This window comes from Dermacentor andersoni, chromosome 6, assembly GCF_023375885.2.
Source record: "Dermacentor andersoni chromosome 6, qqDerAnde1_hic_scaffold, whole genome shotgun sequence".
Taxonomy (NCBI): domain Eukaryota; kingdom Metazoa; phylum Arthropoda; class Arachnida; order Ixodida; family Ixodidae; genus Dermacentor; species Dermacentor andersoni.
In genome coordinates this window covers 164,825,260-165,290,572 of record NC_092819.1, presented here as the reverse complement: position 1 = coordinate 165,290,572, position 465,313 = coordinate 164,825,260, and the positions used below count along the sequence as shown (strand labels likewise).

The window sequence follows — 465,313 nt, the reverse complement described above, 5'->3', positions numbered from 1 at the left end:
GGACTTGTGGGGTACTATCAACGGTACATTCCGAATTACTCGCAAATGGCAAGTCCATTAACAGACGCCCTCCGAAAGGGAGCACCGAGTAACGTACACTGGGATAAGGACAAAGAGAACGCTTTCCAAAGTTTGAAAACGCTATTGGTTTCTCGCCCTGTGCTTCGCGCGCCAGACTACACAAAGGAATTCATAGTTCAATGCGACGCGACAGAGGTATGGGCGTGGTACTTAGTCAGGTCGGCGACGATAACGAGGAGCATCCTATCCTCTATGCCAGCCGTAAACTAAATGTAAGAGAGGAAGCCTACAGCGCTTCAGAGAAGGAATGTGCTTGTTTAGTTTGGGCCGCACAGAAGTTGTCGTGTTACTTGTACGGAGCGAAGTTCATCTTCGAGACCGACCACTGTCCTCTGACGTGGCTCAATCAAATGTCACACAAAAATGGCCGCTTGCTCCGATGGAGCCTCACTCTCCAAGAGTACAACTTCTCCGTTAGATATAAGAAGGGAAAGTTGCATAGCAATGCGGATGGTTTGAGCAGGCTAATTTGAATTCTGCGTTTGAGGGTCCCGCCTAAATTTTAGGGTTACTAGTGCTAATTTTATTAAGCGAAGAGGATCCCCTCTCATTTATCAGGATTCCATCCATGATTGCTGAATTCGTCAGCAGGAATTTGCTTCAGAAATTGGCATAGCGAAATGCAGCATTTTTTGTTTCTGCACTTCTGTTGTTGTTTTTTTTGAAGCCTAGCGAGTCTAAAGTGAGAGCCAATGCACGTCATCTCGGCGCAGAGCCGTGTTGTGGGGTTCATTTTGCAGTTGCCTGTCCTTGTTGGAGGTTTTGGGGCGGTGACATCAATACACAAGTGGTCGCTGCGAGCCAAGACATCAATCCCCCCCTGACCACCTGCCGTTCTCTTCCTGCCTAGCGGTTGTCAGCGCTAGACAGTCGAGATTTTTCGGGCCATGGAGGCGCTGTTAAGAATGGCGAGCTGCAAGGAAAAATCGCCACCCAATTACGACTGGGGGACAAGGCGCGCATCCCCCACTCTCCGTCGCTGCAGCTAGACTGCGTTCGAAGAAGCGGGCTTTGTGCTGAAAACCACCTCCATCCACGAGCCCCATCTCCCTTGTGACGAAACGGGTTCGACGGGCGAACTATTGTGCCCGAGGTCCCCAGCGCGAACCTGATTTTGCTACGCATGAGCAAGCCGCGGCGGGACAACGAGCTACCCAGAATGTCTCCGAGCTTCCCGGAACGACTCCCCTCTGTCGTCGGCTCCAGTCCTTCGCACCTGTGTGTTTGCGTGTGTGTGTGCGTCACCTTGTCGCGGAAGGCGGCTAGTTTTGCGATGACGAAACGAACATTCGCTGCCTTGTATCGCCGAAGGACCGAGCGTTTAAAAACGGCTGTTGGGCGGAGGCTCGACACACTTCTCTCGTGCAGTCAGGTTGGACTGACACACTTTCTCTTGAGCAGTTATGTTGGACTGACACTCTTTTTCTTAAGCAGTCATGTTAGACTGATTTAATTTCTGTAAATAAACCCATTTTCCTCGTTCTCGATGAGAAGCAGTTCTTCCCTTCATCAACGTCCTCAGCGTGTTTAAGTTGGGCGACGGGATGGGCCAGCTACCTTCGAATTCATGCCGGACTCCAATCTTGGCAACGGATCTCGAGCGATGGGATTGAGCCCCCAATCCTGACAGCGCTGCGAGAAAGGTGCTATGGGGATACAATAGGTACGAGGTCCTCCGAGGTATGTGGAAAGGGGTAATGGTTCCAGGACTTACTTTTGGAAATGCGGTTTGCTTTAAATCAGGGGTACAATCAGGACTCGACGGGAACCAAAGGTCAGTGGGTCGCCTCGCATTGGGCGCTCACGGGAAGACTACAAGTGAAGCTGTGCAAGGGGATATGGGCTGGACTAGTTTTGAAGTGAGGGAAGCTCGCAGTAAAATTGAGTATGAAGAACGGCTGAGGAATATGGAGGAAAGTAAATGGGCTGGGAGAGTGTTCAGGTATCTGTACAGGCTAAACATTGATTCACAGTGGAGGAAAAGGACGCGTGCGTCTATTTGTCGTACAAAAATCCCTCACGTGACCTGTTCCTAGGCGCCTAGCGACAGCATCATTCAGGGATTTTTGAGAAGGCGCGATGCTGGCGCCGAGCGACGCCGTGGCGTGTTCGTCCTCGGCGTGATCGTTCTCTGGACCGCGCGTTTTTCGACATTGCTCATGTAATTGTGCGTGCGTTGCTTGTGTGTTGGTTGTAGGTTCTGTGTTACTTGGCGGAAAGCCGTGAGTAGTGGCGGTGCGGCAATGCGGCTTTGGCCTCGATGAGCTCTGGCACTACAGAATCTGCGTTGTGTGACCCGTGCTTTCTTGAGAACCCGGCGGTGGTGACAACTGAAATAATGAAGTGGCCTAGCGCCTTGGCAGCGAACCGCGATGTGGCGTCGCCATGTCCAACTTTGCTTAACGGACATCGAGGGATGTGCTGCTCGCTGCAAGTCATGTAAATGCAACTGCGTCGACCGCCCACTGTTCAGCGCTGAATGTGTGTTTGGTGTGCTGTGCTTGAAACGAGTGGTGCAGCCGTGCAGATGGGGTGGCGGAGGAGCAAAGTTTCTTAGGGGCTCTGTTAGCGTGTTCACAGACATGTGCTCCCGTCTTGGTCTCATTAGCGGCTGTCGCGGGACTGTGGTGTGCTAGTTCCTTGCCTAGTATGAAGTTTACGACGCTAACACACAGCATGTTCACGATTTTCCGCGCTATATGTCATTTGCATGACGGCCGAGTTGAAAACGAGACATATAGTGTTCATTGCGTTTGTGTGTTGTAAATTACTTTCTATTGTGGAAGTTCTGGAAGTCTTATTACGCAAGGAGTGCGAACGTAAACATAAACACATATGTGTGTCTGAAATTTTGAATTACCCATAATACCCTTTACGACTGATAAGTGGGCTACACGGCCTGTGTGAATCAGCTACCGTATGTTGCGACGCTCTTCCGTGTGGTAGACTGATGCATGGTGCGCGTTTATTTCTGTACTGTTGTAAAAACCATTTGTTTATTCACTCAAAACAAATGTACGGCTTCTTCACCGCAGTACATTTTAGTTACGCGGTGAAGCATACTAAAAGTGGGAGGGGGCCACTATCAGCCAGCATATTATGTCCACTTAGGCGACCTGAGAGGCGGCGGGTTCGCGAGTGTATGATTAAAGAACTCTTATTATGTCCAGTGACAGTGGCCCCTTTTCACTTTTAGTATGCTCCACCGCAGTACATTGCTTAGCCTTCACCGCGAAATATTAGTGTATTGCGGGAAAGATGATCGTAAAAAGCCTAATTATGCAACGTTTCTTTTGTAGCTTGCTACACCGCAATACAGGGGTGTAAATAAGCATCGTGCAGTAAAGCACACTAAGAGTGGAAAGGGCACATAGGTTTACACTGTGCTCATTATTTTCAATTGAGACATAATTTGCAAGTGCATCTGTGCTCGTGGTAAGCTTCGTTGACAATTCTTTGTACATTACAAATGAATATTGCAGGGAAGCTTCCTAAAGCACATTCGCCATTATGGTACGTGTTATTCACCTTCAATGCAGGAGCACAATGCGAATTCTTGCCCCTGTTTTTGGCTGGACTGCACATGCTTTTTGAGAAATGATTCATTGTTCATAAGTGCACTGGTACTTTACTCTAAACAGGAGGGCTCAAGTTGATATGAAAGCGCAATTTTTATTAAGTGGACAAGATGTTGCCGAGATGGTTGCAGCACAGTTTTTTTTTTTTCTTCCAGGCACCTTTTCTACTTGAAGTTTCCATTGCAGTCTTTCGAGTCTCTTTGAACCAGCACATAGTGTATATAAAATTGGACACTGATTGGGAACATTACCCAAGTTCATGCCTATCTATAGTAGAGATATAGCACGGCCACACAAAATAAAAGTAGTGGGTGGGCTGCAGCAATACTAAGTGTTAAATGGTGCTTTATGCTTTCCCTTGAGTTTTCTGTTTTTGTGCTTTTTATGGATCCTCCGCAGTAACCACGCGAGTGCCGAACTTGAGCTTGTTGGTTTCAAGTCTCATGGTTGTTACTAACAGAACAGTGTGATAAACAAACAAGGGCTTGGAGGCATCCGTTCACCTTGCTTGCCTCATGGTGCTGCTTCATAAGCACCGTGAGCATCCAGGCCAACTAGGAAGGGAGGTTTGTTGCAATCGCTTCTGAACTGTATTGCCACCAAACCAACAGTCCTCTCAATGACAGCTTTTGGACAGTAGAATGCTTGCACCCAGCAAAGTCGTAAGAAGGAAGCATTCAGGATGTGCAAAGTGGGCTTTTGAAGCTGGCAGCATTACTGAAGGGGCTTTGCCCATCTGCCCTCTTTATGGATACACAAAGATGATTCCCTCTTTAGGAGGGATTGTTTCAGAGGTTGTTACATGACAACAGTGCTGGGTATTTAGTAGCAGAGAAGCAGTAGAGTTGAACTATATTCTGCACAAGCAGTGCTACCTGCAGCGCTGGTACCTTATAGCCACGATTCATGGCTGCATCACCATGCAAAGGCACTATTCTTGAAGTATTAACTTCTATTATATTTATGGTGGCCATATATTGCAATCACATATCATCCACATTGTGTGCAATATGGTTAAATGTCAATTATGATAGCCATTCCTAATCTGAAATGCAACAAAAGAGCAAACATAGGCAACAAATTGCAATTCAAAGAGACAAAAGGCAACCAGTGCACAGAATAAGTGACAGACTTCCTTTTATTGAAAAAGAAACGTGATACCTGTCATGCCACCACCAGTGGGTAGCAATCTTTCAAGCTTGGGTGACAGAGGCAAAACTTCGCAAAATGCTACAATCACGCTGTAAAACGGCCTTGGACAAAAAAAAAAACCGACACCATATTGTACAGAATGAAAGGGCAAGACTCCATCTAAGAACAGTCTATGGCACCACATACTTGACATGGTGTAAAAAATGTTGACATGCCCTACGCATAAAGAAAAAGCAACAAACACAGAAAACACGCCTTAAATGCAATGTGCAGAGTCTGAAACCAAAAATAAACAACCCGAAAAAGGCTTGACTAAGGCTTTCAAAGATTAAAATTGTCAAACTTTCTCATCACTTCTTAATGAACCTGCACAGCTGAAAAGGAAGGAAGGAAAGCCCAATAGCAGGGCTGCAGAAAATGTCACCGAATAAATATACTTTGCTTACCAACTATACCTGTGGTTTAGTTGTGGTCTGTGTATAAACTAACTGTTGTTACGTTTCGCCTACGACGCGCGGTATAGCCGGCGCGGATGCAACGGACGCCGGGGCTTCGTTCAAAGCGGCGGACATTTTGGCCCGTTCGACGCCCCCGCAACGCCTCCCCGCCAAGCGCGTCCAGGCATGTTTCAATGCCACGTGTCTTCAAGTGTGCGTGTGTGTGTGTGTGCATGTTGGTGCCCACGCTTGTCAAAGCGCGGCAGCCGGGGAGAGGAGCTCCCCAAGTGTGAAGCGAGGAGGTCTGACCGGCGCCGGCCCGGCGGATGCGTCACTACACTCGTCCCAACGTGTCTCTCAGCCTGTCCGTGCCCAGTCACGTGCGCCTCTATCGAGGCGTTCCCTCTTGCCCTCAACTCCGAGAGTATAAGAGCAGCTGCTCCCGGACGCCGAGAGAGGCTCCGATTTCTTCTGTTGCGTTACGTGCTCTCCCGTCTCTCCACTTCGGTCGACCTGACCGCCCGCTCTTTTGCGATGCTAGAATAAACAAGTTGTTCTGTTACCAGTCGACTCATGCTTTGCCGGGACCTTCGGATGCTTCCAGTTGTGCCCCAGGCCGCCAGGCCAACGCTACACTTGGGGCTTGCGACCCATTTGCAACAACGGGCGTCAGCGCTGAGATTACAACAACTGTCTGCCAGCGGTGAGATCGCGACAACGGAGGCCAGCAGCGAAGATATGCAGTTGACTGTATGCTGAGCAGCACAACGACCATCCGGGAGCAGTGCAACGAGCCCTGTGTGATGACTGGTTGCCTGCAGCGGAACGACTGCGCTGAATTCTTGGCTGCGAGGTTTGGTGAGTGCGGGACTTTCTTCTTCTGAGTTTTGCCAGGCTTTTGTTAGTGTCAGAAACAGAGCTGGTAATTGTGGTTGTCGTTGCTGCCGGGTTAGTTTGCGGCAAGACAATAGTAGGCAGTAGAGAAAGCAGCATTCAGAGCAGCCATGGATTGGAAGTCGTTGCGCAAACCGAAATTGCTGGAGCTTGCAAGAGAGTTGGGTCTGGATGTCTCAGACAAACTCAGAAAACCAGAACTGCTAAGGGCTATTCTTGAGTTAGAAGCTGAGGATGACGAGCTGTCGGAATGCCTTGAGACCATAGAGGAGAGGAAGACTCAAAAAGAGCAAAAAGAGAAACAGGAGCGCGAACTTAAAGAGCAGAAAGAGAAAGATGAGCGCGAACGAAAAGAACAAAAAGAGAAAGAAAAAGAAGAGCGCGACCGTCAACACGCTTTGGAAATGAAGCGTCTCGAGATAGAGATGGAACGCGCTCGTAATGGAAGTCAGGCACACGGTGCAGGAGAACGAGTATCGTTCAAAATGACTGACCTGATGCGGCCGTTTAAGCTTGGAGAGGACATTGGTTTGTTCCTGGTTAACTTTGAGCGAACGTGCGAGAAGCAGGGGTTCTCTCGGGAAACGTGGCCACAGCGCTTGCTCACTTTGTTACCCGGCGAGGCGGCCGACGTAGTCGCTCGCTTGAAGAGAGAGGAGGCAGAGGATTTCGACCAAGTGAAATCGAGTCTGCTAAAAAAGTACAGGCTGTCAGCGGAGGCTTTCCGTCGGAAGTTTCGGGAAAATGAGAAAGGCAGAAGTGAGTCGTATACAGAGTTTGCCTACAGGCTAATGTCAAACATGCAGGAGTGGCTCAAAGAAGAGAAAGCGTTTGGTGACCACGAGAAAGTTCTGCAGTGTTTCGGGCTGGAACAGTTTTATAGTCGGTTACCTGAGAACGTGCGGTACTGGGTCTTGGATAGGCCAGACGTTAGTACGGTGGCTAGAGCCGCTGAGCTAGCCGAGGAGTTTGTGACGCGTCGGGCTCGCGGAGCTAAGGACGGTCAAAAGGGTGAATTTGGCTCCAAGTTTGAGAGGCCGAAGTTCACGCCCATGAGAGCAAAGGGGGACACACGTAGTTCGGATGCGAGTGAAAGCAGTCCGACCGAACGTAAGGAGACGGCGGCAACCGAAGCCGAACGCAGAAAGCGGTTCGAGACGAGGCAAGCGCGCGTGTGTTATACGTGCCAGAAGCCGGGTCACTTTTCGGCGCAGTGTCCAGAAACAAAAACAAAAGTCGTGTTTTTGTCATTATGCAGCACTGACGAGAACATGAAGCTTCTCGAGCCTTACATGCGAGACCTCCTCGTGAACGGGAAAGAGTGCCGAGTGCTTCGCGATTCCGCAGCTACAATGGATGTAGTTCACCCCTCTTACGTAGAACCCGATATGTTCACGGGCGAGTGCGCATGGATCAAGCAAGCCGTGAAAGCTCATAGCGTGTGTCTGCCCGTAGCAAAAGTGCTTATTGAAGGACCTTTCGGAGCACTTGAGACGGAGGCGGCAGTGTCATCTATGCTGCCCCCCCCCCCCCCCCCCCCCCCAGTACCCGTACCTATTTTCGAACAGGTCCGATCACCTCCTGCGCGAGAAGGGGCTTTTGTTTGGTGAGGCTAGTGTTCAGGCCTTAACCAGATCGAAGGTTCGGGAGCTCGCTGCAAAGGCGGTAGTTGCGGGGCCGACGTTGTCGAACGATGAGAAAGGGTCAGAGGCGCAGCAAGCTGATATTCAGAGCACGCCCGAACTGAATAAAATTGAGCCTGTAGCGTTAAAGGCACCAGATACTGGAGAGGAAATGCCCGACACGGGAAAGTTAGAAGAGCTATCTGCAGATTTGCTCATCGCGCCTACGTCAGACGGACTTAATAGGTTGCTAAAAGTCAGCCGGGCGGCTTTGATAGCCGAGCAAAAGAAGGATGGCAGCCTAGAAAACATACGCTGCATTGTCAAGGAAGGTATCGCCAAGAAAAATGCTCGCTTTGTGGAAAGGGGTGGGGTCCTGTACCGGAAGTATCTAGACCGCAGGGGAGTGGAGTTCGATCAGCTGATCGTGCCTCAGTGCTACCGTCAGGATCTGTTGCGCTTCTCGCATGGGGGTTCGTGGTCCGGACACCTAGGAGTTAAGAAAACTAAGGACCGTCTCTTGCAAGAGTACTATTGGCCAGGGTGTTTTCGGGACGCAGACCACTTTGTGAGGACATGTGACACCTGTCAGCGGGTGGGCAAACCAGGGGACAAATCGAGGGCGCCGTTGAAGTTGGTACCTATCATTACGGAGCCTTTTAGACGGCCCGTTATTGATACAGTGGGACCTCTGCCGGTAACAGCCACGGGGTACAGACACATTTTGACTGTGATCTGCCCAGCGACAAAGTTCCCTGAAGCAGTGCCGCTTAAAGAACTCAGCTCAGTTGAGATTGTCAATGCACTACTGTCCATATTTGCGCGAGTTGGTTTTCCTGCGGAAATCCAGTCAGATCAGGGCACGGTGTTTACGAGCGCTTTGACGACAGCCTTTCTCGAAAGGTGCGGGGTAAAGCTGTTACACAGCTCAGTGTACCACCCACAGTCGAATTCCGTTGAGAAGCTCCACTCCGTCATGAAGCGCGTGTTGAGAGCATTGTGTTTTGAACAACAAACTGACTGGGAGCTGTGTCTGCCTGGGGTGATGTTTGCATTAAGGACCGCGCCGCATGCGGCTACGGGGTTTTCGCCAGCTGAGCTGGTGTACGGTCGCTCGCTGCGGTCTCCGCTTCGCATGCTTCGAGAATCGTGGGAAGGCAGGGGCGACGACCCAGTCGTGGTGGAGTACGTGCTTAGGCTCCTCGAACGCTTAAGAAGGGCACAGGAGTTGTCAGGTGAAGCAATGGCAAAGGCCCAGCAGAGGGCCAAGGTTTATTACGATCGGACAGCCAGGGCCCGTCGTTTCGAGGTGGGCGATGAGGTCATGATATTGCGCACATCGCTAAAAAACAAACTCGACGTGCAGTGGGAGGGCCCAGCACGGATTGTTCAAAAACTGTCGGACGTTAACTACGTGGTGAGTCTGCCAGGAAAGCGGAAAGCACAGCAAGTTTACCACTGTAATCTGCTCAAACCCTATAGACAAAGGGAAGCGGTGGTGTGCATGATGGTAAACGTTCCCGAAGAGCTTCCGGTCGAGCTTCCGGGACTAGGCTCAGTGACGAACAGGAAAGACACCGATCAAGTCATTAGTGACTTAATCAGTAAAGCATCGCTGTCGCCTGAGCAGAAAACCGAACTACACCAGCTCTTACAAGAGTTTCAAGGTCTGTTCTCTGAGAGTCCTGGTAGGACTTCTGTCCTTACTCATGACATAGAACTTACCTCCCCAGAGCCAGTACGATCCAAGGCGTACCGGGTGTCACCCCGCCAGAGCGATATTATGGAGGCTGAGGTAAAGAAAATGCTACAGCTCGGTGTTATTGAGGCGGGTGAGAGTGATTATACCTCCCATTCGATTTTAGTTGAGGTACCGGGCAAGGAACCTCGTTCTTGCGTCGACTACCGCAGGCTTAATTCCATCACTAAGGATCAAATTTATCCGATCCCTAACATCGAGGAGCGCATTGAGAAAGTGAGTAGCGCTCAGTTTATTTCCACCCTAGATCTTGTCAGGGGTTATTGGCAGGTTCCACTTACAGAAGAGGCTAGTAGGTATGCGGCGTTCATTTCACCAATGGGAACGTTCCGTCCTAAAGTTTTGAGTTTCGGTTTGAAGAACGCGCCATACTGCTTTTCAAGCCTCATGGATAAAGTGTTGCGGGGACAGCAAGAATTCGCTTTACCGTATCTAGACGACGTAGCGATATTCTCCGCATCCTGGCCTGAGCATATGGCCCATTTGCGGGCAGTGCTAACCCGCCTGCGCGATGCGGGCTTGACAGTCAAGGCTCCCAAGTGCCAGTTAGCACAGGCCGAGGTTGTCTACCTCGGTCACGTGATTGGACGGGGTCGTCGCCGCCCCTCTGAAATAAAGGTGGCCGCTGTGCGAGACTTCCCGCAACCGCGCACGAAGACCGATATTCGGTCGTTCTTAGGTGTCGCCGGCTACTATCAGAGGTACATCCCCAGGTACTCTGATATCGCGGCTCCCCTGACGGATGCTCTAAAAACAGAGCCCCAAACAGTCGTATGGGACGAGACAAAGGAAAGAGCTTTTAGCGCCCTAAAGAGCGCCCTAACAAGCCAGCCTGTGCTACGATCGCCAGACTACACAAAAGGGTTCGTTGTTCAGTGCGATGCTAGTGAGCGAGGCATGGGCGTTGTACTGTGCCAACGGGAAAACGGAGAAGTGGAACACCCCGTCCTGTATGCTAGTCGTAAGCTGACCAGTCGTGAGCAGGCGTACAGCGCCACCGAGAAAGAGTGTGCGTGTCTCGTATGGGCCGTTCAGAAATTGTCATGCTACCTAGCCGGCTCGAGGTTTATCATTGAGACGGATCACTGCCCTCTCCAATGGCTGCAGACCATCTCTCCCAAAAATGGTCGCCTCGCTTTGCAACAACATTCCTTTGAGGTGCGTTACAAAAAGGGGAGTCTCAACGGTAACGCCGATGGCTTAAGTCGAAGCCCCTAACGTAGGAATCAGCCTCAGAGTTGTTTGTTACTGATGTTTTTCTTCCTGAGGCAGGATTTTTAACATATTGCTTTTGTTTAGTGTTTCAAAGTGATGACGTGCTTTCTAGTGCAATTTTCCAATTTGTGGACGCGTTCTGAGTGCTGCTAGACTACTGTAAGGAACTAGGCAGTGGTATAAAAGGGGAAAGAGCCTGGCAGGACTTGGTGAGGGTTGTTTCGTGCTTGCTGACTGAGCGGTTGAGTTTCGGCGTAGTTCTAACGCTTGCCGGGAACGAGAACAAAAATGTCAACTCTCCCGAAGTCACTTTGCAGTGTCCTGTGTGAACCTGAACGAGAGAACGAGGCCTTCTCTGTGCGCTGCGCTCAAGAAACGCCGAAGGACGCCCTACTTCGGTTATGAGCATCATCGAGCGACATCCCTCCGGACAGCGGATGCAGTCCCCTGACAATCGGGATCTCCTTCCCCCGGCGGGGCGGTCTGTTACGTTTCGCCTACGACGCGCGGTATAGCCGGCGCGGATGCAACGGACGCCGGGGCTTCGTTCAAAGCGGCGGACATTTTGGCCCGTTCGACGCCGCCGCAACGCCTCCCCGCCAAGCGCGTCCAGGCATGTTTCAATGCCACGTGTCTTCAAGTGTGCGTGTGTGTGTGTGCATGTTGGTGCCCACGCTTGTCAAAGCGCGGCAGCCGGGGAGAGGAGCTCCCCAAGTGTGAAGCGAGGTCTGACCGGCGCCGGCCCGGCGGATGCGTCACTACACTCGTCCCAACGTGTCTCAGCCTGTCCGTGCCCAGTCACGTGCGCCTCTATCGAGGCGTTCCCTCTTGCCCTCAACTCCGAGAGTATAAGAGCAGCTGCTCCCGGACGCCGAGAGAGGCTCCGATTTCTTCTGTTGCGTTACGTGCTCTCCCGTCTCTCCACTTCGGTCGACCTGACCGCCCGCTCTTTTGCGATGCTAGAATAAACAAGTTGTTCTGTTAGCAGTCGACTCATGCTTTGCCGGGACCTTCGGATGCTTCCAGTTGTGCCCCAGGCCGCCAGGCCAACGCTACCCTTGAGGCTTGCGACCCATTTGCAACAACGGGCGTCAGCGCTGAGATTACAACACTGTGTATAAACTTTTCTTGTTTAGAATGGTTTAGCGGATAGGGAAAAAATTACCATAAGAGCACCAGGTGTATGCATAGTCTATGCACGAAAAGCCACTGCTTTCCTAATTTTATTTTTTTTCTCTCCACTACTATTCATGAGTATTTAAGTGCCTTAATAGCACTGCTAACATCCCACTGCAAAACACAAAATTGGGCAAGTTGCGGCATAAAGAAAACTGCAGTTTCACTCATAATGTGAAACAATGATGCAGCAGCTGGTGAAATATGCACAGGAAGCTTACTTCATGCAGTGTTTGCTGAAGTGAACACTTGCCAATGCAAGTCAGTAATCTCCTTAAAAAAGTAAAATAAGTAAGAGTCGTACTTATTTGTGGGAGTTGTGCCTCCCAGTGTTGAAGTGGAAAAACTCGGCTTTTCTTCCTCCTCTCATATCCGGACTTGGCCACTGATCTACACTAAAACAACCTTTAGCTTCTTACTGCTGAATTCGTTTTGGTTTTCTCAAATCTATAGTTGGGCTACCCATTGCTAGGTCTCGCGCTTAAAGCATGAATCAACGAAATGAAACATTTCTCAAAAAGCATGTGCAGTCCAGCCAAAAGCAGGGGCAGGAATTCGCATTGTGCTCCTGCATTGAAGCTGAATAAGACGTACCATAATGGCGAATGTGCTTGAGTAAGCTTCCCTGCAATATTAATTTGTAATGTACAAAGAATTGTTAATGAAGCTTACCACGAGCACAGATGCACTTGCAAATTATGTCACAATTGAAAATCATGAGCACAGTGTAAACCTATGTGCCCTTTCCACTCTTAGTATGCTTTACTTACGATGCTTATTTACACCCCTGTATTGCGGTGCAGCAAGCTACAAAAGAAACTTTGCATAATTAGGCTTTTTAGGATTATCTTTCTCGCAATACACTAATATTTCTCGGTGAAGCCTAAGCAATGTACTGCGGTGGAGCATACTAAAAGTGAGAAGGGGCCACTGTCAGTGGACATAATAAGAGTTCTTTAATCATACACTCGCGCACCCGCTGCCTCTCAGGTCACCTAAGTGGACATACTATGCTGGCTGATAGCGGCCCCCTCCCACTTTTAGTATGCTTCAGCACGTAACTAAAATTTACTGTGGCGAAGAAGCCGTACATTTGTATTGAGTGAATAAACAAATGCTTTCTACAACAGTACAGGAATAAACGCCTACCATGCATCATTCTACCACACGAAAGAGCGTCGCAACATAAGGTAGCTGATTCACACAGGCCGTGTAGCCCATTTATCAGTCGCAAAGGGTATTATGGGTAATTCAAAATTTCACACACATATGTGTTTATGTTTACGTTCGCACTCCTTGCGTAATAAGACTCCCAGAACTTCCATAATAGAAAGTAATTTACAACACACAAACGCGAAGAACACATACATATGTCTCGTTTTCAACTCGGCCGTCATGCAAATGACATATAGCGCGGAAAAACGTGAAAATGCTGTGTGTTAGCGTCGTAAACTTCATACTAAGCAAGGAGCTAGTACACCACAATCCCGCGACAGCCGCTAATGAGACCAAGACGGGAGCACATGTCTGTGAACACGCTAACAGAGCCCCTAAGAAACTTTGCTCCTCCGCCACCCCATCTGCACGGCTGCACCACTCGTTTCAAGCACAGCACACCAAACACACATTCAGCGCTGAACAGTGGGCGGTCGACGCAGTTGCATTTACATGACTTGCAGCGAGCAGCACATCCCTCGATGTCCGTTAAGCAAAGTTGGACATGGCGACGCCACATCGCGGTTCGCTGCCAAGGCGCTAGGCCACTTCATTATTTCAGTTGTCACCACCGCCGGGTTCTCAAGAAAGCACGGGTCACACAACGCAGATTCTGTAGTGCCAGAGCTCATCGAGGCCAAAGCCGCATTGCCGCACCGCCACTACTCACGGCTTTCCGCCAAGTAACACAGAACCTACAACCAACACACAAGCAACGCACGCACAATTACATGAGCAATGTCGAAAAACGCGCGGTCCAGAGAACGATCACGCCGAGGACGAACACGCCACGGCGTCGCTCGGCGCCAGCATCGCGCCTTCTCAAAAATCCCTAAACGATGCTGTCCCTAGGCACCTAGGATCAGGTCACGTGAGGGATTTTTGTACGACAAATAGACGCACGCCGGATGGGGCTGCTTGCGTTATGTGACTCCCGGTGCATGGGCGTTGCCGCGAAATCCAACCCGAGTTCGCAATTTTCGCGGTGAAATGTCTTTTCGACCGTGAAAAAGATGTTCTAGACAAAATACAGAATGATTTCCTGCGCCAATGGTTGCTTTGGTCGGCGGTGCATGGACAGCACGAAAAAATTTCGGGGGGGGGGGCTGAAGCCCCATAAGCCCCCCCCCCCCCCCCCCTGGCTACGCCCCTGCTTGTGAGGGAGGGTGTACTGCGTCGAGAGACAGTCGGTCGCGCAAAGCGACACCCGTGCGTCCTGGTGGTGGTGGTGGACCTTCGTAAAGCATTTGACACTGTGACGCATGAGGCAATCATTGAGGCAACTGAGAGGCACCGAATCACGGGCCGCCCCCTCAACTTTGTGCGTTCCTTCCTTCAAGATCGCACTTTTTCCATACGGGCCCGTAGACGGAGACGTCGGGAAGGTTTACCCAAACATAGTGGGAGTCCCACAAGGCTCCATACTATCACCCCTCCTATTTAATTTGACTATGATAGGCCTGGCTGAGCGACTGGAGGATATTTCCGAACTGGGCTTCACAATTTACGCAGATGACATCACGTTATGGACTGCATCACGACCGATTGGTGAGCAGCGGGAGACCCTGCAGGCGGCACTTGACGTTATTGACCCCTACCTGCCACAAACGGGCATGCGGCCATCTCCAGAGAAGACAACCTATGTAGTGATCCGAGGTTCAACGCAGGACGAAGCAGCCCTCACCCTCACTCTTGCAGGCGAAACGCTGCAGCGAGCGGAAAAATCAGTGCGTGTTCTCGGGATACTTATTGACCGCACAGGCACAGCGGATGCGTGGCTCGCAGACCTTCGTCGGACATGGCACAACACTCTGCACCTCATAAAACGAATCTGTTTCCGCATGGGCGGTGCTGGTACCGACGTATGCCGAAAGCTTGTTAGTGCTTTGCTGACATCCCGAGCGATATACGGAGCGCGCTGTTATACCTGCTTGCTCGGCACTGGACACAGCTAGAGGTACAGTGTCGTCCATTCTTAGTCAGAATGCCGCTCCGTGCTGCCGGCGTAGGGTGCCTCGATGTTCGCCCGCCCTCCATCGAGGCACCCTATGCCGGCGCTCCGCGGGGCGCCTCTGTCGGGCGCCGGAGAAAGTATTGCGCAGGTGCAGTGAGAGCCGCAGGCGGGGCTTCGCGCGTCGTCTGCTACAGTGCGCCCTGTATTGCGGTGAAGTGGACATCAAATTTGCACTGCCTCCGCAGAACGCCGATCGGAGAAACGTTTCTGAATAAACAAAAGACTGCTGAAAAGCCTATCAGCTGCTTTTATCCCGTTGCAGCAACCATAGCAAAGTTTCCTGCGTGCCTGGTGAAGTTGAAACACACAAATAAGCATGCCGAGGAGGAAATGCGCGCCGCGTAATATTCGAAGCTTTATACTACTGCTGCAGCACTACGATCCGCCAGTTTTTAAAATTTTTGGCGTCTTGCTGAGTAGCTGGTAATAAGTGTTAGCAGACGACTGCTGTTGTCCGCTGAAATCTCGGCGTAACGAAAATTAATCGGAGCGGAATAGTAATAGTGGAGGTGGAGCTACATTTTCAGTCTCCTATTTTACCTTGCCACAGATAGAGGTAGACGGCCTGGTAGACTCATCAGCGTTTGAAAACAATCCCTAAGGTTTACCAGGACCTACGTCTTCAGCTTTGCAAGGTTTTAAGTAGTTGCTGAGAGGATATTTATTAAGGCGATAGCGTTTAATTGTTCCTACTAGCGTCCGTCCGTTACATTTTAGGTCACGTGACCTTAATATCACGTGAGGTAACGTGACCTTAATATCACGTGACATCACGGTGCAGCGCGTCGTGATGTCACATGATCCCTCTGCCACGCTTGCGCCAGCTGCTCTTCTCATCTGTCACGAAATGAATTCAACCGCGGCAAATTCAACTCAGTGGAATGAGTCGCAAACGGCTTTCGCCTTCCCGCAGTTAATGAACATCTAAGTGCCTCCAACGAATTTTACAGTTCACAGGTGGCCGTAGGAAAATATGCCGGACTGTGTTCCCGCTAAGTTCCAAGTATGTGGCTGACGTATTGAAGCAGGACATCTTGAATCGGGTATGTGGACAATTTAGTCAGCCGCTTTTCAATCTGCCTCTAACACTTCCATCAGGGCTTTCGGATGAGCGCTAAAAGCATAACCTTTCCTTCGGTTTACCGTGACACTGCAACTTCCCGGTTGCGAAATTTCTATGACGAAGTTTATCTATAGACGTAAACCGTCAAGTCACCCAACTGTCTGCCGCCGAGTGCAACTGCTTTCGCGAGTCATTCGGCGATTAAGGCTACAAGAACGTTGCCGTATCACCACTGCGGCCCAAAATGTGATTCCCGACTGTCTAGACCGAGAGCGCAGGCACGTCTGGTCGCTTCAATGTTTTCTGCTTGTGGGTCGCACTAAACCGAAATGTCGAGAGTGCCGGAGGACGAAAGGCGGCTGATTGTGGACTTAAGTCTCAGGGGCTATTCGCAGAAACGAATTGCAGCAGAAACCAATCGTGCAATTGACACAGTGAATAGAATAATTAATGCATACCGGAATGAAGGTAGGCTTCAGGATGCCTCTCGGCAGCCTCGTCACAGAGTGACAACAGATCAAGAAGATAGACAGCTAGTAGCTGCCGTGGTGGATAACCCAAAGATGTCTGTACGGGAGCTGCAAGTGGAGCTGGGTTTCAAACATGTTTCTGCCACTACAATCAAGCGCCGCCTTTACGAAGCTGGACTTAAGAGCAGAACTGCTGCGCAGAAGCCGCGGCTGCGTGCTCAAAACAAGGCTAAACGCCTTCAGTTTGCCCAAGACCATGCGGATTGGTCGGTTGAGAACTGGAAGAGCGTCGTCTTCACAGACGAGTCTACTTTTTCCACTAGATGGAACCAAAGATCTCGAGTCTGGGGCGCCATCAACACGAGGTATGTGGTTTTGTTCCTAAACCTTTCTTATAAATTAATGGGTGGAAACTTTGAAAAACGTTTTAGGAGCATTATTCAACTTGCAATTTAGCGTTCTGATGAATGTGTATACTTTGCGTAATATAGTTTTCAAATGCGCCGCAGCTCATTTTTTGTAACCGCATCGGGCAAAGACTGATCGATGTGTCCGGCTTATAGTAAAAACAAGCTTGAATACATAACTTAAAGCTTGAATACAGTTGCGCGCAACCAGTTCCGATTTTGACCACTGTCTTATCAACAAGCGTTGATTGCGGGCAGCGTAAAAAAATTTGTGTTGTGCATTGTGCACTGCTTGGAGGGCAATACTTATCCGTGCACAAGGTGCTCACGCTAAACTACAGGTCAAGAATGCATATGTGCAGGTTAAAGCGTGTAGGCAGCATTCAGAATTGATATTTGCCAAGTTTCGTAATGACACCTTCAATAAAATAATTGTTTAAATGCACGTCAATTCTCAATTTTTGTTTCATTGTTTCTCAGCCACTTGACAGCGCAGCCGATTGACGCAAAGACGGTGTCGCTAAAAAAGCAGCCAAGCCATTATTTTTTTCATTTGCTTGTGGTAATTGTCTTAGCTGGTAGGAATACAAGATTCGTTTGCAGACTCAACAAAATTAATACATAGTATGCCTTCAGAAGCATCCCTTCCTTGAAAATCGGTTTCGGATGGCTGGTGTATATTTTTCATAATAAATGTATGCATATAACAAATGGGCATGCTATTACATGAAACAAGTGCGTCGTAACAAAAGACAATTACTTCTTCTACGACACTAGAACACAGTGTTTTCTTCACGGCAACAAAGCAAACAAAAATATAGTACCTGCACTCCATCTTTCTTGCAGGTATATGCCGGAATTCATACAACGAGTTGCCGCAAGTGGGAGGAGTTCTGTGACTGTATGGGGCGCCGTGACGAAGGATGGCCTTGGACCTCTAGTCCGAATACCCGGACGATTCACGTCGGAGGGCTACTGCTCTATACTGGACGATGTGGCTTTGCCATTTCTGTTAGACGGCCCGTTCCCTGACATGGACTTCGTTCTTCAACACGACCGCTCCCCAATACACACATCCAAGAGGGTTGCCTCGTATTTGCAGAACCGGGAAATTGCCGTGATGGATTGGCCTCCACAATCACCAGACCTCAACATCATCGACAACCTGTGGGGGAACATTAAAGTTGCGTTGTCGGGTCAAAACCTGCATGGTTTGTCGGCAGACCAATTGTGGAGAGCAGTCCAAGAGCATTGGGAAACATTAAGGGCCAATGTTGACCTCTGCACGTCGCTCTACAACTCCCTTCCTGGCCGGATGAGAGCTGTCGTAGATGCCGGCGGTGATATTACGCGCTACTAGGCCATGAAGGGTACGACTTAGCGTCGCGCTTGCGTCGAGACGGGCTGCGAGGTAGCGCGCCTCGCTTGACCGTCGGTTCCAGACAGCCTTATTTATGTTGTTCTTTTTTTGCCATTCCTTTTTCTTCTGAGCTAACAAAAGAACTGTATTCGGGAACTTGTTTCGTTTTCATGTTCTTAATAAGCTTCTTATGTTGTTGCTTTTTGTGCATATCTGCGAAGTAAAGCATACTAGTATTTACCTTTGCCTGCTTTTTGTTTTTGTAATTGCGCGAGTACCTTGCTACAGTGTTCATATTAGACTCAGACAATATCTCCGCAGTTTTTCATGCCTATTCAGCGTCGATATTCAGCGTCGATATTCAGTCCCCCGAGATCACACAAGATGGGAGCACTCGTTTACCAATGGTGAATATTAGTTGCCCATACAATAGGATCGAAGTTTAAAAATGTTGCGGAAAGGTCGTTGTTGAGTAGAGTCGAAGACTCGTTGCAGAGTAGTCGTAGCTGCAGTACTACACATCTCTGAGTATTCTTTATCGCAGTGAGCATTCTCTGACACAGAAATCTACAGGTCTTTCGTCCTCCGGCACTCTCGACATTTCGGTTTAGTGCGGCCCACAAGCAGAAAACATTGAAGCGACCAGACGCGCCTGCGCTCTCGGTCTAGACAGGCGGGAATCACATTTTGGGCCGCAGTGGTGATACGGCAACGTTCTTGTAGTCTTAATCGCCGAATGACTCGCGAAAGCAGTTGCACTCGGCGGCAGACAGTTGGGTGACTTGACGGTTTACGTCTTTAGATAACCTTCGTCATAGAAATTTCGCAACCGGGAAGTTGCACTGTCACGTTAAACCGAAGGAAAGGTTATGCTTTTAGCGCTCATCCGAAAGCCCTGATGGAAGGGTTAGAGGCAGATTGAAAGGCGGCTGACTAAATTGTCCACATACCCGATTCAAGATGTCCTGCTTCAATACGCCAGCCACATACTTGGAACTTAGCGGGAACACAGTACGGCATATTTTCCTACGGCCACCTGTGAACAGTAAAATTCCTTGGAGGCACATATATGTTTATTAACTGCGGGAAGGCGAAAGCCGTTTGCGACTCATTCCACTGAGTTGAATTTGCCGCGCTAAAATTAATTTCGTGACAGATGAGAAGAGCAGCTGGCGCAAGCGTGGCAGAGGGATCATGTGACATCACGACGCGCTGCACCGTGATGTCACGTGATATTAAGGTCACGTGACCTAAAATGTAACGGACAGACGCTAGTAGGAACAATTAAACGCTATCGCCTTAATAAATATCCTCTCAGGAACTACTTAAAACCTTGCAAAGCTGAAGACTTAGGTCCTGGTAAACCTTAGGGATTGTTTTCAAACGCTGATGAGTCTACCTGGCCGTCTACCTCTATATGTGGCAAGGTAAAATAGGAGACTGAAAATGTAGCTCCACCTCCACTATTACTATTCCGCTCCGATTAATTTTCGTTGCGCCGAGATTTCAGCAGACAACAGCAGTCGTCTGCTAACACATATTACCAGCTACTCAGCAAGACGCCAAAAATTTTAAAAATTGGCGGATCGTCGTGCTGCAGCAGTAGTATAAAGCTTCGAATATTACGCGGCGCGCGTTTCCTCCCCGGCATGCTTATTTGTGTGTTTCAACTTCACCAGGCACGCAGGAAACTTTGCTACGGTTGCTGCAGCGGGATAAAAGCAGCTGATAGGCTTCTCAGCAGTCTTTTGTTTATTCAGAAACGTTTCTCTGATCGGCGTTCTGCGGAGGCAGTGCAAATGTGAAGTTCACTTCACCGCAATACTGGGCGCACTGTAGCAGACGACGCGCGAAGCTCCGCCTGCGGCTCTTACTGCACCTGTGCAATAGTTTCTCCGGCGCCCGACAGAGGCGCCCCGCGGAGCGCCGGCAGCTCGGAGCGGCATTCTGAAGAGTGGACGACACTGTACTCCACAGATCAGTTCTCCGTGTTATCACAGGGCTCCCGAAACACACACGTGTCGAGGAGCTACATCGCTATGCGAAGTTGCCTACCCTCCGTGCAACCATCGAAGCATCAAGGCAGGACACGAGGAACGCCTGAAGCACACCAGACAAGACAGGACTCTACTGGCCTACATGGGAAAGGATATAAACTTTGCCACAACTGCCATCCAACATCTACAACGCGACTGACGTAGCAATTGCTACGAACGGGCGGATGTCTTTTTCCCTTTAATTCTCTCCACCTTGCGGGTTTCCGCAGAACTACTACGTCAAACACTTGCCTTTGCTTCGTGTGTTGTCGACAAATTCGACTTCTCCCTGCCATCTGCTAGCCGCCTGGTTTGCTCAGATGGTAGAGCGGCTGCCCCGGAAAGGCGGTGGTCCCGGGTTCGAGTCCCGGACCAGGACGAATTTTTCTTCAACTCCGAGGCTTTTCTTTCGAGGAACCCGTATGGGTTTCCTTTGTAGCAATTGCTACAAACGGGCGGATGTCTGATTTTCCCTTTATTAACCTTGGCGCAGGCGGAGCGAAATTACTCGCAACTAGAAAAGGAAGCGCTCGCCCTAGTTTTCGTTCCGACAAGGTTCAGAGGCTATCTTTACGGTATTAAATTTTGTTTCATAACGGATCACAAGCCGTTGACAGGGCTGTTCCATCCCGAGAAACCAATTCCGCAGATGGTGGCGGCTAGGATACAGCGTTGGTCGCTCCTTTTATCAGCGTATCAGTATGACAGAATTCTGGAAAGGACCATCGCACGCGAATGCTGATGCTTTGAGCCGTTTGCCGGAGCAAGGGCACCCTGGTGAAGATGATCCCGTCAAATTATGTGCTACACGTGCAAGTTTTGACAGATTTTTCTCTTGGCGCACAGCAGTTGGCAGACAGCACGAGCGAGGACATTCTTCTCCGACAGGTGAAGATGTGGATCCTTCGTGGTTGGCCAAACCAGCTGGGGCCGGAGCAACAGTGCTTTCAGCTGTACTTCACCCGCAGATACGAACTCACTGTGAGTAAAGGACTAATATACTGGGGTCATCGCGTAGTTCTGCCCGAGACCATGTGGACACTTATTCTGAGAGAACTTCACGACACCCACCCAGGCATGACTGCAATGAAGTGCCTGGCCCGTACGATGTTTTTGTACCCCGGATTGGACCACGACATAGACAAGCTGGTACAAAGATGCCAGCAATGCGTGCAATGTTGGGCCATGCCAGCGGTACAGGTCCCTTCAAGCTGGCCGAAAACCAACAAACGTTGGTCTCACCTGCATATCGACTATGCAGGGCCAGTGGAAGGTCACATGATCTTGGCGGTGGTAGATGCGGAAACGAAATGGATAGAGGCAGTACCCCTTAAGACAGCAAGAGCAGAAACTACAGTCGAAGTACTGCGAGGGATCTTCGCGCGTTTTGGTCTGCCCCATACAGTCGTTCCCGACAATGGGCCACAATTTAGCAGTTCAGTGACTGAAAGATTTTTCAAAGATAACCATGTGTGTCATGTTACCTCCGCTCCATACTATCCACAGTCAAATGGATTGGCAGAGCATGCAGTGCGCACTATTAAGGAAGGTATCAAGAAAAATAAGGATGGAAGTCTGCTCAATCATATTTCCAAGTTCTTGCTACGCTACAGGGCAACACCGACTCGAGATAGCAAGTCGCACGTCGAGATGTTGCTGGGTTTTCAACCCAGGACCCGCCTAAGTGCACATTTTCCAGACGAAGAGGCGGCACGGGATCCCACGGTGAGCAGACCCCCGGCACCGTTGTCACAAGTCTTTTCACCGGGAGTGCCTGTTTGGTCGCAGCAGTACAATCACGCTTGCCAGATATGGTTACCCGGCACGGTGACATCAACAAGAGGTAGGCGTATGGTGGCGGTGGACACCACAGGAGGGGTGCAGCGCCGTCACGTGGACCAAGTACGGCCACAACTCGCAGCAGATGAAGTAAAGCAAGAATTCTATGCAACTCGGCCCAGAGACAACCAAGTCACAGAGAGTAATCAACCCTCTGCAGTGGAAGACGCTGAACCATCGTTAGACGGATCACTTTGTACATCCCAGGCTTCCAGTGAAGCAACCTGAAGTGTACCAGCGGGCTTATGATTTCCTAGGTGTTCTACGCGCACAAGGAGACCACCGGACAGGCTAGGCTTCTAACGGGGAGGAAGTGCCGTATTGCGTCAACGCAAGCCCGTCTATTGCACCACGAAGTGCGCATGCACTTGCTGATTCGTACAGGATAAAAGCAGCCACGCTATCTTCAATAAACCATTCCAGTGCTTGAACCAACTGCGTCGGTTGTTGTTACCCACGCTACAGCACTATCTCCAGCATGCCGAAGAAGCCAGACACCTCGCCCGCATGCAGATCAAGAACCAGCAGAGGGCAGACAGCAGACACTACAACCTTCGAGGACGCTACGTTGAGTACCAGCCTGGCGACCGTGTTTGGGCCCCAATACGCTGATGAGGACTTTGCGAGAGGCTTTTATGCCGCTATTTCGGACCTTACAAGATCATCCGCCACATTGGCGCACTCGGCTGTGAGGTTGTACCAGCCGGAACGTCGCTATCACAGCGGCACCACTCACAACCTGAAATAGTCCATGTTGTGCGGCTTAAGCCATTCTACCAGCGCTAATGAACGTTGGGACTTTGCGTAGCTGACCTTTGGACTTTCTTTTCTTTTTTTTTTTGGACTGCGTTACTTCGGACTTTGTTTCTTTGATAAGTGTCTTTTTATGTTTCGCTCTCCTGTTATGTTTGTAGCATCGAGACGATGCTTTTTCAGAGGGGGGCATTGGCACTTAAGACTTATTTACCTTTTTCGGGTGAGCACTTTTCACTGTTTAACAAATGTTATCGCTCAGCGCAGGAAGCGCCTGCATGTATTGGAAGTTTCTGGAGTGTTACCAATGGTTCTATCTGCCATTTGTTGTCACCAAACATTGTGTAACCTGATTACATGTATGCATGACGCGAATAGTGTATAATTTTTCTGAAATGTTCGATGGCTGGTGTATAAAAGCCGATGCACTTCACCGGCACGTCACTTTTCGACGATTGCCAACTGTGTTCGTCGCTATCATTGTGCTTTAAGTGTAGCCTGTTGTTGTGGGAACAGGTTCGCCCAATAAAGGTTAGTTTTGTCATTCACATTATTGCTACTGTGTTCTTTACGATCACTACTACGTGACAATATGCTTGAATTGTTTTTCTGAATCGGTTAACACATAATCTTCTAGGTTCAATGTGCATGCAGACACATTCCAAGAGTATTGGTTTCGGTTCAATTCTGACCAAATGCCACTTTGCAATCTGCATTTTTTTTTTACAGGCTCAGGCTCACTGTAATTACTGCCCATTATATGTACACCTTTTGACAAAAGGTTTGCTGCTGGGAACCCTTTTCACTGTGCACAATGAAGTTCCACAACTCAACAAATGCTTTATTGTACTACAATCACCTTGCATCCAGCACACTGCCGCTAGATCATCTTGAACATTCTGTCCTTGTATGCAATCTCACCAGTTCGGCACTTCCGCTCAAACTCTTGCTGCAACAAAAAAGAGAGGCAAAGAAGGACAGCTCACTTGGGCAAGTCAAAATGGATTTCTATTAACCAACTCTGATGTGATAACATGTAGACAAAACCTGCATTGGCAAACCTGCTGTAATAGGGGACTTGCTACTCTACTACAAGCACTAGCTACACTGTCACGAGTCACAGGTAAAACATGTGCAAAAGAGTGACTATGAATATGTGAAGATGACTAAGGGAGTGGACATATGATGTGTAAAGCATGTGAAGCGAGAAAAGATGAAGGAAAAGGAGGGGAAGGCAGCCGAGTTGGCACTGCTGACGTGGAAGAGGAGCAGGGCAGACGCATGTCCAGCTGTGCTCTGGAGATGGAAAACAGCAGCTTCGGGGGCCATGGACTAGAGGGGACGTCCGAGAGTTGGCTGGCACAGCTCCATAGGCGAGCCTGCCAGGCACTGTGCCAGGCTCGCCAATTAGCACGAATTTCAGCATTACAGAAATAGACAGAGACATGATGCAAAGACATTAAAAAACATTTATCCCAAGAAACGATTCCAATGAAGAATGAACAGCAAAGTAACCTAAAGTAAAATAAGCACCAGTGTTGTCTCCTTTCTTGTGTGTGTGGTTTTGGTGCAGAACTCATTTATTATGTCAAAGTAACCTGACACACCATAAACCCTATACACACAAGGAACTCCTGAAGGTAACTATCTACATAAAAACCAATATACATATTGGCTATATACTGTTTCTAGTTCGACCAGCCAAGTAACAAGTAGTTCCTAGGACTCAAATGTTCCGACCATCACCAGAAGTGGCGGATGTTGGCCCAACGTGGACTACATACGATGTTGGCCTGTGTGGTTTCGAAGCGTTATAGGCGTCAACCTACGTTGCGAGTGACGAGGTTGTCGTTCTGTGCCGCGACCAGCGTAGCAAAGGACTCGCTCTTGGCCAAGCGGTCGCCTCTGCGCCACCGAGCAGTGGCCAGTGACAGAAGTATGGGGCTGGACCGGGGCGGGGCTGTGGAGAACTTCCTCAGCACCGTAGCTGGGGCTCAGGAGTGGAGGTATCTCCAGAGAACTCTCAGACATCCCCTCTCCAGTTCATGGTCACCGAAGCTGCTGCTTCTCATCTCCAGAGCACAGCTGGACATGCATCAGCCCTGCTTCCCATCCACATCAGTATGCCAGCTCATCTGCCTTTGCCTCCTTTTTCTTCTCTCGCGCTTTACGCAGCACATGTCCACACCCACTTCATTTCGCCGACTGGCTTCATTGTCTTTATCACATATTTGTAGTCATTCTATTGCACTTGTTTTCCCGTTGACTCATGGCACAAACACTGGCCTTTTACAAGAAATGCCGGTCGGTTGCTTGAACTATGATGGAGGTGACACACCATTCCAAACAACAAGATAAGCACCCTTGTTCGCACTTGACAAGTAGTCTTGCCTGATACACAGCAGCATTGGAATGCATAGGGCGTGGCACTGCTTGCCTCGAGATTAGCGATGGCTAGAGGAATGCACAATGAGTCTTAGATAATGATTCCATCGCTCTCTAAGCTCCGATGTGGTATTGCTGTCTGTATAGAAAGCTTGAGCATATTCGACAACATTTGGACACTCAGCAGGGAGCATTTGCTCATGCCCTGCAGCAGCTGTGCTCTCCCACTTTTTAAAAAATGTTTTATTTTGTTTATTTTTCGTATGTGGCATTCCGTAGCAAACAACAAATTGTCAAGCATTCACTATTACCGCTGCTATGATGCCTAGTGTGCACAAAGAGCAACAACTGCCTGCAACTGAGAAAATACAAATTTTGCGTGCACTGCTACAGAAGAAGCTTGAGTGACGCCCTGTCACTGACACCACCTCTCAGTGCATGGGAAACAAGAATTTAGCACCCCAATGCACAAGCTAAAGTATTTTGTAACATAGAGCAATAGTTTCAGACAACAAACCATTTTTCTGAAATGCACTACATATAACCAGACACAAATAAGGGCACATGCAGACAAACACAGCTCTTTTACATGCCTATGCATTTATCTGTGTGCCTTGCTGTGTCCTTGTCTTCAAAAGCACAACCCATACCAGTGTTTCTATATTTGTCTGTGGCCAGTTTGCATTAATGTTTACATTTTAGTATATGGGAGCAACTCTCAATGAACACTTGCATTGGCAAAAACACATTCACACTGTTTGTATCATGTTAGCTCCTGCATGTTACACATTGCTTCAGGCTTGTGAATGCTTCCACTTACCCACACTTCGCATTTTACACTTCGGGTTTATACACAGTCATTTGTCACACTGTAGGATCCTAGTGTACAACTTATGCAACATACTACAGTCAACGACCGATAATTTGGACAGGCCTGATTATTAACACAGCCTTGCAGCACTGCCACTAGCCACATGGAATGAATGCATAAGGATGACCGAAATCTCAGAAACCTTACAGTGTGCCGTGTGATAATTCAGACAACGGCTGCACGACTGTGAGCTAATACGGCTACCAAATCAAGCAGAAATAGCTATATTTGTTTTGAGACACTGCCAGTATGGTCATCCACCATGTTGCAAGCGCTTTGTGCATTCAGTGCATACATTCACTACACTTTTATCAATCTGTAGCAGCAGTTTTGAATATGAATACTTAGCTTCAAATATCGAATTGAATAGCGAATAATGATATGCACATGCATTTATTTGTTATTTTGGAATATTACAATTACATTGTATATGTTAAAAAACTAGACTAGTAAGCCATTATAGTAAAGCATTGTGCATTTGGCTCATGTTGACTTGAAACATTTAGTAATTCCCACTGGCTGTCCTTGCCAGCCTGTGCTTTATTATACCACATCGAAGGCCTGTAAAATAGGAGGCCTTTGACTTTGTGCCAGTCGTCACTCATCGCACTTGCTGTCAAGCAGTAAGCTCAGAATTGGTGGTGGTGCTGCAAAAATGAAAGAATGTGCACTCTCGCTGTCCGTGTCTGCAAATCAGTGCCCTTTCATACTGCGAGGCTGGCTTTCCCGCAAAGTTAAGACGTTTGATGGCTAAGTGTGCTTTAAAGGTGAAATATTGCTAACAGCACAAAATCGAAAAAGTGGCACAATATCGCCCCAGCATTCTTAAATTAGAAACAAATGCTAAGAACCGTGTTTGCTCCCACACTGCCAGCAATATATTCGATTTGATTCGAATATTCGTATCCAACTGAAAAATCACACATTTTCGAATATCTGTTTTTGCAAATCGAATACGAATATTAAAAATGTAATATTTGCACCTTTCTTACCGATAACCCTGATGTGTGCTACGACATAATTCATCAAGCCGGGCTATCTGATCACAATATAACAGGTAGTCTGCTCTTATAAGTACATCTGCTGCTGCAATAGAGTAGATTTTGACAGCATTAACTCTAAGTTATAAGCTTTTTCTATTATTGTTCTAACAGCCACCACTTGTGCACCATTGACAACTGGACAAAGTTAAAAAGCACTCACTAACTTTATTTACTTAGGTTTATTCTTTAAAACAACACTTCTTTCTTGTTAGAAATCAACACAAATTCTGGAAGGTGGTGAAAGGCCATAGCAACACAGCAGCTGAGCTCATTGGTGAAGACGGTGCAACCGTTTCAAGACCAAATTGCTCTTCTCTGTTAAACGACATATTTTCATCTTCCTTTTATGATACTGAACTGACCTCACTTCCCATACTTGCTCAATATGATTTTCCTCTAATGGATTCCATTACTGACTCTATTGGAATTCACATGTCAATAGAAAAATAAAACTTTCTTCACCAGGCAAAGATGCCATCAATCCAAATTTCTTGAAAAATACTAAAACTTATTCCATAATGTTGTAGACAATTTTTTCCGCAGTCACTAGATATTTGCGAACTTCCGAGTGATTGGAAAGTCGGGAAAGTGGTTCCCTTGCATAAGGTAGGTAATGTATGCTCTCCTGGCTACCATAGGCCAATTTCCTTGACAAGCATACCTTGTAAATTAATAGAGCCACGTCATCTTAACTTTCCACGAAGAAAGCTCCTTCTTTCATATGCATCAACACAGCTTGAGAAAAACTTATTTGTGCGAAACATAACTCCTCTCCTTAACCCACAACCTATTTTCTGGACTTGACCGTTGCTCTATCATCGACTGAGTCTTCATCGATATTGAAAAAGCTTACCGACTCTGTTTGCCATAAGCTCTTACTATTAAACTCGGCATAGTCAATCTGGATGCTATCTTACAATGGAGTGAATGCTTCTTGCCTTTTCACAAGCAGTTCGTGCCAGTTAATGGCTGTAAGCTTTAACAGCTCTCCTGTAACATCCGGCCTCCCTCAAGGGTCCGTTCAGGGCTCACTCTTCCTTACACACATACATGACCTACCCAATAACATTTCCTCCTCTAAAGAGTTGTTTGCTGATGATTGCATAATTTACCGCGAAATGTTAACAACCACTGATAGTGTTATCCTTCAGGCCGACCTAAACAGCGTTTCTGCATGGTGCGATACTTGGTTGATCAAATTGAATGAAACTAAAGGTAAAGTAATGCGAATTTCCCAGCACGTTAGTAGTTTTCCACCTTGTAATTATTCTCTTAGCAATGCTCTGCTGTCTCAAGTCTCCTTGTACAAATACCTAGGAATCCACATTACCGAGAACTTTTCATGGCAAGTACACATGGACCATATCATCAATAGCGCAAATCGATCACTTGGTCACTGAAAAATGGCCATAATGTGTTGTGAGACGTTGATAGAAATGAAACGACCATGATTTATGGTCTAAAACAGTCAAAAATTATAAATATAAAACAAAATAATAAAACAAATAAATAAAATTAGAAATTATAAAATATAGTCTAAAAACTAGTAAGTGCCGAGGCCTGGCGCTGAAATCTTGATACTTCGGATGTAGTCTATGAGGTTACTGCACGTAAGTCGGCTGTTATGAAGTACAACATAATTGTTGCTTAATGTTGCAGTTGCTATATTATTAGGCAGTTGCACTTTATTCTATGCTTCGGAAATCAAAAGTGCACGCATGGCAACATGCTAAACTGCGTATCACGTGTAAAAGCGTCATTTCGTTTTCTATCCCTTTGCTTTCGTTTTGATGGGTTAAATATGAAAGCAGTTGGGCAGGAAATCACGAAAACTCGTAGGTATTATTGCAGAAATACTTCGACACTTCGGAAAACATGAAACGCAGGAACATCGACTTGATAAACAAAATAATACTTTTTCATAGTTATGGTTGCACTAGTCGTCTGCCTACCACTAATGCCGGCGTATAATCACTATCGCGCTCACCTATCACCATTCTCAGTATGCTTTCAGTGAACGACTACATCCTCACTGCAGATAGAAAAAATTGATAAACCATGAAAAACCATCAAAACATTAAATTTTGATGTTCCATGGATTTTCCTGCATTACTACTTCAAGATTAGACACACTGACCAGTAAGCGTTCCATTGCAAAAAAAAAAAAAAAATAGGTACCATAAAAATTGGTTGTCAGTCCCTTTCACGCATTTCTCACTTGCCCGTAGCAGTTTAAAACTCCTACTTTATGAAACATTAGTGCGTCCTAAATTGGAATATGAGTCCTCTATTTGAGATCCCCATGTTAATTCCCCTGTCCTTACTATCGAAGCAATCCCAACTCCCTCCATACAATTTATTCTATCGAACTATTCACTAACATAGCGTCACCCTAATGAAATCACTCTCAGTTTGCCTGACCTGTCGCTTCGCCATAAAATTTCCCTTCTGTCTTTTCCATAAAATTTATCATCTTAACCCTGTCCTATCTGTCCCTTCTATTACAACCCAAATATATATTTCCCATATGGACATATATATGAACTGGTACCTATTTCTGAACGCATGGACCACCGTTACAAAGTTGGCGTAATTTCCACTAACTCATTTGTTCCCGCCACAAGCTCCAACTGGAACATTTATGCTGCCATTGCTTCAATCACAGGTACAAATGCCTTCAAAACTGCCATCACGGAAATCATTGCATAATTGTACAGCTGAACCTCAGAATAACGAAATCGACAGGGAACGCGAAAAAAATTCACTTTGACGAGAATTTTGTTGCGAAATGAGACAGCATAGATAGGTCAAAAAGGTGAGGCGTGCAGACAGGACACAACAGTAGAGAAGTGGACAACACGAACGCTGACTATCAACTTAGTGAAGCTAAGCATTTCTGTAGGAAACCAGCGACACAGACCTGCCACGTCCCTTTCTCTGACACTATTGCACAAAAAGGAATTTCGTGCTTATGGGTCTTTGCCGAAAAAACAGTTCTAAGGCGAGGGATTTCGCTTTCTTGACATTAGAGACAACCCTATCAAGATTATGTCTTGACAGGAGGTCAACCGCACATTGCTCACCTGCCGAAGGCTTGAGCTTTACTGGCTGTAAATTCTTTTCTATGGTTGATGATTACCTGATTTTCTGCAATAGGAAAGAATTCGATTCCGCTGCTACCTCAGTAAGTGAGCAATTTAAACTTCATGAAGGACGATTAAAGTTGACCAAGGAATTTCCTCAGCGACGCGTAATCCAGTTTCTAGGCATTTCCTTGGTCTTCCAACAGAATCATGTTCGTTGGCAGTACTCCCCAAGATCTTAGAAGCCGTTGTTAAACTTTCAATCCAAGCATTCCAAAGTAGTAAAAAATTGAATTGCCATGTCGTGTCTTAAGTCTTCTCTCACGAGATCCTGCATGCACAAAATGAGCGCCAGTTTTAATGCGCAGGTCCGGTGCCTATTAGAAGCAGGTTATCCTAGCGTAGCAGTGGCCACTGTGGCTGAATGCCTCAAGAAGTCAGTTTCGAGGGGGACGGATGTCATTACAGAAAGCAGTAATAGCAAAAAAATGAGTAGTGGCTATTCTGTATATTCGTTCAGTATCACACAGGCTTAAAAAAGTTGCAAGTAGATATGATGTTAATGTTGCTTTCACTGCTCCCAATAAGCTAGGTAAGACATGCGCTGTCGTGCAGAGGAAAAAGGAGCAGGTGAAAGGCAAAAGAAGAACAGAATTTTGTCCAAAGAAGCACAATGAGAACAACAGTTTTACTGACTGTCGTATGGTTGTGGTTTATAAAATTCCCTTTAGCTGTGGCCAGTTCTATGTAGAGCAAATGGGGCAGTGTATCAATCAGAGGCAGGCTAATGTAACATACCGTAAGAACCGTAATATAGGTAGAATTTTTTTTTCAAAAAAGTATTGCGAAAAGTCGACCCTCGTCTTATATACCGGACATTGGCGGAAAAACTACGGAAGCCTTGCAACAATGGGCGGATGAAGTAAAGAAGAGTCTTCGCCATCGCCATCAGCAGCAGCGCGTCGTGGCGACATTGTGGCATCGCCAATTTGCGTTTACATTGTCACAAAGTTATATTGGGTAAAGGCTGCTTTTTCACATTTTGTTTCAAAATGAGCGGAAGCCGACGACAAGTCACCGTCGCCTTCAAGAAAAAGGCAATTGAGTGTGCGGAAGCCAATGGCAACCTCGCGGCACAGCGTGAATTTGGAGTACCCGAAAAGATCATTCGGTACTGGTGGAGACAGAAGCAGCAAACCAACAGAAAACGTCATTTCATGGGCGGACCACAGCGAACTGCAAAACTGGAAGACAAGGTTGCGGAGTTCGTCCAGGAGCTGCGTGTAAGATCGCTGCCTGTGACAGCCGAATGCATCCGTTTGAAAGCGGTAGAGATCGCACGCGCCTCTGGACTGGGCAGCGAGAAGCACTCGTCATACGACTCTAGTTCGGACGACTCTAATCAAACGCGTTGCTCTGATTCGGAGTAGCGCTTGCGCACTTCGTGCCCTTCTGCGTACTGTACACCCGGCCAATTTTTAACAGTATCGCGCGACCATCAACCTGCGTGTTTGTCAGCACCTTATCATCACGGCACAGAGCGGCGAATTAGCGAAATGAAGCACACGTGTACACATGCGCGTATCTCGTTTGTTTCGCCGCTCAGCGCCGTTAGTAAGGTGCTGACAAGCACGCGGGTCGATGGTCGTGCGATACTGTTAAATATTGGCCGGGTGCACATGCGAGCAGCATTTAAATAAATACTGTCACTATCGTGTATGAGTCGCATTTGTTTTAAGGTAAGGGTGTCTTTCGGTACTTTTGCCATTGAAAAAGATTTTGTTCATTTTTAGAATTAGTTAGTTGGGGGATCGACCTATATTCCGGTCCGACCTATAGTCAAGTTTTTACGGTAAAAGGTCGTTAACCGGCGGATCACCTTCTAATTTTTCCCTACATTGCCAAGGTTGTAACTGCACGCCAGAGTTAGATGAATGCGCGATATTGTACAGGCATAAGAATGAAGATACGCGTCTTATGATAGAGGCATGGCATATCTATAATGGTGGAAGTGCGTGCATGAGTCAGCCTTCAATTACTTTACGTAAGGAAGAGATTTAAGTATCTTAACAGTTATCTCTCACGTAGACCGGCACATGTACCCGACTGACACGTTGTGATACCATTCCAGAGCTTGTGTAGATGAGTTTTGTGTCTTCTTTTTTTCGCCTCAGAGCTCCCTTTACTTGATATTCGGCGTTCGTGTTGCCCACTTCTTTACTTGTGTCCTGTCTGCACGCCTCACCTTTTTTGCATATTGAATCCTTACCAACTAGCTCAGCTTTCTGTCGTTCTAGATAGGTAATGTGTCGCAGAACGAAACTTTACTGTCAAAATTCTGTTAGCCTACTTTGGCAAGCTTTCTCAAAGGCATAGAACCACATTGCTGCCAATGCAAAGTGCACCGCATGCGTCGCAGTGGCAGCACTGCCATGGAGCATGGGGGTATTCTGCAAGAGTCCACCTAGTGGACTGTCCATTTCGGCCGCTGCCGACTAGGATGCAGCTGTACAAGCGAGGAGGAGACGAGTGGCCCTAGCCAATTAGCAACGCCCAAAATGGACAGTCCACTAGGTGGGCTCTTACAGAATACCTCCCCAGTATTCTCGGTCTATTATTCTCGGAGATACGATCACTTTTATGAGATATTGCACAATGTGGCATCAGATGCAGAGCAACAGTGCTCCACGCATGCAGCAGCATTTCTCCGGCACAAGCTGTTGCCCGTAGGCGCCGACACGTCCGGTGTCGAGCGTGAAAGTCATTGTATCTCGTATGCCCGAAGACAATCGACCGAGATTATGGCTCCTTCACGCAAATCTATGTCCGGCGCCAAATCCGTACACACTGCCTGTCAGGTGGCACCAAAACCAGCGTTCTTGAAGCAAGGAATGCGTAATCCTGGACGGTCGCTCAATTGGCACACCCTGTTGTGACCGCCACCTCAGGCGCCATAAACGATTCTACGTCGGAGGGACATAGATTTCCTTGTTTTTGCTGCATTTTTCTCATCGAGGCATGCATTGCACACTGCCCTAGGTGTGCAAAAAGCATCGGCACATGTCGGTAGCAACATGTGTGCCACTTCAAATTGGCGATCAACAAACAAGATGGTGGCCATGACGTGTTACCGGTGCTTGGTTGTTCTTGTAATAAAATATGGTGGCACCCACACGAGTGGAATGTAGTGGTATTTTATGCAATTTTGTTGCAAAGCAATCACATTTCAGCACATATTGGAGCCTGCTAGCCTTGCGCGAGTAGGTAATATGCGGGGTTACATTCCAGTAAATTTAGCTGATGTGGGATAGTAGTACAGCAACATTTCGCTGTCGAGAAGTACAAAATGCATTGAATCCTATGGGCATTCGCCAGGGATACGAAAATATTTTGTTGTCGTGGGATTTTGTTATTGTGGGTTACGGCTGTATTATCCTGTTATACTTTTTGTATGCTTTACCCACTCTTCCATGTAATGTCTTGACCTAGAGATTAAATAAATAAATTGGTTGTTTTGTCTCTTTGATAAATATAATGTGCACTCCGACACTGCCATGGTACACCAAAGCTTCAACACCTTAATAATGATAAAAGAAAGTTCACTGATGATCATGATACTCCCTAATGCAAAATTTGAGTGCAGCTCTATATGTGTTTTCATTCCGCGATATATTGAGGCACCGCACCGACTAGCAGAGCCGTGACGTGCGGCGCTATATATATAGACTGGCCACACAATTGCAGCTTCCCGGCAACTGCAGCTTATGCAACCGTAATCTTTACTGGGAAATGCTTGCAGTGAATGATAGGCGTGAAGGTGAGCTTTGTGGTTCTTTTCTTTCCCCCACACAGCCAGTGCCACGGATGCGTGGACATGAGCGCCATCTGGTGGTGCTTCAAGGTGGCTCCTCCGCTTTACTCCTCACGCTCTCTTCGCTATCGCTGTCTTTCATCCGCCGCTGTGCTCCGTGTTCACTCTTTCACCCTTCACTGTGCTTGTTTGCTTGGTTAAGGTGAGGCATGCAGACATTCAATGCAGGAATGGGTGCCCAAGAGCTGTGCTCTAATACATGTTTGCATCGGGAAGCTGACAAGGATCGTCTCTCGGATTCCTGGCACCGTTATAAGGTCTGTGATAAATACAAATCATTGCTAAAATCATCTAAATGTCACGTCTTCGCTCATGACTTATCTTCTACGCACATTAACAAACTTCAACGATTCTGGTGCATAATAAAGTCTTGTAGTTAATGTGCATGGTGAAATAGTTCACGACTCGGAATGTGCTGAGCTGTTGAATAATGCACTTTCATCTGTATTTACACACGAACATACCACATTACTGTCTCTGCATTATCTATTTAACACATCGATGGCAGACATAATTGTACAGACAGGAATTTCTTCAGTACTAAATAAGCTGAAAGCTTACTCAGCATCTGAACATACAGGAATTAATAATAAGGTGTAAAAGATCTTTCCCGAAGCTTATCACCTACATTGTAAGCCCGCTTTTCTCAGTCTCTATCAACTAACTCTATTCAACAAGACTGGAAGGTGGCAAAAGTCATTCCCATCTTTAAGTCTGGTGACCACACACAACCATTAAACTATTGCTCCGTCTCACTGACTAATACTATTTGCAAACTATTTGAACACATCTTGATTTCGAACTACTTGGAAGACCACAAAATTATTTCTAAATGCCAGCATGACTTTAGTCGGGGCTTTTCATGCGAAACAGTTAGATGGTTTTTTAGAAGACTTGCACTCATCTATACACCATGAATTCCAAGTTGATGCTGTCTTTCTGAATATTTCAAAGGCTTTTGATCCTGTTGCTTATCATGGACTACTATACAGCTTAACATGAATAGCCCCCTCTTCTTGGCGAACACCCGCATGAGGCTGACGTAACACTCAGCATCTGCCATTGTCCGGCCTGAATCGCCCATACTTTTGCTTTCCATGTCGGCCTCATCACTGTCATTAGGCGACACTTCGGCCATAACAGAGGCAACAATAACGAAAAGTCTAACCTTGTAGCCGACATATTTTCACGGTCGCAGCAACACTGCTGAGCACCTTCGCCTTCCAAGTGCCACACACCATAGTCAATGGTAGATCCCTCTCACGTGCCAGCATCGACTTCTTCATGCCACGTTCGATAGCATGAACGATGTCCAATTTTTCTTCTATGCTGAGCACCTGATTTTTGTCCTAGCTTGCACGACGCCATAATGCGGGCCACTACCATGCCACTATGCTCTTCAACTCTGGTACGGTGCCGAAATGATGTTGATATTGATGTGGCTGCACCCTTCCAAGCGCTCTCTGCGTTTGTACTTAGAGGCCGTTCCGATCTCTGAGGCTCATTGTTCTGCTGGGCTAACGTACCGCTGTGATTTTGCGACAAAAAATGGAAACACTACGTGTTAACCGATACGCACGCAATAATCTGGTACGGTGCAGATACAAAACGCATTATGTTCAATGGTCGCTGAGTTGGAGATTTGACTTTACTACTTTTGAAACAAAACTACTGTTTAAGCGGGTATGGTTTAACGAGGTTTTACTGTAGCATGTCCTAAAATTTAGTACACCTCATCTATCTGAGATGCTTCCCAATGTTATCTCATTCAAGAAATTTAATCGCTACAAAACTGTATGGTTCGCTTCATTTATTCAGGTTATTCACCATACACTAGGATTTCTGCATTAAAATATTGTGCTCAGCTTGATGGCTTAACGCATCATCGAGCAGAATCGATCACCTTTCGCTGCTCCATAAGCTTTATCATCATCCGTACCTTAACCGGATCTTCAAACCACCCGCAACCTCGTTTTCCCGCACAGATAATTCTTTTAGAACAAAAGGATTAACTTGCCGTTTCATAACTTTATGCCAATTCTTAAATCTTCCAAGCAATAACTGAATGGAATAACCTGCCATCACACATTGTTAATCAAGAGATTTCCCATCTTTCCAGGAACTCCTACACCCAGAATTAGTTGAACTGCTCATTATGTACACCTTCGCGGCTTGTCCACATACTTAGTGGTGTATAAATTACTTTACTGTTATGTTGAAACAACTGTCTAAATTACAAGACCGCGTTTTCTACCACTTTTTCTGTACTTTGTTTTTTTTGTGCCATTATTATCTATTTAATGTCTCTGATGAGCAGCATATTGCTATTTTTATTTTCAATTTCGTACTTGGTTTGCTTTTGTATGTTGCAGTCCTGCCCATCTGTACCTTTTTCACCCTCACTTGTTTATCTGTTTCATTTGGGGATTTCATTCTATCGTCTAATTTTGTATAACATAGTTCACTTCATCTTTGTGTCTCCCCCCATCCCCGTATGCAACACTCTCTTGAGGGGCAAGCACATGTGCACGCAGCAGCATGTGTTGTCAAAACTTTGGCCACATTCATGAACGATGACTTTTGCAAAATTGAAGGCATCTTCTGAAGTGACAATTCTAGAATACGGCACACCTATTTTGGCCACTAAAGGAATAAAGTCACTTTTGTTTGGGCAAATCCAGTATTTTGGACTCCCAATTGTTTGGACGTTTTGGAGGTCCCCATCAAGTCTGAATTATCAGTTGGTGAACATCTCAATCGTATTAAATGTTTACAAAAGCGCACTTCAAGAGTGACATCTTACTCAAGGTATACCGGAAACAGTAAACCATCGTTTAGCAAGCTGAAAGTTTGGCCTTTTGACATTTTGTCCATTCTGCATTTTTGAATTTCTCAACCTGTGGTCATCTGGCGGCGACATAATACATCAAACCGCAACGCTCGAAATTTTGCTTTCCGAAACTTCAAACTTCCCCCTAACAAAAAATTTTGCTGTCAGTGATTGCTGCAGTTCGTGGGACTAAAGGAGTTACACAAACTCCCATTTGAATGAATGCATATAATTACATCTACTCACTCCAGTACTACATTGTGAAACAATGTTAGTGTTAACTAGGTTATTGTAGCATGAATTTGTATAGAATTTGTATGTAGTGATGTAAGCATTTCTTCTTTTATGACTTGTTTTCATATTGTGTGGTGATAATTGCCCAATGTGCCTTTTCAATTGCACGCAGAACTGGCCTGTGGCTATACTTTCAAACGTCCTCATAAAACCATGTAAATATTTATATAAAATTCAACAAAAAGGGACGTGGCTACCACACAATAAAATTTTAGAATGTGAAGGAAAAATATATTAAAGTACAGAACACCTGCAGAACTTTTCGTTGGGCTAGTTGGTGCATGTTACTGAAGTACTAAAGCGCCAAACAGACGACACAAGAAGAGACACGGACGAGCGCTCGTCTGTGTCTCTTCTTGTGTCGTCTGTTTGATGCTTTAGTACTTCAGTACAGAACACCTGCTCAAGAAATAAAAAGATATGCTCGACATGTATTATCGCAAAACTTCCAGCATGGCAAATAAACATGCATACAAATTCAAAGCAATACCACAGCTTAGGGAAAACTGTTAGAAGTTGTGGCAAGCCCTGCTACCTGGTTCTTTGCAAAAGAACAAGTTAGTCCTTACAATGATGGTGCAACATGAAAGGGTCAAAGTCATTGCTGATGGGAGTCACCATACATACCCTGTCCTTATGAACAAAATATCCAAGGACAAGCATGGGCAAGATGGATGCAGCAAACCAGTGCAGGCCTCCCTTGGGGGTCGGACGAAAATGCTCGTATATCATGCTGTTGGAACGAGCCGCTTGATATCGCATCATCTGGGAGTCAAACTGGTCACAAAGGAAGGAAAACAATGACAGCAATGAGTACAGGGCAAGGTCAACAACCATGACATCACACGAGTGAGCCAACACTACAAATGGGCCTCTCAATCAAACGTCCTCTCCAGGGATGCAAGAGATTAGGGCGAGAAGCAGCTGGGCCATCTCTGAACTTTTCTCACACTCCTAAGATAATCAGTCTAGAAATGTGCAAAGCTGCAATAATTACAAGTGCTACAAGTTGGTCTCACTGAAGTGACAGGACAGGGCTATGCGATTTAAAAAATACTATGCTGCATTTGATACGAGCAAGACAATTGAGAATGCACCTCTGCTTGACACTTGTAACAGTTTGCTGGTGCCATATGAGAGGGACCAGTGGGAAGAGGCGCCAAGGCAGAACTGACTGTCACGCTTTGAATTGTAACAGATGGCAATGAGGGCAACTACGTGGCACGGTACGAGTTCATCCCAGCCAAGAAATTCCCGAGCTGCTGTTACCTTTGGTGCTCGATAAGATCCTCAAGGCAATGACTGAAAGATAAGATGATAGGATGAGGCCGGAACTAACCACAGGGAAATTACAAATATATGGTCTCCAGCAGTCCTCGGGCATATCCAAAAAAGCCATCACAGCCCAAATGCTTCTACCCAGCTAAAAAAAGATCGCCATAAAGTCTACCATCCACAACTCAAGGACACTGCGCTCATACGATTAACTAATGATACAAAAAGCCTTCATGGCCCAAAATGCTGCAACTTTCAAACACTGGTGTGCGGCTGCACTGAGTCTCGGAAAGTGAACAGTGTGTTCTTCCTGGTGATAGATTCACCGCGTATACCTTTCTGCGTAACAAAGGGACGCAACAAATTTGTACAAGCACACTTTATGCAGCATATGCTGGATCTTTTCGTTGGCTAAAAAAAAAAAAATTATGGGGTTCTACGTGCCAAAACCACTTTCTGATTATGAGGCACGCCGCAGTGCAGGACTCCGGAAATTTTGACCACCTGGGGTTCTTTAACGTGCACCTAAATCTAAATACATGGGTGTTTTCGCATTTCGCCACCATCGAAATGCGGCCGCCGGGGCCGGGATTAGATCCCACGACCTCGTGTTTTCGTTGGCTAGTGTGCCTACATAAGCTGGCCAGCATCCAACTGTTGATGCCTTAAAAATATTTTCACCCTGAGGCCAGGGTTCGGACAATATTTGACTCAAAATTCAAGGAGTGGGAAAACATGCACTGAAAAATAGTGAAATCTCCTTAGTTGGAGCTAAGCCGCTGCTGAGTTCACACTTTTCTAAGTTGGCTTTCCCATTGTAATCATGTGAATCACCTATTGCAGGTTCGCTCCAGCTAAGGATACAGGTCGTGTTAAAGCCAAATAGCTGAAACTTGCTTTCCGTCAATCATTTCGAGAACCTGGGGCTTGAAAATGGAGCCATGATGGCTATGGTGTGAACCAACCAGCAAAACAACAAAATAGTGGCACGGCTTGGTCACTTAATCAGGCTTTGTAGCTCTACAATAGCAACGGTGATTTAAACGATCCTGTTGTTGGCAGCTGTGGACATGTCACATTGCAATCATTTACTGACACTCCCAAAGGAAGATTGAATTGAGAAAGGAAGATTGAGATTGAGTCCATGGCATAGTTGCTATGCAGAGTTTGTTACTTTGAATGTTCAAAGGTTGCCCCCAATCTCAGTTTATTTTCAAGGAGTTTAACAGGGGGGGGGGGGGGGTATTCTGTAAGAGTCCACCTAGTGGACTGTCCATTTTGGCTGCTGCTGATTGGCTAGGGCCGCTCGTCTCCTCTCTCGTACAGCTGCATCCAATCAGCAGCGGCCAAAATGGACAGTCTACTATGTGCACTCTTACAGAATACCCCCCTGGAGCCCTTGGACACTTTTCAAGCCACCGTCTTTATGTTGCAAGTTGCGCAGACTGACTGTTGAAAATGTTTTTAGCATAGGTCAAAGCGTCAATATCGAAATATTTATTATTTTGATTGTGCAAACAAATCACTCCATTGCTGCCAACCACATTGTCACCCAGAGGTGCACACCAGAAGAATGATTGACATTGCCACTTGCTTCTCCATGATTGGTTAAAAACAAAGCTGAAGATAACCACTGCACAGAGTAAAAACATGATAAATTAATATTTTATTTTTGTTTGCTCTACTTTTTCTATTAAAGCAAACAGACAGTCATAAAAAAGAAAAAAAAAAGATCACTATGATGACAAAATATGTAAGGCACTGGCTGTTCTTTCACTTCTGCTGTGGTGGCATAGGTACAGTGCTCACGGAATGAAACGTGTCAATTTAGGACTAGCCAATGCCCATACTTTCGTTTCCACCGGCCGCAATTCGTGTCACATCGACGTTTTTTGGGTGCATACACTAGAGCGGAGTCCGAGTCACCTTTGGTGACCAGATTCCTAGCGACATGACATGGTACTCTCGAGTTCTCTGCACATATGCAGGGTTCTACCAAATACTTGCTGTCGCGTTTCATTCCGTGAGCACTGTACCTCTGGCCTCTGAGCACAAAAGCATGTGCTAGAATGTGCAAAGGTGCTTTTTTACCATGGTTACGGTGTTGTCAGCACACCAGAGTAACCAGAGTCCATGAGCATAGAACATGGAGGCAATCATGGAATGCGAACTTCCGCTACGTAGGCGTTTTGGGCTCTTACCATGGGCAGTGAATGGTTACGTCAGTAGGTGAGAGAAATGGGGAAAGAGGACTGCAGAAAATTCGAGTTGAGGGCATGCATTTTTTTTTCTTGAATTATGAAATTAAATGGCTTGGCTGAATAACTTTGGACTGCATACCCCTATCACTACCATTCTTGTTGCATTTATCTCTGCAGGCACACCTACAAAACCTAAGACCAATAAACGGTGGCTTGAAAAGGGCCACCCTTTGATCTATTTTTCAAAGTTTAAGGGTTTTCAAGGATTTCGTGGAGGTGTACGAACCCTGCCTGAGGCACATTCAGAAGCAGCTGCGTCTGTCAAGAATCCTGTTGCTGTGACAAGTGGCAGGATCGTGTACAGCAAAAGCAACCCAGACCCGACGTTTCAAAGTTTCAGCCTTCATTGTTAATGTTGTTGCTATAAGTTGAATGCACATGCAGTAGAGATTGCTACAAAAGATGCTGGTGAACTTTGCCAGAGCAGCATGAGCACTGTGTCAATGCATGAAATGGAGCACAAAGCCAGGAGACCTGTATGGTCATGTGGCAAAATGTAACTGAACAGGAGCATTATTTTCTGCTAACAAAGGCCTGACACATCTCGCAAATGACATGTAGACTCAACATAAACACAACTATCATGCGTGCTGCTGTCCCAAGAAGGGTTTATCATCTGCAGCATGTGGAAAATAGCACAGAGATTTTGAAGTTTCAGCCACAAGATAAAAATTTAAAATACATTCTGGGGTTTTACATGCTAAAATCATGAATGATTATGGGTCATGACATAATGGGGAACTCCAGAATAATTTTGGCCCCTTTAAATTCTTCAACGGGCACCCAATGCATGGTACACAGACATTGTTGCATTTCGCCTCCATTGGAATGATCCCATGAGCTCGTGCTTAGCAGCGCAACACTATAACCACTAAGCATACCTGCCACCCTAGCGAGATAAAGAATCGGGAGACTTTTTATTCGCGCCAGCGGGGGGAGGGGGTTGAAACTTTCAGGCAGTAGTCCTTTTGCAGGGACCTTGCAGTAGCCGGCTTTGCTCACTTCAAAAATATGTCCGCGTAGCTTTGCTCAAAACATGGTCCAGACTGATGAACCTTCACTAGCAGCAAGTGTTGGAGGGTTGTGTTGCACATTGATGAGCGGAATTCAGTCCTAGTTTTTCGCGCTATGTTAAAATCCTCTCACACTCTGCCTTGCTATGCGGTATCACGAGTAAATCGAGCATCACCTTAGCAACTCGGTGAAACATGTTTTCCATCAGTGTTTTTCATTTTTCCAACCATAGACCACTGCTCGTCCCACTTTTCTTAATTCAGAATTTGCTCTTGAAGATTGTACGCCTGTAGTGTGGAAAACTCAGCTTCGAGAGCATCTAAAGCATGTTCAGCAGATTCATTGGAACCTCGGGGCAGCAGCTGAGGGAAACTCTGAATAAAGAAACGAAGACTTGAAAGCGACACCAGTGAAATAAAGTTCAAGTTGGCCACCTCCGCATTCTTCAGAGTTGCGTCCACACCCATAACGCTTTGCCTCGTCGCATTTCGGAAACATTTTCCGTAGAAGAGGCCCAATGTGGCCGCTGACACTAAGGGGTAGGTTGTGTTCAGCAAGGAATCCCGTAAACAGGCACTCCACCCGTATGACACTGTCGTCGCAGCTGTTCCGGAGAAAGTCCACTATGTTGTCTTGCTGCTCAGCGGTGCGCCATGGAAACGTGCAGTTTCAAGTCGCCTTTGCCACCGTGTGCTGACATCGCATCCACACGTTGTACAAAATGCATAAGGTTCTCCTTTTCTTGATGTCAAAAAGCACGAAAATTCAGAAGTATAAGATAGCAAAAATTTCTGCAAATACCTTTTCTTGGGCTTTGATAGCATATGGCATCCAGCACACGAGGATTGTAACTTTACACGATGAACCGCATACACACGGCCTAGCCAACACTAATCATACACACAAGCAGCGGCAACAAGATGCACCATGGAGGAAAGCCTGCAAGAAATGCAAGAGCTACATTGGCTCTGGCTTTGGTCCGCTTACTAGGCTCTTAGTCAGCTGCTTAGTCAATGATACCGATGGTGCTAGCGCGGCCGTTGTTGGTGATGCTGACGATTGAGATGTGGCTTTAGATTTCGCAGTCCCGGTTTCGCAAAAACCATTATTGTGCAAACAGAGACCACTTTTCAGGAGATATAAGACTGTGATCATACAATCGGAAAGTTCAGTAAAAAATCTGGAATCTCCCGGGCAAATCGGGAGGGTTGGCAGGTATGACTAAGCCACCATGGCAGGTCGCTAGTAAATTATGTTCATGTGAGACGACCCCTCAGTGCACTACAGCTAACCTTTGTGGCCCCCCTTCCCTTACTCGCACAGCCTCACAGGTCTACCACAAAGGCCAACTTTTTGAAAGAAACTGCGTTTCATCCTTTTCCTCCTATGTGCACACAAGTGCACATGTACGGCTGCAGCAGGTGATCTATCTTCTCAGGCAGAAGTCCAGGTACAGAAATTATGTTGCACACACAAACCATTAAAAAGAAGCTCAGCGGAACAGCATGCTTCAAAGTATTCCCAATGACACAGCATGGGAAGCTAATCTGATAATTGATGGCCCAAGTGAATCACATTCTACAATGTACAGATAAGAAAGGGTGCAGACCAGATACTAATACATTTACACAGAGCATGGCCTTTGATGATCACAGCAGGGCTGCCAACATGGAAAGACAGAATTTTCCTACCGGACACCTGAAATTTCCCTATATTTACAAAAATTTCCTTCACTTACCCCAAAAATTATGTAACACTAAATATTTGTGGTCTTCTTCGTTGGTGTTATATAGCATTTACACCTAGCATAAATTTCACAAGAATTAGTTCTACGGGCTAAAACCGTAGCAAAAGCTAACCTGGCGAGCTGGAATGTAACCAAGAGATCCAAACTCTCACAAGCCAAGAGTCAAGTGTTTATTTCGCACACCTGGTGCACCGAGCTGTCAGTGCTATAAGTGGGAGGCGCGCCGCTACACTGATTTTGCAATTTTTGCCATAAAGAATGTTCAAGTGCTCCAGTGTTGCCAGACAATCGTGCAACGAACCGCCAAACAGCTGGAGGAAATAACCCAAACAAGCCAAAGCCGCTGATAATCTGTTATATTGGGGGGGGTGATCAAAAAAGAAAGACTATAAAACTCCAGCTACATACGGAGCCTGAAATTTCCCTCATGCATGCTAGGGAGAATTCCCTTATCCCCCACAGACCTGAAAAGTGCCTTAATAGGGAAACTTTCCACTGAGCTGGCAGCCCTGGATCATAGGCAGTTGGTGCACTCAAACACAAGTGCTCAAATTGCATCCCTTCGCACTACTGCCAGCTGCTCATAGTCCTGCCATTTGCCCTGATGGCAGTTGTGATGAATTACTTTAAGTTCACTTAATAATGGAGTTAGTCATAATCATCATCAACCTATTTTAAGTCCACTGCAAGACGAAGGCCTCTCACTCCGATATACAATTACCCCTGTGCTGTGCCAACCGATTCCAACTTGCACCTGTGAATTTAATTTCATCACCCCACCTAGTCTTTTGCTGTTCTTGACTTCATTTCCCTTCTCTTGGCACCCATTCTGCCACCCTAATGGTCCACCGGTTATCTAACCTACGCATTACATGACCTGCCCAGCTCTATTTCTTTCTCTTAATGTCAATTAGAATATCGGCTATGCCCGTTTGCTCTCTGATCCACACTGCTCTCTTCCTGTCTCAGAACGTTACGCCCATCATTTTTCGTTCCATCACTCCTTGTGCGATCCTTAACTTGTTTTCGAGCTTCCTTGTCACTCTCCAAGATGTTAGCACCGATAGAATGCACTGATTGTACACTTTTCTTTTTAGTGATAATGGTAAGTTTCTAGTAAGGATCTGAGTATATCTGCTGTATGCACTCCAACCCAATTTTATTATTCTGTGAATTTTCTTCTCATGATCAGGGTCCCCTGAGAGTAATTGACCTAGGGAAAAGTATTCCTTTGCAGACTCTAGAGGCTGACTGGCAATCCTGAACTCTTGTTCCCTTGTCAGGCTATCGATCACTATCTTTGTTTTCTGCATATTAATCTTCAACCCCACTATTATGTTCTCTCTGTTTAATCATTTAACTCGTCCCCAGTGTTGCTGAACAGGACAACGTCATCAGCAAACAGAAGGTTGCCGAGACATTCGCTGTTGATCCTTACTCCTAAGCTGTCTCAACTTAGTAGCTTGAATACTTCCAAGCAAGCAGTGAATAGCATTGAAGAGATTGTGTCTCCTTGTCTAACCCCTTTCTTTATAGGTATCTTCCTACTTTTCTTGTGGAGAATTAGGGTAGCTGTGGAACCTTTGCAAACATTTTCCTAGATATTTACGTAAGCCTGGAGTGGCGCCTGACACCGGCTAAAACGCTGAGAACCAGTGGGGCTATACTAACCCAATTAGGAAGGCCCACTAAGTTCAACAAAGACACTCCCTCACCAAAACAGGAACTGGCCTCCCTGGTGCAGTATTCGGCTACTACGTCCCTCATGATTCCTACAATTAAGCCGTGGCCCTCAGTCTCCAGCAGCTGCGAAGCACCTGACCAAGGCGGCGGTCAGACCTGCAACGCAGCAGAGGGTGCTAAGAATCTCTGGACCCAGACAGGCCGCCAACGGAAACTGACCCTTGCAACCTTTAACACCTGAACTTTTCCGAGTGAGGCTAGCTTAGCAGGACTCTTTCAGGAACTATCAGGCATTGTTCGGGATATCAGTGGCCTTAGTGAGGCTGGAACTGGTGAGGCTTATACAGTGCTGACTAACGGCCACGCTCTCTGCTATAGAGGACTCCAACATAGGAAATTATATGGGGTAGGATTCCTAATATATAAACACATAGTGGGCAACATTGACGAATTCTACAGCATTAATGTGAGGATATAAGTAGTTGAAATAAAGCTTAATAAATGGTATAGATTAAAGGTGGTACAAGTTTATGCTCCAACCTCCAGTCATGATGACGATGAAGTTTTATGAAGATGTGGAATTAGCCATGAGAAAAATGCGAACTCAGTATATTGTAGTAATGGGCGACTTCCATACAAAAGTGGGAAAAAAGCAGGCTGTTGAACACGCAATTGGCAACTATGGCGTCGGTTCTAGAAACACTAGAGGAGAGGTGTTGGTAGAATTTGCAGAAAGGAATAAGCTATGAATAATCAACATTTTCTTCCGAAAGCGTACCAATATAAAGTGGACCTGGAAAAGCCCTAATGGTGAAACAAGGAATGAAACCAATTTTATACTTTCTGCCGATCCCAGCATAGTGCAGGATGTAGAAGTGTTAGGTAGGGTAAAGTGCAGTGATCAAGATTCACCTGACTTTGAAGAAAGAAAGAGTAAAATTGGTCAAGAAGAAGCAGGCTAACCTAGATGCAGTAAGGATAAAAGCGGACCAATTCAGGCTGGTACTTGCAAACGAATATGCAGCATTAGAACAGCGCGATGTAGATGACATAGAACTAATGAATGAAACCGTAACTAGGCTGGGTTCAGAAGCAGCAATTGAAGTGGGAGGCAACGCACCAAGGCAACCAGTAGCTAAGCTCTCCCAAGCAACGAAGGACCTAATAAAGAAACGACAAAGAATCAAATAGTCCAACTCATGAGATCAGGTAGAATTTGCGGAATTGTCAAAATTGATCAACAAGGAGAAAACAAAGGATATTCGAAATTATAATGCAAGAAAGACAGAGGAAGCAGTAATAAATGGACGCAGCATGAAATCAGTGAGAAGAAAACTTGGCATAGGACAAGCCAAGATGTATGCACTGAAAGATAAGCAGGGCACTATCATCAGCAATTTCGAATATATAGTAAAAGCAGTGGAAGAATTCTATACTGACCTGTACAACACCCAGAGCAGCCAGGATACCTCCATTGAAAGTAGTAATGAACAGGTTACAGAGGCTTCTTCTATAACTTGCGATGAAGTTAGAATGACCGTAGAAGACATGAAATGACGAAAGGCTGCAGGCGAAAATGGAATAACAGTCGATTTAATCAAAGATGGAAGAGACATGCTTGAAAAGCTTGCGGCCCTTTAAATGAAATGTCTCACGACTTATAGGGTCCCAGAGAACTGGAAGAATGCCAACATTATACTAATCCACAAAAAGGGAAATGTTAAAGATATGAAAAATTATAGGCCCATTAGCTTACTTCCAGTACTGTATGAAATATTCACCAAGATAATTTCCGGTAGAATAAGGGCAACACTTGACTTCAGTCAAACAAGGGAAGAGGCTGGCTTCATTCGGAAGGGATGGCTCCTTTCAGGAAGGGATACTGTGTGATGGATAACATCCATGTAAACAGTCAGGTAATCTAGAAATCTGCAGAGTACAATCAGCCTTACTACATGGCTTTCATAGATTACAAGAAGGCATTTGATTCAGTAGAGATACTAGCAGTCATAGAGGAGGAGGAGGAAGTAAACTTTATTGCCCTAGAAAGAGTAATTCAGCGGTCGGGCCGGATGTCTTCATCTTCTATTGGTTGATGCCGATCTCCGGCCTGCATGGTTGGCGCCCCTATTCCAGGGCACTACTGAGCGTGGCTGCTCATCGGGCATGATCCACCAGCCTCCGCTGGAGGCAAGGGTCGCCGCTGGAGAGCACGGTCTCCCACTGCTCCGCACTCGGATTTTCTATTTTGTGGAATGCCTTATTCGTATTGCACTCCCATGTGATGTGATCAAGTGTGGGTATTGCGCCACACCACGGGCATGTGTCCCTGTATTGACCTGGGAACATTTTGTATAGTTTATGTAAATTTGGGAAAGTTCCTGTCTGCAGCTTTCGCCAGTAAACTGCCTGTTCTTGAGTGAGTGTATTGTGAGGCGGGGGATATCTGATCCTTGTCCCTCTATGGTAATTTAGTATGTCAGAGTACGTTGGGATCACTGTCATGAAGTCCTCAGGATCTCTGTTTAGGTCCGCTCGGTTTGTATGCTCGCGAGCGATCCTATCTACCCTTTGGTTGCCCTCAATCTCAGTGTGCCCCGGTACCCAAAAGATGGTGTGTCTAATGCGTTTATTCCGTTGGCCAGCGCGGAGGAAGATTTGGAGCGCTTTTAGACCGCTTCTGCCGTCAATGTAGTTTCGGCATGCTTCCTTGGAGTCTGTTAGAATTATAAGGGATCTATTTGTGCGGTAGCCCTCCACAGCTGCTAGAGCAACAGCCATTTCCTCTCCCTCGGTTACCGTACAATCCCGTGCCGACGCGCAAGTGATTTCCCTATAGTCCGAGCCTATTACTGCCGCGACGACTCTTTGTTCTTTTTCCCTTCGTTCTCGAGGATATACCGCGGCGTCCGTGTACTATACCGTGTTCGCCTTGGTTGCTAGGTATTTTTCTACATACTTTGCCCTAGCGTTCTGCCTGGCTGTGTGTAAATTCGGGTCGATGTTTCTTGGCAGGGACCCTACCTTGATGGTACTACGATACTCATCGGGTAGGTTTGCTGTTCTTTGTTCTTCCCTTTCAATTTCTTTATGCCCCAGTTTTTTTTAGGAGCTCTCTGCCCGTGGTAGTCTGCTGGAGTCTGAGTAGCTGCGACCCTAATTGTGCTTCTTTGAGCTCCTCGGAAGTGTTGTGGAGTCCGAGGGCCAGCAGCTTCTCTGTCGAGGTGTTGGCCGGCAGGTGAAGCACTGTTTTGAACGCTTTCCTTATGATGGCGTCGGCCTGGTCCCGTTCGCCTTTGTTTGTGTTGTAATATGGGAGGGCGTACGTAATCCGGCTGATTACGACAATGGGCTTAGTAATAGCCATCAACTTTGTCTAACCTCCCGAGAGTACAAAAAGAGCTCAAGGACATAAATTTCATTTCAAGTCAGTTCTTATGGCATGCTACTAACGTGAAGAAGCATTTTGTTCTTTCTTCTTCTTTAAGTGACACACACACCACTGGCAGCACTTTCATGAGCGTGGTCAATCTCCTTGGTGTTCCGTGTGATAAAAATGCTTCCTCCATTCTCTGTCAACACTCCTTATGTACAAGCAACTGAAAACTTTCCTTGCCCACCGCTGTCCTGCCATTTCCATTAATCACTCCTCAAGTTCTACCTTGCTGCTAGCTTCCCTGCCCTCCATGGAGGAAGGAAAAAACTGAGGAGAAGCCCTACCCATTCAGTGCGCTAAGAGAAAACTGTGGAGGAAATGACGTGGTAGTTTCTCCTTTCTTTGCTTTTTTTTTTCTTTTGCTGTAGCGGCTATGTTCTCGGGCCACAATGGCAGCTTTGTTATGGTTGTGCGCGCTTACACGTGGAGCTCCATAGGTTTCGCACCATGGCAAACGCGCTGCATTAGACTCCGGTTTTTGTTGCACTGTGTTATCTGGACCGTGCTCACTCGGATGTTGCTGTGGCAAGGTGGGACAGGATGAACTAAAACTCGTGAAATGAACGCACATGTAACGCAGTACACAATGTACCGTGCCAATGCAATGGCAACGTACGAGGGAATATTCATGAGAAATTTTGCCCTCTTTGACGGAATCATGCTAACGTGCCATCACACGCTGAAATCGATGCATTTTGGAATATCTACAATGAACACCTTACAGGTCAACGATTCCTGCTTTTGACAGCGCATGGTGCATTATTCAAGAATGCATAATACTGGTTTTAGAATTTTGTGTTCAGTAACAACGTGATATTGCGCATATTTAAAGAAATGTTGCTCAACTGTTGCTTGTTTCTCGCAGTACTCGCAACAGCACGAACTCTTTTAAGCAGAGCGCGTTCCAACGGCCATACACACCTCCACAGGTGTACCACAATACACATGCTGATAGAGCGTTACACAGAATATGTGCATTTTGCTGCCCTCGGCACCATGCGCCGGCCAGTCGTCGCTTCATCTAGGAAGATGGGAAAGAAATGGCTGCTTTGACTTAAGGAACGAATCCACCCTACCGCAGGTGTATCTTATCTGTGCGCGCGAGAAGCGCAAGGAAGTGAAGGTTTGTGAATGTGTTGCAAGAGTGAGCAAGGCTCCACAGAACGTATGCCTGCTGTAATGAAGAAGAAGAGCACAAGAACAAGGCCAGCCAGATCGTCTGTATAATGCCTGCAGTGCAACCAGTGGGCCAGCCGGATCGCCAGTGCTTAGCATAACTGTGAGCCATTCGGGCAACCAGCTGTTCCTGCTCTGCGCCACCTGCCTTCTCGGTTACGAACAGACGCTACCATCTGAACTGTTCAGTACACCCCATTACACTGCAAACACATCAAGAGGCTGTTCCATGGTCGCATATGCTGTTCTGCACTGTGCGCCGGCTATCACTTACCGTGAGAAGGCACCTCAGGCCGCATTCATTGTATCTAAATGCACAATCAGTAATGACATTCTGCCTCCTCGCCGGCGCACTGTGGTAGTGATGCGCGGCCACCCAAAATTTGTTCAATAAAGCACGACGATTTCTCAAGCCACAGCGAGAATACATGTTTGTGCTCATAAACTCCAGATGGATTGCAAATGGGCTGATGTGCCTTATGTGTCTCCAGTGCATTCTTGCAGTGCAGTGCGAGAATGCGTACATTTTTTTCAAATTGTCAGATGTCTAGCTCACAAGTTTGTCTGAGAGCCCCAGGAAGTCCAAGCAGAGAAAAGCAAGTAGAAGGGAGCAATAAAGGTGATCTTTTTTAAAAATGCTCAAGAACTGGGCAGAGGCCTTTACCTGCGGTTGATGAGTACAGTTCAGTTGGCTGGGCTGATAAAGCATGTTTATGTTGATAAAAGCCAGTAAAAGCAGTGGATTCGATTTCACAGCCCAATTTGCAAAGTTAATTATGAACTTCTTTCAACATGATGCGACATCGCAAATGTCCTTTGGCTTAGGATTACTGCAGAGCGCGCGCGTCATAACAGCCTGATTGAGCATAGCGCGGCACGGTTTCCAGAGAAGTGTAAACAAGAGAGAATTGGCCCGACAAGGTGGCAGAGCAACGGTAATTTCTAGCTTCACATAGCTTCACAAAGAGCGACATCAGGGCTCCTCCTCCGTTTCTTCCTCCATGCTGCCCTTGAATGACGTCCATCCCATGTCACCCTGTGCCCCCTGATTTGGTGTATTAATTACCGTGTGCTCCCAAAGCAAGCCTACCTACCCTTCATTGCTTAATTTCCAACGTTGCTCGAACCTCTGATCTCAAGCACAGGACCGCATTGCCAAAAGTCAGACCAAGTACCATAAGCCCTTTCCAAATCCCTCTCATCACCTTGTACCTATTGTAATTGCACAGTGCCCTATTTTTCATCAAAGCTGCATTCCTGCTACTTTTAGTCATTACATATTTTTCATGTTCCATTAGGTACTCAGCGTAACCTGCTGTAGCCTACGCTCGCCACCCTGATTATCATTAAAAATCACGACTGCCGATTTTTCGTTGGCGTCAACTGCTGGCATGCCTATTTGTACAGGTGTTACCATGATTAAAAAAAGGATCGCACGAGGGTTCTTTGACTGTTCTTTTGTCCTTCCTTCCATGTCGTCGGACCGCGGCGCGATGCCCCTTCTACGGTGCCGCCCAAGACGCCATCGACAACGTAACAATATTCGAGGTGAATGTGTTATTGCTTCCTGGCTAATTATGAGATGGAATCAAGACAATGTGCAATATAATGTAGTGCGAGGTTTTGAAGGTTAGTGTGCCTCCTACATTACACGTCCAGTCATCGTAAGCCTGAGCAATCTTTCCTTTTCCTGTGCAGCATAGCCCATTGCATTCTGGATCTTCGACACACCAGCACAAACACGTAACTGTTGATTGCTCGTGCACATGTCAGTTAACGAGTTTTGCATGGTGCTCGCATCAAGTGCGCGCACGTCCGGCCCCGTGCGATAAGCAGTGAGCAACATGTTTCGCTGTATTTCTTTCCATTTTACTTACCCTTCATTGAATTCCCATCGACTTTTTTTTTTTGCATTCTCCTAACTGCATTGCTGCTCCCTCAGTGAAACCGCACACGATCAAGTGAAGGCTTTGGTGCTAAGGCCTCCATTTCGTTAGCTGCCTTTCTAGTGCGAGGTTTGGTTGACCAGCAGAAAAGCCTGCTCACCCAGCAATGTAAACCACGCATGTTCTCAGGTATGCTTCACGTAAACATCAAGTGCGTCCAGACCGTGCCAGACAATGACTACAGCCATGGGGTTGGTAGCACAATATAAACAACTTTAGCGAAGCACTCGTGGCAAATTTCTGACTGGTGTTGCAGAATTGCGGGGTGCGGTACTGCTGAACTTAGCGTCACAAGTTGGCGGCTGGACGTAATTATATTAATTCAGTCGAGCTTTTTACTAATTGTAACAACGTGTCATTATTTCGCATTACTGGCGGCGCCTCCAGGACACCAAAGCTGGAACCCGGACTGGTCCGTGGGTTGGGGCGCGCCGAGGCCTGGGCTGTATAAGATCGGCTTTCCGCTATCGCGGACAGCCAATTTTTTTATGCGAACACCCCCTGGAACGCTTCGGCCTCCGTGGCCCCGCCGCCCAGCTTTGATCCCCCCGCACCCCTTGGGTGCCCTAGAGATCCTGCGCCGCCTCCTTCGTTATATCTCAGGTGCTCTTCTGAGGCCCCCGTTTGCCGGTTACATGTGCCCGCCTGGAGCAGTGCTTGTAAAAAATCCAGTCTATCGTCGCGACGAAAAAGCAGCCCGCAACTAATACAACACCAGTCAGAACCTTGCCGTATTCAAGTCGACCTTGATTCACCCAACCGAACGTAGAGAGCTCACCAAAGTGCCTCCCGAGCCATGTTTGTGCGGATCTGTGAGTTGGCGAACGTACTCTTGCCTCAGCTGTGCTTTGAGTTTGGCTCGCTCTTGAATCAGACGCTTCTCCTCGTGCGAGAGTTCCGTCTCAACGCGGATCGACGACGGCTGTCTGTACGCCATGTTGAATGACCAGCCCATAGAATAAAGAACAACTTTAGAGAAGGGAAACTGTACCTTCCGCAGTGGTTCGAAAATAAGCAGCGGCAGCGCATGGAACTTACCTAGGTGGACGCCAGATAACGCTGCTAAAACAGGAAGCGGAATTGCGCATTTTTTTTTTAGAGCATTATTCAATATGGCCGCTTTTTGCCGGTCGTGTACGCTTGTATCCGCTCGTACGCGCCGTACTCGCCTCGGCTGCCGCGTAGCCGGTGCGTTCTAATTGTCAGGAGAGCAAAGAGCCTCTACTGACGCCCATACAAACAAGCCACAAGTGAGTGAACAGAACGTGCGACTTTATTGGCAGAAGACAAGCAGTGTATGTACATTTTCGTGCAATAGCAGAAATAAAATTTGTATGTCGAGATACTCTGGAATCTTTGACGCGAGCTCGTAAACGGCTCACCGTCGTCGTCACACATGGCGGTCTAGTAACGAGCGAAAACCAGCGGCTCATGCAGATTGGTCAGTGTCCCGCCTGTTTGCAGCGGCAGTCGCCGTTAAAGATGAGCAACTAACACTGCGAAACAATCGGGTGAACCAGGCATCTGCTGCCGCAGCCAACACAGCGACATGGACTACCCGGCATTTTAGCCTTAACTCCTTTCCAACCTGCACGTTACTTTTCTTTCGGGGGCCGCTAATGTGTGGCTCGCACTTGGTGTCCCACATTGTCTCAATATGGACAAGTCGCTTTCGTGGGCATCACCTTCATCAGCCACTTTTGCGGGCCTTTGCACCCAACTTCACACACGTCGGACCATGTAAGCACGTATGCCGGTCTCCGTTCGTGCTTAATCGCGGCCGAGAAAGGCAACAGGCACAATGTGCCCATGGCTGCAGCAGGAAAGGCTGAACGTGAACGGGGAGCACGAATCACGGTGTGTAAATTGGGAGTCTATGTCGCTGTGCAGATTGCAGGAGCAAATGCTTACTTCGAGAAACTGCTTTCCAGTGCAACTGACCAGGCCGCCACATCCGATAAGCATAACACGGCGACCGTAACCTAGTGAGATAACAGCAAAAATAAACGGCAATCATTCACCACATAGTGTTCAGAGAATACGTTATACATTGGCTACAAACCATATGGCAACAGTGAGCATTCACATACACGGGTCTCTTAGGATACATTCAGCCGCCTACTTACAGGCATAATGCTTGCCTTCGTCGCATGTGGTGGTCTGGTAACGAACGACGAACAGCAGTACAAACAGATTGGACAGAGCGTCGCACCTGTTTGAACCGACAGTTGCCGTTGAAGATGAGCAACTTCCATTGCGAAGCAATCAAGTGATGCAGGCATCTGCTGCCACAACCAACACAGCGAAATGGACTATCCGGCATTTTAGCGTTAACTCCTTTCCAACCTGCATGTTTCTTTTCTGTCGAGGGCCACTAATGTGTGGCTCACATTTGGTGTCCCACTTTGTCTCAATATGGACAAGTCGCTTTCGTGGGCATCACCTTCGGCAGCCATTTATGCGGGCCTTTCCACCCATGCGGCTATGAACTTCAAACACGTTGGACCATGTAAGCACGTATGCTTGTCTCCATTCGTGCTTAATTGCAACTGAGAAAGGCCGCAGGCACAATTTGCACATGGCTGCAGCAGGAAAGGCTGAACGGGGAGCACGAATCATGGTGTGTAAATTGGGAGTCTATGTCGCTGTGCGGACTGCAGGAGCAAATGCTTACCTCGAGAGACTGTTTTCCAATGCAACTGACCAGGCCCCCACATCCAATAAGCATAATACGGCGACCGTAACCAAGTGAGATAACAGCAAAAATAAACGGCAATCATTCACCACATAGTGTTCAGAGAATACATTATACATTGGCTACAAACCATATGGCAACAGTGAGCATTCACATACACGGGTCTCTTAGGATACATTCAGCCGCCTACTTACAGGCATAATGCTTGCCTTCGTCGCATGTGGTGGTTTGGTAACGAGCGACAAACAGCAGTACAAACGGATTGGACAGAGCGTCGCACCTGTTTGAACCGACAGTTGCCGTTGAAGATGAGCAACTTCCATTGCGAAGCAATCAAGTGATGCAGGCATCTGCTGCCACAACCAACACAGCGAAATGGACTATCCGGCATTTTAGCGTTAACTCCTTTCCAACCTGCATGTTTCTTTTCTGTCAAGGGCCACTAATGTGTGGCTCACATTTGGTGTCCCACTTTGTCTCAATATAGACAAGTCGCTTTCGTGGACATCACCTTCGGCAGCCATTTATGCGGGCCTTTCCACCCATGCGGCTATGAACTTCAAACACGTTGGACCATGTAAGCACGTATGCTTGTCTCCGTTCGTGCTTAATTGCGAGTGAGAAAAGCCGCAGGCACAATTTGCACATGGCTGCAGCAGGAAAGGTTGAACGGGGAGCACGAATCATGGTGTGTAAATTGGGAGTCTATGTCGCTGTGCGGACTGCAGGAGCAAATGCTTACCTCGAGAGACTGCTTACCAATGTAACTGAGCAGGCCCCCACATCCGAGAAATGTAACACGGCGACCACAACCAAGCGGGGCAGCAAAACCAGATTCTGCAATCTATCATTCAGTGTAGCTTGCGCAAAGACCCAGGCTATTGAGGAAGAAGAGCAACCATCAACGAGACTAGGAATATGGAAAATGAGAAAGCTTGCATTCAAGAGAGAAGCCACCCTGCTCTGCAAGCATTGAAGGCCAAAAACATCAAGAAAAGTAAAATGGTGCATAGCAAACAGTGCGTAGGTTAATGCAAGAAACATGTCGATGTTGCATCAGCTATTTCAGGAGAGGAATTGTGCATGACAACATGCACTAAAAGGTACTGCTACAGATATGTTATGCTACTAGACAGTGACTGGTATTAAGTATCAGCGAAGAATCGGTTGACCTTTATGTTTGGATGAGGATGAATGATCTCTAACGAGAATGGGCAATGAAAAAGCTTGCATTTATAGAAGAAAAATTACACTTGGCACAAATGGAATTGACATGGCCAGGAAGCTGATTAAGGGCAAACTGATGGAACTCTTTTGGCCAGCGTCGTCCGTGCTTGATCAGAAGTTGCAGGCGCATCTGAAGACGAAGAATTTCCATAAAGTCCTTTTTGAGTTACCTGGATGACTAAGCCAATTTGTCCGCGCTGGTGGAATGGTGGCTGAAGCTCTTTTCAGTCTTGACACAGTGCTCTGCAGACTTGATATCTCATGTAAATTCTTCTGCATGCGCTTCTTTGTTCGTGGTGTAAAAGCCTTGCAAATTCAGCTCCAGCCCCTTTCTGTTGGTGTGGATAGGAGCTCCTGTGATGACCAAGGTATGCTTGGCATGGACTCTGTTGGGGCAGAACGGTGACACATGAGATACAGCACAGATTAGCCAAACTCATGTGTTTTCTTTTATGTTCGAACCAATTATACTGAACCATAAACATGAGCAAACATTCATTTCTGCTGCAAACAAATGACATGTATCTCAAGACTAGCAAGACAATACAGCATATATCAAGCATATTTATTTATGAACCACATGTTGTTTACCTTGTAGTAGCAGCCAATGTCCACACAATGGCCTTGTTGTAGCAGGCAGCAGCTTCTGTTTAGTGTGTGGAGTGTGTTGCTTTATACTGGTGCCATCCTCATTACTGCATGTCTGGAACAGAAATTTTGACTGAATCAGAAATTGAAAAAAGCACAATTTTGCAATATGAAATGCAAGAAGGTGTGACATATATATTGTAATGGTTTGCGACTACAGAACACATGCAAATATACCCTGTCTGTTCTAGGGCGCTTAAGCAGCACGTTAAATAAATATTGCTGTTGTCCATAAATTTATGCCTGCCTAACTATACAATGCATGTGAACAGTTTAAGTATTATTAATATCACAAATGAGAACATTTGTGCGTTCATTTATACACTGGAAGAGATCACACTGCTGGTTCCACAAGCAAATACATGAAAGTCATGAAGCTATTAAAACTGATGCATTATTTTTCTGCACGAACGTGATGCACTGCTGCACTACTGCAAAAATAAATGCCCTACGGTAAACCAAACTGAACAGCAAGAACATTTGGAACCAACAAGTACGAAATATGAGTGAATTATCACGCTTGCAACTGTTTAATACATTAAATTCTGTACTTTCACATCATTTTACCAAAGGATTATTCGATTTTGTGGACGAAAAAAGTTGCCGGCGGACTCGAAAATAAGTTTTATATGTATATTGTTAAGGCTACCCAGTCACCTATGGCCATGGCTACAATAAGATGAAAAATGAGGCGCGCGTTCCGATATCGCTCTTTCTTTCCCAATTGTGTGTGTATAACGACAGCCTCGCCAGTTACGGTTTATTTAGGAAACAGCAACGGAGGATCCCGACTGCCATATGCTGCGCAGGATCTAGTTCGTTAACTTGTCTCCGCCTGTAAGTTAATGAGACGAATATTATATAACGATTCAAGCAGCGGTGTTAAACGACTCACCGTTATTACCGTTGTCAGCCGCACCAGAATCCAGCTCCCGTTTCGATGCAGACGTGTTCCGAATGGTTCACGACCGATACCCAACTTTCGGGCTTACATGTCCGCTTGCAAACACGTCACTTCACCCCAGGTTAAATAACGCGTGACATCGAAGCGCAATAAACTAGTTTTAGCGAAAAAGAAGCAACCAGTCTGAGCGCACGAACGAATGAATCCGTGCCGCCGTGTACTCGAAAATACCGGTAAAAATTTTAAATCCAGGCCAGAGGTCACGTGAAAGATCGATGATGCTGAACGCTATTTGCGTTTATAATGACAAAGAAAGAATAAACTTACTTACAAAAAATACAATATCAAATTAGCAATGATAATTTCGCCCTTTTTTTCATGTAATAAACGTGCTTCGGTAATTGTAGGAGAAAGTTTGCAAAAAAAATTGCGCTTATTACGGCGCCTCCAGCGGAAAATGTTCAAACTAACGTAAGCATCCCGAAGTGATATTACTATGCTAGTTTTGTTAGCAGCAGCGCGCGGTCGATTTTTTCGCCCTCTGTGGCCATTTGTTGAACTTGAGAGTGTGCGGGGCCTGACCAGCCGGTCAATGGGCTTCTTCGATTTTCCACTACCCGCGGGCTGCCAGAGCCACTCTATGGCCAGAGCCAGCCAGAGCGCCTTCGTTTTTCTGGGGTTGCTCCGCCCACCGCGCTACGCACTTCCGCCGGGCATTCATTTTGCTCGGGCTGGACGGTTCTGGCTCCCCGCGGGCTGCCAGAACCATAGAGTTTCTCACCTGCCAGGACGATTTTGGTCTGGCTGCCCTCTGGAAGTTCTCTGGCTAGCAGACGACTAAAAGAGGCGATGGGCGCTCGCCGCCATCTTTGCTGGGACTTCACAGATTGCAACGCGGGCGCTTGAGGACTCACATTTACCTCGCTCAGCCAACTGTCTACGGTCATCTTCGGGTTTCCTTACTTCTAGCGTTATCTTTTTAGGTGCTAACGCTCCGTTCCGCATCGCGAAGCGGTGTGATACGAGCCGTGGTGAACCGTTTGAAGCTTTTGTGTGTGTATATGTGTCCCCTTTCTTCGCGGCGGTGAACAGAGCGCCGCGCTCTCATGCGTGCATGTTAACTTCATCGTGTTCCACGCAAGTTGTAGACGCTCATTCACACATTGCGGTACATTTTGGGTTCGTCTTTCACTGGTGGCGTTCCTTTTCACATATCTCGCGTATGTATATATCTCCTATCTCTGCAATTAGCGAAGGCTTTGCAGCTACCCCGTGTTCTATCCGTCTCTCCGTCGTATGCTTAGGTGGCAGCTCGAAACCGATATGTGTTCGAACTGCAGGCCGTTCATATAAGAATACACTGATTGCACTCGGTACATTATAAACACGTACATTGGCTTATTGCTCTCATGATTGCGACCAATGTTTTTCGTGTGAAACGTTTCGCTGGTCACAGGCGACGTGCATTTTCATGCGCCAGCCGCGTCCCCAGCTCCTTGGGGTCAAAATGAGAAGCACCATCAGCCACAACAAACTTTCTGAAATCGAAGCCTATGCAGCAGTTCGGCGCGAAATTTTATGCGTATGAGACGTATCCGATAACCTGCTTTTTCATGTCTTGTGATGACACAGCGCCAACTCATCAATGTCGCCGTTGGGCGACGTGATCGCTGCGAACAGGGATCCTCCAACTATCGCTTCACGATTTCGCGTCTTGTCATCCGCCGCGTCGGGGGCCGTGTGTTGCGCTGCGCAAGGCGAGGTTGGCCCAGTACGCGTCCTGCGCCGAGTCGCGTGAAATCGCGCGAAAGTGATCGTATTCCTGAATGCAGCTATATATTTTCAAGCTGGTAACGCATAAATGGGCCGACTACGCCGAGTGCGCGCCGGCCTCGCCGGGCGCTGCCATGCTGGTTGCATGTTTACATTTGGCCAGCTGTACCGGCGTTCGATTTTGCAAACTTCGGGCAGGTTCGGGTTGTCTTGGGATCCCAGCCCACGTGACTTTCTGTCAGAACCGGAACTAGCTGGCTGCCATCTGGCTGCCAGAACTCGGAAAATCGAAGAGGCCCAATGTGAAATGCCGAGTTTACTGCAGCTCCTCTGCGAATTTTTACCGTCATCGCCGTACTCCTGAAGGCAGGGCCGGAGCGTTTCGGGCGTTGCGGTGAGGGTGAGCACTGGCGGCATCTACCGGCACGCTTGGTCCCTACTCAATGATCACGTGGTATTTCTTCGGCCGCGGGCTGCCGTAGGCGACAACGGGATGCGCAGGTCGCCCTTTATACAGTAGGTCGTGGCATATACAGTAATTCTAGCTAACCCTTCATCACCCTGCCCTGCCCGCGTGCAGAACAACGAGCGCCTCTCATGGCGAACACCCGCAATTAGATCACGTGTTGCGGCCTCCGAGACGACCATGGCATCTGTCACAGTCTCGGAGCCCGCGTATATAACGCGCCGGCGGAAGCGTTCAGCCACCGCTGCCACATCCGCCTGAAGTTAAAAAGGCAATGAGCGCCGCCTCACGGAATTTATGCTAAACTAAGGGAACCGTCGCTACCATAGAGTTTCCTATATGATTGCTACAATGGGAAAGTGCGCTACGCGGCGGGCATCTAGTAAAGGAGGCAATAACCAATGCCTCCTTTACTAGATGCCTGCCGCGTCAGCCGAGAAGCTGGTTCCTACCCCTCTCCTCCTTACTCTTCCCCACCCGGGTTAACCCGGGTTGGCTGCGAGCGCTAGCTGCGGTGGCCGCTGCGAACCTAAATCACATAGCCCTGCCTGCGAAATTTTAACGGCGGCTGTTGCGATCCCGGAGGCAGGACCCGCGGTCTCGTAAAGCCATTGGTCGAGTCAACGCCTCCTCTAGAAAGATGCCTGCTGCGTCGCTCGCTGTAGCCGTCGCGCCTTGAGTTGCGATTAGTTGTCAAGAGATGGCGCCACTTACGTTCCTATCTCCGCCAAGGGGACTGGGGCGGTGTGGTGTCGCGGCGGTAGCGGCGGCCAAGCCGGCCGCGCTGCCATGCCATATGCGGTGATGTGCGCATGTGTTGCAAGCGGCCACCGTAACGATCGCTAGCTACCGCCTCGAGTGGAAAGGAGGAAAAGGGGAAATGTAAGGGCAGCAGGTTTTCGGCGCACGCGGCAGGCATCTTTTAAAGAAGGCATTCGTAGAGTGCGCATGGCGCAGCAGACTAGTAATCGTCACTTCCTCCGCAACAGAAAGTGGGTCTTTAAGTGCGTCGGCTGCGAGCCATAGAGTTTCCTACAAGAATTAGGAAACTCTATGCTGCGAGCGCCGTCTCTCTGTGACTACCCTGAACTACGGGAACCACCGCTCCTTAGAGTTTCTATGGGGATGACCATAGAGTTTCCTACAAAAATTACTAGAGGGAACTCTGGCGCTAGTGTCTACGGGAGCTGCAATGGGAGCGGTTGTCCCAGCATGGGAATTATGGGAAGTACATGGATTTGCCTAAACTTCGTTCTTTTGGCTTCAAACGGCATCGTGACTTTGTTAACGCGTCATTTTCAACAGTATATTGCGGAATAAATAATTAAATAAACATCATTAAAATTGCCCGACGGCAAGATTCGAACACAGGGACTCTAGCACAGAGGCCTGATATTGAAACCATTAAGCCACGGACGCACGTATCGACAAGCGAATGAAACCCCCTTATGAATTTATCGCGGGCATGCCAGTGCCTTGAGACGCTTGGCGCGTTTCGATTTGGCCACCTGGACAAGCTCAGTCGTTGCAATTAATAGAAACTGTACGCGTTCCCGGCGTCTTCTGCACTTCGAAGGATATAAATTGCGCCGAAATATACGACAATAATATTTATATAGCGTAATATAAAAAGCCACAAGAACGTCTGAATCCACAAGCACGAAGATCACACAAATCCATGTACTTCCCATCATTCCCATGGTAGGACAACGACTGCAGCGCCAGAGTTCCCTCCAGTAATTTTGTAGGAAACTGCCATAATTCCCATGCTGGGACAAGCGCTCCCATTGCAGCTCCCGTAGACACTAGCGCCAGAGTTCCCTCTAGTAATTTTCGTAGGAAACTCTATGGGGATGACCACGGGGACGACTAGCGACGCGGCAGGCATCTAATAAAGGAGGCATTGAGCGGCCGTGGGCATTGCATTGACCAGGTGCACTCTCGATCGCCAGTCTCTTGTAAATGAGATTGACACATGATAACAATAAAAGTTGTATTTTGCGCTGAAAAATATAAAATATTTATTATATATTTTTAAAGCTAATATTTACTGAAGCCTCTCTTGTAGCCATACTCGGAGCGTCTGCTCTCGAGGTTAATTATGCGTTTGCGTGACATTTGCTATGATGTCTCGCTTCTACTTGTAGTCAGCGCACCGGAGCAAGTGGCTGGTTGAGGCGGTCCGTCAGCATTTGTCGACGAGGTAAGCGAGCGACAGTTGTGAAAAAAGCACCAAAAGTTGCGTCGAATTGAATAGTGATAGCTCTGCCGGGCGAGCAACGCCTCGAAATGGAAACGCCGTCCGGCGGATCCTTCGAATCTTGCGGTCGGCGCGCGTTCGAAGTCGCCGCTGCATGTTGGCGCGTACTAGTACATTTTACGGCTTGCGTCGTCTCAGTATACGCAGCTGCTGCGCCTCTCTCTACCCTCTGAGTGTTGCGTGGGCGACGATCGTCAAGCGGGAGCCCTCCGCCGCGCCCGGCGAAGACTCGCGCCGCCGCGACAAACCTCCTCCCGTACACACTGCCGTTTGTTTACGCCTGGCGTCCGTGAAATTGGCCACACATTATATTGCTTCGCTATTTCCCAGCAGCTGCCGTATTTTGTTGGCGTCGCCGCGGTCAAATGCGAAAGCGTGCCCGCGTACCGCCTTCTCCCTTGCCCGGCTCTGGTACGGATCGATGCCGTCAGCTGGTTCGCCCGCCCTGTGCAGGACACCGCGCCTGTCTCCTCTGCAGGCGTTTCATCACGTCGCTGTAGGACGAGGAGGTGGTGACGGTTAAAGAAAAAAAAAAAGGTTAGTTTCGTTGACATTATGGCATGATAGAGCGGCTCCCCTTTGATGCATGGCATTAAAAGCAATGTACAATTAAACTTTCTTGATGCGGGGTTTTCTTATTACAATTGCGAAAGCTTAAAATATTCCTGAAACAAAATAGATAGATGGACAGGAATACGTGAGCGCTGACTCTCGCATAAAACAGTACTCTGCAAAAGATCTCCGTAGCAAGTGCAAAGTGAAACATGATTCATATCCGATGAGTGTGTGTGATAAGTAATTGAATTTGACAATGCAGAAAATGCTTGCCGTATGCCTGCTATGTTGTCAGATGACAGTGTTTTTTAAAATTATTTATTACCCTCAGCGCCACTTGGCATTTGGAGTGGGTTTCTATACAAAACAATTGAACGGAAAGCAGTCAGTGCAGTTACATCATATAAATAAAGCATTCTGATGGTGCCTTGAAATAAATTTTTCATGAACGTGATGAGATTTTGTACACAAGCAAGCAGGGCGACAGATGGGTGGGTGCATGTACTAAGGCACCTCCAGAATTGCTAACACACGCGGAGAAGATCAAGCAGCATAGTCGCACAATAGTTAAGTACAGTGTGCACAAGACGACCCACTACTACTTCACTTTTCATCAGCTGTGAGTAGCATGAATGACAAACTCAAGCGGCGTTGCTGATTGGGCTCCTCGATTGTGAGTGAATGAGGTAGACAACGATGAAAATGGGCATAACCTGAGGTTTGTTAATAGGTGCGAACAGTATCACTGCTGAAAGTTTTGCCATGTGTGTTGCTTCCATTGGTGTAAGTTTCTTATGCTGGCGCTACATGGCAAATTTTCATGTAGCAGTGTGGACCAGTGAAATTTGTGTCATTGCTAGTCTGGGGTAGAAGCCACCAACAGTGGAGACTGCAGTTTTGTGACACGAAGTTAGGTTCCTTGCGAAACCACCACCAGGTGATGCTCTTGCGACTGGTGACAGTATAATAACAAGAGCTGGGCGGCCCAAAGGGGACGCTCATAACGTCCATCCATCCACATGAAAAAAAGAGAGAATCAGATGCAAAAGGCAAAGGTGCTGACAGGTTTCTACTGGAAGAAAGCCGAAGACAAAAATTCTAAGTACACAGCCACACGGCTAGATGAGGTTAGACTGATTAATGAACTAGGACCAAAAATTAAGGAAGCTCTGTTGAAAGCAGTAGGAAAGACTAACAGATAGATGAATACCAGAAAGTTGGCGACAAAGTAGACTGAATTTAATTTATAAAGGTAAGGGGGGAGAAATATAGAATTTGCTCGTATAGATGGTTGACCAGACAATACATAGGTTAGCAATGCAGGCAATCAAATTAAAGCTGAAAGCATGGGCAGAGAATAATGGCATCTTGGGCCAAACTTCAGAATGTCCGCACAATAGGTAGGCGTCTAGATAACTTATTTGTCCTTACTCAGTCTATTGAACTATCCAGAGTAGAAAGAAGACCGTTACATGTCGCCTTTCGGACATTACAGGAGTGTACAAGCATAGACCGCAACATTTTGTGGGATATTCTGGAAGGGGAAGGCTTAGGTGACGATTGTCTACAGCTTTTGAGAGAGATTTACCTAGAAAATACCGTTTGCGTTGAATGAGAAGGGATACGGAGCGAGGAGAAAGTTGAGATCGACAAGGGACTGAGGCAGAGGTGCACCTTATCTCTACTGCTGTTTATGATGTACATGGTGACGATGGAAAGGGTGCTAGAGAGAAGTAATATTGAGTTTAATCTCTCTTACATACAGGCAGCTACAGCAGTAGAGCAGCAGCTTTCAGGTTTGTTTTATGCGGATGACATTGTGTTGCTAGCTAACAAGCAAAGTGATATGCAATTTCTGGCTAATATCTGTGGACAGGAAGGCTAGAACTTAGGTCAGAAATTTAGCGATAAATAATAAAGTGTTGTCGTATTCAATGAAAACAGTGAACAGGCAACGTAAATACATGGCCAGGAAATACCTCGTGCATCATAATATTGTAATGATGTTAGTAAAACAAGGATATTTATTAAAGGCGAACTTGTGCCCACAAGTAAAAGTAACTGCGGTCGTGAAGAAATCCGCGGCAGTCGCGTTCCCAGACTGGGCTCGAATCGTCTTCCTCTTCTCCTCGCGTGACACCTCGTGCGCGTGGCGCATGCGAGCCGGGTCCAACTGGCTGCCCGTGCCACGAAGATCGCTGCCTGTTGTAACTGAACAACACCACTGTACGGCCTGCACAGTGCCCAATGCAAAGGGCGCGCAACTTGAATGTCACCAAGTTTGTCGTGGCATTATCCCCCTCCTTACCGCATCGGCCCGATGCGTGAGAGGAAGTAGGAGTTCCTGTGGGATCTCACTTTTTTTCTTGTTCATGACCTCTCCTGGTAGGGTTTCATGCGGACAACATGGACAACTTCCGTGGAGTTGCGCCGTCTTGGGCTCTCGTGTCCAGCGGATTTCACTTCGTAAGTGACGTCGCTTATGCGACGAAGTATTTCGTAAGGGCCGAAGTATCGGCACAGAAGCTTTTCAGACAATCCACGGCGTCGCACTGGGGTCCATACCCACACCTTGTCACCGGGCTGATAATGAGCTTCACTACGGCGCTGGTTGTACCGGCTGGAGTCGATGCGTTGTTGGCGGCGTATTCGGTACCTTGCCATCTGTCGTGCCTCCTCGGCTAGTTGCAAGAAATCATCTAGGTCAGATGAGTTATGGTTTTCGTCATCTAACGGCAACATAGCATCCAAAGTTGTGGTCACTGCTCGGCCGAGTACAAGTTCAAACGGGGTGACTCGTGTTGTTTCCTGAACGGCCGTATTATATGCGAAGGTGATGTATGGCAAAATTTCGTCCCACAGCCTATGTTCAACGTCGACATACATCGAAAGCATGTCGGTCAGTGTTCTGTTGAGGCGTTCAGTTAAACCGTTTGTCTGAGGGTGGTACGCTGTAGTTTTCCGATGATCAGTATGTGTCATTTGCAACAAGCATTTCATTAAGTCCACAGTAAAGGCCGTTCCACGATCGGTAATAACAACTGTGGGAGCGCCATGCCTGAGCACGATATTATGGACAAAGAATTTTGCAACTTCGACAGCCGTTGCATTGTACAGGGAATCAGTTTCTGCGTAACGGGTCAGATAGTCCGTGGCCACAACTATCCACTTTTTGCCTAAAGATGACGTTGGGAAGGGTCCAAGGAGGTCCATACCGACTTGTTGGAATGGGGCTTTTGGTGGCTCTATTGGCTGGAGGAGGCCGGCCGGTTTTACGGATGGAGTCTTGCGCCTTTGACACTCGCGACAAGTCTTGACGTAGTGCTGCACTGATGCTAATAACTTGGGCCAGTAGTATTTCAGACGAATCCTGGCGACTGTACGGCTCACGCCCATGTGTCCAGACGTCGGCTCATCGTGACATGCATGCAAAATTTCTTCTCGCATAGATGTGGGTACGACAAGTAAAAACTTTGCCTCGCTGTTCTCGAAGTTTCTCTTGTAGAGGACACTTGCTCGCAGACAGAACGAGGATAGCCCCCTAGAGAAAATACGCGGGAGTTGAACGTCGAGTCCCTCCAGGCGCTGTGTAAGTGGAAGCAATTCCGGGTCATCTCGTTGTGGTTGAGCAATTTGTGACGCGTCAACAATACCAAGGAATGGGAAATCCTCTTCTTCTGACACAGTTGTCTCGACGGGTGCACGTGACAAGCAGTCGGCATCGCTGTGTTTCCTCCCGGATCGGTATACGACAGTAATGTCATACTCTTGAAGCCTAAGGCTCCATCTTGCTAGTCGTCCAGATGGATCCTTGAGATTTGCCAGCCAGCAAAGCGAATGGTGATCGCTGACTGCTCTGAATGGTCTACCATAGAGGTACGGCCGAAATTTACATATTGCCCAAATGACTGCAAGGCACTCTTTCTCGGTTGCGGAGTAGTTTGCCTCTGCTTTCGAGAGCTTGCGGCTGGCATAAGCAATTACTTTCTCCTGGCCGTTATTCCACTGCACCAGTATGGCACCGAGGCCGACGTTACTCGCATCGGTATGAACTTCAGTGTCGGCTGTCTCATCAAAATGGGCAAGGATTGGAGAAGCTTGCAGGCGTTTCCTTAACTCGTCAAAGGCGTCTTGTTGTTCGCTTTTCCACATGAAAGGTTGATCTTCTTTTGTCAGTATTGTAAGGGGCTCAGCAATGTTTGAAAAGTTTTCCACAAATCTTCTGTAGTATGCGCATAAACCCAAGAAACGTCGCACTGACTTTTTGTCTGTGGGTGTCGGGAACCTCGCAACAGCTGCTGTCTTTTCGGGATCTGGCCGAACGCCTTCAGCACTGATGACGTGTCGGAGAAACCGAAGTTCATAGAAGCCGAATTGACATTTTTCCGGCTTAATTGTCAAGTCTGCTGCGCGAATAGCTTCTAATACTAGTCGCAGGCGCTCTAGATGTTGGTCAAATGTGGTGGAAAATACGACCACATCATCCAAATACACTAAGCATGACTGCCACTTCAATCCTGCAAGCACAGAGTCCATCATTCGCTGGAACGTTGCGGGCGCGGAACAGAGGCCGAATGGAAGTGCTTTAAATTCGTAGAGGCCATCAGGGGTTACGAATGCTGTCTTTTCACGGTCCCGTTCATCCACCTCTATTTGCCAATATCCACTCTTGAGATCCAGGGAGGAGAAAAACTTTGCACATCGGAGCCGATCTAACGTATCGTCGATACGCGGAAGGGGGTACACATCCCGCTTGGTTACGCTGTTCAGTTTACGGTAGTCGACGCAGAATCGAAGTTTGTTATCTTTTTTCTTAACGAGCACTACCGGAGACGCCCATGAACTGCTGGAAGGCTGAATAACGTCATCTGAAAGCATCTCCTCTACTTGCTTCTTGATGATCTCCCTTTCTTTTGGTGAAACTCGATACGGGTGCTGGCATACCGGTCTTGCGGCGTCCTCTGTTATGATTCTGTGCTTCGCAACAGACGTGCGCCGTACCTTCGAGGACGTAGAGAAGCAGTCAGAAAAATCCTTTATCAGGGCATATATCTGTTTCTTTTGGGCTTCCGGGAGTCTCGGGTTGACGGTAATTGATCTGTCGACACTGCAGGTTCCTGGCAGGGCAGTTGACGTAGTTAGGCTGCATAATTCGGTCGCTTCACAGAACTCGTGGAAATAGGCAATAGCTGTTCCTTGTGCGATGTGTTGGAATTCATTACCGAAATTTGTAAGTGCGACATTTGCACGGCCATCGCTTAACTGAACAAGGCCCCGAGCCACGCAAATACCTTTGTTGAAAAGGAGCTCTATGTTTCCATCCGCTATGCCTTCGCGGTCGGAAAATCTTTCGTTCTCCACAAGAACCATTATACTGCAGCGTGGTGGCACAGTTACGTCATCGTCAACGACGCGCAGTGCAGCGAGACGTCGCTCCTCCGATTCTTCCACCGGTATAGCTTGTTTTGTCGAGAAAGATACACTGGACCTACGTAGGTTAATTATGGCGCCGTTAGCTTGTAGAAAATCCATTCCCAATATAAGTTCCCGTGAACATTCTGTCAGTACAATAAAGTCAGAAACGTAAGTGACGCCTTTTATCGTAAGTCTTGCGGTGCATCGGCCAAGGGGCGTAATAAGATGACCACCTGCCGTGCGTATCTGTGGACCAGTCCACTTCGTCACAACTTTTTTAAGGTGCTTCGCCATCTTGAAGCTGACTACCGAATAATCAGCGCCGGTGTCGACTAAGGCTTTCAGCTCGCATCCGTCTATTATCAACCGCAAATCTGACGTAATCGTTTCGTTCCTGCACCTGTAGACTGGAATTGTCTCGTCACCGCACTGGAATCGCGTTGGAGGATCTTCGTAACTCTGGTTATCAGCGGCCTCACCTCCACAGGTCGCTTGCTTCAGTTTTCCTGGTGTGGGCTTGGTGAACGACGCCTAGGCAATCTTGGAGACTCGCGTGGGCTAGGCGATCGGTAGCGCATGGGCGACGGTGATCGTGGTTGACGTTGGCGAGGAGTAACGGGGCTTTGGCGCGTCGACAAGTATTCTTCGATCTCCGCTGGCCGTTCACCGTTTCGGGGGCATGGTGCGCTTAAGGGAAAACTCCTTAACCCAACTTGACGGTACGGGCAGAACCTATACAGGTGACCCGCTTCTCCGCAGTGGAAACACAGAGGCCTGCGCTTGTGGTCACGCCAGACGTCACTTTTCCGGGGCCTTTGTTCCACAAAACAAGGTGCACTGCGTGCTAAAGGCTGATAGGCAGCCGGTGGTTCCAGTAGACGAGGTTCACTGCGTACTGTAAGCGGGTAGGGAACGGTTGTCGCAACTGCTCCACTACTGTGTACTGCGGGTTGCCTTAGTACGTCGGCGTACGTTGGGATGCGCCGCGTCGGCTGTGGCTCACGCTCTGGATCCCGTATGACGTTCCTGAGTTCGTCCCGGACAACATCGATGATCAGCTGGAGCCTGAGGTATCTGCAACTTGTTGAGCTCTTCCCTGATCACTGACCGGACAAGCTCCCGCAGGGCTCCCAGGTCGTTTGGCAGGCCTCCAGGGTGGACATGGACAGGTGCGCAGCTTGCCTCACGGTTGTATTGCCGAGCCCGCTGTTCCAGCGTCTTTTCGATGGTCGTTGCTTCACATCTGAACTCGGCGACCGTGCGCGGTGGGTTGCGGACGAGAACTGCGAAGAGTTCCTGCTTTACTCCACGCATGAGATGGCGCAGCTTCTTATCTTCACTCATGGTGGGATCAGCACGCTTGAACAGGCGGGACATGTCCTCGATGTACATCGCCACGTTCTCGTTTGTGAGCTGGTTCCTGGTTTGAAGTGCGATTTCAGCCTTTTCTTTACGATCCGTGCTGGCGTACGTCGCTAGCAGTTGTTGTCGAAATTCCTCCCAAGAGGTCAAGGAGGGTTCGTGGTTTTCATACCACGTTTTTGCGAAGTCTTCCAAAGCGAAATATACGTTACGGAGCTTCTGTCTCTCACTCCATTCATTAAAGCTCGCCACTCTCTCGAACAGTTCCAACCAATCTTCCACGTCTTCGAACGAGTCACCATGGAATGTTGGCGGCTTGCGAGGTTGGCTTACGACTAGCTGTGCCGGTGTTACCTGGGTAGTCATTGTGGCGTGGTCCGTTGTGGGAGTTTCTCTTGGCAAGAAGAGATGAGGGCCGAATTCGGGCGAGTCACCTCGAAGACGGCGGCTGGTCCGCTGGTGTACAGGTGTCAGTTCCACGGGATGGACTCGCGGGTTGTCGGGGCTACGCTGACTTTCGTTCGTGGGGCTTCGACTCATACCCAGCACCTCCACCAGAAATGTAACGATGTTAGTAAAACAAGGATATTTATTAAAGGCGAACTTGTGCCCACAAGTAAAAGTAACTGCGGTCGTGAAGAAATCCGCGGCAGTCGCGTTCCCAGACTGGGCTCGAACCGTCTTCCTCTTCTCCTCGCGTGACACCTCGTGCGCGTGGCGCATGCGAGCCGGGTCCAACTGGCTGCCCGTGCCACGAAGACCGCTGCCTGTTGTAACTGAACAACACCACTGTACGGCGTGCACAGTGCCCAATGCAAAGGGCGCGCAACTTGAATGTCACCAAGTTTGTCGTGGCAATATAGGTACCTTGGTATATGGATAAAGGAAGGCAGTAGATATATGGAAACACAGGAAAAAACAATAACAGTAAAGGGCAAGAGAAATGCAGCCATAATGAAGCACAGAGTGCTATGTCGATACAATAGGCACGAGGTGCTCCGGGGTATGTGCAAAGGTGTGATGGTTCCAGGACTTTCACGTGGAAATACGGTTGTTTGCTTGAAATCAGTGCTACAATCAGGACTCGATGGCAACCAAACGTCAGTGGGACACCTTGCATTGGGCGCCCAGGAAGACTACAAATGAAGCTGTGCAGAGTGATATGGGTTGGACTAGTTTTGAAGGGGGGAAGCTCACAGTAAAATTGATTATAAAGAACGACTGAGGAGTATGGAAGCAAGTAAATGGGCTGGGTGAGAGTTCAGGTATTCGTACAGAAATAACATTGGTTCACAGTAGAGGAAAAGAACTAGGAAGCTTACCAGCAAGTATACGACCTGTATGGTGAGCAACATGGCAACAAAGAACGTCAAGCGAAAAATCTGAGAGGCTGAGACAATCTTATGGGTGGCGGCAATGGAAAAGAAACCTGCTATGAGTAACTACCTAAGAGGAAAGAATGAAATCAGGAAAGAAACAATTTATGATAACTCAAAGGGAATCTCTACTTTTCGAAGCGAGATTAGGCTGTCTTAGAACATGCACTTATAGAGTGAGATACAACAAGGAAGAAAAAGCATGTGCTTGCAGTGGCAAAGCTAGGGAAACTATGGAGCATGTTTTATGTTAGAATGTGAAGATATCTGCCCAGCAGTCTATTTAGGCACCTCTGGCCTCCTTGAAGCCCTTGGGTTGAGCGAGAGCAGGGGGAAAGTAAACATGTCTGCAATAGGGGGGGGGGGGGGCGATTAGTAAGAGGTGTTTGGAAGATTGTTAGAAGTGCGGAAACGACAAACAGTGGAGGCGTACAAAAATAAAGTTCACAATAGGGGTTCAGAAAGTTTGGTTATGGGAATGCATTGTGGAGTTTTCTTTGCTTTTCTTTTTTACCATAGCTAGGACATTATACAATATAATAACAATAACAATAACCCAACAACCCCATTCCAAAGGGGACATGCGTAGCCTCTATCCATCCAGCAAAAGCACAAGCAGTAATTGTGTCTGCTTTGTCACTTTCAGTGAAACCACATTTTGGTGGTGCTTAGAAGAAAAACAAATTTGTAATTGCTCACGAAGTAGTTTGGCATAGTATTTGGTGATTTAAAGGGTATGTCTGGCAGGTCAAGAGGGCATCCAGATCAGCCAGCATAAGAAGATGGTGGAGATGACGACGCATGGTTTGTGGCGTGAGCAAGACATAGCTGTTCTTACGTTCCAGATGCAGGCATGAGTTTGCTTGACCTTCCACCTGGCTGGTGCCAGCCAGGCATTTGATATGGTCCTTGTGCTGCTGTTATGCCACATGGGTGATTTAATCAGCTTAAGGCACAGGTTCACCTCATAGGCCATGTGGTATTGCCACCTCTGCCCTTAGGTGTTTATCAAGCCATCGCAGAGCCATTTGGCAACAGCATGAATGCATGAGCCTCCAGCAGCTCCTCTCTACCGAACGGCGCTTTCTCAGCAGCAAAGTTCTCAGCAGCATGTGGTGGCTTTAGCATACCTGATAACTCTGCCAAATTTTGTGTAATGTTTACGAATTCAGTCATGTTTTATGAATTGACTGTTTCATTTTCATGAATAATAACTTGTGTTTGCGAATTCCCGTTGGTCTCCAACAGTACCCTCAGACGTGTTCCTTGTGACTAATGTTGGACATTGGGCCTGTTGGTGTGACATACTGAAGGCCTTGAAGGCATAGCACTGTGTGTGTGTGTGTTGGATGGCCCACACCTAAGGCGTTAGCACCTTCTGAATGGGGAGGGACACCTGAGGCGTACTTCCTTTGGAAAAGCATTTTCTGGAGCAGGCGAAATCCATGGAAAAAGTCACTATGATCTAAAAAACATGCTTCTCAATTTGTGCTATTTCAAGTTTGCTGCTGCATCTAAAGGTGAATCATCCTTAATGTATCCCACCAGAAGTGTGTGCTTGCGGCAAACTTCAAAATAGGTGTGCGCTATTCCCTCCCTTCCAGTGTTGTGCACGCAAGTTGGCATGTATGCTTTGTAGGGGTATTACTCAAGTTCGCGCGTGCACACCTGACCCTTCTCTGGATCGCACAGCGCCAGCGGAGCGGCAGTCGCTCGCTAGCTCTTTCACAGCAGCCCTAACTGTCAAAGCTGTGACCCCTAACCCACGGTTCGCAGCAAGTTGTGACCACGGCTAGTTCAGGCCAGAGGGACAGGGTGAGTCTCACACTTAAGGTGTTTATTCAACTTATAGTACAATACCGACAGAGTAACAACAGCAAACACAAATAGAAATACAAAACCACAGCGGCAGAGCGTTCCGCATGTCTGAGGCGAAAGAAACCGTACAATGCCGGAAACCACAAAAGAAGCTGATAAAGGTTCAGCTCACCCAGAGTGGATCTGCGCTCGGGCCCTGAGGCGGTCAGTCGCTCACGAAGGCCGAGCGCTGCAGGGGGACGCCGTGTGGCGGTCGCAGCGGCTGAATTGAGATGCGGCCAGTCGCAAGCTCCTCAGCCCAAAGACAAAGATGCATTGGGAGAATAGCGCTTCTCCCCGAGCGGCGGAGAGGGAGTCTTCCCGGTTCCAAGAAAGGGAAAGGAGGGAACACCCTGGGGTGCCTTGGGCTGCGGCGTGGCGGCCAGGCGTGAAGAGCAGCGGGAGCGGCGAACGTGCCTTCTCTCCGCTCTTCTCCGCGAGCGAGCACGTGATTATCGCGTGATAACCGCATGGCCGCTCCGGAGATATCAGGATGTGCGTGTGATCCCACAGCTTTTAGACAAGAGCAATATTAGCATGCATGATACCATTTTCAGCGAGTTCAGTCAGAAGCATGCTGGCTGTGACCCATCACACTGTAGCATGTGGTCCTCTTGTTTCTTCCATGCTGCTTTTTTTGGCAGTGTGTGAACCTGACCACATGCTGCAGCTGGGCACAACATGGCCATCATCCAGCACTGGGGCCCTGCCTACATGTTTGTGATGAGGGCTATTCCAGAAGACGACTGCCACCTGCACGCACTGTTCAAACACCTGCTGCAATATGGCCTCTTAGCTGTAGTCATCTCTTCATTGGGACTGTTGTCTCATGCTCGACTAGTTTCGTACCTTACTGCGCAAAGCTTGTGCTTGCCAGGCCTCTTCACAGCACAAGCCCCAATCTTTAGAAGCCGTGGCCGGCTTTATGGCTCGCAGTTAAGGTGCTCCTCCTCCATTTAAGATTAGGCACAAATCACTGCCGAACCATGGCAACTGTGGCGATGGCAGGAGTGTCAAGTTCTTGACTGCTTACCCACGGTGCTACTGGGTTGCTTGGCAGCTGTTTCCGGTGCTCCATTTCAGTTCGCTAGTAACTTGTTTTCTTCCAATGATGTGCCAGCCCTGCCACACCACCTACAGGATGGTGCCCGATTGCGCCTTGCCTCTCTGTCTGTAACACTTTCGTGCACCCCAACCTTGCATCTTTCGCTGGTGTGATGCCATCGAGACATCATAAGGCTACAGTGGGCCATTTCGTATGTTTTGACATCCAGTAGAGTCGGCTACCGTTCTGTTGACAGCCCAAAGAGGGGTTGACAGTCTGAATCGCATGTAACTAGCCTGGTTGGAGATGCATGCTTTACCCATGGTCCTTTGCACCGTCAGTTTGGCATGTGCCTGGGGCTGTGTTTATTTCGATGTCTACGCCCTGTAGCACCCACCCATGGCAGGTCAGTGAGGATTGACCTGTTAAGAGGAGGACAATAACGACACTGATGGTGGATTTGTTTTGGAAAACAGGTCTTGTGCTAGTGTGCTGTTCCTACAAGTACTTTGCCAGTGCTGAAGTACTTTTTGTGCGGTAATCTCTGTGGTCCAGCATGTGTGGTATATTGACGTGGCAGAGTTTGCCATGGTTAGCATTTTACGTTATTCTCAATCCTTCCTGGTGCTACTGCTGTTCCATACTGATCAAGACTAGCTTGATAAACAAGGGTCGAGACAGTTCTATTTGGTCATCTTGTCAAATAGCTCACACTTGGGAAAAAAGTGCCTGATGGTGGGCTCGATGCCAGCGCGGCAGCCAGCCAGGTGCTCTAACCATTAGGCCACAATCGCACGTTTACTTCTATCGGGCTAGCACCAACTACCGCTTTGTGTATGCCCACCCAGTTACAGGCCTAAAGAAAAGTTGAGATGGTGCAGTCACTGCGTGTGTAGGCCTTGCTTTTCAAATCCCATACTGTGTCAGAACCGATAGAGGCCACTATGGAAGAGCTAGCATTTGGGTATGCCGCCCCAAGTGCATTCCACCAGCATTTCAGAACCAGATGTCTGTGTACGCACTAAAATAAGTTGGCACTCTGCCCCTCTATTTTTTAGGGCAAGTGGAGCCGATCAGCGTTGCTGACCCTCATGCAAGCTGTGGCAGTAGTTGAGGGCAAATCGTGACATGCTTCTGTCTTGCATCACTGTTTGCGCTTGGACTCGGTACGATTGGCCCAAGCATCCGGTCCAGTCTTGTGATGGCCACACTTTTCATGATGTTATACTGGTTAAGCTGTTATGAGTGAAATCTGCATTTGAGGAATGAAATTTCGTGCAACATTTACCATCTGTCTGTGAGATGTTTTAACGTAATGCTTATGGGTTGGCATCCTCAGTCGGCCATATTGCTCATGATGTACAAAGCTTGTAGCAATCTGTGATGCTACAGCAGCTAAAGTGTGAGCAGTATCTATTTCCCCCAAAATTAAAGCGATATGCTCAGGCAGTGAGAGGCAACTTTGCATGCCTGTGCCACAGGCCCCATGCAGGAGCCATGGACTGGTAATAGAGGCAGACGTGCAGTCCCCATGCATGGTTTGTTTTTGTATTTTTGCTTACAAACAGGGTCTTGAATGATTATGTCATATCAAATCATCCTTGTAGAAGGAGGGGGAAGTGCTCAGTGTCGAATGTTCCTAGGAGCGGGAGATGTCCAGGAGTCGTCTGGGCCACCTGAAGCCGTGCTGCGCTTGGTGCGAGGACAACCGCAAGGATCTGAGGCACGCCATAACCGTTGGCCACGTGCGCAAGGAGTTCTGCTCTGAGAACTGCTTGCACGAGTTCAAGCGTGTCTATCTCAAGGTAGGACACCTGGTTGCTGCCTTGCGTGAGCCACATCAGATAAGCGCTTTGTACTTTGAGCAGAATGCTCTTGTGTGGCCAGTAATAACGACGTGCACTTGAGTTGAAAAGGATGTCTGCCTTCCAACTCTCATCTTGGTTTCCCTTGGTCACAGGAGGCTTATGGGCCTCTTCGCTTATCAGTCACTGACAGTCCCGCACTGCTTGGGACGTGTGTCCCACATTCGATTTTTTCAAACAACTTCAGAAGCTTCACCCACCAATCCGAGAGCTGCCAGAATCGCATTCGTTTTTCATGGACCGGAAGTCGCAAACTGTCCATGGACTCTCCGAGCTGTCAGCAGATTTTTGCTCGGACAAGCGCAAGCATCTAGCAGGTGACGGTTTTCTTAAAGGGCCCCTCACCAGGCCCCATAGCAAATTTCGGTTATATGCTGGAAGTTGTTACATGTCCTCTAGGGAATGTCCTGCCTCAAAAATTTTAAAAATCGGCTCATTAATAGCCGAGATAGAAATATTTCAGTGCTGCAAACCCATGATTTCAGCAGGCGGGCTCCACTGCCAAGCAAGAAGCTCTCTCCACTCTCCCTGTCTAGCCTACGCAAGCGAAATTCCTTCCCTCTGTTCTCCCATACCAGCCCTTGAGGATCGCATGACGCATACGTAACAGGCCCCGCCTTCATTTTTTTTTCTCCTCGCTTTTTTTTTCTTCCTGCGCTACGCATTTCCGCTGACCGTGCCGCGAGCGAGCTATTGTCTCGTTCACGCAGCGCACGATTTTGCGTGGCTGTGCACAAGGAAACATGATGAGCAGTATAATCCAGAACAAGCGGATCGCAGAGTGTGAACACGCGCTGGAACACGGTAGAAAATGGCATAGTTTCGGTACCTGCGCACGTGACCGCGCGACCGTGGGAACAAGCAGACAAAGCAGAAGTACACCTCTCTTGCTTCAATGCAAAGTAAAACAAAAAACACGCAGACATTCCGTTTGTGTGTTTTATTATTTCTCTAAACTTCAATTCGTCAATTCAAGCAACAGATCACACAGATAACAGATGATATCTTGAATAATTGTCGAGCTCGCGTGTCTCCACGAATGACGTCACACTGCGGACCCGATTACGTAGGTGCAGGAGCTCGACTACGTCACTGTCCCTCTCTGGGCCGATTCGCCGCAAGTGAAGAGGGAAACGGCATTCGGATTGAAATTTTAGGCCTTTCCGTGGCACGTAGCGATGTAATTCTTTGCAAACACAATTGTTGGCGCCCATTAAATGCTCTGTGCTTGTCAGCTCAAAATAGCCAGACCTGCTGAGGGGCCGTCTAAAGAGACGTGCAGTGTTCGATGCCATGTTTTGTAAAGATGCCGTGTGTTTCTGCATACTTTGCGTGTTCCGGACGGCAAATATTGTGCACTCAACTATCGCCTCTGTAACATTGGTGTTTTGTGTGCCATCATGCGAGTATTTCACAAGCGGTTTAATTACTGCAGCTCTAACCTTCATGTTCTCGAAGAGAGATGCACAACAGTCAGACACACATGCTAGCTTTTCTTGATGTGTTTCGCGGAATCTGTCGTGCTCATTGCTGTATGCGTAACAAAAGTGTAGATTTCTCTTTTCAGGTGAGTGAAACTGGTGTGTGAGGAAGCTCATTACATTGCATGTGGCTATTTCATGCTGGTAGCTGGTGCAGCGTACAATCGGAGCTTCGCCGATTGCTGTTGACATATATGTTGATCTTTTCTGTTGCCAAGTTCGAGCTTTTGCTTTTTGATGTCTAGGATTAGTAGATGGTGGGTATGCGCTCTGTCCTAGACACGTGTCAGGTCTTTACTAGACGGTGTCACAAGCTTTGAGGATATCAGTGGGTGCTTTCTGCATGAACAGCGACGTGGCACGGCTGCTATTTTGCCTATGTCCGTGTGTAAATTCCGCTCAAATTTCGCAGCCAATGAGCCAGCTTAATTAGAGTGGTTATGGGGCACGAGGTGTGAGAGCGTGACATGAACTGCACTTTGCAAACACATTCTATTCGCTCAGGCTGCTATTCCACTATGCAAGCTTTAATGTTTGTTTAATGGTTGTTACGGTGACATGGCATCTGAGACTTGTTTACCTAGTCTTGTGATGTGCAATCTATCCCTTCTTTATATATATGTTTCCATACGTGTATTAAAGATCAATTGTGAGTGAGCGCATGTGGTGTGTGTTCCTTTTCTACATCCAGTGTCTTTCTTGTGCTCTTAAGTTTTCTGAGACTCCACCATTTCGGAGACCACACCAATGAATCAGTTGGGTAGGGGGCTATCTATGAGTAGCTAAGAGCAGATGATGGCAGCCAGGCGAGTGGCTTCTGGTCATGGTGCCTTTGAACGAAACCTTGGGCAGTCCCCATCAGCTGGATCATGTGACTGTGATGCGCTCTTCGGTCGGGGCTAGTCAGACCGGAAGCCCTAGATGGTTCACAGAGAGTCTGGGACTGCATAATCAAAGAGGCCCAACGGTACATTCAAGTGGTTCCTTATTTTACTCCTAATGTTACCGAAGGGAATCTGGTGCTGGTGTCAGTCCGTGCTGCCAGTGCAGAGTTTTGTCCTAAATGGCAGTAATAGGAGTTCTCCGTCAATTGTGTGACTATACTCCATTCCATACATGGCAGTCAACACTGTGGAAGCTGTGCAGGAAGTTCAGTCAAAAAAAGTTACCACTCCGTGCGTTCCATGCTTTGCTGTGCGCCAACCAGCATTAGCTTGTGCGAGCATGCACGTGAGGCTCCTCATGATGGGTTGTAAATAAAAAGCCCGAAAAGAACAACATAATTAAAAATGATCTAAAACAATGTATTTGCAGCTGTATACCACAGTGTGTGTTTGTTTCTAAGGATTAAAACTTGTTTAATTCGATTACTGACCCTATATAAAAAACAGTTGCGTACAATTGCAATAAAAAAACATTCAACTATATACCAGTGCGAACAAAGCCACTGCAAAAAGTCTCTCTAGTCTCCAAAGCGTTGACTGCTATGTATGGAACTGAGAATAAGAAAATGTTGCTACATGCTGCACCAAATAGTCTCTTTTTTATATATATGTATTTCACCAAGCTTGTTGCACATGCTTGTTAAAAAGGCCACAACATGACTCAACTTGCTTGTCCGCACTACAGGCGACATGCACTCAAGCCAAGCCAGTTGCGTATCTGGCTGTGGTGGCTCAAGTAACCGTGCGAACATGCTCAACTGTTTGGGGGTAATTTCGGAGGTTACACACAGGAAGGGGGAGAAGGGAGGGAGAACAAAGCGATAAGTGTACCAAATATATAGGTACTGCTCTAGAGTCACCGTGGATCTTTGAAAGCTGAAAGGCAGTTTTTTTATAAGCATTGCTGTGACATGACAATATACAGTTTCATTTACATGGACACAGAGAAAACTAATTGAAATGCAAGCCATCCGACCTAAGCTTTGGCTAGTATTGTGTTTTTGTGTAATGCTTGCCTATTAGTTTGCTATTTATTCTGTTATTTCATAATTTGGTCACATCATTTTTTATCCATATGACACTTTAACACACCCTTGTAACATTATTTTCACTTCTGACAGTGCTGGATTCTCTGGTCACGTTGTAATGTGTCAGTGTAATTCATGCTTTTTATTTGATGTGAACAATAACATAAATGAAGTGATGCATCATTTTGAGAGCACAGTACATCTGCCGAAGAAGCTGTGCCTTGAAAGGCACAGCATCCTGTCCCTTTCACAGGTAGCTGTGAAAGGCAGCTCTTTCACAGAGCTTGAAAGATTTAAAGAGTATGTTCAAAGCTACATTGAAAGATACACTGTGCTAGCGGCTTAGGATCAATGCCATCTTTACTAGACACCTGTCATGTTGCTGGTTCTACCATGGCAGCAGCAGCAGTAGAATTTATTCATTTAGTACTTTGTTTTCGGTTCACCGAAAATGAAGTTCTGGTTCAGTTCAATTTCATTTGAAGAACTACAAAATGTTTTGTGAACTGGTTCAGCATTTTATCCTCTGGTAATGCGACACAGTCAACAGGAACAGTGATTTTTCCGCATGCACTAATTGTGCTGAGAGGAGACAAAGATGGACCCCCTGGCACATCTGAGACAGCAGCTGATGCTTATACCTGAATATCAAGCAAACATACTTAATGTTGTAATTTGCAGCAGGCATACACATAGTGGCACATTGGTGTCACTAAAGTGACTCTTTCTTGTGATCCATACTCGCAGTCTAATGCAGTGGTGGGAATGCTGCATGCATGCTACAAATGAAACTGCGGCAAGTGAGCTGAATTCACCGCCAGATTACGGTCGCTACCACCTTGTGCGAAGAAAGTTTTTACGTCTATTCTTGCCTACCATATTCTGTCTTTCAGCCACAAGGGCTTGTGGGGCTGTATGTACATACGTGTTGGGGAACTCGTGCTTTATCACTGCGCTTGCCAACTAATTTCTTGTGCACATGATTTTGGGTATGTGCCCAATTATTTGAATCTGCCAGTGGCAGCACCATCACCTACTTAATTAAACTGTAATAAATATTTCAGATGTCGCACAGTCAGTGTTTTAGTGAAGTGGAATGCCATGGACAGTGTGAGTGAACAAAGTTGCCGCTGTTCAGGATGTCACTTTTACCCTCGTCGTTGGCGAGGCAAATTTCCGGGTCTCAGTTGACATTTGGGTGCGACGAAGAGAAATGCATCACTGGTAACCCACAAAACAGTGGTGGTTAAAACTCGTGAAAGTTCACCACTGGCCAGAATGTTGGCGACCGGCAAACTGTCGGGCAGAGCTTGCTGCTAATATGTGCACACCAGGTATCGATGGGATGAAGATCGTGCCTAATGTCTGCCTCTATCGCATTAGCTGGCAACCAGCCAGAAACAGTCTGACAGTGAGCCTAACAGGCAGAATGGCAAAAACTCGCGAGCTAGACAGAAAGCTTGAAACTGAATTCGCCGAAGACTGCCTAAACCACCAGCAGCACACTGTCAAGGTAGCATGGAATTTGAGCACATCGGGGCAATGCGCTGCGTACATTGGGTTGCACAACTGGCAAGCACAATCGCTTACATTACTTAAGTATCACGAAGTTTCAAGTGGACATTATTTTGCTGAAGCACAATACCGACTCAAAGTGTGTAGACAAGTTCTTTGTGCAGAATAAGTTCCATTTTGTCTAATGTGTCTGTCAGGCATGTAAACAATGTTGGAATGCTATCACTTTACATTTAGTGAGATGTGAAAACACCTTCAATTTCACTGTTTAGTTTATCTTGCAAATAGTTGCTAAGCACCACCACCATTGTTCACGAGCAGCTATACAAGCTTTGCTTATAAAAGTCCCACAGAGTGTGGGATCTGCATGGTTCATATACTTCTTTGAAACCCTTGATTCATGGGCCCTTAATACTTCTTGAAAATGAATGTGCTCCTTGATTTCATTGAAAACTCTAGTTGGGGCGACTTCTGGACATTCAAAGTACGAAACTCCACATCAGTGCCATGCCGTAGACGCTATTGTGAAGTGATCCCATGTATATATATGTTCTTATTTGAGAGTTTTGCTGAGCAATTGCAGCCTGGCATTTCCACAGCCACTGATAACAGGCTTGTTTAAATTGCCGTTGCTGTCGTGATGCTAGATGAAGCCAGATCAAGCAACCAAGGCATACCACCATTTTTCTTTTTTTGCTAGTTGGTTTATATTGCAGCCAATGTGGCTCCATTTATCGCAGCTTGAGCTCTAGAAATGCCTGGAAAAAAGTAAGTTTCAGTTATTTGGCTTTAATGGGACCAATACATGTATCTTGGGGTGTAGCTAGAAACTACAAACCCTCATTGAGCAAAGTGTGTGGTGTGCCACAAAGCAATTGACATTCTACTTTGAAAAGCCACCTGAAAAGCTTGAAGCGCCTAGACTGTTGTGCTGCTGCTTAGCTATAAAGAAGAAGAACTGAAATTGTTTATCACTGGTTCGCTGAAGTTTGTTTTAACCTCCTTTAATTGTCCTTAAATTTTGCATCGGATGTATTGCACCCTGGATAAGCGTATTTTTTATCTGCTTGTATTCTTTATGTCCTGCTGCCAATAAGAGATCTGCCCTTGTTCTATTAGCATCAGTGCTGAAGCAGTAGTGGCACATTCTAGGCATTTCTTAACCCTTCCAGAATCGCATATCTTGGGAAAATACGTTATCCCAGGATCACATTTTTTTACTGGAAATTTAAATTCTTTGGACTGTCCAACTTTAATAAAGAAACAAGCAAATTTTTAGGCTACAATAAAGTGACAAAAATGTTTTAATGTGTGTAGCTTTATACACAGTTTATTGTTGAATATGGATAAGCTACAATAATAATTTATTTAGAAATGTAATATTTATGCTACAGTGAAACCTCGTCAAACTGTAGTTGGCTGGAGCTCGGAAAAAGTACGTACTAAATGGTAGTACATACTGTTTAACCGAAATAGCTTGAGATTGCCCACTTACCTGTCGAAAACGGAACTCAGAGGGAGTGTGATGAAAGGGGAAAAAAACATGAAGTATTTATTCACTTCGCGCGACAAAAGTGTTATTTTTGTTTGATGCCGCCGTGGCCTAGCACGACGACAGCTGCCTCAAGCTTACTGAAGCTGCATGCCAGCTTTTCAGCTAGCCCCCTATTCTCGGCAAACACTCGCATGGGAGATTCCTCGTTGGCATTACGTATTCTCCGTGCAAGCGCGCAGTAGTGCTGCAGAAGTCCCGGGGTGCCTTTTTCATTGTCGGGTGCCATAGTTCGGAATGCTTTTCGTTTGGAATAGTTACGTTATTGCACCCTGTTCTCGTTGCGACGATTGCATTCATGAGGCTGACGTAATGCGCAGCTTCTGCCACTGTCGGGTCTGAATCACCCGTGCTGTCGCTTTCCGTGTCGTCTTCATCACTGTCGCTAGTCCACACTTTGGCAGCAACAAAGGCAACGATGGCGAAAGTCGAACCTTGTAGCCGACATCTCTTCGCTGTCGCTGCAGCACTGCCGAGCAACTTCTTCGCATTCCAAATGGCAGACACCGTAGTCAACAGCAGATCCCTGTCGCGCGCCAGGGCCGACTTCTTTGTGTCATGCTCGACAGCACGAACGATGTCTAATTTTTCTTCTATGCTGAGCACCCGGCGTCTTTTTTATCCTAGCGTCGAGATGACGCGAGTCCTCGCTTGCACGACGCCACAACGCTCTCTGCTACGGTGCTGAAATGATGTTGATGTGACTGCACGCGCAAACGCACAGGGTGCTTGGAGGCCGTTGTTCTGATCTCTGAGGCTTGTTCTGCCGGGCTGCCCGATGGAGGTGATGTACCGGCGTGTTTACACAACGAAAAGTGGAAACGCTACGTTTTAACCAATGCGTACGCAATAAGCTAGTACGGTTTATGCGGATACAAAACACATTATGTTCAATGGCTGCTGAGTCGGGGATTTGACTTTACTACTTTTAAAACGAAACTACTGTTTAAGCAGGTACGGTTTAACGAGGTTTTACTGTACTTCTTTTTGTGTTCTAAATTGGTTTGACACAACTAGGGCTCCTATTTTGAAACTGGGGGATTACCCACGTGCTCTTGAGACAAAGGAATGACAACACAGTAGTGCAAACCATCCCAAGGGCATTGATTGCATCCTTCATACATTAATGCCTGCTAGCCGAATTACAACACATTGAACATGCCGATGGGTGCACAATAAATCGAGGACGTCAGACTCACCGGGACCGGATAGCGAGTGAATATGTTTGCTCCCATGCTGGACACCAATGCCTAATCATTTACATTTACGGTCACGCAAACGGTGGCGTGTTCGAACGACCGTGTTCATCCATTCCAGTGTCCGGCTGTCATGAGTTACCGGCAAGAGCTGTATGACAATGTGAAAAAGACGAAGACGCCGGTAGATGAAACGGAGAAGTGGACTCGCAGGCGAGAAGCATGTGAAGCGCGAAAGAAGAAGAAATTAAGAAAAAGGAGACGCATGCGGAAATAAGCTGGCATTGTTGACGTGGTCGAGAAGCAAGACAGTGGCATCTCCAGTTGTGCTCTGGAGACGAGAGGCAGCAGCTTCGGGAACCATGGACGGGAGAGGGGACGTTCGTGAGTTGGCCAGCGACTACTCCAGCTCCTGAGTCTTGACTTCGTCGCCGCGGCTGTGTTCCGCGGCCCCAGTCCAACTCCACGCTGCCGCAACCGGTTGCTGTCCCATGCCACGAAGGCAATCGCCTGGCCACGTCAGCAGCACAACGGCCGACTGGCCCAGACCGTGTCCGGTGCTACGCGGGTCTCTGCGGAAGGCTACAGCCTCATCGCTCTCGTCGGAGGGCAACGCTCACGCTGTGTTGGAACCACGCAGGCCAACATCCTTTGCCACGCTGGGCCGAAGTCTGACACGACTGGTGATGGTCAGAACGTTCATTTGCTCGTGACGTCGTGCTGGTTAGGCGAGTGGAGAAACAACATGCAGTTGTGGGCTTGCTTGTTTTTTATATGTATAGCCAGTTTTTGGAGTGTCTCGTGTGTATAGTGTTTATAGTCTGTCAGGGTAGTTTGCTGTTTTTTTTCTTTGAAATAAATGTTCTCTAACATGTTTGAATTGTGTCTCTGTCCATTTCTGGAATGCTGAAATTCATGACACCGACAGCTAAGCCTTTCTTGGGACAGTCCCGTACGAAACGTCCGTGCTGCTTGCCGACCCCAAGTAAAAGAGGAAAAGCCTATTATTCCATTTTCCGCCCAAGTAACCCCGCCATTGGATCTGCTGTGGTTGTTCAGTGGCTGGGGTGTTGGGCTGCTGAGCACGAGGTCGCAGGATTGAATCCTGGCCACGGCGGCCGCATTTCGATGGGGGGGAAATGCGAAAACACCCGCGTACTTAGATTTAGGTGCATGTTAAAGAGCCCCAGGTGGTCCAAATTGCCGGAGTCCTCCACTACGGCGTGCCTCATAATCAGAAAGTGGTTTTGGCACGTAAAACCCCATAATTTAACCCCGCCGTTGGATGGTATTAGCATTACAACACTCGTGCCATCTCTTGTAATATGCTGCAACCACACCAACTGCTGTCGATGTTTAGCTATGGGGAGAAGCCATATCACAGGAGACGCAAGAGCGGTGAAAACATCAGGAAATGTGTGAGAGTCTAGTATCCCCACAAAACGTCTCGGGATTGAGGTATGCCTCGGTGCCTTTTTGTGGGCACTCACCTGTTCTGTTGTCCCTCTCCCTTTCCACTTGCGGTGGTTTGCGGGGGTGGCGCTGGGCAGAGCGAGCGTGGGAGAGGTTTCTTGAGAACAGCACTGGATACGTACACATTTTCCTCTCATCTGTGCCCCCTTTGTGTCTCGGGCTTGAGCTTGCCTACGGTGCCTTTGTGATGACGGTGATTGCGTGCTTTGTGTTGATCCTTTCCTGGTGTTAAGCCAAAGAGTGGTGCCTAGTGCTCACACGTGGTTGTACTGTGCCGAGCCGAAGGAGATTGCCCGAGCTCCCGCGAGTGGGCCCATTGGTTATTTCGAGAGCAAGCAGCATAGCTGTGGGGACTTTCCCTAGTGGCGTGTCATGAGGAGCCATCCTCGCAGCAACATGCTAGCAGCACCGCTGTCTGTATTTCTTGCCCTTGGCACGAGAGCCCTTTGAATCCGGTGCCGGCTTGGGACTGGGTGTTTGTGCATTGTTGAGTGTCGCTGGAGACAGTAAACGGTGTCCGCTACCTAAGGGCATGTATCTAAAACTTCGTTTTAACCAAATAAAATTGTCCTGCCAGCAAATAAAATAAACTAAATTTCTCCAAAACCAAAAAATACACTCCCCGCACGGCCGTCTGCATCAGCAGGTATTTGGTGTGTTGCGACACCACGTACCCGAGCACACAAGGACTGTACCCTCTCGCGTGTATTCGTGCGCAGCTTAGCTGTGTCCGGGGAAAGGGGGATCCTGGGGGTTAAGCCAATGCCGAGTGTTAGGAGCATTAAGGCTCCCGGGCGGAGGTACCACACCTCTTTGGCCTCTGCTTCACATAGACGGCACCTCCACTGACCCACCTGGAGGAAATTGGCAGTCGCCTTTTCCTGTTTCCCTCTTCAATACTTTTTTTTCCTATCTTCTTTCTTTTACTTTCCTATCGTCTCTTTTCTTCTGTAACTTCCTATTTTCCTAGGTGGCTTGGGTTAACCTTGTGTTCACATAGACGTCATTCCCAGTCTGGAGGTGCCTCCCTTGGGTATAATATATTAGGTTATAGTAGCAATGTACGGTTGGCACCTGCAGCGTCCCCTAGTTGGGCTCCGTGGTGGGTGGCCGCTATTTCTGCCAAAAAGAAACTGAACTACTATGGGAACACCAGCACCACCACCAACGTGTTTCAACCAACCAACAGAGACCTATCCGAAATTCCATGTTGTACACAGTGAGAACTCTGAAAAACAAGCCAGATTCATTTCTCCATTCATAGTTGCAAAATCTTTGACCGAAGCCTTAGGGTCAGGTTATAAAGTGATAAAAATGGCTAGCAGAGACCTTCTTCTTGAGATCCCTAAGAAATATCAGTACGAGAAGCTCGGCAGTCTTGTCACGCGCCAATTTCTGTCACACCAAACCGATCAATGAATAGTTTATGCGGAGTTGTATCAGAAGCAGACCTCCTAGAATTGTCAGAAGCTGAACTCCTGGAAAGGTGGAAAGACCAAAATGTCGCCAACGTAAAACATATCATCATTAGACAGGACAACAAAGAAATTCCCACCAAACATCTTATCCTAACATTTGCATCTAGCGTTCTGCCAGAAACCATTGAAACAGGGTACATTAGGTTAACAGTACAACCATATATCCCAAACCCTAGATGGTGCTTCCAATGCCAAAGATTCGGCCATGGCTCGCAGAGCTTGTTGTGGTCAAATAACCTGCACAAAGTGTGGAGTCCAGGGCCACCCCTCCGACAACTGTAGTGGCACACCTCGCTGTGGGAACTGCAGTGGTGACCATCCAGCCTGTTCACTTTCCTGTCCGAACTGGGAGAAAGAAAAAGAAATAATCACCATAAAAGTTACAGAAAATATTTCTTTTAAGGGGAGTCGTAAGAGGATCTCTCCTTTCCACAGCACACTTTATGCTGATGCGGCGCGTCGGGGGGTAGTGTTGCAGCGGCCACTGACAAGTGCCCAGCTCGTGCGCAGTGAGCTGTCACTTGCGTCTCCGACCCTTGGGGCGGAAGTAGCTAAGCCTACTCCACCCAACCAGCAAACAGGCCAGGCTACCCTAGGGTCGCTGGCACCACAAAAGTTCTCGGCGGCAACCTGCGCTAAGTGTAGCGATCCCTCAGGACTGCCAGCAGCCCCCAAGGTGGGCGCAGTCAAGGCTGCCTCACCCTCCCCGGCCCCTGCTGGCGCTGGCAACAGCCGGCACAGCTCAGACCTAAAGGCAGCCCCATCGAGCTCCGGGCTTGTGGGCTGAGGGATCTTGTCCTCCAAGGCAAGACTCTCTCGCGGAGCTTCTCGCTCGCAAGAGCGCGTCTGGCACCTCACAAGATGCGATGGACACTACACCCAACCTGACGGCGCTCCAAGCGCTTAAGGAGCGTCGAGGCTCCCTCGACCGCTCCAGAAAGGACAAATCCCGCATTACAGGGCCTCGAAAGAGCTCTGTAATCTAAAGCGACACTTCCGTTTTTGTACACACAGCACCAATTTACTTTCAATATGGATACACAAGTTATACACCGGAACGTCGGAGGTCTTCTTCGACACCTTGATGATGTGCAAGAACTTATCCATAAACACAATCCAAAAGAGGTATATGTACAGGAAACGCACTTAAAATCAAAACATACAAACTTTTTGTTCCGTTACGTAAAGATCGCGATGATGCTCTCGCATCATCAGGCGGTGTTGCCATTGTAATTCATAAAAGCATAGCGTGTCAACGATTACAGCTACAAGCACCCCTTGAAGCAGTGGTGGTGCGAGTTGTTCTCTTAAACAAGATCATCACCATTTGCTCGCTTCACATACCCAGGCATTACCATTTAAACAAGCATGAATTTCAGTCCATTGTAGATGAATTGTCGGAACCTTCTGTCGTTCTTGGCGATTTCAAAGCACACAGCAGTCCGTGGGGCGACTCTCGTATAGATGCATGAGGTCGTCTTGTTGAACAGTTTTTTTTCTCCTCTGGTGTGTGTCTGCTGAATAAGAAGGAACTCGCATATTACTGCCTCGCAAGCACAACCTTTTCTTCAGTTGATCTTAGCACAGTGTCTATATTGCTGGAACTTGAATGGGAAGTTACCAAAGATCCTTACGAGAGCGACCACTTTCCTATACTGTAGAAAACATCGAAAGAAAATGAATGTCTACCACAGGCTCCTCAGTGGAAGGTTGATACAGCTCATTGGGAGAAATTCCGAACTCTTCCTAGTATCTCATAAGCTGGCATGTCTTCGTTAGGAATTGATGCTGCTGTAGAGTATTTTACAACCTTCATAATGGCGCTTCTAAAGGCATACCTGGAGTAAGTAGTGTGGCATGCAAACGGCGTGTCCCGTGGTGGAACGACGAATGCAGGAACACTTGTAGGAAACAGAACAAAGCGTGGGGGTTGCTACGCACTTCTCCCACTGCGGAGAATCTTATCAATTTTAAGAAGGTAAAGTCCCAAGGCAGGAGAATACACCGACAGGCCAGAAGAGAGAGTTGGCAGAAGTTTCTATTGAGTATCAAGTCGTATACAGATGATTCTACTACAGGGTTAATAAGGTAAGAGGGGGAAAAACATACTCACTCCTTTTGGTAAGCACACAGGGCGATACCTTGCAAGACCAGGCAGACTCACTTGGGAAGCACATTGAGAGCGTGTCAAGCTCAACCCATTATTCACAATCTTTTCTCAAATATGAACAAGTAGAAGAATGTAAGCCATTCATATGTAAATGCCGACAAAATGAATCATATAACCGTCCTTTTAGTATTGCCGAGTTGAGAGCTGCCTTGATTGCATGCAAGAGCTCTGCACCGAGATCTGACAGAGTCATGTATGAAATCATCAAAAACTTACGCACTGACACACAAGTTACACAACTCGCACTTTTCAACACTAATTGGGCTGTCGGATACCTTCCAGCTACATGGAAACAAGCCATTGTGGCCCCTATTTTAAAACTGGGTGAAGACCCTTCCTCTCTGGCAAGTTACCGCCCGATAGCTCTCACAAGTTGCCTTTGTACGACATTTGAAAAAATGATTAATCAGCGACTTATCCATTTCCTTGAACTGAGCAAAATGCTTGATCCCTATCGGTGTGGCTTTAGAGAAGGGCGGTCCACAACCGATCGTCTTGTACGTATTGAAGGAAATATCCTTGACGTATTTGTACACAAACAGTTTTTCTTATTCATATTTCTCGATATGGAGAAGGCGTACGACACAACATGGCGCTACGGAATCTTGAGAGACTTGCCCAAAATGGGCATCCGTGACAATATGCTAAACCTGATAGAAAGCTATTTGTCCCATTGTATCTTCCTGGTAAAAATCGGTAATGTACTGTCACGTCCACTTATACAGGAAACTGGCGTACCCCAGGTAGGTGTGCTCAGCTGCACACTCTTTATCGTTAAGATGACCACACCTCGTGCTTCATTACCACCGGCCATTTTTTATTCTGTCTACGAGGATGACATTCAAATAGGTTTCAAATCCTGTAATCTCGCAGTGTGCTAGAGACAGGTATAGCATGGTTTGAACAAGGCGTCCAAGTGGTTAGACAAAAATGGATTTAAAGTCAACCCTCACAAAAATTTGTGCATTCTTTTTAGAAGAAAGAGAGGCCTTATTACCCGCCGTGATTGCTCAGTGGCTATGGTGTTGGGCTGCTGAGCAGGAGGTCGTGGGATCGAGCCCCGGCTACGGTGGCCACATTTCGATGGGGGCGAAATGCGAAAACACCCGTGTACTTAGATTTAAGTGCACGTTAAAGAATCCCAGCTGGTCGAAATTTCCGGAGTCCTCCACTACGGCGTGCCTCATACTCAGTAAGTGGTTTTGGCACATAAACCCTCAAATTTAATTTTTAGAGGCCTTGTTCCAGATCCTTGCGTAGAACTGTGTGGACAACAAATGCCTCTCAACAAAAAGCACAAATATTTAGGTATTATACTTGACTATAGGCTCACTTTCATTCTACACATTAATTATATTAAAGAGAAATCTCTAAAAACAATGAACTTACTGAAACTTCCATCCAACACTACATGAGCTAGCGATTGGAAGCATCTAATGAATCTTTATGAGAGCTTAATTCGGTCATGAATAGACTATGGTGCCATCATATATGGCTTTGCCGTGCTGAGCGCGCTGAAGATGCTCGATCCTGTGCACCATCCAGGTATCCGCTTAGCCATTAGCGCTTTCAGGACAAGCCCGATTGAAAGCTTGTACGCAGAATCAAATGAGTGATCACTCCATTTGCAGAGAACGTACATCGGCCTCACATATTTTCTCAGAATACACTCTAATCATGAACATCCGTGTTTTAATATCACTGATATGACGTGCGCTACACTTTTCTGCCATTGACCCTCTGTAAGACAGCCTTTCTCGCTGCTTGTGAGGGAGCTTAGTGATGAAATGCATGTCCCACTTCTCGAGCATTGCTTAATGCACCCAACCAAGCTGTTACCTTCTTGGGAGTGGCGGGTTGTAGAATGTGACATATTGTTACGGGGATGTTGCGAGTATAGAAAAACTATATTTACAATATATATATACAGGATGAGAGGTGCGTTTGGCAGGCATTCTAAGATCATTAACAGCAGGTTGCCATTATCCCTCAAGAGAAAAGTGTATAATAGCTGTGTCTTACCAGTACTCACTTACGGGGCAGAAACCTGGAGGCTTACGAAACGGGTTCTACTTAAATTGAGGACGATGCAACGAGCTATGGAAAGAAGAATGATGGGTGTAACGTTAAGAGATAAGAAAAGAGCAGATTGGGTGAGGGAACAAACGCGAGTTGATGACATCTTAGTTGAAATCAAGAAAAAGAAATGGGCATGGGCAGGACATGTAATGAGGAGGGAAGATAACCGATGGTCATTAAGGGTTACGGCCTGGATTCCAAGGGAAGGGAAGTGTAGCCGGGGGTAGCAGAAAGTTAGGTGGGCGGATGAGATAAGAAGTTTGCAGGTACGACATGGCCACAATTAGTACATGACCGGGGTTGTTGGAGAAGTATGGGAGAGGCCTTTGCCCTGCAGTGGGCGTAACCAGGCTGATGATGATGATACAGGATGAGTCAGAATAGTTAAGGTGGCTGACCACCAACAGTGCACAGCAGCCAGCGTTTCCGATCTTCTTCTTCCTCCCTCTTCTTTCATCCTTCCGTAACAGGACACCCGGGTGGCGAAGCGACGTCTCGGCGCATGGTAGGCGAAGAATTGCGAGCGAAGTATGGTTTCAGCCGCGAAACGTGCATGACGTCGACAGGCATCTGACTTGAAGATGCATCAAAGTGTAGCGGTGAAACCTCGTAATTTATGTCGGTAACTTGGCGTAGGACTTCATAAGGCCCTGTTTAGCGAGAGAGAAGCTTCTGGGAGAGGCCGACCCGACGGCATGGTGACTAAAGCAGCACCCACGCACCTGGAACGAACTGAACATCGAGATGGCATCGGTCGTAACACTCTCTGCAGATGCTGCCAGGCTAATCAGCGAGATCAGGCGATTTGACGTGCCATGTGAGCATGATCGAGGACTTTACGAACATACTCAGTTGCAACACGTGGCACAGAAGGGAGGATGGCGCCAAACGGCAGTGTGGTGTCGCGACCATACAAGAGATAAGAGTGAATATCCTGCGGTGCCATGTCGGGACGAGTTATACGCGAAAGTCACATAAGCCAGCGTGGCGTCCCAGTCGCGGTGATCGTTGGAGACGTACATCGACAGCATTTCTGTGATTGTTGGTTGAGACGTTCCGTAAAACAGTTCGTTTGTGGGTGGTAGGCAGTGGACAGCTTGTGCTCAGTGGCACAAGAGCGGAGGAGGTCGTCAACAACTCGAGATAAGAATGAGCGGCTGTGGTCTGTGAGTAACTGTCGAGGAGCACCGTGGTGGAGAATGACGTCGGGGAGGAGAAAATCGGCGACGTCAGTTGCGCAACTAGTCGGCAACGCCTTTGTTATCGCGTAGCGTGTTGCATATACAGTAGCGACTCAGTAATCAGTACCGAGAGTTGGGTGCCAGGACATTTGTCTCCGGTCTGGAGGTTCCTTTGATTCTAGCGCCCTGCGGGACTGGTATCTGCAGATCCTTCGAAGAGGTTGGAGCAGTGCTGGCTGCTTATGCGACGGGCATGGGAGGGGTCACTTTGGGACCACTGTGCGTGGGCTCGAAGGGCTCTTGAGGCCTCTGTGACTTTGCCTTCATTTGCGTCACATCAGCATAACTTCTCGAAAGGTATGACAATAGATTTCTTGCTTCAAAGAACGGGAATGTTTTTCTTTAACAGTTAGTGCAATTAAATTTATTTTTTCCAGTGAGGGCAAGACTATGAGTAAGCTGGATGGTCTCCTTTGCAGTTAACACAGTGTGGGAGAGAAGTGCAGTTGTGAGATTGGTGATCATTGGAGCTGCATTTAGCGCAGGTTGTTCGTCCTTGGCATGGATGTGAAGCATGTCCGAACCTTTGACATTTTAATCCTGAACTAAACGTAACAGCGCAAACAACTAAGACGAGCCACAAAAAGAAAGACGGACACACATTGGCGCTGACTAACAACTTCTTTTTTCCTTTCGTCGTCGATGCATATATATACCTAGGCCACATAATCGCGCAGGCGCAAAGAATATACTACTGACATCTGCCAACTTAACGTATACGTAAACGTAGGAAATCAAATTCTGATTGGTGCAGGGACAACGATGTGTCACTAATGCAATTATTTCCTTGTCTTTTTATGTGATAGGCCTCTAAGGCAAGCCGCGCATGTTCATTCTTGCTTTTTCCAAGAATTATCGTCCGATCAAATCGCGCCTCACAATTGCTGCAAGAGTTTATATGTGCAACCAGGTGCGCTCCTTTATCTACATTTTTGTTTACTTTTTGCGCATGTTCCCTGAGTCGCTCATTGACGCAACGCCCTGTCTGACCAACGTATAATAGGCCACTCTCGGCATTCAGACTCTCAATGTCAAATTCACAACCACTACAAAAACGCTGGCCATGAACATGCTGGCCGGAAGCACTTGAGGGCACAGGCTGAAATTCAGAAGCAGTAGAACGATGTCGTTATTAGTAACATTGACCGACGTACGTGGAACAGCAACGTTCCAGCTCAAAAGCACGTCGATGATGGGGTGAAGCACATGTTCACCGTCAGGAACCTGTGGCTGGGCAATCAAAGTGACGTAAGTAACTGCCTCGAGTGACAGACGCATATCTTGAAGAGAGCACAAACGCGGTGGGGCGGTACTCGGAACATTGGCGAGTTGAGGCAGCTCTGACTGAAAAACGCCAGTCTTGCATTCGATGAGAGCAGAATGAGTGGATAAAAAGTCCAATCCAAGAATAACGTCATGAGAGCAGTTGTCGAACACAGCAAAGAGAACAGAAGTAGAGCAGCCAGCTATAATTAAACGCGCAGTACACATTTCAAGAACAACCAGCACGCCGCCATTGGCCAGGAACTGGCCGATGGCGGAAACTATATCCTGGCCGATGGAAAAACTATATTTACAATACATATACAGGATGAGTCAGAATAGTTAAGATGGCTGACCACTAACAACGCGCAGCAGTCAGCGTCTCAGATCTTCTTCTTCCTCCCTCTTCTTTCATCCTTCCATAACAATATCATTTCTAGAAGTTACAAAGCACGCTCTAGAGGTTGAAATCGGAATGCATTTTCTAGAATTTTAGTACAAGCACTCGTGCACAGAGTTCTACACAGACGCTTCCAAGTCACATGCTGGGGTCTCCCATGCAGCCGTCAGTCATCCTTCTCGGAATCCGATGTACTGCATCCAGAAACAAGTATCTTTACGGCCAAGGCCTATGCACTATTGTTGGCTGTGAAGCATATAATGAACTCAAAACTCCACAAAGGAGTTATATATATTGACTCCCTAAGCGTCGCGAAGGCCTTGATGTCGCTTTGTAAGCACAAAAATCTGGTACTTACTGAACTCTATTCCAAACTGTGTAAAGCTTATCTAATCAGGATATCATTATATGCTGGGTGCCTGGCCATAGAGGCATCGAGGGTAACGTTCTGGTGGACGAGATGGCCACGTCAATTGCATCGCATGCTGTTAATCCTACTGCTGCTGTCCCTGTTGCAGATCTGAAGCCTTTCTTACGAAAGAAACTTCGTAACCACTGGCAATGCATTTGGGATGCAGAAACAAATAATAAACTGCGTGTCATAAAGCCACAGTTAGGTTTTTGGCCCTCCGTAACAAAATCACGGTGAACAGATGTCCTATTCTGTCGTCTCGGAGTAGGACACACATTTGGCACTCATAATTTTCTACTTACTAGAAATGAACCTCCAACCTGTGGTAGATGTGATGAGAGGCTCACCGTCCTTCACATCCTCCTGGGGAGGCTGAAGCTGAGAGAGAGAAACATTTTCCTCTTGCATACCGTTATTGTGTCCCTCTTTACCCGGCTATGTTTCTTGGTCAAGAACCGCTCTTTAACCCAAAGTAGTTCTCGGTTGTTTGAACGATGTTATCCTACATGTTATAAGTCCATTAAATTCGTAGCACATCCTCTTTCCAGAGGATGCCGCTGTGATAATTGTTTTATATAGCACATGACTCCAGGCTCTTGTGTTTCGCTCTCTCTCTCTCTTGTGTTTCAAGGGCTCTAACGAAGCAGTAGTGCTCTAGCCAATTTTAGCATCTGACATATTTTGTATATCATATTATTCTTTCCCAATGCATTTTAATGCTCATAGTACACATCATTTTCATTGCCACAATCTTATTACACATAGATCTTACGCACTTTAGAGCGACTAATTTTAAGGCCCCTTTACAGCCACATCACATCAACTTCATAGAACTCATTACCACGTACATGGTGCTCTTTGGCCATACTGGCCTTTGCGCCAATAAACAGCACACATTCATTCATTCATCACAAAAATACCCTACCTCTGCTGGCCGTATATATCACTTTCCTTGGGGTTCCGTACACATTTGGCACACCAATTCGAAACTCCTTTCTGTCCCCGCATTGAGTACGCTGTTGAGCAGTGCAGGTTTTTCTCGCTGTTGCACCTACTTGCACATAAGCAGCAGCTCGTGATCGCCATTACACTTTTCTCCTTCACTGTGGTGCCATGCAGGCGAGGGGAGCTAGCCGTGGCCTCCGAGATTGCTTTCTTGGGGGCCACACCTAGCGGTGCCCAGCCTGGGCCAGCCAGTGGGATGCACCACACTGAGAAAGAATTGCAGTGGTGATTGTGAGCCACTGCATGTGCCTGGTGGCGCAGAACACAAGTGCGTCCGCATATCTCTCTCAATCTGGTGCGCTGCACAGACTGGTGCAGCTAGGCATAGCATCCGAGATTGCATCAGTGCTGGTGCAATCTTGGAGGCCACAAGTGAGGCCACAAGCCATTGCTTCAAAGATCCTTGGCCTTCTCATCTGCACAGAGAAGCCACGTGGCAGTGGCTTGTTAACCTGGGTCAGCTGCGTAGTTGGCGTGTTGTGTTGTGTGCCACATTCCGGTGGAACGACACATTGACCACTACGCTTGTGCACAACACCATCACGGTCATCAGCCTGTTCCAGACTGTCCCGATTCACTTGCCATTTTGGTAGCACTGGGAGGGTCTTGAGAAGTTGGAGGAGCAATTTGCAGCTGCTGCTCAGCTGATTGTCAGGAAGTCCATGAATGTCCTGGGGACTTTTGTCCTCAGCCAACGACCCATCAAGAGCTGAGCCAGGCTAACACCATTGATGCCTTGGATGTCCCTGTAGCTTAGAAGCGTCAGGTGGGGATCTTTCGCCTTGTGGAAGAGGTTTTTGAGGGCCCTGACCATTCTCTCCGCTTCTCCGTTCAACTGGGCATAATGCGACCTACTCGTATGAATAAAGCCATATGAGGAAGCAAAGGCTGCGAACTCTCATGACGAAGACTTCAACGGGTTTCCCGTTGTGGACGAATATGCTCTTTAGCGCATCCACGACAGCTTGAGCGGTTGTGCTCCTTAAGGTTATTACTTCTGGGAACCTGGAGTAGTAAACAACCACAAGGAAAGTTTCCCAATTGAAATGAAATAGGTCCGTGCCGAAAAGTTCCATGGACGACCAGGCGGGATAAGAGGTGTCATGATAGAGGCTCGGTGAAGTGTACTTGAATGGAAGCACATTTCTTGCAGTTGGCGAGCACAGAGATGATGTTTGTTGAGGTGCCGGGCGACCATTCTAAATCTCACGCAAGGGCTTTTCTTCTGTTAATGTCCTGATGTCCCTTGTGCAGCAGTGCCAAGGCTGCTGAACGTAGTGATGATGGAATCACCAGACAGACACCATTGCAGACTGAGAGTTCATCAATCACCAAAGAATACCTGGAGACATGCATCAGCACCTTGGACTTTCGAGGCCACCCACGCTCGCAGAAGGAGATAAGTGTACTGGTCGCTTCATAAATGGCCGCCTCTTACGTGCTTCAAGCCTAGTTGCCGTAGCTTCCTCCATGTGCTGTAGTACATGTGCTTAGGTTAATCCACTGTTAGTTCCTGTTTTCTGCGTTTGCTCTATCACCATGGAAGTGCCGACGGTGAAGACATGCGGAGTTCAACATGATGCCGCAATTAAAAGGAAAGTGGTCACGTGTGTGGAGATGGACAGAAATCAGGCCGCGTAAAGGGCGTTCAGAGTTCCCGAAACTGGCTCGTGAGACTGGCGCAAACAGGAGAGGCATTCCGCTCTGGTGGCTGCTGCTTACGGCGCGGCCGCACGACCCCTATCTTGAAAGTGACCTGCGATGGAGACAGTCCGTGCATCTATGTGCACCGTGCTGCGTTCTAGTCACTAAGTTCGCATTGAAGCAAGAGGCTGCACAAAAGTATTCGCTCACTCCTGCTACTGCACTTCCTCACTCCAGCATTTTGATAGTTTCCGCGGTCACTGAGTGAGACTTGTTCAAGCTTCTTTGTGTGCGCATAACACCATGCTTGTTAATTTAGTTAGTAAACGAATGTTTCAAAGTTTATACGGCTGATAAAACTACTAACCTCACTTTCTGTGTAGCCGTCTAATAATTTGCTATCATAATCAATGCTTCGTCTTTCATGCAAAACTGCAACTTTTTTATTTATTGCAACTGTAAATTTTTGTTTTTCCAAATGAGGAAAAGTTGTATTTCTGTATGAAAGAATGAGTTGCGTGGTACTCTAAAGGACTTGTCTTTTTTAGGTCATGGCAAACGGGTGTGCGTTACAATCGAGGGCGCTTTAGAATTGGGTAAATACGGTAAATGAATTCATTCCAAAGCTAGTACGACAGTGTGGTATGCCTACCTTGAAATGGTGGTCAGTTCGTGAAGATATATAAGACTGAGAAAGGAGCAACTTTGAGTATAGGGTTGGGTGTAATAAATTCTATGGAAAAGACAAACAAAAACATTTACGGCACAGAGAAAGAACTGGAAGACCACAGGCTGATTTCATTGCAGATATGCTTGCTGTTCGGGAGTAATTTGAAATAAGAAAACAGGCGGTGCGGTTTTGGACACTCTAAAGGTTAATTGAGGTTATCTGATTGGGATTCCAGATGGAGCATGCATATTCTAGTTTAGGTCTTATTAACGTCCTATGCAGATGAAGCTTAACGGTGCTGTTAGCTGCTATGAAATAGTGTCGTAAGAATCTGAGCGTGCAATTAGCCTGGTTAGATACGTAATTCGCATGCGTATTCTACGACAGATTGTGTGTTATGTGAATACCCAGATATCTGTATGATGAGACAAGTGATAACAGAGTGTCAAGAAGATAGCAAGGGGTGCTATCTTGAGGGTGGCTAGAAATACATAGGTGTTTGCCTTTAATGGTGTTAAATGTCATGAGCCAGTTGCTGTACCATGCAGAAATTGCGTTCAAGTCTGATTTAAACATGCTTCATCACAGGAATTAGTAATTAAATGATATAGCACTCAGTCATCTGTGAAAAGCTTTATATGGGAGGTAACATTGTTAAGAAGATCACTGATGTAAATTAGAAAGGAGAGGACCTAACACAGAACCTTCAGGTACTCCAGAGGTTATGGAAACAAAAGGTGAGTCATAATTATTACCCAATACATATTGGCTACGGTTGGAAGAGAGAGAGAGAGAGAGAGAGAGAGACCAAGGGTGGGTGGCCTCCTCTGTCCAGGTAGCCATGGCTCGCTGCCGCCGCCCGAGCCCTGTTCACCAACCGCAGCTGGCTGTCAGGGTCTTGCGTCACCAGCAGAGCCTCCCACTGGTCTTCCAATTCTTCTTCTGAATCCGCCTCTTTCTGCATGTTATCGCCTGGTGGTGATGATGATGGTGGTGCTTCTTCATTATTCCTGCACCCAAGCATCATATGGCGCAAGGTGTTGGGCGTGTCCGGCGGGCAGAACTTGCAGTCTCGCCTGTAGATGCCCGGATACATGGCGTGCAGCAGTGTTCCATGTGGGTAGGTTCCAGCCTGTAGTCTTCTCCAGGTGACCACTTGGTCCCTACTCATCGTCTTATGTGCGGGCGGGTAGGACGCCTCTGTTTCCTGTAGTGCGCCAAGAGATCCGAGTACTTCTTGGATATTCGTTCATCCTCGTCACAGTCGTTGGTCCGTGTTCTCTGCGCTTCGGAGATGGCTCGGCGTGCATGATCTCGAGCTGCGGCGTGCGCCGCCTGGTTCCCCGCGAGAGACTCGGGTCCCGGCGTCCAGAGGATTTGTGCTGCTTCTATTTTGGTGTTGTTCAAGACCTGAAGTGCTGCCTTTCCAATCCTTCTGTTCATATACCTTCTGCATGCTTCTTGCGAGTCCGTCACCACGGTAACCATGGCCTTCTTGCACGTTGCGATGGCCAGTGCTATGCCCAGCTCTTCCGCTGTGCTCGCGTCCTTGGCACGTATGGATGTGGCTGTAAGTGGTTCGCCCTTCTCGTCAACCACGCTGATTGCAAATCGGTCGTTGGTACTGTACGCAGCTGCATCCGTCTCACGTTTTCTTCTTTGCTGTTGGTGCGTTCGAGTATGCGCTTGAGCGCCTGTATTCTCGTCTGTCTCCTTTCCTTGTCGTACTCGGGATGCATGTTTCTGGGAACGGTACTTATGTGTAGCTTGTCTCTGATCTCTTGTGGGATACGCTGAGGTAGGTGCCTTTCATCCTCGACTTGGTAGCCCAGATCTTGCAGCAGGGCTCTTCCAGTCTTTGTCAGCTTTAGTCTCTCCAGTTGGTTAACGTTGTGCGCTTCCACGAGCTCTTCCCACGTGTTGTGGACTCCCATTTTAAGTAATTTCGCTGTGGACGTGGAGGGGGACAGGCCAAGGCAGTTTTGTGGGATTTTCGGATGAGGGCGTTTACTTCGTCTCGTTGACTGTTCTTCATGTCAACTTATGGGGTCCCGTACGTGACGATGCTCGTGAGCAGCGCTTGTATCATTTTTGTGCAGTCTTCTTCCTTGAGTCCGTGACTTTTGCTCGTCACTCTTTTGATAAGGTGGGTTATTTATTGCATTGTTCTCTGAATTTTCTCCAACTCTGCTCCCCTGGCCCCGTCCTTTTGAATCAGGAGTCCGAGGATGCGGAGCGTCGTAACCTGCGGAATCATGATGCCTCCCACCTTTACTGCCGGGTCTGGTATCTGCTGCGGTTGTCGGCCTCTTGTGCGCTTTCTTAGCACCAAGAGCTCCGATTTTTCAGGTGCGCACGTCAGTCCACATGCTTCCAGGTGCTTTTCCGTAGTGTCAACCGCTTCTTGCAGAGCGTCTTGCTGTTTACCTGTCGACCCTCCTGTAGTCCAGATGGTGAGGTCGTAAGCATATATTGCGTGACAAATCCCTTCTATTTGCTTCAGTTGCTTGGGTAGCGAGCTCATCGCCAGATTGAATAGCATGGGCGAAATGACGGAGCCTTGTGGCGTTCCCTTTCGCGGTTTGTCGAATTTCTCAGAGCGTAAGTTGCCTATCCCCACTGTGGCTGTCCGTTCTTTCAGAAAAGCTTTGATGTAATTATATATTATTTCACCGCAGTTATATACGTTGAGGTGCTGCAGTATGGCTTCGTGTGACACGTTGTCGAAAGCCCCTTTCACGTCAAGTGCGAGGATGGCTCTTTTGCTGTGCGTGTCCAGCTTGTCGATGACTTTTTCCTTGATTTGCAGCAACACGTCTTACGCGGACAGGTGAGCTCTAAATCCGAACATAGTGTTTGGTACGTGTCCGTTGTCTTCGAGATAGTCGATCATGCGGTTGTGCACCATGTGCTCGTAGAGTTTTCCAGCACACGAGGTTAGGGATATAGGTAGAAGGTTCTGCACGCTGATGGGCTTGTTGGGTTTAGGTATCATGGTTACCTCAGAATGTTTCCATTCCAGTGGTACTTTACCGTGTCCCCAGCACTCGTTGATGTATCTTAAGAGCGCGTCTACAGAGGGTCCGTCAAGGTTCCGGAGTGTCTTGTTTATTCTGTCGTACCCCGGCGCTGTGTTGCGGGTGAGCTTGCTCAAGGCCCTCTTGATTTCTGCTTCTGTGAAGGGCTGATCCAGTTCTATATTTGGGTTGCCTCGGTACTCGTCGAAGTGCGAATCTACAGTTATGTTCCGCTCCGTACCGAGGAACTTCTCCTTCACTTCTTTGATAATGTCTTCCTCTTTCCCCGAGTGGTTGTGTATGAGTCTCTGCACTTTCTGTTTTGCGGCGTTCTTGTTCTCCTTCTTAGATAGGAGAGTCTTGAGCACCGCCCAAGTGCGCTTGCGGCTTAAGGTACCTTGAAGCTTGTTACATGTTTCGCGCCAGTTCTTTCTTTCAAGTTGTTCAGAGTACTCTTGCATTTCCTTGATCAGCTTAGAGATTAGAATTTTGAGCTTCTGGTTGCGCTTGTTATGCTGCCAGCATTTGGCGAGACCCCTTCGCACCTCCCACAGGTGGAGCAAGTGGGGGTCGACCACGGGGGTGACTTGCGACAGCTGGATTGTCCTCGTATGCTTCTCGGCTCTTTCCACGACTCCTCTGATCCATATTTTTATGTCATCTATCGTCGCATTAATGGCGCTCTCATCTTTGCGAAAGGCCTGCCAGTCCGTGATCTTGGCTTTTCCGATCTTCATCGTTGCTTTGTGGTGTGGAATGATCGTTTTCACTATATAATGGTCGCTACCAAGATTCTCGTCCATGCAGCACCACTCATACTGTTTGAGTCCGTGTACGAATGTGAGGTCGGGGCTGGTGTTTCTAGATACACTGTTGCCGATGCGCGTGGGTGTCTGCGGGTTGTTGAGTAGCGTGAGGAGGTGTTGCTGGGCTATGTTGTGCATGTCTTCTCCTTTTTTCTTTGAGGCCGCATAACCCCAGGCCACATGGGGAGCATTAAAATCTCCAACGACTATCAGCCCGTTACCCTTGCTCAGCTTCTTCACCTCTCTCATTAGCTTGTCTAGATCCTTTAGGTGGTCCTTTGGTGGGCTGTACATGTTTAACACAAAGAGGCTTTGCTGCTGTTTTTTCTCGGGTACGATTTCGACGAGGGTGTGTTCGATGCGGTGTTGGATGTCGTGTCGTTGAGTGTTGATGGCCTTCCTGGTCAGGATTGCTGTCCTCATTTTACCGTCAGTGACGTGAGTGAGGTAACCACTGACCTTGAAGTCTTCAGCTTCGGTTTCTTGTAAGGCTATAATATCTGGGTCAAACTGCTTGCAGAATTGTACAAGGTTGCTTCTCTTACTTCGGATAGAAGGACAGTTCCATTGCCAAATTTTGAGTTGTGGGTGTTGCTTGTAGTCATCTTCCTCTTTAGTTAGCCTCGCCATCTTGTTCGCTTAGGGTCTGCATTATCTTGGCTTCTCTCGCAGGGTACTTAGGTTTCTTGCGAGCATTATCTCTTTCTTCTAGCATGTGGATGCGTTGACTGAAACTTCCTCCAAATTGTGTCATTTTGGTCTGTAGAGCCTGAATCTGGTTCTCTATTTCGTTCTTGAGAGATTGGAAGCCAGTCTGTATCATCTGTGTTACCGTGTTTTGCATAACCTGCGTTACTGTGGACAGTGTGGTTTCCATCATGACGGTCACGTTGGCGTTGATGCGGTCTTCAAGTGTCTTGAGGCTGTTCTGGGTTATCACCGCTTGGTTCGACAGTGTTGATGGCTCTGGTCATGTTGGTGGTGAAGGTGGTGGTGGGGATGAAGGCCGCGGTAGGGGTGTTTGCGATTGTTGGGTCTGTTCTCTCCGTAGTTGCTCTATTTCTCGCATCAGGTATTCGAGCTGTTTTTCTGTGCTGGCTTCCTTCTCTTGTGTCTTCTTCTTTTGCTGTTCTAGCTCTCGCTTCAATTCATCGTTCTGTCTCCGGAGAATCATTATCGTGTCTTCGTGCCTCGAGTGTCTTGTTGTTTGAAGGCCATTATTTTCCCTCGATGTATGATTGTGCCCTGTGACGACGTTGGCCCAGCTTACCTTGCGCTGGGTGTTGTCGTGTTCCACGCCCGTTGCCGTTGTCCGGGGGACGCTCTGTTGTCTTTCCCTCGATCGCGATCCCGACTTGGATCTGGATCTTTTTGTCTGCTCGGCCTCATTCGGTGACTGTGGCGATGGTGACATGGTCATCATGTGCTCGTTGTCGTTGGTAGATACTACGCTGGCCTGGTACCAGAAGCGTCTCTGTCTCGATCTTGACCGCTCCCTGACTCTCAACGGTGGCGGGGCTGGTTTCAGCTTCCTTCGACAGTCTCTACTCGCCGTTTCATGGGGCATTCCGCAGAGCTTACATTTCGGTTTGCATTGGTGGTTATTTGGATAGCGTTGTGTTCTCCTCAGTTGTCATTTAGTTCATCGTTTGGATTAGGGCAGACGTCTTGTCTGTGTCCTATCTCCCCGCAAGATCTGCAGTACTGCACTGACTTTCGGTAGGGTATGCAGCGGGTGAGCGTACATCCAACTTTAATGTAGAATGGAACGTGCGGGCCCTCGAAGGTGATCACTGCCGACGCCGATCTTCCCAGCATTCTAGTGTACAGGATTTTGCACTTGTTGGTCGTTGCTAATAGATCTACTAGCTGCTTGTCGGTGGTGCCTTCCTCTATTCCGTGAACAACGCCATGTACAGTGCCCGGAATTGGCTTGAGGTACGGTGTGACTTCATATGTTGCGTGTCCTATTTCGATGCTTGTTATTTCTCCTAGTTTAAGTGCGCAATCCTCTTCTTCGGTACTTGCCAAAATTAAGTTTTGTTGCCACTGTGTCTGTATGATCACCTTGGCGTAGAGCTCCTGGGGTGTGACTCCGCATGCTTGGGCTAATCCTCTTGCTATCACTCCATCTTTCCAGTTTAACACTTTCACACCGGCTTTAGGTCTGTAAACAATCTTGTAATGGTTTTCTGGTAGCGGTGGGGTCGTTGGCAAGCGAGGCCGTGGCTTGCTTGCGTTGTTGTGGCCCCATGGCTTTTGAGGGGCTTGCCGTTTTCCATCATTCGTGTTCTGCCCCGTGCTGTGTTCGCATGAGAACTCCTTCTGCGTCTTCGACGTTGCGATGGATTCTTTCTTCTTCTGATGTCGCGCTAGTAGCATCACCCACGGTCCGGTCTTGCATAGTGTTTTTCCGCTGTTGCTGTCGAACGTCGGCTCCGTGTCGTTCATCTCTGCTTCATTATTTGTTATTCCTGTTATGGAGTTCGTTCGGTCAACTTCCATAATGCTAGGTCGCCGCTACGTTTGAAGAGAGAAAAAACATTAAAAAAGCCGTTGTCGGGCGGCCCGGCGTGCACGTGGATCTCGAGGCACGAGGCGCGAGGCGCGGGGCCTCAGCCAGCAGGGCTCGGCGATCGTGAGTAGGCTTAGCTGGGCACGGCCGTCAGCTTGCAAGTTTCAGGATTAGTACTTGCGTGAAGAATAAACTCGCGTCGGTGTGCGTGGTCTGTCTGAATGGCGTTTCTTGAGCTGAGTTGAATGCTGCGGACAGTCAAGCGTTGCGAGGGGGTGATCCGCAGGAATTGCAAGCTGAATTGGGAGCACATGTAGAGCAAGTCTGCTTGGTCTGCCCTCTTCTTCTTCTTCCTTCTACGGTTGGAAAGAGAACATTTAATCCAGCCTAATACCTGATCATCAATATTAAGAGCATAGAGTTTAAGTAGCAGTAGACCATGAGAAACAGTGTCAAACGCCTAACCAAAGTCTAAGAAAATGTAGTCCACAATAGCGTTAGCATCCATAGCGTGAAAGATATCATTAATGAAAGATAGTTGTTTTTCACATGAGAAAAATTTTCTGGAGCCATGTTTACATGAATCGAAAAAGTTGTTACCTTCCTCATATTTAACAAGATGAGAATAAATTATTTGCCCCAGAAGCTTGCAGGGAACGCTGGTTTGTGAAATTGGCCGATAGTTAAGTATTGAACCGGTACTAGAAGCTTTATGTAATGGAACCACCTTCCCCGCCTTCTAGTCATGAGGGATGGAACAACTCTGTAATGACTGTTCAGATTTCATGAACAATCAATGATGAGCAGGAAGATGTACTTTTCAAGAACTTCGTTGTTAAGGGCGTTGATATCTGAACTTTTGGGGATGCACGATTCTCATACGTTCCCTGATATGTTGTTTTCCCCACATGTCTCGCATCTCCTGTAATCCGGCTTCTCCACATAGCTTAGTGCCGGGAGCGGTCGGCCGGGTTGATGTGCATAACGGGAGATGGCGTGCCAACTAACGGCAGAATTGGTTGGGTGCAAAAGGGAGTAGGCTCTTCCTCTCTGGCTCTGGGTCGGCAAGTGGCGTGGATGTTCCTCACATGTGCTGATCCATGCTTCTGCAAGACCGTCTCGCGAGGCCTTATTCGAACGCGCCCCCGTTCGTGTGACCGTACGCGCAAATGACCAGGATTTGGTGTTCAGCATGGAGCGAACATATTTGTTGCTATCTGGCCGCAGTGAGTCAGACTTCCGCGATTTGTCGTGCGCCCATCGGCATGTTTTTTGGATAGCAATTCGGCTAGCAAGCATTAGTGTATAAAAGGCACAATAAATGCCCTTGCACTACTGTGTTGTCTTTCCTTTGTCCCAAGAGCATGGGTAGAACCCCACAAACTGGATCAAACCTTCTGTCTTTCAAGTAAACATGTCACACCAACAAAATCAGTGATTATGGATCCATGGGTAAAAAGTCAGGTATACAAGCATGAGGGAAGCAATCGGCAAGGTAGAGGAAAAACACAAGGCAAAAAATTCATTTAACACTTTGCAGCAGTCACTATGATGTAGTACTTTTATCATCGCAGAGACTTGCTGTATTTGGCTTATTCTCACTGACCACATTCCAAAATTTCCTCTGGTTATCTCTAAGCAGGAATGAATTCTTTATAACTAGCGATGAGGTCAGAAGGGCCTTGCAAGACATGAAATGAGGAAGAGCGGGAGGAGAAGATGGGATAGCAGTTGATGTAATCAAAGATGGAGGAGACATGATGCTTGGAAAACTGGCGGCTCTCTATACGAAGCGTCTATCGACTGCAAGGGTCCCAGAAAACTGGAAGAATGCAAACATTATACTATTCCACAAGAAGGGAGGCGTGAAAGAATTGAAAAATTATAGGCCCATTAGCTTACTCCCAGTATTATATAAAATATTTACCAAAATAATCTCCAATAGAATAAGGGCAACACTGGACTTTAGTCAACCAAGGGAACAGGCTGGCTTCAGGAAGAGATACTGTACAGTGGATCACATCCATGTCATTAACCAGGTTATCGAGAAATCCGCAGAGTATAACAAGCCTCTCTATATGGCTTTCATAGATTACGAAAAGGCATTTGATTCAGTAGAGATATCAACAGTCATAGCGGCATTATGTAATCAAGGAGTACAGAACGCTTACGTAAATACCTTGGTAAATATCTACAGAGGTTCTACAGCTACCTTAATTTTGCACAAGAAAAGCACGAAGGTACCTATAAAGAAAGGGGTCAGACAGGGAGACACAATCTCTCCAATGCTATTCACTGCATGCTTGGAAGAAGTATTCAAGCTATTAAACTGGGAAGGCTTAGGAGTAAAGATAGACGGTGAATATCTCAGCAACCTCCGGCTTGCGGATGACATTGTTCTATTCAGCAACAATGCAGACGAGTTACAACAAATGATTGAGGACCTTAACAGAGTGTAAGAGTGGAGTCGAAGATTATTATGCAGAAGAACCAAGGTACTGATAAATAGCCGAGCGAAGGAACAAGAGTTCAGGATCACCGGTCGGCCTCTTGAGTCTGTGAAGAAGTACGTTTACCTAGGTCAATTAATCACAGGGAACCTTGATCTTGAGAAGGAAATTCACAGAATAATAAAAATTGGTTGGATTGCAGACGGCAGACATGGCCAGCTCCTGACTGGAAGCTTACCGTTATCATTGAAACAGAAAGTGTACAATCAGTGCATTTTACTAGTGCTGACATAGGGGGCAGAAACCTGGAGATTGATAAAGAAACTTGAGAACAAGTTAAGGACTGCACAAAGAGCGATGAATTGAAGATTGCTAGGCATAACATTAAAGAGACAGAAAGAGAGCGGTTTGGATCATAGAGTAAATGGGTATAGACGATATTCTAATGACATCAAGAGAAAAAAATGGAGCTGGGCAGATCATGTAATGCGCCGGTTAGATAACTGTTGAACCATAAGGCTTACAGAATGGGTACCAAGAGAAGGGAAATGCAATCGAGGACGACAAGACTACTAGGTGGAGTGATGAAATCGGGGATTTCGCGGGCGCTAGTTAGAATCAGTTGGCGCAGGATAGGGGTAATTGGAGATCGCAGGGAGAGACCTTCGTCCTGCAGTGGACATAAAAGAGGCTGATGATGATGATGATGTCCAAGAAGGCGTGGGAGCATATGTTGGTAGAATTTTTTTTTGCTTCAGATAAAATTTATGCTCCGTGTTGGCAGTGGTGTAAGCGTTCCAGCGTTTGGCCGTTTGTGTTGCCTTGGTTCGCCAGAATAGCGTTTGCTGCAGGCGCGCGTTATACCACAGAGCACGAGAGTTGGATGTAATGCGTTTCTAAGGGATGAATTGATTAATTAAAAAAGTCAAATTTTGATCAACATTGCGAGTGTGGAAATTTGGAATGAAGTGAATGGTAAAATCCATTAGTCTGCAGTTTATAGACTCAAAGGCAGCATTTTTATAGTCTGTGATAACTTTTGGCGTTTTGGTAGCAGGAACAGAAGTGTGCAGTTGAAAATAAAGGTGACATTTATCACTTAAACCAGGTAAATATCTTAAACAGAAAACAAGCTGCCTAAATTCAGTGAACAGTTTCACCTGATAGGAACTTGCGGTTGCGTCCAGCTTTGGGAACGCTGTTGCGCCACTAATGCCGTATTTACTCGATTGTAACGCACCCTCAATTGTAATGTGCACCCATTTGCTGTGACCTAAAAAAGGAAAAGTCCTTTACAGTATCGCGCACCTCATTCTGTCATACATAAATACAACTTTCTCTCATTTGGAAAAAACAAATTTACTCCCAATGCACTAAAGTTGCGATAAATAAAACGTCACAGTTTCGCCCGAAAGGCGAAGCATCGATTCCGATAGCAAATTAGTGGGCAGCTATACAAAAAGTAAGGATATTAGTTTTATCGGCCGTGTAAACTATTAACCCTTTCGCTGTCGGACGTTTCTGGCCGTGACGCACCCCCAGTGTCGGCTTGGTTTCAGGGAACGAGCATAACAGGGAATGAACATAGCAATTTATTTTTGATTATGATTGGTATACAAATAACATAGTCAATGCAATATGCACATTTCAGTGTTCTGCAGCTGTTGTTAGTAAACATCATCATCATCATCAGCCTGACTATAAAATCTGTTCAACATCCGAATCTGACGATGCGGAACCCTCTTCGTCTCAAGCGACTTTGTCCGAGTCCGAATCCGAGCTCGGCTCGTATTCTGAATCGGAATTCAGCCACCGCTCCCATGAGCAGACGAAGGTCCCGCGCGCCGAGCCATCCGAAAGTAACCGCGCGCAGGGAGGATGCGCTTTCAGTCGCCCGCGCAACGGAGAGAAATGGGACGTTGCGTGATCAAGAAGACAGAGGAAGATGAAAAAAGGCTAAACAAAGTTCGAAGGGCTTTACGTTTACTGCTGCAGGTCGGAAGCGAGGGTGCGGCGAGAGAGCGAAAGCAGCAATCGAGTCACCCTTTTTGGAGAGGCAACGGCACGTGCGCCTGAACTTGACGCGGCGTAGCAGGCACCCAACAGAAGAAAAATAAAAACCTTCAAACCAGCGGAGATGGCAGAACAACCCTTGAACCCATAACCACACGCGCGCGACGCATGATCCAGCGAACGCGGAGCCACCGCGCCACTCAGCAAAGAGAAAGTGGGGAGTGGCAGTCGCACCGTACTCTTCAATACATAGGTTAACACAGGTCGGAGCGAATATACGAACTTGTAGAAAGAGTCAACAGATGGCGTGGACAATCCAGGAGCGCCTGTTTTTACGCTCAGGCGCGAAATTTTGAATGCACGATAGAGAACGTACCGGTACGTCAGTGACACCGTGGGGGGGAAGCGCGATGACGTACCGGTACGTCAGTGACAGCGAAAGGGTTAAACATTCGCTTATAGCTAAATTAACAAGCATGGTATCACGCGCGCTCAAGCAAACTTGAACACGTCGCACTCAATGGCCACGGAAACTCTTTATCCAAATGCTGAAGCGAGGAAGTACGAGAGCAGGAGTGAGGGAATTGACCTTTGCGTGGCCTCTCGCTTCAAAATGAATTAAGTGGTGAGAACACGGCGGGGTGCGCCCAGATGCGGGGAATCTTGTCTCCGTTGCAGATAACTTTCAAGATAGGGGCCGCAAGGCTTTGTCGTATGTAGCAGCCGCCAGCATGGAACGCCTAAGCGGCAGTCCTGCACCCAAATTTTGGGAACTCCGAATGCCCGCAATGCGGCCCGATTTCCATTTATCTTCGCACACGGGATCGCTTTCCTTTTAATTGCGACATCGTGATGAACTCGGCATTCTCTGCAGTTGGCACTTCCGTGTTGATAGAGCAAACATAGAAAATGGGAAGACGGACGGTGCACTAACCTAAGCCAGAGGAAGCATTGCCTAAGCACACATACTGCAGGACATGGAGGAAGCTACGGTAGCTAGGCTCGATGCCCGTACGAGGCAACCATTTTGAAGTGCTGATGGCTATATGGTAAAGCATATTTAGGGGTGTACTCGATTCTAACGCGCACACAATTTTTGGACCCATTTTATTTAAAAAAAAAAAGTGTGGGTTAGATTCGAGTAAGTATGGTAAGTCCGAGGACTTGTTCCACTGTAGGAAGGATGTGGCATTCCTGAAGTACCACTCAGTTTAGCCGAGTAAGGTCGGCGCACAAACGGTAGTCTCCAAGTGTATTCGGGATGACCGCAAGTACACAACACCTTGGCATAGGTCTGTTGACCTACCGTATCACTTTGTCGCTCCCAAGCTTGTTGAGTTGATGCATGACAATTTCGTGCAACAGGATAAGAATCCGAGAAGGTACGCTGAGGGAGAATGGAGTGGCATCTGGTTTCAGACGAGTTTTGTATTCGTCCTTGAGGGTGCGAAGTCTGTGGAAGAGTTCAGCGTGCAGTGATGCTTCAGGAGCCGGCACTCCACCAAGGAATCTCTCAGCATTGAGCGTTTCTATTGCCGTTAGTACCAGAAGAGGAACAGAGAGAGACTTGATGACAAAGAGTCGCTGGGAGCACGTCTTCCCGTGATCCCTTCCTGCCTTCCTCCCTTCCCGTGCTTCCTGCAGGCCTCGTAAGTAGCTAGTCGACTTTGCTGAGCTCAGCTGGGGGTTTGGGGAAGTCATGTCGAATCTCAGAGACCTCGGCTCTGGAGTCGACATTAAACTGCGTTGTGTAGTTGTCCATGTTGACGTCCACTACCAACGACTTGGCCCTTGTCCCAATGGCATTCAATTAGATTGATCCAACCTTGTGTTTGGATTTTCATGAGTGACAAACTTCTGCAGAGCGCCCCCTTTTTTCTTACAAACGTTGCAGAGCAACCTGCGCTCTGGTCTCTGCGTGCGAGGATGAGATGCGCACCCATAGAATCCGCAGGTGTGCATCTTATTTTTTATTTGGAATACGTTACAGGCCTGAAGGGCATTACGTAAGGGGGGCGCCAAAATCCCAACAGTGAATACACAAGAACAAAAAAAGAAAACAGTACAGTACAGGATAAATAAAATTTGAGCGCAGAATCACAGTACAGAAGAGAAGACCAATCTACGTGAAAATAACAAGAGAGATGGTGCATAAGTTAAATCACGGGATAAAATGAAAAATTTAGAAACTGCATGGTGCATCGATCAGTGCGCAAACCATCATCTAGCCGCATTGGCGGTCAAAAAAAGGCTTATCGTCCCGGTGGTGGCGAACAAACTTCTGCATGTTCGTTGCATCCACTTGCAAAGCGCCGGAGCCATCAAAGCTAGTGTCAGCTTGCTATTGCCACTTTTTCTTGTCAGTGTCTTCTGCCGGATGTGCCTGCATTCATGCCACTTTGAGAGCGATTTTAGCGTTTCTGCACAGCTTATCTGAGAGACACAAGTCGCGCAGGCCTACGATGTACCAGCCTTTCTTCAACTACAGTAAAACCTCGTTAATTTGAACTCAGTTAATTTTAAATCCCTGATAATTTGAAGGTTTTCTACGGTCCTGTATTTTCCAATGTAAATTTGACCATATAATTCGAACCGGCGGCCTAAGCCAACCTAGTTAATTCGAAAATATGGGGTGCTATGCGGCAATTCCCGATCCCCATTTCACCGCAAACCCAATGAAACGATGGCCATTTGGAGCGGCGAGGTGACGCCACATAGCAATCACAATTATTTATGGATGAAGTGCCTGACCCGTAGTACTGCTAGCACAAAAATCAGTGCACGGTACACTCTGCACACCGCCGAAACGCGCGCCTGCAGAGAAGATGTGCTTCACTGCAACGCAGCGGGCATACCGGTTTTTGTCATGTGCTTTCATCCCCCACTCTGCACACTCCTCATAGTCGCAGCGGTCACAGTGTCTGTGCGTGTTCCGTGCCACTGCCACTGGCTGCCGTTCGCCCATTCTCTCCGCGGCTGCGGCGACGTGTGTGTGTGCAATGCCGATCTGCGCTGTTTCTTTGTGTGCGGTGGTTAGGGGTGTCGCAGCTAGTGTTTCGCTAGAATAGCAGCTTGGGCTTGTTGGTTTTCCATCCTGCTAGTAACAGCGCAAAATGTAGACAAGGGACGAGACAAGAAGACACCACAAGCGCTGACTTTCAACAACGTTTATTCCAAAAGAAACACGGCTTCTTATAAACATTGCCCTCACGTGTCGCAGTCACGTGATCACACATCAAGTGAAACAAGCACTTTTTTTCTTTTATACACTCAAGATAGCGGTTGCACGTGCAAAAGCTCAAGTTCTTTTTTTGTCAGTAACAAGGACGGCGTGCTAACGCATTGGTCACGAAGTCTAGTAATCTCGGCCGCCTCAATTATCTCCCGGACCAGCTGGTCATTGTGTTTCTTCAGCACTTCACAGCGTCTAAATTCTGCGGCGCAATCTTTTGAGGGGGCAATCCCTGATATGTATGCCAAGATTCCTGTTAGCCTGCTCGACGCTAAGTTTGTGTTCCTTCAGTCTCTCATTTGTGCATCTAGAAGTTTGCCCTACATACCTTTTTCCACATTTCAGAGGTATTGAATACACAACGGCTTCCGTGCACTCCACAAAACGATTCTGGTGATTAGTCGTGCACCCTTCCTGGTTTTTCGGCTCTTCAGCATTGACGCGTCGGCAGAGGCTTTTTAGTTTGTTCGGGGCAGTAAGCACTACATTAACACCAGCTTTGCGCCCAATCTTTTTCAGGCAGTGAGATACGTTGTGCACGTATGGCAGGGCCACGGTCCGTCGTTTTTCTTTCGGCTTCTCACACTTCTAGGAGAAGTGTGATGCTCACACTTCTCCTAGGGCTCCCGCCATTGTTCGAAACACTTCTAGAATATGACTTTTGGAATGGTGATCAGCCGGGCTGTTGCATTCCACTTGACGTCTTTTCTTGACTCAAATCGGCTTTCTTTCAGCGGCATTTTCAGCCCGGGAAATAGCCAAAGTTACATGCAGCCGTGTCTGGGGAGCAGGGAGCCTGACGAACCACAAGATCACAAGACCACAAGATCGGAAGTTTGCCCTACATACCTTTTTCCACATTTCAGAGGTATTGAATACACAACGGCTTCCGTGCACTCCACAAAACGATTCTGGTGATTAGTCGTGCACCCTTCCTGGTTTTTCGGCTCTTCAGCATTGACGCGTCGGCAGAGGCTTTTTAGTTTGTTCGGGGCAGTAAGCACTACATTAACACCAGCTTTGCGCCCAATCTTTTTCAGGCAGTGAGATACGTTGTGCACGTATGGCAGGGCCACGGTCCGTCGTTTTTCTTTCGGCTTCTCGCTACCTGGCTCGCCATGGGCATGCTTGAGTTTTAGGTTCTTGCTCATTTTTTCCGCAACGGACACAAGAAGGTGCGACGGGTAACCAGCCCTAGTAAGCCGGTCAACCTGCCGACGAAAACTTTGTTCCATTGCGTGGATGCAATGGAACAAATGATGACCTTCTTGTGTCCGTGCTGTGCGCTTGATGAAGGAGCCGAGTATTGCGACCACATCAATGCACTCTGTGCAGAGGATAGCGAATCCGGTGCAGTTGGCTTCGCCGAGTATCTGAACTTTGAAAATGATCGACAAATGTGCTACTCAGACTTCGAGAGTGAAGCTACCGCTGATGCGACCATGTGATGACAGTGATGACGACGACACTAACGAGCTCTCTTGAGCTCCCACTCTTGGGGAAGTTATCGGATCACTAAATGTTATCTGCAGTTTTGTTGAGTGCCACGGTAGAAATTCTCCAATGCTGCACGTAGTTGGCCAAATAAAAAACATGACCCTTGGAGCCTCGAACTACAGGAGGTGGCAAACCAGCATCTCTAAGTAATCCAAAGATCACCGAATAAAGGTAGCGCATTCCTGCAGCAAAAGTTTTTGCCTGGGTTACATTTTTTTGTGTGTTCGGTTAAGTTGAAAGCCCACCCCGCTTAATTAAAAAATTTGTTGTGGTCCCGATGACTTCGAATTAACGAGGTTTTACTGTAGTTGCCTTCACCTAAAAAGATCACGTACATGTGACGCCTGCGACAAAAAAGGATGGTCTACATCCACTGTCAAGGCCGTGAGGTGTGATGCTGGCTAACACTACCAGGTTTTAGTTCCAGCAGATAAACATACATACCTCTGAAAGCGTATGGGAAAATGGCACCGTGGTAGCTCAATTGGTAAGAGCATGGCACGTGTAATGTGAAGTCATGGGTTTGTGCCCTACCTGCGGCAAATTTTTTCATCCACTTCCAATTTCTGTTTATCGTTTCTTTAATTATGTGATAAGTACATATAATTTCTACTATGCTGTCCTTTGTGTATTTGTTTGTTGGCTTCTTATGATATGAGTAGTATAATCTAGGGTTTTAATGCAGTGTCTTTATGAGGAGTTCACTGGGACTGCACTAATCTGTCTTAAAACCCGGGGTGTTGCAAAATTGGGGGACGTATAACCGGAGTTTCACTGCAGACGTTCTTGAAGACGTGTTTGGAAACTTTTCGCATAATTTTGCTCACCCACTTTTTGAAACCTTAAAATAAGAAAAGAAGTGTACAAGTTACGCAAGTAAATACCGTACAAAGTGTTTTAAAAATGTATCGAACTTTTCGTCGGAAGAAATACAATTATTGATTAGGAGGTACCAAAGCCTAATCCCATTCAATATAGTCTCCTTGGTGATGCTCACACTTCTCCTAGGGCTCCCGCCATTGTTCGAAACACTTCTAGAATATGACTTTTGGAATGGTGATCAGCCGGGCTGTTGCATTCCACTTGACGTCTTTTCTTGACTCAAATCGGCTTTCTTTCAGCGGCATTTTCAGCCCGGGAAATAGCCAAAGTTACATGCAGCCGTGTCTGGGGAGCAGGGAGCCTGACGAACCACAAGAATGTTGTTTGGTGAAGAAAGCTTGAATCAGATATGCAGAATGGGCAGGTGCATTATCATAATGGAGCTGCCAAATTTTTGCTGCCCACAGATACGGTCGTTTGTGCCGCACAGCATCACGAAGGCGATAAAGGGCCTTCTGGTAGTATTCCTATTCCTTTGTGATGGTTTGGCCTTGTGGTGCGTACTCATAATGCACCAATCTGCGGAAGTCTAAGAAAACGGTCAACATGACATTGACATTGCTTTTTTTTGGGGCCTCTGAGATGTTGGATGTTTTCACTGTGATGACTGCATCTTAGTTTCTGTGTTCTGTCCATAAATCCATGACTCATAGCCTGTGGTCACGGTGTTCAGAAAGTTAGGGTTACTGTTTGCATTATCCAGCAGGTCCTGTGTGATTTCCAGATGCAGTTGCTTCTGCTCCATTAGCAGTTTTGCTACGAATATTGCAGACACTCTCCTCATTTTCAAATCCTTGTTCAAAATTGGATATGCTGATCCAATGCTTACCCATGTCTCATTGGCAAGTTCTTGGACTATGATGCGATGGTCCTCTATGACCTAAATCGGCATTGCTCAATGACATTATCATTTCGGCTTGTTGAAGGTCTGCCTGAACGCGGTTCACTGTCCACTGATGTGCGGCCATCGTTGAAGCGGTTGTACTACTCCTTTATCCACCAGGTGCTCATGGCATCGTCCATGAAAGCCTGTTGAATCTTGCGAATGATTTCCACTTGGCTATTGCCAAGCTTTTGGCAAAATTTGATGCAGTATCGCTGCTCATGTTGTTCCATCATTTTATAACTTAGTGGAATTCGACAAGTGCCCACTACATTTCCTCACTCATGGGCGGACTACCAGCAACTGAGGCTTTGGGCAGAAAAAAGTTCATGCATGCGCATGAATGTCCCCTACATATTTCTGCTAAAAGAAGTCTCCCTAACTTCATTGGTTTACGTGGGAAAGAAGGTTCGATACTTTTTGAACACACCTCTTATTTACTTATGTTGGGTAGCATCTTAAGCGCACTCAAGCTGCTCTTTGATAGCTTTTAGTCTGTGGTCCTTCAATTTTTTTATGGAAAAACTAAGGCAATTTTTAATAAAAAATCCCAAAAGAAGGTGGGGTGACAGTGATTTCTCCGTGGCAATGATAGCCAGAGAATGCCAATCAATGTTTTGACTTGTTTTAAGTTTGTGTTCAGCAAGGACATTGATGGGACATACAGCCACCGACATGCTTGCTAAACGTCGTCTCAGTACAAGTCAGAACACTGATTGGCATTCAGTGTCATCCCACCTTCCCTTGAAATCTTTATTAATTTGATCCACACTTAATCAGGCATGTGGAAATCTACCTAAGATGTACACCATTTGATTGTGCCATCTATTACACGCACAGTCCAGCCTCCTTTGCATTTGTGCACAAATGCAAAGGAGGCTGGAGGTTTGTGAACAAATGCAAGGAGGTTTTTGTTGTTGCCTGTGAAGAGTGTGTATTCCCATGTAGAATATGTATGCCCATGTAATGACCACCGATGCCGTAATGCGGTGACGCTCACAGCTGGCGCCTTGGTGCCTGCTGTAAAAGAGAAAAATAAAGATGCGCAGCACGTGCTCGAGGTGAAAGCTCGGCACGTGCAGTGTCATTCTGGAAGCCTGCCACAGTGGTCACTTTGGCTGCCACTCCACCCGCCTTCTGCGGAAATAAATGTAGGGATGATGGCCCGGCTCATTGGCCGCCGTCATGACTTCCTACAGTGGTGACTCGGTAAAATGTGGCTTTCACTGAGCGACATGCTGCCATGGCTAACAGGCTGGAGCCACAGTTCAGCTCATCACTATCGCCATTCCAGTCCAGCTACGTCAGTGCATGGTTTGCGCAGTTTGAGGGCGCTCTGGAGCTGAACAACATCTGGATCCAAGAATTCAAATTTGAGGTGTTCCTCAATGTCCTGCTGCTTCATCTCCAGCTCTGCCTCGGCGTTCCATTGCCTGGCCCGCACTTCTACGACAAGCTGCGGCAGCTCGTTTTGAACTTCTTCGGCGATGAATGTGCCGGCCGTTATCGCGTCAAGTTGGCACATTCGTTCATCACGTTCCTCGCCTGTGACGCAACACCCAGTGCTGCTTGTCTGAGCTCTATGGCAGTGACTCAATGCCCTTCACATCAACAGTTTGCACTGGCCACGGACACTTTTGAAATGCGGTTCCACTGGATCGACATTTCGATGTTCCATCTGGGCGGGGAGCCCTGTAGCGACCACAGACACTGTAACGCAGTGACGCTTACAGCCGGCGCCTTGGTGCCGGCTGTAAAAGCAGTGAAAAGTAAGATGTCCAATGCGTTCTCGAGGCGGAAGCTCGGCACATGCACTGTGGTTCTGGAAGTCTGCCACGCTGGTCCCTGCAGCCGCCACTCCGCTAGCCTTCTGCGGAAATAAATGTAGGGGCAACGACACTGCTCATTGGCCGCCGTCACGACTTCCTGCACCCATTGTTGGGAGATATTTTGTCGAACCCTGGATTACATATTTTTGATGAGTCGCACCAAGGGTGCCTTCACAGCAAAAACAGTGGTGCAGTGGCCTCTGACCCACGTCTGAACCAATGATGAAAGGCCAGAAAAGTTGGAAATGAAGTGAACCTTTAGAGAATACACTCAGGGAGACGTGGCTGTCTCAAAAGCGATGCATGTTACATGAGTGTCTGCAAGCAATTAAAATCAGTGGGGCACACTTGTAAGAAAAACGTCGCAAGTGTGAAACATGTGTTATGTAATGTGGATTGCTAGACTAGATTCTGTTAATCCTCTGGTCCTCAGAAAAAAGTGTGCAGCAGTATCACCAGTTTGCAAGTGCCTGCAAACAAAGTACAGTCAAATGCCTTTTGCGCAGACAATGAGCAGACAACCGCTTCTTCTGGAAGTACCTAATTTCTTATCGCAATCCAAAAGCAAATTTTTGGTTACTTCAGCCTGGTTGGTAAACTGCGTCAATAAATATGCACAGTAATAGTAGTAGGAAAAAGCACACTGATTGAAACACCCTTCTTGATTGATGTCAGCTGTTGGCCAATAGCAGCTGCGTATGGGAATCTACTATGCTATGAACCAGAAAAGAGTGACTCTTCTGTTGAAGCAAAAGGGGTACAGTGCGTCCCACTTGCAAACTCCCTATGCCACCCAGGAGTGCAAAATTTGGCTTAGTTGTTCACACCAGCATATGCTATCCACGGACTGAGTTTTTTTCACAAAACCTGAGGGGTGGTTCAGGACCTTTTAAAGGAGCCGACAAGGAATATTTTTTCGTAGCCGCCTTTTTTTTTTTTTTAAGCACAGTGGTAAACTGACCTGTCCATGTGTCTAATCCTACAGTGCTAATGTGGAAAATGCAGTCGAAAATTTAACGGAATTTTTCAATCTGTAGTCCCAGTGGTGTTTGTGTAGTCCATGCTAGATCTTAGGCAAGTGTGATAGCGGTTGTACGCACGCATGAGAAGCAAACGTATGAGTGTCCATATGAGGAATTGTAACTGGCCAAGATGCACGACGGTAATTGGAGTGTTGAATTAAAATATGCTAACAGCATCCAGTGGGAGGCCTCGGAAAAAGGACTTTTAGAAGACAACAAATGTGTGCCTCTACGAAGGCTTGCTTTAGCCCAATGCATTCACTCAATGAAATGCAGTCAAGCTCCATTCAGGGCCATTAGAGAAGAGTATTAGAGTAGTTAATATGGGGATTCACCATTTAATTATTTCAGCAATGCTCTACATGTGAGGTTTCTGCAAAGTGGTGTAATGATGTGAAGATGCCCCACCATTATTTCCAGCATTTAGTGGACAAGAGAAAAGAAAAACAACAGGACATGTTCAACTGAGTTTTAGTTGTGCAGTCTCACACAGGCTCTTCGGACAAAGGAACGACAGCACAGTAGTGCAAACAATCACAAGGGCATTTATTGCACCTTTCCTATACTAATACCTGCTAGCCGAGTTACTATTCTCGGAACATGCTGACAGGCATGCAGCAAATCGAAGTCTGACTCACCGCAACTGTATATGTTCGCCCGCATGCTGGACACCAACGCCTAATCTTTCGCATCTATGGTCACGCAAACGGTGGCGCGTTCGAATGATCATGCTTGTCCACTCCCATGTCCTAGCTGCTCCCAAACCTTTCCCGGGACGGTCCCGGGAAGCGGGTCGGCGCATGTGCAGAAGCTGTCTGCGCTGCTCACCGACCCCAAGCCAAGGACGAAGAGTGTACTCCCTGTTGCACCCTATTAATCCTGCCGTTAGGTTGCACTAGTAGCGCAACACTTGTGCCATCTCTTATAATTTGATGCAACCACACTGCCTGCTGCCGGCACTTAGCTATGTGGAGGAGCCAGATTACAGGAGACTTGAGATCCATGCTGGGAAAACATCAGGGAGCGCGTGAGAGTCAAGCATCCCCACATCCCCCCAACCTTAAATCACTCCGTACTCCGCCAAAACATGTCGCACATTCTAACATGGTACATGCGGCCATGGCTGCACCGAGGAAATGTCCACACGCTCTCCATAACATGCATGCCGACAATCCCTCTGAGGTACACCGCTGGCGTCCATTTTGCAGACTTGCACATTTGCAGACTTGACGGCCCAACTCGAGGCCAGGATCCCAGAAGTGGCGATGTACAAGTCGGCACAAGCAAGCGTCAGTCGCACCGATGCGCCCTGCTGGCGAGAACCGCAGTAGCCACTGGTGACTGCTGGATCTTTTCGCAGCCACCGGAGGGTTGCGAGCCAGACACAGGCGGCTGTCAAAGTCGCTGCACCGAACTGGCCACAGGCATCTCCATTGCCTGGGGTGGCTCGATTGTAGTCCAGGGTAGCAGCGCAGACAATGTGCAGATGACAGCAAACCAGGGGTGACTCTGCTCACACCGCGTACACTCAATGCACTCAACAAACAGTAAAGTAGTGCAAGGGAGAGGAATTCTGCATGCACATTGCCCATGTGATACGATGTGCTTAACTCTACTAGTGAAAGATCGGGCGGCTATGCAGATGCTAAGTTCATGTGAACAAAGCTTGCGTTTTTGAGTCAAACGCGTAATTTCAATTCGTGCGATGCTAACTAGAATGAGGGAAGCAAAGTGTGACACCTCAACGCCACAGTCCACAAGGTTGTGTCCCTCCATATGCGACAGGCAGCTTCTTTTTGACAGGTAACCGGGAAACTTTTTGCCTTAAGCCTAATGCATCACTACCCTGACAGCAACTGGCATCCAAAAACAGCACCCAAAATGGGCACAAAACAGGCAGCCATGAGGAGACTTCAATTCTGTGAGGTGGTCCTTTTATGGGACGGTCCCGCGGTCCACATGCAGAAGGTCTGCACCCCTCACCGACCCCAAGCCAAGGACTAAGAGCGTACTGCCTGTCGCGCCTGACTAACCCAGCCGTTAGGTGGCATTAGCAGCGCAACACTTCCGCCATCTCTTGTAATATGCTGCAACCAACTGGCTGCTGCCGGCGCTTAGCTATGGGGACAAGCTGGATTGCAGGAGACGTGAGAGCCATGCAGGGAAAACATAAGGCGACGCGTGAGAGTAGAGCATCCCCACATATTATAGAAAAGACATTGTAACCTATGTCACAGCAGACAGGGTGTGTACAGGTCGGTATAGTCAGAGGGGGTCCCAATGTTTTTTTTTATTGCAGCAAAATTTAGATGCCATAGCGGTGCTTCTCTGGTCGAATGGTAGCAGTGTTCTTTTGTCCACCTGGCCAGATCTTTTTGATAGGGCTCTCAAGAACAGATGCAACAATCTTTTATAGAAAGCCAGCCTTATATAAGCGCTGTACTTGCCTGTTGATGCCTTTTGCCAGCCAGTCCTCACAGGACTTGCTGACAGACAAGTGCAGGCCGTTGTGAATGATGTCATGCTTAGCCAGCTTAAAATGAGCCATATATATATGCTCATTTTTAAACGAGGTTGTTAAATCCAACACACATGTTCATCAGACAAGAGGCAAACATCTAAATACTGCACGTGTCCCTGCACGTCAGAGGTGAACATTGGGTCTGGTAATTAAGTTTGAAAAATTTTCAGAACACAAATTAAAAATTCCGATCTCTTGTCACAACTACTAGACTTAAACACAACCAAATAATTAATATATCTGAAGATCTTGGCCACTTTGGGTTTGTCAGCTTTTGCTGCCATGCGCTTATCCCTCTGAACACTGGTTTTTGGAAATTTCATATCTAGCTGAACTTTGTGTTACCTAGTACACTCCACCAGCTGACTGATTGAGGAGCATTATAACATTGGCCAGCTTCGTGAATGAAATGATGTTTAGTTTCGCACAGTGGGAGCGACCCTGTGTTGATGTTTCCTCCCCTTGTGTATTGCCTCGTGGACTCTCTTTTCTTTTTTCCCCCCGACTGCAGAGTGGCAGACGTATCTCCTCTGCCAAGTTTGAGGGTTCTGGTGGGCTGCAGCATTTTAGCAGGTGCGTATAACTGTGACTTCTGTCTCTGCTGCCCTGTCCGCTTCACGCCCACTGCTGCCATCTCACTGCGTGTGCACTGTGTGCTCTCTGGTGCCATCATCGAGCCTTGTCTGTTTCTGCCCATTGATGAGGGCTTTAATTTTGCTCATAGCATAACCATACCGGGAAACTGATATTTCCTTTTTTTCTCCCATGATCTTTTTTCAATGTGTCTGTCATGCAGAGTTCAGAGTAATCTTGGGCCTTTTAGAAACCCTTGGCTTTGGGTGCGTATGACACAATAACTCTGCGGAAACCCGCAAGGTGGAGAGAAGTAATAAAAAGAAAATGAGACATCCACCCAAACGTAGCTAAGTGCCACAAAGGAAACCCATATGGGTTCTACGAAAGAAAAGCTTTGCAGTTGATGAAAAATTCGTCCTGGACCAAAACGAATTTTTCTTCAACTGTGAAGCTTTTCTTCTGTGGAACGCGTATGCGTTTCCTTTGTGGCACTTAGCTACATTTTGGTGGATGTCTCATTTTTTCTTTATTAATTTGGGTGTATATGTTGAAATGCTATTCTTAAAACCTAGCGAACCGTAAACTTCTCTGGTCGTTAAAATAAAACAAGTGCTCATATAAGGTTGAAGATGAGCTTGAGAGGGTCTAATTATTTATGCATTAAGTGGTGCAGAGGGCATGTGTATATCTCTGGAAGATTACCCCACATCCAGTTTATCACTTGCTTTGTTAGTTGAATATATAAAGACTTAAGAGAAGGCATGAGGATAGGCGTGTCTGTTGTGATTACGCAAGCGGGATCCCAGTCAATGAAGACCTGATCTGACATGGTCCACCAAGGTATTCAAGCTTGCATTGCCTTTCGTGATGTTTTTCTAAGGCTGTTGACTACTTCTTTTAAAGTAGGAGGCATCACAATTCTTGCATGGTATCTTGTTGATTATCGTGGGAAACCTTGAAATTTCCAAAGCGTCTTTTACCGATATGAGTGAGCTAGTCTTAATTTTCTTGTTGGCATGTCATCTATTTGTTTTTTCAACCTTAGGTAAATGCTCATTTTATTTTTACCGTGTACCACCTTCATGTGACATGTTTTAATGCAGCATAGAATGTTAAACTTTGAGTACTAAAAATATGTGAATTTAATTTTTGGTTAATAGTAGGGTTTTGTTTGGAAAACCAGTTACGAGGTTCATGCAAGAAAATGTAATGATAAAGCCAATCCAATCTGGCCAGCACATTGTAGCTGCCCTACTTGTGGCAGTTGGTTAATTATTGAGCCTTCTTTGTTTTGTGGGAAGGAAACGAACGTTTGCTCATTGTTGCAAATAGTGTTTTTCAACCTTTTGAATAGGATAGTGCTTTAGTCCTTGAAAAAATATTTTGTCACGGTCTTTGAAATCCTTTGAGGTAGTGCATGAAAGCTGCAACAAAGCCTGAATTATGTAGTGCTTGTTGATTTTACTACAGATGCTCTGGTAGTTGGCATTCACTTGCATGTGCATGAAGGACACAGAGCTCCGTGTGCTTTTACTCTGCCTTGCATTGGAGAGACTGTATTGTCTGCATAATTAGTGTGGCTTTGGTTTGTTTAGTGTCCCTGCTGTGCCCACAAAAGAGCAGAATGGATACCCGGAGTGAGATACAGAAATATGAGTGGGTACCCTGAGGGCCCAAAATACATTGCATAAGTGAGGGGTTTTGTATGTTTGGCAGTGTTCATCTCATGTCGCACATTTCATATGGAGTACTAAGGCAAGGGGAAAAGAAAGAATAAGGTTATGCAGATTCATTGCACATCTTGGAATCTATGTAAAGCTTTCGTGAAACAGTTGACCAAATGCCCTAAATTTACGCGTTTCATTCCTGGTTCTTTGGTGTAAAGGAAACTGTAGTAGGTGGAAAGCTAGGTGAGTTGCAATTGATCCATTATTTGGATTGGTGTGGAAAACGACGGCAGCACAAGAAGGAAGGACATGGTACGAGTGCACGTGCTATGTAGTGTGACACACACGGCAATATACTCCCATCTCACAAGCCATTTGCAGCACTGCAAATGGTACGAGGCATACACAGGCAATATCCTTGCTCGTGGTGTCGTCTTCTCGTCTCGTTTCTCGTCTACGTTTTGCGCTGTTATCACCAGGATGGAAAACCAACAAGCCTAAGCTGTTATTTTAGCGAAATGCTTGATATTAGAATGTATGGTATCAGTTTGTAGAAGGAATGTGCTTTCTAACGGCATTATTTTCAAGTGAACGTTTATTACCAATTCTTTGCAAACAGATATTTAACAAAACTATTTGTAACGAACATGAGAAAACTCGGTAAACAACATCAGTGCTGCTTTGCTCCAAGAGAACATAAAAAAATTTAGAAATATACATTTTGCACAAAAAGGCTATGTTCAGCATTCCTGCAACCCGCCAGCTCTTGTGAACCGCCGCACAAGTACAATAGCCACTAGGGCTGCCAGAACAGAATGGTATCAAGTGTGTTGTGTTCATACTGAAGCTTTTTGCCTCACCAATTCTTCATGCATTAAAGACAGTTGGTACTGATTGGGCCACTCGTGGCCGCCTTCTTGTGCAAAACTACGCTCTTTGCGCTGTCACCGGCAAGTGGCCCTGCTCAAACGACGTTGACATCCTGCAGATTAGAACTGTGACCTTTAGAACACTTTGGATGTCTTTAGATCTGAGCGCGGCAGCGCCGAAACGGTTTGGGGTAGAAGACGGAACCTTCCAGTGGAGACCTGTTGATGTTCTGGGTCTATTTGATGCACTTTCGCTGTCTGTACTAAAGTCCGATGAATCAAAATCGTCTTCAGAGTCTGTGCTACTACCACCATCAAAACATTTTGACACAGAGTCATTGGAATCTTTCGAAATTTGCTGGTTCCGAAGGGCACGTGCACACGATGTCAACGCTATGTTGGAAGCTACAAGTGCTCATCATGCCCGACTAAAAGGCGCTTTAAAAATCCCCTCGTGGTGAAAAAAAAGGAAACATGAAAGCGAAACTAGAAAAATAGTTTCTCTTCTACACCCTGGATGATGCTAGCTGTCCGAAAGCGCCCGGAGCGCGGCAAAGTTTTAAAATTGAAATCATTAATAAGAAGATTTCGATGAGTATAGGCATGGACAGGAAACTGTTAAAGTTTTTTAACCACCTTATCTTGTTGCAAGCGAACATATTTTGGCTTAGGTTGAGCTGATGTCATCATGGGCATTTCACCACTTTCTGAATCGATTTTGATGAGCTAAGGTTGTTAAAGGACATTGTTCCATTTAGTACATACTAAATGGAACTAGTGGTTTTGTTTACAGCACATTTATTTCATTTTTTTTTTCATTCACGTTAAATGGCAGCAGGTATTTCATGTGAGCCGTGTTCGTCGTCTTCTGAGATTTTCCTGTGCTTTCAAACAAGCATGGCATCATCCATGCTGTGCTTTAGTATGGTAGATTGCAATCCGTGTGTTGATCACAGCGAAAGGGACGAGAATGTTGGCTTTGTATTTCATCCTTCAAGGGCAAAAAGGACAGTGATGACACTTTAGACAACAGTGAGTCCGAAGATGGAGAAAGTGGGGATGAGACAGTCGCCAGCTCCCGTAAATTGATTTGGCCATACAATCCTTTTAGACTGTTTTGTATCCTAAACAAGTTACTGAAATGTATCGGGCCATAAAGAAATTGAGCCAATATGGTATTATTAGTGTGAAAAAAATAAGCCCTTACTGGGGGGGGGGGGGTTAATGTACACATTATCTTTTCCAACCTTCTTCCATTTGTAAGAAATGAGAGAAAGAAATGATGTGTATTCCGTCGCAGTGAAATGGCTCTCGTGACGATGAATGCAGTAGATTAAAAAGTCATGTTTAAAATATGGAGTAATCTTCTGACAAGTAAATGGCTTACGTGAACTGCGCACATTTCCTTTCCATTATGCCACACCTGCTGAAAGTCTCAAATGGGGGAAATGTGCTTGCAACAGTAGCAAACACATGATGCTCAAGGGACTTCAGCAACAAGTGTGAATGTTTCAGCACACCATGCCTTGTCATCTGCTACGGAGGGACCACAAAAGTAGTAGCCAGGCCTTTGCAGCATTGGTACAGAGTGTCTCTTAATACTTTCTACGGACATTTGGCAAAACCCTGAGCTGCCATCCTTGCAAAGCCAGACATGGAGGTATTGCTGAGAAGACATTGAGTATGCAGTACTTGTCGCCTTGCAAGTGCATGCACCAGACATTATTTTGCAAAGTCTATCTGGTCTGGTACAGGGCCGGACATGTAGTAAAGCTTTGACAAACTTGCAAAAAAAAAAAATGATCAACTGTAAATTTGTTCAACTAGAGTGCAAAAAAGCCTGTCATCAAAGTCCAAAATGCATGCAGAATATCCAAATTAAGCCTGGAACTCTTGTGACAACCTCAGGCATCCAAAGAACATTGATCCAGTGCAATTGATTGACCCCAAGCACAATCCTCTGCCCTTAAGAGGAAGCTTTAGCTTGGGCCCAACTTGGATGCCGCATATTCAAATACATGTAAAATGCAGGAATACTATTCTGAGATAACCTCAGTGCTGATTTTAGGGAAGTTTGTTGAATTCCAGAGCAAAAGCTAAATTTAATTTTGAATTAGGGCCTGAATTGTTTTACAGAAATTGACATATCGGCAAGTTTGAAAAAAAAAAAAATATAGCACGAAGTTTAGAAACCCTTTACTCAACACCAAGAACAGATATTGGAGTTCTGTAAGCTGCATCCATACAGACATGATATACTATCAATTTATATCTTAAACATGAATTTGTTACAATGTTTACAAGGGTTTTGCAGAAGCCCTACTCGCATATTAGTGGTATTTTAAACATGAAATGTTTTTAGCTCCTGTCGTCGGCGACTTTCAAGTGACCTTGAGCCAGAAGTCGGAGCTGTCATTTTATTTATTTATTACAAAACCTACAGCTCCCAAGTTGGGCATTATCATAGGAAGATTAATTACAAACATAAAGGTCAAAGATTGAACTTCGCGAAAAACAGCATCATATCAGTTATGGTAAAACAATACAATCATCGTAGTTAGAGAGAAAGACAGCACATCCAATACCAAAAACATCCAATTATAAAATTTGTTACACAATGCATAAAACGGCACGCTGGAAATATTGTCTAAAACAGATTCATGTAAAGTTCTCTATGGTAGATGGAAAATTGGGTGCAGATATTATCTCATCAGGGAGCAAGTTCCATCCTGCAATCGTTTGCGGAAAGAATGAAAACTTAAATACATTACTATGACCTTGGTAGGCCCTTATTTTCTTGGAATTGTCACGTCTCTTAGAGGGATAATGAGGTGATATTAAATATATGTTCTTATCGATTCCTGTGTTACCGCTGTTAATGTTGTGTAAAAGCTTTAACGTGATTATTTTACTGTGGGTCGACAGCAACTTCCATGCCAGATTTTCCCTGATTTGCGAACCTCTAATTTTGTAGTCATAGGTACCCATGACGAATCTTGCAGCCCTTTTCTGAACACGCTCTAACTTATATTCAAGAACTTTTGTAAAGAGGTCCCATGCTGTGCAAGCGTATTCTAACACCGGCCTAAAATTTGTATGATACAAAGCTTCCTTCAAAGGTTTGGGCGCATACTTGAAGTTCCTCTGGAAAAGGTGCAAAAGGCAGCACGCTTTAGTGGTTGTTATGTCAACGTGGGATGTCCATTCTGATGCCGCAGTTAAAGTGATGCCCAGGTATTTGACTTCGTCAATGCATTACACTAAAACATTATTTAGAGAGTATGAACCAGACACCGTTTTCTTTTTGTTCGTAAATTGAACATAACATTTTGCTACATTCAAATGCATCTTCCATTTGGCACACCAGGAACAAATCTTTTCGAGATCAAACTGCAACACACTCGTATATTCGGCACATGACACAGGATGGTACACAACGCAATCATCCGCATACAGTCTGATGTTTGAAACACAGCCTTCACTTAAACCATTGATAAAAATTAGGAACAGCAACGGCCCAAGGACCGACCCCTGAGGCACACCTGATAAAACATTAACCGTTCTCGACGTCGCACCGTTAAGAACCACTTTTTGCTGCTGTTTATACAAATAATCTTTAATCCAACCGTAAAGTGAATCGGGGAGGCCAAGAAATGACAGTTTGTGCAAAAGTAAGTTATGCGAGACTATGTCAAACGCCTTTTGAAAATCAATGAAAACAGCACCTATCTGTGTACTATTGTTGAAGCCGAGTGCAACATCATGTATGAATTCAGTAAGTTGAGTGGTACAGGATAATTCTATGCGAAATCCATGCTGGGTTGGGATGAAAAATCAGTCATGAAGATGCTTAATAAGACCAGAATAAAAAACATGTTCTAGTGTTTTACAACAAACAGATGTCAAAGACACTGGTCTGTAGTTGCTTGCCAAATCACGAAAACCAATTTTAAATATAGGAGTTAATTGGCCATTTTCCAGTCACTACGTAATCTTTGAGAATTTATTGACTTGGTAAATAATTCAACCAAGATATGAGCAATACTGCGGGAACAGCGCTTCCAAGATGTGATTTGATATACCATCTGGACCATGTGCAGAATGAGGATTAATGTTGCGCAACAGAGCCCTAATTCCAGCCTCATTTAAAAGATGTCATGCATTTTAGATAATTGTTCGTGTAATTCATGTACTGGAGTATGAAGACATGCTGTGAAGTCGGAGTTAAAATATTTGTTAAAGCAATCGGCTTTTTTTGTGTCATCAGTTAACATATCACTTTCGTGCCGGAGAACCGGAACACCAACACGGGCTTTTCTGTTGCTTTTGACATATCGCCATAACTCCTTAGGATTAGATCTTATTTTATCAGCTAGCGACAATAAGTAGGTCCTCTTTGCTGTCTTTAATTCTTGTTTCAAGTTTTTAGTTAGGGCTCTAAGCTTGTCATATAAGTTCTGGCTTGGTGCTATCTTGAATGCCTTCTATACTCCAGCCTTCTTTTTTATTCACAGACGCAGTTATTTGTTAATCCAAGGTTTATCCATTCTACGTCTAGATGATACCACTATTGAGGGAATGTATTTAGCGACCAAAGACAGGATTTTGTCTCTGAACAGAGCCCATAAGCTTTCTATGCTATAGGGTCATTCCATGCCAAACGTCCCGACCCCAAAAGTGACCATCGCTGAAGTTCCTGAAAAAATTTGGGCTAGATGACTTTTGTGTGAATAAGGTTTCGCCAAAGCATTTTCGTCGAAAAAAAATTTGTGATCATGTGATCGCTCTTTGAAATTTCCGGGAAGAAGCAAAAGCTGGTTGGAGGTAATATTTTTTTATTCAAGCTTGAAAGTAGGTACGATAATAAACTTTATTTTAGAACATTGTACTGGCATCCTTCTTTCATATTACGTTATAAATGAATCAATTTTAAAATTTTCCGGATTTATTTGGCTCAGTAAAAAAGCAAAAAAAGTTGCGTTTTCAGACATTTCTTGCATAAACTGCGTTGACTTTTCAGCTGCAATAATTTTTCTGACTTCTTGCCTTTTGCTATATTGTATGTTAAAAATAATTCCGAATTATTAAGAAATATATTTTTTGAGAAAAATACCTTCAAAGTTGGAAAAAAATGACTTTTTGGCGAGATTCAGGCCACATTTAAGCATGAAGGCCCTCCAGATAAAAATATGTCAGATAGGTCAATATACGCACCGGCCTCTTAGCTTGTGATATAGAAAGTTTCATTCGAGTAAATTTTGTTTGAAGCGAAAAAAATTTTTTTAAGTCTGCAATCCATGTCATTAGTAAGCACTGCTGAGCTCAGTCTCACTGCACGATGCGTATGAGCCACCAGAGAGTTTTTGGGCTCACATATGCACTCCGGCTCTTCGCCGAAAAAACGTTGACTGTGTCGGCTATGTCGCTTGACGTCAGTCTAAACACATCGTAAATGGCCTGCTTTTGTCAGTTCACCTCTTGTCATTTTTGTGGCTCGGGGCTGTCAGGTTGGCGAACACGGCATCGATTTGGGTGTCTTGCAATAACAGTTAATGGCTAACTTTGCCTCCTGCAGAGCGGGAGGCAACACGGCCGCTTCTTTTCTGCTGTTCCGCACCAGAATGAAGACGGCTGTTGACCGGGCCACAGACGCTCACAGCTGGAGATTAGAGCCTGATTCAACTTGTCGGTTGCCTTCCGTTTTTTCGTTCACTCATGTTCAACTCTTCACACATGAACCTTTACAGGCAAATGAAAGACTCCATAGTATTCATGCCCGCTTCTTTACTTCAACTTCTTCGGTATTTGAGTATGAGGTGATACCAACCCGAAGAGTTGAAACCGTCACTGGTTTGAAGTGGTGGAATAATCGCGTTCCTTTAACACCGGTTGCTGTGCTGAATCTCGAACCAAGCTCTGTTCTTTTTCCTTGTATTGTGCAATTAGGTACCCACATTACTGTAATTCCCTTGATATTACTTTTGGCCCAGTCAAACAGATCCTCTGGAGATTGAATCTGGCTGTGATATGGCCGCTGCAAGCTTGCTCTTGCTGCCAGACGTTTGAGTGTGCCGCCGACACCATCGCATGCACTTTTGCCGTGTGAAGTGGCGAAGAAATTCCATTCTGCCGATAGATTAAAGTCCTGTTCATGGTAGCAAAGATTCAAAAAGTTCTTTTTGTTCTTATATTGTGATGAAGCTCCATCAGAGAAATAATGAATTTTTTTTACTTCAGGCAGATATTGTTTTACTACCTCGAGCACTGCACTCTGAAATGTGTGTACTGTGACTGTATCATGCTCCAGGCAGTCAGAAACAACAGCGAAACACCACGCAGAAACCTCTCCAGGGTCGCTTTGCGCCTTCCGAAAATAGACAACTACGGGATGTATTGTAGCTTGGGTGTTAACCCAGTGGTAAGACTGTGGTGCGTCCTGAAGTATAAAACTGTAATTTTCCGCGAAATCCAACACCATGACGACCTCGTGTTGGCTTAGATTAAACTTCAGTTCTCGAAAGTAGCGAGCTTGCTGCTTACTGATAAAATGGTGGATCTTAAGTTGATTCAACATGTCTGTGAACTTTTCGGAAAACTCTTCTGATGTCAAAACCATGGTTTCGAGTCTACAGCGGACTCCACTTATCCATTGCCGGACAAGGATGTTGTCTCTGCTCTCTGCGACATGGGCAAGACTTTGTCGAAGCAGATTCTCAGCGTGCTTTATGCCAGGGCAGGATGCGCATTTGCCGAAAATGCAATCTTGGTTATCAAGTCGACATACAAGTGTAGCCAGCAGCTCTTCAGTTGTCTCCTTGAGCCCACTAGCATGAAGCATTAGTTTAAAGTTCTGATGGCTCATGCAGACACACACTGTGTGTGTGCCGCTTCCACCAGCCAAAACACAGTGGGGAGGACGCAAAGCGGCGAACGTTGAAAAGCCACACTTTAAATTGTAAGTCTTCTTCTATTCTTCATGCATTTCCTTCAGGTTCATCAACAATAGTCGCTTTTGATGGCCTTTCAGAGTGTCCTTTTTTCCTAGTAGGCAATAAGACACAGAGTCATCCTCGTAGAAAGCTCTGACCGATGACTTCACTTCCTCACTAACTGGACGACCACGTCTTATTTGCGGCCTGCCTAGAATCCCACTGTTAGACTTGACTTTCATTGCCTCGCGAACTTGTCGTTCTGATGCACCAAAGAACTCCATCATTTTTCCACGAGACCAAGATTGGGGGGCTAAAGTGAGGTACTGTATTTTTTTTTCTCGGCTATGTTCTTGGGAAAACTTGTTTTTCAAGTCTTGCATCAAGCAGACATAATCATTCAGGAGGAGTTCAGCGCCCTCGCGTTTGTCAAGGGTCGATGGTTGGCACATTTCCGGGGACGTAGCCGTTATGCCCTTCGCGTTTTCTCGCATTGTTTCCACTTTCTTTTTAGCATGCGTCTGTCTTCCGCGCTGCAGTTTCCTTTTTACGCTGGTGCCAACACTTCTTTCTAAGGCCTCCTTTTCTGTTCCTGTACCACTTGATTCAGGTTCACTTTCACTACCTCCGACCAGAACGTCGAGTTGTTCTTCTGGCAACACCAAATTTGCCATTCTTTGAGTACTATACAAGTTCCGCTTGCAAGCTTCACAGATTCGATTTCCTGGAACCAGGGCTAGAGAAGGGTGGGCATCAACAACGGCCAGTGTGATGACGGTCGACCCCCGGCAATGCTTCGCATGTCTAAAGAATTGGTCTGAGCACAACTTCGAAGCGACTTTAGAAGTGTATCAATGAAGGTAAAGTTGTTTGTGGTGCCTACAAATGGTCGCATCTTCACCCAGGCTTCTTTTTGAGCGCAGCGCAAGAAGACGCCGATCTATGTCAGTCAAAGTAACTACAGTTGTCAGCCGCTGCTCGCTGCAGTAAGTTGTCTTGTGGCAGTTCTTTGGGCCGAAAGAGCATGGCGGAAGTTCGCTTCCTGAAAAATAGTGCCAAGCGTACCAGTAAGCCTCCAGAAATAAGCTCGTTTTAGCTGCACTGCATTCTGTTGGTCTCATTGTCGAAGATTTTGGCTTTTCTGACATACCTCAAAACATGCCGCACTGTAAATGGGCTGATTAGATAACCCCCAGTCTGTTCACGAAAATATCGCTCAATTGATATAGCAAGCATCGTTTTAGATGATGCCTTGAATTATTATTCTCGTGGAAAAATCTGATTCAGTTCAGGCGCTCTAGGTGAACTGCGCAAAGATTTGAAATCGCAAGTCAATGCTCGAGACATTTTCTTACCTTTAGCATTGCAAGAAATTGATGCTGGAAGGCATGATGCTGAAGCTTGGATTTCGCATCCATTCTGAAGGTGTTGGGCCGAGTTATGTGCCATATTCTTTCCTATGTTCCTTCGTTGCGACAACGTTTGTACGCATTCCCTTAAAATTCGCTCACAGGAAGCCTCGTCTGCCGCCTTGCGCGTCTGTTAGCTGATCACACTATTTTGATCGGAGAAACACATGAATACAGAGGTAAGGGTAAACAAACATCCCCAGAAGGATGTAAAGCCGTTTTCCTTGCGTTTTCTTAAGCACCGAAAGAGCAAAAACCAAAAGAACGTCAAAAATTTTAATCTGCAGTAGTTATATATACTAGCCGCCGTCTGCTGGGCGGCAGACAAGGAGGAGAAAGCAGACGACGATACGGAGACGACAAGGAGAGCGGCGGCATGTGTGCAGTGCCTACTAATGACATGGGTTGCTGACATCAAAAAATAATTTCTCGCTTCAAACAAAATTTACTCGAATGAAACTTTCCATATCACAAGCTAAGAGACCGGTGCGTATATTGACCTATCTGACATATTTTTATCTGGAGGGCCTTCATGCTTAAATGTGGCCTGAATCTCGCCAAAAAGTCATTTTTTTCCAACTTCGGAAGTATTTTTCTCAAAAAATATATTTCTTAATAATTGGGAATTATTTTTAACATACAATATAGCAAAAGGCAAGAAGTCAGAAAAATTATTGCAGCTGAAAAGTCAACGCAGTTTATGCAAGAAATGTCTGAAAACGCAACATTTTTTGCTTGTTTACTGAGCCAAATAAATTTGGAACATTCTAAAATTGATTCAATTATATCGTAATATTAAAGAAGGATGCCAGTACAATGTTCTAAAATAAAGTTTATTATTGTACCTACTTTCAGGCTTGAATAAAAAAAAATTAGCTCCAACCAACTTTTGCTTCTTCCCGGAAATTTGAAAGAGCGATCACGTGATCACAAATTTTTTTTCGATGAAAATACTTTGGCGAAACCTTATACACACAAAAGTCATCTAGCCCAAATTTTTTCAGAAATTTCAGCGATGGTCACTTTTGGGGTCGGGATGTTTGGCATGGAATGACCCTATACTGACTGCTGTATTCCAGCAATACTGGCAGGAATGAGTTTAACTCTTCATCTATGGCATTATAATTCCTCTGTTCATACATAAAAACCTTTCTCGGGCAATTCTTGCTAACCTGTAACTTCTTGCACACTATTGTTTCATTTACGACCTCATGATCACTTATTCCTGGTGCTGCCCTAACTGCTTCAACTACATCTTCATTGTTGCTAAACAAGTCCAACGTACTGTCCTTAGCTGAACCGTAACACGTTGGGAAATTTATGAACTGAGCAAGTTCATTGTTCCGTGTTAGTTCAATGAAGGCCGCGTGAAGTGCCGAACCAGTCGTTGCCACAGGATAGCGGTCATGCCATACAACTTCAGGCATGTTAAAATCGCCCCAGAGTAGAATAGTTTCCGATGATAAGACCGACAGTGATCGTGCAAGGCTGCGAAGTGGTTCTATGCTTGTTGAAGATGGTGACCTGTAAAATGATCCCACCACAAAGCTGTTTCCACAAGAAACCAATATTCTATACCAAATACATTCTGAAGAAACATCATCACAGTATAACAGTACACTTCTGATTCTGTCATGTACAAGAATGAACACACCTCCTCCCTGGTGATTACGGTCTTTTTGATAAGCTATATATTCGGATGGAAACATTTCACATTCCGATATGCCGGGGTCGAGCCAAGATTTCGTCCTGATAATATCAGCTTGTGAAATGTGCAGTAGGCTAGAGAATTCGTGTTTTATTCTTCAGGCTCCTACATTTGATAACGATGACGGACAGGCAATCCGCCGTGTCTCTTCTAAGCCGCGGCGGCTCGCGCTTTGTTTGCTACTGAATGTACTCCCGTACGGAATCTGTTGTGCCATCGTAAATATAAGTCAGTCATCTTGTTGTACTTCAGCTTATATCTAGCTCCAGAGTTCTGTTCCCGCGCATAAGCAATCAGTTTGCTTCCACATCGTTGAACCTGCTGGGAGTAGTCTTCACTTAGCGATATTCTGCTGCCCTTCAGTTTCAAAGTTGCAGAAAGAAGATGCTATTTGTCCTTGAATAGTCCGAACTTCACAATAATGGGCCTTGGTTTATCATTATTATGCTTCCCCATCCTTAGTTAGGAAGCATCTGCATGACACACATTGGGTCTATACCATCAGGATTAAATCAAGTTGAAATGTACATCAAGACACTTATTGGCATTTCCTCCAGTTGTGGAAGATGGATTGCTGTCTCGGATATCTTTGAATGCCATAAAAACCGGAATATAGGTCGATCCCACGACTAACAAATTCTAAAAATGAAAAAAAATCTTTTTCAGTGGCAAGAGTACCGAAAAACACCCTTACCTTGAAACAAATGTGACTCAGTCGGTTGCACATTGGTGACAGTATTTATTTAAATCCTGCTCGCATGTGCACCTGGCCAAGTTTCTAACAGTATTGCGCGACCATTGACCCGCGGGCTTGTCAGCACCTTATTAATGGCGCTGAGCGGCGAAACAAACGAGATACACGCATGTGTACACATGCGCTTACTTTAGCTATTTCGCTGCTCTGTGCCGTGATGATAAGGTGCTGACAAACACGCGGGTCGATGGTCGTGCGATACCGTTAAAAATTGGCCAGGTGTACAGTACACAGAAGGGCACCACGTGCGCAAGCGCTACTCCGAATCAGAGCAACGCCTTTGATCAGAGTCGTCCGAACTAGAGTCGGATTACGAGTGTTTCTCGGTGCCCAGTCCAGAGGCGCGCGCGGTCTCTACCGCTTTCACAGTGATGCATTCGGCAGTCACAGGCAGCGATCTTACACGCAGCTCCCGGACGAACTCCGTAACCTTGTCTTCCAGTTCTGCGGTTCACTGCGGACCACCCACGAAATGACATTTTCTTTTGGTTACTGCAAGTTGTAATATGCTGCTTCTGCCTCCGCCAGTACCGAATGCTCTTTTCGGATACTCCAAATTCGCACTGTTCCGCCAGGTTGCCGTGGGCTTCCCCGTACTCAATCACCTTTTTCTTGAAGGCGATGGTTAATTGCCGTCGGTTTCCGCTCATTTTGAACCAAAATATGAAAAAGCAGCCTTTAACCAATATAACTGTGACAATGGGGCTCTTGCATTGCCCAGGGGGCGCTGCGAAAATGGAGCTTAAAAAAGCGCCCTCTGTCCTGAACTGGGTAGTACCAAGATCGGTCGTCTGCTTCGGAAAGCACGTTTACATTATGGACCCGCCACTTTCGGTTTTGTTGTACTATGGCTTGCAACAAATATTCGGTGCCGAAGATTTTTTCAGGGGTGGCACGCTACGTAAAGGCAAGAAATTATGCAACGCCGAATACGTGTAAGCCGTTCAAGAAATAAGCGGCGAAGTTTTAGCGCAGTGTCAATCGCAAGTGAAGCGAGTTGCGTACGAAGTTGAACTTCAGGTAAGGTTTGCACGCTGCTAGATTCAGGCGCACAAACGCGAGCAAATGTTTGCTATAAATTTACAGCAGCGATTAGCAGACATCATGTGTACAGAATTGCTCAAGCGCACGACGGTATGCGCCGCGACGGCAGCGGTCTTTCGACATGCCGCGAGAAGGCAGGCCTCCTGCAATCTTTGTTGACTACATGCTGCTAGACAAGTAGTTATGACTACACTGTAGTAGCGGCCATCTGTCCCTTTTGCAACTGATAAATAACTGCATGATGCAATGCACATGTGCTCGCAGTAACCTACGTGCGGATCGCGCTGCAGCGCGCGCTCGTGCGCTGCTCGCTTGATGTAGCTTTTAATGACAGCGCTCGAACATCCATGTGCTGCGATCAATACTACCTTACTGCGCTGCCTCAACGTGCTGGCTTGAGGTCAAGGGTGAGCACATTTAACTCTCTAACCTGTGCTGCTCATAGAGGGGTAGTGAATTGTCACCGAATCAGCCCGACCATTTGTGGTCATTTGCATGCACCTGGTCCCTTCACCACTTGGCACGGGTCGAATCGTTAATTGTCGCTGTGGCCAGGTCTCGAATCGTGAATCACCAGCCATGCCTGCTGCTATGTCGGTCCGCCGTCGGGACTGTAGGTGCAAAAGACCGAATTTCAGGATGCAGATAATCAAGCAAGCTTCAAGACAGGCGAAGCAGTCAGCATAGCGCGAAGTCAGCCAGCGCGACGAATTGCAGCTATTCAGCGCGCCCGACGCTCCGCTTCGTGAGGCCTTGAAGGAAAATGGTAGAATCTGATGTTGGGATTCAGGCCTTCTTGTTTATGGCAGCCCACGCTGCAGAAGTAATGACGGTGACGCTTTTTCGAGGCTGAGCTACCGTATTTACACGATTGTAAGTCTACCACTTTTTTAAAATTTGGAAATCTGAAGTGGGGGGTCGACTTGCAATTGAAACCAATACATGGCACCGCCAAAAAAGCGAGAGCAACGGGAGCTACAAGGTAGTTAGAATTTTATGTTTGCTCTATGGCCTTACTCATAGCTTTTCACTATCCTGCATGTTTGTTTGCTTTTCGGAAGGGTTTTTCAACATTTTTGAGAGTTTTACAGGGCACACAACACCCGTGAGGGGGTGTCGATAGTTGATGGAAGCGCCGCTGTTCTATTCGCGGCGGCACCCTCAGTACAGCTGCGCTTGTGGGGAGCATTGGTAGTTCATGGAAGAGCAGACTCCACTCGCGAGTTTCTCTTTGCCTTTTGCGCTTAGCTATCTCTATGACTGCCGGCTACGTGCTATTTCTATGCTTCCTTCGTCATCATGAGTGCTCCAGGCCCTCTAATCATTCCGCACTCGTTCACAGCAGTATTCAAGAGGGCTGCTACCTTTACGCTGAAGATACAAATAACTGCGCAGCGGGCCGCAAGTTCGATGTTTCTGAACGGGTGGTGCGAGAGTGGCGACTGCAGCAACGTGAAATTTTCACCTGTGATGGCATGTGAGGAATTTCCCACGTGCCGAAGTCCGACCGTGGGAGATCTGGACACTTTCTGGAGCTGTAGGCTAAGCTTGCGGCGTACTTCGCTGAAATGCGTGATCGGTCCCTGCCAGTGAAGTGCGACATGGTCATGAAACAAGCCCGGACCTTCGCCTCTTAAGGCCCTGCTCCGTCGCGAGTACAACGAGTGGCTGGCGGCAAAAGATTGCGAAATTACGCCAACCGGACCTGTCAAAAGAGCCTCCCTGACGGTTGCGTGTGGTTGGGTGCATTCGGCGTGGGCTGCTGTTCCACAAGATGTTGTGGTGCGATCATTTGACAAATGTAAAATTTCGCAGGATGATGACGTGCTGTGGGACCGTAGCAACGATGACGATGTCAGAACTAGTGACCATGTCAGCTACTAATAAATTTGTTATCAAATGCACCCTCAAGTATGCTCTCCTTTTCTTTTTTTCCTGTCACGCGATATGGGGGGGTCGACTTACATTCGAGTTGCCTTACAATAGTGTAAATACGGTAGGTCTCTCCGGATCGGCGTCGCCGATTCCTTCTGCTTCCAACATTACGTCCCACGGAGAGTCCATTTTCGTTAAACTATAGGCTGCGACTAGCTCGCAGCATGGTCGATGTGGTCTGTGAGAAGTGACGAGCCTTTTCGCACTCGCGACAGGGCAGAAAAAAGTACGAATCGATGCAATACTTGGGCTAGAAACGTGCTTCGCCACAGCCAGGACTCAATACTACCCAAGCTGGTACTACCCAGATAACGTTTCGCACGCCGCCACCAGGCGCCGCTACTATACCTCAAGCTCCAGCGCAAGGCGCCAATAGAAACGCAAAATAGCGATGCCACAATGTCCCCACACTGCGCTGCTGCTGCTGGCAATGGCGGTGGTGGCTGTTTACTTCATCCGCGCATTGTTGCAAGACTTCCGTAGCTTTTCCGCCATTGTCCGGTATATAAGACGAGGGTCGACTTTTCGCAATGGTATTTAGAAAAATAGTTCGACCTATATTCCGGTTTTTGCGGTAGCAAACATTAGACTTATTAGCCGATCAAGGGCTATGCAGCAGGTGGTAGTAAAATTAGTGAAGTGGTTTTAGGGGTTGTGTGAAAAAGTAACCATAGGAATTTGAGGTTATTTTGGTTCTCAGCAGTGGAACAACATGTCATCTCCTATGGCAATAAGCACAATGCCACCTCTGGAGTGGTCATTTTGTTGTCGCAAAAGTCTGGTAAATCATCTGACTTTGGCATTGGACGCATAGGGGGGCAGCCATGTTCTGGTAGGTACGAACACGTTATATTCATACATGCTTGTGTGTGTGACCGACAGGTCGAGGGGTGCTGTGTCACGGTGCAGGCTTCAGTGAGATCAGGCCATGTTGCTAACCACAGCAGGAGGTGCCATTGCACGGCCTTATTTGACAACACACACATTCTTGGGAAATACCAAGTGCAAAGAACGCAGATAAATACCTGACGCGTTTCATATTGCTACGGAACAGCCCCCACAGTGTGGCTGCACTGAGGAGGAAGAAGAAGACGACGGCGGCCGGCTTGATATAGCGTCGCCATTTTGGCCTTCCGTTAGCTTCCCTGTAAATAAATTGTATATAGCATTGGGCTTCAGCTACATGTAACATTAATTTGGTGGAGGTGGACATTCCTCGTACCCGTCATGGAGCTTCGCAGCGGTCGCAACGGCGACAGTGCAACTTCGGCTCCTGCTGGCGGCACTTCATCTACACAACCATCTCCGCCTGCAGCCCCTACCTACGTCGCCGTTTCCCCCCCTCGGGATTCTGGGGTTTTCAACGAAGTCGGCAGTCCTGATGTTGACGACTGGCTCCGCTTATACGAACGTGTCAGCACCAGTTACAGGTGGGATCCGACTATTATGCTTGCGAACGTGCTTTTCTACCTCGACGGAGCTTCACTTGCATGGTTCCAGACTCATGAAGAGGAGATCTCGAGCTGGGATCTCTTCAAAGAGAAGCTCCGCGACCTTTTTGGCAATCCATTCGGTCGCCAAGTCAATGCCAAGAAAGCCCTTGCCACACGTGTACAGACGTCGACCGAGTCCTACGTGTCGTACATTCTCGACGTCTTGACCCTTTGTGCCAAGGCTGACCCGACCATGTCTGAGGACGATAAGGTTAATCACGTCCTCAAAGGCATTGCTGATGACACCTTCAATTTACTGGTGTTTATGAACGTCGCCAGCATCGATACGATTCTCAAGGAGTGCCGCCGTCTCGAACATGCTAAAAGCCGACGGGTATCCCAGCACATCATGCGATTTCCCAACACAGCTGCTATGTCATCCTGTGACAACCTCTTCCACCAGCCGTCGCGATGTGACAACTTGACCCGCATCATTTGCCGTGAGGTTGAAGCGGCACAACCGGCGGCCGCTTCATTCCCGTCGCCTGATCATTCTCCGGTGACAATCTCCTTGATCCAGGCCGTCGTCCGTCAAGAGTTGTCCAACGTCGGCCTGCAACTATTCGACCTGTACGCTCGGAACCTCTTTCTGCACGAACGTTCCCACCGCGCTCTTATTACTCCTCTTATGGACAGCGCAACCCCTCCAAATGGCGAACCGTGGACGACAAGCCGATCTGTTTTAACTGCTGATGCATTGGACATGTTGCTCGCCACTGCCGCAGCCGCTGGACTTCTCCGACGCGCTATTCTCCTGATTATCACCCTCGCCCCTCTAGCGCATCCTTTTCCTTCGCCCCTTCTATGCCCGCTCCATCATCTGACCCTGCGACATCTTTGACACGGCCCCGCTACTCCCGCTTGCCTTCTCCCTCCCGTCGTCAATCTCGTTCACTCCCGTCACGCCGTGCTATTTCTCCGACCTACTCGCCGCACCCCCGACCAGAAAACTAGACAGCGTAGCTTCTGGAGTTGAAGCTGCAGTGACGACATTGGCACGAAATCCTCGCTTCACCTTACCCACGAACAAAAATCTTTTGGACGTTCTCGTCGACAATGTTCCTGTGTGCGCGCTGATTGACACCGGGGCGCATGTGTCCATTATGCGTGCTGCTCTTCGCCGTCGGCTCAAGAAAGTTCTGACGCCCGCCCCAAACCGAGTTGTACAAGTCGCCGACGGAGGGACTGTCACTATTGTTGGCATGTGCTCTGCCCGACTCACCATTGCTGAGATACACACCGTCGTTCTCTTCACCGTCATCGAGCATTGCCCTCACAAACTCATTCTCGGTCTGGATTTCCTTGCGAATCATTCTGCCCTCATTGACTGTTCGGGCGGCTCACTTCGGCTTGACTTGCCTCTTTTTGCCGACCCTGTCGACCCGCCTCCAAGCCGTTTGAGCTGCATGGATTTTATTCACCTACCGCCTCACTCTGTGACACACGTCGACTTGTCCTCACCAGCTGTACCTGACAGTAATTACGTGGTCGCACCAATTCCAGCAGTTATACTTACATGTGGTGTTACCATGCCGCACTCTGTGCTGACAATTACTGGCAACTGCACCTGCCTTCCCCTTGTCAATTTCGCGCTAACCACGCAAGTTCTGCCTCAGGGGATTTCATTGGCTATAAGTAGCGCTTTGCAGGATGATGAGGTCGAGCCATTCACAGTGGAAGATCGTCACAGCTCAGCCCATACCGTGACGTGATTGCACGGTACTGACGTTGACATTGAGAAGATGGTTTCCTCTGACCTTGCACCTGCTCAAGCTGAAGCTCTTTGCCGCGTTCTTGAAGACTATCGCGACAGTTTTGACTGACAATCGACCCTTAGGTCAAACGTCCGTCGTGACCCATTGCATAAATACTGGGGATGCGAACCCTATTCACCGACGTCCATATCGTGTTTCTGCGTCCGAACGAGCCGTTATTCAACAGGAAGTCAAAAAGATGCTTGCAAAGGACATTATCGAGCCTTCCTGTAGTCCCTGGGCTTCTCCCGTCGTACTTGTCAAAAAGAAGGATGGAACGTGGCGTTTTTGTGTAGATTATCGCCACCTGAACAAAATCACAAAAAAGGACGTGTACCCTTTGCCACGTATTGATGACGCTCTAGACTGCCTGTACGGTGCCACCTATTTTTCTTCTATTGACTTATGGTCCGGCTACTGGCAGATATCCGTTGACGACATGAACCGACAGAAGACTGCATTTGTTACCCCTGACGGCCTTTATCAGTTCAAGCTGATGCCTTTCGGTCTCTGTAACGCGCCCGCCACCTTCGAACGAAGGATGGACTCTTTGCTTCAGGGGTTCAAGTGGTCCACCTGTTTGTGCTATCTGGACGACGTCATCGTTTATTCGCCCACATTTGACACGCATCTAGACCATCTTTCAGTGATTCTTGACGTGTTCCGCCGTGCCAGTCTCCAGCTGAACTTGTCAAAATGTCACTTTGCTCGCCGCCAAATCACCGTCCTTGGACACCTCGTGGACGCCAGAGGCGTGAGACCTGATCCGGACAAAATTCACGCTGTTACAAACTTTCCTGTTCCGAAGTCTACCAAGGACGTTCGTAGTTTCGTAGAGCTGTGCTCTTATTTCCGACACTTTGTGAAGGATTTTGCCACCATCGCACGTTCCCTTACTGACCTCTTGAAGAAAGATGCCCTATTTTCTTGGGGACCTGACCATGCCGCATCTTTTTCACAGCTCACTACTCTCCGTACCACGCCTCGAATTCTGGCCCACTTTAACCCGTCTACCTCAATGGAAGTTTGAACTGATGCCAGTGGTCACGGCATAGGAGCAGTGTTAGCACAACGCCAGCGTGGACATGATTGCGTTATAGCCTATGCCAGCCGACTTCTATCACCCGCCGAGCGCAATTATTCAATCACAGAGCGCGAGTGCCTCGCTCTTGTGTGGGCTGTTGCAAAGTTTCGTCCATACTTGTACGGACGCCCCTTCTGTGTCATCACTGATCACCACGCACTCTGCTGGCTATCCTCGCTTAAGGACCCCACGGGATGACTTGCTCGCTGGGCGTTACGCCTTCAAGAATATACCTTCTCCGTGGTATATAAGACGGGACGCTTGCACCAGGATGCCGATTGTTTGTCCCGTTACCCCGTCGACGAACCGGCTGATGCGCTCGCCACCGCTTGCGTTTTCTCTGTGTCCCAGTCACTTGAAATCGGCAACCGCAGCTTTCTGTCGGCAGTCGTCGAGGACATCCTCCGCTCCTGCTCGACAAAGCACAAGTTCTGCATGTCCTACCACCCACAGACCAACAGCCTCATGGAGCGCCTCAACCGGACCATCACCGACATGCTTTCGAAGTACGTCACAACCGACCACCACGACTGGGATCTTCACTTACCATATGTGACGTTCGCGTATAATTCATCGCGTCACGACACCGCCGGCTATTCACCATTCTATCTCCTATATGGCCGAGAACCCGCGTTGGCCTTAGACACTTTAGACACTTTGTTGCCCTCGGCCACACGTTCAGCCACTGAATACGCCTGCGACGCGATCGCACACGCCAACCACACGCGCCAGCTCGCCCGCACCCCTCTTGAGGCCTCACAGGAGCATCAGAAACGCCTCTATGATTCCCACCACCGTGACGTGCACTTTACTCCGGCTTCTCTGCTGGTTCTCTGGTCGTCCATTCGACGTGTGGGCCTTTCCGAAAAGCTGCTGTCGCGCTACACTGGCCCATACCGTGTGGTGCGACAAGTGACTGATGTCACGTATGAAGTCATCCCCGCTGACCACTCGGTGTCATCGTCGGCTGCAAGTGACATCGTTCACGTGGCAAGACTAAAGCCACACCACGCACCTTTCACCGCGGATGTGTAGATTCAGCACCGGGACGGTGCTTCTACTGCCGGGGGTGATACTACGGAACAGCTGCCACAGTGTGGCTGCACTGAGGAGGAAGAAGACGACGAAGGGGGCTGGCTTGATATAGCGTCGCCATTTTGGCCTTCCGTTAGCTTCCCTGTAAATAAATTGTATATAGCATTGTGCTTCAGCTACACGTAACAATATATTAAATGAGACTGACAAGTGCGTGAGTGCTCCTTCTATTGCTTTGGCACAAAATGAACTTGATTATCATGGCGTTGCACTTTGAAGAATCGATAGTGGCATTAGTCAAGTTGTGCGAAGTTTTTGGCCCTGCTTCTGAGCATTAACCTGTGAACCTGTGATGAACAGCCAAAGATTAGCTGTGTTGAAATGAGGAAATTCACAGGGATAGGATGGAGTCAGCTGATGCGAGGCATTGCTGGGAGTAGACTTAAAACAGGATGATGATTATGAATGTAATAACACGGAGCTTTCCCTTATAAATAAAATGAAACCGTCTCAGCCACGTGCTACAGTAGGGAAACGTATGCACTGCTCTCTTTGGCTGTTTTAGGTGGGGATGTATGAATTCTACACATGCTTGATGTTAGAGGGTGATTTGACCTTCAGTTAAAAAGTTAATGAAAGACAGTGTCCTTTCTTAGGCAAGTTTAGGGTGAAAATGGGGTGTATGAACCGAATCATTTATTCTGAGAGCCATGCTGGAGAGATAAGCTTCAGGGACGTCGACTGGAGGTTGAATTGTCTTTCAACTATTTGTCATCATTTTTAGTCATCATCAAGTAAGCCAATAAAATGCTGAAGGGGCAAGTTTTAAAGGGTGTGGTTATCGCTTGCTCTATCCTATATGCTACATGTAGCAAGGTAGACCTCGGTTGAGTGGACCCTTGCTTGCATAACTCGCATGCTGCACAGCCGGCCAGACGATGACCCACAGAGGCATGCAGGTCTCGTAGTTGCATTGACAATGCATGCTTATCTTTTTTCTGGTGACAGTGGTTCACTGGCTAAAAGGTATTAAAAGTTATCGCTCATGTATCAGTGTCATGGTATTTAGGTGGTAAGCACAATACTGGAACTTTTTGGATTATGATGAGACTATCTCTAAAGGGGGCTCTAAATACAAGTCATAACTTTAGAAAGACACTATATACACTACAGAAATCCCTAATAATCTACAAATTATATACAGTGTGAGCAAAAAACATGCAATAGTCTTAGCACACGAAAGCATAATAATTAAGTTCGATATTCTTGAGGAGTTCATTGGTGATGCCGCATCACCTCATTGTCAATGGCTTCAGCGTATACTAAGCCCATACCCCATGTAAACGATATGCACGTGAAAGTGACGAACAGCAGCTTCAAGTGTGGAATGGGTTGTCGCATGAACAGATTGTTTGTTCTTGTCGCTTGGTCGCTCAGTTCTGGAAATCTAGAATTCGTTGGTTGTCACCTGGAAGTGCTGTGAGCGACTAGCCAATAGCATGAAAGCAGAACAGGATGTACCGCTGACTAAATAAGTTCATAGATCATGGGATCTGAGAAAGAGCAGAATATACCCACAGCCTCGCAACCCAGCCTGGTACCCCCATTTCTAGCTTCTGCTAGTATATGTGAACAACATTCTGACAAACACTTTTACTAACTACTGATAAAAGCTACTCAGAAATTTAATGTTTTTTCGAAGATCCATGGTCCAGAAACTTTTTGGTTCACTGTACATCAGTCAAATACAACAGAACCTCGTTAATATGTTCCAGTTACGTACGTTTTCCTGGCGGCAGTGTTTGCAATCGAGGACACAAAAAATGACCCAATAGAGTTGCGCTCTTTTTTTTTACCGGTTTATATGCTCCCGGAAAACAAAATTCTTGGCACCAACGTTCAGTACGTTGCCAAACTGCGGTCATATGATATGTTTTTCGGCCGTACATCCCATGTAAACAAGAAAATGCATGAGGTGCGCGCGATTGAGAACAGCGAGATATAAGAAGGAAGAAGAAGCATGTGCTTGGCTGCAGTAAAGCTTGAGAAACTGTGGAGCATGTTTTATTAGAATGTGAAGGTGTCTACCCAGTGGTCGGTTTAGGAATCACTGGCCTCCTTGAAGTCCTTGGGTTCAGCGAGAGCAGGGGGAAAGTAAACATGTCTGCAATAGGGGGGGGGGGGGAGACTAGTATTTATTTTATTTATTCGTTTTTTTTATTCAGTACGTGCATTGCCAATAAGACATTACAGCAGGGGGGATTTCACTCGAAATACAATGGTTTGTAGAAATGTATTTATACACCCAAAGCATGGTAAAAAGCATCAACAGATGTAATTAGTAAAAGAAAAATGTACAAGAAGCATACTGCAGAATGTCACTTTTAAAGGCAAGTTCCTTGACTTTCAGAGGGTGATCCTTTCTCTGGGATGCATACAAAGGTGGTTTCATGTATTTTTCTAGACTAATGCTAGTATGGGAATGATAAAAGCTATAAAAGAATTTCAAACGCAGGTTTCTCCTGCAGGTCTTTAGGTCCCACCATTGAAGAGAATCTTTAGCCTCTATCATGCTGAATTTTCTGTCAGTTCCAAGGACAAATCTGGCAGCCCTGTTTTGTATTTTTTAAAGTTCGTTAATTCTCAGGTGTAAGGGTCCCAGCATACACATGCGTATTCAAGGGTTGATCGTACATGTGTAAAATACAATTGTTGTTTCAGACCTTTGGGTAGGGGACTGAAATTCCGCCTAAAAAAACTGAGCACTGACGTAAGAGTAAGAGGCAATTAGAAGATTGGTGGAAGAAAAGTAGGGAAACGACAAACAACGGAGGTGTACAAAAACAAAGTTCACAATAGCGGTTTAGAAACTTTGGTTATGGGAATTTATCTTGGGTTTTTTCCTTTTCTTCTTTCTTTTCTTTTTTCTTTTCTTTAACATAGGTAGGACATTAGGCCATAAAATAAGAGCTTGGTTGCGCAACCCACTGCCCCGTTCCAGAGGGGACGCTCATAACATACATATGTATGTACATGCATACATACATACATGTATGCATGCACGCATGCACACACACATACATAAGTCTATAGCTGCGCGCCATGGCACCTTTACTGCAATACTCGCATGCCCATCTCACGTGAAAATGCTGGCTTGCACTCAGCTTCTTGTTCCGGTACCAGCAAATCTCCGGGCTCGTCGCATGCAGCATTCACAGCTATCACCGCCAATCCTATTGCGATAAGCATCTTTGCCTATCCGTTTCACAGCTGGTGGTGCCGTTGGAAGTATAGCACACGCTTATAATAGGTGATAACCGAAACGTGAAGCCGTTCCCTGATACAGATTGCGATCGTATGTTTTCCTGCTGCTAGATCCCATGTGAGCAAGGAAATGTGCAAGCCGCGTGCGATCGAGAACAGTGTATAGCTGCTCGTCTTGCGTGAGAATGATGGCGTGCACAGTTTCTTATTTCGGTACCAGCAAATGTCCGGCCGGGTCGTCGCACGCTGCATTAAAAGCTATCGCCGCCAAACCTGTTGGGATAAGCATCTTCACCTATCCGTTTTACAGCACGCGGTGCATAGTGCCATTGGTAGCGTAATGCACGCTTTTAGTATGCAACAATCCAAACGCGCCATCGTTCCCTGCTGCAGGCAGCGCGATGTGGGCATCCCGTTTCAATTCGACGGCATTTGGTATTGCCCACCAGCTCGATTTTGTTTCGGTTTCCCGTCGCCATGCAGTAGGAAAACAAGAAAACCTGTCTCGGGCCGCCGGAGCACCACCAGCCAGACGCTCGTCGGCTTCGCGGACGAGCGTCTCTTGAACATGTTTAGTTACTTCAGATCGTACGTTTTCCTGGTTAGTACATAATTTCTCGCAGTTTTATCCAAAACTTATGAACGAGGATCTACTGTAATACCCGTTGTTGCACGGAACAAGCAAATGAACAAATTTTGATAATTGCAATGACAAAAAACCCTCTGCAGCACCTTCAGAAATATTTTTTGCTGCCCTGTACAGCAAAACAAATCAATTAAATTATTAGAGTATGCATCACACCAGTTTTGGTGCTTAATTGCTGCTCTACATCTTCCCACCGGGAACCGGAAGATGTTGCTCAAATTCATTGCTCGCGGGAGGTTGCACTTGTAGGCGACGAGTGGGCGCAACAGCCACCTCTATCGCTTGTTGTTGTCTTGGGCAAGATCGCTTGCATGGAATTTATATTAAGTCTCACTGCTTACTTACTGATGTGCTGAGGATCCTGGCATCGCTGCCTGTGACATCAGGTTGGCTTGGCTGGTCCAATGGTGAAGATGGTTTGGGACCGATGCAACTGATTTGCCTGGCCTGCACCACTATGACTGCAGAGTGTAACTGGAGGTGCTCATGGCAAAGGCACCGTCAGAGCGCAGCTGTGGTTGTCCTTGGTATTGACTTGCATGTCCTAGCTGGGGCACCCACTACTATTGTCTCCATGCGTTCTTTGTCGTCCCAGAGTATAGCTGGGCTTGTTCCTTCTGTCCTGCTATACCGTTGGCCGTGTAACCCCTCGCGCGTTTTTTTCGCTTTACCTTCCTTCATTGATTTGGTTCTTCTTTTTTGGCCACATCCTTATTTTTAACATCTTTCTTTTCTGTATTTCTTCCTCTGTACCCCTCATGCTTCCTTGCACTTTTTCCCAATTTGCTTTTTTATTTTATTTCTTCTCGCATCCTATTTAAATTTTTTTATTCCTTCCTATGTTTCTCGTTTGAACCATGACAGTCGCAACATTCTTGACCTACTGCACCGTTTCTATCTGTTGTATATGTTGTTGTTACACAAGAACCTTGTGTAATCTGATTGAATGCTCAATGCAAATAGTCTTGTACATTCTAGAAGGCGCACAAGAATCGCGATTATGCGGGAATTTTTTATCAGTCATGTATAAATAGCCGACATGCTCAAGCTGCAGATCAAATTTCGCTAATTGCCAACTGTGCTCTCCACAATTGTGCTTTAAGTGTCACTTACCTTTCTTAGTGCAAGTTCGCCCATTGAAGAGTTAGTTTCATGATTCATAGTTCTTGCAACTACGTCCTTAATCGTCACTACGTGACTTCTGGAGGAGGTGCTTCTTCGTTCTATGCCAGACATCTCCTTCAAGACCAAGCTGTGAAGACAACATCCATGTCACCATGAGCTAGCTGCAGGCTACAACAATTGCCACTGCAGTACGCGCTTCTACCTAATACCAGGAAGGTCATGACCAAGTCAACAGCCACAATGACAGCCTCAGCCTCGCCTGCATCAATCGTTCCACAGCTACCAAGGGACCACCGATGTTCCGAAAATACCCAGAGACCTGGCTGTAGACGTGTGATACAGCTACTGCTTTCAACAACTGAAACTGCAATGACAAGCTACGGCATGTTTATTTTTCCTTGGAAGACACCAGCAGGACTTGTTAAGGTGAACTCTTGGCCCTCGTACCAATGTGGTAGCTGTTTCATAGCATCTTGCTAGACACTTCCAGGAGCGTTGGGCGAAAGGGCCGAAGCTCTCCTTGCAATCCGGGTGTCGCTTCCAATTCAGATCATTTTCAACCTTACATCCTAAAATGACCCATCTCTTTCACCATGCCGGCCATGGTATGATAGAGGTAAAGGTCTGTTTTTGTGTGTGGCATGAAAGAGCTCATTGGGTCTCACTGATACACAATCCGCCAAAGGCTGTTGCTGAATTTTTTTGGGAGGCCAGCTACGATCAAGACGATGCTGGACATGAAGACAAGGCAATACAGGTGCCATACACTGGTGGGGAATCTACATGCAAGTTCAAGCACTATGCTTGCAATGACCTGTGCGAGACGATAAGAGCAGTTGTGCGCAAATAACTACGAAGGATGGCTACGAGTCACAGCCCCAGGTAGCATCTATTGCTGATATTGTCCGAGAAGAAATTCAACAGTCAATGGGAGTCCTTGAACTGCCCCAGCCAAAAGCGATGATTTATGCTGCTGTCGCACGTCATCAGGTTCTGCTGTTGCACCCATGCCAAAGCTCCGTAGCACTGCAATTCCGCCATTGGGTGCTGCTGCCAGCACGCCTGCCTGATCACTGTGGCGAAGCTGGTGAGATGGCACTATGAGGTTTCGCTGTAAACTTGCCACAGCAAGGGGAACAACCACTTGAAGTGTGGCGACCTCTTCTCGTTCATGGTTCACCATCGCCAGGAAGCTACCACAGTACCAACCGTACACTGGCCTAGCCTCTTGCTGGTCTGTTGGCCCCTTATCTGGAAAACTAAAAACAGCAACCGATAGAGGTGCGGCTGCTGTTTGTCAAAATGCCAAAGATCCTCTGCCAATGACGATGACTGTGCAAGAACCATCTTGACGATGCAGCAACTGCACACCACCACCCAGATGAAGATTTGAAGTAAACATTGATGAGACATAACGGCGAGACAATACGACGCAGCTGTGAGCTGACACCATAGCCTAACTGGAGTGCAAGACAAAGAACCACTGACCTCGACATGCTTCTTAGCGGCTGCAAAGCTATTGCCCTTGTAAGCACAGGAGCTGAATATACCGTCAGTGGATCCATCACCGTCAAGTCGGAGAGTCAAGACTGCATGGAGCAGCCCTTAATCCAGAGAGCTGGAGGACATCTAATAATGCCGACTGGATGCAGCACGACAAGAGTTTCATTTAATTATCGGGCTCGCACTGCAACCTTCGTTATCCTCCAAGAATGCTCATGGGACATAATTCTCGGCATGGATTGAACCAACAAGGGCAGTCTTCGACCTAAAATCTAAGTCAATGACACTGTTCACAGGCCCAGTGATACCGCCGAAGAAAGCTCTCACTTGCCATGCTTTGTGTGTGCTTGAAGATCAAGTCAGCATCCTACCTCTCTCCAGCGTCATTTCCGTTGGCATCAAATAGCCTGCAAATGTAGGAGACATCATCAAAGGTGAAAAATATTGCTACGGAACAGTTACCAATTAAGCAGGCCTATCATGATTGAAGAGACGATGAGGATGATGACAATATAACCTGGTACAAATCATTTGTTCTTGGCAGGGCTACATACATATGTGCTTGTTAATATAGCTGTATATTCCCGTGCATCTTTATGTGTAACGTATTTGGTGGAGGCTTATGGCCCCTGTCCTCACCACGGAGCTCCACAATGGACACTCTCTTGAGGTTTTCACCATGGCCTCTGGTCAATCCACCTCGACCACCCTGGCTGCCCTACCTAACATGATAACTTTAGTCATGCTTTCCGCCCTTAAAGATCCTGGCTTCTTCTCAGGCCTGGATGGTACCAATATCGATTACTACTTTAACCTCTACGAATGCATCGGCACTAACAACATGTGGGACTCTACTATGATGCCCGTGAACATCACTGTTTAACTCGGCGGAACGCTTTGCGTATGGATTCTAACCCATGAACACGAGCTCACAAGCTGGGCAGCTTCAAGCAAAAGATTCACGACTTATTTGGGAACCCCTTGGGTCAAAAAGCTAAGAAGGAATTATCTACTTGCATGCAGGTGTCAACAGAGCCAATGTAACTTACATACAAGACGGTCTTAGCTCTGCTGCAAAGTTGACTAAAGCTTGGCTAAGGAAGACAAAGTTGTGCACGTCCTTAAATGTATTGCCGATGATGCCTTCAACTTGCTTGTCTTTACCAACATTACGACCGTTGATGCCATCATTAAAGAATGCTGCCACCTGGAACAAGCCAAAAGCCGACGCATTGCACATCATTTACAGCGCCTGCCGAATACCGCAGCAACATCATCGTGTGATATCTTGCCTGGCCAGCACCTGTGATATTGTTACGTGTGTCATTTGGCATGAACTCGAGGCAGCCGCTCCAACTACCCTGGAACCTATGTCCTTCGGCCCGCCTTTGGTTCCTATCACCCTTACCCAAACCATCGTCTGACAGGAGATTGCCAACATGGGTACCTGTGCAGTTTCGTCGGCTCCTCGCTCCAATGTCCAGCCACATTTTACAACTCCATTTGGACCCACGTCAGACTTTCCTCCATGGTTCCGGAATCCGTCCGCACGGCGAACTCCCAACGACAAGCCTATTTGTTTTCATTGTCACTGCGTCGGCCACATCTCCCGCCACTGCCGAAGTCTCTGGAGTTCTACAGCACAGATTAAGTTTCCCGGTTGCTTTAATGAACCTGACTGCTATCGCTTGTAAATGCCCAACCATGACCAAGTTGCCCCTCAAGAACATGTTTCATTTCATTTCTTTAAAAACCCCCAAGGGGGTATTGCATAAGGGGTTGGCTTTTGTACAAACAATATTGTTGTCACAACAATCAATGTGATGTCACGTTTGATATGCCATTCATGAAGCTTGATCGGCAGGTGATAGTGGCAATGGTGAGAGAAAGGCTGCTCTAGTCTTTTTCTGCTCTGGGAAAGAATGAGGTAGAAAATGCTGAGCCCCACTACTTCCGCTTGTTTTCACCCTATTGCTGTTCTCGCTTCCCCCCAGCCTCGCCGACCATCCTCCCTGACCTTTCACACGGTCCACTCCGAGACAGAAAACTCAGAAATGCTGCTCCTAGAGGTGGTGCTGCGTTGCTTAAAGCAACCGAAAATCCTGTTTTGACGATCCCCACCAACCAGAACCTCCTGGATGTACAAATCGATGGTGTGTAAGTCACTCCACTCTTTGCCACTGGGGCTTTCTGTCATGAGTGCTTATTTTCGCCAAAAGGTCAAAAAAGTTCTGATGCCTGTGACGACTTAAGTCATCCATATCGTTGATGGCGGAACAGCTGCCATTTTTGGAACGTGCACCACTTGTGTTTGCATCACTGATCACTAGACAGTTGTTCTGTTTGCCGTCGTTGCCAAATGCCCGCATGATGTGATCCTGGGCATCGACTTCCTTACCGTGCACTCCATCGTGAACTTCCCCTTCTGGACTCCGCTGATCCACCTCTGAGCTGCCTCTGTTCCACCGAGTATGGCCGCTTGCCACCACAGACGTCGACTTACATCGACTTAGTGTCATCGCCACCAGTTCCTGACAGTGACTTATGTTTTGACACCCATCACTGACATCTTCCCCACCCATGGTGTCACAGTACTTCGTACCATTCTGTCTATAGTGGTGAACTGCATCTGCCTTACTGTTGTTAATTTCAGCTTGGCATCGCAAGTGCTGCCAAAAGGCATCTCACTCGCCTTCATTTGGACCTTCGATAGTGACGGAATTAGAAGCTTTCACTGTGGCCGCATCTCCTGGTTCCCAGGCTCATCAGCGGTTTGATTCTTGCCCTGACAGCGCCATGATGTTGATGATTGCTTCTGACTTTACACCTCAGCATACTGAAGCACTCCACCACGTTCTTCTGCTTTCCTACTTTGACTTTGACATTAGGGGCAAGCCCTTGAGCCTAGCCACAGGTGTGACTCATCGCATAAATACCGGTGATGTGCTTCCTATTCATCGGTGCCCATATCGGGTGTCCACTCCTGAGCATCAAATTATTCAAAGTGAGGTTGACAAAATGCTCACCAAAAACATCATCGAGCCATCTTGCAGTTCCTGAGCATCACCTGGGGATCACCTAGGTGCTAGACCTGTCGTGTTAGTCAAACAGAAAGATGGCACATAGTGATTCTTTGTGGATTATTGGCATCTCAACAGAATTACGAAAAAGGAAAAAGGACGTGTGCCCTGTGCCATGCATTGATGATGCTCTTGACTGCCTGCATGGTGCCTGCTATTTCTCCTCCATCGACTTACGCTCCGGGTACTGGCAGATTGCTGTGCATGATGTGGATTGTGAACAGACGGTATTTGTAACATCTGATAGCCTTTACCAATTCAAGGCCATGCTGTTTGGAGTTCTCCGCCCACCTTTGAGCGCATGATGGACTCTCTGCCCAGAGGCTTCAAATGGTCCGCATGTTTATGCTACTTGGATAACCTCATCATTTTTTTCACCAACTTTCAAGACTCGTATAGAGCGCCACTCGGCCATCCTTGGCATTTTTCATTGGGCTGTACTGCACCTGAACTCATTCAAACGTCACTCTGGCTGCTGCCAAATCCCAGTTCTTGACCATATTGTAATGGTGTGCAACCTGACCCTGAAAATATCTGCACAGTCAAGAACTTCTGTTCCCCTATCTGTAAAAGATGTCCGAAGCTTTCTATGGCTATCCTGGTACTTTTGCCGCTTCATGAAGAATTTTGCGGACATAGCAAGGCTACTTAGTGAGTTTTTGAGGCAAGACGTGCCTTTTTCATGGGTCTGCATTCTCGCATCTCATCAGCCTGCTCATGACTACTCTGATACTTGCCCACTTTGACCCAGCTGTGCCTACCGAGGCCCGGATTGACGCAAGCGGCCATGGAGTCAGTGCAGTGCTAGCCCGACGCCAATGTCACCAGGACCGTGTCATCACCTACGTTAGCTGCCTCCTATCAGCGGCTGGGTGCAATTATTCCATTACAAAGTGCGAGTGTTTGACCCTCATTTGGGTGCTCGGGAAATTCAGATCCTACTTAAACGGATGGCCCTTCTCTGTGGTTGTCCTCCCCCCAAAATCCTTCTGGACGGCTTGGTCGCTGGGCCCTGCGCCTAGAATTTTCATATTCATTGTCAACAATTCTCCCGCCTGCACCTGGATGCAGATTGCTTGTCTAGGTATCCAGTCGACAACCCTGAAAACGCTGACGCGGACACCAAAAACTATTTTTTCTGTGTCATACCCGATTCACATCGGTGAAGAACAAGACCATGACCCTTCATTGTGAGAAATCAATCGCCTAGAATAATCGCCCAATGACGCATCCATCCACAAATTCGCGATTCTGGAAGGTGTCTTATACTGTCGCACTTTTCAACCTGATGGACCTGACCTCCTTAATTGCCGTGCCTTGACACTTACAATGGAGTGTCCTCACAGAACTTTCATGATCCACCCACTACCGGACACCTTGGCATATCTTGCACCTACAGGCGTGTCCGGTACCGCTTCTTTTAGCCAGGCCTTGCACGCTCTGCCTGCCGTTACGTGGCCACTTGTGAACCATGCCAGTGTTGCAACACGCCCCTGCTACTACCTGCTCGTCACCTTCAGCCACTCGACACATCCACGGAACCGTTCTTTTTTGTTGGACTAGGTCTGCTTGGCCCTTTTCCCATCATTCACCTTGGGAAACAAATGGATAGCAGCGGCTATGCAATTACCAGAACTCTGTCGACCTGCTGTGCAACTGATCTCTTGCACTTCTTGTTACGTGACGTTATATTGCCTCAAGGTGCCCCAAGACAATTGCTCCCTGACAGTGACCATTATTTTCTCTTTTCTCTCTCAAGTCATTTTTGACATGATGCGTTCCTGTTTGACTGAACAGAAACTGACCACGTACCAACCCCAGATGAACGACCTCATGGAACGCGTGAACCGCACTCTCACAGACATGCTCACTATGTATGTTTTGATGAACCACCGTGATAGGGACCTTGCTCTTACCTATAAAACTTCTGCGTACAATTCCTCTTGTCATGGTGCAGCTGGATTTTCGCCTTTCTACCTATTGTATGGACAATGCCGATTTTACTTCTCGACACTATGTTCCCACCATCTACTGCCTTCACCAGCGAGTACACACGTGATGCCATCGCGTGGGCTGATCACGCCTGTCAGCTTGTCCGCCCTTGGCTTATGGCGTCGCAAACAAACCAGAGATGTCACTATGATGCTTTGCACTGCGAAACGACTTTCTCTTCTAGTGCACTTGGGCTTCTCTGGTCCCCTTCCCGCCGTGTGGGCCTCTCCGAAAAGCTTCTTTCCCAGTACACGGGACTATACTGTGTGCTGCTCCACGTGACACCTCTTACTCACGAGATTGCCCCTGTCATTTCCAGCTTGTCTCGCCTTCCGTCCAATGACATTGTTTACGCATCAAGGCTCAAAATGCCACTGTTGTACCGACGACTCTCTTTAGAGCTCCGGAACGGTGCTTCTGCTGCCGAGGGTAATGCTATGGAACACATATTTCTTTGACCAAGAACCAAAAAACTTAAAGGACCGTTCAGAATGCCTAGCAAGATTAAGCCTCAGACTCGAAGAATTTGACATCACTGTGATTTACAAATCCGGACGAAAACACTCTGATGTTGACTGTCTAATGTGTCCCAACTGACCCGCCACCACAAAACTAAGACGAGGAGGTCTTTCTAGAACCAATAAGCACAGATGCCTTCGCTGAGCAGCAGCATGCGGATCTGGAACTAAGAAGCCTTGATGATTACTTGGAAGGCAAGACTGACTTTGTCCCGAGGGTGTTTAGGTGCTGATTGTCTTAGTTTTCCTTGCAAAATGGCCTCCTGGCCGGGGTGGATGGTGACCACTCGATGTGTGCCCCAGCATACAGACTGCTCCATTGTGGGAAGAGCCCGAGGAAGGTTAACTCGCCAAATTATAGAAGCAGAAATGATTGATAGGCTGGGGCATAACTGTGTGTCTAAACCATCAATTGCCTTTTCCCGCAAACAGTTATCTTACCTGCGCAATGGTGTGTAAGGAATTTTTGCAAACAGAGCATCTATAATGATGTACGCGAAAAAGTTGTATATATGTATGGGTCCCTTGCCCAGAATAAAGATTGGTGCAAGTTAGCGCCTGTGTGTGTCATGTCTTCCTTTTGTCCTTGTCTTTTTCACGCACTATAAGCCTCACCATAACTTGGATATATCTTTCAAAGCACCGTTTTCTTTGGTAGAGCCAGGATTGCAGAGAACGTTCTCTGAAATTTCCTTTCAATTTGCTGCTTGACGTTCTTAATCTGTTGTTCAATTATTTTGCATAATTTTTATTCTGCACCTTCTCTTCACCTTCTGAACTGTATGTTAAATGCTTTTTGCATTTGAAATCTTGTTTTCTGCTACCACAGCACCAGGTAACTGGCCGGAATCGGAGCCAATGCTGTGTCGAACAATGTGCCTTGTCAATTTTGTTGTAGCTGGATTCAACTGTAGACGAGTGATGTATAAAAGTCGACGCACTTGACCCATTGATCAGATTTCGCCAGTCGCCGACTGTGTTCACCGCTATTATTGTGCTTTGAGTATAACTTGCTTTTGTGGGCACAGCTTCGGCCAATTAAATGTTAATTAAGCTATTGACAATTTTGCTGCTGTGTTTTACACCATCACTATTAGGTGACAGTATTACATAATAATTTCATTTACTGTGACTATTGCTGTTAAAGTCAGTGTTGCACCAAATTATGTAATACAATCCTATTTCTTGTCGTGATGTGGTGTACGCATAATTGGTTGCAAATGTAGGCAGGAAACAAACTACATTATGTGGTCTTTTTTGTTCACCTTACTCTATTGTTTTCATATGGTTGTTCTTGTTATAGTAATGTGCCATCTGTATCATCATTACCATTTCGTGTTTCTCCCTACTCTGATGTCCATATCTGGGTGTTGAGGTACCACAATCAAAGGCATGCCATGAAGTAAGATGTGTTATAAAAGCGTATGTTTGCTTTTGAGGAGTGTAGCCATATTTTTTTTAAGGACTCCACAAAGTTTGCCCCTGTAGTGTGCTATTGTGTAATATTCTTTGCGCTTACACCATACAAAGAAATGCATGTAGGTGTAATTCACAAGTTTCTTTTGACACACACAAAAACACTTCCGTCGTAAGAGATTGGCATCTCTGTGCACATTTCTTTGCAAGCTCCTTTCTTGCGCTCCTTTTTTGGTAGCATAGTGATGACGGCTGCAGAAATGCGAAAGAAGTATCACCTCTCAAAGCACCAGCATTGCACAGCTGGCCATTATTTCTCCTTTGCTGTCCCATTGTCCATTGTGCTTTCACTGGTAGAGCTGTAGCTGCTCTACCTTGTCTTGTGGCTCATTTCTTTTTGCGCTGCATATCTGAAGGTCTGTGCTGCAGCTGCTGCGTGCATACATCGTCCTTTTTATGCTATTTTTATTTTGTTCGCAGCTGTTGATTGAAATAAACATTAGGCAAGCTGTGTAGTGTGCATCACACATTCCTTTCACCGGTAGAGTTCTGCACTTTCCTTGTGTACTGAAAGGGAGGCTGTGCACCCCACAGTGATAAAAACATTTCCCATATCTCGAATGAGTATCGAGTGGCAGGGCTGTCTGTCATGCACACAGGTTTTGCGCCCTCTGACCTCCACGGGATGGATGGCTTGGGGTACAGCGTCATCACCTGCATGCAATGTGAGGGAGAAAGTGGGCAGCCAGGCAGGCTCGTATTCCCGCAGGACAAAAGGGCATCAAGTGCTGCTCTTGAAAACACATCGGAAGTGTTGCATTGTGTTGCCTGAGTAGTCGTGCACCAAGCCTTCCCAACTCTGTCTACCCACTGACTTGACTTGACCCCCCACTGTTTCGCAGGTGAGGCACAGTTCATATGAGAGCAAGACATGGGACACATGTTTATAGAACAGGCCCGCATGTTTGCGTTCAAATTTGTTTGATTTTGTACTTGATGTTTGAGGCTGAAAATCACTGCCAGGTGTAACATTGTCTAGTTTTGTCCGGTTTTATAGTTTCGCCTTTCTCTCTGGTTGTCACGGCTGTGGCATTTATGATGAGATAGTGGTGATGTACAACTTATGCTGCTGCATCCTTTTTCACTTTGTCTTTCTTTATTATTTATGGTCTTTGTGTAATGGCATAGAAATACCTCTGAATTTAAATGCTTAAATGCTACTTGTATTGTGTAGGCCATCTCAACATACTTTTTCTGTTTACTGTGAATTTATTTATATAGTTTTGATAATGTGGGTGTTTGTGAACGAGAGTGAAATTATTTCGGGGAACTTTTATTTGCTACTAGGCTAACAGATTTTAGGACAGGCATTTTGTTTGGAGCATTTATTTGCAGATTTCAGTGCATGCACGCTGGCTTGAATCGCTGCTTTCCAATAAACATCTTCTTTCTCTTGAACATGATCTGAAGAAAAATGGGATGAGTGATTGCAGATAAAAGGATTGAAGCCAAGAAATGATGCTGTGCTTATAAGTTGGAGAGACCTTTTTCTTTGCACAATTCCATGCGCCTCACTAGCAGTGCCATGGAGCTTGGCCCAAACCAGAGGAATAGTTCTTTTATTTATTTGGCATTGTGGGTGCAAAGTGTGAGTTGGTTGGAGTAGTTTGTGTATGGCATATTTTAAACTCAAGTAGGCATGCCGAGTGCCGATATATTTATTGGGTGGAATGCTAGCTTGATGTGTACAGAATTTATGGGTGATGCAATATTTCTGGAAAGAGGAAAATGGATAGTGTATAGGAAACTTCTTAAAAGTTGTGGCTTTTGAGTGGTCATATTATTTATGGGCCGCATTGGGAAGCCTTTCCTTTTTTTGTTATGGAGGATGGTGCATCATTCCCTTCCTACTGATGTTGTTTTTGGCAGAGCATTTGGGAAGCAAAAACTGCAGGGGGCAAGCATGTGAGTCAGCGTGGGTGGTCCTGTGCATAGCCATTGCGCCAAGCGGTGTCAACTATAAAGAAGGAGCACATGTACACAGGAAAAAAAAGCACTGCTTTTGGTTGAGCAATCCATGATGCCCACAAACCGAAGAATGGTTTACACTTGTACTACGTGGCACACGCTGGTTTCTGGAAGTAGCACATTCGTTCCCTTTGTGCTCTTTCTCGCGTTTATTTGTAAACTATCTCAGTGCATAGCGCTGGACATGTTGGCACTGCAACAAATAGTACAAAAGATAGGACAACAAGTGCCCTCGTGTCCTGTCTGCCTCGTAGCCCATTGTGCAGAGCATTGTGCCGAGCTCATAATTCCCTCTTTTCCCACCAGGTGGCCTGTGCCCTCTGTGAGATAGTAATCCGCGGTGCATCGGTGCACCTAGAGGACCATGGGCAGCTACGCGAGTTTTGCAGCACCGAGTGCCTAGACAAGTACCGCTTGAGAGACCCCACAGCCATGGCCACTGCAGACCGGTCCAGCAAGCTCAAGCCTCATGGAGGAAGCCAGATTCAGTACCAGTATGAAAGCTCTGGTGAGTGCTGCATGGAGGCCTCTTGCATGCTGTACTAGGGTGCAGAGAGCCTTAGTTCCTCTGCAAACTGTGCTTTTTTACATTCTTCATTCCACCATTGGATACAACGCTTATTCAACATTCCTTTAGTTTCACGAATGCATTTTCTCGCAGCCTCAATAATAAGGCATGTAATATACTCCACAGCATCGTCTATATTGAAAGAATCGATTTCATCCCGAATTGTATATGTTAGTTCGCGGAAAAGTTCCCAGTTAGCCGATTCAATCTTCCACCGGGGAGCGGAATGTGAAGATGTCTCGGTAAGGCATTGTGATTAGATGAAGCGCCACAAGATGTCATTACCAACATCCAGTAACCTGATATTACGTTAATGCCATTGCAAATATCGGACCCACTAAAACTCTCTATTACTGGCCACAATGATTACGTTGTACTGTGTGCCCAACATTTATTTTATTTATTTATTTAGTACATACTGCAGACCACATTGTGGTCTTTGCAGGACGGGCAGACAATTAGTACAAGGCATATGCAAGATACGTCCGTATACATTAATAAAATATATAGACTTCACAAGGATATATTGTAACAGAAACACTTAGTGAAAAGATCGAAACACAATACCTAAATCAATCGATGGTGCAAACAGAACGATGTAAAAAAAAAAAAAAGGCAAGGGAATTGCACATCAAACGCAAGGGCGAGTCGAGGACTTGCCTTGCTCATTCAACAGCAAGGAGAACACATTCTATGCAAAAACAAAAAAAAAGACAATAATAACTTACATGAAACACAGTCACATGTTGTAAGGGGCAGGCAGTGAATTCCATTCAGAAATAGTCCGGGGAAAGAAGGAGAACTTATAGCTGTCTGTCCTAGCATAGATAGGTGTCAGTGTATCCGTACGATGGTGTCGTGTATACCTTGTGGAGAGGTGATTTACATATAGTGAAGGGTCCAGAGCCAATTTGTGATTAATTAGATTATGTAAAAAACATGGGTGCCTATTGAAAACCTCTGGGTCAAAAACTTCCATAAGGTCATCTATTTTCATTTTGATAATTGGGATAAAAGAGCTTCCTAAAGGGAGAGTCTCCTGCAGAACAGCTGCCACTCTGTAAACCACCCTTGAGACCGATGCAGAGTGCAGGCCCAAATGCATACAAATCGCGGGCAGCGCACTGTAGGTGGCCTTGAATAAGTTAGCACTTCTGTGGTGTCCCTAGGCAGCTGTGCCCACAAGGATGTCTCTGCACTTGAGACATCCTTGTGTGCGCACTCGACCACATTTCTCCAGTGTATTTACAATGACTTGTACTGTGTATTTACCAGAATCTAATGCATCCCCAAATCTAGTGTGCATCTGAAGCTGATGCACACCCTCTTTTCGCGAGCTTGAAGTAAAAAAAAGTTATAGTGCACCTGAATGTAACACGCACCCAATTTATAAAATAAAAAATATAGCATGTCCTCGTGTATCGCAATCAGCAAAAAACGAGACATACAGAATTTACCTTTGCAGAAGGGAAAAATATTTTTTTTAATGAGCAATCGTCATTAAAGGGGTGCATTGTCATTGCCGTTTGCACAGGGACGAATAGCTGCCATCATCGAGGCACTCTACAGAGGGGCTTTGAACACTGCCTTCTTGGATAACAATCAAAAGAAAACAAAAAAATTAACTGCCGCACACGTGACGTGTGACGTTGCTGAGTGTGGCGTCACAGAAGCCCCGCCCTAGATGGGTGTGTTGTGAAAATGTCTCCTGGCTCTTGCCAACACTGCAAATGTGGTTTTGGTTTCGTATTCAATTTTAACACTCAGCCAATTTTCGGACCCATTTTCTTGGAAAAAAGGTTTGTGTTAGGTTGAGGTAAATACAGTACATGAATGGCTGTGGGGACACAATGTGCATAGCTGGCTTCTACTGCCTTGCTATCTTGCTGTGCTTGATCTCCTTCAAGTACCTGTTAAATAGCCAGACTCGGTGTCTGGTGCCCTTTCAAACATAGCAGCTAATGTGCCAGTGACGACTGTTAAAAGGCCCCTCACCAGGTCTGGCCATGTTGAGCTGACAAGCGCGGAGCATACAGTGCACGATAACGATCCTGTCTGCAAAGTATTACACTGCTGCGCGCCGCGGAAAGATCTGAAATTTCAAACGGAACGCCGTTTTCCTTTCTCCTTGTGGCGTGGCCACCGCACTCCAAGCCGGAGTATGACGTACACATGCTAGTGCACCTATGTACACATGTTTGTGCTGTGACGTCGCTCATGGTGGCATGTGACTTCGAGAATTATTCAAGGCAACATCTGTTCATTGTGTAATATGTTGCTTGAATAGACGAATTAAAGCTTAGAGAAATAATAAAACACACAAACCGAATGTCTGCATGTTTTTCTTTTACTTCACACAGCAGCAAGAGAGATGTACTTCCGTTTCGTCTGCTTGTTCCCAGTCGTGCAGTTGCGCGCGCAGACACCAAAACTATGTAATTTCCTACCATGTTCCAGTGCGCGATCATGCTCTATGATCCGCTTGTGTCTGCCTCAGTGTTCGTGTAGCACAGACTTGTACCGCTGGTCAGGTGTCTTCGTGCACAGCACGCAAAATCATGTGCTGCGCAAAAAGAGACAAATGCAACACCTCGCGCATGACGCCATCAGCGGAAGTGCGCTTCGCTGTCAAAAAGCGAGGAGAAAAAAAAAATGAAGGAGGGGCCCATGACATATGCGTCATGCGATCCTTGAGGTCCGGTATAGGAGAATGCAGGGAAGGAATTTCGCTTGCAGAGGCTAGATGGGGTGAGTGGAGAGAGTGTCTCGCTATGCAGTGGAGCTCGCTTCCTGAAATCACAGGATCGCGGCACTGAAATATTTCTATCTCGGCTGTTAATGAGCCGATTTGAAAATTTTTTTCGGCAGAACATGTAATTACTTCCATGTGACTAGAAGACATGTAACTACTTCCAGCATATAACCAAAATTTTCTGTGGGGCCTGGTGAGGGGCCCTTTAAAGGGACGCTGAAGAAAAATGCGTGAGTCAGTTTGGAATGATTTAGTATTCTATTTTCACTAATTTTGCACTAATAGGTAGGCCAGGAAAGTGTAAGAGGTTATTGACTGAACATGAAGTACTGTAGTATGATAGATGTGACACAACACAAAGGCAGTGCTGAAGCTTTTGTTTGTCTCTTGAGCTTTTTGTCTGTGTGTGTGCTTAAGTCTGTGTTTTGTGAACCTTGCTGTGCAGCATAGATGCTTATTTAAATGAAAGCATGGAGACCCTCATCTCAGTATTGCCACTTGTCTATTGAGCTGTCCAACAAGTGACAGAGAGAAATGAGGGCCGTGATTTGCAGGCTACTTTGACTGGGACGAGTACCTGAAGGAGACCAACTCCCAACCCGCACCGTCAACATGCTTCAAACAGGCAAGTAGACTTCAGCAACCTCTTCCAAATTGTGTAACTGCAGTTTCTTGTGGTAGGGGGGTAAGCAAGTTGTCTCGAGTAATGTTGGTCACTGGGCTTCATCAATGGAATCCTGCATTTGCGCCAAACTGGTGAGCCTCGTAAAAATACTGCATTTATTTATTGGTTTATAAGAAATACCTTGCAGGCCCCGAAAGGGGCATCTACTGTGAGATAGATCTGAACAACTAAAATACAATCAACAAAGCAAAAAAGGAAAAGAAATGCATACTGTGAGCTGGAAAGTAATGACAAGAGAGTGAAACGAATTATGGGAAATAATTGTGTGATGCGTTTAAAATGATAAGTTAACCGGGGCATAAAAGTATAGTAAAATCATAGTAAATATTGTGCAACCAAATTCAATAGACAACACAGTTACTTACTACAAGGCAGCCATAACAGATGATAATACAAAACCACTAATGTAAACGTAAAAATAAACATTACATAGTCTAAAAAAATGCATGTGCAAAAGGCTTCCGAACTTACTGTGGTTGGTTTCAGAAATGTCAGCGAGGTCATTCTATATTTGTACTGCATGCAGCAGAGGCATTGAATGACTGCATCCCACTGTATCTGCACATGAAACTGAAATTGAAGGAATATGATGCAGGTTGAGGGGGGGGGGGGGGGGCACAGCTTTGATGGCTTGAATAACAGTTGAAAACCTCTAGTTATAACGCCAGTGTACGTATACTGGTCGTTTAAAATAGTAGTACCTCTTAGCATGGTGTGATGTGCACAGTTATCATAGTATAATGGCCATTGCGCTCATTGCCCGTGAGATCTGTTCTCGTAGGCCTGTGGGATGGTAGTCTTGTCTATTCTACTCTGCATGTGTTAATTTGTGCCTTTCTTCTAATGTGCAGTGTTGCAACAAAGACGAAGTATTTCCAGCATGAAATGGACACTGTTCATTGATTGCACAAGCAACACATCAAGCACGATACTGCAGCAAATACTGTAAAACCCTTGTATATTCAGATATTTATTCCAGATTTTACCATGGGAAACGTCTGTCTCGCACAATATGTGGATCCCAGAATTTTCAGCCCGAATTCGCAGTTGTAGTTCTGGTATTGCTTGGCGCAGTCATCGTCAGGTTCTTGTGCCATCATCAGTCGCTATGGTAACCATGCTGACTTCGCAGTTGCCACGCTTTACTTGATGTCAGAACTGCGGAAGCAGTGCTCAGCGACTTCTAAAAGAAAAGTGATCGTAGCTGCCGAAACAATTGGCAACTGTGCTGCAGGGTGCCAGTTTGCTGGGAACAAGTGCAGTATTCATAGTTGGAGGAAGCGAAAGGAAGCCCTTTTGGGTGCTGCAGCGGCCTGAGAAGAAGTTTCCAGGAGCCAAAGAATGTAGTGTGTACTGAAGTTGAACAGGACCTGACACACTTCGTTCAAGAGCAACGAGCTGTGCACCTCGCTGTCAACATTGAGCTGCTGCAAGCAAAGGCAGGAAAGATTGCTGTAGAAAAAGGCATTCTGAGGATGGACCTCAAGGCAGGTAAGCACTGGGTCTCTCGTTCAATGTGCCGTGCTGGATTTCATTATGTCGGTATACGTCAATGTCGCAGAATCTGCCAGGAAGCTACAAAGAGGTGCTTGTGGCCTTTCAGAGTCACATGATTTCACTGCGAAAGTCGGTGAGTCTTCAGCTGTGCCAGGTCGGCAATGCTTATCTAATGCCAGTATATTTGGACATGCCCTCTGTACTAACAGTGCAGCAGAAAGGCTCCAGGCAAGTTTCCGTTAGGTCAAGAGAAGACGTGGGTCACCGTAATGTTGTCCTGCACGGCAGACGGTCACAAGCTACCATCCTACGTGATGTTCAAGTGGAAGACTCTGCCCAACGTTCCCAAGAAATGTTGTCGTCCACTGTCAAGAAAAAAGGTGGCTGGATGAAGCACTGGTGCTTGATTGGATAAAGTCTGTGCGGTGTCGGCTGACTCCCACACAGAGTCCCATCCAAGTTGCAACCACTTGATGTGTGCATAAATAAACCATTCAAAAAGCACATTGAGCGCTGCTACATGAAGAGGAGGGGGGCAGGAGAGCCGGAAGTGACGGCTGAAACGGGCCTCTCCAGCGATTCTATGTGCTTGGATTGGTGACGCTTGGGCCTGCACCCCCAGAGAAGCTGATCTGTCGCACATTCAAGAAACGTTCAATATTGACAAAAGATTATTTCAAATTACGCGCTCCAGCTGCTTCCTGCGTTCGTCCAGTTGTTTACTGCTACCTGCAAAAGACAGCGGCAGTGAAGCGGGCAACACAGGCTCACAAGGCATGCGCAATCGGAGCAACGGGTCATCAGCGTGGTGCACAAGGGAACAGGTGCAGGACTCTTGCAAAAAGACTGTGGACGTTGTAGCGAGGCTCTCGCTTAGCTTTTTGTCTGGCACAAGTTCACCCAACGTAAAGTGATTAAAGTACCATCACTCAACTGTGCGTTACAATTCTGGTGTAGGTGCTGGGTAAGATTTAAAGCTCTTCTCGAGTCAGAGAAAGGAACCCGGACTCACTGCGACTTGGACCCATCGAATTGACTCCTGTTCACGAACGCAACAGTCGTCACCTATGTGGTGAGCCCCCTGAGCTTTTCCCTTTGCCGGATTCTATCGGAGCGTCAGCATCTGTTAAAGGAAACGCTACAGAGATGACAACTCAAATCACGCCAACTCACATTGTAGTGAACTCTCGAATGATGCCAGAGCCTTTCTATGGCGACACATTTGAAGACGCAGAGGACTGGCTGGAACACTTTGAGCTCGTCGCTGAGTTCAATGGATGGAACAGAGAGCGCAAGCTATGAAACGTTTACTTTGTGTTAGAGGACAACGCATGAACGTGGTTTGAAAACCATGAAGCAACATTTGTGTCATGGGATGCTTTCTGACGGGAGTTGCTGGCAACTTACCCGAGTACCGACCGCAGGGAGAGGGCCGAAGCTGCCGTGCAAGCAAGAAACCAGCGGAACAATGAAAGTGTGGCCGTGTATATAGAAGACATGTCCCGCCTATTCCGCCGAGCTGATCTGAACATGAGCGAGGACAAGAAACTACGCCTCTAATGTGGGGCGGGGCGTAAAACAGGAATTGTTCGCAGGGTTGGTTCGGAGCTCGCCACACAGAGTCGGTGAGTTTCATTCTGAGGCGACAACAATGGAAAGCATGTTTCAACAGCGATCAAGAATGTACAACCGGGAAATGAACATCATCTCTGTAGACGCAGTTCCAGCCGTCTTCGGAAACAGCGTGGAGGTCATACGGTAGCTCGTGCGATCTGTAGTGTGAGAAGAGCTTCAGAGGCTACGGCTTGACCAGAACACTCCAACGCCCTCTTCGCTGGCAGACGTGGTTCACGAAGAGGTCAGACAGGTGGTCTGGGAACCACAGCTCAGTGCGCAGCCCCAAGCACCACTGCTGTGCCAGCTGAGCATCTCATATGGCGATGTGCTGCGACAAACTCCCGAACTAACTCGCAGCCACTTCCTCTATGAATCGTTCGATGCCTCTAAATACGCTGCCACCACCCGAGAGAAGATTCAAGAAGGCTGATGTATGGCGCACTCCTGACCAAATACCTCTCTGCTACCACTATGGTGAGACTGGCCACCTCTACAGAATGTACCACTATCGCTAGGCAGGGCTTTGTGGTTTTCCTGTGAACGCACCTTGCCCTCGAAATGGGGAGTGTCCATTTGAAATCGAAGAGTGCCTGTCTACTCATCAAAGCTCCCCAAACGCCTACCAGCAACACCAACCTCGATCAATAGCGCCGTTGAGGCATCAGTGACCAAGCCCCCGCCCGTCGTCAAGCTCCCCAAGACGCCGTTCACAGAGCCCATGTCGGGAAAACTAGTCAGCGACCTTGGGAGGTAAGGCGGCTGCCGATGCGAAAAGAGAAGAACCTCCATAGATGACTCCGATCGACGATGAGGGACTCGGAAACCAGTCCCGTAAGAGTGACATTGCTTCTGATTTACGTGTGTTAGTTGACAGTTACGAAGTGAACGCGTTAGTGGATACAGGTGCAGACTACTTGGTAATAAGTAGTGAGCTTGCCAGGAAACTGAAGAAAGTGCTGACTCCTTGGAAAGGGCCACAAGTTTGCACTGCAGGAGGACACCTCATCGGCTCGACGGGCAAGTGCACAGCTAGAATAGGAATGCGAGGCTTCACGTACGGCGTTAGCTTTATCGTGCTTTCTGAGTGCTCAAGTGACTTGATTATTGGCATGGACTTTTTGCAGGATAATGGTGCTGTAATCAACTTGCGGGAATCTTGTTTCCTTTTCAACAAAGTACTCTGTCGCAGCATTCAAATGCTGCGACAGTGTCAATTGGATGCCCTCTACATTGCTGATGACGACGTGATGTTTCCTCCGAGATCCAGCGTAGCTGTCACAGTAAGAAGCGACGCATTCAATGACTATGAAAAAATTGCAGACAGCACCACTAGTCTCCTACTCAAAAAAGGAATCTGCATGGCAAGAAGCCTTGTTTAGCTGCGTGGTGGATGTGCCAACGTTTTCCTCAGTAATTTTGGAAATGAGGTGCAACATGTCTCGAAGGGAACCGTTATTGCCACCCTTAATAACTTCATCCAAATTACAGACCTGAGCATTCCAGAGATATCACCATCGAATTTCTAAGATGTGGATTCTGTCCTTGCAGCCATCGACATCGAACCAGGTCTATCGCCCAGACAGAAGGAGCAAATAGAGACCCTCGTAAGAGAATTTGCTGAATGTTTTTCAATGTCATCAAAAGTCCGGCGGACATGTATTCCCAAACATTGGATAATTGTCGACGAATTAGTGAGGCCTGTTTGCCAGCATCCTTACTGAGTGTCACCAAAAGAGAGAAAAGCCATTGGAAGTCAAGTCCAGGAAATGTTTGAAGACGACGTAATTCAGCCGTCGGCAAGTTCGTGGGTGTCGCCTGTGGTACTTGTAAAGAAAAAGGACCAGACCTTGCGCTTCTGCATTGATTACCGAAAGCTGAACGCTGTCAGAAAGTGGGATGTGTACGCGCTTCCAAGAATCTATGACACTCTAGATAGACTACAAGATGCCAAATTCTTTTCCTCCCTGGACTTCAAAAGTGGCTACTGGCAGATAGAAGTGGACGAACGAGATCGTGAAAAGACAGCGTTTGACGCCAGACGGACTATACAAGTTCAAAGTGCTTCCATTCGGCCTTTGTTCTGCACCAGCCACATTTCAATGGATGATGGACGTTGTCCTCACCGGTCTGAAATGGCAAACCTGTCTCGTTTATCTTGATGATGTGGTTTTTTCTACCACCTTCAAGCAGCATGTACGACTGCAGGCTGTGATGAAAGCTATTAGATCAAGAAGTCTGACAATAGAAAAGCAGAAATGTAATTTCGGCTTTCGTGAGCTTCCTTTCATCAGCCATGTTGTCAGTTCAGAAGGCATTTGCCCGCGCCCTGAGAAAACTGCGGCAGTGGAAAAATTTTTAAAACCAACCGATAAAAATTGTTATAGGTGATGCTTAGGATTTTGTGCCTATTACAGATGCTTCGCCAAAAATTTTTCAGGGATCGCCGTACCACTAACGCGGCTAACAAAAGAAGACAAGCCTTTCATCTGGTTGAATGAGCAGGAGAATGCCTTCAATGAGCTTCCGAAAGTGTCTTCAGAACCACCCAGTTCTTGCTCATTTTGATGAGGAAGCCGAAACTGATATTCACACAGACGCAAGCAGTTTAGGCCTCGGTGGTGTCCTCATTCAGTGGCAAAATGGAGAGGAACGACTCATTGCATATGCTAGTCGAACACTTTCAAAGGCTGAGGTGAACTAGTCAGCGACAGAAAAAGAGTGCCTCGCGGTGATATGGGCCATCAGTAGGTTTAGACCATACTTATATGGCTGACCATTTCGAGCTATCAGCGACCATCATTCGTTGTGCTGGCTGGCAAATCTCAGACCCATTTGGACGGCTTGCAAGATCGAGCCGGTTGTATACAAGTCTGGTCACAAGCATGGTGATGCTGATTGCTTGCCACGAGCACTGATTGAACACACAGAATCTACATTTACGGAAAATGGACAGGATTGCCCGTTCCTAGGAGTTGCGACATTGCAAATGGCTCAGTATCGGCGATCTAACCCGGAGTTATGCCTGCTCATTGATTACCTAGAAGTTGACATTCCACGAGCTTTTGTCCACAAGCTTGTCATCGTTCATCCTGAAAAATAATGTCTTGTACAAAGGAAATTTTGAACATAGTGCAGAGACATTTCTGCTCGTTGTACCTTTAAAATTACGACTTGAGATATTGGAAGCGTGCCACGACGACCCATCAACAGGACATTTTGGAGTGAGCAGAACATTCACACGCATCCGCATGAAGTGTTATTGGCCAAAGTTATTGAATTTTATGCAACACTTTGTAAGAACCTGCCAGGACTCCCAAAGACGTAAAATACCACCATTCAAGCCAGAAGATCTCCTAATACTGATACAGCCACCAGAAACTCCATTCGCACAAGTGGGAATGGACTTACTTGGCCCCTTTCCCACATTGTCATCAGGAAAACGTTGGATCGTAGTTTCAACTGACCACCTAACTCGATATGTCGACACAGGGTCTTTTGTCAAGGGAACGGCCAGTGAAGTAGCTGATTTTTTTTGTCAATAACATAGTACTACGGCATGGCGCTCCTAAAGTTCTCATCACGGACCGAGGAACCATATTTACTGTCCATTTAACACAGTCCATTATGAAATTGATGCACACCAGTCACCGAAAAACCACCCCATATCATCCGCAGACAAATGGTCTGACTGAACGATTCTACAGAACGCTGACTGATATGCTATCAGTATACGTAGACAAGGATCATCGAACATGGGACAGGATACTACTGCACGCAACGTTCGCGTACAATATCGCTGTACAAGAGATGACTTAAATGACGCCTTTCCAACTCTTGTTTTGGTTGGACCATCACCACAACTTTAGATGCAATGCTACCTGTAGATGAGACCTCCGAAAATGACCATGACATCAGCGACTTCACACAAAGAGCTGAAGAAGCACGGCAGCTGGCGTGACACTGCATTCAGCAGCAACAGCAAACTGACACAGACCAATACAACTTGCGACAAAGAGATGTCCAGTATGCACCTGGAGACAGAGTATGGGTGTGGACTCCTGTACGGATGCACGGCCTATCCGAGAAGCTTCTTCGTCATTATTTTGGCCCGTATAGGATAATTCGCCGAATTAGTCCCTTGAACTATGAAGTTGCTCCAGAAGGTCAAGTAAGCTCATCACGACGGCGACATGGAACACAAATCGTTCATGTCGTCCAAATGAAACCGTACTATGACAGACAATAACTACTTCTGCCTGCAAGCATTGCGAATGACAGCCTAGAAACCACCGCCTTCTGTGTAAGCATCGGGATGATGCACTCTTGGAAGGGTGACAATGACACAAGATGATTTCAAATTACACGCTCCAGCTGCCTTCTGCGTCCCTCCATTTGTTTACTGCTACCTACGAAAGATAGCGGCAGTGAAGCGGGCAACACGGCCTTACAAGGCAAGCGCAATTGGAGTAACAGGTCACTAGTGCCGGACACAAGGGAAGAAGAGGTGCAGGACTCTTGCGAAAAGACTGTGGACGTTGTAGTGAAACTCTCACTTAGCTGTTTGTCAGGCACAAGGTCGCCCAACATAAAGTGATTAAAGTACCATCACTCAGCCGTGCGTTAAAATATTGAATGCTCTTGATGGCACTGAAGGCAAGTTTCTATGGGAGGATATCTCTGAGATAGTGCTCTGTGGTATGTTTCTCTTCTGTGTGTCTCGTCAAAATGTTGTGCAATCCAACCTCTAACATGCTATATCAACACGCCCAGTCTTCAACCTTGACTCTGACAAGGGATGAGGATAGCTGTAGGGGCTTGTTGGTACGGCATATCTTATTTTGTTGTAGTGTAAGCTGAACAAGGACAACAGAAAGGTACATCTGACAGACACAGCGCTAACTTTCAACAACAGATTTATTTTCTGTTCTCTTCGCTATATCGTATCTGCACTTCGTATCTGCACTTCAATAATTATTTTCAGTGTTTTTTCCCATTTTGATGGTGGTATAAACGTTAACCGCATGTCATGCAACTCGACCTCTGATATTGTTTCGCTACCGGGTGTAGTGTCGATGCTGCTGAACCTCAAAGCTAAATCATCTCCAGGACCAGACAACATACCGAACACTTTTCTCCGCAGATAGGCTGAAGCGTTCGCCCCTTTTCTTGTTGTTATCTTCCATTCCTCGTTATCTTCGGCTAATCTTCCTACAGACTGGCTAACTGCACGTGTCGTTCCCATACCGAAAAAAGGTGACAGAACCCTAGTAACTAGTTATCGTCCTCTATCATTAACTTCATCATGTTGCAAGTTAGTCGAACATATTATAGCTAATGAAATAACCAAATTCCTAAGTGACAACAACGTACTGTCTCCTCATCAGCATGGTTTCCGGAAAGGTTTCTCTACTGTGACACAATTAACCACAATTATTCACAACTTTGCAAGTGCCCTTGACAAGTCAAGCCAAATTGACGTAATATTTTTAGACTTTAAGAAAGCGTTTGACCTTGTACCTCACAATAAACTTATAGAAAAACTACAGTCAATAGATCTTCCAGCCTATATTATTAATTGGGTGGCGGCTTATCTGTCTAATCGCAAGCAGTTTGTTTCAATTGATAATTACTCTTCTAACGAACTTTCAGTAACCTCTGGAGTACCTCAAGGTAGTGTGCTAAGACGTTTACTATTTCTAATTTACATAAACGACATCACTAACGAAATTTCTCATCCTGTTCAAGTTAGACTATTTGCTAATGATTGTGTATTGTTTAACGAGGTTACTTGCCACGAAGATCAATTAATGCTTAACTCTGACCTTCAAAACATTCTTTCCTGGTGCAGTCGGTGGGGTATGGAATTGAACAGAGAAAAAACTGTTTATATGTCCATAACAACAAAAAAAAATGTCGTTTGTCTATAACCTCGGCTCTGAACTGCTGACCAAGGTCAGCCAATATAAATATCTTGGAATCACAATAACCAGTGACCTCAGCTGGAATAGCCACATTTCTAACGTATGTAACTCTTCTTTCAGGAAGCTTTGTCTTCTCAGGCACAAATTAAAGCACGCTCCCTCTAGTACTAGATTACTGGCTTACAGTTCACTCATCCGACCGAAACTGGAATATGCATGCATTGTGTGGGATCCCTATAAGAAAACTAACATTAACACTTCAGAGATGGTCCAACGTAAAGCTGTCAGGTTTATTTTTTCTAAATATAGACTGAGTGACTCTCCTACTAGCCTAATAAATCAACATAATATCCAAACGCTACAACTACACAGGAAAATACAACGACTGAAATTTCTTTTCATGCTTAAAAACAACTGTTTGTCCCTCCAGCCACAGGCTTATGTTAAACCACTTACAGCGCACCGAACACGGCACCGTCACACTGATTCTTTAACGCCTTATAACACCTGAACTAACCTTTTTAAGTTTTCCTTCTTCCCTCGCACTGTAACAGATTGGAACAGCCTGCCATTATCACAATTGATAAACACAGATTCTATTGACCGCTTGTGTCTTTGATACTGGGGGTATTGCCACATCGGCAAGCCTTGTTACTGTTTTCTTTTTCTTGTTTTTACACATGAATATTGTATAATACTTTTCACATCATCCTTATTCTATTATTTTCAGTATTTTGCAATGAGCGCTCGTTCAACTTCTGGTACTTCTTTTTTCCCCTCTCTTGATAGTGGTTGCAAGTGCTCATATATGCATGTGATACTGTCCTAATGTTTGTCAAGTTGCCTTCCTTCAATGTACCTTCTCTTAATCTTATTAGTCGCTTTCATTTTTTGTTTTCTTATGATATTTACATACGTTGCATTGCATTTGTATTTTCTTTTCATGTCCGTATGTATTATATATATATACTATATATATGTGCATATGTAAATATTTATGTACAGTAGAACCTCGCTGTTACGTACCTCACTGCTGCATTTTCCCGGCTGCTACATCGTTTTCATCCGGTCCTGGCATAGCTTCCATAGGATCCAATGTATAAGGAACCCCGTTGTTACGTAGTAGCTGTGAAAACCTTCCCGCGTGATACGTCGCAACTTAGCACCCTGAACCCACCTGGACTAAAGCAGGCAACACGCGCCAACCGCCATTTTGGCTTTTGAGGAGGCTTGGCCGGGCTTGGCTATAGAACTGGCTGCAAGAAGCTGCACGCCAGTTCGAGAGGCCGCCACTAAGTGGCCATTCGTGAAAAATGCTCTCACTATCATCACTGTGATTACGGTCACCGCATGGTTTTTGGATGGGTCGACTCACGGAGGAAGGAAACTCGGGAGAGGCCCTGACGTCACTCTTTAAGAAGCCGGAAGTTGGCGTTGCTCATGGTGTTGCTCAGCCTATCGGGCCAGCTCTCCTCTCTTGTTTACATTTCTCGCGAAACCACGCCACGCCGCGCCGCGCGCAACCGGGCTGCTCGGACGCGCGCGCTCCGCAGCAATACTAAACAGTCGTTAGCACGTTAGCATGATTACGCCAAAGAGGGCAAAATTTCCCGCGCATATTCCTTCGTCCGTTGCCATTGCCATGGCGCGGTGACGACGAGGAGCACGAGCCGTATGATGCCGGGGAGTTGCCAAATCCTAGCTTTGGAGAAGCCGTCGCGGCTCTGGAGTTCCTCCGCAGGTACGTCGCACCTCACAGCGACGCTGACAGCAATGCGGTCTTCCAGGCTATTGAGAAACGTGTGATTTCTAGCGAGCGAAAGAAACGGCAAGCCACCATTCCAGACTTTTTAAAGTCCTAAGCGCACTCTGTGGAAATAAATTGTCTATAGTGGAAGCTGCACTTTTTTCATTCATTTTCGGAGCTTTCCTCACTGTTGCATTTTCTCGGCTGTTTTCTCCCCCAGTCCGGTGAAAAACGTATGAACGGGGTTTCACTGTATTCTGCCGCTCCTGCTTGGGCCCTCATTTGGGCCTGCAGTATTGTATAAATAAATAAATAAAATAAATAAATAAATATATACAACCTTGGAACATCATACAGCACGTGTAAAATTTCGATAAAAACGAAAAGAAAAATAATCTGGGAACTACACGTAAGCAGTTTTTTGACTCACATGTTCACACACATGTACACGTTCAGCGTGAACCAAGATAATTAAGCTCTTTTGAGGATAATGAAATGGAAGGTTTATCGACGCATACGTCGCTGAATGTTGATATGTGTCTAGCTTTTATTATCAAGCATTTATTCTCTGCTACAATCAGAATTATTAACCCGTATTGACAGTTGCATCGATACATATGGTACCGTTAGGTTTAGCGCGGAAGCAGGTACATCCATTGAGAATTTTTTAGAATTGCTTAGGTTTTATTTGTCGCCTATGTTTATCGAAAACAATGGTACCCCGTATTTGCAGAAATGGGGAGTGTGTATAGGTTCTTGCCTAGCACCAGTGCTAAGTAATCTGCTTTTAGCCAAACTTGACAGAGGCCTGTTAGAGCGCCTTCACGAATCTAAGGTTGTAAAAGTTTTTAGATATGTTGATGACTTTTTAGTTCTTATTGACTGCACATCCGCTTGTTTTACTAATCAATGTGCTCCCGTTTTTAGTGCTATTCGTGACTGTGTTAACCCACTAGAAGTGACCTTTGAAATGCCATGTGACGGGAGGATTAGATTCCTTGACATCAAGTTTGTGCTCCCTGATAACAAAACCTGCTGGTGTTACGAACCTAGGGCAAGTAAGCCACTTTTACCATTTCATTCCATGCATACAAAGCTTGTGAAGAGGGGAATCGTGAAGATGTGTTTCACCGAAGCACTGACGAAACCATGCCAGCACCTAATACACGATAGCTTTGGACGGCAAGCCTCGTGTTTAAGCTGTGCTGGTTACTCGAGCCACATGCTTATGTCAATCGCAGAAGGACTGCTTAAGAACGCACAGGAAAGCAGTTTGGAGCAGGTGCATGGTACAAGCACTGACATAAACAAAAGAAAGGTTGCTATCATCCCCCACATACACGGATTCTCCCATAGATTAAAGAATATTGCTGGAAGGAGCGGCATCAACACTGTATTTTCGGCACGTAATACATTGGTCAGCCTGTGTAGAAACACAAGGCCAGAAAGAATTGCACATACTGCATGCGAAAAGGAACATAAAAACAAATTCATTGATTGCATCGGTGGTGTGGTATAGTGCAGTCCTCTCGGTTATGGACGATCCTACATTGGTCAAACAGGTAGATGCATCAATGATAGGCTACGAGAACACAATAACAAAGTAAACAACTTGGATGCTGACGGCTTTCTTGCTATCCTATGCCAGAGATGCAAATGCAAACCTAGATTTAAAGAAACAGTCATCATGAGTTGAAGCAGGTGTGACATGATGCACTTGATAATAGAAGCTAGACACATATCAACATTCGGCGATGCGTGCCTCAGTAAACATTCCATTTCATTATCCTAAAAAAAGCTGAATTATCTTTGTTGGCACTGAACCTGTACATGTCTGTGAATATGTGAGTGAAAAAACTGCTTACTGTAGTTCCCAGTTTTTTTTTGTTTTCATTTATACTGAAATTTTACACGTGCTGTATGACGCTTCTAGGGTGTATATATAGCAATGAGAACAGGAAATAAGTCTGTCGTTGAAAGTTAGTGCTGTGTCTGTCAGATGTGCCTTTCTGTTCTTGTTCAGCTGGCGCTGCAACATAATAAAGATATGACAAGGGACTCTTGGAGGAAAGTGCAATGGCCACCGATGACTAAATTGCGAAATACAGTACACGATATTGAGTAAAGAGTGAAGTCCAATGGAAATACATAAATGCTTTCAGTGACCATTTTACTCAGACTATCGACCGTTTTTTTCATGGGTGCCACCATATTGCTATGCAGTGGCGCCATCTATTGGCTGTCTGTATGCTGGCTTCGGCGAGCGCTCCCTCTTGCATTGCAGGTATACGCTCGGCGGTAGTTTGTGGCGTTTGTTTTCGCGCTCGTTCCGTCTATTTAGTATGACGTGGCGTCTTCTATGTGGAAAATGCTCCTGCTCAAACACATGCGCCTTTGCTACGACAACGGCAAGGAGTACTCCATCGACCTCCTCGGGGCCATACATCTTATTGTGTATGCGTGGAAGCAAGTGGTACCCACTTTGATCATGCGGTGGTTTGAACATGCTGGCTTCTCGAAGGAAAACAACGTCAATGCTGGTGCTGACTATTAATGTGCACTTGATGAAAGAGCCGAGTATCGCGACCGCAACAATACATTCTGTGCAGAGGATAGCGAATCCGGTGCAGTCGGCGTCGCCGAGTATTTGAACTTTGAAAATGATCAACAAACGTGCCACTTGGACTTGGAGAGTGAAGCTACCACTGATGCAACCATGTGTGATGACAGTGACGATGACGACGCTAACGAGCCCTCCCAAGCTCCCACTCATGGTGAAGTTATCAGATTTCTGAACTTTATCCGCACTTTTGTTGAGTGCCACGGTGGAAATTCTCAAATGCTGCACGTAGTTGGCCAACTAAAAAACATGACCTTTGGAGCTTCGAACTACAAGAGGCGGCATACCAGCATCTCTGATTAAGTAATCCAAAGATCACTGAATAAAGGTAATGCATTTCTGCAGCCAAATTTTTTGCCGGGGTTGCATTTTTTGTGTGTTTAGTCAATTCGATAACCCGCTTAACTCGAATATTTTTTTTCGGTCCCAATGACTTCGAATTAATGAGGTTTTACTGTACAGTTGAGGGGTAGGCGAAGCGTTTCACCAACGTGCATAGTTCGGATCAGTAAATCTCTTGTCTGGTTGCTATACACGGAAATGCGATCACTCGTACAGCTCGAAGTGCTCGGTGAAACTGTTGACAACGGCGTTATACGAGCTGAGGGATGCAGCATCATGTGATAATCTGTCGAGGGACGGACAGGCTTCAGGGCCCATAGAATATAGGAGTGAATGCGCCTGCGTTTCTTCCGATGCACTCCGGAGTCCAGATATTGCCGTGTAGTCTTCAAGGTGGTTTTTCCACATCGACCAGCTCCCGGCGTTTCCAAAGTCAAACGGTTCTGGCGCCTGAAGGTTGATGCCAAAGCACTTTGGAATGGACTGCTTTGTGCACATGTTTGCGACGCTGTCTAAGCTCGAAGGCGGTGTTTCACCACTTTGGACACCATGTTAGGTTCACGGCCCTCAGAGGGCGGTAACCAGAGCGTAGCCTCGGGAGACTCGAGCGAGACCAGCAGTACTGGCTGAGCCCAAACAACTGCTTATTCGACTGTGTGCAAACATATAAATCACATAGATGGGGGCACCACCAACTGCCACATTTTAGAGTGGCGTCCTCTACACTGGTGTTTTCAGCCCATATCTTGACAAAACGCAAGAGGAATTTGCCTTGATGCCAAAACCTCCACGTGAGACTGAGCTGTTCACAAGGCCTAGCCGACCATTGCGAGGGTACCATCAGTGCCTACTGCTGATGGTGCACTACTACTACTACTACTACTACTACTACTACTACTACTACTACTACTACTACTACTACTACTACTTGGTGCCTACATCGGTGCCAACCACTGTATTTACACAAATCTAACACTCACCTTTAAAAAAAATGGTTTTGAAAATTTTTTGCATCTTGCAATCGGATATGAAATCAAAACCGTGTTGGCAACAGCTCAACGTCGGAACCGTCAGACGCAGTGTCATTTCCATCGCAAGATGGTGACAGAGCATGTTTTTAAAAGGTGGCTGAAAGTGAATTTTGTGCTCACTGCAATCACTTTTGGAGATACTATCACTTACGCGTGACTTCGCACCGGATGCATGCCACATATGCTCACCAGCATCTAGGGTGCTGTTTGTAGTCTGTGCCAAGCTCGTCATTTGAGCAGAGTTCCAGGAATGCTCTCGGTCGCATATTTTGGCAAGTCCAATGCAGAGTTGCATAAAATCTTATTTAGTACTTCCAAAAGTGATTGCTCGAGAACGCTGCCTTGTGTGTTATATATGTGGCCAAAGAAGTGCACATGGCGATGACAAGCTGCTTTCATTATGAAAGCTCATCTAAAAAAAGTTCCCCTTTTGTGAAGGTAAATTCTGTAAGTCTCGTTTTTTCTGATTGTGAACATGGGTACGTGTTTAGTTTTCGCTTATTAATCGGTCCTCTGTTACATTGAGGTTCATGTTATGTTCAAGTGCATGTTTATTTTCTTACTAGTATAAGCTTGTGAAAATTGGGTGTGCATTAGATTCGTGGGCATGTTGGAATCGTGTCCTTTCACTGTTATTTGGAACTCTTTGCACAAAAGCAGCTCTTGGATGATGACCATATTATCCACGAAAAGCATAAACACAATGAGCTGTGGATTGCTGAACACATCACAGCTCTCATCCATGGCCAGAGAAAATTTCCCATTTTTAATTATCTGGCTTTACACATCCGACACCATTTCTCTCACTCTTAGTGAAATCGTGTCATTGGAACGTGATAGTTTCCCAGTTTCTTCAAGTGCCCATTGCCGATGACAGTTGACAACTTGCAAGGTGCAGATAGTGTGAGGCTTCATCTGTTTGGTTACAAGATAGCTAATGATATAGCTTCCTTTTACTGCCACTGAAGTGATCGCCAGCTGGAATGAAAAGTTTCGTACATTAAAATCGAAAAAACGACTTGGGTGGAATATGGCAACATGAAAGAAAACAACCTGCAGGCAGATTGACAATCACATGCAGTGTGGGTCTTGACGATACGTAACACATTAAAGCCGCTAAACAGTCTGCTACTAACAAAACATCATTTTACAGTTCTGCAGCTCCTAATGCACCATCTGTCTCAATAACAGCATGCAGCAAAGTAGAGGACGTGCCGCTGCCAGTGGATGAATAAAGCTAGGTTAATTGGTAGCTTCTTAAAAAACTACTTAATGCTGAGCTCTTTGCTTGGGTGAGCATGCACGTGCATGCAGGGGCTTTGGGGTCCCCAGGGATGCTTCTGCAGAACCCTATTAGAGAACACCTGACCTAGGCAGTCCACATCTCAACCATTGTTATGCTGTTGCCACGGATAGACAAAAGTCAGTAGTGCATGCACTGAATATTCATCCCTTGGTAATATAACAGAAGTAGACTGCACTGCAATAGCTAAATGATTTTCCCCGAAAGTTGCTTTCTGGCACTTTACGGGCTCTTTTGCCACTTTGGTTGGTGCAGACATTGAGGGGGAGTTGGCACCACTTTAGCCCATTTGCTTCTATGACCGGCATTGAGCCGGCCAGGCCAAAGTGCAGGTGGCCGTCCTTGGAGCATATATTTTGACAAGTTATTTCATAGATCGCAGCACACTGCAGACTATTTGCCAGTTGTTTGGGTTTCCCGACCCAGATGGGCTTATTTGTCCACACTTTTAAAGCAGGAGCTGATAGTAAAACATAAGAAAGCTTCCCGCTCGCCAGACTCTACTCTGTTGTTGTAGCCATGGCAACCAGAGTACCAGGCCCAAAAGAAGCGTACAGGCGTTAGAATGTGCTAGTTTTATTCAGTGAACACCACTGAACACTTCACAGCAGAACACTTCGAGGCTGTGCTCAGTGTTTAAGGGCGAAGTCAAAAAGTCCAAGAGGTCTTCTGAGTGCAAGAAACTAAAAAAATTCACTCTGTGGTTCCTGCACATATAAATTTTTTATACTCGATTTACGCTTTTACTGCATCGGATGTAGAAGCAAAATAAACCAGACATTCTCTAAATGTGGTGGCTGTAGCAGATTTCGGAGCGATTTTCTTCCAAGCGCAGAAGATGTGAATGAAGCAACAAAATGGCGCCGCAGAACACCAAGTGCGGCAGAGAGCCATGTCTTTCCGCGAAGGGCGGATGTGGCAATTTTTGATTCCTTTATTTAATTCTTTTTTTCCATGTTCCTCAGACCTTCTTTCATCATGTCGCAAAATGTTATAACAAAATGTGCTGTAGAAATTGACCAATTCACACTTTCCAAGCGTACTACAGTGCACTCCACTTACAGTGATACCATCATCATCATCAGCCTGGTTACGCCCACTGCAGGGCAAAGGCCTCTCCTATACTTCTCCAACTATCCCGGTCATGTACTAATTGTGGCCATGTTGTCCCTGCAAACTTCTTAATCTCATCCGTCCACCTAACTTTCTGCCGCCCTCTGCTACACTTCCCTTCCCTTGGAATCCATTCTGTAACTCTTAATGACCATCGGTTATCTTCCATCCTCATTACGTGTCCTGCCCATGCCCATTTCTTTTTCTTGATTTCAACTAAGATATCATTAACTCGCGTTTGTTCCCTCACCCAATCTGCTCTTTTCTTATCCCTTATGTTACACCTATCATTCTTCTTTTCATAGCTCGTTGCATCGTCCTCAATTTAAGTAGAACCCTTTTCGTAAGCCTCCAAGTTTCTGCCCCGTACATGAGTACTGGTAAGACACAGCTGTTGTAAACTTTTCTCTTGAGGGATAATGGCAACCTGCTGTTCATGATCTGAGAATGCCTGCCAAACGCACCCCAGCCTATCATATATAACGGTATATCAGTTGTAACTAGCTGACTTCAGAGTGTCAACTCATACGTTAGGGCTATGAGAAAATAAACCATAAACATAGTTATACCTCGATATAATGAAGTATTTAACTTTTCATAACCTCTTGTCCATAAAACACCATGTAATTAGAACCTCAATATAACAAAGTGTGTTTGTTTGCGATTTCAATATAATGAAATTTCGCGTCCACATCAAAGGAATGACGAGACAACAAATAGAAACTTTTGTGGACTCAGATGGTCAAATGATTGAATTACAAGCGGCTGCTTGCAAATGCACCTTTCAAATAGGGTGCAGCGCGACATGAGTGACTGCCGAAGTGAAGCTGCATCAAGTTCCGTATAAAGTCCAAGTGCGATAAAATCCTAGTGACAATGCGATCAAGTGCGCGCGAGGAGTTGGGGCGTGAGGTGGCATGCGTTGCGATTTCTGGCGCGCGTCTCGGCTGTGGTGGCGCATAGCTGTAAGTGCGGCTGAGTGCATATGCAGTTGTGCACCCTTCTTTTTTTTTATTGTACCCTGAAGACCGAAGTATTACAGAGGGGAGTGGGTAAAAAACATACCCAAGTAAATAACAAAGCAGCAAGAAATGGCTAGTTATTACAGCAAAATTTATTAGTTAATTGTATCCGGGAGTGATGATATCTGATAAGGCCGAACAAAATTTTGAGTTGTCCTTTATTGCGACATCTGCGCCGGGAAGGTGTTTCCGTTCCCGAGAGTTCCTAGGAATAAATGATTCATTACAGGTTCTGGTGCGGCATTGAATGATTCCAACCTTATGGCTGTGATCAATGCGAGAGGAAGTGTAGGTAGGAGATGATATAAAATATAGAGGTATCTGCTGCGTGGGCAAAAATTGGGCGTGCTGAGATGGCGTGGCATTATGTAAGCTATCTTCCCGTGCGTTTAGTATTGGAGATTGCATAATCTCAAGCTTCAGTGACCCGTTGGAGCGAGAGGCAGATAAAGCATTCGCTCCCTGTTGCTGGTGCTTTTCATCATAGTGTCATCCCAGTTCAGGTGACGCTACCAGCTGCGAGGCGGAGTACACATGAAAACGTGGCTGTCTTAATTTGTACTGCCTATGTGAAGCTATTGTCGGCGTGGCATGAAACCGTATCATTTGTCGCTGACTCCCAAATTCATCAAAATGAATTGTTTTCTCATTCGAATTTGCTTTTTGCAATTGCCTGATAATTCGGGAAATTCTGTGGCCCCTTTCCACGTAAGAAAAAATCGATCGGTGACTGTACTTATTTGCATAAAAGGGAGCATTTCAATACAACGAAATTTTGATCTAATGAAGCAAATTGCAGATTTTACCTATTACATTATAGCGAGGTCTAACTGTATAACGATACATTATTCACCGCATATTGGATATAGCGATCAACATTTTGCTTTCTAGACTGTGTTTTCCATGCAGAATAATCGTGAAATTTGCATTCCTAAGTTTCCCTTAAACAAACGATACTGAGAAGGGGTGATACTTTTGCCTACACGAGTTCATATTGAGGAAAGAAAAAAAAAATGCAAGAAGCGAAGGGGCGCCCACCCTTTGCCCATTCTCAGCAAGGGCTGAAATGTGCCATGGAAGCAGCAGCAGTGGACAGCCTGTTGATAGAACAAAGTGCAGGGTTGTATCGCTTCAGACGAAGCTACAAATTTTGCAAGGCTCTAAGAAATTACGAGCTCGCGCAAGAGTGCTGCGATCATGACGGCTGCTGCCAGGGCCCAACACCAAGTCTGGCTATTTAACAGGTACCTGAAGGAGATCAAGCACAGCAAGATAGCAAGGCAGTAGAAGCCAGCTATGCACATTGTGTCCCCACAGCCATTCATGTACTGTATTTACCTCAATCTAACACAAACCTTTTTTCCAAGAAAATGGATCCAAAAATTGGCTGCTTGTTAAAATTAAATACGAAACCAAAACCACATTTGCAGTGTTGGCAAGAGTCGGGAGACTTTTTCACAACGCACCCATCTAGGGCGGGGCTTCTGTGACGCCACACTCAGCAACAAACGAGAAGAGAGGGGGTTGACCGAGGGGCCCGATTTTTATTAGTCATATCATAAGAAGCCAACAAACACTGACACCAAGGACAACATAGGGGAAATTACATGTGCTTAATAAACGAAATGAAGAAACGATAAATTTATGGAAATCAAAGTGGATGAAAAAACAATTTGCCGCAGGTGGGAACTGAACCCACAACCTTCGCATTTCGCGTGCGATGCTCTACCAATTGAGCTACCACGGTGGTTTCCCCATCCACTTTCTTGGGTATTTATGTGTCCTTGTAGAACCCTGGGAGTGTTAGCCAGCACGACCACTCATAGACCTTGGCGGCGGACGTGGAACGTCCTTTTTTGCCTCAGGCGTCAGGAGAACGTGATCTTATTCGGTGAAGGCAACTGGTCAATAAACCCACACATGCTACCTGAAGGCATCAATGTTGCCGGATTCAAGACCCTCGTTATGTAATAAACGAGAAGAGAGCGGGTTGACCGAGGGGCCCGATTTTTATTAGTCATATCATAAGAAGCCAACAAACACTGACACCAAGGACAACATAGGGGAAAATTGCATGTGCTTAATAAATGAAATGAAGAAACGATAAATTAATGGAAATCAAAGTGGATGAAAAAACAACTTGCCGCAGGTGGGAACCGAACCCACAACCTTCGCATTTCGCGTTGTTGTTTTTCGGCAAGTTGTTTCTTCATATATATACAGCATATATATATATAGATATATATATATATTTTATATATACAGTTAAACCTTGATATTACACAACTGACAGCTACTCGGTGCAATTCGGTGCAACATGCTAGACATGTTGGGTTGCTCCCTAAAGAAGATGACAACGAAAGTGTCAGGACAGCTTCATAAGAGATCTATAGCGTAGACCGAAGTTTTTTGTGGTTTTGTCTGTGACAAACTGGTGGTGTTGCTGGGTACGCGTCTATGTACTCTGACCCCAAGGAACTGAAAGCAAACAACCTACGCAAAAGCCGACGGCTTCAAAGACCGCCTCCGGAATACGGCCTGCAAGATCTGCCGAGGATGTCGACCACAACTGCAAGCCAGACAGAGGAGACATATGGTATGGGACAGCCTCTTGTGTCGCTGGTTCTCCACACACCACGCTGGCCGTGGCTGTTCCACGGTGAGCGTTTTGTGGACGTGGAAGACTGGCTTGATGACTTAGATCGTGGGGTCGACGTCAAATATTGGGATGAACAGAAAAAGTTAAGGAACGTGGACTTCGCCCTAGAGGACTCTGCCCGAACATGGTTCGCTAACCACAAGCCATCCATCTCCACCTGGGAAGAATTACTATGGCAGATACGCGATATGTACAGCAGTCCCGCAAGAAAAGAGCGATCTGAGCAAGCCTTTCAGAGTAGGGTTCAAAAGCTGAACGAAAGCGTAGCCATGTTCGTAGAGGACATGTCGTGGCTTTTCAAGCATGCTGACCCTGGCATGATAGAAGTGAAGAAGGTCCGCCTGCTGATACGTGCAGTGAAAGAGCAGCTGTTTGCTGGACTGATGCAAAGGCCTCCAGCTATAGTAGCCGAGTTCGTCAGTTAGGTGACAACAATGGAGCGAGCCCTTCAGCAACGCTCCTCGGTCTACGATCGCCAAATCAGCTTGGGATCAGGATCTTCTCTCTCATTGCCCTGTGACACCGATGTGCTTTGAGAGCTTGTGCGTAGTGTCGTGCGTGAGGAGCTCGATCGTCATCATTTCATCATCATTTATTGTCCCTTAAGGACCCCTTTCAGGGTATTACATAAGGGGGAGGGGGCAAAATCATCAATAAACACTATGGTCATTATTATACAATGGCTAACTTATTTGTACAATGGTAAACAAAACTTAGTATACATGCTAGTAGACGATGGGCAACTACAGGGATCGACTACAGGGAGTGCGATTTCAGCTGACCGTAACATCCCTCATAGATATCGTCCACGAAGAAGTCGGCCAGGCGGCACAGCCATTCGTGCAAACCAGACCTGAAGCCGCCCCCGTACTGACTTATGCGCAAGCAGTGAGGCTACCTGCGCAGCCCATGAACCACCGTAACCCGCCTTCTTCTGAAGAACCGCTGTGCCACTTCCAGGGCCAAGCTTCATATACAAATATGTACGAGTCCAAGAGCCCCCGAATCAACACGCGAAAGTCAGACATGTGGCGCAAACCTGACTATCAGCCACTCTGCTTCCAGTGTGGTGAAGCAGGCCACTTGTACCGTGCCTGCTACTACCGAAGAATAGGACTCCAGGGCTATCACCTCGGCGCTCGTTGCCCGCGTGAGGGAGAGTGCCCGAGACAAATCCAGCAATATCTGGCCAGTCAACATTCGTCGTCGTACGTGCAGTTCCCACCGTTTTAACAGTCCCTGCCAACGACCCAATCTCCGTCTCCGCAGAGGCGCCAGTCACGATCACCACCTCCTCAACGATCGGCATCGCCTCGACGATCGGAGCCACTACACTACGTTCTCCGCTTCCGTGGGCAACCGGCCCACGAGCCCAAGTCGGGGAAACTAAGAACAGCGAGCTCAGGGGGTGGGGCCGCTGTCCAGCGCACTTCGAAAGATCCTCCGCTGCGACACCCCGACGACGACGTCGTCGACGCTAGCGTTGACGACAATGGTGACTGCGTACCTTCAGCACCTTCTTTCGAAAACCGTGAACCTGTTTCAGCTGACATACTCATTTCTGTAGATAACCAACCGGTAACTGCTCTTGTCGATACTGGAGCCGATTATTCTGTTATGAGCGGACAACTGGCTACTGCATTTCGCAAGGTGTTGACACTGTGGCCAGGACCTAAGCTCTGTACAGCTGGCAGTCATGTTCTCACATCGATCGGCAAATGCACTGCGAGGGTACAAATTTGTGAGGCCACATTTGTTGGTTCATTTATTATACTGGCAGAGTGCTCTAGGCAGGTCCTACTCGCCATGGACTTTCTTTGGGAGTACGGCGCAGTCATAAACCTTTGCGAGTTGCTACTCACTTTTTACAGCAAACACGCAACTCCTTCGGACGACTATCGCCCACAGTCCACGGTGTTACGCGTTTCAGGTGACTGTGCTACTTTACCACCACGGAGTACTACGTTGATCGCCGTAGAAACAGATGATGATCCTCCCCATCTCGTAATCACTGAAGGCAATCTGTCAGTCTTGTTGGCTCAACAGGTTTGTGTAGCCCACGGCATCTTACAGCTGTCGTCACGGACTGCACAGATCTTAGTGACCAATTTTAGTCGTGAATTCCAGCACTTCACCCCACGAACTGCCATCGCCTATTTGGAGCCAGTCTGTGGCTCTCCTGCTAGTTTAACTGTAGGACACAATGTTGGAGATTCTAACTGTGACGTACCAGCCAACAGCAAAATTGATGTGAATTCTAAATTATCAGGGGAACAACAAGCTAGCATTTGAAGTCTTTTACAGTCTTTTGCGGACTGTTTCGCTTCAGCATCGAAGGTCAACCAAACGCCTATTACGAAACACAAAACTATTACAAATCCCAATGAAAGACCTGTGTGCCACTGTGCCTACCATGTTTATCATAAAGAGCAAGATTCCATCCGAAATCAAGTCCAACAAATGCTTACTGACAGCATCATACAGCCCTCCACCAGTCCATGGGCGTCCCCTGCGGTTCTGGTGAAAAAGAAAGCCGGTAGAAAGTGTTTTTGCGTTGGCTATCGCAAGCTTAACAATGTTACGAAGAAGGACATTTATCCCCTTCTTTGCATCGACGATTCTTTGGACCGCCTTCAACATGCCCGATACTTCTCATCGATGGACCTTTTCAGCGGCTACTGGCAAATAGAGGTTGATGACCGTAACCGTGAGAAAACTGCATTTATTACACCTGACAGACTCTACGAATTCAAGGTCCTTCCTTTCAGATTGTGCTCTGCGCCTGCTACTTTTAAGCGCATGATGGATACGGTTCTATCAGGTCTCAAGTGGCAGTCATGCCTTGTCTATTTAGATGATATCATGTTTTCAGAAACTTTTGAGCAGCACCTCCAGTGCTTAAAAGCAGTTCTTGACGCAATTCATACTGCTGGCCTGTCTTTAAAGCCTGAAAAATGCCATCTCGGGTATGACAAACTCAAATTTTTAGGCCATGTTGTCAGCTACGAAGGCATTTGACCAGACCCCGACAAAACTATTGCTGTTGCTTCTTTTCCAACACCTTCAAACAAACATGGACTCTGCCGTTTTCCATGGCATTGTGCATTTTATAGATGCTTTATGGCTAACTTTTCAAGGATAGCCAAACCTTTGCAATGGTTAACAAAGGATAATGTTCCATTTGTCTGGGAGCAGGACCGACAAGAGGTCTTCTGTGAACGCCAGAAACGTCTGCACACACATCCAGTTCTAGGACACTTTGACGAAGACGGTTACACCGAGTGGCACATGGATGCCAGCAACGTGGGGCCTTGGTGCCGCCCTCGTATTGTGGCAAGATGGAGCCGAGCGCGTCATTGCATATGCAAGCCACACTTTGTCTCCAGCTGAAAGGAACTATTCCACTGCGGAGAAGGAATGCTTAGCTGTTGTGTGGGCAATTGCTAAGTTCCAACCACATTTGTACGGCCGATCGTTTTGATTTGTGACAGATCACCATTCATTGTGCTGGCTCGCCAATCTGAAGGATCTGTCTGGCCGTCTTGCACGCTGGAGTTTTTGCTTGCAAGAATACAATATGACGATAGTGTTCAAGTCCAGGCTTAAACACACCGACGCCGACTGCCTGTCGCGTGCTCCACTTCAACCGTCGCCATTCAACGTTGATGAAGAGGACGTGTTTATTTCCATTATCACAGTATCAGTAATATGCAAGAAACAGCGTGATGATTCAGAACTCCGGCCTCTCATCGACTACCTTGAGAGCCGTCTACCAGAGCTGCCTACCAGAGCTACCAGAGTTATTGTTTTTTTCTCCGCGATGGCGTCCTCTACAAATTGGGATTTCACTCGACAGCAACCGCCTGCCTCCTTGTACTGCCGTCCACACTACACGACGACATCCTGCGGACATCTCGCGACGAGCCATCTTCAGGCCACTTGGGATTCACACGGACATTTTCACGCATACGCCAAAATTACTTCTGGCCTAACCTTCGCCGTGATGTAAAGCAATACATGAAGACATGCCGCAACTGCCAGAGACTCAAGACACCACCCGTGCGTTCCGCTGGACTTCTCCATCCTGTTGGTCCTCCACAGATCCCTTTTCAACAGGTTGGCATGGATTTTCTTGGACCATACCCCACGTCGAGGGCTGGTAACCATTGGATTGCTGTTGCCACAGACTACTTTACACGTTACATTGAAACCTGAGCTCCCCCACGAGGCACTGCTAATGATATTGCGACCTTTTTTTGTACATGGTATCGTACTCTGCCACGGTGCTTCAACAATGGTTATAACCGACTGGGGCGCAGCATTTACGGTGCAGCTCACAGAAGATATCATGCATCTCAGTGGTACTGTTCACCGCAAAGTTGCTGCTTACCATCCCCAGACGAATGGGCTCACAAAAAGGCTAAACAGAACGATCGCTGGTATGATTTTCATGTACGTTAACGTCGACCATGAAAACTGGGATGACGTTCTCCCATATGTTACGTTTGCATATGATACTGTCGTTCAAGAAACTACCGGCTTCACCCCTTTTCGCTTGGTGCATGGCCGGCAAGCTGTAACAACATTGGACGCAATGCTTTTACCCACCCACTGTTCTAATGTTGTCACTGATGCTGCCGAATTCGCTCGATGCGCCGAAGAGGCGCGTCAGCTCGCACGAATGCATATCCGCTACCAACAACACGACGACGCTAACCGATATAATCTTTATCACCGAGACGTCACTTAACAGCCCGGTGACAAAGTATGGGTGTGGACACCGATCCGCCAGCATGGTCGGTCGGAGAAACTTTTGTGCCGCTACTTTGGACCTTATAGGATTGTTCAACAACTCGGCAACGTAACGTAAAAGTGATTCCTGAAGGAGAAGGCACCACACGCCCTCCATGATGCCCACACCTGTCCGATGTCGTTCACGTCTCTAGGTTTAAACTATACTACTCCCGCTGACCGCAAAGCTCTACACCTCTCTCACTATCTACGTCTTTCTTAACAGTGTCACTGTGGCAATCTCCAGTGCATTAATGTTCCTCATCGAGACGATGCTTCTAGGGAGAGGGGTAATGCCACGACGTTGACACAACCGACAGCCACTCAGCGCAATTCGGTGCAACATGTTAGGCATGTTGGATTGCTTCCTAACGAAGACAATGACGAAGGGGCCAGGACACCTTCATAAAAGATCTATAGTGTCGACTGAAGCCTTTCGTGCTTTTGTCTGTGACTATATAATGAAATCAGTAAAATTGTCAGTTTTCTTCATTAAATTGAAGTTCATCTTTCTATGCAAATAAGTAGTTGCAAATAGATTCTTCTTAGTTGGAAGAGGCCACAAAATTTTACAAACTATTAGGCAATCAAAGAAAGCAAATTTGAATGAGAAAAAAATTTCTGTGAATTTGAGAGGCAGCAATGAAAAATATGGTTTCCTGCTGTGTCATCGATATAGCCACATCAGAGGTACGAAGAGAAGCCAGCCACATTTTTGTGTCCACTCGGCCCCCGCAGCTGATAGTGCCACCTGCAGTAAGACGATGCTATCATGAAAGCAGTGACAGCGAGGAATGAACAATTCATCTGTCCCTCTCGTGCTTCTCCTAAACTCAATATTGTGCAATCTCCAGTACAATATGCGCAGGAAGACAGCGCATATGATGCTATGCCATTTCAGGACACCCGCTCTTTGAGCACAGGGCAGATTACTTCTAAAACAAGCTTCACGGCTGCTTATGCACTGTGGAGATGGGTTTGCACAAGGCTCACCCCTACGAGCGATGGTCAGGAAAGGGCACGATGCTCCTCCACTCCACAATGCACAAAGGCGTTGCGGCAGGGTTCGTTGACTCTCCGACACGTAGCAGGGAAGGCTTCAGAGTCAGATCGCCAACAAACGTGGGTCTATTCACCCAATATACCGCACAGTGCGACAGTCACGGCACTTACGGGCAAAGGCTCACCGCAAGACCAATTAAGTATGTGCGCCCACTGCGCTAGGGTTAACCGGGAAGAGGTCCACCCAGCGCGAGTACGAGAAGTCGTAGGAGCAAAGGTCTCGTTTAACCAACTTGTGAGCCTGTGAGCATCTGCCGCGGCAATGAAGCACTCAGCGGAAGAGAGCTCGGGCCAAAAGGGCGCTTGGGGGCCGCCACTCGGGAGGCCAATCAGGGTACATCCCGGTGACACTTGCTCGTGTGGTGATTCAAGCCTGAGAGAGAGAGAAGCACGGTTTGCACGGGAAATTAGCTTTGGTGTGCTAGCCGTGTCCGCCATGTTGCCATTACGGCGGCAGATCCTGGAGATCGAGCTAAGTACAACGTGCGAGCTGGGGAACGAGGCATGGGAAGGCACCTCGAGGTGATCCCCACATTCTGCCCTCCTAAAGAATGAGGCCAGCCTGCAAAGGAAGCTGAACGAGGCCAAGCGGCAAGGTTGACTCAGCCAAAGTTGGCTAAGCTAACAGGGCAAAGCCCAAGAGGGTCAGGAACCTAACCAGGTCAGGAAGGAAGTGCCACAGCAGCTAGACGAGGCAAAAGTGTCGCTTCTCTTCATGCGATGCCAGAGGGGCCAGCCTTGGTCACAAAAGTTCCACTCAACTGGAAGGGCCCACTGCCAGGAGGAAAAGTCGGCAGCCCAGGAAGGGCGAGGTGGGGCAGCACCAAGGATCAGCCAGCAGTGCTTCAGGTCCTCTGGACAGAAGCTGCCAGAGATGCACGAGGTGGCACGTTGGGACTCCCTTTCCGGTAGTGCACAACAAAGTTTTACCGCTGCAGTGTCAACGCCCAGCACGCAAGGCGGCCTTAGAGCTCGCGTAAGCGCTTAAGCCAGATGAGTGCCATGTGGTCTGACTCCACCACAAATGGCACTCTGTCGATGTCGCAGTCGAACTTCCGGAGAGCAAAAACTATAGCAAGACACTCCCACACTGTAGTTGCTCTCAGCAAAGTTATGTGACCGGCTGGCAAAGGTGACTGGTAGGAGAACGCCGTCATGCCCCTGAAGCAGCACAGCCACATGGCCCAGGTCGCTCGCGTCCGCTTGGACAATGAACTCCCTCTTGAGGTCAGGCAGCTTCAGTTCGGCTGTGGCCACTAGAGCTCGCGATAGTGCATGAAAGGCACCCTCCTGCTCAAGGCCCCAGCTCCATTGTGCCGACTTTTTCAACAGTATGGTTGAGGGCTCTTGAAGAGTGGTGCAATTCGAAATGAACTGTCTGTAATAGTTCACCATTCCCAAAAAGTGCCTAAGGCCCTGAATGTTCACCGGCGTTGGGTATTTGAGGATAGCTCGCACCTCATCGCACAGCAGAACACAACCCCTGTCGATGGTAAAGCCCGATAGGGAAATGTGCGCCAGCGCAACATGGAGCACTAGGTAGCTTCCGTTCACTAACCAAAGGGCACCGCGATTGGATTTCCCCTCGTGCGCAAGGGCACGAGGTTCGCATTCTCGTTGGCCATGCGGGGCAGAACAGCGCACCCGGGCATGCAAGTACGGGTTGTGGACGCGGTCAGAAAGGTCACATGCATCTCGGGATTCTCTCGTGACTGAGGCCACCTCGTATTTCGAGGAATTACGGAGTGACGTGTCACCGCTAGCCCACCCACAATGAGGTTCGAGGCGGGCGGTAGGCTCTCGCTGACAGTATGTCGCCCTGAATCCGCTTTGCATCTGAGGCCAGCTCGTTTAGGTAATGATAATGGGTGCCTCGAAGGTAAGTGGCAAAGGTTGGATGGGCTTGACGAATGGCCTGCGCTCCACCTTCTCAGCGTCAGATGCTGAGAAGCAAGAAGATAGAGCTCCTGCATAGCCCTGACATACTCGAGCTCTAGTTCTAGCTTACGGCGCTCATAGTCAGAAGGGAAGAATTTGCTACGGAAAAGTGTCCTAAACTTCTCCCTCCATCGAACGAGCTTGGTGGTCGACAAGTTGGTACCACCGTGCCGCGTGGGCTGTTAGTGAGACGGGGAATACAGTGCCTAGCATCGCACTGTCATCCAGCCGCATTGCCTGTTGGTAGCGGTGCAGTGCCTCGAGGTACTCCGTAACGCTCATGCAGTCCGAGTAACCATCGTACTCCGGGAGAGGTACCCGTAGGCCGCTTGGAATGTTTGGCTGAGGCGACTGGAGGTCTCCCTTTAGAGCACTAGGCTGCGAGTACGCCACTTCTATCAGGACATGGAGAAGCTGCACGGCTGCGGTGTGCAGCGGCGTTTGCTCCGGGCCAGGTGCGGCAATCTCATTGTCAGCAGCAGCAGCCTAGTTACGCCCACTGCAGGGCAAAGGCCTCTCCCATACTTCTCCAACAACCACGGTCATGTACTAGTTGTGGCCATGTCATCCCTGCAAACTTCTTAATCTCATCCGCCCACCTATCTTTCTGCCGCCCCTTGCTACGCTTCCCTTCACTTGGAATCCAGTCCGTAACCCTTAATGACCATCGGTTATCTTCCCTCCTCATTACATGTCCTGCTCATGCCCATTTCTTTTTCTTGATTTTAACTAAAATGTCATTAACTCGCGTTTGTTCCCTCACCCAATCTGCTCTTTTCTTATCCCTTAACGTTACACCTTCTTTCCATAGCTCGTTGCGTCGTCCTCAATTTGAGTAGAACCCTTTTCGTAAGCTTCCAGGTTTCTGCCCCGTAGGTGAGTACTGGTGAGTGCGGCAATCTGAGAAGGGCCAATCTGCGCCTGTTCTCCCAAATGAACGCTTGACCCTGAGGGGCCAGTAAACTGCATAGAGGAGAGCTGGTTGCTGCTTCGACAGGTGCATAAGGCCTCACACGACCGGTGAACGGATCGACGGCGGAGCAGGCATGTTCACGCCCGTTGAAAATGCCGCTCAACTGCGCATGAGGCAAGCAGTAGTCTGAAGGTGCTGCGACATTGTCGGCTCAGCGGGGTGGCTCGCGCTCGATCTTGTCTGCCAACTGCACTCGAGACAAGGAGAAGCCAGCGAGTGGTTTTGAACCAACAGCAAGGCAGGGAGGCTCCACTGTGGCATGCTGGACATGGAACTGCGCTCGGGACAAAGAGGGGCCAGCAAGCGAGCTCGCACCTAAGGCAGAGCAGGGAGTCTGCTCTGCGGCCAATTCGTCCGAGAAAGGTGCTTGTGACAAAGAGAGGCCGCTGAGTGAGCTTGTGCCAGCACCTAAGCAGGGTGGTTCCGATACGGTACATGGGGTACTTGGTTGTGCTTGGGACGAAAAGGAGCCAGCGAGCGGGAACAGCACGTCAAAGGGGCTAGTAGGCACCTGCTCCGCACGTGACTCAAACAGTTGAGGAAAGCTGAAACTGGCATGGCTAGAACTAGGGTACACATCCGATCGGTCGACATCACCAATGGGTTGTCCAAAGAAGGGATTGCTCCCTGTGGCCGAAAGGCAAGGGTTGCAGAGGCGAACGTACCTCATGCTGTCAGTGTCATCCATGTCGAAGGACATTAAGTCTGTGGCAAAGAGTCGAGCAGAAACGAGGGCCATGAAGGGGCCTGCTCTGATGGCATGCCGAAACCAAGTTGGGCGGCAGTTATATGGAGATGGGTTTGCACAAGGCTCACCCTATGAGCATTGGTCAGGAAAGGGCAGGACATTCCTCCACTCTGCAACCACTCTGCAACGCACAAAGGCGCTATGGCAAGGTTAGTCAACTCTCCGACATGGCATAGAGAAGGCTCTAGAGTCAGATCACTAACAAACGCGGGTTTATTCACTCAAGCGTGACAGTCACGGTGCTTATGGGCAAAGACTCACCACGAGACCGATTGATTACGCATGCCAGCTGCGCTAGGGCTAACCGGAAAGTGGTCCACCAAGCACGAGAATGAGAAGTCACGGGAGCAAAGGTCCCATGTAACCAACTCGTTACGAACCGTCTGTGCGACGCACCTTGCACTCCTGCATTGCTGAGGGGTCCTTGGGTGGTCCAAAACAACTTTGATCTTCCGCTGCTTGCATCATCTCGTGCTTGTTGGGGTTGTGTAACCTAACCATATGAAAACACAAAATCCGCTTTGTTCTTTATACTAATGGTCTGTAATCAGTGTTTCCATTTAAGCTATTTTGTCGCTAGATTTACCAATTTTCTTGTCTGTTAATGACAAACTTTTCTATTTAGCAATCGGTTGACTATTTTTCGACGACTTGAATAAACAGTTGGCGACATTTTAGTGACTTAGAAGCTAGAAAAATTGCCTGAAAAATGGCCTTTTAGAATGGAGCTCATTATTCAAAAGCTACGTTGGTGGCCAATAATCGCTGTATGAAACATAGGCTCCATCATCATGATAAGTAAGTAAGTAAGTAAGTAAGTAAGTTTATTTTCCAGGTTCAACTGGAGGGTTTTCTGGCAAAAAGCTGCATGAGCAGCTTGACTATGTCCAGAAAATCCCTACAAGCAGTAGTACACGAGTGGTACAGAAATCAGACACACATACAATAGTTACAGTCAATAAAGAGAAAACATTCACCAGTTATACATACAGAGTCTAATAATCTATTGCAAAAAACTTTAAACAATGAAATTGAAAATAGAAACGCTCAAATGGTCATACAAATGTTCAGAATTAAATAGGAATAATCAAGCAAAACATAAAAAAGACAAAATCACATTTCAACCATATATTTCCGCAGCTTAGCTTTGGTATATCCTATTGTGTGTCTATATGTGTTTAAAACATGGGGCAGGTTGTAAGACAACATTTGTAACTTATAGTTAGTACAAAAACGTGGTATATTCCATGTATTAATAGTTCTTGTGTGTATGTTAGCATGACGCATGTCCAAAGATGCCCGAGTCAAATAAAAATCGGCAATGGATGCCGTCAAAAAATACATTTTTTGTAATTTAAGGTGATATAAATGGTTGACCCGGACAATGTTATGTGCTTCAAGAGCATACTTGGAGGTAGTTGTATTATCAATATTGGCGATTATTCGAACAATTTTCTTTTGCAGTACGAGAACCTTATTTATGTTAGTTTTGGTCATTGTGGCCCATACTAAATTGCAGTAGTTAACGTGAAAAAGAAGTGCGTAATAAACATGTAATTTACATTTTAAAGGTAAAGTTTCACGACATCGCAATAGAACCCCACAGACGGAAGAGAGTTTCTTGCAGACAAAGTCAGTATGGGCATACCAGTTTAAATAACAGGAAACATATACTCCAAGTATCTTGTGCACTTCAACTATTTCTATTTGGTGAACTTCAAAGTGAAGCATGCAGTGCGGTACTATCGGTTTGTTTCTTGCGCGAAATATTATAGCCTTGAACTTTGTAGGATTAATTCTTAATTTATTCATCATTACATTTCACCATTAAATCATTAAGGTTAGGGCCTGAAAGAAGTATTGTGCTATCATCTGCATATATCACAAAATCAATGGAAGGATATCATTTATGTACGTATTGAACAAAAGGGGTCCCAATATGCTCCCTTGTGGAACACCACAACTGATAGGCAAAAGAGATGAAACTTCATTATCTAAAGACACCGACTGGCTTCTGTTTTGATGATATCCTTCAAGCAATGTGTGTGGTCTACCACGGATTCTGTACATATTAAGTTTGTTAACAAGAATCGTATGATTTAAGCAGTGAAAAGCTTTACTAAAATCAAGGAAAAGGCCCACCGTATACAAGTTCTTATTAATATTGTTCAAAATTATTTCCGTCATCGTTAATAATGCTGTTTCTGTGGATTTACCAGTTTTGAAACCAAATTGTGACTCAGATATTACCTTATGTTTGTCAAAAAACTTACTTATTCTTGAAGAAATGACTTTTTCCAGACCTTTGGAAAGCACAGGGAGTACTGTACTGAAATCGGTCTGTAATTTGTTGGTACATTTTGGTTGCCCCCTTTAAAAATGACAGATACTTTTGCAGTTTTCATTGCGTTGGAAAAAACCCCGCACTCAAATGCAAGATTGTAGATGTGTGAAATCAAGGGACAAATTATTGGTAACACATATCTCAATGGTTTCATCAGCATACTGTTGATATCTAAGGTTTTGCTGTTACTAATTCCCATGTACACGTTACAAACTTCATTTGCATCAGTAGGCTCGAAAAAGCAATGGTTGCCTTCACATTGGCAGTCTTCACTTTGTAATTGTGTTTCGAACCACAGTGGTTGATCAGTCTTCATATTGTGTTCACAAAATTTTCTTATTCTCTACAAACCGATTTGAGTGGGTTAAGACTCTGCCGGTTCTGAGGCATCATTAAGTGCACTCGATTGGAGTACATTCGCTAGCATAGCAGTCAATGATCTCCCAACATCAATTGGAATAAATTTTATGTTCAGGTAGACTATAAAGGCATAGACTTTGGAGCGTTTGAGTTAGTCAACATGAATCTGAACAGATTGCTTCTGTTTCTGATCACTTTCCGGCCAGTTAATACTTTACGGCGGCTTTTAGGTAGATCAAAGGCGGAAACATAGTACTTGACCTGCATAAAGCTCGGGTAATTGTCATCGGCGTGCTAACAACATGCGGGCAAGACATTAGTTCTATCACGAATGTTGAGAACCAGAAATATTTAGTGAAAATGTAGGCTAAGAGCCTTTTCGTGCTAGGAAATCTAGTTTATTTGTGTTCCTTTGAATCCTGTTTTATTTGCAATCTTCCAATCTGAAAGTAAGCACAGAATTTCAACTGTCACTATCCGTCACGTAAATACATTAGTACGATATCAACACGAGTTTATTAAAGTTTTTTATTCATCTACTCAGACAACGGAAATTGTTCATTATTTTACAGTTGTAATTAATAATGGCAACCAAACTGATGCAATTTTTTATGGATTTCAACAGAGCATATGAGAAAGCTTTCCACAAAGAGATACTTTATAAACTAAATGAAGTCCTCAAAAACACATTTGATACCCTGGTTGTCAGCAAACCTAATAAACTGGCAGCAATATGTTGTTCAGAAAGGGCACTCTTCAGAACGACTTTCAGTAGTGTTATGGTTGACCTCTTGTGTGTGAGAGACGTTCAGGCGTACGTTCCCATAACAAGATGATTTGCCTCGTCCCAGAAAAGGTGGTTACAGTAAGCCTGGACATCGACCTGTCAAGCATGAGAAGTGTTGAAGCGGGCGTCCCCATGTAAACATAATTGCCCTCTTCTCTGAAACAGCGTCACCCTTTTATTCCGCGAGCTGACATAAAGGGATGGATGAAGAGACGACAAATTGAAGGGCAGGAGGCCATCAGCGACAGAGCCTGGCGAATGCACTAATGCTTCCACAGGCTCCCCGGGAAGACGTCAGCAACCACAAGACCAGAAGGGGTAATTAAGGTAGCCCCTGTATGATTGACCTGTCCAGTGTGAGAAGTGTTCAAGCAGGCATCCCCATGTTGACATAATCTCTCTCTTCTCCGAAATGGTGTCGCCCCTTTTTCCCACAGCTGACACAAAAAGGTGGGGGAAGAGACGGCAAACCGAAGGACAGACAGGAGCTCAACGGCAGAAGCCTACGAGAGCACTAATATTTCCACAGGCTCTCAAAGAAGACGTCGATGAGCACAAGACTGCCAGGGGTTAAGGCCGTGCTGGCCCCGTGTTAATCAGAGCCGCTCGAAACTCGGATGAGAGTCACCACCATGAACCAATGAAGTGAATACAATTTTTCCTACTTTTTTTAATCATCACGATGTGCGGCTTCGGCGTTGTTTCCCGATTCTTGCGGTTAAGACCCACATCACCAGGTTGAGATCATATCAGTAGACTCTGGCATTCTACAGGGATCTGTGCTTGGGCCGTTTTTATTTCTCATATTCATTGACAAAGTAACAGGTATTTCAGCTAAAATGAAATTGTACGCTGACAGTTGTGTTGTTGCTAGGAGATTAGAAGTTGCTCTGACTGAGAAAAGCTGAATCGAGACTTTCGGAAATTCAATATCAATTCTGGCAAGTGGACACCTGTCCTGTCTCCAAAGGGCTTTAACATTATCAACCCCTCATCTTGGGTTGCTAGCCTATAACACTGTTGTCTTACCATTAGTAGTGCATGCTTCTGTAATCTGCGACTCTTTGAGTAAAACTGATAACGACAAAACAGAAAATACAAGAAAGAAATATGTCTGCTTTACGTATAATGGTTGGGGTGCTCTTCGATTAAAGCTCTTTTTGCCAAGGCTAATTACCTGCCCAGTCCCAAACGAATCTCTGTTCCGGTATTAATCTTTACTGGCGAACTTATGGGCACTGCAACACTGTTACATCAAAAGTGTCCCTTGTTGTCCAAATATGCCACCAGACAAAGGCATAATTTAACCGTTACTCCCTTTTGCACATCCATTAATTGCTTCAAGTACTCCTTCTTTCCTAGAGTTGTTAATGATTGGAACATTCCTACTAGTGTAATGATAAAGTTCTTCAACCAAATGTTGACTCATGTTTCGAAACAAGTGTGCTGAAATCGTGTTTTTTCTTTTATATGCTGTGACTTGTGTCTGTATTTCACATCTGGCAGGTTTTACGATTTTATCGTAAAATGGTAGATTTCGAGAGTTTGGTCATGATTGTTGTATTGGCGGCAATAATTTTACAACGTCTCATTTGCGTCCAATGTAATGTTGCATTGATCTCAACAGGGTGCAAATATATAGTTGTCGAACGATGTTTCAGAGCCTTACTTTTTGGACCCGCTAGATTATTCTGACCTACCGGTGGCAGCGCCACCACTAAAATAGCAAGTGAAATTTCGGCCACGATTCCCTCAATATTTCATTAATAAGCATTTCCATTTTTCTGTAATTCAAATAATTTTTGATGTGAATTTTTTGATGCACCGTTGAAGCATCCCTACAGATAAGTTTTAAAATAAGCTCTGTGCATCTTGACTAATGAAATGACTAGTATACTTAATAAAATTTCGATATTTCTTGGCCTCGGCAGTAGTACTTTTTGCATGTCTGGCATTTGTTACATTTTTGCAAATGTTGTAATTAGTTTTGTTTTATAATTTGCTCTGCCAAAATTCTATTTGGGATTGCAGTATGAATAAATAAATAAATAAATGGACACAAATTAAAAATAAAGGTTATGTACACTGTTTTGCTATATTCACTGTTTATCAGTCGCCTGCATGGACATTACACAAACCTGAAATGTCTAGATAACCTCACGTTAGCTTATAATATAGTGTTCCAAGATGCCTGCATTATTTAAAATTAAATGAAATTCACTTAAATTTGCTAAATGTTAGTGGGAATTTTAGTGACATTATGTTACACTTCAGCGACATTCTTCAAAAAGTTTTTGCAATACTAGATTGTAATTATTATTTGTGACTGATAATCAGGTCGGTGAACGAGAAAAATAACTCTCACCGAGGCATTTTGCAACCTCAGCAAGAGTTATATATCGAGAGAGGGAGGCTTGCCCCCTCCCCCCACTCGAAAAATAGTTGGTGCGCCACTGGTGCAGGCATCATTGGCGCTATCCTGTCCATCCTTCCCGCTCTCATTTTTGCAGGCCACTCACTTCAGTGTCCTTTCCAACTATTGCGTGCCTCATAACCAAATGTCGTTTTGGCACTGCCTGCTACAAAATTTGCTGCAAAACGCTCTTAGTCATTTCCACTGCTGTATAACTCTTGCCATTCGATATATCATTTATAGGGGCACTTGAAAATGACAGTGCCTTAAATTTTACCTACTCAATAATTTTTGGATAAGCTTTTGTTAGGACGCATTGTTTCTCGGTTTTTGTAACCTTGACTCGAGCCAGTTGAATCTATTTTTTCTCGTTGTTGAGAGAGCCCTGTGCTGGTGCTGTTGTGAATGACAGAACCCGGTGCCGCCCAAGAATGAGTTTTGTGCGGGCATGAAGCTGGAGGCCCAGGACCCGCGCAATGTGACCTCCACATGCATCGCAACAGTGGTGGGCATCCAGGGTCCCCGGCTGCGGCTGCGCCTCGACGGGGGCGACAACAAGAACGACTTCTGGCGATTGGTCGACTCCCAGGTACAGTCAACGCTTGTTACAACAGACTGACAGTGAAAAAAAGGTCTGTTGTAGCTGAAGTTCGTTCTATCTAAAGTTAGGGTCCTGGTGAAACTTGGTGTACACTGCAGTCTAACTTGCAAGGTAACGAAAAATGATAAAAACATGGAAATTAAACAGTAAACCTCGTTAATTCGGATTTCACGGGACTGCAAAAGATGTCCGAATCAACCGAATGTCAAATTATTGAGGGTATCAAGAAAACAATAAACAAATGCTTATTATGTCAACATGCTTTTATTTACTGAATGAATGATCCCATAGGTAGTAAGTTTACATTTTTGCAGGAGAGGGGCTGGGGCCCGACCTGTTTTCTGAACCAGACCCATATGCAGGGTAACTTGAGCCCATGTAACTTGAGCCAAACATTAAACATATGCAAATGGCACATAGCTGGACAGAACTAAGGTAATTTTGTTTGCTGTCACTTGGAGATGCTCAGATTTTTTTAAATTCCACCTAAGTTAGATAATTAGTCTTAATTAATCACCTTCTCAAATATGATAATTAGATCAAAATTATCTGAGAAAACTGTAGAGCAACGTGAAAAACTCCTGATACACCTTTCTTTTGCTCGATATGAGCTACACAAAAGTGTTTTCCGAGCCTGAAAGAAGCCCATGAATACACGCAAAGTGCCTCAAGTAGCCAGTCGCGTGGCAATTTTGTGTGTATTTGCAGGCTTCTTTCACGCTATAAAAAAACGAAATGAAAGCGAGCTAGCGGGCGACGCGGGATGCCGCCAAAGCGAAACGTGATGCCCACATTGCGCTGCTAGTAGCAGGGAACAGTGGTGCGTTTGGATTATCGCCTACCAAAAGCGTGCAGTACACTACCAATGGCACTACACACCACGCGCTGTGAACCAGATAGGTGGAGATGCTTATCGCAATATCGCATTCGGAGATTTGCTGCTACCGGCATAAGAAACTGTGCACGCTGTCATTGTCACATGAGATGGGTGGCTATATGCTGTTCCTGATCGCGCGCGCCTCATGCCTTTTCTTGTTCACATGGGATCTAGCGGCAAGAAAATGCATACGATGACAGCCTGCAGCAGAAAAAGGCGTGTTTCGGTTATCGCCTATTAAAAGCATGCACTACACTTCCGACGGCACCACGGGCTGTGAAACAGATAGGCGAAGATGCCTATCGCAGTTAGGACTGGCGGTGATAGCTCTGAATGCCATGTGCGACGATGTCTGAGAAGATTTGCTGGTACCGAAATGAGAAACTGAGTGCACGCCAACACTTTCATGTGAGATGGGCAGGCGAGTATTGCGGTGAAGCTGCCGCGGCAGGCAGCTATATATTGCGCTCGATGGTGCACGCCTTGCGAATTTTCTTGTTTACATGGGATCTAGTGGCTGAAAAACGTATCATGCGATCGCAGTTTGGCGACGTACTAAACATTGGTGCCGAAAAATTTTGTGTTTCGGGAACGTATGAATGAGGTTCTGCTATATATTGTTACAGTGAAGGGAAAGAAGGTGGCGTGAACTAGAGGAAGACTAAGACTGGCCATTGCCTGAACGCCATATACACCAGTTGTAGATATACATTATTTTACACTCACGGGCCTGCTTTCTTCCTGCAACATTTTGGTGGAAGTGCGGGGTATCGATCCCTGTACCTCTCCTTACATTTATATATATAACTTTTTAATAACAGTTGCACTTAAGAAACTTTGTGTGACCCAAAGAATCCTTCACAAAAAGTGACGGCCTGATATGAAGTATTTACAAGACCTCATAGTAGGAGACTGTTTAATTTCACAGCCCGAGTTTCCTCACACCACCAAGATACTGGCGTCTCTGTGGTGTAATCTTCCTTTGTGTAATTGTCTTATGCTTCACAATCACTAATACCGCTTCACCTTTTCGGTGAAATTGCAGTGTACTTTTTGTTTTACTCCGAGTCTGAGTATAAGCGCTGCTGTGTATGACTGCTATTGATTCTGATTTCGAGGGAATCCGGCTTAGCCTCATTTCGGTTACTGAGTGAATTATATACATATATATATGAATTATATATGAAGTGAAAGATGACATGGATGATATAAATGCTCATAATTTTTATGACCTCTGCATGCAAATGGCGATGTTTCCTACTGTAATAAATGTAAAATATTATTATCATTATTTTTTTTGTCGTGAGTCGTTAGTACTGCTTGCTGGAAAGAGAAGCAATATTGAGACACATCATTCATGTGCATTTCACATGCTGTCGATAAAAGTCTCTGCCGAAGGGGTCACTGAAGTCTGCAGGTTTTTATTGCGATAGCAATTATATGGTACACCCCAGGTGCATTTCTGCAGTCGCCGTCAGCGTCGCTGTCATCTTCAGTATAAAGTCGAAGGACGATAACTTCATTGCCATGCCCCATATGCTGTATGTGTGGTGAAAGCGTGCGAAAATAAGCCGTTGATGGTGTCTCAACCTCGCACGAGTGCAAGGGAGGTAAGCGGAGAGGAAGCACGCTGTCTTCTGTCGTGCGCAAGGTGCAAGCCACCATTGCAGGATGTATAAGTCAAAGTATATGTCTGCATGATAGTGAAGCTCCATAGAAGCGCAAATGGCAGCTTGTGGAGACATGGCTTTACCATCTGCATTTTGCGCACGCACACACACACACACACAGTCAAAACCCTCTATAATGAAACCCAGTGACTATAAAATTCTCGCGACAACAAAATATGTTCATATCCCCGGCGAACACCCTTAGGATGCCATGCATTTCATACCTCAACAATGAAATGTCACTGTACTGCAATCCCGCATCAACGAAATTCGGCGGAACTCCGCATATTACATACTCGTGTAAAACTAGCAGGCTCCAAAATGTGCTCAAATAAATTGTGTAAAATACCACACATTATACTTGCGTGGGTGCCGGCATTTTTGTTTACAAAAACAACCAAGCACCGGAAGCAATCGCACCGGAAAGACATCATGGCCACCATCTCGTTCGTTAATCGCCTATTTGAAATGGCACACATGTTGCTACCGACATGTGACAACGGGTTTTGCACACCTAATTTATTTATTTACTTATTTACATATACTGCAGCCCAATATAGGGCTATAGCATGAGTGAGAACATTGTACATTACTATACATTACACAATAAAAACACACATGCACACAAATAGATGAAAGATGCTTTACATGTTGGCAATGTGCTTGCCAGTGAGAAAAAAAAAATCTTTCAGTGATAATGAACAAATCAGTGGGCACTGCGGCAGCAGCAAGGGCAACATGCCTAGAAGTTCTTTCTACTTTATGATACAGGTCACGGCTGTAATTAGCTGTAATTTTATTGAAAGGGTCGAAAGTCACGGTAATGCAGGCTCAAGTAACAGACAGGAATTGTAATTAATTTCCTTTGACATCCTGTCGCCGGCTGGAGGAGTTGCCAGTGTATTCTCAACGACCGACATTCCGGATTCCCGATAATTTGGATGGCTTCGCGGCACCACCACGTACCCCATAAAGTCAATGTATCAGAACGTCTGAAATTTCGGAGGCAAGAACTCTTTGCCATCCGATTTTCTGGACGTTTTGCCTTCACAAAAACTTCGTGCCGTTGAGTGCCGTGTTTTTTATTGAAAGACTTCGCTGTTGTCAGCAATTGCATAGACTCCACCGCTGTGGTTCTCGCGATTGGCTTAGAAGCTTGGAAAGCACGGTGTGTTGCATAATGCCGGTTCCCGAAAGTCAGCTTTGCCTCCGTACAGAAATGTTACTTGGTGAAGCATAGGCAAAAGTATTGCAGTGAAGCATAACAAGCGTGAAAAGGGGCTATTGCCACGGGACATAGTATGTATTCCTTAATTATACACGCATGCACCCCATATTTCGTGTGACAGTACGAGCACCAATATGCCTAATACCTGTACTGACAGGCCCTCAGAGCGTTTTCGAATGTGCCTGTGGTGGTTTGAGCCCTTAAGGGCAGTAAATGACATGCATTTATTTTTTCCAACTGGCCGATTTTTCGGATGTTTTCACAGTCCATAGGGAGTTTGAAAAATCAGACGTGAACTGTGCAACAGGCCAAGAAAATGCTTGAAATGGTCCGGGGGGCGAACGAGTGGTGGAAGGAAGACAAGAACAGAAAGGACCTATTCATTAAGGAATTAATGGGAAAGGAAGCCTGCTTCTGCCGTTTTGAAGGAGCTTGAGCTCCAAAAACAAAGTGTGGGCTGATGTCGAGATGCAGGTGCCCCTCATCCAAACCATTATAAATGCTTTAAAGCTGTGAAACACAACACTGAGGTGTCGGGCGCAGGCTGGGAGTGTCAGAACAGTTGAGGTTGACTTACGTTGAGAGAGAATCCCAACTGTGACAAAGTGCGGGCCTCATGCCACTGAGTGTGCTATCAGTTGATAGAAATGGCTCATATTCGAAAGTATTTGCTTCTGTATGTATCTCCTTTTTATTCATATTTGAGATTGTCCGACTCGATTTGCATTTTTTTGGAAGACATTTTATTTGCTGTGCATTTTTCCAACCCCTTCCTTCTATTCTCTTTTTGAATAACATAAACACTACTCCTTAGTATTCAAATTGGATTAAGTCGTTCTTTTTTTAATTTGTTTCATATGCTTGCTAGAGAGTGACAGCATATGGCGGTATGGTTTCAGCCCGTCTTGACATAAAACATAGTTCTGCGTCACTAAGGGAATTTTGCAAAGGCACTTAGGGAAAACCTGGATAATTCAGGGAATTTGGAAATGTCAACTTGGTAGACACCTTGAATTAGTCGTAAGTGCATCGTCCGTCCATGTGTTTGCCTTCTCATTGGGAAAGTAGCTTTTGCCCTATGGTCTCTAGACTGAATAGGATGGTTGTGCAATTTCACTGCGAGCAAGCGTGCGCAATCATGCGAACCCACCCTGCACATTGCATGTATCCGTCAGAAAACTAAATAATAATCGTCACCGACTCGTGTGTGTGGCAACCCAATTCAAAGCATATTCAATAACTGAAGAAATGCAGCATGTGGACTAGCTAGCGCTCATCACCCGTGACCCCGCGGTTATACTTGCCATTAATTTTTTCTGGGCCTGCATTCATTGTATCTAAGTGACTGATGCACACATTCAAGTAAGCTTGAAAAAAAGCTTCTCTGCAAGTTTCGATTTCAATTTTGACTAAAATAGGCAACGGATCCTAGGCTGTATGTTCGCATATAAAAATCTTTACAGCTGAAAGCAGAAACTGTAGTGTTGCATTTCCGACTGAATAACAGTTGATGACATGCGAGGTAATGGAGTCCCAGCAAAATATTCAGTATACTGAGGACAACCCTATTTTTATGCAACATACAAATTGTCGCAGCAAAAACACTGATGAGCAGGCTGGAAGAATGAAATAAATGCAGCATTAGGGGGATGCTTTGATACGAGTAATATTAAAGACGCCCCACCTCGCGCACAACACTGTTCTTTGTCGCAACAAATATCTTTTGGCCAGTTTTTTGTAGCCACTACTTGTTGCACAAGCCATCATGTTTTCCTTGTGGTACCATGAAAAGAATGCAGAAACTCTACTGGAGTTGTATAAGTCTGTCGAAGCATAACACCAAATTTGATTTGACCCACGTGTAAATTTGGGTGGCCCACCCCTAAAATTAGCTTGGACGACCCCCAAATTTAAGTTGGCTCATCCACAAATTTAAATTGGCCGACCTGTGAATTTCAAGTTGGCCCACCCCCAAATTTTATTTGGCCCACGTACAAATTTTAAGATGGCCTACCCCCAAATTTAATTTGGCCCATGTCCAAATTTAGAGTTGGCCCACTCACAAATTTAGGTTTGCCCACCCCCCAAATTTAAGTTGGCCCATCCCCCAAACTTCAGCTGGCCCACCCCACATTTTAAGTTGACCCACCCCCAAATTTCAGTAGGCCCACCTCCAAACTTGAAGATGACCCAACACCAAAATTGAAGTTGACCCAGCCCCAACTTTCATTTGGCCCACCCCTACTATAAGTTTATCCATGCGCTTTCTAAGGAGCCCTATTTATCCCAAGGGTATTCTCTGTATTTTTTTAGTTTCAGTTGTTCCTTATCACGTATGATGCTACCAATCATCTACATTTACACTACTACAACGATTAAATGTCTTAGCTTTGAAAATTACGCATTTTTGTGCAAATGCAAGACATTGCACTTTTCGTGTGACGAGGCTGGGTACTCGGCAAAGAATGCTTGCACATTAAAACTGGATAACCATTTTCAAGCTTGTTGCTGCAGTTATATGTGCTACATCAGTGCATAGCGCTAGCGCAGCATCGTAGGAAACGCAGCATGCAACGTTTGCTGCGCTGAGCCAGCAAAGGTAAAGAGAAAAATGGTGCCAATGAAAAAGAAAAACGCAAGCAAAATGCGAGATCCACCTGTTTCCAAAGGCAATGGCATACAAACCAATCGTCATGCAGAAAAATGGGCGCAAAACCGGTTCCCGCAGAGAGGACGTGCAAGAGGCGAGGAGGAGGCAAGGAGGTCGCACGGCAGCAGAAGAGCTCAAAGAGTGGCAGTACGTTCAAATTATCAAAGGTCTTTACCATGTTCTAACCGTTTTTGCACGTGCGCAACAGCATTTTTTCAAATCATCAATTGACGCAATGAGTAACATAGCGTTCTCAGAACAGTGCATTTTGCAATCGCTCGCAGTTGTTTTTGAAGTGCCATATGCTAAGGCATCGCTTCAATGTTAGTTAGGCCTAGCAGCACCCTTGGCGTTTCCTTGGCGCTGAGTTAATAGTAGTGGGCGGCGATGGTTTGCTTGCGTGGTCGACACAAACACTTTGCCAGAGTGACGTGGCTCGGCATGTCGTTGCAAGAAGCTTGCCACTGGTGCATTCCTTCCTTCAGAAAAAAAAAGTATGCAGAAACTCTACTGGGCTTGTCTAAGTATGCGTACCGTGGGCTCAACTGCCAAGGCTGGGGTGCAAGCTTGCAGTGGGCCTTAGTGGTAATGGGCAGAAGACCCGTGCTTTCCTTGAACTCTGCAGCCGGGTGAAAATGGCGGGAAGTGTGTTTCCTTCTGCCTGTTAACCCTTTGAAGGTCCATTTTTTTCGTCGTATGCGACCGCCCAGGGTCGATTGTTCTTATTGCAGATTCCAATTCTTCTTAGGGACTTATTTCAAAAAAAGTTTACCACGATTTTTCTAGGGTGACCGTCAAGTAAGAAAAAACTATTTTCCGTCGTTATATATGTACTCTTCATTCATTAATAATAACAGTAAAAAAGGAAATAAACTTATGAGAATTGAAAATTTGATGCATTGTTATAGTTCAAGGCTTTGAAAATGTGCACACAAGAATATTTTGCAAGCCTCAAATGTTCCTGCTCTTACACTAATATGTACATCCATAGCATAATCGAAGTGCATAGGTGCGCGCTATCAAGAAAACTGTGCGGTTGTGTGCCCGTCAAAAAAGCAAAACGTGTGACAAACTTCCGCTGATCTTCATTTTATCACCAACCAGAGGCAATTAGTTTTCGCGAGTCTAAAAAAAAAAAAAGAAATTGGCAGTGGTTTAGCTTGGCTATGCCAGGATATACGTAGCGAAAGCTAAGGCATAGCATGGTTAGCCTTGGTTCATCTTGATTGCAAGTCCAGGTTAGTCTGGCTGTCTAGCTATGTTCTGGCGCGCTGTTCGTCTGTTTCCTGGGCGATTCGTTTCCTCTTCATCTCGTTCCGATGTCGATTCTAGGCCTCCTCCTGCTTATCAGAATTGTCGCCGTCCATACTGCTGTCTCAACTGTGGTTGCGGTGCACACGAGCTCTCCTTTTCAATCCTCCGACGTTATCAGGCATGCAATGCAGCTGGTGAAGCGAGCGGAGGCAAACGCAACGATGAGGAACATGGTGTGACTAGAAACGCGGTGTGATGTTATGTGCCTCTTCGGAGCATGGCCACGGCGAAATCACAAGTTCGCGGCCAGTAAACCTTTTGCATAAAAAAAAAAGCAATGGGAACGTATGCATGGCGGTATCGTTCCCATGTGCACCCCCGTGAGCACTAAACGAGTGAGAAATAAGCAATCGCCCTTTGAGCAATTAGTAACTTAGATAGCCATCAGGTTTGCAAGTGCAAGAAGCAGAAACTGCCCGCGGAACAAAGCCCAAACCGCCATCCGCCCGCGCGCGCCAATGCTTGAGTGGTACTATGTAGACGCGCGGGAGCAAACTAGCGCTAAAACAAACCATACAACATAAACTAAGAGAGGGAGACGCGGGGAAAAAATTACCCCTATTCCCACATAGTGGCAGCACATGAAAAAAATTAATAAATAAATAGTTTGGAAATTGGCGCGCTTTTTAACATACAGACGGCGCCGTAAATGTACGACATCGACCATTTCAGACTTCGTTCGTGGCGCCGTATATTTATGTCATTGATCCTGAAAGGGTAAAAGGTGTAAAAAAGGAATGGAACCGAAATGAATTTTCAGAACTGAGTGGAAACTGTTGGTGTTACGCATTCAAGGTCACATGTGACATTTATGGTTCAAAGTATTGTGAGGAAGTTGACACGAGTTGCCTCCATGGACTCTACTGCCCCGAATTTCTAGTAGACTGAAGCATTGAGCAAAAGTCTGCAAAAACATTTCCTGCTGCGCTGGAGTTTAAAAAAAGATATATAATTTCTTAGTTGAACTTGATTGCTTCAGACAGGTCAATTATTTGGACATTTTTGCAGCCCTTTCATGTGAAGAAAATTAGTCGGCGACTGTAATAAGGTAAATTTTTCAGGCTTTCACTATAACAATGAGTTTAAATAACAAACAATTGCTTGCATTCTCTTGAATTTTGTTACATCAAGGTGTTATTGTATTGTGGCCAGAACTGGGACATGCAGTATGGATATTCTGTAGGGGCTGCTGCTCTAATTGATCTAATGCTTACTTTTAATCTTGATCAGATTTTTAGAGCTTACACCCGTGGAAATGCAATTCTAGATCTCCTATTTATTTCTGAAAAATTTAGCTCGGGAACAGTACAGGTTGAACCTGGAATTTCTGAGCATATTTTTGCTGGACTAGATATACGGAGATGCAAAAGGAAAAAATTCCTCCAGCCACAGTAAAAGACTATAATAGAGCCGATGACATAGCACTAATCGATTATTTAGAAGAGCATCGTGTCGTTAGCACCAACAACGTTGAAAGCTTGTGGCAACAGTTTTATTCCGCAGTTAAGTTCTGCATTCAACATTTCATACCGTCAAAAAGACTTAAAAAGCACCGTAAAAATCCCTGGATTAGTCAGGAGATAATACAAACCAAAAGAAAAATTAAGTGCCTGAGAAAGAAGCACAAAACATTCACTCCACAATTTATGGAGCTAAAGCAGATCACAGTTTATGGAGCTAAAGCATGATCTGCAACGTAAAGTAAAACAAGCAAGAAACTTTTTTATCAACACTATTGCCGACTTCATTAAAACTGATCCTAGAAAGTTCTGGCGCTACCTCAGTCCAAGTAAAAAGGAGATTAAGGAACTCAAAGTTGTTGATAAAATTCTGGATGACCCAACTTCTATTGCAGAGACGTTTAATCAGTACTTTCAATCTGTTTTTTCAGCACGTGACAAATATAACCTGCCAAATGTTTCTCCTGTATTAGAAAATGAGCTGGCTATAACTAGTGAGAGGGTTCTTGCCATGCTATTGAAGCTAGATAATTAGAAATCCACTGGCCCTGATGGACTGTCAAATGCATTTTAAGGTGTTACGCTCAACAATCTCAAAATTTTTTACCATAATGTTTAACTTTTCAATAACTTCTGGTGTCGTACCAGCTGACTGGCATATAGCCCGTGCAGCGTCTGTCCATAAAGCCGGTGACCGGCTACTTCCTAACAATTACCGTCCTGTTTCTGTTACTAGTAGTTGTTGCAAGCTTTTGGAACACACAGTCGGGAGTTTCATTCAGGAATTCATTTCTAAAAACAATATTTTGTCTCCCCATCAGCACGGTATTCGAAAGGGTCTATCTACAACCACACAGCTTATTTCGACGGTACACGAGATATCGAGTGTACTTGACCAGTTCGGTCAAATTGATATTCTGTTTTTAGACTTATCGAAAGCCTTCGATACAGTGCCTCATGGAAAATTATTCTATAAATTAGAGTGTATAGGGTTACCTTTGTACATTATTCAGTGGATTGCCTCATACCTAGCCAATAGAAAGCAGTTTGTGGAAATTTATAATTGTCCATTTCGTGCGCTGTCCGTTACCTCGGGCGTTCCACGGGGGAGTGTTTGAAGTCCGCTACTGTTTCTTCTTTATGTCAATGATTTGGTGAACGTAGTGCCTCATGATGTATCCATAAGAATGTTTGCTGATGATTGTGCTTTTTTTAAAGAAAATTTCACCCACAAATGATCATTTCTTGTTGCAAAAAACTCTTTTGGCAATCAATGATTGGTGTATGCATTGGGGTATGGCGCTGAATTCGGAGAAAACTGTACTTTTACGTGTCACAAAGAAAAAAATGTCCTAGTTATTTTTCTTATCAGCTCCATAGCCAGCCTGTATTAGAAGTTTCCCAATATAAGTTCTTAGGCGTGACTCTAACAAATAAGCTTGCTTGGTCAGAGCATATATTGGACATTTCTTCATCAGCCTTGCGGAAGCTGTGGTTCCTTAAAAGAAAACTTATCCAGTTAGTACCAAGATGTTAGCTTACAATACATGTATTCGGTCAAAACTAGAGTATGCTGCTGAAGTTTGGGATCCCCATTATAAGAATGATGTTATGCGACTCTACAGAGTCCAAAGAAAGGCAATGAGATGTATTTTTGATAGATACAGAAGGCATGATTCGCCATCCTTATTAATGCAGAAGTACAATGTACCGACTCTCGAGGCTCGCCGGAAAATTAGTCGTCTTGGATTTCTTCACAATTGTTTTGCAGGGAAAACTAAATTAATATTTCCCAATTGCATAAAACCTTTTACTACCAGGATAACTAGATGCAGCCATTAATACTCTTTATCACCAATTTTCGCTAGAACGCTTTTTCCCGCGAACAGTGTCCGAATGGAATTCTTTGCCCCGACAGATTTTTGAATCCGCCGAGTTTATGAAGGTGCTCGAGTCTCATATTGTAAACTTCGATGGTTGAACATTTCTATGGTCTTTGTGTTCTATTGATTTTTTTCGTTGTTGATCTTCGTTACATTGTATGTGTCCTTTGTAGCCCCTCCTGCTAGGGCCAAATTACTGGCCTGCAGTATTGTGTAAATAAATAAGTAAAATTCTGAATTGGGACGAGTCAGTCCTCCTGGACCACTCGTGAGATGTGGGCATGTTAAATTATCCGGGATTGTTACCTCTGCAATAGTGTTTAGTGCATGTTCTTGACAGATTGGGTCAGTGTATCACAATTCTGTCAAGTCCAGCAGAGTGGAGTGCAGTGTTACTTGGGTGAGTCGGCAATGCCTTATAGCAGATAAAAATTACTACACAAAAAAAGAAAAGGAAAATTGCGACGAATTGCTAGAGCAACTTGCCAAGTGCTACATAGCAAGCATTGATGCTTACTCTGTGTTGTTCTACCCTTAGCACTGACTTGCTCCGGGCATGAGTATGTGCCACATTCGTTCGATCTGCATTGCCTAGCATCTTATTTGTGATTCAAGTATCCACCGTCATGTAGGTGGGCTGAAAAAAAGCAAGAGCATCAACCATGAGAACCTGTGTGCAGAATGGCTTCACTTGTTTGAAAAGCATGCGTTTGATGCGTGGCAAGTGCCTGCCCCGCTGACTTGTTGGTCTGTTTTATTGCGATAGCGATTATATGGACACTCGAGGCGCATTTCTGCCGTCGATGTGAGGTTCCGTAAATGAGTGAAAGCGTGTGAGGGTGAGCCGGCAAACGCAGTTCAATCTCGCATGCGCGAACGAGGAACGTGGCCCGGATGTGTGCCCTCTCTTGTGGCGCGCGAGGCAGGAAGGTCAGGTGAGGAAGGAGGGGCGTTCTTCTCCGGCGGCTGCTAGGGTGTCTCGATGTCCTCCTCGCCCACCACTTCACACAGAGTGGAGACAACCACGGCGTCTACTACGGCATTGGCCACGTGAACTGCGGACGCCGTAGTAGGTGCCTTTGGCGTACGCCGTAGGGGCGTGTTGCTGGCGCTCATGTATCTTGAAAGCGATCTGTGGTGTGGCCAAAGTGTGCACCCGCACGGGCCTCATCTTCAAAGCGATCTGCGATGTTTGCAGAGTGCACGTAGTGCTGGTAGCTTCCTATGCACTGTGCTTTCGGTGTTTCATTGACGTTGAAGCGACAGATTCATGGAGGTCGATTGGCTCACGGCTGCTGCCGCGATTCCTAACTCCAGAATTCTCACTGCAAGTTTCCGCACTCATCCAGTGAGATGTATTCATGTTTACCTGTGCGCACATGACACCGTGCTGGTTAATTTAGTTAAAACGCGTTGACGGGCTAGTTGGTTTGAGTCCATGATAGAATGTATAAGTGCGACTGAACAAGAACGTAGAAAGAAGCAGACACACAAGACTCTCTGTGTGTCTTTCTTTTTACCTCCTCGTTGAATCATGCTTACACATTCTATCATTGTTAATTTAGTTACTAAGCGAATGTTTACAAGATTATACGGCCAATAAAGCTACTATCCTTACTTTGTACCACTGTCTGCTAATTTGTTATAGCAATTGGTGCTTTGCCTTCCGGGCAGAACTGCGAATTTTTTTTTGTGTTGCTGTCATTTCCGACAAGTTTTTCGCACCCAGTCTGAACCTATGATGCCCCCTCTCATGGCACAGGAGGTGAAGCCCATTGGGCACTGCGAGCGGGTCGGGGGAATGCTGCAGCCGCCTCTGGGCTTTCGCATGAATGCCTCCTCGTGGCCCATGTTCCTGCTCAAGACACTCAACAAGGCCGACATTGCTTCCGAGTCGTACTTCAAGACGGTGAGTAGGCCTGACTGATCGTGAATGTGATTCTGCAATAGGGACGTACATTGGCGAAAACTTTGGAGCGACACATGCTGTGGCCAGTGGAAAGGCTGAGTGGGTACTTTACTGTGTTTCCTCAAGGTGCTGCCACAAGAGAGGCACTGTCGGTTCTGCCAGTGATGCGCGTGTTTTGATGATGTTGCTTGCTTGGCACAGTTCCTTTGCAGTTTGCCATGCCAAAAGTATCAGTGTCACAGAGCTCGGTTGCTGCTGCACAGTGTGCAGTGCAAAAGCCGCAACAGAAAGACAGTCACTACCATCCTCCTCACCAGCCTATTTCTTATGCCCACTGCAGGAGGAACACCTTTCCGAATGGTCTCCAATTAACCCTGCCTTGCGCTGGCTGATTGCAAAGAAGATATTAGCAGTGTGCAAATCTTGATTTGAATTCTAAGGTTTTACATGCCGAAACCCCAATTCGATTATGAGGCACACCGTAGTGAGTGACTCCGGATTAATTTTGACCACCAGGGTATCTTTAATGTGGCCTGAATGCACGGGACAACAGGTGCTTTTGCATGTGTGCAAATGTTTTAATCGAATGCTTTTGTAAATACGAATACTTTCCAGATTGTTTAAATACTTCATAATCGTCAATTGTGCTTACTCATAGAATCTTGATAAATGTTATCCTCGCAGCCATAGTATAGGCATAAAATGAGCAGTTACATAGTGGAGCAGGCAATATCACTCAGATTCAAACTTCACCTGCTAAACCGTTATCATTTGTATTCTCTAAAGTGTGCTGGGTGTGCGAAAAACAAATATTTTCCTAATGCTTTGTTTGTGCTCTTAAGCTGGTAACATTATTAATACAGCTGACTCCCATAAATTTGGCTCTGGTTCATTTGGTTCCGACCAAAGGTCCCGGCCAGTGTTCATGCATTTTTATGGGCCCACACTTTTGTTATTTCAATCCTAAAATGGGCGTTTGCCAGATAATTTGAACTTGATCAGTCAGCATGTATGTGGCCTGACCCATATCGTGACCTCAGTCACTGGTGACCCTTTTAGTGGCAGTGTCTGTCCTGGTGGAGCTTATGAGAGAATGCATTGATACACGTCCCTCTCCTGTCAAAAATGCCTATTTTTGACCTGCCCTAGGAAGATTTTTAAGCAATAATGGTACATGCAGTAACGGTAGCTCACAATGTCTGATTATGGTATTGACCTGGTTCTAATGCATGCCTGCACATGCAGTCGGGTATAAAACCAAATCTTTGTGTTCACGGCATTCATATACTTTACCACATAACATAATTGTATTGCGGTGAAGTCGCCTTTAGGATACCGGCCGCTAATGTGCAACACATAGTAGACCCTTGCCCATTTTTCTCGCCAGAAAATGCAGTGCACACCAGACTTGCACAGTGAAAGCTCGTTACTATGAACACCACATTGACAAACTTTTCAGGATAAAAAATTTTTCACATTAATGAAGTTTTTAGAAATCCCCTGCTGACTGCCTAAAGTTCAATGGTAAAATATTTCAGTACTACGAACTTCAGAATACCGAAGGCATTATGAAACATCGTTCCAGCGCACAATTGAACACGGACGAGAAGAGAAGGACAACACGAACGCCAGTTGACAAGGGTCGAGGAAGGGTTTGCACACATAAGAGGAGGGAAGACGGCCCAAGGTACTAGAAAGTATATCGCTAAATATGGACAGCTGGGCTAGTTAGTTGCGATTGGCATTATGAAACATCGCTCCAGCACACAATTGAACACGGACGAGAAGAGAAGGACAACACGAACACCGGTATTCGTGTAGTCCTTCTCTTCTCGTCCGTGTTCAATTGTGCACTGGCACGATGTTTCATAATGCCAATCACAACCAACTAGCCCAGCTGTCCATACTTAGAATAATGAAGGTTTCAAAATAATGATCTTTTTTCAATTTCCGTGTCATGTTAGCAATGCCTCAATACTACAAATTTTACTAAATCTAGAGATTCTTTGATTTTCATGTATCCTTTACGGCAGCCGGAACAGTAGAAAAGCAGATGACAAGGTGCAGAAAGGGGATGTCGTGTTCATCCCTTCTTTCTGTCCATGCCTCTTTCTTTAGCATTTCTTTCTGCGGCCGTACCAGTTATGCGTGCATAGAAATGTAACCTAACCTCTGTGCTTGGTGCCATATGGTTGCACTTTCTGGTCGTTTGCACTTTGAAATAGTTCAGGTGTCCCCACCCTCAAGCGACACGGTTGTGGTGTCAGTGGCAAGGAATGTGAAAAACAAACAAAGAAACTGTGCACTTTGGAAGTGACTTGGAGGTTCCTCTTTGTTGGTGGCTATCTCAGCGTCAGCGTCACTTTCGAGCATGCTTCAGTGGTGCGTGGTGGTGGAATCTGTGCAAAATAGCAACAGCACAGGCTGACACCCACAGTGGTGTTTTGGTGGATTGCTCATGCAGTGACAATTGAACTCATGGACCAATGACAATTGATCAACTCGTGGGTTGATGGGTAAAATGGTTAATTTTGGGGCTTTCACTATAATGACCTTTCAAAATAAGTTTGCCACGTTCTTGTGAAGTTCGTTATATCGATTTCTGTACTTTTTTTTTGAAGCCTCAATGTCATTTCTAAGCAGGCAGAGTTTTGACTTAGGGGTGTGTTAAAATCAGGCAAATACTGTCAAATGAATTGGTGAGCTGTTTTGATGTTTTATGTGATAGAATTAAATAGAGACTCCAGGCGCATTTTTGCCATCATCATCACCGTGCACCGTATTCTCTATTTGCAAGTGAAAGTGTGCAAGGGTGAGCTGACAATCGCGTTGGCGATAGTGAAGGCGCGTCCGCGAGCGATGGTGAAGGCGCGACTGCGAGTGATGGTGTAGGCGTGACCGCGAGCGATGGTGAAAGCGTGACTGCGAGCGATGGGAAGGCGCGACCGCGTGCGATGAAGAAGGCGTGTCCGCGAGCGATGGGGAAGGCCCGACCGCGAGCGATGGTGAGGGTGCGGCCAGGAGCGAGCAATGGGGAAGGCGCGACCGGGGGCAATCTCAATGGTGAAGGCGCGATCGGGGGCGAGCAATGCGGAAGGCGCTACCGGGGGCGATCTCGATGGTGAAGGCACGTCCGCAAGCAATGGGGAAGGCACGTCTGCGAGTGATGGGGCAGGCACGTCTGCGAGCGATGGTGAAGGCGCGTCTGCGAGCGATGGTGAAGGCGCGTCTGCGAGCGATGGTGAAGGCGTGTCTGCGAGCGATGGTGAAGGCGTGTCTGCAAGCGATGGTGAAAATGCGAGCAAGGGGGAAGGCGCGTCCACGAACGATGGTGAAGGCGTGACCCCGAGCGATGGTGAAGGCGCGACCGCGAGTGATGGGGAAGGCGCGTCTGTGAGCGGTGGTGACGGCAATGCGAAATCGGCGGGGCAGAAGTTTTCACGTCAAATATTCAGCTGCAGATTTCAGATACCAACTCTCACAAAGAAACAGGTTGCACAACGAGAGCCAAGAGCGGACATTCTGAATGCGCTGTCATCTAGCTCTGCACGACGAATGGATGCACGCTGATCAAAGAGGCAACTAAGGTGCACTAAACTGCTGCAGGAAAGCGAAAAACTACATCAAAATGTAAAGAAAATGTGTCCTCATTAACAAAGGACTACATCCCAGGCCGGTTTTAGGTGCTCAAAGGAAAGATTTAAATGTTTACAACAAGTGATACTTTGAGCACCGTTTTCTCAGCTTTCATTTCTTGTGCAGTTGCTTTCTGTCATCCCAGTGCCATTTCACAACGAATGAAGACAAAATCATTCTGTCTTTTGTACTTGATTGATGACTGCAATAAAGATTGATGAAACCTTGATGAGTGCAGTACAGTTGTCCATTTTTAACTGGACCTCATAAAAAAATTTATAATTCGTTTTTGCAAAAGTCGTTAAACAATATGCATAAGAAAGTTAAAAAAACATATTTATGCTCATTTTGGCATTTAAAAAATAAACCAATAGCTTTATTGCACAGAATGGGCTTTTGTGAACATGTGGATGTGAAAATCTTGGTGAACTTATGTGTAAATAATTAATTTGGGGATGACCATTAGAGGCTGTTAATTGCTGTAACTTGAAAACTATAATAAATATCAGAAACCTAATTTGTTACATCAGCGTAACAAATCACACCTGCATGCCAAACTTTACCAGTTTATTCCCATAAATGAAAAAAAATGTTTTCATTGCACGTCTCTCTTTAACAAATTGACATTTTTTGTAAAGACCGAAACGACAATTCCCGTGGAGGTCGTGTTATTATCGCTACCAATCGTTGACTGCACTGTACGCTAATCAACTTATCATCCCCATTAGAAATGATTTGGCTATGTTGCAACACATCACTACCACGCAATCTCATTGGAGTCCGTTATTGCGCACTGAATGCTAATGGAACTATTGTATATGACTTTCGTGACGCTCTGAACACGCTAGCTAAGACACACCCAAAATTTTCAATTCTGCCCTTCGGTGATTTCAATTTTCCCGCGATTGACTGGTCTGACCTTACTTCCACGTGATCATAAAGTAACGTTTCTTGCCAACTCATCAACACGTGTCTCACTTTCGGCTTATCCCAGCTCATCACCCAGCCAATACGCACCGATCTACACCGATCATTTCTGATCTACACCGATCATTTCTCAAACATTCTTGACCTTATTTTAACCTTATTTTAATCTCACACCCCGAAAGTTTCTCTGTAGTTACACATGTGCAAAGCCTCAGTGACCACACTATTACCCATACCACATTTTCCTGTAATTTACACAAACGTAAAAAAAGTATAAAAAAAAACTTGCACTTTATGACCGAGGCCACTACTCCAGCCTAATAAATGAATTACCAGCCTTCTGTGACCATCTCGCTTCGACATATCAGCCCTGCTCAACCGAATCGAACTGGCTCCTTTTTTAAGCAGAGATGCAACAATTGGATTTTACATTCCTACTATTACAGTGAGTGAACAAATGCAATCGCCTTGGTTTAATATGAACTTAAAGCATCTAAATAATAACAAAAAACACCTCTTCCGACATGCTAAACATACCAATTCTCAATTCACTTGGGACAGATACTACTGCGCTGCTAAAAATTACGACACACTAGCATTAAAAAAAAAGTGAAACTTCTACTCTAATTCATTACCTTCCATGCTGCAAAACAACCCTAAGGTCCACTGGAAATATATTTATCCCACTGAATCTAACAATATACACATCTATGGCTCCGATGGCTTTCCTATACCCGATTCCGCAGTCACTAATGTATCGAATAATACGTTTTGCTCTGTATTCACCCTTGAACCTCTTCAATATCTTCCTGATGGCCCAGCTTACAGGTGTCCTGAGATGCCAGACATTATCTTTAACCCCAGTGTTATCGTTAAGATTATAGACTCCCCAAAAAATTCATCATCAGTTGGTGTTGATGGCATAAACGCTTAAGTTTTAAAGAACACAAAACACATATGCAGTTTAATCTTATCACTCATATTTCAGCAGTCACTAACAACCGGTTATGTTCCACAAGACTGGCGAATTGGTAAAGTAATTCCTCTATTTAAGAAAGGCAACAAACATTCCCCAACTAATTACAGTAGAACCCCGGTTATACGTCCCCTGGTATTGCGACGACCGGGGTTTTACGATGGATTAGCGCAGTCTCGGCGAAGTCCCCATAGAAGCAATGCATTAAAAACCCCGGTTATCCGACGCAATTTTACGCCTGACTCGCGTTATACGACGAACCTTGCGAAGCGCGGGACGGAACGGCAGACAAAAGAAAAGGGCTGCGGGTCTCTTTCCTCGCTCTGTCTCTCCGCATGCGGAGCGCTTGACACCGCTCGACCGGTCCGCTCCAGTGCAGCTGTCTCCTCTGCCTCGTCTCATCGTTCGTTTCTCACTCCCCTACCAGCAGCTGCCCGCGACGCTCGCTGTGCTGAAATAGCGCCTTTTCTTCTACACAATCACTTTCTACCTCTCTTCTCAGCGGCGGTGCCTCTCGTCGCATTGGGGAAGCGTTTCTCTCCTTCCAATTTCCCAGCAGCAGATCGCCGACAAAATAGCGCAGAGAGGCCTAGGTTTATCGCATGTGTTCTTTGTCGTAATCCTAGTGACCAGCGTTCAGCGGAGGTTTTGAGTTGTGTGAAGCAACGCGACGCACAATGTCCCGAAAGCGAACAATTCTGTCGCTCAGCAAAAAGCTGAATATTATCGAGGAAGCAGAAAAGCGGCATGGAGCCACGAAAGTCAGCATTGCCCGGGACCTTAAGATACCCAAATCTTCGCTTGAGACGATCCTGGCAAACAAAGCGGTGATATTGCAGAATGCCAACAAGTTCGGGCTCAAGCGGAAAGCGGCAAAAGAAGGACAGCATAAGAAGTTGGAAAAAGTTCTCGTCGAGTGGCTGCATCAAGCATGGAGCTCTACGATTAATGTTGATGGCGCCATTCTAAAAGAAAAGGCGGACCTTGTGGCATTGCGTCTGGGCATCGACGAGTTTTAGGCATTGAACGGGTGGCTGTATCACTTTAAAAAACGAAACAGGATTGTGTACAGCCGCTCCTGCGGAGAAAGCACTTCCGTGGACGTTTCGATGGTGAACGAGTGGATGGAGTTACTGCCGGAGATGACTGCTGCATACAAGCCCTGCGATGTTTTCAACGCCAATGAGAGCGGTATTTTTTACCATATGCAGCCTGAGCAAACCCTTGCGTTTAAGGGTAACAGCTGTCATGGTGGCGAACGCAGTAAACAGCATGTGACAGCACTATTTTGTGCTAACGAGGACGGTTCCGAGAGGCTGCCTGTGCTTGTTGTTGGAAAGTTTGCAAAGCCACGGTGCTTTAAGAACTTGAAAACGCTGCCGTGCAGCTAGAACTTCAACAAAAAGGCGTGGATGACGTCTTCGCTCTTCAGCAATTTTTTGCAGCAGCTGGATGACAAAATGGTTGCTAAGGCAAGGAAAATATTGCTTTTCGTGGACAACGCACAGTGCCACCCACCCGATACACCGAGCCTGAGGAACATAAAGTTTTTTTTTTTTCCGCCCAACTACAGAAGCCGGCTGCAGCCGCTGGATGCCGGCATCATTAAGTGCGTCAAGCAAGGGTATTGGAAGTGGTTAGTGCAGCGTCGGCTGGCGGCTATGGAGCGCACCGAGTAGGAAAGAAAGATAACTGTTATCGACGGCATTCATTTTATTGCCAGTTTGTGGGACGCAGTGTTGCGAAGCACAATCGCTAACTCGTTCGAGCACTGTGGCTTTAAGCAAGAGACTGCCTCCTCTGTTGGGGACGCAACAACCTCAATGTCGCTCGAGGCCGATGCAGGCTTCGCCGCCGATGATTTCGAGGGTTTAAACCTCACTACGACCTTCGCCGAGTTCATGGAGGCTGACGACAATGTTGCGATCTGTGGCGAGGTGTCGCTGGATGACACCATCGAGGAGGCTTCGCCTAGTGCCGACATCGCTGCGACATCGGTCGAGGACAACGACGACACCACAGTTACCGTGCCTGTGCCTACTACGTTCAGCGAGGTGCTACGGCACATAGGCGGCATCCGGAACTTCATCTGTTCACGCAACGCCGCAGAGGATCGCCTTTTGGATGTTTCCCAACTCAAGCGAACGCTCTTGGTTCACAGATCAAACAAGGTCCAAAAGGGACTTACCGGCTTTTTTTTAATGTTCGCGCCAGCTGGTGGGAAACGCGGCAATGGGAAGTGGAATGCTGTAAAGGTTTGCTTGAATAAAGCATGATCAGTGCCTGTACTGCAGCATTAATTCTTATCGCATTTACTGTTTTGGTAATTTGGGTTTCCAAGCGCTGTAGAGTATGTTAGTAGTTTACATTGAAGTTTCTTGTAAATCCGTCGCGTGAAATAAGTAGTATATTTATAGGCATAACTTATGTTGGGATTCTACAACGCCCGCATTTTACGACACTTTTTCGCGGTCCCGAGAAAGTCGTTAATCGGGGTTCCACTGTATAGACCAATTTGAATCACTTGCACCTGCTCCAAAATCATGGAACATGTTAGTTACTCTAGCGTAGCTAATTTTTTATCCTCTGTTAATTTCTTTCATCCTAATCAACATGGTTTCCACAAAAGACGTTCTTGTGACACACAGTTCGCACTTTTCACACGACTTGCATTCTTTTATTGACCAGAACATTCCTGTTGACGTCTTGTTTTCGGATTATGAAAAAGCTTTTGATAAGGTCCCTCATGAACGTTTAATACTAAAACTTTCAAATCTTAACCAACATCCATCAGTATTAGCATGGATAAGGGCATTCCTAACTAACTGCCAACAGTTTGTTTGCACGAAGTCACATTCATCGCCGATGTCTTCCGTCCTTTCAGGCGTACCCTAAAGAACCGTCCTTGGTTGACTTCTTTTCCTAATCTATATTAACGACCTTCCTTGTAACATCTGAAATCTGCCTCTTCGCCGACGACTGTGTCATATATTGCCCAATAACTAATCCTGATAATGTCTCCAGCTTGCAAGAGGATCTTAACAAAGTATTAACTTGGTGTGACACATGGTTCGTGGCGCTTAATATAAGTAAGACTTCCCTGCTATTATTTCACCTCTGCCGTAACTATGTGGTTCCATCTTATTTTATTACCGAAAACGTTGTTGCACCTACTGACTCCTACAAATACTTAGGTATCCATATTTTTAATGCTTTAACTTGGACACGTCATGTAAACAACGTCATCAGTTCGGCTAACCGGTTATTGGGCTATTTTCGTCGCAATCTGGCATTTGCCCCACCCTCTGTTAAGTTACTTGCTTACAAGACCCTCATATGCCCAAAATTTGAATAGACTAGCACTGTTTTTGACCCTCATCATACTAACCTAATCAACACCCTCGAATCCGTTCAAAACTGCGCTGCTAGATTCATTCTGTCTGACTATTCCCACAGCAGCAGTATCACAGCATCAAAAGCGCAGCTTGATCTGCCCCTCCTCGCATCCCGGCGTAAAATAGCCAGACTCGCTCTATTTCATAAATTTTATTATTCACTGCCACCGGGTAACAAGGTTATGAGACCACCGATTGCTATTCCCGCAGTACTAACCCCAACGATGTGAACCCCCCATGCGCACGTACAGTTGTATACCAGACAGACAAACAGACAATGAACTTTATTTGATCCTGAGGAGCTTCAGCGGGGGCCCCTATCGGGGACCCGTGGAAGCCGCTGGCCTCGTCCAAGTCGGGGCAGGAATACCGTGATGTTCCGCCCTTTCTTGGGCCCTCTGGATTGCCTCTAGTTGTGTCTGGAGCGATAGGCTCCAGAGTGCCTCTTCCCAGTCGGCTTCGCTGGATAGAGGGCCGTTAGGTAACGCGGGGCATTGCCAGAGCATGTGCGCTAAGGAACAATAAATCTCATTACAGTCCGGACAGCTGGAGTCGATGTCTGTGTAGATAAGGCTGAGAAAGCCCAGCGAGGGGAATGAGCCCGTCTGGAGCATTCTAAGTGAAACTGACTGAGACCTGTCTAACTTCAGGTGAGGAAGAGGATAGGCCCTTCTACTAAGCCCATAGTGAGATATCTCCTGAAAAGTAAGGAGCGGATCGTTCTGCTGAATTTCATCCTGTCCCCATAAGGCCTCCATGCCGCCGCCGCGCGTTAGATCTCGCGCATGGTTATGGGCAAGCTCGTTGAGGTTAGGTATGTTCTGATGAACGTCCGCACCCATATGGGCGGGAAACCAAGAGATGAAGTGAGTGCCAGGGTTTGTTCTCTTTTCCAGAATGAAGGCAGCCTCTCGGGCTAGGTTGCCCGATTCGAAAGCTTTGATGGCCACTCGTGAGTCGGTGAAAACGTTGCTGCGCGAGGTTTCGGTCATGGCCAGGGCTATGGCGACTTGTCCTGCGACTCCGCTCATAGCTAACCTAACCGAGGCCGAGGAGCGTAATTCCCCTTTGCCGTCAATGATTGCCAACGCGAACATGCTAGAGTTGCCGTACTGAGCCGTGTCGACAAAGACAGTCGAATCTTGATTCTCGCTGGCCTTCTGTAAAAGCGACAGTGCTCGGGCTTTTCGCCTCCCTACATTGTATTGCGGGTGCATATTTCGAGGGAATGGGCTGACCACAAAGGTTGCCCGTGCCTCCCGGGATAAGGTGATTTTCCGTTCATTGAGAATTCTCGGAGCCAGGCAGGCCCCGTCTAGGATGCATCTCCCTGCCCTGGTTGACGAGAGCCTGACTACCTGAGCGGTGACCTGCGCTTCGATCACTTCATCAATGTCGTTGTACATACCCAGTTTGCTTAACCTGTCCGAGCAAGTGGTTACTGGGAGCCTCAGTACCTTTTCGGTGCTCTTGCGCATGAGAATGTTAAGCGTATTCTTTTAGGTTTTGGTCCAGTTAAGGGCCGATGCTACATAGTTGACGTGACTCATTACGAAAGCGTGATGGATCCTGAGGAGGTGGTCTTCACCTAGTCCCTTCTTTCGTACGGATACTCTAGCAAAGAGTCTCAGCATGCTCTCGGTTTTGGCCGTGATGCGCGTCAGCGTTTTGGCGTTACATCCACGCACGTCAATCAGTAATCCTAGGATTCGGATAGATTCTACTTCAGGAATGGGCTGCCCGTTTCTTGCAAAGAGGGATATGGGAAGTTGGTTAAGGAGGGTGAGCCCCCTAACACCTTGCCTGGCCAGCCTGTAGAGTAACAATTCAGATTTGTTTGGGGATAGTTGGAGGCCTGTGTCTTCCAGGTAAAACTCCATTGCGTCTAGGGCTGATTGTAGCGCGTACTCTACCTCTGCGAGTGATCCTCCCGGGCACCAAATCGTGATACCGTCCATGTATAGCGAGTGGCTTATATTAGGAAGAGATCTGAGCCTCTCCGATAAGCCCTTCATGACTATGTTGAAGAGTAAAGGGGAGATGACTGCTCCTTGGGGAGTGCCTCTGGCCCCTAGTGCGAACTCATCTGACTTGAGTTGCGTAATCCTGTTGGTGGCTGTTCTGTTCATGAGGAATGATCTAACAAAAGCCTGAAACCTTGCTCCCAGACCTAGGCATACCAAAATTCATTTTTTGTCTGAATTGCCAACGATTTGAATCACCTGTCAGAACTCATCGCCATCATCAGTGACCTGCTCCGTTTCAAGTCTTCAATCGAAGCCCCATCATTCAAGTCTTCTCACCTAACCAACATTTTTGCCATGCTATGCCCACCCCTCATGTAATGTCCCAGTCAGGGACCTTTGAGGTATAATAAATAAATAAATAAATAAATAGATAAATATTGTCGCGTATACCCTGCTGGAGTATACAAGCTGAATCAAGATACAGGCGGTTGCACTTTACGAAAAAGCAAGCGGCGACGCGCGATGCTGAGACGAACCTCGTTCTCCTCTTCTTCAGTCTCTTGTTGCGCCACACCATGTGGCATTACCCCCTCTTCAAAAAGAATAAAGAAGGAAAGCATGCATAGGCTTGACCTGAGAGCGCCGAGATGGTCTAGGACGAACACATAGGCTATAGTCACAATCACTGCGGTGTGCGATATAGTCACAAGGCACTAATGGACGAGCAACCACAAAACTAACCGAAGCGGCTGAAAACTTTGAATATTAAGGGCTATAGTACGGTTTCAGCCGCACAACGTGCACAATCTCAGATTGCGATTGTCGACGTCGGGGAGGCTGACTTCCGTCAGGAAGGACTTCGTAGTTCACGTCACTAATTCGCTGCAACACTCTGTAAGGTCCAAAGTAGCGACTCAAAAGCTTCTCGGATAGTCCTTTGCGGCGCACGGGAGTCCAGACCAAAACTTGATCACCAGGTTGGAACTTGACATGTCGATGGCGAAGATTGTAACGGTGCGCATCAATGCTCTGTTGTTGCTTTATGTGCACTCGGGCAAGCTGACGGGCTTCTTCCGCGCGTTGCACGAAAAGTTCGGCGTCTTGGCGAGGTCGAGATGATCGATGTTGTCGCACGGCAGCATTGCTGCTAACATAGTCTGCACTTCACGGCCGTAAACGAGGTAAAACGGCGTGAAGCGTGTTGTTCCTTGCGTAGCAGTATTATAGGCAAACGTTATGTAAGGGAGTATCTCGTCCCACGTCTTGTGCTGTACGTCTACGTACATAGACAGCATGTCAGTCATCGTTTTGATCAGTCGTTCGGTCAAGCCGTTTGTCTGCGGATGATAGGCAGTTGTCCTTCGATGCGTCGTGCAGCTGAGTTTAAAAATGTCTTCAATGAGATGTGCTGTAAAGGCTTTGCCTCGGTCTGTGATGACGTGCGAAGGGGCGCCATGCCGTAGGACGATGCTCTGTATGAAAAACTGGGCAACCTCGGAAGCTGTGCCTCGGGGCAGCGCCTTTGTCTCAGCATATCGCGTTAAATAGTCCGTGGCGACGATTATCCACCTGTTGCCAGAAGATGACAATGGAAACGGGCCCAGAAGATCCATGCCGACCTGGTCGAAAGGTTTGCCAGGTGGGTCAATCGGATTCAGCAATCCCGCAGACTTCACAGCTGGCGACTTTTGGCGCTGGCATTCACGGCAGGCTTGGACGTACCCCTTAACACACTCGGCAAGTCTTGGCCAGTAGTAGGATTTGCGCACTCTATCAAGCGTTCGTGTAAAACCCAAATGGCCAGACGGAGGCTCGTCATGACAGGCGAACAAAACTTCGGCACGGAGGACCAAAAGGTAGGTCTTGTTGGTGGCAGCGGAGTTCTTCTTGCATAAGACGCCATGTCGTAAACAAAAAGACGACAATCCTCGAGCGATATGCCGGGGTATGCTTGGGTTTCGTCCTCCCAGATGTTCGAATATAGGCCGTAGTGCGTCATCTGCAGGCTGCCGTGTGGACAAGTCAGTAACGCTTACGGCCCCAAGGAAAGCGCCGTCGTCCTCAATATCGTGGTCGGTAGTGTCGATAGGGGCGCGCGAGAGTGCGTCAGCATCTTCGTGTATGCGGCCCGACTTGTACACGATGGTCACGTTGTACTCCTGCAAATGTAGACTCCACCATGCCAATCGTCCAGAAGGGTCCCGGAGATTTGCAAGCCAGCATAACGAGTGGTGATCAGTTACAACTTTGAATGGGCGGCCGTAAAGGTAAGGTCGACATTTGGCCAGCGCCCATACGACGGCAAGACACTCTTTCTCCGTGGTGGTGTAGTTGGTCTCTGCACGCGATAGTGTACGACTCGCGTAGGTGATCACTTTTTCAATACCTTCCTGCCGTTGTACAAGGACCGCACCAAGACCAACGTTACTGGCATCTGTATGAACTTCCGTGGCCGCCTCCTCGTCAAAGTGGGCCAAAACTGGTGCTGACACCAGACGCTGTCGAAGCTCGGTGAAAGCAGTCTCTTGTTCTGAGGACCAGATGAACAATACATCGTCCCTCGTGAGGCGAGTCAGCGGCTCCGCCATCTTCGAAAAATTTTCGATGAAATGCCGGTAGTATGCGCAAAGGCCCAGGAAATGTCGGACACCTTTCTTGTCGGTCGGTGTTGGAAACGAGCCTACAGCGGCAGTTTTCGCGGGATTGGGGCTAACGCCTTCCGCACTGACCACGTGTCCGAGAAACATCAGCTCCTTGTAGCCGAAATGACACTTCTGAGGCTTAAGGGTGAGGTTAGCCGATCGGATGGCTTCGAGAACTTGCCGCAGTCGTTTCAGGTGGTCGTCAAATGTCGCCGATAAAACAACCACGTCGTCAAGGTAGACGAGGCAGCTTTGCCACTTCAGACCAGCGAGAACGGTGACCATCATTCGCTGGAAAGTTGCTGGTGCCGAACAGAGACCGAAAGGAAGTACTCTGAATTCATAAAGGCCATCTGGAGTGAAGAAAGCAGTTTTTTCGCGGTCTCGTTCATCGACCTCAATTTGCCAGTAACCGCTCTTTAGATCGAGAGAGGAAAAATACTTAGCTCGCCGCAACCTGTCTAAAGAGTCATCGTACGTGGTAGTGGGTACACGTCCTTGGTAACATCGTTGAGGCGTCGATAATCAACACAGAAACGAAGCGTTCAGTCTTTTTTCTTGACTAGAACGACCGGGGAGGACCACGGACTGTGCGAAGGCTGAATGACACCATCATCTAGCATCTGCTTGACTTGGGCTTGAATTGCCTCACGTTCTTTCGGCGAGACACGATAAGGCTGTTGTTTGATGGGACGTGCTTCGGCGGATGTAGTTATTCGGTGCTTCGTGATTGGCGTTTGGCCCACCTTAGTAGCCCGAGCGAAGCACGCGCTGAATTCGTTCAAGAGTTCCTGCAGTGCGCTCTTTTGGTCGTCCGTAAGCTCGGAGTTTACATCGATGTCTCTGAGCGAACCGTCGTCTGTGTCCACCTCAGAAGCAAAGCACTCGACGATGTCCGTTGATGGTTCGGCGTAGGCGATGGCAGTGCCACGAAAAATGTGCCGATGCTCAAAGGTAAAGTTGGTAACGAGGACTGTTGTCTGGCTTTCACAAAGTTCCACAAGGCTTCGCGATACACAAATACCTTGTGCCAGCAACATAGAAATGTTGCCTTTGACAATGGCTTCACCATCTTGTAGTTCATCGGACTTGACCGAAACCATAACACTCGCACGCGGCGGTATCGTGATGCTCTCGTCCGAAACGCAAAGTGCGGATCTGTGTCCAATGGCGTCGGTCTGTGTTGCCCTTTGTGTCGAGAAAGTGATGCAGCGCTCGCGGAGGTCAATAATGGCACCATATTCCCGGAGAAAGTCCATCCCAAGGATTAAATCGCGGGAACACTCGCGTAGAACCAGACAACTCACGAGAAAAGCAGCACCGCGAATCTCTACTCTGGCCGTGCATAGGCCAAGCGGTGTGACGACGTGGCCACCTGCTGTACGAGCTGGTGCCCCGTTCCAGGGCACCAGCTTTTTTCAGAACGCTCGCCAGTTTTCCACTAAGAATAGAGTAATCGGCGCCGGTATCTACAAGTGCACTCACTGTTTTGCCGTCGATCAACACAGGTATGTCCAGTGAAATCTTGTTCGCGGAAACTGGTTCTGGCGTCATCGTGTTTTCGTTATTCTGCGGTTGGCACGATACGAGGTCTTGAGCGCATCGAGTATCAGCGGCCCTGCCTCGGAAGGTCGCTGACGTCAGTTTTCCTGGCGTGGACTTGGTGATTGCCCTTGCGTCGTCCTCGAGGTGGTATCGCGAGCAGGGAAATATCGCCGCGGTGAGGGTGAGCGTGACTGCCGCTGTGATGGGCCCGGTCTGCACTGCTGTTCGAGGAATTCTGCGATGTCGGGTGGCCTTTGGCCGGACCTAGGTCGAGGTGAATCGATAGAAAAACCCCGCAGTCCGAGTCGTCGATAGGGGCACTCCCGATACACATGACCAGCTTCGCCGCAGTGGTAGCACAGCGGTCGTCGATCGGGTGCTCGCCAAACCTCTGATTTCCTTGCGGGTGTTCGGCGATCGTCGAAATACGGTAGCGGAGTTGTTGGAGCGGCTTGCGCCGATTGCAACGCGACTGGCGGCGCCACATAAGTAGGTGCGAAAGCTTGGACGGGGCTCAGTAATGTTTCTGCGTACGTCTTGCGCCGGGATTCGCATGGCAGAGGTGGTGCTTCACTGCTGGAAAGAGATGCCTGCAGTGCTTGCTGTACTTCGTTGCGTGCGACGCTGGCGAGGGAGCTGACTGGGGGTGGCGACGTTCCGTGGTGCTTCTGCAGCTCATCGCGAACCACTGAGCGAATCAGCTCGCAAAGCAAGGCGACGTCGCACCCTAAGCCTACTGGCGTATCCCGAGTGCAGGCGGCATTTACTTGTCGGTTGTACAAGTTCGACCGTTGCTGAAGGGTCTTCTCCATCGCGGTGGCTTCGGTGAGGAACTCGGCAACAGTCTTGGGCGTATTCCGAACAAGACTGCCAAAGAGCTGCTCCTTTATGCCTCTCATCAGATGACGCACCTTCTTCTCTTCTGACATGCTCGGATCGGCACGCTGAAAGAGACGCGTCATGTCCTCCATGTACATTGTGACGCTCTCGTTGGGCTTTTGGACGCGTTACTGAAGGGCCCGTTCCGCTTTTTCTCGGCGATGGGGACTGGAGTAATTCACCTGGAGCTTGCGCTGGAACTTAGGCCAGGATGACAGGGCACTTTCGCGGTTCATAAACCACGTGCGAGCACCATCCTGGAGGCTGAAGTAGACGTTCCTGAGTTTGGCGTTGTTGTCCCACTTGTTAAACGCAGCCACGCGCTCGAACTCCGCCAGCCAGTCTTCCACGTCTTCAAATGTGTCGCCATGAAAAGCCGTCTGCACTTGGGGGTTCAGCAGCGTTAGGTAAGTTGGTGTCACCCGTTCCGTAGAAGTCGCAGTTGTCGCAGTCATCACTTTTTCCTGGAGGTTTCCAAATTCTGGGGCGAGGCCTCGGATTCGCCGGCTTGTGCGGTGAACTGGAGTCAACTCCAACTGTGGGGCGAGGTTCTTGCTGCCCAGTGGGGTCTCCTGCATAAGTTGAGCGTACCCAGCAAGCTCCACCAAATTGTCGCGTATACCCTGCTGGAGTATACAAGCTGAATCAGGATACAGGCAGTTGCACTTCGCGAAAAAAGCAAGCGGCGACGCGCGATGCTGAGACGAACCTCGTTCTCCTCTTCTTCAGTCTCTTGTTGCGCCACACCATGTGGCAATATATAATAAATAAATAGACAGCATGAAGGTCACTTCACTCGCTGCTGTTGCCGTGCTTCCTCACGCCAGCGTTCATCGTGTGTGCTGTGTTCACCTTTGCCTGTGCACACTGACACCATGCTTGTTAATTTAGTTTGTAAGCGAATATTTACTTATACGGCCATTAAAACTACTATCTTTACTTTGAATGGCTGCCTACTAATTTGCTGTTGCAATGGATGCTTCGCCTTTCAGGCAAACTATGACTTTTCTTGTTTCTTTGCATCTTGTTAATTCAGTCGATTTCATCCATACCATTAGGATATAATTAATGGAAGCCAACTGTAATGGGATGTGAACATTGTTTTATATTAAGTGTGACAATAGCTGTTCATTATTTGAAATGTATTCAATTCGGATCACTTCTCTGACTATTCATGGCACCCCTTGTGGCACTATGCGAAGACAGATGCAGGGTGTCTACCAACCGGGAAAACCGGGAATTCTCAGGGAATTTGAAGAGTCTAGAAAAACTCAGGGAAAACTCTGGGAATTTGTGCTTCTATCAGAGAAAATTAGCTGTAACTTTATTGAAAGGGAACGAAAGTCGTATTAATTCTGGCTCCACTAACAGAGGAATCGCAACGAATCGTCACTGACGCCGTGTCATCGGCACGCTCTATTGCCAGAGTAGTTAATGACCGATTTTCTAGACGCCCGATTTTTCGGTCATGCCCGATAATTTGCACGGCTCTGCGGCACCACCACGTACTCCATATACTCAATGTATATTACCCTGACTGCAGGTCTGAAATGGCATTAATCAAAGCCGCCACCGCCGCTATTTTGATGATCTCGCCGCCTCGAACCGGCACTCTCGCACGCAGATCCGCTGGCAGCCGTAACCACCACCGCGGCAACGTTGGGCCTAGCTGCTTCTATGTTCGCTATTAAGCTTCTTGCCGTGCGGTGCCGTGTTTTTCATTGAAAGAATTCGCCGCTATCACCAATGGCACCGACTCCGCCTTTGTAATCCTCGCGATTGGCTTCGAAGCTCGCAGAGCACAGCGCGTTGCGTAATGCCAATCTCCGAAAGTTAGCTTCGCCTCAGTACAGTAGTGTTAAACTGTGAAGCATAACAAGCGTGGGAAGGGGCAATTGTCACGGGACACAGTATGTATTCCTTAATTTACACGTGCACCCCCATCTCCTGTTACAGTACGAGCACCGATATGCCTAGTAAGTGTACTGGCAGGCCTTAAGAGCTTTTTCGGGCGTGCCTGTGGCAATTTCAGCCCTTAAGGGCAGTTAAAGACAGGCATTCACTATTTTTGGACTGCCCGATTTTCGGATGTTTATGCGGCCCCTAGGGAATCCGAAAAATCGGACGTTGACTGTGCAACTGACCAAGAGGATGCTTCAAATGATCCATGTGATGTAAGCTTGGTAGAAGGACGATGAGAACAGAAAGGAACGACACACTGAGGAATTAACGGAAACGGAAGCGTGCGCCGCCTTTTTGAAGGAGCTTTAAGTGTTGGCTGACGCCAAGATACAGGTGTCCCTCATCCAAACCAAAATAAACTGTTTTAAGCAGTGAAACCCAACACTGAGATGTTGTGTATGGGCTGAGAGTATGTCAGGGCAGTTGAGGTTGACTTCCCAGCTGCTGAGAGAGAACCTTAGTTGTGACAAAGTTCAGGCCTCATACAGATGAGCTTGCTGTCAGTTGATAGAAATAGCTCATATTAAAAAATATTTACTTACGTATGCATCTCCTTTTCATTCATATTTGAAGATGTTCGACTCAATTTGGAATGGGTTTTACCATTTCTTTCGCTGTGCATTTTCCTAACACCTTCCTTCTGTTTTCTTTATAAATGAAATAGATATTACTCCTTAGTATTCAAACTGGATTAAGTCATTTTTTTTTGTTTCAGCATGCTTACTAGAGAGTGACATCATCGGGCAATGTGGTGTCAGCCTGTCGTCACATAAAACAAAGTTCTGGCTCATTCAGGGAATTTTGCAAAGGTGCTCAGGGAAAACCTGGAAAACTCAGGGAATTTGGAAATGTGAACTTGGTAGACACCCTGAGATGAATCTGTGGCGCCATGTACTGTGTCATCCCCCACTATTCAGTCCATTTGTACAACAGAAGCAGCATTTCCCTTGTGCTTTTGTCTGATTGCTGCCCAGGAACCACCCAGCCCACGGAGCAATGAATTCAAAGTGGGCATGAAGCTGGAGGCACTAGATCGCAAGAACCCCCACCTCATCTGTCCAGCCACTGTCGGGGCAGTCAAAGATGACATGCTATTTGTCACCTTTGACGGCTGGCGAGGTGCCTTTGACTACTGGTGCCGTTTTGACTCCCGTGACATCTTCCCGGTCGGGTGGTGCCGCCTTAGTGGACACCCTCTTCAGCCACCTGGCAACAAAGGTGAGAACTTACTTGCTGCTATTGTATCCCTGTGGACGATTTGCCTTTCGGACAATTTGCATTCACTGAAAGGCAAATTTTCTGCATCCAGTTGCCATTCAGAAGTGAACAGGTTGCATGCAGAATATACGTCACAATGAAGATGATTAACAACAAAGTGTTACTACCAACTGATTTTATTGCTGCTTGATCAGCAGCAATATACAGTAGAACCTGATTCATGTGCTTTGGAAATAAATGTGCCAACAGGAAAACGTACGATTTGAAATCACTGAAACATGTGACACTCAACTGTAGTACACATCTGCGGCAAAGTGTTACATGAATTGTTGCGGTACAAGGCTCAAAATGTGAATTGTTGTTTTTGTGGCTTCGGCAAGCTTACGTTTGCACACATTCAATTCTGCCTCAATCAGCAACTTCTTTGAGCGGGACATTTTGGTGGGAAGCTTTAAAAGATGTGCCCACTCAGCACGAGGCACCAGTGCACATCCCCTGCAGCGGCACCTGCATTGGCAGGTGTTTGGTGTGTTGCGACACTGCATTACCTAGCACACGAGGGTTGGACCCTCGTGCATCTAACCATGTGTGGCTTAGCAGTGTCCGAGGAAAAGAGCATCCTGGTGGTTAAGCTGATGCCGAGTGTGTGGACCTTTAAGGTCCCTCTGCAGAGGCAACATGCCCCTTTGGCCTTGGCTTCATGTAGACAGCACTTCCGGACTGACCTACCCGGGCAAAATTACTAGTTGCCTTTTCCTATCATTTTCTCCAACCTTCGTCTTTCTCTCTCGCTTTTAATCTTTCCTGTCTTCTCTCTTCTGCATTACTTCAGTGATGGTTAACCCTGTGTGAGTAGCCAACCTAGGTTATGTTATATTCAGTTATAGTGGTAATGTACAGCTGGCGCTTGCAGGACCTGTTTTTACATGCCCTGCAACATCCCCTTGTAAGGCTCTGTGGTGGATGGCTGGTGTTTCTACCGAAAATATACTCACTCATGGCTGGTTCCTTCCTCCCACTACCTGATCGTTCCCTGAGGAGGGGGTGCACCGATGAAATTTTGAGTTTCTTGGTCACCAAAAAAATCTTTTCCCCATTTCCACATCATTCACTCTGAAAAACCAGACAAACCAGTGTGATCAACCTGACCATTCCTTGTTTCGAAGTCTCTTACTGAAGTTTTTAGTAAAGGTTATAATGCACCTAAGATGGCAAGCGGTGATCTCCTGTTGGAGCTCCGCAACCAGAAACAATATGAAAAACTGCGAAATCTCGTGTCATTTCGGGATGCCCCAGCAACAGTAATCCCACTCCGTACTATGAATACCACCCGTGCCATGTCAGATGACACTCTGTTTGAGTCCACTGATGCTGAACTCCTGGTGGGCTTCAGTAAGCAGAACATCATCAACGTTAAACGAATTAAGATGAGCTGCGACAGCAAGTGGTGCAGCAGTGGTGTAGAGGTAGAGCATCCGCCTCGCATGCAAGAGGACCGTGGTTCAAATCCTGGTGCCGCGTAATTTTCCACCGGATTAAAAAAAAATCCCCATGTTGAGAAAATTGTGTGAACAGGCCTGGAGTGCAGCCTGATCCCGGTGCCCAGAACCGGCAACGCACTCCCTCACCAGAGCAGGATTGGCCACCCTGGTGCAGTACTTGGCCACAGCCAATGAATACAACAATCAAACCACAGCCCTCAGTCCCCAGCAGCTGCGGAGCAACTGACCATGGTGGCGGTCAGACCTGTGACCCAGCAGAGGGTGCTAAGAATCTCTGGGTCCGGACAAGCCGTCATTGGAATCTGCGCCTGGCAATGTTTAATGCCTGAACGTTATCTAGTGAGGCGAGTTTAGCAGTGCTATTGGAAGAATTGGAGGGCAGTAAATGGGATATAATAGGGCTCAGTGAAGCTACGAGGCCAAAAGAAGCATATACAGTGCTCAGAAGCGGGCACGTCCTGTGCTACCGGGGCTTAGCGGAGAGACGAGAACTAGGAGTCGGATTCCTGATTAATAAGAATATAGCTGGTAACATACAGGAATTCTATAGCACTAACGAGAGGGTGGCATGTCTTGTTGTGAAACTTAATAAGAGGTACAAAATGAAGGTTGTACAGGTCTACGTCCCTACATCCAGTCATGATGACCAGGAAGTCTAAAGCTTCTATGAAGACGTGGAATCTGCGATCGGTAGAGTGAAAAAAAATACACTATACTAATGGGCGACATCAATGCCAAGGTAGGCAAGAAGCAGGCTGGAGACAAGGCAGTGGGGGAATATGGCATAGGCACTAGGAATAGCAGGAGAGAGTTATTAGTAGAGTTTGCGGAACAGAATAATATGCGGATAATGAATACCTTCTTCCGAAAGCGGGATAGGCGAAAGTGGATGTGAAGGAGCCCGAACAGCGGGACTAGAAATGAAATAGACTTCATACTCTGCGCTAACCCTGGCATCATACAAGATGTGGACATGCTCAACAAGGTGCGCTGCAGTGACCATAGGATGATAAGAACTCGAATTAGCCTAGACCTGAGGAGGGAACGGAAGAAACTGGTACATAAGAAGCCAATCAATGAGTTAGCGGTAAGAAGGAAAATAGAGGAATTCCGGATCAAGCTACAGAACAGATATTCGGCTTTAACTCAGGAAGAGGACCTTAGTGTTGAAACAATGAACGACAATCTTATAGGCATCATAAGGAGTGTGCAATAGAAGTCGGTGGTAACTCCGTTAGACAGGATACCAGTAAGCTATCGCAGGAGACGAAAGATCTGATTTAAAAAACACCAATGTATGAAAGCCTCTAACCCTACAGGTAGAATAGAACTGGCAGAACTTTCGAAGTTAATCAACAAGCGTAAGACAGCCGACATAAGGAAGTATAATAAGGATAGAATTGAACATGCTCTCAGCAATGGAGGAAGCCTAAAAGCTGTGAAGAAGAATCTTGGAATAGGCAAGAATGAGATGTATGCGTCAAGAGACAAAGCCGGCAATATCATTGCTAATATGGATGAGATAGTTCAAGTAGCTGAGGAGTACTATATCGATTTATACAGTACCAGTGGCACCCATGACGATAATGGAAGAGAGAATAGTCTAAGAAATTTGAAATCACACAAGTAACGCTGTAAGAAGTAAAGAAAGCCTTGTGAGCTATGCAAAGGGGGAAGGCAGCAGGGGGAGGATCAGGTAACAGCAGATTTGTTGAAGGATGGTGGGGAGATATTTCTTGAAAAACTAGCCATCCTGTATACGCAATGCCACATGACCTCGAGCGTACCGGAATCTTGGAAGAACGCTAACATAAACCTAATCCATAACAAAGGAGATGCCAAAGACTTGAAATATTATAGACCGATCAGCTTACTGTCCATTGCGTACAAACAACTTAGGTAATCGTAAATAGAATCAGGAACACCGTAGACTTCTGTCAAGCAAAGGATCAGGCAAGATTCCGTAAAGGCTACTCAATAATAGACCATATTCACACTATCAATCAGGTGATAGAAAAATCAGCGGAATATAACCAACCCTTATGTATAGCTTTCATTGATTACGAGATAGCGTTTGATTCACTCGAAACCTCAGCAGTCATGGAGGCATTACAGAATCGGGGTCTAGACGAGCCGTATGTAAAAATACTGAAAGATATCTATAGTGGCTCTACAGCCACTGTAGTCCTCCATAAAGAAAGCAACAAAATCCCAATAAAGAAAGGCATCAGGCAGGGTGATATGATCTCTCCAATGCTATTGAGAGCGTGTTTACAGGAGGTATTCAGAGACCTGGATTTGGAAGAACTGGGGATAAGAGTTAATGGAGAATACCTTAGCAACTTGCGTTTCGCTGATGATATTGCCTTGCTTAGTAACTCAGGGGACCAATTGCAATGCATGCTCACTTACCTGGAGAGTCAAAGCAGAAGGGTGGGTCTAAATATTAATCTGCAGAAAACTAAAGTAATGTTTAACAGTCTCGGAAGAAAACAGCAGTTTACAATAGGTAGCGAGACACTGCAAGTGGTAAGGGAATACATCTACTTAGGGCAGGTAGTGACCGCGGATCTGGATCATGAGACTGAAATAATCAGAAGAATAAGAATGGGCCGGGGTGCGTTTGGCAGTCATTCTCAGATCATGAACAGCGGGTTGCCATTATCCCTCAAGAGAAAAGTGTGTAACATCAGTGTCTTACCAGTACTACCTTCGAGGCAGAAACTTGGAGGCTTACGAAACGGGTTCTACTTAAATTGAGGACGACGCAACGAGCTATGGAAAGAAGAATGATGGGTGTAACGTTAAGATATAAGAAAAGAGCAGATTGGGTGAGGGAACAAACGCGAGTTAATGACATCTTAGTTGAAATCAAGAGAAGGAAATGGGCATGGGCAGTACATGTATTGAGGAGGGAAGATAACCGATGGTCATTAAGGGTTACGGACTGGATTCCAAGGGAAGGGAGGCGTAGCAGGGTGCGGCTGAGATTAAGAAGTTTGCAGCGACAACATGGCCACAATTAGCACAGGACCGGGGTAGTTGGAGAAGTATGGGAGAGGTCATTGCTCTGCCCTGGGCGTAACCTGGCTGAGGATGATGTGACAGCAAGTAAATCCAGCCCAAGCACCTGATACTTACCGTATTTATTTGAAAATAGGTCGAGCACGAATATAGGTCGGCCCCTATTACTGTGCTCTCTGAGAGATAAAAAAGAATTATTCAAATATATGTTGGCCTTTTAGATTCGGCGCCTTAGAAAGAGTACGAGCCTAAATCTGCATTACCATATTGCCATCAGCATTTCAGGATGGCCACCTTGTATGCACTTCGAGCCTAGCTGCCGTAGCTTTCTACATGTGCTGTAGTATGTGTGCTTGGGCTTTAGTCCACCGTCCGTCTTCTCGTTTTCTGCGTTTGCTCTGTCAGCATGGAAGTGTCGACTGTGAAGACATGCCGAGTTCATCATGATGCTGCAATTAAAAGGAAAGTGATCATGTGCGTGGAGACGGACGAAAATCGGGCCACATCACGGGCATTGGAAGTGTCCGATGCTTGCTTGTGGGACTGGCAGCAAACAAAAGAAGCATCCCACTCCGCCAGCTGCTGCTTACGGTGCGGCCGCATGGACTCTATCTTGATAGTGATCTGCGAGAAACACAGAGTCTGTGCATCTATGCGCACTGTCATTTAACTGCCATTGAAGCGAGAGGCTGCACAAAGGTTAATTCACTCGCTCCTGCTGCCGCACTTCTTCTCTCCAGTGTTTTGATAGAGTTTCTGCGGTCACTGATTGAGACGTGTTCATGTTTGCTTCTGTGCGCGACAGCATGCTTGTTAATTTAGTTACTAAGCAAATGTTTAATTTTATATGGGCGATAAAACTACTATCCTTACTTTTTGTATAGATGTCTACTAATTTGCTATCACAATCGATGCTGCGCCTTTCAGGAGAAACTGCGACTTTTTTTTATTTATCGTGACTTTAATGCATTGGCAATAAGTCTTTGTTTTTCCAATTGAGAGACAGTTGTATTTCTGTATGAAAGAATGAGGTGTGTGGTACTGTAAAGGACTTTTCTTTTTTTAGGTTACGGCAAACAGATGCTTACAATCAAAGGCGTGTTAGAACTGAGTAAATACAGTAAGTCACTGGGTCATAAATGCCTAACGAATTAACCATACAACCATCCTTTTAATATTGCCAAGCTGAGAGCTACATTGAGCGCATGTATCAACATAACTGTTTGTTGGCCTAGTTGGTGCTTGCTAAAAGACATGTCTTTTGCCACAAGTTATACACATACACATGCGTGTATATGTATATATATTCCTGGGTCACCGCCCAAATGAAATCAGTTGGAAATGCCGCCCGTGTTGTCTTCTATGTGTCTTCCTTGTGTGTGTGTTTTAGCGTATACCAAAAAACATGTCTTTTGAGGGCATGTAGAAGCTCTGCATCGGGAGCTGACAGACTCATGTATGACATGACTAAAAACCTACATACCGACACACAGATGACACTTCTGGCACTTTTCAACTCTATCTGGGCTGCCGGATAGCTGCCATCGTCATGGAAGGAAGCTATTCCCATCTTGAAACTGGGTAAAGACCCTTCTTCGGAGGCAAGTTACCGCCTCATAGCTTTCACAAGTTGCCCATATAAGCTTTTTTTAAAAATTATTAATCGTCGACTTATACATTTCCTTGAACTGAACAATATGCTTGATCTCTCTATCATTGCGGCTCCAGAGAAGGGCAGTCCACAGATGATCATCTTTTGTGCACTGAAGGAAATATCCATGATGCATTTGTACATAAACAGTTTTCCTTATTGATATTCCTTGATACGAAGAAGTCTTATGACACAACGTGACGTTACGGAATCTTGCGAGACTTGTTGGTAATAGGCATCCGTGGAAATATGCTAAACATAGTACAGTGAAATCTTTATGTAACGAACCTCAGGGGACCGCGGTAAATTGGTCATTGTTCTGAAAGTTTGGTATAGTGAAAGTCCAAAAATTAACCATTCCACCTATCAACCCATCAGTTCATAATTTGTACCCATATGAGCTATCCATGAAAATGTCGCTGTTTGCTCTTGGCACGCACTGTTATTTTCCATAAATTCCGTCACTACATACCTACGAAGCACTCTGTAATAAGAGTGGCGCGGGCAGATGACGCAGCACTGATGCCAAGAAAACTGCCGACAAAAAGGTAGCTCTACGCCGCCTCCAAAGCACAGTGTTTCTTGTTTTTTGTTTGTTTTTCACATCTCTTGCTGTGGACACCGCAACTGTCTTGCTCGAGGCAGACACCTGAACTATGTCAAAGCACAAGCGCGTGTGAACAACACCGTCGAGAAAGTGCTAAGTGCGACGGTGTGGCATCCCCGCGAGTACAGAGGTTACATTTCACTGTTACATTTCACTGCATGCATAGCCAGTACGGCCACAGAAAGCGCGAAAGAAAGAGTTGTGCGCAGATAGAAGGGTGTTAGAAGGAAGAGACGTGCCTCCGCTGCTAAGCGACACTTTTCTGTGCAGAGCACGTGCTTGCAAAACCTGATGCATCGTTGCCTCCGCTCGGCTGCATTCTTTTTTTCTCAGATGCCGTCTCAAGTTTTCTGAACCCACATACTACCACGTCCGCTCTCTGCACCTTGTCGTTTGTTAGCCTACTGTTTCGGCTTTCATGAAGGACATGCGGAAAGCTAAGAATCCTCAGATTTTGAAATATTAGTTCGTAGTACTGAGACGTTGTTAACATCACAGGGAAACTCAATAATGATTGTTATTCTGAGCAGTTCAGTATTCTGAAGTTCGTTGTACTGAAATATTTTTACATTATCAGCAGGGGGATTTCTGAAAAGTTTGTAATTCTAAAAAGTTTGTTAATGTGGTGTTCGTAAAAATGAGGTTTCACTGTAGAAAGCTATTTGTCCACTCGTACCTTCCGCGTGAAAATCGGCAGTGTAATATCACAATGATTTATACAGGAAACTGGTGTACCCCAAGGAGGCATGCTTAGCTGCACCTTCTTTATCGTGAAGATGAACACGCTTTGTGCTTCATTACCACCAGCTATCTTTTATTTCGTATACGTAGACTACATACAAATATTTTTCAAATCCTGCAACCTTGCAGTGTGTGAGAGACAAGTACAACAGGGCTTGAACAAAGTGTCTAAATGGGCAGATGAAAACGGATTCAAAGGGAAACCCTACAAAAGCTCTTGTATGCTTTTCACCAGCAAGAAAGGGCTCATTGCAGTTCCCATTGTCGAAATGTATGGGCAACAAATACCTGTGAGCGAAGAGCGCATGTTTTTAAACATAATACTTGACTCCAGGATTACTTTCATTCCACGCATTAAGTATTTCAAGGTGAACTACTTAAAAACAATGAACTTACTGAAAATTTTATCGTACACAACCTTGGGCAGCGACAGGAACTGTTTAATGAATTTTTACAAGAGCCTTATTCGATCGCGATTGGACTATAGTACTGTGATATATCACTCCGCCACCCCGAGCGCGCTAAAGATGCTAGATCCCATTCGCCATCGGTGTATATGCCTCGCCACTGGTGCTTTCAGAACAAGTCTCATTGAAAGTTTATACGTAAAATCAAATGAGTGGTCATTCGATCTGCAGAGAAATACATTAGCCTAACATATTTCTCAAATTTCACTCTAATCATCAACTTCGGTGTTCTAATATTAGAGATATGACATGTTCTATACTTTTTCATAATTGTCCCCCTGTAGCACAGCCTTTCTCACTGTGTGTGAGGGAGCTTAGCATTGAAATTAATGTCCGACTCCTCAAACATTGCTTAACGCCTCCAGCTAAACTGCTACCGCCTTGGCAGTGGCAGCTGATAGAATGTGATACACTGTATAAATGCCTGTACGGGCTGCACCCATGTATGGGCTGCATCCTGTTTTTCTGAAATACGTATCCGGGAAAAAAAAAACACGTAAGCGCCACACCCCCCTATTTTCCTCAATCCACATACACTCGAGCCCGGCTATATCGAACTCGCCAAAAAATGCCTATCAGTTCGATATAGAGCATAATTCGATATAAGCCTGCTAAATAATTGTATGTCATAAAAGCACATACCATTTAAAAAATCACTCTATTGATGAAACTAGCTTAGTTTCGCACGAAATAGTCCGGCATTTTCTTCTGCTTGGGCAATTTCGCTGTGTGCGACGCATGCACTTTTCCACTTTGTTTAGAAAGTCGGAGCAGCTGAGGCCGCAACATTCCGCATTTGCGCAGAAGCACCGGACTAGTGCGAGCGCACCAATCACTTTGGAGCATGTGGGCCAAAGACTGTCGTCGCTGTCCTCATTGTGTCCACTTTCACTTGTGCTCGGCACGATGTCGGCAATGTAGTCTTCGTTTCCAGGATCTCCCGCGGTCGCAACACCGTCATTTGCACTCACAAACTCGTCTACCGTTGATTCGTCAACAGCTTCCAGAAATTCTGACAGCTATTCCAAACTTCAGCAACACCGGCAACGGCTTCGTCGCATTAATCAGAATTTACAGTCATCACTGAGCACGCGGAAGTCGGTATGGCTGAAGCTATTTCGGATGAACCACTCGTACACGGCCGTGCATACGCGTTGGGCGCCACGGGCACCGGGTCGCGAGTTAGGCCACTTTAGCCCTAATTACCCCCTTCAAGATCATGCCGTGAGTGCACCTAGGAATCTTGTACGTTGCGGGGACATCTGACTTCTCACCGCATTCGACCCGATTTATGATTTCGAGCTTCACGACGAAAGGCGAATTCTGCCGCTTCACGGCAACACTGCAGGAGAAGGCCACAAGGCGTACACACAATGAACCAGAAAAGCAGCGAGACAACTCGCACTTTCGCCATCTTGCACGACGAGGGCACAAGAGCCTCTGATTGGCTGTCTGAGCAAGTGCTGCAGGCGGGGCAGGATCATTTTTTGCAAGGGGGGTGTCGGCGGCTCCGAGGTAGCGCGTTCACGTAGGGAGAGCGGTTGGATGGAGCCGCGCCGCCGGATTTTCCCGCCACCGCGAGGGAAAGCTAACTTCCGGGGGCACTTTCCGCCGCTTGACGTTCGATATATTGGGAGTCGCTACTAGTTTTGTTCCATGTAAGCGTAATTTTTGCTATATATACTCATTGTAACTATACCCTGTCCAGAAATTGTTCGATATATGGAATAATTCGATGTAAACGGGTTCGATATAGTCGGGTTCGACTGTATATTCAAAATGTGCTTGCGTTTGAATGTACCCGTTTGAACTTGTGCTATCGAACCTGCGTTATCAATATCAGCATTAGCATCACCAACTCTGGTTTTGTGCGTTGTTTGGCCGTGTGCACATGCTCTGCACGCTGTTTGGGTCTTTTGTGCCGTTTGCTTGTTTCCATCTGGGCGTTTACGTTTGAGCACGATGGGAAAGCGCCTAAACAGCAGCGCAGCTGGGTTTAAATGGAAGGGGGTAGAGTTTGCTCTCGAACATCGTAAGCGTGCAGCCAGCAGAAAATTCTGCATGTACGAGAAGTGCCTTCGACGATGTTGTTCTCAGGAAGAAGCCTTGAAGAATACTAGCAGCAAAAAGTGCGCTTTCTGAGGCAAGCCATGCAAGTTTTTCTGAATTGGAAGAAGAGCTGCTCTGCTATGTGATGGAAGTGTGAAGCGACGGCTATGCATTGTGGGGGCTGGCTTCTGCGTGCAGCTAGGGCTGAAGGCGAGCTCCGGATCTAGCCCACACAGTCGCTCCGTAGTACTCCCCAACCCATAGCGCGAGAATCGCGGCTACATCAGGTTCGAATGAATAAGGCAACCAGCGGCATCAACTGTCACAACATTTATTGCTACCAGCAATAAAGAACCCTTGCAGAGCGAAGTCCTCTCTGTAATAAGTAATAATAAGCTGGCCTCGTTGCCCGGGATAGTCAGGCAAACGAGGTCACTCACGAGTTGCAGCAAGTACTCCAGTCAGGCAGGTTACGGGGTCCGGCGTCAGAGAGAGAGGAGAGGGTCTCCCCCGCTGGTGCTGTTTTGTACCTTTTTACCTTTGCGAGGTGAATTTCCTCCTCGCCCGTCAGCTATCTCCCCGACTCGAGGGGAGGAGGGAGAGGGGGGAGAGGGCATAGTGCGCCTCTCCTGTGTCTATGCTGGCTCTTGACGTGACCGCGACGACGCAGGGGAAGATGGGCACGTGTGCTCCCCACAGCATTGACAATGGACATGGTGCGCGTGGAAGCTCAAGCCATGGCACGTGCGAAAAGCATACAATGTGAGGATTTAAAAGCTAGTGCCAGCTGGCTGGTAAGTTTTTTGAAGCGGAAGGGTCTCTCCTTTCGGCGAAGGACCATGCTGTGCCAGGGGCTTCCGGACGACTACACCGACAAGGTGTTTGGCTTTCAGAAGCATGTTGTCGGCCTGAACCATGAACACAATTATATATTGTCCCAAATAGCTAATGTTGACCAGACCCCTGTGTGATTTGACTGTCCTGAATACTATACAGTCGAAGCGAAAGGTAAGAAGACCGTCGCCGTGCAGACAACCGGCGCTGAGCGCCAACGCTGCACAGTAATGCTTGGCATTACTGCGGATGGGCAGAAGCTACCCCCCTACGTTGTATAGAAAAGGAAAAGAATTCCCAACGAAGTTTGCGGGGATGCGTGACTCTCACGCCTCCCCTGAGATCTAGTTTTCCCGCATAGCTCGTCTCCTGCGGGGCGGCTTCGCCCGCCGCGTGGCCTGGCGCCCGCGGCGGTCGAAGTAGTTGAAGCGCAGTGCGAGAGATGGCGCTAGTGTTGCGCTGCGGCGGGGTTACTTAGGCGCGGGAAAGAAAGGCCCTGGGTCTTTCCCGGCGGGTCTGCGAACGGCGTGGACGTCCCTCGCGCCGCCGACCTATGCTTCTGTGAGACCGCCTCGCGTGGCCGCCTTGGAACGTGCCACCGTCCGCGTGACCGTACACGCGAATGACTAGGCGTTGGGATACAGCATGGGGCGAACATATTTTTCGCTCGCTACGCGGTCGCAGTGAGTCGGACTTCTAGATTTGTCGCGCGCCCATCGGCATGTTTTGGGGATAGCAACTCGGCTAGCAGGCATTGATCTATGAAAGGTGCAATAAATGCCCTTATGATTGTTTGCACTACTGTGTTGTCGTTCCTTTGTCCCAAGAGCACGGAGGAGAACCCCGTATCTCCCACAAGTTTTCTCCAGCGGAATTGTAGTTTGAGTCCAAGAAAAGGGCTGGATGAACTTTCACCTCAAGCTTGACTGGGTAAAAACCATTTGGCAGAACTACCAAGGTGCCTTGTTGGCCAAACGGTCACTTTTGGTCTTGGACAGCTTTCGCGGTCACTTGAAAAATAAGGTCAAGGAACAGCTGCGCCGTGTCGGTACAGAAATGTCTGTTATTTCGGGTAGCCTCGCAGGTATGCTGAAACTGCTGGATGTCGGCGTGAATCGGCATTTTAAGGGGCGATGTGGCAATGAAAACTTTGTTTTATTTATTTATGGGAATAAATTGGTGAAATTTGGCATGCAGGTGTGATTTGTTATGCTGATGTCATAACTGAAATCAGTTTTGTGCTATTTATTATAGTTTTTGAGTTACAACTATTGACAGCTTCTAACGGTCATCCCCAAATTAATTAATTACGCATAAATTCGCCTAGATTTTCACATATGCATGCCCACAAAGGCCCATTCTGTGCAATAAAGCTATTGGTTTATTTTTTAAATGCCAAAATGAGCATAAAAATATTTTTTCAGCTTTCCTTTACATATTGTCTTACTAACGACTTTTGCAAAAGAAACATTATAGACTTATTTATGAGGTGCATTTAAAGATGGACAGCTTTATTGCACTCATCAATGTTTCAGGATCTAAGTGCAAAAGACAGAATGATTTTGTCTTCATTCATTGTAAAATGGCACTGGGATGACTGAAAGCAACTGCACAAAAAATGAAAGCTGAGGGAACGTAACTCAAAGTTTCATTTGTTGTAAACATTTATATCTTTATTTTGAGCACCTAAAACCTGCCTGGGATGTAGTCCTTTGCCCATGGGGACACATTTACTTTACATTTTGATGTAGTTTTTTGCATTCTTGCAGCAGCTTCGTGCACCTTAGTTGCCTATTTGGTTATAATGCATCCAGCCGTCGTGCAGAGGCAGGTAATAGCGCACTCAAAACGTCCGCTCTTGTCTCTCTTTGCGCAACCTCTTTATTAGTGGAGTTGGAGCTGAAATCCGCAGTTGAATATTACGAAAACTTCTGCTCCGCTGATGTCGCGTTGCTGTTAAGACCACACGCGGACGTAAGGTCACCATCGCTCGTGGTCGCGCTTCATCATCGCTTGTGGTCGCGTAGGTGTTCTGTGGTCGCGTCGTCAGCAGCGCACGTGGGCGCGCTTTCTCAGTCTCCAACGTGCACCGGTCGTGCCTTGTTAAAAAGCTCGGCCACATCCGCTTCTACGAGTAGTTCTCTTCCTCTTTTCCACGCCTTTCGTGGTCTTCCGTACACGTGGGCCGTTCGGAACTTCATTCCTTTGGGGCTCATAGCAGAAAATGTGCGTAAGCTGCCACGATTGTCAATCACAACAGGAACGCGCAGCTCGCTGCTGCGCAAATGCGTGCGAGAGAGGTTCGTCAGCAATTCAAATCTACCAGTCAATAGGAGCGCGCCCTATGCCCCATGTGTCTGCTATGCCCAATCGCAATGCCGCTTTTGCCCTTATTTTTTTGCTTGCGTTTGCTGGTTCATTTTTCGGTGGAGAAATGCGTCACTCCGGCTATCTTTAGCTCTGATTTCTCCTCTTTACGATGATACCAAGATGGCAGTGCTGCATCACCGGATAGCCAGCTGATCTGCGGTGCAACGGGGCCTTCCGAAGTCAGATCTTTTTGCAATTTTTGATGACAGCACTCTACGAAAGTGCTGTTCTCTCGATTTCTACCGTGTATGTTGTTATAATATTTCACTACGAGGTAAATAATGATCCGTGGATCGAAAAAAGAATAATTCAGAAAATTGAAAATTTTGACAATTAGACCACTTCAATTGCCGCGTCCCCCCTTAAGGCTGAAATCCACAGACACTCATGGATGGCAAGCGGCGTCCTCGAGCACACGCTGACCAGACGGCTCGAGAGGGTATCGCTTGCAACTTTGCTTGGTTGGATCCTGTCTGCGAGGAGTTTGGTGTCGACAGACATTGTATCCTGAAGTTTTAAGTTCACCAGGATCTCGGAACAGCTTGGACTGTGCCAAAGATGACTTCTTGTGGGACGAGTGCGCACTGCAACACAGCACCAACTCGGAGTCTGAGGACTTGGCGATTGACAACAATTGAGCATTATGACGACTCTGCTATGTCCTATACTGCAACAAACACTGTTCGTTTGCCAATTGGCACATTGCTATTACTATAAACAAAAATTTCTTTTACACATTGCGTGTATGGGCCAGGCCGCACTCTGAAAATTGGCCCTTGTATACTAAAAAAAAAAAAAAAATGCGACCCTTACACATGTTTATACGGTATCTTTTCTAGAAATTACGAAGCATGCTCTAGAGCTCGAAATACAAATGCATTTCTTAGAACTCCAGTCAAAGCACTCATGCGTGGACTTTTACACACATGCTTCCACGTCACATGCTGGGGTATCTTAGGCATCAGTCGGTCCATTCTTCTCGGAACCCGATGTACTGCATCCAGAAACAAGTATTGTAAGGAAGATAACGAACGTGAGCGCAGTGTCAGCAGCATCGGCAGCATCAAGCGCGCATAAGAGGCTCAAGCTAGGGGACTGTGCTCGGTGCATCGTAGAACCGGCTGTTGCTACGAATCTCAATAAATCTCCTTTATAAATGGTAGAGCTGTTCGGGGTAACGTTCCACTCTACCATCCTGGAAGTCCATTCTCGGACGCTAACCTCTGCCATGCCGTACGCCCACCAGCAGACTCTTCCATCGCCACCCGTCCCTTGCGCTGGCACCATTCGCTAATGGGAGCCTCCCATCATCAGTGGAACCGACGACAACAATGTTGAACAGTGGCTGTCGTCCTACGAATAGGTGAGCGTTCACAACAAATGGAATGACTCGGACAAGCTGGCTAACGTATCATTTTACCTCACGGGCGGGGCCAGTTTCTGGTTCAGAAATTATGAGAGGGATATCCAAAGGCGGTCGGCGTTCAAGACATCGATTACAGAAGTATTTGACCGACCCGCCGTCAGGAAACTCCGAGCAGAGCAGCGTTTGCATACATGCGCACAGGACACGGGTGAGGCACTCACCAGCTATATAGAAGACGTTCTCGATTTGTGCAGGTGCGTGAATGCTCTCATGATGGAAGCGGAAAAGATCAAGCACGCCATGAAGGGAATCGATAATGATGTGTTCCAGATGGTTCTGGCCAAGGACCCACGCACTGCTGGCGACGTTATCAGCTTGTGCCAGAGCTATGATGAATTATGTAAGCAGCGAGCTCTGACAAGGTGACATCCCACACCAAATGCGGCGTCACTCTGCAGCCTGACTACCGGCCCCGAACAAGCCTCCCTCATAACCCAAATCAAGGATTTCACCGTGAAGAAGTCGCACGAAAGCTATCTCTGGTGTCGGTTACTCAGGAGTCGGCCAGCACTTTGCCGTCTCATCTCCGTAATGTGATCCAAGAAGAGGTCGCGGAAACACTGCCGGCTGCTCACCAGCAGGATGTCGTGACTACACCAGTCACTTATGCTACGGTTGCTGCAATGGCCCCTCGCAGTGTGCCCGTGCGCCGCTTCCACCAGCCTGTGCGCCGCCCTCCCCCTCCTGTTCCCTGGGCCACCACTGCCGTCGCTAACCCGTGGCGTACGCCGGACAATTGCCCTATATGCTTTGCATGTAGGTATCCTGGTCATGTCGCAAGGTTCTGCCGCCGCCGATCGCAGGCGTTCGATGACGATTGACGGGCGCCCTATGTGCCGCCTGATCCAAATGCGCCTTATGGACCCTTCGACCCATCACCAGCTCACTCCGAACCTCGCATCCTCACTTCGAACGCCTCCGGTCACCCTCCCCATGTGGCCGATCGGTTTTCCCTATGTGTCGACAACCCATCTCTAACAAAAAGGGAAACTAGACGACGCAGTTCCCGAGGCAAGAACTGCGCAAGTGTCGACATGCCGAAGTCCTCCTCTTTTACCTGCCAATGTAATTGGTGTGTTTATCGAAGATGTTGCCACAGTCGCCCTCGTCGATACTGGTGCCGCTATTTCAGTTATGGATGGCAGCTTTTGCCACTCGCTTCGTAAAGTGATGACGTCTCTGTCTGGATTGTCGCTTCGAACGGCGAGTGCTCAACCCATTCGCCCTACCGCTGCTTATACATCCCGTGTGACCATACAGGACGTTTTATGCAAGATTGAGTTCATAGTTTTTTCATCGTGCTCCCACGCCGTTATTCTCAGATGGGATTTTCTCTCGCGCCACAATACCATCATCAATTGCGCTCGGGCTCAGATTGAATGTCACGATCCACCTGGGTTCGTGAACAAGGGAGGATTCGAGGCACCCTCCATAGACAGACTCTCCACAGCGTAGTGGTGACGAACGATAACTGACCGCTGCTTCTGCCGACAGTGAGCCATTTTCCCAACTTGGTGACCTGGCCTCGGTCGATGCTCATCCTGCTGCAAAAATTGTCATGAAAGAAGACACCTGTATTCCCCCGTGCTCTTCAGCATTCGTACCAGTATTGTGTAGTACTACATCCGACGGAATAGTTTTCTTCATGCCTTCTCATCACGTTGTTACCCGAAAAGCACTTCCTTTACCCTTTTCAGCTCTTCACCTTGCCGCTTGTGTCAGCATGATGCCCATTACAATCATCTTTCATCGCTGCTATGACTGCTATGCCGCGAATGCCTTGGTTATGTCGAGTCGGTCATTGCAACACGAATTGTCTCCGTCCTGGATGAAGTGCCTTCTACTGCTGTCTGTGAACTGAGTGCCCTCTCCATACCCGACTTAACATGGATTGATGTGTTCAGCAGCAGAAGCTTGATGTGGGCGAGTTGGTTTTGCATACTTGAAGAAAAGAGCGCTATGAAGACGCGGACTAAAAGAGGAACATGTACGACGGACAAGGCGCTACTTCCAACTAAATGTTTTTTCAAAGAAACAGGATTTTAAATAGATACAACCTAAAATGGCCCATTGTGACATCACGACCTCCCTATCTGAGTGCGCGTGAGCACAATCGAGCCGTAAATAACAATGCAAGGGGCCATCTGGCAGAACACTGTAAACGTCACAATTGCCGTCCGTATCTTCGTGATACCAGGTTTCTGGCACAGTCTAGAGATAGACTAGAACGGGAGATGTTAGAAGCTTTCTACATTGCAAAGGCTGAGGGCATGTGCATTAGCTGCCCTTCATTGATGCTTATTGAAAAAGAGATAGCTTTTCTAATGAGATAGGGAGGTCGTGATGTCACGATGGGCCATTCTAGGTTATCCATTTAAAATCCTGTTTCTTTGAAAAAACATTTAGTTGGAAGTAGCGCCTTGTCCATCGTACATGTTCTGCTTTTAGTCTGCGTCTTCGTAGCGCTCTTTTCTTCAAGTATGGTGTGTTCAGCCCATTCATCACTGAAGACCTGACACATTAGCAGCGATCTCAACTTCTCGCAACCCTCCAGCACTTCCGCCGTTCTTTCGACGTCGTGCAAACATCTTTTGGCCGTGCATTGACAGTTGAACATCACATAGACACTGGCTCTCACTCACCACTGCGATAAAGACCATATCGTGTCCGCTACGGAACATCGCATCATTGCAGACCAGCTGCTCCGTCGAGGCGTCATTCAACCTTCACAGAGCGCATGGGCCTCTCCCGTGGTACTCGTCGCAAAGAAAGACTGTTCCATCCGCTTCTGTGTTGATTTTCAACCGTTGGACAAGATCACGCTGAAGGACGTCTACCAATTACCACGCATCGATGATGCTCTGGACTGTTTTCCGGGGGCCGAGTTCTTTTCTTCGTTGAATTTGCGGTCAGGCTACTGGCAGGTTCCAATGGCAGAGGCCAATCGCCCGAAAACTGCCTTTGTTACACCAGACGGCTTGTATGAATTCACCATCATGCCTTTGGGACTTTGCAACGCACCTGTTATGTTCGAAAGAATGATGGATACTGTTCTGCATGGCCTCAAATGGAAAATCTGTCTTTGCTATTTTGACGACATTGTGGTGTTTGCCCCCGAGTTTGCAACGTACCTGCTCAGCCTCCAGCACGTACTCACTTGCTTGACCAACGCCGGGTTGCAGCTTAACCTGAAGAAATGTCAATTTGCTGTTCGTCAGCTCACAATTTTAGGCCATGTCGTTTCAAAGGAGGGCATTCGCCCAGATCCTGGGAAGCTACGTGCTGTTACTGCGTTCCCAAAACCTACCACTTTGAAAGAGCGACACAGTTTCATCTCCCTCTGCTCTTCATTCTAAACTTTGCGACAATTATATCCCATCTCACGCAGCTCCTTGGTGGCGCTAGAGATCTGTCATCGTGGTCTCCAGATTGTGACGACGCCTTCACAACCTTGCGCCATCTTCTCACGACGCCACCCATTCTTCCCCATTTTGACCCTCAAGCGCCAAACGAAATCCATACCGAGCAAAGTGGTGTAGGCCTTGGCGCTGTGTTGGCACAGCGTCAACCTGGCCACACAGAATATGTTGTCGCATACGCAAGTCGCACGCGAGTCACAAGGCGGAGACCTATTACAGCGTAACAGAAAAGGAGTGTTTGGCCATTGTGTGGGCACTTGGCAAGTTTCGCCCATATTTATGTGGCCGATCTATTGACGTAGTGATTGACCACCAAGCACTATGTTGGCTGGCGACGCTAAAGGACCCATTGGGCCGCCTTGCTCGTTGGGCATTGCGAATTCAAGCGTATGACATCCCCATGGTTTACCGTTCCGGGCGAAAGCACTCTGACGCTGACGCGCTATCCCGATCACCGCTGCTTCCCGAAGGCCAGTCACGACTCCTCCTGCGTGTGCACATTGTCCTCTATGGACTTTGACACTATCGCTGCTGCACAGCTTATGATCCCTGGACTGCATCTCTGGTCGACCTTCTCTCGGATACACCGAAAGTTGTCACCGTCACGAACGCTTCAGCGCCAAGTTCCTCATTTTGCGATTCAAGACCAGCTACTGTATCAACGCAACTATGCCCCAGAGGGATGCATCTGGTTACTCGTCATTCCGAGAATCTTGCGGTCAGAGCTCTGCTCCTCTTTCCATGTCACCCCTAAATGTGGCCACGCCGGAGTCTTCAAGACCTACGGAAGACTTCGACACCGCTATTACTGGCGGGGAATGTACAATTTCGTTCGAAACTTCGTCCGCTCTTGTCATGGGTGCCACCGCCCGCAAAGCGCCACCGCACTACTCCGTCGGTGAACTCTGGCTTCTACAATGCCCATCCAGACCCTTTGATGACGTGGGCATAGATCTCTATGAGCCACTTCTGTTGAATCCTACCGGCAACAGGTGGATAATCGTTGTGGTAGACCACTTAACACGTTATGTGGAGATTGCTGCTCTACCAAATGCTACAGCGCAGGAGGTTGGCAATTTCATACTAGTACGCTGTTTTCTCCTTTCATGGTTCATGGAGGTCCACGTGGACTTCTAAGCGACAGAGGCCACGCTTTCTTATCTGAAGTCATTGAACAACTGCTTGCTGAATGTGCTGTTGTCCATCGTAAATGCACTGCTTATCACCCACAGACTAACGGTACCACGGAACGCTTTAATCGAACTCTTGGTGACATGCTCGCCATGTAGCCACGGAGTCATTAAAACCCCAGAAGTTGAGGCAAGTCCTTGTACTTAACTACCATGCTTGTAGCTGTCGTAGTAAACACTATTTATTTATTTATTTATTTATTTATTTATTTATTTATTTATTTATTTATACATACCTTCAAAAGGCCTAGTAGCCACAACAGAAAGGAGTGGTGAAAATGTGCAATATTTCCAGTACAGCACAAGAATAGAAAATCAAACTATAAGGGACTTTGAACGGCGATGTTGAAGATAGTGGTGTCACAGATTGAAACTTTGAAGGCGGGAAGGTGGTTCCTTTCATTGGCGTTTCTTAGTAAAAAGGATGAATGGTGCAAATTAGTTCGACAAGATGGCACTTCAATTTTGTGTTGATGGTCAATGCGAGATGAGATGCAACTGGGTGTGGTGAAAAGATTTTCTTTAAGACAAGGGTTACAGTAATATATTCCATGAAAAACACAGACGAGACTATTGCGACGTAACGAGATGTCAAGCAGATCTAGTGTTCTTTTCATGGACATGATGCTAGAATGACGTGAATAATTTGAGAGAGCAAAACAGGCGGTGCGGTTCTGAATGCTTTCAAGGGAAATGTCGAGATTGGCATGAGCAGGGTTCCATATGGCACAAGCATATTCTAATTTTGGGTGGACGAGTGTTTCGTATAGAGTAAGCTTTAGTTAGGTGGATGCTGATGCAAAGTTTTGTCTCAAATAGCCTAATGTTCGATTAGCATAGTTAGTGACATATTCAACATGCATATTGCATGAAAGGTTGCTAGTGATAAGAAAGCCAAAATACTTATAGGAGTTAACAGCCGACAAGGCAGTACCATTAATAGAATATGGGAATATATCACAAAAGGTGGAGCTATGGAGACGCGCCTACTTTTGCTAGTGCCAGAGTTCCCTCTAGTAATTTTTGTTTTCATTTATGTTTGTGTGCACATCCCCTGTTGCAGGAGCCAAATACAAGGCCCGACCGGGCAGTGCGGGCACCACAGTGGTTCCAGCGGCTGCCCTCGGCTCGCCCAGCATTCCTCCACCTCCAAGGGTGCCCTCACCTCGGAACTCCACCCCTACAGGCAACACGTCCTCCCTGGCGCCTGCTTCACCAGCAGTCACGGTGACTCGAGCGCGAACTGCCTTGTCGACGACAGGGGCAGCCTCCAACAATGGCTCGACCAGTGGTGATACTACACGAGAGCAAGTCAAGCGAGTCAAATCACCGCACGTACTGGTCACTGAGCCTGACACTAGCACAGTGGCTGCTAAGCAGAATCCCACAGGTGTGCACCTAAGGCATGTTTCCATCAGTGTGGTTTGAATTACCGTATATATCCGCGTAATGTACACACTTTTTTCCCCAATACGCCCAAGCAAATTTGGGGGGCGCATTCATTATGCGGGGTAAATTTCATGGAGACAATTTCGAAACAGCGAAAATTGAAAATTAAAATGGTATTGATTTGGAGCATGCATGAGATATCTTTGCAGTGTAATACATGTATACCATTTGCGAACTGCAACTTCACTCTGCATCAGAACCACGAGACCTGCTGTACAGGTTGCTGGCCGTTTTATCCACATCGTGGTTCCGCCATAGAATAAAGAATCAACGTGTCAGCTGCACAAAGTCGGTGCGGCCTAGGCCAATCGCGCGCGGCAAAACTAAATGCGCGCTCCGAACAGCATTCTTCAATTGCTGTTCGGAGCGTTGCCATTATCGCAAGCATAAAGTTGAAGCGTGCATCTGTGTTCAGAAGCACACTGTGTGCATGTCCTTCCTCGACCGTCCTGCTCATCGGCATGTCAAAGTTTATCGGTTACCGATCAGTGTTTCCGTTTTGTGACCAAATAATGTGTTATATCCTGCAGTAGGCGTATAATGCGACTTAATGCCAATCACACACATTGAAACCAAAGGCAGCCAGAAAAGCGAGTCACAGACACGTGAATTCGACACTATGCACGATTATGACCACTATGCCAATCAAGTGCCCCTTCTTCTCTTTTAGACTCTCCCGTGGTGCGCCGCGCCTGGCTGCGCATCCCAAGCGCACTCTCTTTTATTACGTCAGTGTAAAGCACGTATAAAGTGCATATGTTGCAGAGAACCGGTTACGTTTTTTTCTCTCTCAAATCTGCGAGGTGCCTTTGCGCTGGCACAGGTGGAAAGGATGCATTAAGCATTAAGCGCATTTGCTTTAAACACGTGTGCAAGAGTAAAAGATTGTAGTCTCTCCAGAAAACTGCGTCACGGCCATTCAATCGTGGGACTGCACAGTAGCAAAGTTGAAGGTGCGCTATTATGCAAGGGAAAAAAAATTCTGATTTTTCGCAATTTATCTGGGGGTGCGTTCATTACGCGAGTGCATTTATTACGCGAGTAAATACTATAGCTGAGTTCCCCTGTGCTCAACCACCACTGTTTTCCGAGTTCTTGTGTACAGCTCTTATTGCTTCCAGCTATGTAATGGGATTGGTATTGCAGAGGAACCTGACAAACTGCTAATGCAATGAGAGATTAAGGTAATTGTGTTTAAGATCCTTGGCTCTGTGATGAATACGTATAGTCAATGTGTGCTGTACATCACCATTCAGTGAAAGGCGCGTGATTTTACAAGCATGGAGGAAGCTATTGAGGTCGAAGAAAGCTGTACTGCTTTGGCTCACTGTTTGTAGAATCAGTTGGTCGCCACACTGAGCAGTGTTATGCACCACCACCGTCAGCAGCACTGGTGATGGTGGTGCTGCTGCTATTGCTGCTCAGTAGGCGTTGCCTGTTGCCACGTCCAGGTTGGCCGGTCTGCACAGTAGGTCATGCACGTTGGAAAAAAGGCAAGACAGAAAAACACACTATCTAGGGTAAATGTACGATCCAAAGTCGCTAATCATTCCGCTAACTGAACTGTAGTTGAGATCTACGTAATTCAAAGCACTGCATGAATTGTTGCAGCACGAGACGCTGACACGCGCCGATCTGGCAGGGCTCGAGCGACCCAAGACATGCATTTATGCTTTTGCAGCTTTGGCGAGCTTACGTTCGTGCTCCTCGAATTCGGCCTGGGTTGGCAGCTTTTTCGAGCAAAGTGTTTTGGCAAGAAGTTCTGACGTGCCTGCCCCGCCACGATCGAATTGTCGAGGCACGAGACGCTTATGTGTGTCAAGCTTGTGGGGGCCTGAGTGATCCAGGACGCGTGTTGTCATTTTAAAATGGCTATAGGAAACCGAGACGAAACTGAGACGAAATCGAGCTGGTAGGTAATGCTGGAATACAATGGCACGATGCTGCCAGAGGAAAACATAACGCTTGCTTCACGTCACTTGCAGCAGGGAACGGCGGCGTGTTTGAGGTTTTTGCCTATTAAAAGCGTGCAGTACGCTTCCTACCCCAAACAGGTAAATGAAGATGCTTATCGCAATGGGTTGGCGGGGATAGCTGTGAAAGGGCAAAGTGCAATGACCCACTAGGAGACTTGCTGGTACGAGAATAGGAAACTGAGTGCATGGCAGCATTTTTGTGCGACACAGGCGGGCGAGTACTGCCGGAAAGCTGCCATTGCAGGCACTTACCACTGTCAATCATGCCTGAGCCTCGCACCTTTTGTTGCTTACATGGCATCTAGTGGCTGGGAAGCTCATCATACGATCTCATTCAAGCAATATACTAAATGTTAGTGCCAAAAGATAGTGTTTTCCGGGAACGCATTAAACGGTAAAAAAGATATATATACAGTCGAACCTCGATATAACGAACCTCAATTTAACGAAATTCTCGAAATAGCTTACTTTTTATTTTTCCCAATTTCTGCCCCATTGAAAACCATGTATTTTTTTCGCGATTTAACGAGGTCACTTTATACTGTACTTCCGATTTAACGAAGTCCTCGCGCATCGCACGCACGTACCAGGAGCCTCCTTGACAGGCAGACGAAAACTTTAGCCAGGCATACAGCGATTTGCATGCGCCCTTTAATACTCAAATTTTCTCGGCGCGCTTCAATATGTAGAGCAGAACGTGCCGCTGCGCCATCTATTGTGTACGTATGAAATCCGCAGCGGACGCGCTCCTGTAGTGCTAGCCGGAGTGCTTCAGAAGTTCCGGAACGCGTCACGCTATGATGTCACCGGCCTGTTGGAACAGGAAAGCGCCAACCGGAAGTAAGTTTATGAACAGGGGTCATCGAGGACGTTTTCTCAGTTGGTTTTACCGTATTTACACGACTGTAAGTCGACCACTTTTTTAAAATTTGAAAGTCTGAAGTTGGGGGCGTTGACTTACAATCAAAACCAAAACATAGCCCCGCCAAAAAAGCGAGACCAACGGGAGCTACAACGTAGTTACAATTTTATGTTTGCTCTATGGCCCTACCCGTATATTTTCGCTATCCTGCGAGTTTGTTTGCTTTTCGGAAGTGTTTTTCAACATTTTGGAGAGTTTTACAGTGCATGCAAAACTCATGGGGGGTGTCAATAGTTGATGGAAGCGCCGCTGTTCCCATTTGCGGCGGCACTATGGCGGCACCCTCAGAACCAACAATCTTAGACATACTTCAGTTTCACAGCTGCGCTCAGGACATGGCCGAAGTGGTGGTTACGCGAACTAGCGGCGCTGCGATCGCGTCTTTCGTTACTTTTTGTTTCGTCTCTGATAGAAGTTGCTCAATTTCTGGTAGATTTCCGGTTTCCATTTTGAGAAGTAGTTATTTCACAGTTCTTAATTTTGAGCCCCTTTGTGAAAATTTGTCATATCTGAGCTAGGTATTGTAAATGCGTTTCTGGTAATGAACTTGAAACTTGACTTCTGCTTTCACTTCTGGTTTCATGTTGGTTGCGCTGCATTGTGTGCCGTTATCCTTCTCCGTTTTGTAGGTGTTGTGTGATGTGTCGTGATTTGCTCTCTTGAAAAGCTTCTTGAAGAAGCGTTTCTGCGTCTCATGACAGCAAGAAGTTCCCTATGCCGTACTGTATGCCCCCGGCTGCGCCAGCGGCCTGAGACACGATGCTGCTGGTCACCATTCTTTCGCACCACCGCAAGACGCTGGAGAGTTTAAAAGTTGGGAACGCATGCTACACCGAAAAGACAAACGCCTCACAAACAAATCAAAAGTGTGTGAACGCCACTTTGAGGACGACGACATTTTGAAATACTACGAGTATGTTGTGGGTAACAAAGAAATATTGATTCCTCGCGGGAAAAGGATGCTTGTTCCCGGCCCACTTCTCTGGCTCTTTCCTGGGCTGCCTGAGCACATCTCAAAGCCAAAAAATGTGAAGCGAAAGCGACGTCCACCAAAAGAACGAGTGCAAGTGCCGGCAAGTACATCGGGCGAAGCTTGTAGTGACAGCGCTTCAACTTCAAATCTGCTGTTGGGCTTGCAACAAGGAACTTGAGAAATATGCGCTACACACTTGATGCTCAACGAGCTCACGAACGTGACACTGCCTTCTGCGCTCTGGAAGTTCGAAATTGTTGAGGACTACGCAACACAGAAGCGATGTGGAGTATTTTATATGACGCAACTGGTAGCCGGGCATCTGCGAGTAATGAAAACTGTTGTGCTTGAAGAGGATGGTACTTGCTGCATAAACGGCTACAGCAAAATTCATAAGAGGCTATTTCGAGCTGCGACTAGCATTGCAAGTGTGCAAAGAATCCTGAGAGAAGCAGACAGCTTAAACATATGTGCGGGCGTGAAAGCAGGCCAGCGTGACACGGCGACATCAGATAATATGCACCACAAGCAGTGCAATGTACTTACAAAGCAACTAGTATGTTGTCTCCGTCCACAGAGGAAACTACGCAATGTGAAGAAGAGGCTGCTTAGGGCGGCTGCTGTGCATCAAAAGCAAAAGAATGAAATTTTGGCTCTGAAGAGAAGGCTTTCTGAAATGCCCGATAACAGGATCGAGGAAGCGTTGGCCGAACTTCCTTGCATTTATGTCATCGTTTAAACAGTTGAAAGCAAAGTCTCCATGTGGCGCGCGATACAATGCGGACTGGCTTCTGAATTGTTTAATGCTGAGGATAGCGAGGCCTCGAGCATATAAGCTTCTATCTGACATGAATATGCTGCCCTTTCCCTCCCTGAGCCGTCTCACACAAATTCTGAAAGCAATACCATTCAAGTATGGTTTCAGTCCTCTCTGTATGGAAGCTATTGGAAAACAGCTGGGCAACAGAGCAGATAGGAAGAAATTTGGCACACTGATTTTGGATGAAATTAAGTAACGCCAGGCGTACAATTTTAACAAGTCAACCTTCAAACTTGATCGTTTTGTGGACTACGGTGGTATTTCAAATGAAGGAACTGACCAACTTGCAGATAAGGCGATCGTGCTGATATTCGTACCACTTCTGGAGAGCTGGGTGAAACCGATTGCCACCTAGGTGCTGCGCCTGGCAGGATTTTAGAAGAGCTGGTGTTGCAAGAAGTATTGCAATTACATAAATATGGTGCTATGGTGATCGCCGTAGTCAGTGACGGAGCTAGGAATAATCGCTCGATGTGGCAGCATATGTGAATCAGCGGCAGCGTGACCTCACCTTCTCACAAGATTCCACATCCATGCCTGCCTGAGCGCGCGTACCTTTATTGCCTGTGTGATGTGCCACATGCCCTGAATTGTGTATGCAACCATTTGCTCAAGGACAAATATGGAGAGGTGAGCTAGCGTAGTTTATTTCATATATAATATGTGCTGATTGGCGTCGATAACTCGCTGACAGAGCAGGTGCAAGCAGCCAGAAAGAGGGCAAAATTGCTTTGAGCAAAAGTAGCTCAAAATTACTTTTTTGTGCACAAAGTAAATAAAAAGGGTCACTCTGTTTGTTGTTTGTTTTGTTCGTCAAAAAGAAAATGAATTCAGCTTTGACATAAATATGTTCATAGTCATAGTATTGAACTTCGTCCTTGTCACTGCTCACAGATCACTTCCAACTCATTTACAAGTCCCATAATATCCGCGGACAAATATAAAAAATACATGTGTCAATTAAATTTATTAGGCGAAGAAGCGTTGACGGGGGTGGATCAATTCACCACAGCGTCTCCATTGTCTCCAGCGACTGCTGGGCGTGATGCGTTAATGTCCCTGCGTCTGCACAGGCGCTCGCCGTCTTTCATACACATCTTAAGAATAAGCAGCAAAAAACAAAGCCCCCGCTGAAGAGAGCACCGTGGCAGTTTTATAGGAAAAAAGTTGGTTGAAAAGCGGAATCGCAGTGCTCGACCACTCATTTGCGGTGTAGTTGCAGCCTCTAAAGACTAGCTAGACATGTCATTCAAAGGTCCTTGGCATAAAATATTGTTTGGGCAGCCAAAACACAGTCGTTAAAGAGCGAACGGCACAGGCCAGTTGGGGAAAAACAACCCACCGCAGAGATGACATCGCAGGAGTAGACGATGCGCGCTGCGTGAGTGATACGCCACTGCAGCGCCGATAGTGCACAGACACCGTCAAGTCCCCGTTACTTACGCGCGGCAGGTTTGTCACAAAACTCAGACTGCGTATCTAAACTACATTTACCGACGGATAAGCGCCTACAGGCCTGTTGGTGCAAACGACGCGTGCGCATGATGAAAGACGCGACTGCAGCGCCTGTAGTTTCAGTGACACCCGTTGCGGCCACGTCGGCCAATGGGCTCGCATAGGGAGCTGCGAAACTGAAGTATGTCTAACAACATTGCTCAGAACGGCGGCGCTTGGGGGGAGTATTGGTAGTTCATGGAAGAGCAGACACCGCTCGCGGGTTTCCTGGGGTTTCTTTCTCTGTTGAAAGACATTGGCAATGGTTTGACGCGCTCCACTTGACTGCCGGTTACGCGCTACTTCTATGCTTCACTAGTCGTCATGAGTGCTCTAGGCCCACTAATCGTTCGGCAGTCGTTCACAGCAATGTTGAAGAGGGCTGCCATCCTTTACGCCGAAGGAACAAATCACAAACGGGTGGTGCGAGAGTGGCGACTGCAGCGAAGCGAAATTTTAATCTGTGATGGCAAGTGAGAGATTTCCCACGTGCCGAAGTCTGGACGCTTTCCGGAGCTGTAGGCTAAGCTTGCGGCGTACGTCGCTAAAATGCGTGATCGGTCCCTGCCAGTGAAGTGCGACATGGTCATGAAACAAGTCCGGACCTTCGCCTTAATTTTAAGGCCCAGCTCCGCCGTGAGTACAATGACGGTGACGAAAGTATGGCATACACAACAGATGTCGTTGACTCGTGGCAGCTGCTCTGCGATCAGAGAGGTGCCCCAAGCGACGTGACACTCGAGGACTTTTTCTTCAGCGATGCTTGCGCTGTGACAACTGAACAGCTCCAGTGGAAGATGACGCAAAAATCCAGAGCGTCACATACAGAAAAGCAGGACGACGATTCGGACGAAGAACTCCCGGCGGCAAGCAGCATAGCTACACCGAAGCAAGTCATGGATGCGCTTGATCTCTTATGCACGTACGCGGGCGCGCACTCGCAAGAGCTAGCCTTAGCAGCCCTGTCAACCACGAGCGCCTTATAACCCCGACGCTTATTAAAAAGCTGCAGATGAAGCTGACGAAGTTCTGCGCTTCCATCTGAGTTGCATAGAATTGCTCTGCGAGCAGTTAAATAAAATATTCCAGCGTTCATGAATCAACGTCGTCATTGCTTTACTGAGCACGGTATCATCCGATACCGGATGATGGCTGCGAGCGTTAAGCGTTGTAATAGTAAGTGGTGGCCTCATGGATCCACCAATACTACTTCCAATTTTCTTCGAAAGAATATTCAAGTTGATAGCTCTGGTATGTGCAAAATTTTTTTTTTCTTTGCGCCACTGGTTGCCATGTCTTCGTGAAAGGAATTTTTTTTTTTTTAGTGATGACAAATCATGATGAGGATGGTACTGATGGCTACATCTAGTGGCAGCGATGAGCACTAGGCGCGGCGCTTGCTGTAGACCTGCTCTTCACCGTACGCGTAATGGAGAAAAATGCGTTTGTACCCGCTGGCTATCGGGCATCACGCTCTTGGTTGTGTTATTAGTTCCGGGGTTTATTGGTTATCTTTGTAATTTTGCTATCTACAAAGTGCCATACGCCAGGAGTGTTCCAAGAACCTGCATCTTAATTTGGACTGCTGAAACATGCGAACCTCGACTTAACGAAACTCGCAATTTAACGAATTTTCGGCTGCAAATTGGACTTCGTTATATCGAGGTTCGACTGTATCTGTAACTGTATTGGGTCATTTTTTGGCGTTCTTGATCCAAACATGGGCATCAGGAAATCGTACGAAACAGCATTGTATCAAGGAGGTTCTACTGTAGACCACACGCCCTCTACTATGCTTTTCACATGGATGCATTCATCATGCCTACATGGCTGCCAAGGACACGTGAAATAACAGGAGCTACATGCAACTCTGATGTTCTTGCAGCCTGGGATTCCTTCTCTCAGCTGGAAACTGTTTGACAGATCACGCATTTATAACATCCATTTTCACAAGGATGACATGTGAGAATGTCGTCTGACTTCATCAATGGCAAAAAGCCAGAAATCAGCTGGGGAAAGTAGAGCTTCGTGGAAGGATGTGTCCCAACAATATTTTCCTACTTGACTTGTTACGTTTCGAAGCTACGTTATTTTTACATGGGCACCATTGTTCCAACGTTGTGCGTGTAGATCGTGTCTAAAATCGTATCGGGCGGGACACCATATGGCATCCGAAACTTCTGTGACCGTAGTGCTTTGGCTACGGTTTAATGAGAGGGTGACAGTTGTGGGAATGCACACGCATCCCGATATCTTCAGAGTGGTCGCACAGTTATTATGTGATGATCACGTGCTTGCTCATGGAGGGTAGTAGGGAGAGGACACATTTCGACACTTCCACTGCTTTTCGCACCTGGCCGCGATGCCACAGCCAAGACCTTCCATTCTCTCCTTTCCCTTTTCTTGGAACCGGGAAGACTCCCTCTCCGCCGCTCGGGGAGAAGTGCTATTCCCCTGATGCGTCTTTGTCTTTCGACTGAAGAGCTTGTGACTCGACGCATCTCCATTCTGAGATCGCTGCGCACTGTCCCCCATGCAGCGCTCGGCCTTCATGTGCGAGTGACTGCCACAGGGCCTGAGCGCAGACCCACACTAGGTGAGCTGAACCCTTATCAGCCTCTTGTGTGGTTCCACATTGTGTGGGTTTTTGCCCACAAAAGCGCTTACCGTCAAGACAGACGTGAACGGCTGCCCTGCGGAAGTTGAAAACAGCGTCTCTGCGGAAGAGACGTGTTGCACCGCTGTTCGGGTCTTTCGACATACCGAAGCAAAATGGCCCAACGTGTGGCAGGCGTTGCATCGCCGATTTCTTGCTGGACAATTCCTGTAAGACGTGATATGGTTCCTGCTGCCACACCGATCGCATGCACCACGGTTCCCGGAGGAGCCATGTGTGAAATGTCAACCATCTTGGCGGTTTCTCAGAAGAAGTCGGCCCTCTTGGCGGCCTCTCGGAAGAAGTCGGCCCTCTTGGCGGCCTCTCGGAAGAAGTCGGCCCTCTTGGCGGCCTCTCGGAAGAAGTCGGCCCTCTTGGCGGCCTCTCGGAAGAAGTCTGCCCTCTTGGCGGCCTCTTGGAAGAAGTCGGCCCTCTTCATGGCCTGCCGGACTAAGTCGCCATCTTCGTCGCCATAGATGTGTTGGCAGCGGCAGGCAAGCGGGGGCCCCCGACCAGCGAACGCGCGGCGAGCGCCGACGCAGAGAGGGAGACACGGAGCCAACTGCTCCTGATGAAAACCGGACTAGGACTGAGCTGGCTCGCGGCTGTTTATTACTCAAAAGGACTTCACACACCAGATGACACCTCCTGATTGGTCCCAGCTCGTCACATGACAGAAGGGGGGTGCGCCATCTAGCTAAACTACTACGAAACATAAATGTATGATAACACAGAGATCTGGCAGGGGGCGACACTATACTACATTCATGTTCTGAGAATGCCTGCCAGACGCACCCCAGCACATTCTTATTCTTCTGGTTATGTCAGTCTCATGATCCAGATCAGCGGTCACTACATGCCCTAAGTAGATGTACTGTATTTAGTCGCATAATGATCGCACTTTTTTGTTTGAAAAATTGACGCAAATTCAGGGGTGCCATCATTATGTATGTTAAATTTCCTGCAAAAAGAAAATGCAGGATGACAACAGGTCAACAAATAGGCGGCTGCCGCTGTATCTAGTGCGGGACACTAAAACAAAAATGGCGGCCGGCGGAGCAAGCCGAGCATGATTTTTTTTCTCTTCTCGTGGTGGGTACATTATGTGCATTGAAACAGTTTCTTCTGTATCAGTAATGAATATTATCGTTAATATTGGCAAGTTTGCGGCAATAATGTAGCCATGTCCACTTTGAGGGGACAGAAACAAATGGGTGCACTTAGCTGCCAGTGACATAGAAACTCATGGCTCGCATGTTGCGGAAACTACAGCATCTGTCTTCACTACTATCCTAATAGAGCATGTTTCCGCTAAGCGTGGGCGAGTATTGTCAGCTGTGTTACAAGGGTCGGCATGTGAATAGGGTACACTTCTAACATATCAGTGCAAACGTGGCTACTATCATTGCTGCTCTTGATTTGTTGCGTGCCCACAAGTGCAGATGAGAAGAATCTAAAGGCGCCTTTTTGGTTGTTGAGCACAACCATTAAAAGTCTACACATAATAAAGGCAAGTTTGATTGTACCTTTTTGTCATGGAAGTGCGAAAAGTGATTAAAGTAATGAAATGGGCATCTACTTAAGAATGTTTTGTGTGTGCAGACCGCTTGGTTGGTCTTGAAGAATCGTTCGTGTAGCATTCGACAGATGGTAAGCACGATCGTTGTTAGCTAGACTTGGCACATGACATATCGCTGCGGCAAGTTCGGGTTGCTATTATTACACGGGAAACTTAAAAAATATCGAATTTTGACGAAAGAATTCAGGGGTGCAATCATTATGCGAGTAAATACGGTATTCCCTTACCCCTTCCAGTGTCTCGCTACCTATCGTAAACTGCTGTTCTCTTCCGGGACTGTTAAACATTACTTTAGTTTTCTACAGATTAATGTTTAGACCCACCCTTCCGCTTTGCCTGTCCAGGTCAGTGAGCATGCATTGCAATCAGTCCCCTGAGTTACTAAGCAAGGCAATATCATTAGCGAATCGCAAGTTACTAAGATATTCTCCATTAACTGTTATCCCCAATTCTTCCCATTCCAGGTCTCTGAATACCTCCTGTAAACACGCTGTGAATAGCATTGGAGAGATCGTATCTCCCTGCCTGACGTCTTTCTTTATTGGGATTTTGTTGCTTTCTTTATGGAGGACTACAGTGGCTGTGGAGCCGCTATAGATATCTTTCAGTATTTTTACATACGGCTCGTCTACACCCTGATTCCGTAATGCCTCCGTGACTGCTGAGGTTTCGACTGAATCAAACGCTTTCTCGTAATCAATGAAAGCTATACATAAGGGTTGGTTATATTCCGCTGATTTTTCTATCACCTGATTGATAGTGTGAATATGATCTATTGTTGAGTAGCCTTTACGGAATCCTGCCTGGTCCTTTGGTTGACAGAAGTCTGAGGTGTTCCTGATTCTATTTGCGATTACCTAAGTAAATAGTTTGTAGGCAATGGACAGTAAGCTGATCGGTCTATAATTTTTCAAGTCTTTGGCGTCTCCTTTCTTATGGATTAGGTTTATGTTAGCGTTCTTCCAAGATTCCGGTACGCTCGAGGTCGTGAGGCATTGCGTATGCAGGATGGCTAGTTTTTCAAGAAATATCTCCCCACCATCCTTCAACAAATCTGCTGTTACCTGATCCTCCCCCTGCTGCCTTCCCCCTTTGCATAGCGCCCAAGGCTTTCTTTACTTCTTACGGCGTTACTTGTGTGACTTCAAATTTCTTAGACTATTCTCTCTTCCATTATCATCATGGGTGCCACTGGTACTGTATAAATTGATATAGTACTCCTCAGCTACTTGAACTATCTCATCCATATTAGTAATGATATTGCCGGCTTTGTCTCTTAACACATACATCTCATTCTTGCCTATTCCAAGATTCTTCTTCACTGCTTTTAGGCTTCCTCAGTTCCTGAGAGCGTGTTCAATTCTATCCACATTATACTTCCTTATGTCAGCTGTCTTACGCTTGTTGATTAACTTCGAAAGTTCTGCCAGTTCTATTCTACCTGTAGGGTTAGAGGCTTTCATACATTGGCGTTTCTTGATCAGATCTTTCGTCTCCTGCGATAGCTTACTGGTATCCTGTCTAACGGAGTTACCACCGACTTCAACTGCACACTCCTTAATGATGCCTATAAGATTGTCGTTCATTGCTTCAACACTAAGGTCCTCTTCCTGAGTTAAAGCCGAATACCTGTTCTGTAGCTTGATCCGGAATTCCCCTATTTTCCCTCTTACCCCTAACTCATTGATCGGCTTCTTCTCTACCAGTTTCTTCCGTTCCCTCCACAAGTCTAGGTTAATTCTAGTTCTTACCATCCTATGGTCACTGCAGCGCACCTTGCCGAGCACGTCCACATCTTGTATGCCAGGGTTAGCGCAGAGTATAAAGTCTATTTCATTTCTAGTCTCGTCATTCGGGCTGCTCCACGTCCACTTTCGGCTATCCCGCTTGCGGAAGAAGGTATTCATTATCCGCATATTATTCTGTTCTGCAAAGTCTACTAATAACGCTCCCCTGCTATTCCTAGTGCCTATGCCATAATCCCCTCACTGACTTGTCTCCAGCCTGCTTCTTGCCTACTTTGGCATTGAAGTCGCCCATCAGTATACAGTAAAAGCTTGTTAATTCACTACTCGTTAATTCGAAATTTCGGATAATTCGAAGTAGTCGCTGCGGTCCGTCCAACAATGTATTGAAAGCAATATGTAACACATCCCGCTTATTCACACTGAAATCCGCACAGCCACCGATAATTTGAGCTCAGCATCATCGGGGATCATCGGGAGTGCGCGGGAGCATGCTGGCGTTACGGCGCGGGTTTTCCAGCTTTGCTTTTTCGATCAGCGGCAAGCACGATAACACCGTTGCTGCATGCCATGTTTTTTGTGTACAAGCGTGCGAGGGTGAGCTGGCGAGCGCGGCTCAATCTCGCGTGCGCGAGAGGGGAAGGTGGGGCGGAGCGCGCCCTTTCTTGTTGCGCGTGAGGTAGGTGAGGGAGGGACGGGAGGACAATCTTCGGCGGCTGCTGCTTACGGCGCGGCCATGCGGGCGCCGTATCTTGAAAGCGATCTGCGACGTGGCCAAAGTGCGCGCCCGCGTGGGCCTTATCTTCAAAGTGATCTGCAATGTTTGCAGAGTGCACGTAGTGCCGGTAGCTTCATATGCAATGTGGTTTTTACGTTTCGTTCGCATTGAAGCGAGAGCTGTACTAACATCAATTCGCTCGCTGCTACTGCTGTTTGTCCTCACTCCAGCGTTTTTTCAGCGAGTTTCCGCGGTTATCGAACGAGATGCGGTCATGCTTACTTGTGCGTGCGTGACACAGTGCTTGTTAATTTATTTAGTAAGCAAATGCTTACAAGTTTATACGGCCGATAAAACTATTATCCTTACTTCGTATAGCTATCTACTAATTTTCTATCACAATCGATGCTTCGCTTCTCGCGCGAGTCTGCGACATCCTTTTTTTCTCCGCCCCAGTCAGCGCGACGAACGTGCGGATGGAGCAAGAGCCATCTCGACGTCGGGCGCGTCGAACCGCACTGGCTGCGTCCGGTTACGTTGGCTGCGCCAGTGCTTAGAAGTATAGACGTTCACGCCAACGTGACGTAGCGTGTGCGTTCGTCCTCACGCCACGTCAGACTATATACGCGCCTTAACCAAGCGATTTTTTTCTCTGACTTTCATTAGTTCGAATTTTGTATAATTCGAATTTTCATAGCATCCCCGCGGAATTAGAATTAATGAGCTTTTACTGTAGTGTATTTGTTTTGACTTTACCCATTTCCGGTTCCACGTCCTCATAGAAGCTTTCGACTTCCTGGTCATCATGACTGGATATAGGGGCGTAGACCTGTACGATCTTCAATTTGTACCTCTTATTAAGTTCCATAACAAGACCTGCCACCCTATCGTTAGTGCTATAGAATTCCTGTATGTTACCAGGATTTCTTATTAATCAGGAGTCCGACTCCTAGTTCTCGTCTCACCACTAAGCCCCGATAGCACAGGACGTGCCACTTTTTAGCACTGTATACGCTTCTTTTGTCCTCCTAACCTCACTGAGCCATATTATATCCCATTTACTGCCCGCTAATTCCTCCAATAGCACTGCTAAACTCGCCTCAATAGATAACTTTCTAGCGTTTAACGTTGCCAGGTTCAGATTCCAATGGCGGCCTGTTCGAACCCAGAGATTAAAAATTAAATTATGGGGTTTTACGTGCCAAAACCACTTTCTGATTATGAGGCACGCCGTAGTGGAGGACTCCGGAAATTTCGACCACCTGGGGTTCTTTAACGTGCACCTAAATCTAAGTACACAGGTGTTTTCGCATTTCGCCCCCATCGAAATGCGGCCGCCGTGGCCGGGATTCGATCCCGCGACCTTGTGCTCAGCAGCCTAACACCATAGCCACTGAGCAACCACGGCGGGTGAACCCAGAGATTCTTAGCACCCTCTGCTGCGTCACATCTCTGACCGCCACCGTGGTCAGTAGCTTCGCAGCTGCTGGAGTCTGAAGGCCGGGGTTTGATTGTTGTATTCATATAGGAGGTTGTGGCCGAGTACTGCACCAGGGTGGCCAATCCTGCTTTGGTGAGGGAGTGCGTTACGGGTTCTTGTCACTGGGATCAGGCCGCAATCCTTTCCTGTTTATGCAATTTTACCAACACGCGGATTTTTTTTTTAATCCGGTGGAAAATTGCGCGGCACCGGAATTTGAACCACGGTCCTCTTGCACACAAGGCGGATGCTCTATGTCTGCGCCACCGCTGCACAATCCAGAAAGAGGCATCGTTACCTTACGAAGTGATCGGCAAAATCTTGCATTCATAACATAAACATCTGCGCTGGTATCAACAAGAGCGACTGTAGCGACACCTTCGACAAACACGCCAATAACATTAGCAGGTAAGGAACAAGGACTTCAGCATTTCGAAACTTGCACAGTTCTCACCTCGGAAACTGCATCGTCTGGTTTCCATCGTTAAGGACGGGCCAGCGACGTGGGGATGGGGAGGGGCGATGGTCGAAGATAGGACGATCAGTCTGAGTACGAGATGGCTGTGGGTTGAATGGAGTGTAGTTTACATAGGAGTCAACCGGATAATGAGGTGCCCAGAGGTCATTGTCAATTGTTTGCACCCGATGGCAGAACCATGCGATGTGTCCGGGATACCTTCATGCAAAGCATATAGGCCGATTGTTGTGCATGCGCCACGGCTTGGCAACAGGAGGGCCGACCCAGGAGATGGGAGGAAAAGGGCGGCGCACAAGCTGCTGAAAGGGTCGCATCGGCTCCTGGCATGGCCTAGCAGCTACTGCAGCATAAGTTAGTGGAGCGGCCACAAGTAGCTGCTGGGGAGTAACCAGTAGTGCGTCGGTGACTTCTCCTTTAATGACGTTGCGCAAAGCAGATGGCAAAGGACTAGTAGGCACCTGGGTCCAAAGACAGCTGTCGTGTGACTTCTTTGCGGACAAAAACCTTCATCTTAAAATTTCAGTGATCAGTGATGCTTGGTAGGGACCAATGGCCAGGCGGGAGATCAACGCGTCGGTCGTAGGAGGAGGCCTCGTCAAAGCTCGCTGTTTGTGTTGCTCGTCGTAGCTCTGACAGAGGGTGATAACATCAGCAACAGTCTTCGGGTTCTTGGCCAGTAGCATTTGGAAGGCATCATCATCAATTCCTTTTATGATCTGCTTAATCTGGTCTGCTTCCGACATGGTGGCATTGACGCATTTACGTTGACGATTTACATAGGCATTGACGCATTTACATTTACATTTAATGTCCTCTATATAACTGGTGAATGTTTCACCCATGTCCTGTGCGTGTGGGCACAAGCGCTGCTCAGCTTGGAGTTTGCGGATGGTGGGACGATTAAATACCGCTGTAAAAGCCACCTTGAACGTAGCCCACGTTCGGAAATCCGCCTCATGGTTCTTGAACCAGAGGTTGGCCATGCCTGCAAGATAGAAAACGACGTTGGTTAGCTTGGTCGAGTCATCCCATTTGTTATGAGCGCTCACCCGCTCGTAGGATGCAAGCAAATCTTCAGCGTTATTGTCGTCCGTCCCGCTGAAGATCCCGCTGACAAATAGCACCAGCGCAGAGAACAAGCGGCGACGCGACCGTCTGCTGGTCGGCGTCTGGCATGGCGGAAGGTAGTGTCCGAGTGCAGAGTTCAAGGATGGTAGAGGTGAAAGGGACCCAGCACGTCCACCAGTTATAAAGGAGATTTATTACACGACGGGCCGGTGACGGGTAGAGTGCTTCACCGAGCACAGTCTCTTAGCTCGAGCATCTGCAGCACAGGATGCTGTTGGCAATCCTGCTGCCCACATCCAGGCGTTCTTCATTACCATATACATATACATATATCCATATGTACACTAAAGATACACATATGCATAGCCATGTACATATAGAAATACGCAATAACAATACATATGTTGAACATAACACATGCCAAAACTTACTCAGTTTCAGATAGCTTTCAATATGTAAACATTTGATAGATATATTTGATATGTTCTATAAAAAACATGCAATGGATGTTTGCTACTAGCGAATAAGCAAGAGAAACAAGAACAGAATGAGCTATAGTTTAAATAAGGGAAGTCATTTTAGCGTGTTTTTATTTGAATGAATGGAATTACAACTGTATGCTGTTTCAACTATCTCTAGGATCAAGGGTTCTAATCTTAAATAGACCCTACACTGATCTTTACCTTTTCAGATGGTCATTAAATTGTTATGTGGCAGTGTTTTCATCAATGACAATAGGATCAACCGAGAATCAGTGCCATTTCAACCGAATTCTGTCCGCATTTGAACTGGCAGTGATAGTACTTTACGATGTCATACAACAGGGCATCTGACCCATACACAGTCATTTATTGTTGAAATTTTCGTTGAGGTTGGCTGCATTTGAGGGAAACAAAAAACCATAACTGCCCTTTGCTTCACTGGCTCCGTGCTCCTGCACTCCTCAGTCTTCTGACCTGTAAAACTAAAACGACTAATAATAGGGGTGGGCAAATACTGGAATATTCAATTTCGAATCAAATCATGGACAGTCGATTAATTTGATTCGTGAATCAAATTTAATTTTGTGAATATCTGCACCTTCAGTCAATGACACGAGCATGGTCGGTGCCTTGATGCACTCAGTCTTTCCACGGCACACGATCTTTAACGGTACAATGTTTGACCAGGTTGGCCAGACCATTTGCAACGATTAACGCTACGCAAATGGTAGGAGGAACAACAAAAGCAGCGCACAGTAGCATGTATGAAGCAAGTGTGGCAGCGTGTATGAAGATCTGGCCGATTAGCCCCTGGAAAGCATGTTGATCACATCGAATACGCGAGTGCAGCAAGACAAGAAGCAGGCTGGAGAGAAGTCAGTGGGGGAATATGGCATAGGCACTAGGAATAGCAGGGGAGAGGCATTAGTAAACTTTTGCAGAACAGAATAATATGCGGATAATGAATACCTTCTTCCGCAAGCGGGATAGCCGAAAGTGGACGTGGAGGAGCCCGAATGACGAGACTAGAAATGGAATAGACCTTATACTCTGTGCTAACCCTGGCATCATACAAGATGTGGACGTGCTTGGCAAGGTGCGCTGCAGTGACCATAGGATGATAAGAACTCGAATTAGCCTAGACTTGCGGACGGAACGAAAGAAACTGGTACAGAAGAAGCTGATCAATGAGTTAGTGGTAAGAGGGAAAATAAAGGAATTCCAGATCAAGCTACAGAACAGGTATTCGGCTCTAACTCAGGAAGAGGACCTTAGTGTTGAAACAATGAACGACAATCTTATAGGCATCATTAAGGAGTGTGCAATAGAAGTCGGTGGCAACTCCGTTAGACAGGATACCAGTAAGCTATCACAGGAGACGAAAGATCTGATCAAGGAACGTCAATGTATGAAAGCCTCTAACCCTACAGCTAGAATAGGACTGGCAGAACTTTCGAAGTTAATCAACAAGCGTAAGACAGCTGACATACGGAAGTATAATATGGATAGAATTGAACACGCTCTCAGGAACTGAGGAAGCCTAAAAGCAGTGAAGAAGAATCTTGGAATAGGCAAGAATCAGATGTCTGTGTTAAGAGACAAAGCCGGCAATATCATTACTAATATGGGTGAGATAGTTCAAGTAGCTGAGGAGTACTATATCGATTTATACAGTACCAGTGGCACCCATGACGATAATGGAAGAGAGAATATTCTTTAATCATTAAGTTTTTAGACTACCGCGAAAAGGGTTCCGTCCTAAAAGCTTGCTATAAGCTCAAGGGAACAGAATTTTCGATCACGGAAGACTTTTCTTTCGCCGTTCGAAATATTAGAAAGAAGTTGTGGGAAAGCTCAGCGGAAGAGAGATCGAACGGAGCTAAGGTCAAGCTTTTTTTTAACAAGCTGTGTGTAGATGGTACGATGTTTGCTTGGGACTCAGCGAACAATGCTCGCTACAAAATTTCTGAAAGAAAGAAATGAGCACAAAAGGAAAATAGGAGGACATTAACAATAATTAGTATTAATTGTCGTAGCATTGTGAACAATGTCTCCCATCTTGAAGGTATGCTGTTAACGCATAATCCGGACATAGCTGTGCTAACAGAGACATGGTTAGATGAAGAAATATTTGATTCCGAGTTTGTGCCAAGAAACTATAAAGTCTTTCGGAAAGACCGCGACAGAAGAGGTGGCGGAGTGGCTGTACTGTTCAAAAGCACATCTCAGATTTTAAAACTGCCTGATGTTGCTACAGTTGAAGCTGTCTTTTGTAAAGTATATGCTAACAATTTCCGATATATCCTTGGTGCTATTTATAGGCCTCCCGGTTCCTCTGTCGCTGTCTTAGATGAAGTTAAGAAATATCTTTATTGCTACACGAAACCAGACGATAAGTTAATTTTAGCTGGAGATTTTAACTTACCAAACATAAACTGGGCTACTTTTTCTGTTCAATCTCCGCACGCTGTAGGAGATGCTCTGCTTGATATTATGTTTCATTTCGATCTCTTATAAATTGTTAAGAACCCTACTAGAATCCAACAAGATTCTTCATCAATATTGGATTTATTCTTGGTACGAGGCAATATCAAAGAAAACCTTTCATGTAATGTAGTCGCCGGTATTTCTGATCATCAAGCCGTAATCTTGGTAATAGAAAACATATTATTGGACCGAAGGGGTGATATTCGACACTTTCCGAATTTTGCCCGTGCTGACAATGAATCAATTATTGATATCTTAGATCTTCATTATTATAGTTTTCTGCACAGCACTTGTAGCGTGGATGACCTGTGGCTTGTTTTCAAAAACATTGTTCGTGATTGCATTCAGTGTTTTGTACCAGTGATATGCAAGAAGTCAGACAATCACAATCCTTGGATTACGCGAGAAACTTTGCAATTGCAGTGCAAGCTAAAGCAATTAAAGAAAAGAATAAAAACATCAAGCTCAGCCTTTTTAGAGGCAAAAATTCATGAAGTTTCAGAGAAATTAAAACAGTGCATTCTGAAAGATAAAGAAAAATACTACAATAAACAACTTCCGGATTTTATAAAAACTGCACCTGAAAAGTTTTGGCGGTCAATTGCACCAGTTTCTCGTTCTACCGATGCATTTATTATAAATGGACAACATGTAAGTGACAATGTCCAGGTTTCAGCAGCATTTAATAACACCTTTAAGAAAGTTTTCACGAAAGATGACGGGCGTCTCCCACCCTTTAGCATGTCCCTTCCTTCCATGCCTGATGTTATAATTTCTGAAGAGGGTGTTTTTAATCTATTATTAAAACTGGATATTAAGAAATCACCTGGACCAGATGATATACCGAATGCCTTCCTTAAACAGTATGCAGAGTGGTGTTCAATGTATTTGTGCGTCCTATGCACTCGATCATTAAAAGAAGGTGTTCTACCGTGTGATTGGAAAACTGCTAGAATTAAGCCTTTGCATAAAAGTGGAGAGAAGACGTGTATTGAAAATTATCGCCCTATTTCAATAACTTCGACAACGTGCAAATTATTGGAACACATCATTCATAAGCATCTAACTAATTTCCTCGATGAGCATAATGTACTGGCAGCTGTTCAACACGGGTTCAGGCGAGGGTATTCCACATGCACTCAACTGGTCGAAACAATCCATGATTTTGCGACAGCAATCAACGAAGGAAAACAAACTGATGTTATCTTTATGGACTTTCAAAAAGCTTTCGATAAGGTTTCGCACAAGAAACTACTTCACAAACTCAGTTTTATTATAAATAATAAACAGATATTAACATGGATACAATCGTACCTATCTGATCGCCGTCAGTTTGTCGAACTGCATAGAACTTGCTCCAATTACGTTCCTGTCGATTCTGGTGTTCCCCAGGGATCCATCCTCGGCCTCCTACTGTTTTTAATGTTTATTAATGATATTGTTAAAAACCTGTCAGTACGTGTTAAGTTATATGCGGACGACTGCGTGCTGTATGAGAAAATAAGTTTGATGATCAAATTAGGCTGAATAATGATTTTGCAAAAATAGTTTCTTGGTGTGAGAAGTGGCAAATGTCAATTAACTTTGAAAAAACCGTATTTATGAGAATAACACTTAAAAATATCCCTCTTCTATATTACTACACTGCTAATAATAATTTTCTTCGTGAAGTCACAGAATATAAGTATCTAGGTCTATGAATCTCTGATAACCTTTCTTGGACCAGGCATGTCGACTATGTTTCAGCAAACGCTCTCCGAAAGCTTTTTTTCTTACGACGCTCGCTTAAGCTAGCGACCCCTGGTACACGCCTCCTTGCCTACAACACTATTATTAGACCAATCTTAGAATATGCAGTAATTATCTGGGACCCTTTTACAAAGGTAAACATAAATAAACTTGAAAGAATCCAAAAGAAAGGAGTAAGGTTTATATATAACACTTACAGGCGAGCATCAGTCAGTGACCTCCTCAAAAAAAGCGGTTTACCCTCTATTCCTAACAGAAATCGCATATGTCGCTTAAAGTTTTTCTATCAATTAATTAATAATAATCTCAATGTTGACACCTCCAATATCCTTACCTATTCCTCGGGGTACCAAACTAGAAATCGCCATTCTCTTTCTATAACACCATTAAATCCGCGAGTTAATTGTTTTAAATATTCCTTTTTTCCAAGGACCATCAGTGATTGGAATAACCTCACGGATGATGTTGTCAGACAGACATCATTACATTCATTTCAAGAGCATTTGAATTGATTGTTGTTAATTGACCTTGTCGCTGTATTCTCTTGTTGAAATTCTATGTGCAATTTTGTTTTCTTTGTGTCTGTAATTCTGTATCTTAACACAATGTTTCCCACCTGCTATGATCTTGTGTACAAGATCGCAGTATTCATAAATAAATAAATAAATAAATAAATAAGAAATTTGAAATCACACAAGTAACGCCGTAAGAAGTAAAGAAAGCCTTGGGAGCTATGCAAAGGGGGAAGGCAGCTGGGGAGGATCAGGTAACAGCAAATTTGTTGAAGGATGGTGGGGAGATTGTTCTTGAAAAACTAGCCATCCTGTATACGCAATGCCTCATGACCTCGAGCATACCGGAATCTTGGAAGAACGCTAACATAATCATAATCCATAAGAAAGGAGACACCAAAGACTTGAAAAATTATAGACCGATCAGCTTACTGTCCATTGCCTACAAACTATTTACTTAGGTAATCGCAAATAGAATCAGGAACACCTTACACTTCTGTCAAGCAAAGGATCAGGCAAGACTCCGTAAAGGCTATTCAACAATAGACCATATCCACACTATCAATCAGGTGATAGAGAAATGTGCGGAATATAGCCAACCCTTATATATACCTTTCATTGACTACGAGAAAGCGTTTGATTCTGTCGAAACCTCAGCAGTCATGGAGACATTACGGAATCAGGGTGTAGACGAGCCGTATGTAAAAATACTGAAAGATATCTATAGCTTCTCCACAGTCACCGTAGTCACCCATAAAGAAAGCAACAAAATCCCAATAAAGAAAGGCATCAGGCAGGGAGATACAATCTCTCCAATGCTATTTACAGCATGTTCTCAGGAGGTATTCAGAGACCTGGATTGGGAAGAATTGGGGCTAAGAGTTATTGGAGAATACCTTAGTAACTTGCGATTCAGTGATGATATTGCCTTGCTTAGTAACTCAGTAACTTAGTAACAATTACAATGCATGGTCACTGACTTGGAGAGGCAAATGAGAAGGGTGGCTCTAAAAATTAATCTGCAGAAAACTAAAGTAATGTTTAACAGTCTCGGAAGAGAACAGCAGTTTACGATAGGTAGCGAGGCACTGGAAGTGGTAAGGGAATAGGTAGTGACCGCGGATCCGGATCATGAGACTGAAATAATCTGAAGAATAAGAATGGGCTGGGGTGCATTTGGCAGGCATTGTCAGATCATGAGCAGCAGGTTGCCATTATCCCTCAAGAAAAAAGTGTATAACAGCTCTGTCTTACCAGTACTCACGTACGGGGCAGAAACCTGAAGGCTTACGAAAAGGGTTCTACTTAAATTGAGGACAACGCAACGAGGTATGGAAAGAAGAATGATGGGTGTAACGTTAAGGGATAAGAAAAGAGCAGATTGGTGAGGGAACAAACGCGAGTTAATGACACCTTAGTTGAAATCCAGAAAAAGAAATGGGCATGGGCACAACATGTAATGAGGAGTGAAAATAACCAACGTTCATTAAGGGTTACGGACTGGATTCCAAGATAAAGGAAGCATAGCCGGTGGCGGCAGAAAGTTAGGTGGGCGGATGAGATTAAGAAGTTTGCAGGGAAGACATGGCCACAGTTAGTACATGACCGGGGTTGTTGGAGAAGTATGGGAGAGGCCTTTCCCCTGCAGTGGGCATAACCAGGCTGATGATGATGATGTTGATGATGATGCTGAATGGATCATGAAGTATTTGCGGATAATTTTCCGTGTTTCTCTTGAACAGCACAATTTGCCAAATGATTGGTTAATGGCGCGAGTCGTGCCAGTTTACAAAACTAGGGACAAACATAGAGTTCAAAATTATAGACCCATTTCAATTACAAGTACTTGCTGCAAGATGAAAGTGAAGTGAAAGTGAAAGTTTATTTTCTTTTCAACGAATAGATGGCGCCAAGACAAAATGCAAGAGCCTGACAAGGTCCCGGTCACCCGTAAAACAGCTGGCACTGTGCACGAGCACTTTACAACAAATTCACAATGAATTTCTCAAGCATTGTAAAAGCATGAAGCAGTAAGGTAACGTGCACAAGATTTATACAAGAAAAAAATAAATTGAATACACAACTTATCTTATGAGCAGTATAAAGATACACAATTTTTTTACAAACATAAAAATATCAGTCCTAAAACACAGAAACAATATCACACAGCTCGCGTGTTATAGAAAAAACCATTTGAAAGGCAGTAAAATAAATACAATTAAATACGAAGTATGTCGACTAAATAAATATCTCATTCCGTTGGTTCCAATAGGTATTTTTAATTGTAGATTTGAAGCATTTTTATAGAAGGTAATATTCAGTTTCAAAGTGAAATTGATTTATTGCCATGGGAATTTGGTAGCTTAGTGTTTGCTTGCCATAATTGGTGCGTGTGATTGGAACAAGCTTACGTTTCATCCGAAAAGCATAACGGCTGCTGGAATTATCTGGACAAGAAAAGAACAATCTATGATGATGGGTGTACTTAACTAGACAGAAGTTGTATACTTCTTTTATTTTAAGGATGCCATGTTTCTGAAATAGAGGTGACGTAGGTAAATCTGAAGGTCTGCCATGAAACCCCTCAATAGCACGCATAGCACGTTTCTGAATTGAAATTAGCTTAAGGTAATTGCTGGACGTCGTAGTTCCTTAAACAAGAATACAGTATGATAACCTTGAGTACAGAAGTGCGTAATACATGGATATCTTTAACCAGGGGGCCAACAAATGAGATATCTTATACAAACTGCCAACTGTTTTGTTCGAGCATATCCTATCAAAAAGCTTGTTTAACTGTATCGAAAGCTTGAACATATTTATTTCTAACCAGCATGGATTTAGGATGCGATTGTCCACTATCACCCAGCTTGCAGAAACAGTAAACGATTTTGCTCAGGGAATTAATGAAACAGGTCAGGTGGACGTGATTTGCTTAGATTTATCAAAAGCTCTGGCCATGTTTCACACTTGGATTTGGTTGGTAAACTGCTTGATCTCAGAGTTAATTCAAATGTAGTTAAGTGGATTCTTTCGTACCTTACTAACAGGTCGCAATATGTGGAAGTGAAAGGAAACAAATCGAAAATTGAAAAAGTAACACCTAGGGTCTGTGTTTGGATCTATATTGTTTCTATGTTGTATTAATGACATGACAAATGACCTTAATGATACGATAATGGTTCATTTATTTGCAGATGATTGCTTAATATACTCTGAAATCTCTTGTCATGAGGACCAAATAAAATTAGGTTCAGCGCTAGAAGCAATCACCACTTGGTGAAAGCGATGGAAAATGAAAATGACAAAAATCTGTTTGCACAAATAACTAGAAAAACAAGAAATGTATTACGTCCCCAATTACAAGTTAGATAGTAAACCAGTAAAACAAGTGAGCCACTTAAAGTATTTGGGCATTACGATATCAGATGACAGAAAAAACCCATCACTATTTTATGTAATTACGATATCAGATGACAGAAAAAACACATCACTATTTTATGTAATGCCGCAGAGGTTAAACCATGTTCACTAAGACGTATGCTTAAACTTGCTTCCCGAGATGTTAAACTAACTGCATGTCTGGCATTGGTACGTCTTGCGATAGAATATGCTAGCATAATATGGGATCCATATAAGAAGAATGAAGTAAATCAAATTGAAAAAATACAGAGGCGTGCAGCAAGGTTTATTATGTCAAAATATAGGTGCACGGATTCAGTGACTGATATGCTCACTCAACTAAACTTGCCATCGCAAGTTTTCATTGCAGCGAAAAGTGGCTAGATTAAAATTTATTTATTTAATGAAAAATAACTGCTTCAATTTCGGCACTCAAAGATACTTACAAAACAGACCATCATCACGGATATCACGGTCCATTAGGTCTAGCCACGAGGGCCAACATGTGCCCATGCCTACAAAGGTTCACTCATTTAAGTACTCCCTCTTTCCTAAAACGATTGAAGATTGGAATGCGCTACCGCATAGCATAATGAAAATTGATTCTCTAGAACAGTTTGAAAAATCTGTACTGGTCTATTATTCTTCTATGTAACCATCCTCACACATTATTAGCTTCTTTGTGCAATGATAGGCAGCATGTGTAGCATGACATGATTGAAATGATTCTACGGAATATTGACGAAGTTTCTGTGTGTGATGTTGAAAATTTGATTTTGTATGGTACAGTTGTTGCTTGTGTTCGGTGCCTCTCATATAATGCTCAATTATATACCTGCGGATATTCTTGTGTAAAGTTGGCATAATGAAGCAGTTGTATTTTCTGGTTTGATTTGTGTAGTGCTCTTGTTTGTAGCGATCTTTGAAGCTTATTTCGTGATTTCCCCAGCCTGTATTCGCCTTTTTGGGCTAACAGTATCAACAAATAAATAAGTGAATAAATAAATAAATAAACAAGTAAATTATATGGTGCCCTGTTAAACTGAAAACCCCATTGCTATTCAGGACAACTTCGCTATTCCTTCAGCTTCAGAGGGAGAAAAGCACCTAAGTGTGTTCGACAGACATTCTCAATAAAATATATTTTCCAGACCTTCGTATATGAACTGAGTTGTTATCAGTGCAGGCATACTAATTTGGTTTTCCCTTTAATAAGAGTAGAGCATACTATATGGATCTCAATTCATAGGTACTTAGGACACTGGTAGCTTGCAAAATTTTTGTTAAGTAATGTGATTAGCCTTCAGAGCAGTGCAGCTCTGTTTTTTATCAAAAATTTGGAAGCATAAAAGCTTGTGTTAAATTTTTTTATATGCGATATTCGTTTCCATATTTGGCTTTTCTTTTTCTTTATCTGATTCGATTTAATAGTCGATTTGAAATCTACGATTCGGTATTTGTACACCACCATCTATGAGAAAAGTGTTGGGTGTCTTTTTCTGACCTACAGAAATGCACGTCTGGCACTGTGAAATTTCTGCTATTCACTCCCAAGTGAAGTGTGCCAGGGGAAATTTTTATTGAATGCCCCTTGTATATACTGTAGTGTACCTAATGCATTGAGCATTTAGAAAAATAACTGCTATTTTGGGCATGTTTTTAAATATGATTCTGGACACAAGTGTCAAAAACAGTCACGCAAGAAGCTCTCCTTTCCCACCCCTTTCCAGTGGCACCTCACGTATGCCGTTTCACAATAGCATGACAGGTGGTGCCATCATTGCGTTGCAGTGGTGGCATTATTCCAATCGATGCATACATCAGACCTATAGCAGATGAACAAGGCGAGTAAGGCACACAAATTAAACAAGACTCCCTGTGGAATGCTACCTCTCTGCAAAAGAGGCAGTAGTTAAGCTTGGGACAGTCCTCTGTACACAGGTCTCCTATTTATCAGACATGGTTGTTGCAGTGCACTTAGCCTGCATCGGTGGCAGCATAGGCTCAAAGAAACGTGGTGGGCCTGCATTTCGTGCGGCCACCGTTGTTTGCAGTGTGCGTGTATGTGAACCACCAATGCTCGTGCGGGCCCTACCTGGACCCGGCCAAGATCGGCCAGCTGCCCCTTCAGCTGGGGCCAGGTTCCATGAACCGGGTGCTGCGTGAGGCAGTGCAGGCCTGTGTGGATTGCGCCCTGAATGAGAAGAATGTGTACAACCTTCTGCGCAGGGGTGATGGCAAAGTCATCATAAACGGTGAGTGAATGTTGGATTGTTGCAGTGGCTTATTTGGGTCTGAAAACCACCATTGCGTCATGTGGGCGAGAATTACAACACTGCATTTGCTGTGGCAGCACTCAGCAGCAGTGATGCATGCAGTCTTAAATGACAAGCAAAGTCGCAACATTCAAATTGAATCCACAGAAAACGACATTGAATTATTGAATCAAATATGATGCAGACACACCTCAATAATAACGAATAAGGATGTAGTCAAAAGGTTTCATGGATAATCATCTGGCCAACTAAAGTCATTGTACAGCAATTGTAAATCTCGTGATGGACCAGTAAAATGACAAAACTGACCTTTCAGTGCCCATACAGAAATTTGTTCACAAAACTGTGATAGAAAGTGGTCACCGCTGGAACAGAGAAAGTACTGTTTAACCCTCTCAGTGTCGTTCTTTTTCAGAGGTGATGCACTCCCGGCATCGTTTTTTTTTTCTCAGATATTATAAAACAAACGCAACAGTGTATGTTTGGTCATGCAGACGGCATAGAAATCAACACCACACAATGATTGCAGCACAGGGTTGTTGGCAATATGCAAGTCTCCTATAGATGTACAAAGCTGAAGCATTCTAAAAGTATTGAGTATGCACAGGACCTGAAGCATATGGAATAAGTTCTGTAAATGTAGTGGCTGTTCAAGGCATGCAGAGTATAACAAACGAGTTGCACTGAATATAGTGTGGCATTTAATAGAACAAAGCTGGTGTACCACACGTTCAGCTGCGTGCGATGGTCGTTACAAAAAATTTGCCAACGATTCCGATGCTCCATAAAGCAAAAATTTAGCACAGGTCTGTACGGGTTTCCATTTCGTGATATATTGGCGGGCGCTGACAGTCTATCTCGTGAGGCACGTCGCAAACAGAGCGTCATGTGGCACGACTGCCTCGCTAATCTGGAGATACGAAGAGGTAAAAAGCCCACCTTCTATCACACCACATAGGAATGCCAACTTATAACGGCAGTTCCCAAAATCATAAACCCAAGTACAGAGCAATGGGAGGCACTGCTGGCCAGCAACCGCTGCGAGGACCAAATTGGTATCGTGCAGCGCGCACGCAAGGCAGCTGAGGCCGTTGGACCCCTGGACAAAGGGCCCCACTCCTGCTAAACCCAGTCAAGAGTGTCCAAGAAGACCCGGACAGACTACCACAAAAGACCCTGTAAATAGAGACCAATAAATGTTTATGATGATGATATGGCGAGAGCCAGTGCGTGGGTGACACATGGGCGCTTTTCACAGCAGCCGTCACGGACAGACCTCTCAGATGATGTGCCCTACTGTAACGCCATCTCGTAGCTATCATTGCCGCACTGCACTTTTCTTCTCACACTTTTGACATACCTTCCTCTCCACTTTCCTCCTTGAGTCTTTCATCCCCCACTGCACTCAGCGTTCGCTTTCGTCTTTCGCTGTGTTCATTCGCTCGATTGTGCCGACGGCAATGCTCGCCGCAGGAACGGGCACTTGCAAGCTGTGCTCTGAAAAATTACACAGATAATGGCAAACAGTCTTTTGGTATGGTCCTCACATTCCAGTTTGACAAAAGGAATATAAGCCTACAGCATAAAATAAATAAAAGCCACGGCAGACTCGCAAATGTCATCATTCTCTGCACTTTTTCACAGTGTGGGCCAGAATCCAATGCAGCTGAAGTTGCCTTTTCCTCAGATGACAAACTGTCATCCTCCAATTCCAAGCTTGGCCATATTTGAATTACGAAGAGCTGCCACTTTAGTCAACAGGTGAAGGTGCCATACGAGCAGCCATCTAAAATTGATCAGACAGTCATGCTCAAGGAAGGAGGGCTTTTGTTTATTCAAACCCAACCAGACAAAGCTAGGAGAGCAACAGATAAAAGAGATATGACAGTTGTTCTGGTTAAAGCACACCGACGAACGGAGATCCCTCATCGCGCCAAAGGAAGTGCGCCGTAGTGAAGATAGTGGGAGACAAAAATAAAATAAAAACTTGTATAAAGGGCAGAAACATGCAAGAGAGGTGGCCTTGCACTACGGCACCAATATTTGAATGCAGAATTGCCACGGGTAGCCACCCCTCCCACACCCATGCAGAGGCATATTCCACAGCCACTAAAATGTCAAACATAGGGAGGAGAAAATATGCTTCCAGAAATATACAACAGGTGGCAAACCATCTCTGAGCTTGCCAACTTCCTGCTCTGCACGTCCTAGTGGAACGTACAGGTACATCAGTGACACAATGACAAGGTTAATGTGGGACGAATTGCCTTCATTATAGATGAGGTCATGCTTTCTGTTAGGAATGTTGTAGTGGTTTGAATTTGGAATGATTCTATCAGCAATGCTACCACTGTACTGATTGTGCTGTATTGTGCAGAGAGGTGAATATCCTGCTACATTTCAGCAAAATATGAGAAATCTGTGCCCACCCTGTGCCAAAAGAGTTGCCCAGGCTTTTGAAAATGAAAGCAAGTCCTCAAGCACTGTTTGTTCACACCATCAAAAGCAGCATGGCATGGACTAGCGGCTTGGTTAACTCCACAGTGGACCGAGTCAAGCCTCTTCAACAGCTGTTTCTTCTGTGGGCTGTTGTCTATTTTCAATACCTTCCACCCCGTCACCTGCAGGCCACTGAGGCAGTGGGACAGTGTTGCTTTTCAAGCCAATGTAAAACGGTGACCCAAGTTTCAGATGCTGTATAGTGTCTAGCTCCATTTTTCTAACACAAAGGCTATGACGTCGCAGACATGGCAGCCGTGAACAGTTTTTCCACGATTCAATTTATTGCCTATCCCCCACTTTTGTTGGCGAGGCGCTTTCACAGCTTTAAAAATGGCGTGTGACCCCTACTAAGATTTTAGTTGACTCTGCACCAAACAGCACATTTCGCTGCTGCCATGCTCACGAAGTGTGCCACTGGTTAGGCCTAGCTGCTCCGTATGGCTGTGACAAAAAAATCGCTGCCAGCCAACGTGGTGGCAAGGTGGCTTCCAATATGCTCGGACCAGTAAACCACTTCTGTGATTGGGCGCGAGTTCACAGGCTAGACTGATGGCCAGAAGCCAAGATTGGGTCTACGGGCGACATTCCAGCCACAGTATAGCGAACGCTTTCCTGAAGTTTGTATTTGCGCTTGCTGGGCGGAATGGCAAAAGCTCACCTGTAGGCAGAAAGCTCCAAACTGAATTCGTGCCTAATCTGACTTGGTTGCACAGTGAAAGGTCGGGTGTGTAGAAGCTGCACTTCGTGGTGTCGCGTGACGCACATCGAGCTGTGTGACGAGTGAAAGTGAGCTGCTGCCCCCTCAGTGTAGTGAAGCACAGCACAGGGCCAAATTAAGTAAAATTTTCGTACTGCTGACATTGTAAAAAGGAATGAAATCAATTTTACTGCTAAAGTTCGCATTTTTGGACTGCTCGTGTGACTATTCGGACGCTCTTTCGAGAAATCTGAATAATCGGTCTGCTTTTTTCATCAAGTTTGACACTCATTATGCTAATTTCGCATTCAGAGTTTATGAACAGGCGACCACTTGCTGCTTTCACATTGCTACATTGCTTGCCCACTGAAAAAGCTCCCTGTAATATAATTTGCAATAGCTTTCATAAACCTGCTCCGAAAGTCTATTTTACTGCTCCAAAATTCATTTCCTTCAAAAGCTGCTCTGAAATGGTATGGACCAGTGGCATCACTGTTCTAGATGAAGTCATGATGACACATTTTTGTCTGACGCCTGGATGGTCTGGACGCACTAATCAGTGGTTTGTCCAGATGGCCACAAATGCACCACTAAGGCATTAACCCTCGTATTCAGAAATGCAACATAAGTTGAAGCCCATGCTCGAGTTGATTTAAATGACACCTGGAGTTGACGTGCCCGAAGACGCTCACTGCGTTTCCTTTGGCGCGTTCACGATAGGCGTCACTTAGATCAATTCAAGCATGGGCTTCCACTTAAGTTGCATTTCTGAATACGGGAGTAAGTGCCTGTTTTCTCTCTTGGTGCCATTTGGTTTGGTGCTGTTTCGAACATCTGTTTAAATTTGCTGAGCATGAGAATGATGTCAGAACAGGAAATGCTCAGCCAAACATCTTAGTGGAGCACATGCAGGCATCTGGACAGCTGCAGCTAAAAAAGAAAAGTAAGGATGATATCAACTTTGTTATTATTTCTTCAGCTCGCTTTTTTTATTCACAAATATGGCTAATGCTCTTGTCTTCTCTGTCAATAAAATAGCAAACAATGTTACGGTAAATTCATATATAGAAAAACAATTTAGATATCTTAAGAAGATTTTTAATAAAAAGAGATCATTTACGCATGATTTTTGTACCGGCGGGACCATCGCCTAGAAAGCTGGTGAAGAAAAAGGCGGCTCACAAGCACAAAGCACCAGAATAGAACACGCTGGCATGCTCAACCTGAGCAGCCGTGGTATCGGCCGCTCCTGAGATCCCACGGCACCATGGCTGGCCGGTCTAAATAAACTGTGGCCACAGTGGCTGCCTCTTCACGCTGCCTCCCACAATTTTATTCAAATTGGTGAATACTGTCGCGTGTCTCCAAAGAGGACTGGCGACGTTGAATGAAGACAACTGGCTTCTGAAAAACAATGACGGCAGGACCAGGCTATCAAGCGGGCGGGGGTAGCAGGCGCACTTCTTCCTTCTTGTCCTTCCTGCCTCTTCTTTTGCACTGTCCCCACTACTGCAAGTGGTATTTCTCCCCTTCCTCGAAAACGGAATTGGCTCGATGATTAAGAAGCGGTGTAAGGTCAAGGCAGATGCTGGCACAAAGAACGCAGTGACAGCCACAAGAAAGACACAAGTACAGCAGAGGTGAAGTGTGACGTGCAGTCTGAAGAAACAGAGGGGTAACCGCATTAGCTGCACATATGAGCACAAATATAAAAAATGAAGAAATGAAGAAAAATAATCACGAATGCGCAGCATATAGTTACATGCGTACGACTTGAACTATGTCATGGTTAGGTTGTTGTCTACGCTGTGTTTGAGCTGCACTGTCCGGAACAATTTCATAGTTCACGTCACTAATGCAGCGCAGCACTTTGTATGGGCCAAAATACCGGCTGAGCAACATTTCACTAAAGCCTCAGTGGCGAACAGTAGTCTACACCCACACTTGGTCGGCGGGGTTGGTCACGGATGTTATAACGGCGTGCATCTGCGTGCTGCTGCTGACCGATGTGCAGCTGCGCAAGCTTGCGAGCTTCCTCAGCACGCTGAGCAAATTCTTCGGTGTCAGTAGTTAGGTGCTTGCCGTCTTGACACGTCAGCATTGCTAGCATAGCTTCGCGGCCGTAAAGGAGATGAAATGGTTTAAAGCGCATCGTTTATTGTACGGCGGTATTATGCACGAAGGCCACATAGCGCAATATATCATCCCATGTTTTGTGCTGGACGTTGATGTACATAGAGATCATGTCCGTGATGGTCTTGTTTAAGCACTCTGTAAGTCCGTTGGACTGCGGATGGTAAGCAGTCCAATGCTTAGTGTTGCTCAAATGAAAAATTTCGTCCATGAGCTGTGCTGTGAACATCGTCCCTCGGTCTGTGGTTACAGTGGACGGAGCACCATGACACAATACAATGTGGCACATGAAGAACTGCGCTACTTCATAAGCTGTGGCTCGTGGTAGCCTCTCTCTCTCGACATAGCGGGTTATACCTGTGTCACACGGGCACATTTGGAAGGCCTTCCAGTCGACGGCCTTCGAAACGCCACAACTCTATCGACTCAAAGGAGTTGTCACGCTGCTACACGGCACTTTTGAAAGGCTGCTGAGTGGTTCAGGTGTTTCTCGCAAAATTGTGTGGCGCTGCGGATCTTTATTTTCGATAACACTAAGGGAAGCTCATTGTTGTTTGAAGCCAGGACAGGTGTACTGCGGACTAAAACGTACCGAGCCAGATACCAGGAGATAGATTTGGTGTGCGAGGTGTGTGGAGAGGAGGAGGAAACGGTTGAACACCTGATACTTGCTTGCAAACAATTTCACCCTGCAGTTGGATCTGACGGGGAACTATTCAAAGCTTTGGGTTTTAAAGACAGTGCAAGTAGAATAGACTTTGAACAGGTAGCAATAACTAAACGGAGACTATCTGATTGGTGGATAATATCAACGCAAAAGTAAAGGAGTAAATACATAGGTATGCATGCATATAGAACCATTAAAGGCTAGGTGGCGCGCGTAGCCGCCGCCCGATTCAAAGGGTTGAGCCTCAATCATCCATCCATCCTTCGTTTTCTTGTCACGATAAGGTAAACAACATTAAAACTACTTAAAAGTTCTATAATTTCTTTCATGTTTGTCTATACATTTAAAAAAATTGTTTATAGATTGCCATACATAGATGTTTAGTTTTTAAGTTCTTGAGTAGCGAAGCTGCGGCAACGTTTGCGTCACTGCACGTCGCTGTTGTGGAGAGTACGTGCGGTTCGCACATATCAAGTGGCAAAAATACTTTATTGAATAATTAATAAAACTCATGTAGAGTATTTTAGAGCATTTTGATTTGATTTGTTCTTTCTAACCGTGAGTACGAGCACCCTGTGAACGAGAGGGCATGTTCGCGCGGTTTCCGTTTCCGTTGCTCAAAGGCCATCGAGATTTCGATAGAGTTGTAAGGTGCTCCATTGACTCGATAGTCTATTGACTCGGCGGCCTTCGAAACCGCCTGTGTAGCAGCTCAAACTTGAGCTTTGAGTCAACTGACTATCGGTTGGAAGGCCTTCCAAACGCCCGTGTGACACGGGTATGAGTCAGTCTCCATAATCACCCATTTGTTGCTGTCAAATGACAGAGGAAAAGGCCCATGAATGTCCAAGCTGGCTCGGTTGAATGGGTTATGGGGTGGTTTGATGGGCTGCAATGACCTCGGGGGCTTCATGGGCGGTGACTTTCACCACTGACATTTGTGGCAGCCTTTAACATACTGTTTGACGCTGGCCGAAAGCCCGGGCCAGTAATACATGTTGCGTACTCTGGCAAGCATTCGTGAGGAGCCTAAGGGGCCAGATATGGGCTCATCATGGCAAGCGAAAAGAATGTCGTCCCGCAAGTCTTTTGGAACCACCAGGAGATAGGTTCGATTGTTCAAATGAGTGTTTTTCTTGTAAAGCACATTGTCTCATAGACAGGACAACGTCAATATGCGACATAGATGGTGTGGAATTGTTGTTGGCCGGCCCTCTAAGTGGTCGATGATAGGTCGAATTTCAGTGTCATGCTGCCGTCTTATCAAGTCCGATGCAGTAATGGCGTGCAGGAAGCCGTCATCATCCTCTGACTCCTGACTGACAGATTCGGCGGGTGCACGCAACAGTGTGTCATTGTCTTTGTGCTTGCGACGAGACTTGTAAATGATAGTGACGTCAAATTCTTGTAGCCGCAAGCTTCACCTTGCCACTCTTCCTGAAGGATCACGTATGTTTGCCAACCAACATAGGGCTTGGTGGTCTGTCACCACTTTGAGAGGACGGTCGTAGAGACAAAGGCAAAACTTTGTGATCGCCCACACAACCGCGAGACACTCTTTTTCTGTGGTAGGGTAGTTCGCCTCGGCACGGGACAGCAAGTGACTAGCATTGCTGTCTCGATGTTGGACGAATACATTGCCACGACCGATGTTGCTGGCATCAGTATGTACCTCGGTGTTAGCGTCATCGCCAAATGGGCTAGGACTAGTGCTGACTGCATGCGTTGTAGTTCAGCGAAGGCCACCTGTTGCTCATTCTTCCAGGTAAATAGCATGTCATCCCTTGTAAGGCGAGTCAGGGGTTCTGCTATCTGCAAGAAGCTTTCAATGAAACAGCGATAATACGCACACAAGCCTAGGAAACGCCGCACGGCCTTCTTGTTGGCCGGAGGAGGAGAAGCTCTTACCATGGCAAGCTTGTTGGAATCGGATTGGACTCCTCTGGCGCTTACAACGTGTCCGAGAAACTTGAGCTCTTCATAGCCAAAGTGGCACTTTTCTGTTTTAACCGTGCGATCAGCCTATCGGATCGCTTCTAGCACATTTTGCAGGCAATGAAGATGTTGCTCAAATGTTTCAGAAAAACGCTACTACATCATCAAGATACATGAGACAAATCTGCCACTTCAATCCAGCGAGGACAGTATCCATCATTTGCTGGAACGTAGCTGAAGCTGAACACAAGCTGAAAGGGAGCACTTGAAATTCATAGAGGCTGTCGGGAGTCACAAAGGCAGTTTTCTCACTGTCTCTTTCGTCTTTCTCGATCTGCCAGTACTCGCTTTTCAAATTGAGTGACAAAAAATACTAGGTGCGCCGCAATGTATCTAATGAATCGTCGGTATGTGGCAGCGCGTACACGTCCTTTTTTGGTATGTTGTGGAGCTTCCGGTAGTTGACGCAGAAGCGTAGCGTTCCGCCTTTCTTTTTGACAAGAACGAGTGGAGACGACTGTGAGCTCTTGGAAGGTTCGATAATGCCATCCTCAAGCATCTCTTTTACTTGCGTACGAATCGCTTCACGTTCTATCGCTGGCACGCAGTAGAGCTGCTGGCATGTTGGGCGTGCGCCATCGCATGTGAAAATTCTGTGCCTTGCGATTAAAGTCTGGCGTACCTTAGACGAACTTGCGAAACATGGTAGTGTGGTTTGCTGGGCCAGTTGGACAGGACAATGCTGGTTGTCCAGCGTTATTCTGTCCGTTTCTTCTTACTTGTGCTCGCGTCCGTACTTGCTGGAACCCGTTATACGTTGCGAAACATGTCCTAAATTCAAGCAAGAGCTCGCGCAGTGCTGTCTGGTTCTCTTGCAATAGCTTTAATTAAAGTTTATGTTACCCAGTGACTTGTCAACCATCTCCACTGCTTCAGAGGCAAAACATTCAGCCCCATTCTCTATGTCGGCAAACGCAATCGAAGTACCGCGGAAAAGGTGTCGACGCTTGTTACTGAAGTTGGTGACAAGTAACTGAGAACGGTGATCACTAAGCTGCAGCACACTCCTAGCTGCACAAATACGTTGCGTCAGTAGATGTGATGAGTTACTTTCTGCGACCACTTTGCTTTCGTGCATTCCACCGCACATAACTTCAATGAGGACTCTGGCTCATGGAGGAAGCCTAACGCTTTCGGTGGAAACACGAAGGGCGTCGTCACGTTGGTTGTCGTTGTACCCGTCGATTGCACGGTCGGCTGAGAAGGGAACTATACCTCCCCATAGGTCAATAACAGTGCCGTATTCTTGCAGAAAGTCAACCCCTAGAATCACGTTTTGGGAGCATTTACGTAGGACAAGGCAGCTGGCCACGAATGTCGATCCTCGAATCGGAACTCTAGTCATACAAGTTCCCAGCAGAGTAATGACGTGACCACCAGCCATCCGAGTCTGCGAACCATGCCAAGGAGTAATTAATTTCTTCAGAAACATCGCCATCTTCCCGCTCAAGATAGAAAAGTTTGCACCAGTATCCACTATAGTGCTAACCACGTAACCGTTGAATGACCAGCGAAAGCTGGTCATTCTGTTCAGCTGCAGTTGACGTCGGATCGGTGCCCGGCCTTGTTCGCGTCGACCGGAGGTCTTCAGCGCGTCGACTTCCAGCGGCCTCGCCCCAAAGGTCGCGGTAGTTAGTTTTCCTGGTGGGGACTTGGCGATCGTGCGCTCAAATATCGCTGGGGCCGTGGTGAAAATCGCCTTGGTGACAGCAAGCGTGACTGTTATCCAGTAGGCGGTGGCGTGCGCTGTTGAGTCAGTTAACGTTCAATATCCTGGGGTTGTTGGCCAGGTCTGGGTGGCAGCGAGGAGGCGAAAAGTCTGGCAACCCAAGATGTCAGAATGGGCCCTGGTAGTACAAATGATCTGCCTCACTGCAGTGGAAGCACAGAGGACGGCGGTCCGGTGTGCGCCAAACATCTGACTTCCGAGGGGTCATACGTCGATTGTCGGCGTAATGCACTGGCTGCTCCGGCTGAAGCACAGCAGGAGGAGCGGCAGGTGTAAACACTGGAGGTGTGCGTCGTTCTGCGATGTATTGTACCGGTTGGGCCGCTGAAAGTGCAACCGGATGAGTGGCATGAACAAACAGCAGGGGTAACGAAGCAGGGAGTCTCAGGGCTTCTGCTTAGGTCACACGGCGGTGTTCGGTCGGTGCAGGTGCAGTGTTAGCAAGAGGAAAGCTGGACCGGAGTGCTTGGTGTACTTAATCTTTTACAACATTTGCAGTGGAGCTCACCGTAGTTTGTGACACATCGTAAATCTTCTGCATTTTTTCCGGCACAACGGTGCAGATGAGCTCTTGGAGGTCGTCATTGTCGCTTCCGATCGCCATGAAAATACCGGAAGTGGATGTTGCATTCACTTGCCGCTCGTAGAAGTTCGATCGCTGCTGAAGCATCTTCTCCATACTTAAAGCCTCAGATGAAAATTCGGCTACAGTTTTCGGAGGTCTCTGCACAAGACCAGTGAAGAGCTGCTCTGTCACTTCTCGCATCAGGTGACGCATTTTGTCCGCGGTCATTCCAGGGTCTGCTTGTCTGAAGAGGCACATCATGTCTTCTACGAACACAGTAACACTTTCGTTGGGAAGCTGGACGTGGGCCTGGATCGCTCGTTCTGCTCGTTCGCGGCAATCAGCACTGGTGTAGATGTCTAGTAGCTGACGGCGGAACTCGGGCCACGACGTCAGCTGCTCCTCGCGGTTTTGGAACCGCGTACACGTGCCGTCCTTCAGGCAAAATAGACATTTCTAAGTTTAGTGGCGTCGTCCCATTCATTTTAGTCTGCCACACGCTCAAAGTCGGCATCTAATCTTACGTCTTTGAACACGTCGCCATGGAAAGACATTGGAACCCGTGGGCTCTGAAGTGTGTACTGGGTCGTCATCGCGCTATCCATACCAATCGAGGTGGTTGGAATCCCTGTGTCATCTTCTGAAGGCAGTTTCCTGATCCTGCAGCTGGCCCGATGAACAGGAGTCTCTATTGGCTGGTGGCTCCACTCCCAAGAAGTGTCTGCAAAATACCCTGCACCCCACCAATTTGTCACGTGTTTCCAAAGAGGACTGTCAACGTTTAATGAGGACAACTGGCTTCTGAAAAACAACGGCAGCGGGACCAGGCTATCGAGCGGGCGGGCGTAGCACGCGCACTTCTTCCTTCTTGTCTTTCCTGCCTCTTCTTTTGCACTGTCCCTGCTACTGCAGGTGGCAATATGTTGGAGGAAACCAAAAACAACACAGACTGTGTATGTTCGTTGCTATACAAGATAAGATATGCAATAAAAGCAGGGTGACCCACACTGGGGAACCAGAGGTGGGCCTCATCACTTGATGGGTCACAAGATTCTTACGAAAATGTCACCGAGCAAATCGTAGAAAAGCATTTTATTGCAAGAAACCAACTTTCATTAGGCCACTAGTATGTTTAAGGCACACCAAAGGCAAATAACAAGTTGACGTGGACTGTTTAAATACCATTCAAGAAGCCTCGCAACGCTTGTTTCGTGCCAAGAAAATACCTTCTTCAATGTTCCAATCTGCCGTCACCTAACCGGGGGTCTGGTGATGTTGCATACGGCATCACCACCCTTTGCTGCCATCGATGAGTAGAAGCCTGCCCGACAGACGGTGGTACAGAGCCAAGACAAAGCGGTGAATTTGCCGCTGCAGCTGTTTTTTTGTCAAGTGGCATAGACCGTTCGAGCATCCCGTGACATCACATGGAAGTTGAATTCTCTGATACTTGCAGTTCGTGCAAGTTTAACGAGCCAGCAAAACCAGTGTGGTACTGCGTGATGATGAAGCTACTGAAACGCAAAAGCGTGGGTGGAGCAGAGTCCAGCGAAAATGAAACCTTTTGACCGCCCGTGTCGTTGTCAAGGGTAATTTCAGTGAGTTCTTTTTTCTAAAAATGAAATGGAACTGGATAAGTAGCATTTTATTTTGTCTTGTAATGCAGTACAAGGATGTTTTTTGCAGTGAGTGGTTCATACTAGTACTAACAGAATTTAACTGAGGAGTGCTTTCATCATCGGGCACGTACTTGAATGTTCCAGGGGAGTCTGTAATCAATCCTGCATTTACGTCAATTTCTCTATTATTAAGGGTCTGTTCGTGATAATATTGACGCCTTAGTGATTCTGAAGCGCTAATCTATCACTGTAGCTTGACTTAATATTTGCCTGTAGTGCCCCTTAAAATGTTTGAACTACGATTGAACCAAATGCTGAATGCTTTAGTCTTGTATGTGCGCATCCATTGTAACATATCCTGTCTTTATCTCTATTAGTAATATATTAGCATGGCGTGCATCTCGAAAAGCAATGTCAAATCCCTTCCCTGACCTGCTCAAGTCACGTGTCACACACTTGCTCAGTGAAAACACCTCCTTAACAAAGAATAATTCCCACTGAAATGCTAACGTTACCATTAAAAAACTAAGTGGGCCTTTGTAAAGTTTCTTTGGCTCTTTGCTTCAAGCCTTCTTGTTTTAAAAAGTTTCAAAATATAGCATATAACCTTGGGGAATCTGCATCAAGTAGTGCTCTCACAAAGGCCATGGGTACTTTTTAAAGTATAGTATTTGAAAAATAAAGAGGAATTCACGAAATTTTGACAATGCAGTTAATGACTGAAAAGATCATTGGGTGCCAAAAATCAATAAGATCTGGGTGACAGATTTTTCTGTGGCCTTATGGGTTAATGCTACTCCCTCATCTATGTATACAAGTCTTTCTGATGAATAAGTCAGCAGCCAATAGTCATCGCCTGTGTTGTTTCGTATTTCATTGGTCTAGTTCCGGCACTGTTTTTCTCTGAATGGTTACTCTAGACATGGGCCACGATCCTGTATGCGATTGTTGCAGAGTCATTTGATAAATGCCGAATATCAAATGTACAGTAAATTGTAGGGTCATTCCACGCCAGCTGTCCCAACCGTGAGGCTCGAGAAAAATAATCTCTCGGAAAATCGCAAAATAGTTACATGCATGTAAGCATTACTTGCAAATTATTTTGCCAAAATACTATGAACTGAAAAAAATTTGGGGGCACGTGAGGACCATCTGAATTTCACGAAATGGTAGGAAACCAGGTACAAAGAACAAATTCACCGAAAGTCGACTGCCTTGTTCATTCTTTCAAAATATGCGTCTCTGTGTTGTCTGAACATTGTTCTTTCATAATAAAACAGTTTCACAACATAACTTTGTTTTTTACTCTTTAGCACTGAGGTGAAAATGTGCAATTATATCATTTCTGGGAAATTTTTCACAAAGAGCGGTCGGGGAAAAAAACCGGGCATTGCTTTTATATAACTTTCCCTGAAATGTACTATCTTCTAAAATTTTATTTTCGCCTATGTGCTTCATGCAGGCTCTAAAATAAAAGCCTGAATTTGGCAAAACATAGGCAAAAACACTATTTTCGCCTATGTTTAAATGTTGGTAACGCACTAAGGTAGTCCATGAAGAAATAAGCAGAAAAGCAGATATAATTGAGAAGTATAACAACTTTCAACATAGAAAATTAAATCAAAGTAATTTGCATTTTTATCGAGAAACAATTTTTGAATTGGAGTCCCACCATTGCATTATTTTGGTTCATGCTTCGACTTCACCTGATAGCACGTTGACGGGAAATAGAAACCACAAGTTGGCTCGGTCGGGATATCTGGCGCACATCTTGGTCCTGGCTGCGCAGGACTATAAAGGCGCATTTATAGTTCGACTATCGGCGCGTGTCGGAGCACGTTGGCAGCGTCCGGCTACGTTGGCTATAGACACTGTAGAACTACAGACACTGTTGTTCTCGCCAAGGTGACGTAGCGCATGCTATGTCGGACTATATTTAGCCCTTAAGCACAACCGAGCGCATACGCAGCCGTGCACCTTAATTTTGAAGTAATCTGCCTAGTGTACCAAGAGTGAGCATGCCAAGACGGTGTCGCGTCATGTAAGCTGTCTTCCCGCACTTTTAGTATGGGAGGTTGTGCAATCTTTGCATTTCAGTGACTCGTTGGAGCAAGAGGCAGACGAAGCATTTGCTGCCTGCCGGCGGCGCTTTTCACGAGTCGCAGTGCGGGCAACACTATTTGCTGCGATGGCGAAGTGCATACAAAAGCATGGCTCGCTTCGCTTTATTTGTACTGCCGATGTGAAGATATCGTAGACGTGGTATGAAAGCATATCATTCGTCACCGACTCCCCAATTCATCAAAATGAATTGTTTTTCGGTTGAATTTGCTTTCTTTGATTGCCCAATAATTAAAAAATTCTGTGGCCCCTTTCTGTGTAAAAGATCCATCGGCGACTGTACTTAAATGCATAAAAGGTTGAATTTCAATACAACAAAATTTTGATACAATGAAGCGAGCCTTCAATTTTACCCACTTCGTCATATCGATGTTTAATTGTATATTACATTCTGTAAAGGCAAAGTTTGCTGGTTTCATCTGTTTCCTTTTGCCAGGGTCATAGGCACGCGGCATTTTTCATGCTAAAGGACTGGGTGCGCACGTGATTTCTGCTTAGTTTAGAAGCTGTTAATGTCAGTCCTACGTTTTTTTTTTTTTTTTTCACTTTGAACACATAGTAAGTAGGTGCACATTCGATTTGGGGGCATGTTAGAGCAGCAACGTGTTTTGGCATTTTTTTTCTTCGACATTTATCGACATTAATGGAAGTTGGTTATGTTAGAACTTCCTGGCCACAAAGGCTATTGCATTCTGGTGATGTGGTTCGATTCAAGAAGTGCTTGGATGCTCACTGAAAGCATCCCTCATTGCCCACAGTTGAAAGAAAGACGACCTCCTAAACAGAGCACCGAAATATGAGCAAATACACTATATAAGCTCACGTAAGGGCACACTTAATTTGAATGTGAATATCCAAGGTGCAACCTTTGCACAAATTTTATAAAGTAATTCACATTCAAGGATGAAACTAATTGCTGTCATAAGCAAGAATGGAAAACCTTTATTTCAGGTTCTTTTTCAATCATTGTTGTAGCCAGCTGGTCCACTTGTGTAGCACGTGAAAGCAAGAAATTACAGCGCGTAGCAGGTACCCGCTCGCTACCAAAGTGCAGGCGACCCACGGGTACAGCACTGCACTAAGGCTGCCACTTTGACCACTTTCCCCCCTACACTTTGAAACTTATTTGGAGGAGCGCTAAACAACAAGGCCACGAAGACAAGGGCACGGTGCCCTTTCCTTGTACCGTTTCAAGGTGTACCATACAAGCGCAGTGTATGCCTTGCTTCCCACCTCTGCAGCAGCCAAGTGCGAATAAGCTCGCCAGCCGAACCCCACACATCCACACTCTCTGCCCATTGCATGCACTCACTCGCCACTTTCGAGAGTTGACACTGCCCTCAGTGGTGCATCAATGTGGTGACAGCTTATTCACCATCACTTTCGGCAAGACGAACAACACTTTTGTGGGCACGTCCCAACGAGGCAAGCACATTTTCAGCGAGATCGCTGAAAATGTGCTTGCTCGCACATGGATGCTGGCTTCATGCTTGCTCCACATTGAGGGATCGTGTCATACAATCTGCTAGAGGTGGTACAGTGGTGCTCTTCCACACTTGCTTTAAGTGAAACGGTCCAGCATTTACTGTGTGGAAGAAATTGGCGGCGTCAACTTGTATGGCCGGAGCCAGTTATCAACTCCTCGGATAATAGGCTTAGAGTCTTGCATGAGGATCGGTCGTCTGACTGAATGCCAGCGTGTTCGGTGTAGAGTCTTGTGAAGGTGATTGACAATACTAGCGGCTCCATTTAGAAAACGCTTCCTGTTATCTATGCGCTGCCAGCAGTCTTGTTTTTTTCATGATTTCGTTTATCTCAATATGCCACTCATCTAGCAATTTTCTGCACTTCTTACAGTTTTGAGTTACCAGGGCTTTGCTGAATTTTTCATAACGTTTTCAAATTTAGTTGCATCCTAAGATTTTACAGACTTGCGGGATTCTTTATAATAAGTAAATTTTCTTCATACAAAAAGTTTTCAAGGTAATTTGTTTATCCAGCACAGTCCGTGAAGCAGACGATATCGATGATTAGGATGTTCATTTTATTTTTTTATTTAATACATACTGTGGACTCAGTCCAAGCAGGGTAGGCATCGTAATCAAACAGATAATACAAAGTAAACTAATTAACAATGAATGTTAAATGAGGAAAATATTAGTGGTAAGGAATTCCAGTCAAGCATTGTACGTGGGAAAAAAGAAAACGAATGGTGTCTGTTTGTGCATAATAAAATGTTAGTGCATTATCGCGGTGGTGTCGGGTATGTCTGGTCGTTAGGGGTGACAGAAATGTAAAGGGTTCAATTGCTAGTTCATTATTAATGAGCACATGAAGGAACCATGTAACATCAGTTTTTTCCTTCGTACTTCGAGTATTTGATTGCAATGCAATGTTTTACTGGGAGAGTCAGATACAGAAAATTTGTTAAATATAAACCTGACAGCATTTCTTTGGTTTCTTGTAAGTGGTTAATGTTTGCTTTAGTGTAAGGGTCCCAAACGATGCATGCATATTCTAGTTTAGGTCTGATTAGCGAGTGGTATCCGAGAAGTTTAACATAAGTGCCAGCATCTTTAAGCTTATGTCTCAAGAAACACATTTTTGGTACGGAAGATGAACAAATGTTCATCGAAGTGGTAGGGAACCAAGCTTATAGGTGTATGCAAAGAGCTGTCTTTTTGTAGTTATAAAAAGGAACATTCATTTCTCTGTGTAATGTTTCATTGATTGGCTCCATTATTGACTCTTATGTCCTCCTAGTCATTTGTGGAGTGAACTTCGTGCAATGCACAATGTTAAAATTTTAACTCCGGGCAGATGACGTTAACAGTGTCATCGGTGTAATACTGAAGAAAGAGCAAAGGTCCTCGAGGCACTCCAGATGCGACTGGAAGGCAGTCTGGTTAATGCCCCTCCACATCAATGAACTGTACGCAGTAAGACAAATAACCTGCAATCCAGCACACAAAAAATTTCCGGAATACCAACTGACCTGAGCTTTAGGATTAGTTCATCATGAGGTACCACATCAGAAGTGTTGTAGAAATCTGAGAATATTACAACTATCTAACTGTTCATATTGATGACTGATGCAAAAAAGTGAATCGTAGTTATTAGTTGCATTAAAAAAGAAGGTACTGCAAGCTAGAAAACAATGTTTTACTTGTCTCTACTGCAGCTGCTTGTGTGCTGCGTCAAAAGCTAAGCAATTGTTAATAAAGTGACACAAGCAAATTTACGCCCACGCACAGTCCGTAGGATTTTTGCAAACATCAATGTTGGAGATGTTAGCATTATGGTTTTCTGCTTGCAGTGTGGTGATGGGGGCTCTTTTTAAGTGAGCAAACTCTGGTTACAATGGCCTGCTCAGTGAGTTGGCTCCCGTATGGTCGCAAGGTGTGAGCAGAGAGCCAGCCACAATGTGCTGCTCACTGATGTTGGTGTGTGCAGCCACCTTCGACGGTCAGTCACACACGTGCCGCCTGCCAGCTGTGGACAAGGTGTCGGCCTTTTGGACCTACCTGGAGAACCTCTTTGAGGAACTGCTTTGCTGCGAGAACTTCTACTCCAGCCAGCCACTGCAGGGCGGGTGCACCAAGTGCGCCAGCAAAGCCCCCACCAAGCCACGAGGTGCGTGTCTCCAAGTTGGCACTTGCGTTGGTGCCACTGGCGATTCCAGAAGGGGCAGTTTTACCAGTTTACCACTGTTCTGGGGACAGCCACTGATGGCAGCCTGAGGCTACGTTAGTAATCAACAACTTTAAGCTTGAACATAGGAATTATTTCTTGTGTGAATATTCGGTAAAATATTATGCTATGCAATATTCACTTCAGCTCAAATTTCGATATTGCAAGTTTTAGAAGATGCAAACAAACAAATATACATATTTTTCCACATAGCACTTGCACCCTCAAGTGCTATCTTTTGCATTATGAATCCTTACAACTAGCTCAGCTTTCCATCGTTCTACACCCCCAAGTACAGCACACTTAAGAAAAAAACATTGGTCGAGTCATTGTAAAAACTTACTCCATTCGCAGGTCCATGAATTGTCCACAGCCAGCGGCTCCATTCCCCTTCTCTTCGGCGACGCTGATGGCAGACAACTTCGCCCTAAAGGTGGTTTCAGGGCAGTGCGGGCTGGGCTGCTGTGAAACCACACGTTGGGATGAAATTTGAATACCGTCAAAACCTGCGATAATGAAATCCTGCAACAGCGAAATTATTGCGACAACAAAATATTTTCGTATCCTTGGCAAACGCCCATAGGATTCAGTGCATTTTGTACCTCTCGACAACGAAATGTCTCTGTACTACAATCCCGCATCAACTAAATTCGCCAGAACGTAACCCTGCATATTACCTACTCGTGCAATGCTAGTAGGCTCCAAAATGTGCCCAAATGCAAGTCATCATCATCGTCAACCTATTTTAAGTACACTGCAGGACGAAGGCCTTTCCCTCCTATCTCCAATTACCCTCGTGCTGTGCCAACCGATTCCAAGTTGCACCTGCGAATTTCTTAATTTCATCATCCCACCCAGTCTTTTGCGGTCCTCGACTGCGTTTCCCTTCTCTTGGCACCCATTCTGTAACCCTAACGGTCCACCAATAATCTCGCCTACGCATTACATGACCTGCTCAGCTCCATTTCTTTCTCTCAATGTCAATTAGAATATCGGCTATGCCCGTTTGCTCTCATTTCGTGACAACAAAATTCTCACGAAAACAAATCTTTTCGTGTTCCCTACCAATTTCATTATTGCAAAGTTCATCTGTATAAATGCAGCCTGATTTTACTTTATATTTGTTATTTTTTCGTTTGTGCGCTTGCAGATCAAAACAGGTTAAGCTTGCGTGTAGATGGAAATCATGAAGCTGAATTTGCATGGCACAGCATAAACTGCCGGCGTCGCAGTCAAGGTCTCGCTTCACAATATTGCAAAATGCTTCTGGGGCCTCAACCACCACAATATCTTAAGTAAACTGTAGCACAGCAGTAAGCAAAAGCCTATAAACAAATTTTGTGCAGCTGGAGTTGTAAGAAATGTTGAGTTGCATTTTTGCATAAAATACCTTAATAGCGGCACTTAGAAAATAAACTGACCCCAGACGTGAACCTGTTTTATTTTTTGTAGATAAAAAAATCAGCTTTTCTTAGGTTTGTCAACATCTGGTTCTTATGTCAAGGTTTTTTTCAAATCCCACAGCCGAGAAATGAATAGTCGCACAGGGCTAACTATTTTATCTATTTATTTTAACTTAATGCAGCCCTATTGTTACTATAGCAGGAGTGCGCAGCAAAATCAAGCATGAGAAAGCTGGCATGCATGAATGAAAGTATGCTTTATTAAACCAGTGCATTGAAAAATAACAATTTTGTAAAAGGTCAAACGCAGAAAGGGTGATCATATGCAACATTAACACACACTAGTGCAAAACACAGGCACTTTGCACAGCTTTGCACACCACACCAGCACACACATAGCAGAATCTAGTGCTTGCTGAATCGGTGGTGTTCGAATCACTGCCCCAGCGACAGCTCTCTCCTAGTTCTATTTCAAAGGCCATGCATTTATGCGTAGAAAGTGCTAGAAGCAGTCAATGTAGAAAGAAGCAATAGCAAGAGCCAGAAACACGTGACCACCACATAATCGACGCTGCCTCCGACATATGCGAAGCAGGAAGCATGTTGTAGCGTGCTGGTCTCGAAGGGCACAACCAAAAACTGAGTTATCCTGATGGATGTGTGCGAGCTTTTCAAGTGATCCAGGCAGCACAAATTTTACGACTTGACCAAATGTTCAAATATATGGAGATAGAATTATCTAGATTTTTACTGTTGTAAATTGGCTGATCAGAAGGTATTTGGCTGGCATACAAATCTTGCAGTGGATGACCAATGTGGCACCTTTGCAGCAGTGGAGCAGTCTTCGGTGGAAGTGGCCAGGGCAGCCACAGTGCCTGTGAGCACCACCCCGAATGCTGCTGCTGGGGCCAGTTTGGCAGCCTCCAAGCGGCGTCTGTCTTCAGATGCTTCGCTCCCGCAGCAGGCTGGCGCACCAGCTAAGATCACCTGTGTCCGCAGCAACTCCACCGACACCGAAGGTGAGTACCGAGTGCGCAGCTCGTTTGAAAGACCTTCACTTTTTCACACGTGGCATTCTCTTATGGTGCAAAACATACGAGAATCAAATGTACAAACCCCCTTTGGGCCAAATTTGTTTGGATGCAGCCCACACACGAGTAAAAACTAAATAAATTTGTATCAACTTTTTTTTTAAAAAGCAAGCTTTTTGTGTGCAGCGACCCTTGAGAGCTTTCATTCAGCAATGACCCCAGTGGTCATCACTGGTGTATAACCACGGAGTTGGAGAGCTGGAATGTAAGTTCACCCCAAACTCGAAACGCATGGCTACCAGATGTGGCCCTCTGGACACACGAGTTCAAATGTTGCACTGCGCGTAACCTTGTACCGTAGAATCTTGGTAATTCAAATTGACACTGCGGTCTCGTCAGAATCACATAAATTTTAACTTGCAAACATGGCTGGCAATTCAAACTCCTGAGCATTAGCACCAGTTAACCTGAACCAAGTTTCTGCACTTCACAGATAAAGTAATGAATTGTAATTACTTAGGGGATGCGGCAACTGAAGTGGTTAAAATGGTAAAAATTTTTGATTTTCCGATTAATTTTTTTTCGCGATCCTCAGACCTTCTTTTACCTCGTGGTGAAGTATTATAACAAAATACGTGGTAGAAATCGAGAAAACAGCACTTTCCTAAAGTGCCGTCTTCAAAAATTTTGAAAAAATCAGGCTTCGGAAGGCGCCGTCGCGCCGTTGATAGCTCGGCTATCTGATGACGCTGCGCCGCCATCTTGGTATCATCGTAGAGAGGAGAGATCGGAGCTGAAGATAGCCGCACCGCCGTATTTCTCCACTGAAAAATAAAACCAGCAAACGCAAACGTGAGCGATAAAGAGGTAAAAGTGGCATCGTGATTGGGCGCAGTAGTCACGTGGGGAACATGGAGCGCTCCTATTGGCTGTGGTACATTTGAATTGCCCGTGAAACACACTTGCGCACATTGGCGCAGCAGCGCCTTGCGCGTTCCGTTCATTGTGCTTGACCATCGTGGCAGCCGAACTACCCTAACACGCATGTTCTGTGATGAGCCCCAAAGAAAGCAAGTTCCGAACGGCCCACGCGTACGGAAAACGACGAAAGGCGTGGAACAGAAGGGGAAAACTACCCACAGAAGCGGATGCCGCCGCCCGTGTTGACGAGGTGCGACCAGCGCACGTGGGTGATCGGGAAAGCACGTCTGTGTGCGCTGGTGACGACGCGACCGTGGGCTGTGTTGACGACGCGACCGTGGGCAATGTTGACGACGTGACCGTGAGCTGTGTTGATGACGCGTCCGCGTGCGGTGGTGATAACACGACCACGTGCGCTGGTGACGACGCAACCGTGGGCTCTGGTGACGACGCGCCCGCGTGCGGTGGTGAAGGCGCACCCGCACGTGGTCGTGACGGCAATGTGACATTGGTGAGAGCAGACGTTGCGTCAAATATTCAGCTACGGATTTCAGCTCCAATTCTCATGAATGTAAAAATTGCGAAACGAACGGATGTTTTGAATGCGTTGTCATCTACCTCTGCAACAAAGAGGAAATTTCAGCTTTTGAGAGAAGGAGAGTGTGCCGACGATATGGTTCCAAAGTCATCATTTTTCATTGTGTATTGTCGCAGTACAACGCGGACTGTAGACAGGGAGACGTTCAAGAGCCGTAGGACAACTTGTTCAAATACAAAACAGGCCAGAGACACGTCTTCTTCGTCCTCGCCGAATCCCACTGACCCACTAGACGAAATCCGTTAATGTCCCTATCTTCGTTGTCGTCTGCATAGAAGAATAGACGCACGCGTCATTTGTCCCCCCCTAAGAGAGCATCGTCCCGATGGTAGACCAGAAGTGTCACTTGCGGAATTAAGGGTCTCTCGCATAGTTATTCGCTCACATACGGCTTCATGCGGACAACGTGCACAAGTTCAGGACGGTGCGTGCGGCGCCGCGTACAATCGGGACTATCGGGGACGACCTCGTACGTGACATCACTGAGTCGGCGCAATACTCTATATGGTCCGAAGTATCGCCTTAACAGCTTCTTGGAGAGGCCTCGTTTTCGTATGGGTGTCCAAACCCACACTCTGTCGCCGACGTCATAGATTACTATTAGACGGTGAAGGTCATAGCTCCCTGCGTCGTAGTCTTGCTGCTGGCAGATCCGCAAGTGCGCGAGTTGCCGAGCCTCTTCTGCGCGTTGCGTAAACACAACGGCGTCTGTATCAGTGTCATCAAAGTCATGTGGAAGTATAGCATCCAACATTTTTTGTACATCCCGCCCATGAACAAGGGTGAACGGAGTCATGTGCGTCGTCTCTTGTTTCGCCGTGTTATACGCAAAGGTGATATACGGTAGGATGCCGTCCCAATTTTTATGTTCAACATCCACGTACATGAAGAGCATGTCTTCAATTGTTTTGTTTAGGCGTTCGGTTAATTCGTTGGTTTGTGGATGGTAGGCGGTTGATTTCCGATGCGCCGTTCCACTCAGCAGCAAAACGTGATCTAAAAGCGCAGCAGTGAATGCGGTTCCTCGGTCTGTTATTACGACGGTTGGTGCGCCGTGTCGCAACACAATGTGCTCAATGAAAAAGCACGCCACCTCTTCCACTGTGCTTCTCTGGATTGCCTTTCTTTCAGCGTAACGTGTGAGATAGTCGGCTGCTACGATAACAAAGCGATTCCCGGCAGTAGAAGTATGAAGCGGACCCAATATATCCATTCCTATTTGGTCAAATGGCCTTCAAAAAACCTGGACGGGTTGCAGGAGGCCGGCTGGTTTCGACGGAGGCAACTTGCGCCTCTCGCAGTCGAGGCAAGTGCGGACGTGATGTTTCACGGTGGTGTTAAGTCTCGGCCAGTAGTACCTCTGCTTCACTCTGGCCAACGTTCTCGTGTAGCCTAAGTGACCAGAAGTCACCTCGTTGTGACAGGCTTGAAGTACTTCCGTACAAGGAGCTGCAGGAATGACGAGCAGACAGGGGGACCCGGTCGAAGAAAAGTTTATTTTGTAGAGGACTTTGGCCCGCAAACAAAACGACAACAGGCCTCTTGCGAAAACTCTAGGCGGTTTCGCAGATCTGCCCTCTAAGTAATTGATGAGCTCAAGCAACTCAGGGTCGTCCCGTTGTTGTTGGGCGATGGTGGATGTGTCCAGGACACAAAGAAATGCCGAGTCTTCTTCGGGTGGAGCAGACGACTCTATCGGCGATCGAGACAGGCGGTCAGCATCCGTGTGTCGTTTCCCCGACTTGTACTTGACAGTCATGTCAAACTCTTGCAGCTGTAGGCTCCAACGCGCCAGTCGTCCCGAAGGGTCTTTAAAGTTTGTCAACCAACACAGTGAATGGTGGTCGCTGATAACTGTGAAGTGGCGGCCATACAAATATGGGCGAAATTTCATAACAGCCCATACTACGGCTAGGCATTCCTTCTCAGTTATGGAGTAATTGGCCTCTGTGCGTGAGAGTGTTCTGCTTGCATAGGCAAGTACTCTTTATGTGCCCTCCTGCCACTGCACAAGAACAGCTCCCAAGCCAACATTGCTGGCATCAGTGTGGAGCAACGTAGGAGCGGTCTCATCAAAGTGAGCAAGCACTGGAGGTGTCTGGAGACGGTCCCGCAAGTCAGTGAATGCACCTTGCTCTTCGTCGCCCCATACAACGTCGTCTCTCGTCAGGCGAGTTAACGGAGACGCAATGCGAGCAAAGTCCGCAATAAACCGGCGGTAATAGGCACAGAGGCCCAGAAAGCGCCTGACAGCCTTTTTATCGGTTGGTACTGGAAACTGTGCTACGGCCGCAATTTTCTCAGGATCTGGGCGAATACCTGCGTGGCTGACGACGTGACCGAGAAACTGTGGTTCCCCGAAGCCAAAGTGGCACTTCTCCGGCTTCAGGGTGAGGCCAGTGGACCGGATGGACTGCAGAACCGCTTCAAGCCGTTGGAGGTGTTCGTCAAAAGTTGCGGAGAACACGATGACGTCGTCCAGGTACACTAAGCAGGTTTTCCACTTCAGACCCGAAAGCACAGTGTCCATGAGGCGTTGGAATGTAGCAGGGGCAGAGCACAAGCCGAAAGGCAAGACTTTAAATTCGTATAGGCCGTCTGGCGTCACAAAAGCAGTTTTTTCACGGTCTCTCGGATCTACCTCGATTTGCCAATATCCGCTTTTTAAGTCCATTGAAGAGAAGTAACGCGCGTGACGAAGCCTGTTGAGTGAATCATCTATACGGGGAAGCGGGTACACGTCTTTCTTTGTCACTTGATTTAGTTTTCGGTAGTCCACGCAGAAACGCAAGCTGCCGTCTTTTTTCTTAACTAGAACTACAGGAGATGCCCAGGGACTCGTTGATGGTTGAATCACGTCGTCTTCCAGCATTTTTGTCACTTGTTGTTGTATGGCTTCACGTTCTCTGGGAGCCACACGATAAGGATATTGGTGAATTAGTCTTGCCATATCCTCTGTAATTATCCGATGCTTCGTTAGAGGCGTCCGTCCGACGCTGGACGTCGACGTAAAGCAGCCATTGAACTTCGACAGTAGCGTGAGAAGCCGCTCTCGTTCGTGTTGCGACAAAGCAGTGCTGACATCGAGTGCAGAAGCTGGGACTTACGTAGGTGCTTCTTCGAGTAGCGAACAGCAGCCTCGAACATCCGCAACACCATCAAAATAAGCCACAGCCGTGCCCTGTGGAAGGTACCGTCGCTCTGTGCTAAAATTGGTTAGTAACAAGTTAGTGCGCCCGTCGGTGACATTTACTATTCCTCGTGCGACCGAGATACCGTGAGTAAGCAACAACGTGGCTATTTGGTCGGCAACTCCCTCGCAATGAAACGGTGTGTCACATGCTACCGTAACAAGAGTGCATGATCGAGGTGGGATGACGACGTCGTCTTCTGCAGGACGAAAGGAGTTGCGTTGCGGCGATAAGCAATGGACTAAACCAGGGCTCTTATAAAACATCACCATGCGGTCCGGAATGTTAATTACGGCGCCGTATTCTTTAAAGAAATCCATTCCAATAATCAATGCCTTACAGCACACAGGAAGAACGATGAAAGTGGCCACGAAAGAAGAATCCCGGATGCTAATTCTAGCAGTACATCTTCCGATAGGCATCTGTAATTGCCCGCCTGCCGTCCTTATGTGGGGTCCCGTCCATGGCGTCTTTACTTTCTTGAGGCGGAGGACGAGTTCCTGACTCATTATAGAGAAGTCGGCACCAGTGTCGACTAACGCTGTCACCGGCTGTCCATCCACCAAAACATCAATGTCGGCGCTCACAATTTCTTCGGTGTCGGGGTTTATCGGCTTCACGTCGTTCTGCGGCGAGAGTGTCGGGGGCTTTTTATTGTCTTGCGGTGGGCCTGCAACCTTACCCCCAGAGGTCGCCGCCTTCAGTTTCCCCGGCGTGGGCTGGGCGACCTTTGTCCTCGGAGGTCAGCAAAAGTACGTCCAGTAGGGGAAGGCATCTGACTGAAATCGGACTGAACATGCGGCACAGATTCGTCATTCGGGTGCGCTATTGGAGGTCCCTGAAAAGCAGTTTCGTCGCGACATAGCATGGAGTCGTCAGTTACACGTCTGACCATAGGACCACGGACGAAAAGGTCGAAATGATGTGTCGCGATGCCAGCAATGACGCGAAATGTGGCTGATGCCTCCGCAGTGAAAACAGAGTGGGCGCCTATCGACGGTGCGCCATGCGTCGGTTCTCCGAAATTGCGGCCGTCCCGTAGTGTCGTTTTGCGGCGTTGGACAAGGCGCTGTGAACAGCGGCTGGTGGTATGACTGTAGCTGCCTGACGGGTGCGCACCTCGAAGCCCCCTCTTGCGGCGGTGGCCAAGGAGCGACTGTCGGAGGCTGGTGGTACGGCGGTGTGGTTGTAACGGGTGGTGGACATCGGACAGCGGCTGCGTAGGTCATGGGACATCGGTGATCTTGCAGATCGGCTGCCGGTAACACCTGCCTGATTTCGTCACGCACCACTCCGGCGATTGACGCTACGGGTCTATCCACTGTCGGTGTCAGAATCTTTTGAATTTCTTCTCTGACGAGTTCTCTGATCAATTCTCGCAAGGGGTTCTGATACTCGCCAGTCAGTGCGGCGGCATTGATTGTGGTGCTGGTGGACAGTCGGAACGTACTGTCTGCATCTCTGATGAAGGGCCCGCTCAATAGCCGTAGCCTCTTTGATAAAGTCAGTGACGGTGACGAACAACTGCTCTTTTACACCTCGCATGAGGTAGCGCAATTTTCTTTCGTCAGTCATGTTCGGGTCGGCTCTACGAAAGAGGCGGGCCATGTCCTCGGCGAACATTGTTACCGACTCATTAGGTTATTGTACGCGTAGCCCCATCATCTGCTGGGCACGGTCGCGTCGGTTGGCACTCGCAAAAGTATCTGTGATTTTCTGATGAAAGTCATTCCATGTCGTTAGGCTAGCTTCGCGATTTTCGTACCAAGTACGGCCACTGTCGTCAAGGGCGAAATAGACGTGGGAGAGCTTTTGCTGCTCAGTCCACTGATTAATCTGTGCGACGCGTTCATATTTGTCAAGCCAGTCTTCAATGTTTTCGAAGACTGCTCCGCGATAGCGATTGGGAACCAGAGGATGCAGAACGGTTACTTGCTGTGGACTGGAAAACCGGCGGCTTTGGGGTGCTTGCGTTGGGCTGGTTTCGGCCATTGCGAGATGTGTGGAGCTCCTAGAGAGAGGTGGTTGAAGAGGGGAGAACTCCAGGGCAAGGCCTAGCAGTCGACGACTAAAGCGATGCACGGGTGTTGAAACTGGTGATAACGCGTCCAGGCTAGAGGAACGACTCCCAGAAGGACTCCCGAGCATCAGGCACGGTCAGTACCCAGCACCTCCACCAGTGTCGCAGTACAACGCGGACTGTAGACAGGGAGACGTTCAAGAGCCGTAGGACAACTTGTTCAAATACAAAACAGGCCAGAGACACGTCTTCTTCGTCCTCGCCGAATCCCACTGACCCACTAGACGAAATCCGTTAATGTCTCTATCTTCGTTGTCGTCTGCATAGAAGAATAGATGCACGCGTCAATATAAAGGACTCCTAAACGAGCTGCGCTCTGCAGCAAGCTGCAATTGGTGCGGGAAAACACAAATTCGTGTTGAAACTGGGCCATGTCTTGGGCTTGCGACTAAAATGGAACTGTGGGGTGATAAGCAAAAGGTGGTCATCCCCAAGATGTGCTGGCACTCAGAAGATCAACCCTGTTGAAGTGAACGTTCGTGCACTGAGAGCTGTGCAGTCAGTGGGCAAAAAGCAAGCCACATTGAATGATGTTTTCTCCCACATGGGCATTTCCCATCGAGGACGGCATCACAAGTCCTATGCAAGGCTGCATAGTCACCCTGCCGCTGCCTCAGCAGCCATGACAGTAGAGTCCGAAAGCGCACAGAAGGTGCGCGAGATCTACAGGGAACTTGGATGCGCCCCAGGCAACATTGATGTGATCTATGATGGCACTTGGATGACAAGGGGCCACACAAGTCACATTGGTGTTGGCTGTGCTAGTGAATTATATTCTGGCCTTGTCTTGGACTACTGTGTCCTCTCCAATTATTGCCATGGATGTTCTCTTGGCCCCAAGCCTGGAGACAGTATTTATTCAGAGTGGCATGAAGAACACCGACCATAATGCCAAAGAAACACCGAGGCAAGTGCAGGACAAATAAAAATAATTGCAGCAGAAACCATGTTTCAGCGGTCTCTTCATAAACACCAGCTCCGTTACACAGATGTCCTTTGTGATGGGGATAGCCGCACTTATATTGCCCTCAGTGAAGAGAAGGTGTATGGTTTCATACCCATACACAAGCAAGAGTGTGAATCACGTGAAAAAAACAATGGGAACTGCTTTGCGCAACCTTGTTGAGAAAAACAAGAGCAAGGACCGTGAGCTCAGCATGAGTGGAAAGGGCCGCCTAACGCAGGGTTTAATTAAAGAACTCACAAACTATTATGGCTTAGCCATAAAAAGCACCCCAAATTAATGTGCCTGCTATGGAAAAAAGCATCATGGCTACTTTTCACCTTATAACATCGACCGATGATGAGCTGCATCACGAGCACTGTCCCACTGGCGTGAACTCTTGGTGCAAGTTTAATTCTCCGGTGGCCTCAGGTCAACCAGCCCCTGCACACAAGCTGCAGCTTCGTGCACGTGTTCGAGCAGCACTCCTGCCTATATATAAACGTCTATCTGCTAGAGAACTCCTTGAAAGATGCCAGCAAGGCAAGACACAGAATGCCATCGAGTCGCTGAACAGTGTCATTTGGTCACTCCAATCAAAAAATCAGTTTGCTTCACTCCTGAGTGTTGAAAGTGCTGTGGCAGATGCAGTTTGCTGTTTCAATGCTGGCTGTGAAAGAGCACTGCAAACAATCACGTCACAACTGGGATACAGTCCAGGATCGTGTTCACTGCGACGGGCTGCTTAAAAGGTTGCACGACGTATCAAAAAGGCAACGAAGGCACACGAAACTGCTGTAAAAAAGTGAAAAATTACCTCAAAATGTAAAGAAAATGTGTTTTCACTGGCAAAGGACTACATTCCAGGCGGGTTTTAGGTGTTCAAAGCAAATATTTTGATGTTTCCAGCAAATAAAACTTTCAGCTCCGTTTTCTCAGCTTTCATTTTTTGTGCAGTTGCTTTCACCCATCCCAGTGCAATTTCACAACGAAAGAAGACAGAATCATTCTGTCTTTTGCACTTAGATCGTGAAACATTGATGAGTGCAATTAAGCTGTCCATTTTCATCTGCACCTCATAAAAAAATTTATAATGGGTTTTTCACAAAGGTCCTTAGTAAGACAATATGCACAGAAAAGTTCAAAAAAAGCTTTTGTGTTTATTTTGGCATTTCAATAATAAACCAATAGCTTTATTGCACATAATGGGCTTTTTTGAACATGCTGGTATGCAAATCTTGACAAGCTTAAAGTTAATTAGCTTCTCTTCATGGTACGAAAACCACGAAGAGGAGCTAACCAGCTGGGACCAATGCAAAGAGAAATTGACAGAGCTGTTTGGCAAACCAGCCGACCGTAAAATTGACGCAAAGCGGGAACTGGTCTCCTGTGCCCAATCCCCCACGGAGTCCTATGTCTCGTACATCCAGGACGTGCTGGCACTTTGTCGTTAGGCCGATCACGACATGACAGAAGCTGAGAAGGTTGTGCATGTGCTTAAGGGCATTGCTGACGACACGTTTAATCTGCTCATGTGCAAAAGCTGCTCTGCAGTTGATGCAATCATTAAAGAGTGCCGACATTTTGAGCAGGCCAAAGGCCAGCATGTCTTGCAACAATTTGCCAGACTTCCCAATACTGCTGCAACGTCGACGTGTGAAGATCAACCCGCACAGCAGCATGGATCGCCATCAGAGGACGTGGTGCGAATCATTCAACGTCAACTGGATGCGATGGCGCCCGCAGCTTTCTGTTCGTGTGGCCCTGATGCTACCACATTTCAATTCCTCTCGTACAAGCCATACTTCGCCAGGAGCTTGAAAACATTGGTTTACATTCTGTCTGTGCTGTTGCCCATCCCAGAGCTAATGAACGCCCCTCTACTATTTTTGCTCCACCCCGACGCTTCTCTCCGCATTATCGCAACCCGACAGAGTGGAGAACTGCGGACAACCAGCCGATATATTTCATTTGTCGCCGCATTGGTCATGTCGCCCGATACTGTCGCAACTCGTGGCCCTCAACACCTCGCACGCCGACCAACCTGAGCCATTTTTATGGAAATGGCCGCAATGTTTCGCCCACCGCCAAGTCTAACAGCGCCGCCAACTCTGCTCGGAACACGTGGTACAGCCACTCACCATTGTGGCACGCACACCAACCTCGTTCACCGCAAACACGTCGCCCATCTTCCCGTCCGCCGCAGCCACGTCACCTTTCGTCCCCTGTGGCGTTTGGCCGCACCCTTTCGGAAAACTAAAAAATGCAGCCCTCGAAGGTGGCGCTGCATTACCAACTACCGCTGCAAGTCCTCTGTCTGTGCCCACGAGGAGAAGTGTCCAAGCACTCGTCGACACTAGAGCCCACGTATCTGTGATGAATGCTAGCCTACGTAGAAGGGCCTCACCCCAGCAGCTGCCCGCTTCATGTGGCCGACGACGGCGTGCTGGTATTTCTTGGTATGTGTACTGCGCATTTAATTATAGTTGGCCACCCTACTTCTGTTCTCTTTGCTGTGATCGACAGCTGCCCTCACGACATTATCCTTCGATTGGACTTTTCATCCACTCGTTATGCTCTCATCGACTGCGCGACCAGCGTTCTTCAGCTGGAACTGCCTCAACTCGCCGATGCTCCGAGCACCGCCCCACCACACTTGTGCTCGCTTCACGATGTGCGTCTGTCACTCATGGCAGTTACTTACATCACTCTGACCGCCTAGCCACAAGTTCCTGGCGGTGAATATGTGCTTCACCCCATCATCGACATGCTTTTGAGCCGGAACATTGCTGTGCCACATGCGTTGGTCACGGTTACTAACGACGTCGTTCTACCACCTCAAATGATTCTGGCCGGCATGTTCTTGGCCAGTGTTTCTAGTGCTTCTGAATTTGACATTGAGAGTCTGAATGCGAGAGTGGCTTATCAGTGCCAATTGGAGCTCACAGCTCTGGTTCCTTAACGGATCACTCCGCGAAAATGATTGCACCTGACCTCACCTCTGCACAGTCCACGGACATACGTCAGCTGCTTGAATCGTACAGTGACATCTTTGATTTCGGCCACAGGCCGGCCAAACATCTGTCGTTCACCACCGTATAAACACTGGAGACATGAACCCTATTCATCGGCGTCCCTATCAGGTATCGCATGCTGAACGTTGAGTCATCCAATCAGAAGTGGACAAAATGCTCCGCAAAGGAGTCATCGAGCCATCAGCCAGCCCTTGGGCTTCGCCTTTCGTCCTTGTGAAAAAGAAAGATGGTACCTGGCGTTTTTGCGTCGATTATCACCACTTAAACAAAATCACGCGCAACGACATCTACCCACTACCACGCATCGATGACGCCTTGGACTGTTTGCACGGAGCTAAATACCGTATTTACCCGAATGTAACGTGACCCCAATTGTAACGCGAGGGTCGACTTTGCGAATGCGTAAGATCAAAGACGCAAAAACGCGAATTTAACACGCGGAACTGAAACTATGGAACATGAATGTAACGCAGGAAACATATAGGAAAAGTTGAGAGCAGCTTTATTGAAGTACTTGCAAACTATGCCTAATCTTCATCCTTGCCACTGATGTCGCCGTCGCTGTCGTCATCACAGCTGGACTCCTCTTTGTGACTAGTTGTTTCCCTCCTGCTAGTAACAGCGCAAAATGTAGACAAGGGACGAGACAAGAAGACACCACTTGTCTCGTCCCTTGTCTACATTTTGCGCTGTTACTAGCAGGATGGAAAACCAACAAGCCCAAGCTGCTATTCTAGCGAAATAGTTGTTTCCCACAACAGATCGTCCTCACTTCCGTCGAGGGCATTTGAAATAGAACATTTCTTAAATGCGCCGTGGACTGCTTCATGAGACAGCCCGTACCAAGCAGCTGAAACCTACTGGGCAACAGTAGACGCACTCGGGCATTTCAGTCTCCCTGCAGGTGTTGGGGTAGATCCACATTGAATCCAGTCCCAATACAGCTGCCACAAGCGATCCTTGAACGGCTTGTTCAAGCAACATCCAAGGGCTGAAGAATGGACGTCATTCCACCCAGTATAACAACCAAATGCGTTCGGTCACGCTGCAGCTTTTCTTTCACGCCGGGTGCGAGGTGACCTCGAAAAGAATCCAGCACCAATATTGATTCTGGATGCAGCAGTGCACCTGGCCTTCAGTCCGAAACGCTGGAAATGCAATCTATGACGAGTCCCGAGTCCATCCAGCCTTTTTCGTGGCAGCGTACGACAACATTGTTTGGAAATTTTTCTTTCGGGATAGTCTTCCGGCGAAAAATTATGAAGGGAGGGAGCTTGCGACCATCAGCCAAACATGCGAGCATAACTGTTCTCCGATTCTTTTCGTTTCCAGTGCTTCTAATCCGAACTTCGTGTTCACCAGACTTGTGCACTGTCCTAACCATTGGCATATCAAGGTACACGGGGGTTTGGTCCGCATTCCCGATGCGTCCAAGTGGCATGTTGGTAGAGCGGCGGAGATCAATGACATACCGCTGAAACGCGAGAAGTTTAGACTCGAAGTCCTCGGGTAGTTTTTGACAAATCGAGGTAGTGCGTCGAAGGGAAAAACTGGCCCTTCGCATGAACTTCTGTATCCAGCTGCGCGATACCTTGAATTGGTTTGGCGCCAAACCCACGTCTCGTGCAAGTTCACGTGCTTTGCACTGAAGCATTTCAATGCTCACACCAAGAAGCCGGCAGCGTTGTTCACCAATAAAGTCCGCAAGACGACGCTCCAAATCCGGGAAGCGCCCTTTATTGGGCCCACGGAAACCTTTTCTTTGACTGTTGCAATTGGACAACTCGTGGCGATGCTTTCTCCATCCTCTTATCATCGATTCATTGATGTCCAGGCTTCTTGCGGCCGCTGAGTTGCCGACTTTTTCGGCAAGTAGAATAGCGTTGCGCTTGAAGCCAGCGGTATACTGAGTGCGAGAGCGTGCCATTTTGGGTGGCACATTGAGCAGGCAGGAACACACCAACATGTCGAAGCGCTGAACAGACAATGTGGCTATGCACTGCCTGAGGAGTCGGTGGCGTAGGTCACGTGTGGAAACAAGCGCCCAGGACGCGCCGCCAGTAGCCCAACCGGACGGCTACGTCACTAGAATAAAAAAAAGGCGCGTTCATTTCGCGCGCCAATCGTTCGACACTCACAGGCACGTTTGGTCCTTCCAAGGTAACTCGTTGCTGGCGCGCTCTCGTTGGTGTCGTCTGCTCTGCCTTTTTCGCGTTTGCACCGCATTCGCGACTCGCCCTGGCCGTGGTTCGTGTATTGGTTGACCGCTGAATTTGGAGCGCGCGACTTTGAAGGAGCAGGTCAATCGACACGCACGTAAATGCGGCACATTAAACGAGCTTAATAATGAGTGTTTGGTGCCTTTCTTAGGCTTTTTATACCTAGTATTCGAATGTAACGCAGGGGGTGACTTCTCACTTGTGCTTTTGGTAGAAAAACTGGCGTTACATTCGGGTAAATACAGTACTTCTCGTCCATCGATCTTCGATGTGGCTACTGGCAGATTTCAGTTGATGAAATGGACCGCGAGAAGATGGCCTTCATCACGCCGGATGGCTTATATCAGTTCAAGGTCATGGCCTTTGGCCTATGCAATGCTCCTGCGACATTTGAACGTATGATGGACTCTCTTCTGAGAGGCCAGAAATGGACCACCTGTCTTTGTTACCTTGACGACGTTATTGTTTTTTCTCCCACGTTCTGCAGGCACCTTACCCGACTCGCTGCAATTCTTGCGGTCTTCCGAAAAGCCGGCTTTCAACTGAACTCCACGAAGTGTCAATTCAGGCGCCGTCAGATTAGTGTTGGGACACCTCGTTGACGCATCCGGTGTCCAACCCGATCCGGAAAAAGTTCGCGCCGTATGCAGTTTCCCTCTGCCACGTTCTGCTTCTGATGTGCACTGCTTCGTCGGCCTGTGTTCTTACTATCGCCGTTTCCTCAAAAACTTCGCCAACGTTGCTCGGCCTTTGATAGATCTTCTAAAGAAGAACTCGGGCCCGGAGCAGGCTCACGTGTTCACCGCCCTCATCGGGTTTCTGACCACCCTCCCATACTTGTCCACTTTGGTCCATCTGCACCGACCAATGTCCACACTGGCGCAAGCGGCCATGGCATTGGCGCTGTTCTCGCCCAACAGCAGAATGGTACCGAGTGCGTGATAGCTTACGCCAGCCGCCTGCTGTCACCTGCCGAGAGAAATTATTCCTTGAAATTATTCAAGCGGGAGTGGTTGGCTTTAGTTTGAGCTGTCGCCAAGTTCCGGCCATATTTGTATGGCCGCACGTTTTTGGTCGTTACAGACCACCATGCCCTCTGCTGGCTCACTTCCCTCTGGGACCCCAGGACGGCTTGGTCGCTGGGCTTTGCGACTCCAGGAATTTTCATTTGTTGTCAACTATGAAGCCTGTTTCACATGATGCGATTTTCGTCGCACTGGAAGCACGATTTTCGTCGTTTGCGATGAAGATTGCAGTCGCAGTGCCTACCCCCCGATTTTCGGCTGCGACTAACCGGTTGGTCACACAGTCGCACCGTCGCACCGATCGCTGTGATTTTTCGTCGAAATTGCGCGGAGAGCTGTCAACGGAGCTATTTCGCCGGTTCGTTTTGGAAAATGCCGTCTCGCGCGACAAGTGCAATGCGCGGAGACGCGGATCGTCGAATTTGGTACGTACGCGAAGGGAGAATAAAAAACTTGTACCGCATATTCGATTCTCCCATTTATGTACGTTTTTTGACACGTTACGCAGCAACTAAAGTACATTTTCACGTTTGCTTCGTACGCCTTTGCGAGTTGTCAGTGCTAGAAGGTGTTCGATCCCCAGCAGACGATGAGGTCGTCACAATTTTCTTTTGTTGAGTAGCATGAAAAAATCCCGCTTACGGAGCAGCTTGAATTATTTCAACCTCGGCAAGGGCAAATGACAAGACAGCAAAGTACCCGAAGTTTCAACGTTGCGCTGAAAGTGGTACCGTTCAGTTGCATATTCTTGTCGGTTTTCAAGCATGAATTTCCCAATGCATCTTGAAAGCTTATCTTTCCTCTTATTAAATTTGACAGAGCAAAAGTGTAGGCTATCGTAATGAATTTGCTACGATAGCATTAAATCCGTGGCTTGAATAAAATATTACATGCACGTTAAGTTGCACCTCTTCTCTGGACAATCTTTTTTTTCTTGCACAGAAACCAATAAACATTGACTATGTTGCGGACTTTGTATCCTTACTGCATCTGTATGAACACTTGCTCTACAAGGTAATTAACTGTACAGCTAGTAGATTAAGTAAATTGCTTGCTATAGTGGCACAGTGACAATGTACCCTCCTGCACAATCATGTAGGACTCGTGCAACAATGCGAAAAGCAGGCACAAAGCCTGTTCTTGTTGGGATAAAACAGTATAAAACGACACGCTGAATAAAAGTAAATCAAAACTGTGCAGTGAAGTCAGCCAGTTCAGCCAGTAGAAGCAGTTCTTGCACGTTCACAGCTGATGAAGTGTGCAGAAACATTCATGCCTTACATATTTCTAGTAAGTTTCTAATAAGTTTGTAATCACATATATTTGTGTATAAACCCATGTAACGATATCCGCTGCGATTACTATCTTTATAAGTAATGAAACACCATGCTACTTGCAAGAACATATATCACCCGAGGATTTGAGAACAAATTTCTGCATTTCAACTATACACAATATGTGGTTTATTCAATAAAAGACCACAAACTGGGCTTTTTTGCAATGACAAACTTATTCCAAACTTTACTTACATACAGGCAAGAAAAAAAATTATAGACAGAAATATTGTTCTTCAATTTGTTCACCTTGTTGCATCTGGGTCGCAGGCCCCAAGGGTAGCGTTGGCCTGGCGGCCTGGGGCACAGCTGGAAGCATCCGAAGGTCCTGGCAAAGGATGAGTCGACTGCTAACAGAACAACTTGTTTATTTTAGCATCGCAAAAGAGTGGCCGGTCAGGTCGACCGAAGTGGAGAGACGGGAGAGCACATTACTCGACGAAAGAAATCGGAGCCTCTCTCGGCGTCCGTGGGCTGCTGCTTTTATACTCTCTGAGTCGAGGGCAAGAAGGAACGGCTCGGGATTAGGCGCACGTGACGGCGCCGCACGGACACGTTGAGATGAGAAGTGACGCATCCGCCGGGCCGGCGCCGGTCAGACCTCCTCGCTTCACAGTTGGGGAGCTCCTCTCCCCGACTGCCGCGCTTTGACAAGCGTGGGCACCAACATGTACACACAAACACACACACACACACACACACACACACACACACACACACACACACACACACACACACACACACACACACACACACACACACACACACACACACGCACACACACACACGAAGACACGTGGCATTGAAACATGCCTGGACCCGCTTCGGAGGAAGCATTGCGGCAGCGCTGAACGGGCCAAAATGTCCGCCGCTTTGAACGAAGCCCCGGCGTCCGTTGCATCCGCGCCGGCTATACCGCGTGTCGGAGGCGAAACGTAACAGACCGCCCCGCCGGGAGAAGGAGATCCCGATGGTCAGGGGACTGCATCCGCTGTCCGGAGGGATGTCGCTCGATGATGCTCATAACCGAAGTCGGTCGTCCTTTGGCGTTTCTTGAGCGCAGCGCACAGAGAAGGCCTCGTTCTATCATTCAAGTTCACACAGGACACTGCAAAGTGACTTCGAGAGAGTTGACATTTTTGTTCTCGTTTCCGGCAAGCGTTAGAACTACGCCGAAACTCAACCGCTCAGTCAGCAAGCACGACACAACCCTCACTAAGCCATGCCAGGCTCTTTCCCCTTTTATACTACTGCCTAGTTCCTTACAGTAGTCTAGCAGCACTCAGAACGCGTCCACAAATTGGAAAATTGCACTAGAAAGCACGTCATCACTTTGAAACACTAAACAAAAGCAATATGTTAAAAATCCTGCCTCAGGAAGAAAACATCAGTAACAAACAACTTTGAGGCTGATTCCTACGTTAGGGGCCTCAACTTAAGCCGTCGGCGTTGCCGTTGAGACTCCCCTTTTTACCCGCCGTGGTTGCTCAGTGGCTATGGTGTTGGGCTGCTGAGCACGAGGTCGTGGGATCGAATCCCGGCCACGGCGGCCGCATTTCGATGGGGGCGAAATGCGAAAACACCCGTGTACTTAGATTTAGGTGCACGTTAAGAACTCCAGGTGGTCGAAATTTCCGGAGTCCTCCACTACGGCGTGCCTCATAATCAGAAAGTGGTTTTGGCACGTAAAAGCCCATAATTTTTTTTTTTAACTCCCCTTTTTGTAACGCACCTCAAAGGAATATTGTTGCAAAGCGAGGCTCCAGTGCAGAAGGCGGCCATTTTTGGAAGAGATGGTCTGCAGCCATTGGAGAGGGCAATGATCCGTCTCGAAGCATGCGAAGCGGAGACCGCAGCGAGCGACCGTACACCAGCTCAGCTGGCAAAAACCCCGTAGCCGCATGCGGCGCGGTCCTTTATGCAAACATCACCCCAGGCAGACACAGCTCCCAGTCAGTTTGTTCTTCAAAACACAATGCTCTCAACACGCGCTTCATGACGGAGTGGAGCTTCTCAACGGAATTCGACTGTGGGTGGTACACTGAGCTGTGTAGCAGCTTTACCCCGCACCTTTCGAGAAAGGCTGTCGTCAAAGCGCTAATAAACACTGTGCCCTGCTCTGACTGGATTTCCGCAGGAAAACCAGCTCGCGCAAATATGGACAGTAGTGCATTGACTAAATATGTACAGTATCTTGTTTCTTCTTTGTGTATCATGTATCGCGTACTTAGGAATGTATAACATGAGACTCTGTGTATTATGATATTTATGTTCTTTTACATTAGTCTTTATCTTGTTACTTTCTTACTATGCTGCTTTTCTTTGGGTATTTGCTGTTGTGGATACTTTGTTTTGCCCGAGAATTCGTGCTGTTATGTATATGGGTTTCTGAACCTAGTCGAGTTGCAAAGGCAGCTTGTAGTCCAGATACCTTGCTCTCAAAGGAAAATAACATTGAATTGAATTGAATTATAGATATAGTTGTTCGTCGGGTTATTTGACATTATTGTGTGGTCCCGAGACAGTCGAATAAACGGGGTTCCACTCTACTTACCTGCCTTACCTTGGGCATCTGCAAGGTTGCTGTGTGGCTCAACCGCGGGTGTTCTATTGTACATTCCTAACAATTTCAAGAATGCGAAGCAGTGTTGTCTTTTACAGCTTGTCTCGCAATAAAGTAACTGGTCACATGTCACTGAACAATGTAATTGAATTAAAGTGCACGTGTGAGTGAAAAAAGTAATCGATCAATTACAAAACTACCAACAAATGTACTTGGGATTCTTAAACAGTGCAACAAGACAGGACACCAGACAAAGAAAAACTACAACTTGGGTTGGTCGCATTTATTTGCAATGTCAGGGGCACTACTCGATTTGGCACCTGCGTTCCTGACCATTCTCTGGATCGCACTGTTCTAGCGAACTGGCAGTCGCTCGCTAGCGCTTTCGCAGCAGCCCTAACAGTCTGAGCTGCGACCCCGAACCCATAGTTTGCAGTGAGTTGCGACCACGGGGGGTTCAGGCCAGGGGTACAGAGCTATTCTTTAACTTACAGCGTTTATTCACCTTGGTTATAGGTGGCAGCAACAACAGACACCAACAAAACCACAACGACAGAGCATTTTGCACGAATGAGGTGAAAACTGTGAAATGGGGAAAACATACAAGAGACTGATAATGGCTTGCCTCATCTAGTGTGAATCCGCACTTGAACCCTAGGTTGGTGAGTTGCTCACAAAGGCCGGGCGCTGCAGGGGGACAGTGTGCGGCAGTCTATGCAGCTCAATTGAGTTGCAGCCAGTCGCAAGCTCGTCAGCTGATAGCATTGGGAGAACTGCCCTTCTCCTGAGCGGTGGAGAGGGAGTCTCCCCAGTTCTAAGAAAGGGGAGAGGAGGGAACGGGGTGCCTCGGCTGCTACGTTGCAGCTCGGCGCTAAAAGCAGGGGGAGCGGTGAAAGGTGTCTTCTCCCCGACACCCTCCGTGAGCAACCTCCTAACCATTGCGTAATAACCGCACGTAGCCACTCTTGAGGTATCAGAGCACACAACAAAGTGATTGCATCACCTCATGCATAGCCCCTATTCTTAGCAATTTCTTCTTAGCAAACCTTTATCACACCATCTAAGAATGCCTTGATTCTTCCGCTATGTTAGTGATTTTCTAGTCCTGTTGGAAACTGATGCCTCGTATTTTCATGCCTTGTTGGGGTGTGCTCTGCATGAGACTAAGGCTGTAGGCAAGCTCCAGATCTAGCCACACACAGTTGTTCCGTAGTACTCCCCAACCTGTAGCGCGTGTAACCGCAGCTACATTACATTGGGTTCGGGTGAATAAGACAACCAGAAGTCTGAACTCTAACAATATGCATTGCTGCGAGCAATAAGTAACACTTGTAGAGGAAAAGTCCGCTCTGTAATAGGTAATAAACAGGCTTGTATCATCGCACGGGATATTCGGGCATTGAGGTCACTTATGGATTACGGCAGGCATTCCCGAAGTCTTCAATCAGGTTCCAGGTTGGAGCCACCAGAGAGAGAGAGCGTCTCCTCCGGTGATGCTCTTTTATAACTTTTTACCTTTGCGAGAGGAATGTCCTCTTCGCGCCTCGGATACCTTTCCTTTTCCTGCGAGTCTACCACAAAATTCTGAGCAAGTGCCCACAACAAGCGAATGAGACAACATAAGCATGCAGGAGGAAATGGGTGCGTGTGCTTCTCACAGCCACCGTGACTCAAACATTGGGCATTTCCTGCAACTGTCTTCGCCACTTGTTCTGACTTCTGAAGTCTCGGAGGGTGGATGTACTAGACTCTTAGATTTAATCTGAACATTGTGTCGTGGCAACGTTTCTTCGGCGTTCCAACCACGTGCTTGGCAAGCCTTTACTAGTATTCAAGTCTGTGCACTCAGACATTGTAAAATGGGCAGTGGCACGGGCTTTTTACAAACATGCACTGCATGAATGAGAAAGGAAACGAAGGGGCTCGATCTTTGTTATCACAACCGTATAAAGCCAATTGGCAATGAAGCCAAGAAAAAAATAGGGGTAATTAGCTGTGGTAGAAATGGTAATGTAGAAAATAATTATGAAAAGGGAAATAAGAGTGGACAAAAAGATCACTTGTCACTGGTGGACACCGAAACCGTCACCTTCGCATTATGTGTGCGATACGTGACCAATTCTGCTACAACGACGTCCATCAATTCGTCTGCTAACTTGGGTATTTATGTGTGCTACTAGATCTGGCCCTGGGAGTTTTAGCCCAGCGGCCACTTGAGAGCCATGGCAGGTGTATGTTTTTTGCCTGATTGCATCACCCAACATGTGAACTTGAGAGAGCATGCTTGTGGCTAACAAACCCTTCCGTGCTACCCAATGGCATCAAGGCTGCCAGATTTGAGGTTGTTTCGATGGGAATTCAGGGCTCCTTTCCCAAGCGTATCGTTCCTAAAGAAGGCTGACCGCCAGACCAGGTACGCATGTGCCTTTTGAAACAGTGGATGCCCGCTTGTAGAACAGTGGAAACCCATGCTCTCCCAATGTCTTGGCGGGGGCGTGAAAAGTTGACATTACAAAGTTGTAGAGCACCTTCTTAAAGGCACTCTCATAACCTTCGCATTACGCAAAGGCTGCGGGCTTGGTTCCCACCGACAACAAGTTATCTTTTCATCCACTATCATTTACCTTTGCTTCATTATTTTGCACATTTCGATTTCAACCATAGCTAATTACTCCTATGCTTTCCTTGGCTTCATTGCCTGTTGGCTTTATATGGTCATGATTAACACATGATCTGCATAAGTCTTGCTACTGTAAAGTTCAGCACAGGTTTGAAGAGAAGGGAAACACAGTCGAGGATGGCAAAAGACTAGGTGGAGCGACGAAATCGGGAAACTCGCGGGCGCTAGTTGGAATCGGTTGGCGCAGGACAGGAGTAATTGGAAATCGCAAGGAGAGGCCTTCGCCCTGCAGTGGACATAAAATAGGATGATTATGATGATGATGATGACAGGTTTGAAAGGCAAACTGAATGCCTCAGGTGATGGTTAGGCCTGATTGGTAAAGCCCCTCCCAGCCAATGGGGATGGCTGGGGGCAAGAAGTTGCAGGAAGTTTGTTACTCAAAAACGACTGCATTGGAGGTTGGGTGAATCGGACACAAGATCAACACTCACCAGCTTAGATTGTGCTTTTAGCCTAACTTCAGCCTAACTAATTAACGAATCTCTAATTACTAACCTAACTATGCAATAACTCCCATATAACCAAATATAACTAACTTACCTATTTCTAATTAGCTAACCAGACAAATAGGTAATTACTAATCTTATTGTCAAACTAATCATTCAACTAACTAATCTAATAACCACATTAACTAACTAAACTTACTAATTAAACTAAATGCATAACATAACAGCTAACTGAAACAACTAATTAACTAAGCTCAGTAATAATGTAACAAACTACAGTAACAAAGCTAGTTACTTAACTAAGAAATTGATAATTAAACTAGATAGGGTCTAAAAAACTAAACAAACTAATTACCTACCTAGCAACCCAGGACTGTTAACTAAAACAATACTAATTGACTAATCAAACTAACAATGCTAACCAACCATAACTAAGTTATCTAATAAACTTATTCATTAACTAAACTAATAACCTACCTAACTATAATAACTAAGCAAATATAATTGCTTTACTAACTAATCAATCAACTTACTAGGCAAAGTGCAAATAGAGAAAGCCAACCGAAACATTTTCTCGAAAAAAAGGTGCATTTTAGATTTCTGTAAAAGTGGCAAGTGGCGAAGGACAGTGGGATCGAAGCTGCATTTCAGCAGCTTGACAAGCCCCTAAGCAAAGGCAGCAGAAGGTAACGATACAGCAATGTTCGCAGCAGCAATAGCATAAAACATTTTCCACAAAGTGTAGTTCACACAGTACATATGCAATATGCACAAGCTAAGATTTCAAAATACAAGAAGAGGTAAACAAGAACTCCATAGGCAAAAAATATATACATACAACTTTCAGCATAGCATTTGCAGTATGCTCTTTTTTGACGAACCACGTAGATTTTCATCTGTTAGTTTAAACCATTTTAGTGGTATGTTTGGAAGAGAATAACGCAGCATCAGAAAACTGTGATTTGTACACCGCCACAGAATATGCCAGTGATCAATGTGTCTTGTTAGACAGGAGCTGGGATTACGTTGCAAATTAGTTGAACTGCATAAGTGTGTGATGTTATAGAATATTTCTGATTCAATAGCTGTTAGCAGCTGGTGCTCATAAGTATTAGTAATTTTTTAAGATAGTGTGTTTTGTACGGCAAGCCTGTGACAGTATGCAAACTGTTTTTTGTAATATTACTAAGTTGGTTAACAATCTCTCAGTACCAGTAGCCCAAACCAAGTAACAGTAGTGTAAATGAGAGGAAAAAAGAGCGTGATGAAAGCTTTTGTGGGACCAGCAGGGGGACACTTGCTTAGGCTTGCCCAAGACATTGCAAAGCTTATTCCTTATGCATGGCGTTCCCATCGCATGCGTTCGTGAAAGAGAACACCCAGAGTCTTTACAGTGGGAAGTAAGAGGAGTCCTATGCACCATGCCACTTGTTAAGTGCCAAAGCTGTCCTTGGAGTTGGGCTCAGACATAGCTCTGTACAAACGGTCATTGTGTATCAGAGGGGCGGGCAAGGCCTGCAATGCGTAGCCTGCAATGCAACGAAGGAGTTTCATACAGGGTGCGCGGCACAAAGGCGGGTGTGGTGAGGGGCACGTAGGCAGATGCAGCGGCTCACATATTTTTTTTTTAGAGGGATAACTCTACTACTCCAGGTACGAACCCAATGTCAAGCTGGGACTTGGCCGGCCACTACCGGCGGCTGCTGGGTAGGCCGCATGGACGCCCATGTCTTGAAAGCAATCTTCAGTGGGCACAAAGTGGGTGGTCGTTCGGGCCTCATCTTCGTAGCAATCTGCGATGTCTACAAGTGTGCCGAGTGCTGGTAGCTTGGTATGCACTGTGCTTTCGACACTTAGTTAGTGTGGAATCAAGACGCAGCACGAAGGCCAATTCGCTCGCTGCTGCTGCCGCACTGAGCAGTGTTCGTGTTTTTTCCCAAAGTAAGCAAAACCGTGCTATCGCTTGGTTTAACTGCATTCAACCATGGCAATTTTTTTCTCTAGATTTCGTGTTCCTTTTCGTTTTGGTGCACACACCCAATAGCCTAATCTAATTCTTATAGCCGATACTGTGGCATGGGAACATGGTAGTGCATGGTTTATTCTGCGATATAAGACGCACAAAAGTTCGTGGTGTGGCAGCTTCTCATTGTTGCATCTGAGTATTCTTAAAAGTGGTAATGGTATCAGTGGCTTTCACTGCACTTCTTTCTGTCTAATTAAAATGTTTGAATGTTTGTCGCCTCTGTCTTTTTTTTTTTTTTTGTGCAACCAGGTTATAACAATTATTGGTTAAACAATGAGATTTAGTTGAATATTTCTTATAAGTGAGTTCGACAGTGTCCATACGAAGCCAAGGAAAGTAAGGGGAAGTTTGGTATTGGGACACGATAGTGTGCCACTGGTGGGAGTGGAGGCCACACCTCCCATATTACAAATGCTAGTACCACATGAGCTATGGCTGTTCCCACATTATTGGGTATTTATTTTTTTGTTACCTACAGCTATGACATATGGTTACGCAGTGTGGACATAAGAATCTAGTAATCACAGCATGAAATTTTGTGAGCTTCTCCTTAGAGTCCCAAGAAAAAGGGCATTGAGTGTGTTAACACTTGGGAGCACACATACCTAAACATGGACGTGGGAACAGCATAGCTCAATTAGTAGAGCAACACACGCGTAAATGCAGAGGATTCGGCAATTTGTTTTTTCACCTACTTTTATTGCTCTAGTTTATAATTGTTACACTTGAAATAAAAACAACAAATAATTTCCTCTATACTTTCCTTGGCTTCATTAAGTGTTGGCTTCACATGTTTGTGACTAGCGAAAATCGGGCCCCTCAGTTCCCCTTCTTCTTGTTGTTTGAGTCATATTGTGAGGCTTGTAGCTAGACATATTGCACGCTAACATATACCGAATGGCTGAATTCAACTGCTGTGTGCAAGTTGCATATGCCTTCTTGTGAACAACCTTGCAGCCAGCTCAACAACAAACCATCACTTGGAAAGACCGCAGAGGCCCGTAGGGGTTCCCGTGGCCGCAGCGCTAAGCTCCCCTGCTGCCAAGCCTGGTCCCCCACCCTCGTCCCCGCCTTCCGAGTGGAGCATTGAGGACGTTATCCGGTACATATCCAGCCTGGATGCAGCTCTGGCAACACACTCGGATCTCTTTCGGAGACATGTGAGTCTCTCATAGCCACGCACAGTGTAGAATTGTGTCCAGTTTATAGACATCTCCCCTAATCATGTGCTTGTTCAAAAATGCAATTAACTGCTCAGCATGACAGGAGTCTGATAGCTGCAGCTAAGTAAGCTTCACATTGTCATCGCGTGTCGTTAGGGCTCATTTTTCTTTACACATACATTTAAATTGCCCTTCGTATCGTGCAGGGCAGATTGTGACGTATTATGCTGCACGTGGCTGGCTGGATTCTAAGCAGTCCGAGCAGACTATGCGTCATCTTCTGCATTAGCAGGCGAAAAGCACCAGTCGTGGTGGCTTAGTGACTATGGCATTACTCTGCTAAGCACGAGGTCGCGGGGTTTGATACCCGGTCACACCACCCACATTTCAGTGAGGATGAAATGCGGGAACTCCAGGGGGTCAAAATTATTCCAGAGCCCCCCCACTACATTCTGCTTCATAATTGGATCATGGTTCTGGTATGTGAAACCCCCAGAATTCAGTTCAACAGACGAAAAGCATCCGACTTCACAGTTCGCCAAACTTCGCACCCACTGCCTGCGTGTACACCCTTGCCTGAACACTAAAAGCTGATGTGCTAGTTTCAGCAGCAAATCTACGCAAACTGCCGCTAAATACATTGATGATTTGCAGCACACGAGGAGAACATTGCTATACATATAACCTTAGGTCGATGCACACTCATGAGTGCACTCACTCACACTCACTCGCACTCATTTCAAGGGCGTGAGTGCCAGTGAGTGTAAGCGGAGGTGAGTGCAAGTGAGTGCCAGTGAGTGTGAGTGGAGATGAGTGTGAGTGCACGTGAGTGCGACCGAGTGCTAGTGAGCGCAAGTGGAGGTGAGTGCGAGTGTGAGTGTGAGCGGAGGTGAGTGTGAACGTGAGTGAGTGCGAGTACAGCTGAGTGTGAAAGTGAGTGAGTGCAGGTGAGTGTGAACGTAAGTGAGTGCTTGTGAGTGTGAGTGGAAATGAGTGTGAACGTGGTGTTTGTGAGCGAGTGGAGGTGAGTGTGAGCGTGAGTGTGAGTGCAGGTCAGTGTGAACGAGGTTGAGTGGAGGTGAGCGTGAACCTGAGTTATCGAGTGCAGGTGAGTGTTAATGTGAGTGAGTGCTTGTGAGTTGAGGTGACTGAATATGAGTGTGAATGGCGGAATGAATGTGAGTAAGTGCTCGTGAGTTTTAGTAGACGTGAGTACGAAGGCGAGTGAGTGAGCGTGAGTAGACAGGAGTATTAACATGGGTGAGTATATCACAGCTAGCACAGCAGTTGAAGACATTTAAAGTTCCTTTTAAGAGTGGAACGCAATGGCATAAATGTGCTACGTTCGCATCGGAAATCACAGGAGGCTGTTGTTGGCGGGACCATACTGAAGAGGAAGTGGATGCAGCATCGAAGGCATGTACATGTGCCGCGTCCTAACTTCTTTCATATAAAACCCTATTTAAGGGCGTGTGCACCATCGACCGACAGTGGCTGAATTCGGCAATAAAGAAAAAAAAAAACGCAGTGACTGAATGGGTTAACGTGCTGGTCTCGAAACCCATAGTTCCTGGGGTCGAATCCCCGGCTCAAAGCTTTATTTTCTGGTTATCGTCTATTTATTTATTGCCTTTATCAGAAATTTTCGCTCACGGGTAGCAGACGCCAACAACACCAACAACAGATTTTCTGTGGCCCCGCGAGAAACAAAAACAAATAGCCATCTTCACGACTCAGGCTGACGAGCATGCCACTGGAACTCTACCAAGTACTTTTCCAGTGGTCGTACGCCTAGCAAGAGAGGGGGCTAGCGGGGGGGGGAGGGGGGATTATTTTAAAATTTTGCCTTTATGGTGTATGCATTACGCATGATTCAACGAACTTTTCAGATAATAATTTCCGGGGTATTACTTTCCAAAACCATGATATGATTAAGAGGCACGCCACAGTGGCGGACTTTGGATTAACTTTGAACACTTGGGGTTCTGGCGTTTTGCCCCCATCAAAATGGGGCCCCGGCGGTCAGGGATCAAACCCATGTCCTCGAGCTTAGCAGTGCTACTTTTCAAATATAATTACGCTTTGCAGAACCACAAGAATAGTCTCAAACGATAGCACAAACACAAAAGCCAACGGATACTGTTATGCGCAGTTCGACGTGCCTACTGGTGTAAATTCTAGGATTTCAGGTATTCTGGGCTGTTCACCATGTTTGAAGCCATGCGAGCCGTGTGTGTGCGTGCGTGTGTGTACCACCGGCGTCTACTCTTCTTTCGGATGCTCACCTCTTCTCCCCGTCTGCCGACACGACAAGTTAGCGCCGGGTGCTTGCTGGTGCGAGCATGAGACGGTTGTGCCCATTTATGGTTCGATCTTGTGCCTGCGTTCCTGATTGGACCAAACCATGCTAGGGTGACCTAGAATACTGGGAGGGGGAAGCTTTTCCGGAGAACTGCCGCGCCGCCACGCAGCTTTTCCGCATCCATGGGCTTTCTCCGCTGTGGAAGCTGTGCCAAAGCGGCAGGCATCTGCTATGTGCTTGATATTTGGTCTCTATTAGCCAACATTGCGATAATTAAGTTCCTATAATATGCTACATAACTGCAAGATAATACTGCAGCAACTCGCCACACAGAGAATGTGCTTGTGTGAGGTAAATACGAGGATTTTGTATATTTCCTTCTATGCTTGCAGGTTTGTCACCGCAATGGTCAGCACTTACGGGGCTGTTTCTGGCACACATTCAGCACGCACTTCATTGTGAGCTAAGTGTGGCGTGAGAAACGTAAATGTGTTGCGAAATAGAATAAGCACAAGATGACGCGCATAACCAGGAGAACGAAGCAGATATAAGCAGCGTGCACATGTTAACGCTTTGCGCCTTTCATTTACTTTGTTTTATTTCATGCGTAGGATTGGCTTTACAAGACCGCCTCCCACGCTCTGCTGTTTCCTTCGTAACATGAAAGTAAATTTAGCAATTTATTCTGTATGCTTGCCGATTCGTACATAGCAACTATACTTGCTGATCAACTAACACATCGTTATAATTAAAAGAGACAACTTATAAGGACGTACATTGTTCACATTTTACTGTCATTGAAGGCAATAGCAGTGCTGATATTTAAAGTTAATAGGAATATTTGCAGTGCATCAAGGGCGGTAATTTAATGCAAACACACATAACATTGTCATGCACAATAAATGCTTGCTAGTTTACGTAACAATCCTATGTTAAGCAATAAATTATGCTTATCCCACTGGTGGGCCATTTGCATATGATAGCATGAGACCATTTACATGTTGATGATTTATGAGAAGACTCACAGATTATATAACAAAGCTGTTGTAACAAACTTTCACATAATAAATGCGTAACTGGCGGGGCCAGTAATAGTTATATATTCATTTCAATCTAGAAAAATATTAATTTGTGTATAAATGAAAAATTTCTTAAAAGGAGAAGGGGCCGAACAAATGCAGATGACGCAGATGTAAGATTCAATGCTTCTGGCGGGTTGACCAGATGTCTCCGTGTCACATCAGCTTCAGACCTCGCTCCTTTCTCTCTTCTCATTGACCTATCATACGTAAGGTAAAGCCCCTGTACCTTTTTAGTCATTCAGCTTAATCTTAGTAATGTCATCTCCACATTACATCATCACTTCCAGTCTTCTAACCTTTCTCGCTTCTCATATTGAGCTATCATATGGCGTTCGTCCCCACCTTGCATCACCGCTCCCGATGTTTCTTTACTTTTTTCTCTTCACTCATTCCGCAGTCATGCGCCTTCGCCGCATTGCTAGACATTGCATCATTGCATCAATTCAGAGCCAATGATGATTTCAATATGATGGAGGTGGTTCAAAGCCAGAAAATGTGGCTTGATCGAAAGGCTGATAGAAGAAGGCAAGCAGTCCGGCGCAGAACTGGATCACGCCTAACGCGTCTCAAAAAAGTGATGAAAGGCTCATTTTTTACATTTGCGGCTATGTGACTAGAAAGTTTGTCCTGAAAACAAAGTGAACACTGTCGCGATGTTCTACTAACCAGGAAAGAATATCTTAGCCAGCTGAACGCAGCTGATTACACACGTCTAGCTGCGGGACAACGGAGGCTCCTGTACCCATCTGGCCATCTCTTTAGATTTACCAGAGATTTTGAGAACTTTTTCACAAAGTGTTTCAGTACTCGGGAGCTTCATCACGAAAGCATCATGCATGGACGTTATTGAACTCATCAGGAAAAAGTGGGAAGTTGCGGTCGGGTGCCCCATTCGCGGCATTCACTTGCCGCTGAAATTATTGCTTTCTGTGTAACTACTCATCTCCATTTTTTGCAAAGCTTTTTAAACGTGCAAACGCTAACCACCATGAATCTTCAAAATATCTGAAGTTAAGCTGCTGTACGTTAAACTGGATTCTTTTAATCTGTTTTAAACATTCTCATCTATTGCACTTTTTATGGTGAAGCAATCCCAGTACCTCGGATGAATATTTTTTATTCATGTACAATGATCCCTATAGAAAGACAACACCGATGCAAGACTGACCCCAGCATACTCCGAAACGTCCACTCTTTACCTGTTTATAATGAATATTTGTTGTCTCATTTTATATTTTTGTCAGGCACGGAACATAGGGGATTTCTATATTTGTTGATTATATTTATTATTTATATAGAGCATGTTTGTATTCCTGAACAATTTTCTAAAGTATTTGAAATAACACTTCTACGTATGTACATTGTTTGCCATATTTCTTATTTGGCAGGTATTTAAATTATACAGCAAAAATGCTGGTATACCTATGCCTTTAGTTTAATTTTATCTGGATATCTGTAAAGTCTCTTTCTGTGGGACACTCTTTGTGTAAAACCTTCTGAAATAAAGTTTACACGGCATTGCTTTTATTTCTAATGTCTGCATTTATTACAAGCTTCATCTAAGCAGGGCGAAGCTGGTTGCTGCACGCTATCTCTGAAGCGAAATAAGCTAACATGGATAGAATTGAACATGCTCTCAGGAACGGAGGAAGCCTAAAAGCAGTGAAGAAGAAACTAGGTATTGGCAAGAATCAGATGTATGCGTTAAGAGACAAAGCCGGCAATATCATTACTAATATGGATGAGATAGTTCAAGTGGCTGAGGAGTTCTATAGAGATTTATACAGTACCAGTGGCACCCACGACGATCATGGAAGAGAGAATAGTGTAGAGGAATTCGAAATCCCACAGGTAACACCGGAAGAAGTAAAGAAAGCTTTGGGAGCTATGCAAAGGGGGAAGGCAGCTGGGGAGGATCAGGTAACAGCAGATTTGTTGAAGGATGGTGGGCAGATTGTTCTAGAGAAACTGGCCACCCTGTATACACAATGCCTCAGGACTTCGAGCGTACCGGAATCTTGGAAAAACGATAACATAATCCTAATCCATAAGAGAGGGGACGCCAAAGACTTGAAAAATTATAGACCGATCAGTTTACTGTCCGTTGCCTACAAAGTATTTACTAAGGTAATTGCAAATAGAATCAGGAACACCTTAGACTTTTGCCAACCAAAGGACCAGGCATGATTCCGTAAAGGCTACTCAACAATAGACCATATTAACACTATCAATTAGGTGATAGAAAAATGTGCGGAATATAACCAACCTTTATATATAGCTTTCATTGATTACGAGAAAGCGTTTGATTCAGTCGAAACGTCAGCAGTCATGGAGGCATTGCAGAATCAGGGTGTAGACGAGCCGTATGTAAAAATACTGAAAGATATCTATAGCGGCTCCACAGCCACCGCAGTCCCCCATAAAGAAAGCAACAAAATCCCAATAAAGAAAGGCGTCAGGCAGGGAGATACGATCTCTCCGATGCTATTCACAGCGTGTTTACCGGAGGTATTCAGAGACCTGGATTGGGAAGAATTGGGGATAAGAGTTAACGGAGAATACCTTAGTAACTTGCGACTCGCTGATGATATTGCCTTGCTTAGTAACTCAGGGGACCAACTGCAATGCATGCTCACTGACCTGGAGAGGCAAAGCCAAAGGGTGGGTCTAAAAATTAATTTGCAGAAAACTAAAGTAATGTTTAACAGTCTCGGAAGAGAACAGCAATTTACGATAGGTAGCGAGGCACTGGAAGTGGTAAGGGAATACATCTATTTAGGGCAGGTAGTGACTGTGGATCCGGTTCATGAGACTGAAATAATCAGAAGAATATGAATGGGCTGGGGTGCGTTTGGCAGGCATTCTCAGATCATGAACAGCAGGTTGCCATTATCCCTCAAGAGAAAAGCTTATAACAGCTGTGTCTTACCAGTACTCACGTACGGGGCAGAAACCTGGAGGCTTACGAAAAGGGTTCTACTTAAATTAAGGACGACGCAACGAGCTATGGAAAGAAGAATGATAGGTGTAACGTTAAGGGATAAGAACAGAGCAGATTGGGTGAGGGAACAAACGCAAGTTAATGATACCTTAGTTGAAATCAAGAAAAAGAAATGGGCATGGGCAGGACACGTAATGAGGAGGGAAGATAACCGATGGTCATTAAGAGTTACGGAATGGATTCCAAGGGAAGGAAAGCGTAGTAGAGGGCGGCAGAAAGTTAGGTGGGCAGATGAGATTAAGAAGTTTGCAGGGACAACATGGCCACAATTAGTACATGACCGGAGTAGTTGGAGAAGTATGGGAGAGGCCTTTGCCGTGCAGTGGGCATAACCAGGCTGATGATGATGATGAAGCTAACATGACTGTGGTGCTACGGCTGTCTCTGCTCTTTATCTCGTTTCCCTTAAGCTCTCTTTTGGTGCTCTTTGGATATTAAAGGGACACTAAAGGGAAACAATAAATCAGTTTAGACTAATAAAGCATTGTTTGAAAACCCTGCAGGCAGTTATTTCAAAAAGACAGTTTGAATATTAGATGAGAAAATGAAGGTCCAAGTATCAGTATTTGAATTTCGCGCCGAAACTCCAGTGCCGGTACGTCAGCGTGACGTCAGGGATGCCAAAGTGTGTTTTCGCATTTGGTCCGCGTTGACTGAATAAAGGTTCCCGAAACTTGCCATGTTTAATACTTCGTTCCTTTAGAACACAATGTAGTCAATCTGTACCGCTACATATAATTAGTAGGCCCTAGAAAATGCCATCAATATCCAAGACGTCACAGCCCCCAGGTGCGGGAACTTAAGTAGGCGTCGCCACCCGTATTTCGTTCTTGCGCTTTTTCTGGCTTACCAAACGTCTTATCGCTGTAAGAGTGGTGTTTTTGGTGTTGTAGAACGGTAATTTACTGATGCAGAAGAAATAATTTTTCACTTTAGTGTCCCTTTAAAGTACTAGTCGAGGCTAACAAAGGTGTCGAATGAAGACATTTGGATATGGCTGTAAACCACTGGCAACCGTGACTGGAAAGCTCCTAGTGGTGAGCGAAGCTGTAACTGCACCTATGTATTGCAGTTGACAGCACAAGCAATTTAGTATTTTTCTTTCGTTACTCTTAATTATTGCGTGCATCGCCATTTTGCCCAATTACTCATGCGAATAACTTTGTTTTCGTTCTCTCCTTGTGCGTGCGACTTCAATTTGCGCGTTTCTACGCACGTACAGCTCCCACATTACCATTTCCAAACTCTAGCACCGGAACTAAGCCGCGCTGATGCCATTCGACTCATTATTTTTTCATTATCTTGCTGGCCCAGCACTAAGACAACGGTTAAAGACGGGTAAGTTCCATGCCGTACCACACCATTAAAGTTATTTAGCCTCCAACTGTCTTGCATCGAAACTGAACGCAAGAAAACTACAGCGAGTAGCAGACGCCCCTGGCTTTCCACTTGCTTCCCGAGCATTGAAAGCCCACGGGTCGGGCACAGCAGTGGCGCAGCACGGCAGTTCCCCGCAAAGGCATCACGCGGGACCCGGCGCTCTAGACACTTACTCAGTATTCCAGGCATGGGGTTTTTAGGTCACTCTAACCATGCTCGTGTTCCAGACCGCCGTGTGAATCTCTGCATGGCTCCCGTTGGTCGAGTTAATGCAGCCACTCTTTTTGACACTAGCGACAAGGTGCCCTTCAGTTACGGCCCTTTCGGGCAGGTCATGGCAACAGGAACAGCCGTGCGGCACCTCCTCTCCAAAGCAGCTTTTTAAAAATTATTATAGCGACTTGTCCGGCTCGCTACCTGCTCCCCCTCCATCCCCCATGTTGCATGCGCAGTATTTTTGTTTTTCCTTTTTTTTTTTGCTTTTGCCTGTGCTCGCGGTGCGTCCTTTATGCACGCGCGCTACGCCATGCAATAGCTTTTTTTTTTTTCTCATTCAAATACACCGAATGGACGGCACGCCACGCGCGTCTACAAAATTAACGCCAATGCGTCCTAGAAGGCCCGTAAGGGATATAGGAACCCCGTAAGGGATATAAAGAAAGAGTGCGCTGCTCTGTAGATAAGAACTCTGCTTCTAACTTTTGTAGTTGCTGGCATACACCACTCTGTTGCTCGATCTTTGCTAGGCTGTAGCGATGTATTAAACCAGTTTGTTTTACGTCATCTTGTCTACGTGCCGTTCCTTCCTCGATGATCAACGAGGGGCAAGTTCCGAGCAAATGCTGTTTGGCGGCCGCTCGAAGCCATGAAATTATTTAGATATGAAGCGTCAGTAATGGAAAGACTAAGTTCATTCCGTTCCCTATTTGGTTTAAAGAAATATGAATATTTCAAATAATGTGAGTTAAAGGTGTATTCATTAGGTGTTTTAGAGTGCTTGTATGGCGTGTTGACATAGAACAATTCGAAGAACTTTGTACGGATGTGTCAATGGTTTTCTCACAAGAATGAAACTTTAGTCGAGCTAGTTTTGCCCTACTTTGCACTGTTAATAAACCGGCTCTTTTTAATAAGTCAGTCGATGAATCCGTTAACTTGTATTTATTATAAATGAACTTTATTGCCTTCCTCTGCACCTCCTCTTATGAGTTCTTTTGTGTACATAAGTCAAACAATACAGGCGTACTCCAGCAATAGTCAAACAAGTATATTGTAGGCCAGCAGATTTGTATCTTCTGGTGCAAGACGAAGACGTCTTCTCAGAAAGATGAGTCACTTTGGGGCTCAGCATATACACTGATTTCCACTTGAGGTTGTGGGGTTAACATGGGATTCCCGTCGTAAAGCGCGTGTTAAAGTGACACCTAAATATTTACCCTGAAATACACAAGTGAGAAGTGTGTCATTAATAATGTAAGTAAAATCAGATATTTGTTTCTTTTATTTACTGTTAGCATTACTTATCTTTGGGCATTTAGAGTCATCTGCCACTCCTGACACCAAGAAAAGGTAGAATTATGTATATGGTGATCATCATTGCAATTAATTTCACGGTACGAAAAACAACTGTCAGCGAATGGACAGATGTTACCATGTAATCGGGAAGACAAATCGTTTATGTATATTAAAAATAAAACTGGCCCCAAAACACTGCCTCCACGCACTCCAGATGTAATAGGTGCTAAATTGGAAGCTTCGGTCTGAATATTGTCACATAGTACTGACGGTGAAGAAGGCACCCAAACTGTGATTATAGAAACTGGCGTTTTATTGGGTGAACTTGTGCCCTGAAAAGCAGGTTACACTCAAAGAACAACGATAGCGGCGAACACACTCAGCGATCATCGAAAATCTGATCAACGGGTCAAGCGCGTCGGCTTTTATACATCAATCGTCGAATGTTCCAGACTAATCGCTGGGACCCGCGCACATTCCACAAAGTTCTGCATTATTCGAGTCGCGCACACATGCAATCAGATTACACAAGGTTCGGTCACAGACAGTGGATGGAACCATCGATAACATTCCAGAAACTTCCCACACATGCAAGCGCGTCCTGCGCTGTGCAATAACATTTGTGAGGCGGTGAAACGTGTCAGCGGATGAAGACAAGTACACGGGTCAATATACACGAATTGTGAGTGGCAGAGGGCAGCACACTCGCTCATGAGTTCACTCACTCACATTCACTTGCACTAATTTGACAGCCATGAGTGCTAGTGAGATCCAGTGAGTGTGAGTGCCAGTGAGTGTGAGCGGAGGTGAGTGCGAGTGAGGGCCACTGAGTGTGAGTGGAGATGAGTGCGAGTGCCAGTAAGTGTGAGTGGAGGCGAGTGTGAGTGAGTGCCAGTGAGTGTGAGCGAGGTGAGTGCGAGTGAGCGCCAGTGAGTTTGAGTGGAGGTCAGCGCGAGTATGAGCAGAGGTGAGCGCGAGTGTGAGTGAGTGCCAGTGAGTGTGAGCGGAGGTGAGTGCGAGTGAATGCCAGTGATTGTAAGTGGAGGTGAGTGCGAGTGAGTGCCATTGAGTGTGAATGGAGGTTAGTGCAAGCGAGAGTGGGCGCTTGCGAGTGTGAGTGGAGGTGAGCGTGAACGTCGGTGAATGCGAGGCCTGGAAAAATTATGGTGACTGAGTGTTAGTCAGTATTCTCCCACACTGCCGACCTATGACATATAACACAGTGTGGAGTCTGAAACAGCCTGTCCATATAAACACGCACCATCTGTGTGCAAGATGATATCTTCTTGGAAGATAAGGCCACCTTCCTCTGGCACGCTAGCACTTTGCTGTTGTCCCTGCAGCTACTTTCGCTGTCATTGCCCTATATGAACACCTGTAGTCGGGTGCAGCTTTAGGAAGCAGTGGCATTTGCCCCCTCAGAGGGAGATGCACATGAGCCTCCACCAATAGACCCTTTTTGTAGAAGGACGCCTCTAGCACCGCGCACGTGAACCACGGCAAGCCACCATGTTTAGGTTGCCGCAGCCTGCGACTGCCGGTGCCCAGCGCATTGCGAAAGATGGTTCAAATGTCCTGTGTTCCATTGTGCCACCAACGAGGCTGCTGTGATGAGAATGGAAAGGTATGCCACAGAATTTGAAAATTACCGATGTAAACAAACACACGTGCGCGCAATCCATCTGTCAATGCCATTACAGTAGCCGACCGATTCTTCGGAGTCCAAAAATTTGGACTTGATGGATATTCCTGATTTCATAAATGTACTATCAGGGTTCCCATAGAGCTAATGCATTTTTGCAACCGATTTTTTGAACGACATAAAGCCAGAAGTTTGATTTTCCGGACAAAATTTGCTGCAACTGACAAGCGCTACGAGTTAGGGAGGACGCCATTTTGAATCTTGAGCTGCCTGACTCGTAGAGTTTCATACAATAATTACAGCAGGGAACTCTGGCGCTAGTGTCTATGGGAGCTGCAACAAGAACAGTTGTACCAGCATGGGAATTATGGGAAGTACATGGATTTGCCTAAGCTTCGTATTTTTGGCTTTGAACGGCTTTGTGACTTTGTAAACTAGTCATTTTCAACAATATGCTGTGTAATAATTAAATGAACGTTAAAATTCTCCGACGGCAGGATTCGAACACGGGAACACTAGAAGAGAAGCCTGATATTGAAATCATTAAGACACGGACGCATGTAACGACAAGCGAGTGCAATGTCCTTATGAATTTATCGCGGACATGCCAGTGCCTTGAGATGCTTGGGGCGTTTCGATTTGGCCACCTGGACAAGCTCAATCCTTGCAATTAATAGCAATTGTGCGTGTTGGCGGCATCTTCTGCACTTTGAAGTGTAGATTGCACTGAAATTTAAGACACAAGAATGTCTGAATCCACAAGCACGAAAATCAGACAAATCCATGTATTTCCCATCATTCCCATGTAGGTACGACTGCAGCGCCAGAGTTCCCTCTACTAATTATTGTAAGAAACTCTATGGCTTTACTAGCTTTGGATTGGACAGGAAGTGGGTTGGATCGGTATAGTAATTTGATTGTTAACTACTGCCAACTTATCTGGGGTACAACTACATTTTTGAACCTACAAAAAATTTACGTTATGCAGAAATGATACCTATGCCACGTGTACAATGCTGATTTTAATGCAACAACTGCAGATTTTTCCATAGAGCGCATAATATCACGGCTCATAAGTTATACCACTATCGTTTAAGTACTAGATTTAAATATGAAGTGAGCTATAATATACCTAACCTAGGTAAACTGGCACAATTAGAAAAAAATGAGCACTATTATGCTACCAGACATAGAGAATATTGGAACGTTGTTGCACCCCGCTTGACCTCTGGCATGGAACGTCTATGTTATTCTTTGCCATCACTGTTAAACTATTATCAATCTACTAATTTTGACTTATTTATTTGTTCCACTGCTAAACTTAGATCTATGTTTGCAGAAGAAAACTGATTTACTTATTCTGGCATATATTTATTTATTTATTTGTTTAAATGTTTTCGAATCATTGTGTTTTACTTTAATTCTGCACTGATCAAGTGTTTACATTTGTTTATTGACTGTTTTTCATTGCTGATGGCCAAACACCGCTCATTACGTGGGGCTGCGGACTCATCATGCCGCCTACTGGCAGCTTTTTTTCCATTGTCCTCCATCTGTAATATACATGGTGGAAATAAAGATTTGATTTGACTTGATTAGCAACTATAGGAGGCATCCAAATCCATGCGACAATGCTGGTGCCTGTTGTAAGAAATGCTAATCTTAAAGGCCATGCTTTTGCCTGTAGTCTGCGACGGAAGCGATTTTGAGAGCCAGAAACCGGTCACGCATGGCCAGTTTTGGAAACCACCTGTGAACGCCGGGTGATGCTCACGATAACCACCATCATCCTCAGTTTTACCTCGGTGTCGTAGGTGGTGTCGTGCACATTTTCGTCCAGCAGTGATCCGCCGGCTTTTATCTAGTATACAGTGCAATTAAAATCGTCGCCTGCCATCACTAGCCGCCGTACAACATATTGCTATTTCAGTGTGTTGTGGCTGTTCATTCAGCGCAACGCCAACATGTTTTCGATGCCATGGCCCCTGCTCTTCACCTGCCTCCACCGAATGTGTTGAAGAAATGTGGAAAATTTGGACCATGACGCTGGGCAAGAAGGCCACCATCATCAGGCTTATCGAGCAAGGACGGACACAAGTCGACATCGCGAAGGAGTTTAATATCTCCAAACAGACCTTGTCTGATTATGTGGAAAACAAAGAAATGACCTTGTCTGCAGTAAGCCAATCGCACTGCAAAAATTTTTAAAAATGACCGGAAAGGACAACATTTGAAGCTTGAAGAGGCCCTGCAGCTGTGGTTGAAAGGAGTCCTAGCAAAGAACCTCCCCGTTTCGCGCAGTATGCTTCAAGCAGAAAGCCGAGATGCTCGTATTAAAAATGGGCAGCCAGGACTTCAAGTTCACCGACGGGTGAATCCGTGGGTTTAAAAAAAAGGCACGGAGTCTATTTCAAGAAAGTTTGCGGGTAGAGCGGTGCCGTGGATCAATCTAGTGTCATGAATTACTGAACGGGTAAGTTGAAGGCTCTGTTACAAGGATATGCTCCTGCAGGCACCTTTAGTTGTGACGAGACAGGCCTATTCTTCAAAATGCTGCTGGACTGTTCACTTTCCTTTACTTATGAGGCCTGCACTGGTGAGAAGCATAATAAGAAGAGGGTAACTGTCATGGTCGGGGCAAACGCAATTACGCACCGAGAAGCTGCCCCATCTAGTGATAGGGAAGGCGAGAAACCTGGGTGCGACGAACCTGCCTGTGTGGTACAGCAGCAATACAAAGGCCTGGATTACACAAAGCTTGTTTGAAGACTACGTCCGCCGTCTGGACCGGGTGTTTTAGCATTGAGCGCCAGAAGAGGCAAGTGGTAATAGTCGTAGACAACTGTGGGGCGCACGCCGTCGTAAACAACCTGCAAGCTATTCGTCTTGAATTCTTGCCGCCGAATACGAGTGTGCTCGAGCCGATGGACAAAGGGGTCATTAAAAACCTCAAGGTGCACTATTGGGCCCGTTTACTTGGCTGCACACTCATGTGCTTTGACAACGGGAAGACATGCTTCATTAACCTGTTCTTGGCACTCGACATGCTAGTGGATGCCTGGAAGGCTCTTCAGCCTTCAACGATTGAAAATTGTTTTAGGCATGCTGGATGCGCCCGTGACCGAAGAGGCAAACGGCACCACTGAAGACATTGACACAGCAAGCAGCTGATTGCTGACTTGCGCAGCAGTGGGATGGACCTTCCCACTGCTGTTTTCGCGAGTTTGCCACGATCAACAACAGCATAGAGTTGTGCGCGGAGCTTGGACGACGAGATCGTATGCCAGATGATCGCACCCCCGCAAAGCAACTCGAACTCTGACGACAACACCTCTGGCTGCTCGCAACCATCAACACAAGATGTCGTCAACGCTCTAATATTGTTGTCTAGTGTGTATGACGAGAACATGACGATTGCACAGATGCAAGCAGACGTTACAAAAAGCAGGAATTTAAAACAAAGGACCATCTGCGACTTTTTCAGTCCAGTTTAGCTGGAATAAAGTTCGATTTTGCAACTCACAGATTTTTCAGACTGTCATTTTATTCGGACTATTTTTCGGCCCCTCCAGGTCTGTAAAATAAAAATTGGTCGGCTACAGTATAGTCGTGGAAGTGCTATGCTTTGTAGGCATGTTGTTGCGACGTTAAAGCAACGTAACAAGCACGTGCGCTGAAAAGGGCAGCGCTTCATCACGAGAAAGTGCAGCAGCATGTTTTGTCCCAAAGCTAACAGAAGTAAAGAGGCTGGTTGGCGATTGAAAGCGTGCAATGGGGAGAGAAAGATAATAACAATAACGCCTTGTTTATGGTGCCTCTTCAGCTTGCCTAGTCACAGAAATCTGCCGCTTTTTTTTAGCACTACCCAGAAACATATTTGAGATGTGTAAATGCTGTCAGAGGTAGGCTTCAAGCAGCAAGAACCGTTTGTATGTCACTCTATATGCAATTTTAACATGATCAAAGTTTGTTAAAAGAACGTTAACCATGATTTGACATTTTACTGGATTAGTCAACTCCGCATGCATGTACCGATAGGTATGATGTTACATGCGTATTTTGCAGTTTATTTACCATTGATTAAAGAAATTGCTGCTCCAGGTCCCATTCCACAAGTTCCCCACAGGCAAGATGCTGCGTTGCAAGTGGATGCACGTAATTAGGGGGGACCCAGGAATAAATTACCCTGGGACGAACGACAAAAGTGCTCCAAGCTTCACACTTCATGACTTTGTACCAAATGTAGCAAGTGGGATGGTATTTGAGGGACAGTATGGTGCCTTCAGCTTTCCCTTTCTCAAAGGTTGTTTCCCTGCCCCATCCTACAAAACATTTGCAAGAAAGAAACCTCTGAGACAATAGTGAGCTTGCTCATATGGATCTTGCACCTTCAGGTGAAGATGCAGAAAATGCAGACCACCAGTGTCCCGGCTCAACAATAGACCGTGCAGCACCTGAAAACATTTGCATGTTGCAAGGAAAAAGACTGTTGCTCCTGTCGACAAGAACTTGTTTGAGTGCGACAGCAACTGAAAGAAAAACAGCAGAGCTTCTTTGACTGAAAAAGCAATCCAAAGAACACGAGAACTGCAGTGCTGTGCTAATGAAACTAAAGAGAGAAGTCTAGCAAAGCAGTCCCAAGAGCTGAAAAATTGCACCGACTTGCTTGCCAAAACAAGGATGTAGCTTCACGAGCAGAGGAAGAAACCATCTCTCACACATATGAGCAAACAACACATGATCGAGTACATGGCTACAGTTGAAAAGCTGAAGGGAAATTTGTCACATGCAAATGAACAGAAATAGAAATTTTGCATTGAAAGATTTCAAGCTGATGACAGCATTATTCAGTTTTACACTGGGCTGCCAAATATGGACACTTCAAGAAACTGCTACAACTTCTAGCTCCAAAAAGTGCGGGCACTAACTAGCCCATGCACCCCCACGGAAGTGCGGGGCCACCAGCACAAGCTCTCCCAAGAAAACCAACTCTTGTTTACTCTTGTCAAGCTGCGGGTAGGCCTCTTCCACATGCCCTTGGCACACTTTTACATTTCTCCAAGCACAGTGTCAAGAATATTTGCAACCTGAATTAATTGGTTGCACGAAAAGTGGAGACATGCCATGATGGCTACCACGAGATGTCGATTCAAGTATGCCTGAAGAATTCAAGCTAAAACATCCCATAACATGTGTAATTATTGACGCAAATGAAATATAATGAGAAGCATCAAGCTCTATGGTTCTCCAATCAGGAACTTATCATACAAGTCAGCCAACACTTTCAAGGACTCGTAGGAATTTAACCTAATGGACTGGTTAGCTTTGTCTCCGACCTCCACATGGGATCTATCTCAGAAAGAGAACTTGCAACTAAAAGTGGCTTTTTAGAGAGGAACTTTCATGCAGGAGACACTGTGATGGCAGACAGAGGCTTAAAAATCAATGATTTATTCGAAAAGATTGGTGTTGGGCTGAACTTGCCACCATTTCTGACAAAAGGGCAATTCAGTGTTGCAGAAGTACAAGAAACAGCAGCTATTGCATCTCTGTGCATTCACATCGAGAGGAGAATACAGCGCATCAAGACTTACATCTTCGACAAAATAATTCCCCCTTCTCTCTCGGCCCTATAATCATCCAGATCTGGTCAGTGTGTACTCTGTTGAGCAACCTACAGACCACAATAGTGAGCGACCATGAATGAGCCAATAGGCAGCAAATGTGAAATTTGTGGAAAGGCAGCAGCATTATTCTTGTTATTCACCGAACAAAAAACTGTTTTTCCATACAAATGCATGTTGTTGAGTGTGTTCAAAGACACTGAAAATAAACTTATTTTCCCTTTTCTGTCGCATGCACTTTAACGTTCTGTTATGTATTATGGAGTTTAAGCTCATTTTAAAAGTATGATGGACTTGGCAGTACCTTGAATCATTGCTGCTTATTGTCATGAAGGGCATCTCAAGCCACTGTTATTTCAGTTGTTTACTAAAGACTAGTCAAACGTGTCAGAATCATTTGATCAGTTCAGTTCCCAAGCACGGTTTGAATTAGTTAACGTGCTGCTGTACCATACCGTTCACGTTAAAGTTTTCTAGAAAAGTGCATGGTTGGCTCAGTATTTCTCCAGGCAGTGCAGGTGCTAAGCAGCAGGCGATGCATAACTGCTGTGGATACCCCATTTTTGCCTATCTGCTGCACCTGTACAATCTAGCCAGCTTTCTTAGTGCATATTTAGATGTGCATGCTAGCCTGATGGTTATCCCACACTTGAAAAGTATTAACTTCAATTCACTTCTGGTACTATTTTATTCAGTCTCAAAATTTGCTATTTCTGCACCACTGTGCAAAGAGACTCTACATTTTCCTGCCATAGTATGGCGGAAGGGTCACAAAGTAAAATTCATCCAGCTTGACTTTCATTTGTTACCAAACATCCTTGTCAAACTTGATTATTTGCACACACAAAAAGTTATACAAATAAATGACAAAATCTGCCCATGTTAACTCTGTTGCACCCATTCGACCTATCACTTGGGCAAAGTATGGGTGTTCCACTTTCAAAGGAGGGTGCTGCAGATTGTCGAAATCTACACAAGCGTTCCTGGCTGTCATAAGTTTCTTAGCATCCTTTAAGCTATATGGGCAGTTCACTTTGATGCATCCCCATGGGTGATCTTCAGATGGATTGTAGACAATGGCGTCTGGTGACACGCCGAGTCATGAATGCCCCCCATTAACAAAAAGCCCGGCACACTGAAGTTGGACATCCTGGTCTGTGTTTCTCAATGCTTCTTCATACTGCTGTAATGCCTTTGCCTCGTTGGCTATGCCACACCTGCGTATGATAGACATGCAGCACATAAGAGCCAGTTCCTTTCCACATAGAACAAAACATTTATAACGTCATGACTGTAGAATTTGTTCAGTATTAAAACATCATGCTGATCTCGCCCATTCGAAGCCGGTGCTAACGAAGCATTTGAGCCGGCAAGCGAAAACAATGTATCATGAAAAGAGAGATGTAGCAGATTTTTGCAACAAATGTGCACCCAAATTGTCACTGTTACAAACAGGGGCAGACCCTGCTGCGTTAAAATGTGTTGTAGCACAGGACATGACGAGCTGGACCATGCAACGCAACACAGCACCTTAATTTTTATGCACCACAAAAAAAAAGGCTTTTATGGTGCACAGTACCAACTGCAACAACTTTTGTCCCACTTAAACTGTTGATTTGGAGATCAGCATATCTGCTTGTTCTATCCTGCACCACCTTGTGTGGACCCACCCCGAGTTGTAAACTGACCGTTGATGTCACCTGCACAATGTCCACTTTGATCGCAACGAGCTGCCAGACTTGCCCTACTGGACTCGTGGTTCATGCAAGAAGACAGGACTTCCCAATTAGCATTTCAAAAGTCTGACTGTGAATGACAGATGGCACAGCCCTGAGCGCTTGTTTATCAGGCAAAAAATTACTTTCATTTCAGTTAAAAGAGTGTGAGCTCTCACATTTATAAGTATTTTGTTGCTATACGATTCAAAGCACGGGTCAAAGCTCATGGCTGAAAACATATGGCATCAGGTTGCTTCGCTGTGAGAATCGCGTTTGAGACTATTTTATTTTGAATATTTTATTAACCCTTTACAGGTCAATGACGTAAATACCGTGAACAAGTTCAAAAATGGTCGATGCCATATATTTACGGTGTCGTCTGTATGTTTAAAAAGCATGGCAATTTCCTAAATTTTTTTTTTTGTCATGTGCTGCCACTACGTGGTAATACAGGGAATTTTTTTCGCACGCCTCCTTCTCTTGGTTTTCGTTGCATGGTTTGTTTTAGAACTAGTTTGCTCCCGTGCGTCTACAGTCAAACCTGACTATATCGAACCTGTTTACATCGAATTATTCTATATATCGAACAATTTCTGGACACAGTATAGTTACAATGAGTATATATAGCAAAAATTATGCTTACATCGGACAAAAATAGCAGCGACTCTATATATTGAACATCAAGCAGTGGAAAAGTGCCCCCAGAAGTTGGCTTTCCCTCGCTGTGGCGGGGAAACACAGTGACGCGGCTCCATCCAACCACTCTCCCTACCGTGACCACGCTGCCTCAGACGAGCCATCGACACCCCCCCACAAAAAATTATCCTGGCCCGTCCGTAGTGGTTGCTCAGACAGCGAATCGGAGGCTCTTGTGCTCGCGTTGTGCAAGATGGCGAAAGTGGAAGTTGTCTCGCTGCTTTTCTGGTTCATTGTGTGTGCGCCTTGTGGGCCTTCTCCTTCAGTGTCGCTGTGATGAAGCGGCAGAATTCAGCTTTCATCGATGAAGCTCGAAATCCTAAGTAGGGTCGAACGTGGTGAGAAGTCGGATGTCCCTGCAGCGTGCAAGATTCTGAGGAGCACTCTCAACACAATCTTGAAGAGTAAGGGGGAGATAAGGGCTAAAATGGCCAAACTTGCGACCCGATGCGCGTGGCGCCCGACGCATACGCACGGCCATTTACGAGTGGTTCATCCGAAATTGCTTCAGCCGTACCGGCTTCCGCGTGCTCGGTGATGACTGTAAATTCCGATGAATGCGACGAAGCCGTTGCCGGTGTTGCCAAAGTTTGGAGCGAGCTGTCAGAATTTCCGGAAGCTGTTGACGAATCAATATTTCCCTAAAGAGAATTGTAATCTGCAATAAGAAAATTGACCCTGGGCAGTCGCATATGGAAAAAAAATCGACCCTCAAAGGATTAAGTGACAGCTTTTACTGGGTGAGGCAGGTGACCATGGCAGGCTGAATCACAGGGAGGTAGGGAAAGAAAGCTTTGCTTTAATAAGTTTCTCAAATATTTTAAAAGCATTGTGCATTAATGAGGCATAGCGTATAATTTTTTATATGTGCATCAGTCGCTTAGTATCTCGGACAAGCCTTATAAACCACACATCTATATATCCTGAACTTTCTGTACAATTTCTTCATTATAATGAAAATAACGTACAACAAAAATTAGCTGCAATGTTAGAAGTTGGTCAGAAAAGTAAGCAAAATGTCTAGGATAAGATACTGTTTATGCGAAAAGATCACCCCTGGTATTGCTAAAGGCGAAAATGTTGAACATGCAAAATCACAGAAGTGTACATACATGACTCACCTGACAGCAGAAACCCTGGATAGGCCCTTTGATAAAGTTATGTGGCCAAGACCTTTATCCGTCCGTTGTCTCTGCATAGTATGGTGCCAAAGTTGGATGCTGGGAGCCAGTACTTCTTTTCTTGGCACCAAGTCAATCTTTTTTGCTGCCTTCATCAGTTTATCTGCAACAACTGTGCTTCGACAATTGTGAGCACAATTTTCTGTGACAAAGAAAATTTTCATACTACTTACTAGACGTGGTGCAAGATTGCTTTCAGACTTAGGTTGGTTGGCTTCAGCAAGCAGGATATCCGGGCTCTGCCATTGTATCTATTGCAGGTTCTTTACTGCGAGCCATCAAGAGATATGGGCACAGCACAGAGCTGTTGTCTGAGAGTGAGGGGAGCCAGTGTAGGAAGACGGCTGTAATACCGTACACTCATTGCATCTCGCATTGCGTAAAAAAAGATGTCGGGCCATGTTGGGGTGAAAGTGGTTTTTCCGGCAGCCCACAAGCTGGCATTGCTATGTGAGGCATGAAGTACCACTGGAACCAGTACGTGGAATGCACAGAGAAGATTGTGCATGCAATTCCGCATACATGCAAAAAGTGGTTGGAATGCTGGGATTGTGGTTGTCAGCCGATGTTCAGTAACTGCATGGTTGTTGCCAGACATAAAAGTCAGATGACATGCGAAATCATAGAGGTGGCTGAGATTAATCGCCTGGGGAAAAACACCATCAGTGTGGCATTGTCGGGGCTATCGCAGAAAGAGCTTGTTTAATAATAATAATAATAATAATAATAATAATAATAATAATAACCTTTATTTTTTTCCATCAACGTGATGGGGGAGGTAAGGTAAAAAAAGCTGAAACGGACAGCTTGACTAGTTCCCCCCCCCCTTCCCTCAAAGGAAGAAAAATACATTCCATAAAGGCAGGCATTTCTGCTACCCACAAGAAATGAAAGCAAATTATTTTATTAAACAAAAATAATACCTGTCGCTACAAGCATCTTTGTGGCATATAAATATGCACATTCCCAAATGTGTGAACATGCAACTGTAGTAATGGCTTTATATTTACAGGACACTGCTGGAAGACATATGTAAACACCCATACACATAACAATGGCTCACTAACATCTGCATAATGGTATATCACGAACATTCATCAGTAAATTTCACAATAAAAAAAAGGAGTTCAGGAAACATATCAAAGACAAACAGAAATCTATGATATGCATACCAATTTACACAAACAATAACAGTGTTCAGGGAAATACGCCTAAGGCAGAAAAAAACTATTTAAATTGCTGTTTTGATGTATTTTCTAGCTGTATAGCGTGTCTGTGACAAAAATTCAATAATTCTGGCAGTTTTCTTTTCATCTAGGTAGTTCTACACGTCTCAACGTTCCAAACTTCCCTATTATGTGTATCATATAAAGGAGTTTTCTTTGATAAGAAGCTAAAGCTGAGAGAAAGTTTGTTTTCTTTTACATCCTTTTTATATGTTAACACAGGCGGCATGGATACATGTGAGTAATTTTCATAATTTCCAACTTTTCATACAAAGACAGAAATGGGTCATCTCGAGGAACACCGAGAACATGTCGCAACATTCTTTTCTGCATTGTAAGAATTTTACGTAAATTTATAACAGTCGTAGTTCCCCAAACTAAATGTGCGTAACTAATACATGTATGAAAGAAATAATGTATTGTAAAGAATAACCTTCACCTGCTCAGACAGCATCTCTTTATTAATGTACGTAACTCCTACGACACTTGAAATCTTAGAAACAACACGTTCCACATAGCCTTCCCACGTTAAGTTCTCATTGAACACAACGCCAAGAGTTTTGAATGCATGTAGTATTTCTATTTTTGAATCCCCTAACAAAAGATCTGTATTTATAAAAACGCTCTTATTCCTCAGACGGAAAAGTATGGCTTTCATCTTGGCCGTGCTTATTTTTAATGCGTTAGCACTTGACCACTCAAGCAAACGTGATAGTGAGCTATTTGCTTCAGAAATTAGGTCATTCGGACATGCAGCTGAGAAAAGCCTAGTCATGTCATCGGCATAAATGATATGTTTAATGTTCAAATTAATACATATGATGTCATTCAAATAGATATTAAATAAAAGTGGTCCAAGGATACTTCCCTGCGATACTCCTGATGTTATTGTTTTTTTGTCTGAAGAGAAACCATTAAAGTAGACATATTGTTGTCGATTTTCTAAACAAGATGCTAAAAGTACTAGTGCATTACCACGGATTCCATATGTATATCATTTTTCGAGTAAGATCGAATGTTCAAGAAAATCAAACGCTTGTGTGAAGTCTACAAAAACACCCAAGGCTACTTCTCTTTTTCCAAAGGAGTTTAAAATAAATTCTTTCTGCTCCAGTAAAGCCTGTTCCGTCGACCTGTGTTTACGGAAGCCAAATTGTGACTTGGAGACTATACTGTATTTATCGCAGAAATTCATTATTTTGGCGTAAATTACTTTTTCCAGCCCTTTAGAGAAAATAAGGAGTATGGACACGAGTCTGTAATTTCCAATGTCATTCTTATCACCTTTTTTATAGAGCACTGTCACCCTAGCAACCTGCAATCACTTTGGAAACACTTCCTGTAAAAAACACAGATTAAATATGTGCGTTAGGCACAGTGAAATTAGTTCAATTACATGTTTAACAGGTGCAACTTTTATACCGTTTGCGTCTCTGCTTTTACTGTTATTTAGTCCTCGGAACACCGAAATAACATCAGGCTCTATTACAGGACTAAAAAAAGGGATTCCTGGTTTTTAGTTCTGATGTAACCGTGCCCCTTCAGTCAGACAATCTACTTTAAGTTCAACAAAGTATTTGTTAATTTCATCTGCTAAACTAGCGCCTGTGATCTCTTCATTGTTACGCTCAATCTTTGTAACAAAGCTAAAGTTTCTGTGGCGATTTAGAACTGCATTTAGTTTTTCCCATATTTCATTTGTCTTTCCTGCAGAACTCTGAAAGAAATTGCAAATGTAATCATTTCTGGCAGCTCTAATCTCCTTCGTTAATTTATTGCGGAACACTTTAAATGTTTTTATATATCTGGGTCGCATGTGGCCATGAATTTTGCTTACAGTTTATCTCTAATGTCAATCTGGCTGAGAAGTTCTTTTGTAATTTATGGCTTACGTATCTTCTTTGGCTTCGAAAAGACTTTTTAGGGAAAAAATTTATTATATATATCTAGAAACACTCAAAAATATATTAAATGCACTTTCAGCATCTGTCTCGTGCAGCACAATTCGCAAATCTACACAAGAAATTTGTAATTTGGAAAGGTCCATATTCGTTAATGAAAGGTCTTGAAAGTACTATTGCTGTGTGGGTTTTGTTCTATGCATATGTTTATCTAAGCACATATATATACCGAAGTGATCACTTATATATGTGCACATTATTCCAGCCTTCATATTAGATGCATGCAAGTTTGTTATAAACAAATCAAGCAGTGAAGAAGATGTGGGAGTAATTCTAGTAGGCTTATTAATGACATTCATACATCCATAGGCTTTAATTAGTTGTTCGAATTCCGTTTTGCAGGCAGATCTTCAAGCACATTAATGTTAAAATCTCCGCTAGTGATCACAGACAGCTTATTTTCATTTGAAAAAGTGAACAAAGAATCTAGAAATACCAAAAAGCTTTTGCACATTCCCGCTCGGAGGCCGGTATACTACGCCTACTAGTTTTTTGTCGACCGCCAAACACAGGATTTCATAGTCTTCATGCACGCAAGAAAAATTCGGCACTTGGTCACAGACAAGACGTTTCTTCACCATCATTGCCACGCCTCCTCCACGAGAGTAGTTCGGTTCAACAAATATGTGTTGTAAGAGGGTAAGCATAATGCATTAGCTTCTGTGTACCGTGTCTTCGTAAGCATAATGATGTCAAAAGCGAAATCAAGGTTGCTGAACAACATTTCGAACTGAGAGGATTTGTTCTTAGCTGACTGGGCCTTGAGGAGAAACAGCTTAAGTGAATTGGCATATTCCAGACCACAAACATCTTTAAACTCGGATGGTGTAATTTAATCTTTGTTTGAGGCCATAATAAGGAAAAAAAAAGAAATTTAAGTCTATTTAATCTTGGATAAGTCCTCCTTGCTAATCTTACATGATGTACTGTTGTTCCATCTTTCTGGTGGACAAAAACTTTGCTGTTCCGATGCCAGGCATATCTGAAATCATGCACTTTAGCCCATTGCCTGGTTACCTCAAGCAACACCCTGCTTTGTTTCTTCAAGTTTTCCTGAATGCAGCACATTTCTGACTGGTTGAGTTCTGTTTTTTTTTTTCTTAAAAACTGAGCCTTCAAATCCTTTCTTGCAAAATGTGCTATAATACCTGGTATCTTATCTTTAGGTGCTGGAAGCCTGTGCAAAGCAACAATGTTACATTTAGTTATTTTTGGAATGTGAAGCTCCGCTGCCACTTCATTAATTTTTTACAATAAATCTTCGTTTTCACTGACAGGTATGCCATGTAACTCGAGATTTAATTTTCTGGTTTGCCATTCAAGATTGTTTAGATTTTGAGTTATCTGTTGTTTTTCAGTTGCACGGTCTTGAAATTGAATTGATTCAATTCGTTTCTTTAGATGCGATATTTCTTTGTCATGATTACGCATATGTACCAGAACTTCGTCATATTTATCTGACATCACTTCCACTGCGTGCTCAATTTTTTCTACTGTGTCCTTTAGTTTCATGAGGCTTTCGAGTTTTGCATGAATACCTTGAAGCACAGTCGCTATGTCTGCATCTTGTTGCAGACATAGCTATGTTGCATCTTGCATCATGTGTTTGACCTCTTGGATTCTGCTGCATCCACCATGATGACCATAGTTCCCAAACCAGGCTTCAACATATATCCAAGTCTCCCCATGAGTAAGCAGCAATAGCTCAGAATTCTTCACCAACGGTACAAAGACTGCATTTCGATGTCATCGAGGATTCAACAAACACCAGTTGCAAAGCATCACATAATAACCAAAGAGTGTGCTGGACCCTCCGCCAGAGCCCTTAACGAGTTTTGACGTGAGAATGTGAAGCTATAAGGCAGCAAGTCAATGAAATGCTACGCAACGAGATTGTCCAGCCGTCAAAAAGCCTGTGGTCACCTCCTGTAGTCTTGGTGAAGAAATAGGATGGAACCTCGTGTTTCTGCATCGATTATCGTTGACTAAACAAGATCACAAAGAAGGAAATATACCCCCTCCCAAGGATAGACGACGCATTGGTTCAGCTGTACGACGTTAAATACTTATCATCAATGGACCTCAAGACTGCCTACTGTCAAATAGAAATCAATGGTAGGTATCGCGCAAAGACTACCTTCATCATGCCAGATGGCCTCTATGAGTTCAAGGTCATGCCATTCGGACTGTGCTCAGTGCCTGCAACATTCCAGTGCCTGATGCACACGGTGTTAGCAGGGTTGAAGTGGCAGACCTGTCTCGTCTACTTGGATAGCGTCATTGTCTTTGCCGGTAATTTCGACGATCACCTTAGGCGGCTTGGGTCAGTACTAGAGGCGATAAAGCCATCGGGGCTCACCCTGAAGGCAGAAAAGGACTGCTTCACTTACGGTGAGCTTCTGTTCTTGGGCCACATCATCAGTGAATCTGGAGTGTGCCCTGATCCGCAGGAGACATCTGCTTTCGCTTACTTCCCACAGAAAGCAGACATGAAGGGGAGTTCGCAGGCTCCTTGGCTCGTGTACTTATTACAGGTACTTAGCCAAGAACTTTTCGCACGTCACCGAGCCATAACCTTTCTCACGAAATAAGGCATCGATTTCAAGCGGCAAGCACTGCAAGCAGAAGCCTTCCAAGAGCTTAAACAGCACCTGCACCAAGTGGGCAGCACCAGTGCTCGCCCACTTCGACGAAGAAGCAGACACTGAAATCTACACCGGTGCAAGTAGCTTTGTAGCCTCAGTGCCATCCTAGTCCATAGGAAAGATGAATTTAAAAGGGTCATTGGTTATGCTAGCTGGTCACTGTCGAAAGTGGAAGAACTCTTGCCATCATTTGGGCCACCCCAAAATTCTACCCTTACCTATACTGCAGGCCTTTCAAAGTCGTAAGCGACCACCATGCCCTGTGCTGGCTGGCAAATTTATAAAGAACCCTTCAGGATGCCTTGCACAATGGAGTCTTGGACTCCAGGAATTTGACATCATCGTCGTATGCAAATCCGGATGGAAGCACTCCGATGCCAACTGCCTATCACGCGCCCCCGTTGACCTGCCGCCGCAAGACGATGAGGATGACACCGCCTTCCTAAAGCCTCATTGAGTATTTGGAAGGCAGCACCAATGTTGTCGTTAGAGCACTTAGATGAGGATTGTCTTCGTTTTCACTGCTACACAACCTACTCGTAAAGAGGAACTTCTCAACAGTCCATGTGAACTGCCTTCGTGTTCCTTTAGCACTGCATCCAGAAGTACTATGCGCCCTATATGACGATCCGACTGCTGGGCATCTCGAATTCTCCTGGACGCTATCGAGGATACAGCAGAAGTATTACTGGCCACGCCTGACCGCCAACGTCGCCTGTTACGCCAAGACATGCCGAGACTGTCAGCAATGCAAGACACCACTGACAAGGCCAGCGGAATTACTACAGCCGATCGCGCCCCCTTGCCGACCATTTCAGCAGGTCAGAATGGATTTGTTGGGACCTTTTCCGATGTCGTCATCTGGAAGTAAGTACATCGTCATGGCTGCTGATTACCTTCACTTACTACACAGCGGTGAAAGAAACAGCGCAGATCACGCTGTTCAAGTTAGTTTACAGCAGGAACCCAACAATGACTCTTGATGCCATGCTGCTGCATGTCACCGACAAAGAGTATCTAGATGCCGCCGCCTATCTCCAGCGCACTGAAGAAGCTCGACCGCTCGCCTGCCTGCATGTGAAGAACCAGCAGAGGGCCAACAGTCGCCACAGCAATCATCAGCAACGCCACATGGAATACCAGCCAGGTGACCGTGTTTGGGTCTGGACTCCTATATGCCAACGAGGACTTGGCGAGACAGTGTTATGATGCTATTTCGTACCTTATAAGATCATCTGACGTGATGGCGCACTGGACTATAAGGTCGTGCCAGACAGAATTTCACAATCGCAGCAATGCTGCGCACAACCTAAAGTTGTCCAAGTGGTGCGTCTTAAGCCTTTCTACGCCCACCGACGAACTTAGAAACTTTGTTACTTTGTTGTTCTTTCTTTATTATGCCTGGCTTTGTTTTTACTTTACTATCTGTAGCATTGGGACGATGCTTTTAAGAGGGGGGCATTGACATGCATACTTATTTATCCTTTTCTAGGGGACTGCATTTGACCCACTAAAGGTTATCGCTATAAGCGCAGGACGTGCCCGCGTGATAGGAACTTACTGGAATGTTATAGAGGGTTCTATCCATTGTCTGTTGTCACCGAATCTTGTGTAATCTGATTTCAGGCGCACTGTGAATTGTGGTGTATTTTTGGAAGACACACAGCCACTAGCGATTAGTCTACAACCTTTGATGACTCCTGTATAAAAGCTGACACGCTTGACCAGCAGACCTGACTCTGACGATCGCCGACTGTGTTCGCCGCTATAGTTGTGCTTCGAGTGTAACCTCATTTTTGTGGGCACATGTTCGCCCAATTAAAAGCTAGTTTAGTTATTCACGGTTCTGTTGCTATGTTCTTCCCTATCACTACTACATGAAAATATTTCACCTGGGCCAGCGTCCCTTTTGTTTTTTGGCAGGCTAGGGCTAGTTTCACAGTGAATGCTGATGCTGTAATAGGCAGTGCTATCACTACCTTGTACAGTGAGCTTATTTTTACTTTTTTGCAAATGCAAAAGGCATGAAAGTCTGCATTTGAGCCTCACGCGGTTTGCTGTTGATCGCTACTTTGCCTCTTCCTTCGACTTTCCCACTGCTGCTGCTGCTGTGGGCTGCTGCTGTCGTGCACACCGCGTTGAGGGGTGGTTCAGAGCACGCAAGTCAAAGGAAAGGTGACAACAGGAGAAACTCGTTGTCACGCCACTGCGTCGAATGTGCAGAATACCCTCTGGATCTCCCTGGCGTTGCCACATTAGCCGCTTGACAGCTGTTATTATCCGTGACTTTCGTCACAAGCATTGCAGAAACTGCAGTGCTTTCCTTTCTACTAACGTGCGAGGCCAGAGGGGACGCAGATAAAACTGTAGAAAGGAGAAGGAGAGGGAGAAGAGGCAGTTTCCATACAAAAGAGGGGGCAGGTGATGTGAGAAGGCAAGGAAATTCCTCTACTATAAGACAGCGGTTGCGGGGACACAGGATAAGCTTAACTTCAAGGTACGGTACAGTGCATTGCTGCTATTTCTGAAAAATAAACGCCATGCAAATATGTCAAGCAGGCAACTTACGTAGGGCGTGCAGAAGCAGAGCCGCATTAATTAAAGTGCACCACAGGGTCCAGTAGACACTACGGAAGCGGTCGACCGTCAAATCAACACCTTTGTGCCCGTCGCATTAGCTTTGCGGCTATTTGCGCTTTCCAGCTCCTATAGGTAGCGCAGAGAATGTTTCAATATGGCAGTGATAGAGGTGATGGAGGTGATGCGAAAGTGTGCGCATCTCCAGAAGCAGGCGGCCTACGGGCTTCTGGTATCTCTAAGCGCAATCCTTGACCTTGCTAAGGAAACACAGATATGTGTTGTAGAAGGACAGGCTACGTTTAACATTGGCCATATAATATGCTGTGGAATACAAGAGACGACAAGTGCGGCTGTCCAGGTCGAGTCACTCTACCTGCAGACAAGCGCCATAAGAGGCCCACCGTATACTATAAAACTTCAAGTATGCAATGTAACTGGCGCCGTAAAGGTCACTATTTTTCCTTACGTTTTGTAATCTATACTTGATGTACGAGAATTGACACCAAGCAGTTAATCGATAGCCCTTGAATGTAAACAAAGCGCAGTACCCCCACGCCGCTGCTTAAAATAAACGTGTGCATTCATGACGAGATACATGGCTCCATGCACCGGCTTAGTTGCAGAGGGCCTGTTAAATATGTCAGATAACAGGGAAACATTTCAGTAGTGCCGATTTAGAGTACATGACCGAGACGATGAGGCGTGCCAGCGCACCCCGTTTCCAGCACGATCAGAGTTTTCGCATGCTGTAGAGAAGCTCGCATGCGCAGTCTTCATCAATGATCGCTTCAGGTACGTAGTCCTGGCCCTTGTTTCCTGCAACATTGTTATAGAAGAGATGCTTTAAGACCAAGCAAAACGAATACAAAATCAGAAACGCGTCCGTACTATCTCCGGTCGGTACATACGTTCCAGTACAGTAAAAAAAAGCAGCGAACACCTTGTGCATTGACCGCCTGTTTCATTCTAACACAGAACGACTACGAACAATTGCGGAATAGGGTCCCTAGTTTGCAATGCTCGTGACGTGGCACCGTGCACTGTCGCAGAGTATTTACCGAAACAGCACAACTGCAGGCAGAAAATTTAAGGAACAGTGACCCTTGCTTACTTAAAGGGACCCTGAAACGCTTTTGACGATTTCCTACAAACGTACTGAGTCGTTAGAGTAGGTCCTTCTGATCATTAACTGACGCATCTAAGTGCCCCGCGTAACGCGTGTAATTTATTATAAGGTTTTAAAAATGCACATCGCTGCCGATCGCAGCACACTGCTCGACGGAATTTTAAGCCGCCCCTACCCATATGACCAAAATCACCCACACCACGTCAGTGGGGCGAGCTATACGATTGGCTGACCAGGGCGCGTGATCGATAATTTTTCCAACTTTATGGTAAACAAATGATCTTCGTAATAGTTGGAATGTTAGTTAATTTGTTTTTATGAAAAGAAAGTAACATAAAGAGAATGCACAAGAAAAATTTTTCAGTACACTTAAGCACTTCCGGCACACAGCAAGTGTCATCTGCTTGTGTTACAACATACTCCATTTTGACGAGAGCTCCGCGGTCAGAGTCAGTCTCAGTCTTTTCGCGACCACTATGATTCGACTTTATTGCCTTGTGGACCGCAAACGTAGCGACTGGCAATATGTCAAGCTGCGACATCGTGTCCTTCTGCAAGGCAGCGTACGAGCGAACTGGCTGCTGCGCATCGGACTGCCGCTATCCGATCGGCGCCAGGATTTGCGTGTTTGTGGCCGTCACTTTACACGGGAAGATTACTAACGCAATAGCGTTCCGCGACTCCGGTATTAGGGCAAACGCAAGCGCAAGGGGACAGAGTCTGGCCGCTTGACTGTGCCGTAACGGGATGAGCCATGAGATGAGAACTGGCAGAAGGGCAAATGTGAATGGTCTGCACGGTGCAGCCACCTGGAGGCACAGAGCTCAACCATACACAGTAGCAGCAACGAAGTGTATTCTTCTTTGCTGCTGGTGTGTATTTTTCGCAGGAGTGTAATCATCAACACGTTGTTTTTACAAATGTTTAAAATGTTTTACACTTGGTTAGTGCAATATCAGCGCTTTGTTTGGCTGGTTAAGCGCTGCGCCAACAAATGTATGGACCGTGCAGACCGATCAGGCCGCTCACGTACGTCTACGCTAAAGTTCCTTCATCAGCTTGAGTTTATGCCTCCAGTCATTTGCCAAAATGACCAGCTTGCCTGTGGTTACCGGAATACAAGACATGTTCGGCGCTATGACAGAACGCTTGCAACGCACGCTGCTTCGTTAGCTCTCGCTTGGGGTCGACGGCCAAGCGGCTGCAAAGAGGTCTCGCGCGGGCGGGGGGGCGGGCTCCAAAACAACCGGAAATGGACAATGTGACGTCACATCGTGACGCAGAACCAGTGAAGGCGGAGCTTAGCTCCGCTCGCTCGGCGAACGAGTTGAGGAGGAAAAGCATGGCTAGGGAGGAGGGTAACTTCTAATCGCTTGTAGCTCCATTAATACGTAACGCTTCACTTAAATTGTGGTGCGAATGTTCTACTTAAGCTGTACCCTACGCGGCTACAAAATTTGCTTGAACCATTTCAGGGGCCCTTTAAATTTACCTTCGGTATCTATGAAGGCCTTTCTTCGGCCAACCCGAGGCCTCACTCTTGCTTCGGGGGACCACAGCAAATATCTTTTGCGAAGGCATGGTGTTTCTCTTCAGCCGCTTTCATAAGGGCTTCAACTCGTCTTTATGGCAAAAATTCACAATCAGCTCGCCACAAAAACCAAATGAAATCATGGAGAGCAGCACAACAGTCAATTACGCTCACCAAAGTGGCCCCAGAACAAGTCGTCTTTGTTGAAGTGCTCGCTACATACAACCATTTCTTTGCCCAGTTGCTTCTCGATTTGGAGCTTGATTGCCCAAAACTTCCTCCTTTTTTTCTTTTTTGGAAAGTGTTGCAGGCTTACTTTTCCCAGTATCGCACGATTTGTGCATTGTGGCACACTGCACATGCAGTTGCTCTTAGCTCGTTGACTGTGTTGACTGTTTTTTTTTTTCCACAGTGAAGGGTCGCCAACACACCTGCAGAAATCGCGTGAGCGAGAAATCGATCGCCCCCTCTCGGCTTCGGAAAAAATCCGCGCAGCAGCGCTAGCGTGTCTGGAAAAACAAAATGAGGAAAGAAACAATTTATGATAACTCAAAGGGAAGCTCATTACTTTTCGAGGCGAGATCACGATGCCTTATAACACGCACCTATAAAGTGAGATATAAGGAAGAAGAAGCATGTGCTTGCTGTGGTAAAGCTAGGGAAACAATGGAGCATGTTTTATTCGAATGTGAAGACATCTGCCCAGTGGTCGATTTAGCCACCATTGGCCTCCTTGAAGCCCTTGGGTTCAGCGAGAGCAGGGGAAAAGTAAACATGTCCCCAATAGGAGATTAGTCAGAGGCAATTGGAGGATTGGCGGAAGAAAAAGTAGGGAAACGACGAAAAACAGAGACGTACGAAAAGCAAAGTTCACAATAGTGGGTCAAGAAATTCAGTTGTGGGAGCTCGTGCTTTTTTTTTCTTTTTTCTTTTTTTTAAATCTAGGCAGGACATTAGGCAGTGTAATAGCAAGAGCTTGGTGGCGCAACCCACCTCCCCGTTCCAAAAGGGACGCTCATAACATCCATCCATCCATCCGTCCAGCGCGAATGGCATTGTTACAGGTCGAGGATTTGATCCCAATTGCGGCAGCCGCACTTCGACAATGGCAAAATAGAAAACGCACGTGCACTTAGATTTGGGACATGTTAAAGAACATCACGGTGTCAAAATTAATCCGGAGTCTGCCACTACGGTATAGCTCATAATCCGAATGTGGTTTTGGCACCTACAGCCCCATAATCAAATTCAAGTTTAATTCTTCTGCCACAATGCAATGTGCCATGTGAGGCAATGACAACGCTCAACCCTCTCAGAGGTTATAAAATATGGTGCACAACAATGCCTCAAGCAAACACCTCTTTCTGTGTGTTCTGTGTACTGTGCAGACAAAGAGCAGTGGTGCACGCAAGGTAACTTGTAACATCAACTTGCCATTCGTGGGTTAGCCTTAACGTTGAAGAAATTAAGCTTTAGCCGTCAACATCACCGCTAATTATCGTCAAACAAAGCATCCAGCATGGAAAGCTTTGCTTACATCGATTCTCACAGTGCGTGGGATCTGCACAATATCTTGTTGCAACTTTTTTACCATTATTTTGGCTTCACTATCCTTGTAGTTTGTCAGCAATTAAGATAATGAAGGTTGTTCCCCTATACTTGCAGGAGATTGATGGCAGAGCATTGCTGCTCTTGAACAGTGACATGATGATGAAGTACATGGGCCTCAAGCTGGGGCCTGCTCTTAAGATCTGCAACATCATTGACAAAATCAAGGGCAAGAGAGCACTGTGACCCACCTGCTCTCTGTGCTTCTGCTTCCGCCGCCGGTCTGTGCATTCTGCATCATTGTTTTGTGAGCCATTTGTGCTTGGGTGCTCCAGTGCAGGAGGTGTGCAAGTTGTGAAGCATGTGGCACCGAGTGCATCGGCTTCACGTTGATTGCGACAACTGTCGGTGGCGAAGCCCTCAAAGTGCACTACATGCTCCAAGGGAACTTGATGTCATGTCCTGTGTGAGTGACCTAGAAACTGTTCCCCACCTTATTTTTTCTGAGCTTTTTTCTTTTCTTTGCCAGGTATGTGTGTGGGGTCTTACAGTAGTGTTCTCTTCTTAGTGCTTACTGCCAAAGTGCCGGACTGTGTGTGTGGCAGACTTCCTTCACTGTGCCCTGCTGAACTGACCTGTGGGGCAACTTGGTTGACAAAACGGAAACGGGAGCCTTTCGTTTGATTCCCTGTGCACAAAAAATGTGGACGAACCAATGAGCACAGTGTAACTGCAGCATCAAACAGTGCAACAAGCTTATCTGTATTCATCTTAATTTAAGAAAGTGGGTGTTGCCATTGTTGGTCCTTATGCCATGCTTTTCATTGTTTGTGTTTTCTGTGAAGAAATTGCGGTTTTGTAAAGGCAGCCACCTAATTGCCAACTAGTTTTTCGGTTTCCTTCTTTTTCTTTTATTCTTACTCACCTACAGTATTGCACAAGGGCCATTTCACCATTTCACCTATTTATTTTTGTGTTACAAAAGGTTCCCATGTGTCCAATGTTTCTCCTTATGTTTTGTACATAGAAATTCACCATCCCAGCTTTTCGGAAAAGAAAAATCGAATGGCTCCTTTGCAGCAAGTTTCATTGAGATGTGTGCCACGATGGCTGTCACTAGGTATTGGCTGTTTCTTTCCTGTTTTATGACAGCATCATTCAGTCAGTTTTCTTCTTCTTTTTTTTGTATCTTTCAAGCTTGACCAAAATAGCATGACACGTGATTTTGTGCACTCAATGGAGCCAGGTTACAGAATCAGTCTTATAACTGGAGCATGACAGTGGCCTGTGCGTTCTGGTCCCATTTACTGTGGCTGAATCAGTCGGCCCAGTGGGTAACAACTGGCAAAAGATGAGGACCAATTTTAGTGCCTTTATTCATGCTTTCCACATACTGCAGCAGCAAATACTCTGCTATGCCTTACAAAGGTACAGTTAACTTAGGTATCGTCTCGAGTGGTAATGTTCCAGCAAGGCCACTTGTTGGTCTAGTGAAGCCCCTTAAATACACGGATAACCAGTACAGGCGCTGGGGCTGCTGCATGTTTAACTCATCTGTCTGTGCTTATGGAAACAACTGTGGGCACATAAGCACTGGCATTGACTAGTTCTGTTCACTGTTCAGTTCTTTTTTGCTCAGCACCTCTGTTCACTTCCAGAAAGCACACGATCTCCCAGTGGCTTGAGTGTCTGCGCTAGGAAAATATTGCTCAATACAAGAATGTGCGGGGGGGGGGGGGAGGTAAAACTAAGTACCTTCTGATGTTAAAACTCGTGGACAAAGTGCAAGTAAGTTTTTAGCTACACAATTTCTGATAACTGTATGTCTGTGATCATCATTTTGATTTGTTTAATGCCCCATTGTGTTTTGGCTTAGCAGGTTGGAGTGCTGTAAAGATTTGGCTTACTTTCTCTGCCTATGTACACGATCTCAAGTTTTGAATATTTCAATTGCTCGGGACTTCTGTTTGGCTGGGCAGCTTTTGATTGCCAAGGAAGACTGCCTTGATGTGCATACACATTGCAGGCAGCATGCTACTTCGATATATGCAGTTGGTGTAGCTATAGCTGGACACTTGCTGCTGATTGCATTTTAATTCTGCAGATTTAAATTAAATAATGTAAGTGATGTTTTCATTATGGTTTGCTACTGCAAATCAGCTTTGACTCTACTCATTCAGCTGAAAAGTGATGGGCACATGGAAGCTGCTGTACCAGTCAGGCCAGCTTTTCAAGGCACACCAATCAACAAACAAATGTGAGCTGATGCCTTAGCCAGTGTCTTCATCCCATTGCTGTTGTGGTAGAACACTTTCTTGAGCATAATCAGTGCAGTGCTCTTGGTGCCACAGGGCTCTCTCGTCTCAATTTACAGTTACCCTGGTAACATCCCGACAAAGTACCAAAGTTGTTCCCCCTGCAGCCACCTCACGGAACAGTGATCTCTCTTGCGCTGTGGTTGTGCTATGTTGCAAATGCATGCATTGTGGGTGTGTCAAGCTGCTACTCGGATTTTGACCACTGCTCTGAATAGGCAACCCAACCAACTAGCCTGGTCACACACTTTTCTTCATGCAGCGTAGGCTGCAGTGTCGGTTTGCTTTTCTTTTGTTTTTTTTTGCTGGTTAACAAGAATGTAGCATTTCCTCAGTTTGCATTCAAGTTCTGTTGAAAGGATGCCTTTTTGCATTGGAACATTTTAGGGATTGCACAAAGACAGAAAACATTTCAATGTAAAGACTCATCCTTTGAACACAAACCCAGCTTGTTATCCTTATTGCCAAGTTCTGTTTGTTTCGCTCAAAACATGTGTCAATGCAAATTTCTTCAGCTTGCGTGTAGTTTTTCACTAACCAACGGTCATGTGACCAGTACTTGTTGACTCTTGGGCACACTGTTTTGAAACACAAAACAAGGAAGTCAGCTTGAGATGGCAGATGCAAAATTGTCCTTTAAGAGAGTTGTGTTCAAAACAACACGCCTCAAAGTCAACAATGTGCAGTTAGCCGCAGTTGCTGATTTGGTTACCTGGTTATTGTTTTATTTTGTTTGTAGCAAATACGAGTTCCTTGTGTGCAAATAAGCATGCATCATGTGTGCACACATAACTATTCGTGTATGGTATGCACAGTATACAATCATTGTTCCTATCAACTATAATACTGGAGTATGGTGACTGAGGGTAAATGTGATGACTCATTGCTTCCCTTTCAATCCACATGAATGCATTAAATGAATCTGCCATTAAGTGTACTGCTGTGCAGTGAACTCCCACCAATTCATTTCTAACAGGGCACATCTGTTAGCCAAGTTACTCATCAAATTGAAATGAAAATTAAATGTCCAAATTTTTATTGTATTACTAAGATTTAGTCAAGAGTTCAACGAAATGCTGTCTGGTCAGGTAAAATCATTGTTAAAAATGAAGGAGGTCACTGACCAAAGTATAAATTAAAAAACAAAGACCTTTTGGGGTCCATAAGGATCCCTTGTTCACCATGGAATGTCTACTAAGCAAAAGGTTCTTAGGTAGTGTTGAGTGCATGATAAGGGCAAAATTGTCATTGCTTGTTGAAGCTTAAAGGGACACTAAAGAATACCAAGACAATCTAGATGGTTCTTGAACAGGTGTACCACACGTACAGAGCTGGTAAGCCAGAGAAGCCTTGACAGCCTTCACGCAATGTGAAGGTTGCGAGTACGGTCCCCAACAGCTACAAGTTATATTTTTGTCCACTTTCATTTCCCCTTTTCATCATTATGTTTTGCATTTCAAATTCAACCACGGCTAATAGCCCCAATGCTTTCATTGGCTTCGTTGCCTGCTGGCTTTACTTGGTCATGATTAACAAAAATTGAGCCCCTCCATTTTCCTTCTCCTTGTTTGAACTACATATAGGCCGTTCTGCACTAGCTGCCTGTGATGACGTGGATTTGGACAGCGTTTGCTGCGGACTAAGGAAAACTTTGTTGATAAACAAGTATATTAAATGACATTAAAAAATATACAGACTAAGCAAGTTTTCTGCATAGAAATGTTCCGTAAACACGAAGATAAACTTGAAAGCCATGACGTAATGCTGTCTCAGTGGTGCTGTAATTTGGGTGCAATATTCAAAAAGGGAAGCTCCTGCATTCATATCCTGTGCCCTTTCGTTAAGTGCCCTCTAAATTTGGCACTTCACGATTTAACACTGATGTAAAGTGGCTCTTATTTATTTATTTATTTATTTATCGGAGTACCCACAGCGCTTGTGTGGCATTACAGTGGGCAGGTATATTCAGCAAAAGATAGCTAAGACAAGCAGATGAAGGAATTAACACATTTAGGAGGGCAGACAATGCAATCATCAAATACGCATTTGGCAACCAGTAAATTGTGAACGGTGTAGTGTAAAAGGTTAGCGTTCTCTTACCTTTTAAAGTCGCCTGCAAAGCATGCATTTACAGTGGTAGCAAAGCATTAGTGTTGCACGAAGTAATGCTCTGGGATTAGTAAATGTTTGCTACTAACTAAACTTGCACAGGTCACGCACACACGAACAGAGTGGCCTTTATTGTCACGCTTTTCATGGCATGGTAAGGAACGCCTCTAATGGGAAGAGCATTATCAACTGCAGCGAGACTCCTAAACATCACGTTATAGGTGTTCTGTGACATCACTGCGTCCAGGAAGCATCAAGGCAATGGAGGAAGGAAAATGGAGGGCACATTCCAGATGGGTAGATGTTTGGGCTGGTACATCATTGAGAAGTTAAACTGGCACAGAATGTAAGAAAGGCATGGACAACATGAGCGCTGACTTACAACCAAAATTGCAAGGAAGCCCTCTGCCCCCGGCATACCGTTGCGCATGTGCAAAAAATAGCAACCACTGAAATTTTTTATCGTAGATGCTGATAAAACACGAGCTTAACCCTTTCAGGCGCTGTGTTCACAGTTGTGTATGCCAAGGTTGGGCATGAACAGCAATCGCATTGATGAGCGCAATATTTAAAATGTGTCTCATACTTCTTGAAACAATGCTGATTGGAATTGTGCTGCAAGTTTGAATAACATTCAAAAAATGTTTTAGTATGAGGGGGAAGGTAGATGGGCAAATATTTTTACTCGCTGTGATTATGTTGTATGTAGTTGGTTCATTTCGTTCATTGTTTTTTATAATGTGTTGTATCAGACATGATTTTCAAATGGCTAGACATAAAATAGTTGATGTTCTCCTATCATGTTCCTGTAGTGAGTTTACGCATGGAGTCCAACAGTCTGCAAACTTAAAAAGCTCACTAAGGAATTTAGAATTCTTACTTCTGCAGCTGTACGCTTTTTATGATTCTGAAGACGTAAGAAATGTGGTGAAAGTAAGTTTTAAATCAATGGAATTGACGCCTGAAGGGGTTAAAATGGCAAAGATATTGACAATGAACAAGGTGAAATAAACATAGAAAAAATGGAGAACGTGACGGAAGGATTGCTTTTTGATGCAAAAGCATCAAATGGACCATTGAGCGAAAAAGTCAGCGGCATCTGTAGCAGTGAAAAAAATTGTGCCCAACTTCCCATTCGTTGCGACACCATGTCAGTGGAATGCAACATTGACACCACAGGCTGCTTGCTGGCTCGAGCAGCACATACCACCATAGTCTGAAGCATCTACATTGTCAGTGGCTTCAACCTCCACAGTAGCGAAACATGGCCGTCCACGGAAGTACACCACCGACAAAATAAGGGAGTGGAAGAACGCAGGAAAGCGAATGAAGAGGCCGACAGCAAAATCCACCATCGTCAACTCTCCCAATAAACAGTGGGCGGAACGACCATTAACGCAAGCATTAGCCACAGTGCAAACCTGGGAAGGACCGCTCGGTGGCATTCAATTGGACATTCATGATTTCACATTCACTACTAATGAGAAGGGCTTAGGTGTCCTCACATTTTTCGCAAACAACTCCTTGCGTCGTGCACGCGTGATAAAGCCTATCTGCAACTTGGGAAAAGGACACATATTATGCAGACAGCCTTCGCGAGCTCGTTGCTTCTTTTTCCTGGTTTTCTCCCGGTTTGGTGTCAGTGTGGCAGCTGCACATTGTGATCTTGCCTGTCGCCTTTTTGGAAGAGTGTGCGCTGAATGCGGCTATAGGGTCGCCTCCGACATTGCACCGGCGCGTCATTACGATATTGGAGGCCACTGCATGCGTCGTCTGCTTTGGTACTGTGAACAAGAACGCGGCTTCACCAAGATTGTACAAAGAACTTGGAGGACACTTATGCTTTGCGATAGCATTCAAAGATCCCTGACTGCTTCTCACGCTTCCCGGTAGCTGCAGCTTATGTAACTGTAATGTTTACCGGGAGATGCGAGTTTTCTGGTAGAAATATGGCCTCTTGTGTGGGCCGATCTTCTGTTATTGTTTTGCACTTTTAATATTTCAGTCTGAGAAGATTTAACATAAAAGGCATGCACTGTCGGTGTTCTCTTTCATGACATTTTTTTGTAGGCTCTCGTTCTCAAAATTCCAAGGAATAACTTTGTGAAGAATGTAAAACAAGGTATGAACAACGTTAGTGATACAATGGTGTGGCAATATAACCCGCATATACTGCATGTCATAGCAGGCGTGGCATATACATATATACCTAAATATATACTATTTTTCTCTCACGGAAAACTCTGCCGACGCTGGATTTTCTGTGACACAAGGTCCTTAATGCTTTCGTGTTAAAAATTTTGTCAAAGTGAAATGTCTTTGCAGATTGCCTTAAAGTAAGGTAACCAGACATTATAGGCAGGACATGTAGCGCATTTACTGCCATGGTCCCACTGTCCCATAATGGGACGCTGTTTTGTCCCACTTTGGCCCCACCACATCCTTAGTTTTCCCTAAATGCCTGCCCTGTGGTGCCTAGTTGGCTGTTCACTTTCTCTAGTGTGGTGGCACCACCTTCAGAAAGATGCGAGAGCAGGCACCAAAGCGAAACATTGCTGGAAATGAGACCACAGAAATGCTATCTTATAATGGTTCGGCAGGTGGACCATACAGTTGCTTTCATGTGATTATGTAGAATTGGGCCTTTTCTGACAAAAATGCGATTCTGAAAAGTCATACTGGGTTCTCTCTCTGAACTGTTATAAGTTCGCACCCATCCTTGAAGGCGTGACCATTTATGGTTTGTATACACATTCTAGAGTACTAGAATAAGGTTGAGTGAGCCAGATGGCACTCTCCCGCTGAGAAAGTGCATGGCGGACGCAATGGCCAAAGCCGAGGGGTGGTAGGATACAACATGGAGGATGAAAATCTTGTCATTATCCATGCTGGTCTCAACGATGTGCCAAAGGGAAGGAGCCAGAACCTCAAGAGAAGGAGGTTTGGTTGTGTAAACTCGGAGAGGCCTCTGCGAAGGTGCATGTGACCATATGCACAGATGAAGGAATTCCACTAGATTCCACTAGCCTGCCCCTTGACCCAGAGGTCAAGGGGCAGGCTAGTGGAATGGAAAGGAATGTGGTTGAGGCTAACCATGTCGTTAGGGGTCTGAAACGACGACGTCGTACAGGATAATGGAAGTAAACTGGGACGTGTGCGAGCCCAGCTCCCACCCTTTTGCACAGAATGGCATTCACGACAACGGTGTTATGGGCAGGAGGGAATGAGCCACCAAGCTACAGCTTTTTGTGGGGGATCCAGAGCCATGAGACCACCAGTGTGGACAAAGATGGACCCGGAGAGGCACCAAGATTTCATGAGTCTGTAAGAGAAGAGAGATGTAAGCACCAGTGCCAAGCCAATTCAGACAGAGTATATTAACGTGCAAGGTAGCAGGAATAGGCTGAAATGGGAGAAAATGGAGTAGCAGCTAAGGCAGGAGGAGCTGATGCTGTACGGGTTTGTGGAGACATATTAAGAACATGGAGCAAACACACTTTAATCCTGACTATGCATGGGAATATTGCAATAGAACAGAGGGCAGCCGAAAGGGGGGTGGAGTTTGAGCATTCATTCTTAAGGGTATGAATTGGCAAAAGGTCAAACAGGAATGCAAGGAACATTTGTGGCTTAAAGGGAAAGTGGCATGGGAGCAGACACTCCTTGGTTTTGTATACCTGTGGACAGGAACAAATGCCAAAGAGGTTAAAAAATGGTAGAATGCATAGCAAGTGACAATAATGAGCTAGAAGGAGGGTGCGAGATAATTATACTACGAGATATGAATGGAAGACATGGGCTGCTGGATATGTGTGAAAGGCGTGACTTAGTTGTACGTAACTACTGAAGTGTGAAGGGCACATAACGTACATGGGAGGTAGGGGAGCCTGCGGTCGACGATAGATTATGCGTTAACGTAGCATAGGATGTAAAATAATGGACGGTAAAGCCCCCGATGTATTTAGAATAAGCGGGATGAGTATGATATTGTCACGTAGTAGTAATGCTGAAGAAAGGAGCGAAACGAAATGACGAAACTAGCGTTTTATTGGGCGAACTTGTGCCCAGAAAACACGCTACACTCAAAGAACGGCGACAGCGGCGAACACAGTCGGTGATCGGCGAAAATCTGATCAGCGGGTCAAGCGCATCGGCTTTTATACATCAGTTATCGAAGGTTCCAGAGTAATTGCTGGTGCCGGCGTGTCTTCGCCATTGACGCCAAGTGTCGACGCCAAGTTCTACGCCATTGGCGTCGTGCATACATGAAATCATATTACACAAGGCTCGGTGACGACAGCAAAAAGAACCATTGGTAACATTCGAGAACTTTCCGATACGTGCGGGCGCGTCCCGCGCTCAGCAGTAACAGTGAAAAGCAGTCGCACGAAAGACAAGTATACGTGTCAATGCCCCCCTCTCGAAAAGTACCGTCCCGATGCAGCAAACAAAACAGGGGAGCTAAAAACAAAAATGACACTTGTTAAACAAAACCAACAAAGAAGCAAAGTCCAAAGTTTAGCTATGTAAACTCCCAAAGTTTGTTAGCGCTGGTAGAATAGCTTAAGTCACACAACGTGGACTATTTTAGTTCGTAAGCGGCGCCACTGTGATAGCTAAATGCCGTCTGGCACGACCTCATAGTCGAGTGCGCCAATGCACTGTAAGAGTTTGAGGATGATCACAGCGCTGACATCCAGTTTGAGGATTGGGGGGTCAATCCACCGTTCGTAACCAGTTGTCAAGATTGGAGTCGGGTATGATTTAATTAGATGGTAGCTGGCCCATGCCGTCGTCCAACTTATCCACGCTGAGGACGTTGTTGAAGGAAGGACTGCTTCTCATCGAGAACGAGGAATATGGGTTTATTTACAGTACCTACGTAAGGACGTTGCAGTTCATCAGTCCAGCATGACTGCGAGAGAAAGTACACTGAGCAGCCGCACAACAGCGGTTTAAAAACACTCGGTCCCCCCTCGATCCCAAAGTGAGGGAAACGGCCGACCAGGCACCGTAGACGAGCCGCCTCTTTGCGCGAGGGATTACACACACTTCCGCACAGGTTCACGGTCCTCAACCGAGGTCACCGAGGTCAACCGAGGGACCGGTCACGTACTCGGACCACCGAGTGCGTGAACATCTGGCTGGAATCAAGGAGAAGAGAGGTCCGAACGCGGATTCACCGGAATTAACAAGGTGGGACCGAATTCTCCAGCTTGCTGAGCTCACGAAGCCGCACCGTGCCGCGAGGGCCGCTAGGCCTAACGAGGCCCAGACGCGCTAGGGAGCAGAGATAGAGGCTAGGCCTCACGGCCGTGCCCAGACGACCTCGTGCAACATGGAGGTTGTAGAAGGTACGGAAATTGATCCCGACGAGCTGAAGATTCCGGGACAGTGGTTTAAAGCGAAGAGGAGCGGAAAAATAGCACCAGCGGAGTTGGCAGAAGGCGGCCACGTCGCCGGGAACCGAGGCATACGGGAGCGTGCTGCGGAGCGACGCGAGGGAAGAAGAAAGGCAGAGAAGTCGGTGGAAAGGCAACATACGAGAATTCCGCCCGACTACGAGAAGATAATTATGAGACCTCAAGGGGGATTAGAGAAATTACTCCAACTCGGCGGAGCTTTCGTGGCTGACGCAATCAGCGCGGCGGCCGGGACAAGTGACAGAGGAGTGAACGACATCATCACGTTCAACACGAAGCAACAATCGATCCTCATTGCTACAAAGGACAAAACGACGACAAATAAGTATGCAGCGCTCAGAGAACTGACGATAGGCAAAGAAAAGGTGAACGTCAACGCATACGTGGCGGCGCCAGAGAACAGCGGGAAAGGCGTCATATACGACGTACCTCTATTTTGGACTGAAGACGAAATCAAAGAAAGAATGGAGTACTTCAATGCGAAGAACCCCCCAATCCTAGGAGTGCGAAGGCTGGGCAAGGGAACGAAGGCTGTACTTATCCTCTTCGAAGAAAGCACAGTTCCGAGGCAAGTGTACCGGTCGCCCACGCCAACGAGATGCGTCCTGTACAAGAAAAAGTACGAGGTCTGCTATGCGTGCGGTCGATTGGGACACAGATCGGACGTGTGCCCAAACCCGGACAACAAAAAATGCCGAAGATGTGGGGAAGAAAACCCGCAGGAGGACCACCAATGCGAAGCCAAATGCCAGCTCTGCGGGAAAGAGCACCCACTTGGCGACAAGAGATGCAAAGAGCTGTACAGAACACCGTACGAAATCAAGAAAAAAATATGGGAGAAGAAGAAAGACAAGCAGGAGGAACTGAAGACCCAACAACGGCAACCCCCTGCGGACGGAGCTGAGAGAAACTCCTCAAGGAGGACTTCCCCAAGCTGGGAGGAAACAACCAAGGAAACTTGCTGACCCCCGGTAGTCAGGAGACCAGGGGACGCAGGAGATCGAGATCCAGGGACCCAAAGGACCCATGGGGCAAGGGACGAAGCAGAAGCAGGGATCCAAGCAGAGAGCCCAAACAAGTAAGCTTTGTAGAAGGGTCCTCCCAGGCCAAAGATGATAAGGACAGAGAAATAGAACAGTTAAAGAAAAAAGTAGAGGAGCTACAAGGGCTCATAAATAATCTTATGAAAGCGCAAAAAGAAAAAGAGAAGGCAACATCCCCCCCTCCCCGCACACAACCCGCACAACCCAAGCAGGTAGCCCAATAAACCACTCCCCCTACACCAAAGCAGCGGGAAATGGAAGGAGAGAAAATGGATGAATCAGAAACAGTCAGGAGACCCCCACTTAAACGGAAAGGAGATAACGAAACAGATATGTGGGCAGAACTAAAGAAGGAATGCGAGGCGAATAGGAACGCAATGAAAACGATACAGACAGAATAAAGAGACTTCATTGCACAGGTCATGACCGCACTCAGCCAGATACAAAAAAATATAAACCAAAGATTTGAAAGTATAACAGCAGAACTACGGGCACAGAGAACTGAACTACAAACACAAAGAACCGAGCTGGTTGCCCTTGCGGAGCGACAGAAAAACTTAGAGGACTCCTTTACCCAAATCCAATATGGCCAGAAACGCACGAATTAAGTCTTATCATTTGGCAATGGAACTGCCGAGGGTTCCAACGCAAGCGAGCGCGACTGCAAAACTACATAGACACACTAGAAGAAAAGCCGCTAGCAATAGCGCTGCAAGAAACCGGGAAATTAGCATCCCTCCCAGGATATCAGGCGTTTCACAGTGATAAGGGGGAACAATCGAGGGTAACAACCCCAGTGAAAAGAAACGTAGCAACAATCGAACACGAGATTCAATCCAGGGACACAGAAGGAGTCTTAGTGGAGATGCTTACGGGTAGAAAAGAAGAGCCCAGCCTATTTCTACTAAACATCTACTCAAGTCCTAGACAGAAAAAAGTCAGGTTTAGGGCCATCTTCCGAAAAGCCCTGAAAGCAGCAGGAAAGAACCCCCTATTCATAGTAGGAGACCTAAACGCGATGCATAAGGAATGGGGATACAAAAGAAGGGATGGCAAGGGAAGGCAGCTGTGGGAGGACATACAGGAACTGAACCTCTCACTACACACCGACCCAGGAAACCCAACTAGAAAAGGTAACAGCGTCACTGCAGATACCACACCCGACCTAACACTCTCCAAAAACACCAGAACAGTAACGTGGGAAAATACAGGACAAGACTTGGGCAGCGATCACTATATAATTGCCACCACATTAATGAAGGGAGTAAAGGAAAAACGACTAAAATAGCCAAAAGTTACAGAATGGGATAGATTTAGGAAGCGGCGAGAGGAATCTCCAACCACAATCATTACAGACCTAAGAGAATGGACAGACACACTTAAAAAACACGTCACCGAAGCAACGGTTACTTTAGAAGGCCAAGACGCTCCACTTATAGCAGACAACAAGCTATTGCACATGTGGGAAGCAAAGGGTAGTCTAGAAAGCCGGCTCAAAAAACAGAGATGGAACCGGAATCTAAAAAGAAGAATAGCCAGACAGTTATGCGAGCAACACTGGTGTAGCACATGTGATGACATGGAAAAAGGTATGAGTTTAGCTAAAACATGGAACATCCTAAGACACCTGCTAGACCCAACCCAATCAAAGTCGCAGACAAACATAAGGCTAGCCAAAACACGACATAAATACGACGGAACAGACGAGAGCTTCATGGAAGAGATCAAACAAACATACATAGGAAACGTGACTCGCACCAACCTACCAGAGTATGGGGGACCCCTAAATGAGGAGCTAGATGCACCCATAACAGAGGCAGACGTGAGAGCCGAAATAATCGGACTTAAAACGAAATCGGCCCCAGGCCCAGATGGGATAACAAACAAAATGCTGCGGAACCTAGACGATGAGTCGATCACAGCTATAACCAAATACATTCTACAGGTATGGGAGAAAGGCGAACTCCCGAAACAATGGAAAGAGGCTAGCATCATACTAATCCCCAAACCGGGCAAGCCCCCTAAGCTAGAGAATCTCAGACCGATCTCCCTCACATCATGCGTAGGGAAATTAATGGAACATGTAATCCATACAAGGGTAACCCGATTCATGGAGGGAAATGAACTATGGCCGAATGAGATGGTTGGATTCCGACCGGGCTTAAGTACCCAGGACGTGATGCTGCGGCTTCAGCACGACATCATAAACTCAAGATCGAGAGATATAAAAGCAATCCTAGCTCTAGACCTCAAGAAAGCCTTTGACAATGTCAAACACGAGGCAATCCTGACAGAAATGCAAGAAATAGGTGTAGGATGCAGAACCTACAACTATATAAAGAACTTCCTGACAAACAGGACGGCAAAGATTAGATACCAGGATTTGGAATCGGAAGAAATAGAACTGGGAAACAGAGGTACCCCGCAAGGATCTGTACTCTCCCCACTCCTCTTCAATCTGGCTATGAGGATCCTCCCGGCTAAACTCAGGAAAATAGAAAATTTAAACTTCAGCATGTACGCAGACGATATAAATGTTTGGATAAACAAAGGTAACGACGCGGAAATAGAAAACAAACTGCAAACAGCCGCGGACACAGTAATCGAGTATGCAGCAACTAGGGGGCTTACTTGCTCACCAGAAAAATCGGAACTCTTAATGTACAACCCCAAATCATTAAGGCTGAAAAGAGACAGCGATCTCAACATCACGGTTGGGGGCAAACCAGTACCCAAAGTAGATAAGATAAGAATATTAGGACTTTTCATCCAAAGCAATGGATACAACGACGAAGCCATACGGAAACTGGAAGGTTATGCAGCACAAGTCACCGGGATATTCAGAAGAATAGCTCTCAAGGGGAGAGGGCTAAGAGAAAGAAGCCTAGTTAAGCTAGTACAAGCGTACGTCATCAGCAGACTTAGCTACGCCACAGCATACCTTAACATCCGGGCTTCAGAAAGAGACAAATTAGACTCGATAATCAGAAGATGCTATAAACGAGCACTCGGACTACCCATAAGCACCTCCACTGAGAGACTCCTAACAATGGGAATTCACAATACATGGCAAGAAACAGCCGAAGCAGTTAAAACCGCCCAACAGGAAAGACTCAGCCAAACATATACAGGCAGAGCTATCCTGAACATGGTGGGGCTGCAGACAGACAGAGGCATGCAAAATAAACGTGACATCCCAAGAGAAATCAGAGAACAGCTAAGGATAGACCCACTTCCCAAAAACATGCACCCCACCTTCAACAAAGAAAGGAGGGAAACGAGAGCCGAAGCACTGGTCAGACGCTTCAGCGAAATAGATAGGGAGATAGTGGCGTACACGGATGCGGCCAGCGGCAAACTGGGTGCGGCAGTAGCCTCGGTGGTAGATGGCCAAGGCGAAGCAGTCTCAGGAGCAACAATACGCAGCCGCAATCCGGAAGCAGCGGAAGAAGTAGCAATCGCGCTTGCCTGTGTCGGGACCAAGGCGAGCTACATAATAAGCGACAGCAAAACAGCCATCCACAATTACGGAAAAGGCAGAATCGCACCAGAAGCGATACGAATACTAACAGGAAAGAAAATTGACAGAAAAATCAGCCTCGTATGGGCACCAGCTCACACGTCGGTCCCAGGCAACGAGGCGGCACACTTCCTAGCCCGAGATCTCTACTTCCGGGCAGGAACAGAGCCGCCCGCTTGCAAGGAACTAGACGAGAGACTACAGACCTACACAGAAATAATCGAAAACTATAAGCTTCAGCGTAGAACTGTCCCCCCTCCGGACAAGGAGCTCGGAAATAGAGAGGCGAGAGCCTGGCGCAGACTGCAAGCAGGAAACTACATAAATCCAGTATGGGCGTCACACGTACTGAAAGACGAAGATATAGACGATAAATGTAAGAGATGCGGGGAGACGGGGACCCTCGACCATATAATCTGGCAATGTGTAGACTCCCCAGGTGTCAAGGAAGGAATAAATAGTAGAGAAGCCTGGGACACCCTTCTGCAAAGCGCAGACCCCGCCATGCAGAGGAGAGCCATCCATCTGGCGGCAGAGGCCGCGAAGAGCCAACAACTCTTTGCCTGCATCTAGTCGCGGAGACCCCCACCCCTGTCCCTAGGCCTGCGCGCCAGGGGCAGGGAGTAGGGGGCCTCCTTCTCTGATGGAAATAAAAGTTTCTGGAACGGGACGGATGGGAAGGGGCCTCGAACTACGTTCCCTCGGGGACTCCCTTGTTCACAGCAGACCAGGCTGGCGGTGGCGGGTTGCGTCACAAAGCCTAGTTCGTCGAACTCATCTCGGCAATCCCGCGACGCAGAATGGCGGACGTGGCGCATTGTCCAAGAAAAGTTGACGCCGCTGTCGCAACTGGCTGGCAAAACTTGCACCTCAGCGGGCCGTTCTTAACAGTGCCTCCATGGCCCGGAAAATCTCGACTGTCCAGCGCTGACAACTGCTGGGCAGGAAGAGAATGGATGGTAGTATGGTATGGCTGGTATGGTATAGCTAACGACTCCGCCCCGCTCTATATACGGCTTCATCAAATTGTAGTGATATATCCTCACCTCCTTCCTGCGACCGGGCATTTTCAGAGCATAGTACGTATTCAACCACTGTTGGACTCTCTCCTTTTTCCTCCCTCATCTCTCTTAACATTCTCAGTGGAGAACGGAGTGTCCTCCCATACACTAGTTCTGCTGGCGAGAACCCTGTAGCCTCGTGTGGAACCGTTCGCAAAGCAAACCAAGTTGCCGGCAGACAGTTCTCCCAGTCTTCCTTGTGCTCGTAACAGAGCGCACGCAAAACTCGCTTAAGCACTGAATGCCACCTCTCTACACTGTTTGACTGAGGGTGATAGACGGAACTGTGTATCAACTTTACCCTGCACTTTTGCAATAATGTGGAAGTCAGTGCGCTGGTGAATACTGACCCTTGATCCGCCTGAATTTCGGCTGGAAACTTGTGCAACTACTGTCAAAAGCGCGTCTACTAAGGTGGAGCTGAGCTCTTTCAGAGGGATTGCCTCTGGAAACTTTGTACCCGGACACAGCATGGTAAACAAGTACCTGTAACCCGATTTTGTTTTTGGTAGAGGCCCTACCGTGTCTATCACAAGTCGTCTGAAAGGTTCTGTTATTAAGAGCACTACCTTTAGTGGAGCTTTCCATGTCTCTCCTGGTTTACCCGATCGCTGGCAGGCGTCGCATGATCTTACAAAGTTTTCTATGTCTTTGAAACAGCCAGGCCAGTAGTATTCCATAAGCAATCTTTCTTTTGATTTGTTTATGCCTAGGTGGCCGGACAACCATTTCCATGACAGAGACTCACAAGGTCCTCCCTGTACTTAGTAGGTACGACTAACTGATCTAAAATCCCACCCTTTCGATCTCTGTAGTGCCGATAAAACAATCCCTCTCTCATGTATCATCACGTTGCGCCGAGCAATGCCTTCTTTAGCTGTGTGATATAATTTAGCTAAACGCTCATAATTCTTTTGCTCGGCTGCCAGTGACTCTATCCACACGTAAGAGCTGGTCAAAGTTCTTTGAGGCCGGTGATAGTAATGACCCTGTCTCGCTTGCGAGTGCATCAGCGGGCTTTTCCTGTAGGGGTGAACTTTGACACCCTAGCGATACGCTCTCATTGAGCTGGTCAATTGGCGGGCTTTCATCGACCGTTTTTTCATCCCTCGAGCGTAGCTCGGATTCGGTTATTGAAGGTACCTCTTTTGCTGCTTCCGCTGGAGCAGCTGGTGCATTTTCAGCCGAAAGCGACGCGATTTTACGAGCTTGGCCTCGCGTCAATGTCTGTACTACGCCCTCTCCCAGTTTAAGCCCTTTTTCACGCAGTAACCGATTCAAATTATTCGAAAAAATGTAAGGATACTGCAGTGACAAAAATTTGGAAACTGCAGCCTCGGTCACTAGCTCCCCGAATGGTCCACTGATTTTGACTTTGGCCATGGGCAGACACACTTTGTGTTCTTCTACAGCCTGTTTGATCCATGCTACTTTTCCAGTGAAGTCATCTACCGTCACGCAAGACGGATGGACAATGTCCATCATGGCGGCAATGTCTCTTAGCACCCTGCATGGTTTGACATTACCTTGCAGGTTGTGAAGATATAGGCTTAAAAGTTCCATATTCTCGTCTTTTTCATCTACGTAGGAAAAAACTACGCTAGGCTTCCCGGAGTTTACAGCTATATGTCCCAGTTTGTGGCATTTATAGCAGCGGATTGGTCTGAAAGATTCGAATTTTCTTTTCTGCTCTTTTGGTACTGTTTCCCCGTTTGATTTCTCCTCGCTCTTTTCTGAGGGCTTTTCCTCCACGTCTACAGGCTCCGATCGTCTAGTCTGCGAACCCTTTTTGAACGGAAATGGTTTCCGCGGTCCATTTAGACCGTCCCAATTTCCGTCCTCTGCGTTCAACTTTCTACGCGTTGCGTACTCTTCGGCTAATTCAGCCGCCCTTTACACAGTGTTTACATTCCCTCTGTCTTGCACCCACAGTTTCACAGCTTGGGGGATTCTTTTGTAAAACTGCTCTAGACAATGCATTCAATAATCATGTCTCTGCTGTCGTACGCTTCCGCGCTTTTCAGCCACTCGACTAGGTTGGCCTTTAAGCCGTATGCAAACTCCGGATACCCCTCACTATCTTTCTTCCCTGTGTTTCTAAACCTTTGCCGAAAAGCTTCGGCTGAAAGGCGATATTTCTTCAGAAGACTCGCCTTCACTTTCGCTTAATCATATGCATCTTCCGCACTGAGTCTGGCGATTACTTCCTTCGCTTCGCACGGCAACATAGACAGCAACCGCTGTGGCCATGTACTCGGACCGAAGTTCATCTTCTTGCAAGTCCTTTCAAAATTGCTTAGGAACAAGCCTATGTCGGTCCCTACCTCAAATGGCTTTAATAGCCTGTCCATGCGGTATGATTCTGCCTCACTTGATCGTCCCAGAGCCCCTTCACTTCCTTGAGACAACTCCAAACGTTTGCTTTCAAGTTCAAGTTGCATTTTTCTTAACTCGCGATCGTTATCGCGTTCCTCTCTCTCTTGTTCTTTTCTCTCGTTCTCTCTTTTTCAGAAGTTCCAACCCCATTTCAATTTCTTCCTCACTGGCCTGTTCGGAAATTAGCTGCAATAATTCTGATTTTAGCATTTCCTTGCGTACCTCTAGGCCCAGTTCCTCACCAACAATCAACAACTTGTCTCTCAGCAGTGTCCTTAACTCCATGATTGCTGCTTTACTGCCTTGATCCTGCTCGCTAAATCTACCTAGGAAAACACAACCTAGCTAACAATCAACAATCAAGCTTCCCTACAGTTCTAAACAGAACAACCACAAAATGAAGCCTAGAAAGTCAAAGCAAGAACCAAGCACTCACCGCAGACACAGTACCACGTCCCAAAGTCCGTCTCACCGCTGTCAGCCAGTTGTAAGAGTTTGAGGATGATCCCAGCACTGACATCCAGTTGTGAGGATTGGGGGGTCAATCCCACCGTTCGTAACCAGTGTCAAGATTGGAGTCGGGTATGATTTAATTAGATGGTAGCTGGCCCATGCCGTCGTCCAACTTATCTATGCTGAGGACGTTGTTGAAGGAAGGACTGCTTCTCATCGAGAACGAGGAATATGGGTTTATTTACAGTATCTACATAAGGACGTCGCAGTTCATCAGTCTAGCATGACTGCGAGAGAAAGTACACTGAGCAGCTGCACAACAGCCATTTATAAACACTCGGTCCCCCCTCGATCCCAAAGTGAGGGAAACGGACGACCAGGCACCGTAGACGAGCCGCCTCTTTGCGCGAGGGATTACACACACTTCCGCACGGGTTCACGGTCCTCAACCGAGGTCACACGGTCTTCGCAGAACTCGGGGCTGACGTCAGGAACGGTGCGTGGGAAGGGGCCTCGAACTACGTTCCCTCGGGGACTCCCTTGTTCACAGCAGACCAGGTTGGCGGTGGCGGGTTGCGTCACAAAGCCTGGTTCGTCGAACTCATCTCGGCAATCCCGCGACGCAGAGTGGCGGACGTGGCGCATTGTCCAAGAAAAGTTGACGCGGCTGTCGCAACTGGCTGGCAAAACTTGCGCCTCAGCGGGCCGTTCTTAACAGCACTCAATAGCTAGTAACTAGCTACTAACCCGTCACGGTTGCTTAGTAGCTGTTAAGCACGAGGTTGACTGCTAAGTTGACTGCTAAGCACGAGGTTGCGGGATAGAATCCCGGCCGCGAAAACACCCGTGTACTTAGATTTAGGTGCACGTTAAAGAACCCCAGGTGGTCCGAAATTCCGGAGTCCCCCACTACAGCGTGCTTCATAATCAGATGATGGTTTTGACACGTAAAACCCCATAATTTAGTTTTTTAGCTAGCTAGTAGACTACCCTCCAGCTTGATCTAGCCAAGGTAACTAGTAGCCGCCTTTTGTAAGCTGTACTCTAGGCCTAGACATCTACAAGCCAGCTAGTAGCTCAGCTAATGCTCGCTCCACTTAAATTTACCCGCAAAGACATTAGTCTATTAGCCGTCTAAAAGACGTCTTGGCAAAATCACCAAGACGTCTTAAAAATCATAAACGTTTACAAGACATCTTCAAGACGTCTTGCCAATATATTTACTTCTTGAAGACATCTTACCAAAACTTTGTCGGATGCCTTATAACGTTTCGTAGCCGTCGTGAAGATCGTTTATTGCACCGCCAAATAAGGGCTATAAGACGTTTTGTAAAACATCTTGTAGCCGTTTTAAAAATGGCTATAAGATGTTTTGTAGCCGTTCTAGGAACTGCAGAGATGTGTTGCAAAGGGTCTTATAGCCATTTTAAACACGGCTGTAAGAAATTTCGTGAGACGTTTCATAGCTGTTTTAAAAATGCTTTCCTAGCAGACTAGTGAAAACAAGGTACGACACCTTCTAGTCAATGTTTGTGTAACGTAGCCCTATAATTTAGTAAAGCAATTCGTTGACTGTGATTTGTAAATTTGTTGAGTGACAGGTCATTTAGGCCCCAAGGTAACGTGAAAATAAATTATTCAAAGCTCTAAAAAGTGGTGGAACTGCTAGTCAGGAATGTTTAACATTCATTTCAAGCATCACCACCTTAATACTATCGAAAAGCACCACTTGTTCATTGGGCTAGGGAGTAGTTTAAAAAATGACAGCAATACCTACCAAACATGTCGATTTACAGCGGGAACACTATTCTCAGGGGAAGCACTAGCACAAAGATTACATTTCAAGCAGGCTCTAGATGCTAAAATTCAGTCATAACATTGCAATCCAGAGTGTCTCCTTCCAGATCAACTGTCCAACGAAATGTTGCTGAGCTTCAGTGATCTGGCTAGAAACGGCATACACTGCACATATTCGATGGTCTGGAAAGACCCAAGATTATTTTCCTTACATTGTCAATATTGTTCGAGATTTGCGGATGGAATAATATCAAGGACTCCAGCAACACTATCACGGAAGTTTTTCTTGCATGGATATTTGGCATACACATGAATTTAGGAACACACTACAGCCTTCGACTATAGCATTAATTATAAAAGAATTGAGTGTCTCCTGGTACCTGCTAAATGGGCAAATCAATGGGAATGTTCCTAATCCTGGCAATATTGAAAAAAGTTTGGCTGTACCGACAGCGCCACGCCTACGCCCCATTTTTTACAACTCACCATAGCACCACGGAAATATTGTTAAGGCCACAAAAGTAATAACACATGTTAAAGCGACGCTTAACTTACAGAATCAATCACACAAGTGAAGCACTAAAGTGGCCAAAGGTTTCAACGAATTTATAATAAATGAAATAAAAAATTGCTACATAAGCAAAGTGTCTCCAGTGCACCCTCTAGAGATTGGCTTCGTGACTGTGTGTTATGGAGTAAGAACTGTATGGCTTAGGAGTAAGGATCGACGGCGAATATCTCGGCAACCTTCGGTTTGCCGATGACATTATTCTATTCGACAACATTGCAGACGAGTCACAACAAATGACTGAGGACTTTAATAGAGAGAGTGTAAGAGGGGTTGAAGATTAATATGAAGACAAAGATATTGATGAATAGATTCGCAAGGGAACAAGAGTCCAGGATCGCCAGTCACCCTCTAGAGTCTGTGGAGTACGTTTACCTAGGTCCACTAATCACAGGGAACCCTCATCATCAGAAGGAAATTCATAGAATAAAAATGGGTTGGATCGCATACGGCAGACATTGTCAGCTCCTGACTGGAAGCTTACCATTATTATTGAAAAGGAAGGTGTACAATCAGTGCATTTTACTGGTGCTGACATATGGGGCAGAGACTTGGAGATTGACAAAGAAGCTTGAGACCAAGTTAAGGACTGCGCAAAGAGCGATGGAACGAAGAAAGCTAGGCATAATGTTAAGAGACGGAATGAGAGCGGTTTCTATCAGAGTGCAAACGGGTATATCAATATTCTAATTGACATTAAGAGAAAAAAATGGAGCTGGGCAAGTCAGTAATGCACAGGTTAGATAACAATTGAAACATTAGGGTTACAGAATGGGTACCAGGTGGTGGTAACTGTTGTGAATCAGCATGCGCCACTGACACGTGTTTGTTTTGTTAGATTCACCGGCCTTGCCTCTTGTGAATCGGCAGTGGCTGCGGCTGACGTCACAAGATAAAGACTATAAAAGCTACACTAACCTTTAATGAAGCGTTCGTTCTTTGCCAACTGCTTCTCGAGTTACTTCAGTGGCGACGAGGCTGCCCACCACCGGGCCGTGCCTGCTCCATGGCGGCCCACGCCGGACCACCGGGTTTCGACGAAACGGAAGACAGTTGGGACGCCTACCAGGTGCGTCTGCAGTCCTACTTTGAAGCTTACGATATCGTCGACTCGAAGAAACGACGAGCCCTGCTAACGGCAGCCTTAAGCACGGCAACAGTCGGCATAATAACGGTACGGTGCGCGCCGGCGAAGATTCAAGACCTTACCTACGAGAAGCTGCTTGAACTGCTGGCAGAACACTTTGCGCCACAGGGCAACGAAATAGCGGAGTCCTACAAGTTCTTCACCAGATGCCAGCGTCCCGACGAGGCAACGAAGGACTTCATTGTGGAAATTCGGAAGAAGGCCTGCAGTTGCAACTTTGGCGAGGCACGGGACAGGATGCTACGAGACAGACTTGTTTGTGGTCTACGTGACGCCGGCGTTCGTCGGAAGCTTTTGGCCAGACCTTCGCTGACGCTGAAAGAAGCCGAAGATATAGCGTTAGCAGCAGAGATGGCAGCTCTCAACGTTGATCACATGGAGAGGACACAGGATTATGGCGGCGTCCATGCCGTGAGGAGCAAGGTGCAAGGTCAACCGTATTACCACAAGACTCATCCGAGCACTTCTCGACCAAGCGAAGACGTCGTTTGCCCGTGCTGTGGTAGCACTAAGCACAAGGCAGCAAAGTGAAAGTTTCGCGGGGCGGAGTGTTTTCGCTGCCGACGTAAAGGGCACCTAGCTAAGATGTGTGTATGGAAACAAGGGGTGGCCCTTTGTGAGGAGCATTCTTCAGAGAGCGACGGCAACGAACTTTGTCTACTGAGTTTGTACACTACGTCGGTAAACTTGGTCAAACCTGTAGTTCGCACCCTCTGCTGGAGCGGAATTCCGCTGACAATGCAAGTGGACACCGGATCGCCTGTCTCCATCATTACGTGGAAAACATACTGCAAGCATCGGCATGCCTGGCCTGCGCTCCGCGAGACGTCCTTGCAGTTGTCCTGCTTTCTTGGCAAGCTTCCCGTGTGGGGTCAGCTGAAACTTCCGGTCTCGTACGCGGGAAAGGCCCTAGATGCAACTCTAACCGTACTGCAATGCGATGGCCCAACTTGTGCGGGCGAGATGTCATCAGCGCATTTGAGCGTAGCGGAAGGCCCATCTTCAGCATTCTCGGCGAGGAAACCTCCGGTGAGCAAAATGTCCCTGACAGTACTTTGGTTAGCGGAGTCTTAGAGGAGTTCGGCGATTTGTTTACGCCAGGTCTAGGGCTAATTGATGATCCCGCAGTCCATTTGCGGTTGCGGGAAAATGCGATGCCGCGGTTCTGCAAAGCACGTTCTGTGCCGTATGCAATGCGGAAGCAAGTGTCAAATGAAATAGACAGACTTGTTAAGCATGGCATTCTCTCGCCTGTCGACAGTGCAGAGTGGGCCACGCCTTTGGTTCCCGTTATCAAAAAGAATGGTTCCATTCGGTTGTGTGGCGATTTTAAGGTGACCGCAAATGCTGCATGTGTCACGGAGCAGTACCCATTGCCAAACATAAGGGATATCTTTGCAAACCTAAACGGTGGTGAAGTATTCAGCACCATCGACTTGAAGGATGCTTACAGTCAGTTGCCGCTTGACGAGGAAACGAAGAAGATATTGGTCGTAAACACTCCGAAAGGCCTGTTTTGCTTTAATAGGCTTCCTTTTGGTGTAGCCTCTGCTCCTGCGATTTTTCAGAGACGTATGGACGGCATCCTGCAATTCATTCCGGGCATTCAAGTGTACCTGGACGATGTGGTAGTCGCGGAGAAACGCGGTAACTGCGAGACGCTGCGTGAAGTTTTCAGACGTTTCCGGCAACACGGTGTCAAGCTGAATCCGCAGAAATGCAAGTTCCGACAAGCAGAAGTTGACTTTCTGGGACATCGTATAAATACAAACGGATTGTTACCTAAGATGGACAACATTGATGCAATAATGAAAATACCGAAGCCAACCGGTGTTGCGGAACTACGGGCGTTTTTGGGCTTCGTGACCTACTACCACTCACTTCTGGGAAACTTGGCTACTGTTCTAGAGCCACTGCATGAACTGCTAAAGAACACACGCTGGCAGTGGGGAGCGAGACAAGATAACGCGTTCCGAGCAACAAAGCGGCTGCTAGAGGAAGCCAAGTTCTTGGCGCACTACGATCCAAGTAAGCCGCTTATCTTGGAAACCGATGCGTCGTCGTGCGGCGTTGGCGCAGTGCTATATCACAGAATAAATGGGCAAGATCGACCAATTGGGTTCCGGTCGCGAACGCTTTCAGCTGCTGAGCGTAATTACGCGCAAATTGAAAGAGAGGCATTGGCAGTTGTCTTCGGGGTTACAAAGTTCCGGGAATATCTGCTCGGGAATCATTTCACGCTTGTTACAGATCACAGACCTCTTCTGAGCCTTTTCAGCCCCGACAAGCCCGTTCCCGCCATGGCCGCTGCCCGGATTCAGCGTTGGTCCCTCTTGCTAAGCGCCTACAACTACAAAATTCAGTTCAAGCCAGGAAAGACGTTGATTCCTGCAGACACCCTCAGCCGTTTACCGGTGAGGCAGGAGCATAAAAACACTAAGGCTGCAGAAGATGACGCTCGTGAGTATGTTCTTCTGACCGATCGCCTCAATACCTGTCCTCTGTCGGCGAGTGACTTGGCTAGAATGACTGTTGACGACAGCGACCTCGCGCAAGTCCGCGATTACATTCAGAATGGCTGGCCACGGTACTTGCAACCGGCTCAGGAGCCGTTACGCGTGTACATGCACAGGAAAGTGGAACTGACGTACAGCCACGGAATTGTGTACTTGGGCCATCGAGCGATTATTCCAGCAAGTGCACGGTAGTCAATGCTGCGTATGCTGCATGATGCACATCAAGGGATAACGGCTATGAAGAACCTGGCACGTTCTGTTTTCTGGTACCCAGGGCTCGATCGGGACATTGAGAAGCTGGTCAACGCGTGTCCAACATGCATAGAATGGGGCAGCATGCCTCCTGCCCGACAACCCGTGCCTTGGCCGGACACAGAGGAGCCATGGTCTAGGGTCCATGTCGATTTTGCGGGTCCTGTGGAAGGTAACATGTTGTTGATCGTGGTTGATTCCCATACGAAATGGATCGAGGTTACCGCCATGAAGACCGCCAGTTCGGCAAAGACAATTGAAGCACTGCAGACTGTGTTCAGCCGGTTCGGTTTGCCGAGGACCCTGGTGACGGACAACGGACCGCAGTTTACTAGCGAAGAGTTCAGGGCATTTATGAAGCGCAATGGCATCGCTCATTTGCGGACAGCTCCCTACAAACCGCAGTCTAATGGCCTGGCGGAAAGAGCAGTACGAACTGTCAAACAGGGGTTAAACAAAAACACACGCGGCAGTTTGCAAGCTCGGCTGGCCCACATTCTTTCGCATTATCGGCGCACTCCCTTGCCAAATAGGCAAACCCCAGCTTCTATGCTTCTCGGATATCAGCCACGTTCTTTATTGCACAACGTCGTGTCACGACCATTTCCTTCTGCAGGTGCGTGCAACAGTGGCCCACCGCTGAGCAAATACGTCTGGTTCAAGAACTATGGAGTGGGTGACAAATGGAAACCAGGCGCGGTAGAGTCCACCGAAGGCTAGCGAATGGCAACAGTAAAGACTGCAGATGGGGGAGCAACATCGCCGCCACCTCGGCCAGCTAAAAACCAGGAGGACCAGCGTGGGAGGAGAAGCGGTGGAACCCGACGCCCCCATGCAAGTACCGACTAAAGGCAGTCAGAACGCAGCGGCAGACTCGCAGTCACAAGTACACGACAGCAGTCACAGTCAGGCTCAAGTAGACACCGAGATTCGAACGCCATCAGACGGGCCGGCCGAAGCAGAGGTTGCTACCAGCGAGCCGCAAGTGACTGACCGGGCTGAAGTGACACTGCGTAGGTCGAAGCGGAAGCCCCGGCACCCGGACCGCTTCACTCCTTAAGGGGGAAGAATTGTTGTGAATCAGCATGCGCCGCTGACACGTTTGTTTTGTTAGATTCACCGGCCTTGCCTCTTGTGAATCGGCAGTGGCTGCGGCTGACGTCACAAGATAAAGACTATAAAAGCTACACTAACCTTTAATAAAGCGTTCGTTCTTTGCCAACTGCTTCTCGAGTTACTTCAGTAACAACTTTATTTCGTGAACAGAAAAGATTTGGTTGACTTTAATGGGCTTTCAGGGTGCGTAAGGTGGCCGTCCGATCAGTTCCTCTAGTGCCACCTGTTATGGTCGTGAGGCCCTGTCTGTCAGCGACTTCCGAAGCCCAGCTGACGGCCTGCAGTTGAACCGCCGGGTCCGAGCTGGACACCGCATCCTCCCACTCTTGCTCGTTAGAGAGTTGCCATTCTCCTTTCGGTTTTAGACTGTCGCATTCGATCAAAATGTGTTTTAAATCTGCCTGTGTGACCCCGCAGAGCTTACATTCGGGGGTGTAGACTCCTGGATAGGCCTTGGAGTATATATAGGGGTTGGGGAAGGTGTTAGTTTGTAGCTTCCGCCATGCCACTTGTTGATGTTTATTAATGCTTTTGTCCGGCGGCGGGAGCGTCCTTCTGTTGTTTCTATAATATAATGTTATCTCGTGGTAGGTGGTCAAGGTGTCTCTGGCCGACCTCAGGACCGGCTCGCCCACTGCCCGGTTGACGAAACCTCGGGCTAAGTTGTGGGCCGCCTCATTCCCAGGATGCGACACGTGGGCCGGAACCCATATGATTCTAATAGGTCTGGCGTTGAAATTTTGCGGTTTTGGGATTTCTTTGGCGGGTTTGTGGACCCTCCCTTTTGCAAAGTTTCGAACGGCTGTCTTCGAGTCGCTAAAATTGTGTTCGCTTCAGTGCTTATAATGGCTAAGGCGATGGCCGCTTCCTCGGCAGTCGAGGATGGCAGAAGACTAGGTGGAGCGATGAACTTGGGAAATTCGCAGGTGCTAGCTGGAATCGGTTGGCGCAGAACAGGGGTAATTGGAGATCGCTTCGTCCTGCAGTGGACATAAAATAAGCCCAGTACATAAGAAGCCGACCCTGCAACAGCTGCTTCAGTGGACACAGGGACAGTATCTTTGACAGAGCACTGAACTGCTTTCCGTTTGCAATGCACGTGCATACAAACCTTCCTTTGTAAGTTAAGCAGAACAAAAACGTCTGCTTATTACCGTTCCCGTGTCCACAAGTGTTGTGCAAAGTTTTTTGTGAATTTCTCTATGACCCTTTTGTTGTTGCGCGAGTGTGATGTTGAGAGCAACCCTGGGCCCACAACCAACCGCTCGGAAGCTCTTTTATATAGACATTGAATCTTTACCTTCCGATCCCACTGAACAGATGAACGTTATTTTTCATTTGCTAAAGTACGTACACACCCGTTCGCTGCATAGTTCTAAAGCACAAACGGAATTGGCAGCTGACGTTAAAGCTATTAAATCTGGACAGACATCCATTGAAACCAAAAGCACTGCGATTCAAAACAGCTAGGTTAGATGAGATAGAGGAAAACTGTAAAAGGTTAGACGAACTCATCCAGGATATTGCCACCATTCACACTCAAACAGACGAACTTTCCGCACTAGTCACCACTTAGCAATCACGGCAGGATGATCTTAACGACAGGTCACGGCGTAACAATTTAATTTTCTATGGCATCCCAGATTCCGATGAAACCTGGCAGGCGACTGAGGAAAAATTGACTGGAAATTGGAAATTGCTCCTCTGCCAGCTGGAAAGGGCTCCTATTCCAGCTGGAAAGTGTCCCTGTTCCAGCTAGGGAATGCTTTCATTCTAGCTTGAAAGGGTTCCTGTATTAACTAGAATCGAAGCCGTTTCTAGCTGAAATAGAAGGAATTTCCACTTAGTCTCAGCTACTGAGCTGGAAATGTCCTTCTGGTAGACAGAATTAAATCAAGCTCAGTTCTTCACTGTAAAAAAAGTTTCACAGGGTCGATTATGTTTCACGCTTCCATACAGAGCTTTTCTACCAAGGAGAAGGGCGTATAGCTGGTTGTTTTGAGGAACGACTCAGCCATATGCATAGAGCACTAAACTCCAGCAGTCAAAACACAATTTATGTACATTTAAAAATATTTAGTGGTACTCTAGTACCTGACAGCACTTTCTCGGTGTGGAAGGCGAAGTTTTCTTTTTTACATCTTGAATTCTTTCACTGAAGGTTCTTGGCAGAACACGCTCCACAGCGCTGATGTCCTGGTTATGTACCTGGCCCCAGTGCCGCAGACAATCTACAATCAAAATAATGTATCTCAAGGAAATGATTACAGTTATCAGTTGGAATAATGTATACGCTTTAACAGATCTTAACCCATTAAGGACCAGCGTGACCATATGGTCACGTTCGTCTTCACAGTGGATTTCAATTAATTAAGATTAACAAAGCGGCACCAAAATCGCCTTTGACGTGCCGTTTGACAGATTAAGAGTTCCCTTTATGGATACCAAGTGGCAGCAGCTGTCAGTTGTTTTGTGGAAGCCCCTCGCAAAGGCGGGAATAAGTGTTGCTCTGCGAGTAGCGTTGCCATGCATTGCTCCAAGGGGTAAGTGTTTTTTTTTTTCAACAATTGTTTAAGCAATAGTCAGATATCCTTACCTCCGTATTGCCCTTTGAATATGTGACCTTCGATGAGCATTTGTTAAAGATTAATGTTTGATTTATCTATGAACGAACGTGTTATCTTGCGCGTTGCCATATATGGTCACGCTGGGCCTTTAGACTACCGAACGTCTTATTTTTGTAACTGCGTTCTCATCTCTTGCACGTCTGCTGCCGCGTTGTCGCAGTGGTTATTTTCCATTTTATTGTCTGAATAGGTTGATGTTGGAAAAAATAGTGAAGATAGTCGTACAGGAAGATGACGTCGTGTCAGTAATTTATATCGAGCCGCCAGAGGCTAGCACCTATTCGGATGAAGACACGGTCGATGAAGACTCAGGTGGGCTCAATGACAATCTAAGCAGGTGGCAGCGATGAGCCTGCGCTGAAACGCGGAAAGCCTGTCCGCTTCGGGTATAAAGTATGGTGCCTAAATGCCAAGGACAGATACCTTGCAAACTTCAAAGTGTATCAAGGCAAGCAGGGGAGATTCCGGAACATCTGAAAAATATGAAAAGGACTTCGGAAGAGCAGCGGCGCCACTTCTTCAAATGGTGGAAGAACTCGCAGCAGAGACGCATGACCTTCTTTTCTTTTCATATTTTGATAATTTATTCACAAGCATGAAGCTACTCAGGCATCTCAAGGCACAGAGCTACGAAGCCACGGGCACAGTGAAGCAGAACCGTGTTCCCCAAAGAGTGCCCTATCGCTTGACCAGAATTCGTCAAGTGCCAACCTCGCGGGCACAAAGATCCCGTGCTGAGCGACAATGGGATAATTCCTGTTCGCTGGACGATTCTGTAGTAACGATCGTTAGCACCATTCACGGCGTAGAGCCAATGTCATCTGCACACAGGTACTCTCGTGTTGAGAAGAAGCGAATCAAGGTGGCCCGTCCAAACACTGTTGCTCAGTACGTTTTATACGAGGTACGGACCAGATGGATGCAAATGTAGGCGCCTATAGGATTGCAATCCGTGGCAAAAAAGTGTTGGTGGCCGATTTTTACTTGACTTTGTAATGTATCTATCAGCAACGCTTGGGCGCTAATTCGTAGCACAGGGCTCAACGTCACGCAGGTGCAATTCTGCAGGCAAATTGCACAAAGCTTCCTGATGCGATGGGACAATAAGCCTGGAGGACCTGGTCAACGCAGAATCCCAAAGACTGGTGATGTCCTGAATGGCACCCGGTATGACCAAGCGGCCCACTTTGTTGCAACAATACCTAATGGCAAGAGGTGGAGGTGCGCATGAGATAATTGCAACAGCGCGGTGCACACACAAAGCACAAAGTATGACGTCGGCATGGGTATTCCATGATTTAAACCATATCACACTAAATAAGTGCTCGACTATTCGCTAAGTATGTTTTTTGTGATGTTTCATGGCTTGAAATAAATGTTTTTAACTTTGCGTATTTTGCTGTAGCGTAAGGGCCCAGTGTGACCATATGGTCACGGGCTATATTTCAAAAACTAATTAGGCAAGAGTAATAAGTTCTTGCATGTGAATTATTGGTAAAAGGTAAGCTAATGTATTAGATTTATTTTGAGATAGCAAGAAAAAAAAAGAAACCGGTCCCTAATGGGTTAAGCAACGAGTACCTACCATAAACAACCTCCACCTTTGCAGGCGTCAGCTGCTTGGATGGCTGCTCGCTGTTGCCACTTATTGTTGGTGCGAGTCTGCCGCTGGCACCTCTTTTTGCCAATACTTCATTGCCCCAGATCACCTGGGCCGTGTCTCTCACAAGGATGCTTGGCTTTTTATTTCTGAACAGTTTTTCCGCTTGCTCAGGCGTGATGAAAATTTCACCAGACAAGTGGAACTGGAAGAAAGTGAAAAAAAGGTGTTTATTGCTATATAGAGTCAACTAGTATTACAGCACTAGAGGCAACTGTTGCTTATAACAAATCCATGTGAAGAGCTTGAAGTTTTATTTGAATTTGGGTGCTAACAATAAATTTGTGGTATAGGTGAGCAAAAACCATACTCACACGTCCATCAGATGTGGCCACAAGGTTGCCGTCCGGGCATCCGTGTCGTCTAAGGCATCGGGCACAGGCAAGCCTGGTGCTAAAGCAGCAAATGTGAAGCAGACAATAATAAGTATAATTAAAATAACGTCACATCAAGTTTTCGTTGAAATAATTATGTTGCAAGTACATTCACCGTCTTCGTTAAAAGTAGCCACTCGCTTAGGCTGCTCCGTAGCAGGTGCCATTAGTGGTGCTTCCAAATTTTGTCGTCTCTCACCTGTACAATAAAAAGTTTGAGATACATATGCAGTTGATTACCGTAAATGTGCAATGAGTGATATTGCTGGTACACTTATAACTCTTACGGCCAGTTGCCGTTTGAGACTCTAGCTGTTGCGCCAGCGGCAATACAACTGCTATTGCAGTCTGTGCTGGCTCACATCTGTCTAATGAAAAGTTTGAGTTATGCGTGCAAGTATACACTTGAGTTACTTTGACCTGCGCTGATGTGCCTGTTTGGGAAAAAAACTATGTATTCATGGTCTTTAGCTTGACTGCTGTTATCCCATGGTCTTTAGCTTGACTGCTGTTATCCGTGCTGCAATTATTCATAATGCTCATGTGCAAAGCTTTCGCTTCTCTCTTATCAGAATACCTAACAAAAATAGTTCGCTACACCAGCACAATGTATTCTGTAGAGAATGCTTGTTAAATACACCTGCAAACTTGCCACAAGACTGCATATTGTAACGGGCAGTTAAGGAAACCCAGATACAACTATTTATTGTGGGCGAACTTGTGCCCTGGGGTAAATAAAAAACACTGCCGCGTTCTAAACGGGAGATCAGGAAGGTCTTCTTCTTCTTCTCTCTCGAGCGTCGCTTCACCTCGTCTTCTTCTTGTAGACGCCGACAACGGCCACCTGCGATGCGAGTGCGTGCGGCGAAAACACGTGCCATTACTTCGTCCTTTTCCTTCAATACTCCGTTGCCTTGAGGGGGCGCACGAACTTGCGCGCGTTGTTTAAATGTTTCTGCCTTGTATCATTATCCCCCCTCCAAAACGCATCGTCCCGATGCGTAAAGCGACGAAATTGTTCACAAGCAGTTGTCCACACTAAGTGGTATATGGCACAGAAAAGATGTTTGGTCGAATAATCACTGCCTGTCATAATATGGCTTCAGTCTGACCACATGTACAGTTTCTGTGCGACGCCGGCATCGTGATGAGCTCACTTGTCCTTCTGGCGTAACTTCGTAGTTCAGGGGACTGATGCGGCGAAGTACTCGGTAAGGGCCGAAGTAACGGCGCAAAAGCTTTTCGGACAGGCCGCGCGTCCGCACGGGGGTCCACACCCATACTCTGTCACCTGGTGCATACTCGACTTCCCTTCGTCGCAGGTTGTAACGGTCCGCGTCGATGCGCTGCCTTTGTTGAATGCGATGTCGCGCCAGCTGACGTGCTTCTTCGGCCCTCTGTGTAAAGTCACTGATGTCAGGGTTCTGTTCTGTACTGTCGCTGACAGGCAGCATTGCATCCAAGGGTGTGGTAACTGTTCGACCAAAAACAAGTTGGAATGGCGTTACTTGAGTGGTTTCTTGCAAAGCGGTATTGTAGGCGAATGTAGCATAGGGTAGGATCTTGTCCCATGTACGGTGTTCTAAGTCTACGTAAATTGACAACATATCGGTCAGCGTCCTGTTCAATCGCTCGGTTAACCCATTTGTTTGAGGATGATAGGCAGTTGTTTTCCTGTGGCTGGTATGAGTCAATTTCATGATGGATTGCGTCAAATCGGCTGTGAACGAAGTTCCTCGGTCCGTGATAATAATTGCAGGGGCACCGTGTCGTAATACTATCTTGGTGACAAAGAATTCAGCCACTTCAACGGCCGTTGCACTGATTAGAGAGGATGTCTCGGCATATCGCGTTAGGTAATCAGTCGCTATTACAATCCATCGTTTCCCCGATGACGATGTCGGAAAAGGACCAAGCAAGTCCATTCCTACTTGTTCGAACGGGGCTCCTGGGGGTTCTATTGGTTGAAGGAGGCCTGCGGGTTTTAATGGAGGCGTTTTGCGTCTTTGGCAATCCCGACATGTTCGTACATAATGCTGCACTGAATTCAATAGCTTTGGCCAGTAGTATTTAGCATGAATTCGGGCGAAGGTTCTGCTCACTCCGAGGTGTCCTGCTGATGGGTCATCGTGACAGGCTTCTAAGATTTCCGATCGCAAAGCTGAAGGAACAACGAGTAGAAATTTCTCTGTGCTGTGCTCAAAATTTCTTTTGTACAGGACGCCATTTCTCATCACATACGATGACAATCCCCGGCAGAAAACTCGCGGAACATGGACGTGGTATCCCTCGAGGTGCCTGATGAGTAGAAGCAACTCAGCGTCAGACTGCTGGTGTTTGGCCATCTCAGATGTGGTCACGGCTCCAAGAAACGAAAATTCGTCTCCATCTTTCACAGGAGCAGATTCGACCGGAGCACGTGATAAACAATCAGCGTCACTGTGCTTGCGACCTGACTTGTACACGACCGTTATGTCGTATTCCTGCAGCCTCAGACTCCATCTAGCAAGTCGTCCAGACGGATCTTTCAGGTTTGCAAGCCAGCACAATGAGTGATGGTCACTGATTGCTCGGAACGGTCTACCGTATAAGTATGGTCGGAATTTTCCTATGGCCCATATTACTGCGAGGCATTCTTTTTCGGTGGCTGAATAGTTGGTTTCAGCCCTCGAAAGAGTGCGGCTAGCGTATGCAATCACTCTTTCCTCTCCGTTTTGCCATTGAACGAGGACGGCACCAAGTCCTAAATTGCTGGCGTCTGTGTGGATGTCTGTTTCCGCTTCCTCATCAAAGTGCGCAAGGACCGGGTGGTTTTGAAGTCGCCGTCGCAGCTCATTGAACGCATCTTCTTGTTCACTGTGCCATACGAAAGGCATATCTTCTTTCGTTAATCGCGTTAACGGCTCGGCAATCTTCGAAAAGTTTTTGACGAAACGTCTGTAATAGGCACAAAGTCCTAGGAATCGCCTAATGGCCTTTTTGTTGGTTGGTCTAGGAAACTTTTCTACTGCTGCGGTCTTCTCAGGGTCAGGACGGATGCCTTCGGAGCTAATCACATGGCCGAGGAAAAGGAGCTCATGGAAGCCGAAGTGACATTTTTGTGGCTTTATCGTCAGCCCTGCTGAACTAATAGCTTTGAGCACAGTCCTTAGTCGTTCCACATGCTGAGCAAAGGTGGTAGAAAAAATCACGACATCGTCGAGATAAACCAGACAGGACTGCCACTTTAACCCGGAGAGCACAGTGTCCATCATCCGCTGAAAGGTGGCAGGTGCGGAACAGAGGCCGAACGGAAGTACCTTGAATTCGTATAGTCCGTCTGGTGTCACGAATGCTGTCTTCTCACGATCCCGTTCGTCCACTTCTATTTGCCAGTATCCGCTTTTGAGGTCGAGAGAGGAAAAGAATTTCGCATCCCGTAGTCTATCGAGGGTGTCATCGATCCTCGGAAGTGGATAGACATCCCGCTTTGTGACGACGTTTAGCTTCCGATAATCAACGCAGAAGCGCAAGGTCTGATCCTTTTTCTTTACCAGCACTACAGGCGAAGCCCATGGGCTGGTCGATGGTTGAATTACGTCGTCTCGAAGCATTTCTTCGACTTGTTTGCTGATGACCTCTCTCTCCTTCGGTGACACTCGGTAGGGATGCTGGCAAATGGGCCTCACAGCTTCGTCGACAATGATGCGGTGTCTGGCGATGGATGTTCTCTGGACTTTCGATGTCGTTGAGAAACATGAGGCGAATTCTCGTACAAGGTTCTCTATTTGCTGCTTCTGGCTCGGTGATAGTGCTGCTTCGATGTGGACGGATGCGAGTATGGAGTCTACGTTGTCAGACTCCAGTAGTGCACCATCGGAAGAGCTCAAATCCGTAATTTGTTCATAATCGTTAAGGCGGGCAATGACGGTTCCCTTCGCAACATGCTGAACTTCATTTCCAAAATTAGTCAGGAAGACATTTGAACACCCGTCACGCAGCCGAACAAGGCCCCTTGCCATACAGATCCCTTTTTCGAGTAAGAGCCCAGTGTTACTGTCGGCTATTCCTTCATAGTCGCTGAATACGGTGCTTCTTACGGCGACAGCTATGCTGGATCTTGGGGGTATCGTGACGTCGTCGTCTATAATCTGAAGCGCATCGAATCGTTCTTCACTCTCGAACGTCGCGATGGCGTGCTTCGTTGAGAACGACACACAGGATTCCTGCAAGTTGATAACTGCACCGTTCGCCTGCAAAAAGTCCATTCCAATAATTACATCCCTTGAGCATTCTGATAGCACAATGAAACTGGCGACGTATGTAAAGCCGCGTATTCCGATTCTAGAAGTGCACCTGCCCACCGGGTTGATAAGGTGTCCACCGGCGGTTCGAATTTGCGGTCCTCTCCAAGGAGTCAGCACTTTTTTCAGTCTTCTGGCAAGTACTTTGCTCATAACGGAATGGTCTGCGCCTGTGTCTACTAAAGCAGTAATTTCGCAGCCGTCTATAAACACACATAAATCGGAAGCTACGTCACTCTTTTCGCAACTGCTCTCGCGTCCGTCGTTATATTTCAGAATCAGCGCTGGAGCCTCCGTTCGTGCGTCGACAGCGGCCTCACCTCCACAGGTCGCCGGCATTAGTTTTCCCGACGTGGGCTCTGGGGGCGTCGCCTTGGGGAGCTTGAGGATGGACGCGGGCTCGGTGATCGATACCTCAGCGGCACTGTTGACCGAGGTTGGTGTTGCTGTGAAGTCTGCGGGCTTTGGCGCGTTGACAAATACTCCTGGATCTCGAAAGGGCGTTCACCGTTTCTTGGGCAAGGAGCGTTTATGGAAAACCCCCGAAGTCCCGCTCTGCGGTATTCGCACATCCTGTAGAGATGACCAGCTTCGCCGCAGTGGTAGCACAGCGGGATTCTATCAGGAGTGCGCCATATGTCAGCTTTCCGGTATCTCGTCTCCGGCGGAGACGGCAAGAACCGAGGTTCAGGTACATGCGCAGTTGCCGCGACGAAGGTACGTCCTGGAGATCCTCTGAGTACCTCGGCGTACGATACCGTCGGGCGTACCGGTGACGACGCTTGCGGCTGTGCTGGTGGGTGCTGTTCGCGGACGGCTTGTCTCACTTCTTCGCGAACCACTTCTGCTAACGAAGAGACCTCTGTGGGGCCGTTGTTCCGCTGTTGCCTCTGGAGCTCTTCTCGAACCACAGACCTTATGAGTTCTCGTAAGACCTCGACGCTGTTCCCGAACATTGCCGGCATCGCATCCACAGAGGCGACGTTCATATCGCGGTTGTAGAGTCTCGCACGCTGTTGAAGAGTCCTTTCCATAGTTGTCGCCTCGGAGCGGAATTCGGCGACGGTGCGTGGAGGGCTGCGAACCAAACCAGCAAAAAGCTCCTGCTTCACGCCGCGCATCAGGTGCCGAAGCTTCTTGTCCTCGCTCATGCTCGGGTCGGCTCGGCGGAATAAGCGGGACATATCTTCGAGATACATTGCCACGCTTTCGTTGTTTCGCTGGCTTCTTGCTTGCAAAGCGGCTTCAGCTCTTTCCCGGCGGTCTGTGCTCGGATACGTGGCCAACAGCTCCCGTCGGAAGTCATCCCACGACCGGAGGACAGCTTCGTGGTTTTCAAACCACGTTCGCGCACAGTCTTGCAACGCGAAGTAAACGTTGCGGAGCTTCCGGTTTTCGTCCCATCCGTTGTAGTCAGCGACGCGCTCGAAGCCTTCCAACCAGTCCTCGGCGTCTTCGAAGGTGTCGCCGTGAAAAGGCTCGGGCGTTCGCGGCTGATCAACCACGATGCGGGTTGAGGCTGTCTGAGCTGTCATTTCTGTATTGTCTGCTGCTGCTATTATAGTCTGCTCCGGCAAAAGAGGAAACTCGGGCGGCTCACCACGTAGGCGACGGCTCGTGCGCTGGTGGACGGGCGTAAGCTCGTTGGGTCTGAGATGGCGTGGTTCCGGGCTGCTTTCTCCAACTCGAATTGGGCTGGAAATCATTACCCAGCACCTCCACCAGAATTGTAACGGGCAGTTAAGGAAACCCAGATACAACTATTTATTGTGGGCGAACTTGTGCCCTGGGGTAAATAAAAAACACTGCCGCGTTCTAAACGGGAGATCAGGAAGGCCTTCTTCTTCTTCTCTCTCGAGCGTCGCTTCACCTCGTCTTCTTCTTGTAGACGCCGACAACGGCCACCTGCGATGCGAGTGCGTGCGGCGAAAACACGTGCCATTACTTCGTCCTTTTCCTTCAATACTCCGTTGTCTTGAGGGGGCGCACGAACTTGCGCGCGTTGTTTAAATGTTTCTGCCTTGTATCAATATAAGTTGTTTTAATAAATGTTGCAGGAACATAGCTTCAGAAGTGACACTTTGATGAGCACTTGATAATACAGCATGTTAGGTACCTTACAGCTGACAGTGCTGCATTTATGATTGCTTACCTTCACATCTCTCGCTTCTCTGCATGTCAAGTGTTTGGGCAACTAGGAAAACAAGAAAAGTGGTCATTGTTAGACAACATATAATACACTCAACAACAATAAAAATGAAGTAATGCTTACAATTGTTCAGCTGTGTTCCAATGTTATTTTCCAAAAACTGTTATGTGTTTTTTTCAATGATGCATTGTGCTCCCGCTCAATGCGGCACTGCTATTTCCAGTAGTTTGCATCTTATCGTGCAGTTACTAGCTCTTTTAAAGAAAGCAGCGACTCATCGTCTGTTGAATCGCTGGTTTCATCATACAGCTTCCTTTTGACCTGTGCAAGAAAAAAAACAAAAAACAAATTGTGAAGTGCATACACACTTTTTCCAACTTAAACACTCCCACAACAAAATTGCGGTATGCACCAAGATTGTGGTAGTAGCAGCATTGCTGGGGCTCCCTGTAATGTATCTAGGTTAGTGCCAAATTTTCTCAAATTGCAGTAACTTTATACCCATAATGTTTGATCAAAGTGACTGTAATAAGATATTTGGCAGAGACGTGCGTGCTAAGCTGGGTAGCAGGGGGACCGTCCACGCAGTTTATAGTGATGCATTCATCATCCCGAAAAAGCATTAGCAACAACATTGCTTTTTCTGCAGGCCATGGTTTTGTCTTCACTTTCAAGCTGATCCTAAAATACACATGAAGTTTCACACATCACTTTCAGTATGCCAAGACGTTTTTGCTATTTGTTGGCGTATTGTTCAACAAAATTGCACTTAAAGGGACACTAAAGCGAAACGATAAATCAGTTTAGACTAATGAAGCATTGTTTGAGAACCCTGCAGGCAGTCATTTCAAAAAAAGTAGTTTGATTATTAGATGAGAAAATGAAGGTCCAAGTATCAGTATTTGAATTTCGCGCCGAAACCCCAGCGCCGGTACGTGAGCATGACGTCAGGGATTCCAAAGTATGTTTTCGCATTTGGGCCGCGTTGGCTGAATAAAGGTTCCCGAAACTTGCCATGTTTAATATTTGGTTCCTTTATAACACAATGTAGTCAACCTGTACCGCTATATATAATTAGTTGGCCCTAGAAGGTGCCATCAAAATCCAAGACGTCGCAGCCCCCAGGTGCGGAAACTTCAGTAGGCGTCGCCACCCGTATTTCGTTCTTGCGCTTTTTCTGGATTACCCAAACGTCTTATTGTTGTAAGAGTGGTGTTTTTGCTGTTGTAGAACGGTAATTTACTGATGCAGAATAAATCATTTTCACTTTAGTGTCCCTTTAAGTGTCGCTTTAGTGCTTTAAGTGACACTTTAGTGCTGAAACAGCCTATTTTTGAAAAACAACTGAAATAGCATGTGTTATGCAAAAAAAAAAAAGAAAGTGTGACTGTGGTGGCGCTCAAAAACTCAAAGATGATGTGGTGCAGTGTAGCATCGGACTATTGCTTATCATAAATTCTTTTGATCTCTGGTACTGACGTAGTGCTTTAAGAATCCCATCGATTGTCAAATGATTTATCGGTGATAAGGGATATAAATTTCAAATGTTCTGTCAAAGCAAGAGTACTGAAACAAGTTTTCTTATTTTGGTCATGACATATGAGCTTGTCTCAAGGGGCACAAACTAATGCTAGCCAAAGCGGAAGGTAAGAGAGAACAAGGTTTCCCGTACATGAGATCGTTAGATAACATTCTTCAGGCTACACTGAAACAGTGGTAAGTTTAAAGAAGCCAATAAAAATAGTTCTTAATGGTGAACGTTTGTGCAATGTGCAAATGATTTTCTAGAATAAAAAAAGCTGAAAAAGTGTGTCTCTTTTCTCATCTGTACTTCTTTGTTTCCGTAAAACGATTTTAATGCTGCATAAAACATTACTATGTGCTGCTACTAAGTTGCCCAACAATTTACCCTTATTCGCATTTACACATTCATGTTGTCACCACAAGTTGACAGCGACTCAATGGTACTTTACAATTATGGTCACATACCAGGTACCCATTACAAATGTCAAGACACAAGACTGCGGGCACATAAATAATTAAGTGGGCAAGAACCTCCAGATACCAGTCGTTCCATTTGTTTCACAAATTTTGCTACAGCAGAGAGAAATAGGGTGCCAAAGGGTATGCAACGTTGTGCCACATACGGACTACCGTACTGGTTTATGTGCCAGCGTTTGTGCATTAGCAATTGCTCCTCAAAGTGTACCTAAAGTCACCCACCTGTATTTTATACCTTTTCGCATAAGTCAACACCTAACCAAGTCACTTTCTGCTGATGTCTTAACCTACATTTGTAGCATATGTACGCAAAAGCATAAACGTGTGCATCTCAGTGAATATGTGGTTTTAACAATGCAGTGCAAACACAACATCAGCAAAACATGGTGTGAATCAGTTCCCTGGCTCATTGCTATCAGTTAAAAAAAGAAGACTGCGTGCATGGCCACTTCGATCCTCTAGCATATCGTGACGAGGTGTTTGCAAGTTAGCATGCCATCAATGCAGTAATACCTCGCAGCACAAGAAAGGCAGGTCAGAAGTTAACATTGCACACCTGTGTTGATCTTTCAGACACTGCAAGATACTCGTTTCTCTTCTACATACTTGTGACCTTCGTGACTGTTTGGTAGAGGTGCGAGGTGTGGGCGAAGGTGCAGCAACCTCCTTGGCCTCCTTAGCAACGTCGACATTCTTTAGGGCATGTGCCATGTGCTGTCGGAGCACAGCCTCGTACTGCTGCTTTCTTGATGCAGCCTGATTTGCCTGCTTGGCCTTTCCTGCTATAATGGATGACAATACTGGAGATTAGTGACACTGTTGAAAACTTAGTAGTCTGGTGTGTACTGTGTATTGACAAAGCAACATATGCATGTACCTGTCTTATGTTCTTCTTTTTAGCATTCACATCCTCTTCAGAGAGGGGTAAGTCCTCCACATCTGACAGGCTGATCGGTGGAATGGACACTGTCTTGTTTTTTGTTTCCCTTGCCATCTCTTCCCTTGTGGCTGCAAAGAGTATACAACAACAAACATGTTTCATTAACTGCATCATATTTGGAAAACTATATATCAAGAAACGCTAGTAACCCTTAATATTCAGCATAGATGCATTTCCGCGGACACGTGGCTTTATTGTCAAAAGTATAATTATCCGAGTCCCAATCAAGCGAGGGCATATTCAGCGGGCAACAGCCATTTCACCGCCGTCAGACTGTGCCGGTGTCGTGCAAAGAAGGATCGTATTCAAGCGGTCTGGGGAGCCAGACCCATGACGACATAATTTTGAAAGCATCACTCGCGCTTACCACCTCAGTTAGTCGGCGCTTTCACCTCGAAACCCGCGACAGGCGAGGGAGGGTCACCAGGGTACGTGGAATTCGTGCAACGTGATGAAGGGTTAGCTGGAAAGAGAGGCAGCTACGTCGAGGCCGCCGTGCACAAGAAGCAGGAGCACAGGGGATAATGCCCCTTGCAGAGTTCGAATCACGCGGAAAAGGACAAAGGGAAGCAGGGAGAGGTAGGAGATAGTGAAAGGGTGATTATCGCCGGCGACTAAAACATGGCTAGTTGCTCACAAGCAATTGTGGTGAAGGAGAAAGGCGATAAAAGAGTGGCGGTAGGGACATTTCCAGGGTGGACACTGGGTTCTGTTATGGAGCGAGTAAAAGCAAAGCTCGCGAAAAATGCCCACGTGCACGACCTTGTCGTAGTAGCAGGTGGGCTAAATGAGGTCCTAAAAAGGAAAGGGACCGGACTAGCCCAGCGCATGGCGAAGGGGGTGGACGACTTGCGTGAGCTATCCCCTCAGGTGCAGGTTGTGGTGCGCAAGGCGCTGAAGGTGCCTGTACGTGACAGTCACGTAGAAAGACCCGTAGTGGGTGCTAATGAGGCGATATGGAACATGAGCCAAGAGAAAGGTTTTGAGGTTGTCGGAGTAAACAGGGAAGTGGGGAGTTGTAGTGGTTTTGAACGAGACGGGATTCACTTCAATTACAGGCTTGGACGAGAAGTGGACTGGCGACTTGCTGGTCGCTCTGTTGCTTCTTTAGGGGGCCTACGGGCGCTCAGGAGGCCAGAGTAGGTAGTAATGAAGAATAATTGCCGAAAATCTTCAGAATAACATCGCCGTCAACTACAGAAAAAGGAGGAAAGAAAGAAAGAGCTCGCCATGCAATAGGCTACATAAACATGCAGGGCGGCAGAAGAAAGGAAAAGTGGGCAGAGATTGAGGAGCAGGAACAAATAGGGGTGTATGCGCTTACAGAAACGCACCTTAGAAACTCGGAAGAGCTGCCAGTGATAGAGAATTATGTTTGGGAAGGGTGCAACAGAACTAAGTCTGAAAGAAAGGGAGGGAGAGTCTGAATGTTCATCCATCAGGGAGCCAAATGGAAAAGAGTAAATTCAATATGTCAAGAGCATCTTTGGTTATCAGGTACAATGAGTGGAAAGAAAAACTTGGCGGCCCGTTACGTATTTGTGGATTGGAAATAATTGCATAGAGAAGAATAAAGAGTTAGCGGAATGCATAAGTGCTGATATTAAGGGTTTCGGGAATGATGCCGAAATTATCCTATTAGGTGACGTGAATGCCCACATACAGGATTTAGATGGCTATACCGACAACAGCGGGAAGCCAACGCTAGACCTTTGTGAGCAACATAACCTCGTTATCGTGAAATAGGGCCTAAGTGTGAAGGGCAGATCACGTGGGAAGTGGGAAACCGACAATGAACCATTGATTACTGTCTGATAACAGAAGAAATTCATGATAAGTTGAGAGAAATAGTCATTGACGAGGAAAGGTATAGCAGCATAGGGAGTGACCATAAACGCATCATTTTGAAAATGGGATATGTAGTTGAGAAAGAGAGCAAGGGGTGCAAAACAGCCAGTACAAATTTGAACGCTGAACAAATAACATATATAATTGAGGAAGAACCTGGCAAATGGCCAAGTGTGGGAAGATAGTGTGCATATAAGTATAATGGCGACAGAAATACAGATAGAGAAACAACATGTTCGATGGAATAGAAAAAAGAAACCAAAAAGCTGGCGATACCAGAAGCGATCGCCGAACGACGGAAAACATCCCGGAGCACAGGCAGGTAAAAAAGGCACATTGCTGCAGGATGAAGTAGCCAGTAAATGGGAAGTATACCGGGAGAAAGAGTCTATGGTTCAAATACTGGTGCAAGCACACATAAAAGGTGAAAGTGAACGTTGGTTACCAGAAATACGTGAGAAAAAGAAGGCCGCACCTAGAATATCTTGGAACTACATAAAAGTATTAGGCAGGAAGTCAACAACAATACAATAACATATCATAGACGAAGATAGAAACAAACTCGAAAGGGAAGCAGCATTAAATTACATCTGAAAAATAACAGCCGAATCTTTCCAAGGTATAGACGAGGTTGCATTTGAAGAAAAAAAGAGCATGAAGGAGACCCAGGAAAGGGAGCTGGTTCTGACAAATTTAAACTGGAAGAAAGGGGAAGAGAAAATTCCTAAGCGCACAGCCACAGGGCTAGACGAGGTTCCCGTTAGGCTGATAAATGAACTAGGACCAAAAAGTAAGGAAGCTCTGGTGAAAGCAGTGGAAAGAAATTTAAAAGATAGACGAATACCAGACAGTTGGTGACAATGTAGAACGAATTTAATTTATAAAGGTAAGAAGGAGAAATAGAGAATTCACTCATATAGACCGTTGACCATTACATCGGTAATATACAGGCTAGCAATGCAGGCAATCAAATGAAAGCTTCAAGCACAGGCACAGAATAATGGCATTTTGGGAGAGCTTCAGAATGGCTTCAGAATAGGTAGGCGTTTGGATGATAACTTGTTTGTTCTTACTCAGTGTATTGAAATATCAAATGCAAAAAGCAGACCGTTGTATGTGGCCTTTTTAGACATTACAGGAGCCTACGACAACGTAGACGGCAACATATTGTGGGATATTCTGGAAGTTCCCCTTCCAGGCTTAGGTGACGATTGTCTGCAGCCTTTGATTACCTAGAATATACTGTTTGCGTTGAATGGGAAGGGATGAGGAGCCAGGAGAAAGTTGATATCAACAAGGGACTGAGGCAGGGGTGCCCTTTATCCCCACTGCTGTTTATGACGTACATATTGAAAATGGAGAGGGTGCTAGGAGGAAGTAATATCGGGTTTTATCTCTCATACAAACAGGTGGGTACAGTAGTAGAGCAGTAGCTTCCAGGTTCATTTTATGTGGACGACATTGTATTGCTAGCTAACAAGCAAAGTGATTTGCAATGTCTGGCTAACATCTGTGGACAGGAAGGCAGGAATTTAGATTTGAAATTTTGTGTTAGAAAATCAGGTGTTATGGTATTCAATGAAAGCAGTGAAGCGACAGTGGCAATACAGGGCCAGGAAGTACCTCGGGTAAAAGAATATAAAGGCCTTGGTATATGGATAAACGCAGACGATAGATATATGAAAAGACATGAAAAAACAATAACAATAAAGGGGAAGAGAAATGCGACCACAATGAAGCACAGATTGCTATGGGGATACAATAGGTACGAGGTGCTATGGGGTATGTTGAAAGATGTAATGGTTTCAGGACTTACTTTTGGAAATGCGGTTGTTTGCTTGAAATGAGGGGTACAATCAGGACTCGATTGGAACCAAAGTTCAGTGGGACGCCTCGCATTGGGTGCTCATGGGAAAACTACAAATGAAACGGTGCAGGATGATATGGGCTGGACTACTTTTGAAGTGAGGGAAGCTCAGAGAAAAAATGATTATGAGGAATGATTGAGGAATATGCCAGAAAGTAAATGGGCTGGGAGAGTGTTGAGGTATCTGCACAGGAAAAACATTGATTCACAGTGGAGGAAAAGATGTAGGAAGCTTTCCATCAAGTATGCGGCCTGTAGGGTCAGCAACACAGCAACAAAAAACGTCAAGCGGAAAGTCATAGAGGCTGAAATAATCTCATGGGTGGCGGCAATCGAAAAGAAACCTGCCATGAGTAACTACTTAAGAAGAAAAAACGAAATCACGAAAGAACCAATTTATGATAACTCGCAAGGGAAGCTCATTACTTTTCGAAGCGAGATCACGATGCCTTAGAAGACGCACCTATAAAGCGAAATATAAGAAGGAAGAAGAGGCGTGTGTTTGTTGCGGTAAAGCTAGGGAAACGATGGAGCATGTTTTATTAGAATGTGAGGACATCTGCCCAGCGGTCGATTTAGGCACCACTCGCCTCATTGAAGCCCTTGGGTTCAGCGAGAGCAAGGGAATAGTAAACATGTCCGCAATAGAGATTAGTAGAGGCGATTGGAACATTGGTGGAATAAAAGTATAGAAACGATAAAAAGACGGAGACGTACAGTAGCGAATTTCACAATAGGGGGTCAGAAAATGGGGTTGTGGGAGTTCATCGTGTTTTTTTTTTTTTCTTTTTAACCTAGGTAGGACATTAGGCAGTATAATAGCAAGAGCTTGTTGGCACAACCCACTGCCCCGTTTCGAAGGGGACGCTCATAACATCCATCCATCCATGCGAAGAGTTCCACGACCAGGTCCTGGCTGTGACATCTACCATTCATAAGGCTTAATGAGCCGCAAGTTACTGAGCTAATCTAACCCAGTACCATGTGCGAGTACATGCTCGCGCATCATAGAAGGAGGAAACTCTATGACGCGCATATGACCGCTCCGTGCCATAATATGACCGCTCCGTGCCATATGACCGCTCCGTGCCATAATAACGGGTTGTGCGTAGTTTAGGATGAAATTTTGTCGGGCCTAGTAGTGCGTGTTCGGTCCATTATGCGTTGATGGTGCGTCACGCATTCGTACTTCGTACTGTAGACGTGGCCTTGGTGGGAGAGGTCATCCTGAACCGATGATGAGCACTTCGCACGTTCGGCACTGCAGCTGTGTCATGGTACACTCAACAGATGGAAACTTACTCCCTGGCTTATCAGCTGCTTTGCTGTGTTGAATATATCTGTGTGTACTCATAACCATGGAGGAAGGAAAAAAAACTAGGAGGGAGCGTCACGTGATTCTGCTAGCCTCAGCAAGCCAGCCTCCTCTGAAACCGTGCCTCCCGCTCGCTGTACAGCGCATTTTCGGTACGAATAGGCCCACATTGTTGCCAGACCATTGGCGTTTGGTAGGTGGTAATGATCAGTGGCTTGGTGGCCGACAGGCAGTAATTTTCAGAAAAGTCAGTGCAGTTAACTTTTAGCTCCGGTGCTCCTATCTAAATACATGTAAAAAGAGAATTCGTTTTTCTCGGCCACCATTGCATCAAATCTGATCAGGTTTGTTTCATTTAAAAGAAAAACTTAAAATCTAGTGACTGGTCAGTTATAATTTTTTGTTTAGGACGTCAGTTGTTTATTAAAAATTGTCAAACATTAAAAACTTTGAGAAAACGAGACTATAATGTTTGCAACTCTGTAACTCAGCAATAAAAATGATATCGCAAATCTGGGAATTGCACCTTTTTTTAATCAGCAGGGCACTCTAACAAAGTATTTACCTGCGAGCTTGATAATCTGCTCGACGTATACGCCACTGTTCTCGTTGTCTTCGTCCCGCCAATAGGCATCGTAAGGCACCGTATTGTCAAAATCCAATTCATTTCCGGGATGGAAGTTCTTGACACCGATTACCGGTATAACATATCATTTGTCTGTCTTGTCTTCAAGGAATCGCACAAGGGCAAACATCGCGCTCACTGATACGATGCACGCACGTGCGAAACGATCGACAACACAAACAACGCGGCACCACGAAGCCAAACGACACTCGGACCACGCTCAGATGCTCGAACTGCGGAGGAACACGTTTTGGCCTTCTCACGCTCTGGCAGCTCTGTGGAGGGTTTGGAATGCCAACATTTAGATCGTGCATGTGCGTAAATTAAAACGGTAGTACCTTCTTAATAAAGGGTATTTGTTCATACTTCTTAACACGTATTATTGTAAATTGTTCATTCATAAGCAATATATCCCTCTTTACCAAAAGAGTTTGTAAATAGCACGATTGCGGAGCATTTGCGGTGCGGGGTAGTGCTGCAGCACAAAAGGTTGTGGTAGATTTTAGTCCATGCGCATGTGGCCCACGCCCTCGACGCTCTCTTTGTTCGTGGATCAAGAGCTGTATCTTGTTGTATATACGTATATATAACGAACGTGATTACATAGCTGTGCTATTCTTGGATACCAAATGGCACTGTGAAAAAGGCGCAACGTCTATCTCGACCCTGGATCAAGCAGCAGCATGCCAAAGTCAACAAAGTGGCTCCTTCACCATCCACTTGGCGCCGCTCCGCGACCACCAAAAGGCCACAAGTCGACTTTGACGTCAACGAGATCGCCAACATCGCCAGCAAACTCTCTCGAGGATCAAATCTGTGATTAGTCTACATACACAAACTTAACCCGAGAGAAGGGCAGTGATGAAGACTGCAGTGTCTTTAGTGATGGTGAACACGCAACTTCAGATGGATCTTTCTCACAACCGGCGTCAGCGGACGAAGATTGTTTGCCGGGTGAAAATGGTGCGTGTCCGAGCGGTGATCCGAAACATATATATGCTGATGAACTCTGTGAACCATTCATTGAAGGTGGGACAGTCACCCGAGGAGATTCTTATATGCTGCTGTTGGACTTGGCAATTAAAGGGACCCTGAAACGATTTTGACGATTTTCTACAAACGTACTGAGTCGTTAGAGTAGGTCCTTCTGATCATTAATTGACACATCTAAGTGCTCCGCGTAAAGCGTGTAATTTATTATAAGGTTTTAAAAATGCACATCGCTGCCGATCGGAGCACGCTGCTCGGCGGAATTTTAAGCCGCCCCTACCCATATGACGAAAATCACCCATATGACGTCAGTGGGGCGAGCTATCCGATTGGCTGACCAGGGCGCGTGATCAATAATTTTTCCAACTTTATGGTAAACAAATGATCTTCGTAATAGTTGGAATGTTAGTTCATTTGTTTTTATAAACAGAAAGTAACATAAAGAGAATACACAAGAACGATTTTTCAATACAATTAAGCACTTCCGGCACACAGCAAGTGTCGTCTGCTTGTGTTACAACGTACTCCATTTTGACGAGAGCTCCGCGGTCAGAGTGGTCTCAGTCTTTTCGCGAGCACTATGATTCGACTTTGTTGCTTTGTGGACTGCAAACGTAGCGACTGGCAATATGTCAAGCTGCGACATCGTGTCCCTCTGCAAGGCAGCATACGAGCGAGCTGGCTGCTGCGCATCGGACTGCCGCTATCCGATCGGCGCCAGGGTTTGCGTGTTTGTGGCCGTCACTTTACACCGGAAGATTACTAACGCAATAGCGTTTCGCGAGTCCGGTATTAGGGGAAATTTCCGAGTCAGCCGAGGTGAACGGACGTGTCGTGAGCGCGCTCCGTAACCACCGAGAATACGCGACCTTCACCGACCGCCCTTGCCCGGGCCGCTATCGTCGGGAGTCATATGGGAAGCGGCCTTCTCGCCGTTTCCCACCGACCACCTTTTCGAAGCGGACTCTGCCTACGCGGGAGCTGCGTTCCGCGCAACGCCTGCTGTCGACGCCGCCCGATTTCGCCGCCTACGTCGATACAGCTCACACGCCGACATGGAATACCAAGTCGCAGGCACCTCCATCAGCCCTGCCGAGCTTGAAGCTGACTCACGCTGGGTCCGTGCCGTGAAAGCACGCCGTGCAGCCGCGGCCCACCAGCCCGTCGTCTCGCCACCGCCTGCCTCGCCACCATCCAAGACTGCCTGCACTGCCACTCTCCGTCGTCACGCTCCCCTACCTCGCCTCCCAGCGGAGGACTTCAAGATCGTCTACAGACCGGGAGGAGGGCTTGACCTCCGCACAACCACTAACGGAGCCCTGCTCCAAATCCTTTGCACTCGTGCGACCATCGACTACGCCAGCGCACGCACCGCCGACCGTGTACGGATAAATCCGTACAACAATTCCCTTCCTGTCAGCACCCCATCAGAGCCGCGCGCTCGCCTCTACCTCCGAGTCTCGGAACTCCACCTGGGTACCATATCTTACCCCCTGCGTGCCTACATGGCCGCACCCGACAACGCCCTCCGCGGTATCATACACAACGCAGTGGACTCCCAAACCCAGGACGAGATCGTCCAAGACCTCCAGTCAATGAACGTGAACACCCCCTACGCCATCGCTGACGCACGCCAGCTGGGGCGCTCCCAATCCATCCTCGTCACCTTCGTCGGCACTTCTACTCTTCCCTCCACCATCGTCTTCAACTGCGGGGTCTACCGCTGCCACCCGTTCCGCCCGAGAGCCGAGGCCTGCACGAACTGCTGGGCTCCTGGCCACCGAGCGGATGTCTGCACCAAGCCCAAGTCCGCCCTCTGTCACCGCTGCGGCCAGGCCCACAAGCCAGTCGAGCCCCCGGCCTGCGTCCCCTGCTGCATCCTGTGCAAGGGAGCCCACGTCACGGGCTCGCGCTCGTGCGGGCTCCGGTTCGAGCGGAACGGCCCGTCATCGCCCCCGGCCACCTCCAAGCACCAGCCTCCCCCACCAGCGCCACCCACCGTGCCCATCCTCAAGACCCCCCCGGCCTTCCCGTCCCCGCCACCACTCTGTCTCCCGTGGTGCCCAGTCTGCCAGCCGCCACCGCTCCGTCTCCTTCCCGCCTCTGCCTAGGTCCGAGGCGTCCACCGCCCCCGCCACCACCACCACATCACCGGTAAGCTGGAAACCGCAGCCTCCCACGTCGGACCCCCAAACCGCGGCCCTCGAGGCCACTATCGCTGCCCAGCAACTCCAAATTCAGGAGCTGTCGCGCCAGCTGCAGGCCGCGCTAGTGCGTCTGTCCTCCCCCGCTCCCCCTCCTACTTCCCCAGCTCCCGCACCTCCACAGCCGCCGTCGCTAGCTGTGGAGCCGATGAATACGGCATCCTCGGCTGCATCATCGCGCGCCTCCTCTCCCAACCGCAGTCCCCCGCTCAAACGCCGATCACCTTCCTCCGACCCCGTCAGCCCGAGCGTGACGTGATTCGCCAAACAACCTCCTTCTTGGAGGCGTTTGAGAAGCGCGTCATGGCCCGCTTTGCGCGACTTGAGGAGCGCGTCGCCAGTATCGACACCCGTGTGGCGGCCATCGAATCCCACCTTACCGCCCTAGACACCAGGGTCGCGGCCTTAGAGACCCGCCAAAGCGCCACTGAGGCCACCGTCGCACACCTGTCGCTCCCTGCCCCACTCACCCCGGCACCTACCCCAACTCTGTCGGGGGACTCCGCCATCCATCATGGCCAGACACCCCACGCGCCTTAATTTCTGGCAGTGGAACTGTCGGGGGTTCCGCAGCAAGCGGAACACCCTGCAGCTCCACCTCCAGAACATCCCTCCCGACACTCTCCCCTCCGTCCTAGCACTCCAGGAACCCCTAACTCCCGTGAAACTGCGCGACTACACCTCCTTCCATCCTTCTTCTGAAGCCCACCCAAACGTTGCCACACTGGTGCAGCGAAACCTTGCTGCCGTGCAGCACCAGTTGGACGTTTCGGACTGTGCCCATCTCCTCCTTGAAATCCTTCCTCGCCGTCGCACTGAGACAAGCCTCTTTGTTCTCAATGTGTACAGTCCTCCCAAAGCCCCTTCAGCTCCTCTCCTCCTCGTCCTCCGCCGAGCGCTCTCCTGCGCTGGCCGCAATGCCCTGGTCGTTCTTGGCGACTTCAGTGCCCCACATACCAGCTGGGGCTACCTCCAGAACACTCGCAAAGGCCACTCACTCTGGACTTTCATCCACAACGAGTGCCTTTCGGTCCTTAATGACTTCGCTTGCCCCACCAGGATCGGATCTAGTGTTCAACGAGACACCAATCCGGACCTTACCCTCGTCAAAAATGTCGCCAATCCGACCTGGACTAATACAGGGGTCTTCCTCGGTAGCGATCACTACGTCCTCTGTACAACTTTCCCACTCCCCTCCCTTGCTCGCGCCTCTACTCGTCTCACCCAGATAGTCGACTGGGACCGCTTTCGCTCCACTCGTCTCTCTACTTCCTCCTCTGCTCCTATCACCGATCTCTCTGCCTGGACCGAGACCCTTTTGGCGGACGTCCACACTGCCACATCCACACTCCCTACAGCACCACACTCCACTACGGCAGACAGCCGTCTGCTGCACCTTTGGGAGGCCTATCACGCTGTCCACCGCCGGTGGCAGGCTCAGAAATACAATCGCCGCCTGCGCCTCCGTTTGGCCCGACTCGCGTTGGACATGGAGGAGCACTGCGCCTCTCTCGTTAGACAACAGTGGAGCCAGACCTGCGACCGCATGGCAGGCAACCTGGGCCTCCGCGACACGTGGTCGCTTCTCAGGGTGCTGCTAGACCCTACACACACTAAAGCTTCCCAGCGCAAGGATATCTCCCATCTCCTTCATTCCTCCCCACTCACCGATACTGACTTCCTGGCGGCCCTCCGGGACCACTACCTCTGCACCGACCTACCTACTCCGCTTCCCACCTACTCCGGCTCCCCAAACCCTGACCTTGAGGCAGACATCTCCGTGGGCGAGGTTCGTGCGGCGCTACTCACACTCCGCACCACCTCGGCCCCGGGGGCGGACCGCATCACTAACAAGGTACTCCGCAACCTAGACACCCCCTCCCTCGAAGCCCTTACTGATCTCCTCAATACACATTGGCAGGCTGGCACTCTTCCATCCTCCTGGACCCATGCACGTGTCTCATTCATCCCCAAACCCGGCAAACCTATTGCCCTCGAACACCTCCGCCCCATCTCTCTCACCTCCTGTCTCGGCAAGCTGTTCGAGCATGTCATCCTGGCCCGCCTCCAGACCTATCTGAATGATCATGACTTTTATCCGGACTCCATGTTCGGTTTTCGTCCCCAGCTGTCCACCCAGGATGTCATGCTCCAACTTTCCGAGGATGTCCTACACCCCTCCCACCACAAACGCACTCGAGCTATCCTGGCGCTGGACCTTACTAAAGCATTCGACAATGTACACCACACCGCCATCCTGGACGCTCTCTCCTCCCTCCATGTCGGACCCCGTGTCCATGCTTACGTCACTGCGTTCCTCGCCCACCGCACAGCCGAAATCTCATACGGCCCACTTTCTTCTCCTTCCTTCTCCCTTGGCAACAAGGGTACCCCCCAAGGCTCCGTCTTGTCCCCTCTTCTGTTCAACATCACCCTCTTCCCGCTGGCACGTGCTTTACGAGCTATCCCAGCTCTGTCTCATGCTTTCTACGCAGATGACATCACCCTCTGGGTGACCACCGGCAATCTTGGCGACATGGAGACCGCTCTACAGGCAGGTGTGGACGCGGTAGCAGCTCACGCCCGGGCCATCGGGTTGAGCTGCTCCCCGACCAAATCGGAGCTTTTGCTCCTTCGGCCTGGGAGGATGGCCCCCCTGTCGCCTTCTCCACTCACCGTCTACCTTGACGGCACACCCATTCCTCTCGTCTCTACCCTCCGCATCCTCGGACTCTTTCTTCAGTCCAATGGCAAGCACACCACCCTCATCACTCGACTCACAAACACTGTACACCACACTGTCCGCCTCATACGCCGCATTGCAAACCGCCACCACGGCATGCGCGAACACGACCTCCGCCGCCTGGTCCAGGCCTTTGTTCTCAGCCGCTTCATTTATTCTCTTCCGTATCTCTACCTTTCTCGTACCGAGGAAGACAAAGTCAACAGCCTCATTCGCCACGCATATAAGTCAGCCCTGTCCCTTCCCACATCTACGTCGACGGCTCGGTTACTGTCGATGGGCGTCCACAACTCCCTGACGGAGCTGACGGAGGCCCATCGCACGGCCCAGCTCCTCCGTCTCTCCCGCACCCGCCCGGGTCGCGCACTTCTCTCCACCCTTAATCTCTCCCCTTTTATTCCTCTTCCCACATCACTGCCCATCCCTTCCCATGTCTTCCCCCTCCTAACCGTTAATCCCCTCCCTAAAAATATGCATCCCGAACACCACCCCTCCCGTAGAGCAGCGCGAGCCTCCGCGCTCCGGCGTCAGTACGAACGGCAGGCCGCCGTGGCTTACGTAGATGCTGCCCCGTACCGCCGCTGCCCAGCACATGCCCTTGCCGTCACTGACAATTCTCTCCGACCCACTCTTACTGCCTCAGTCTACACTTCTACCTCTGTCGAGGCCGAGGAGGCAGCTATTGCCCTTGCCATCACGCAAACCTCCGCGAAGTACATCTTCAGCGACTCCAAACCTGCGGTCCACAAGTACGCGGTTGGACGGGTGGCACACCCGGCCATCGGAATCTTGCGTTCCGATACCGTTCCCTCTCGCCCCATCCAAATCATCTGGGTGCCCGCTCACGCGGCCCATCCTGGTAACGAGGCGGCCAATTCCATCGCTCGAGATTCGACTGACCGAGAAAGCCCGTCCCCGCCGGGAATGGATACGCGCGACGCGCTCCTCACGTACCGCGATATCACGCAGCACTATCGCCTCTCTCGTCTCACCTTCCCCCCTCCGCACCAATCCCTTTCCCAGCCCCCACCAACACTTATGGCGCCACCTTCAGGCCCATACCTATCTTAATCCCGCACGTCTTGCCCTCTTCCACCCCGGGACGCACTCGCCGGCTTGCCGCTTATGTGACGGCTCCCGCGCCGATTACGTTCACGTCCTATTCTCCTGTCCGGCACACTTGCCCCCTGCCTCTTGGCGCCTAAGCAATCTGCAGCAGTGGGAGGCTGCTTTGTCCAGCACCGAGCCGGATATCCAACTCCGGCTGGTGAACTGGGCGGAGGACGTCGCGACTAGGCATGGCCTGGACGCCACAACCGGCAGCCTGAAGGCCGCCCACAACGCTGCTTTTTAATTTTTTAATTTGTTTTTACTTTTGGCCTTCTCATCAATAAACGTTTTTCACCACCACCACCGGTATTAGGGCAAATGCAAGCGCAAGGGGACAGGGTCTGGCCGCTTGACTGTGCAGCGCCTCCTCTAGGAAGATGCCAGTCGCGTGAGCGACGCGCTTCCTGCCGAACCCTCTCCTGTTTCCCTCACACACACACTTGAAACGGCCACGAGAGGCGCTGTCGACCGACACTACCCCAGACGCGACCAGACCGGCCCGAGCTACTGTGCACGTTGTTCGCGCGAATGTTTTACGTGTTTGTTTTGTGCCGATGTACGATCGACGACTTTTGACCATTGTTGTGGTTGAACTCCTGTAGCCATGCGTTACTGTTGTGTGCCACTGTGTACGTCTAGTCAGCGGAAAAAACCTCTTGGTGTTTCTTTTCACGAAATACCAGCCGACAATGCTGCACGTGTACAATGGCTAAAGGCGATTTCGAGGAAGGACTGGTTGCCAAATACGACGTCGAACTACTCTGTCGTGTGCAGTTTGCATTTTAAAGCGTCCGATTTCAAGGAAAACTGCAAGAAGCGGCAGCTAAAGCCCGGTGTTGTGCCGAGCATGTTTCCTGGTTACCCGTCCTATATGGCGAAGCCTGCGGCGGCCGCAAGAAGCGACGTCAGCATTCGAAAGCGCAAGCGAGACCATTCAGAGAATATGAGCCCCACAAGCAACAGCGCTTCAAATGTTCAGAGCGAAACACTTGTGTCACCGAACTGCGAGGCAAGTGCTCCTATCAACTTTTTCTTGAGTGATGAGGCTGCAGCAGCCTTAGAGACTGAAGGAAACTCTGATGCAGTTTCACACAACTGTGAAAACGAAACAGACAGCACTACGCTCAGTACTGACTCTTCCGAGCAGCATGCTTCTACCGGCTCCGACAGAGTGGTCATGCCCAGACCGTATGCGAGGCGCACTTGCGGCACGCAGACGAAGAAAGAGTATTCATCTAGCTATTACATCGAAAGGAAGAGATGGCGAGAAAAACAGCGTGCGTTAAAGGCGAAAACCGACAGCTTAAAAAAGACTGTTGATGCCTACAAAGAAGAGCTTCGAAAGCTCAAAGAGCAGTGCCACGTTAGCGCATTCCTGGAAGTTGTTGATGATGCTCAACAAGGCAATGCCAGAGCAGTATTGCTGCTCGATCAAGTCAAAAACTACCGTGCTAAGAAGCCACAATGGTCGGAGACTACAATCAGACACTGCATAGTGGTCAGGAATTTATCTGCTAAGTCCTATGAATACATGAGGGGTGAAGGACTCCTCCGTCTGCCATGTAGAAATACCCTCCGGAAATACATAGGGACTGTTTCAGGAGAAGTTGGCTTCACCAATTTGGTCCGCTGCCGCTTAGAAACGGAACTACAAATGCTGGAAGCACCGCAGGCCAAGGTATGTGGACTTGTGGTTGATGAGGAACGAATCAAGCAAAGGTTGGAATACCACAAGCAAAGGGATGCATTTGTGGGTGACGTAGATATGAGCACAGACTTACAACACCTTGTTCCAGAGTCTGAAAAATGTACCTTGGCAAATTCGCTTCTGTGTTTCCTGCTGTGTGGCCTACATGGGAGGTACAAGATACCTGCAGGCTACTTCTTCGTCAAGGGGTGCACTGGCGAACAGCTTGCTGCTACGACAAGTTATGTCATTAAAAAGACTCAGGAAATTGGCTTCAATGTTGTTCGGATTGTGACTGACAATCACAAAATCAATGTTGCAGCTATGGACATTTTATGCAACGGCGCTGCACAGACAAGGGCCAAACACCCTTCAGATCCCTCCAAGGCCATTTTTCTTGCATTCGATCAGAGCCACATAATTAAAAACATTAGATCGCAGTTTCTCGCTAAAGACATAGGCGGAAAGCATGAAGTGTCCTCCAAGCACCTGAAGACTCTTTACAAGATGCAGCAGCATTCAACGGTAAGGCCCATTCGATTCTTAACACGGAAGCATCTATATCCTTCAAACATTGAAAAGATGAATGTCAAGTCGGCCGTGCAGTTGTTTTCTCCTCCAGTTACAGCAGCACTCAGCTATTTGAAGGATCAAGCAGGCCACACCTGCGACTTGCAATTTGCCTCAGTGGGACCTACAGTAACATTTATGAAGACCATACAGAAATGGTTCACTCTCATGGATGTGAGCAACTGTCAGCAACACATCCACCTCAACAATGAAGATGCTCGACATTACACAGATGTCGATGATGAAAGGCTGGAATGGCTGGAGACAGACTTCCTCAGCTACATGGAAAACCTCAAGAATGCAAGTCGGCCTGAGAACTTCTTCAGCAAAGAAACATATCATGCCCTGGTGTTCACCACGAAGTCAAATGTTGAATGCATCCGTTATCTATTAACAGCAAGACAGTTTAAGTTTGTGTTGACGCGAAAAATGTCGAGCGACCCAATTGAATCAATGTTTGGGTTTCTGCGCCGAGGTGCTGGATGCAATGATGCACTGGATGTAAAGAGTGCATTGTATGGACTCGAAAAGATGCTGAAGACTGGGATTGTTGCTGCATCTAAAGGAAGTAATGTCCAAAGTTCTTCTTCTTTCTCTTCGAGGCAACTCATCACAACCCAGCAGAACACCCGCAAAGACTTGGGCACTGCCGAGAAGTTCTTACAACTTGCAAGGGATCGACTGAAAGAAGATTGTCTTTCGACAAGGCCATGCTTTCCAACACCTGATGTGGCCAGTGTCGCTCTGGTTGGAGGGTACCTTGTTCGGGCAGCAACAGAGAGTCTCTCCTGTGCAAAATGCATTGAACTTATGCAAGGACCAAGAGCATACACGCCACTTCAAGGACTGATTGCACACCAAGACCGGGGTGGGCTATGCTACCCTAGTCAAGAGCTCGTGAAGCTTCTGATAGCACTCAAAAGGTTCGCTGAGACGGTACTTTTCCATAGGAAGTCCATTCCAAAGCCTTTGGAAGTCTCTGTGGAAAGGAGTGTCAGCACACTCATGGATGTGCCTATTCTCACCTGTGGCAGCGAGGACAGAAGCCACCGGCAGCAGCTGCTCGAACTGGTCACAAAAAAATTTATGAAACCTTTATTTGCTAATTATGCTTTGGCGGTTACAGACAGAAACTCTGTTGCGAAGAATCTTGAGCAAAAACCCCTGTCCCGCAAGGTGCTCAAGCTGTGATGCATTTGCAAGCATGTGGCAATAAATTTGCAACATTATATGAAACTTATTTACGTGTTTTGAATAATTTATTCTTGCCGTTATAGCTCACACGCAAAATCAGGTCAGTTTTAGTAGGAAAAGGCGCTGCAAATGCTTTCCGGTCATGGTTTAAGCAAGGCACACCATTTTAAACATCATGCGTGTTAACAAAGCCGCACTCAGCCTTAATTGTTGCAAAAAGTGTGCATAACACTCTGCGGCAAGCGAGCAGCCGTACCAAGCGCAAGGCGACATAGTGTCAGAGGGTGGCGCCACCGCGTGGCCACAGCTCGCAACAGCACGGCCGGCCGGCGACAATGGGCGAGCACGGCACCTGCCTGGCATCTTTCTAGAGGAGGCACTGGACTGTGCCGTAACGGGATGAGCCATGGGATGAGCAGAATCGCAAATGCGAATGATCTGCACGGTGCAGCCACCTGGTGGCACAGAGCTCAACCATACACAGTAGCAGTAACGAAGTGTATTCTTCTTTGGCTGCTGGTGTGTATTTTTCGCAGGAGTGTAATCATCAACACTTTGTTTTTATAAATGTTTAAAATGTTTTACACTTAGAGCAATATTAGCGCTTTGTTTGGCTGGTTAAGCACTGCGCCAAGTGGCTGGACCGTGCAGACCGATCAGGCCGCACGTACGTCTACGCTAAAGTTCCTTCATCAGCTTGAGTTTATGCCTCCAGTCATTTGCCGAAATGACCAGCTTGCCTGTGGTTACCGGAGTACCAGACACGTTCGGCGCTACGACAGATTGCTCGCAACGCACGCTGCTTCGATAGCTCTCGCTTGGGGTCGACGGCCAAGCGGCTAACGGAGAGATTTCACGCGGGCGGGGGCGGGCTCCAAAACAACCGGAAGTGGACGATGTGACGTCGCATCGTGACGCAGAACCAGTGAAGGCGGAGCTTAGCCGCGATCGCTCGGTGAACGAGTTGAGGAGGAAAAGCATGACTAGGGAGGAGGGTAACTTCTAATCGCTTGTAGCTCCATTAATACGTAACGCTTCACTTAAATTGTGGTGCGAATGTTCTACTTAAGCTGTACCCTACGCGTCTACAAAATTTGTCCGAACCGTTTTAGGGGCCCTTTAAATTTGGTCTATCCTGGGCTGCCATTGAAGATATTCAGAAGCTTTTCAACAAGCTCTTGGAGAAGAAACGTTTTCCAGAAAGTAAATACCTCTAATAATTTTTGTGGAATTGGCATGAAGGATGTGATTTTCCATTTTTACTGCGAAGATTGCAAGCATCTGCTCGCTAAAACAACGGGATGCCTAGAGCAGCGTCAGAAACTTGATGTCAAATGTACAGCCTGCAGCACAAAATATGTAGGCCGTGATCTTGTGCGCACAGGCAGCTCTTTTGTAACTTTTCCAATTGAGAAGCAGCTGATATCAATTCTTTCTAGCATGACAGTCAACACTGCGCTAGCAGCAAACCTCAGCCGGCCACAGAGCAGTAATGGCTTAATGACTGACATCTTGGATGGCCATCAATACCGCACTGCACGTGAAATGGTTGGGATGGTTACTCATGATTAACATTGACTGTGAACATTGTTGGCAGTCCTGTGTTCAAGTCGTCAAAGTACAGCATATGGCATGTGCAAATAATTTTAAATGAATTACCACCCCGGCTGCGTTGGAGCAATGTGATGGCACCACTCCTGTGGTATGGGCATCAGCATCCAAATATGCCAATGCTGCTGCAGGCATTTGTGCATCAACTGGAGCAGCTAAATGCAACTGGTATCACGTGGACACTTGCTGGCACGCAAGTACGCTCCAAGGTAAATGATCCTTGACAGAAAATTTGAACACATTTACGACACAGCTCTTGAGTATATATTCACATGACATTCCATTATCCTGCAGGTTTTCTGCATATGCTGCTGTGCAGATGCACCTGCCAGAGCTGCAATACATCAAATGGTCCAGTTCAACGGTTACTTTGGTTGTAGCTGTTGCTACCATCCAGGGAACAATGTAGTACAATGCAAGTCCTATGCCACTCTTGGCTCTTTCGTAGGGGTCAGAAAGCTGGACCAGTTAAAATACATACTACCATTGCAAAAAAATGTGCCAGTCTATGTAGTTGAGTATTCGGCACATTTTATCTCTAGTATGGATCAGTGTAGAGGGAAGTGGGATTCAGAGACCATGAATTAAACTTGCTGTGTGTATACTTTTGATATTTTAACAGGTGCTATCAAATACTGCTTGCATCAGCTCTAGCCTGATCGCACTGACGAAGAAACTTTGGTGGACATGAAGGCGGCTTGTCGTACTGGCACTACTGTACATAGAGTCAAGAGCCCATCTCCACTTATTAACTTGTAAGGCTTTAGCCCTGCTGGTCATGGTTCCCAGATTACACGCATCGTGTTCTACTTGGTGTCGCAAGACAGTTGACAGAATTGGGGCTCTCTGATACAGGACCAGATTATTACTGTGGCATGTCCTCTAGTGTGAGGGTTATAAATGAACGGCTTGGGGAAATAAGAATGTCTGTATGTGTTAGCAGTCAGCCACGACCGCTGCAGGTTAGAAAATATTGGAAGGACTCAGAATGGCAGTACTGGTTGCTTTATTACAGTGTACCTTGTCTCACTGGTGTGCTTGAGGACTAGTATATGACTCACTGGAGCCTTCTTGCATGAGGTGTATTCATCCTGCTAAAGGATTCTATTTCACGTGCGGATGTAAACCTCAGCACACAACTACTTACAGAGCTTGCCGTTGGTGTTGAATTTTTGTACGGCCGGAGCAACATGATATACAATGTGCACCAACTTTTACATTTGACAAAGTCTGTTGTTTTGTTTGGACCTCTGTGGGCACATTCTTGTTTCTCATTTGAAACAAATATGGGCAGGCTCTTGAAGCTAATAACATCTGCCAGTGGAGTGGCCTTGCAGATTGCTAGCAGGCTTCTCTTGTGCTATCTGTCTGTTAGCCCTGAAAGCACGTGCAAGCAACTATGCACTTTCGCTGATCAAAGAAAGCGCTGCAAAAGAATGCTTGGAAAACATTACTTCTCTAGGCAAACCTGAAACAGTTCATGATTATTTTTCTGCCCATACAGAACTACAGGGAAAGCAAATAGTTGAATTTCGTAGGATGAAGGTTGGGTGCACCGTAATGGCATCATAGCGGTACAGCAAACATATCAGAACAAATAGTACTGCTATTGCTTTTCCAGATGGCACTTATGCCAGGGTAAAAAGAATATTCTGCTCCAGAGAACCATCCTGAGAACACTTCTCTATTATTTCGAAGTATACACTGTTGACTCTGTCCTGTCAAGTGAGCACATTAAGAACGCAAAAAACGAGTTGATGAATGTCTGCTCAAGATTGGCGCACAGATACGACCATGCATGTATTTTTGTTTTAATGAGCGCGAGTACTTTTGCGATTTAGTTAACTCTTATGAATGGTTTTGATGACCTAATAGCTCACAATAAAAAAATTCTGGCACCAAAGTTTTTAATGTGAAGCATTAGGATTGACCCCTGGTTTATTCTTGTCCAGCCAGATAGCGTCAAAAATAAAAATCGAGTGTACAGTGGTAGGCTTCTAACACTGGTCCATCAGTGCTCCAGTAGGTAGAATGTTCTCTTCATTCTTAGAAAGTTGTTGCCATATGCAGAATCTTGGTCAGGACAGGGTGACAAATTAAGAAATCCAATTTGATGATGTGCCAGTTAGGCTATAGTTGCATGTGCTGCCAGCAGAGTATATAACCTCACGACTTATTTTTCGCGATCACTAGCTCTTTGAGATGCTATATGATGTTGCACTAACTTCAGTGCCGGCCAAGTAGATTCAAGGTGCAACACCCAGCAGCTGCTGTCAAGTAAAACTAGAAAGGTTTATGAAAACCTTAGCTAGGAAGCTGTCTTGAATAAAATAGAGATTAGTCATCTTCAGTAATGCCTTGTGCTTGCAAGTGCTCTTTTGCTTTCTTTGTGTTTTGTTTTGTACTCCTGACGGTGCTTGGCGTTCTTTTAATTGCAGTCTCCTTGCTGCGTCAACGAAACCACTTGTAAGCAGGTGTTTGAGAGATGAAAAGTTTTCCTTCCTCTGTTTGCCGCATGCATGTGAAGTACTTCCTTATTGTGCTAGTGTATTGTACTTGAGATAGCAATATATCTCTTACTACACGTAGCAGAACATTTTGCATCCAAGTCGTGCTGCATAAGACCAGCTGCTTACAGGGTATCCATCAGTCTGCTTCTGACAGCCATTTAGCAAGTCAGATGCTTTGCTTTAGCATGGATGCCCACAGCACTTGCGAGGCTTATGATTCTTGATGATTATGATGCCCAACTGTCTTTTTCTGTATGTTGCGGTTGTATGATGTTGCAAGAACTTTAATACTTTAATGTTGCGCTTCTACTATGAAAACATTGAATATCATGCAGCTTTGTACAAGCAGGTATGTAAAAATTACTTAAGGTGGCTCTATGTATACCAGTGTTATGTCTTGGTCTTTTTGCTTGATTACAAAGAATAGAAATGCACTTACTGGTGCCACATTGTGATTCAATAAGCCACAACTACGTGTAATAATTTAGGATTTTTTCATATAAAAGTAATGCTATCAAAGCATTCTTATGCATTGTCAGCAGTTTAAGAAGTTTTTCTACAATGATGTGTTCGACTCTCAGTCATGCAGTTTTAAAGTGTACGAACTCTGCAATTAATATTCCTTTATGTCTCATAAGCTCATGATTCAAGACGTTTAGTCACATGTTCAATTCATCTATGCATGCAGCCTGGTATTACGTGACTCGTTTTTTTTTTTCTGCAGTAACCTTACTTTGAAGCATACAAAAGACTACACAATTAAGTAAACAAGACTAAATGAGTGTGACAGGACGAGCGCCCATCCTGTCTGGTTTACCTTTGGTGTGTAGCTGTCTTTTTGTTACGATTCGAAGTACCTTCATGGAACCTTACAACTCACTGAAACTTTTGTTCTTTTAAACCTTCAATTTACAAACAACTGCTGACATGGTAAAGCTGGATTTTAGTCAATGTGTCATTAAATGTACCTAATTTTGCAAGCATTTCGAAGCTGCCTTCAGCACATTACCTGCCCACGAGATACTTGCAGAAACTAAGCAGCTAATCTGCTTCTAGTCCTTTTGTAGACGGCAATGAACATATTTGTTTGAAGCTGTATTGACCTGTTTATATATATATATATGTAAACTAATAACGATTTTCTGCACTGTGTCTGCTTAATCGAGAAGTTTGCATGTTTAAATGTTAGGGACTTTTCAGAACCTATGTAAAACATAGGAATGTTCACTGCTATGAGACTCGCACTGTCATCAATACTATGCAGCAAGGGGACAGCAGTTTTTCTTATAGTTTATGGCTTCGTAGATTGCTGCACAAAGAAATTTTTTCCAGGGCATGGCACTGTGTTGTTGTGTTGACTTGTGCTCCTGTGTATACACACGTTCTCGAGCAACTGCGCGGGTTCCAACCTACAAGTAATCAGCGAGTCATTCAATGGGCTGGGAGTAAATTAATCCCCTAATGTAGATGCTAAGAAAATGTTGAATATGGTGCAACCAGTGAAACCAGGATAAAGCGAATGCACTAGCTATCATTTTTCTTATTGGATCATGCACACCTTGGAAATGAACATTGTACAATGTACTGAATGGTTGAAAACTAAGCATGTTGGCAAATCTTCAAGCTTATAAGATGGAGCGCTGATTGACGGAATGAGAAAAACAAAAACACATGGTTCCATCCGTATGTTGTCTTTTTTTTTCTGCCATTTACTGGTCCCCCTAATAGGTTGCAAAATATGTGTCGTAGCCATTCTGTATGCTTTGAACAGACATACTTCAAGCTGTTCGCTAGTTCCATTTATAAGGTGTCATTTCCCACACGTATTTTGCCTATCAATTGCAATAAAAATTGTTCATACGACCAATTTTATTACTTTATTTCAAGAGATTATATTTTTAGGTAGTGTTGGACACTAGAAGCATATCCACATATGTGCTGAAGGGACATATATTTATGAAGCACATCATATAGAATGAAGTCAGTCCTGTATCAACTACTATTGTCTTGACAATGAATTACAACGTAATTTTGTACCTTAAATTAATCATATCTCTAGCCTATAAGCAAACAGAAGAGCAGGACAGTAAAATATGAGCCTGGAACCAAAAAGTTGGTCTAAAATGTTTCACTTCCACAACTCTCGACTTTCCTGTGCAAGGCACAACATGCCCATCAGAACACCAAAATAATTGTGTATTAGAAATACAGTAAAAAAAAACGCTTTCAGGATTTCAGAAAAAGTGTTAAGCCTTGCCTAGCTTTCAAGTTTGCGAACGTGTACTAGGAAGTGCAAACATACTCACTTTTTCACAGTTGGCTGCAAACTAAAACCAGGCAGATGTTTTACTTTTTAATAAAACCAACATCCTCTGAGCTTTTGATGCTGCATGCCTTCATCTAAATATTATGCAACTTTTTGCTATGGTCACTTTAAAAGTAAGAATTCCATGCAGTGCAGGACCTTCAAAAGCTTCATTTACCCTTTTGCTCTATAGTACAGTCGTCCTCCTGAAAATTATTTTCTATCCACATTCTGTGATTGAGCATTTCCAGCTAGCAGCTGAACTATCATCCAGCTGGAAACATCCTAGCTATTTCTAGCTTCAGCTGGATGCCTATCCAGTGTAGCGATCATTTTCCAGCTGGATAATTTGATTACCAGCCGCATTTCCAGCTGAAAAATTTTATTCTAGCTGGAAATGAAGCTGGAAAACTCTTTCCCAGCTGGAAATTGACCTCCCATTTTCATTCGGGTCGCTACGCCAATTTGGAACGAATTTTGTGCTGACAAAGTGGGCAATCATGGAGGGAGTCATGCTAAATGAGAGGGGATCTTCTTGGCTTAACAAAATTAACAATAACAACTCCAAAACTTAGGCGGGATCCTTAAACGCAGAATTCAAATTAGCCTGCTCAAACCATCCGCATTGCTATGCAACGTTCCTTTCTTATATCTAACAGAGAAGGTGTACTTTTTGAGAGTGAGGCTCCATCAGAGCAAGCGGTCATTCTTGTGTGACATTTGATTGAGCCACGTCGGAGGACAGTGGTCGGTCTCGAAGATGAACCTCGCTCGGTACAAGTAACAGTAACACGATAACTTCTGGGCTGCCCAAACTAAACAAGCACATTCCTTCTCTGAAGCGCTGTAGGCTTCCTCTGTTACAGTTAGTTTACGGCTGGCATAAAGGCTCGGATGTTCCTCATTATCGTCGCTGACCTCACTAAGTACCACGCCCATACCCTTGTCGCTTGCTTCGCACTGAACTATGAATTCCTTTGTGTAGTCGGACGCGCGAAGCACAGGACGAGAAACCAATACCGTTTTCAAACCTTGGAAAGCGTTCTCTTTGTCCTTATCCCTGTGCACGCTACTCGGTGCTCCCTTTCGGAGGACGTCCATTAAAGGACTTGCTATTTGCGAGTAATTCGGAATGTACTGCTGATAAAAACCCACAAGTCCCAAAATCAACGAATGTCTGTTTTCGCGCGCGGCGGAGAAAAATCTCCAATCGTAGCTATCTTCAACTCGGCCGGCAGTCTCGTGCCCTGACCGACAACATGGCCCAGATAAGTAACCTGCAAGCAGCCAAACCTACACTTTTCCGCCTTCATCGTTAAGCCTGCTTCCCTCAACCGTGAGAACACCTGTTTGAGGTGCGATACGTGCTGTACCCAGCTGTCCAATAAAATTGCTACATCATCAAGATATGGCAAGGGGAACTCATGCAAGTCTTTTAGGACAATATCCATTAACTTAGAGAAGCTAAACGGCACGTTCTTCAGCCTGAAGCAGAGGGCGAGAGGGCTAGAGGGCGAAAACTGCCTACAGGTGATATAAATGCGGCATAGCGGAGGGCACTTTCTGAAAGGGTAACTTGCCAGTATCCCCGCACGAGATCTATAGTTGAAATGTATTTAGCAGCGTTAACTCTTTAGATTCGTTCCTCAAGGTTGGGTATCAGGTACAGCTGATCCCTAGTGATGGCATTTAAATTCCTGTAGTCAACACACAGACGAGAGTCCTTATTAGGGGTTTCTACAAGTATTAGCGGTGACCTGTAGTCAATTTCAGCAGGCTCAACAACTCCAAACTCTAGCATGCGCTCTATCTATGCCTCAACAATTTCTCTCTGTCGTGGAGACACCCTGTGAGGCTTTGATCTTATGGGTTCGGTTGATGTCAGCTCTATTTCATGCGTTATTAGTTCGGTTCTACCTGGCGGTAAGATCTGCTCAAGAAACGCCAATGTATGAAAGCCTCTAACCCTACAGCTAGAATAGAACTGGCAGAACTTTCGAAGTTAATCAACAAGCGTAAGACAGCTGACATAAGGAAGTATAATATGGATAGAATTGAACATGCCCTCAGGAACGGAGGAAGCCTAAAAGCAGTGAAGAAGAAACTAGGAATAGGCAAGAATCAGATGTATGCGATAAGAGACAAAGCCAGCAATATCATTACTAATATGGATGAGATCGTTCGAGTGGCTGAGGAGTTCTATAGAGATTTATACAGTACCAGTGGCACCCCCAACGATAATGGAAGAGAGAATAGTCTAGAGGAATTTGAAATCCCACAAGTACTACCGGAAGAAGTAAATAAAGCCTTGGGAGCTATGCCATGGGGGAAGGCAGCTGGGGATGATCAGGTAACAGCAGATTTGTTGAAAGATGGTGGGCAGATTGTTCAAGAAAAACTGGCCACCCTGTATATGCAATGCCTCATGACTTCGAGCGTACCGGAATCTCTAATCCATAAGAAAGGGGACGCCAAAGACTTGAAAAATTATAGACCGATCAGCTTACTGTCCGTTGCCTACAAAGTATTTACTAAGGTAATTGCAAATATAATCAGGAACACCTTAGACTTCCGTCAACCAAAGGATCAGGCAGGATTCCGTAAAGGCTAGTCAACAATAGACCATATTCACCCTATCAATCAGGTGATAGAGAAATGTGCGGAATATAACCAACCCTTATAATACATTTCATTGATTACGAGAAAGCGTTTGATTCTGTCGAAACCTCAGCAGTCATGGAGGCATTACGGAATCGGGGTGTAGACGAGCCGTATGTAAAAATACTGAGAGATATCTATAGCTGCTCCACAACCACCGTAGTCACCCATAACGAAAGCAACAAAATCCCAATAAAGAAAGGCATCAGGCAGAGTGATACGATCTCTCCAATGCTATTCACAGCATGTTTACAGGAGGTATTCAGAGACCTGGATTGGGAAGAATCGGGGCTAAGACTTATTGGAGAATACCTTTGTAACTTGCGATTCGTTGATGATATTGCCTTGCTAAGTAACTCAGGGTACCAATTGCAATGCATGCTCACTGACCTGGAGAGGCAAAGCAGGAGGGCGGGTCTAAAAATTAATCTGCAGAAAACTAAAGTAATCTTTAACAGTCTCGGAAGAGAACATCAGTTTACGATAGGTAGCGAGGCACTGGAAGTGGTAAGGGAATACATCTACTTAGGACAGGTAGTGACTGCGGATCCGGATCATGAGACTGAAATAACCAGAAGAATAAGAATGGGCTGGGGTGCGTTTGGCAGGCATTTTCAGATAATGAACAGCAGGTTGCCATTATCCATCAAGAAAAAAGTATAACAGCTGTGTCTTACCAGTACTGATGTACGGGGCAGAAACCTGGAGGCTTACGAAAAGGGTTCTACTTAAATTGAGGACGACGTAACGAGCTATGGAAAGAATGATAGGTGTAAGGTTAAGGGATAAGTGAAGAGCAGATTGGGTGAGGGAACAAACGCGAGTTAAGAACATCTTAGTTGAAATCAAGAAAAATAAATGGGCATGGGCAGAACATGTAATGAGGAGGGAAGATAACCGATGATCATTAAGAGTTACGGACTGGATTCCAAGGGAAGGGAAGCGTAGCAGGAGGCGGCAGAAAGTTAGGTGGGCGGATGAGATTAAGAAGTTTGCAGAGACAACATGGCCACAAAGATTACATGACCGGGGTAGTTGGAGAAGTATGGGAGAGGCCTTTGCCCTGCAGTGCGCGTAACCAGGCTGATGATGATGATGATGATGATGATGACCTGGCCGATCACTGAATCTGTCGAGATAGTCCCCTAACAGCCCTCTTAGCTCAGCTAGCTGCTCGTGTCTAAGAGCGTGCAGCTTACCGAACGTTTTACCACTTCTTCCAGGCTTATTTCAGAGTTGGTGGTAGATCTACTTTGACTGGCGCTGCTCTGCCTTTAAATATATCATGTGGCACCTCTCTCTAGTAATATAAAAAAGTACTGAAAATTAGGCAGTCTTTAGCTTTGTACGTTTCCAAGCAGCTCCCTTGGGGAATTTAAAATTGCACAAACTGCAGCAGGAACGGTAGTTCATCGGCGTATGCAGCAGAATTGCATCGGTGGTACAGCACTAACACGCGCTTTTATTAACCCGTGTGTTTGGTGACTTCGTCGGCTAGTGTACGCGTTTCCATCAATAAATTGGCAATTACTCTTCTTGAGGCGACTTCGACTGCACTTATTCGGCGATGTCATATGTATTCATCGGCAGAAAAATCACAACGGCATATGCAGAGATTGCACCGTGCAGATTTGTTTGATATAAGTCTGCACTTACGACGGGTGCTTATTATTCAGGTACAGAAGCATCATTCCGGCAAGGGTAGAATAAAAAAAAAACCATCGAGAGATTGCATCACTCAACAAAATTTATCGGCTAGTGAACATGAGCTCCACGTCATGTAAATGGGGTTCATGGCGTTTGTCTGCGGGACACACCTTGCACGTATGTGGACCATATTGTCCCAAACACCGGTAACATCGTGTTCATACCCGCTCGCACAGAGGTCAGCATCTTCCCTACAGCTGTCACCGCAGAAGAAGCAGCCTGGCACCCGAACAAAGGAGAAATCGCAGCCGCGAACTTCAGCCATCCTTGCTGCAAAGGGTTGTCGTCTGCTACTGCTCCCGCGTGTACTGTTGGAAGCGTCCGCTAGGTGGCTTTCTGTGGCGCCTCTATAGGCGGTGCACGAGGCGTATACTAGCTCCAAATTTGTCAGACATCTCATTACGTGCTGGCAACACTGGGAGGCAGGAAGTTTGAAATGCACAAACCTAGCTTCGCCCGATTCTGGCTGTGAGTACAGTGACAGATATGGAAGGGGCATTAGGTTTTACCGTGGAACGAGGGCAAATAGACGATAAAAGAGTGACAGTAACGAAGGGGAGGCTAGAGGATTGGTGGAGGAAGTGAAGGGAGAGATAACACCATAAATCGGGGAGCTAATGTTTTCTATACTATTTTAGATATTTATTTTGGGGAGAGGAGGGGAGTGAAAACTAGTTTAACGAGAAGGTGATATAAAGAAAAAAATAGAAGGGGGAGCAAAAGGCTAGGTGGCGCCAGCCGCCCGTTACAAAGGGCATCGCCGCCATCCATCCAACCATCCATCCATGAAAAAACGGCCACTGCCACCCGCAATGTCCCGGTCGTGGGTTCGTTATGCCAGTTATGCGTCATTTAAGCCGTTCTGTATATTTATACTGGATATTAACTGGAGTCATTTAGCTGTGCTGATGCTGTTTGCCGTGTGTTTTGCATCAATGCTTCGTGACATCGGCTATATTGCGTGTTTTCGCTGACGGCTTACTACCACAATGGCGGGATCTGTGTTCGCCGCCTTCGTGTCACGGTGCGTAATTGTACGTCGCACGTTCGGAGAACACTTTTCCGGCAAGTGAAATACATTGCACTTCGTTTTTCGTCCACAATGCGAATATTTTTAGGTGTTACCCGCGACAATTCTTGATGGATGGGCTCTACCGCCCTGCGGGTTTTCGTCATCTTTACTTTTATACGAAAGTTCTGCATGTGTTCAGCAGTTCAGCACTGCCGCGCTCCACAACTTCCGCAACACCAGTCAGAACTTTGCCCTGCTTGTTAGTCTTTGTGGTTAACGTGGCACGAACCAACCGAAGTGAGTGCATTCAAAGACGACGCGCTGGCTGTAATCCTGAACCAGACTGAACTCTCCCTATTTTGTGTCAGTTTGTTCTTGCATGGGTTACAGCGTTGCGAGTGCGCCCACGTGTGCCAGTGACTATGCAGTTTGGAGCGTTACCACTTTATGGCAAAAGAAAAATATAACTGCAATGCTTACTTCATGTATACAATTCCAAATGCAATCGTCTGCTGATGTACAAATTTCACTTGTGTTTTCTTCCAAATAAGCAGCGAAACGTTTAGTCTAGTAGGTGCTTTATCTGGGAGTGCAATCACGACTGCTTGGAATTTATTAATGAATGATTGTGACTGGGTCACCTCATTTGTAATTGCCAATCTGTCTTTCAACTGACTTGATGCTCTCTTATTTTGTTCCTTTCACTCCATAGACAGCTGGACATCCTTCTTGTACCTTGGCGCAGCTAGATGACGGGACCTCATCATGATCAGTGTAAAATATACTGTACCCTCTCTGGTCCTCCCAGCGCTTCGTGGTAAAATAGCTAGTTGGTGTCTCACAAACGGGCATTTTTTTGCACTGGTCCCTTATAAGCTACCACCATTATAACCAATTTCTCGGTGCCAGTGTACATACACAGTTCTACTATTAATTAGTTTTCCTAAGCCTTACAAAATTTAACTCTAGGTAGTCAGCGCTACGTAAGAACTCACAAATTAACTCTGTTGTGTCATACGAGTATTCCATACCCCCAAGAGTAAAAATTTTCTACAACAGTGCACATTACACCTTGGTTCTCTAATGCACAAATGTATTCAAGCCAGTATGTGATTAGTTCTGTATTCTAAATGTTTTCTGTGTGATTTAGTTTTTTGCAGGAATTTAGTGTACAGCATCAGCAAGCAGTCTAACTTAAGATTTATGTGTACTGTAAGAGTTATGCTTTGCCGCTGCAATTTATGTGCGTGTAGAACAGGCATGATACTGAGGGTTCCAGTAGTTTGCAGAGGTGCTTTTAAAATTTTGTCATAACTATAATTTTACCTGTGCTGTTTTTGTCACCTGTTTCATGAATATCATTGGAGGTGTTGCAGAATTTAGCAATTTATTTGCCCTGGCCCATTAGCCTGCCACATTTGTCTTTTCACTAGGTTGGCAATTATTCAGCATGGACCATTACTTGAATACACCTTTTTGTGTGCAGTGGCTTCTCAACTGCGGGTCATCGTCGATGCTCAGAATTACCTGAGGCTATAGATACACTGATGAATTTGCTGCCTATACGAATCACTTTGCACTTTCTCGCGCAAACTGCATATTAACACCTCCAAGACAGTGGGCAATGTTATCATTTGATCACATCATGAGATACTTTCAATGTTGTATGAGGCATCATTGAAGTTGATGCATCATTTGTGTGAGGGATTGCCCTAAGCCAATTAGAGTCCCATGAAAAGATGTCAACAAAAGTGATTGATCCAGCTAGGAGTGTTGCTTTGGAACACTACTTTATCACCAGTCCTCCTTTGCATGCTACCTGCTTACTCTGTACTGTGTCATGTTTAAGTTTAAAAAAAGGCAACAGCTAGGCAGTGCAAAATGCCAAACTTGCTTTTAGTTTAACAATATAAAACGCTATTTAACTTTTTTTAGTTAAGTTAATACATCATCACTTTGTGACATTTATAGCGGCGGATCGGTCTAAAAGATTCGAATTTTCTTTTCTGCTCTTCTTGTACGGTTTCCCCGTTTGACTTTTCCTCGCTCTCTTCTGAGGTCTTTTCCTCCACGTCTACAGGCTCCGGTCGTCTAGTCTGCGAACCCTTTTTGAACGGAAATGGCTTCCGTGGTCCATTTCGTCCTAATTTCCGTCCTCGGCGTTCAGCTTTCTACGCGTTGCGTACTGTTCGGCTAATTCAGCCGCCATTTCCACAGTGTTTACGTTTCCTCTGTCTTGCACCCAAAGCTTCACAGATTGTGGGATGCTTCTGCAAAACTTCTCTAGACACATGCATTCAATAATCATGTATCTGCTCTCGCACGCGTCCGCGCTTTTCAGCCACTCGACTAGGTTGGCCTTTAAGCCGTATGCAAACTCCGGATACCCCTCACTATCTTTCTTCCCTGTGTTTCTAAACCTTTGCCGAAAAGCTTCGGCTGAAAGGCGATATTTCTTCAGAAGACTCGCCTTCACTTTCGCTTAATCATATGCATCTTCCGCACTGAGTCTGGCGATTACTTCCTTCGCTTCGCACGGCAACATAGACAGCAACCGCTGTGGCCATGTATTCGGACCGAAGTTCATCTTCTCACAAGTCCTTTCAAAATTTCCTAGGAACAAGCCTATGTCGCTCCCGACCTCAAATAGCTTTAACCGCCTGTCCATGCGGTACGATTCTGCCTCACTTGATCGTCCCAGAGCCCCTTCACTTCCTTGAGACAACTCCAAACGTTTGCTTTCAAGTTCGAGTTGCATTTTTCTTAACTCGCGATCTTTCTCGCGTTCCACTCTCTCTCTCTATCTCTATCCCGTTCTTCTCTCTCTCTGTCCCGTTTCTCTTTTTCCTAAGAAGTTCCAACCCAATTTCAATGTGCTCCTCACTGGCCCGTTCGGCAATCAGCAGCAATAATTCTGATTTTAGCATTTACTTGCGTACCTCTAGGCCCAGTTCCTCACCAACAACCAACAATTCGCCTCTGAGCAGTGTCCTTAACTCCATGATTGCTGCTTTGCTGCCTTGGTCCTGCTCGCTAAATATATCTAGGTAAACGCAACCTAGCTAACAATCAACAATCCAGCTTCCCTACTGTTCTAAACAGAACAACCACAAAATGAAGCCTAGAGAGTCAAAGCAAGACCCAAGCACTCACCGCAGACAGCACACGTCGCAAAGTCCATCCCACCGCTGCCACCAGTTGTAAGGGTTGGGGTTGGGCATGAAATAGGTGGTAGCTGGCCCATGCCGCCGTCCAGCTCGTCCACGCTGAGGACGCTGTTGAAGGGAAGGACTTGTTCTCATCGAGAACGAAGAATATGAGATTTATTTATAATATCTCCATGAAGGGTAGAGAACGTTACAGTTCATCAGTCTAGCATGACAAAGAGAATGCGCACTCAGCAGCCGCGCAACAGCTCCTTAAAAACACTTTGTCCTCCCTAGATCCCCAGGTGAGGGAAAACGGCCGTTCAACCTTCGACCAATCAGACCGTCCAAAGTCATCGTAGCCAACCCGCCTTTAAGGGGGATGGTTTACACGCTCACTTCCGCACAGGTTTTACGGAACACACCGAAGAGAGAGGGTTTCTCGCAGACAGGGGTCTGCCCCGAACATACGCCTCTTGATCCCAGAGTTGACCCCGCAGTTAATGACCTCGCGTCTGTCCATTGTCTGACGGGTTCTGGTGCCCGTGGGAGCGCACTGCAGAACATCTTCCAGGAGTTCGCCCGCTCCAAACAAACCGTGACGGCGACGGCGAATCCACTAACAATACTTGGTCCGCCGACCGCGTCTAGACATGCTGGTGCCGACAGGCTGTTGACGAGGAGCATTGTCGTCCTTACAAAGCGAGTCGCCGCAGCGGGCTGGGGAGGGTTCCAACGTCGCTTCTCCGGATATAATGATAATAATAATAATAACTTCTTTATTTCCATCAGTGATGGAGGAGACTGCGGGTAAAAGTCGCTTTAGAGGCAAGCGACTTGACTAGAGCCCGCGGCCTCCTTTACAAGGCAAACAGCGATTGAACAAGAGACACATATATACATAGCAATTGACTATATGTGAAATATGGACAAAAAAATAAACGCAAGAACACAACTTATCTGAAAAACGCTCTTCAATTATTTAAGAAATATTGAGTGGCAAAATGTTCACGTAAAGCTCGTACCTCAGTTATATAAATATCAAGACCTGATATCAGAAACAAATTTAAAAGTGTTGGTAGTGTGTATGATATCTTTTGTGTAGAATAATTGGCACGCGGAGTGACCACCTTCCACTGTTCCGCACACCTTGTGATGTAAGAATGTGTGTTCCTGGTGAGATTACATAACTCATGAAGAAACGTTAAGTTCTCTTTTACCTCCCGTTTGAAAGCTTGACTTAACTTGTAATTATAAAGGTTAAAAACGGGTATTATATTTGCTATCTGAAATAAGTCTGATGTGTGGGCATTGTAAGGCAGGTTAAATAGTACTCGCAGAAATTTTTTCTGAAGTATATGTATCTTTTTTAGATTCGTATGTGACGTGGTACCCCACATGAGCAGACAATAATACAGCGTAGAAAAAAGTATGGTGTTATAAATAAGAACCTTGATTCTGTAAGGTAAAAGAGGTCTCAGCCGCACCATCATGCCAACTACACGAGATAATTTGCCCAATACCGATTCTATGTGCATGCCCCAAAGCATATTTTGTGTGAAAATAACGCCAAGTATTTTAAAACTATCTACAATTTCTAGGTTTACATCGTCATAAACAAGGTTGATGGAACTGTTTATTTGCTTAGATTTGGGCCTAAAGATTATTGCTTTTATTTTATTTATAATGATTTGTAGACAGTTTTGTTTTGACCATACATGAGGAATTTTCAGAGCAGTGTTAGCTTTATTCTCAAGGCTACTAGAGTCAGGTGACCAAAAGAATATACTGGCGTCGTCTGCGTACATTACGTATTTCGCATCTTTATAGATATTTACTAAGTCATTTATATATGAGATAAACAGGAACGGGCCAAGAATACTACCCTGAGGAACGCCTCTGGTGATAAGCTTCAAATTTGAGCAGCTATTGTTTATTTCAACATATTGATAGCGATTATCAAGATAAGATTTTATAAGGCTTCCACAGTGCCCTCGAATACCATAGGTTCCAAGCTTATCAAGTAGAACCGAGTGAAGGATGCAATCAAAAGCTTTAGTAAAATCAATATAAATACCAAGGACAATGTTTTTAATTTCAAATTGCGATAAAACAAATTCTTTTTGATGGAGTAGTGCTAATTCTGTAGACCGTCGTTTTCTAAATCCAGACTGGGCTAGGTTTAGATTTAGAACCCACCGCCACCCTGCAGGCCGATTGTAACAACGCCAATGCATTTTGTTGGACAGTTTAAAATTTATGTCCAATTATCACTAAAGATTTACAATTGTGCTATCTGCCACAGTCAATTAATGTAAATGTAGTGCGCTAAAACTAAGACATGTATATCGGAACAATAATCCGCTTTGCAACAAAAATGTGACGTCGGGTCAACATAAATTTGTTGCTTGATGAAATGGAGACACTTGTAAATTACCTTTCCGCATGTCTATGGCACAGGGGTATTAAGAAATGACCTTTTCTGCCTTGCAAATGTTGGCTTTCTGATAAGAATGGCCTATAGTTATGGGAACATAACAGGAAACAGCTCCCTCAAGCATTGGTCTGTTAATTAGCGCTTGAGGTTGCTGATGCAACTCTACAAGCCTCTGATTTTACTCAACGCTTAGCGTTGTGTGCGAGTAGGCACACGTACTTCAATTTACTTAACCATTCAGATACCTCAGAGGTACCCACAGGAACTTTGATTGAAGAAGCATCCACCATATGCCGCTCGACCATTGTGCTACCGTCTCCTCCAGCTACCAGCTGGTTTGTGTGCCTTACCTAAACCGTGGCATGCGTACAACTGGCGCAGCTTAGCGAGCATGCCCCGACCGCACATGGGCCGGAGACCATCGCGTCAGCGGTATAGTAGAACGATGAATAGCGCTGTGCTAAACGTTTGTAACAACCTTAAAATTGCAATTTCTGTCCGCATCCCGCTAAGAGCTTTGGAGGAAGGCGCTGTAGGAGAGTAACACTTCAGCGGCCATCCCATGAAGCGCTGATAGAATAAAAGGGAAACAAGAAGCAAAGCAGCAATTAGCAACAGCGTTTAACCAGCGAAACCCACACGGGCACAAGGAAAGGCCGCGCAAATGGGGCGAGCTGTACGTGCGCACCGCTGCAAAATTCACAGATCAAAGAAATGCCCGTCCGTAAGATGACGGGGCGTGTATCCTAATTACTATCTGCCGACGGATAAACCGTACATGTTTCATTCTGGTGTCATAGTACAAGTTTTTTTGAAATTTTATGAGATATGATCATAAGAAATTCCGTCGGTTAATGATTCCTTTAAGGCACAATACGATACTGTATAATGATTTATGTGAATAAGTGACTCTGTTAATGATGGAATTAAATACGCGCTGTTTCTGGCATTATTAGTCACAATCGGAACGTTTAAATTAGACTGGCATGCAGATTCTGAGAACCTGTGTCTTACACGGGTGCTCGGTAGAGTATAGCAAAGTCGCTAGTTGTCAAAGTTATTCACTCGCGTACTAATTGAGCGTCTTGAGAAATGGTTGCATGCCGGATATTTTTGACAGCAAAGGTTGGACGGCTCAAAAATTGCAAGCAGAGCACCCCACAAGAGAAAAAAAAGTCACGCAGAATCTCTTCTGGGAGTTGTCAATGTGCCACTTATTATAGCATTGTGCCACTTATCGCCACGCAGCCCGGTGTCATTATGAATGTTATGAATCCTGATCCTACCAGTTTAAACGACAGCGATGCGGCTACACGAATTGCTGCGAACGGTGGGGGAAGGTGAATCACGACGCCAGAAAACTATACTGCAGGTGGCGGCGGCAGACGGGGCAGGCGAACTGATTATGTTCCGATCATTTAAGCCATTATCGCTCTTAAGCGCCCTATCCATCCGCATCGAACCATACTCTGGCAGCGGCTGCATATTGCGCGGGCCTTTCGTCGAAAGCCACCTGCGATACAGGCAGTCTTGCGTTGAAGGGAGACGCGTGGGTCTCAATCTTGAAAGGGATCTGCGGCAGGGAGTGCGGCGAGTTAAGCTTCATAAGCGGCGAGTTCTCGCCGCTGTTTGCGTTGGAGCGAGATGCAGCAGGAAGGCGAATTCGCTAGCTGCTTCGAGCCCTATCGTGAAAGCGATTGTCTTATTGGATGGACGGACGTTTTTTTTCTCGTCGGGTAAGCATAGAAATCCTCACGCATTTAAAAAAAAAAGAGAGAGAAGTCCTCTCATACGGAAGCGATCCTAATTTGAGAAATGCTAAGAACCCTATGTCACCTCGGGGTACCATATGTTACGATGGGGCGTGTTACAAGTGCTCTTCACGCGGTATCCTTGGTGTAAAAGCTCAATTCAAGTAAACGCAAGCCTGTAATTTATAAAAATTTATTTATGGGGTTTACGTGCCAAAACCACGATTTGATTATGAGGCACGCAGTAGTGGGGGACTCCGGGAATCTGGACTACCTGAGGTTCTTTAACGTGCACCTAAATCTAAGTTCACGGGTGTTTTCGCATTTCGCCCCCGTCGAAACGCAGCCGCTGGGGACGGGATTCGATCCCGCGACCTTATGCTTAGCGGCTTAACACCATAAAAGCCTATAATCATTGACAAAAATACCGGATGTCTTATGATAACGTAAATAGCCTATGACACTAATTTTCTTATTCTGCTGGATTAGCCGAAGAGGCGGAAGGTACTTACATTGAAAATCAAAATGGATAATCGACTCATTACCAAAAGTTCCTTAATCACCTTTCGAACGAATTACTTCAGCACACATACTGCAATACAAGAACTGAAGCGAGTGATTTCTCAAGGCACGTACACTTGGAGCAAATTTAGAAGCTAGCAGCAGTTCTGAGATACGCGCTGTCACACTTAAAATAAGAATGCCCTGTTCCGCTTACCTTTTTAAGAAAACGCATTTCATATATTGAAGAAAAATAATTACTAGAACCTCAATGCATTTTGTAGCATACGTGGGGAACGCATATCTCTAAATTGAAGTCATCCTCAGAACTCGTTTAAAGTGGATATGACATTCAAAGTGAAAAAAAAAAAGGAATTATGGGGTCTTACCAGGCAAAAACCACGGTCAGATTATGAGGCAAGCCGTAGTGAGGCGCTTCGGAAATTTTGACAACCTTGGGTTCTTTAACGTGCACCCACATCCAAATACACGGGTGTTTTCGCCCCCATCGAAATGTGGCCGATGCGGTCCGGATTCGACCCCGCAACCTCATGCTTAGCAGCCCAACACCATAGCCCCTTAGCAACCACGGCGGGTGGCATTCAAAGACACCGGCTAGAACTTGTAAATTGCGACATGTACAGTAAGGTAATTCGTTTAAATTGTAATTAAAAGCTGTCAATAAGTCAAATATTTTGATTTCTCGTGCAAATAATATCCACCACAAAGTACTTAAGCTCGAAAAGTAGAATTGTGCTACATGCCACAAGCGATTAAACAAAAATAGATCGCACGTGGGCACGGCACTATTAACACGCATTTCATCGGAAGAAGCCCGGCAACTGATCTTACTACGAGGTCGCCTATAAGACGCGGGATCAAATCCCGGCCACGCCAACCGCATTTCTATGGGGGTGAAATGCTAAAACGCCCGTGTGCTGTGCGTTAGGTGCACGTTAGAGAGCCCCAGGTGCTCAAAATGTTTTGCCCTAATGCGTACCTTAGATCATATCATAATCCTGGCACGTGAAACCCCAGATTTTCCTTAACTATGAGTTCGCCTAAAGTTTCGTTACCATGAGCCTGCGAGGTCGAGCAGATTTAGATTCATGAGTTCCTGTGCGAACGCCGATGCCAATTAACGTAGGCCAACCTTAACTAGTGGATCAAATGCGCGGCGCCTAAGAGCGCAAAGTGACGTGTTCTCGTCTTCCTTCCGAGAATGCAGCCAAGGAGATCTCAGTAATGCCAACTGTGATAGCGCAGCACTCGTACGATTCGAAGCGTGACTGTAGCTCGACCGAATGCGCAGTACACAGTCAAAATAAAACAGTTGTGTCACATGCAACCGGCACAAGTTCAAACGAAGCACGTTGCCGTAACAGCAAGCGTGCCGATTAGCGCGAACACGAAGAGGAATTTCATTAGAGGGGGGAATATTCTTATTTATTTATTTATTTAGAATACTCTCAATGCCTGATGGCTTTACAGAGAGTGGTGAATCACTATACAATGTTTGATATAGCAGTCTGAAAGGATGAATGAACCGGATTGCTGGCGACCGAGGCGGGGAGGTGGTTCCATTCGGATGCTGTATTGGGCAGAAATGAACTGAAGATAAAGGTTTGTGCGGCTGTTTGGTACTAGATTCTTGACGTTGTGGTCGATTCGCAATGAAATATAAGGGGGTGATATAAAAAAGGCCATTTTTAATCCTGGGTTAGTATATGTACATTTCATGAAACAGTGATAACAGGACGAGTTTCCTTCTTGATGATAGGTTTGGCAGAAGAAGGCTAATTTTGATGGTGGATACACTGGCACTGCGGGAATGATTGCATACAATGAAATGTGCAGAACAGCTCTGAATGGCTTCAAGTAATTGTGTTAACTGTGCTGTAGAGGGATCCTAAATTGATGAAGCATACGCTAGTTTAGACCTTACTAATGTTTTATATAATGTAAGGTTTAGGCAAGAGGGCGCAGGAGAAAAATTGCGACGTAAAAAACCTAGTGTTCGATTCGCAGTTTGTCACGTATTCAATGCGAGTTTGCCATGACAAATTGTTAGTAATGTGAACACCTAAATATTTATAGGAAGGGACAGAGGACAGAATATATTTGTTAATTTTGTATGAGGATATAAAAAGAGCACTACCGTGAGAAAATTTCATCATTTTACATTTGCTGACGTTTAATTTCATTAACCACTGGTTACACCACGAAGAAATGGTGTTAAGGTTAGATTGAAGTAAAAAGAAATCATCTGGGTTAGTTATTTCACGATAAATAACACAGTCATCAGCATAAAGATGGATGTTAGACGTCAATTTCTCTGGCAAATCGTTAATGTAAATAAGAAATAAAAGAGGTCCAAGTACTGAGCCTTGTGGAAGACCAGAAGTTACAAAACAGGCTGGTGAAACGGCACTGTTAGCAGATGTGAACTGGGTTCGTTTGTCGAGAAAGCATTCAATCCACTTAAGTAAATAGGGATCAGTGTTAAGTCTGCTTAATTTCAGAAGAAGGAGACGATGGCATACTGTGTCAAATGCTTTTTAAAGTCTAAAAAGGTACAGTCAATGCAAGAACCTCGGTCTAGAGATGAGAACAGGTCATTAGTAAAGATAACTAGTTGTGTCTCATGCTGATATTTACTAAAAAAAGTTGTTAAATTCAAGGAAAAGCACGAGATTAGAGAAAATGATGTGTTCCAGAAGTTCCCCGGGCATGCTGGTTAACGAGATGGGTCTCTAGTTGACAGCGCATGAAGGGTCATCTTGTTTTGGAATAGGCACCACCTTCCCCGCCTTCCAGTCGTTTGGAAGCACATAGCATTACATGGACTGCTTGAAAAGTCGAGATAAAATAATAGATGAGTGGGTTAAAGTGCACTTCAAAACTGAGCCCTTATTTCATCAGGGCCAGGTGCAGATACCTTTAGATTCTCTATGAGTTTTGTTATTTCAACCCAGTCAATGATTATGGGATCCATCGTGGGAAACAAGGGGTTATTAAATACGGGTGATGAAAAACACTGATCATCAGAAAACGAACATTTCAATACGTTATGCAGAGCAACACAGTACATATCAGATGGTATGACGTTCCCTGTTTCATCAAATAGTTGGATATCTTGTTTCGGTTTACTGCTAACCACTTCCCAAAATTTACGCAGTTTATTTTGAAGCAGGGAAGGAAGAGTGCTTGAAAAGAAATTACACTTGGCCACTTCAAGTTCACGCCTGTAATCAGAGACACAGTTTTGATAAGCTGCCCAGCGCTCAGCTTTATCACTTGATCCTGCTTTTCTGTAAATTCTTTTTTTCTTGTTTAGTAGATGGCTGAGCAGTGGAGTGAACCAAGGACAGCGAAACTTGGAATGAATTTTACGCAAAGGCACATATTTCTCGATAAGCGAAAGCAATCTTGTTTTATAAGTTGCCCAATTCTCTATTATACGTGTAAAAGCGTTGGAACAATTCGCAGAAAGATTGCATTTCGACGTCAATAGCGGTGCTATTCGCTCTAGCATAATCTCTTATGATTTTACTGTGCTGTGGCGCTCGCTCGACAGAAAAGTTGCAAAGTGAATGATACAATGGTCGATTAACCCAGGCAAATATGTAAATGCTGAAAACAGATCTGGGATTGAAGTAAGGAATAAATATAGCACGTTTGATAAGGTAGTAGTAACTCGCGTAGGTTTTTTTTTTACTAATTGGCTTAAATTGAAATCATGACAGAGATTAACAAAATTAGAGCTTTCATTAGTATGCGTGAAAATAAAGCCATGGTTGTTATCCCACAAAATATCTCGGTAATTAAAATCAGCTAAAACTAGTAGGGGAGAATTTGGTTATCGGACTAGAATGTTATTCAAAGCGTCATATCGTAGAATAGAACGTAGGACGTAGAACAAGACTGTGGTGCCCAGTACAGGCACAAATAATTACTTTGTGACGTCTGAAACGAACGCATGCGCACACAATTTTTCTAGTGGAGATATGACTGGAATAACTTGACAGAAATGACGCGTTGATACTACAATAAGCACGCCACCACCTGTTCTTCCACTTTGATCAGATCTAAAGAATTTATAATAACCATGACATTGTAAAATTTTATTGTCAGCGATTTTACTTCAAAGCCAAGTTTCTGTCAGTACAACCATATCTTCGGCACAATTATCGAAGATAGAAGACAAATCATCTCGGTTGTGAATGACATTTCTAATGTTTATAAAGACAAAAGATATGTTGCCCACGGTAGACACGCCCCTCTTAGAAGACTTGCGCTATCTCTTTGGCAGATTATCCTGCCGTGACGTAGATGCAATCGATAAAAGTGGAGAACGATCTGCAATCTGGGGAATTTTGTACACAGTATTGGTTCGCGATGAGTACATGAAGCATTTTTGTTTATGAACATCCTATTGTGCCGCAAGGAAAATGGCTGTCCGCTTGCCTTACCGTACTCGGTAAGTTTCTTTCGGCAATTATGGGTTGTCTTGCATAAGTCTGCAGAAATGCTTGCATGATCCTTTATGTTTGTCTATATTAGAAGATACAGCATCTTTATTTTTAAAGCTTGTAAATTTTACAATTATTGGTTGACATTTAGCAGCTGCGTATGTTCCTAATCTATGTGCTCGAGATATACAGTCAGATGATAACAGCATACCCAAGCTACTGCATACACAAGAGCTTTAACTTTTTCTTCCAATTGAGCCCAGGATTCACTTGACGAGTCAGCAAGGCCGTAAAAAATTAGGTTCTCCCGACGTGCGCGGTCTTCAATATCGTCTAGCCTGCTCTGAAGCTCGGCACTTTCTTCGTGAACTGTGTGCGCAACTAGTTGCAGACCATTAGTTTGGCACTCATATCAATTGTTTGCGCGGTCCTCTACGATGGCAAGTGTAGCGTTAATGTCAGACAGTTTGTTCTAGGGCGGTTTGACTTTTTTTGACGTCGTCAAGCATTATCCTTAGTTCATCATGATGCGAGTCAACATGTGCAACAATAGTTTTAGCAACTGTTAACACCAATGGTAAATTCAGGTCATCAGGTCCAGGATTTTCTTCTATGTCCCCACACAATATCAGTAGTTTAACATTGAAACAATCAGAAGTAATGGTGTAAAAAACACTGGGGTATGGTAGGAGCAGCTGGAACACATTGTTCGATTTTTTATAATAATAAGAAGGAGCGTCACTAACATGCACCAAGAAAAGGAACTGGTTTATGGCCGGCTGCATCCCAGCTGCTCCAACATGCCCACTGGAAGGCTCAGCTAGCAGCTGGCGTTTTAACTAGTCGGGTAGGGGTGATGGCACAGACAATAGTGAAGCACCAATATGCGGAGGCAGAACTCGTGCGTAGATGATCATTTCCGGTATCGCGCATCGAGCATTAGACACCAAAGCACGACATTGGTGCCTGACAATGCATCAGATGTGGATGGTGCTCTTCCAGTTGCGTGAAGTTGGTCTGGCGACGCAGTTGCGCAGAGCAAATCTGAAAACGACAAAACGAGTCGGCTGGTCACCGTCGGGCATTTGTCCCGGCAGCTGGTCCATCCTGATTTGAGTGCAGCGAACTGCACCAAAAAAAGGAACGGTTTTATGGCTGGCCGCATCCCTGCTGCTCCAACATGGCCACTGAACGGCGCTACCGCGCCGCCCGGATATTGATGGATAAAAAAAAAAACGGAAGATGTTTTGTCAATACTAAAGTGTGAAACGGCCGAAGCCTGACACCATTGCCAATGGCGATTTGTTGCCTCGGAAACACCACGGAGGCACACAACTCGTAAACTGTTATGTGAATGTTTGTTTATTAAATGCCTGCAACGTCGTCAACGCCTATGTCTATCGTTTTGATGTCTTCTGAGTCCATCATTTCAGAGCTGTCGTCTGGGAGGATGTCGGCTTGCAACTCATGGCCGGTGAACTCCTTGTGTTTAGTGGGTCCACATCCAGTATGGCTGCTTTATGGTCACTGAAGTGCACAGAAATGTAGCCAAGGTTGGTCACACTACTGCGATTGTTGAAGACGAGGTTTAGACAACTCCCATGATTGGTAGTGGCTTTGCTGGGCAGGGCATCTAACTTTAGCATAACGTAGGTGTACATTGCTTGGATGAAATCATGTTTCACTCTAGCATATTGATTGAAGTCACCGATCACAACCATTTGTCGATGTTGGAGGGTGCGCGGGATCACACGACGCATGAAGTCGACTGTCCTGCCCTGTGGAGTGTTTGGACCTATGTAAACACACACACGACGTTGAGGCCTGTGTCGAGCCGAACCCACACACCTCTCCTACGTCGAAGTGCATGTCGTCGAACTCAATGGGTGTCAGGGGCACGTCTGGATGGGCGTAGATCGCCACTCCTACGACTTGGTTGCACGGTCGCTGAGCGCCGGTGATGTACTGGTACCCCTTGATTTCGATGGGTGCCATAGTAGGGTTTGACCACCTCTCTGTGAGGCAGATGATCTTGCATTTCGTTAGGACTGGACCATGCGCGACATCCATGCCGTGCAAAGGGAGTGAGCGCACGTTCACACACCCGACTGGGAAAGGTGATGCCTCGATGAGCGACGTGCATCGCGCCGTGATTGTATCCAGGCGATGTTCATTCAGCCACCTGAACTCATCCATGAGGCTTCTGTTTCTGTTCTCCACCAACTTGTGACAAAACCTATGCACAAGCCCATCTGTGCCGGTTTCGTTGGTGTTGCTGGAGGAAGTGAGATACAGACCATTCAGACTCGTGACGCGGCTGAGGGTGACATACACGAGTGCCTGTGGGTTTTTCGGGCTGTAGTCGTAGACGACCGACTTGAAAGTACTTCCCCGTGACTTGTGGATCGTAATCGCCGATGCCGCGGTAAGTGGGAACTGCTCTCGTTTCAATTGGATTTGTCCCAACTCTCGTCCCTTGAGGTGACACGAGAACTTTACTCTTTCGATTGGCACTCACGACGGGTCGATGGTGCGGTCATGGATTCGGTGGTGACGCCCCTTCATTCTTGCCACCGACCCCGTCTTAGTATTGGCGAACTGCATCCACAGACGCACCGGCTTTCCATGGATATCGTTCTGTATATACCGGAGCGTTTCCATGCCGCCATTCACCAGGCCGTCGATGACGTTGATGTTTCTCGTAATCATGTATGGGAAGTCCAGACAGAGTGTTATGGTTGGCAGTAGGGACCCCGCATCTTCTTTGTTGAGGTTACCGACCTTGTCTTCTGCCCTCTGCTTCTCCTCTGGTGAACGTGCGCAGCCGATTTGGTCTCGAGCAGGCGAGGCGATCTGTTCTATCCCACTGCTTTCGAAGACAGATGTGTTGTATGCATCTGTGTGCGCATTAGAGTAGAAAAGCCGGATCGGTCGGGGCCCCAGTGCCTTTGCGACATCTCCCAACACGAATCGGCTCTCGATGAGGGCCAACTCTGCTTTACTGAGTTGCGCACCTTCGCCAATCTTTGTCAGCAGCGACGAGAAGGTGACGTCGCTCTGCCAAACCTCTTTGGTGAGTGCATAGAACGACAGTTGCTGCCAGGGAATGGGTTGTGTACTGAAGAACGAGTTGGACAATCGCGACTGAGAGTCCACAACCGGTGCCTGTACCGGTGGGAGTTGTCGTAGGTCGCCGCACAAGATATCGTATCCACCGAAGGGCTCGTTTAGCTTCATAGAGATGTTTCGTAGGCGCTGGTAGATCATCACGAGTGAGTCACTCGACATCATACTGACCTCGCCCACGATGATACACTTGACGTTCCGGAATGTCGCCCTGAACGTGTTGAGGTCACTGTGGCTCAGGCCTTGATTGACATTCTTTGACTGTACAACCAGCTTAAATGCACTGTGGATGGTGATCCCCCCAAGAGAATCCGCGGCTTTACCCTTCGTCGCGCACGCCGCATACGCGTTGGATGTCCTTTCGCCCCCTCGTGCCGCGTAGTAGCGGTTGTATACGTCCATTACCAATGTGAGAAGGAACGTGTTCCCACATCCCGCAGCCCGAGTGAAGAATGTTTGGAGGGGTTTCGAGTCTGGTGTAGTGAGTCTGGATGATTTCTCTAATGATTTCGTACTGCCCTTCGTTGGTCAGGCGCATCTTCTCGAGGAAGTCCTGTGTTGGCAGAATGTCTTGTCGCTTCCGTACGGCCGGGCAGCGCGGGTGTACTACCTTGTCTTCCACTGCTTGAACGTCTGCTTGGAGGCGAATATCAGAGTCGTCTGCCAGCTCTACCATGCGAACGGTCTCAGACGTCATACTTGATTCCTTTACCATGGCTTCCATTTCTGCAGCCTGGGCCGCATCCACACGCGCTTTCAACTCTCGCTCTTCAGTTATGATGCGGTCACATGTCGCGATCAGCTCGTCCATACCTACACCGTGAGTGTACTTACGCTTCACGCCCATGATATTGTCACGTGGTGGTGACGTTGAAGAAAGAACACAGTAGCAATACTGTGAACAAGAAAACTAACTTTTATTGGGCGAACCTGTGCCCACAAAACAGGCTACACTTATAGCGCAACGATAGCGGCGAACACGCTCGGCGATCGTCGAAAATCTGCTCAGCGGGTCAAGCGCGTCGGCTTTTATAGAGCAGTCGTCGAATGTTCCAGACTAATCGTTTGGACCCGCGTGCTTTCCACAAAGTTCTACACCATTCGCGCTACGCGATGAAATCAGATAACACAAGGTTCGGCGACAACAGACAGCCGGGTAGAAGCATCGATAACTTTCCAGAAACGTCGGATACATGCAGGCGCGTCCCGCGCTGTGCGATTGCATTTGTTAAGCGGCGAAACGTGGTCGCCCGATAAAGATAAGTACACGTATCAATACCCCCCTCTTAAAAAGCATCGACCCGATGCTGCAAACAAACGAAGGTAATAAACAAAAGCACTCGTAGCAAAGAAAAGAACAAAATGACGAAGTTCGTCAGCGTCCGTAAAAGGGTTTAAGGCGCACCACGTGGACCACTTCAGATCGTGCGCGGCGCCGCTGTGAATGCGAAATACCGTCTGGCACGACCTCATAGTCCAGAGCGCCAATACGTCGGATGACCTTGTAGGGTCCGAAATAGCGTCGGAGTAGTTTCTCACTGAGTCCTCGTCGGCGTATCGGGGTCCAAACCCAAACACGGTCGCCGGGCTGGTACTCAACAAAGCGTCGTCGGAGGTTGTAGTGTCGGCTGTCGGTCCTCTGTTGGTTCTTGATCCGTAGGCGGGCGAGCTGTCGGGCTTCTTCGGCTCGCTGGAGATAGCTAGCGACGTCAACATTCTCTTCGTCAGTGACGTGGGGCAGCATGGCGTCGAGCGTCGTCGTCGGGTTCCTGCCGTAAACCAGCTTAAACGGCGTGATCTGTGTTGTTTCTTGCACCGCCGTGTTGTAAGCGAATGTTACGTACGGCAGGACGGCATCCCAGGTCTTGTGTTCGACGTCGACGTACATCGCTAGCATGTCGGCGAGGGTCTTATTCAGCCGCTCCGTAAGACCATTCGTCTGCGGGTGGTAGGCCGTGGTTCTCCTGTGCCTTGTCTGACTGTATTTCAGAATGGCTTGGGTGAGCTCCGCTGTAAAGGCCGTTCCTCTGTCGGTGATGAGGACTTCTGGGGCGCCATGTCGAAGCAGGATGTTTTCGACAAAGAATTTCGCCACTTCGGCTGCGCTACCTTTCGGCAGTGCTTTAGTTTCAGCGAACCGGGTGAGGTAGTCTGTCGCCACGACGATCCACTTATTTCCGGTTGTTGACGTCGGAAAGGGTCCCAGCAAGTCCATCCCGATCTGCTGGAATGGTCGGCAAGGAGGCTCGATTGGCTGTAGTAATCCGGCTGGCCTTGTCGGCGGTGTCTTGCGTCGCTGACAGTCTCGGCATGTTCTGACATAACGGGCGACGTCGGCGGTCAGGCGCGGCCAATAATACTTTTCTTGTATCCTCGATAGTGTCCGGGAAAAACCGAGGTGTCCAGCGGTCGGATCGTCATGTAGGGCGTGCAATACTTCTGGACGAAGTCCTGACGGGACAACAAGAAGGTAGTTGGCGCGGACTGGTGAAAAGTTCTTCTTCACGAGGAGATTGTTTTGAAGCGTGAAGGAAGATAATCCGCGCTTAAATGCCCTGGGGACAACGTCGGTGTGCCCTTCCAAATATTCCACCAGGCCTTTTAGCTCCGGGTCTGCCCGTTGCTGTTCAGCGAAGTCTTCCGCGCTTATCATGCCAAGGAAGGCGTCATCTTCGTCATCTTGCGGCGGCGGGTCAATGGGGGCGCGTGATAGGCAATCGGCATCGGAGTGTTTTCGTCCTGACTTGTAGGTTACAGTGATGTCGTATTCTTGTAGTCTGAGGCTCCACCGTGCCAGTCGTCCTGAAGGATCCTTTATACTCGCTAGCCAACACAACGCGTGATGGTCACTGACGACTTTGAATGGCCTGCCATAAAGATAAGGGCGAAATTTAGCTGTAGCCCAAACGATGGCGAGGCATTCCTTTTCGGTTGTAGAATAGTTGCCTTCCGCTTTTGACAGCGACCGGCTAGCGTAAGCTATCACCTGTTCGACTCCGTTTCTCCTCTGGACTAGAACGGCACCGAGGCCTAGGCTACTGGCGTCAGTATGGATTTCTGTATCGGCGTACTCGTCGAAGTGCGCAAGTACCGGCGGCGACTGCATGCGTCGTTTGAGTTCTTCAAATGCATCGGCCTGCGGCGTTTCCCACTTGAACTCAACATCACATTTAGTTAGACGTGTCAACGGCTCGGCGATGCGTGAAAAGTCCTTGACAAAGCGCCTGTAGTAGGCACACATGCCAAGGAATCTACGCACTGCCTTCTTGTCGGTCGGCTGCGGGAACTTTGCGATGGCAGCTGTTTTCTGGGGGTCGGGGCGTACTCCGGATTTACTGATGACGTGGCCTAGGAACAGAAGCTCGTCGTAAGCGAAGCGGCATTTTTCTGGCTTCAGAGTGAGCCCTGATGACTTGATGGCCTCTAGTACTGTGGCAAGCCGCCTAAGGTGATCGTCGAAATTTCCGGCGAATACAACGACGTCATCCAAGTAAACGAGACAGGTCTGCCATTTCAATCCCGCTAAAACCGTGTCCATCACGCGCTGGAACGTTGCAGGCGCCGAGCACAGTCCAAATGGCATAACCTTGAACTCGTAGAGGCCGTCTGGGGTGATGAAGGCGGTCTTTTCGCGATCTCTTTCGTCGACTTCTATTTGCCAATAGCCAGACTTGAGGTCCATCGAGGAGAAGTACTTAGCGTTGCAGAGCCGATCCAATGCGTCGTCTATCCGTGGAAGGGGGTATACGTCCTTCTTCGTGATCTTGTTCAGACGACGATAATCGACGCAGAAACGTAGGGTTCCGTCCTTTTTCTTCACCAGGACAACAGGGGATGCCCATGGGCTTTTCGACGGCTGGATGATGTCGTCGCGCAGCATTTCGTCGACTTGTTCTCTTAGAGCTTCGCGTTCTCGCGGCGAAACTCGGTAAGGGCTTTGGCGGAGTGCTCGAGCGTACTCCTCGGTGATTATGCGATGCTTGGCGACTGGTGTTTGTCGAATCCTCGATGTCGTCGAAAAGCAGCTTTTGTATCGTCGGAGCAGACTTCTGAGCTGCTGTTGCTTAATCACTGGGAGACTTGGATTAATGTCGTAGTCTGGTTCGGGAACCATGGTCGTCGGGGTAGATGCGGCGGAATCCGAGAGGACAAACGCATTACTTGTTTCCAGAATTTCCTCGATGTACGCGATCGTCGTGCCCTTGTTGAGGTGCTTGAACTCCTGGCTGAAGTTTGTCAGCAACACTTCAGTTTTCCCTCCATGCAGTCGAGCGATCCCTCTTGCGACGCAAATTTCACGGTCTAGCAGTAGACGTTGGTCGCCTTCGATGACGCCTTCTACGTCAGCGGGTATTTCGGTGCCGACCGAAATAACAATGCTGGAGCGGGGCGGGATGCTCACTTGGTCTTCGAGCACATTCAAGGCGTGGTGACTACGAGGGCTCTCCGGCGGTATCGCTTTATCTTCCGACAGCGTTATTGACTTCGACTTCAGGTTGATGATTGCGCCGTGTTGGTCCAGGAAGTCCATACCGAGAATGACGTCTCGTGAACACTGTTGGAGGATAACGAAGGTGACAGGGTAAGTCCGGTCGTGAATGGTAATTCTTGCCGTGCACATTCCTGTCGGCGTAATCAGGTGTCCTCCAGCGGTCCGAATTTGAGGGCCTTCCCATGCAGGTCCCACGTAGCCGGTCCACGGAACAGGTCCCACGTAGTCAAGGTCGACTCCCTGTTCTCAAACCACGTTCTGGCGGCGTCTTCTAAGGCGAAGTAGACATGCCGCAGCTTGTCGTCGGAGTCCCAGTTGTTGAATGTCGCGATTCGCTCGTAGGTCTCCAGCCAAGATTCCGGGTCTTCAGTCGCTGCTCCATGGAAGGTCGGTGGGTCCCGGGGTTGTTGTAGGATAACGGGGGACGCTGGGGCAGCCATTGAGGTTGTCTTGACCACGATCTTCTTTGTCGCCTCAGGTAGAAGTCCGTGCTCTGGGGGCAGGCCTTGCAGTCTGCGGCTAGCACGCTGGTCTTGGGCGGTGTCGGTTTTGTCCTCGGGCTTCGGGCTTGGATCGCGGCTTTGCGGGGGCGTTCGGTACATGAACGCACAAGCACCTCCACCAGATGTCACGTGGTGGTGACGTTGAAGAAAGAACACAGTAGCAATACTGTGAACAAGAAAACTAACTTTTATTGGGCGAACCTGTGCCCACAAAACAGGCTACACTTATAGCGCAACGATAGCGGCGAACACGCTCGGCGATCGTCGAAAATCTGCTCAGCGGGTCAAGCGCGTCGGCTTTTATAGAGCAGTCGTCGAATGTTCCAGACTAATCGTTTGGACCCGCGTGCTTTCCACAAAGTTCTACACCATTCGCGCTACGCGATGAAATCAGATAACACAAGGTTCGGCGACAACAGACAGCCGGGTAGAAGCATCGATAACTTTCCAGAAACGTCGGATACATGCAGGCGCGTCCCGCGCTGTGCGATTGCATTTGTTAAGCGGCGAAACGTGGTCGCCCGATAAAGATAAGTACACGTATCAATATGGTGGTAGTTGTCGTCGAAGAGTTGGTTGAAGCGGTTGCAGTCCATGATATCCACTTCGCGCCGAACTGGAAGGAAGAGCATTACATGTTCGCGCTTGAAGTTAACGCTGTCCGACTCTGGGTAGGCATGGCATTCCAGGACCGCGGTGTGTTAGCCCGGCGTGTTTGTGGTTGCCGTGTAGTTGGCCATGTAGTCCGCGTAGCAAACGTTCTGCAACGCCTGTGGCCGTTCTTCGTAGCGCTCGACTGGTGTCTTCCTCCAGGTGTTTGCGCTGGCCGCGTCGATGACTTCGCTATCCATTTCGTCATTTGTCTTGCAGACACGCGTGCGTTCCTGTGGCCACTGCGTGTTCACAGTGATCACCCCACGCGTCTTGTTGGACATCTCTAGCTGCATGAGAAACCACGCCGCTTCCTGAGCCGTGATCTCGACTGCATCGAGCATCTTCAGGTTGAGTTCGCGAACGGCTTTGCTGTACGTCATCTCTGCCTCCAACGGCTTACTACCACAATGGCGGGATCTGCGTTCGCCGCCTTCGTGTCTTGGTGCGTCTTTGTACGTGGCACGTTCGGATAACACTTTTTCCGGCAAGTATTGCACTTCATTTTTCGTCAACAATGTGAATATTTTTAGGTGTTACCCGCGACAATTTTTGATGGATGTGCTCTTCTGCCCTGTTAGCTCTGTTTGTGTTCGGCTGTTCAGCACTACCGCGCTCCACCACTTCCGCAACACCAGTCAGGATTTTGCCCTGCTTGTTAGTCTTTGTGGTGAACGTAGCACGAACCAACCGAAGGGAGTGCATTCGAAGGCGACGCGATGGCTGTAATCCTGAACCAGACTGAACTCGCCCTATATTGTGTCCTTTTGTTCTTGCATGGATTACAGCGTAGCGCGTGCGCGCGCATGCGTCAGTGACTGTGCAGTTTGGAGCGTTCCCACTTTATAGCAAAACCAAAATATAGCTGCAATGTTTACTTCCTCTATACAATTCCAAATGCAATCGTCTGCTGATGTACAAATTTCACTTGTGTTGTGTTTTAAATAAGCAGCAAAACATTTAGCCTAGTAGGTGCTTCATCTGGGAGTGCAATCACGACAGCTTGGTATTTATTAATGAGTGACTGTGACTGAGTCACCTCATTTGTAATTGCATTTGTAATCATTTGTAAAGCTGTGAAATTCATTTTTAACAAATACTGTCCCTATGACTCTCCTACAAACCTCTTAGCTGATGCAGGTCTTAAAACACTATCTGTTAGGGCCAGACACGCCCGCTTAAAATTCATCTACCAACTAATGCACGACAGTTATAAGATAGACCGAACTAAGTACGTTACTTTGTCTACATCAGGTCTGTCGCGAAAAAAACACCCATTTACACTAAACCAGTACAGTGTTCGCAATGACACGTTCAAGTTTTCACTTTTCCCACGTGCGATCAGAGAATGGAATCTCCTCCACTCAGACATAGTTTCCACTCCGTCAGTTTCATCGTTCATCAACCTACTAGAGACATCAAACCGAGAATACGCCACTTAACACACCCACATATCTTGAAGCGTAATACTTATTTCTGCGCGTGGAATTTCTGCATTTCAACCCCCAAACTCGCCGCTTCTTCGCGGTTAGCTGTATAAGTTCTCTACTCTTACAGGGGTCATTCATTCGCTATTTTTTATATAAATACTAGTAAAACAATATTCTTATATTGTTATACTAATTACATTGTTATATTGTTATTGCCATATTGTTATATCAACGAATACTATTGTATCATAGGTGATTTCTGCAGTAGTTAAGGAAGCCTTTTCCTTTTTTCTTTCTTTCTTTTAATATACCATGTAACATGACCTGTTTGTTTCTTTCTGTAAAATCGTGCCCACCTGCTTTGGTCTCAACTGAGACTGGCAGTGTTGCAAATAAATAAATAAATAAATAAATAAATAAATAAATAAATAAATAAATAAATAAATAAATAAATAAATAAATAAATCTGTCTTTCAACTTACTTGATGCTCTCCTATTTTGTTCCTTTCACTCCATAGACAGCTGGACAGTCTTCTTGTACTTTGGCGCTAGCTGGATGACGGGACCTCATCTGATCAGTGTAAGCCAATGTACTGTACCCTCTCTGGTCCTCCCAGTGCTTTGTATGTGGATTAAGGCCAGGGGGCGCTTCGTGCTAAAATAGCTAGTTGGTGTCTCACAAATGGGCATTTTTTTGCACTGGTCCCTTATAAGCTGCGACTACTATAACCAATTTCTCAGTGCCAGTGTATATACACAGTTCTACTTATAATTAGTTTCCCTAAGCCTTACAAAATTTACCTGTAGGTAGTCACTGCAATGTAAGAACTCACAAATTAACTCTGTTGTGTCATACGAGTATTCCATACCCCCATGAGTAAAAATTTGCTACAACAGTACATTTCACCTTGCTTCCCTAATGAACAAATGTATTCAAGCCAGTATGTGATTAGTTCTGTATTCTAAATGTTTTCTGTGTGATTTAGTTTCTTTACAAGACTTTACTGTACTGCATCAGCAAGCAGTCTAATTTAAGATTTATGTGTGCTGTAAAAGGTATGCTTCGCCGCTACAATTGATAGAACATGAGCCGAGGCTTCCATACAAGGACGAACTTGAATTTCGCTCTACCACCGTGAGCACTAGGCTGGCGCTTGCAAAATGAATCGCATCAGGTAGCTTGTGCCAGACTGTTTTTTAACCTTATTGTGAGATCACACAGTGATGTGTGGAGACACCTGCGTCTGAGATAGAGATTGTGCTGAAACATACGTGCTTGTAGAACAGGCATGATGCTGAGGGTTCCAGCAGTTTGGAGAGGTGCTTTTAAAACTTTGTCATAATTATAATTTTACCTGTGCTGTTTTTGTCAGCTATTTCAATAATATTGCTACGGAGCAGTATTTGCGATGACGAAGAGGCGAGCAGTGTGAAGACAATGACGACGATTAGAGGCTGGCGCGGGCTGTTGCCTCTTGGCCAAGTGCGGCATATTTCCTTGTAAATATACTTGTATATAGCTTTTTGTCTGCGGCTTCCTACGTAACATATCTGGTGGAGGTGGACGTTCCTAGTACCTCGTCACGGAGCTCCGCAGTGGACGGTACGTCGAGCCTTCCTTCAAGGCTCCCGGCGACGACAACTAGACTCAGCCGCCTCCGACACCTGCTGCCACTTCGACGACCTGCATCGCTCCCCCCGCTCCCCGTGAGCGTGGCGTATTCTCGGGCAAAGATGGGGAAGACGTCGAGGACTGGATCAGCCTGCGTCAGCCGCAATAACCGGTGGGACCCTACTATCATGCTCGCCAACGTAGTCTTTTACCTCGGTGGCACACCTCGAGTTTGGTTTCGGGCGCACGAAGATGAGCTCACCAGTTGGGATTCGCTTAGTCAAAAGCTCCGAGACTGGTTCGGCCACTCCTACGGCCACCAACTTTCCGCGCAGAAGGCGTTATCCGGCCGTGTGCAGGCGTCAACAGAGCCCTACGTCACGTACATTCAGGACGTCTTGGCTCTATGCCGCAAAGTTGACGCACACATGACTGAGTCAGACAAGGTTTCCCACATCCTCAAAGGCATTGCCGATGACGCGTTCAACTTGCTCGTTTTCAACAATGTGGCGACGGTGGATGCAGTTATAGAAGAGTGCCGCTGCCTGGAACTCGCTAAAAGGCGACGTATCGACCAGCAATTTGCCCACTGCCCAACACCCCAGCGACATCTTCCTGTGCCGACGCTCCTCGTCTCAACAACACTGGCGATGGTACCAGGATCGTCCGGCGTGAGATCGAGGCCGCCTATACGGCTGCCTTCGACTCCAACTCCTCCAGTCACGGTTTCCCTGATCCAGGCAGTTGTCCACCAGGAGTTCGCAAACATGGGTCTTCACGCCATCTGCTAGGCCCATCGTCATGATACCCACCCGGCTTCTGCGATACCGCCCCGTCCCGCATCTTATTACTCACCAAATTTACGCGACCCATCTTAATGACGCACTGCTGACGACAAGCCCATTTGTTTTCACTGCCGTCGAATCGGGCGAATTTCTCGGCGCTGTCGCAGTCGCTGGAGTTCCCCGGCCCGGTCTACTTATACATCCTACTCTCGCCCCCCCCCCCCCCCCCCCCCCCAGCTGGCCCTTCTCGTCCCTATGCCACACGCTCCGATAATGCCTCCTCTGATTCTCCTGCGCCGAACCGCTTCTATTCTCGTTCCCCTTCACCCCAACGACGACAATCTCGCTCTCGCCAGCCCCGTCGCTCCTATTCGCCGACTCCATTCGGACGCCGCTCCCAGCCCGAAAAGTAGACGATGCAGCGCCTCGTGGTGACGCTGCATTTCTCCATACGCCGCCAAATCCTCTACTGACGTTGCCCACCCATCTGAACCTTCTTGACGTGCAAGTCCACGGTGTTCCTGTATCTGCTCTTATAGACACTGGGGCGCATTTGTCGGTAATGAGCGCTGACCTTCGTAACCGCCTGAAGAAAATACTCAAGCCCGCCACGACGCCTGTTGTCCGTGTCGCCAATGGTGGAACAGCCCCCGTAATTGGTATGTGTGCCGCCCGCGTATCCTTCGCCGATCGTTCCACTATCGTGTTATTCACAGTCATCGCCCACTATCCCCACGACATCATCCTCGGCTTAGACTTCCTCTCCGCACATTCCGCTCTCATCGGTTGTTCCGCCAGCACTCTCCGCCTTAACCTGCCTGCTCTGGATCCCGCTGAACCACACCCAAGTCACCTCAGTGCCGTCGACTTCGTTCGCTTGCCACCTTCGGCACTGACTTACGTTGACTTAGTGTCATCCCCACCAGTGCCCGATGGTCACTATATCGCGGCTGCTATGCAAGACGTCCTCCATACACACGGGATCGCGGTACCTCATACAGTTTTATCTATTACGGCGGATTGCGTCTACCTGCCAGTGGTCAATTTTGGCTTGACGACACAAGTGCTGCCACGCGGGATGTCTCTGGCCCAGCTTTGCTCATTCGAGGATCACTCAGTAGCATCTATTGCAGTAGACGACAATTCAGCCGATCCTTCTCTACCATCGCAGTCGCCAACTTGTACCATCGCCGACTTACAGAAAACGATTACGCCCGACATGCCGTCCGAGCACGCTCGTGAGCTCTACCGCGTTCTGCTTTCCTACCACGATATTTTTTACTATAACGATCGTCCTTTGTCCCCAACTACAGCTGTTAAACGTCGCAATAATACCGGCGATGTCCCTCCTATTCATCGCCGCCCGTATCGAGTGTCACCGGCTGAGCGTCAAGTTATTCACGCAGAAGTTCGCAAAATGCTTGCCAAGAACATTATTGAACCGTCATATAGTCCATGGGCGTCACCTGTTGTACTGGTAAAAAAGAAGGATGGCTCATGGCCCTATTGCGTGGATTATCGGCACCTTAACAGGGTTGCCAAAAATGACGTGTATCCCCTACCTCGGATTGATGACGCCCTTGACTGCCTCCACGGTGCTCGATATTTCTCCTCTGTTGACCTTCGCTCCGGCTACTGGCAGATTGCCGTGGACTATCTCGACCGCGAGAAGACTGCTTTTGTAACACCCGACGGTCTTTATCAATTCAAAGTGATGCCGTTCGGTCTGTGTAACGCTCCTGCCACTTTTGAACGCATGATGGACTCCCTTCTTCACGGTTTCAAATGGTCCACGTGCCTGTGCTACTTGGACGACGTTATAGTATTCTCCCCAACGTTCGCTACGCACCTCGAGCGCCTCAGCAGTCCTGGACGTTTTTCGTCGAGCCGGTCTGCAACTCAACGCATCGAAGTGCCAATTCGGCCGTCGCCAGATTACCATCCTTGGACATCTCGTTGACGCGAACCGAATGCAACCGGACCCAGGCAGGATCCATGCTGTTACGTACTTCCCTGTTCCGAAGTGTGTCAAAGATGTGCGCAGCTTCAACGGCCTTTGTTTGTACTTCCGCCGTTTCGTGAAAAATTTCGCGGCCTTAGCACGACCACTAACCGAGCTTTTGAAGAAAGACGCCCCTTTCCAGAGGGGCGATAACGAGGCCTCTGCATTCTCGCATCTAATCGACCTTCTCACAACGCCTCCCGTTCTGGCCCATTTGGATCCTTCTGCGCCTACCGAAGTCCATACTGATGCCAGCGGTCACGGAATTGGCGCATTACTGGCACAACGCCAGCGTGGCAACGACTGTGTTATCGCTTACGCCAGCAGGCGCCTCTCACCCTCGGAGCGCAACTATGCCATCACTGAGCGTGAGTGTCTGACCCTAGTTTGGGCGGTTGCGAAGTTCCGCCCATACTTATATGGCCGACCCTTTCCCGTTCTCACAGACCATAACGCACTTTTCTGGTTATGCTCACTAAAAGATCATACAGGAAAACTTGGTCGCTCGGCCTTACGCCTCCAAGAATATTCGTATTCTGTCACCTACATATCTGGCCGACTACACAAGGACGCTGACTGCCTGTCTCGGTAACCGGTAGACGACCCTGACGACGTCGACAGTGGTACCGCCAACGGCATTTTCTCTGTGTCTGCCTTCGCTAACATCACCGATGAGCAGTACCGAGACCTATCGCGGCGAGCACTCATCGAGCGTCTGCGCTCTATACCTACCGACGCATCCGTTCGCCGATATTCCCTCCAGGGCGGCATTCTGTACCAAAGGAACGTCCTCCCTGACGGATCTGATCTTCTTCTTGTCGCACCAAAACATCTACGACAGACTGTACTCTTTGAGATGCATGAGGCACCCACTGCAGGACATCTTGGGGTAACCCGCACGTACGACCGCGTCCGCCGCCGCTCTATTGGCCTGGTCTCGCTCGCTCCGTCCGACGTTATGTTGCTGCCTGTGATCCCTGCCAGCGTCGGAAAACACCTCAGGTGCTACCTGCCGGTCATCTCCAGCCGATCACCGTCCTTGTGGAACCGCTCTTTCGTGTTGGATTAGACATCCTCGGTCCCTTTCCCACGTCATCCTCTGGGAACCAATGGGTAGCCGTCGCAACTGATTACGCCACCCGACACGCTACCACGCGGGCTCTCCCTACCAGTTGCGCCACTGACGTCGCGGACTTTCTCTTGCGTGACATAATCTTGCTTCATGGCGCCCTGCGACAGCTGCTTACTAAACCTGGTCTTGACTTCCTCTCGAAAGTTGTCGCCGACATTGCGTTCCTACTCCACTCAACACGAGCTGACTACCTCATACCATCCTCAAACCAATGGCCTGACAGAGCGGTTAAACCATACTCTTACCGATATGCTGTCCAAGTACGTTTCTAAGGACCACCACGACTGGGACATTGCTCTTCCTTACGTCACCTGTGCGTATAATTCTTCCCGGCACGGCACCGCCGGATTTTCTCCATTTTATCTACTCTAAGGTCGCGAACCGACCTTGCCCCTTGACACAGAACTTTCTCCTGCTGCGATCTCAACAAGCGAGTGTGCGCGCGACGCCATCGTCCTCGCCGACCATGCACGCCTGCTTGCCCGTGCTCGACTGACGCCCTCGCAAACCACTCAGCGTCAGTACAACGCCCGGCCTGTAGTGCTCTTCTAACACCTTCACAACTTCGTCATACTCTAAGCTGTTCACGGGCGTTGACGGGAATCGTCCCTGAAGAACTGGAACTACGCCGTCACTGAGTGATGCTACCAAAAGCGCCCGACGTTTCGATGATTCCTTAATATCGTTGCCTTCGAAGTAAGCCTCGAGGCGAACACGGTAGGCATCCCAACTGCTTGCTGTCTCGTCAAACTCGGGTGGCATTGATTCGATCCTCGTCGCCACAGAAGTGACGCAACACAGCAGCTGCAGAATACTGTCCTGTTTATTGCTCTGTACTGGAGCTTTTAAGTTACTGAAAAGAAACCACGTGAGCAGCGACACCCGCGGCGGCCAAGCAACGTTTCTTGCTGGTAGCTGATACGGAACTCGGCGCACAAGTGTGCTTTATCAACGATTCTGCAATAAACAATTTTTCAGTGCCAGTGTACATACACAGTTCTAATAATTAGTTTTCCTAATCCTTACAAAATTTACCTGTATGTAGTCACTGCTATGTAAGAACTCACAAATTAACTCTGTTGTGTCATACGAGTATTCCATACAAGAGTAAAAATTTGCTACAACAGTGTACATTTCACCTTGCTTCCCTAATGGACAAATGTATTCAAGCCAGTATGGGATTAGTTCTGTATTCTAAATGTTTTCTGTTTGATTTAGCTTATTTACAGGAATTTAATGTACAGCATCAGCAAGCAGTCTAATTTAAGAATTACGTGTGCTGTAAAAGGTATGCTTCGCCGCTACAATTGATAAAACATGAGCCGAGGCTTCCAAACAAGGACGAACTTGAATTTCGCTATACCACCGTCAGCACTTGGCGCTTTCAAAATGAATCGCATCAGGTAGCTTGTACCAGATTGTTTTTTAACCTCATTGTGAGGAGATCACACAGTGATGTGTGGAGGCACCTACGTCTGAGATGGAGATTGTGCTGCAACATATGTGCGTGTAGAACAGGCATGATGCTGAGGGTTCCAGCAGTTTGCAGAGGTGGTTTTAAATTTTGTCATAACTATAATTTTACCTGTGCTGTTTTGTCACCTATTTCAATAATATCATTGCCGGTGTTATCAGAATTTAGCAATTTATTTGCCCTGGTCCATTAGGCTGCCATATTTGACTTTTCACTAGGTGGGCAATTATTCACCATGGACCATTATTTGAATACACCTTTTTGTGTGCAGTGGCTTCTCAATTGCGAGTCAACGTAGATGCTCAGAATTACCTGAGGCTATGGATGCACTGACGTATTTGCTACCTCTGCAAATCACTTTGCGCTTTCTAGCACAACCCGCATGTTAACACTTCCAAAACAGTGGGCAATGTTATCATTTAATCACATCATGAAGTACTTTCCATTTTGTATGACTTATCATCCAAGAAGATGAGTCACTGGTGTGAGGTATTGCACAACCCAATCAGGGTAACATGAAGATATATCAACAAAAGTGATTGATCCAGCCGTAGAAGTGTTGCTTTGCGATACTACTTTATCACAAGTTCTCCTTTGTATGCTACCGGCTTACCCTGTACTATGTAATATTTAAGTTTTAAAAAAGGCAACAGCTACAGAGTGCGAAATGCCAAACTTGCTTTTGGTTTAAGAATATAAAATGCTATATATTGTCACGTGGTGGTCATGTTGATAGGGATTTACGGAAAATAAGGCCGAAGTATCTGCTGCACCACTGTGCGTACCTTTTAAGAAATTGGTTGGGTATATTGTCCGGACCACATGCTTTTTTAGTGCCTAGGGCAAGAAGAAGGTTAAGAACACCAGCGTCTGTGATAACGAGTGGGTCGATAGTGGAAACAGTCCGCGGAACTAAGTCCGGCATGACGCCATTATTGTTTGTGAAGGCCGAACGAAAGAATTGGTTATATCTGTTGGCTTTATCCGCTTTTTCGCTTGACGAGAGCTGAGTGGTGAGTGTTTTTTTGGCGAAAGTGGTCCCAGAATCTATGTGGGTTGTTCTTTATAAAGCTGGGGAGTACAGTGTTGAAGTAGTAGTGTTTCGCTTCTTTGGATTTCTGTTTGAAATTTTTTGCTGCAAGCGCTACCCTAGGGGTCTTAGATGGGGTATTGCCTGTTGCATTGCATGCTAGCTTTGCGTAACCTTTTGAGTTGGCGTTTTGCATGTATTACTTCCCGAGTAATCCATGGGTTAATTTTCACTGTTTTTTTTTCGATTTAACAGGAATAAAATGTCTTACACAGTAGGAAAATATGTCTTTAAAACGCATCCAGACAAGATTTACATCAGTCAAAGGATCTGAGGCCAATGCCGAAAGCTCTTGGAATTCGTGAGCTAAATAGGTTTGTATGTGGGCGGCGTCTGCTTTGTCGAAATTGATTATAGCTTGGTCTGCGGTTTGCATTGATGATTTGTAATCTAGAGGTTAGATACACATCGGAATATTGTGATCGGATATTCCTTCTATTACTTCTACCTTCACTTGTTCAAAGAGAAAGTTACTACTTGGCAAGATCAGGTCAAGTATACTCCGAGACTCGTTTTGCACCTTTGTGGGGCATTCCACAATTTGGCGAAAGTTAAAATTTAACATCATATCGAGAAGGGCTTCTGAAGCCTTTGTTGAGTACTGCATGGTAGACCAGTTAAGGTGGGCAAGGTTAAAATCACCCATAAGAATAACACAATTTCGAGCATGTTGCTGCAAACATTCTTGTATGGCAATTATGCATTCGTGTCCATATACGGGGCTTCGATATAGGCAGCCAACCACTATACTTGTGCTTTTAGTGTTAATCTTACAAAAGATTGCCTCAACATCAGCTACCTCTGGAAGAATGACCAGTGGGATTGATTTCTTTATTGCTAACGCCACGCCTCCACCACGTGATTGCCTATCTTTCCGAACCAGTACGTAGTTTGGGGGAGTGACTTCATGACTTGAGACAGACGATGATAACCATGTTTCGATGACTGCCACTATATCTGGTTCACGATCGAGCAATAAGTTTTCAAATGGCTGCACCTAATTTAGATACTTCGAGCGTTTACGTTTAACAACGTTATATTTTCTTGCGCTGGTATTGGCGTGTTGCCGGGCGGTTTACTTCGTCTTTTTCTTTTTTCCACGTTCGCGTTCTTTTATTGCTCCATTTTGTCATGCTTCTTTATTTCTACCCTGTCATTCTTTTCGTCATCCCAGATGAAAACACGGTTGTTAATGAATAGTTTGTTGTACGCTTAACGACACCTTGTCTTTATTTTCGCGGTTTGGCTTAGCACTGTCCCAGAGTTTCTTTCGGGTCTCTAACTTTTCGTGAAAAATCTTCCCCTATCTAGAGATCTGATTTCTTTAGTTTAAAGCCGTTTCTTTAGTATGACACTTTTATCTCTTGTGTCTAGTAATTTAAATATCACTGGCCACGTCTTGTTCGGTCCTCGTTTTCCTACGCGATGTATGCGCTCAATGGCCACAGGTTCGAGTTTAAGGATTTTTGTGATTATTTCCTCGTTTACGGCCTCTTCTAGCGCTTGGCTTGTTTCTTCTTCCATTTCTGGTAGGCCATAAACAATTAGATTTGACCTCCTGCTACGGTTTTTAAGGTCGTCTATTTTTTTCTTCAAGACTCTTATTACCTTATTCATAGAAGCCATTTCTGTATGACATGCGGTGACTTCAGCTTCAAGTTTCGCAATGACGTCAAGCTTGCTATCTATATGCGCTAGTAACTTTTCTTTGATATCTTTAATGTCGGAAGCAATTTCGGTAAGTTGTTTGGCGATTTTCTCGAGGTCAGAGCCGGGGTTGCTTTCAATATCTCCACCCATCAACATCTTTATTTCTTAACAATTCACTGCAGCACAGCGTTCTCTTACGTATACCGGTGTCAAGCTATTGTGCCCCTTGTAGCTGAAACCAGGTTGTGATTTTTGCCTGAACTCAAGCATCACTGACAAAATGTTTCCCTGCTAGAAACTATTTCAATTTGGTGGAGACCCAGCAAGGCGAAGATTTGTCAAGAATGACGTGTTTCATGCAGGGATGTTCTTGTTTAGGTCAATGGGTGAACATTGGCATGATATCAGCATACAATACAGAGCTTGTTTTATTTGCAAATCTGACAGGCGGCATTCAATTTATTGGTGTAAGTAAGAAGCACTAATTGACCAATGATGCTGTAATACGCTATTGCCATGGTTTTCATCTGGAAAAACTACCTGTGCATCACTCTATCCGACAATATAAACTTTTTTTCTTCTGATGTCCATGCCTCGTTTAAAATAAGTTCTAAATGTGGGCAAACCTCGTGTTACTGTAACAGCTGCCGCAAGGATTTGAGGGAATGTCTAATAAAAGTCTTCAGTTGTTCTTTTCAAACTGTCCATTAGCCAACTTTTAGCGTAACGTTAGCAGGGCTTACTGAAGTACTTCTAGACGTCCATGGCTACAAAATGTCTTGATCAAGACAACTAGTAGACTTTTGAATTAGCCGTTCAAGACATCTTTTAGACATCAAATAGCTGCTTGCGTGTTTCGTGGGTTGTCGGACATCCTTAATTGCATGAGAAACCACGCCGCTTCTTGAGCCGTCATCTCGACCGCATTGAGCATATTCAGATTGAGTTCGCGAACGGCCTTGCTGTACGCCATCCCTGCCTCCGGCGACTCGTTTACAATCTTCTGTAATTCGCGGTGGAGATTTGACATCCCGCGGTTGGCCTTGTTCACATACTCGACGACGTACGTCGCATAGGCATACACGTCGAGAACGACTTGTATATCCATGTTCGAATCGAGTACCGATGCAATCCACGGTTTGAAGTTGAAGTAGTTTACCTTCGTTTGTGCAGGTGTGCGCTGGAGCATTAGCGCCGGTCGCGAGATGCTGGTGCGCACGATGTTCAAGTACTTGTCTATAGACGAGATGTTGTTCTGCTGCCAGAACTGCTCCATGATGTCGTACGGTGTCCTCGAGGACCTTGTGAATGGCTTCATAGCGTTTCTTGAGTGCATCGGTACGCTTCTTCTCCTCGGGTGTCACGGGGGGTGGTAGGGGAGTCACGATCCGCGTTTCGGGCATCGGCCAGAATGGTGCATTAAAGTGTCATTTCGTGCGGCCGTTCTTGTAGCATGTGTGCGTATGGTGATGCGTCTTCCTCTGCGGGCGTGGCACGAAGCTGAGGTCCACCGACAGCAACTGTTTGGCCAACCGCACCATCTCGGGCATAGCTTCACTGAGCTCCTCGTTGGGCGCCTCGTTCAGCCACCGAAGGATATGTGCGTGTGCACTCCCTCTGTGCTGGAACTCAATCCATTTGAAGCAGTGACGGACATAGTGGCGCCCAAACGGTGAGATCCGTTTGTTGCGCAGAATGGACATCAGCACCCACACCTTGTGATCAAAGTATAGCGCACACACGATCAGATCGTCGCTCACCATCTGTGCGGTCGGTGACGGTGAGCGTTTCGATGTCGGGCACGACCGTGTGTGGCTCCACTCGCAGGCGATGCAGGAGCCGCATAAGTCAACTCCAATGCACTTCGGATGCCGACAGAGTCAGGAATGTAGTTGGTTTGCCCAGTTGCCGAATCATAGCGAACACTTCTTGCTTCTTGTGCCAGTACGTAACCGTGTTCGGGATGTCTTCCATGAAGGCCATGTCGTGGTTGATGGCCCGCTCGAGAAACCCCTTGTCCTGAAGATCGGCGCGAGTAGTAACCTTTGATGTCAGCTTGTTGTTTCGGAACATCGTCGCCATGGACGACGACACGCGCAATCGCATTACCTTCATCGCCATGCAGAGCACATGGCGAGCGACTGCCCCGCGTCTGTCGCGACGACGACATTCGCTCATGCCCATGGTCATTGGGATCGCCCGAGCTTCGGGGGAGATCTTGCGTGCCTGTCCTAGGTAGATCTGTGGGAAGGCCAGCTCTTCTGCGTGTTTGTCGAATATGATGTTTAGGGGCTTCTGGCCTTCGCCTGGATCCATGACCAGAGACGCAATGCCGTCAACGATCATTGTCCCTTGTCCCAGCGTCAGTGCGGCTGCCACACATAGTGGGTCGTTTGGGTCGTCTAGGTAGGTGGTGATGAGTTCCACGGTATCGTCGGATACCGGGCCGGCGTTGTCGCAAATGGCGTCGATTTGCTGCATATCAACGGTGATGTAGAACTTGTACAGTTCCGTCTGTAGTAGATAGTGCAACCACAGCACCAAGTCGCCCTTCTTCACTATGCCTTGGACGTACGACGTCTTGTATACCATGCGGCGTTTGGCGTTCACATGAAGAGCGACGTCAATGGCATGGTGATTGGGTAGCACCGCCACTGTGTTGCCGACGCCAGTGGCCACATTGACAATGCGGCCAGAGACCAGTTGCCCCGACGTGTGGTACAGCAACCACCGGATTTGCATAAACGGGATGCGGGGAAGATCAGTCTCTCGCTTACTGCGTTCAGGGGTGGTAGGTGTGCCGGCTTGGGTGGGTAAATGTAGCCGCTAGTAGTCGAAAAGTTGGGGATCTTACCGGCGCGAAGCAATTGCACACACGTTCGGCACAGGACAAACGTTTCTACGTGCCGCACGGGGAAGTACTGCCGCAGTAAGTCGTGACTGCATGCGGGCGCTACACGGAGGTCCCTGGCGAAGCACAGCCGATCACCCACAGAGCACGTGGCACCGAACTCGTTCTGGACGAAGTGTCTGTTGAAGTAGTTTGTGGCCGCCTGGAACTATTGCAGCGCGGAATGTGGATCAGGAGGAGACGCGTCTTCCATGGCAGTGTCGGGGTGTGGTTGGCCATCTTCATCATTCACTTCGCTCGATTGACTTGTACTTGCTCGGCTTGCCGCGGCAAGATGGCGGTCACGGCGCTTCCGAGCTTCATTTACCTTGGTACCCGGAGATGCAGCGAGTCGCTTCAAACGCATTGCCGCTCTTGCGTTGGCCCGTCGCGTCCCTGGACTCTGTGGTGTCGGACGCGCCTCGCCGCCCTGGTGCATGCGACGTATGCGCTGCCTGTCTTGAGCGCCGCTTGCGTTCAGCGGTTGCCGCACGTGGCGTGTTGGGAAACACTGGTTTGGCGAGACGAGAGGTTCTTTCCACACGATACCGCAAAGTAAACTGCAGCCACCGCTGCCACCACACCACACCCAAGCAGACGGTCGCCACGCGCGCCGCGCGATAGTGACGTCAGGCCACACAGCGCCCAATCGGGAGGCCACCTCAAGCGCCTGACAACAGTGACGTCAGGGCGCACTGTTGAACACATGGCCGCCACGCGTTCCGATGTGATGCGTCATCCCACGCGGCGCCGAACCACCCCGAAACCCACACTTGACGACATGGACGTCACGCACGCGAGCCAATCAGGAGGCGTACACTTGTGCCTAGCGACAGCGACGTCACGACACAGAGGAGACCAATCAGGAGGCCGGAAAGCTGTGACAGTTTATGCTAACGGCAGATGACCTTGACAATGAGCCATTAAAGGCTTTCGCCTTAAAAGTGCCATCCGAGCGTGCGACGTACAAAGACGCATCGAGAACAACGAAGGCAGTGGACGCGAATCCTGTCATTGTGGTAGTAAGCCGTCGGCGATAACAAGCAATACAGCCGATGTCACGAAGCACTGATGCAGATACACGACAAACGTCAGCACATCTATATGACTCCAATTAATATCCAGTAAATGTACAGAACGGCTTAGAACGGCACACAAGGGGCATAAGGTATACGAACCCACGTCCTAGACATTGCCTGCGGCAGTGACTGCATTTTGAAACTTCCTGCCTCCCAATGTTTCCACCACGGAATGAGATGCCTGACAAATTTGGAGCCTGCCTACTTGACTGCCGCCGAAGTGATGGCAGCGCGGTGGCTACACCGCTGTGATCACTGCGACACCGGCATTTCGCTCCTGCTGCTGACAGCGCCCGCTGCGCGAGCATACAATAATGGTTTCTAGGCGTCGTGTGCGCGCCCCGTGTGGAAAACGATAACCTGACCTTGATTATTGAAGTTCAAGTGTGAAATTATTCAACATCAAAGCCAACTTCTTCCGTTGCTTCCTACGAGTTCGATTTGTCTTTGGCAACCGACGGTCACCGCACTTTTAACATGCCGTTTGGCATTTTTAGCACTTTTAAGGAAAAATATCTCAAAAAGTTCTTAAGTTAGACGTCCCGAACACGTTTACGAAAATAGAATTTGGTGACACCAGTAGTGGGTTCTACCACAGATAGAATATATACTAGCATATTCCATGTGCTTAGGTTATGCTTAGAAGAAATACCATTTCCAGTCTTATCGCAGACCAAGACGTCTATAGCCGTTTGTAGCTGTTGCAAGACGTTTTTAAGAGGTTCTGTGTTTCGTGGGCAGTGCCAAAGACCTTAGTTATATCGAGACCTAGTATCGCCTTGGTGTCTAGAGTTTTCTCGCGCGCATCTATGATTTGATGTTTTAGTTTGAGCATAATATCCTGCGTCAATAACTTGGGCAGAAATCCAACTATGGTATGTGGGTAAAGTCGTCCATCATACATGTATCTCGTGAGGCATATGTGAGAACCACATGTTCCACGAGTTTACCGACGCAGGATGTTAGCAATAGGGGCCTCAAAGGGACCCTGAAACGATTTTGACGAACTTATACAAACATACTGAGTCGTTAGAGTAGGTCCTTCTGATCATTAATTGACGCATCTAAGTGCTCCGCGTAAAGTCTAATTTATTATAAGGTTTTCAAGATGTACATCGCTGCCGATAGCGGCACACTGCTCGGCGGAATTTTCAAGCGCCCCTACCCATATGAAGTAAATCACCCAATTGTCGTCAGTAGGGGCGAGCTATCCGATTGGCTGCCCGGGGCGCGTCATCGATAATTTTTCCACCTTTATGGTAAACAAATGACTTTCGTAATAGTTGGAAAGTTAGTTAACTTGTTTCTATAAAAAGAAAGTAACAGAAAGAGAATGCACAAGAACAATTTCTCACTATATTTAAGCATTTCCGGCACACAGCAAGCGTCGTCTGCTTGTGTTACAACGTGCTCCATTTTGACGAGAGCTCCGCGGTCAGAGTCGGTCTCAGTCTTCACGAGCACTATGATTCGACTTTGTTGCGTTGTGGACTGCAAACGTAGAAGCAACTGGCAATATGTCAAGCTGCGACATCATCGTGTCCCTCTGCAAGGCAGCGGACGATGCGGACTGGCTGCAGCGCATCGGACTGCCGCTATCCGATCGGCGCCAGAATTTGCGCGTTTGAGGCCGTCACTTTACGCTGGAAAATTACTAACGCAAAGCGTTTCGCGAGTCCGATATTAGGGTAAGCGCAAGCGCAAGGGGACAGGACCTGGCCATTTGACCGTGTCGTTTCACGGGATGAGCAGAAGCGCAAATGTGAGTGGTCTGCGCGGTGCAGCCACCTTGTGTCACAGAACTCAACCACACAGTAGCAGTAACGAAATGTATTCTTCTTTGCTGCTGGTGTAAATTTTTCGTAGGAGTGTAACCGTTAACATGTTTTTGTAAATGTTTAAAATGATTTACACTTGGTTAGAGCAATATTAGCGCTTTGTTTGGCTAGTTAAGCTCTGCGCCAGCGGGTGGCTGGACCGTGCAGACCGATCAGGCCACTCACGTACGTCTACGCTAAAGTTCCTTCTTCAGCTTGAGTTTATGCCTCCAGCCATCCGTCGAAACGGCCAGTTCGCCTGTGATTACCGGAATACCAGACAGGTTCGGCGCTGCGACAGAATGCTCGCAACGCACGCCGCTTCGATAGCTCTCGCTTGGGGTCGCCTGCCAAGCAGCTGGCGGAGAGTTTGGAGAGGCTTCGCGCGCGCGCTCTTAGAGAACCGGAAGTCGACGACACGACGTTCCATCATGACGCAGAACCAGTGAAGGGGGAGCTTAGCCCCGATCACTCGGCGAACGAGTTGAAGAGAAAATGCATGACTTTGGAGGAGGGTAACTTGTAATCGTCCATAGCTCTCTTAATATGAGACGTTTCACACAAATTGTGGTGCGAATGATTAACTTTAGCTCTGCCTTACACGTCTACAAAATTTGTCCGAACCATTTCAGGGGCCTTTTAAGTAAGTTGCGGTTTCTTTCCAGGCTTCGGTATAAAAATTATTTGGGCTGATTTCCATTGACTTGGAATGCCACCTTGCTCCCAGCAGTTATCGATGTAGTCCCTGAGACCTCATATGTATGCATCGTCGAGGTTCCCGAGTGTTTTGTTACTTATCCCATCAGGTCCTGGTGCAGATTTCGAGTTTTCTGGTAAGCCCATATCTGACTTTTGCCTCCGTAATGGGGGTGTCGAGATCAGGATTGTCGTTATAGGTAATATGGGAGTCGTTCTCAATCCGCATCTCCAACGTACAACTTTCGGAGCTCTCGACAGAGCTCTTCTTCTGTACCGTCATAGCTATGTATAACCTTCTGTAGATTGTGTCTGTGCAGTTTTTGTACTCCCGGGGTCCAATAGGCATCGTAAAATGTTCCAGGTGTTGGACATTCCCACCTGCCTTTGCATCAAGTTGCACGCATCCCAATTTTGTTGGATTTCTCTGCATATATCTCGATTTCCTTGTTTAATTCCACAATTCTCTTCCACGATTTCCGATTATGCTTTTGCTTTTCCTATCTTTTCAGCATACTACCTTTCGCTTCCCACATGTGCAATAATCTGCTATCCATCTGCTCTATCCCTGCCTTCTCTGGAACAGTTTTGATAGCTCGTTTAATGCTTTCTTGTCGATTCTCTACCCATTTCTCGATGTCTGTTATAGCGTCTTCCGCACATTCCTGTCGGATTTCGCGGAAGGAGGCCTATTCTACAAGTTTGTTTTCTACCCGTTTTTCCTTGGGCCTGCTTGTACCATTGTGACGACGATGTAGTGGTCACTACCTAAGCTTTCCTGCATGTTCGTCTATTGAAAATCTGCTATATTCTTCGTAAATGTGAGATCTGGTGTCGTGTCGTTGTTTACGCGGTTTCCTATTCTGGTTGGTGCCTGCGGGTCAGTTATGAGCTTTAGTCCTTCGCACTGAGCTTCTGCCCATAGGCTTCGGCCCTTAATGTTCGATATGCTGTATCCCCAAGCCGCGTTAAAATCGCCGGTCACGACTAGCGCCTGTTATTCCGCTACGCTCAGTGCTTTGCGGAAAAGTGGACCAAACATAGGCTTTTCCGGGGTGGACTGTATATGTCAAGAATAAATAGACTTCCCTCTTTTTTAAGGGAGGGGACTGTTTCAAGCAGGACATGGTCTACGCCGCGCATACCGGTATTGTGCTCGAAAGCCGAGGTTTCTGCGTATAGAGTATTTGGCGCCTCCTTGCTTGTTACGAACTGCTGCAGGTTTCCTCGCTTGCAATGATACCCGCGGCAGTTCCATTGCCAAATCGCGTATTGGTTACGCGGCGCCATGTTGATTTATCTGTTCCTCCCTTGCGGCCTAGCTATTTTCCACTGCATTCGGTCTGCTATACGGTTTCCTTTTAACCGGCCCTGCGCCTGCCGGCTGAATATCCTTAGGTGTGCTTTCTAGTGTCGCTACTCTATTTTCTAATCCATCGAATCGTTTAATCTCTACATACATGTTCGTGATTTGTTGCTGTAACCAATGGAACATTTCTTTAAACCTAGCTGATTGTAAAGATGCTATTTTCCTTAACCGTTTCTTGCGCCCTCCTTTTGTGTGGTGGTGCTTCCCCGTTCGCTTGTGTGGGAGCGGGTGTTGGAGCTCGGGTAGGCGTCGGCGTCCTACTGGCAGATGGAGTGTTGCTATTTCTTTGTTGTAGCTTCGTGTTTTCTGCACCAAGCTGCTTGATCTCATCTTTAAGCGTTGCATTCTCTCGTGTAATCTGTTCTAACATGTTTCTAATTTGTTCCTGTTCTAGGGCGGACCCCTTAGTTTTAGGCGATTGAGTAACAGTGCCGCAGACCGCGCTTGCTCTGCTCACTTGCGCTTTGCTCCCGTCTCTTCCTGGATTAGTTCTCGAACCGGACCTCGACCCTGACCTCGTCCACGATCTGGCCTTGGTCGTGGAGCGTCCGCGACCGGCTTCTCCGGGCAGTCTTGGGAAAGAACCGGACCGGTCTCTTCCGTAGTTTTTCCTGTTTGCTTCTTCTTTGTAGGTTGGTGGCTACTTGCTCGCTGCTGACTTATGGTTATTGTTGTTGTTGCTCCCTCCGGCTTCTTTGTTGTTGTGGTAGTAATACTATTCCTCTTCGGCCTCTTCTTCCCTCCTCCGTCACTCCAGTTGCGTCTCCTGACCAGGTACGGTATCTTGTATCTTTCCTTGCACTTGTCGTCTCCCGTGAGGTGGTCTTTGCCGCAGAGTTGGCACTTCGCTTCGCAGTTGTGATCCTGCTGTGGGTTCTTGCACCCGCGCCCCCGGCAAATCTTGTCTTCAGGGTTGGGTCACACGTCAGCCCTGTGTCCCGTTATTCCACATTCATAGCATATGTCGATCTCCTTTCTAACAAGCAGCATTGGATAAGCATCGCTCCCTTTCTCACATGTTTTGTGACGTGAAAACCGTCAAATAAAACGATCACGTTGTCTCTGTTACCCATTCTCTTGGCGTGCAAGAACCCAGGATTGCAAGAACCCATAGTGACCACACTGGTCACTATGTCCTCCGGACTCTCCTCCTTGGATATTCCTCTGACGAGACCCTTGGATGTGTTATCAGGAGCTGCTCTGTAAGCGCTGGCTTCAATTTTTTGTTCTCCAACGCGGAATTTTTGATAGCCCCATATTTCCTGGCCCGGTCCTCGGAAGGCGTGCTGAGCACCACTATATATTTGCTTGCTGTTTATACATATGCTGCCTTCCTCCACTGTCTTTCGACCGACCCCGGCAACGTTGTGGAGGCAACAGTAAATGCGATACAGGTTGTAGTCTGATACGTTCAGTCCGCCACGTGGACGCACGACAAATCTGCAATCTTCTATCGACAAGTTAGGCAGCCTACTTGCTTTGATGATTTGTCACACCTTGCGTTCGTTCTTCCATTGGTTGCTTCCCCGACGAAGAGTCGCACAGCACAAAATTTTTTGGCGAAGACTGGTGCGCCGCGCGGAAGTAACGTTACTAAGAAGCAACATTGTTTTTTTTTTGTTGGTGCGTTGTTTGATTCCTCGTTCGCACGTGGCATTCAGTACGCATACCGTCAACCGCACTTGTGATTGTGGGGTGTGATGTTCTGCTGCTGCTGGTCTACAGGCCTGGTTCGGCTACATCCTCGTAAGTCTGTGACGTCGTCCTTTTATATGGACGACTGCTCCATTGTAGCGCTATATTATATTTGCCAGTGTCATATTTACATCCATTCTAACATGTATTTTGGTGGTATTTGTCGCATATCTGCCGATTTTGCTGTCCTTGTTCGCAACCGCTTGCTTTGTTCATCAGTAGCACGGACTCTTTATTTTCCATGCATATTAGCTGACTGGAAGCCAGTGCAGTTGAAGGGACCCTGAAACGATTTTGTGCAAACGTAATGAGTCGTTAGTGTAGGTCCTTCTGATCATTAATTGACGCATCTAAGTGCTCCGCGTAAAGTGTGTAAATTTATAAGGTATTAAATATGTACATCGCTGCCGATCGCAGCACTGCTCGGCGGAATTTTCAGCCACATCTACCCATATGACGTTAATCACCTAATTGACGTGAGTAGGGCGCGCTATCGGATTGGCTGTCCAGAGCGCGTCATCGATTTTTCTACCATTATGGTGAAGAAATGATGTTCGTAGTAGTTGGAATGTTACTTAATTTGTTTCTACAAAAAGAAAGAAAAATTCGTTCTGGTCCGGGACTGGTCTGA

At 46.6% G+C, this 465,313-nt stretch overlaps 3 protein-coding genes across 6 annotated transcripts; 2 read left to right on the top strand and 1 right to left on the bottom strand.

Moving 5' to 3' along the window:
* Positions 1 to 23,891: 23,891 nt before the first annotated feature.
* ND-B15 (NADH dehydrogenase (ubiquinone) B15 subunit) lies at positions 23,892 to 58,114 on the bottom strand. The gene is made up of 4 exons (XM_072288876.1): positions 58,048 to 58,114; positions 52,765 to 52,938; positions 38,076 to 38,225; positions 23,892 to 24,020 (listed from the first exon to the last, which is right to left on the bottom strand). Exons 2-4 carry the CDS (start codon positions 52,921 to 52,923, stop codon positions 23,952 to 23,954), a joined length of 378 nt encoding a protein of 125 aa, XP_072144977.1. The 5' UTR covers positions 52,924 to 52,938; positions 58,048 to 58,114; the 3' UTR covers positions 23,892 to 23,951.
* Positions 58,115 to 61,793: 3,679 nt separating this feature from the next.
* Positions 61,794 to 360,418, top strand: Scm (Polycomb protein Scm). 4 transcript variants are annotated; one of them, XM_055066831.2, is made up of 13 exons: positions 61,794 to 61,902; positions 75,213 to 75,374; positions 157,788 to 157,989; positions 161,356 to 161,426; positions 198,187 to 198,363; positions 211,220 to 211,366; positions 230,270 to 230,513; positions 250,857 to 251,183; positions 277,838 to 278,038; positions 295,541 to 295,720; positions 298,011 to 298,199; positions 322,233 to 322,435; positions 355,314 to 360,418. In XM_055066831.2, exons 2-13 carry the CDS (start codon positions 75,222 to 75,224, stop codon positions 355,440 to 355,442), a joined length of 2,223 nt encoding a protein of 740 aa, XP_054922806.2. In that variant the 5' UTR covers positions 61,794 to 61,902; positions 75,213 to 75,221; the 3' UTR covers positions 355,443 to 360,418. The 4 variants fall into 4 exon arrangements, with proteins under 4 accessions (XP_054922806.2, XP_050028230.2, XP_054922808.2 ...); XM_050172273.3 differs by having other exon boundaries at positions 297,984 to 298,199; XM_055066832.2 differs by lacking the exon at positions 61,794 to 61,902 and adding an exon at positions 120,164 to 120,225 and having other exon boundaries at positions 75,284 to 75,374; positions 297,984 to 298,199.
* A 16,449-nt stretch (positions 360,419 to 376,867) lies between these two features.
* LOC140219133 (uncharacterized) lies at positions 376,868 to 380,496 on the top strand. Its single transcript, XM_072289022.1, has 5 exons — positions 376,868 to 377,419; positions 378,577 to 378,655; positions 379,259 to 379,468; positions 379,799 to 379,948; positions 380,393 to 380,496. Exons 1-5 carry the CDS (start codon positions 376,868 to 376,870, stop codon positions 380,494 to 380,496), a joined length of 1,095 nt encoding a protein of 364 aa, XP_072145123.1.
* Positions 380,497 to 465,313: the final 84,817 nt, after the last annotated feature.

Coding starts and splice junctions, on each gene's coding strand:
- LOC140219133 (XM_072289022.1), top strand. CDS start 376,868: ATGGCGGCCCACGCCGGACCACCGGGTTTCGACGAAACGGAAGACAGT. Junction 378,656..379,258: donor GGTAGTCGCGGAGAAACGCG/GTAACTGCGAGA, acceptor CGCTTGTTACAG/ATCACAGACCTCTTCTGAGC. Junction 379,949..380,392: donor TTTTGCGGGTCCTGTGGAAG/GTAACATGTTGT, acceptor TTCCTTCTGCAG/GTGCGTGCAACAGTGGCCCA.
- Scm (XM_050172273.3), top strand. CDS start 75,222: ATGTCCAGGAGTCGTCTGGGCCACCTGAAGCCGTGCTGCGCTTGGTGC. Junction 161,427..198,186: donor CGTCAACATGCTTCAAACAG/GCAAGTAGACTT, acceptor TGTGAATGACAG/AACCCGGTGCCGCCCAAGAA. Junction 278,039..295,540: donor TGGCAAAGTCATCATAAACG/GTGAGTGAATGT, acceptor TGGTGTGTGCAG/CCACCTTCGACGGTCAGTCA.
- ND-B15 (XM_072288876.1), bottom strand. CDS start 52,923: ATGGCGTACAGACAGCCGTCGTCGATCCGCGTTGAGACGGAACTCTCG. Junction 38,226..52,764: donor ATGGCTCGGGAGGCACTTTG/GTGAGCTCTCTA, acceptor CTTTGTGACCAG/TTTGACTCCCAGATGATGCG. Junction 24,021..38,075: donor ATTTTGTTCATAAGGACAGG/GTATGTATGGTG, acceptor TTTTTGTTGCAG/CAAGAGTTTGAGCGGAAGTG.